Source organism: Lepidochelys kempii, chromosome 4 (genome assembly GCF_965140265.1).
Source record: "Lepidochelys kempii isolate rLepKem1 chromosome 4, rLepKem1.hap2, whole genome shotgun sequence".
Taxonomy (NCBI): domain Eukaryota; kingdom Metazoa; phylum Chordata; order Testudines; family Cheloniidae; genus Lepidochelys; species Lepidochelys kempii.
In genome coordinates, this window is record NC_133259.1 from 8,063,314 (window position 1) to 8,620,641 (window position 557,328).

General features: G+C 44.7%; 5 protein-coding genes across 8 annotated transcripts; 1 reads left to right on the forward strand and 4 right to left on the reverse strand.

Annotated features, from left to right (window-relative positions):
- Positions 1-210,128: 210,128 nt before the first annotated feature.
- On the reverse strand, positions 210,129-281,188 carry CENPC (centromere protein C). Of its 2 annotated transcripts, XM_073340249.1 has the most exons (20): positions 281,087-281,188; positions 279,726-279,805; positions 272,254-272,300; positions 270,003-270,067; positions 269,574-269,671; positions 265,809-265,899; positions 265,417-265,699; positions 264,782-264,985; positions 256,648-257,057; positions 254,051-254,936; positions 252,544-252,582; positions 250,292-250,374; positions 249,843-249,911; positions 247,657-247,761; positions 238,777-238,863; positions 234,637-234,732; positions 234,100-234,254; positions 233,354-233,444; positions 226,161-226,233; positions 210,129-210,386 (listed from the first exon to the last, which is right to left on the reverse strand). In XM_073340249.1, exons 2-20 carry the CDS (start codon positions 279,768-279,770, stop codon positions 210,344-210,346), a joined length of 2,970 nt encoding a protein of 989 aa, XP_073196350.1. In that variant the 5' UTR covers positions 279,771-279,805; positions 281,087-281,188; the 3' UTR covers positions 210,129-210,343. The 2 variants fall into 2 exon arrangements, with proteins under 2 accessions (XP_073196350.1, XP_073196351.1); XM_073340250.1 differs by lacking the exon at positions 279,726-279,805.
- A 5,833-nt stretch (positions 281,189-287,021) lies between these two features.
- STAP1 (signal transducing adaptor family member 1) lies at positions 287,022-315,792 on the forward strand. The gene is made up of 10 exons (XM_073340006.1): positions 287,022-287,144; positions 296,151-296,222; positions 299,839-299,952; positions 301,452-301,508; positions 306,122-306,294; positions 309,365-309,493; positions 311,023-311,092; positions 313,480-313,579; positions 313,971-314,105; positions 315,684-315,792. The coding sequence occupies exons 1-10, from the start codon at positions 287,022-287,024 to the stop codon at positions 315,758-315,760; spliced, it is 1,050 nt and encodes a 349-aa protein (XP_073196107.1). The 3' UTR covers positions 315,761-315,792.
- Positions 315,793-318,758: 2,966 nt separating this feature from the next.
- Positions 318,759-373,753, reverse strand: UBA6 (ubiquitin like modifier activating enzyme 6). Of its 3 annotated transcripts, XM_073340251.1 has the most exons (34): positions 373,582-373,753; positions 372,565-372,679; positions 367,532-367,594; positions 364,387-364,481; positions 363,209-363,237; positions 361,816-361,910; positions 361,079-361,190; positions 359,996-360,076; positions 358,540-358,662; positions 356,620-356,743; positions 354,682-354,785; positions 352,859-352,921; positions 351,634-351,710; positions 349,918-349,984; positions 349,112-349,255; positions 348,457-348,524; positions 346,831-346,909; positions 345,530-345,610; positions 344,913-344,990; positions 342,461-342,642; positions 340,244-340,349; positions 336,486-336,575; positions 336,290-336,370; positions 334,522-334,650; positions 333,209-333,260; positions 333,023-333,086; positions 331,741-331,810; positions 330,514-330,585; positions 329,368-329,485; positions 326,896-327,089; positions 324,525-324,652; positions 323,511-323,598; positions 323,092-323,186; positions 318,759-320,896 (listed from the first exon to the last, which is right to left on the reverse strand). In XM_073340251.1, exons 3-34 carry the CDS (start codon positions 367,570-367,572, stop codon positions 320,761-320,763), a joined length of 3,066 nt encoding a protein of 1,021 aa, XP_073196352.1. In that variant the 5' UTR covers positions 367,573-367,594; positions 372,565-372,679; positions 373,582-373,753; the 3' UTR covers positions 318,759-320,760. The 3 variants fall into 3 exon arrangements, with proteins under 3 accessions (XP_073196352.1, XP_073196353.1, XP_073196354.1); XM_073340252.1 differs by lacking the exon at positions 372,565-372,679; XM_073340253.1 differs by lacking the exon at positions 336,486-336,575.
- A 12,266-nt stretch (positions 373,754-386,019) lies between these two features.
- On the reverse strand, positions 386,020-446,377 carry LOC140909917 (transmembrane protease serine 11C-like). Its single transcript, XM_073340007.1, has 10 exons — positions 446,226-446,377; positions 440,115-440,236; positions 439,080-439,198; positions 415,767-415,834; positions 410,973-411,136; positions 395,544-395,582; positions 391,349-391,544; positions 390,355-390,614; positions 389,373-389,515; positions 386,020-386,181 (listed from the first exon to the last, which is right to left on the reverse strand). The coding sequence occupies exons 1-10, from the start codon at positions 446,375-446,377 to the stop codon at positions 386,020-386,022; spliced, it is 1,425 nt and encodes a 474-aa protein (XP_073196108.1).
- An 18,787-nt stretch (positions 446,378-465,164) lies between these two features.
- LOC140910922 (transmembrane protease serine 11A-like) lies at positions 465,165-488,874 on the reverse strand. Its single transcript, XM_073343073.1, has 10 exons — positions 488,867-488,874; positions 487,661-487,782; positions 486,412-486,530; positions 484,436-484,503; positions 482,863-483,026; positions 479,207-479,245; positions 470,007-470,184; positions 469,292-469,557; positions 468,061-468,203; positions 465,165-465,326 (listed from the first exon to the last, which is right to left on the reverse strand). The coding sequence occupies exons 1-10, from the start codon at positions 488,872-488,874 to the stop codon at positions 465,165-465,167; spliced, it is 1,269 nt and encodes a 422-aa protein (XP_073199174.1).
- Positions 488,875-557,328: the final 68,454 nt, after the last annotated feature.

Genomic DNA, 557,328 nt, shown 5'->3' on the forward strand with positions numbered 1-557,328 from the left:
GCCCTCCTCTCTCATACAGAGCATCTATCCCACTCCCCTCCTATCCCCGACTGCCCCCACACACAGCACCCACCCCGCTCCCCTCTTGCCCCTGAAACCTCTCCTGCCCTCCGCTCCTCATACAGAGCACCTACCCCACTCCTCTCCTTCCCCGACACCCAACTGCCCCGCCCTCCTGCTCCCCTTGTACACCTGACACCCAACCGCCCCGCCCTCCTCCTACCCCCGACACCCTGACTTCCTCATGCACCCCACAATTCTCCCTCTCCCCATGCATAGCACCCATCCCAACCTCCTGCTATCCTTGACACCCCCAGGTGTCACCCCCAGCACAAAAATGTTGTGGTCAGTGGAGTTTGTAGCCCACACAGCACAAAGGAAATTTAGAGGGATCGTTGGTCGTAGCCTCCTTGGAGATCACGTACCAGCCATTGGCCGTTCATGAGGTAAAACTTAGTGCGTTGAGGGGCAGGAGGGAAGGAATGTTAAACGTCTGTCTTCAACTCAGCCCTCTCTTGACCCACCACATCCAGTCTTGCCATTTCTACCGACATAACATTTCCCAGAGCCAGCCATTCCTGTCTGTCCAGACCACCAAGACTCTTAATCTTCTTGCACCTCAACTACTGTCATCACTTTCACTCTGGTCTTGAGCCCAGCTCTACCGCACACCTCAAACTCAATCAAAACACTGCTGCGGCTAACCCTTTGGCTCGTTGTCCCCACCAAATCATCTCCCTCTCTGCAGCCCTTCACTGGCTCCCACTCTTACACCATAACACAAGCTCCTTGTCTTGCCTGTAAGGCCCTTCACCTTCTGCTGAGGGGGGACTTTTTGCATGGCAGTGGGAAATATTAAAATTCCCTCTCCTCCGACACAGACCTGGACTCCAGGCCTGTGCCTGCTTTCCTTGCAGGTGGAGCAGTGCCGGAGAGGCCCCAGGCTGAGAATCTCAGGTAGGAAAAAAGGTGTCAGGGAGCAATAATCAATGCTGTGGGTATATAATAAAAAAAGGTGATCTTTCCTCTTTCTTAGTGAGGTATGACAGACAGATTGATGAGAAGGAAAATGTTCTCCTGTAAACTCACACTGGAATATGGCAATGCATTGCAAAACCAGATCCCAGTGTTTCGTGGCAAGGCACAGCTACGTGGCAGGAGGCTTTTCAAGTGTCTCTGTCCAATGCTGTGTAATTTGGGAACTAAGAAACTGTTGAAGGCGCACCGTGCACATCAGACTTCTTGACTCACACAGCTTGCTCATTGGTTTGTATGTATGTCTGCCTTTTAATTTTGCCATCAGCACACACCAAGCTGTTCTTAGTCGTTTCAAGTGATTTTTACCAGGCTGGGTTGTTTTCGCTTTCACAGGCAACTGAAGACGTTGTTTTTAGATAGGTCCAACCCAGCAACAGCTTTCAAACAGATTCCGCTCTTCAGGGTGTTAGGACACATCCCTGGCCCACAGAGCCGCCTCCATTATATTTGCTCTGGTCTGCCAGCAAAGATGTCAATATTCTGTTTGTTCTGCTATGTGCCACCCCCTAGTCTGTAAACTGGCTTCCTAGGAAACACAGAAGGACTTAAGGCACTGAGGATACGTCCAGGGATGAGCTGCCAAAATCTTAACAACTGGTTCCCTCCTCACCCCACGAGGGAGTCGTTGCCCACCCCCGCCCCCCAGGACTCCTGCCCCATCCAACCCCCCGTGTTCCTTGATGCCCCCACCCCCGGGACCCCTTCCCCATCCACCTCTCTCCCCTGTCCCCTGACTGCCCCCAGAACTGGGCAGGAGGGTCTCGTGGGCCACCATAGTGGGTGCCCACCACACCCTGCCCCTAAGAGCCAGAGGGACCTGCCGGGGGACGAGGTGGGGAGTCCTGGCGGGGCTTACCTGGGGCAGCTCCCAGGAAGCATCCGGCAGGTCCCTCTGGCTCCTAGGGGCGGAGTAGCGTAGCTGGGGGGGAACCAGGGGAGCAGCCGCTCCCCCCACTGATCACATCAAAAGTGGCGCCTTAGGTGCTGACTCCGTGGGTGCTCCAGGACTGGAGCACCCACAGGGAAAATTTGGTGGGTGCAGAGCACGCACCGGCAGCTCCCCACCCCGCGCCTGGCCCCAGCTAACCTCACCTCTGCTCCACCTCCTCCCCTGAACCCACCGCCCAGCTCTGCTTCTCCGCCCCCGCCCCGGCTTCCCGCAAATCAGCTGTTTGGTGGGAAGCCTGGGAGGGCTGAGAAGCAGGCGGCGGCTTCACGCTCAGGCCCAGGGAGGTGGAGGTGAGCTGCAGGGGGAGCGGTTCCCCTGTGCGCCCCCCCGGGTTACCTGCTGCGGCATGGGCAGCCCTCCTCACGCCCCCCACCGCCCCAGCTCACCTCCGCTTCCCTGGGCCTGAGTGTGAAGCCACTGCCTGCTTCTCAGCCCACTCCGGCTTCCCGCGCGAACAGCTGATTCGCGGGAAACCGGGGGTGGGGCGCAGAGAAGCAGAGCGGGGCGGCACATTCAGGGGAGGAGGCAGAGGTGGAGCGGAGGTAAGCCTGGATCGGGGTTGGGGTGGGGCGGGGAGCTGCCGGTGGATGCTCTGCACCCACCAAATTTTCCCCGTGGGTGCTCCAGCCCCGGAGCACCCATGGAGTCGGCACCTAAGGTGCCACTTTTGGCCAGTTGTTAAATTTAGAAGCCCTTTTAGAACCGGTTCTCCCTTGTGGAACAACCAGTTCTAAAAGGGCTTCTAAATTTAATAACCGGTTCCTGCGAACCGGTGGGAACCGGCTCCAGCTCACCACTGGATACGTCTACATGGTGATAACGGTCCCAGGGCACAGCTGTAGCTGGCATAGGTGAGCTGGCTCAGGCTTGCAGGGCTCGGGCTGCAGGGCTATAAACTGCTTTCTAGATGTTTGGGCTCAAACTAGAGCCTGAAGGGCTGAGACCTTCTCTCCACACAGAGTCCCAAAGCTCCGGTGCCAGCCCGAGCCCCAAAAGCTACACAGAAATTTTTCAGCCCCTCAAGCCCAAGTCAGCTAGCCCAGGCCAGTCATGCATCTTTTGCATCCCTGAGTAGACCTAGCCTGAGGTAAGGAGCTAGGTAACCCCTCTGGAGTTAAGACCTGTTGTAATAACTGAGACCTAGCAGGCCTACTTTAAGGAGACAGAATGAACTTAGACAGAGAAGCACTTTTGGCACCTTAGAGACTAACAAATGTATTTCAGCATAAGCGTTCATGAGCTACAGCTCACTTCATCGGATGCTCACAAAAGCTCGTGCTCAAACAAATTTGTCAGTCTCTAAGGTGCCACAAGTCCTCCTTTTCTTTTTGCGGATACAGACTAACATGGCTGCTACTCTGAAACCTGTCATTAGACAGAGAAGGTTTACTGATACCACTCAAGGACCAGGCTAAGGTTACAATTGGAGCAGGGGCCTGGAAATCAATTGACACAAACTGGTTGTTTGGAAATTAGGCCTAACTGGTGGACCAAATAATGAGAGGATAGACCATTCCGCCCATCACCACTTTGTGGGGGTTCTTCAAAGGAGGCAAGAGGGAGAAAAAGGAACTTTTACCATCATCACGGCGGCAGAAGTAGGATTGTTGCTATGACACCAGACCTTAATACGCCAGTGGAGACATATAAGCATCGTTGCTGCGCCAGCAAGGACCTCAGCCTGAAACATGTGAGATCCAGCTCGGTCATGCCCTCCCTCGGGTCCCCCTTTCCATCCCTTACTATCTTCCTCCAATCTTCTCTCTCACTCGGCTTTTCACTTCATCCTGAAAACAACTGTACTGCACAGCACCAGCATGATGAGACGAGATGGGCCATCCAGCTCGGCTCAACCTGAGAAGGACCAGCAAAGGAGTGGGGCCTGACCTGACCAACCAGAGGACGTCCCTGACCGGGAAGGCAAGCCGGGGTTCAGATAACCACGGCTGTTGTGGCTGACTAGCCAGGACCCAAAGCACCTGTCCATGACTGAGCAGCTGCCTTGTATTCTGAGAACATCAACAAAACAGTAATCCCCTGTCTTTTCTGTCCTCTCTCTTCTCAACCGTCGGCTTCTGTCTGTTTTGTCAAAAGCAGGAAAGTGACTATTGGTCCCAACACAAAATTGAAGAATAGATCTAACCCTTTCTTCCCACCAAGCAGAAGTGTTTGACAGAATAAGAGACTTTAACAATAATCACCATCTTCAAAGACAGACTTTGGTAGGTTTTGATTAAGCTTGTTTTGCATAATCACTCAATTTCAGTTTCAATGCTTTTTGCCTTGTTTTGATTCTTTTCCTTTTGTGTGTTTCAATCAACACATTTCTAACCTTTGGCATGAATTTCGTAGCATGCCCGCCATGGTGCTAAGCCGGCTGAGATCCCTGCATACCAAACCCCAAACCTTGTTTAACACCGTTTAATGTTGGATAGTTTCAGGGTCATGTCAACACCTTTAACTCTTTGAGCCTATGTTTTCCATCGTAAGTAATACAACAGACTTCCATCGAGCAAAGGACTCCAGCACATGTTTAAGACCATGAGTAGCCCCATTGACGAAAACGAGATCATTCATGCGCTTAAAGTGAAACATGGGCTTAAAACCTTGAAGGAGCAGCAGCACCCTGAAAACTCTGCCAAAGAACCTCTCTGTCTCATTGTACTGTTGGAAGATTACATCCCCTCTGACACAGTGTCAGATTCCTCTGGTACAGTAGAACCCCAATTTTATGAACTAATTGGGGACTGATGAGTTTAGCAAATCCAAGAGTTCACAAAACCGACCATCTCCAAATTACAGTAGGTATGGTGCATAAATTAATTTAATTATTCAGTGACAGTGTACATGAAGAACGGCAACAAATGTATACCGTATGCCTATTACAATCTTGCATATGGACTGCGCTGCATCACACACTACTGTATGTACATGCGGTAGGGATCCTGTAGTCCCTAGTGAAATAAATTGCTGATTTTTCTTTAAGAGAATTGCATCTCTTCTTTGCCACCAATCTCTCAGCATGATACATAAGCTTTCCCAGATGTGACTCATCTGCTACTAAGATACTTTCACCAGTGGTAAAGATACGTACTCTCTGAGTTCATGTGATCTCTACTCAAGCGCATAGACACGTACCTTGTTCATGGAGGATAAAAATGGTTCATTTCACGGGTTGTTCAGAAGATCTGTGTTGGCGTTCTATTGTAATTTAAAGGGAAAGGGAAAGGGTGGGATTTGCAAAAGCACTCAATAATGACCAGCTGTCTCTCCTGCTGAAATCAGTGATGCAATGAGGGTAAAACTTCTGTTGACTTCCATGGGAGCAGTGTTAGGCCAACACCGAGTGCTTTTGAAAATCTCCTCCAAACTATATAGCTTGATTGCTGCTGTATGGGACACACTGGTTTTCTGATCCTTCGGGTAAGTAAATGTATTATCATGATTTTGTTATATTATAGAAGCACTTAGAACCCCCAACTGAGATCAAGACCCCAATGTGTGAGGTGCTGTACGCTACAACTGGTTGGAACACTTTTGAAAACATGAAATTTCATTGAAATGCGATGTTTAATTGAAGCAGAATTATTTCACGGAGACATACCAGTTTCAACCAAGTTTTCATTGGGAAGGTTTTTCAGGTCCAGGGCTTTCTGGTCCCTTCTCCCTAGAGAGAGGAAGAAAGAAAAGCAAATCAAAAGTCTGAGCTGTTCACTCCAAAACAGCCATCTTAACACAATTCCATTTTGTGAAAACATTCCACAGATTTGGGGTTTGTTCCAGTGTGGAACAAAAATATATTTCAAAACATCATAAGTTATTGCTAAACAGAATTGTCTGTACAGCTCTGTTGTACACATATATAATAAGAAACCATCCCTGCCCTGAAATGCTTAGTCTAAATAGGAAAGAGAGACAGCATATGCTTGAAAACAACTTATTATCCCCATTGGATAGAGGGACTAAGGCAGAGGTGAAAGTAAGCTGGTACGCCCCGGTATGGGGTACCGGTAAGAGCCGGTGCACCGTACCGCAACCGGCTTTCCCAGGAGGCAATTTAAAGCCCTGCGGTGGGGATTTCAAGGGCCCCGGAGCTCCAGCCACTGCTACCGCCCCGGGCCTTTAAATCCCGCCTGAGCCCTGCTGCCCAAGCCCTGGGGTAGTGGCAATGGGATTCTGGCAGGGATTTAAAGGGCCCTGGAGCTCCAGCCCCTGCTACCACACCCGCCCTTTAAATCCCCGCCAAATCAAGATTTAAAGGGACCAGGAATCTAAGGCCCTGCCTCTTCCGGTTAAGGCCACGCCTCTTCCGGTTGAGGCCACACCCCCTGCTCAGTACTCCAGCGTACCGGTAAATCCTCTAACTTACTTTCACCCCTGGATTAAGGACTCAATCCTACAATGTGCAGAGCACTCTGGCCCTCATCCAGCAAAGCCCTTAACCATGTGCTCAATCTTAAGCATGTGAATAGCCTCATTAAATCAGTGTTTTGTGGACTGTGGGCCAGCGTGCTCAGACCCTTGCAGGAGCAACCTTCAAGATCACAACAAAGGGTCAAGGCAGAGACAAGATCTGACTCCAGAACTCCTGAGCCCCAGGCTACTTCCTTAACTGCAAGACCCTCTTTCCTCGTCTCATGAAAGCAGAGTTACCTTCCTTCAGTCACCCCAGGTTACAATTTCTCCAGGTGTGCAATGTCTAGTGTGACTCCAGATCACTAGCTTTTCCTCATGATCTGGGATTGTTACTTGAAGGTCTTTCCCCACTGAGTTGCTCCTTCTTCTATTGACATTAAAGGAGCAGAAGATTGAGCAGGAGCAAGTAAGCAGGAGGAGAGCGTGGGAGGAAGTTGTGTTAAATGAGGAGAGGCAAAAAGTCATGGGCCATTGTCGCTAGTTACATAGCTGAGATCCCGTTGATGTCAAGGGAAATTGTGGGCTCATAGCTGGTAGCAGAATTTGGCCCATGTCACCTGGGCCCAGATCCACAAAGGTTATTAGACCCCTAAGTTCCATTGATTAAGTTAGGAGCCTAAATACCTTTGAGGATCTGGGCTATGATCTCCACTGTCAGAGATGGATAATTTCAAGATGAACTCTCCAGACTTCTTAGCAAACCCATATCCATCCTGCTCCCATGTGAACAGAACCCTGTGGAACAAACTGATGTGAGAACTGGTTCATGCCAGCAAAATATTAAATAATCAAGTGCTTGTAGAATCCTCCATTTCCCATCTGCTGCCAGGAGGAAGAAAGGAAATCATCATAGAATCATAGAATATCAGGATTGGAAGGGACCTCAGGAGGTCATCTAGTCCAATCCCCTGCTCAAAGCAGGACCAACCCCAACTAAATCATCCCAGCCAGGGCTTTGTCAAGCTGGGCCTTAAAAACCTCTAAGGAAGGAGATTCCACCACCTCCCTAGGCAACGCATTCCAGGGCTTCACCACCCTCCTAATTATAAATTGATTGTTCGATTTGTTCATCTCTGAGGTCTGTTTGCTGTCCAGTGATAGAATCCAGATCGGCAAAGCTACAATATGCTGTACATTATAGACTCTCCATGTTGAAATAGTTTGGCAACCATTTAGGCTTAGCTCTTCCTTAGCAAAACCCCACATCATCTGTGTGTTCATTTTATTGCATACGCTTAGCCACTTCTTGCATTTTCTTCAGTCCTTCATTATGTTCAGTGCTTTGATACAATGGGTCAGGTCCTCAGCTGGTGTAAATCATAAGAACAGAAGAATGGCCACACTGGCTCAGAGCAATGATCCATTTAGCCCAGTATTCTGTCTTCCTACAGTGGCCAGTGCCAGGTGCTTCAGAGGGAATGAAAGGAACACACAATCATTGAGTGCTCCATCCCCTGTTGTCCTCTCCCAGTTTCTGACAGTCAGAGGCGAGGAACACCCAGAACATAGGATTGTGTTCCTGACCATTTTGGCTAATAGCCACTGATGGACCTATCCTCCATGAACTTCTTTTTTGAACCCAGTTATACTTTTGGCCTTCACAACATCCCCGGCAACAAGTTCTACAGGTTGACCATGTGTTGTGTGAAGAAGTACTTCCCTTTGTTTTAAACCTGCTGGCTATTAATTTCATTGTGTGACCCCTGTTTCTTATGTTGTGTGCAGGGATAAATAACACTTCTTTATTCACTTTCTCCACACCAGTCACGATTTTATAGACCTCTGTCAGGACCCTCCTTAGTTCTCTCTTTTCCAAGCTGAAAAGTTCCATGGCCCCCTTAACTTCAGTAGGGTTATTCCAATTTACATCAGCTGAGGATCTGGCCCATTGACTTAAGTTAAGTTACAGTGATTTACACCCACTGAGGATTGGGTCCAGTGACTTCAATAGGGATATTTCAATCTGCACCTGCTGAGGATCAGGCCCATTTAAGGAATAGCACTCACAAAGGATGTTCCAAAATGCATGCCAGCTTCAAATGCTGTTTGGATGATTAACAACATAGTCTCACACTGATCTTAAGTATGCCATTAACCTGATGTTTTTATTCTGTTAACCTAGAGAATATTCACACATACGCTGAACAGCAGTAATGAGCTGATGGCAGTGATTAATTACCATTGCAATTCTGTAATAGATCAATGCATATGATAACTCATGATCAAGAAAACAACTGCTTCTTTAAAGTCCACCATCAATCCAGTGAAAAGGCACAGTATTTGTTAACAAAAGCAGATGCACTCAGGTATGTAAGGTCCCTGGCTAGTAAGGAGAGGGTTTTTTGAGCAATACATTACAAAAAAAATATTATAAACCTCCTCTAAGCATAACCCACTAAATTCTGAATGGTTCAGTCAGCAGATGAATTGCAATCAACACTTCAAACTCCACATTCAATGGTTTCTCATTAGAAATGGTGGAAGATCCTTCACTTGATGTTTAAAACAGGACCGGACAAAATATTAGAAAATACAGTGTAGGGTTTTCAAGAGCACGTTCTCCCATCAAAAAAGTTTTCCCATTGGCTTCAATGGGAACAGAATTAGAGTCACACCTTCAGTGTAGAAAAATCACACCTTAGGGTAGAGTAAAAGCCTCTTCATTGTCAGGAAAACAGACTAGACAATGGCCATCTCCATCTCTGCTTCTAAGGGTACGTCCGCACTGCAAGCAGGGATGGAATTACAGCATGCGTAGACATACCCAAGCATTTTTACGCTAGCTAGCTTGTGTACCAGCAGCAGGGATGCCACAGCAGCACACACTTCAGTGCAGAAAAGAGATCCAGAGCACCAGGCGGGCTCGTACAGGCCACGCCGAAGGCCATGATGGCTCGACTTCATGGCTAGTCGCTGGATTAGAGGCAGCCTGGGAACGTGTGCACATGCTGCAATCACACACCCCGTTTGCATCGTAGACATACTCTAAAATGCGACAAGGGGGGATGAGTTGATGTCCTTTATTTGACTTCACCCACCTTGTCTCTCTAATATCCTGGGACCAACACAGCTATGACAACACTCAGGTTTCAGAGTAGCAGCCGTGTTAGTCTGTATTCGCAAAAAGAAAAGGAGTACTTGTGGCACCTTAGAGACTAACCAATTTATTTGAGCATGAGCTTTCGTGAGCTACAGCTCACTTCATCGGATGCATGCCGTGGAAACTGCAGCAGACTTTATATATACACAGAGAATATGAAACAATACCTCCTCCCACCCCACTGTTCTGCTGGTAATAGCTTATCTAAAGTGATCATCAGGTTGGGCCATTTCCAACACAAATCCAGGTTTTCTCACCCTCCACCCCCTCACACAAATTCACTCTCCTGCTGGTGATAGCCCATCCAAAGTGACAACTCTTTACATAATGTGCATGATAATAAAGTTGGGCCATTTCCTGCACAAATCCAGGTTCTCTCACCCCCTCACCCCCCTCCCAAAAACCACACACACAAACTCACTCTCCTGCTGGTAATAGCTCATCCAAAGTGACCATTCTCCCTACAATGTGCATAATTAAGGTGGGCCATTTCCAGCACAAATCCAGGTTTTCTCACATCCCCCCCACCCCCATACACACACAAACTCACTCTCCTGCTGGTAATAGCTCATCCAAACTGACCACTCTCCAAGTTTAAATCCAAGTTAAACCAGAACATCTGGGTGGGGGGGGCGGTAGGAAAAAACAAGAGGAAATAGGCTACCTTGCATAATGACTTAGCCACTCCCAGTCTCTATTTAAGCCTAAATTAATAGTATCCAATTTGCAAATGAATTCCAATTCAGCAGTTTCTCGCTGGAGTCTGGATTTGAAGTTTTTTTGTTGTAATATCGCAACTTTCGTGTCTGTAATCACGTGACCAGAGAGATTGAAGTGTTCTCCAATTGGTTTATGGATGTTATAATTCTTGACATCTGACTTTTGTCCATTTATTCTTTTACGTAGAGACTGTCCAGTTTGACCAATGTACATGGCAGAGGGGCATTGCTGGCACATGATGGCATATATCACATTGGTGGATGTGCAGGTATAAGAGCTCTGATAGTGTGGCTGATGTTATTAGGCCCTGTGATGGTGTCCCCTGAATAGATATGTGGGCACAATTGGCAACGGGCTTTGTTGCAAGGATAAGTTCCTGGGTTAGTGGTTCTGTTGTGTGGTATGTGGTTGTTGGTGAGTATTTGCTTCAGGTTGCGGGGCTGTCTGTAGGCAAGGACTGGCCTGTCTCCCAAGATTTGTGAGAGTGTTGGGTCATCCTTCAGGATAGGTTGTAGATCCTTAATAATGCGTTGGAGGGGTTTTAGTTGGGGGCTGAAGGTGACGGCTAGCGGCGTTCTGTTATTTTCTTTGTTAGGCCTGTCCTGTAGTAGGTAACTTCTGGGAACTCTTCTGGCTCTATCAGTCTGTTTCTTTACTTCAGCAGGTGGGTATTGTAGTTGTAAGAAAGCTTGACAGAGATCTTGTAGGTGTTTGTCTCTGTCTGAGGGGTTGGAGCAAATGCGGTTGTATCGCAGAGCTTGGCTGTAGACGATGGATCGTGTGGTGTGGTCAGGGTGAAAGCTGGAGGCATGCAGGTAGGAATAGCGGTCAGTAGGTTTCCGGTATAGGGTGGTGTTTATGTGACCATTGTTTATTAGCACTGTAGTGTAGCCGTCAGGAACACTATCCCCGATAATGTCACGGCTAACCTGGTGGCTGAACTTTGTGACTTTGTGCTTACCCATAACTATTTCACATTTGGGGACAATGTATACCTTCAGATCAGCGGCACTGCTATGGGTACCCGCATGGCCCCACAGTATGCCAACATCTTTATGGCTGATTTAGAACAACGCTTCCTCAGCTCTCGTCCCCTAAAGCCCCTACTCTACTTGCGCTATATTGATGACATCTTCATCATCTGGACCCATGGAAAAGAAGCCCTTGAGGAATTGCACCATGATTTCAACAATTTCCATCCCACCACCAACCTCAGCCTGGTCCAGTCCACACAAGAGATCCACTTCCTGGACACTACAGTGCTAATAAACAATGGTCACATAAACACCACCCTATACCGGAAACCAACTGACCGCTATTCCTACCTGCATGCCTCCAGCTTTCACCCTGACTACACCACACGATCCATCGTCTACAGCCAAGCTCTGCGATACAACCGCATTTTCTCCAACCCCTCAGACAGAGACAAACACCTACAAGATCTCTGTCAAGCTTTCTTACAACTACAATACCCACCTGCTGAAGTAAAGAAACAGATTGATAGAGCCAGAAGAGTTCCCAGAAGTTACCTACTACAGGACAGGCCTAACAAAGAAAATAACAGAACGCCGCTAGCCGTCACCTTCAGCCCCCAACTAAAACCCCTCCAACGCATTATTAAGGATCTACAACCTATCCTAAAGGATGACCCAACACTCTCACAAATCTTGGGAGACAGGCCAGTCCTTGCCTACAGACAGCCCCGCAACCTGAAGCAAATACTCACCAACAACCACATACCACACAACAGAACCACTAACCCAGGAACTTATCCTTGCAACAAAGCCCGTTGCCAATTGTGCCCACATATCTATTCAGGGGACACCATCACAGGGCCTAATAACATCAGCCACACTATCAGAGGCTCGTTCACCTGCACATCCACCAATGTGATATATGCCATCATGTGCCAGCAATGCCCCTCTGCCATGTACATTGGTCAAACTGGACAGTCTCTACGTAAAAGAATAAATGGACACAAATCAGATGTCAAGAATTATAACATTCATAAACCAGTCGGAGAACACTTCAATCTCTCTGGTCACGCAATCACAGACATGAAGGTCGCTATCTTAAAACAAAAAAACTTCAAATCCAGACTCCAGCGAGAAACTGCTGAATTGGAATTCATTTGCAAATTGGATACTATTAATTTAGGCTTAAATAGAGACTGGGAGTGGCTAAGTCATTATGCAAGGTAGCCTATTTCCTCTTGTTTTTTCCTACCGCCCCCCCCACCCAGATGTTCTGGTTTAACTTGGATTTAAACTTGGAGAGTGGTCAGTTTGGATGAGCTATTACCAGCAGGAGAGTGAGTTTGTGTGTGTATGGGGGTGGGGGGGATGTGAGAAAACCTGGATTTGTGCTGGAAATGGCCCACCTTAATTATGCACATTGTAGGGAGAATGGTCACTTTGGATGAGCTATTACCAGCAGGAGAGTGAGTTTGTGTGTGTGGTTTTTGGGAGGGGGGTGAGGGGGTGAGAGAACCTGGATTTGTGCAGGAAATGGCCCAACTTTATTATCATGCACATTATGTAAAGAGTTGTCACTTTGGATGGGCTATCACCAGCAGGAGAGTGAATTTGTGTGAGGGGGTGGAGGGTGAGAAAACCTGGATTTGTGCTGGAAATGGCCCACCTGATGATCACTTTAGATAAGCTATTACCAGCAGAACAGTGGGGTGGGAGGAGGTATTTTTTCATATTCTCTGTGTATAAATAAAGTCTGCTGCAGTTTCCACGGCATGCATCCGATGAAGTGAGCTGTAGCTCACGAAAGCTCATGCTCAAATAAATTGGTTAGTCTCTAAGGTGCCACAAGTACTCCTTTTCTTTTTATGACAACACTGCATACCTTAAGATGGCAAGTCTGAGATGGGGTTTTATTCCAATATATTTCAACTCCCAGCAGCCCTAAGTTGTTTAAATACTTTATATTTAGGCTGCAAGTAGCTCTGATAGCTACTCTAACCTGTGAGTTATGCTGCATGTTGTTCGTAGCACAACGCCAGCCAGTATGTATGTCTGCAGAGCTGACCAAATCAGGAATCTACAAAGCAGCGCTCACCGGGAGAGTTCTGCTATAGGGGATTTGCAGCCCAAAACCACAGAAAAGGATATTTGACTGTTTTCTTTAGGACTTAGACTGAGATTACAAGGCTTAACATTTACGTATTCACACGCTGTCTCAGGGAGTTGGGCTGGGGGTAATTCATGAGTGATTAAAGATTATTTATTTGCCGATAAAAGCTGCTTTTCACCAGAGGAGAAATCTCTTGGGGTGGAAGTTAAAAGGTACATATGGCATCACCAGGTCTTTAAAAATCTACTTATCAGGACAGTACTGTTTTTCTTCTCTAAAATTGGGTTGAAAAAATTTTTTACAAGTTATAATCACCAGCGGTGATTTCAAATTTTGTTCCACGCAGTCTTCCACCTGACATCACTGAAAATAACATCTTCACATGCAGCTGCATATATATGTCCATCCCTGTCTATAGCCCCACTGGCGAGGTCATGCTTAGCCAGTTCTCAGTGGAAATGGTCAACACCCCTTTCACCACACACAGGGCTGCTGGGGTGGCGCATAAATATTCTGTGCTATCAGGTAAAAGACGTATTGCTTGTACGAACCTGCAAGAAAGGCTGAAAAAGGAATCCAGTTGTCAGGTGGTTTTTAAGGGTCCGTGCCATGCTGGTATGCCTGATTAAACCACGTTCTGAGAGTAATAACAAACCTCTTCAGCCACGCCTGCTTCCAGAGCATTTTGTACTCTTCATGAAGAGAAAGGAGACCCCTATGGTTTGGGCACCGATGAGGAACTGGTGAGGTCTTAGCACTGCCACTGATCCTTGCTGTGACTGAGACAAGTCACTTGGGCCCGGATTCAGCAACCCATGTGGCTGGGATTTTGATAGGATGGGAATTTCAGTAGGAGTTGAGCACCTAACTGCCTTAGCCTCCACTGAAAATCCCTGCCTGAAGTATGAATTGTCCCAGTTGAGTCAACAGAACTATGCTCATGCTTAAGTTAGGCATGTGCTTAGGTGCTTTGACAAAGCAGGGCCTTAATCTCACGGGTTGAACTCCCTGCAGAAATCAATGGGAGTTGCTATTGACGTCAATGGGGCCAGGATTTCACCCTCTCTGCCTGATTTCCCCATCTGTAAATGGAAATAACCCCACTTCCTTTTCTCTGTCTTGTCTAATTAGCCTAACTGCTTTCAGGCAGTGACTGTGTTGTGTTCGTACAGCACCCGGCACAGTAGGGCCCGATTTCAGTGCAGGCCTTCAGACACCATTATAACACTAACCAGTCACTGAGAAGACCACCACCTTATCACAAGGCCCTGTAGAACCATGAAAAGAACCCAAAGAGGTCTGTCTGTTTTGAAGCCCTGTTCATCCATCTGATTTTATGACACCACAATTAGCACAAGATACATAACTCTGAGGAGTGGCAGAGTTCATTTATCTCCAAGTAGGGATGACTCACAAGAGTTATAATTTCCAAACCCTCATTTAAAGGAGAAGGATGCCAGACTCAACTATTATAGATTATGCTTTGGCAACTCTTTTAAAAATAACAAAGATCTGATTAATTTTCAGCAGCTTTCACCAAACCAGAAATGGTCTAGGCGGTGGGGAACTTGTCATTCCATTTTTGATCATAAAAAATTGTTTGTTCTTAGATTCAGCCTTGTTGGGTACAGTTTACAAATGAGCACTTGCGCAAATTAAATCCTGACCTGTCTCTTGTGGAAAAGAGGCTCCTTTGCCAGGTGGGAGATTTCAAACACCTAAATCAGGGCTGTCCTTACCATGTGGCGAACTGAGGCAGCTGCCTCAAGTGCGAGACTGTGCGGGGGAGCGCTACTGGGACCCAGAGTGTAGAAAATGGTGTCTGCTGCTGGTGCATATGTATTCTCTCTGCTCGAGATGCACAGAGATGGGGGAGTGCTGTGCTGGAGGAAGGAGGGCACAAGAGACATAACAGGCAGGCAAGAGAAAAGGTGAGAGGGAATAACAGAAAGCAGCAGGAGCTGCAGGGAGAGAGAGGAAGAGCAGCCTCTCATATACCTCTCTAGCACCCCCAGGAACCTGGACTGATTAACCCCAGCTTCTCAGGGAGTTCCTCTTTCCTGCTGCTTCCCTGAACCCACTTGAGGAGAACAGGCAGTCAACTGAAGTAGTAGGAGCCAGTTAGGCCCTTAAGACGCTGATACCTTCCCTCACTCGGGCCCTGCTACCAGCCTGCTTATTTGTCCCCTTCAACTGAGTGTTGAGAGCCACCATAGCTGGCACAGAACAGCAGTCATGAGTGAAAGAAAAAAACGCCCCTCTGGGGCAGCATTCAGAAAAAGCAAGCAAGCAAAGGAAGCTTTTCTATCTAAGCAGGAAGGAGTTCTTCTGAGATACATAGACACAAATTCAGTGCCTTGCATAATGACAGGTTTCAGAGTAGCAGCCGTGTTAGTCTGTATTCACAAAAAGGGGCTGTAGCTCATGAAAGCTTATGCTCAAATAAATTTGTTAGTCTCTAAGGTGCCACAGGTACTCCTGTTTTTTTTATAGACACAAATGTTCACAGTGAGCCTTCCGGCCCCAGTGAGGATGTGAGTGGTGAGGAGATGCCTGATCTTTCGGTTAGTCAGAGTGCAGGTGACTGGCAGCTACTGCAGCATCCATATCTCCATCTCAAATGGATGTAACCATGCACATTCCTGAAGAAAAGTGTAGATCAGAGTAGAGTGTGGTGGAGGTGCAAGAAACAGCTGCTGCTGAGTTTAGTTCCTTACGTCCAGGCAATCCAGGACTGTGGACCCACTTAAGCAGTAGCCTGAGGGGACTTCCTTGTACTGCATGGGCCACAGCAAGTGCAAAATGTCATGTTCCCCAAAGACAATGAAAATAGAAGTTTCCATCCAACACGTTACTGGTGTGAAATCCCCAATGGCTTATGTATTCAAAAACTCAGAACTCTGCATACTGTTTTTGTTGCAAACTCTTGCAGTCTAATATTCCAGCCACATTGGGTTCTACAGGAACAAAGGACTGGAAAAATCTGGCTAGAAATCTGGCATGCCATGAGAAGGCAGCAAATCACCAGAGAGCATTCCATAGGTGGAAAGTGATTGAGATGAGACTAAGGTTAAAGGCCATCATAGATGATCAGCATCAAGAGAAGACTGCATCAGAGTCTCTTTACTGGCAAAATGTTCTGAAAAGGCTTGTTGCCATTGTGAGAATGCTGGCTAACCAAAACCTAGCACTGAGTGGCACTTCAGATCAGCTGCATGTGCCAAACGATGGAAACTTCCTTAAAATTGTGGAGCTGATGGCTGAGTTTGATGCTGTACTCCAGGAGCTTCTAAGAAGAGTCACCACCCAAGAAATGCACATACACAACTACCTTGGAAAAACAATTTGAAATGAGATCATACAGTTACTGGCAACAAAAGTCAATCAGAAGATTGTGGCAGATCTGAAGTCAGCAATATATTACTCTGCCATTCTGGATTGCACACCTGACATCAGCCATACGGAACAAATGACTTTAATGGTGCGTTTTGTAACAACAACAGAACCTAGTGAAAATGTCCCTGCAGTGGTGACGGTCAGAGAGCATTTTCTAGAATTTACTGACATTGATGATACTACAGGAGCTGGTATGACAAACGTGCTCCTTAAAAAGCTGGAAGATACGGGAATTGCGATAGCTGACATGAGAGGTCAGGGCTACGATAATGGTGCCAACATGAGAGGAAAGAACAGAGCAGTGCAGACACGGATCCGAGAGTTAAACCCTCGAGCTTTTTTTGTCCCATGCAGTTCTCATTCATTGAACTTGATGGTCAGTGATACAGCATCAGCTTATAGTGAGGCTGCTGAATTTTTTAATGTCATTCAAAGCATTTTTCTCTGCATCAACTCATCAATGGCCAATTTTGAAGCAACATCTGGGAACATCCTCTCTGACACTGAAACCACTGAGTGCCACATGATAGGAAAGTCGAGTAGAGGTGATAAAGACTATCAAACACCAAATTGGGAAGATAGATGATGCCATAGTTGCCATTATGGAGGATAATGCTATGACAGGAACTGTTCATGGGAGAACAGTGGCAGAGGGAAATGGAATCATCAGAAACAAACATAACTACAAATTTCCATTTGGCTTAGTGTTGTGGCATGACATACTGTTTGAAATAAATGTTGTAAGCAAGAGACACCAAGGTATTGACCTTGATCTATCTGGAGCAATGGAACAACTGTACAAAGCAAAGTCATACCTCCAGTCTTACCGGTCAGATGAGGGATTTCAAAACGTTCTGAAGAGGCCACAGAAGTTGGCAGAGGAACTTCACACTGAAGCTATTTTCCCACCCATTCAAGAATACAAGAGTCACCGAAGAAGACAACATTTTGATTACGAGGCACGGGATAATCCCATAAGAGACCCCAAACAACAATTCAAAGTTGAATTCTTTAACCAGGTGCTAGATTGTGCAATACAGTCAGCTGAAGAACGTTTCATGCAGCTCAAGGAACATAGCAGTATATTTAAGATGATGTATGATATTCCAAAACTCCTCACTATACCTGAAGAAGACCTACATCAATGATGCAGGGCACTTGAGACAGTGTTGACACATGATGACATGCGCGATATTGATGCGAGTGATGTAGGTGATGAACTGAAAGCCCTTTCAAGATACATTTCAGCAGGATCAACTCCAAAGGCTGTTCTGGACTATATGTGCACAAATAAGCTGACCACCCTCTTTCCAAATGCTTTTGTTGCTCTGCGCATACTTCTAACACTTCCTGTAACCGTTGTCAGTGGAGAACGTAGCTTCTCCAAGCTGAAGTTAATAAAACCACATCTACGCTCCACAATGACACAGGAGAGGCTGGTCGGCCTTGCAACCATCTCAGTAGAACATGAGCTGGCCCAGACTGTGGACCTTCAGCAGGAAGCAGTTCAAATCTTTGTAACCAAGGCAGCACGGAAAGCACCGCTTGGATTATTCAAACAGATAAAAATGCCAGTGTTTGCTATGCAGACAAGAAAAGTTACATTTGCTGTTTAGGTGTTTGAAAGTTAAGTGTTACTTAAAATTTTTGAACGAGGCATTTTAAGTTAGTTCTGCTTTATTGGGGAGGTAGCAGAGCAGTCCCATTAGAGGAGTAGAATAGGAAGAAGGCAGAATTGAGACCTTTCAAAGTTTTGACCCAAGCAAGGGGGCATCGGAGTGTCATTTGAGCTCCCCGCCTCAGGTGCCAAAATGTTGTGGGCGGGCCCTGACCTAAGTCCACTCTTTGTTTTGAAGAAGCCTTGCTATCCGTGTCCAGATAGAAGTGCAGCAAGTGTCTGAACCAGAGGCAACAACTGGAGGGAAGAGGCATGCAGGTCATGTGCTCCCTCCCTCAAATTGCTGCTTGGCTTATACTGAGCATGCTCACACAGACTGAGCATGCTCAGTAACCCTGCTGAAGCCGAATGCCCTCACTCTGCCCCCCCCCCACCTCCCTACCCCCACTATCGGCAGGCACGAGTCGTCTCTGGTCTGAACACTTCTAAAAGTGAATGCAGGTCATGGGTTCTACAAACATACACCACAAAGGTGGCCCCTAACCCAGTGAGCTCACAGTCTAAGATGTAGACGTATAGATGAGTGGGGAGGTCTAGGGAACATAAGAAATACCCGAAAGGCAGGCAGCTCGAAAGCACTCAGCACTGGCCTAACTCAGCTCTCTTTGCAGTCAAGTAGACATTCAGCATTTACTTCAATGGGGGGAAACGTCAGTGGGAGCAGAATCAGGCCAATGCTGAGAGCTTTGAAAGTCCCACCATAAAGTGTATGCTCATTAGCAATGAGAAGAACAACACAGCTGAGTCAATGCAAATTGTTTGGGGTCACAGAATCTTTCTGAGCTTCAACAGTCACTAAGGCCCAGATCCTGAAAGGTAATGAGGCACCTAACTGCTCCTTATTTCAATGTGACAGGGCAGATGCCCCCTAAGCACTGTCACACCCCAATGGCCCCCTCCCTCAGGTCCCTTGGGGAAGCAGAGTAGTAATATATGTTGCTAACGCTGTTGCAAGTATCGCAAAGTATTATGGGAGAGGCTAAAGGCGACTGTGGAATGGGAGATTCCTTCGCAGGTTTCTGGAGGCTGGCAAGTGTGGGGGGGAGAGAAAATCAGCAGAGAAAGAGAGAAAGCAGAAAATGGGTTAACTCTGCGCTCCTGCTAAATCCAAGATAAGACGGTGACTTCAGCCAACTAAAGGCCGCAGAGGTGCTGCTACCTGCCAAGAAAGAAGGGGGTGGGGGCTGAGATTTCCACCCTGCCCTGCTGTGAGAAAGAAGAGTCACCGAACAAGAAGCTGCAGGAACTCCAAAACAAGGCAGCGAAGGTCAGCAAAGCAAAGTAATGAAGATCAACAGTCTTTTCTCCCGGCCCTGAGACTAGCTGTTTTGGGGAAAGCTGAAGACACTATGGAAGGCCAATTGGAACTGGTACACCGAGCCTGGGGAACAAAGGTCTCTGAATGGGACACCCCCAAGAGACCCCAGGACTTAAAAACCCTCCCAAGAGCGGAACAAATTGGAGACTTTGCAGCAGAACCCCAGATGACCTGTGCACAGGACAGACTCCCATCCATCCCCCTCACTCTCCTCTTCTGACGGTACCCCCAGGCCTGGCCAGCCTGGGGTGGCTTGGCTGTGAGTATGAAAGTGGGTCAGGATTTGAGCATTCACGCTTCTTCCTTCCTTTGAGTGATGTGGGAACAGTCCCAGCGCTCACCACTGTTATTTTATTATTTTATCAATAAAGCTTTAAAATTCAGTCACTTGCTGTGCTCCTGTATCTCCCCCCGGAACAGTCCTGCCATCTCAGCCTGATCACCTGAGATCCTAAGCAGATTGGTAACAGAAAACTGTCACAGCACCCCCTCATGGCCAGAGGTCATTCTGTAGCTCCCTGCCTCCATCTCCTGACTAAAACGGTTATGGCTCCCTGTGCCGTGAGAACAGTGTTATCTCCCTATTGCAAGGAGTTACATTCCACCTACTTCAGGGCCCCATAACAACACCACACAGTCTATCTTGTCCAATTCACAGCCCTTCTTGAGGTCTGAGTTTGTCATCACACAGTTCCAAAAACAAAAAAAACAAAAAACCCACAGACACCAAAACCTTTCTACCCACAGCCATAAACTGGGCATAGCCCTTCATCCTTGAGGGACTGTCCCTTTCTGCACCCGAGCACCTGAAGGAAAGTCAAGGCCTGGCCTGCCTTCTTTGCATCCTTCCCAAAAGGAAAGCAAAATTTTCAGCTAGGTCTTCTTACTCTTCAGCTCAACTCCCTTCTCCTTGAGGTATTTAGGCACCTAACAATGCAGACTGGTGTCTAGTGGGATTTTCAAAGCACCAAGGAGCAATGGGAATTAGGCACTGAGGCTCAGATTTTTAAAAGTATTTAGGTACCTAACTCCCATTGAAACCAATAGGTCTCAGATGCCTAAATATCTTTGAGAGTATGGGCCCTAGGCACTTTTGAAAATTTCACTAGATGCCTATTTGCATCTTTAGGCATCTAAGTACCTTTGTAAATCTCTCCCATACGCACCTAAGTCACTTCAGCACTTTTGAACATTTTACACTGTACCACACTTTTTACCCTTGTTTCATTCCATAAATGGCACATGCTAACAGCATGGGTTTGGCATAACACTAAAACTGTCCAGAGGGCGAGAGCCCAGCACAAGTTTTGTGGTCTTGCTGATCTGCAGAGATATCACTTTAACTGTGCCATAATTACTGATGCATTATTCCCCCAACCCCCCCAAAAATATTCATGGCTACCAGCAGTTAATGACAGATTTGTTAATTAACAGCATGAGGCAAAGCCAAGGTTGATGTTCTAATAAACAGGTCATTAACTTTGGTAATGACCAATTTGGGAAGATGATTGCTCTGACAAACTGTATTCCATGGCTTATAAAAATTTTAAAACACAAGTGGCAGCCAGGGCTTTAAAAGAGCTGTTGTTTTGAAACACTACTCATTCCGCTAGAAGTTACCACTTCCATTTTTCACCAGCTGTAATGTGTCATCGTGAATCAAGGTGAGTATATTTCAAGTATTAGTAGTTAAAATAGATAAAGGACATAAAATAGATTGAGCAATATAAAGACAATTGGCCTTCGCTTTGAAAGTCAATCAGCAAAGGCACTTTGTCTTCATAACCGTATCTCCACCACACCAACCTGCTGCCATTTTAATCACCTGACTTTTAACGGCATTTCTGTATAAATCCAGAGGATGTGGCTATGTGGGAGAAGGGGCTATTCCAAATAATACACCAGAAAATGCAACGAAGCGTAAAAACTATTAAGTGTACAATTGTTTAACTCTCCTGACTAAAACGGTTATGGCTCCCTGTGCTGTGAGAACAGTGTTATCTCCCTATTGCACGGAGTTACATTCCACCTACTTCAATTCCCATGTAGTTACAATTGGATCCACTCCCCTTCCTTCCTCGGTGTGCTACATTGCTGTGCAATGTTCAGAAAGAAGCCCTGTTTTTAGCCCATGAGTGTCTGCCTTTAAGTAGCATGTGGATTTATTCCCCGGTGATAGTGGGCACGTTTGTCTTCTGCCTTGCACCTTGTGGAGGCATTTCCACAGTGAGCACAAATTGGGTGTAAAACATTGTCAGATCAAAGTTCTTCCCTTACTCTTGGACCTGGGTAGGATTTTATACCGATGACAATGCACTCACAGCAGCATGGGCTGAGTACAAGTACCTACCCTAAGGTCCTAGGTACATACTCGGGCAGATAGCCTGTCCCACCACCCATACTGCTGCAGCTACATTGCTATTTATAGCATGCTAGCTTGATCAAAATAAGCACATGAACATCAACTCAAGCTGGAAGTTACATCTCCAGCTGCAGACATACCCAAAGAGGAAGGTGGGTCTTATGCATAAGGCACAGGATGGACGGGACAATGATCTAAACAGGAGGAATGACATTCAGTTTGGAGCAAGAGCCCAGTTTCCTGTATTTGTAACAAAACAAGGGCCTAAGCCATAAACGCACTGAAGACTCCTATTAACTCTGATGGGTTTTGATACAGGCCACAAAAGAGAACTGTTTAAAGCTACTGTATCAGGGGGGTGATAAAAGATCTTGAGGCTGGGAGCAGAATGATGCTGGTGGGAATGTGATGAAAAGAAGGACTTCCTCCATATTTGCTGGAAGTGTTTGGTCTTTCAAGATTACTGGAATAAGATCCAGACACAAATGGTGTTAATAGTTGGGTGTACTGCCAGAGGATCCATTAGTGATTCTTTTGGGTCTTTCAGTAGATAATTAAACAATCCAAGGGAATAGTGACTTCATATCACACCACTTAGTCATTGCCAGACTGTTAGTAGCCAGATGCTGGAAAAAGAAAATATTTCCCTCTATAAATGCATGGTTCACTAAGGACCAGGGTGTAGTAATTATGGAAGAAATAACAGCAGTTTCCTTCACAGCAAAGTATGAAAAGGGGAAATCAATGTTTGGAGCCAGATTTGGGTTAGATTGTTCAACCTTTACTCAGGAGTTGTGTCATTGAAATCAGTGGAGTCTGGTGCTACCCAACATGAATAAAGGAAGCAGATTCTGGCTTATGAGGTAGAATCACCCACAACAAAACCAGAGCACTTGAAAAACTTTTCTATGGTTTACTTAGGACAAAGACTGAAAGACAAAGATAGGAGACATGCACACACACAACCCAGATGGACTATTCCCTACAGAGAACAAAAGAACACAGCATAGCTCTGAAAAAAATTAAAATGAATTTAATGTATTTATTATAAAAATATTAATCATCTCCCTTTTATCTCGCAATTATCATCAGTAGCTCTCAAAGCACTTTACAAAGAAGGGCAGTATTATTATCTCCATTTTACAGATGGGAAAACTGAAGCACAGAGAGGGGGAAGTGATTTGCCCAAGATCACCCAGCAGGCCTGTGGCATGTATTATTTGCCTATGCTGTGTGTCAGACGAAAAGTAGAACTGCTTGTAACAATCTTGGGTTCATTAACTAACAAACCAGTGAATGAGAAAGGAATAAAACTTTAATAAACTGGAGAGCCTCTCTGGCGAGCTACTGCATACAGTCACACCGTGTTCCCAATCCCCACCTTCAGGGCACATCTCCAAATTCCTATGTTCATAATACTGTCCCTTTTGAGGGAGCATCTCTAAATTATAATGTTTTACAAACATATCTCTACATCTTCCCTCTTAAAGAAAAATAAACAACTAACAACTATCTAATAACACATGCATTAAATTCTCTGCCCACATAGTACATTTCCTTAAACCAAATGTGTCAACTACCTAGAGAGAAGAGGTTACCAGCACATCACTCTCAAGTGGGTCTTTATGACTCACTTACCTCAAATACCCTTTCTCCAGGCAGGTTAGCAAGTCTCTATGAGTCCCGCTCTGATCTTCTCAGTATCAGCCTTTCATTAGTTGTTTTCTTGTTCCTTGACAGTTTCTCCTTTGTCTGTTGATGATAAAGGATCAGTCAGATGGAAAATTCCAGAGATTTCAGCAAGTTATTGCTAAATTAGATCTGATCCTTCTTCCCATTAATAACTGAGCTGAAGGAGAGCCATTCTCCAGGAATGCAGTTTGGTAAACCAGTAATGCTTTATACAAATCAGGCCCACTGTCAAAAGCCTTTTTCATAAGGTTCTTTACTATCCATATAGACCTTGCCACAAATCCACCTGATTGAGGGTGAATTGGACTTGATGTTTTGTGATAAAAATCTCAATCTATAGCAAATTGCCTAAAATCTGCACTGGAAAATTGAGGCTCATTATTGCTGAAGACTTCATCTGGAATTCTATGTCTGGAGAAGATTCCCTTCATGCTGGTTATCACTGACTTACTATTAGTACAGTGCAGCATGAAAATTTCTGGATACAGAGAATAATAATCTGTGACTATTAAATAATCCTTTGATTGCCAGGTAAATCAGTCCGTGCCAACCTTCTCATAAGGCCTTTGTGGAACTGGATGAGGTCTCAGTGGCTCTGCCTGCTGGCATGGCTTGTATTTCAGGCATTAAAAGCAGTTTCTTACCACATCAGTAATGTCATGATTGATCCACGGCCAATACAGCACCTCTCATGCTCATTGTTTGAACTTCTCAATTCCTAAATAACCCTCGTGGATCTTCCGTAACATTTCTTTTCAGAGGCTTATTGGAATTACAACCTTACTGCCTTTGAAAATCACCCCATCTATCACAGTAAGTTCATCTCTGCAGTTTCAATAGTCTCTTTTATCCTTGGACAGCAACTGCTTATTTCTTCAAGCCACCCTTTAATTATCACTTCTTTAGGGATTCCCAATGATTCATCTTTCTCTGTTTCCTCTCTTATTTGTTGCAGTTTCCTGTTAGCTGTGGGAATTGACTTTAAAATCAAATCTACACAGGCTTGCATCTCTGTCTCTAAAGTCTTCTCTGGCTTCATGGAAGTTACTGCTCTGGAAAGTGCATCTGCAGTTAACATGAATTTACTGGACGTGTAGGTCACAACCAAATCATACTTTTGCAGCTTCATCATCATTGTTTGAATCCTTAAGGTACAGTCTTTTAGTGGTTTGCTAAATAAAGCTATCAGGTGCTTGTGGTCCATTTCAACTTCCACTGTCTGACCATAAATATACTGATTGAATCTCTCTCAGGCAAACAATATTCCAGAAAGCTCCTTCTCAATCTGTGCGTATCTGGTTTCTGTCTCAGTCAGTGATTTGGATGCATATGCCACTAGTTGCCAACAATCCTCATGTTTCTGCAAAACCACTGCACCTAACCCAGACTGTAAAGCAGCTACTGAAATTTTAAAAGAGCTTCCCGGTGCATAGAACTTTAATACCGGTTCTCGTATCCATTGTTGTTTTAAACCTTCCCATGATTCCTCCTGTTCTGCACCCCAATACCATTCATTTTCATTCTCTAGTTCTCAAAGCTGCTGCTTTAGTAGATAAGATTAGGTATGAATTTTCCAAGATAATTAACCATTCCCAGGAACCATTGGATATCTTTCTTTGGCTGGGGATGTGGCATCATTTCAATGGCTGAAATCTTCCTCTTATTAGCTTCTATACCTTCACTGGAAATACAGAAGTTGATTCTGTAACCCCTAAAACACATTTCTCCCTATTTAATTTGAGGTTTGCAACTCTAGTTGCATCCAGGATTTCCCGAAGTCTTGTTATTACTCAGGAATCACAGAATATCAGGGTTGGAAGGGACCTCAGGAGATCATCTAGTCCAACCCCCTGCTCAAAGCAGGACCAATCCCCAATTTTTGCACCAGATCCCTAAATGGCCCCCTCAAGGATTGAACTCACAACCCTGGGTTTAGCAGGCCAATGCTCAAACCACTGTGCTATCCTTTCATTGAGCCCCAGAAGATGTCATCCATTGAGTTAACACCATTAATATGTTCATAGATCATATGTATGGTTTTGTGGTACACTTCTGGTGCTGAAGCTATGCCGAAGGTAAGCGTAAGAATCTGTATCTTCCAAATGGGGGGTTAAATGTATATAGCTTTGAGCTTTCTTCCATTAATTTTAGCTGCCAAAAACCTGAGGATGCATCCAATTTACTGAAATATTGAGCATTTGCAAATTGAGCCATAATCTCTTCTCCAGTTGGTAATTTGAAATGTTCTGACACCATGTAACAATCTTGGGGTTTATTAAATAACAAACCAGCAAATGAGAAAGGAATAAAACTTTAACAAAACAAACTGGAAAGCCTCTCTGGTGAACTGGTGCGCACAGTGATGGGGGGTTCTCAACCCCCACCTTCACAGCACATCTCCAAATTCTTACGTTCATAATGCTGTCCCTTATGAGGGAGCATCTCTAAAGTATAACCTTCTACAAACATATCTCTACACTGCTGTTATTTCAGATGTTATATATGTTACATTTTCCCAGTTACTGCCGTGTGTTATCCCTTTCACTTCAGAGCAGCCGTGCAATTTTCTGGAAAGTGAAAGCTATTTTGGAAAAGTGTAAAATTATTAGGTGTAAAATTAGCAAGCACCAAATAACCTAATAACCAAATAAAATACTGACCAAGAATCATTCAGGAGCTGTTGTGGCCAGCTATATAATGATGCATGAGGCTGGGGAGAAGGGACAAGGAGCTTTCCCCATCCATTGTATCCCTGTATAGATGCTGAGCACAAAAGTATTTCAGAGCGCAAGGACTGTTTCCTGCTAGTGCAGCTGCAGACTCTTCTTACCCGAAAAGGAGTGAACTGAGGGCAAATCCATAGTTCTGCCCCTTCACACAGAGCAGGAGCATATGCACCCTTTGAAAGGTCCAGAAGGAATTATCTTCTGGAGGTTCCTACTGGCCCCTCTACACCCTCTCCAGTGTGGAAATTGACTTAAGATCTACAAGATTGACATTAAGATCCCTTTAATGCATCTCCTAGTAATAATGACTTCAGTGAGGAGTATGCCTGAATGAAAAGAGAGCCCATGGCTCTGGATTTAGCCCATTCATAAGAATTAACACACAATACCTTGCATTCATCCAGAAGAACCTAACATTCATTCTTTTACCCATGTAGCATTCTGCATACTGTCCTGTGTGGATCATTAATTATGGGATTGCCACAAATCCAGTTGTGTACTGTAACAAGACTCTAGAGAAGTGGATGGTGTGAGAAGTGATTGTTAGGATTTTATATCAGTTTAAGAAATATCTATAAATGTAAATAACTAGCAAGCTTGAGTCTGTAGACTTTAGTCAAACATTTTAAAGCTGGGTACTTAAAATTAGGTACCTAAGTCGGTATTCAAGAATCTAAATAAAAGTAGCCTGTTTTTTCAGTGGTGTTGAGCACACACAGTTCTTGTTGATTTTGCTGCTGAAAAACAGCCATTTTACATGCTTAAAAAGGTATTTAGGTGCCTAACTTTAAGTACCTTAACTTGAAAATATTGACTTTTGACTTTCATGGAAATACATGCCTGACTTTACATCAACTTGTACTTTGTGAGTTTTAAGTTTTCCCTCCCATTAAAATGTTTAAAACAGGCTAAATAAACCAACATGATACAGGCTGACCTCAAGAATTTGTGAGGACCCAGAAATTACCAGCAAGCACCTTCCTTACTGATTATTTTAAACAAGGTGGTTTGTGTCCAATAAAACATCATTCTAGAAGCAGGAAATGTTGAGAAATTGATATTCATAAAAATGACGACAAAGGCCTTTTTTGTAAACAGACCATCTCCTTTAATTTGTGACAAAAAGAACACGGCAGCTGACAGAGATGAAGATTAAATGGACCAAGACTGACTATATCTTTCAGTCGACATGGCAATGAAAACTCATTTTGGGTACAGATGGGAATTTACCAATACAAGACAAATGATGGTATAAGGTAGAACAGGAGGTTGGGGAAAATAAAAGTTATAAATGACAACACACCCATTATCCCGCAATGTAGCAATCACAGCAGACACATTCCAACTGTCCATCTTAAAAAATTGGTTTTATCCCCACAGACGGTCTCAGTATTTGCAGACAAATCATGTCAAATATACAGGTGATATCATCGGCATTCTACCCAAAAGCGAGGGAGAGCTAGAGAACATGGCTAAAGTCCCAGGATCATTAAAACCTACAGGATTTGCTAGAATTGTTAGGTCAGAACAAGGTAAAGTTAGAAGCTTGCAAGAATAAAAACCATGTTAGTGGCGGGGCCTTTCTGCTGACTTTGCTGAATGCTCTGGAATATATAAACTCCACCCTCTGAAAATCAGGCCCATTTAAGGTCCCTCAAGGCAAGCGGAAGCCAAATTCTAATTAGAAACAAGGCACACATTTTTAACAGGGAAGGTGATTAACTGTTGGAACAAGCTACTGAGTGAAGTCGTAGATTCTCCATTGCTTGATATCTTCAGATCAACACTGGATGCCTTTCTGGAAGAGATGCGTTAGCCAAACACCAGCTATTAGGCTCAGTACAGGGATAACTGGGTGAAATTTAATTGTCTGTGTTATACAGGAGGTCAGACTGGAAGATCTAATGGCCCCTTCTGACCTCAAACTCTATCAATCAATAAGAAGGCCTGTCAATGAACTAAACCACAAATATAAGCCGGTCAAGCATTCAATAATGTGGTTCTGTCCTTTCTGCCCCTGCACCATCTCTCCATGACATTGTGATGAAAAGCAGGATTAATTGGGCAAGTTTAACATTTTTTGGACTGGACCAGGATTTACTCACCCTGCCAACCACCACTGCAATACTGGACCAAAACAGACATGTAATCCTCGGTATCTAGCTTCCACCCATATTCACAGACACACTCCATTTTGCCAGTAGTTTTGTCTGTGATTTTTAAAAGCACTCAATATTGGCCTAATTCTGCTCCCACTGAAGCCAGTGGGAGCTTAAATAGACTTTACTGGGAGGAAATTTAAGCCAATGCAGTGTTGCCAACTTTCATGGTTTTTTCATAAGTTATACAATATTTGTTTTCTTTCTTAGAACCCCAACTCCTGGAGTCATGTGATTACCTGAGAATGAATCAGATTTCATTAGCCCTCATGGTTGTGGAGAAGAACTTGAAAATGTGACCCCAGTGCACTTAAAAATGCTCAGAAACCAGAAGGCCAAGAAAAAGAACCTAAAATTTATCATTTTTGTTAAATCTCATGATTTTTGAAACAATCCAATGATTTTGGGAGGGTCAGACTAGTGAGTTTTGAACACTTGAGATTGGCAAATAATACAATACTAAATGATTTTGAAAATCTCACCCTTTATTATGTTTATTATGTTGTGGTAATTGGGCCTACAAATGTGCCCTAATTGTGAGCTCAACTGTGAGGAGGGAAAGTTCATAAAATGTCACAATAAGCTGTCACGACAAAAGTTGATGGGAAAAGGCGCAAAGGGGAAACAGAAAAACTGAATTAGTTGAAACAAAAAGGCCTCCTGCTATAACTCAGGAACTGTGTTAAGATCATGTCTGGGTCAACAAGAAAAGGGTGGAACCAGAAATCAATGGACCACAATTAGTGTTGGAATTGGGCCTAATTCGTGGACAAAATGAGGAGAGAATGCGCTATTCCATCCATCACTCCCTTTTGAAGTCCTTATTAAAAAACAGAGAGAGATACAGACAGACAGACTTTGGGAAAAAGCTGGCTCTCTCTTAAAAGACAGGAGAAAGGGAAGGAGTGAGTTTCACCAACATGGCTGACAAGCCCACCATCTCCTGGGATCCCGGGAGTCAGCATGATACCCTTGTGCCTTCTTCATCCTAATCCTGAGAGATGCCCTGCCCCTGACCAGACTGGGCCACAGGATGACTCTGCCAACTTCACCAGCTCCAGCTAAATCCCACATCCCAGGTGGTGTTTGAGACTGTCTCTCTCTTCTGCCCCACCCCCCATGTGTCCTTTTACTTCCCTCACTTTATTTTCTTTCCTATCCCTCTTCTTTTTCTTTCTATCTCATAAGAGTCTGGCTTAACCAGCCAACACTGTAGATTTTGCTACACTCCTGTAGCCTGTGACCAGAGACACAGATAACAGCAAAGCCTGAACCCAGCCCGATGCTGGTACAAGTTTGCCAGGTCTCAGAGTGGCAGATCAAACCATGTGCTGGACAGCTCCAGCCCATTTTGACTCACTGCTTCTCTTTTCCCCAAAAGGAAATTTATTATTACCATCTTTAATACCATCTATGAGACTGTCAAACAAGGGAGATTTCTTTCTAAAGAACATCCCAGCTAAAGGAAAAGGGAACAGGGGATGTTGTTAAAAGTGGGGTGTTAATGGTGCATTTGCCATGATAGTAAGCAGGCTGAGATCTCTGTATTACCAAACCCCAAATCTTATCTAAAACTGTTTAGTGTTGGACCGTTCAGCAGCATGTTAACACATTTGACTCTTTGGATCCATTTATTCCATCTAAATTAATACAATAGTAAGTATTGATTTAACACACATCTACAGAAGGAGATCTAGGTGAGACAGTACAAAGCTGAAAAATACAAAATATACATAGTCAAACCATGTGTCCAGTGCCCATGGAAAAACAACTCACCGCGTCGGTCTGAAGAACCTCTCCTTTCCATCAATCTATCCTACTGACAATATGAATCCCAGATTAAGCAACTGTGTGGAAAAGCTGCCAACATTTCACACTGCTTTATACTTAAGAAAAACAGAGCTTTCTGCTTCAGAAGGAACCAATCTAGGGCTTGTAATAACTAGAAAGTTTGGTTGAAATGTTACATGCTTCCTATTGCTCTGTTGTTCCATTAAAGATAATGTGCTTGCGGAAGAGGGCATGGTTGTGGGTGGTGGAGATTTTGGGTAGTATTCTGGGCAACATAATTGTTCATCTAAATCCTAATTAATCATAAGTAATTACTCTTAGGTTACTTCCTAGCTCATCCAATTTCGAGCTGTCAAGTAAATCAGAGCGAAGTTTGGAAGGCAGGGCAGACATTTCCGTGTTTCACCCACAGGAAAAGGATAACGCTAATAATTAGGCAATATCAGAGGTTAATATCCCATCAGAGAAAGGGAGCTGAGATTTGGCCCTATTTGAAAGCCATGACTCCCACAGGAGGCGTGTGGAAGTCTATTTACTGTACTCTGTAATGTCTTCCAGCTGCATTTGATAGAGGCTTGTACAATCACAGATCACCTGGGCATTCAGAGGGCCTGTGGTGGATGAAGGTGGAAGCAGGAGAAGAGCATTTGGTATTGGTATAACTTTAAATGAAGACACACACAAAACAGCAGTCAGAAAGTAGCTGGGACAGGCCCAGGGTTGCCGTGGCAGCCATGAGATTCCCAAGTTAGCCCTGAAGAGCCACCATCTACATAGGCATAGAAATCACACAAGGCAACAAACCTGGCAGACGACACTACCTAGCAGTATGAAAGCCTGACAAGTTGAGAGAGGGAGTCTTGAGACACAGCGGGGCAGGCCTCTATTATCAAATTTCTGTCCCATGTAAGTACTTACAAACTGGGATCAAATCACTTCTCAACCTTCTCTTGGTGAAGCAAATCAGAGTCAGTTCCTGGAGTCTGCCACTATAAAGCATGTTTTCTAATCTTCTAATCGTTCTCGTGGCTCTTCTCTGACCCCTCTCCCTCCCTGAGCTGTGGCTATCCGAACTGTGCACAGTATCCAGAAGCAGTTGCACCAGTGCCAAATACAGAGGTAAAATAACCTCTGGACGCCTACTCTAATTTCCCCTCTTTACACATCCCAGGACTGCATTTGCCCTTTTTGGCCACAGCGTCATGCCAGGAACTTGTGTCCAGCCGATTATACATACACACACACACCCCCCACACAAGTCTTTAACAGCGACACTGGTGCCGTCTGAGTCACCGAAAAGGGGCCCTAAAAGCCCTGGCTCCTGCTCAGGGAGGATCCACAACCAACAAGCACTGCAGGGGACAGCCATAAGGCTGCCTCCTGGGGACACCCCCAGCCCTGGCAAGCCCTGGAGTAGGAGGCATTTCGAGGATGGAGATGGAGAGCAGTGGGCGTGGAATGCCAGGGGCCAGGCTACAGCATAGTGCTGCAGAGATTCTAGGAAGCACTGTGGCCGATGGGGCAGTCCAGTCAGGCCACTGTAATGTTGTCAGCCCCCCAAGAGCTTCTCCAGCCATGGGAGCTGCCCAGGACTGGCAGGGCACAATGGTGGCTTACACCCATCTTAGCCCCTACTCCCTCCAAGCTGCAAGCTTTGTCTCTCTCTTCTTTTCCTGGCTTTGACTTGGCTGCTATATCCCCACAAGTGTTGAAACAGGTACATTAACCTCTGGGAGCAAAGCCGGAGTTTGCCACAGCTGACCATGTTGTTCATCTGGGGGCACCCTCTTCTATACAAATGACACCAATGAAAGAATCAACAGTATTAGGAGAAGTAACGAGCACACAGAGCTAGCAGCAAACGCAAGCCAAAAAGCTGTGGTCGTGCTTTGTAAACAACACAACGCGGTAGCGAATTGCTGTTTTGACAGATGTGTAATATGCCATTTGGCTCAGAGTCGATATTTGTGGTCATTTGAAAAAACAATTAGATGGCATCTGGGAGAACTGGCATATTAAAGAGGGAATTAATCTTAAAGGAACTCAATGACCTTCACTGATTTCCAAAGGCAAAAATGTCGTATGGATTTTCCAAGCCTGTGTGCATTAGTTATTGCTTCATTCCCCACGTATCTCATCTTTTCCTTTTCTTTTCTTTTCCCCACACAAAGTGCAGATCAGATGGGACAGATAGACAGACGGACAGTGTGTGTGTACACACTTACATGGGATTTGGTCTTACAATTTGTTGCCAACTTGATTTTCATCTTACGGATATTGGCAATCTAACATCATTCAGCCTAATTTTTTTCCAAAGAGTACCTTACACAGACTGCCTAATACTCTCCCTGCTCATCAGCTCCTCACTGCTGTTAAAATTAAATCAGATTTTTATTAAATTAACAGTCTCTACATTTAATTTCGTTTTAAACAATTAATGTGTCAATAGCCAAATTGGCAGTGTGCTTTAATGGAGTTAGACTGGCGGGATGGGGCTTCTGGGGTCTAGTTTCATTTCTGCCACTGACCTACTCTGTGACCTTGGACAAGTCATTTCACCTCTGTGCTTCTGTTTCCCTTTTCTCCCTTTTACATTTAGACTGTAAGCTCTTCAGAGCCGTGACCGGATCTTATTGTATGTAGCACGATGGGGCTTCGATCTTGGTTGAGATCTCTAGGCACTACTGTAACAAAAGCAATAAAAGCACCAGCTGGTAAAAACAGAGGTTGAAGGCCTGGAATAGCTTACGTTCCAACTATTGTTTGCATGCATGTTTAAAAGTATTTTGCCATGCAATGTGCCTGCAGATAACTGACGAGAACTGTCTATGTCTTGTTGGCCGGGAAACCACCCTGCATCCCTCCACGCCAAAACAAACAGGGACATAATAGCAAATGATCCATACTGAAGAGATAGGGTTTAGCTTCCCTCATCCCTTTTCCTGTATATGTGGCAGCTAATCTGGCACTGGTTGGGCTGGTGACCACTTACAATTGCTGTGAGTACTAATGATTTATGCAACTGCACATACATCTACTGGTACCCTCCCCTCCAGTACCCCTCCCCCAACCCCCTCTTACCTGTTTATTCACTTCCTGTGTATTATCTGAATCTTACATGGTGAGGTCTCTGGGGTAAGAGCTGCCTTTGCATTATTTGTTTTTACAAAGCATCCTGAACCCTTTAGGCATTCCTTAGCAGCTACTGCTATAGAAATAACCACAATAAATATTGTGGCTATGCGGGTCTCTAGAAATGATCAAGGAAAATTTGGAATAATGGGATTCTCAGGAGCCGATCGTAATTTTTTTTCATATATTCACCTTTCAGACCAAAGGAAAAGAAAATGGGCATTTGATATAGAGCCTCTTAAGACAGTCTGTGTCAATGCACAACAAGAAAAACACTGCAGTGAGGTCATAAATGCAGCAGGTAGTAATTAGTTCATTGCACACACATAAATGATGAATGGAACTTCGGCACTTTGGCTTCCCCCATCCGAAAGCAGAAAAAAGTCCAGTCCATTTGCTCTGTCTAAGGTGTAAATGGGTCTCCAGCATGTTTGCAATTTACTGATTTGCAATCCACTATGCATGAGCCCAGTTAATTAACACTTAAAGGAAACATGAACACCCTGTTGTAAATCTAACCGTTCTCTGTAATCCCACTCTCCATCCAGGACTGTTTATTTATCATGTACTGTCGGACCATATTGATTAGTTATCTCAGCCTCACCCTCATGACTTTGAGTCTGGCATTGAAATTGCACTTGAATATGACAATGCACATTTCACGTTCTGATGCACGTACTCACAGACACTTGAAAATTCATTCTTCACAGGTGGCGCTCACATGAACTTGTAACAAAAAAGTATTGAATCACATCATATTTTTCTCTGATTGCTGCTGGTTTGCAGCTCATGGTAATGAAGAAGACTATATTAGAACTAAATTGCAGAGAATTCTGAGGAATAAGGGTGTTGCTATGAAGAAAAGTTCCTAGTACATCATCAAAACATTCACGTTTGGTGGCAAGGGTCTGTGCTTTTTTTTTTCCTAACACCACTGATCACCTAAGATCTGGAATTCTCTTACCGATTAGATCCTGCAATCAAGATCTTAAAAAATGGGTGTCTAGAATTACGGTCATGGCCTGGATTTTCGGAAATGCTCACAATGGGAGCAACTGGGTGTGCTGAGCTCCTTTGACAATCTGGTCACCTAAGTCTGTATTTTGAGCACCAAAAGAAATGCTGAATTTTTCAGCAACCTGGTAGCCTCCCTGGAAGACTATTCCACTGGCCTCCCTGGAAGCCAATTTCACTTCCAGGCAGAAAGTAAAATTGACAGGAGCCTTCCAGCACACTGTTGCTCGGCCCCAGAGGGGGAGGAAAAGGCAGAGAATCAGGGCTCAGCGACTCTCCCAGAAAGCTTTAATTAATTTCACTGCAGGAAGGAAGCAAAATTGACAAGAGCTTTCCAAGTGGGCAGCTGGGGAACCATCATCAAGATTTTTCCAATGGAAAATGTTTGGTTTTGTGTAAAGGGCACTTGACATCATAAAATCGCTCAGACAACGAATTTAAACAGTGCTGAGCACCCAGCCATTCCCACTGGTTTCAATAGGATCTGCCAGGCACTCAGCATTAATTTAGGTGCCTGGAAAAATATTTAGGGCTGGAATTCTCAAAAGATCCTGAGTGAGTTACGTACCCAAATCCCAATGAAATTGCCACCCGTTCATTAAAATCTCTGCCTCTCTTTGTAAGAGGGAAATGTAGGGCTTGAAAGGGACCTCAAGAAGTCATCAAGTCCAGCCCCCTACAATGAGGCAGGGCCAAGTAAACCTCGACTATCCCTGACAGGTGTTTGTCCAACCTGTTCTTAACCCCTCCTCCCATCCCCCACATGATGGAGATTCCACAACCTCCCTTGGAAGCCTATTCCAGAGCTTAACTATTCTTGTAGTTAGAAAGGTTTTTTTTTTTTACTCTTAATCTTCCTTGATGCAGAATAAGCCCATTACATCTTGTCCTACCCTCAGTGGATCACAGTTCTCTTTAGAAACAGCCCTTAACATATTTGAAGACTGTTATCAGGTCTCCCTTCAGTCTTCTGTTCTGTTATTAAACACGCTCAGTTTTTTTAATCTTTCCGTGTAGATCAGGCTTTCTAAAACTTATCATTTTTGTTGTCAAGTTTTAGAGGAGTAGCCATGTTAGTCTGGATCTGTAAAAGCGGCAAAGAGTCCGGTGGCACCTTATAGACTAACAGACGTATTGCAGCATAAGCTTTCGTGGGTGAATCCCCACTTCTTCAGATACATGACATGACATGACATGACATGCATCTGAAGAAGTGGGAATTCACCCACGAAAGCTTATGCTCCAATACATCTGTTAGTCTATAAGGTGCCACAGGACTCTTTGCCATTTTTGTTGGTGTCCTCTGAACTCTCTCCAATCTATACCATCTTTCCTAAAGTGTGTTGCCCAGAACTGGACACTGTATTCCAGCTAAAGCTTCATCAGTGCCAAGTAGAGCAGGACAGTTACCTCCCATGTCTTGCATACAACATTCTTGTTAACACACCCCAGAATCATAGGACTTGAGAGGTCATCTAGTCTAATCCCCTGCGCTCCTGGCAGGACTAAGTATTATCTAGACCATCCCTGACATTGTCCGACCTGCTCTTAAAAACCTCCAATGACAGAAATTCCACAACTTCCCTAGGCAATTCCTTCCAGTGCTTAACTACCCTGACAGAAAGGTTTTCCTAATGTCCAACCTAAACCACCCTTGCTGCAGTTTAAGCCCATTGCTTCTTGTCCTATCCTCCGAGGTTAACAAGAACATTTTTCTCCCTTCTCCTTGTAACAATCTTTTATGTACTTAAAAATGCATGTCCCTCTTCAGTCTTCTCTTCTCCAGATTAAACACACCCAATTTTTTCAGACTTTCCTCACAATTCATGTTTTCTAGACCTTTAATAATTTTTGTTGCTCTTCTCTGAACTTTCTCCAGTTTGTCCACATCTTTCCTGAAATGTGGCAGCCAGAACTGGACACAATACTCCAGCTGAGACCTAATCAGCACAGAGTAGAGCAGAAGAATTACTTCTTGTGTCTTGCTTACAGCACTCCTGCTAATAACTCCCAGAATGATGTTCGCTTTTTTTGCAGCAGTGTTACACTATTGACTCATATTTAGCCTGTGATTCACTGTGACCCCCGGATCTCTTTCCGCAGCACTCCTGCCTAGACAGTCATTTCCCATTTTGTACGTGTGCCACTGATTGCTCCTTCCTAAGTGAAATACTTCACATTTGTCCTTGTTGAATTTCATCCTATTTACTTCAGACCATTTCTCCAGTTTGTTCAGATCATTTTGAGTTTTAATCCTGTCCTCCAAAGCACTTGCAACTCTCCAAGCTTGGTATTGTCCACAAACTTTATAAGTGTCCTCGCTATGCCATTATCTAAATCAGGGATGGCCAACCTGAGCCTGAGAAGGAGCCAGAATTTACCAATGTACATTGCCAAAGAGCCACAGTAATATATCAGCAGCCCCCCAGCTGCTCCCACCACCCAGTCCCAGCGTCTCCCACCCACCAGCAGCCCCGGCAATCAGCACCTCCCCCTCCCTCCCAATCAGCTCTTTCGTGGCATGCAGGAGGCTCTGGGGGGGAGGGGAAAGGAGCAAGAGCAGGGCAGGCTCAGGGGAGGGGGCGGGAAGGGGTGGAGTGGGTGCAGGGCCTGTGGCAGAGCCAGGGGTTGAGCCGTGAGCACCCCCTGGCACACTGGAAAGTTGGCACCTGTAGCTCCAGCCCCAGAGTCGGTGCCTAGACAAGGAGCCGCATCTTAACTTCTGAAGAGCCACATGTGGCTCCAGAGCTACAGGTTGGCCACCCCTGATCTAAATCACTGATGCAGATATTGAAGAAAAGAAGTGGAACCAGAACCGATCCCTGCAGGACCCCACTTGTCATTCCCTTCCAGCATGACTGTGAACCACTGATCCATTCCCAGAGAGTAGGTATTTCCAGCCAATCATGCACCCACCTTATAGTAGCTCCACCTAGGTTGTATTTCCCTAGTTTGTTTGTGAGAAGGTCATGCAAGACGGTATCAAAAGCCTTACTAAAGTCAAGATATACCACATTCACTGCTTCCCCCCTATCCCCACACGGCTTGTTACCCTGTCAAAGAAAGCCATTAGGTTGGTTTGATATTAGCCTGTTTCACAACTGCATCACATTGTTGACTCAGATTCGATTTGTGGTCCACTATAACCCCCAGACCCTCTTCAGCAGTAATACCTTCGAGCCAGTTATTCTCCATTTCATAGTTGTGCATTTGATGTTTCCTCCCTACTTTGCTCTTACTGAATTTCATTTTGTTGGTGTCAGACCAGTTTTCTAATTTTCAAGGTCGCTTTGAATTCTGTGATGATGACATGATCATCTTCACAGCAACTAATTAAGATGTCACAAACACATAGCATTATGGGCCAAATTCATCCCTGCTGTAACTGCTTTAAAGTCCTTTGAAACTACTGGGTGCTCAGCACTTCTGAAAGTCATGTCAAATATTCATTTTCCTAAATAGATTTAGGTGACATCAGTCACACAAGTGTGAATATATCGGTCTCGCTTTTGATTGGAGCCAAAACTTTCTCTGAGCCCCTGAGACATCTTTGCAATAGGTTCATGAATGTATATCTTCTGTTTCTCCACTGTTAAGACATTTCTATTCACAAAGGAACCATCTGATATTTGGCCTTGTAGCAACAATGAAGGAGAATATGAATTGACAGAACCCAAATCAGCACGCAGGGTAAAATTCATGTGCTGTACTGGGCTCTATATAGGGCCTTAACATGCAGTTTAAGTGGTGCACAGGTCTCTGTCTGGACCCTCTGCACTGGGGTGAATTTCACCCCAAGTCTTGGAGTACGTCTACACAGCAGCAGGAGCCTAAAAACAGTGGTGTGGCTACTGCAGCAACACGGGCAGCAGGTGCTATGGGTGTCGGATGGCCTTGTACTCAGGACAGCTAGCCCCACCTGCCCTTCATGCTGCCCCAGCGCCACTTCTCTTTTGATGGCATCAGCTCAAGCAGAGCTAGTGCAGGTACGGCTCCTCGAGCTGGAAAAAAACGACACCTCCAGCTCGAATGTAGATGTCTTCAGTGTCTCTATGCTCCTGTATCCCCGTACTCAAACCTCTCCCTCCTTCATTGATAGCTCCCCACTACCTGGTTCAAGATCCCCTATCTTGTAATTTAAGGAATCTCTGTCTGATTTCTATCCCTCCTGCTGAAGACAGAATCCCAAGCTCAGTCCCACATCTACCCTGAAGAATGCCCTCAACTGCTTTCTATTCCTAGCTGTAGCTGTCTCTACCGCCTCTTCCGTGAAACCCTTTTTTGCCCTAGCTTCCTCTGTTCCTCTCCCGTGTGGTCTGGTTCACTCTCCAGATTGCTTTTGCCTCTCCTATAACCCTAGCCTGCGTCCAAGACGTTCTACAGCTGAGCCAGCACATGAAATTGGAAGTTTGTGGAACATTACTTTTTTTAACTTAAAGGAACCCAAAGAAACAGGTATGTTGGCAACAAGAAGAAAGCCAAGGAATGTGTGGGCCCCTTACTGAATGAGGGAGGCAACCTAGTGACAGAGGATGTGGAAAAAGCTAATGTACTCAATGCTTTTTTTGCCTCTGTTTTCACTAACAAGGTCAGCTCCCAGACTGCTGCGCTGGGCATCACAAAATGCGGAAGAGATGGCCAGCCCTCTGTGGAGATAGAGGCGGTTAGGGACTATTTAGAAAAGCTGGACGTGCACAAGTCCATGGGGCCGGACGAGTTGCATCCGAGAGTGCTGAAGGAATTGGCGGCTGTGATTGCAGAGCCACTGGCCATTATCTTTGAAAACTCGTGGCGAACCGGGGAAGTCCCGGATGACTGGAAAAAGGCTAATGTAGTGCCAATCTTTAAAAAAGGGAAGAAGGAAGATCCTGGGAACTACAGGCCAGTCAGCCTCACCTCAGTCCCTGGAAAAATCATGGAGCAGGTCCTCAAAGAATCAATCCTGAAGCACTTGCATGAGAGGAAAGTGATCAGGAACAGCCAGCATGGATTCACCAAGGGAAGGTCATGCCTGACTAATCTAATCGCCTTTTATGATGAGATTACTGGTTCTGTGGATGAAGGGAAAGCAGTGGATGTATTGTTTCTTGACTTTAGCAAAGCTTTTGACACGGTCTCCCATAGTATTCTTGTCAGCAAGTTAAGGAAGTATGGGCTGGATGAATGCACTATAAGGTGGGTAGAAAGCTGGCTAAATTGTCGGGCTCAACGGGTAGTGATCAATGGCTCCATGTCTAGTTGGCAGCCGGTATCAAGTGGAGTGCCCCAAGGGTCGGTCCTGGGGCCGGTTTTATTCAATATCTTCATAAATGATCTGGAGGATGGTGTGGATTGCACTCTCAGCAAATTTGCGGATGATACTAAACTGGGAGGAGTGGTAGATACGCTGGAGGGGAGGGATAGGATACAGAAGGACCTAGACCAATTGGAAGATTGGGCCAAAAGAAATCTGATGAGGTTCAATAAGGATAAGTGCAGGGTCCTGCACTTAGGACGGAAGAACCCAATGCACAGCTACAGACTAGGGACCGAATGGCTAGGCAGCAGTTCTGCAGAAAAGGACCTAGGGGTGACAGTGGACGAGAAGCTGGATATGAGTCAGCAGTGTGCCCTTGTTGCCAAGAAGGCCAATGGCATTTTGGGATGTATAAGTAGGGGCATAGCGAGCAGATCGAGGGACGTGATCGTTCCCCTCTATTCGACATTGGTGAGGCCTCATCTGGAGTACTGTGTCCAGTTTTGGGCCCCACACTTCAAGAAGGATGTGGATAAATTGGAGAGAGTCCAGCGAAGGGCAACAAAAATGATTAGGGGACTGGAACACATGAGTTATGAGGAGAGGCTGAGGGAGCTGGGATTGTTTAGCCTGCAGAAGAGAAGAATGAGGGGGGATTTGATAGCTGCTTTCAACTACCTGAAAGGGGGTTCCAAAGAGGATGGCTCTAGACTGTTCTCAATGGTAGCAGATGACAGAACGAGGAGTAATGGTCTCAAGTTGCAGTGGGGGAGGTTTAGATTGGATATTAGGAAAAACTTTTTCACTAAGAGGGTGGTGAAACACTGGAATGCGTTACCTAGGGAGGTGGTAGAATCTCCTTCCTTAGAGGTTTTTAAGGTCAGGCTTGACAAAGCCCTGGCTGGGATGATTTAACTGGGAATTGGTCCTGCTTTGAGCAGGGGGTTGGACTAGATGACCTTCTGGGGTCCCTTCCAACCCTGATATTCTATGATTCTATGAAATATCAGGAAAAAAAACAGGTCCAATTTTTTAGCAGGAAGCAATATCAAAGGTTTTCTCTACAAATGGCACAGAATCGTTTACTGTCAAAATTGTGTAGAAATTTTACTTTTCTCTTGAAGAGATTCTAGGACAAACGTGGAAGCTAAATTCAATTGATATGATCTTCTGAGCGGAAATCACAATGCAACCTTAACTATGGAGCCATTAAGAGCAACTGCAGCGTATATACATGCATGCACAGATGGACTGACAGACAGAAAGACAAATCTACACATAGAAGACAGACACAACACACGTAGATAGATAGGTGCGTAGGTAGATAGAGTCACATGAATTCGGGAGACTGTTTAATACTTTGCTCACATGCACTAAAGAAGTCTCAATTTCGGGGCCTCACTGGGATGTCAGTCTCAAACTGACAAAAACAATGTCACATAAAAGAAACATTTTAAGTTCATGTGTGCTAGGAACCTGTTAATTTTCAAACATTTCAATCTCTCTCTCTCTTTCTCTCTCTCTCAAGATTTGTCCTCTGAGAATATTGCTCAACAGCAGTGGGCGAACCTGAAACTAGAAAGAAAACTTGGCATGAAAATACAAAAATCTTTAAAGATTGTGTTGAATCACACTGCTTGAACGGAAACTGCACCCCAGAAAAAGGAATCCTGCTTAGCTGCCCAGAAAATAAGTCATGGGTCAGATCCTGTTACCCTTTACTCACCTTGAACAACACCTCATCATGGAGCAGGTCCTCAAAGAATCAATCCTGAAGCACTTACATGAGAGGAAAGTGATCAGGAACAGTCAGCATGGATTCACCAAGGGAAGGTCATGCCTGACTAATCTAATCGCCTTCTATGATGAGATTACTGGTTCTGTGGATGAAGGGAAAGCAGTGGATGTATTGTTTCTTGACTTTAGCAAAGCTTTTGACACTGTCTCCCACAGTATGCTTGTCAGCAAGTTAAAGAAGTATGGGCTGGATGAATGCACTATAAGGTGGGTAGAAAGTTGGCTAGATTGTCGGGCTCAACGGGTAGTGAGCAATGGCTCCATGTCTAGTTGGCAGCCGGTGTCAAGTGGAGTGCCCCAGGGGTCGGTCCTGGGGCCGGTTTTGTTCAATATCTTCATAAATGATCTGGAGGATGGTGTGGATTGCACTCTCAGCAAATTTGCGGATGATACTAAACTGGGAGGAGTGGTAGATACGCTGAAGGGCAGGGATAGGATACAGAGGGACCTAGACAAATTGGAGGATTGGGCCAAAAGAAATCTGATGAGGTTCAATAAGGATAAGTGCAGGGTCCTGCACTTAGGACGGAAGAATCCAATGCACAGCTACAGACTAGGGACCGAATGGCTAGGCAGCAGTTCTGCGGAAAAGGACCTAGGGGTGACAGTGGACGAGAAGCTGGATATGAGTCAGCAGTGTGCCCTTGTTGCCAAGAAGGCCAATGGCATTTTGGGATGTATAAGTAGGGGCATAGCCAGCAGATCGAGGGACGTGATCGTCCCCCTCTATTCGACATTGGTGAGGCCTCATCTGGAGTACTGTGTCCAGTTTTGGGCCCCACACTACAAGAAGGATGTGGATAAATTGGAGAGAGTCCAGCGAAGGGCAACAAAAATGATTAGGCATCTGGAACACATGACTTATGAGGAGAGGCTGAGGGAACTGGGATTGTTTAGTCTGCAGAAGAGAAGAATGAGGGGGGATTTGATAGCTGCTTTCAACTACCTGAGAGATGGTTCCAGAGAGGATGGTTCTAAACTATTCTCAGTGGTAGAAGAGGACAGGACAAGGAGTAATGGTCTCAAGTTGCAGTGGGGGAGGTTTAGATTGGATATTAGGAAAAACTTTTTCACTAGGAGGGTGGTGAAACACTGGAATGCGTTACCTAGGGAGGTGGTAGAATCTCCTTCCTTAGAAGTTTTTAAGGTCAGGCTTGACAAAGCCCTGGCTGGGATGATTTAATTGGGGATTGGTCCTGCTTTGAGCAGGGGGTTGGACTAGATGACCTTCTGGGGTCCCTTCCAACCCTGATATTCTGTGATTCTATGATTCTATGAACACTTTACTCCATACGTAGTCCTGTTGATGTCAATGGTGCCACATGCTGTGGCGAAGGAAGATCAGTATCTGGCTTCAAATAATGAAACCAGGCAAGATAGCGGCTTTGAATATGTGTGAGCTGTGGCTATGTACACTGGTAGAATTGCTACTGCCCCCTATCTTTTGTTCCTTAAATATTTTCCAAAATGTTATGTCTGCATGCAGACACACACAACGCCTTTTCTTGTCTGGGAGGTAACACGGGAAGTAACTGGGAAGGGGGTAGGAGAGACAGGGCTGAGAGATGGAGGGGAAGATAGGATCAGGGGAGGGATAGAAGCAGAAAGGGATAGTGAGACAGGCTAGCAGGGTCTGTACCCTTTACAACACTGGTTCTCAACCTGGGTTACGCATAGCCCTGGGGGTACTCAGAGGCCTTCCTAGATATTTGCCTAGTTTTACAGCAGGCTACATAAAAAGCACTAGCGAAGTCAGTACAAACTAAAATTTCATACAGACAAGAACTTGTTTATTCTGCTCTATATACGATACAAATCCAATTGATTTATGTTATTATTCTATGGTAACAATGAGAAAGTCAGCAACGTGTCGGTTTTAGTGTGCTGTGACACTTTTGTATTTTTATGTCTGATTTTGTAAGCGTGTAGTTTTGAAGTGAGGGGAAACTTGGGGGTACGCCAAACAAATCAGACACCTGAAAGGGGCACAGTCGTCTAGAAAGGTTGAGAGCCACTGGCCTACAGTTCAGTCCCCTGGAATAGAACCCAGGATCCTGGAGTCTCAGCATTCCTCTGCTCTCAGCAAATAGCTGTGAAACCCATTAGCAAAACGGTACCTTATCTCCCTCTAGTGGCTAGCCCACACATAGAGGATGACAACCTACTAGTGCTCTCAGTTACTCTATTAGCTCAAGTAAGCATCTAAAGTTTTGAACCTTGCTGACGAGCAACGTGGCACCAATATGGTGCCACGTAATGGAATTTCTGCTGTTTCCGTTTGCTCTTTTAAAAACCTACATACAGAAAACTATGTTAAAAGAACACTACAGTTGCAAAGTCAAGGACTCAGAAATAAGGAAATGCCAGAATTAAGGGTGCCCTGGCAGTCGACAGTAGTCAAAACTTGCCTTGACTTCAATGGGAATTTGCCTAAGTAGGAACTGTAGGATCAAGCCCATTTAGTGATCTTATTATAGGTTACATTTCCAGGTGTACACATGTGCCTAAGGGCAGGAAGTCGCAGGTGCTTTGTGAGCATTCACATCTTCCTAGGGCAAATGTGGAAGAAAACCATCTGAGAATGAACAACTGGGTAGATGGGTATGTCTATTGTTGTACTTGTATGGCCCCCCAGGACTGGAGTGTCTGAGCTCCTCGCAATTCCCCTGTGAGTTAGGGCAGCACTATTATACCCATTTTACAGAAGGGGAACTGAGACACACAGTATATTAATGGACGTATCTATGGTATCATAGGCAGTCTCTGGCTGATCCATGACTTGAACCAAGTCTCTTCATCCCAATCCAAATTCTGCACCCTGTCCATTAGACCCTCCTCCCTTCCTTTATGTGTGGAGGTGCATGAAAGGATCTGTGTCAAGCTGTAGGCAACAGCATGTGCTCTGTGTCACTGTTTGCACCAGAGCATAGGCCAGGTGTTGGAATACAAATAGCAAAAGATCTGACTGTGACAAAGCACAGATGAATTTTGGCATAAAATGATAAAAAAGTAAAAAAAGAAAAATGGCACCAACCACATTATAAAACCATTATTTGTCAAGGAATTTGTGCTGGTTTTTATAGCCAGCAACCAACAACGCTCTTTGAAATTACTGAGGTATCTTGTGATTCTCGCCACACTTTGAACATGCTCCAGCAAAGAGCTTAGTAATAATGTAGCTTATTATTTTTATAACTTCCTTGAAAAGAACGGCTCAGAAGCCTTCCCAGTCTGTAATCACCCTGACATCAGTGACTCCAATATGTGCTAAAAAAGTGAAGGAGACCAAGTCATTGCATCTCTCTGCAGTGCATTCTGGTACATAGATGAGTCAGCTCCCAAACCTCAATGAAAACATTGCCCCTGTCCATATAGAAAGGACATCAGCTTTTATCTAGCTCTTAGGGCTAGATTCGGACTTGAGGTCCAGCCCGGAGCAAGGAGTGGCACGTCATCTGCACCACCCCTGACCACTTCCAGCTAGTAATTTACTACTGGTCTATTCTACACATCCTCGCCCCAGCACGGGCTCTGTCACACTGGCTAACTGGGGTGGGGGTGTTGAGATAAGTGTTCATCTGCTCCTTGCCCATTCCTACCCACGCGCTCCACCGAAGGGGTAACTGGGTAATAGCCTCATTTCCTTTGAGAGAGGAAGGATGGTCTGGTAGTTAAGGAACTGAATGGGGACTGAGGAAACTAAGATTAGGTGATTTTAGGCAAGTCACTAAATTTACCGTGGGTCTCATTCCCTCAGCTGGGAAATGGGGGTAATAGAACTTCCCTACCTCACAGGGATGCTGAGAGGATCAAATCCATTAATGGTTGTGACGTACTCAACTACCATGGTGATGAGGGTCAGAGAAGTTCCTAGATAGATGTTTGGACCTGATATCTGGGTCACCTGTGCAGGGATAGAAGGAGGGTTACTCCCAAATGTGGGCACATATTTTTATTCTTAATAGCGCTTAGGAGCCCAAGTCATGGGCCAAGACCACACTGTACTAGAGACTGATCAAATGCTTACAACAGTCCAAATCAATTACAGATATACGGTGAAATATTTTCAGTGGTTTAGTTTATGTAAGGGTTTCAGATTACCTGTAAGCAGAGCCAAGATAGCACTGTGAACCAATGGCCTGCCCTTGCACCTCTGGGAACATAGGCGGAGTCCCTGCTGAGCTCTTGGGTGAAAAGTTTAGCGTTCTCCACTGCTCTCCTTGCTGACTGCCAGCATAATACAGCCATCAGGACTATTAACCTCCCAGCTCTCCCTTAGAACAATAATTGTATGAAGGCTGAGGGACCGTACTAAGGGGTAGTCTGTCTGGGGCCAACGGCAAGTGATTGATAGACAGTGAGACACAGTTGTATGCCTAATGGAAATGTTAAACCAAACATTACTGCGGTCAAGATAAGTGATTGGCTAGTTAAATGGCAACAAAGTTTTTAAGATCCTGTGAATCAATACTTTAACTAATTGGTAAATTAATTACTGTCTGTCATCTTTCCCCAAAGTACTCAAGTTTAAATGTCATCCAAGTTATTTGGCTGCCTTGTAAGAAAAAAATTTCAGCCCAACATTTCCCTGTTTTTAGCTTCACAACCCTTCCTTTGTATAAACACATTCCTCTTGTTTCCAGGATACATTTCTCTTTGAAAGTAATTGTTAAGACTTAGCAACAAGATGATCTAAGAGGAAAAGTAAGGGGGGAAAAACAATAGTACTGGATCACTCTGGGTGAAGAACAAAGTTTTATTGTGATTCTCTGAAAAACTGAAGGAACCATGAAGTGGCAAGGAATTGCAGAGTGCAGGCATGATCTAATAGAATATTTGCATCATGATCCATGGTCAACCTCTTTGCCATACAGTGCTACCATATTGGCTAAGGGAAAGCACAGGCCAGTGTGTGACATAGTCTTGTTCTGGCCACGATCAGATTATTACCTGGGTTTTGATTAATGTGCAAAACACAATCAAATTATCTGACTCAGTGCCCAGCTCTGACGTTCCTTAAATGGTGCTCATTAAATGGAAGCAATCCACCTTGGAAGGTCAAAGCTGACTTTGAAAACAATCACACCGAGACTCAGGAGCTTGAGAAAGTGATGCAAGTTCTGAATATTCAAGATAGAAAACAAGAGGAGTTTCTGGAATGGACTAGATACTTATACATCCCCCATTGCTGTAGTATTACAGTGCCTCACCATTATTAGTGCATTTTATCCTCACAGCAACCCTGTGAAATACGGATGTATTACCGCCATCTGAGGCCCAGGGTAGATTAAGTGACTTTCCCAAGGACACACAAGAAATCTGTGGCTGAACCAGGAATTGTACTCAGGTCTCTTGAGTCCAAGTCCAGTGCCCTAGATGTACTTGTAATGGGCCGTTTATAACTTGGGGAGTTAAAGAAGTGAATGAAACTCAGGTCATTGCTGTTCCTAGCTGTGCTATGGAGATGTTTGGCTTAACAATATTTAGTTACCATTTGGAGTACTTCATGTTACTGGATTTCTAGAGGAATATATGCTAGGAACATGTATTAAGTTATACGATAACATACTAGACTGTTTAAGTACGAAATAGAAAATGTGTCACTCCAGGGGTAGGGAACGTTGTGCTTTAACATAAATGTCTTCAGACTCCAACGAGAAACTGCTGAGCTTGAATTAATATGCAAACTAGATACCATGAACTTGGGTTTGAATAGAGACTGGGAGTGGCTGGGTCATTCCACATATTGCATCTATTTTCCCATGTTAAGTATCCTCACACCTTCTTGTCAACGGTCTAAATGGGCCATCTTGATTATCACTACAAAAGTTTTTTTCTCCTGCTTATAATAGCGCATCTTAATTAATTAGCCTCTTACTCCACCTTTTCATGTTCTCTGTTTGTATGTATATATATATCTTCTTACTATATGTTCCATTCTATGCATCCAATGAACTGGGCTGTAGCCCACGAAAGCTTATGCTCAAATAAATTTGTTAGTCTCTAAGGTGCCACAAGTACTCCTGTTCTTTTTGTGTATACAGACTAACACGGCTGCTACTCTGAAACCTTCTTTTCTTTTGACATGCACAGATCTATAATTAATTCACTGGGCAAAAAACTGTCAAACCCTCTTCTTCCTTTATCTACCGGATGCTTTCAACACCAACAGGAGAGAGGGAAACCCAAGAGCTAAGAGACAACCATGCATTAAAGGGTCTATTTTTCTCTCCATACATGCTCATGTATCTACCAATACTACCAGTAGAATTCACCATAACATTACATATGGAACCCAGGTCATTATGGTTTAAGTTGGTTTAATGGACTAGGTACTTATACATCCTGCATCACTGTAGTATTTACAGCACCTCACCATCATTAGTGCATTTTATCCTCACAGCAACCAGATGAAATAGGGATGTATTGTCACCATCTGAGACCCAGGGTAGATTAAGTGACTTTCCCAAGGTTTAAGAGTTTCTATTTCATGCAAAAATCTATTATTTCAATTTTTTTCCTTACAAAAACAGAATGAAAATAAAAAAAATTCTAAATTCCCATGTCAAATTTTATTTTAAAGAATGGGATCAAAGCATTTAATTTTCATAAAATGGAAATGTGTTATTCCAATTTCAATTCTTAGAGTGGCATAGAAGTTAAGGTTGTGTCAATGGGAAGTATTTGCATCTATTCCGGCTGTATTCAGTGGTGTACCACTAACTGGTGGAGGCAGTCATTGGACCTGCTTGGTAAAGGTGTGTTTGGTGAGCATTTCCTGGTTTTCAGACAGCTGAGTTTCTCCTCAACTCAGCATTCTGCAAGGGGACCACATACCACCAAGCAACCTTAATGCTGTGTTAACATGTTTTTGCTCTTGAATGCAACAAAATTTTGTAGAAATCGACTTATTTCCACACAAAAATTTGCCTTCACCAATCAGCATTTTCTGGTGGAAAAATGTTTTGTCAGAACATTCCCAACCAGCTCTAGTTCTCAGCTTACACTCATGATCCTCTACTCAGATGACATCTGTGCAATCCTCACCAGCAGGAGAATGGGTTGCAACAATCCAGTGTTAGGGGTGCACATCCACTGAAAGCAATAAGAGTTATGCCAGGAATGAATTCGGCCCATTAGTGTTACACTCTGCCATGACAGTGCTAATATTAAAGCTGGTATGCACTGTATTTCGCAGACCGAACCCACCCATGCCCTCTGTTTTATTCTTACCGGTATCTGAGAACCTGGGTCTCTTCTCATGGTCTCTGCTGTCTGGCCAGACTTCTTCTCATGGTTCCTCATCCTTAAGCTGTCCCTAGCTACATCCTGCCCCTCTGCTGTCACATTGCCTGCCTCAGGTCTCTTCTCCCCTGGAACCACTCCTCCCACTCTGTCCGGGATTGACGGGGCTCCCCTTACCTGACCATGTCCCTCACACATACCCTCTATCGCATGTACATCATCAGCTCTCTGCCCTGGTTGAGACCTTTCACTCTCAGCCCAAGCTCTGGCAGCCATGGGTACAGTGCCCCTTCCTAGGCTCCAGACTTTGCCTTCCCTGTGTCCACAGTGTGGTTTAAGGGGCCTCAGCAGATCATTAGGGATGAGGCACATTACTCATTCCTCCGCCCAACACCACAAGCTCTCTTCTCTTGTATCCCCTGCTCCCACTGTGAGTCACTAGGCCCACGGATGTACAAAGCAGAGGAACATTCAGGCCACCTGAGCCCAGCAGAGGGCAAGACTCTGACGTCTGAGCCTTCTAATTCAGCACTTGGTTCCTGACTACTGCCAAACATCTGCATGATCAGACACCCCTTCCTCCCCACTCCTGTGGGTCAGGGTTGGGGCCCACTGGCAGGCAGAGCATGTGACTAAACAGAGGACTTCATTCTCATTTGTAAAGCATGGTATTTTCTGGTAAACCTTCCTTCTCTAAGACTTCCCTGTCGGAGGGCAGATTCTCCTCTGTGTTACAGTTGTACACTATCCTAACAGTCTGAACAAGAGTAAAACGTGGGTTGTTAAATACAAAAGGGCTCCCTTTCCATTATTGACATTTGTGGCAACTCACACATTTCATTTACATCAGAATCTTCAGTTCCTTATGATCACTTCCACATGGACCCTGAAAAATATAGCCCTTGCTTTGCCATTAAAGTGCTAAGAGTCTGCAAGTCTCTCCCTGATTCATCCCTGCCTACCGAGATTGCTTTGCTTAAACTGGAAACCTATCCAAGTGATGTCACTAGCTGAGCCAGTCACAAAAAATGGGATCACTGGCTTTCGAAGGCTATCGCCTACTATAGTGAAGATTCCCTTACCCCTTCCTTGCAAAGCAGGTAGTACGTATATATATCAGAAAATAGGCAATATCAGGAGAAGAGCCATTTCAATTTTGTGAAAAATTCAGAGTTCTTTCTACCTTCCCCTCACCATAGCAACTCAACAACAACAACAACAAGCCTCCCGACTTCCAATCAGGTCTTCTTGTGCAATGAGAGAGAAGCTTTTATCTGCTAGGGCTGGGATGAAAGACCATCCTAACAGCTCATTTTTAGGAGCATATGTGGCCTTTTCAAGCAAGTACATGTTTTTGTTTCTTTGGCCTTGTCTTCACCACTGGGGTAATTCGACCTAAGTTACACTACTCCAGTTACATGAATAACGTAGCTGGAGTCGACATAGTTTAGGTCGACTTGCCCCGGAGTCTTCACTGCGCTGCGTCGATGGGAGACACTCTCCGGTCGACTTCCCTTAGCCCTGGTCTACACTGTGGGGCGGGGGGGGCCGACCTAAGATACGCAACTTCAGCTATGTGAATAGAGTAGCTGAAGTCGGCGTATCTTAGGTTGACTTACCTGGCTGTGAGGACGGCAGCGAGTCGACCGCTGCCGCTCCCCCTTCAACTCCGCTTCCGCTTCTCGTGAGCTGGAGTTCCAGAGTCGACGGGAAGCGTGTTCGGGGATCAATTTATCACGTCTAGATGAGAAGCGATAAATCGATCACCGATAGATCGATCACTACCCGCCGATCCGGCAGGTAGTGAAAACCTGCCCTTACTCTTCTCCGGGAGCTGGAGTACCAGGGTCAACTGGAGAGCGCCCTGCTGTCCATTTAGCAGGTCTTACACCCACTGCATCGATTGCAGCAGCGTCGATCTCTAGTAAAGTCAAGCCTGCAGCACTGCCAATTTAGCACAGACTGGTATAAAGCATTTTAGTATTTCCTAATGCAAAGCTTGGATTGTCTAACAATGGCTACTCCTGACATGCTGAAAAGGGGAGCATGTAACATGTTACTTATTCCCTACCCCACACTGACCCGGCATACAATGGGACAAATTACTCCACAATAATACCACCACTTACTCTTCCAGAGTTCAAAGTAAAATTGGATAAAGAACAGTGTGAAAACTGACAGTTTATTCTTTTTATTCCTAATTATTTGTGTTACGGTAGTACTCAGAGGCCCCAACTGAGATCAGGGCCCCATTGTACTAGGGGCGGTACAAATAAATACAAAATTGTTTCTTTCACAGTTTTCAGCCTCAGGTGCTGATCCAGTGCTAATTGAGATCCATGGAAAGATTCCCATTGACTCCAATGGGCATTTAATGAGGCCTTCAGTAGGTAAAGGAATTACTACTGAAGGTCTCATTACTAATTATTTTATAAACGGGTAACTGAGGCACAAGGTGATATAAGAAGTCTTTGGTGAGCTGAAAACTGAACTGAGATCTCCTGAGTCCCACTTTAGCCCCTTAACCACACAATCTAGCCCCTGCGTCTGGAGTCTGTGTCTTTCTTACCGATTATTTTTCTTTTTTTTTTTCCCTTTTCCTTGAAAGAGAATAATTTCAGACTCATAAACTTCTGCTAATATCACAGGAGAAAATAATGTATTGTTTTCTCTCAACAGGAAACATGATTTCAAAGCCAGTTTTCCCACACCAGCTGCCATCATAATATTCTAGTTGCCTCCAGTAAAATTTTAGTTGGGCTACAGCAGATCATGTAAGTTTACTTGCCAAATAGAGAGGGCCTGATTCTCCACTGCCTGACTCCAGTTTTACACCAGTGTAAACCCATTGACCTCATCAACCCAGAATAATGCCATGGTGAATCGAATGCTAATAAGAGCCCATTGAACGGAGTGTAAACTGGTTTCCTCAGCATTTCACCTCTTCCTAGCCTTTAAATGGCAACTAAATGATTCAGGATAACGCAGTCTCCCAGGGAGACTCCCTAGAACTTCTAAGAGTGAAAGGGGAAGGGTCAAGGAGGTGGATGATGTCACTAGTGGCCATCCACCTTGAGAAGGATGGCAGGTCAAAAGCTTCTGTGATGAGCTGGAGAGAGACTACACAGAACCAGCTCCGGCATGAGGAGGATTCTCTCACCCTGACCATTCACTGACACCAGCTTGTCACTGCAATGAAGCAGTGATAGGTTCGTTAACAGCACCAAGGAAGCAGTATACTACTGACTGGATGACAGAACCACCAGCAGCATTATTCAGCTTGAATGGCTTTCAGAAGATCTATCAATAATGGTGCATGACCACAGAGGAGAGAGAAAAGAATATGGCTTGCCCTGCTTTTCCCACTATCAGAGTTATTATTTACATTACAGCAGCATCTCAAGGCCTCAACTGGGACTGGAGCTCCATTGTGCTAGGTGTTGTACAGACACATAGTAAAAGACAGTCTATGGCCTGAAGAGCTTAGACAATATAGCCAAAGGAAATTGTATTATCCCATTTTACAGATGGGGAACTGAGGTCCAGAAAGAATAAATAGTTTGCCCAAGAAGTCTGTGGCAGAACATGAAATACAACCAATACCTTCTCAGTCTTATTCCTTGTTTACACTACAGGGGAAATTTGATCTAAGCTACACAATTTGAATTACGTGAATAGCGTTACTCAAATCGATGTAGCTTAGATCTACTTACCAGGGGGTCCACACTATGCAATGTCAAGTGGAGATGCTTTCCCGTCGACTCCCCCTACTCTTCTCGATTCGATGGAGTACAGGAGTTAACTGGAGAGAGATCTGAGGTCGATTTAGCAGCCCTTCACTAGACCAACTAAATCGACCACCAATGCATCAATTGCCGCTCGTTGATCCCCAGTAAGTGTCGACAAGCCCTTAGTTAAGTGCCTTAACCATAAAAACACCCTTTCTTTCTCAGGACCAGCTCTCTCATTATCAAACAATTATTAAACTGGAAAATATTGACTGCCATCCAACACTGTGGCAGACAATGATTTAAAATACAACAGTAGGTAATTCTGAAGCTAACCATCGGGGGGAGGGATAGCTCAGTGGTTTGAGCATGGGCCTGCTAAACCCAGGGTTGTGAGTTCAGTCCTTGAGGGGGGCCATTTAGGGATCTGGGGCAAAAATTGGAGATTGATCCTGCTTTGAGCAGGGGATTAGACTAGATGACCTCCTGAGGTCCCTTCCAACCCTGATATTCTATGATCTGTTCAAGAGAAAGTTTTCTTCATCCATGCAATCCAGGCTCATGTCTATCAGTAACTCACCATTGTGTGTGAGATAGTAAAAGCAAAGACTGGAAATGCTCCTCCCTCCATCTTCATTGTCACTGTCATTGTTATAAAGAAAGCAGCAACAGAAGAATCACGTTTATGAGGTTTTGCAAATTACTTTTGATTTTGCAAATCTAGTTGGAGTTCTTAATTTTTTTTCCTGTTATCTAAACACAGACATTTGTTTTTTTCCCCACGTGTTTTTTTTTGAAGCCACATAGAATTTTGACTAGCCTTGTGATTTAACATTGACCGATAACTCATGAAAATGTAAATGTACGACTGAAAAAGGCCAGATTCTCAGCTGCTGTAAATCAGCATAGCTCCATTGGAGCTACACTGATTGACACCAGCTGAGTGTCACAGCTGAACTTGGAATGACAGGAAACTTCTCCACGTACTTCTGGCTAAATACTGATTTTGCTCAACATTTCCTCACAGTGCTCAGAGTCCAAAAGCAAAGAGGTTTGAGTTCAGTACTGTCAGCCTTTGAACAAAGCTCCTTTTATCTGCCATCAGGAAATCAGAGGAGTTTCCCTGCATTACTGAAGCTGATGGGCACAATCATTAGCCGTGATATTAATCAACATGGAAAGAGTTTTATCTCCTGGAGGAATGCTTCATCTTCCCATCGTCTTTGATTCAAGATTACATTCACCAAATTAATCTGCCCCAGATTTCACTACTATACCTTTAAAAAAATGCATGACTTGCTAGGTAGAATACTGTCGAACTTTATAAACAACATGTCAGCACTGGTGTTCTGTAAATATTATACCTAGTGTCATGGATGGAAATTCTGAATTGACGGTAAACATATTAGTTATTTGTTCATAAATCATCTCTCATGTTATTGCTTGTATAACATGATGACTGAGCATTTTCTCGTGAAATCTGTAGTATATGTCTAAAGCTTTTTTATTGACATATATGGAGTCTCTGTGAAAACATATGTTCATTTTCTTGTCCTCGTTTTAGGAGAGTTGTTTATTTTACTCTCATTAACTGATAGGCACAGGCACCTCCTGCAGTCATCCTCTGCGTTCACTTTTTATGGAAGTGGAACTAGTGTTTCTCGGTTCTCAGACTGGTTCAGTTACAAAAGTTAACTATTTTCAAAATCAGAAGGTCTGGATAACTGCATCAAAGAGTTCTAAGAGAGCTGGCGAAGGAGCTCTCTGGACCATTAGTGCTGACTTGGAACATTGGGGAAAATTCCAGGGGACTGGAAGAAAGCTCATGTTGTGCCAATGTTTAAAAGAATAAACGGGATGACCCCGCTAATTATAGGCCATTCAGTCTGACATCAATCCCAGGCAAAATAATAGAATGCTAATTCAGGACTCAGATTAATAAAGAATTAAAGGAGGCTAATATAATGCATGCCACTCAATAGTGATCTATAGAAAATAGATCTTGTCAAAATCATATTTGGATTATAATTATATTATAAATTTGGTTGATAAAGACACTAGTGTGGATGTAATGTACTTAGACTTCTGTTAAGGGGCATGCCTTGGCACCACATAACATTTTGATCAAGAAATAAGAAAGATACAAAATCAACATGGTACTTATTGAATGGATTAAAACTGACTGATGGGTCTCCAAATGTAATTGTTAATGGGGAGTTATCACTAAGAGGATGTGCTTTTCGTGGGGCTCTACAGGGATTTGTTCTTGTCCCAACACTTGTTTTTTTGTCAAAGACCTGGAAGAAAACAAAATCATAACTGATAAAGTTTGAAACTGGGGGCACAGTAAATAAGGAAGAGGACAGGTCACTGGCCCAAAACTATCTGGATCACTTGGTAAGCTGGACATAAGCAACCAATACATGTTTCAATATGACAGTCATACACCATAACATCCTACATCTAAGAACAAAGAATATAGGCCATGCCTGGGGGACTCTATCTTGGGAAGCAGTGACTCTGAAAAGGAGTTGGGGGTCATAGTGGATAATTAGCTGAACATGAGCTCCCAGAGCGACAGTGTGGCCAAAAGGGCTAATGCGATCCTTGGATGCATAAATAGGGGAATCTCAAATAGGAGTAACGAAGTTATATTACCTCTGTATACTGACTGGAATACTGTGTCCAGATTCTGGGGTCCACATTTCAAGAAGGATGTGGATAAATTGGAGAGGGTTCAGAGAAGAGCCACAAGAATGATTAAAAGATTGGCAAACATACCTTACAGTGAAAGAGTCAAGGAGCTTGATCTTATCAAAGAGAAGGTTTAAGGGGTGACTTGATCACAGTCTATAAGTACTTACTTGGGGAACAAGTTTTATAATAGAAGTGTCTTGAATCTAGCAGACAAAGGTATCACAAGATCCAAAGGCTGAAAGTTGAAGCTAGACAAATTCAGACTAGAAATAAAGTGCACCTATTGAAAAGTGAGGGTAACTAGCCACAGGAACAGCTTAGCATGCGTTTTAGTGGACTTTCCATCACTGTTAATTTTTAAATCAAGATCAGATGTTTTTCTAAAAGATCTGCTCCAGTTCAGCCACAGCTATTGTACTTCCGGCAAGAATTAATGATTAGATTCATAGATTTGATGGCCAGAATGGACCACTCTGATCATCTAGTTTGACCTCCCTCATAACCCAGACCATAGAACTTCCCCCAAATCATTCCTGTTTGGTTGCTGCAGTAAATTACAGCAGGGCCACCAGCTACTCCAGCATGTGCCTGGGAACTAGCTCTGCAAACAGTAGCCCCAGCAAGTTCTACTAGTTTGATGCCACATTCACAACCCCTCACTTGCACCCAGAGCTGGGAGTCTGGCCCAGGGCTGCTAATTTGCCAGCCAGTGAGGAAATGATTTTCCTCACTCAGCTCCGATAAAGAGTGCCACGGGCATTCAAAACAAGCCAACCCCATCACATTTTAGAAACCCAGAGCTTTTGTTGGAAGTAACCCAGGTTCATTTGCTGTTGCCACGTGGGTGCAAAAAGCGATTTATTTATTTATTTATTTGTTTGTTTTTGCTGGAATGAGTTCAATTGAATTTATATCAAGACTGGGGTTGTTTGTGAGCTGATGACTCATGTTTTTGTCTATTTCTGATTAAATATTATCCCTGGAAATGGCATGCACATGTTTTCCTATTTAATTGTCATGGCTGAGAGGATTTAATCCATGCACCAGTTCAATAAAACGTTATCATCAGCTGTCCATGAGAAATCTTATCTGGTAGCCACTGTATGCCTGGATGCATTTGAAAAAACTGCACTCCTGATTTCAGAAGGAGGAATTCAGGATTACGCTCATTTCACTGTGAAGGAAACACACAGTTAGGAATCCAAACTACAGCTGCATTTGGTCTAGGCACAAATATCGGGTGAATTCCTGGTCCATAAAAGTGTGGGATGCACAGCACACCAATTAACTGGGTGTGGTGCATGCAGTGGCTGAGCAAACCTCACCACATCACTCCCATGGTCAACGTTGACATGAACAGAACTATGCCCAGGTGTATATGCTCGCCAATCTGAGTAAGTCCTGCAGGAGTGGGCCCTACAGGCATGATTCAAAGCCCATTGACATCACGGGCAGTTATTTCCCTTTATCTCAATGGGCACTGGTTCAGGCCACAAGCATCTCATTTCTAAAGAGCTCACCGTTGCAGCTGGGTTTCCAAAAGATCGCAGCACCCTGCAGCTCCCATTGTGACTTTTGTGGCCAGATTTTCAAAAAAAGTTCAAAGCAGCACCCCAGGTACTGAGGCGCCTCTGAAAATCTGGCAACTTATTCTGATGCGTAACTTAAGCTGTTGCTTCCTTGTGAAAGGAATCTTCCTTAATAAGGCCTATTTCCTTAGTGGATCTCAAAGCATTTCACAATCTGCAATGCATTTATCCTCACAGTACCCTTGTGAGGGAGCAAAGCATTATTATCCCTGTGTTACAGGTAGGAAACTGAGGTACAGAGAGGCTAAATGACTTTGCCTGATGTCACACAGAAAGTGTGTGGCAGAGCAGGGATTTCAACATCGCTCTCTCACATCCTAAGACAGTGCCCTAACCACTGGACTGCGCTGTGACGTGTCATTCCATATTCTTTATGAAAATATGCTTATGATATGAATATGACATAACTGAGATATGCTTTACACAAGAGGGCTCATGTGAGATATCATTGGAAAGGTAATGATTTACTGAATGTGATTATCCTATTTGTATGCCTGTATCATTTCTGGATCTGAAGTTAGGAATATTGACTGTATCTGTGTTTCAACTATGTTACTTTGGGTGACGCCCCCTGCTAACACTTCAGACACAACAACGGAAAAGCCAGACAGGGTGGATGGCTCATCAACAAGGACAATGGACTGTAAAAGAGCTCAGTCTTCCTGTGAACGTGTGGGTCAGCCTGAGAAGAATGGCTACAGGGGCACTACAGAGGCATGCGACCATGGCACCTGATAGTGGAACCCATCTTGAATTCTGTACTTTGCCACGAGAAGCTGGGGGAGGGGTCTTATGCCTTATGCAAATCCTATTTAAAGGGTGGGGAGTGAGGTAATCCTGGTCTTCAGTTCTCCCTGCTACCCCATCCAAGGTGACTGCTGGAAACAACTAAGACTGAACTGGGGGAAAGAACTGGACCCAGGCTGGAAGGGCGTCTGGCCTATGAAGAAGATTATTAGAACCACATTTAGGGTGAGATGTATGTAACCCATTTCTTTAGTGTATTAATCTTAGATTGCGTGCTCTGTTTTATTTTCTTAGTAATCTGCGTTGTTCTGTCTGCTACCTCCTTAACTATTTAAAATACCCCTGGTATAGTTAATACATTTATTTCTGGTTTACAATATAACCCAGTTGATGTGATTTCTATCTGGGGGGCGAGAAGTTGTGCATACCCTCCTCCATGTGGAGGGAAGAGGTGAATTTCATACAATTCTGGGTCTGTACTCCAAAGTGGGGTGGGCGTCTGGGTGCTGTGGCAAGCCCCTTAAGCTGAGCCTTCCCAGAGCGGATCTGTGTCTCTCTGTGCAGCTGGGTGGGGCACTGCCTATGTGCTTGGCTGGGAAAGGCAGGCTGGTGGAATAGTCTGACTCAGTGGCATCCCAGCACACCAGGTAACACCCCTGGGGATCCAGCCCATCACACACGCTTCCCCTTTTTTCCCCATTGCACCTGTTCATGCATAATAGCTTCTCTGGCTCCTGCACACCTGCAGCATGTGGGTAAAGGCTGCTGGATCCATGCATCTGCAAGTCTGCTAGCCCCTGAGCAAGTCCTGCCTTGTCCCAAAACCCACCACAGGTAAGAGCACAGAGATCTGAGCCAACATGGAATGCACACACCCTGTACAGCCCCTGCCTCCTGGTCCCTCTCCCTCACATGGTAAAACCAGTCGGGGGAAGGGATAGCTCAGTGGTTTGAGTATTGGCCTGCTAAACCCAGGGTTGTGAGTTCAATCGTTAAGGGGGCCATTTAGGGATCTGGGGCAAAAAAATGTAAGGTCAGGCTTGACAAGCCCTGGCTGGGATGATTTAGTAGGGGATTGGTCCTGCTTTGAGCAGAGGGTTGGACTAGATGACCTCCTGAGGTCTCTTCCAACCCTCTGATATTCTGTGAGTCCATGATTAACCCACATCAGTTCTGCTGTATCTGGGTCCTCTGCACTCAGGAAGGGAGGCTGGATTTGCCTTTATATGAAGATGAGCAGTAGTGTTTTCTTAGCAAAAATAGCTACCCTCCAAATGAGATCAGATTTCAGCCTGCTCATATTTCTTTCGCCATGGGGACTAGTTTTTGCAACTGCCAATGCATTAGAAGATAATAGTGAATTAATGTACAAGTAATGGTAATGAACAATAAAATGCTTTATAATCATTATATGGCACTATTACTTCCAATATGCATCCGTAAATCTGACTGGGGAGGCAGCTTTCAAACAGATCCATTTGGTATGTATTTAGAAAATTGGCTAAAGGTCATATAAATACTCAGTAGATCTAATTTTCCATTCCACAACATTTATCAAAACACTAGTAGCATTAAACTAGACGCATGCTGCTCTGCAAACTCTCAGCAGGTCAAAAGGATTGGCACTCTATGCTAAAAGGGACTTGTTCATAAACGATCTGGAAAAAGGGGTAAACAGTGAGATGGCAAAATTTGCAGATGATACAAAACTACTCAAGACAGCTAAGTCCCCAGCAGACTGCGAAGAGCTACAAGAGGATCTCTCAAAACTGGGTGACTCGGCAGATGAAATTCAATGTTGATAAATGCAAAGTAATGCACATTGGAAAACATAATCCCAACTATTCACGTACAATGATGGGGTCTAAATTAGCTGTTACCACTCAAGAAAGAGATCTCGGAGTCATTGTGGATAGTTCTCTGAAAACATCCACTCAATGTGCAGCGGCAGTCAAAAAAGCGAACAGAATGTTGGGAATCATTAAGAAAGGGATAGATGATAAGACAGAAAATATCATATTGCCTCTATATAAATCCATGATACGCCCACACCTTGAATACTGCGTGCAGATGTGGTCGCCCCATCTCAAAAAAGATATATTGGAATTGAAAAGGGTTCAGAAAAGGGCAACAAAAATGATTAGGGGTATGGAACAGCTTCCGAATGAGGAGAGATTAATAAGACTGGGACTTTTCAGCTTGGAAAAGAGATGACTAGGAGGGGATATGATTGAAGTCTATAAAATCATGACTGATGTAGAGAAAGTAAATAAGGAAGTGCTATTTACTCCTCATAACACAAGAACTTGGGGTCACCAAATGAAATTAACAGGCAGCAGTTGTAAAATAAATAAAAGGAAGTATTTCTTCACACTATGCACAGTCAACCTGTGGAACTCTTTGCCAGAGGATGTTGTGAAGGCCAAGACTATAACAGAGTTCAAAAAAAGAACTAGATAAGTTCATGGAGAGTTATTAGCCAGCATGGGCAGGGATGGTGTCCCTAGACTCTGTTTGCCAGAAGCTGGGAATGGGCGATAGGGGATGCATCACTTGATGATTACTTGTTCTGTTCATTCCCTCTGGGACACCTGGCACTGGCCACTGTTGGAAGACAGGCTACTGGGCTAAATGGAACTTTGGTCTGACCCACTATGGCCGTTCTTATGTTCCTATGTTCCTGGCAAAACCTAGTACATGGAAAAGAAAAAGTATAATACTGCTCCTTTCAGACCCCCCCAAATGTCCTAAAATCCTGTAAGGGAAGCAAATAAAGACCCAGATCTTGCACTGATTTCACAGATGCCCCATTGATAGACCTTTTCACAAGTGCTAGGGTCCTTCTATGTGAATCTGATTGCATGATAAGAGACAAAAGTAGGGTTCAGCCCTACACTGGGTTGAACACTCTGGTTTTGATCCAACAATGGGCTTAAGTGATGGCTTCACTTTACACAGGCTAGTGGTCTCGTTGACTTCATGTGCTTGAAGGTAGATACATGCCTAAGTGCTTTGCTGGATCAAGGTCTTCATAAATTTAACCCCAAAAAAATCAGAAAACATCAACAAGTTAAGGCCAAGATTAAGTTAAGGCCAAGATTAAGCAGTGCATCATGGGTGTTGTAGTCCAAACAGGAAGCCCAACATATAGAGGTGATTGGGAGCACGAGGCACTTGAACTACAACTCACAGAAGGCACCATGGTAACATTTCAGAATCAAAATATTTAATTTTTTGGCTCAAAAATTTCTGGATTTGTTGTTGTTGTTGTTTTGTTTTTGTGGAAGATGCCACAATTTTCATTGAAAATTTCAACAAAAAAAACCCTCTCTCTTTAGCTTCATCAAAATTTTCCACCGCCCCTCTACTATTTAGGAACATATATAAGAGTAGTCTGCTTTGCAGAGGTATTGAGAAACCACAAAATCAACGGGAACTGCAGCTGCTCAGCATCTCTGAAAATGTGGTGATTTAGCCTTAACTGTTCGTAGGGTGAGTGTGGAGCGTTATTAAATAAAGCTTGTAAAGCACTACGTACGTGCAAAGCACTCTCAAAGCCACTGTGTGGCAGAGATGGACTAAAACTCACAAAACAACCAAAAGCTCTGTCCCTAACCAAACAAGCCATGTACTTTGGCTGGCGGAGTTGGGGTGCCTCTTCCTTCAGCTTTTCCAAAATTCATGAAAAGGCTTTTAACATCTTCACATGAATCACCAGAAATCATGTTTAGTCTTGCAAAATGTCACAAAAAACCCTTCTGGACAATCAGACAAGATTTCACTATATGGCCCCATCACTGTAGGATCTGAACACCTCTGATTTTTCTAATGTATTCATCCTCACACCTCACAACACTCCTGTGGGGTAGAGCAGTGCTATTATCCTCCTTGTATAAAATGGAACTGACTGAGGCACAGGGAGGTTCAGGGTATGTCTACACTTACCTCCGGAGTGAGCAATCCAGCAGTGGTCGATTTGTCGCGCCTAGGGAAGATGCGATAAATCGACTGCCGAGGGCTCTCCCGTCGACTTCGGTACTCCACCGGAGTGAGATGCGTAGGCGGAGTCAATGGGGGAGCATCAGCAGTCGACCTACTGCAGTGAAGGCACTGTGGTGCGTAGCTCTAAGTATGTCAGCTTCAGCTACACTATTTTCATAGCTGAAGTTGCGTAACTTAGACCAACTTAACTCGCCCTCGCCCTAGTGTAGACCAGGCCTAAGTGACATGCCCAAGGTCACTCAAGAAGATTTGTTCCCCATTCCAAACAGTTTATAATCCTGCAGGGGGATCTGAATCCCAGTGAAGTCAGTAGGACTCCTCTTTGGTTCAGGAGTCCCCACTGCAGATCCAATGGCTGGAGACTGTGAAGCTGTGTATATACTTACTGCACTCTGCAAGCAGGGTTGCCACCCATCCGGTTTTCACCCCAACAGTCGGGGTTTGGGCTTGTGTGTCCAGGTGCCATTTGACAAGCCCTGATGTCCAGTTATTTTGAACCTGTGGGGGAAGAGGCAGAGCAGGAAAGGGGCCTCGACAGTCCAGTTACCAGCCATTAGAAAGGTGGCATCCCTAAATGTAAGTGATTTGTATTAACGAGTAACTTTTGCAAATATTGCTGCTAACTTTTCCCTGGTGCACTACAATATTATTTCTAAATGTCAGTGCAACCATTCCAATTAATCACTTTCTCTGCATACTGATTTCCTGTGGAATCTCTCTTTACTCACTTCTTTCGACTATCGAAGGAAGCCATCCTTTATCTTACTGCACTATTTTCCGTCATTAATGACAGCATTTTACTTTTCTTTCAGCAAACCCCTGATCAACTATTTCCACTGCTCGGCCTCAGATGCAGTCTGGAAGCTTGGTGGTGTTTGTAAATGGTCATAAATCTGGAGCTGATTGACTACCCCTTTGAGAAAAGTGGTGGACAGACCTGAACCCCAGTTTAAAAAAAAACAAGCCAAACTCAAAAGTGCCTGCTAGCATTGCTGCAGGCAAACCAACCGGAGACAAGTCTGAACTCTGAACAACTTCTGATGATATTGGTCTTGTTCCTCAGCAGGAGAGAAAGGGAAGCATGGCAAAGCATACCCTCAGCCAGGCAATGGTGCTGAGAAATGTGGTGCTCGCTATTATGAGGAATCCTTAGCAAAACCTATCTTCAGCATCTTCTTAACCGCTGGACAATGCAATTCCCATTTACGAGAACAATGTAATATTGGGAAGGTAGCATGGTCTATTGCCACTGACTTGCAGGGTGACCTTGGGCAAATCACCTCTCCATGCCTCAGTTTCCCCATTTGCACAACAGGGATAATGATACTGGCTTTCTTTGCAAAGCACTTTGTGATCTACTGACTAAAGCACTAAGACAAGAGTGAGGGATGAGTATCATAATTAAATATTTTTATTAATTATTATTAATTATTATTATTATTACCACTACAGCTCCACTGCTACGGTCCTGATCCCAATCCTATTTAACTCAGTGGGAATTCTACTGTTCACTTACGTGGGAATAGGATTGGACCGAAAGGTCCCAGTCCTACAAACACACACCTGAGAAATGTTACTCAGTTGCAAAGTCCCATTGACTCCAGCAAGATAGCCCACGAGCATAAAGTTATTCCTGCATAGTAGATTGGAGGAGCGGGATCATTAATTATAATGCATAGGTGTCCTATTAGTGAAAAGGGACATTTTCAAAAGCACCTAAGGGATTTAGGAGCACAAATCTCACTGAAAGTCAATGGGATGTGTGCTCCTAAATCCCAGGGGTGCTTTTGAAAATGTCCCTCAACGTTTTTAAGATGGGATTTTCATACACTCTCAGGATTGGCCTCACTCTGCTCTCATTGACTCTAGGGATGGCCAAATTAGGCCAAAGTGAGTGCTATTGAAGATCCCCCTCTTAAGGGCTTGTATATTTTCTTGTCCTGTCATGCTCTTCCCACTGTACAAGTGGCAAAGAGTAGTTTTCCCAATGCCACTTTTCCCTCCTCGGCGCTGGTGTTTCGTCTGTTTGTGTTACAGCATGCCAACGAAAAGCACCGTCGTTTGATGTCTGTGCTCTGCACACAAACAGTCACACGATGAATCGGCGGGGATGGCTAAATCTTCATACACAAGGCGAGCCCTATAAATTAAATGATAGGCTCCTCTGAGAGCATCATCAGTGGAACACTCCTCCTCACCCTCCCACATACAGGACATGTGTCAGGCAAGCGGCAACACACAAGACATAACAGGGGACTGCAGAAGGAAAACATGGTTATAGTAGCTAGTCTCCAAGCTGTTGATAAAACTGTCTCAGAGCGGTAGCATCCTTGTTACATGTACAGAGCATCACTGCCTGTTCTTCCCAGAGCTGAAATTTCATTATTTATAATACAGTAGCAGCTGAAGCCTCAACTGAGATCAGGCCACATTATGCCAGGTGCTGCACAAATGCATGGTAAGAGACAATTTCTGCCCCAAAGAGCTTACAATCTAAACAGACAAGGGGTGGCAGGGGAAACAAGGGCACAGGCAGACGAAGTGACTTGCCCGAGGTCGCACAGCAAGTCTGTGGCCAAGCTGGGAACAGAACGCTGCTCCCCCAGATTCCCACGCTAGTGCCCTACCCATTGGGCCACACTGCCGCTAAAGCTGCATTGTTAGCAGCCAGACTTGCCTGGCCTGTTAAGCTAGACCAACGTTCAGCCTTTCTCTACAGCACAGTGCGGAGGCTGAAGGGAAAACGGTGATTTCCTACTACAGATCCATGCTGAGAAACATACAATATACATATGCTAAGGAGTATACATTGATAAGCTAGAAAATAAAGCCACTTCCAACCACCCACTTGCTGATCTTATATGCATAAAAGGCACCCATGACCACACCTGCTGTGTAATCTAAGGCAACGCAATCTTTCCCCGAAGACGTTTGAAAAAGGACATTTCTGATGCACTGACTGACACTAGTGCAAGGGTGTCTACAGCACAGTTTGTCTGCCAAGTGCCAACTCCTGGGTGTGGGTGGCCGTAGGCTGGGACGTGGTGGAGTCGGGTGGGCCCGTGGCCCCCTACTCCCTGCCACCCCACTTGTCCTGGCCTGGTACTTCCAGTGAGGGAGGCGGGGCAGGTTCAGCTCCACCCACCAGGGGGAGTGCCGTGGTCCCTGGCTCTCGAATCGAGAAGGAGACCACCCCGCCTCACTGTCACAGGGCAGGAGAATGACACCACTAAACATCACAGAGCAGTTCTTCGGAAACAGTCATTCCGAGGGCTGCCAATGATTCATACTAGAGGGACAGCCAAGAGACCATGCCCTGCAAAGCTTCAACATTTGACTGCTAAACTGTTTGCGAAGCTGCCATTGGTGAATGGTGATCAGAGGCAAGAAATGGGAGACCACAAATTCGATCAATGCAAGCATGTCCATGGACTAGTACAGAATACATAGCTAACCCTAGGCCCAACTCCCCTACCCCTAGGAACCCTAATCCCCAAGTCCCCTACCCATAGGAAAAATAAACCGGGGGGGGGAGCCATATCCATGAAAACCCCAGCCCCAAGTCCTCTTCCCATAGGAACCCTAACCCTAGCCCCAAGTCCCCTAACCACAGGAAACGTAGCCCTAGCCCCAAGTCCCCTACCCATAAGAACCCTAACCCTAGCCCCAAGTCCCCTGCCCATAGGAACCCTAAAGCTAGCCCCACATCCCCTAACCCCAGGAACCGTAGCCCTAGCCCCAAGTCCCCTACCCATAGGAACCCTAACCCTAGGGCGGGAAGTCCTACCCATAGGAACCCTAACCATAGCCCCAAGTGTCCTACCCATGGGAACTCTAACCAACGTCAAATGACAGTGTTTTTTGTTGGCTCGGTATAAACAGAAACAGACTAAACACAAGCACCTAGGAGGGAATGTGGCATTGGAGAAATTACTCCTTGCCACTTGAATGGGGGAAGAGCATGACAGGACAAGAAAATACACAAGCCATTAAGAGTGGGATCTTCAGTGGCTGCCCCTAGAGTCAATGGGCGCAGAGTGAGGCCAATCCTGAGAGCCTATGGAAATCCCATCTTAAAAATGTGGAGGGACATTTTCAAAAGCGCCTCTGGGATTTAGGAGCACACATCCCATTGACTTTCAGTAAGACTTGTTCTCCTAAATCCCTTAGTTGCTTTTTGAAAATCTTACTTACAGGACATCTCAAGCCAGAAAGTAGGCAATAGAACAGTAAATCCCTCCAGCACTTCACCGCCTTAGCAGAAAATAAGCCCAAGCATGTGGGGGCGGGGGGAGAGGGCAGGTGGAAGAGGGGGACATAGCAGGGCTCCAGGTAAGTCTCCCTGGTTGTCAGGACCTCTCTGTCTTGAAGTGACTTAGATCAGCTGCTGGTTTGCTCTAAAATATGGATCCTATGCCAGTGGAGGGCTGATGTTAGGGAATTCTACTCTACTGCTGGGCAGGGGCACAGTCTCTGCGAGTGGGACCCGACACACACATGGCTCCTAACTGGTGTCAATGCTGGCAGTGAGTGGCTGATATAATTGATTGATATCAGTGCTTATGCTCTGGATGATCTTACTGCCACAGATATCTTTGACCTCAATAGACCAAGGGTCACAGAAGAGACCATGTTGGATATCAACACATTTCTAGCATCACATATAGTCTTCACAAGATAGGAAAAAAATATGTGTTGAAAATGAAGAGCCTGAGTCTCTGTTGTCCTGCACCTTGCATCGTGATTTGCACCAGTGCAAAAGGGGGTGCAAACGCTCTGACGTGGTAACATTCTACAACATGTGGCATTCTCTTTCCTTAGGTGGGAGTGATTGAACCAGGTGGAAAGTAAGAGAAAATGAAGGGCTAATTCTTTGGAAAAATTAGGCTTATGGCAGTGAAGTTTGGCCTGAAAAATCGAGACTTAAAGGACTAGCCTGTAAACATCACAGCCAGAGTAGTTGGAGGGGAAGGTTATATCATCTACTTCCCGGCCACCCCCAACAGACTGTATAAGGTAACGGGGAGTCTTGGGTCTTGTAGGATATGGGTTTCTAAACAGCCAGTGTAACTTGCATCACATCCCTGGAATTTCAGGATCTGTACAAACCATGTATCTCTAAGCAAATCTGAAAAGCTGAGAAATCATGTGAACCAAACTCTGCAGTTTCCGTTTAAGAAAAGGATACAATCTGACACCTATAGTTCCAGACACCCCTAGTTACAACACTGCCCAGCAGATAGAAAGGATGGTTTTCAGTAAGTGTCATTCTGCCTGCTGTTTTTAATTACAGTGTGTTAACAATCTCCCTTTTATAGACAAAAGGGCACTTTGTCAAGCTGGACTAGGTTAGCAGTTTGATCATTTAATTTTGCTTGCTTAATTGGCATCACTCGGATTTCCAGAAATATTGATTAGAAAGGTTTTCCAGACCCTTTACTGGGCTTTGTTTCAAAGCAAACCAACAAATGTTGTGGAATAAAAGCTACAACATAAATAATGCAAGGACAATATATCATCTATGGTATATTAACAGTCAGTAAGGCAAGCCACCGAGAGCTCAGATTTAAACTCTCAGTGGGAATGCCAGTGTTGTCAACTTGTGATTTCCTTATTATTATTCAATATTTAGTGTTTCCTTAAAGCCTCAACTCCTGCAGTCATGTGAAATATCACAAAACTTCAGCTAACAGGTTTAAAAAAAAAGAGTAAGTTTCTGAACCTCATGCTGGTGGGGGGAAAAACGTAAAGGCTGAAAATCCAGAAGACAAATAAAAAGGATCCAAAAAATTATTATTTTGAAAAATCGCATTATTTTTAAACCAATCTCGCCATTTTTTTTAGGGCCTGACTCCTGGTGTTTGAACTGTTGAGGTCAGTGCTGCTGGCACCCCATGCAAGTTTATCTGCCTCTGTCAGGACACTCCAGTAAGAAATCACTCAGAAGCAGCAGAGAAGAAAGGAAGCAGCAAGGATCTGGGAAACCATTCACAACAGTGAAACATTCATAAATTACACTTTGGTCTTTTTTTCCAGAATTTTTTAATATTTTTAAAAATAACTTTGTCCTCTGGGGACTCCGTGACAAAATTATTGCATGTCAACCTAAATTACAGCCTGCCGGGGCAAGCAGAAGACAAAACCAAACCCTGTCGTACGCGAGTGCTGCAGGATGTAATCGCCATGCCTTAATATGGGCACACAGGTAGGACGCGGTATTGTTTTCATCAACTTCACTGGATCCGAGCCTGGTGACTGTCGAGAGAGCAGTGCAGACAGTAACAAGGATTCCTGCTGGGAGTGCTAATGGTACTGACATGCACAGGCGCTGGCTTGGTTTTGCTGGTGGGTGCTTGCTGCCTTCCGGGCTCACTGTGCGCCATCTGAGTACCCCCCTATTTTTTTCAGTGGGTGCTCGAATCCCAGAGCACCCACACAGTCAGTGTCTATGCAGACATGACACAGGCATACTTGTCCAATGCATACTCACTCTGGTCTACACTACGAGTTGAGGTCGCATTTAGCAGCGTTGGATAGATTTAACCCTGCACCCGTCCACATGGCGAAGCCACTTTTGTCCACTTAATGGGCTCTTAAAATCGATTTCTGTACTCCTCCCCGACGAGGGGATTAGTGCTGAAATCGACATCATCGGGTCCAATTTGGGGTAGTGTGGACGCAATTTGACGGTATTGTCCTCTGGGAGCTATGCCAGAGTGCTCCATTGTGACCGCTCGGGACAGCACTCTCAACTCGGATGCACTAGCCAGGTAGACAGGAAAAGCCCCACAAACTTTTGAATTTCATTTCCTGTTTGTCCACCGTGGCAAGCTGATCAGCACAGGTGACCGTGCAGAGCTCATCAGCAGTGGTGACCATGGAGTCCCAGAATCGCAAAAGAGCTCCAGCATGGACCCAATGGGAGGTACTGGATCGGATCGCTGTATGGAGAGATGAATCCGTGATATCAGAACTCCGTTCCAAAAGACAAAATGCCAAAATATTTGCAAAAATCTCCAAGGGCATGAAGGACAAAGGCTATAGCAGGGACCCACAGCAGTGCCGTGTGAAACTTAAGGAGCTCAGGCAAGCCTACCAAAAAACCACAGAGGCAAACGCCCGCTCGGGGTCAGAGCCTCAGACATGCCGCTTCTATGATGAGCTGCAATTCTAGGGGGTGCCCCTACCACTACCCCACACCTGGACGTGGACTCCGGAAAGGGAGTCTCACGCAACAGGGATGAGGATTTGGGGGACGAGGATGATGAGGAGGAGGGAGAGGTTGAAGATAGCGCACACCAGGCAAGCGGAGAAACCGTTCTCCCCGACAGCCGGGAATTGTTTATCACCCTGGAGCCAATACCCTCCCAACCCGGGCTCCCGGACCTTGAAGGCAGAGAAGGCACCTCTGGTGAGTGTACCTTTGTAAATATAATACACGGTTTAAAAGCAAGTGTGTTTAATGATTAATTTGCTCTGAAGACTTGGGATGCATTCGCAGCCAGTACAACTACTGGAAAAGTCTGTTAATGTGTCTGGGGATGGAGCGGAAATCCTCCAGGGACATCTCAATGAAGCTCTCCTGGAGGTATTCCCAAAGCCTTTGCAAAAGGTTTCTGGGGAGGGCAGCCTTATTGCATCCTCCATGGTAGGACACTTTACCACGGCAGGCCAGTAGCACAGAGTCTGGAATCATTGCATAAGAAAGCATGGCAGCGTGTGGTCCCGGTGTTTGCTGGCATTCAAGCAACATCCCTTCTTTATCTCTCTGTGTTCTCCTCAGGAGAGTGATATCATTCATGGTCACCTGGTTGAAATAGGGGAATTTTATTAAGGGGACATTCAGAGGTGGCCATTCCTGCTGGGCTGTTTGCCTGTGGCTGAAAAGAAATCATCCCCACTGTTAGCCATGCGGTGCAGGGAGCGGTGAAGCGATTATCCCAGAGAATTGGGTGGGTGTGTGTGTGTGTGTGTGTGGGAGGGGTTAGTTGGGTTTGTGCTGCATGTTAACCCGAAAACCACAGCCCCCTCCTTTTAAATGGCCAGTGTGTCTTTTTCAATTTTAATCTCCCTTTTTTTCCTCCCATAGCTGCAAATGTTTCAATGCTCCCCCTGTCATCTCCGTCACAGAGGCTAGCGCAGATAAGAAGGCGAAAAAAACGATGAAATGTTCTCTGAGCTCATGCAGTCCTCCCGCACTGAAAGAGCCCAGCAGAATGCATGGCGGCAAACTATGGAGAAGTCCAGGAAAGCACACAATGAACGCGAGGGCAGGAGGGACACATGAGAGGATAGATGGCTGAAGCAATAGGAGAAGTGGTGGCAGCATGGTGAGAGGAGGCAGGAGGCAATAGTGAGGCTACTGGAGGATCAAACTGATGTAAGCAGGGTCAGGATGACCTTTACCCTGATATCTGGTGGCGAGTTGTGGAAAAGAACTTCAGGGGGTGATCTTATTTGCATAGGCACACCCACCCGCCTAGATGGTCACTCTGGCTGCTGTAGGAGCCCCAGTTTCTCTGTTATTGGGTCAGGAAGAATAAACTGTTATTATCCTGATTATGTGAATCAAGGAGAGTGGAACTGTACTTGGCCTTGTGTTATGATGGAGGGACTCACCATCAACTAAGTAGCACTCGCTAGGCAAGGGTCATGGGTTCCAAAACCCATTGAATTGGGGATAGGTATTAATATGGGGGTATGGGCTCTTTTGGTGAGGGCCCTAAATGCCAATTGCACTGCTTCCTCTCCACTGTTCAATATCAGAGCTAATTTTGAGTCTGGTAGGAGTCTAGTTACAGGTTGTTGAGCTGAATTCAGTTTGGGCCAATGGTGCACCAGCACTGAGGCTCCCCTACTACAAGCTGAAATCATTAAAGAGCTAAAATTACTAAGAGCTGAAATCACTGAGTGCTGTGTTAAGTAGCGGGGGGCTGAAGATATATTGCGGAGCGGCTAGCGGAGCAGAGCAGTTTGTGGGGCAGCTGGTGGAGCAGAGCGGAGTGGAACCCCATGGAGAGGTGGGGCAGTCAGCTTTGGACCATGTAAGGTGCCCCTTAACCCCCCCATTTCCACCCAGGCTGGGAGGTAAAACTCTGCAGATAAACTTTTGAACTCTGGGGCTGCACTGACCAGGGTCAGAGACTTTTGGGTTGTTGGACTTTTGGGTTGCTGGACTCAAGAACCAAAGGGAAAGGACACGGCCCAGTTTACTTGGGGTGGGCTTTTGCTCATGGGTTGTGTTATGAATCCTGTTGGTGGTGTTTCCCCAATATAATGCCACATTGTTTCTCTCTGTTATTAAAAGGCTTTTGCTACACTCAGACCCTGTGCTTGCGAGAGGGGAAGTATTGCCTCTTAGAGGCGCCCGGGGTGGTGGTATATTTGTCCCAGGCCCCTGGATGGGGGCTCGAGCCGGTTTTGCATTCTGTTATTGGAATGGAACCCCTAGATGCTGAACCCAGCCCTTGTTGCTGCCAACTCTGATAGGCAGAAGGGTTACACTGATATGCTCCAGCGTATGATTGAGGTGCAGGAAAGGCACAGACCACCACTGCAGCCCCTGTTAATCAACTGCCCTCCTCCCCAAGTTCCATAGCTTCCTCACCCAGATGCCCAAGAACACAGGGTCGGGAGGGAGCCCTCCGGACACCCAATCACTCCACCCCAGAGGACTGCCCAAGCAACAGAAGGCTGGCATTCAATAAGTTTTGAAGTGCAGTGTGGCCTTGTCCTTTCCTCCTCCCACACCCCACCCGGTGCTTCTCTCCTCCACCACCCCTCCCAGGCTACCTTGACAGTTATCCCCCTATTTGTGTGATGAATTAATAAAGAATGCATGAATTTGAAACAACGATGACTTTATTGCCTCTGCAAGCAGTGATTGAAGGGGGGAGAAGAGGGCGGCTGGCTTACAGGGAAGTAGATTGAACCAAGGGGGCGGGTTTTCATCAAGGAGAAACAAACAGAACTGTCACACCGTAGCCTGGCCAGTCATGAAACTGGTTTTCAAAGCTTCTCTGATGTGCAGTGCACCCTGCTGTGCTCTTCTAATCACCCTGGCGTCTGGCTGCGTGTAATCAGTGGTCAGGTGGTTTGCCTCAACTTCCCACTCTGCCATAAATGTCTCCCACTTACTCTCACAATATTGTGGCGCACACAGCAAGCAGTAATAACAATGGGAATATTGGTTTTGCTGAGGTCTAACCGAGTCAGTAAACTGCACCAGCGTGCTTTTAAACATCCAAATGCACATTCTACCACCATTCTGCACTTGCTCAGCCTATAATTGAACAGCTCCTTACTACTGTCCAGGGGTGCCTGTGTATGGCTTCATGAGCCATGGCATTAAGGGGTAGGCTGGGTTCCCAAGGATAACTATAGGCATTTCAACGTCCCCAACAGTTATTTTCTGGTCTGGAAAGTAAGTCCCTTGCTGCAGCTGTTCATACAGACCAGAGTTCCTGAAGATGCGAGTGTCATGTACCTTTCTCGGCCATCCCACGTTGATGTTGTTGAAACGTCCCTTGTGATCCACCAGTGCTTGCAGCACCATTGAAAAGTACCCCTTGCGGTTTATGTACTGGCTGCCTTGGTGCTCTGGTCCCAAGATAGGGATATGGGTTCCGTCTATCACCCCACCACAGTTAGGGAATCCCATTGCAGCAAAGCCATCCACTATGACCTGCACTTTTCCCGGAGTCACTACCCTTGATAGCAGCAGGTCGGTGATTGTGCTGGCTACTTGGATCACAGCAGTCTCCACAGTAGATTTGCCCACTCCAAATTGATTCCCAACTGACCGGTAGCCATCTGGCGTTGCAAGCTTCCAGAGGGCTATCGTTACTCGCTTGTGAACTGTGAGGGCTGCTCTCATCTTGGTATTCTTGCGCTTCAGGGCAGGGGAAAGCAAGTCATAAAGTTCCATGGAAGTGCCCTTACGCATGCAAAAGTTTTGCAGCCACTGGGAATCATCCCAGACCTGCAACACTATGCGGTCCCACCACTCTGTGATTGTTTTCCGGGCCCAGAATCGGCATTCCAAGGCATGAGCTTGCCCCATTGCCACCAGGATGGCCAAATTGCCAGGGCCAGTGCTTTGAGAGAAGTCTGTGTCCCTGTCCTCATCACTCTCGTCACCGCGCTGCCGTCGCCTCCTTGCCTGCTTTTGCAGGTTCTGGTTCTGTATATACTGCATGATAATGCACGAGGTGTTTACAAAGCTCATAACTACTGCGGTGATCTGAGCAGGCTCCATGCTTGCCGTGGTATGGCATCTGCAGGACAGCAGAGTTGCAGGGGAAGCGGTGGTTGGATGACCAGTTTTGCAGACCTACTGTACCCTCTGCTGCCAGAACACAACAGCTGAGCAGGCTGCATGCTTGCCATGGTATGGCAAGAAAAGAGCAGGCGAGCAGAGTTGCAGCAGAAGTGACGACGGTCATATAGAGGACCTGTGAGACCACCAGGAGAGCAGGAGAGCAAAGTGGCAGCAGAAGCGGTGGATGACGACGGTCACATAGAGGACCTACGAGGTGAATTCATAGCACCAGGAGAACAGAGTGGCAGCAGAAGCAGTTGTTCGATGACGACGGTTTGCAGACCTACGCACCATCTGCTGAAAGTGGTATGGCATCCGCACGGAAAAAATGCGCAAAACGATTATCTGCCGTTGCTTTCATGGAGAGATGGGTGACTGACGACATGTACCCAAAACCACCCATGACAATGTTTCTGGGAGCTCAACCCAGAATTCCAGTGGGCAGCGGAAACTGTGGGATAGCTACCCACAGTGCAAAACTCTGAAAGTTGACACTAGCCTCGGTACTGTGGATGCACTCCGCCGATTGAATGCACTTAGTGGGGACATATACAATCGACTGTATAAAATCGCTTCCTAAAAAATCGACTTCTATAAATTCAACCTAATTTCGTCGTGTAGATTAGATTCATTGTAGCACTCGAGTGATGCTATTCACACGCTGTGGCCAACTCTTGTGACTTTATGGCAAGTCTCACAATATATGGGGTCCAAGCTCCTGGAGTCAGATGATTATGGGATAATATCAGGCTTTTTTTTTCCCTAATAAAAAGGAAAGTTTTTCGTTCTCATGGTTACACACAAAAGCCTGAAAATGTGAATGTGAACCTGAAAAGCTCAGACACCGGAAGGCAAACAAAAAGATCTCCCCCCACCCATTTATTATTTTTAAATCTCACGATTTTTAAGCCAATATCACAAATTTTTTTTTGAACACTTGGGGTTCAGAATACGCAAGCTGTAATAGCTTTTCAGTGTAAATTGTGGCCCGTTTCCTTGAATAAAAGTTGTTGCACCACACAAAGTGCTCTGTCTCTTTAAATCTCGGTTAACAGTCCAACTCTGGGGAACAGGAAATGCTTTGCTGCAGTGGCCGAGATTCCTGTGATGTCATAGTCAGACACGACGGGAACTCATGAGACCTTGTTCAAGTCCCTGCTCCATAACAGGTGTCCTGTGCAACCTTGGGCAAGTCACTTAGGCCCAGATCCTCAAAGATATTCAAGCACCTAACTCCAATGGGAATAGCTTTTCGGGCCTTAGTCTCTCTGTGCCTCAGTTCTTCCTGTGTAAAATCAGGATAATAACTGCCTTACAGGGGTGTTGTGAGGATAAACACATTAACAGCTCGTGAGGCGCTCAGATATGGTAATGGTGACCACAGAAGTGCCCTAGATAAGATAGGCAAGCAGGGTGCTCCCATTTTTCCATCTCTTGTTGTGGAGTATGGGTGTATACCTGGACAAGACCCAAGAAACCTAGGTGCAACTGATGCTGGAATACCATGTCCAGTTCTGGTGTCCACAATGCAAGAAGAATGTTGATAAAGTAGACAGGGTTCAAAGAAGAGCCACCAGAGTGATTAAAGGATTGGAAAACATGCCTTATAGTGACAGATTCAAGGCGTGAAGTTAATTCATCAGTGGGACAATTTACAAAGGGTCACGGTGGATTCACCATCACTGGTAACTTTCAATCAAGGTTGGATGTTTTTTCCTGAGGAAAGGTTCTAGTTCGATCTGGAGCTATTTCAGGGAAGTTCTACAGACTGGTCCACAGGAGGTCAGAGGATCATAGTGGTCCCTTCTGTCCTGAGTATTGATGAACTTGTGATAAAATAAGCAGCTCTTGTTTGCTGAATCTAGGCCCAATCCCACCAACGGCATCAGTGCTCAGCTTAGATGCACTCTGGGAGCTCATGTGCGCACTGCAGTGGACGGCCATTTACCAACTAGGTTTTTTCGGTATGCAGTTGGGCCAGTGTCCCCAAGGAGGGTTTACCAGCTAGCAAATTTCCATCCAAACTGCTGCCACCAGTGTGACATCTAGAAGCGAAGTGTTTTGAGCCTGAGGGAACAGACCAGTGGGCAGCAGAATCCACTGTAAGCCCCATATCAGTCACTACTGTTAGTTGCTGTGTGTGCACTGGCAGGATATTGATAACCAGGTCATGTAGGGCTTAGTCCTACCCCTAAGGAAGGCAGGGGAAGTTTTGGTCATTGACTTCAATGACAGCAGCATTGGGTCCTTACCGATTACACTGAGGATATGAGGTCCATGCATTAAGCATACTCTGAGATAATGCCCAAGACACAGGTTTCATATGCAGTCATTCTAAATTACCACTACATAACATGCTCAGGTGAATCAATTTTTGCTTTTTTTCCATCTCTGCCCTAGGCACTGCAAAAGAAGCAGTCAGCAGATGAAAAGATGTAGCAATTCTCGATTAGAATAAAGAAATTCCTCTTCGGTAATGATCACTGTATTCAAAGGTAACAATTTAGCTAGGTTATTATGGAGCTAAGTCTTATGGGAAAGTAAAATTTTCAATTTTTTTTAATTATGAAATTATGAATTCTGAACACCACTTGGAGGGGGTCACTGCACGAACATCCATATCGCTTCTGAAGTAGAGACGGTGTAGTAAAAATAAATAAATAACTAAACAAATAGGGGCTTTTTATTAGGGAAATCAGTAGTATAGAAAATTTTCGAACACCCATAACAACACTTTTTATTCTATGTGCCATGGAAATTAAAAATACTCATCTGCACTTTTTCTTCAGAAATTTGTAAAATATGCATGCCGGCCTATTTGTCACTTAGTGGTCTGCAGGAATTATTAAAAATTGCAACAGTGTTTTGAATATAGTAGGGTGATGAAAACGGCAGTAAATAATGCTGTGTACTAGGGGAATGGGGTGGAGTTGGATTTTTTTTTCTTATTATTGAAGCTAGCCTAATGGAAAAATGTAAAATTTCATTATTTTTGTCTCTGTGAGATTAATAATAGTAAAAATAAGGTATTGAAAAAGTTGTGTTCCACTGTGGGAAGAGTAAAATATGAGAATAATAAAGGGTAGTAGTATTTTTATTAACAACAAAATGTGTTTTCTTCATTTAGGCCCTGACTTCAGTGGGCCTCGGATCAATGGAAAGACTCCCATTGACTTCAACTGGCTTTAGATCAAGCCCCAGGACAAGTGTGGCAGCTCTGAAGGAGGTGGAGAATACAGAGGTGAGCCAGTGTGACTTGGTCATGAAGAGCGTGGGTGCTATCTGAGTGGATACGCACAGTTGTACAACCACATGGATTGCTGCTCAGTAGCATGACTTGAAAGCAGCAGCACTGCATGCCATGGGTCGTGCAAGAAATTACTATCTTGCACTGTCTCAAGCAGTCAAGGAGCATATGAATGTAGGCTAAGCAGGCTGCTCGATGGCTTACGGAATGCAGAGTTCACAAATGCCAGGTAATGGACATTGAAAGGAATCACATGAACTATGGATACACCTTGCTGGGTCCTCAATTACTGGTAACCACTCAGGAGAAAGATCTGGCCTGTAGCTTGATGTGCCTCTCTTCAGCGTGTGCCGCAGCAGTTCAAAAAGCAACAAAGAACTTGTCACACCCATAACGTCATATTCCATCAAGACCATCTACCGTTCTATAATCGAGATGGTCTGCAGCCTTTAGATACATTTCTATGGCCTCCTTCAACTATGGCATAGCAGACCTACTGTAGCAGACTGATTTGGCCTGTGATTTGAGCTATGGATTCCTGAACTCTAGCTTGATTAGTGCAATTCACTATGACTAGCAAAGAAGAAACAAACCCTGGAAAAGGTGCAGCTGATTCAGAATGCAGCAGCTCCACAATACATGCTACTAACGGCTCATGACCCCCCTGCTCCACTGACTCTGGTGGCTCCCCGTCCCCAGGGACTATAGAATGAAAATCCAATATTCTGAGCCTGCTACAGGATTCGTCCAGGAACTGCTTCCTTCTACATGAACATGACCTCCCACGACAGCTGCCAGCAGGACAACAGTTAACAAGGCTGAGATTTCTGAGCGTGCAGGGGCAGAGGTTGCTTGGTAGCTGGCTGGCGATTGTAGAACTCACTTCCAAAAAGCATCATATTACAATCACATTAATGTCAATGGGACTCTCACCCAGGGTTTTGAGAGCCAAAGATGCAATAGAAGGATTACTCAATGTAGCTACAGGGTGAGCTCTTCAACAAACCCCATTTAAGTCAGGGAACCTACACTGCTTTACACTAACGGAGGGTCTGATCCATGGAGAGGACAATTTTGCCTTATGGCCAGATTCGGATATCCTCGCTTTGGTTTACTCCATGCGTGGTCCTACTGATTTCAATAAGGTATTAATCAACATGAGTAATCTGTACTGGAATCCAGTTGTTCATGTTTACTGCCTTCTCTACTCTCAGGGGGATATGTAAAAAACATTTTATGCAGGAGTTTGAGTGAAAGCAAATTGTTGCTTAACATGGTCTCTGTAGATCTTGTACCTTTGAAGTGATCCACAGTCAACTGATACAAGATACAGAAAGAAATAAGCACATGGTTTGATTTTTGCCTTACTTGGTAATAAGGAGGAAGTTTTGAAAACAAAAACTCAAGATATGGAAGAAAATGAAAAAGCAAATGACAACAAGGAAGATTGAAAGTCAGCTGCACGACAGAGTTACTTGTAGCTTGAAGAATGAGATTAAAAAAGCCTGACAAGAAAAATGCGGAGGGTTACTTGCGCATGCATAGATGTATGCATTTATTCATTGGCAATTAATCTAAGGTACTTCAGAAATTAAACCAAAAGGTAACGTGCCTTCAGTATAAACAAGATAATGCAGCCCTGTATACGATACTGGAATTGATTTTGCAGGAATTAAATGAAGAACTACTAACCTAAGGAAAGAAAAACTAGAACAGCAAGCAGAGTAGGCCTCAAAAATATCCACCAGGTAAAGAAGATACGGTACCAGAATCAAGAGGCTATTCAGATGTAAACAGTAAAACAAGAAAAATAATCTGCCTATTTAAAACTATTGGCCAAATCAGTGTAACACTCACCCCATGCAGCTCTACTGAAGGCAGTGGAGTTGCATGGGGCATGAAACAGTGCAGAATTGGACCTCATTGTGTTTTATATGGTATAGGTCAGCACTGACTAAATCCTAAAATATCTCAAACTATCGTGTTTCTGGATGAAGACAAAATAAGGAACAAAAGGTCAGATCATGGTATTCTTAGGCATACAAAACTCTATTGACTTCATGTTCCATGGCTCCTGAAAGTCTCTCTCTCAAATGGCCTTCATTTGAGCTACCCAGAGGGCTGTTCACGCTAAAGGAATGAATCCCACCGCATCTTAAATTCCCTATACAAATAACTTCTCTCTCTCTCATTGAGGCTTTGTCACATATCGCATCCAGCATTCGGACCATGGCAGGTTGAGAGATATGCTTGAGAGTGACAAATGTTTAATAAAAGACAGGAAAGTTGTTGGAAAGAGGACTTTGAAGAATTAGCAGCGCAGGTGGCCTCTGCAGGTAGAGACGACTGCATCTTGAAAAAAGAACCGGAGGACTTGTGGCACCTTAGGGACTAACACATTTATTTGAGCATAAGCTTTCATGGGCTACAGCTCACTTCATCGGATGCATAAAATGGAACAAATAGTAAGAAGATACATATGTGTGTATATATATACACAAACATACAGACAACATGAAAAGGTGGAGTAAGAGGCTAATTAATTAAGATGAACTATTATCAGCAGGAGAAAAAAACTTTTGTAGTGATAATCAAGCTGGCCCATTTAGACAGTTGACAAGAGGGTGTGAGGATTCTTAACATAGGAAAATAGATTCAATATGTGTAATGACCCAGCCACTCCCAGTCTCTCTTCAAACCCAAGTTAATGGTATCTAGTTTGCATATTAATTCAAGCTCAGCAGTTTCTCATTGGAGTCTGTTTTTGAAGCTTTTCTGTTGCAAAATTGCCACCTTTAAGTCTGTTACTGAGTGGCCAGAGAGGTTGACGTGTTCTCCTACCCGCTTTTGAATGTTATGATTCCTGATGTCAGGTTTGTGTCCATTTATTCTTTTGCATAGAGACTACCCCGTTTGGCCAATGTACATGGCAGAGGGGCATTGCTGGCACATGATGGTATATATCACATGGGTAGATGTGCAAGTGAACGAGCCCCTGATGGCGTGGCTAATGTGGTTAGGTCCTATGATGGTGTCACTTGAATAAATATGTGGACAGAATTCGCATCGGGCTTTGTTCCAAGGATAGGTTCCTGGGTTAGTGTTTTTGTGGTTGTTGATGAGTATTTGCTTCAGGTTGGGGGCTGTCTCTAAGCGAGGACTGGTCTGTCTCCCAAGATCTGTGAGAGTGAGGGATCATTTTTCAGGATAGGTTGTAGATCTTTGATGATGCGCTGGAGAGGTTTTAGTTGGGAGCTGACGGTGACGGCTAGTGGCGTTCTGTTATTTTCTTTGTTGGGTGTGTCCTGTAGTAGGTGACTTCTGGATACTCTTCTGGCTCTGTCAATCTGTTTCTTCACTTCCGCAAGTGGGTATTGTAGTTGTAAGAACGCTTGATAGGGATCTTGTAGGTGTTTGTCTCTGTCTGAGGGATTGGAGCAAATGCGGTTGTATCTTAGAGCTTGGCTGTAGACAATGGCTCGTGTGGTGTGTCCTGGATAGAAGCTGGAGGCATGTAGGTAAGTATAGCGGTCAGTAGGTTTCCAGTATAGGGTGGTGTTTATGTGACCATCGCTTATGTTAATTTCAATTTTATATCCTGTAAAGAAATGTCAGAATTAACGTGTTCTCACCTCTCACAAGCAAGAAGAAAAAATCGACACATGCCATTAGTGGCGTATCTGGCAGCAACACAACGGAAGGTATCACATGTGAGACAACTTTTAGTCTGTTTTGGAGCATGTGCAGACTATGCCAAGGCAAGATGTTCTGCGCAACAACATTGAAACTATCGCTCATATTATACAGTGAGGAAAAAACATTACTTCAAATATTCTCAAATGAGATGTTGAGCTAGGTTAGATGTATATTGTTAGATTTGTTGGAATGTCAAATCCAAAAAAGCTCTTTACAGATTCCAAGAATTCTTTGGGAGGGAAAATAGATTTTGTAAGTAGGTAGATTTTACCTTTTTAAAAATTTTTTTTGACAACTTTAAATGATTTTACACGTAGGGTGCAAGGGGAAGATGGAATTGTCCTCGCAGATAGGAAGATCACAAGAGCAGAGGATCATTTCATGCCATGCTAGAAACCTTCTCAGATGGGTAGGTAGCAATCTTGAAATGTCCCAGTAATTCTGTGACTCCTGCTCCTTACTAGATAGTGGATAAAATTCTCAAAAGTGCCCGAGTGACTTAGGAGCCTAAGTTCAATTTTCAAATGTGATTTAGGCACTTAGGCACCTAGAGTACTTAAATAACCATGACTTCTAAGTCCTAATAGCCATGGCTCCTAGGACACTTTTAAAAATTGGACTTAGGATCCTAAACTACTTAGATGCTTTGGAAAACATAGCCATGTCCCACACAGCGTTTCTCTTGCTGGGGTGGGGAGTAGGAATGGGTGGTAGAGGGTTGTTTGGATCAGGGAACTCTAGAAGGAGTAATGGAAACATCTAGTAATGGGGATCCAGCACTGAACAGAGCTCTAAACTGTACCTTACTGCGTAGTGTGTCCCACACAGGAGCTGGTTCAGCCTTCCTGTCTCACTAAACTGCATTCTTGCCCATGCTCCACAGGACAGCACCTGCCAGACCCATCCTCCCCCATCCCTTTCAGGGAAGAAAGAGGCGCCTTGAAGGGGAAGAGGGGAACTGCCCAGAAGCCAGTAGGAAAACTCACATAGGAGATGTATGAGAAGGGAGAGAGTCCAGTGCAGTCAATACCATTTTCACAGGGAGAAGGGTGGGGCTAGCATAGTTACTCTGTGCTGTGGGGGGAACAGGATGACTTGAATATGGGAGAGAGTGAGAGAATCAGGGGTCAGCAGTGCCTATACGATAGATATGGAGGTCTTGATGGGTGTGGCCTGAGGCAAAACGTGAGTGAATGAGCATTATTTGCTTGGGAACACCAGAGAGGATGGAACAATGGAGAAATGAAGACAAGGAAAGAGCCTGGGTTGGAAGAGAGAGAGATCAGGCATGAGAAGGAATGGTAGGGCAGGACAGCAGAGATGGGAGAGACAGTGAGCAAGATGAGAGCTTGGGGAGGAGAGAGAACATGCCACAGGGAGCGAGGAAGCATGCAGAATGAAATGGAAGGGCAAGGAGGCTGGCTGGAAACTCCAGGAGTGAGTGGAAATGCCCATGAATGGCACAACTTTTTCCATCTCAGCTATAACTCAGAAGTTCTTGAAACCGAACAACTGAAACAAAACAATATTTTAAGTCGAAACAAAACACAGATTTTTTTGAATTGGTTCTAAACTTCCCACAGGAAAACCAACATTTTTCAGCCTACAAGCTTCGTTCTAAATTTCTCAGAGAATAATTTCCATTGTGCAGCTAGGGTGACCAGATGTCCTGATTTTATAGGGACAATCCTGATATTCAGGGCTTTTTCTTCTATAGGTGTCTATTACTTCCCACTCCCCTGTCCCCATTTTTCACACTTGCTGTCTGGTCACACCTTATGTGCAGCCACCTCAAGTCCTGGACTATAATCTTGACTCTGGGATCAGACATGTCATTTTGGCAGTTTCTCCCATCTGTAAAATGGGAATAATAATACTCTTTGCCCTCCCAGGAAAGTTTAAAGATACATTCATGGATGTCTGTGAAGCACTCAGGTACTACAGTATTATTAGACAAGCATGGAAGTGAAATAGCCTGAATCATCTCTGTAGACAGAGACTTCCTCAGGCCAGGGCTGGTGGGATGGGGGTGGAATTAGCCTGCAGCCTCATCCGTTCTCTCTTTCTACAGCATAACTCGCCTATGGACAAGATTTCCCCACCTTGATTCAGCCCCATTACAATCCCGTAGCACAGAATGCCCAGCGCCTCTGACCCTAACGCTAAGCAGCATGGCAATTTGTTTCAAATTGATAAGAGACTTGTATAGATTAATGGCAGCTCTAAAATGCTAAGGATACAGCATTTTATTTGAGAGAATGACCCAAATGTACAGACAACTCAAAAATCACATCAGTAGGTCTCTCATCCACCTCACATTGCCCATAGCTGTTTTCAATAGGTTTTAAAAGCAGATGCTTAGCTGCAAGCCAATCCAAGAAATAAGGGAAGCCAAAGGAGGTGGGGGAGTAATAACACAATGTATGGATGTGCTTGATTGTTTCCATAGCCAGGGCATCTTTCTGAGTGACAGATAATTCATCTTTTAACAGCTCCGTTGCCTAGAGATCAGTCTCATGGTTATCAGCTAAACCTACATAAACTGAAGCATTTTCCAACAGGAAACCAGATGTGATGGGGTCAGCCCCAGCCTGTGACAGGGACATCTGGGTTAATTATGACTGATGCCGTATCACTTTTCATAAAGTGCACACTTGCCAGATCAGGTATTTTTACTGTCATTTATGGAGTGCAGCGAAAGACGGTAGCTACAGAGTTCTAAGGTCAAGGAGAAAAGGGACGGAGCGTACAATTCGCAATTAAGCTTTCCAGGGTTGGGGGGAGGAGTAAATACAAATACACATTAAGCATATTCTATATTTTAAATCCTTTGCTTTTAATACTTTCTGTGGGCCAGATCTTGCCAGCCTTATCCACATGAAGTAGTACCTTACTTCCTTGATTTCAATGAGGTCACTTCCCATGCTGCTCAACATGAGTAAGGCTGGCCACTCTAAATATCTAGAAGCCCCCTACAGCTCCCCATGCTGGGGTAAACTGTACACTGCACCCCTGAAGTCACTGGTATAAAGCAGGGATCTAAACAGAATTGAGCCCTTAAGATTTTTTTGTCTCCCAGTGGCCCATGGCTGGCTATTCATGAATTACTAGGAGCCATATACTTCCTGGGCCATAGCAGGGGGCATAACTGATATAGAAGAAGTAGGGAACCTTGCAGAGCCTGTGCATTGCATGAGCAGAATTCTGGTCCCTGCACTCCAGGGAATGCCAAATCACACCCTGTCAAGGGGTCCACAGCTCACCGCTGGGGCACCTCCTGGTGGCTCATCTGGGGATTACGCTGCCCAGTCTGATACTCCTGGCCTCTCGCTTGCACTGTGGCACCTCCTGGTCCAGGAGGTGCAGCCCTTCATCTTTGTAAGTTTGTGGCTCCCTCTTCATGGCTTGGCCCTCCGGTCAGGTCACTATATGTTTTCCCCTTCTGAGGTGCCCAAGTTTCATCAGCCTGCCCGTCCGAGTATTGCTCCCTGCAGTCCTCTATGCCAAAGCTATGCCTCTTCCCTCAGGGGCTGGTAGGCGAACGCAAGCCCACCCTCTACTCTGGGTGCCAGCTCAGGGACCCTCTAAATCTGCAGCCAAAGTCTGCTCCCTCCTAAAACTAGCTGCTGTTTCCCTGAGCCTTTTCCCCACTCCACCTCTCTCAGGCTTCTGTTCCATCACCCTCCTGCGTAAACCCGTCCTTCCGGGCCTGTATCCCAGGGCTTCTCCTCTCCCCTGGGTGGCCTCCTTGCCCTCTCTAATGCCTAGAGGGTGACAGCTGTCCACCTCAGTGCAGCGCCTTCCTTCTCAGCTGGGCTCTAGCATCAATCAGGGGTTGCTTAGGCCACCTAGCTCCCCTCAGGTGCAGCCTGTCTGGATAATTGGCCCCTTCTCAGCCTCATTAACCTTTTCCAGGATGGCTTGGGCTGAACATCCCCATCCCACTCCCGCTATGGTACACAGCGCCCCAGAAGTGGCAGCGGGAAGAATGGAGAATCAGCTCTGCCCCCCTCCCCCACAGGCTGGACGTGTGTGGAGGGTTTGTGTACCACGCACAGTGGGACGCCTCAGGAGGCATTTTGCCTCTCCGAAGCACCGCTGCACACTCTGAGGTGGTATCCAGCTCGGCAATGCTCCTGCCTAGGGCCGTGAGCAATGTCTACAGTCTCTAGCTACGCACCTGTTCATGTCTTTTTCTGTGCACGCAGTCACACAACTTCACAGGTGAATGGCAGAGTTTCTGTAAAATAACTGCCAAATTATTATGCACTGGATTCTGGCAGACTCTACTGTGACCATGCAGAGAGCGGGAAGAAAGGTGTTACCCGAGGGGTTGAGAGCACCATAAAGAGAGGAGGCAAGGAGAGGTGAAGAGTAGGCGGATCCATATGCTCAGCCGCTGCAATGACCAGCCAGCACCAGCTGGCCATCTTCACAATAGAGGAGCAAGCGGTCTCCCTTAAAGGGATATGGCAGTGTGAACTCTTCCCATGCACCCTGGGAATAACGGGAGGCATTCTACATCTTTGGGGTCTGCACTGCCCTCTGCACAAGGCTGTGCCTAAGTGGCATAATCAAGGACTATTTCCCAGGGTGGAGGGAGTTCTTGTGGAGCGTTCTCCATGCGGTCTGATGTCTGCATGGAGGAATGAATGGAGTCAGAACAAGACTGGGCAGAAGGGGGCACATTATGGGAGCGACTTTGAAGAATGTCCATCCTGCTGCCCTCTGCAACTACAGGAGATTCCCTGAGAAGCTAATACAAGCCCAGACTTGATGTAAACACCAACATGTTTGTGCACACATATACATTGCCACGCTTTGCCCTCCACTGAAATTCATCTCCGGTGGAACATGGCAGCTCTACAAATGGTCCATAGCACCTCTACAGAGCAGGAAGTAAACTAGCACTACTTCCTGTGGAAACTTTCAATACTAAGGGTGTGTGAACTTCAGAACTACCAATCGCTACCTAGCAGGCAAACACTTCTCTTGTCGAGTCTAAGATCTTTGGAGCAGGGACTGTCTTTTTGTTATACATACAGCATCTAGTGGCCCCGGGCCCTGATTTGTTGCTGGCAACTCAAGGTGCTGTCAAAATAGAAATAAAACGAATATCATCATCATTTGGTTAAGCACTCAGACAGTCCAATGCTTATCTGAACTACCCAACCATCATAAGGAATAAGCAGTAAAATCCTTGTCTGAATGTGTCTTGTTTCAATTTTTCCACATTTTTTTTTAAAGTTTTTTCTTCAAATCTTGTGATTCCCAAAAGTATTAAAACTAAAATTAGGGATAATTTTTTAGCACATCATCTGGACGGGGTGGGGGAATAAACAACTTTCAAATTAGTTGCAGAGAAGTGCACAAACGAATTACCCACTGTTTTCAGCCCATCATGAATAATTCAAATTCCCCTGTGTCAGTGGATCTAATTAGTAATCATCCAGACTATTCTTAAATTATCTAGTTTTGAGTTACTTACACAGCAACTCCATTTATTTCCAATCTACTGATTAACCCGTTTGCCAGTGTCATCATGCTAGCACAGTCTGTTGCTGGCAGTGGAATGCTCCCCAGCAAGCATGCCATCAGTTTCTGTTATTAATGTTCCTTTAACAATTAACCCCCCTAGTGTTCAGGGACGCACAGCATATGTCACATGGAGAGATATTTTTAAAGTTCTGTAGCTATGCACCATATGTCCTGCTGGCTCAACCACCTTGAAATGCAAAGAGATGTCATGAGCAAAGGCCTGACCGGGGATGCGTGGGGAGACATAGCACCTGTGGGGATAATTTTGACGTGCAATAATGCAGTTACCTCGCATCACAACAGAAGTTAAGGTGTGATTCTACTCTGAAAAGTGACTTTGTAAGAATGGCCCAGTAGGCATCCATATAAGGCTTCTCACTGACTTTCAGAACAAGTACAAAAGATTATTTTTTCTTAACCGTCAACCCTGCAAGCACAACCTGGAATCTGCAGGTCAAACTGGGTCCTTTCTAACTCACCAGGATCAACCATAAAGATTCTTTTGCCAGAACAAAGTTGACGATTCAAAGCCAGATGGAATCAGTCTCCCAGAACTGCTTTGACTGCCAGATTAATAGGCAGTAAAACCTTACTTTAGACAGTGAAGTAGGAAGAGAGAACTCTGGAGTACAAACAGGAAGAGGGTCTCTCAAGTAAGATGGGGCCATTTGTGCACAGATGCTTTTCAAAGTAGAAATGCACTTTTGTGTTTTCCCAGTAAACTCTGAATTTGTATTTAACATTATTGATATGAATATCAAGAACATCCAGAGGTATTGTAATTAACTTTTTTTTTTAAGAGACATAACACTTTGTACTTCAAGACTTAATCCAGCGGTGTATTAATGCCTAGGCCGACAAGGCCTAGGCCTAGGGCGGCAAATTTATAATAGGAGCCAGAGGCTGCTTCCCCTGGTGCCGATTTGCACCCTCTGCCCCCAGTCCCACCCCAACTCCACCCCTTCCCCGCCCCTATTGGTCCCCTTCCCCAAATCCCCACCCCAGCCCCACCTCCTATCCTGAGCGTGCTGCGTTCCCCTCCTTCGCGAACCTGTTTCATGCACAAGCACCGGTAGGGAGTGGGGAGAAGCAGTCCCCAGCAGCGCGCTCAGGGGAGGAGGTGGAGTGGAGGCGAGCTGGAGGGGCTGGGGCCGGCAATTATTTCTGGGCCTAGGGATGGCAAAATCATTAATCCACCACTGCCTTAAGCTAATCTTTAAATATTAGAGACCAGCACGTGACCTGTGTGGGGCAGATTAGCCCATATCTGCCTATTGCAGGGTTCTTTGTCCTCCTCTGAAGTGGTTGGTACTGACCTCTGTCAGAGACAAAACACTGGTCTAGATAGACCTCGGGTCTGATCCAGTCTGGCAATTCCTATGTTCCTAAACTTGGTTTGTTTTAAAAAGGTCTTTGGAGATTTTGGTTCATTAATTCCTTTGCAACAACACGTCCGCAAAGGAAGCGAATGCTGCTCGACAAATCCCTCCCTGACTGAGAGCACAGTCTTCTTTATGAAACTATAAGATAGCCATCCTTCTGGTAACCCTTCCATGAACCACTAACTCATGTACACTGTGGTTGCAGTGCTTCAGCCTGGGGATCAAGGTACCAAATTGGGAATCAAGCAGACTTGTGTTTCTTGCATAGTGTTCTAGGGTGAGATCCTCAAAATGCTCAACATTGGCCTATGTGCTCCCATTAAAGTCACTGGTAGACTGGACTCTCAGATGACCATGACCACCTCACATGTTTTAAACACCAAACTGAACTGGTCAAAATGTCTGTCAATGTTTTGGACAAAAAATGGCTTTTGGACCAAAATAAAAATTTTTATTTTGATCAACTTTTCCCAGTTTTTCAGTGAAGAACAAGGAAGCGAAAAAGGTGAAAAATTTAGGTTTTGTATAAAATGCTTTTGGTTTTAGGTTAAATTTTCCAGTTATTGAGTTTCAAAAATTAAAGATTTTTAACCAAAAAAATAGTTTTTAGTTTGGGTTTTTCACTGAAAACACAACTTTTTGGGGTGTTGGGGGTGTATTAGGGTTTTCTGGGAGCTGAGATAGGGAAGTTTCAATCTTGTGGACTGGCTGGTTTTGTGCTGAGAGGCTGTTTGCTGGCTCATGCTCTGTGTGTTTGGGGCTGGATTGCATTTTTACAGTCACTTAAGGGTGCATGGAGCCTAGGATATGCTGTTCCTTTGTATTTGACATGTTGAAATCTAAATAAATAAGTCAGGAGAGCTGGTCAGACATGTCCTTGTGAATCATTTTTCAATAATTGACAGAGGGGAAAAATGATTGAATGAGCTATTCATAAACATCGTGCAACCAGCTCCTGACACAGTCAAGCACCAGCTCCTTACCATGCATGGTTAGGCGCATGTCACTGCAAAGACATGCAAACAAACGGCGCGTCAGATTCCCTGAAAGAGTATTACCCCCATTCTGTCACCCTAAAATTAGGGGTTCTGATGATCAGAGTTTTCCTCATGGCCACTTAGCTGGTTTCTCCAGGGCTTGCTGGATTAGCAGGGCAGAGGGAGGGTCAGTGGAGGGAGGGGCTGCTGTGTGACTTCCCCTCTCTGTGCCTCAATTTCCCTTTCCTCTATCTGTCTTGTCTGTTGATGGTCCCTGCTCCAAAGAGCTTACAATATCTCTGACCATATGGTTTTGTACAGCTTCTGGCGCAATGGAGTCTCAGCTGAGGCCTCCAGATGTTACTGTGATGCAAATATCAACAACTCATTCTGATCCATAGTAAACAAGGTACACACTCCAGTTTTAATTTTAAAAAAAGAATAAGTTTGAGGCAAATATTCCCTTCTCAGATGTTGGACTTCCTTGGAATTTAGTATTTGCAAGCACAGCATCTAAACACCTTCACATAAATTAACGGAGGAAAAATCAGAAAAATCAAGAAAGAGAGACCTGTAATTAATTAGAATTGCGAATGCTTCCTCATTAGTACAATATGTTCTGCTGGAGCTGGCCATGTGGAAAAGTTCTGCATAACAAAATAGCAGGAAAGAAAGCACAGCACAATTTAGATTAAATAAAAAACCTGATGCCATTAAAGGAAAGGAATAAAGTTATAAATATATTTCCCTGGCATCAGCCAACAGCCGGAGTTTACAGTCTCACTTCTGTGGCCAAGTATAATAAAATTGATCTGTTAACTATAAAGATCTACATAATAGTTTGCCGAGAGTTTGAGTTATTGCCAGTGGGATCAGAAGTGGAATTCTTCCTAAAGAAACTGATCTTGTAAGTATTCCTTTTCCATTACACATCACTGCAAGCGAGCAGCAAATAAGAGCCAAGTTTCCTAAGACTTCAATACTTGGGACTGGAGGGTTCCCCTCCCCCACACCCAAAAAATCTGGACCCTCTAAGTGTGAAATATCTAGGATGGGTGAGATGAAAAGAGCAGAAGGAGTTAAAATGCACACGTATATGATCAAGAGATAACATGGCCATACCGGTACCCAAGCTAACCCAAACATTCAAGAAAATAATGAGTGGCCCCAAAAAGTCACGATTGGCTGACCAAAAATTCACAAGCTCTTCAAAAACAATAAATTTTTGTTTTTTTCACTTTGCTCTTTAGATTACACTTGGGTCACATTTTTCTAGCTATTCTCCACAATCTTGAGGGCTAGATTTTTTATTTTTTGAAATGAAAGCTGAGATTCTCGTGAAATCAGGGTAGGTCTTTAAGACAGACACCACATATGATTTTTGAAATAAAATCATGAGAGTTGGCAACAATGTAGACACGACTGCCTTGTCTACACTGGGAATTTAGCCAACACTGCTACCAAGTCCTAGCGTAGACATGGTTTCCCTTGGTTCTGCAGGGTTTACGGGTCACTCCAGGTCACTTGGGGGTACAATGGTGCCATTAGTTACTGGCCTGAGCAGCAGGGCTGGTGTGGAACTGTGAAAGGGACAAATATGCAAGGCATTCTGATGTCACCAAATCTGCATTTTTCGCAGGGGGGGAAAAAAAAGTTTCAACCAAAAAGCTTTGCCCAGCTCCAGTCATGAGCCAGATATCAGGGATGAGGTTCGCCACAAACCAGGGGCTCCCTGCATTCCCCTTCCCTCCCCAATCTCCCTGTGTGCCATCCTTCCAGCCCCCTCTATTTCTGGACTCCTGACTCCCTCCCTCATGCCAAGGGCTCTGTGTGTCCCCCATTACCTTCTCCCCCCCCCACATCCTCCCCTGTCACATCTAGGGCTCTGTATGCTCCCACATTCTCACTTCCCTCCATACTTGGGTCCTCCATTCCCCCCCAACCCAAGACTCTGGGTGCCCCTGTAACACCGACAGATCCCAGTCGTCGGACAGGATCAAACCTGGGACCTCTGGAGCTAAATGCATGAGCCTCTACTGCATGAGCTAAAAGCCACATGGCCCTTAACTAAGGCTGTAACAGACTCATTAATCTCTAAGTGGTCTCGCTGCCACTAGACGGGACAGAACACCACACCCAGGAGGTGTGGGGGTTACACCCCCACAGAAACAAATATAATCTAAACCCCATTGACTTCCAGTGGGAGCTGGGTGCCGAACTGCCCTTGGTACCTTTGTAAATCTCCCTCAAAGTGACTAAGGCCAGGTCTACACTAGATAATTAGGGCAGTTTAACGGCCTAAATCAGAGCGTGAAAAATCCACACCCCTGAGAGGTGTAATTAAGCCGATTTAAGTCCCCATGTAGATAGCGCTCAGCCGATGGAAGAATTCTTCCTTCGACCTGCTTCTCAGGGAGGTGGATTAGCTACGCCAATGGGAGAACCCCTCCCGTCGGGGTAGGTGGTGTTTATGCTGAAGCCCTAGAGCAGTGCCGCGAAGTGAAGACAAGTGCCCTAGGGCTTTAAAATAGGTGCCTAAAGTTATGCGCCCCTTGAGGTTTAATGGGAGCTGCTGAGTGCTCAGGACTTTGGAAAACCAGGCCATTTATCTAGGGGCTTAAAAAGGAATTTAGTCATCTATCTACGCTACCTGCCACATATTTGATTGTTTTTAACTTTGTTTTTATATACAGTACAACACAACAAAAACAGGCCTATATAAATACATGCACAAGATGGAAATAGCACATAAATAACAAAATTCAATGTTCGTTATTTGCAAAACCTGGACACAAACAAACCGTGAACCCATGGAGGTCATTCAGGGCATCAATTATTAAAGTGATTAGACAGATCAGTGATACCATAACCTATGAGTGTGGAGGACTAATATATACACTAAGCTGCAAAAAGTATGCAATAGTTTAATGTGTGACCAGACATCCTCATAGTTATTCCAATAGTTTCTATAAGACAGAATCATTTTTTCCATTAATGCAACAGTAGATAACTCACTAAGCCAGTCTGTGTGTGAGAGAGGAATTGCAGATTTCCATTTTCTCAAAATAATTCTTTTGGCCACTAACATGGTTACAGCAATCCATTTCTTAATGTTAACTGATAATACCAACTCCTCCAGCACCCATAAAATACTCACGCTTGGAGAAAGGAAAGCTAGTGACATTTAAAGTTTTGGAGAGAGCACGGAATATGGTGTTCCAAAACACAGACATTTTTGACAGCTACAGAGGATGTGCGAAAGGTTGACACGTGGCTGTATGCATCTCCAGCATTCACTATGGGTTGCCAATCTAGCCTTGAACAAATGTTCTGGAGGCCAGTAGTAGCTGTTTAATATCTTGTTCTGGAAGACTCGCAAGGGTGCCACATATTTTACAGAAAAACTATTTAGGAAAGGACGTTTTGCAATTGTAATTGTTACTGTTTTCACATCCATCAAACTTTGCTGCCATAGCAATCCTACTGAGTCCATCTGCACAGGTCTCGGAGGAGGAAAATCATAACCAATATATTTTACAACCCTATACAAATATGTAACATAGCTTTCCAATAAATAATAATGTTGCAGTTTTAAGGTCCTATATCTCAAGGCCTTCCAGGGCTAAAGGGAAGTGTTGTGGATCCGGTTAAAAGCTTGGGAAGGAGAGAGATCCCCAGAGTATAAACCTCCGCAATACATAATAATGTTGAAGTTTTAAAGTCCTATATCTCATGGCCTACCAGGGCTAAAGGAAAGCGTTGTGGATCATGTTGAAAATCTGGGAATCTCTCTCCTTCCCAAAAGTATAAACCCCTAAGGTGGGAGTTTCAATGTTGGCCTAGCTCTACTCCTCCTGAAATCAATGAGCGTTAGCTACTCACCGACTTCAATGACGGCAGAATTAGGCCCAATGCTGAGCATTTTTGAAAACTCAGCTCTGATGGGATGTCACATATCAGACTTTAAACATCCCACAGCTACTGCATACCCTGCACTTCAAGCCCGTGTAATCTGAAGGACAAATATAGGACAGAGTTTCAAAAGTACCCAGCACCAGGGCTCCTTGAAGCTAAACTTAGGTTTTCCATGGAACTCAAATTTTCATGGAAGTATCTGCTTTCCTTGGGGTTGGGTGGTTATTGTTTTGTTTTTTTTTTACTGTTTCATTGGACATCTGGGAACGTTTACAGCCAAAATGTTTTCAGCTCCATTGTTTGTTTTGTGGTGAAAGGTCAAAATTTTCCACATGGGAAAATCCCCATCTCCAGCCAGCTCTGCTCAGCACCCACAATGGGAGCCATATTTTAAGAAGCACTCAGCTCCTGGTTAGGCATCACAGTGAGGTGGCCACATTTCTATAAAGGCTCAGTAGATAGTGATACATATAGACAGACTCAGATGTTAAGGCCAGAAGGGACCATCATGATCATCTAGTCCAGGGGTGTCTAACCTGGGGCTCCGGAGCCACATGCGGCTCTTCAGAAGTTAAGATGCGGCTCCTTGTCCTGGCACCGACTCCAGGGCTGGAGCTACAGGCGCCAACTTTCCAGTGGGCAGGGGGGTGCTCGCTGCTTGACCCCGGCTCTGCCACAAGCCCTGCCCCCGCTCCACCCCTCCCCTGAGCCTGCCATCATCCGATGAAGTGAGCTGTAGCTCACAAAAGCTCATGCTCAAATAAATTGGTTAGTCTCTAAGGTGCCACAAGTCCTCCTGTTCTTTTTGCGAATACAGACTAACACGGCTGCTACTCTGAACCCAAGCATCTTTGTGCTTTCTCCCAGGCTGTCCTTTGCGTTTGGGAGAACCATCCACAAAGCTACAGCCTTACACACCTGCTCATCTGCCTCAAGACTCTCCCTGGCCATGACGCCTACAAAACACTTGACAGGGATTAAGCTGCTAGTGTGCTGAGACCGCTGCCTACCATACCGACCAATACTGTCTCTTTGTTTACGTGTATTCCACCATCTGTCTGCATCCCTCTGTTGTCTCTTCTCTTATACTTACATTGTAATCTCTTTGGGGCAGGGACTGTCTTTGTTCTGTGTTTGTACAGCACCTAACACAGTGGGGTCCTGCTCTGTGACTCGGCCTCCCAGGCACTACAGGAATACAAATAGTAGTCACATATCAGCATCAGCCGCAGAGACTGGAATACAGCCCAGAATGTGTGTGCCCAGAGTCTTCTCTGGGGTGCAAGTTACATTGCCATTTAATAGGCCAGCTCTCTCTGGTAGCAAAGATGGGCTCAGCACCCCATTTGAGGGGATCAAGGAACCTGGTTCTAGGTCACTTCTCTGCATGCCTGAGCCTGGAGCCAGACAGGAGCCAATTCAGCCACAGGATTGCTCTAAATTATGCTAGAACCATTCTGCTGACTGGGGATACCCAGAATGCAGTGCACTCTGGGAACACCTCCGGTTTCCCATTGCCTTGGTCTGGGGGGCATGGATCAGCATTCACGCCATGGTCCGCATCAGAACCCGGCCCAGGGAAGCCAATGATCCAACCAGCAGACCAAATTTGGTGATGAATCCTGGTCAAGTGCCACCTGAGGCACACTGCACATACACTAAGAAGATGGCCTTGGCCTGTCACGGTCGCAGTGTCTACGCTCAGGGAGCCAGGGGCTGTTCCCTCCATCAGCCTTCAGTTGTGCAGGTTTGATACCCTCCGCACCTCAAAGAGAGACGATCACATGTCCCACACAATCAAATTACAGCCATGGAGATCTGTGCTCTAAAGCGGTTCCACGCAGCCAGTCACCACTGAACCTTAAACGCTTTGCCCTGGACAGCTCAAAGCTGGGTACGGACTTGAAATGAAGCAGGTTCAGCTGCCCTGTGCTAGAACAGGTGCTCCCAGCTCGGACAAGAATGGGGGCAGGACAGCACCTGGGCTGTGAAGAGGCAGCGTGGCAGTAAGGAAGGGGGATACTCTGGGAGCAGGAGCAGCGGTAGCCCCCGTGTGAGGAGGCAGTAGGAGGTGGCTAGGGGAAAGGACATCCCAGGAGAAAGCCCCTGGAAGGTGGCGTTCAGAAGAATTCTGCCCTGGGCTTTGAGGCAGGAGAGGCTGAGAGAGGCGAAGGGGAAAATCCAGTGGCAGCTGTAGCCCAGGGTGGGCTGAAGAACTGGTTTGTGGTTGGGAAATATTTTTTAAAACGTGCCTAAAGAGAGTCTCATGGCGGGCGAGGAAGCCAGCACCTCCCAGCCTACACTTCCAGGCAGGCTTCCATTGCTGCAGGGGCGATTCGCACCCACTTTGCTTTGTGCCCACAGATGAGTTAAAGGCACAATAATTAACCACAAGTGCCACGTTGTTCAAGGATAGGAAGTCAGGGCCAGACTTTCCACGCAGTCAGCATCCCACAGGGCCCATTCAGGCACCTAAATAAGTGGCCAGATTTTCAAAAGAGCTTGAGCAAAAGCTGCTAGGGGCACTGCACCCTTTGGGGAATCTGCTTTGTTCCACTGCATGAGAGCTGAGATCTTTGGAAAGTCTAGCCCTAGCTAAACTCCAGGAGTGGTTTTTTTCCATTTACTGTGTTGCTATTAGGTGTTGGTCCCCCCTTTCTCCCATCAGCAGCCCAGTCTCCTGATCCTGCCCATGGTGCTGCTTGTCCTTGGTCTCTCCCTCCCATGCAGTTCCCCTATCACTTTATCCATTCCCCTCTCTTAGACCGACACTCCCTTCCCACCTTTCACCTCTTGCCCTTTATCCCCAAGTGCCTCCTAAAAAGACAGGCAAAAATGTCCAAAAACAAACAAATAAGTTATTTGATCTAGATTTAAAAAAGCAGAACCAATGTGGCCAATCACCCTGATCTTATTGTTCGTACAGCGCCTAGCACGATGGGGAGCTGGCGCATGAATATGGCTCCTATGCTACAGTAATAAAATCAATTGTTTGCATGTTGTGTCCTTTTCCCCACCCTCTGTTTGGTTTTTGTCTTTATTAGACTGTAGGGCACGGATTGTGTCTTTCTCTATGGCCTAGTCTACACTGCAGGGGATCGAGCTAAGTTACGCAACTTCAGCTATGTGAATAATGTAGCTGAAGTCGACGTACTTAGATCTACTCACCGCGCTCTCTTCACTGCAGTGAGTCGGCTGCTGACGCTCCCCTGTCGACTCCGCCTACGCCTCTCGCTCCGGTGGAGTACCGGAGTCAATGGGAGAGCGCTCGGGGGTCGATTTATCGCATCTAGACTAGATTGCTACTGCGTTTTGATGGCTACTGCAGAACCAATAGAGTTTAAATATTCGCCATCCCAAATGATCTCTAGCGCTTTGCTGAGTAGGGATGACCTTCAGCCTGGGTTAAGTGCTTTGCTGCATTGGGGCCTAGGGCAGAGAGTGCAGAAAAGTCTCCTGCTTTAGATTCTTTTGAATCATTAATGTGTAAGGGAAACACTGGAGTGTGGATCTCAGGTCGTGGTAAGCCAATAGGAGGAGTTGATTTTTAAACGGTTATTTATATACTCATGGGGGTGGCTTTGTGCACTGGCGTGAATCAGTGCAGCTCCATTGATGTCTCTGGAGCTGGGCTGATTTGTACCAACTGATGACTTGTACCAACTGAAGATCTGTCCCGGAGTATTTATACATATGGTAGTACGTCCCTCCTGGCTGCACTGTAAACCACTTGTAACTTCTATTTTGAAAACAAAAGTGCCTTTCCGTTCATCTTCGTAAGGAACCACATTTCTTCCAGGTCTATACCTTCAGAAAAAAATCCCATGGCACAAGTACCTTTAAAATCCACCGAGCTCAAGCAGCGGGGAATATTATTCAAATGCATTCTTCCCGCTCTAATCACCCTCGGAACACTCCGATCTGCTTTCGGTTCCTTTCTCCAGTCATTAGTTATTGGAGAATTATCAGCGAGGCTTCAGTGAATGCTCAGACTGCTGCAGCCTGAAATTATAGCCCTGCTCCCGTTGATGGGAGGGCGAGGTAAGGAAATCTGCACACAGAGAAGCCCACGCAACTTGCCAGCTGCAGTGATGGCTCCCCTGCTGCTGCCGAAACCTTCTGTAAGGACATGCTTTATTTTTCCTCTTTATAATAAATGCGCAGTTGTTCTATGTCTCAAACAGCTCCCCTGCTTTTCTTGTCTGCTGCAGGGGTTAAAGGCATGATTGCTGTGTGCTGCTCAAGGCTGCACATGGGAAAGTTCCACATTCATGAGACTTATGCGGGGCATGCTGAGGTCCTTGAGGCCTTTCACATGGAAGGGGCGGGGGCAGTTCACAATCAGATTGCTACAGTGTGGATTTTTGCCACACCTCCCCCAGTGCAAGGGGTACAAAGGGAGCATCAGTTAGATGAACATATTATAAACATCTTTAGCCTGGCCCACCCCTCTGCTGGCACTTCAATGTGCTAGCCTGCAGCATTCCTTGCACTTCCCTGGAACAAGGACTCAGAGGCAGGTGTGCAACTGGGGAGGAATGAATGGCAGAGAACATTTTCCCCCCAGCCCAGGTACCTTGTACAAGGCCCCTAGTTGTCTCTCCCTTCCTATTGGATGGTGGTTCCCTCATACTGCATGCATGCTAGCAGGGAGCTGATCCCATGCAATCAGACACATACAGTGATGTCATGGCAGTCATTTCAGAAGCAAACACATTATGCACTGCTGCATACAGGATGTTCACACTTCTGGAGGAATCTAGCTTTACAGAGCCGGGTCAATCACAATTTATTTAGCTCACTCGCATGATCCAAAGCGGAAAGTAGATGTTCTGGCTCATCCCTTCAGCATCCACAGCTGCCAGCTCTCCCCATAGTCACTGCTGCAGGCTACATAGCGACAGAAACTCGTAGCCTGTCATTTCAAAGTCCCCCACTCCATCTCCTCTGCAGAGCTGAGCCTCGTGTCCCAGGAGCACCCGTGCTTTGGACATGCTCATGCAAAGTGGGTCTCTTTGGTCTTCAGCCATCACAGCAGGGGCTTTATGGAGACAAAATGCATGCCACCATCTACTGGGATGGCATATGGGAAATTGCCACATATACCTGGGTAGCTTATGCCAATGGGAGAAGAATTATTCTCTCTACAGTGTGTGAGCCACCTCTTATTATCCAGGAGTAGAATTTTCAATGGCACTTAACGTAGTTAAGCACCCAGCTCCTCTAGATTTTCAGTGGGAGCTGGGTAACTCAGGCCCAGTACCTTCAAGGTATTTAGGTGCCTACCTCCCACTGACATCAACTATGAAATCAACTCCCTTTGGTGTTTTTGGAAATACTGTCCCGGATTCACAGTCGGCAGCCTGTTTAAACTTGTGAGGGATCCCCCCAAAACCAGAATCAGCACATTCTGCAATAAAATCCACCCACCTACCATCATCCTCCAGAAACCCTAACCTAGCAACTGAGGCCTAACGAGCTTCATCCCATGAGAAGCACCCCAATGCAGCCCCTCTCTCAGAGTAAACCCTTCTACTCCGCAGCCACCAACCCTTACCCAAACTCCTCAGCTTCATGACAAAACCCTCCTACCCAGACCCAGGACACTCCCCCACACACTCTGGTTGGGACCCTCAACAATATTACACATCAGTTTCATCTGGACCCTGGCATTAGTCACCATTCCCTGACTTCCAAGGGTCTTTGATCATATCTCCCTCCTTCTTCCTGAAAGAGCTTAAGAAAGAAGTAGACGGCCAAGTAAACGGTGGGAGACAAACTCACGGCCATTGGCACTAGAGCAAACAATAAGCCTAACTCGATCCTAACAGGGAGGCGCATTTCTGAGAAGGCAGGAAAGCGCACAGCCATGGAAAGACGAGGAACCACATCCCCAGCTGGTGTAAACCAGCAGAGCCAAATTGAAGTCAACAGGCCAGATCCCCAGCTGATCTAAATCAGCATCGCTCCACTGAAGTCAATTGTGCTATGTATCGAGCTCCACTCACTGAGGAACTGGCCATGCCTTCGCTGAATAAACTGGGATGTAACCTTTTCCTTTCGTCACAGAAGCATTTTCTTATCTATTAAAACCCCTTGTCCATCTCATGGTCTGTGGTGGGGGAGTTACCACTGTGAACCTCACGGGGGGAAAAGTACTTCCTGCTCTCCAGTAGAATGGGAGTGGGTGCTGGGGGGAATTGAAGGAGGACTGAGGACAGAAATGTAAGTAAATGGTAGGCTCACCCCAGGCAAGACCTCCTTGCAAAACTTCTGGGGGAGAAATGAGACCAGTTTTAGAGGGCAAGTGAAGGAGGTCTGAAGAATTCAGGCCAAAGGTCCTCAAAGGAGCTAGCATTTATTAACCCCTTCTAAGGCCAAGGTTTTCCAAAAGCAGGCGCTGGAAGCCAGGCTTCTGAGTCCATATTTAGGCACCTAAATGAGAAGCCTGATTTTCAAAAATTCTGAGCATCCGGAAGCTCCCAGTGACCTGAATAGAAGCTGCTGGGTGCTCAGCACTTTTGAAAAGCAGGTTACTTACTGAGGTGCCTAAATAAAGTCATCAGAGCCTAACTTTTGGAGCCTATTTTCAAGGAACTAAGCTAGAAAATGCCATCGTTTTAGTGAACCCGAAGAAAATCTGCAACAGGTCAGAGCTCAGAGGATGGGGAACCACTTCCAGCTACTACCCTTTGTAAACTCACTCTCTGGGACACTAGTTTCTCCTGTCCCTCTAAAGGAGCCAAATGTTCCAAACCCAGAGGGAATAAACAAGCACCAGCCCATTCCCGTGCTCACATTCTTTGGTGGTGCAACGGAGGCTGGTAGATTATAACGTGTGTGTAGAAGGGAGGACTTACTGTCGGTGTGACCCTCATGGCTGGGTGTGGCATAGCAGCTCTTTCATATCCCACGCTCCCTGCCAGCGGTCGCTCTGGCCCTGTGGAGGTCACCTCTTCTCACGACTTGGCTCTCCAGCCAGCTCATGTTTGTCCCACCACTTCCAGGGTAACAAAGTCCAACACAAAATCAAGTGCCCTTACAGCCGATCCCCAGCCCCAACTCTCAGACCTGTGGTCCTTACAGCCTCCTCTCAGGGTTTTCAGTTGTCCTTTTTCCACACCACTTTTGCAGTGGCTGGTAGGGGAACCCAGCCCCTTCCTCTATGCTAGGTTCCAGTCTACAGACTCTCGGACCAGCAGCCACGGTCCGCTCCATCAGACACCTCGCCGCTGCCTCCCTGGACTCCTTCCTGCCATCAGCAGTTCTCCAGGCCTTTCCCCCAGCCCCTTCCTGGCTCTGTACAATGATCAGAGCCTCTTAGGCTTCTCCACAGAGGTCCGGTTCCTGCCCTGGTGCAAAGGGTCAGCCACAGGCACTTACTCCAGTCCTGTGCCCCTCTCCTCCACACTGTGCCACCAAGAGAGGGACTGCAGAGTTCCCCCCTCTCTCCCCGCAGCACCAACTTCTGTCCAAAGCCCCCCGGACTCCACTGTCACTCCCTCTTGGGCCTCACTGCCTCCTGGCTCAGGGCAACCTGCCTCTGGCCCAAGGCCTCACTGCCCCTGGCCACCTCCTGGCTCAGGAGCCTTGGTTCTGACTCCAGGCTTTGCTCTGTCTTTAGCCCAAGAAAGGAAACACCAGCTACCCCTCTCCTGGGTCTTTTCCCCAGCCTGCTTTCCTTCCACTGCCCGCTATGCCCCTCCCCAGCTGGTTTGATCACCAATTAGTATTTACCCTCCAGGTGCCCCCCAGTGGCCTAATTGAGCTCAGGCTCCTGTTAGTCCATACTTAACCAGTGTGCAGATTACACACCCCATCACGGTACATTTGGGGTTAGATCTCTTGTAGAAGGGTACGTCTTGGGAAAATCCTACAATCCAGTCTCATTTATCCCACAAAGATGGGTATGTTTGTGCCTGACACAAAGTTACATCTCCAGCTCTCACTTCCTCTGGGAACACTGTCCCAACTGGCATGCCAAACAGGGCTGTGAATTCCAGTGGTTAGTGCACACTCACTAGCCCGAATTCTTCACTCATTTATACCAGGATACGTCTGAAGTCAGCGGAGTTATTGCAGGTTAACCCTAGTGTAACTGAGAGCAGAATCAGGCTCACTGACTGCCATTCTTAGCGGAGACAAAATTACCAATCTACAGATTTTTTGTTGGAAAAAGGACTTTTTCCCACAAATGAAAAAAAAAATCACAAACAAGTTACCTTTTAATCTTTTTTTCAATTTTGTTCACACTTTTTATTGATCTTTTTATCAACAATTTTATGGTTATCAAAACCATTATCTGGATGTTTTATTTACTGAACTCTCAGTTCTCAGTGAACACAAGAATGCTGATAACAGTGTTGATCATGGTTTTAATAAAAATGATGATTAAACATTTATTTTAAAACATCATGGAAAATGTTTGGCGGGGGGGAGAATTGTGTCTAATCAGAGTCTTGTGAAACAGGAATAACTTCAAAAATTTGATTTGTATGCAATACTTTAAAGTCGGTTTTGCCCAAAGGCATGTAGAAGTAGTATTAAATGACTGCAGCTTAAACAGGCATTGTCTCAGCCTCTCATAAAGCAGCCACATTAATGGCAGATTTAATTATAAATTAATAGTAAAATGACTCCTTTGGGGCTGCTTTATGCCATTTGTGGGTCCTTCTAGAATCCAAGCCACTTCTCCATCCATCCAATCCTGAGCTTCCCCACGTGGGACCAATCCCATGACCCAACCCAAAGCCATGCCCTAATTGGCTGGCAGGGTTGTGGGTCTCTGCAATCTTCTCTCAGCAGTCCTGGCAAAAGCACCCCAGCTCCAGCCCCCCCCTCCCCCCCACTCTGGAATGAACGTGGCTGAGCCTGGTGGATTTGACACTAATTTAAACCCCACCCATCAGCCTTCAGCCTGGCAGCACCAAAGAGAATAATCCTGGATGCTCATCACCTGATCCAAAGCGTGGCAAAGTCAACAAGCTCTGGATCAGGCCCTCGGCAAGCTGATATTCCCATGGCTGTGTGGAATACAACAGTATTGTCCCTGAGCCCTGAAGCAGCAATGCTTTTCAAATCAATTTCAGGCTCTTGGATGCAGAGTATGAAGTGATATTTCAAAGCATCCTCCAGAGACATGCGGGTGGGGAGATGCTGCCACCTCAGCTCAGATGATCCAGAACGGTGAGATTCAACGTGAGCATCAGGTGTTTTCCATTTCTCAGCCTAGGAGCAAAGACAAGATGGCTGCCCCTAACATAGCTATCACCATTCCTATTCCAGACCCATCCGCCTTCTCTTCCCCTCACGGTACTACTTTCAGAAAGTAATCTGATCTTAAAAATATCCTAGTGTTTAACAGGCAGTGCTTGTAACTAATGGGATGATATTAACTGACAAGGGTCAACTCAATTAGCATGCATTAATATACATGTATGTGTTCCTTGAACAAAGAGGCTCACTTCTTAGACTGAAATATTTTCTGGTTCCCAAGTCCCATAGTCTGTACGGATTATACCAAATCTGGCAATCCACCCAGCTGGAAACTGTTATTCTGTAGTATTATTATTGTTGTTATGTGTATTACAATATGGCCTATAACCCTTAACTAAGATCAGTGCCCCATTGTTTTGGACACTGTGCATACATATAGGCAGAGGCAGAAGAGCTTACAAATAGGGCTGTCGATTAATCGCAGTTAATTCACGCGATTAACTCAAAAAATTAACTGCAATTAAAAAAATTAACAGTAGAATACCAATTGAAAAATATTGAATATTTTTGATGTTTTTCTACGTTTTCAAATATGTTGATTTCCATTACAACACAGAATACAAAGTGCACAGTGCTCACTTTATAATAGTTTTTATTACAAATATTTGCACTGTAAAAATGCAAAACAAAAGAAATAGTATTTTTCAATTCACCTCATACAAGTACTGTAGTGCAATCTCTTTATCATGAAAGTGTAACTTACCAATGTAGATTTTTTGTTACATAATTGCATTCAAAAACAAAACAATGTAAAACTTTAGAGCCCACAAGTCCACTCAGTCCTACTTCTTATTCAGCCAATCACTAAGACAAACAAGTTTATTTACATTTACGGGAGATACTGCTGTTTGCTTCTTATTTACCATGTCACCTGAAAGTGAGAACAGGCATTCACATGGCACTTCTGTAGCCGGCTTTGCAAGGTACTTACGTGCCAGATATGCTAAACATTCATATGCCCCTTCATGCTTCAACCACCATTCTGGAGGACATGCTTCCGTGCCGATGATGTTCATTAAAAAAGTGTGTTAATTGAATTTGTGACTGAACTCCTAAGGGGAGAATTGTATATCTCCTGTTCCATTTTACCCACATTCTGCCATATATTTCATGTTATAGCAGTCTCGGATGATGACCCAACACATGTTGTTTGATTTATGAACACTGTCATGCAGATTTGACAAAACGCAAAGAAGGTACCAATGTGAGATTTCTAAAAATAGCACTTGACCCAAGGTGTAAGAATCTGAAGTGCCATCCAAAATCTGAGTGTGACGAGGTGTGGAGCATGCTTTCAGAAGTCTTAAAAGAGCAACACTCCGATGCGGGAACTACAGAACCCGAACCACCAAAAAAGAAAATCAGCCTTCTGCTGGTGGCATCTGACTCAGATGATGAAAATGAACATGCATCGGTCTGCTCTGCTTTGGATTGTTACTGAGCAAAACCCGTCATCAGCATGAACGCATGTCATCTGGAATGGTGGTTGAAGCATGAAGGGACATATGAATCTTTAGTGCATCTGGCACATAAATATCTTGTGATGTCGGTTACAACAGTGCCATGCGAACACCTGTTCTCACTTTCAGGTGATGTAAACAAGAAGCGGGCAGCATTATCTCCTGCAAATTGTAACCAAACCTGTTTGTCTGAGCGATTGGCTGAAGTAGGACCGAGTGGAATTGTAGGCTCTAAAGTTTTACATTGTTTTATTTTTGAATGCGGTTATTTTTTGTACATAAGTCTACATTTATAAGTTCAACTTTCATGATAAAGAGATTGCACTACAGTACTTGTATGAGGTGAATTGAAATATATTATTTCTTTTGTTTTTACAGTGCAAATATTTGTAATAAAAAATAAATATAAAGTGAGCACTGTACACTTTGTATTCTGTGTTGTAATTGAAATCAATATATTTGAAAATGTCAAAAACGTCCAAAAATATTTAAATAAATGGTATTTATTGTTGTTTAACAGTGCGATTAATCATGCGGTTAATTGCAATTACTTTTTTTAATTGCAGTTAATTTTTTTAATCACTTGACAGCCCTACTTACATAGTAAATAGAATAAGGGCAGTAGCGGGAACAGAGGCACCAAGCGGTGAAGTGACACCCAAAATCACTTTGCAAGTTTGCAGTAGAGCCAGGAACAGCACCCAGATCTCCTTACTGCCACCAGACTACACCACCTCAAGACCAAGAGCCAAGATCGTGGGTAAAATTTTCATAAGCACCTATGTGACTTAGGAGCCTATAACCCACTTTCAAAAGTGAAGCATGGCCAGATTTTCAAAAACTCTTTTGACAATTGTCCCCTGGATTTTTATGTGCTCTCCTGACCTAGACTCTGGCTGAGACCTGGGATTTATAAAAAATACTTTGGCACATTTACACTACATTTTTGAAGTTCTGCGGCTGCAGTACATTCATCCTGCAATGAGTTTATCCATCAAAGTAATCACCTGCAGTCTGTACAACTGCATGAGTCAATTATAATTATTATTAAAGTAAAGTATCACAGTTAACCAAATAGCCATAATTAACCCCTATCATACCATATTCCTGAGCAGGCATTCCTGTTATTTTCCATAGGAAGAAAAGAGATGTGTTCATAGAGCTATCAGAATGCCCTATTTTCAAGACACGTGTAATCCATTTTAAGGCAATAAACTGCTAAATAACAGTGAGTTATTGTTTCCCAAAACCTTCCCCACCACCACCATCACTGCACCTCAGTGGATGCAGAAAACTGCTTTCCCCCAGCAATGGCCTCTTCTTCAATAGCTATCATCCATACCTCCTTAAATAAGGAGATTTGCTCACCATCCCCACACAGAATAGCCTTTGGTTTAATATTATGAATGTGTGTACGCCTTGTGTGGGTGGCTTCGGGGATTATTCTGTTTATTTCCAAAGAACCTTTGTTTTTATAATGACATAGAATGAGACCCCCTGACTGTTTACATGTTTTGCAATGGCCAATTGCAACTCCGGTTCATTATGATGCACATCAACCCACAGGGTTACTCTGTGAGCAAAGAGATTTTAGTGCAAGGCTCCTCTCTCTCTCTCTCTCTCTGTATGTATACATAGAGATATGCAGATTCTATACTCACACACACACACACACAGGTTTGTCTGTCTTCTTCCTTTGTATGGCATTTGAAAAAGCAACAGGCTGGGATTATAATTGAATTTTAAGATTCAAAAGCCATTCTAATGTTTCTGGGGCAACCAGACGGAACCTCCTTGTACCACCACCGTAAGCATGAATGCAGCAGTTGTCTGTGATGTGTTGCATGGTTTGTACCTCACCACAGTCACAATTTGGTGATTCTTTGGAGGAATGTCTGTGCCGGTGTTCATGTCTATGCATCTATTTACAATAAGAGCAAGAGTGTCAAAAGCGCTCAGCATCCTCAATTGCACCCAGATTTTCAGAAGAGCTTTGTTTGAGAACAACGGGAGCTGCCGGCTGCGGACGCTGTTGAAAATCCAGCTGTTTCATTTAGGTGTCTAAATGGGAGCTGTTGGGTGCTGAGATCTTTTTAAAACCTGGTCATACATGAATCAATTTTTAATTCCTGAACCCAATATGCAACAAAGAAGTTGAAAAGCGTGTTGTATTTAATCATTAACCTTACTGGATGAAATTCTGCATTGACTGTGCTATGCAGGAAGTTGGACTAGATGATCATAGAGATGCCTTCTTACCTTAACATCTAATTAGAAAAAAAATAAAATTAGGTTGTATGACCCCAGTTTTCTTTAGCCACATAAGATCTCCTTCTGGCCCTTTCCTCTGCTTTATTATAATCTGCATTTTGGAACTAAAAGCCTTAGAAGTTAACATATTTCTATATTTGCTTGACTACCCGATCTGCAGTACACATTCTCATGAGCAGTTAGTCAGCACAAAGTCAGATTTCTACTTCTCGTAAATAGTCTAAACGAGACCAAAAAATAAAAGACAACAAATGGTAAACTTTTGTAAACACTTTTGATCACTCCTCACTGGCCTTATAAATCTTTCAGACACTGGGCAGCCGGACTAACAGGACACAAAAATTATGCCCTTCGCCCTAGAAATCTTTCTCACATTCTTTCAATGGCTCTAATCATATACATTTATTGTTGCTTTTGTTTCCTCACATATTTTGTGTAACAAATCACAACGGGTTGCTGTGCACTCCAGGAGACAGCACATTCTATGCATGGCTATTTTTTGGAACAGCAAGTCCCATCTGAGTTAATATATTGTGTTGTCCTGTATGTAACCACTGACCACAACTCAGATAGAACATAACACATGTTCATCTTGTTGCTCCATTGTTTTTGCAGTAAGTCAATACAAGATGAGGTGAAGCATGCCTCGCTCAGCATGTATTGATCTGTCCGTTTGCTTATTGTTTACATCACTTGTCAGTTCTGGTTCTGTTATGATTATCTTATCCTACCGTAAAATGACAGATCCAAAGACTAAATGCTAGTCAATTTCCAAGGTTGGCTGATACTGAGAACCAAGTAGACACACTTTCATCAACATAGACAGACCTGGGTAACAAACATCTTGGGCCTGATTCTCAATTACACCAAAGCTCCTTTATTTCCTTCCGGCATGTAAATGTAATTTTACCCACTTTAAGGACCATTTCTATCGCCAGAGTGTTGTAAACGGGCTTTAATATAAATGAGAATCAGCCCCCTTATGTTTCTTGCTAAAAGAACCAGGTAGAATACCCTACTGCTGTGTACATTGCAAAAATAAATAATATAGCAGATCTGTGTCTAATTCCCATTAGCAATGAATGCTCAACAGTCAACGAAAACGTGAACTTGTCTATCTGACCCCAAACTAAACTTCATTTGCCCATTCAAAATCCTACTCTGGTGGTCAAAAACACCCTCATTTTGCTGTCCTTCATAATCTTTATCTTCCCCTTAGTTTACAACGTTACTGTATTTTTTCATACATACCCACAGAAACAAAAGCAATATGCCATTGGAAGAGGATCCATGTATTTCTAATGAATAACACTCCCATCTGCAGCCCTGATGTCTCATGAGATACTGAATTTTAACCTGCAGCTGGTCCAGGACTGAATTTTGTGAATCTTGGGCCACTGTTATTCTAGAGTTGGCTGAAGAGTTCCAAATGTGGAAGGAGAAAAGGAAACATGCTTCTGTCCAGTTCTGTTATTTAGATATGATGGCTGTTTGAGATTGATCAGGTATTTGAAGTAGAAGCAGAAATTTGTGGACAATGATTGCAGCCATGATGCTGGCTTAACCAGCTAGCAAAGGAGTTGTTTGCATAGGCCGGTGGTTCTCAAACTGTGGGTCGGGACCCCAAAGTGGGTTGCGACCCTGTTTTAATGGAGTCACCAGAGCAGACTTAGACTTTCTGGGGTCCGGGGCCGAAACCCAAGGGCTTCAGCCCTGGGCAGTGGAATTCAGGTCACAGGCCCCTTGCTTGGGGCTGAAGCCCTTGGGCTTCAGCTTTGGCCCCCATCACCTGGGGCAGTAGGGCTTTGGCCCCCACAACCCGGAGAGGAGAGGCTAGGGCAAGCTCAGACTTTGGTCCACTGTTCTGGGATTGTGTCGTAATTTTTGTTGTCAGAAGGGGAATGCAATGAAGTTTAAGAACCCCTGGCATAGGCAAAGCCTAAGGGTTCAAAGCCACTTAGTCCCTCCAGCAGCTGGTGAATGGTGCCTGGTTGGGGAAAACTTGGGACCAAAATGACCATGTATGAAATTCTGGCTTCTTTGATGTCAATGGAAGTCAGAATTTCACCTCATATGTCCCAGTTTTAATGGGACAGAACTTGGTTCATAAAGGAGCCACAGGACTTTCTTTCGGGATCATAGAATCATAGAAGATTAGGGTTGGAAGAGACCTCAGGAGGTCATCTAGTCCAACCACCTGCTCAAAGTAGGACCAAGGTGATTATTGAGATATTCTTGTTTTTCATTTTACCAACCAAAATGTTGGTGTTTTTTGTAGTTCAAAATATTTGTCCAAGATGTGCTGCTCTACCCAATAGAATTTACCCTGTGTTTACAACAGTCCATTGGAAAAAGCGTTCAGTGCAATGAACAGTGTTCGCAGTGAAGAGAAACGCTGAAGGAGTTTAGCCACTATCTTTGGCTCACAGAGAACATTAACCCTCATTCAGGATTCCATGATAGAATCATGCTCACAGGAAGACACTGGAAATAATCCCCCACTCTGAGAAATATGTAATCGTTACTTTTGACCCAGTGACTTTTCCTTTCATAGGAGTATTTTGTGACCCTAGAAAGTATTGCTACAAAAGTGTCCCAGCTTCTGATTTTTGGAAATAGGCTTCCCTTATGTGGGCCTTCAGTGGCACATAGACCTAGTGTTGGGCGTCTGCACTGGAGTGAATTTCACCTATTGTGAATTAATCCACTACACGCCGGAATATTTTAATCTAATTTTGGTGTTGGAGACATTTTGCCAGCAGATCGTTAGCCTAGCATGTTAATATCATTTGGCGGATGACCAAATGTCAGTGATAATGTCACCTCTTATGAAGTGTCTCCATATTCTATTAGCAAAGATAGCATTTTATGTTCATCCATTTTACCCTGACCTATACACAATACCACTTATCCCCCAGCAAGGGACTTATAACAGCACTCCCTCTTCAATGCTTCCAAATGGAGCCCTCTCCCAGACCTACAAAGCACTGCTCTTACGTTGTTAAAAAGCTTTGAAAAATGCATTTGGGAAGGCAGATATGCTCCTTCGGAGCATGCAGCAGGGCAGTACATGAATAAATGAATGTGATCAGTAAACCCCTGCTGAAAGGATCAATCACTTCGACTTTAGAAAGACGGGTCAATGAGAGAGAGAATCAGACAGCTGGTGCAGCCACGCACTTTGGAGTTTGACTGAAGGGACGTGGGTGACAGAAAAGCAAACATGGGGTCCGGTCAATTTTCCATATAACTGTGACTGAGAAAGATCAAGCCTAATGGGATTTCTAATCAGATGAAATCATCCCACCAGCATACCCCATGGAATGGAAAGCTGTGAATGGTACACCACCCCGCTCCTATTGCAGCCTTCATGATATCATTACATTAAAACAGTATGGGGTTAGAGTATACATCCCTAAATCATGTCATGCTGGCCACAAATGCTCTTAAAGTTGGAGATGTCACCTAATGAGACCCTAAGTAGGGAAAAGACTACAGGACAGATTTTCAAAAGCGCTCAGTTCCTGTTAATGAACCTAGGTGAAGTGGCCAGAGCTAAGAGGAATCTTTCATTACTAGAACCGCTAGAAAAATCATTCCAGGATTTTTAAAATCTTCAATTACATTTTGCTGCCTTCCTCCGAATTTAAGGATCCATTATAAGAAATAAACTAACTAATGAAAAGGTTCCTATTTCATTTCCAATGTGAAAGCACAGCCACCACGGTGCAAAATGATGCATGTAGCTCTGTTCTGTTGACCTTGCAGAAAATTGTCTCAAAACTAATCTCAGGAACAAAGGTGTTAATTCTACCACTCAGCATTCCGTCCACTTCAGTTAACCTCAATGAGCTGTTAATTTCAAAACCTCGCTGAAGCTGTTTAAATAACATTATTAACCTCAGGCAAATCTAAGAAACAAGTCAATGGATCGGCCTAGATTAAGAACAGGGGTCGAGGTTAGGTCAGGGTTAGTTCATAGATGTTGGTATAAACCTGATATAATAGTTATCTTTTTCCGAGTCTAGACACAGTTTAGCACTTCTTTCACCTCAGTGTAGCTGATCATGAGGTGTGATCTAATCTCCCTCGCTTTTCATAATGTTTTCTATGGTTCATTTTAATTTGGGACCTAAATTTACTGCAATTTACCCCCATCCCCAAATACTGTAAAGAAAAACCTGCATGAATAAAATAACTGAGAGAGAGAGAGAGAGGGAGTGCACACACAGCGATGTGGCATAAGCGCTGAAGCTGTGAGTTATGCAGTTCATCCAAATGAGTGCCAATAAAGCTCTAATTCTATGACATTATATATACTGCAAATGTCAGAGTAAACCTATTTTAGTCATTTTTTTTAAATGTACGTATTGGGACTATGTTTGTATCCCTTCACCTATGAAGTCTTAGTTTCCACAAGTGCAACTGCAGAGGGCATCTCAGGAGCCATAAAAACACTTAAAAAAAAAAAAAACACGTGTAAAAATTATTTTGCTTTTCTATCCAAAAAAAAAGAAAGCCTTTGAACTGTTGTGCCAGATCTCTCAAAGGCCAGAAGTGAGTGTTGTGTGCTCCAGTGAAAAGCTGGGAATCTTCCCCTATCCCAGTAATATAAAGCTCCCGTGTGGACTGAAAAAGAAGGAAACATTTCATATACAGGTTGATATGTTATTGATTTATTAATTATTATTATTATTTATTTTAACAGCACCTGTTTGAAGCCACTCAGGAATTTGGAATAATAAAATAAGACCCAGGAGAGCTGGGTTAATGAGCAGATGGCACATAAAGTGATCAAAGGTACATGATAAATTGATCACATGGCACTGCAATATATCACACAGTTATGACAGCCACATATGTGATATATAGTTCCCCCAAAGTGTTAAACACCTAGCAGCTACCACTGAAGTCAATGGGAGCTCAGCATTTCTCAGAATCAGGGCCTGTTGCAGGTCAGGAATTTTTCAACTACAGTAATTGTTTTTTTCTTTGAAAAACGCTGATACATTGAAACCGAAAGCGTTTGCCAAACAGGTACATCTTTGATGACTTTCTCAACTCAAAAAAATGTTGGAAAAAAGGTTTGGAATGGTGGAAATGAAACATTTTGACATTTTGAAAATGAAAAATTACAGTTTTCAAATTTGAAAATTTTCAAAGTAAGATAAGTAGCCGAAAATGGTTAAAAAAAAATAGAAGGGTCAAAATCTAAATGAAATGTTTTGATTGACAGAAAGTAGAAATTTTTTTTTAGGTTCACAAATGTTTTTAAGATTTTGACTTTTCTCCCCAGTTCAAGCTGTTGGAAAATTTAGCACTCCTGAAAATATTCAAGGATGGGAAAACCGTTCCCTGCCCAGCTTTAATCAAGCCTTTTATGAAGGTACCTAGAAAAGGTACTGGCTGAAAATTGTTGTCAAATGCACGAAGAAAACAAACTGAGAAAATATAGAGAATACTATTTTCTCTAATCTCTTTCAGTTCTAGTATTTTGGATGTTACTTGTCTCCATAGTAGGGCCAACACTTTCAGATAGGAGTGTGATTTTTAAGCTAATATGTCTCTTTTGAAGAAGGTGTTTGCCTGTTCAAATATATGTAACAGGTGCACAATTGCACTATGAAATTCAATTTGAATTGGGTGCCTAACTCCCTTAGGCTCCTCTGAAAATCCCAGCCGCATTATGAATCCAGAACCACTCACACACGTTTTTCTCCCATCCCTGAAATCACAGTAGTTTTTGCTCACGTGTTCTGCGTCCCAAATACATTGGCAATGCACATAACTGCAGAAAGGGTGACTGCAAAGCTCATTTTGCTTCCTTTTCCGTCATGCAAGGGCTTTTGTGAAGAGAAATTTATTCCCATCATTATCCTCCTTTTCATTTCTAAGATTTACTGACATTTACTTTGGAACCGAGCAATCATTTTCTCTCAGCGAGCAATTTAATTACAGCCAGGGCATGTTCCAAATTGGAGTCCTGCAAAATTCAAGATTCTGACACCTGGAGTCATTTCTCAGTTATCGGCTCCAGTTCAGAGGGCTCAGTGTGCGCTTGATAAAATGCTCCTAGGTTCAAATCTTCCATCTTCTCATAAAGAACTCACAAAGCTTCCAGGAAAGAATGTCTGGAATTCACCTCAGCATTTGTGTAGCAACAGACAGCAGGCCATTAGCTATGAGTAGAGCCCCAGGAAACTATATTTTTTATATATTTTCATTTTTTTGGAAATTTCTTGTTATTTCATTTTCTCCATCAAAAATTTTGGTTTGTTTCTTTTTTATTGCACATACATTAATAAAATACCTCAAATGACCAAATAGAAATAAAAACAGTGTATAAATAATAATGTATCGACACTACCTCATCTTATTAAGCATTATTTCATGGTACTGTATTGAAAGGTTTTATCCCCTACCGAGCCCCAGCACCCTACCTCCCATTAGTCCCAAGGAATACTGCCCTATCCTTCTTTATATATTCCCCCAGCTCCACTGAATGCAACACCCCCCTCCCCCCAAGAACCTTCCTCTGCCTGCAGGGATCCAGTCCTGCCCCTGAGGTGGGAGACCTTGGGGAAGGTCTGGTCCTGCCCCCAGGATGTGTAAGGCCCTGGGGGGATTGTCTGCTCCACACACCCCACAGTGGCAGCTCCTATCCCACAGGGCTGAGCCTGGTTCCCCACACCAGGCATTGCAGCCTGGCACACACGGTCACAGAAGGGCAGCCAGATCAAATTTGAGCAGCAACCCCCATACGTCAGGTCACAGCACCACTCATTCAGATTTGGCCTGGCTGCCCCTCTGCCATCATGACAGAGAGATGGGTGGGCCAAACTGGAGCAGCTCTGCAACCACATGTGCCAGCTCACACCATCCGGAGCAGGGATTCCTCCCCAACTGCCCCCTTCAAACTGATGTGAGCCCTTCTTGTCCATATGATACCTCACCCCGCCATGCTCCTGCCACTCTACCTCCCCACAGCTCCCTAGAAACACAGCCCCATTTTCTCATGTGGGCAAGGTCATGTCACTCCCTGCAGTTTTCTCCTCGCTCAAAACCTCCCCAAAATGGCTCCCTCAGACACACTTCTTCCCCAAGGACCACCCACCTCCATCCAGTGCTCTGCAAAAACACATTCACAGACCTTAGTCCTTCACCTCCAGACTTTGAGATAAGGCTACAGATGTGGCAGCCTTCGAATGAAGGCCATTGGCTCCCCCATGGCAGTTAGTCCTGACAGACAAATAAGTGCCATTATAATCCCCAGTTTAAAAATGTGGAGCTGAAGAGTAGAGGGATTACGCAATTTGCCACGGGTCACTCAATGAGGCTACGGCAGTGGTGAGAATTGAACTGGGCCATGTAGTTGGAAGCCGCCTGGACGCTATAACTTTGTCGACAATGGACACAGGTTATGATTATCGTTATTTATTTGGATTGCAGTAGTACCTAGAAGCACGGACCAGGACCCCATTCTGCTTGGTGCTGTACAAACCCAGAACATAAATATGCCCCAAAGCGTTTACAATCCATTCCAGGGGAGAGGGTCCTACACTTATCAGTCCTCCAGACACATTCTGGGGTTAGTTCAGCTCAAGACCTAGGACGAAGCTGAGGCTTCCTGCAGCCAAACCACTTTGTCCATCTTTATTCCATGTGGGAAAGGGCTAAGTGAGGGCACAGCCACCCATGTAAAACCTGCCCTGGGACCTCAGCCAGGCCCATAGATATGGAAAAGTTTATGGAGCACCAGAGGATCGTTAACCTGTGGGAAGAATGTCTAGTCCAATGAGATTATTCCTTAATTATGCGACTGTTACATATGACAGGGATGCAGGTCAGTTGTAACGTGTTGATCCCCATCTGAGTCAATAAGGGTGATGTAAAGCACAGGGATCGGGTGTCATTTGCACCCCGTCCTAACTCCTTAGTGCACAGGTGCTTTTACGAAGAAAGATAAGGAAATGCGATAGACGGCCTTCTGAAAATTGTGCAGTGAATGCATTTTCCCCACTGAGCATCAAAGGTGACAAATATTGGGGTAATGAAGTAGAACTTTGTGTTATTTCAGCCTGGCTCATCATTATTGCAGTAAAGCTAGGAAGCAGACCAGAATGTGCATGGAATTTCTTATCAGCCTAAAGCGGGAGACCATGACGACGAAGAATTAGTAAGAGGTTTAGAGTTGTGTAATTAGGTTTGGCTTGTCCTTGTAGGACAGGCCATGACACACTTCTCCCTGAGCCTGCTCCCATGCAAATTAAATGCTTCCTCTTTCCCACAACACAGCTCAGAGGGGATGGCGCTCTGACCTCAGAGCTGGGTATGCCCAAGTAATTCATGCTATGTCACTGTGAAGCAGGTGGACTAAAGAGGTGAAACCTATCCTGTCTCACACCCAAGGGCCAGGGAATTGCACAGCATCCACTACTCTAGCAGCAGCCCCCTACACATTTAACCATGGAAGGGAGATTTTCTCCAGTGCCTAGGTGATTTAGGAGCATCATAGCCTTTGGTGGGGGTGGAGTGCCTAGCTTTTGAAAATCCCAACCTGTATTGAGGCCACTGGCTCATCATCATCTTCCGTACCACAGTGATGCCTCAGAGACCTGGAACCCACCCTGGAAGGTGGTGTACATATGTGTATTAAGAAGGAATCCCTGCCACAAAAAATGTACAGTCTAACTAGCTGAAGGGAGTATGACTGTCCACATTTTAAAATGGGGAACTGAAGTGCAGAGGAATTCATTTATTTATTCCAGGTCACACCAGGAGTCTGTGGCAGAGCCGGGACTTGAAGGCAGATCTTTTGCATGTTATCCCAGCACCTTAACCACAGATCAGCCACACTCTCACCAGTACCCATAAACTCACACTCCACGAGCCCTTCCCAGACTCCCCCAGACCCATCCACCCTCTTCCACTCTCCACTATGGTCTCTGCAGTGCAAAAGCACTGCTCCATGCAGACCCAGGGGCCAAACAGGCACTCCTGGCTGGTTCTTCCACCTGCAGTCCCCCTGTGCAGCACCCCTGGAGAGCCTCGACTGAGGTCGACTCATTAACCGTTAATCCAAGCACAGATTCATTGTCTGGTACCAATTCACATTAAATACAGTCTCTTCCTGTTACACAGGTAGGCCCCAATCATCCTGCAGCCAGCTCCATGCAAAGCCAGGTGCAGTATGAGGGCCCATTGCAGTCCTTTCTGTTGACAACATTGTAACTAGTCATTTTTCTCCAACTCTTGCACACAGCTGCTCCATTTCAGAGTTAGTAGTACTTCACTCCCAAGCACACAGAGCTGCGACAGAGAAATCGCTCTTTAAGGAGCACGTGGACAGAATACAAATGCTCATTTCCAGTGATTTAGAATGGATGCCTGACCAGCCCCACTATGAGGGGGAAAGAAAGGGAGAGAAGTAGTTAGAGAGACAGCGGATAACTATGCACCCCCTGCTGTTGCATGTGAGGCCTTTGTAAGATTTGGCTGTGTTAAACGAAACACTCCTTGTTAGTTTACCCCGCATCTCTGACCCTTGCCTTGGTTAAGCCCCATAGTGCAATTCCGAAGAGTTCATCACAGTCATTTGTTGCTCCGAGCAGACGACGTCACACCCAACCTAAGCTGTTCACTGTGAAAACCCATAGCCAGCCAAACCTATTCCTCTGATCATCAGACCAGCCTGTCCTGATACATGAACTAGGGTCTTTCCTTTTTCCCTTTCCAGCTCCTTTCTGCAGTTCAATGACCACAACAGCTGCCAGGTGCATCCTTGGAAGAGTCCACCAGAAGGTGGGCCTTGATGCGCAGACAGACTATTGGGAGACTCCATGCATGTGAGAGTTACAGGAGATACCATCTGTGATAAATGAAGGGGGGGAAGCTCCCTTTTATGAACACCAGCCAGCCAGCAGCTATAAAATCCCTCTTAGTAGCTGTTTTTTAATTGCTTTACCTGTAAAGGGTTTTAAAGTGTCACTGCCATGTATTGGTAAAAGGAAGGGAGTGGGCACCTGGCCAAAAAAGCCAATGGGAAGGCTAGAACTTTTTAAAATTGAAACGAAGACTCCCCTTTTATCTGTCTGTTGTTTTTCTACTGGCTGGAAAGGCAGCCACGGCAGAGCTATGCAGTAAAAACCTTGGGCCAGGTATGAAAAAATCAACAGTATCATACCTAAAAACTACTCATTTAAAACCCCAGATATGTAAATAGATCAGGAAACGTCTAGGAAGACGCGATTAGGTTTATCTCTTATTTCTTTCTTTATTTTATTGATTTCTTATTTCTTTTATGGCTTATGGATACCTCTGGGCTAACCCCAGGTGCTTTTGTTTTGCTTGTAACCTTTAAGCTGGACCTCAAAAAAGCTATTCTTGGTGCTTAATCCTTGTAGTTGCTCTTTTAAAACCTAGCAATAGCCTGAGTTCCCAAATGTATTTTCTTCTTTTATTTAATTAATAAAATTTACCTTTTTTAAGAACAGAATTATTTTTTTGTGTCTTAAGAGGTTTGTGCACATGTTGTTTAATTAGCTGGTGGCAACAGCGGATTTCCTTTTTTTTTTTTTTCTTTTTTTTCTTTTTTTTCTCAGCTCTTCCCCGAAGCGGTGGTAAAAGGGCTTGAGGGTACACCCCAGGAAGGAATTCCCAAGTGCACCTTCCTGGGCTCTCAAGGGGGTTCTGCACTTGGGTGGTGGACGCATCTACCAATCCTAGGTTAAAAAATAAAAACCTGTAACCTTGGGAGTTTAATACCAGCCTGAAGCGGCCAGTATCAATTTTTAAAATCCTTGCGGGCCCTCACCTTCTGCACTCAGAGTGCCAGAGTGGAGAATCAGCCTTACCATCATCTGTGCAATTTCACGATTTGTTTTGCTTCTTCAAATGAGGGGCTATGAATCAGACTTAGACAAAGTCAGTTATGAGTTAAAGATTCTACAGTGCCAGCGCCCGGGAACTCAACCTTTTAGATGAATACAGACCTAAATTATTACTAGTAACATGCTTACAAAGAGGAACTGAATAGCATTTCCATGCTCCGTGTGGTTTGCATTACCGGTGATTTTTATATAATCCAATATATTACAGCCAAATCTAATGAGGAAACAGCTCACTCGAGTCCCCTAAGGGTCAGTTGCATGTGTTTCTTTGATTTATCCACGTATGATTTCCACAGCACTTTCACATGCTGCATCCCAACCAACATTCAAGTCCCGGCCAGCAGCACTATTCATTAAGCCAAAGAGAACGTTGGTCTGGACATCCGAGTTGTTTCTATTCCCTATTTTTCCTGCTCTTAAGGCCTGGTCCTGCATTCACAGTAAAACTCCCACTGACTTCAATTGCTGCAGAACCTGCAGGGAACTGCTCTGAAGATTCCAATTTGTCGCTCGAAATTTAAAGCATTTATTCACATGAACTGTACTGGAGGAGAACGTACCCAAGATCTTTAGAATTTTTTAGTTACTGCAGTCTATTGACTAACTCTAGTTACTACATTTTGGTGACAACAATTTAATTCAAAAGAAACCAAATTGTTGACAGTACACATTATTTTCATATGTAAGTATTAAAAGAAAGGGTGACAAATGCAACAAGTAAGGGAAAACCAAAGCCTTGGGTGGGATGCTTTAGTTGGGGTTGGTGCTGCTTTGAGCAGGGAATTGGACTAGATGACCTCCTGAGGTCTCTTCCAACCCTGATATTCTACGATTCTATGAAATACAGCAGAGTTCAGACATTAAGTTATTATTTCAGCTAAGATAGGATCTAAGAGTCAGAATTTTAAAGCGATTTAGGCTCCTAAACAGGCAGGTAGACCTAAGTCTACCATGACATTTTCAAACCCATAGTTCAGGCGGCACCTAACCCCGCTAGGCAACTAAGTCTCCTAGATGCCTGTGTTTCTGGTGGATGGCAATCCAAAGCAGCCAAACACTCCTGCCATCCCAAGCCCTTGCTCAAGCCCTGGAGGCCTTCATGTGGGATTCTCCATCTAGGCAGGGGAACACCTCTCTCGCCAGCGAGGCCAGACCCCGTAGGTGTGCTCAGAGCATGCGTAACATGCATCACCTGTCAGAACCTGCAGCAGGAGGCCTTGACGCCGCCACTGACAGCAGCCGAGCACCAGCACAAAAAAGACAGCCAGTGGCGAGTGCGAGAGAGATCTCCAGCGGGAGCAGGACAGGGAGGGAGATGGCTTCAGCTGCTAGGGCATGCACTACCTAAGTGGCTAACATGGCTTAGGTGCCTGCCTCCAGGAAAAGTGGAGAATCCTGAATGGGGGAGGTGGGAGGTGCCATCTCTGGCCTGTCAGCCAGGCAGCCAAATCAGCTGATTAGCACCTATGCCTCTCTCCTCTCCCCCAGTCCTCTCTGCAGCATTTCACTCCGCATTCAGCTGCCTGGCTTCTAAAAATCCTGTTGGCATTTAACACTCTCTAGGGCGCCTAAGCGTCACAGAGCTGCCCGACACTAGGTGGCCTAGGGGTCAGGCTGACACTGAATACTGGTTTCTGCCACCCTTATTCATGCTGAGCAGTGCCTCGCTTCTGGCCAGATGGGCAGGTACGGCGCGTGCTCTGAGTACGGGGCTGCCAGTCGCTGCGCTGCCCCAAGAGCAGGGTAGGGACCAAACTGTGATGCAGACAGTCTCGGCTTCCCCCTTCCTTCCGGCAGAAAGTAGTCCGCATCAGCCATGTCCCTGGAGCAGTTACTCCTTCCGCCCCCCCACCCCCCATGGCGTCCACTCGGCTGCACGGGCAAAGAGACTCAGCAGCTCACCCCGTGCCCATGCACCTGCACAGCAGAGGGACTTGGGGACCCAAGTCAGACTGATCTGTGTGTGGACAGAAGTGGGGGGTTGGGCTCCAACCTGAGTCAGAGCCTGGGCTTAGTATGCAGTGTAGACAGATCCACAATGTCCCTGTGAAAGGTATCCTTTTCTCTGTGAGCAGAGGCGGGGACCAGAGGCTGAGGCAGACTTGCCCAAATTCACCCTGCAGCGTCAGTGTCGGAGCTCCTGTTATAACTAGCGCGAAGCAAAGCATTGATTTTTCACTGCAGTGGCTGAATCGAAAAACTTCGTTTTGGGTTGAACAAAAGGAATTTGGTTTTGCTTGTTGTTTAGTTTTCAGGGGAGGTTTACCCTTTTCTGTTTTAAATAAATTTTGCTCAATTTTGAAACAAAATATTGTTTCGAAATGAAAAAAGTCAAAACGTTTGGTTTTGAAAACGTGGAATTGAAACATTTGGATTTTTTTACTTTTGGGGGGGCAGAAACTATTTCTCCGCATTCGCAGATCATTTCAGACAGCCCAACATTGCATTTTTCAGTGACTAAATTACTCCTCCAAAACCATTCACCCAGCTATCCCTATAACCCAGCTCTTCTGACTCCTGCTTTCTTGCGACAACACTGCAATTGGCAGGGGCAGTCCAGTCCCTGCACTCCCACCACTTGTTGTCCCAGGCATGGGTCATATCTGCTGGAGGCCAGAGCCCAGCACAGGCTACACCAAAGGACAGCATCCCCATCGGATTGCTGCTCTGAGGAAGTGTGCATCCAGCACGGCGGAGACTGAAACCTGGCAACTTCGTGATTCAAAGGCAGCTGCTACTCTACCAGGAGAGCTGAGTGGGAACCTTTGGCGAGAGCTGGCAGAAGCCGAACAAACCGCACCCCCTCTGGAAGTCACTGGTCCCTCCCTTGCATCAGGCATCCCAGTGCGCACTCTTGTTGCTGCGGCTGCTGTTTGTACATTTGTAACCCTTCTGCCAGGCCAAGTTGATAGCAGCAAGGGCCGGGTTCAGTACACAGGGGTTCCCTCTCATTAAAGCAAATGCAAAACTGGCTCGAGCCCCCACCCAGTGACCTGGGAAAATCTTACACACCCCCTGGGCGCCTCAAAGAGGCAATACTTCCCCTCTCGCAAGCACGGCATCTCGGTGTGGTAGAGAATCTTTAATAACATGAGGTAAACAACATCAGCATTAAATTGGGGAAACACCACAACTAGTGTTCATTAACCAAACCATGAACACCGACCCACCCCAGAAAAATTGGGCCACATCCTTTCCCTCAGGCTCTTGAGTCCCAGAACCCAAACGTCTCTTGAGTCCAGCAATCCACAAATCACCCAAAGTCCAAAAAAGTCCAGCCCCGGAGTTCAAAAGTTCATCTGCAGAGTGTTACTCCCCAGTCTGGCTAAAATGTGCCTGGGTGTGGGGGAAAGAGGTAAGGGGCACCTTACGTGTCCTGAAGCTGACTGCCCCACAGGGCTCTGCTCCGCTCCACCAAGACCGGCTCCGCGCTGCACAGCTCGCCGTCTCGCGACCGGCTCCGCTCCGCTCACCCCGCCGTCTCACGAACACACCGCCGTCTCGCGACCGGCTCCGCTCCGCTCACCCCGCCGTCTCACGAACACACCGCCGTCTCGCGACCGGCTCCGCTCCGCTCACCCCGCCGTCTCACGAACACACCGCCGTCTCGCGACCGGCTCCGCTCCGCTCACCCCGCCGTCTCACGAACACACCGCCGTCTCGCGACCGGCTCCGCTCCGCTCACCCCGCCGTCTCACGAACACACCGCCGTCTCGCGACCGGCTCCGCTCCGCTCACCCCGCCGTCTCACAAACACACCGCCGTCTCGCGACCGGCTCCGCTCCGCTCACCCCGCCGTCTCACGAACACACCGCCGTCTCGCGACCGGCTCCGCTCCGCTCACCCCGCCGTCTCACGAACACACCGCCGTCTCGCGACCGGCTCCGCTCCGCTCACCCCGCCGTCTCACGAACACGCCGCCGTCTCGCGACCGGCTCCGCTCCGCTCACCCCGCCGTCTCACGAACACGCCGCCGTCTCGCGACCGGCTCCGCTCCGCTCACCCCGCCGTCTCACGAACACGCCGCCGTCTCGCGACCGGCTCCGCTCCGCTCAGCTCGCCGTCTCACGAACACGCCGCCGTCTCGCGACCGGCTCCGCTCCGCTCAGCTCGCCGTCTCACGACCACACCGCCGTCTCGCGACCGGCTCCGCTCCGCTCAGCTCGCCGTCTCACGACCACACCGCCGTCTCGCGACCGGCTCCGCTCCGCTCAGCTCGCCGTCTCACGACCACACCGCCGTCTCGCGACCGGCTCCGCTCAGCTCGCCGTCTCACGACCACACCGCCGTCTCGCGACCGGCTCCGCTCAGCTCGCCGTCTCACGACCACACCGCCGTCTCGCGACCGGCTCCGCTCAGCTCGCCGTCTCACGACCACACCGCCGTCTCGCGACCGGCTCCGCTCAGCTCGCCGTCTCACGACCACACCGCCGTCTCGCGACCGGCTCCGCTCAGCTCGCCGTCTCACGACCACACCGCCGTCTCGCGACCGGCTCCGCTCAGCTCGCCGTCTCACGACCACACCGCCGTCTCGCGACCGGCTCCGCTCAGCTCGCCGTCTCACGACCACACCGCCGTCTCGCGACCGGCTCCGCTCTGCTCAGCTCGCCGTCTCACGAACACACCGCCGTCTCGCGACCGGCTCTGCTCACCCCGCCGTCTCACGAACACACCGCCGTCTCGCGACCGGCTCCGCTCAGCTCGCCGTCTCACGAACACACCGCCGTCTCGCGACCGGCTCCGCTCAGCTCGCCGTCTCACGAACACACCGCCGTCTCGCGACCGGCTCCGCTCAGCTCGCCGTCTCACGAACACACCGCCGTCTCGCGACCGGCTCCGCTCAGCTCGCCGTCTCACGACCACACCGCCGTCTCGCGACCGGCTCCGCTCAGCTCGCCGTCCCACGACCACACCGCCGTCTCGCGACCGGCTCCGCTCAGCTCGCCGTCTCACGACCACACCGCCGTCTCGCGACCGGCTCCGCTCAGCTCGCCGTCTCACGACCACACCGCCGTCTCGCGACCGGCTCCGCTCAGCTCGCCGTCTCACGACCACACCGCCGTCTCGCGACCGGCTCCGCTCTGCTCACCCCGCCGTCTCACGAACACACCGCCGTCTCGCGACCGGCTCCGCTCTGCTCACCCCGCCGTCTCACGAACACACCGCCGTCTCGCGACCGGCTCCGCTCAGCTCGCCGTCTCACGAACACACCGCCGTCTCGCGACCGGCTCCGCTCAGCTCGCCGTCTCACGAACACACCGCCGTCTCGCGACCGGCTCCGCTCAGCTCGCCGTCTCACGACCACACCGCCGTCTCGCGACCGGCTCCGCTCAGCTCGCCGTCTCACGACCACACCGCCGTCTCGCGACCGGCTCCGCTCAGCTCGCCGTCTCACGAACACACCGCCGTCTCGCGACCGGCTCCGCTCAGCTCGCCGTCTCACGAACACACCACTGTCTCACGACCGGCTCTGCTCACCCCACCGTCTCACGAATAGCTCCGCTGCACGCTAGATCTTCCGGCTCCCCACTACTTGACACAGTGCTCAGTGATTTCAGCTCTCAGTGATTTCAGCTCATAGTAGTGGGAGCCTTAGTGCTGGTGCACCATAAGGCTGAAGTGAATTCAGCACAGTACCAGTAACAAAACTCTTAATAGACCCAAAATTAGCTCTGACATTCCACAGTGGCGAGAGACAGAGGTGCAATTGGTGCTTCAGGCCCTCACAAAGGGGCCTACACCACCAGGCACTAATACCTGTCTCAAGTCTCTCTCAATTCAAAGAGTTTTGGAACCCATGTCCCTTACCTAGCGAGTGCTACTCAGTTGATGGTAACAAACAGGCCAAGTACAAAAAGGCCAAGTACAGTTCCAAGCACAGTTCCCATAATCAGGGTACTAACAATTTATTCTTCCCGCCCCAATAACAGAGACACTGGGGATCCCACAGCAGCCAAAGTGACCATTTGGGCAGTTATGGCCTCATTCTAGGCGGGGTGGGTGTGCCTATGCAAATGAGATCAGCCCCTGAAGTTCTTTTCCACAACTTGCCACACCTCACCACCAGATGTCAGGGTGGAGCCCACCCTGTCTCTGCTTATACATTTCTAGCTCAAAAAAGTGCTATCATTACACCCAGGAAACAGGGGAGGGAAAGCAAATTACTAGGAGATGTAGAGGAAGTGTTCAAGGCCTCAGGAACCAGAGAGCTGGACAGGAAGAAAAGGGAAGCCTGTGCGAATGGACAAGAGAGAGCTCACAAGCATGAGCATGGCTGGTGCGCACACGCAGGTGAGAGCCAGTCACCCTGCTCCAGTGACTCTGGATATTTAGCTACAGTGGAACACCTTCAACAGGAAAGCGTGAGGGAGCCCTGTAGCAGAACATCCCATAGCCCAGTGGCTAGGAAACTCACCTAAGAAGCAGGAGATACCTGTTCCAATCCCTTCTCCTCACCAGGTGGTGTGGGGACATGAACCAGGGGTCTCCCGCATTCCAGGTGAACACCCTAACCACGGGGCTAAAAGTTATGCGGGAGCTCCTCCATTTCCTTTCTCCTCCCCCCCCCAACCACACTTCCTGCAGAAACCACCTTAGGTGCCTCACTCCAAAGAGGGCTCACAGCTGAGAATCACTAGTCGAGCAAGGTGCTGCCTCGAGCCAGGACTTAGGTGCCTATCTCCGAGAGAGGAGTGGGGCTTAGTGCACCAGCCTGTCCTCTGCATCACCCATTGGGGCTAGCATGCTGGCTTTTATGAAGTGCAATCTTGGGCACCTGTCCCTGCCCAGGCACTATACGGGAGCCTAAGGCGTCCACCTCCGGCCCTCTGAATCACAGCGTCGGATTTTCTAGACACCTAAAAGGTAGGCGCTGTGATGCTGAGCGTACGCCTATGGCCCTTTGTGAATCTAGCCCTAGATGCTGAACTCCCGCTGAATTCAGGATTAGGCACCTAAATACCGCTAAGGATCTGGGCAACAGTCTCTCCCTCTGCCTCACTTTACCATCTGTACAATGGGGATAAATGCACTTCCCTACCGCACCGGGGTAGTGCGAGGCTAAACACATTAAAGACTATGAGATGCTCATAGGCAATGATAATGGGGGCCATATAAGTACGTAGGGGCTTGTCTAAAACAGTGAGTTCACAGCAAAAGCTGAGGTGTGATTAGCCTGCTGGGGACTAATTGTCCCTGTGGACTCTGCCGAAGAGCATTAACAGTTTGTTAGAGCGCTCCGATCTACTCTTTGAAACAGGACTAGACCAAAGGGCACTAACAAATTGTTAGTGCAGGTCAGCAGGGTCCACACAGACTGTTAGTCCGCGGGAGGCCAGTGCAGGGTAGACTCACATCCCAGCTTGGCACGAACAAATTGTTTGCATAGACAAGCCCTAAAATAGATTGACACAAACTGTGTGTGGCAGGTAGACACAAGCAGGAAACGGCGTGGAATGCAGCAGCTTTTGAACAGGACCCAGCAATACTACAAGGCAGTTTAGCAGAGGAAGTAAAGAAGAATGCCTTATCTAACTGAGAATACATGGCAAATTGAAGTAGGCAGCTCAGGTAGCCATTAGAACTGGACTTTGGCCAGGACACTGAGGGCTAAGACCTTTAGTCTTACAGCAAATGCTATGGTCAGGTCTCGTGACCACAATCGCTAGCAAAGACAGCCTGTTAAAGGGGAAAGAAAACCTCGACAGCAGAATTTCCACAGGCTATCGATGAAATAAAGTGTCATTTTCAAAATGGCACAAGGTCTCTGCTGCCAACAATGTAGTGAGGAACATCAAACAACAAGATGGTGCACTTCCTGCAAAGATAGCCAGCTAGATGGTCATAATTCTGGTGGTGGCTGAGCCTGAATGGGATGATAACCGGGTAGCTGACGAAGACACTTCCCACCCTCCCAGGGGTGCTGTGAAGATAAATCCACTAGTGACTGCAAAGCCCTCAGATACCTCAATGATGGGAACCATCTAAGTTGACAGATGGAATATGGTGGAGTTTTCATTTAATCACACAAGAAAGAACTCTCTCGTATTCAGTTTGCTCCCCAGCCGTCCCCCTCCACCCACGCTGGGCTTGTTTTGTCATTAGTTTTTCAGTGTCCCTAATAAGATATTAATGAGATGCTAATTCCACATGCAAATTACAGGAAACTAGCACAGAAGAGTTGTTATATTTAGTCCGTCATGATTTTAATAGCTGTCTTTACCCATCATGTGCCTCACGTCAACTGCTTCTTTACTTGTACTATCTGCCTTGCTTTTCAAAAGTGCTGTAGGTGACTTTCAAGCTAATGAAAAATGGCAAAGATCTTGAGTGACACCAACATCTTAAAAAATAGGCTCTTAAAGGTAACATCTGAGTGCCTAACTCCCGTTTTCAAAAGTGACAATGTCAGTAATCAATGGGAAGTAAGCACCTAAATACCATTAAAAATCGGGCTCTTGGGTCGCTAAAACTCACTGAAAGTCAATGGTACTTAGGCTCCAAAGCTACATAAGTGCTTTTGAAAATTTTACCCTAAGTCAGTAATTAGGCACCTGAAAAAGTGCTCTGATTTTCAAAAATGCTGAATACACAGCAACTGCCACTGACTTCACGGAGAACTCAGCACTTCTGAAAATTTAGGAGCCTAAATAAGGATTTAAGGGCCTTATTAAGGAGCCTAAATAAGGATTCAAAAGAGCTCCGCTCCCAGCTGGGCCCCCAAATGAAGTGGCCAGATTTTGAGAACGAGAGCTGTTGCTGGGTGCTGAGCACTTCTGAAAATTCAGTCACCTTATTTAGGTGCCTAAATGAAAGCAATGGTCTTTTGAAAATCTGGCCCCAATTGTGGGTGCTGAGCCCTTCAGAAAATCAGACACTGGAAAATTAACTTGAGGCTCCTACTTCTGAATATCTTGGCCCAAAAACCTGTGCCTGTGAACTGTAACCAGATGCGAGGGGAAAAAATGTGCAGAGCAATCAACGATCGGTAAGCTATTGGGTGGCCTATCAGCTCACACACTGAACTGAGATTCAGAAAACCTGGGTTCCAGTTTTGGATCTGCTGCTGGGTGATGTTGGACAAGTCCCTTCCCATCGCCGTGTCTCGGTCTCCACTTCTGTAAAATGGGCATAATGGTACGGACCTCTTTTGCAAAATGCTTTGAGATGTACTGATGAAAAGCGCCAGGGCCAGCCCACAAAATTTTGGCACCTGAGGCGGGGAGCTCAAAAGACTCCCCCATTCCCCTTCGCTTGGGCCAAAACTTTGAAAGGTCTCAATTCTGCCTTCTTCCTGTTCTACTCCTCTCATAGTACTGCTCTGCTACCTACCCCAATAAAGGAGAACTAACAACTTAAAATGCCTTGTTCAAAAATTTTAAGTAACATTTAACTTTCAAACACCTAAACAGCAAATGTAACTTTTCTTGTCTGCATAGTAAACACGGGCATTTTTATCTGTTTGAATAATCAAAGTGGTGCTTTCCATGCCTTCTTGGTTTCAAAGATTTGAACTGCTTCCTGCTGAAGATCCACAGTCTGGGCCAGCTCATGCTCTATTGAGATGGTTGCAAAGCCGACCAGCCTCTCGTGTCATTGTGGAGCGTAGATGTGGTTTTATTAACTTCAGCTTGGAGAAGCTACGTTCTCCACTGGCAATGGTTACAGGAAGTGTTAGAAGTCTGCTCAGAGCAACAAAAGCATTTGGAAAGAGGGTGGTCAGCTTATTTGTGCACATATAGTCCAGAACAGCCTTTGGAGTTGATCCTGCTGATATGTATCTTGAAAGGGCTTTCAGTTCATCACCTACATCACTCGCATCAATATCGCGCATGTCATCATGTGTCAACACTGTCTCAAGTGCCCTGCATCGCTGGTGTAGGTCTTCTTCAGGTATAGTGAGGAGTTTTGGAATATCATACAACATCCCAAATATACTGCTGTGTTCCTTGAGTTGCATGAAATGTTCTTCAACTGACTGTATTGCATAATCTAGCACCTGGTTAAAGAATTCAACTTTGAATTGCTGTTTGGGGTCTCTTATGGGATTATCCCGTGCCTCGTAATCAAAATGTCGTCTTCTTCGGTGACTCTTGTATTCTTGAATGGGTGGGAAAATAGCTTCAGTGTGAAGTTCCTCTGCCAACTTCTGTGCACTCTTCAGAATATTTTGAAATTCCTCATCTGACCGGTAAGACTGGAGGTATGACTTTGCTTTGTCCAGTTGTTCCATTGCTCCAGATAGATCAAGGTCAACACCTTGTAGTCTCTTGCTTACAACATTTATTTCAAACAGTATGTCATGCCACAACATAAACCCACACAGAAATTTGAAGTTACGTATGTTTCTGGTGATTCCATTTCCCTCTGCCACTGTTCTCCCATGAACAGTTCCTGTCATAGCATTATCCTCCATAATGGCAACTATGGCATCATCTATCTTCCCAATTTGGTGTTTGATAGGCTTTATCACCTCTACTCGACTTTCCCATCGTGTGGCACTCAGTAGTTTCAGTGTCAGAGAGGATGTTCCCGGATGTTGCTTCAAAATTTGCCATCGATGAGTTGATGCAGAGAAAAATACATAGATGCTTTGAATTTCATTAAAAAATTTAGCAGCCTCACTAGAAGCTGATGCTGCATCACGGACCACCAAGTTCAGTGAATGAGAAGTGCATGGGACAAAAAAAGCTCGAGGGTTTAACTCTTCGGATCCGTGTCTGCACTGCTCTGTTCTTTCCTCTCATGTTGGCACCATTATCGTAGCCCGGACCCCTCATGTCAGCTATCGCAATTCCCGTATCTTCCAGCTTTTTAAGGAGCACGTTTGTCATACCAGCTCCTGTAGTATCATCAATGTCAGTAAATTCTAGAAAATGCTCTCTGACCGTCACCACTGCAGGGACATTTTCACTGGGTTCTGTTGTTGTTACAAAATGCACCATTATAAGTCATTTGTTCCGTATGGCCAATGTAAGGTGTGCAGCCCAGAATAACAGAGTAATATCTTGCTGACTTCAGTTCTGCCACAATCTTCTAATTGACTTTTGTTGCCAGTAACTGTATGATCTCATTTCAAATTGTTTTTCCAAGGTAGTGGTGTGTGTGCATTTCTTGGGTGGTGACTCTTCTTAGATGCTCCTGGAGTACAGCATCAAACTCAGCCATCAGCTCCACAATTTTAAGGAAGTTTCCATTGTTTGGCACATGCAGCTGATCTGAAGTGCCACGCAGTGCTAGGTTTTGGATAGCCAGCATTCTCACAATGGCAACAAGCCTTTTCAGAACATTTTGCCAGTAAAGAGACTCTGATGCAATCTTCTCTTGATGCTGATCATCTATGATGGCCTTTAACCTTAGTCTCATCTCAATCACTTTCCACCTATGGAATGCTCTCTGGTGATTTGCTGCCTTCTCATGGCATGCCAGATTTCTAGCCAGATTTTTCCAGTCCTTTGTTCCTGTAGAACCCAATGTGGCTGGAACATTAGACTGGAAGAGTTTGCAACAAAAACAGTATGTAGCATTCTGGGTTTTTGAGTACAAAAGGCATGGCCTCTCCACTTTGCCACCATTGGGGATTTCACATCAGTAACGTGTTGGATGGAAACTTCTATTTTCATTGTCTTTGGGGAACATGAAGTTTTTCACTTGCTTTGGCCCGTGCAGTACAAGGAAGTCCCCTCAGGCTACTGCTTAAGTGGGTCCACAGTCCTGGATCATCTAGACTTAAGGAACTAAACTCAGCAGCAGCTGTTTCTTGCGCCTCCACCACACTCTTCTCTGATCTGCACTTTTCTTCAGGAATGTGCATGGTTACATCCATTTGAGATGGAGATATGGATGCTGCAGTAGCTGCCAGGTCACCTGCACTCCGACTAACTGGAAGATCAGGCATCTCCTCACCACTCACATCCTCACTGGGGCCGGAAGGCTCACCGGGAACATTTGTGTCTATGTATCTCAGGAGAGCTCCTTCCTGCTTAGATAGAAAAGCTTCCTTTGCTTGCTTGCTTTTTCTGAATGCTGCCCCAGAGGGGTGTTTTCTTCTTTCACTCATGACCGCTGTTCTGTGCCAGCTACAGTGGCTCTCAACACTCAGTTGAAGGGGACAAATAAGCAGGCTGGTAGCAGGGCCCGAGTGAGGGAAGGTATCAGCGTCTTAAGGGCCTAACTGGCTCCTACTACTTCAGTTGACTGCCTGTTCTCCTCAAGTGGGTTCAGGGAAGCAGCAGGAAAGAGGAAGCTCCCTGAGGAGCTGGTGTTATCAGTCCAAGTTCCTGGGGGTGCTAGAAAGGTCCTTAAGAGGCTCCTCCTCCTCTCTCTCCCTGCAGCTCCTGCTGCTTTCTGTTATTCCCTTTCACCTTTTCTCCTGACTGCCTGTTATGTCTCTTGTGCCCTCCTTCCTCCAGCACAGCACTCCCCCATCTCTGTGCATCTCGAGCAGAGAGAATACAGATGCCCCAGCAGCAGACACCATTTTCTACACTCTGGGTCCCAGTGGTGCCCCCCCGCCCGCCCCCAGTCTGGCAGCTGAGGCGGCCACTTCCATTCGCCTCATGGTAAGGCCAGCCCTGAAAAGCACCTTATAAGAGCTAGGAATGATTACTGCAGATAGTTTTATAGAAATTCAGATTGAGTGGAGCGCGGTCTGTAGCAAATGAGATGTGCTATCCGGTGTGAAGTGGCTGGTTATGGTACCATGTCAGCAGAAGTAGTGATGCGATGCCCATTTCATACTCATTCGTGGTGGGGATAAGGCTTAGGCATTGCCAGAGACACTTTGCGGGAGTGCTGTGTCCCGCTGTTATTTTAAAGGGTACCTTCTGCAAAGCACTTGCTCGAGGACTGACACAGACAAATCCCATTAAGAAGGAAACAGGATTATGCCCATGTCATTCCATGCACCAAGCCTCTGAAAATTTACCACTTTGGATGCTTGCAAGAGGAAATGGAAAGTTGAGTCTGGTGGGGGGGAAGGACACAAGCAGCAGGTTCACAATCTAATTTGCTGCTGCTTCCTTGTTTTTCTGTGTAACAAGGTGAACCCTGCTTTGTTACAGCTCTTATGCATGATTGCAACTACCCCATTCGCCGTCGCCACAGTAACTCACAGGCGGCCACACTTTGGCAAGGTATTTAACGCTTGGCCAGGATTTGCAAACATGGAGGCCTAAAATTAGTCTCGTAGGTGCCTAAATATGGCTTTAAGCGAGACGACTGACTTTCAAAGGTGCTGAGCACCCTGCTGTTCCCACTGACTTCAGCGAAAGAGGAGAGAAGGAACTGCAGCGAGGAAGTTTGCCTGGACACAGGACTTTCTCCAAAGACATCTAGCAACACTGGACCAGGATTGAAGAAAGCAGATGTTGAGTGTAAGCCAGGGCTGGGGAGAGAGATTTTGCAGTGGGAAAGAGTCAAGGGTGGAGGAGACAGAGTACAGGGATTCAGCAAAGCAAATACGCTGGAAATCAATTTAGCCTCATTGATTGTAAGCAATTTGGGGCAAGGACCATCTTTTTGTTTCTACATTTGTACAGCGCCTAGCGCAACAGGGTCCAGTTCCACGACTGGGGCTCCTAGGTGCTATTGCATTACAAATAATGCTAATAATAGTCTTTCTCCTTGGCTTGCTCTCCCACACAACTTTTGTGGACCACAGCGAGTCCAATTAACACCAAAGGAGGATCTGGCCCATATATATTGACTGATTGCTAATGTTAAAAAAAAAAACTGGACACTACACAGATTCAGTAGATGCCCACACAGGATGTTGTCGTTATTAGCAACAATGCAATCAGTGGTGTAGGTGAGAGAGAGAACGGACCACATTTTTTCCTAGAAAGGGGTGATGAAATCCAGCTTGGCCTGGGTTTCAAAAAAGGGTTCAGCCCCCAGCAGCCCCACTGAGAACAGGGGGTGCTGTAGGGTGGAGTCTGCTAACTGAGAGCGGAGGTCTTTGGAAAATCCAGTCCCAAATGTTTCAAACGTTCGCAAAGAAAACCACGGTTGGGAACGTTCCAAAGGAAAGAAGAGACCCATGTTGAGCTGGACACAGACAAGGAACAGAGAGAAATGTACCCATAAAAAATGGCTCTTTCCTCACCAAATGGTCTCAGAGGAGAGTCTTTGGGTCAGATCCTTAGCTGGTGTAAATCAGTATGGCTCTGTCAACTTCAGGGCTGCTACAGCAATTTGCACCAGCTGGTGAACCGGCTCCTTCTCATGTTTTTACTTTAAATTGTGGCCTCTGTCCTGAAACGCTATTCAAATCCCTGCCAATTCCTCCCTTCCTCCCAATGGTTTCAGCTGGTTTTATTGTTCTGAAGCACCAGACAATTTTGTTATTAACCGTAAATCCTTTTAGCCCCTGGTTAGCGCAGGTTGGGCTGTGATTGACGAGGTAATAAAAGTGTTAATGAGAGAGACTGGCACCGCCAGAGATCAATAGTTGCCAATAAGAAAAACAATTCTGATACTTAATTTTGTAGAATTCCCCCAAAGCAGTTGAAAATACATCACAATAGGTCTATTTTATTGTTTAATAGATGTTCTCTCTTTGGTGTTCCCAGATAGATATCACATTAAACAGAGATGGGGGCTAAGCACCAAAGCCTGAATAGGACTGTCACCTAGCTGAAGTTTGCAGAGATCAGCAGGGGCTGTTAGGATCTGGAGTTTGGTCTGAGTCCAGCTCTAAAATTAACACACACACATTCACAGCTAGCTTTCCGGACCAGTTCATTTTCCAGAAGCAGACTCTATTTGTTATCCTCTATTTGGTATGCCGCTAAGGGTTACCAAAAGCTACAGTGATGGGATAAGAGCGACACAGACTGAACACCCAACCAGACCTTCTCAAGGACCTAGCTAGAGATTGGTCTGGGTGGTACTTGATCTGCAAGGAGACGACATCCTTTTGGCATGTGCCTTGATGTCGGTGAGCCTGTGTGTGAGCAGGTGTGCTTGTGTGCACACACATTTTCATGAGGACTGTTTAAGGACTAATATAGAAATTACACCCCAGGCCCATTGAGGCAAATGGACTTACAGCTATATGGTGCCAAACGACACACCATGTGCAAAGGTGTTGCGTAAGCTGCACTGTCCCAGGACGCCAAGTTCTGTGCACACCAAAGGAGGCTGGGTGGGGCCCCTTTTTAAAAATCAAGCCCTCAGTGAGTTGCAGCTGTGTATTGAGTCTTCATATACGAGGCAGAAGCAAATTTCAAATATGCACCCATGAGCCACCTAAACTGTACTAAACATATTGCACACAATGGGCATGGCCTAAAACTGAGTCTGCATCATGATCTTCTGCTAAGCTCAGTCACTGGGGTGAATATAACCGGTTGCAGAAATTGCCCATCAGTGGCTTGCCGACAGGGTCCAACACATAGGAGCCACCCTGTCTTCCCCAAAACATCCACTCAGAAATCCAACCCAGGCCAGATGCAAACAAAGACCCAATCAGGGTACGTCTACGTTGCAGTGTAGAAGAACTCCAGTTAGCAGACCATGGCTTTGTTAACCTAGTGTTTGAGTGTCTACACGCATTTGTAACCCCAGGTTAGGAACTGTTGAACTCCGGGTCCCAACCTGCGACTCCAGCATCTACACGGCATTATGTGGGCCCAACCACCTATACCCCAGACTTCCTAGCACCCTCCCCAAACATGGCCATGCTAGCCTCTTATTCATGATGTAAAGTGGGAAAACTTGACTGTCCATCAAACTTGACCATCCAGAAGACAAAGAAAGTCAGCCCGTGGGATACTTTTGCCAGGCTTCCACAGCATGAGTCCAGTGGGGCTGCATTTACACTGCAAAGCAATAGAGCTTGAACCCTGGGTCCCAGCTTGACTCAGGCTCAGACCCTCCACCCCTGTGGGGTCCTGGAACCCTGGGTCCAAGCCCTGGGTTAGCATGATTTGTGTGTTGATGGAAGGGGGGTTAGGCTTCAGCCTGAGTTCGACCCCTGGGCTTACATTGCAATGTAGACATACCCTTAGATTACGATGCTAAACATGAGACAACAGGCTGCCAATGCCTAGGGTTGCAAATCAAACAAAGGGAAGGAATTTAAGAGGGGCACGGAGAGGGTGTAGATCAAATGCACAATTCTAATCCACTGTGGGGGGTTAGATAACATCCAGGGGAGTCACACCCACAACAGCCATTCCTTAGCGATGTCTACATTTAGCACTGGTCTAGGATACTTGGCAGTCCTTTCAAAGAACAATAAGAGACAACGTAGGTATAGGCCAGTATACCAGGTCAACCTAGACTTGCAGCTGTTCTCAAGGCAGCTGGATTAATAATATACGGGTTTCTTCCAGGAGAGACAGCACCAACAACAAACAGTGAGACTTCAAGGCCATATCCCAGATCCCCTCACTAATCTGCACACACATCCCATTGATCTATCAGCAGACTTGTCACATGTTTCTCCCTTAGGCTGCTGTCAGAGACCAAAGCTGACTACGGAAGTAGGGTGAGTTTCCATTCACTTCCTGCAGGGAGTGCTCAAGACTCACAAATCCCCAAGGGATCACGCTGGCCTGCAGATTTCCCACCTGGTAAACTGAGTGGACTGACTGCTGCGTAAGCGGCACGTATAGACTGCGATTTTCAAAGCTGCTTAGGGGAACGGGGATGCACAATTCCCATTCAAATCAATGGAAAATGAGTGTCCAGATCCCCTAGCCGGCTTTGTAAACTCAGCCAGAGAGAATAATGTTCCCGGTGCTAGTACTAAGAAAGCAGGGTACATATGTTCTACTGCCTTTCCCTACAGGTGAAACCGTTGATCTTCTAGACACCTTGCAAATTACTCCAGTTCCTCCTCTCCAGACTCCCTCACAGGAAATTCTGCTTGATTCTGAGATGGGCTATCTGTCCATCAAACAACTAGGCATTTCAAGACCAGACCCATAGCCATTTGATGCATCAAAGAGAGAATATTTGGCTTTCATCACTCTGCTGCTTAGAATTTGGAGAAGGCAACATTTCTAAGCATAAGCAAGGGATCCCCAAGCTGCTTGGGTTGGGGTAGCCCTAAAGGACGTATATAGTTTGCACGATACAGCAGCTTCGATTCCTTTTTGGAACTTAAGACTGTAACTCATTTGTGTGTGTATGTTTACCTGCTTTAACCTTGAAAATAACTCTCGTTTCCTTACTTAATTAATAAATCTTTAGTTAGTTTATTAAAGGATTGGTTACAAGTGTTGTCTTTGGTGTGTGATCAGAGGTACAATTGGCCTGGGGTAAGTGACTGGTCCTTTGGGACTGGGAGTAATGTGAATATTGTGATATTTTGTATAAGGGACAATCTATCACAAAGACAGGCTTGCCTGGGAGGCAAGATAGACAGGAGTGCCCAAGGGGACTGCCTATGACTCCATGTTATAGTACCAGAGGAGGTGACATTTGATGCTTGGTTGGTGAAACCTAATTTCGAACTCCCAACCAGTTTGGGGTTTGTGCCCTGGTTTGGAACAGTCTGCCCAGAGCCTGGCACCCAAGTTAGGGTGACCAGATAGCAAGTGTGAAAAATTGGCATGGAGGAAATGGGGGTAATAGGTAGCCCCAATATGGGGATGGTCCCAATAAAATCAGGACATATGGTCACCCTAACCCACTTTCATGAGCCACTCCAGACAGCCAGACACCATACACAATGGGCTAGCTGGGCAGGATAGGGAATAGAGCCCAGAGTGTCTAGCCCATCAAGTTCTGCTTGCCACAGGACTGGTGTGGGAGACAGGGCAAACATGGCTTTTGTTCTCCTCGCCCCGGGACTAGCTGGTATTGGAGTCTGAGCCAACTTCTGGCCACTCTGACTTTTGCCCAGCTGCCCTTGGCCCCCCAGGAGCTATTCCTACAACCAGGGATTGCCAAAGCACAGAGGCATTCCTGTCATGCCTCTATTCCCGTACCACGTCCCTTGTGCTGGGCAGCGGGGTGATGGCAGCACAGCAACCCTGAGATTTCCCCAGTGCAGAGGGAATTCTCCAGGGGCCAATTTCATAAGGCTGGTTTCTGCCACTGCAGTGGACCAGAGAATCAACTACAGAATTTCATCTGGTATTGGACAGGGAAAGGATTCCACAGCTTTCATTCTGACAGCAACAGTGATCGCATAGACAGAGACAGGTATCAAAGAGGCTGGAGCTGGGGAACATACATTCAGTGGCATTGGTGGGGGAGAGGAAACTGCTCTTGTGGGTGAGCTAGAGCCGGGGGGTGGATTTTGCAGTGGGATGGAGGGCAAAGGAATCAAGGGATGGGGAGAGAGTGGAGTGGACAGATTAGACAACTAAGCCAAGAGAACAAAGTTTGTGACTTAGCGTGGCAGGGGAGTAATGGACCTTGATGGGCTGGAGGTCACCCAAGCACCAGAAACAGGTGACAAGTGTGCAGTGCCTAGGCAGAGGACATGTGGCCAGTGAGAAAGAACTTGGTGATGGAAAGTTCAGAGGGCAAGCAGTGCCCAGTGAAGACAAGGCGGAATGGAGGGCTCTTTGCTGCATGAGACCATCTTTAGACATTCCGAGTGGGATTTTCAACTGCCATACCTCTGATCCCATTGCACTTGGTGGCAAAATGCCCACTGACTTCAGTAGGAGCAGGGTTTGAGCAATACTGAAAACCCCAGCACCTATTCAATCAGACACACAGACGTACACAATTGTCCTCTGCAATGACACCTCAGTACCACCACAACATATTGAATTAGCCCCATAACCGTCCTAAAAAAACCTGTCCATTTTCATTTGCAGTTGGATGAGCAGTCCAAAGAGTCCTTTAGATCCTGTGTTACCTTCTCAAAGGACACCCAGTCCTTTCCGGGACCCAGACAAACGGCTCCACCAGACCCAGATCCACCAACATGCAATTATGTTCTCTCAAACTTGGATATTTCTTCTGATGTCTTTCCCTGAATGATGAGTTACCATATTTGCTATAGTCTTAAATCTGCTATCATTTTTATGCACAAGTGTGTTCTCTGTCTAGGTTCTTACCTGCCCCCCCATCACTGGAGTAGCTGAGCGCCTCAGAGAAGCCTTGTGAGCCAGGGAAATACTATTATTTACTGGTGAGTCTTGCCCACATGCTCAGGATCACCATATTTGGGGTCAGGAAGGAATTTTCCCCCAGGGCAGATTGGCAGAGGCCCTGGGGGTTTTTCGCCTTCCTCTGCAGCGTGGGGCACGGGTCACTTGCCAGAGGATTCTCTGCACCTTGAAGTCTTTAAACCATGATTTGAGGACTTCAGTAGCTCAGACAGAGGTGAGAGGTTTATCGCAGGAGTTGGTGGGTGAGATTCTGTGGCCTGCATTGTGCAGGAGGTCAGACTAGATGATCATAATGGTCCCTTCTGACCTTAAAGTCTATAATTCTATTATCCCCAATGCACAGATGAGGAAGAGAGGCACATGGTGCTCAGCACACTTTAAAAAAAATAAGCCAATTATGTAGGTACCTAAACATGGAGTCAGAAGTAGAGCTAAGCCAATAATTGATCTTTCAATTCAGTGGAGGGACCAGAATTTATTTTCAAAAATCATTTTGTTTCAAACTGACATTTAAATTTTCTGTTTTTTTCCATTTTGTTCCATTGCATGTTGGGGTGGGTTTTAGCCTTTTTTTAAAAACCAATTAAACAGATCTCGCTAACTTTCTAAATGAAGTGGCATTTCGAAATTAAAGTCAGACCATTTCATTTCCAGAAAATCAACACAAACCATTTGGATTTTTTTCAAAAAACACATTTTTATTTTTTATTCAGCCAAAACTACTGGCTGACTTTGACGAGATTTCATGAATCATGTCAGTCACCCCCAAACTGCATTTATCGGCAAATAAAACATTCGACTAAAACATTTCACCCAGCTCTACTTAGGAGTCTAACGGCAGGGCTCGGTGTTTTGAAAACCTTGCCCTAAGCTCAGGGCTGCTCTGAGTTCTGATAGAAAGGTGATGGTTTCCTCCATTGGCCCTACTGGTGGAGGGTAATACTCTATAGGGACAGCCTAGGAGTTAGCTACAGGGTCCATGTCACATGCTAGGCTGGTACTGATTGTACGGTATGCATACAACCCCAGCTGCAGCTGCAAAACCAGCTAGACCCAAATCCACCCTCCCTCCTTTTCACATATTACTGCCTCTACACATGGCACAATTAAACAAATCTTGCTGCCTGTGAAAAGAAGGGGATAATTAGAATCAAAGAGCATGAAGGGCTAGATCAGCATGAAAGAATACACAGGCGACCCTACGGGGTTTGGTTTGTCCCTTCAGTTTTATCCCCCTTTTCTTTCTCCATCTGCATTAATGTGATGCTAAAACCCTGCAGTGTCTGGCGCATTATTATTAACGGAGGCTGATGCTTCGGAGGTCAGAGTGCCATAGCATCTTGCCATTCAGTTTAATTATCTGCAAGCATCACCAGCTTGAAAAATGGAGCGATAAGGCCCTGATTATTGAATTCAAGCTTCTGCCATGTGCTATCATACACTCTACATTCACCTAGGGTCGCATCAGCCTCTCTCAGCTCCCTGCGGAGACAAAGCAGCAAGAATGTTTTCTCTTCTGCTTTCTTCCATCATTCTGCCGGGCTAGCCAGAACCTGGACTGGCCAAATGCAGGTTAATGAGCCAGCCACACTCAACACCTAACTTCCCCAGGGGCATTATTCACAGCTTCTTCGTCTCATTTGTTACCATTCACAGCAAAGGCTAAGTCTGATAAGATTGGCTCCAAACCTCACTGAAGTTAATGGAAAGACTTCAGCGGGCTGTGGACAGATGCGTGAGTAATTGCTGCGTCGCTTTGCACTCTGGCATACAGATTGCAAGACACTGCTCAGAGGTTCACTCAGGGTAGAGATGTGAGATTAGAGATGATCAAAAAAATTTCATTCCAAACTTGTCAGAAAAATACCTTTTCCGTGGGAAACGCCAGGGGAGGCCTTGAGAGAACCCAGGCTGGGCCGACAGACTCTCCTGGAAGTGCAGCCTTCAGAGATGCCCGCAGTCTCCGGACAGATCCCCTACACCTTGTTAAACAAAACTCAGGCAAAACATGGCCAAAGCTGGTCATGACTGAGCCCAGCTCACAAGCGTGCATGGACAGGATTTTCCTCACACCAGAAATCATTATTAAGATGACAAGTGGGCCATTAGGGTGAAACTAATCATTATAAACGTGCCAGGCACTTCCCAAACATGGCGGAAAACACAATAACCCAGCACAAAAAGTGCACAGTGCAGTTTTCAACAAGAGATGGATGACTAGATGAATAGACTCCCGGCATCTGTGGGGAGTGCCTACCACATTGGACTTCCATAATCAACAACACCAACAAATTATTGATCTAGATTTGTGCAATTGCTAAAAAGGACACCTATCCATGTGCACCTGGACCATTTAAAAAGACAATCACCAAAATGCCCTCAGTGCAGCAGTAACATTTAACGTAATTCACCACCTCTAAGCCGGGTAATTTACAAACTCAAACAACAAAAACAGTCTCATTATTTCAGGATTTAACAAACCATCTTTGCTGTTCATGAAACAACCTTAGAAGGAAGAGACGTTTTCTGGGGCGAGCTCTGACAAAGGAAGGCCAGCTGTAAAACAAGCCCGCTGTGGAGCCCATCAGTAGAGCAAGCGGCCATTGTCATGCCCCACCGAGGTGTATCACCTCTGATTGTGAACTGGCACCAGGTTGGCCAGCCTCACAAGTTAAAAATGCCTTTGACAAATTTCATTCCTGGCTAAAGCAGTGCTACAGAAATTTCTCCAAACGCCGAGCTCATTTTCAAAGTGTCATGATTGCCTCAAACAGAAAAAATGACATCAGTGCCCCCTGGCTAGCTCACTTTTCCTTTCTCCTTCTGAGAATTGGCCAAACAACGGGAAAGAAAAGCCCAGAAGCCTTTTTTAGCCTCCTTATTTTTCTCTGTCACATCATTAAAGGTTCAATGAATCTCCAATTAAATCTCCCTGGCTGCTGTCACCATTTTGATTGATAGGTGTAAGGTGTCCTTGGATCAACCTAACTAGGACACGCAGTTGCACACCCCACCCCCCCCACACACACATAGAGTCTTCATCCATTATCAGCCCTTTGTCATCATTACCCTCACACGTCAGTTCATTTACCACAGAACCAGTGTCACCATCTAATAGGGGCAATAGAAAACATTCATAACAAACAAGAGGAAACTAATAAATCAGGCAGTGCTTCGGTGTGGATCTGCTGGAGAAACAAGATTTCCAGAGTGTTTACGGTCTACTCTTTGAAGTACACGTCTCCCTCCCCTATCAAGGAGGACAGTCGCACAGAAGGAGGGAATAGGCGGAGAGGAGTTATCAGAGATGCAGAATAAAGAATCTTGATAGCTTTCACACCTCTTAAGCGCATGCATAACTTTAAGCACCTGGCTTAGTCCCGTTAATGGCGCCTAATTGCTTTGCTGGATCGAGGCCTAAAAGAAACTAAAAGTGTAAATGCTGGCAAGGTTCTTCACACAGTACTGGGACTACAGCTGGTTGGGAACTTACTGATGAAATGCCCTTCCCCCAACCCTGCACCGGTTGGAAAATGCTGACTCTTCAAAACTGAAAGGGTCGGGTTCAACACACCTCCCGATTTGAAAAAAATCTTTTTTAAGATGTTTGAAATTGCTGAAATGTCCCATTTTGACATTTTCAAAATGGAATTTTTCATTTTTTCAGCTCAAAATAACTTTGCATTTAGAAAGCATTGATAATTTATACTATGAAAAGGTAATCAAAAAGGAAAAGTCAAAACTTAAAAAGAAACATTTTAAAATTATCTAAAACTAAATGTTGTAATTGACCCAATCAGATTATTTTTTCCCAAATTATGAGTTCATGAAAATTTTCCAGATTCTGACTTTTCATCCCATGTGGGATGGGAACATTTGTAGAAATCTTGAAAATTCTCACAGGATGGGAAAGTCGTATCCCACCCAGCTCTAGCTGGGTCTGGTCACAGGCTTTATTTACATGTGTGCTTATTGTAAGCTCTTTGAGACGGGGTCAATGATTTTGTTCTGTGTTTGTACAGTGCTTAGGACACGGGGGTCCTGGTTAATGACTGGGATGCTATCAGCTACCATAAGACAATCAATAACAATGATAATCGGTGCTTGCTGGATCAGAACCAAAGCACTCAGCATCTGGCAGGACTGAGACTTTGCACATTGTAGCAAGAGGAATATTGTATACAAAGATGAAGAAGAAAAAAGGCAAAGAATGGTTAAATCTCCATCCCATGTACTTTGTTTAATTATCTCCAGTCACCGCAGCATGTCTGAAGTTTCATAAATATATAACATCAAAATTTTGGTACATCTGGGGACAGCCACCAGCAGTTGCCAGTGTTCCCTGGGAAGAGGGTGGGAGATGGATTGTCCAGTGTTCTCCATGGGAAAAAAATCTTTTACAAATCTGGCCTTTGCAGTGTTAAGTGCCCATATGTGTAAATTGGTTTTGAACGGGGCTCTATTATGCCACAATTTGATGAGTACAACACCTTGCTGCCCATTCAGATCAGTTGGCCACAGGAATAATATTTCAAACTAGAACAGCATCACAAGGATGTTCCTGTGATTTTCCTTTTTTTTTTTTTTTTTTGGGTTTAATTTAATTTTTTGTTCCAGCCATCAGCAACTAGTCCAGGGAATCACTCTCCAGGGTCCTGGACTATCTCTCATCTTAACAGCCCACCGCAGCAATGACCTTTCCTTAAAAATAAACAAACAACGCCTTGGGACTAAACAAAACTGTAATGACACTGATCATCACTGCTGAATTGTGCCCTGTCACAACCATTCCAACAGCTAGTTATTGCAAGGAATTAGGCTGAGAGCAGATTACCATGAAGCAGCCAAGGTTCAGTGAGTTCCGTTCTAATTTAGGGTGGATGCATTTCATTCCTTGCCAAGGTTTGCCTCCACGATAAAGGTATCAGCATTAAGCACAGGATCTAACCTCAGCTACTTGACTTCAGCTCCGCTCCAGTCTCCACCAGCTCTACCTAGTGCAGAGATAATCACGCACGGTGGAGTTGGGAAGGCCTCATTTGTTCATTCAGGGGGAGTTTTTCAAAAGTCTGTAAGGGATTTAGGAGCACAAGTCCTATTGAAATCAATGGGACTTGTGCTCCTAAATCCAGTGGGTTGGGAGTGAAAATCGGCTCCTTAGTCCTTCCCACTATCTATGCAAAGTTGTTCTCTACAGTATATTTTCTAGTGGTTTTTATCCTCTCTAGTTATAAATGTCCCATGTGCAGGAGCTTTCTTCTATTTCCCTTGAGAGACTATTCCCCTCAGCATCTGGCAGCTTTATTGCTTTGTCCGTTTGCTCTGATATTGGCTATTGTGAAGCTGGTGTATTTAGATTGTAAACTCTTCAGGGCAGGGATTGTCTCTCACTAGTTGTGCAATGCCCAGGGCAACATGTCCCTGATTTCATTTGGGACCACCTTGAGATGCCACTGGAGTACAAGCCGTCACAAGATCTTGGCTGAGATAAGTGCACAGTCCACTTTTTTGGCTACCCTGCAAATTATTGTGTGTGTAAACGTTATTTGTGGCATGATGATATTGTGATATAGTGTCAGTGTCCAGTATTTTCCCTACACAAGTTTCCCTCTGTTAGAATCCTCTCTAAAACGTCAGGATTAAAACACCCACTAGCCACCACATTGTGTTAATCACAAATGACCAGGTCATGAATGACATGTTTGATAATAGACAATCAGTTGTTGGCTTACTGCAGCTTGATCACCGCTGAGAATTCAGCTGGTTCCCCAGAGATAAAGAATCTTGTGTGTCTCCTCTCCCCCACCCCCTCTCTCCGGCCGCCTCTATGTCAAAAGACACTAGGCTGCAAAGAATATATTCAGCTGGCTGAATGAGTAGCATCAAACTTCTTTGTCACATATTGGGGCTTCTCTTCTCAGGTAAGTTAGGGCATCTGTGTCACTGTAAACTACATAATTATGAGCTGCACCAGTGTCTCAGCCCTGATCCTTGTTCCAACTGAGAGAGAGAGAGAGAGAGCAGGTCGAAGACCTAAAATAAGACCTCATTCTGCAGTGGGGTGCACAGCAACAGCCCTGAGTAAATCCACGTATTTTTGAATTGTGGCTGACATGGTTAGTTGCAGCAGGATAGTCTGTTAGCCTGCCGGCTGCGACTGCTCCATGAGCAGACAAAGAATGCTTTCAAAGACCACTCCTGAAAACAAGAATGCTCTGCAGTTCATACTGATTTATCAAGCAATGGGTGGTGTGTACAGTTTGGTATTCTTCTTATCAGAGCCAACACCTTCATATTTCCATGCTTGAAGCTAAGTTCTAAGTCTGTGTCTTGGCACCTAAGTAATAGGCCTGATTTTCAAAAGCTCTGTGCACCCAGCACCTCTCATGGAATAGTTTGAAATAACTATTTAGGAGCTGTCTTTAGATTCCTAGTTTTGAAAATCTTGGGCAAGGACCCTAAACTTGAGGAACTCAGGATTGAAAATGTGGTCAATAACGAAAAATACAACGATTGATCGCAAAAGTTTTCTTCTCCATTTGCAAAGAGAAGCTTTCCTTTTAGCAAAGCAGCTCTTCCTTCTAGGGTTTGAAACTTGATGATGATGATTTATTATTTGTATTGCCGCGGCACCTAGGAGCCATAGGGGTCACGGCCCCATTGTGCTAGGGGCTGTACACACACAACAAAGAGACAGTCCCTTCTGCAAAGAGCTTACAATCTAAGTCCATATGATTCTATCTATACACAGCTGCTCTATAGATTGAAGTCGTTTATTTATACTTCCCTCCCTCACCTGGGCAATGTGAGGAGAAAATCCATGAATGACCGTGAGGTGCTGAGCCACTGTGGGGGTGAGGGTCATCTATGTAGAGAAGTGATTACGGTATACGTCCACACTGCAGTCAGAGGTGTAATTGGAGCACATGTAGACAGACCCGAGGTAGCTTTGATCTAGCTTGAATAACAATTGCAGTGAAATCACAACAGCACAGGCTGTACGACCCCACTTGGGACCCCTGTTACTTACTCCAGTGGCTTTCCTGCCATTATTATTTGAGCTAGCTCATCAGAGCTAGCTTGGGTATGTCTACACGTGCTGCAGTCACATCTCTGGTTGCAATGTAGACACACCCTATACGTGGGTTTAAATAGCCTAACTTGAGGCTCTTGGCCACAGATCCTCAAAGGTAGGTATTTAAGCACCTAACTCCTATTGAAATAAAAGGGAAGGATGCACCTAAATAGCTTTGAGGATCTGGGCCTTATTCTTTAAAATCTTGGTACTGCTGCCTACTCCTATGCCATACAGCGTACTGGAAATATAGAGAGAGATTGTACAGGGAGAGAGAAAGATTCCTGAGGGAAATTGAAGTCCATCATGCAGATCCGTAAGGTAGCTATGCAATTCTTTGCAAGTAAGGCTTAGTCTACACTACGGGGTTAGGTCGAATTTAGCCACGTTAGGTCGATTTAAAAATGACTGCATCCACACAACCAACCCCATTCCGTCGACCTAAAGAGCTCTTAAAATCGATTTCTGTACTCCTCCCCGACGAGGGGAGTAGCGCTAAAATCGACCTTGCTGGGTCAAATTTGGGGTAGTGCAGATGCAAATTGATGGTATTGGTCTCCAGGAGCTATCCTAGAGTGCTCCATTGTGACCACTCTAGACAGCACTTTGAACTCCGATGCACTAGCCAGGTACACAGGAAAAGCCCTGGGAACTTTTGAATTTCATTTCCTGTTTGGTCAGCGTGGCAAACTCAGCAGCACTGGTGACCATGCACTCCCCCCAGAATCGTAGAGTGTAGAATGTTTCTATGCTTCCTCTATCATTAACGTCCCAGAGGTTATCGCAGATTAGAAAAGCGAAAAAAACCACACTCGCGCTGACATGTTTTCCAAGCTCATGCAGTCCTCCCACACAGATAGGGCTCAGCTTAATGCATGGAGGCATTCAGTGGCGGAGGCCAGGAAAGAATTAAGTGAGTGTAAAGAGCAGAGGCAGGACACGATGCTGAGGCTAATGGGGGAGCAAACAGACATGATGAGGTGTCTGTGGGAGCTGCAGGAAAGTCAACAAGAGCACAGACCCCAGCTGCATCCACTGTATAACCACCTACCCTCCTCCCCATGTTCCATAGCCTCCTCACCCAGACGCCCAAGAACACAGGGGGGAGGCTCCAGGCACCCAGCCACTCCACTCCAGAGGATGGCTCAAGCAACAGAAGGCTGTCATTCAAACAGTTTGATTTTTAGTGTGGCTTCAATACGCAACATGACCTTGTCCTTCCCTCCTCCCCCACCCCACCCGGGCTACCTTGTCCATTATCTCATTTTTTTCAATTAATAAAGAAAGCATGCATGGTTTCAAAACAATACTTACTTTATTTCGAAGGTGGGAGGGTAGTTGGCTTACAGGGAATTAAAATCAACAAAGGGGGAGGGTTTGCATCAAGGAGAAAAACACACAACTGTCACACGGTAGCCTGGCCAGTCATGAAACTGTTGTTCAAAGTCCCTCTGATGTGCAGCGTGCCTTGCTGTGCTCTTCTAATCACCCTGGTGTCTGGCTACTCAAAATCGGACTCCAGGTGATTTGCCTCAACCTCCCACCCAGCCTTAAATGTCTCCCCCTTATTCTCACAGATATTGTGGAGCGCACAGCAAGCAACAATAACAATGGGAATGTTGGTTGCGCTGAGGTCTGACCTAGTCAGCAAACAGCACCAGCGAGCTTTTAAAGGCACATTCTACCACCATTCAGCACTTGCTCAGCCTGTAGTTGAACTGCTCCTTATTACTGTCTAGGCCTCATGAGCTGTGGGAGCAAGGGGTAGGCTGGGGTAGGTGCGACCGTGCAGTGCTGCCAGCTGGGAGAGCAGCCGGAGGCAGAAGCCTCCAGCTCGCAAGATATTCCAGGCAGGACTGAATCTCCATGAGATGAAACTTAAAGAAGAGAATGACCTGGAGTTTCTGGCTCCCATTCGGTGCTCTAAGAGGAGAATAGCCATGTCCGTCCGGGTGCCCCTGGTCGACCTCACCGAGGTCTGCCAGGAGCATCCAGGAGACGTACGACAGCTATCAGTCCTACTGCACTGTCTGCTGCGAAGGCAAAGAGCTGCTGCTGTGTAGCAATGCAGTCCCACGTCTGCCAGCAGCACCCAGGAGAAGTACGGTGACAGTGAGCTGAGCAGGCTCCATGCTTGCCGTAGTATGGCGTCTGCATGGGTAACCCAGGAAAAAAGGCGCGAAACGATTGTCTGCTGTTGCTTTCACCGAGGGAGGCCTGATGACATGTACCCAAAACCACCCGTAACAATGTTTTTGCCCCATCAGGCGTTTGGAGCTTAACCCAGAATTCCAATGGGCAGCAGAGACTGCCCACAGTACACCGCTCTGTAAGTTGATGCTAGCCACAGTAGTGAGGATGCACTCTGCCGACTTAATGCGCTTAGTGTGGACATACACAATCGACTGTATAAAATCAGTTTCTAAAAATTAACTTCTATAAAATCGACCTAATTTTGTAGTGTAGACATACCCATAGACATAAACCTCGTGGGATCCATAGGCACGCAAGCAAGTGGCAGGATTTGGCCCAAGAAAACAATGTTTAGATGCTTAGCGTGCAGTGCTTCAAGGCTCCCCCCTCACATATAGTGGCAAAGTTAGTATTCTTCTAAGCATGGCATGAACTCTGCTTTAATATAATAGGGACAATAGCATGAGCTGGCCTGTTTTCTCCAAAACTCACTCATGGGTTGGGTTGGATTTTTGTTCATTCTAAATCCTCTGCTTCCAACAACATTTCCAATTCTCAGGCCCGAGAACACAGATTGCAAAAGAGGACAGTCACCCAACATGCTTCTATTGAACATGTGTTCCAGCAGCTGCCGCTCATTTGGCTGATAAAAGGAAACAGGGTTAGACAATTACTGGGACTTTTTCAGAGGGATATTCTGAAATCTTTGAGTAGGGCCCAGAACTGATAATTTATTGTCAGTTTCTCTTAACTCGGTCATTTTTAAAATAGTAGGGATTTCAAGAGTCTTTTTTTACAGTACTAGAGGTATCTAAGTGAGCGAATGATGTCGTGGTTTAGATTTATTTCAATTACTCTAAAAAGTTCTCCTAGTACTTATATAAGGGGTTGTTGAAACATAGGTGGAAAGAAAATAAAAAACTGGACTTATCATCCCTGAGGAAGATCTTTCAGAAGCACAGATGAGTTAGGCACCCAACTCCCATTGATTTTCAGTGGAAAGCAGGCTCTTGTCTGCCCTTTGTGCCTTTGAAAATCTCCACCCCAGCTCTAAAATGGCGTTTTTCTGCCCTCATCCACCTATCCAGCTGGTTTCTAGCAAGTGGGCTCAGGGAATGGTAGATACAGAAATGTCAAGCAACCAACAGCCTGAACAGAGGCCGATGGAATGAAAAATGAACGGACGACTGCATGTAGCTTTCAATGAAAGTTTCATTTCTAAGAGCTGGTTGAATGACAGCTAAAAGAGTCCAGGGAAAAGCCAAGGACCAGATCCCCAGCTGGGGTAAGTCAGCGCAGCTCCGTCCCAGTGATGCACCTGCTCCCAGTGGCGAACCGGATTTGGTCAATGGGACAATCCCATCCGGCCGCGAAACACACACAGTAGAATAAAATAGCATCCTCCGCCCACTGTGACCACACGCACTGGAGATGTGAGGTCACGCCACAGTGAGGACGCCAGTTTGGATCCCCTAGCCCATGGAATTGAATGCAAAGGTCACAGCACGTCCCTGCTCCATTCACTGTGTCAGTTTACACCGGTAAGGTTCTGGTCCCATTTTCATGTGTTTTATCCACAAAGGGACCCAGTCGTTTGTGCACACCAGGGTTTAGCCTGGTGTGCACAAATATGTTACCAAATACACCTGGTTTTCTGCTGGCAACATCAGTGGGAGCTGTGAATGCTCCCCGCTTCTGAAAAACAGGCCAGCAACTGACATGCTGGTGTACGGATGAAGACGCCAGCTTAGGCGACTCCAGTTTGGAAAGGCTGGTTTGGGTGGAACAGATTGATGGCGGTGTAGGCCCAAATGTCAGCCAGTGAGTTAAGGAACTAGTTCCCACTGGGCTGTGGAGCAGCCTCCCAAAGTCATTGATGGAAGCCTCTTCGCTTGAGTCATTTGGCCCCAGACATGATGAAGCTCTGTAGAATATTCGTGCTGGGGAAAGGGCTAAGCACAAGACACTCCACACCCCATAAACCCCCTATTGTGATGTGGTGGGGGGGGTCACAGACAAGGGGACCTCTGTATGTCCTGTCTACTGCAGAGCGGGTCTCTCCTCCAGTTGCACACAGGGTGATCATTGGGATAGGTGGGGAGCACGGGGAAGATAGACATACAGTTTATGCCCCCTCACATCCAGCAGCCCTGCCAGGCCATGCAAACGGAGCGGAGGGACTGGCCCAGAGGGAGCAGCGGTGAGGGATTTGTGCTGCAGGCCTGGAGTGGGAGTAGGTCTCGCTGCCTCTCTACTTCAGAGCAGCCGACTTCACCCTTGTGGAACACCCCTGTGCTGAGAGGGGATGTACTACGTGGTGCAGCAGTGCAGGGGCCAAGTCCTCAGCAGGTGTAACTCCACGGCAGTCAGTGGCAAGACTGATGTCACTGGACCTCTACTGATTTACACCAGCTGAGGAATTTTGCATCTCGAGTTTCTAACCCGTGACATTAGATCACAGTTAGTGCATAAACCACTACCTCCACTCAGCAAGCCAGGAAGTGTCTCCACCTCTCCGGCCTAGGATCAGCAGTGTCCTAGCAGGGAAAGACAGCACTAAATCCCTTTCTCTTTACTCACCATAATTGGGGTCAGGGCAGCGAGTACTGGGTGATCGGGGAGACAGAGAATTGCTCTATCAATCATTATGTTGCACAACTAAGTGATCTCTAAAGGCAACGAATAGTTCAGATGACAGAGAATATTTTTTGCTATTGGAAGGGAGTTTGGGGCCAGTGGATTTATTGATGGGCACAATACATAGAGAGAAGAGGAGCATTTTATGGACCTGCTCACAAGCTTGCTGCTTCCCAGGGCTTGCTATGAACATTTTCATCTCCCTTTCTGTCAAACAGTAGCATTAAATCATTTGCCTATTGCCAGGCTTGCTGGAGGCTATGCCTTGGACTTTAAAGACCATCGCTAAGTGGAAAGAGATACCATTATGAGCCTCATGGCAAACAGCAACATAAAGCACAAACTCTTCAGTGCGTGGGGCCCAGCCCTCCAGTGCTATGCACTTTGTGCAGCCATTAATGTGACTCTAAGCCAGTCGCATCATACATCCACTCCTCAGAGGGGCAAATGACCACACAAGGTGCAAGTAACAGTCCACGATATTCACGTGCAGTGGACTGACCCGAGGACTTCTGGATCCACCAAGCGAGCTAAAGGACCAGCATGTTAGCTTGGAGACAACCACCAACCTGTAAATATATATTTATCGTCCAGTCACTAGTGGGAGAAAAAGACATGCCATGCGGTAAGCGTGACTTACAGCAGGAGCTGAGGGAATCAGGACCAGACTATTCAGAGCTCTAGGGGAACAAACACCACATGATGCTACACCTCTGACTGCAAATGAAGTGCTTCTGCCAGGCTTCAAGCGGGCATCCTGGCCTTTGCTGGGCGAGCAGTAATGTTTGGAAAGCAGGGCACAGCTAAAGGATTTCACAGCGAAATCACTGCTTAGCAAGGGGAGTCACCTAAAAGGTCTGGAAGCTGTAGACCATGGCCAACAGTGAGTCAGAATATACTTAGTAAATGATAATGCAGGACACAGAAACAGAGAAATGGGGTGGGGAGTATGTTCCCTGGTGAGGAGATTATTAGAACATTAAAAGCTAGGGAGTGACTAATTTTGGGATGGGGGAAGCGGAGATCTCTCTGGATCTCCCACTCCAGGGCTAAACTAGAGATCCCTAGAGTGGTATCCTACACTGCAGAGAAAATTAAGCACGTTTGTTTCAGAAAACTGAATTCTGCTGCCCTCCTCCATGCTGAGTAGCATCTTACCCCAAGCACTATGCAAGCAGAGAGATTCCACGGTGCTTACGCAGAGGACTAGAGAATTACCTCCTCCGTGGAAGCCCCTCACTTTATTCATTTCTTCCTGCAACATATCCCGGTCCTCTCTGGAGCTGGAGGACCTAGGACTCGATGAGTTGAATTCGTCTCCACACAGAAGGGCTATTCATGGTGTAAAGGCACAGGATCTGGCACTTGAGGATTTTAAATCTACATTGCGGTATAGACAGCCTGGGGGAAGTTGCACAGCTCACTAAGTCAATCTCAACAGTATTAGTGCTGCCCTCAGAAAGGCAGCTCAGTGGGCATGTTACCTTGCAGGGATATATCAGGCTTTCTTTACCAAGCACTTAGGGCTAGGTTTTCAACCCTATTTTTGCACAATTCCCACTAGGCACCAGTTTGTATCTTTAGGTGCCTAAATCTCTCTGAAAATCTGGCCCTTTGACACACAGGGTATGTCTACACAGCAACTGGATGCCCACGGCTGACCTGTGCCAGCCAACTCCATCTCACGAGGTGCAGACAGCGGGGCTGTTGCTGTGTAGACGTCTGGAGTCGGGCTGGAGCCCGGGCTCTGGGACCCTCTCACCCCACAGGTTCCAAGAGCCCAGGCTCCAGCCCCAGCCCGGAAGTCTACACAGCAATGAAAGGGCCCCACAGCCCGAGTCGGCTGGCATGGGCCAGCCAGGGGGGTTTCTTTGCTGCATAGACATACCTTAACAGTTTCACCTCATCCATGTCACCTGCTGAATTAGTTCAAGCGTGGTTCCACTCTACTAAGTGACCCTGGAAAACCAGCTTCATGAGGGTCCATGTTTGGCATCTGAGTGGATTTCAATGGCCAACACACTCATTTTACAAGGGGTTTCATAGACACCGTAGCCACCCCAAACACAGCAAGAAATCATATCTACAGCCAGGCACTCAGATACCACAGAACATGCTCCAAGGAAAGAGTCCAGGATACGCACCTTAACACACTCAAAACCACCTTCACCAAACAAGGACACTCCACCAGAGAAGTAAATTGCATCAGGGAACGGGCCACCCAAATATCCCGAAAGAACCTGCTTCAATACATAAATAAAATTCCCTCTGACAGCACACCCCTAGTTGTCACCTACCACGCCACGGTGGAACCCATACAGGGTATCACAAACAGCTACAACATATTCCATGGGGACCCATCCTGAAAGAAATCTTTCCTGAACCCACTTTTCTGTCCTTCAAACAACCCTCCAACCTCATTTTCAGAAGCAAGCTCCTCACAGACCAGGACTAACCATCTCAAAGTGGCATCAGACCCTGCAAGAACAACAGATGCAAAACCTACAGACATATCTCCACTGCTACAACGATCAACACCCTGTCACAACACCTTTCCAGATCCATGGGTCCTACACATGCTATCACAACACATGGTATACTTCATCCAATTCACTAAATACCCCAACAACAGCTATGGGGGTGAAACCAGACAATCACTAAGCTCTTGAATGAACTCCCACAAAAACACCCTATCACCTGTGGGAGAACACTTTTCACATAGAGATCACTCTCTATCTGACCTCTCAGTCCTCATCCGCAAAGGAAACCTACACAACACTTTCAAAAGGCGAGCCAGGGACATTACATTCCGTTACATTCATAACTTTGCATGACACTACAAATCAAGGACTGAACAGAGACACTGAATGTATGGCTTATTATAACAACCTCCTCCCCCAGCTACTTCCCCTACCTCCGTGACTGGGGGGGTGTTAATGGACCACTTCACCTTGTTTGGCCCTTTGAAAAATGCGTTAACTATTGATGCTAAGCAATCTGTTCCACCTTGCGTTTTGCTGTGACACAGAGTATGTTTCCCAGACCTGAGGATGAGCTCTGTGTGGCTCAAAAGCTTGTCTCTCTCGCCAACAGAATCTTGTCCAACAAAAGATATTACATCACCCTCCTTGTCTGTCTAATATCCTGGGACTGACATGGCTACAATACCACCGCATGGAGTTCAGGAAGTAGGTCTGCTGATGATGCTCACACAAGAACAGCCACAGCTCCTAGTTTTAGCTGACCAGCTCTGCAAGGCTAACAGGAATAAAAAACAAGTGCATTTTCCCCCCTAAGTCTCTGATCCAGCAAAGCACTTAAGCACATGCTTAACTGTAAGCCCTGGAGGAGTCCAACTGAGGTCACTGGGATGGGATTTCCAAAGCATTCACCTCCACCTCCCACTGGTGTCAATGACAAAATCTAAAGTTGTAAGGGGCTGCGAACCTGGCCCTTTGCAGAGATTTGCCCCTGTGTGTCCTACTCTTTGTGTCCCCACCAGCTAGGCTGTCAAAGTCATTCCAGACATTTGTACAAATGTATGAGGTGCTTCCTTCACAGTGCTTGGAAAGGTTTTTCAATTTCAGGAGCCAGCTACTCTGCTCATTCAGGCATCATTCTGCCTTGAGACAGTTCTTCCTTTTTACAAGGTCACTCTAACCTGGAATCTTCTGCTGCTGTTCAGTTTTGAGCGATCCAGGTGCTGCGTGTTAAGACACACGTTCCCTTTTCACAGGGTTTGGTGTTTAATAATCACTTCATGTAAGATAACCCAATATCCTCTTTAATTAGGATGTGCTGTGCATTCCCTTCCTGCTGCTTCTGACAAGCTCCTCCCTCAAATTAATCATGAAATATCTCCAAGAGATAGGAAACAATTAAGATAGGCAGGATGAGTAAATCTAAGGGACTCTGAAATTAGCTGTTCAGCATTATCGCTATCAAAGCCAAGCTTCACTTTAAATGGAAAACACGTCTGATAAGCTCTAGTACATAAATTAAACCCCAGATTGTACAAAATATGTGCACAAAATAAGAATGCTGTGGCTGTCCAGTACCTGTTTAACAGGGTGTCTGTTATCAACCAGTGATTATGATAAGTAGAAGAGAGCAAACCCAGGGAGGTAATTGGATTTGCTAAATCCAGCTTGGCTTTGGTTCTGGAACCTAACACAAAAGAGGGCAGCTGTCCTGGACTCCCACCAGCTGCATACAGTTAAGATCATTAACACAAACCATCGGGGACTGCATAAGGATAATCAGGGTTAGAGGATTGTGGGGCAGCATGTTTATTTAAAAAAAACAAACCAACATCTTTTCACCTTCCCCAGATGCAAGTCCTGAATGGAAGCTCGGCTGGAGATCCGCTCAGACACGGCATAGCTTTTCAGAGACCAGAAGGGCCACGGAACCAGTAACTCCGGCCTAAAGCCAGGAACTTGAAGTTGTTTTTAGAAAGACATTCAGTCTCTATGCGAACACTTCAGGTGACAGAGAATCCATCCCATCCCGCTGAGAGCTGCTCCAACAGTAAATTCCCTTGCTCTTAAATATTTGCATTTTATTTTTAGCCTTAATTTATCCAGCTTCCACTTCCTGCCTTTGGATGCTAGATCAAAGAGCCCTTTACTGTAGGAATATTCTCCCACGTAGGTACTTCTAGGCCATGATCAAGTCACCAGGTCTAGACTAGCAAGGCTTTATTATTCCAGCAAAGTGCCCCTAGCATGGATGCAGCGACCCCGGCAAAGCTGTGTTTTGTACCAGTATAATAAACCGCCCCCAGGAGCGCAACAAGCTAGACCTGTAAAAACCCAGCTCTCCCCACGCAGTACGGCTACGCTAACGACGTCTGCTGGCATAGCTATTTCCATCCAGGATCACACCCCTGTGCCAGCAGAAGTCTTCGGCGTAGGCGTGGCCTTGGTTGTCTCTTTATTCAGCTTAATAGATTGATTTTCTTACCGAGCCAGGATCGTTCTTCATGAAGTGTGGACAGCAGAACTGGGGCGCGATACATCAGTGATAGTTTCACCGATGCTGCAGAGAGTTCATGCCGCTGGTGATCCCTGTCTGAGGAAAGGAGTCTGATTTATACTACACAGTCTTTCATGATTCTTTCAGTACTTGATACAGGCCGTCTCCCTCCCTCGCACGAGTGCCTGAGGCCTGGGCTGTGCCTCAAAGTTTTGCTGGCATCGCTACTTTGGCCAGGAGCGTGGGAAGGGAAAAGAGATCACCCCACTAGCCCGTGTAGCTATGCCAGCAAAACTCCCCAGGTAGATGCAAGTACGCCAAGGAAGAAACGCTTCTGGTCAGCATCGCTAGCGTCCTTTGGGGAGATGCTGTGGCTGCCATGTCAGCCGAATGCCTTGTGCCAGCTTACGCTGAGCCTGCACTACAGGGCTCTGCTGGCTACGCGGAAAGGCTCTTTTGGGTAGACCGAGCCTCATTCTCCGCTGCTTTCCTCCTTGCTTTGCACTCCCACATCATAAGGGTGTAAGGGAAGGGAGAATCCAGTCTGTAGGCCCAGAGTCAGCTTTGGCTTTTGGCCTCCTTATGCCAGCTGCGCCACCCTCTCAGCAACGGAAGGGCTGTCCCAGAAGTGCGTGCAGGGAGGACTGCAGCGTGACGTGCTGGAATCCAGTGGCACAAGCCAGAGCAGAACACAGACGGCTCTAGTTTGCCCACATGGCTTGTGGAGGCCCGGGCAGCCCCCAGGATCAGAACCGCGGAGCAGGAGAGCGAGTCTGAAATCTATGTGAGCACAGACAAGAAGTCTAGAGGAGGTACCACAGCACAGGGAAGAGATAGGGTCTATTCCATTAGCCTACTGTTTACCATAGGCAAGTCTCTTCCCCTTCCCATTACCTCTCACACCCTTTGTCTGTTTAGACTGTAAGCTCTATGGGGCAGGGACTGTCTCTCAATGCGCGTTTGTACAGCACCTGGCATGATGGGGCCCTGATCTCATCTGCAGCCTGGAGGCATTACTAGGGTACTAGTATTAAACAGGCAAGAGAATTCAACTCGTCCATAGCACAGGAAATCCCCTGACCTTTTCCAGGGATCCTCTGGAGCTGGCTGGTGTTTGATAGAACACTTGGCGTCATTTTACTTTCACCATCCACAGCGACCAGGATTTTCAGACAGCCCCGTCAGAGGAGCAGGAAATGCTGAAGGCTCTGAAGTGGTTTACAAGGACTCCAGAAACGACTTCCTTTGGCTCCATCTGCTCAAGCACATCCTCTTGGCTTTGTGTCAGTGACTCAGACAGGCAACAGACAGCAGCGCTGCGGAGATGAGAGGGAAGAAAAGAGAAAAGCAACAGTCAGGTAGAAAATGAGAGGCTGCCATCACCACCAAGGAGACTACCATTTGGGTAGCTTTTTGGCTGCTGCAGTTATTGCTTTTGTCTTCAAACAAAGCTTATGAAGATTTCACTTTAAAGCATAGCTAAAACCACAGGATTCTTTCCCAGCTCCAAGTGAGAGAGAGAGAGGAACCGCAAAACAGAACTAGTTCTTTCTAAATGGACTGCAACAATGCGGGAAGTGCAGACGTGGAAGGATGCATGATTACTACACAATCACGAAAGGTTCCAAATGAAACCAGAGCCCTGTTGGGCTAGGAGCTGTACAAACACATTTGGGAGACAGTCCCTGCCCTGAACAGCTTACAGTCTAAGTGGACAAAGCAAACAGAGGGTGGGAAGGGAAACAGAATTACAGAGAGGGGAAGTAATTTGCTCAAAGCCACACAGCAGGTCAATGACAGAGCCAAGAATAAAGCCCAGGTCTTTAACCTCTAGACCACACTGCCTCCATGAAGAATGGGATGGAGAATACATCTCACTTGATAAGTGTGTTCAGTTCTGGTTATTCCATCTCAACTGGAACAGCAGGGCTGACGAACAGGCCCCAAGACTGATCAAGGCCATGGAAGGGGACACAGACAAACCACTAGCTAATGGGGGTTGGGAGGAAACTTTCCCTGGAGCAGGTTATCCAATAACTCTCTGCTGAGGAATTTCTTGCACCTTCCTGTGATCCGGCCAGTGCTGGCCTCTGCCAGAGACAGGATATTGAGCTAAACAGACTCAGGTCTGATCCACACCCTCCTGTGTGTGTGTCCTGGAAGCAGAGGTGGAGAGCCAGCCTCAGAACACACCTACCTCAAGCCTCTGCTCCATCCCTGAGTGCGGGTGAGCTGGGAAATGAGAAGAAAAGAGGGTCCACCAATAGCAGGCCACAGGACTAGTTATCCCAGGACACCATCTGCTGCAGGACTGATTTCAGCCCTCCTCACAAGCTAGGCTGTGGCCTTTATATGCTGCTTAACTTACTCAGCTCAGACTGGGGGCAATCCGTGGTCACCACCAAGCTGGCTTTGACCATCACAAGGCCCGGCAATGACCATTTGCTCGCAGGCCAGGAGATGGGGCAGAACTGATTTTGTGGTTTCTTTGAGGCTCCAATCCTCTGTCATTGCCATCGTGAGTGTCCCGTGAGAGCTCAGCCTCCTCAGGATAGACCCTTTGCCACCTCAGAAGAGGAAGCGACATGAAACAAGCCCTTTGCTACCAGGTGGCTTTGGTTTGGTAGCTTTTTTTTTTCCCCCAGACAAACGCTCTCCTGGAAAGCTGCACCAGGTTAAACACCACAGCTCCCAAATTCACGAGTGAGGAATAGCAGAAGGGGGAAGAGTAAGAGCAGCATTGAGAGGAAAAGATGGTTTCAGCCAATAGGAAAAAAGAACTGAGTGCAATGGAGTAGCATGGCCCAGTGGGTAGGGCAGCCACGTGTGATTAAGGAGGCCTTGTGGCTATTCCCTGTTCTGCCCCTGAACATCTGGGTGACCTTGGACAAATCATCTCACTTCTCTGTGCCCTCTACTGCCTTTGCAGATACACTGGGACAAGCGAGAAGCTATGTTTGTAACCACTGGACCAGACACCGATGGCACAAAGCTGCTTGAAGGTTCACACTGCCAAAGGAAATCGGAGTTAGAGAGAAAGGCTGATCTTGTGGTTAAGGCCCCACCCTAGGACTCAGGAGGCCTGTGTTTGACTCCTGGTCCTGCCCCAGACTCCCTGGGTGATCTGGAATGGGTTGCCTAGGTCAAGACATTCAAAGGGAGAATCCTGCAGTTAACCTCTTCAATCCAGGTTTTAGACACCTAAGCCAATGGTCCCATTTTCAAAGGTGCTGAGCACTCAGATCCTCCCACCGTTGCTGCGGAATCTGCTGGCTGCTAAGCACTTTTGCAATCTCGAGTCATCTGTTTATATCAGGAGCCTAAATGGAGACTCCCCTTCTGAGACTCTTGGCCTTCATCTGCAGGGCCACCCGGAGGATTCAGGGAGTCTGGGGTCTTTGCCAAAGTCCCGGAGTGGAAGAAGCAACTGCGGGTCCTTCACTCCGGGTGTGTTTGGCGGCACTGAAGGACCCCTGCCGCTGAAGTGCCGCCGAAAACTATTGTGGGGGCCCCTGAAAACTCTCGTGGGGGCCTGGGGCAAATTGCCCCACTTGCCTCTCCCCCGCCCCCGCCCCGGGCGGCCCTGTTCATCTGTCTGTCAAAGGTTATATCTCAGGTCACCCCTAGGAGGAATGGCAGGCACTATCTTACCTCATTTGCTGGACAGCAGCCGTGCTGCAGTATTTGGGGTAGCTGCACCTCTTAGCGAGTGCATCCCCTTCCAGGGGCAGGAGGGGTCCAAACAAACATGTAGGTAGTTCCAAGGCCCTCCAGGGGCCATGGCCCTTCCCTCCCACGAAGGAGGGGAAGCAGGCTTTTGGGCTCAGCTCCCACCCTTCTGCTTGGGGAAAGGCCCAGAGCTAGCGCTGGGGATTTCAACAAAAGAAACAAACCAGCCCGTGTGCTTTCCTCAGACTCACACTGCTCTCAGGCTCGTCTTCAGTATGTAGCCCAGTGGCCGGGACTGCCAACTGCAGCTCTGGCTCAGGTTGTTTCAGAGCACACAACCAGCTGGGCTGGGTTCCTCCCTGTTAGGAGCCTGCCTGCCCCCAGGTCCGACAAACCACACAGATGCAGCTATTGGGGCCTGATTGTGACCCCAGGAGTTCTTTAACCTCTTCTTGACACACACTCTCTCTCCGTGAGAGAGAGAGATCCTGGGGGACGGGTATCTGCTCTCCCACCTCACTTTCCCAGGTGGAAAATGGGGAAGAATCTCTCTTCCCCACTCCTTCATCTGTTCTATCTGTTTACACAATAAGGGCAGGGATTGTGCAGTGCCTGGCACCGTGGGGCTCTGAGCTCAGTTTGGGCCTCTAAGAGCTACTGCATTACAGTGCCTAATGATAATTCTGAATAACGGGTGATGGAAAGCCAACACAGCAGCTCCTATCCCACCCCAAACCCTCTGTGTTTGAGGGCTGCATGCAGGTCCAGCTCCAGATCTGGCCCACGACATTCTCCGTAAAAGTATTCCTACTCGTGTTTAAACTTACGGAAGTTCAGCTCGTAATGTTAATAACCTTTTGATTTATTCCGCTGCCACCAAGTCACATATTGGTTTCTATTTTTAATAGTTCTGACATTTGCTGTGTTTAGCGCTTTGAAGTTTTACTTAAAAATAAAAAGCAATTGACTGGAAGTCTGAACGGGGAACATGGAACCATCTGTACATATTTATAAAGCACTATATTTGGGGGCTGACTGATGATGTAATAGTCTACTCACGCCCTTCCATACTTGCCGTATATATTTAAAGGACCAGATGTTTTAAAAGCTGCTCCTGTGGAGAACGAAATCTGGCTACTTCATTAGGCACCCAACTGGGAGTTTTACTTTTAAAATCCGGGCCCGCTTGGGGTTGTGGAGCATTTTTTGGAGACTGAAATGTATTTCGTCACCTTTATACTCAGGGTGCAGCCTCTTGTACACAACCCTGCTGGATTAAAAGTGGCCTAGATGTGACCTCAGCTACGGAACAAATTGTTCCAAACCCTCTGTGGTTCATAAAATGAGGAGCCGAAGCAATAAATTCTTTAGTAAAAACCCAAACACATGAAACTCAAAGAGTAGAGAGATGGGTTCCTTTGAAGAAATGAAAATGAAGTTTATCATGTTTCATATACTCCTTTAGAGCCTATTATGGGAAAACCAAACACACACGGCTTCTCCATCACTTGCAGTCTTGAAGTCAAGGCTGGGCGTCTTTTGGAAATTGTTGGGTGAAGTTCCCTGGCCTGCGTCATGCAGGTCGGACTTGATGATCCAGTGGGTCCCCCATTAGAGATTAAAATCTATGAATCTGTATTGTCCCAGAACAATCCTCAGTCCTTGTTACTGTCTGGATGGGGAACACGCTCCCAAACCTTTCAAGTTTCTGTCAGTAGCAGGACAGCCTGGAATTGGGTAGGGTGGATAGGTGGCTAGGGCAAAGAACTAGGCCACAAGAGATTTAGATTCAGTTCCTATCATAGCCATGACCTCCTGTGCCATGCTGGGCAAGTCACTTAATGTACCCTAGACAATATGTAACAGGGATTAAACCCATTCATGGGCATGCTCAGATACTACAGCGATGAGGGCCACGTACGTCCCTAGGCAGGCATAACTTTCGGGTCAGTGCTTTGTCTTTGATTTTCTGCAGTTCTACTTGCCCCTGTCCCCCACTGAAATCAATGACAGTGATGCTCTTGACAACCAGGGGAGGAGGAGCAGGCCTCAGCTTCCTGTTCCCCCAGGATACTGGACACCCAGAGGTGGCACCATGCTTCCACACAGGTCATTTAAGTCACTGAGAGCTGGAGCCAGTGTTGCTGCTGCACAGCCAGAACCTCTCACCAGACAAAGTAGGGTTGGGGGTGCTTGGTTAGGGTCTTCCCACCGGTCCCTAGAAGCTTGGCGCTACGGGAAGGAACTGACTGTTGTGAATCTCCTGGTCCTCACATGTGTGTGAAGAGGTAGTGTGCTCCAGAGGTAATGTCCTCCCTGGCAGTCAGGAGGCCTAGCTCTGACACTGACCTGTTGCATGACCTTGGTCAACACACTTCACCTCTCTGTGCTTCTGTTTCCTCTCTCACCCTTTGCCTATTTTAGCCTGTAAGCAACTAGGGGCAGGGTCTGTCTCTTACTATGTGTCTGTACAGCATACAACACAGTGGGACTTTGATCTCAACTGAGGCATCTCAATGCTGCATCAGACCCAGGGAACAAGTTTTCTCTTTGTTCGTGAGTGGTTTTCCCTCAGCAGTGGAATCTCATCCTGCCACCCACCCTGAAATCTTTCATTATGCACTGTTAATTGTCTATAACTGACATCGGCCACCTGTTCACTCAGCAATGCTATTGGCATTTAACAATTTGGCACCAATGATTTCCTGTCTGTCCATTTCTGCCAAAAGACATTGCCTTGGAAGTCTTGACTGCCAGCACTAGGGAACTAAAGAAAGGCCACGACGCTGCAGCGTTCGGATTCCTCGTTATCCCAGAGAGCACCAACATGGACAGAGGCCAGTTGACTCTGGTCAAGAGGATAGGTCTGGCAGACTTTATGGATGAATCAACCAATGAATCCAAGCAAAGGGACATATTAAAAAGCAAAGATCCTTTGTGTGTCAGCGTTTCTTAGCACGGAGATGAAAAGGCCAGATTTTCAGTTGGTGGTGTGCTGACTGCCTGCCAAAAATTCAGAGACACAGGCACAAGTGGGAATGCAGCTGGATGGAAAGCACAGTTCCATGTTTCCAGAAGGAGACGTACCCAAGTGCATGCCCACAGATCTCTGCTGACAATCAGGGGGCTGTACCCATTGTCGACAAATGTGCAACACAGCTCAGCGGCCAAGGTAGCTTATGCTGCTCGCCATGACGCTGGCATAAGGACAGCAAAGAGTCCCAGTGAAAGTCTTACAGGCAGGTAAATATTCAAGTATTATTTATTCATAAAAAAATGCATGACTGACGAATTCTAGATATAGTCCCATGTGGCTTTATCTTATAGTCATTGTTTCTTGTAAGTTACAGATAGCTCAGTGACTAACCACCATCAGTTCTCAAACCAGCCTTGGAAAACAACCTAAACTGAGTTGTGAGCTCTTCCATATCTCAGCCTCTGTTTACCACAAGGTTTTCTCTGATGAGCCAAAGTGTGGGGGTGAAGCACCATTCTGCCGCTGCTACTCTGCTGTATAAATACTTCTCTTTTTGATTCAGTAGATTTCTCTGGGTTGGGAGGGTGTCTCCCAGGACATCACATGCCGGGCTTTTTATTTATCCACGTGCATATCAAAGATTTTCTGGAATCACAACCAAAACATTCAGGTCTTGGAGCAGCCAAGGTGTGCGCGCAGTGACCAGCTTGTCTGCAACAGAGGCTGGGGCTGCTTGAGTCTGATTTCTGGGTGTGACCACAGGTGATTACTTTGCACTGGAATTCTCTCCATGAGGAGGGAAGGTGGCGGGGGGATGGTGGCTCCACCCACCCAGCTCAGAAGTGGGAGAGGGAGCTGCAACACGCCGCTCTTCGCTCTTTTGCATGGTGGCGTATCCTGCCCTGAGCAGACGCCTGTCTGTGTTGATGTTCCTGGTAGGTACAATGAACAAAGAGACCCTTGAGTAGCTTTGTTCCCAGCAGGAGGGTGACATTTTTAGACCAGCAGTAGCTGGAGCAATTTTCACATGCTGGCATTTTGTTCAGCTGGAAATGGGAAGTCCTGGGTGTTCCCCTTCTATCCCATAAATAATAAATAATAATACACAGTTAGAAATACTGCATGATTGACCTGCCTGCTTCCAGCCCACTGGCTGCAGAAGGATTTAAAAGTGGACCGGAAAGATTCATTATGGCACATTTTTAAAAGTTGCTGACACTCAGGGTGCTCAAACTGAGCCCTTTCTCCCCCTCCCCCTGTAAAGCACATTAAAACCAGCCTCATTCTATACATACCCGAGAGCCCAACATTAACAATGTTACCTTCTGTGAGTCTGAGAGCAAATAATAGGGGATAAAAATAGAAATAATATTGCAGGGATATTACAAATTTGCAAAAGCAAGAACATGCGCCAATTATAGCTGAGCTCATGCTCCAGCCTTCAGAGGCAGATCCTGACTTAGACTCCATGACCGTGTCTGGGAATGGCACTTAGGAACAAGCATGGCTAGTTGCCCACTTATATCCTCCTTGGAGTAGGTAGATGGGGAGGGGTGGGCAGAGCTTCAGCTCTTCATCCCCACCCGCCACGCACACATTCCACGGACAGGGTAGCCGACCTGGCATTGGCTAGCAATCAGTTACGACCCCCAGAATAATGAAGGAACTGAGGAGGAATGGTGACTCCTTGGCTTGTCTCAAGGTCAGCTTACATGGCCCCTATGATCAAGACTGTGCCTAAATTCACAGTCTCGCCCCTTAGTTGTGTCTCTTTACCATCACCATAATTACTTGAGTTAAGGGCAAAGTAACTCAAGGCATAACACTCTTTTCCCTGTTCCAAAAAAGCACCTTTTGTTCACTGTTGGAAGAAAGCAATTTTTTCCGCCATTGTCACAGAGCCCCTTCCCCGATCCTTTGTTATGCGGCAGTGTCTGAGACACCGGCTTGTTACATCTGCATCTCGCACATATTAAGCAAAGGTAATGCGTTAGCAGCCTCTGTAGAGGAAGCAATTCCTAATTCTCAGTAATGCAGCATCTTCCACTTAGCACCGTAAAGCAGTTCAGAAATGGAATCAACACTTTTCACCCACGTATTTAGGGAGCAGCAGGCAGTGCTGGTATGTCCGTCCATTACTTAACTGCTGGGTCATATATCCATGGTAGCAGATGGCTTTTACATCCACATCTCTTAAGTGTTATCTGACACCATCCGCCTGCCTTGGCCCCAATGGGAGAAAAAAAAGCTCCAATTCAGACCAGAGAGGTTTTCCCCTTAAATTAAACACCATCTCGAATGAGGATTCAGAAGGCCCTTCTGCAATCCCATTTGGCTCTTGAGAAGTGCCCGCTTTGATCTGCAGAGGTGTTGCTTGCACGCTCTCTGACTTCCTTAATCTAGAGCTCTGTCACATGAAGGATGGATGCACCACGTGTACGTTCTTAAATGAATTTGTCCCCATGAGGCTCTCGTGTATCCTTTTCTTTGTCCATTTTTGTCTCCTAGAGCATTTGTTCACACCTGTAGTATGTAGCAAGGGAGAATCAAACTGCATGTTTCTACGGAACATTTCTTTCTATGATCCCTCAGCATGGATCCCTCTGCCTTCAGCTGTCCCTTTTCCCCCATCCCTGGCTGGGCTGCCAATGGACCTTCTGCAGCCCCAGAGGAAAGAGCTGCATTGATCCATGATGTTAGGAAATTCTCAGGTAAGGCTGCTTATTCCTCAACGATTGTTGTCTCTTTAGCCCTTGCGGTTAGCCAACAATCAGGGCATGGCAGGTTGCCACTGCTGGGATGAGAAATTAGTTATATTTATCAGGGAGCTTCTTGGTGTAATCTTGTCTATTTTTAAAAAGAAAACCATGAGCACCTGCACAGAAAGTCCTGTTTCCCTCAACGCTGTGGAAACAAACAGCAGCAGCCAATTTCCTTGGTCAGAAATCCCCCAGTCTGCCACGCCAGCAAGTTCTGTGCCTAAGAAACCCTGCCCCTCTGCTTTTACAGATGGGAGAAGAGGTGGGGGCGGGGGGAAGAAATTTCCCTGATACAGGAAATACAGCTTCAACTTGCTCTTCCCTTACAATACAAAACAATTTATGATCCAGACCTGCAGTCCTTGTTTCAACAAAACTACCCATTTCAATGGGAATACTGCTTTTCTATAGAGGCTGCAGGATTGGGACCTTAATATGGAGGGTTAACTTGGACCCTCCCATTGTTGGTTAGATTTTTACTTTCCTTCTTTATCAATATGTAGTTAGCTCAGACCTGTTTTACCTTGAGGTGCAAGCCTTCTCTTTGCACCGACTATCCTGCCATGTCTTATTAGCAATGAATCACTTCCCTGAGTCATTCAAACGATCGGTCCCGGTTAGAGGAATCTTTAAGAGACAAAGAACAATTAACTGGGGTGGGATGAAGAGACTGGTCCCTGCAGTGAACGAAAAGAGGAACTGGCTCCAGTATCTTGATTGTCAGAGTTTCTGGTTTAGTTCTCTACCAGGGAACAAATTTTTCTCGCTCTTTCTTGAAACAACTGAGCAACTCTCACTTCAATAAAGGATCCATGAAGAGTGAAGTGGATACAGTCTGGCAATTTCAGAATCCTATCAAAGGGCAGGCAAAGAAAGAAAACCTCGTCTCATCTTCTTGAAGTGACCGAGAGCAGGCAGGAGGGATGGATTAATGCAACGGAAAGGACAGTGAATAGGATTTCTTTTTCAAATGAGGATACAATTGCACATTTATTAGGCGCTTACCTGTCACGTCCGCTACGAGAATGAATTAATAAACAGCAAGGCTCAGGTTTTCAATTAAACTCAGCACCCAGCCACTCCTATTAAGGACAAGGAGGACTGCTGGGAACTAAGCCTTCTGAAAATCCCACCACTTGAGTTAAGCGGAGCCAAGCTCTTTTGAGAAGCTGGCCCTGATAAAAGACAGGTGATGCTCATTAAATGAGAGTTTAAAAATACTTCATGTCAAGCCAGTGTTGTGGTTTGCTCTGTATATTTAGTAATAATTAATAATGATATCTAGCTCGTGTATAGTGATTTTCATCAGTAGATCTCAAAGCAATTCACTACCATTGGAGTTACATTTAGCAGGGAATTGGGCCTATCATTGCTAAAATGGCTTTGTCCGCGTTACAGTTTAGTACAACAATGGATATATTTAGTCCCCAATCTGAAATGGGAATGTAGCATCCAGACTGGCCTAAAACCAGGTTAACCAGTTGAGTAGTTCCTTGTTCAATGCTACATTGGGCCCCTTGTTAGCCCCTGGCTGCCATCTTCCCTGTACATCCTGCTTGCAGCACAGAAAGTGTTTTTTCTTCCACGGATAATTGTTAATATTTACAATCACATGATGAAGGAATCACTGCATCCCGGCCAGCAGCTCTATCCTGACAATGGGTGAGCACCTCATTTAAACCAGGAGAGAGCCACTCCTTGCATTGTCCTTTGTGCAGACATTTCCACCTGCTCCCTCCCTGACTTGGATTGGAGTAAATGACAGCACGAGGGCGCAGGGCAGGGGAGAATCTGGCCCATTCTGGGGTCATTCAGGCTACAGCTTTCAGAAATGGCAGATGGTTTTGGGGCATCCAACTTGAGACACCTTGAAGGAGCAAGCGCTGAGGGTGATTTGAATTGCTAGGTGCTTCTGAACTTCAAGCCCTTAACTGCTCTGCATCTCAGCCTCTAGTATGCAACCAGGAAGGACAGGAACTAGCAACCCCCACCCGCTCCATTTGAGCTGAGAGAGGAAATAGAGATTCCCTACTCAAAGAGCCACCTGCCTGGGAGCGGAGATGTTACTAACCCTAGGTGGGAGCGGGAGAACTTTCCCTTCATTGGGAGTTTTGCCTGAGTGAACACTGCAGGGTTGAACTACAAGAGCTGTAGAATCATAAAATATCACGGTTGGAAGGGACCTCAGGAGGTCATCTAGTCCAACCCCCTGCTCAAAGCAGGGCCAATCCCCGACTAAATCATCCCAGCCAGGGCTTTGTCAAGCCTGACCTTAAAAACTTCTAAGGAAGGAGATTCCTCCACCTCCCTAGGTAACGCATTCCAGTGTTTCACCACCCTCCTAGTGAAAAAGTTTTTCCTAATATCCAACCTAAACCTCCCCCACTGCAACTTGAGACCATTACTCCTCGTTCTGTCATCTGTTACCATTGAGAACAGTCTAGATCCATCCTCTTTGGAACCCCCTTTCAGGTAGTTGAAAGCAGCTATCAAATCCCCCCTCATTCTTCTCTTCCGTAGACTAAACAATCCCAGTTCCCTCAGCCTCTCCTCATAAGTCATGTGTTCCAGTCCCCTAATCATTTTTGTTGCCCTCCGCTGGACATTTTCCAATTTTTCCCACATCCTTCTTGTAGTGTGGGGCCCAAAACTGGACACAGTACTCCAGATGAGGCCTCACCAATGTCGAATAGAGGGGAACGATCACGTCCCTCGATCTATTGGCAATGCCCCTACTTATACATCCCAAAATGCCATTGGCCTTCTCGGCAACAAGGGCACACTGTTGACTCATATCCAGCTTCTCGTCCACTGTAACCCCTAGGTCCTTTTCTGCAGAACTGCAGCCTAGCCATTCAGTCCCTAGTCTGTAGCGGTGCATGGGATTCTTCCATCCTAAGTGCAGGACTCTGCACTTGTCCTTGTTGAACCTCATCAGATTTCTTTTGGCCCAATCCTCTAATTTGTCTAGGGCCCTCTGTATCCTATCCCTACCCTCCAGCGTATCTACCTCTCCTCTCAGTTTAGTGTCATCTGCAAACTTGCTGAGGGTGCAATCCACACCATCCTCCAGATCATTTATGATGATATGCCCTTGGGGCACTCCACTTGATACCAGCTGCCAACTAGACATGGAGCCATTGATCACTACCCGGCAATCTAGCCAATCTAGCCAACTTTCTATCCACCTTATAGTCCATGTACGCGAGGGGATGGATGGAAAAAGGTGTAGGGAGACCTGACAGAGATGTGCTTGGCGGAAAAAGGGGTGGGGACCTCCCCGCCAGCATTCCAGCGTGGAGGAAAAGAGGAGGGGGAGGGAGGTTTACCAACAATGAAAACAAGTTCCTCCTATTGCTAAGTGGCATAATTCTGGGCTCTATCCAACTGCATACTTAACCAGTGCTCATTGCCGTGAGATCAGAGAGCTCCCCCAGGTGACAGAGCAAACATCTCCCACCAGCTGTATTGCCTGGCATACAGTCTGGGCAGATGCATCCTCCTCTATATAGCCTATCATGTGGAAAACAATGCAATCCCGCTATCCACTGCTCCGTCCTTGGCTAAAATCTGATCCGATCAGGTGACCTTGGGGACCTTTGTTTCTCTGAACTGGAGGACCGCTATCCAACACAGCTGCCTCACAGGAAATCATTAATAGACTCATAGACTTTAAGGCCAGAAGGGACCAGCATGATCATCTAGTCTGACCTCCTGCACATCGCAGGCCACAGAACCTCACCCACCCACTCATGGAACAGACCCAGCACCTCTGGCTGAGTGACTGGAGTCCTCAAATCATGATTTAAAGATTTCAAGTTACAGAGAATCCACCATTTGCTCTAGTGTAAACCTGCAAGTGACCCATGCCGCAGAGGAAGGTGAAAAACCTGCAGGGTCTCTGCCAATCTGACCTGGGGGAAAATTCCTTCCAGACTCCAAATATGGCGATCATTTGGATCCTGAGCATGTCGTCCAGACCCACCAGCCAGACACCTGGGAAAGAATTCTCTGTAGTAACTCAGAGCCCTCCCCCTCTAGAGTCATCATCTGCTGTTGGGGATTGTTTCCACTGGCAGTCACCAATGGGCCACATGCCATCACAGGCCGTCTCTTCATACCATCCCCTCCATAAACGTATCCAGCTCAGTCTTCGAGTTAGGTTAGGTTTTTTGCCCCCACTGCTCCCCTTGGGAGGCTATTCCAGAACTTCACTCCTCTGATGGTTAGAAACCTTCATCTAATGGCCAGTTTATATCCATTTGTTCTTGAGTCCACATTGGCGCTTCACTTAAATAACTCCTCTCCCTCCCTGGTATTTATCCCTCTGATGTATTTATAGAGAGCAGTCATATCTCCCCTCAGCCTGCTTTGGTTAGGCTAAACAAGCCAAACTCTTTGAGTCTCCTCTTATAAGGCAGGTTTTCCATTCCCCTGATCATCTTAATAGCCCTTCTCTGCATGTTCCAGTTTGAATTAATCTTTTTCAAACATGGGAGACCAGAATTGCACACAGTATTCCGGAGGAGGTCTCACCGTTGGCTTGTATAATGGTACTAACACTTCCTTGACGCTACTGGAAATACCTCACCTGAGGCATCAGCCTTTTTCACAGCTGCTTCACTTTGGCAGCTCATAGTCATCCTGTGATCAACCAATACACCCAGGTCTTTCTCCTCCCGTCACTTCCAACTAATAAGTCCCCATTTTACAGCAAAAAGTCTTGTTGTTAGTTCCTAAGTGCATTACCTTGCATTTTGCACTATTAAATTTCATATCATTTTGTCTCCCTTTTAACCAGTTTCTTATCCACCTCTCAGTTCTCACATTAATCCCCATCTTCTCCAATTTAACTAATAATTTCCCATGTGGAACTGTATCAGATGATTTACTGAAATCCAGGTAGACTAAATTACTGCATTTCCATTTTCTAAAAAATCAGTTATCTTCTCAAAGTAAGAGATCAGGTTGGTTAGGTATGATCTACCTTTGGTAAACCCATGCTGTATTTTATCTCAATTACCATTTACCTCGAAGTTCTTAACTACGCTCTCTTTCAAAATTTGTTGGGCCATGCCTAGATAATCTTTAATCTCCACCTCATCCTCAATTTAGCTAATTGGTCCACATTCACAGTCAAGTAAATACATTCATGGGGCAGCCAAAAGGTTGAAATCTGGTTTTTAAACTGATCTTTTGCTGTCGTCTGATGGAAAGATCAAATCTGGGAGTTCTTCTATCCACAGCATGTCACCACACCTCATGATTCTAGTGTCATGACTGCCACCTTGGCAGATACACTGGGGACTGAACCACAGCTAAAGCTCTCTAGCTGGTGCTGGGACAAACTCATATTCTTTGTGGATCAAGCCCCAAGAGGGGCCCATAACACACACACACTATTTCAACAAGAACATTGCTATATTTTTCCACCTGACACAGCGCATAAGGCAGTGGGGAACCAGGTGCTAAGGGTCAGATTTTCAGACATTCACGACACCCACTAGCTCCCACTGTTCTCCGTGGGACTTCCTGGGTGTGGACTCCTTCAAAAAATCTGGCCACTTTATTTAGGTGCTTAAACGGGAGCTGAACTTTTTTGAAAACCCAGCCCCAATGGTAAGCCCGGAGCCCCTTTAAAAATGTGTTGCAGACGTAATTAGCTATCCCTTGACTTCGCTCATGATGATTTGATTGCATTTGGATGTGAAGACTGAGGGGATGAGAATGCAGGAGACAGCGGTTGCTGGATGCAAGCCCGTCTCTCCCTGTGCCGTGCCCTCTAGGTGAAGGATGGGATTTTCTAAGGGAGCTAGGGGCACAAATCCTATAGGAACAACCACAACTGTACAAATAGGATAGTTAATCACGGGAGTGCTGAGAGCCATTGAACCAAACTGGAAACCCTGTATATCAGTGATTCTCAAACTTTTTTTTTTTTTGGCAGACCACTTGAAAATTGCTGAGGGTCTCGGTGGACCACTTCGTGATCTTTCCAAATGTTGTTTGCACCATCAGCTAACTATTGTAAAGCGCGTTGGATAAAAGCGCTATATTAAAAAAAAAGTAATAAACAACTTTCTTTGTTTTACAAATAAAAGCACCCAACTCATCATTTAATATTAGTAGTCTTACCTTTCTAATGCGATGGATGTACCCTCTCTCTCTCCCCCGCCACGGCAGCCCCCAAGCTGGGGCTGGAAAGGGGGGGGGGATCTCTCTCCTGCCATAACAGCCACAGAGCTGAGACTGGGAAGGAGGGGGGTCTCTCCCCAGCAGCCGCAGCCCTGGAGCTGGGAAAAGTCACCTTCTCTGGCCGCCGCAGCCCTGCACATCCCAAATTCCCCCCAACCCCTCTTCTCACCCCACTGCCCCTCCCACCTACCACCTATTCCCTCCAAAGCCACCACCTCACCTTCCACGTGCATATTCTCCAGGGTCCAGGCACTTAATTAGTAGAGCCACGCCTGCGCGGCTCCACTAATTAGGTGGGTGGCTCTTAATTCTCTCCTGTGCAGCCACCCAGGCTCGCACCTTAGAGAGAACTATCCACGGACCACCTGAATGGAGCTCGTGGACCACGGGTGGTCCACGGACCAGTTTGAGAACCTCTGCTGTATATAATGGAAACCACTACAAGCCAGGGGGGCAGAAGCACCCCCAGCACCTCTAATTCCAGCACCTATGGTTAATCACTTTGTAAAATGTATTTGAGACTCCAGGAAACATTAAAATATATTTTTGTTATTGGCATCTAGCAACTCTTACAAATCGTAACACTCACTGATTTCTCCCCGAGCTGGGAGATCTATTTTTCTGACATTGTGTCCATCAAACCCCTAGTGGGATCCATAAGTTTTTATTCTTTTTCTCGTCCCTCTCTCACTAATTAACTGTCCTTTGAATGGAAGAAATGGAAAACTCTGAGAGTGAAGGTCTGATTTCTGAACACGCTGGGCCAAATCCAGCCATGGCATAACACTATTGGCTTCAGTGGAGTCACTGCCAGGAGAATTTAGACCAATCAGGGTGTAATCTAATCATTTGCAATGACATTCAGAAGGACAGACTTTAGGTTATAACCAGATCGTACATCGTTAGAGACCAAACAAGTGCACAAATTGAAATGATCAGCTCGAAGTTTTAAAATCCAGTTTAGTTCAGGGTGTGTTTACAAACACGGACAGATATGGGGCCAGATTCCCAATGCATACGGCCCCTTCGCACCACTCAGGCTGCACAAAGGGGCTGTAATCTGGATGCAGATTCTCAGCAGAGAATTCCACAGGAGTAGGTGGACTCCCTGCAGGGGGCAGCTGTGTCAGACCTGTGCCACTAGACTCCCACCCTGACAGGCGGCAAGTTGCTCAGGCCAAGATTATAAAAAATAGACGTCTAAAATTAAGGCATGTCTGGGTTACCGCTGCAGTGAAGAGCCTTACATGGGTGTTGCTCATAACAGCCTTTTATCAACACACACAACCCTCTTCCCTGAGTTTGGGGGAACTTCCCCCCTGGCGAGCAGGCCCAGCCAGGGTAATAGTCTCGAGCCTGAGTTCCACTTTCACTTGGGCTGGTAACCTGTCCACTTTGCAGTGAGGACACAGGGTAAATCCTTTGAGTGCTGCCAGTCCTCCACGGCCTTCCCACAGTCCCACCCTGACTGTGCCGCTAGACTCCCACCCACTGGGGGCCCCGCCGTGCTAAAACAGGCACATTCTGATCATAAAAAGAGAATAGGGCCCCCCCGCCCCTTGAGCTGCTCGGGGCCCTAAGCAATTACTTCATCTGCTTATGCCTAGAGCCGGCTCTGACAAGAAGCGCGCTGGAGGAGAGCAGGGGGCTGGGGAAGGGAATGTGCAATGCTGAGCCATTCCTCCACTGTTGTGCAGAGCCTACATCCATGGTTTAATTTAGGGCTACCTGGCCTCAGGGCTGGAGATGGAACTGGCTCCCTGACATTCCCCCTCTCCTGTGCTAACCAGAGCTCTGGCTCAGGAGGGATTCTAGCCACTCCGATTGAAGAGATAATAGGGGCGCGATTGTTTTTGTCATTTGTTCATTAACCATCCCATGAGATGCTTTGGGAGAAGGTGGTGATTTTAACAATCACTCCTGACCGAAACAGCGGTTTGTGACCCCAAGAAACCAAAGCTCTTCAGAGCATGAAAGAGAAACAAAGCTGATGCAGCACCTGATTCTCCCAGCTGCCTGTCACCACTGCTTGCCATGCCAAGCAGAATAATCCATTTTTCTTCATGTCTGGTTTAACACGTTTGTTGACATTACCGTCCTGGCATCTCTATCAGTCAGCCTGACAGCAGATCGCAGCGGTACAATGGCAGAGACTGAAGGCAAGGAGAGCTGGCCTGCCCACCAGTCAGACGTGATTACAGCCCTGCTTGCAAAGGTTTAGTCTACAAGGGAGGATGCATCATCTTTATTACAGGGTAGAGCAGGATCAAATATGCTGCAAATTACATTTTGGAACCCTTGGAAACAGGAGACGGTCGAAGGTGAACTGTGTACTGCCGTATTCTGCCTGCACAGCACCGGTGTGCCAAGAGGATCTTCATGGACATTTGTTCACACATGGAGGAAACCGTGAGGAATGGAAATCAGTGAATGCGACTGACAAATGGATACTTCAGGGATCCAGTTACCGCACTGAACGGCCAGGGGAACTGGCACGTGTCCAAGGAAAGGAACTGAAGTAGGGATGTGGTTTGGGATGGGTGAGAGAGGGATCTATGGCGCAGACTGTTAGTTACAGACTCATAGCGGCTAAGGCCAAAAGGACCACCGCATTCTCTCGTCTGACCTGTATATCACAGGCCAGCACCACCACCCCACACCAAGCCAACAGCCAGAATTACACCAAAGTCCTACAGCCCTCAGGAGGCTAAACTATTGTGTGCCACAGGCAGAGAAAATGTGGGAGCAACGTGCACCAATGCCCGAGGTCCCTGTTATGGCAGTGAACTGATTAAACGGCATATAACCAGATGATCCCAGCAAGTTGCTCATGTCCCATACTTCAGAGAAAGTTGAAACACCCCCGCCCCCCAAGGTCCCCAGCAATCTGACCTGGGGGGAAATTCCTTCACAACCCCACACATGGTGATCAGGTAGACCCTGAGCATGTGTGCAAGAACCAGCCTGCCAAGCCCCGGAGAAACAGAATGTTCTGCACCAGCCAGATCACCAGCCCACCCTGTCCAGGGTCCCGTCTCCAGCCGTGGCCAGCCCTGGTGCTTCAGAGAAAGGAGACAAAAAAACACCAGAATATATCAGGAGAAAAAAAATCCATTACTGACCCCTACAGGTGACCGGCTGAAACCCTGATGGTTGTAAATGTTTTTACGAGTTTCTCTACTCGGCGTTGCAAGGTCTACATGACTTGGATGGGCAAATCCCATTTTCAGACATGATTTAAGCACCTAGGAGCCTACATCTGAATTACAGCCAGAGTAATTCTAATACAGCCTCCTAAGTCACATTGGAAAATGGGGCTTAGCCATCTAACTCACTTAGGCCTTGCAATGTTGAGTGGAACACCAGAGTACCAAATCTGGGCCTCTGGGTCTAGGTACAGAACTGCAATGGCCCCATCAGTGTAGCAGCTGAACACCGCACATCCCATACAGAAATTGCCCTCCCAACACCCCAGTGCAGTATTAGCCTCATTTTACAGATCGGGTCATGTTTTTAAAAATAGGGGTCCAACATTGGACTCCTACATTCAGATGAACAAGTAGCCTGGGGTGGGATTTTTAGAAGCATCTGAGGTAGTGAGGGGCTCTGGGAGTTGGGTGCCTAATTCCCTTAGGTGTGCTTGAAAAATCCCACTAATGATCTTCAAAAGTGCTGAGCATCAGAAGATCCATCTGAAGGTCCCAAATATGCCTTTAGGAGCCTGGGTGTGTGTGTCTATTGCAGACTTAGCCAAGGGGGTTGGCACACAGGTCCGAGCACCGGGATGGCCTAGCGTGGGTGTGAACAGCCACCCAGCAAAGCTCAACCCAGGTTACTGTGTCCTTACGGGTGCTGCGCTCCCCTGTGTGTGTCACTAGGTCATCTGGAGACACAGCCCCTGGTTCTTTGTGCTGCAGGAACTGCTGTATGACTCTTTCCCAGTGAATGGTGGGAGAACTTGTCTGTCCTTCTGGGCACACGGGGGGAACTGTGGGAAAGCTTTGGAGGACTGGCAGCACTTGAAAGATTTACCCTGTGTCCTCACTGCAAAGTGGACAGGTTACCAGCCCAAGTGAAAGTGGAACTCAAGCTCGAGACTATTACCCTGGCTGGGCCTGCTCTCCAGGGGGGAAGGTCCCCCAAACTCAGGAAGAGGGTTGTGTGTGTTGACAAAAGGGTGTTATGAGCAACACCCATATAAGGCTCTTCACTGCAGAAGTAACCCAGACATGCCTTAATTTTAGACGTCTATTTTTTATAATCTTGGCCTGAGCAACTTGCTCACACCCCACTCCACCCCTTCGCTGTGAGTCAATCCGAGAAGCCCAGGGCTTAGGTCTAGGGGAAGCTGTATGAAACATTTGCCAGGAAACCTAACTTCATGCAAAACTCCCCTGCTTTCATTACTAGCTCCGTTCACAGCCCTCAGCACTCTCCGAAAGTCACTAACAATCACGGACCTTTGGAGCCAATTCCTGGCTTCCTTTGAAATAACTTCAGTCCGGCATTTCTTATTGGCTCAGAGCGAAGGCAGGGGGAACACAGAAGTTTCAAACCAGAGATGTGCTTGGAGATTTTAGGTTAGATTTAAAACCGACATTCAGGGGGACAAACTCAGCCCTGGTGTAAATGGGCTTAGCGGGTGCTTAGGACAGTGCTCAGCTGCATTTGGCCCAGGGGTACAAGCCCCTAGGAATCTAAACCACAAACTAGTTTACATGGAGCTGTACAAACAAAGCACCAGGTTTCACCGAAAGCTCTAGCAAAGGCCTTTAGGTCTAAGGTTTGCATCGCTCAGAACTAGGCAGTAGGATCATCACCTGGCTCCTAAATAGTCCTCAAGTAGCTGCTCCAGGAGCCATTAGGCTCCAAGTTCTTTTTAAATGGAAAGCTTTTATATCCAGGGTCCCTATTGTGACAGCCGTTGCTCCCCACTGCCACCACAGCCGATCCATGCATATACGGAAAGCTGGCAGGGCTACGAAAGCCGTGGTGCTGAGGCGATCCATCCAGAACATTCGGTCATTCATCCATCTGGTTGAAGGACATGTGGGAGAATGCACTTGTCTGCCAGTGCCATGAACCAGGCGTTGCTATTAATGTAGGTTCAAAACCCAGATGGGCCAAATTTTGTAAGCTTCATCTTTCTAATTTGAAATGCTGCCCTTCCCTCCCTCCCTCGAGAGCGCAAACAAGATTGGGAGGAGACGTCCGCGGAAAATTGGAGGGAGGGGACATGTGGTCTTGGGTCCTGGGGAAACAGGAAACACAAGACCAACTTGAGAGTAACAGCAATGCTGCTCCCATCACATGCACCCAAGAGGGCCACAGGAGACCTTGGACTCAGGGGGTTTGGTGGCTCTGAGCTCAAGCCGCTAGCCTAAGCTTCTGCCTGTCCCGCAATGTCCACACCACTATTTTTAGTGCTCTAGCTCAAGCCAAACTTATGCTAGTCTGTTTGCCTGAGCTGGGAGCTCACTTCCAAGTGCAGTACAGATGTGCCCAGTGAGAGCAGAGTTAGGCCAATGCTGAAGGCTTTTGGAAATCCCATCTTTAGCCTTTTAAGTCAGTCATGGTTGTCGTTTATAGTGAGCATCCTAAATTTCAGGCCTGTGAGCTGTAAATTTGTCATGTGGGGGCCACACTACATTCAGTTATTGCTGACTGTCCTTTTTCCTTGTTTTTTAAAGAGATGAGGGTAGTTCCAGAAATACATTCTCAGACTGTGGCATTATCAATCACCAGTTTGACCAACACAGATTGCCTGGAGGGTTACACTCTGGACAGCTCTCTGCCATTCTCCAGCAGGTGTTTGTGTTACAGACATTAAAAAGCTGGGGATGGCCAGTTTTAGTAATTGCTCATTAGCAAACATTAATTTTAGACACATCTGTAGAATGAAGGGAAGCAGCTGCACAACCATTGGACACCTAAATTAGCCAGGCACATGTGCGCAAATAAAGGGCAGCAAAACGGCACTAGATGATTCTTAAAAATGCCACTGACATTGTTGAGAACGTTCTCAGCCCCTCGCCCCCAGAAGTGAAATTTTCACCAGAAGACTCAAAGGCAGTTTCCCGCCAAATTTCAGTGTTCTAGCCCCCATCAGAAGAGTTATTTCATAATGGAGAAAATTGGTGTTTTCCATTCTCCTTATTCTTAAAAATGGCGGTGATTGAGTTTTTGTTTGGGAAGTCTGCCCAGAGACCAGGTTCAGTTCAGCCTCTTTAGAGAGAGTTCCAGAAAGTTCCAAAACAGCAGCTCAGAACTGAAATGCTTAGGCAGTGTGACAGGGTCGGGCCAGATGGCCATAGGAGAGTAATAGAAGGCAGATATATTAGCCCCAGGCTAAGTAGGTCCCTTTTCCCTGGGTAAGGTAACAGGGAAGGTTCCAGAACAATCAGGAACCTTCTGGAGACAATTAAGACAGGCTGATTAGAACACCTGCAGCCAATCAAGAAACTGCTAGAATCAATTAAGGCAGGCTAATCAGGGCACCTGGGTTTAAAAAGGAGCTCACTTCAGTTTGTGGTGTGTGTGTGAGGAGCTGGGAGCAAGAGGCACTAGGAGCTGCGAATGAGAACGCGGACTGTTGGAGGACTGAGGTGTACAAGCATTATCAGACACCAGAAGGAAGGTCCTATAGTGAGGATAAAGAAGGTGTTGGGAGGAGGCCATGGGGAAGTAGCCCAGGGAGTTGTAGCTGTCACACAGCTGTTCCAGGAGGCACTCTAGACAGCTACAGTCCACAGGGCCCTGGGCTGGAACCCGGAGTAGAGGGCGGGCCCGGGTTCCCCCCAAATCCTCCCAACTCCTGGTCAGACACAGGAGGAGTCGACCTGGACTGTGGGTTCAGGAAAACGGCCAAGCTGAGGGCTGCCGTGAATCTCCAAGGCGAGCAAATCCGCCAATAAGTGCAAGACCCACCAAGGTAGAGCAGGAACTTTGTCACAGCAGCCTTAACACAGCTGGGACTAACTCTTCTGCTATCACGATACTTTGCACTCAGTGAAACTTCCTGGGTCAAACAGAGCCCTGGCATAAGGCGATGTCATGCTTTAACTCACTGCATTCTACAGAGAGATGAAGCAAAGCAGAGAAGTTAAAGTCCACGTTTTCAAAAGCATTCACCAATTTTGAGTGCCCATCTTGCCATGTAGGACCTGATCTGAGCATCTGCTAGGCCAGCTGGAGCTGTGGGAGAAATTTGTTTTTTTGGTTGATGGTGCAATTTACTATTATTATTAATCTGTATTGCAGCAGCTAATAATGAAAAGACAGTCCTTGCGCTAAAGAGTTTACAGTCTAAAGTGTTGGATAAGCAGTGATAGGTCAATACAACAGAGAGATGGGGGAACACAAGGTAACACTGTGATGATTATAATTAGCAAAATAAGGAGCAGTCACCACTCACCAGCTGCCTATCCACTATCAAGTGTTTTGCAGTTACCTTGTCTCCATGCAGTAATAAGCACCAATTATTATTGTTTACTTGTATTACCCATCCATGAACTAGGACCCAGCTGGGCTAGGCGCTGGACAAATCTAAGTAATCAACATTACCCAATGTCAGGTATTGCAATGCAGTGACAGTATGGATGCATTCTGCTGCCGTGGTAACACAACATGAGCAATTAGTCCTACTGCTCTCCTAGGGTGCACTAGTCACCATAGACAAACTGCCAGAATACAATACCCCAAGAATTCTGGGATACCTATCCAGAAAGCAATGCACTACACCCATGGCCTCACAGGGCCAGTATGGACACACAAGCCAAAAACTTCACACCAGTGCAGCATTAACACTGTAAAGTCACTCAATCAGAGTTAGATCAACTGTTTTAGCAGCATCGATCGATACTCATAAGACAAGAACAAGGGGAACATACAGTGAAATCAAAAGTAGAAAATTCAAAACAGAGAAAAGGAAATGTTCCGACAGTGCACAATTAGCTGGTCAGACTGATTGCCACAAGATATAATTGAGGCCAAGAGCATAGCAACATTTTAAAAAAGGGATTAGACATTTATATGGCTAGCAAGAATATCCAGTGTTATAATAATAAATACTACAAAAATTAAACACCAGCTTTGGAAGGGATCTAACTCCTCATGCTTCAGGGCATGAGCCAACTTCTAACTAATGGGGGTCAGGAGGCAACTTCCTTGGACAGGTTATCCCGTAAATCCCTATGGCAGGATTTCTTGCACCTTCCCATAAACAGCTGGTACTGGCTACTGTCAGAGACAGGATACCAGAGTAGGTGAATCTTGGGTCTGATCCAGACTGGCAAGTCCTGTGTAGACCAATGGATTTTTTTAATGCAAACAATCTAAGTCTGCAAAGCACTTGGGGACCTTTTAGAATGAAGAGCTGCCCTAATATTGGACAGTCTGTTCCGTGATAAGTTCTGAAATTTAAAAAAAATATTCAATTCGACACAGTGAAAACGGAAATTTCAGAATTTCCTGCACACGGAGAATTTCAAAGTTTCATTGTGACCTTTTTTGAAACATTTCTGAGGCTCCCCGAGCTGGGGACTCTGGAAGCCCTAGTGCTGAGGCAGTCCCCCTGGCAGGCTGCCGTGGAGCCCCGGCTCTCATTGCTTTGAGGCTCTTGGCTCCCTGTCAGTCTGCCAAGTAGCTGGGAGCCTGGACTCTTGGGATCCCCAGTCCCACGGGGCCTTCGAAGGAGCTGGGAGAGAACGGGGCAGAGCTCCACTGAAAACCTGCCTAGTTTCCATCAACATTTTCTTGAAATCAAGATTTTCCCGCGGAATGTTTTGGTTTTCACAAATCGACATTTCCAATGGAAAAACGTTGCGTTGGAAAATTTCTGACAGCTCTTGTGCTACATAAATGTTGGCCACTCATTTTTGGACTGGCTGTTTGTTTGCTTTTTCAAGCAGGATTGTTGTCTCACATCTTTCCCCTTATATTCTCGGACATCCACGTTTATTGTTTCTGCACAAAAATATCATTTTCACAGTTAATGCGTCCTTCGTGTGCTTTCAACAAGGTTGACTTTAAAATGTTCTACTCCAAGGCTTTAAAGGCTCCAAGGCTTTAATTTTGAGATTAAAAGTACTATTTCCTTTTAGCTCAAACAAGGTAAAGAACCCAGGGAGAGTACTGAGATAGAAGAAGAACATTTCAGAAGCTGAAAGGAATTCAGGAGATTTAGCCACTCTCCATACATCTTAAAATGAAGTTGCAATTCTGTCCTTTCCAATGGCAGCAGACATAATTAAAGCTAGAGAGAGAAAGATCACTGGTTGTTCTGAATCAGTGAAACTTGACAACCAAGAAAACAGTGCCAAGGTATTTCTCTCAGCCCCGAATCCTGTCTCAGCTTCCTCTCCATTCCCTGTCACTCTATTTACAGAGAATGTAAATATACAGCTAATGGGAATCCATGTAAACAGGGGAGGGGAAAATGAGGAGATCTAGCTGGTGCATCTTGCTTGTGACCGCCATCACATAAACCTCGCACAAGTGCTTTCCGCCTCTAGTCGTCAGTGAACCCAGCACAGCTGTCTGGTCATGGGCCATACAGAGGTAGGCGTGTTAAAACCAGAACTTGCTTAGCTGTTTTAACTCTTTGAACACTGCTGACAGATTAATTTGCTTTCAGACCCTTTATCATCAGGTGCCTTGATGACAACGTTCTCCTCCAGCTCCTTCCCAAACAAGAGTCTCCTCCCACTTCCCAGAACATCCTTCAACTGTCGCCCAGCTGATAAATCCTCTGCTGTTCCCTGGCCACCTCCTTCCTCAGACCCCTAATCTGTGGTTCCCTCCCCTGGTAGATTTCTGGCCTAAGAGTTGGATGGAGAACCAGAAGCAGAGGGTGCATAACCATCAGCAGCGTAGGCCAGGGGTGAGATTGGTCCTGGGGCAGCTGAGAAGTGGAAAGAGCCAGCGCTTGCTCCAGACAAGAGTCCTCACTTGCTTCGCTTCCCAGCTGCCAGATTACTCTGCCTTTTCCCTGGTACGCCATCCCCAGAAGACTCGTAAACCCTCCCAATGAAACCCTTGCAGACTCCCATTGACTCTGGTAGGTACAAACCCCGTGCATGCAAGGCCGTCATTAGGTCTGTAGGAAAGAGCCAGCTTGGGACATGAAAGCTCACTGCTTCTGGAAGCTGTGCAGCACTCATGTGGATTGGACTCTAGAGTCGCCAAGGAGATCACCAGCACCGCTCCCCAACTGGGATAATATCAAACCCAGCAGCCTCTCCTCCCTAGTCCCTTCCTTTGGCCTTATTCCCTGGACACGTGCAGGTGAGGGCGACCTGGAGCAGTCTATTCAAATGCTCCCATTCCTGTTCCATTCTCCTTTCGCGCCACGCGGCCAGAGAAATAAAGACAATGTCAGCTGCAACCCCTCTTCGTGGATTACCAAAACACACTGTGTTCTCGAAACGGCTCTCTTAAGGATGCACCTCTGTGATACGTATTTAAGTTGCTCCCCAGCGCCGGGGCTGCCTGTGTGAAAGAAACCTAGAAACTATTACTGTGAAATTGCCTCGAGCTCTCGAGCACGGGAGGCAGCAACTGGCTAATAGTTTCTTTAGACAGCACTGGCAGATGTGTCAGGTTTCTTCGCAACTGTGCGCCTCGTGTGTGAGCGATGCCTTTTTATTAATGTGCCCAGCTGTACTTAATCCATGATGTGAGGCAGGCCTGTCGGCAGCACCATATGGACCAAGGAACATTCTGAAGGACTAACCATAGAGCAATGAGGACTCCAGGGAGATCGCAATTCTGGGCCTGATTATTCCCTTGGGTCACACATTATTTTATCAAAGGACTCTGGGAGCAGGGAAGGTTCTTCAAGTGGCTTGGGTCTAGCCACATGAAGTTTCCAAGCAAAGGTGCATGTCTAGTTTTTTGTCGTCAAAATACAATAGCTACAATCCCCCAGCAGGGTACCCCAACTGCTGCCCTGATCAATCAGTACCAATGTGCCGGCTGTAGGAAGCCTTCACTTGTGAGAATATTGCATTGCTGCAGTCTGAAGCCCTTTACAGAGGAAGGATGGTCTCAAAGTTAAAGGCACAGGCAGGAGATTCAAGAGAACTGAATTAAGTTCCTGACTTTGCTACAGACTTCCTGTGCGACCTTGGGCAAGTTCCTTAAATCAGCAGAACTATGCGGATTTACACCAGCTTGGGGAGCTAGCCCTTAACTGCTTACATCTCAGTTACCCTTCTGCCGCCCGGGGTAACATCACTTCCTTTCCCTTCCCTTTTGCCTGTCTTGTCTAGCTAGGTTTTAAGCTTTGCAAGGCAGGTGTTGTCTTTTATTCCTATGTGCACATTCAGCACATAGCACAATGGAGCTGTAATCTTGGGCTCCGGCCCCGAAGTACCATTGTTATACAAATTATAATAATAAAACACACTGTAGCCTCCCACTGTTTTAAACATACCTGTCAACACAAGTCCACACTATGCTGTGTAAACCCAGCTCTATGAGCAGAGAGAAATGTATTTAACACACGCTCCTGAGGAACAGGAGTATTCAGAGATTTTGAGGTCAGAAGAATTTCACCTAGCAATGTCTGCATCAAGCCCATATCATGCGGCTGAGCTAGTGTCCTGGAGAACAGTGCTAGAACAGGGAAAGGGGATGGGAGGAATAGGACCGAAATGTTGGCTTAAACAAATTATCCAAGAGCCTGCTTCCATTGTTGCTGTATTTTATTAGGCCATCACTCACCTACAATGCTTCCCAGGGTGGGATTCAACTCAGCTAAAGCAGTGGGCGATAATATGTCCCTGGACCTGCAGTCAACTAAAAAGAATGGAGGCGGGGGTGGAGGAGGAGGGGGGAGATTGCACTGTCAGCAGAGCACATCCCAGGTGAAAACCATTCCGTTATCAAACCATCCAAAGCTTGCACAGTATAAGGAAACAGCAGCGATCTGTTTTCCCCTATAATAAATTGTGTGCAAAACCATGATGCGATCATAGCAAACATTTCAAATATCCTTGGACAACAGCTGGTGACAATTCCCCCCCCCCCAGAAGGCAAAACAGCATGAAATATCTCCCCTCTTGCTTTTATTATATCCTGTTATCGGACTTGATGCTTACGTGTTTTATACAAGAGCATCAGCTGCTTATGCATCAACTTATGGCTGCTGTTTGCTCATTTTTAATAACAATGTCAGCCTGTGGCTTCATTCTATTTGTCAGGACAGCTGGAGATTGATCATGTTCAATATGTTCATATTGCACCAGTCCTTCCTCTTACGGATCATTTACATGAAGACTCTCTTCATGTAGACCCCTAGATGGATTACAGCAGGTCAGTCACTGACTATTCCTATGCTTAGAACAATAACATGCCCTTCAAAGGATCCATATATTCAAGGGAGTTACTTGCCAAAAATTTAAAGAGACAAGTTTGTGCCAATCAGGGTACGGCACTGTTCATGAAGGTCCATATTGTTTACTGTGTGTATAGCAGGTTGAAAGTTTTTGGCTGCAAAAATTTCCCATCCAAAAATGTGGTTTCATCTAAATTGGAATTTCCCAGGGGAAACCATTGGTTTTGACTAACTTTTTCAGTTTTCTGATCAGAAAATTTGAAATAAAAAATTTCTAAACCAAATTTCATTTAGTTTGAGCTTAAAATTTTGCGTGGTTTGATTTTCCATTTTGTACCGTTTTCCCACTTTTTCCATTTGAAGGAAAGTGATTTTTTCCCACATTTTCACATGCAGTCTTACCATTTCACTATTTTTCAGAGGGAAAAAAAGGGGGGTGGAGTAAATATGGGAGAGGAAAAGGGAGAGAAGCCCCAAAAATCAAAAATGGAAAACTGAAATGTTTCTGTTTCCAAAAACTAGAACAAAACAGCATTTAAGTCAAAACAAAACAAAACATATTCATTTAGTTTTCAAAATTTTAATTGGAAATTAATATTTTTGTTTTGTTTCAAAATGAAAATTCCTGTGGAAAACCTGCATTGGGCGGGGGGTGGGGGGGAGGTAAAAAGGGGGTTTTCCTGGAAATTTTCTGTGGAGAAAAATGTTTTCTGTCCAGCTCTGATTTTGCATAAATGCTGTAGATAGGGCTGACGTACATGACTGGCTGTTCCATAAAATCTGCTTGCCCAGCTTCCAATGACAGAATTTGGGCCACAGAAATCTTTATATATTTCCAATGTACCATCTCTCACTTAGTCTTTCTATCCACTACACCTTTATTGTCTGCATACGTTGAGCCAGCATCTCATCTGCTATAACACTAGATGTTCTATGGCACTGGTTTCAAACACCTCTTGGTAATCTTGGTCCCAGAAGCAAATCAACCAGAAAACGTCCTCAACAGGTTTTGCATCATGCAGTGCATACTGAGCATGTCTCCCCTCTAACAATTCAGGCTAAGGTTTTCAAAGGCGCCTAAGGGAGGCAGGTACCCAAGTCCAATTGAAATTCAGACTTGGTAGTGCCTAACTCCCTTAGGTTTCTTAGGAAAATCTGTTCCTAAAAATGTTTGTATCTTTTACTTTCTATACTGAGAAACACAGATGGACCAATAAACCCTCAGAAGGAAACTTTTTGCCTCATTAACATTAACATTAATTAGTAGCAGTTATTTGTATTGCTGTAGCACCTAAGGGGCCTCACCCACAAAGATAAGGGCCCCATTGCACACACATAATTACAGAGATAGTCTCTGCCTCTAGGAGTTTACAATCTAAACATACGTTCTCCATATAACTGTATTATTACCACGATTTCAATCTTTCAGCCTCACTTATTATTAGTTCACAAAGAACAGTGTGATCTTTAGTTGATGTCAAGCTGATTTATGATAGCATATAACTGAACATGATTTAGCGATATTGGTTTGCCTGTGATCTCAGTGTTCCAACAACATATACCCAGCATTAAACAGAAACATTTCAGAACTGTCAAAGATTTTAAAAACTGGCACACATTTATTCTCACATGCCCTCTGCTCCAGAGTGGGTTGCAAAACCTTCACATATTGAACACGGAGCCCTTACTCTGTGCATTACAGCAGCTCTCATTGTAACGTCGGGTTCCGTGGCACAGGAATTCTCTGGATGTGCTGCTCAATAAGAGCTCTCTCCATTTCCTGCACACTCATATTAATTATTTGCATTGCAGGAGCAACTAGGAGCCCTAGTCACAGACCAGGACCTCTGGCGCTAGGCGCTGTACAAACACAGAACAAAAAGATGGTCTCTGACCCGAAGATACTTAAATTGTAAGTTAAGACAAGAGACAATACAACACAAGAAAACAATGAGACAATATTGCTCAGCATAGTAGGCCGCCGTCTCAGCACACTAGCAGCCTAATCACTGTCAAGTTTTTTGTAGGCATCATGGCACAGGAGAGGTTTAAGGAAGGATTTGAAGGACAACACATTAGCTGAGCTTATTCCATGAACAGACACCAAACATACATTCCTCCCTCAACCTTGCATTGTTCAACACAAACAAGAGACTAATTGCCAAAGGAGACTTGTGATTGAGAAAGGAATCAGGTCTCCAGACACTGAGCATTACACTGGTGGGAGGGTCAGCATTGGCTTTGCTGGAATAGGATTGTGACCAGGTGTGAAGAATATAAATGAGTGTTTCAAAGGGGGGAAAAAGCTACAAAAACGAATAAACGATACATTTTATTTTTTCCCCAATTTCAAACCTTACCAGAAATTGTGTCGTCAGTTCAGTACAGAAAAGGGGCGTTTATAATCCTTTAAAAAACCTGCTTGTATTACACTATCTCTTTTAGAGTCAGTTGAAATAAAGCAGCTATAATCTCTGTGACAGTTGCTACCATTAATGCCTATCATAAAAGCCGGTAAGGAGGCAGATATGTTGATTTATCATGCACTGCTGCTCCCATATATCTACTTTCTAATACAAAAAATCAGTGAAATTATTACTGACTGTGGGATTAGTGTGCCCACATTTGTATTTTAATGTCAGCTACTGTAAGGTTTTAAAGCTTTATTTATGCTTTTTTTTTTTTGGAGGGGGAGGGAAAGAAGTGCTAGCAATCGGAGTGTGCCCCACTTCAGCACCATGCTGTGTTAAAGCTTCAGCCTAACTGGTTCTTTGCTGGAGAACCAAGGACTTTTAACTGAGGTCTAATTCAAGCTTAGAATCCAAGTGCTACTGGACCTTGCACACAAGAGGCGCCATGACCCAGTGGGTGGTGTACAGGAGTCTGGAGACCCGAGTTCTGTTCCCAGCTCTTCCACTCATCTATGTGAGGCCTTGGCCTTCCCCTCTTTGTGCCTCTGTTTCCCCTCCTACTCTGGCTATTCAGAAGTATGGTCTCTTTGGGGCAGCAGCTGTCTTACGTTATGTACATGTACAGCACCTAGCACACTGGGGCCTTGATCTTGGGTAGGGCGCCTGGAGGTGCCACTGTAATACAAAATATAACATATCGCTCTCTATACATTCACCCAGGTAGGGTTCTCCCTAGCCTGATTAACTGTTATGGGTCAGAGCCTCAACGTAGCTCCTTTGCAGTCTCTGCAGCAGCTAGGATGGCATACACCCACTGAGGATCGGGCCCTGCGTTTGTTTCACCTCTATTTTTCCCAACACATTATTTTATTGAGTACATAAGTACAGCAAACACTGAGAAGATGGATACATAATTCTGAGCGAGGCCTCCACTTGCTAAACCGTTTAGAATTGTTTTGATTCATCTCCACTTCGTGCTTTTTCGGGGGCTGTAAATACATTCCATCAGCATTAAGCACCTCATGAAGTGTTCTGAGTGTTAGGAGGAAGAACTACAAGGAGCTGATACTGGGGGTTAAGCACCACTGGGAGACCATACAGATGCCTTATATCAAAGACCTCCTTGGAGGGAGGGAGTGCGTTTCACCAGGATTAAAGATCATGTAACTATGACCTCATGGGGTGTGATTCTTTTGCAATATAATGCAGGCCAAGTCCTGCAGTACAAGGTGAGTCACAGTAGCATTTCCCTACCTGGCAGGCATAGGAAGCAAACAACTGCGAGGGAGTGTCTGCTGTGGGAGCGTTCCCAAATCAGGACAAGACAGTAGAGTTGGTCAAAGATTTTCTGATGGAACCGGTGTCCATCGGAAAATGCTGATTCCATGGAATTGACACTTTCTGCAGGAATGATTGATTTGGGCAAAACGTTTAACAGAAACCAAGCAGGTGAGATAGCCTGCCAACCCATCCTCCGATGGGTGGCCCACCTCCTGAACTAGCCGACTCCCTAGAATGAAAACAAAATTTTGAAATTTCAATTTTTTTCATGAAAAGGATCCAGTTTTTCAGCCATCTCTACAAGAGAGCAAGGTAGCATCACCCTTCCTGGGGGCCCTCTGTGGCTCAAAGTACTGACAATAGAATTTCAGGGCAATGGCTTAAGATTGTAACTGCTGTTTTTTTATTATTGATCAGTTGCGACAGGCAGCATCTTGTGACACAGGCCTGTAAGAGTCAAAATCAGGGCTCTCTCTGTTTGGATCTTTAGGCTGGGATTTGCCCAAGGATTTTGGGCACCTCATTCCCTTATACTTGTTTCAAGCTGCCACTCCTAGATCATACAACTGCTCCTTCTCAGGAAATGCAATGGAGAACCTGCAATATAGTTTAATAGTTTTCAGCCAGAATTTCAAAACGGCTCAACATCCAGCTTCTCTAAAGTGATGGATTTTCAAAACAGGTGCTGAGCACTTGATTTAGCTGCTTAAATGGGAGCGAAGCTCCGTTGAAAATCTTGTCCCAATTGTGCATGCTGAGCACTTTTGAAAATCTGGTCTGTGATATCAGATGATAGGAATACACACTAGCACTAGAAAGCCAACCTTTTATCAAAAGCAGGTCAGCATTTGGATCGGCACTAGAACAGGAAAAGAACAAACATAAGAGCAGCCAGACTGGGTCAGACCAAAGGTCCATCTAGCCCAGTATCCAGTCTTCTGATAGCGGCCAATGGCAGGTGCCCCAAAGGGAATGAACAGAACAGGTCATCATCAAGTGATCCATTCCCAGCTTCTGGCAAACAGAGGTTAGGGCCACCATCCCTGCCCATCCTGGCTAATAGCCATTGATGGACCGATCCTCCGTGAACTTATCTAGTTCTTTTTTGAACCCTGTTATAGTCTGAACAGAAACAAGCAGCCAGAATAGAACACTTGTGCATCTACAGCAAAACAAGCAGCAAGCATATTGTTCTCGTGTACAATGACTCCAACCAAGGTCTTTCTAACATGATCATATCAATGGCTGGACCTGCCAAGTGCAGGCTGGAAGTGCTGAGCTTATAAATGCTAGGAAGAGAAGGATGAGCAGGGAGCTCCAGGAAACTTGATCTGGTTTGAAGAGCACTACTGGTATGTCACCACGCTGCAGCTGCCTGGCATGAAGAGCAAGGCCTAGGAGGGCCAAGAGTGCCTTACGTGGCCTGAGAATCATGCCAGAGGAGTGCTACAGCCCCGGGGCTGGAGGAGCTCTCTGCCCCCCTCATCCCATGGCAATACTGAACAAATGGCTTGGCTCCCCAGGAATTCATTGTAGCGGGGGTGCACTGTATCCGATGAAGTGAGCTGTAGCTCACGAAAGCTCATGCTCAAATAAACGGGTTCGTCTCTAAGGTGCCACAAGTCCTCCTGGTCTTTTTGCGAATACAGACGAACACGGCTGCTCCTCTGACACCTGTATATATAACGACACTGGTAGTACAGCACACTCACTGACCGCACGCAGTCCTCAAAACAGAAGAGAGGCTTTCCACTGCCCCAGTGATAACATGCCAAAAGGAAACAAAGCAAGAGCAGTGGTGAAAGAAAAGTTCATTTAAATCCTTCTTACGGTGCTATAGGAACAGGTATGATTTCTAGTCTCACCAGGCCCCCTCCCTTTCACTAAGGTTGAAGCCTGGAGATTATTTTCCAAATGAGTATCATCATCTGCTCCATTTCATGTTCCATAACCAAGCTGCGCGCCTCCCATGGCTGCTGTTTCGTACATGAAAAACAGAGGAGATCATTGCCAGCTAGGGGCACATAATACCTAGGACGACACAAAACAAAACTATCCTTGATCTAAAAACCATTAGCACTGGCTAATTAATTGTAAGTGCTACCCAGGTGAATTTTTCAAACTACTGACAAAAACAACACAGAACAAACTTGTATGGTGCTTGCTGGCTGAAATTAATCATGGAATCTAGGAATCAGAAGCGCTTGGATGTTCCAGCTTGGATGTATCTTCATACATCTCTCCTTTGGGTAACCGTTGAGCTTGTGGTTACCCAAAGGAGAGATGTATGAAGATAGCAACAAAGTTAAGATTTTGAGTGAATCTTTCTTTTAACCTAGCACCTGTGTTTAGTAAAGAGATTCACTCTTCCTTATTCCCACTAAACATGTTCTGGGTTCGAAGGTTTGGGAAGAGGTTGCAGTCCTGTGTTTCGGTCAGGGGACTGGGAATCGAGATCTGTCCATTCCTTTCTTGCCTCTGCCCTTGGTTCTTGCGACTTTGGGAAGTGTCTCACCCACTGTGCAGTTCATCTGCAGAATGACTATACCAATATTTAGCTGCCTTCATGCTTGTGTTTCCAGACCAGTTAGGCGCAAGGCTTGCAGCATGTCTAAACTGCTCTGAGATCTTCTGACAGAGGGGCTATGTAGGTGCCCAGCAGTAGTTTCGAAAAACATTTCTGATTAGAAAATGCTGGTGGCTGATTTGCTTCTTGTTATATTTTTTTTTTAAAGAAAAATAACTAACGATGCTAAAGCTATATTATTCAAATTATGGTAGCACCTAGAGGTGCCAACTGAGGTCGGAGCCCCTATTGTGCTAGGTGCTGTATGTAGTAAGAGCATCTCTGCCCTGAACACCGGACAATCTAAATAGACAAAACACACAAAGTGTGGGAGGGGAAGTAGAGGCAGAGAGAAGGGAAGTTACTTGCTCAAGGGCACAGAGCAGGTCAGTGGTAGAATAGGAATAGAGCCCAGATTTTGATTTCTTTCTTTTTAAATCAAGGTTACAGAATGTAATCCTGCCTGGTTTCGTTGTCAGATTAGAGCCAGCAGAGAAGGAGAAACGAACCAACATCCTTAATCCTCTTCCAAATGATGTGCATTAGTGGCCTAACAGTGGGATTGATGTGGAGGAAAAAGCTACCTAGTTGTTAAACAACAGGTATAAATTAGAGCTTTATATGCCAAAGGCACAAAAACTGACTGTGTACTTCTGCAGAATCTGTACAGAGTTCATGAACAGAAAAAGCCATGCTCCAAAGCCAAAAATAGCACAAGAACACAGAGCTGCCAAAACCCACTCAAATCAGATCTGGGCAGAAAAGGCAGGTTGTCATATTAGGCAACAGAAGTTTGAGCTGGGAGCTTCTGTTTGGTCCATGAACCTGGAAAAAATTTTAAACCACATTATTCACCGGTGTGCTCCCGAGAAACCGGACCAGGGTTTGAAATTGGTCGCAGTGTCTGACACATGCAAGAGGAAAGGAGAGGACGTAGAAAGCATGCCAGCCCACCCTAAATGGTGAAATAGTCAGGCCAATTCAATTTGCATCCCAGAATCCCAAAGAATTTAGCAAACTCAGGAACCACCCAATCCACCACTCAAACACTTCCACCTCTGGGGTGTGGAATGCAGGAGCTTCTAGGAGAGATCAGCATCTCTCCATAGCACTTTAGGATAGGAAGTGAAGGATAGTGTATCCTTTTGAAACCGAAGAGTTTTAGGTACTCAGAGATGGTCAGAAAGTGATTTTTTTCCTTTGTGAAAAATTTATCTGGAAATTTTTTCTTCTTCATTGCGTTGACTATTTTTCTTTGAAAAAAAAAAACCTCCAAATTGATTTTTTTTGGTGGGGGAGGGGTTGTTTGTTGGTGGTGGTCAAAATCTATTGCAATCAGAATGTGAAAATTTCCATTTAGTCAAAAAGCCATTTTTCATTTAAAAAAAAACCCAAACATCTGGGACACAAAGCGTCAGACTGGTTCTGCTCAGAGTGTAATTGGCCAAACTGCAATTTAGAGTTCACATTCTTGCGGCAGATACTTAGGATCTCAACATGATGGTGGTTTTGTGCTTAAGGCACAGGGAGAAACCTGCCTTCTATTCCTGACTCTGCCACAGATACCCAAGAAGACACTGGGGAAGTCATCGAACCTGCTTAGATCTCAGCACGAACTCTATGGTAAACCACACAAGTGTGTGCCCTGGAACAAACATTTCTGGAGTGTCTGGAGAGCTTGTACCAATGTATTAGCAATCAACTAACTCAAGTTAAAAATTTTTAGTGTAGACAAGTGAGGATGGGAATTGTCTCCTACTAGGCATATGTACCGTACCTAGCGCAACTGGGCCCTGATCTCAGGTGCGGCCTCTGCACCTTACTATAATACCAGTAAGTCTCAGATCTTTTGGAGATGATGTTTTTATTGTATGTGTGCCTATGAGCTGACTGGTAGAGGCAGTGCACGCATCCTAATGAAATATATGACTAAAGATAGCATAACTAGAGAGCTCTACTCCATGGATTTTCGCCTTTCAGTATAGTGGCCTACTTCCCCATCTTTCCAGTGTCTAACGTGACTCTTTCAGGAGAAAGATAGGGGCAGTGAATGGGATGAAAATGTCCCCCTCTGCCATTTAACATGCTAATAGTGGATTACAGAAAAGCCAAACTACATAATGAACCTCACACAAAACTCATGCAAGTTACAAGCCTAAGGGCTTCTCAAACAGGGGCCCTGGGAAAATTAAACCACCAAGGATGAAATCCTGGCTCCGTTGAAATCAGTGGGGCTAGGATTTCACCTCAAGACATTTTGACAGTATACTTCACCTGCAACCCAGTCCGTACTAGAAACTAGCACTGATGCCTTCCTAGTCCCACACCTTGAACACTGCGTGCAGATCTGGTCGCCCCGTCTCAAAAAAACATACTGGAATTGGAAAAGGTTCAGAAAAGGCCAACAAAAATTATTAGGAGTGTAGAATGGCTTCCGTATGAGGAGAGATTAATAAGACTGGGACTTTTCAGCTTGCAAAAGAGGCAGCTAAGGTGGGATGTGATAGAGGTCTATAAAACCATGAGTGATATAGAGAAAGTAAATAAGGAAGTGTTATTTACTCCTTCTCATAATACAAGAACAAGGGGCCACCAAATGAAATTAATATGTAGCAGGTTTAAAACAAACACAAGAGAATATTTTTTCACACAACACACTGTTAACCTCTGGAACGTCTTGCCAGAGGATGTTGTGAAGGCCAATACTGTAACACGGTTCAAAAGGTAGCTAGATAGATTATGGAAGATAGGTCCATCAATGGCTATTAGCCAGGATGGGCAGAAATGGTGTCCCTAGCCTCTGTTTACCAGAAGCTGGGATTGGGTGACAGGGCATTGATCACTTGATAACCTGTCCGTTCATTCCCTTTGGGGCAGCTGCCATTGGCCACTGTCAGAGGACAGGATACTGGGCTTGATGGACCTTTGGTCTGACCCAGTATGGCCATTCTGATGTTCTTATGTTCTTTGCATCAGGACTTTGAACTTGAAATCCAGTCTGTACTGAATTAAGTACAGCTGGTCAAAAAATTGTCAGTTTTCCCTGCGAAAAACCTGACATGAAGAATCTCAAAGTGAAATTAAATGAAAATTTCTTCTGTGTCAGTTTTCAAAATGCAAATCAATTCAAAAATTCTTCTTTTGTTTTAAAATTTCCTACAGAAAAATGGAATCAAAAATGATGTTTTTCCTGTGAGACATTCTCATTTTTGATTAAACCCATTTTTTCAAACAGCTCTAGGGTGAAGAGGGTCATGTCTATGAAAAGGATAGGAAGCCAACTTCCAAAAGTACGCAAGGTTCGTAACGACCTTCCTTTATTACAGGCCAGTGAAGGCAAACGGCATGCTAAAAATGGGGAAGTGTTATTGTACCACAAGGAACATGCCATCAACAGCAAAGGGGGAAACTGAAATGTCCTAGTTGCACAGAGAGAGACACTGCAGGGACAAGAAGGACTTGTATTAAAAATGCATAATTTAATCAAGAGAAAGCCACTAATTAGGTGGGAATATGCAGACCTGATATTGGCTCTTTAATATTATAGTGTTCTTAGATTCTGCAATAATTTCTTACAGGACCACCAAAATGTAAATTAATATAAAAAGAAAGAGTTAACAAAATCAAGGGATGAGATCAAACATTGCTGATCGTTTGCAGTGTCCTGCTGACTTGTGATATTAAGTACAGCATAAAATGCTCAGAATAAAACACAACATGCATTCAAGCTCGTATTTTTCCCCTGGTCATAGTAGCTTGAAATGAACCCGGATGCGCTTGTTCACTTAGTTAGTAAAACAGGAGTTAGGGAGTATGATGCAACACTCTCAATCTCCCAGCTAAGATTGAGTGTTCACATGTGGTTTGCACCATGTTCTATACTTCCCCACCCCCGTTTTCCAAATTAAGATGAATAGGATGTTAGGACTTGGGGTAATGCCAACTCTGTACTAATTGGACATTACCTCCAGGGTACCAGTAGTTTCCTGCTTGAGGTTTGCGATGGGAGGGGTTCCTTAGCGGGCAGACAAGCATACTGACAGGCAGCATAATAGATGTTTTACTCTACCATAGACCAGAGGTGGACTCATGGGCTCCTGTTCCTTACCAGAGGATGGCTTGTAGACTTACTGACAGCTATTTAAAATGTTATTTGCACTTCTTCAGCACGTCCTCTGAGGATCTCAACACTTTTTATCTGTGTCAATTATGCCTCATAATTAGCTATGATCTGCATTTCACAAAGGGGGAAAGAGAGGTTTCCCAAGCTCACCCAACTGTCCAAGCGACAGGTCCAAGCTCACCCAACTGTCATACAGGAGTCCCTTACGCATAAAATAGAAGGGGACCCTGATAAGATCAATACATTTCCAACATGAATATTTTCTAAATCCAAGACATTAAAAATGTCCAGACTAACTGGTACTTAAACACAGATGAGCCATCCCATAATAAGAACGTAACCTTGTCAGGGATGGTCTTCTAGGTGACACAGCAGGCCCCTGGCAGAGCTGGGACTAGAACCGAGGCCTGGTTTCCATTCCTAGTCTAGTGAGATCGTGGATGCAGGTAGTCGGCACTAGGAACAACTGGAACGTACATTATATACTTTTAAAAAGCTGTCTTGGGGGAAACATCTGTAACTCAACTTGTCTCAAACACTGAAAATGGGCCACTCCCTTCCCTTCTGTCTAACTCACCATCTCAATTTAATATTTCCGATATGGCGATCAATATCAGAAGAACGATGCTCTTGTTGTTAAGGCACTAAGCTAAGACATTGGGAGGAGGGATAGCTCAGTGGTTTGAGCATCGGCCTGCTAAACCCAGGGTTGTGAGTTCAATCCTTGAGGGGGCCATTTAGGGATCTGGGGCAAAAATTGGGGATTGGTCCTGCTTTGAGCAGGAGATTGGACTAGATGACCTCCGGAGGTCCCTTCTAACCCTGGTATTCTATGATTCTCAGGAGACCTGACACATCAGCCCCTCCTCTGCCTCAAGCTGTCTGAGACACCTTGGGCAAGTCACTTAACCTCTCTGTTCCGCACATACCCATCTGCACAATGAGGGTTATATGGTTATTTTGCAATAGTGCCCTATTGTGCCAGGCGCTGTATAAACGCATAACAAAAAGACAACAATACTTTACTGCCCCTACCCATTTAGGCTGAAAGCACTTCAGGGAGGGAGTATTTCTCACCATGTTTGTACAGTACCTTGCCCCATGACTTCCTGATCTTAGCTGGGGCCTCTACATGCAGCTGGAATACAAACAATAATAAAAATAGGAAAGAGTAAGGCGAGTCTCAGAACTAGCAGAATTTGCACTTTACGAGAGAGAGAGAAAGAATTAAATAGAACAACCTGCATTAAAAGAAACGGAAAATACAAAATTACAATTATCAATCCTCCGCCTATGCAAAGGGGTACTCAGGTATTATATCAAACAAAAACAAATATTTTATTTACTTTTTGCATTATTTCCCTTTTATTTCATTTTCTACATTAAGATTAAAGATTCATTATTTCTAAAAACACTCTTAAGATTCCCTCTCCGTCCTCTCTATTTTCTTCAGTCTCAAGCATCAGACACCTGCACTTAAAGGGCTCAATAAATGTAACATTATTATATTACATACATATCAGCTATTGATAGTGTTATAAAAGTGCTTGAGAGCAGTTATGGTTTCATATACACAGAGCCAGATTCTGCTGTCAGTATACTCCAAATTTATACTGGTGTAAATGTGATCTTTATTTTCTTCTAATTACAACAAAACATTCAACTTTCGCTGCAGTTAGAGACAGCTAAGGAAAGGTTTCCAGGGAGCCATTTGCCCCACCCCCAGCTGGTGAATGTTCAGTCCAGCAATTTACATGTTCTTGCCTTAAAGATTCAGAGCATCATGTCGTGCCGGTTGCTGAGGTGATGATATCATTTCCAGGTGGCACTCCTGAGAATGACTTAAATAGTCAGCCCCACACATTTCTGTGAGTCACGTGTAACCTAACCATTGCTGTGTATTCGAGGGAGAGAGGGGACTTTCCAAGCTCTTGTTAAGGCCAGTCTCCTGCTATGTCAGTTGGGTGGCCAAAACTTGGAAGCAGCTCAGGTAAAATAAGGGGAGAGTTTACACGCTCGCACAGCGGTTCATCTCGCCAGAGAGGCTTGGTGGGTAGGAACTAACGGTTCAAATAATGTTCTGTGTTTCTCTTACACGGAGGCACTAAGGAATGGGTCTGACAAGCTACAAAATACCTTTCAACTTTCAAAACCTTCTCATCAACCATATTGTGTCCTTTGCTGATTGGTGACAGGAATTCCCAGTTGTTTAGAACCTTTCTGTGCCTCAGTTTCCTCTTCTAGCTATGATACTTACATGGCCCCTATCACCATAGTATCTGAGCAATTCATTTCTTTTCATAACATCCCGGTGAGGGAGGGCAGTGCTATTACCCCAATGTACAGATAGGGAACTGAGGCATAGAGAAACTAAGTGACTTGCCCAGGCCCCCCACAAAAAGCCTGTGGCACAGCAGGGAATTGAACCCTGGTTTCCCAAGGGCCAGGCGACCATCCTTACTTTCCGGATAGGCCTCTGTGAGTGGGGGTGGTAACGTCTGCCCGCTGAGACCTATAAAGGGCCATTAAGTACTAACTATTATTATTGAACAACAACCAAGATTTACACACACAATCCCACCTTTTCACCACCCAAACCATTTTCATCTGAAGAAATCCAGACAGTTTGGCTGCTGCGGGATGCAGCTGGGACCCGACACAGCAGCAATGATGCAGGGTGAGTCATCCCCAGGGAAGCTTGCCCAGCACCGAGCTGAAGGCAGCATTATCGCTTTTCTTTCCTGAGCCCTAAAGTCCCACACCATTTTGCCAAAAGACTAAAATCAGGCTGACAAAGGAGAACCTGGGGATTGCCCTCACACCCTGAAATCAACTCCCCCTTTCTTCATAACGCTTGACCATTGTGCGTAACGAGATGCACAACTGTGAACAGAGAGTGTAAAGTCAGAAAAAGTTACACCCAAACAACCGCAGCTCTGCTTACATTAAGCTTATAACATTCTCCTGAAAGTACAGAGATTATTCTAAGATGGCATTTATATCTAGTTATTACAAACAAAGGGAATTTGAGAGGAAACAATGGATCGCCCCCTGAGCAACTGGGGAAGAGATTCTTTAGTTCATCTGAACTTTTTGCCCTAGGAAAACCTGAATGGGAGCATTGACAATTGAATTCCACTTCATTGAAGCGTGAGCCATTTCCAAAGGAATAAAGAAACTCTTTCACTCCCAAGGTGGAAATTGAACATGTAAGCAACAGGTCTAGGAGGAAAGAAAGGACTTTTCTGCAGAAAGACTTCATCAGTTCCCTTACATTTTACTGACCTCTAGTGGTGATTTAGCAGAGTGGAAAATATACTTCTATGTATACAGAATATGCATGAGTGTACGCACACAAGGAATATGGGTCCCATACAGTGGTGAGCTGGAGCCGGTTCGCACCAGTTCGCTAGAACCGGTTGTTAAATTTAGAAGCCCTTTTAGAACCGTTTTCAGAGTAACAGCCATGTTAGTCTGTATTCGCAAAAAGAAAAGGAGTACTTGTGGCACCTTAGAGACTAACCAATTTATTAGAGCATAAGCTTTCATGAGCTACAGCTCACTTCATCAGATGCATATCGTGGAAACTGCAGCAGACTTTATATACACACAGAGAATATGAAACAATACCTCCTCCCACCCCACTGTCCTGCTGGTAATAGCTTATCTAAAGTGATCATCAGGTGGGCCATTTCCAGCACAAATCCAGGTTTTCTCACCCTCCGCCCCCACACACAAATTCACTCTCCTGCTGGTGATAGCCCATCCAAAGTGACAACTCTCTACACAATGTGCATGATAATCAAGTTGGGCCATTTCCTGCACAAATCCAGGTTCTCACCCCCTCACCCCCCTCCCAAAAACCACACACACAAACTCACTATCCTGCTGGTAATAGCTCATCCAAAGTGACCACTCTCCCTACAATGTGCATGATAATCAAGGTGGGCCATTTCCAGCACAAATCCAGGTTCTCTCACCCCCCCACCCCCATACACACACAAACTTTTAGAACCGGTTGTTCCACGAGGGAGAACTGGTTCTAAAAGGGCTTCTAAATTTAACCAGCCAAAAGTGGCACCTTAGGCGACGACTCCATGGGTGCTCCAGCCCTGGAGCACCCAAGGGGAAAATTTGGTGGGTACAGAGCACCCACCAGCAGCTCCCTGCCCCACCTCACCTCTGCTTCACCTCCTCCCCTGAACGCGCCGCCCCACTCTGCTTCTCCGCCCCAGCCCCCCCCCCCCCCCCCGGCTTCCCATGAATCAGCTGGGGTGCGAGCAGGTAACCGGGGGGGGGGCACTCACAGGGGAACCGCTTCCCCCCCGCAGCTCACCTCCGCCACCCTCGGCCTGAGTGTGAAGCCGCCGCCTGCTTCTCAGCCTTCCCGCCAAACAGCTGATTCGCGGGAAGCCGGGGGGGTGGGGAGAGAAGGGCTGGGGCGGAGAAGCAGAGCAGGGCTGTGAGTTCAGGGGAGGAGGTGGAGCGGAGGTGAGGTGAGCTGAGGCCGGGCGCGGGGTAGAGAGCTGCCGGTGGGGGCTCTGCACCCACCAAATTTTCCCCGTGTGATCAGTGGGGGGAGTGGCCGCTCCCCCGCCCCTAGGAGCCAGAGGGACCTGCCGGATGCTTCCTGGGAGCTGCCCCAGGTAAGCACCACTGCGACTCCCCACCTTGTCCCCCGGCAGGTCCCTCTGGCTCTTAGGGGTGGGGCGGGCACCCACTACGGTGGCCCACGAGACCCTCCTGCCCGGGAGGGGGCAGTCAGCAGACAGGGGAGGGGGTGGAAGCGGCAGGGGTCCTGGGGGGAGCATCAAGGAACACAGGGGGGATGGATGGGGCAGGAGGCCCTGGGGGCTGGGGTGGGCAACGACCCCCTTGTGGGGTGAGGAGGGAACCCGTTAAGATTTTGGCAGCTCATCACTGGTCCCATATTCTGTATTAGAAACGTGAGGAGTTTATCCACTACTGTCAATGGACAGACCACGCTTGTAGGCAGGGTGGGGACTTGCCACTTATAGCTAAGGGGAGATTTTTGCCCTTCCTGGTAAGAGAAGAAACAGCACCATCGCTTTGTCTGTACCCTTGACATTCAGATGCACTCATGAGGGGTGCGAACAATATAAAAAGCCAACACGTTCTTCCAAAAACCAAAATTGCAATCTAGTCTGGGAAGGAGTTTGCAGCTGACATTCAGAGCCGCCTTTCAGTAAAATGCTCTTCTCTATCCACATATCCCTTTGTTCCCATACACATTTTTTTTGCTAACGGCTCTCCACAGAGGAGAGAGAGAAACTTTCCCTGTAAGGCGACCCCCGGGTTTGATTATATTTGTATTGCTGACTGCATAGCGTGCTCTAAATGTTAATGCCTTCACTGCTTGGGTCCCAGCAGCTTGGCTACTCGCACGGCAGTGTGAATCTACAGCACATTAATGTCTGCTGTGCATCAACTTGACATGGGGACCCTGCTACCGTGCATTAAAAGTTCTGCAGTGTACTTTGACGCACCCCGGTTTCAAACAGCAGTACGTCAAAAAGCACTACAGGACTTTTAGTGCCCGGTAGCAGGGTCAACACAGCAAGTCAGGGTGCGGCCACCCAGTGCACTGTAGATTCACCCTGGTTTTCTGTGCACTAATTGCTGCGTTGACAAGCCCTGAGAGGACACCCAAATAAAGACGTTAGCGTCTATCTGGTATCGACGCTCACCTAGTATTTAGAATTAGCAAACGGATGGGATATAAATATAGTTTTCAAACACTGCATTAAGGGGCTGATGCTCGTGTCAGGCCAGTTTTACATAGTATAGCACCACTCACTTCAATGCAATTACTCCTGAAAAGATGCAGACCCAATTGATTAACTACTGGAAATAAGGGAGAACAAAACAGCACCTTAACAGGAACTAAGGAAGTGACCCCCCCCCCCCCCCCCCCCAACACGAGAACAACGAAGTCAACCTGAGGAAGTCAGTCCAAGGCTTACAAGGGGTTTGAGAGATGTCAGGTAAAAATCAAATGAGCAGACCAAGCATGGCGTTTTGGATAGAAAAGCTCTCTCTCGAATGGAATTGGTTCAAGTAAAGACCCTATCCAGCAGAACTCAGCCAGTCTCTGACAGGTTGTCAGCAAATATAGCAGGGATTACTTGGGGCCTCTCTAAGAAAGAATCAGTGGTGGTCACTGGGTAGTGCAGATTTCTTAAAATTGTCTGCACTTTAGTTTGTGTATTGCCAGCTGATCTAGAACAAAGTTTGGTTTTATTGGCTCCTGTAAATCCTGATGTACCAGAGTTAAAGCACGTTGTCTCTAGCCATGCTGAGGTTTTTGCCTTGCTTACCACCCCTAAGGTGGGTAGCAAAGTTATCATCACTTATAACCCCAAATGGTGAAAGGCAGGACATGTGCTCTGCAGATTCTGGCCTTGTTCTGTGCAACTCAAGCACAAGGCCCTTCCCCAGGCCACAGAAAGAGCTGCAAGGAAGGATGTCATACCCTACACCATCCGTAGAAACATCTCACGGGGTGGACTCTGACCTGAACAAGAAGGAAATGGCAGAAGGTACATAGTTTGCATGAACATCGAGAAAAAAAAAAAGCAATGCGAAGCATCACAAAATGGCAATACACATTGTGGAACCAGCAAGCTATTTCCTGACTGTTACTTTGTTATGTTGCATCTCTTCCCCCCCCCCCCCCCATTGTCTGTGTTTTGTTGATTTAGCCCTGGGAGTAGGGACCTGTCAATACAAGCCTGTGAAGAGCTGAAGAATAATAGTTACCAACATAATACACGGCTACTAATTAATTACACATCAGGTTAACGGACTTGCCTGCCAGGCACTGAGATCTAGGGGGTTAGGCTTAGGTCTGGGTGCCAGGTGACCTGGCATCAAGTGTTGGATCTGACTTATTTGCCGTGATCTTGGTCAAATCACTTATCTTCCCCCCCTCTGCTCCATGGGGATTTCAGTACTTGCGTACTTATTTCACAGGGATGCTGTTAGGATTCATTAGGAATATTTGTAGCCAGATTTTCTGAAGCACTCAGCAGCTCCCCTTGTTTTCAAACATATTCCCTGCCAGCTGGTTGTGTTCGCAATGGGAGCTGGCAGGTGCAGGGAACTTTCCAAAATCTGTTAGTTGCCCAAATGGGAGCAGAGCTGTTTTGAAAACCTGGCCCACAAACTCTCTATTTACTTTTTAGTTTCTGCCCCTTTCCTCGGTCCTGAGCCTGGAGATTTTCAGGCCATAGAAGGTAAGGAATGGAAAGGATAATATGGAGGAATGTTTGGCGCAAACCGTCCTCTCTGGTGAGAGAAGCCGATTGAAAAGGAAAATGAGAGAGTTCCTAGAGCAGCAAGAAAGCATTTTGAACTGTATTGAGGAGAGGGAACAACAGCAAAAGGAATAACCAATAAGGCCAATCAATCTCCACCCACATTTCCCAGCAAGCAAGACGATCCGTTTCCTGGTACCTCTCACAATTCTGCCCAGCCTTCCCAGTGACCCTGAGGCCTCAAAGCAGGACACCAGAGTTTGAGCTAAATGCATACATAGCTAGCAATTTTAGGCATTCCCTGTGAAAATCTCTGGCCTTGGATGGTGCCATAACCAGAAACGCAGCTGCCGTGACAGTAACAGAAATATTTACCAGACAAGACCGGGCACAAAAGTAAAGTCTGCCTGAGATGGACCAGACACAGCACGGGTATCGGGTGCTGTCTGCAGCAGTGGAGAAAGCACTGAGGCACTGGGGTGGGGGTGTGGAACTTCCATACCCTGCAGCACCAAACATACAACAGGGCGAGGAGATGTTTGTCCCACCCCACTGGACATGGCTTTAAAGAGCGTTTTCATGAGCTTAACACCAGGGGTGCCTCACAAGTGGGAATCCTAGAGGACCTTGTAAAGACTCAGACTGATCACCAAATCAAGACAATGGCTGCAGGCCCCAGGCTCTTCACCAAAGCCCTTAGCAAGCAGATTCCTACCTTCTAGAGCTCATTTTCCTGGGGTAACGAACTACCTACTAACCTAACCTAAGTTGCCGTGAACTCCTGAATGCAGCAATCTGGCAGTGGGTGTCCTCGCCTGGTGTCTTCCTCATTGCTGGTGGGACAGGCAGAGGTTCCAGCAGCTAGGACACAAGTCAGCTTACAGAGCACTCGAGGCTGCAGGTAACTGCCCTCACACCAGGGCTCTCAAGTTCCTCATGGAAATCAGCTCCTCACTTTTAAGCCAGCCAAGGGCAGACACCTGGGAACAGCAGCCCTGCTCTCTTCCTTTTTCCTGGAGAGAGATTGCTGGACAGTGGCTCTATTGCTGCTCTTTGCCCTCCCTGGTGAGGAAAGTGTTGGAGCAATGGTCTGATCAAAGCCCAGCTGAGAGATCCAGGAGCCCTGTGTGAGCTCATGCTCTCTGGGTCTTACCTGTGTTCGTTCTCCGTCCTCTTTTGGGGGTAGTGAAGTGTGGGGGAGTCTCTCAAACCTGCAATTAAGAGCCCTGAGTCTGCATTATAAATACCAAGCTGGCTGTCTCTCTCAACTTGATTTCCTTAGGCTCTGAATTGGTCCAAGACCTGCTTCTACTGGAATAAATGTTAAATGTGCTGAGAAGAGGCTAAAAGAGCCTTATTTTCATGTCTTATGGTTGGCAATAGTCAACCACGGGAGCTCCTGACCTGTTGTTACTAAGCGCTTACCATACTGCCCCTGCAGATCTTAGGCACTAAGTTATGGTATGTTTGTTTCTCTCATACAGGGCAAGCGAGAAAGATAGCAAGAAGGACCAGAATCTGAGATCACCACTCTGAGCAGGGGCAGCTCTCCTCCAAGACAGTATAAATGGAATGCTCCTCAGACAATATTACAAGCTGTCTCCCTGGTCACGTTGTCGAACCAGAGCCAGACTCTATCTGGGCCCCTGTAAGGATGTTAGCTGTCAGAGGGTGATGCTCTCAGCTCTTGAGTATAAGGCAAAGTCTGGCCCATACTCCCTGCCTGCTGGTTTTGGCACGGCTCTTCCGTCCCACTGTCAGCTGCAGATTGTTACGTTATTAAAGAGGAAGACTAGAGGGGAGAGTGGCCCTCAAATACAGAGGTGTGTGTAGTCCAGCACATGCCTCATTACCAACACCACAGGCAGGTGGAGTCCTGGAGTCAGAATGGAGGATAAGGGAAAGCCTGATGCAATACCAAAGGAGACAGCCATCAAACTGTAATTGTGTCCACCTAGTCTTATCACTCTGCTTTCGCATAATAAAAAAGCTCCCCCATCCTCTCAATTCCTCACATTACCAAGCCTGTGGTCCTGGTGTCCTGTGCATTCTAGCTAGGTCTCTCTCACACAGACAGTGTACAAAATCCAATTCAGAATAGTTAGCGAAGCAATATCTTTCATATGATACCCAATAATTATTTCGTTACAACTGCTTATTACCCATGAAACACGAATCTTGTTTTTGCGAGAGCTGAGTCCCAAGAGAAAGCAATCAGACCATAGCACTCCAGTGTACTTCAATCCAATGCAAACAATATAGTGGCCTACAGGAGTGGGCAGATCTGATTTAAAACCGGATTAGACAACAGCACTGGGAAAACATACTGCAAGGGCCAATCTTGAACTGCAAGGTGTATGGGTAAATGTGATCTCAAGTAATAAATCTCTTCCTTCTCTATCAGACAACTGAGCAGTCCCGAAGTCTTGCCTGGTGTGCTAAAAGGAGTGAGGTGTTTATCTCTATCATACAGCAGCATGCCTCAGAGAAGTGCAGCTCCTCCAACAAACATGTTCTGATGGCTCCCCTAGGGATGGCCAATGGCCATTATAACCCTGTACTATAATTAAGTCTCCTGTGTGCACATGTTGTACAGAACAGGGTAAAGCATTGGTCAGATTCTTGTTTAAACTAAGGCCCTTTTACTCTTCTCTGCCAGTGTAAAAGGGCATTTGTGTGAATCAGAATCAGGCCCATAGTCTTGTTTTCTGTGTAATATTACTCAAGAAAATATGCAGTGCTTTTAACAAGTGGAAGAATTTCCCTCACTCTGAATTTGAAACCAGTTCAGCCTCCTGCCCTTTTGAGCCCTGTGAAAAGCATTCCTTTGGGCTCCTTGCCACTTCTCAATCCCCATCCTGTCTAGTGGTTTCTGACCTTTCAATGGGTGACAAGAAAAACATGAAGCAACAGGATTGTGATCCCTTGAACAACTCTGGAACCACATACTGGAGGAAGGGCCAAGACGGGCTCCCTGCTTCCTAATGAAGCAGCCATACCTTCTGCTTTTAGTTCAATGCATTGATCTGACCCAAGTAATAGAGAATCTGTTTTCTCTTTTAAGAGTTGCTATCCATGGAAGAGATTTTCAAAGGTGCCTAAGGGATTTAGAAGCGCAAGTCCCATTGATTTTCTGTGTTTAAGGGATTTAGGCCCATAAATACCAGTGAAAGAGCCTTACGCTCTTTGGAAAATCTCCCCCTAAAATGTACAGAAATGCAGAAAACCCTTGTCTATTGCACTTAGTTTAGATATTGGCATTTGCAGTTACTTAGTGCTAGCGTAGTTGTGACGAGGGCAGACAGCAGGCAGGCATTCCTGCTGCTTGGCTCCTCTGAATCAGAGAAGAGTGGCCAGGGCAACCCCTCATTCTATTGGCAATTAAGTGCGTATTCTGCACCAGTTCTGAGCTCTCTAGTCAGCTACCAAGGAAAAGGCGCAGGGCTGTGTCCATGCCCCTGCTCAACTGGTAGTTCCTTTTCAGCCAAAAAAAAAGAAAAACTTAATTGCTTTCTGCACTGGAACAGGACTAACAATATCACATTGCAATGAACAGCAAAGCTCATTAATAAACATGCAATGCGGGGGGAAAATTCCACTGAACCTCCTCCAGCTCATTAAATCCGTAGACGTTTGATGGGCATTAAACAAAAGTGGGAGGCTGAGTGTAGTGCTGGTGTGGCTGGCAAACAAACAGACAAACCTCACAGCCTCCACCAAGGAAAAGAAAAGCAATTACATATGACATTTAAAAAAATATATCCTAACATACAGCATTAAAATATTTCATGATTAATTGCTTCAGAATAAAACAAAGGGAACAAAGCAGTCACTTCTCCACAAAATGGCATTAAGAGGAACACTTATCAGTGAGGGTAATTAAACACTGGAACAGATTACCAAGGGATGGGACAGGTTCTTCATCATTTGGAATCTTTAAATCAAAACCAGATGTCTCTCTCAAAAATATGCTCTAGTTCAACCACAAGTTATGAGCTCCACACAAGAATTACTGAGTGAAAATCCATAGCCTATATTATGCAGGAAGTCAGATTAGATCAAGTGTTCTCCACCAGGGGGTTGGGACTAAACAGGAGTCAAAAGAGGCAACCACTCTGCCCTTCCCATACTGCTAAGTTGGAGGGGGTCCCACAATAAAATGTCCATAGTGGGACAGCCAAAGGTTGAAAACCCCTCTACTAGCTAATCGTAAGCTTTAAAAAAAGAAATAGTTACTAACCTTTCCATAACTGTTGTCCTTCAAGTTGTGTTGTACATGTCCATTCCACTGTAGGTGTGTGTGTGCTTCAGTGCACAGTTGTTGGAGAGTTTTTCCCTTCGGGGTACCCATCAGGGCATCACAAGCACCCTCTGCTGCCTCACACACCGTGCACAGGCTTAAAGGGTAGAGCTGCTCCTGACCCCTCTCTGTTCCTTCCAACCAGCAAGACCCCGATAGACAGGGGAAGAAGGGTGGATGGTGGAATGGGCATGCACAACACACCTCGAAGAACAACAGTTATGGAACGGTTAATAATAGTTTCAAGTGATTGCACATGTCCTTTCCACTATAAGTGACTCACAAACAGTCCCAACTGGAAGGGGGGTGTGGGGGGCTCGGAATCTAATTGAACAGGGACTAGAAGTCCATTAGTCCAAATTTAGCATGGTCTCTAGATTATTAGGAGATGGAGTAGAGAAAAGTAAATGTATGACCTGATGACCAGGTTGCCACTTTGCAAACATTTAATATGGGAGCATGACCCATACAGGACACAGAGGCTGCTTGGGACCTAGTCAAATAATCCAATGCTCTATCCAGAGACTTCACATTAGCCAATTGGTAACATAGCTGAATACAACTGGATATCCAAGACAAACTCCTTTGAGTGGATACAGAACAGCTGTTCATTCTGTCTGCAAATGCAATGAACAATTGAGTTAAAGACCTGAAAGGTATAATACGATCTAAATAAAAGCTAAAGTTTTCTGACATCTTGCGTATGCAGCCTCTCCTCACCTTGATGACCATGAGGCTTTGGGAAGAAGGTCAGCAAGAAGATTGTTTGGCTAATATGAAAACTGGAAATCACCTTGGTAAGAAACTTTGCGTGATGTCTAAGGTAAACTTGGTCTGTGTAGAAAACGGTGTATGGAGGATTTGATACTAATGACTTCAATTCCCCCACTCCGCTGGCCAACATACTGGCCACTAAAAATGCCATCTTCACAGAAAGGTGCACCAGAGAGCAGGTCACTAGAGGCTAGGAGGTAGCGGGAGGGACCCATCAGTGTCATTCAGGCTTCATGGGGGAATAGGATTCTGCACCTGTGGAAATTGTCCAGGCCTTTTAAAAATCTTACAGACATCAGATTGGAAAACAGAAAGGGGTTATCAACGGATGGGTGGAAGGCCAAGACACCTGCTGGGTGCACTCTGATTGAGCCGATAACCAATCCTTGATGGTTTAGGGACCAAAGATAGTCCAGTGTGTGCTGAATTGAAGTGAGGACTGGGAAAGCCTCTTTCAGTCTTGACCAGACACAGAACCTCTTCCATTTAGCCAGGTAAGTACTCCTAGTTGATGGTTTTCTACTATTTAGCAACACCTCCTGAACTTCCCTAGAGTAGTATTCCTCCACCCATGTTAATCATGAAACCTCTAGGCTGTCAGGTGAAGGGTCTGGAGACTGGGATGTAGGAGGTGGCCATGATTCTGTGAAATCAAGTCTGCATGAAGTGGAAGTGGCAGTGGAGGACTAGCTGAAAGGTCTAAGAGCTCTGAAAATCAATGCAGACAGGGCCATGGTGGGGCGATCAGTATAGGATGAGCCTTGTCCTGCTTGACCTTGCACAGAACTTTGGGCAGAAGAGGGATTCAGGGGGTGGGGGTGGGGAGAAGCGTACAGGATTTCCTCTGACCAGGGCAGTAGAAAAGCATCCGTCAATGAACCCAGGCTGTGGCTGTTCGGGAGAAAAGCTGGTGACATTTTCTGTTGACTTCTGTTGCAAACACGTCCACTCAGAGAGCTCCCCAGAGTTGGAAAAACAGATCTTATGTCTGGGCACAGAGATCACTCGTGGTGCTTGATAAACAACTACTCAGATGATCTGCCAGTTTATCCTGGGCCCTTGAAAAGGTAAGCCGCTTCCTGAAGTATAAAGGTGGCAATGCAGCAGTTCCAAAGTAGAATGGCTTCCCGGCAAAGCAACCAAGACCAGGCACTGCCTTGTGTGGCATAAAACAAGACTGTTGTATTGTCAATCAGAACTCACAAGTCCCTTCTCTTGATGTGGGGAAGGAATGCCACGCAAGCTGATCAGATAGCTCGCAATTCCCTGATATATATAGGCAGACTGAGATCTTGGGGAGAACAGAGACCTTGCTTCTGCAGGAGACCCAAGGCAGCCACAGCTAAGGTAAGAGATTGTGCAAGGGAACTCCTTTGCAGACATTCCCGGATCTGTCCACCAGTCTAGGGACGATAACATTTGAATTAGAATATGGACTATTATGTCTATGTGGTGCTTCCTTGGAGCGTACGCCTCAGCCAGCCCTGCAGCAGTCTGAAACACAGCCTGGCATGCCCCAGCAGCCTGAGGCAGTTTCTGACTGTGGGGGCGTGGGTAAGCTCTTAAGTCTAGAATGATGATTTGCATAGTTTGAAACCTTGCCTCTGGTAGTAAGGCATTGGCTGTCGTGAAATCCAGGACCACTCCAGTAAATTCTATTCTCTGTAGAGAAGACAGGACTGACTCCTGAGTTGATCAACAGGCCAGGCCCATCCCATGTGGAACAGATTATGTCCACGCTGGACAACACCTGTGACCTGGATCGCCCTTTTATTAGCCAGTCATACAGATAAGGAAAGACGTGGACTTCTGACCGCTGAAGGAATGCTGCTGGCACCGCCATACACTTTGTGAATACATGAAGGGCAGCATTGTGAACTGATAGTGGGAACCCACTAATAGCAAATCACAGAAATTTCCTGTGTCCTTTAATTTAAGAGCAGCAGACCAGTCCCCCAGCTCCAGGAAAAGAATAATAGAAGCTGGAGTGACCATCCAGAATTTTGATTTCTTTAGGAACTTCTTTAACGCTCTTACATCTAAAATAGGCCTGAAACCCCCTTTGCTTTTGGGATCAGGAAGCATAAGGACTAAAAACCCTTTCCCATGAGCAATAGAGGAACCTGATTTATTGATCCCACAAGAAGCAGCAATTGTATTTCTCACAACGAGAGTTTCATGAGAGGGGTCCCTGAAGGAGGATGGGGAAGGGGATGGGAGGAGGGGTAGAATTTGAAGGGCGTATCCCACTTCTTCCGGATGCAAGGAAACTATTGAGGGGGAAACACCCACGGGTTTCTAAATGGCCTGATACAGCCCCGATCTCCAACTATGTGCAGCCCAACGGTGTATTCAGCATGCCCCATACTGGAACTGAGGCTGAAACCAAGGCGGGGAGGTACTGTGTGCCGGTTGGCGGGAGTAGTGAGGCGGAGACACAGAGGAGCTCACTTCTGACTCTGACGAGCCGCACTCATCGGTACCGGAGACGCAGGCTAGGAATCAGAAGGGGGTGCTGGCAAGATCATTTGCGGCTTTCCCTTAAATGGTACCATCTTAACTGGTAGGCGAACGGCTATCCGCTGGTGCCCGGTGATGAGGGTGTGAACCTGCTGGCGTCAGTGCCACGCAAGACCCCAGGACTGTTGAAGGTGGTACTGAGAGTCTCTCTCTCTCTCTCTCGCAGCCTCAGAGGCCTCAGGCTTACATGGAACCAGGAACGTGTTATAGTCCTGTGATACCAGAGTCTGAGGCAACGCTGACAATGGAACTTCAGAAGTCATCTAAACAGGCCCGTAACTGGGCTCTGGAGTCAATTAACTCCCCTGCACTCCTGAGACTGCCTCCTTTTCGAGCACACGATTTTTAATCCTTATTTGAGCTCAGTCTCTTTGAGTACCTGGTACCGAGCATGACTTGTGGTGCTGCCTCTTTGGCACCAGTGACACTGAGCTGCCTCTTGGTACAGCACGGCCAGAGACGCTCTGCTAACTGATGCTGCAGCACTCAGGACCCGGGCCAAGGTGGACAGTTTTGATGGATGCTGGAATGCTGATTCCAGACACAGATACGTAAACTTGGCTGCCCTGTCCTCCTTTGAATGGGACTTAAAGCCCTTACAGACGCTGCATCTGTCATTTACCTGAGCCTCCCACAAGCACTTAAGGCAACTGGAATGAGGGTTACTAATAGGCATTGCCTTAACACAAGAGTGGCAGGGCTTGAAGCCTGGAAACATGGCATATCTCCGGTACCAAGCCTGGTACTCAAACTAGGTGCCAGAGATGGACAATTTTTTTTAAATCTAAGCTGTACTAACTACTCTAACTACACAGATTCTTTTACAGCACGAGAAGAGAACCGCAGAGGCAAGAATGGGAGCTCCGTCCCAGGAGACAGAAAGGAACTAAAGGGGGTCAGAAGCAGCTTGACCCTTTGTGCCAGCACGTGGTGTACAAGGCAGCAGAGGGTGCTTGTGCCACCACGACAAGAACTGCGAAGGGAAAAACTCTCCAACTGCTACTGGAGCACACGCATCTACAGTGCAATGGACATGTGCAACCACTCAAAGAAGAATCTATGCATCTAGATCCCAGGTAGCTTTTAGAAAACCTGATTAACTCTGCTCTCTAATTAGAAACCACTACACAAAGGGGCTATTGTGCAGATCTGAAAGGGACAAATTAAGCAGTTAAGTTCCATGTTAGCAGAACATTGTAAGTGCCTTGATTTTGCTCAGTGATCAGTGCTATTTTAGTTATTTATTGTTTTTAATAAAATGCTGTTTAGGAAAGTTGCATCTGCTTTTATGTCCACTGTATTATGACAAGAATATCTCTTTCCAGTAACAAAGCACACACAGCACTAATGTAGGAGGATCATAAAATGCACTGCATTACAGCATTAGAGTTGTGAGAACATCCGTCTTTGCAAAGGTTAATTCTTAATGGTATCTAAAAGGGAGGGAGAGGAAAATGAAACCAAATGCAGAACGATGCTAGACAGGGGAAGAGTCATACCAAGGTGATAAGGCTATAATATTCTGTTAAGGCAGCTGATCCACATCTGAGATGGATGTCTGAAAAAAATGTGACAAGTACAGGAGATCAATATGCACGATACTGGATCACAAGATCAATTTTATTGGACTGCAGTCCTACTATGAGATTTATGACTGGATCTAATCAGCATAGGAAATGCACGTTCAGATTTTTCAGCTCATAGTAGAGAGGAGACCCTCATATGAGATCTGATAGTCCATCCCCCTACAGTGCAGGACTGTTCCCTGGAGTATATTCCCCACTACTTTGACCACGCCTTGATAATTAGACACTAGATAATGGACAAAATTTTCAAACATGCTGTCATAAATATAAAGGGAAGGGTAAACCCCTTTGAAATCCCTCCTGGCCAGGGGAAAGCTCCTCTCACCTGTAAAGGGTTAAGAAGCTAAAGGTAACCTCGCTGGCACCTGACCAAAAGGACCAATGAGGAGACAAGATACTTTCAAAAGCTGGGAGGAGGGAGAGAAACAAAGGGTCTGTGTCTGTCTGTAGTCGTCTTGGCCAGGGACAGAACAGGAATGGAGTCTTAGAACTTTTAGTAAGTAATCTAGCTAGGTATGTGTTAGATTATGATTTCTTTAAATGGCTGAGAAAAGAATTGTGCTGAATAGAATAACTATTTCTGTCTGTGTATCTTTTTTGTAACTTAAGGTTTTGCCTAGAGGGGTTCTCTATGTTTTTGAAGCTAATTACCCTGTAAGATATCTACCATCCTGATTTTACAGGGGGGATTTCTTTATTTCTATTTACTTCTATTTTTTATTAAAAGTCTTCTTGTAAAACACTGAATGCTTTTTCATTGTTCTCAGATCCAAGGGTTTGGGTCTGTGGTCACCTATGCAAATTGGTGAGGCTTTTTATCCAACATTTCCCAGGAAAGGGGGGGGTGCAAGTGTTGGGAGGATTGTTCATTGTTCTTAAGATCCAAGGGTCTGGATCTGTAGTCACCTAAGCAAATTGGTGAGGCTTTTTACCAAACCTTGTCCAGGAAGTGGGGTGCAAGGTTTTGGGAAGTATTTTGGGGGGAAGGACGCGTCCAAACAGCTCTTCCCCAGTAACCAGTATTAGTTTGGTGGTGGTAGCGGCCAGTCCAAGGTGTAATATTTTGTACCTTGGGGAAGTTTTGACCTAAGCTGGTAAAGATAAGCTTAGGAGGTTTTTCATGCAGGTCCCCACATCTGTACCCTAGAGTTCAGAGTGGGGGAGGAACCGTGACACATGCCTACATGACCTTCCTTTTTCAGATATGATTTAGGCACTTTGGAACCTAAGGGGTTGTCTTTACTGCAGTGTCAGCTGGAGCTATAATTCAAATTTTGCCCTTAACCTGACTCCCGTTCACACGCACAAGTCTCTAGCTCAAGGTAAGTGGTGCTTTGAGCTCGAGCTAGCTATAGCCCACCCAAGGGGATTCAGCGGGGATTGGGTGGAGCTCCAATGCTGCTGAAGCTTGAACTAGTAATGCAGTGCGGATCTTACTCACCAGCTGCTCATCCAATCACTGCGTCGCTCCACTGTTGCTTTGCAGTGTGGCTACCGGCTCTGCTCTCCCTTGAGCTTGGCTAGATCCAGTGGAGTAACTTGAGTGTACTAACTGAACTGTCGCGGTGAATTGCAATGTGATTTAGGGAGACAAGGGCGGGTGAGGTCATATCTTTTATTGGTTTCCCAAACCTGAAAAAGATCTCTGTGTCAGCGTGAAAGTTTGTCTCTCTCACCAACAGAAGCTGAGCCAATAAAAGATACGACCTCACCCACCTTGTCTCTCTAATATCCTGGGACTGATAGGGCTACAACAACATTGCATACAATGGGACTTAGGCTAATTTTGGAACTGGGAATTGAACGCTTCGGAAAATGCTACCCTATGGGGGTAAGTTAACCCCTTAGTGAACAGACTGATTTATTCTGATTTGATTTAGTCAGATTTGAAAACACTATCACCTATCCTTAGTTTACTTTCCATAATTTCTTATTTTTAAATTTTATTTTGATCAAAAAACATCGGAATTCTTGATTCTGTACATTGGATAAGCAACCCAAAATTCAGCTAATTCATCAGAACAGTACTTGTAATAGGTCTATTAAAATTACTTCAGCTCATGGGTGCTGTATATTTTCACACGAGGAAGTCACCCCAGCTCTTTCTCCAATTTTTTATAATGTATATACTTTATTTTAAGCAAGAAGCCCATTCTCCACCTGTGTGAAAGATCCATCTCACAAAGCTAGGCTTTAAGAAATAAAGCACATCCTCAAGGAGGCATGATTCCTTACCACTGAAGTCAATGGGAGTTTTGGCAATTACTTCAGTGGGAGTGAGATCAGGTTCTAACAGCACTGGAACAGCCTTAGCCAGAATTATGCATTGAAAGATTCTAGCTGGCAGGAAGCCAACAGAGATTTTCCTGTGCAGTGTGAACGGGGGTGATCTGGGTACTAAATTAGTTTAGAAAACCTTGCCGAAGGCCAGATTCCCACACGCTTTTCTACATCTCTGTCTAGCAGAGGTCACCCTGTTCAGGGTAACTTTCCTCTCTTTTCCCCCCATTCCAAAAGCTTTAAGGTTTCTCTCTCTCCCCCCACACTACGGTACATCTACACTGCAATGCTGGGGTGCGACTGCAGCTCACACAGACACACCAACGCTAACTTTGATTAAGCTAGAGTGAGTACCAAAGCAGTGAAGCTGTGACAGTACGGGCTTCAGCACAGGCTGTACAAGCCCACCCAGAACCCTATGTAATTACTTGGGTAGCTAGCAGGCACTCAAGCAAGCTCCTGCTGCCGCGGTACCTGAGCTCGCTCAATAAAAGCTAACCCAGGTATGTCCACATGAGCTGCAAGCACGTTCCTGACTGCAGCGTCCATAATCCTAGTTTGTCAGTGCTGGTCCAAACTCCCTGCTCTAATCCCTAGCCAACACTGCCTCAGAAAAGAGCACCATCTTCTTATAAACTAAGAACCGTAAAGATGTTTTGTTTCAAAAACACAGCAGTATTCACAGCTTACCTGAATCCAATTCAGATTTTAAACTGCTCTGGGGAGACCTACTTTTATGACCTATAGTAAAGATTTCTGAGAAGCTGAGCTTCTTGCTGTGGTATTAATAATAGATCTATGCAGATTGATATTCCTGGGAGATAAAAGGAGAGGAAAAATATTAAAAACTGATGCTTCTGGCAAATGAAAAAAACTAATGGATCATATTTTCCTGAGGGGAGGGGAGGTGCTTTCATTTTATTTCACTCTGATAAGTGTCTGAGACCTGCCATAGTGGGTAATGCTCAGAGATCACTGTCTGCAGCTAACAGAGAACGTCTTGAAAACAAAAGATGCTGAAGGAGATGCAAGTGACCCGTCAGATATTTCAAGATGAGAGTAGCAAATGCACAGGATTATGCAGCAGGCTCTAACTAAATCTGTAACCCAGCTCAACAATAAGAAGAATCCTATGAAGCTCACCTTTCGGTGTGGGACTCTGGGCTGCTTGTAAGACACATAAGACCACCTAGATTTCAACAGCAATTCAGCAAAACTAAAATCACAACATTTACAGGCAGGATATGCAAAAGTGCTCTGCACTGGCCTAACTCCACTCCCACTGAAGTCAACAATCAAACTCCCTTTGGCTTCAATGGGAGCAGTTAGAGCAGTGAGAAGCACTTTCGATGAAACCCCTGAAAAGTTTCACCCGTGTAGCTCATATTTTAATGAATGTTACAAGTGAGACACTGCCTGTTATCATACAAACATCTGGATTTTTCTGAAGAAACCCCATAAAGTGCCAGAAAATACATTCTTAAATGTGCTATAAAAGAGAAGAATTTAAGGCTCTGATTTACCTTATTTACTCTTTATTGATACAAAACCAGAAATGACTCGTGTGACCACAAATGGTTACATAAATTTACAACATACAGCTGACAAAGAGATCTGTGTCAATGTCCACGAAACAATATATTCCCAGACCTGAAGAGAATTCCAGCTGAAAAGTAATTACGGACTTCTTTAGAATCCCCCAATATCCAACGTAAGATGATCTCCAATTTGCTGGACAGGCTATGAGGAGGAGGACTCATTTAATGAATGTTCTATAATTGGCCTGAAATACAAAAAGCATGGAAGTTAGTTTATTCAAATTAACAGATCAATCTTTCAGCAAAAATTTACTGTTCCCCCACTTGCCCATATCATAACCTAAAAAAAGCCAGTGGACAGCAAGGCAATTTTTATTCATAACAGCACGGAAACACTGTCCAGATATAAAGGTGATTTTCACACACACACACACCCACCCCATTTACACTAAAAACAGGCAGATTAGTCTCTACCAGATTAATGAAATCTGTTAAACCTATTCATTTGACATCTCCAAGATCTTATGGTTCCCTCAACCACTACGTCATTACAAAATCACTCCTTGCTGTGACACTGCATTTTATCTATAAATGTTATTCATCTGCTGCTTTATTTGGTTGATTATTGTGACTTTATGTATATTGTGTAGTCACAGCAAAAATTATTTGAAGAGCAGAAATTACTGTTAGAACTTTTAGTACACATTTTAATGCACAGTGCTCACTCTAGATGCACTATGTTATGTGGGGGAGTTTCAACGGGATGCTGAATTTTCAAACTGCTCTAAAATCCCCATATATAATCAGACTGAAAACTGCTATACTAGTTCTAGGCCTGGGGTAGAGTTTGTGGCGCAAGTTTGGAGGCATTTGATCAAAGCGTTCCTAACATAAAATGACTTATTTAATGTTTTAACTTTCTTCTAGTGCTTTTTTTGCATAGAGATCAGGGGAGGGATTTAAAGGCATTACCCACAAAACATTTCACTGGACTTTCCCTGCTGAGATCTAGAGTCCAGGACCAAGAACCAGCACCAAAATATAACAACCTAAAATGTATTAGATTTTCTTTTTAGTTCTGTAAAGTTTCACTGGGTTGCTCTGGGATACATATGAGCTCCGTTAACCACCACTGTTTCATATGCCTACTGGAGCGGGAGGCAACTTACATTTAGCTTGCTTTGCAAATGGAAGTTGCAGAATCACTTGTAAAGCTGCTGGAATTAGAACCCAAGACACTGATATGAAAGACAATTTAAAAAATTATGGCTGACTGTGCCAGAGCTGAAGTACCCTACAGCAATACTCAGAGGATGTGATTCTGTGTATTAAAGGATTCAGGATGTTCAAGAAATTAAATATGGCCCATGTCCCTGTGGCTGAGACAATGGAGTGAGCAAGGCACAGAGGATTGTGTTCAGAAGTCTACTCCAGACTTCCTTTCTGATGTTAGGAAGTCACCTGAACCAGAATTTTTAGAGGTGGTGGAAATCGCCTTCTGGGGTCTGTATGGAAACCACCACTCCACAACCCCATGAGAGGTAGGAAAGATGGTCTTGTGTTTAACACACTGGACGGGGACTTAGGACTTCTCAGTTCAGTTCCTGGCTTAGCTTTAGTCAATTCACAATCTCAATGCCTCAGTTTAGAACCAGAAGGCTATTTTGGCTCTTCAGGGGACTGAGCATTTTGGCTGGGTTTGATACAAGGAGCCTTCCAAAGCTGTACAGAGATTCTACATTGGGAATCACCCCCTGCTCTAAGTGAGGAGCACTCTTTAGAGGTCCTGGAGGGCACCAGGAAGACACAGGACGGACTCTGCAGGTCTAGGGGCCAGTGCTGTGCTTGGTGTAACATTTTTAGATTAGCAGTGGTTATTAGGCTGTCTTTTGATGAAATGGTGGCCCTTAAAGAGCCATTGTCTTTGCAAGCTCTCCTCAGCATGAGTGCCATTTAAAGCTTATTCTGCAGCCTCTCTAAAATCCATAGAAGTCTGGCTAACTGTCCCCTTTCAGTCATGCATTTCGCTTCCAATTCTCCTTCCCTCAAATTCCTCCCTCCAGACATAGCCTCCTCACATGCCCTCCTGAAGTTTATGGTTACCAACAGGAACAGACCTGCTCTAATTGTGACAGGTGGAGAAGAGACTCAGGACTTCCATTTCCCCCAGGGACAGGGAAGGGGGAAGCCATACAGCCCTTTCCCTCTACCAGGAAACCCCTGAGGGATGCAGCTGCACAGGTCCCAATGAGAAGGGATTCCAGGGCTCCTCTTCTCTGCCACTACTGGGGAAAGGGGAGTGCAGGTGACCCACTCCCCAGCTCGACTCTGAGGTGAAGTGGGCACGGCCCAGCTCCTCTTCCTCCCAGTGTTGTGGCCAGCTTGTAACTGATGTCCTTGCAGCTCCTCCACCCCTAGCTTCTTTTTTCCTATTGGTCACTCAACCCCACCGGGTGGGCATGGAGAGGCCAGGAGAGGAGGTGCTGACAGACGAGGAGAACTAGGGAAGCACCTCCTCCCCAGCAGTCATGCCCTCCCTCACTACCCCAACTTTCTGAAGGGGCAGAGGGAGGAAGAGGGAGTGTGTAAATTCACTTGCTAAAATGCTTGTTGACATGGAGTTACAATTGCAGGGACAAAACAGGGCCCTGTGCTCTTCCAGGATGTCAGAGTTTGAATCCCAGAACCAAAACAACCTAGAAAAGCTGCAGGAAATGCAGACTTAAGGTGACACTTCCCACACAACACAATCACATAACTCTTCACCCATAGGAATACAAACAGAAATTGGGAAGGTCACAGTACTTTCCTGTCCCTGCACACAACCCCAAACTAAGACAATTATTCATAGTCCAATTGATCCTCAAAGTGCTTTGTGCATCAACAATCTGAGAAGTATTTGCTGCTTATTGGCAGAGACCACATAAATGGACAAAAAATGCTAAGGGAGACATAAGATGCTGTGACCTTCCTAAGGACACCTCAGGGAAGGGACCATAGTGGTCAGAGATTTTTTCAAAATGCCTATATATGATTTAGGAGCTGGCCTGTGCCCAAATCCCACAAATTTCTGCACAAGCTTAACCCTCTTCACCTGTGCAAAGGTAATGCCATTAGTGGAACTATTTATGTATGTAATATTAAGAATATGTTTAAGTGTTTGCAGGATCAGGCCCCCTAGTTGTTTGTTGTAAAACAGAATATAATAAATCACAAATTAGACTAAGTAAATCCAAGAGATTTAAAATCAAGCTTGGCACTTTGTCGTACACTTATTTAGAATACAGAAAGGTAAGGACATTGAGGCAATAATTCTGATCCCCCAAGTGGATAAATTACAAAACCAGAATTGGATTGTTTTGAGGAAAACTGAGGTGCAAACTGTATTATTGCTATCGTACAACTCTAATTGCATTTTTTTTTTTCATTTTCTGTCAGGTTCAGAAAGCAAAACAGGTTCTTCGTTTTGTATCTGGAGAGTGTGATTAGTCTGGCCATTCAATGACCAAGTTATTTTACTGAAGCAGAAGACTGAAGTAGAGTAAAATGACATCTAGCCTAGACGGATTGGATGAGATTGATCCACCTATACTTTCATTTGGTTTATTTAAAGTTTAACCAATACGAATCAGACTAGATCACAATGGTCCCTTCCTGGCCTTGGAATCTATGAGCTCTAAGGAGATCCTGACCCAAAAATACAAAAACAAAACAGAAACAAGTAGTAAAACATAAAAGTAAACATTCAACATGATCAAAAAACTTATTTAGCTCTTAAAATATACTGAGCCTTATTTATAAGTTAAAATATTTGTTCAGCTAGGACACATGGGTATTAACTTATTCCCACAACTGCCAAGGCGCCTTAGCTATGAATTTTCATAAAAGTGTTCAACAAATTCTAGTTACTCAAAAAGCAAGTGTTTGCATTTACCAATATTAGTAAAATCAGCTACAATAATAAATGAGGGTACATTTGCTGGGTGCAGCATGACCTCTGCAATTATCACGTAATTGTACTTTATGTGCCAATACTGGGAGCCTCAGACTTTCCTCTCAAGGACCTTCCTTCAGCACTTTTTCCCTGCCAGGCTATATAATTAGTCCTACCTCATAAGCTTAATTGTAAATTTGTTTTGATTAATTAGCCCCAGAGCTGACTTGGCATTTATTGAGACATAAGGGAGGGTTCTTGGTCTATTCAATGTACAGACTACTGCACCCTAGGGGAGTCCCCCCGTCAGTAATAAAATTTCACAAATTATGTTTGAAAAACTTTTCTATATTTAATTAACTTTAATTTCTTTAAATTGCCCATTTTGTGCTACAATGAAGGTGAGGTTAGCATAAAGGAAGGATACAATTTATCAAGTTCAGGTATCGTCTTCTGTTGCCTTTATGGAATAATCACCAGTTGAACACTGCCTTTTGGGTTGTTGATGAAAAAACTCATTGCTCCTACATGAATAATGTAAGAACTAGTAGAAACCCAGGACAGGGATCTAAGTTACCTTGGTGGCTATGTTCTGTTGAAAATGGCAATGGAAATATTTCACTTGCACAGTCAAACTCTGTGTTCTGCTCTTCCATTTCAATAAAAAAAGTTCCATTCAATGGCATATTTGACTTTGAAGAATCTAAAGAAACTGGTTTTCTGCAATCTTACCATAACAACTTTACCATCTTACTTAACTCTTGACAATGTTTATATTTTACTTTAAAAAAAACTATTTGTGACTTTGGCCCATTCAACTGCTTCTTTCCTATCGCTCCCTTTGATTTTAGGCATGTTGGTTTAGGTATGTTCATATGCTGATGGTTGATAATCCCTAAACTCTCTTCATAAAACTGCAGTATTGAACAGGAGCTTTCATGTTTACTACCGTTAGAACAAGAAACCACCAACTAGTGAATTCCCAAACTTACTTTATTCATACACCACCTTCTTAAAAAGAACTGTTGTGAAGTCAACAGAACATTCAGCTGACATACAACCAATGCCATAAAAATACTTTTATAACTTGTCTCCTATTAGGCAGAAAGAATCGTCATGTTATCACCTCCATTTTAATTTTTTTTACAGTTAAAGTCTTCATTTCATTTGAAATTAAAGCCTAATGTTTCTAGGATGTGTTATATTTCTGTAAATATTTCAGAGTAACATGTTCAAAATGAAAAAAGGAAATGGGGCGTAGCTGTAGTAGGAGGCTGTATTAAGACTATCAGAAAATACTGTTTCAGAGTAGCAGCCGTGTTAGTCTGCATCCGCAAAAAGAAAAGGAGTACTTGTGGCACCTTAGAGACTAACCAATTTATTTGAGCGTAAGCTTTCATGAGCTTCAGCTCACTTCATCGGATGCATTCAGTGGAAAATACAGTGGGGAGATTTTATATACACAGAGAACATGAAACAATGGGTGTTACCATACACACTGTAAGGAGAGTGATCAGGTAAGGTGAGCTATTACCAGCAGGAGAGCTGGGAGGGGGGAAACCTTTTGTAGTGATAATTAAGGTGGGCCATTTCCAGCAGTTGACAAAAACGTGTGAGGAAGAGCGGGGGGGGGGGTGAAGGGGGACAGAATAAACATGGCAAAATAGTTTTACTTTGTGTAATGACATCCACTCCCAGTCTTTATTCAAGCCTAAGTTAATTGTATCCAGTTTGCAAATTAATTCCAATTCAGCAGTCTCTCGTTGGAGTCTGTTTTTGAAGTTTTTTTGTTGAAGAATTGTGACTTTTAGGTCTATAATCGAGTGACCAAAGAGATTGAAGTGTTCTCCGACTGGTTTTTGAATGTTATAATTCTTGACATCTGATTTGTGTCCATTTATTCTTTTACGTAGAGACTGTCCAGTTTGGTCAATGTACGTGGCAGAGGGGCATTGCTGGCACATGATGGCATATATCACATTGGTAGATGTGCAGGTGAAGGAGCCTCTGATAGTGTGGCTGATGTGATTAGGCCCTATGATGGTGTCCCCTGAATAGATATGTGGACACAGTTGGCAACGGGCTTTGTTGCAAGGATAGGTTCCTGGGTTAGTGGTTCTGTTGTATGGTTCCTGGTGAGTATTTGCTTCAGGTTGAGGGACTGTACACTTCAGGTGGACCCTATGCTACCAGCTCTCCCAGCTATCTTCAAGACACCACTGACTTCCTGAGGAAACTACAATCCATCTGTGATCTTCCTGAAAACACCATCCTAGCCACTATGGATGTAGAAGCCCTCTACACCAACATTCCACCCAAAGATGGACTACAAGCCTTCAGGAACAGTATCCCCGGGGGGGGGAGGGGGAAGGGTCCAATATTGCCAGTGGTGGGAAGGGCATAGGTGGTTCCATCCAGGGGTTTACATACCACGGGGCAGGATCCTGAGAGTAGGATGAGGTAATTTTTCTGTGACTTCTATAGATTGGGGTCTGAGGATGGGAGATTTGATATGGTGAGCATTTCCCCTGCAGTCTAGCTTCCTCATCACTGGATGAAGGCTGTCCAGACCCTGACTGAGCATTTGGAGAGAAGTAGGCATTAATTATGGGTGACTGCAGGATGGGCAACACCAGCAGGTCCCTTGACTGTGTAAACTGCAGTGCTGGAGCCCCTCTGTGAAGTGAGGGCTGTGCAAGAGGAATCTGCTATGAAGAAAAGTTCCTCTGCACCAGTGTCCTAAGCGTTGTTTCACTGCTGGCCAGCCCAGCAGGTGCCGGTGCCGGGAGAGCAAGAACAGCCCGTGAGTGGTCAGGCCTATCAGCCTGTGTTGGCACCGCGACAGAAACGGTGCCGAATGGTGCCATATGAGAGGCAGGCAACTGGAAGCCTGAAGCTTTGCGGTACCGCTGCAGCCGGGTTTCGCGCAGCGCCGGAGGAGCCCAGCACATCAAAAGTGCTCAGCCAGGGAAGCGCCGGCAGGGAGGCTGTAGACCCGCCCAGGGAACTCTTTTCCCGCGGGTGAGAGAAGGTGCCATTTTTTGGACTTTTTTTGTCCTTCTTTGAGGCGGGGGGGTTGTGGTGTGCAGCGGAGCCAGAGTCGGCACCCGGGTCTGAAGCTGACCCTAAGGATTTCTGGAGGAGGAGCAGTTTTAGTCTCAGCTTCGTTTCCTTCCGTGCCCTACATTTAAGCTTGCTGCAGTGGGCACGTTTTGGGAGGGGATGTGGGAGTCCCCCAAACATTTTATGCATTTTGAATGGCCATCCGACAGGGGGATGGCATCATTGCAGGTAGAGCAGCGCTTAAAGCCTGGGGAGCCAGGCATGTCGGAAGCGGCTGCCACTGACAGGAATAAAGAAAAAGTATTTTTTTTGAGAGAGAGAGAGAGAGAGAGAGAGAGAGAGAGAGAGAGAGAGAGAGAGAGAGAGAGAGAGAGAGAGGTGGAAACTAAATACTACTGGTAACTAACTAGAAAGGTAATTGTAACAAAGGGAGAGAAAGTCTCTAATGAGTCTGCTGACCTCCGTCTCAGGCCGGGGACAGTAGAGAAGGAACTGAGGAGACCAGTCGCGCTCATGAACTATTAAGGTACACTCAGAGAGGGGGGACAGGCTCTCCACATGCACAACCAGTATGAGGACTGCTGTAAAAATCTGTGAGTGAAGGCGCAGGGATGCATCAACACCTGGAGTGGAGCACCCACAGGGACATCTCTCAAAGAAGAACTGTATAGACCCAACATTGCACAAGGTCATGAGAGTAACCTGGAGTCTTAAAGGAGATGTCGATGTTTTTATTTAAAAGATACAAGTCTCATCTAGCCTTGCAAAAACCTACTGAGAAGAAAGTCTTCAACTTTATAGTATAAAATTTGTTTTGGGGTATTTGGGCAAATAAATGAGGCTCAAGCAGAGAGCATTTCAGTTGGCTGCCCCCAGACCTAACAAATGACCACGACACCAGAGGAAGCGTACACACACAAGAGATTTTACTCAGTGTTCTTTCACAACCAACCAACAAAAAATGTCTTTGTCCACAGGCAAGTGTCTGGTTCAACAGATCAGGAACGAACACGGATCAATCTCTGTTGCCACACTAGTCTGTAAACTGGGCCGTCCTTTACTTCAGGGTAAACTTGTAAGTTGTTCCTCTTTCTCAGGTGAACAAACTACAAAATCAAAAGAATACACCCACACCCTTACTTAAACAAGACACTTTGTTCCAGAGGCTTATATGATGCACTTGAATCAGTTTTGTACCACCTGGGACTAAGGGTATGTCTTTACAGTGGCATAGAGACTCAGAGCCCAGATCAAGTGACTTGGGTTCACAGGAATTGAACTGCAGAGCTAAAAATAGCTGGAGCCTGGACTCTGAGCCTGAGCTCCAGTCCAAGTGGGAAGGTCTACACTGCTACTTTTAGCCCCGCAGCCCGAATCTTGCAAGTCCAAGTCAGCTGATGTGGACCCAGGCTCAGCACAAAGCAAATAAATCAACCATGTTAGAAACTACACTGGGGCATAACATGTTTTTGGCTTTAGCTCTTGATTAGTCTTCGTAAAATGTGTTAAAAATTTAAGGCTTCAGGGCTGTCAGTTTGTCAGCAGACCAGGCACATCTCTGGAGGCATCAATGGAATAACACACTGTAATGCCATTGTGTCTTTTTCATGCCCATGATATGGATGTACCACGTCCCGCAATAACAGAGAAGTTCAGTACCTTCAATCCTTGATCTCTCTGCTAAGCCTACCAAAACTATGATATGGATGTGCCCAAGAAAAAGTAAACTGATGTCACCATTTCATCTCATGCCTCAAAAAGTACAGCTAACAGAGAACACCAATCTTGTTCAATACTAACCTGGCTCATATCTGAACAAGTAACTTACTAGATAAAATGCTCTGTATTCTATTACCTAACTAGAGTCATCCAACCTCACTTTTATATAGCATTATACAATAGACATTATTATGGTCTATCAAGTAAATAAAATGACAGGTTGTCCTATTTCCTTGGATAAAGTTATTGTACCATGTAAATGATGTGCATTATACAAACCCCCCAAAATAGCCAAATACAGATGCTGAACTAAAAAATAACTGTGCTTAGAGGTCCACCTACTGGAGTATATCGGAAACAGTTCATAGAATCATAGAACAACAGAGTTGGAAGGGACCTCTGGAGGCCATCTAGTCCAACCCCCTGCCCAGAGCAGGACCAATCCCCAACTAAATCATCCCAGCCAGGGCTTTCTCAAGCCTGACCTTAAAAACTTCTAAGGAAGGAGATTCCACCACCTCCCTAGGTAACGCATTCCAGCGTTTCACCACCCTCCCAGTGAAAAAGTTTTTCCTAATATCCTAATATCCTAAATATCCTAAAAAGTTTTTCCTAATATCCTAATATCCTAAAAGTTTTTCCTAATATGTTAAGCCAACCTAAACTCCCCCCACTGCAACTTGAGACCATTACTCCTTGTCCTGCCATCTGCTATCACTAAGAATAGTCTAGATCCATCCTCTTTGGATCCACCTTTCAGGTAGTTAAAAGCAGCTATCAAATCCCCCCTCATTCTTCTCTTCCGTAGACTAAACAATCCCAGTTCCCTCAGCCTCTCCTCATAAGTCATGTGTTCCAGTCCCCTAATCATTTTTGTTGCCCTTCGCTGGACTCTCCAATTTCTCCATATCCTTCTTGTAGTGTGGGGCCCAAAACTGGACACAGTACTCCAGATGAGGCCTCACCAATGTCGAATAGAGGGGAACGATCACGTCCCTCGATCTGTTGGCAATGCCCCTACTTATACATCCCAAAATGCCATTGGCCTTCTTGGCAACAAGGGCACACTGTTGACTCATATCCAGCTTCTCGTCCACTGTGACCCCTAGGTCCTTTTCTGCAGAACTGCTGCCGAGCCATTCGGTCCCTAGTCTGTAGCGGTGCATGGGATTCTTCCATCCTAACTGCAGGACTCTGCACTTGTCCTTGTTGAACCTCATCAGATTTCTTTTGGCTCAATCCTCCAATTTGTCTAGGTCCCTCTGTATCCTATCCCTGCCCTCCAGCGTATCTACCTCTCCTCCCAGTTTAGTGTCATCTGCAAACTTGCTGAGGGTGCAATCCACACCATCCTCCAGATCATTAATGAAGATATTGAACAAAACCGGCCCCAGGACCGACCCTTGGGGCACTCCACTGGATACCAGCTGCCAACTAGACATGGAGCCATTGATCACTACCCGTTGAGCCCGACAATCTAGCCAACTTTCTACCCACCTTGTAGTGCATCCATCCAGCCCATACTACTTTAACTTGCTGGCAAGAATACTGTGGGAGACCGTGTCAAAAGCTTTGCTAAAGTCGAGGAATAACACGTCCACTGCTTTCCCCTCATCCTCAGAGCCAGTTATCTCATCATAGAAGGCAATTAGATTAGTCAGGTATGACCTTCCCTTGGTGAATCCATGCTGACTGTTCCTGATCACTTTCTCTCATCTAAGTGCTTCAGAATTGATTCCTTGAGGACATGGTCCATGATTTTTCCAGGGACTGAGGTGAGGCTGACTGGCCTGTAGTTCCCAGGATCATCCTTCTTCCCTTTTTTAAAGATGGGCACTACATTAGCCTTTTTCCAATCTTCTGGGACTTCCCCCAATCACCATGAGTTTTCAAAGATAATGGCCAATGGCTCTGCAATCACATCCGCCAATTCCTTTAGCACTCTCGGATGCAACGCATCCAGCCCCATGGACTTGTGCACGTCCAGTTTTTCTAAATAGTCCCAAACCACTTCTTCCTTCACAGGGGGCTGGTCACCTCCTCCCCATGCTGTGCTGCCCAGTGCAGTAGTCTGGGAGCTGACCTTGTTCATGAAGACAGAGGCAAAAAAAGCATTGAGTATGTTAGCTTTTTCCACAACCTCTGTCACTAGGTTGCCTCCCTCATTTAGTAAGGGGCCCACACTTTCCTTTGATTTCTTCTTGTTGCTAACATACCTGAAGAAACCCTTCTTGTTACTCTTAACATCCCTCGCTAGCTGCAACTCCAGGTGTGATTTAGCCTTCCTGATTCCATTCCTACATGCCCGAGCAATATTTATATACTCATCCCTGGTCATTTGTCCAATCTTCCACTTCTTGTAAGCTTCTTTTTTGTGTTCAAGATCAGCAAGGATTTCACTGTTAAGCCAAGCTGGTCGCCTGCCATATTTACTATTCTTTCTACACATCTGGATGGTTTGTCCCCGTAACTTCAATAAGGATTCTTTAAAATACAGCCAGCTCTCCTGGACTCCTTTCCCCCTCACGTTATTCTCCCAGGGGATCCTGCCCATCAGTTCCCTGAGGTTGTCAAAGTCTGCTTTTCTGAAGTCCAGGGTCCGTATTTTGCTGCTTTCCTTTCTTCCTTGTGTCAGGATCCTGAACTCGACCATCTCATGGTCACTGCCTCCCAGGTTCCCATCCACTTTTGCTTCCCCTACTAATTCTTCCCGGTTTGTGAGCAGCAAGTCAAGAAGAGCTCTGCCCCTAGTTGGTTCCTTCAGCACTTGCACCAGGAAATTGTCCCCTCCACTTTCCAAAAACTTCCTGGATTGTCTGTGCACCGCTGTATTGCTCTCCCAGCAGATATCAGGATGATTGAAGTCGCCCATGAGAACCAGGGCGTGCGATCTAGTAGCTTCTGCAACTTGCCGGAAGAAAACCTCGTCCACCTCATCCCTCTGGTCCGGTGGTCTATAGCAGACTCCAATCACGACATCACCCTTGTTGCTCAGGCTTCTAAACTTAATCCAAAAAGAAAAGGAGTACTTGTGGCACCTTAGAGACTAACCAATTTATTTGAGCATGAGCTTTCGTGAGCTACAGCTCACTTCATCGGATGCATGCCGTGGACATGCATCCGATGAAGTGAGCTGTAGCTCACGAAAGCTCATGCTCAAATAAATTGGTTAGTCTCTAAGGTGCCACAAGTACTCCTTTTCTTTTTGCGAATACAGACTAACACGGCTGTTACTCTGAAACTTAATCCAGAGACTCTTCGTTTTTTCTGCAGTTTCATACTTGAGCTCTGAGCAGTCATACTGCTCCCTTACATACAGTGCAACTATTTCTAGTAATAGACTAGACAAGATTTATAAATGTAGGACTACATTTTTCAAAAAGTGCTTGATTTTCACAACTACCAGTATGTTTTCCAATTCTGCTTTTCCTTCTCCCCTAAAGAGAAAATTTTCCATAAACTATACGTCCTTAAAGCCAGTTTTATGTGCATTGCAATTCCTGTTTTAGGAACTCAGACTCCCTTTTCATGGCATACTGTGGAACCAAGGAAACATCTACTCCTCCACTATCACTAGTTGGTTTAATAATGTATACCATTATTTATCTCAAAATGAAGTCTGTCCAAGGAAGATTAAACTAAGTCTGTGGGCAGAACAAGAAGGTACAGATGTCCACTGAAGAGTCAAGGCACCTAATTTGGAGATATCTGCACACCTTCTCCAAACTCTACACACTAGACATAGCAGCTTTGGCTGGGGCTGCATTTTAATAGAATAGCTAGCACCAGGATCATAAGCGAGCACTGCTACTTAAATAAATAAAAACCAGACTGAGACCTCACTTAGCTCAGACTTTGTTCTTTACAAGCTTAAGTGCCTTTGTTGCTTGTGTTAACTCAAACACATTGGGCTTTCTTGTTAAGGAAGCTACTGGAAGGCAGCTACCAACTTCTCCACTCCAAACCCCCTCTTTTAAAGGAATGTTCTTGGAATGTCCAAGCACTTTTGCAGATAGCTTTGAAGTTAGTTAGCAGCTGACAAACCAAATACAAGGTACTGTGAAGCCAATTCATCTTCACTATTTTCATGTGTGCCAGAAGTTTAGCATAACAATCACTACCAAGACTTTCAACAAAGTGATTCACAGGTAGTGGGTCCTCAAACAGCTTTCAACTCCTATTCAGCTTTTTCTACTTCCTCCTTTTCCTGTGCAATGGCAGAGGTAATTCAGAAAAGGGAGAATATTTGAATAGTTGTGGTTTATCCTTATCTTAGGCCGTAATGAAACTTGACTAGCCTGGGAGGCTAATGTTATCCACACCATCTGCTGTCTAGACACTTGGCTTCAGGAGTACACTGTACGTTCATGATTTTCCCAGAGGTCCTCATTACTATCGAGGAAGTCATGGAGCATAGTAGAGGTAAACGTTAAGAATTCTAATGTGGTTGGCAGTTGCCATACTATCAAGGTAAAAGATGCAAGGTAAAATAAAATACCCACATATTCAGAACGAACCACTCATTCTGTAGTCTTCATATATAGCTGGTTTAGAGGTTTATATGAGACCACTACCCCCTTTGAGGCAGTGTAAGGGGCCAGATCTGTCAAAGGCCCTGGTGTTTAATCAGGCCTCCTGGCTTTTCCATGAGGTGCTGTTTGAGATACAGTTCTCCAGGAATTTGCATTCTCTTGAATGACCAGCAGATACTGCACGTTTCTGTTGTGTCACCCATCCAGACACAGCAAGCACTGTGCGATCAGTGTGTGTGTGGGGGGGGATCTTCAACCTGGTGAGGTCATATCACTAGATTTCAGACTAACTACTTAAAATGAATACAAACTAAGTAGTGGGTACTAAACTAATACTAACAATCTTCAAAAACAACAGAGAAAACTCACTGTAATGCAGTACCTATAAAGTAAACTGCACAGGGATCTCCGACTCAGGCTGCAAGTAGTAAGAAGGAACTGGGGGCACAAGGGCAGTGCAACCCTTTTACGTAGCCTCAGGAGGGGGCCTGAGGTGGCACAGGGCACATGCACCACCCCGACAGGTACTACTACACAAAGTTCTCCAACTATGACACACTGAGCATGTGCACACCTGAGTCCAACATACACCTGCAAACACTCGAAGAACAACTATTGGCATTAACACTAGCTCTGCTGGTAATATTTTAACAATGCACTAACAAACATTTTGTGAAGATAATTAAACTGCTTATTGATAGTGAAGCAGTCAACGCTAAATGGATCAAATTCATACAGAAGTACTCTAAATATGTGCCTAGACAATTAAAATGTCTTATTTAAACCATGGCAATCTGATAAATATACAAAGCAGGAGTGTGCCTAGTAATTCAGTGACTCCCTTTGATCCCATTTACATCTCTCTGTTTTGTCAAAAATCAACTGTCCCTAATGTTGATACACACATTTGAGATCTTCAATCTCAGCATTTTCCTAGTCTAGAATGCTAACCCCAGGCCAATAAAATTAAACAACATTCTTGGCTTGAAAATCAACAAGTTTGCGGAAGCCTCCTGGGATCACTGGCCATGAAAACCTGAGGAGAATAGTACTCTCTCTCTCTGACCATTTCAACTTTCAATGTTAGGTGGGATTGCAGAGAAGGGATTCTAACAGGTCCTCAAGCATTATAATAAACCTTCTGGATGTTCGACTTAAACATTCATATTTTCATCAGTAAAAAATTAAATATAAAAGCTGTATTTTATTTTCATTTATGACCATCAATTCTGTTAAAACTTGACAAATGAAACTATATTTGTTAGGCATTAAACAATAAATTGATAAGGACAAGAAGACTCAGCATGCAGCGTGATAAGACTTCTAAATGATTAAAATGAAAATCTGTATTCCAATGTATACAAAAGACAGCTTGGAAATAGTCCAGCATTCAGTCAGATTGTTATTGAATGGGGGGAATGGGTTACCAATGAGATGAAAGTTCATTAATTTCAATGAGAGGTAATTTGTCAAGCAACATAGGACGTGTCAAGAGAGATTACTTAGATCTCATCTTTCTTTTTCAAAAAAAAGGAAGAAAGATGAAAGCACTGAACTGCCAGGAGAAAATACAGTTGTTACAAAGAGACATTCAGAGATAGCAGAGAGAAAAGTTGTCAGCTCTGGTTAACGTCTTGTCCCCTGAGATACATTACAGTGCAGTGACATCAAACTGGACAATTGTAATTGCTATTATGAATGACACAAGGATAAAAAGAGGCCTGAGGTATGTGCCGTGACAAGCAAAATAGAAAATCTACCATAAAAAAAAATACTGTCCAAAACTTACCCAAATACCAACTTTCCATTGGTCTAGTTTCGGAAAGGGAGGCATTTTGCATTTGAAAAGGGCATGTGAAAAATCTCACAATTGTCTGCAACCTCTAACAATATCCACCATAGATGACTTGAGGAGAGGGCACAGGACAAGCTGGTATTAATTTTCAACCATACACTATAGTTCAAAACTTAACAATTCATTTATTAAGATATGATTTTTAAAAAATTAAATACCTCTACCTCTCTGTTACAGAATCAAGTCTTTATACTGTATACACACAAGAGATCAGAGTTAATTGGTACAAGGGACTCTTTAAGTGTCTTAATTTTTTGGCTTTAGGATTTGAAGCTCAGTCTCAGTACATGTACTTACTTAGACTATGGAAGTCATAGACCATTTCTCAATAATCTGTATAATTTCAGGACCACTCTGTTTTATTTTTGAGTTCTAAATTTGGGCATGACAACTCTCTGGGAGGTGTTGGGTGCCCAGCAGTTTTGAAAATCAAGTTACTTAAGAGTGAAACTTAAGGTACCTACTCTAAAAACTGCATACAGTTCAAGCTCTTCAAATGTCTATATGTGTAAAGATCAGTGTATATTTAGAGTAATATATTTTTAACAAAACCATTTTGGGATGACATTTTACTCAGCTCAAAAGTTATAGGTTTCATAATACTTACTGCTAATTAGAAATAAAAGTTTTAAAAAACATTTTTATGAGCTGCTCAATCATATCACCTTCCTTTTGACAAAAAAAGATTCTTAATTCCATAGGAGCTCAGGTGTCCTATTTTTGGTAGTGGAAAAATTACTTTGTATACGCACAGCTATAACATTTAAAAATGCAAATTTTTAAGAAATAGAATGTTCAGATGGACATAAAAGGCCCTTTTATATTCAAGAGTAATTGGATAATAGAAAACCACACTGCACACAAATCTGAAATATATTTTAGTTAAAACCTTTATGTACAAAGTTATTTTCCCCACCTTTCTCCTTTCAGCTGTGTGAAGAGAAGAATACTTTCCTCATTCAGGAGATTGCGTATATTGTATCCATTTCCTAAGAGTAAAAGAATAAAAAGTCATCAGAACGTTTTATTGCATTATGACCACATTGCTGTAGCATTACTTAACTTTGAACACTTTTCCTATAGGCATTTTGAACTCTTTGGCAGTTAGGATAGGTCGGCAACTTAAACAGGATTTCATCCATAATTCCGAAGCAAGATAATGGGCAAACCACCAAAGTCTGAATTTAATTTAAAATGTATTAATAGTCGGGAGGAAAAAAATTACATCTAGAATTGCTTATTTTGATATAGAGTTAGACTAATTTTAAGAAGATGTGTATTGAGGAGTGTCTTGAAGGGAATGTGTAAGATTGGGCCATCAACAGTTATGAGAACTTTAATAAAAGCCGTGATTTTCACACCAAGAAAAAAAAACAAGGCTATCCCATCAAGAGGTTCAAACTTGTAATCAGAGTTCTCAAGAGTAATGTCTGCAGATCGTCACTAGCAATTTGTATGCTTACAGCACCACAAACTTAGAGCCATTTAAAAGAGTACATACTTCCTGTAGAGTAAGGCTTTTGATATGAGGTCTACAGTCCCTACCACCTTCAATGCCTCTCCACTTATTCCGAATACCAAGAGATGGACCCTAGGGAAGTGGAGAAGGATGGAAGTTAAGCATAGAGCTGTAGAGGCCATACACAGAGATCTTACCAGTCACAGGTAATTAGTCAATTTTTTCCCTTCAGAAATTGCCACTGCAGATCAACCTCCTGAAGGAGGGCTGAGCACTAATTGAACAGTGACAGCCAGAATAGGATGTCAGGTTGAGAAATTATTGCAGGGGTGGCCAACCTGAGCCTGAGAAGGAGCCAGAATTTACCAATGTACATTGCCAAAGAGCCACAGTAATATGTCAGCAGCCCCCCATCAGTCCCACCACCCCCACTCCCAGAGCCTCCTGCCCACCAGCGGCCCTGCCGATCACTGCCTCCCCTTCCCTCCCTACCCATCAGCTGTTTTGTGGCATGCAAGAGGTGGGGGGGGGGGGCGGGGAGAAGGGAGAAAGTGGGAGAAGCGAGGGCATGGCAGGCTCAGGGGAGAGGGGGCAGGGTCTGTGGCAGAGCCAGGGGTTGAGCCGTGAGCACCCCTCGGCACCCTGAAAAGTTGGCACCTGTAGCTCCAGCCCCAGAGTCGGTGCCTATACCACACATTAACTTCTGAAGAGCCACATGTGGTTCCAGAGCCACAGGTTGGCCACCCCTGAATTATTGCTACAAGAAGTTATAAACAGAGATCCAGTGGCAACTTTGCACTTCTCTGATAGATATTTGTGGCACTCTGTACCTCAAAGCAGCACCCTGAACCCCCATATTCATCCGTCATATAATTATATTTCATTCAAAGTATGTCATGTAAGATATCATATGAAAGGTCACGATCTGCTGAAACTCACTGTTCTATCAAAATATGTATATCATTAATGTGTATGAAGTTAAGCGATTTTGAGTTCAGTAGTGGAGTTGTAAAGGATTGACAATTCTGTAAGAGGAGCACCACACAATGGGGACTGCTCAACCCTGTGACTCAGCAAGTCCCATCAGGTATGCCTGGGCTAGATTCTGTCCACAGACAAGAATTAAGAGTATAAGGGACAGGGGCATTGTGCTTTTAACTTTCTCCTCCCTCACCTACACTGGAAGCAAGAAGAACCCTGGGAAGACAAAGACTTGAACTGAGGAGACTGGTCCCAGGCATAAAGCGGAAGCCTGTGTATTAAGAACTGTATCCTACCTGCAACATCCAGTGGGGTGAGAAAAACCGCTTGATCTAAATATTGCCTAGTCTAATAAGGTTTAAGATTTAGACTGTGCATTTACCCTTTATTTTCTTTGGTAACTATATCTGACCTTTTGTGCCTACCACTTATAATCACTTAAAATCTATCTTTCTGTAGGTAATAAATCTGTTTTATATGTTACCTAAAACAGTGTGTTTTGCTTGAAGTGGCTGGGAAATCTCAGTTCAGTTTACAAAGGCTAATGTGTCCACTCTCCACATCAAGGGAGGGGTGGACTCAGTAAAAAACTTACACTAGTCAGGTTTCTGACCAGGGCAAGACGGTATATTCCTTGGATGCAAGATTGGGGATTGGGAGATTTGCTGGTGCCTATCTGTGTGATTTGTGAGTGGTTCAGGGAGCATACATGCAATCTAGCTGGGCGTAGGGCGTCACATGCTGTTGTACTGAGAGATAACAGCACATGGAGGGGTTTGCTGCTGGTCACTAGCAAAGCATTGTGAGAGACCACGCAGGCTGGAGAATTAAGGGGACCCAATGATAGCCCAGTTCCAGGCTGTACCCAGGGATTCCATCACAATATTACATGAAGTTCCATCAAAGTTGCCTTCAGCCTAGTGAAATTGACTGTCTACTTCAGAATCATCACTAATTAAAGTCATAACAAGCTTGAATACTGTCTGATCCATTTACAGCAAACTAATATGGAATAGATTCCATTTTAAATTTATCTTGGAAGGGAAAAAACTGGGTAATTAACAAAAAGTTTGTCCCTCTTAACATCCAACTTGTGTAACCTCGCCTTGACAGGTAAATTATGTAGTTTCAGAAACCAAACCAGAGGTGTCAAACTGATTCAAGTGGAATTTTATGACAATTTTAAACAGAACATTAGTGTGCAGATGCAAGACCAACTTAATGCAATAAATAATCAGCCAAAGTTGGTAATTTGCTGTCTTCCTTGCAGATGTTATAGCTAGGAACAGTATTCAGGTGCAGATAAATGGAATACTTCAAGGACTCAAAGTGTAACTATCACTCTACTCCTGGGAGACTGCAGACAGGCATTTGCCAGGATGCATCACTGCAGTAGGGCTGTGGCTGAATGTAAAAAGAAGTTAGATTGTAAATAATGTGTGTTGTGTGATGCTCAAACGTCCAATGGATCAGCGCAACTGCAGCCTGAAAGGTATAAGGGAAAAGATGCCCCTAAGGGAGTGGCTAAGTAGGCTTTACCCTTTATGCCTGTAATGAGGTGGAGCAGTGCCTGCTGCTTTTCTTTTCTAAAGAAGGCTTTGAAAGTAAACTCTGGGTACCTGAAGAGCCCCAGTCACTAGATCCAGATTTGCTCAGTTGCTGGCTAACACTCACAACCGTAGTAATGGTTGGTTCTAGCTCCATCTAGTGATCTTACAACCAGATGGGGATTCTGAGACCAGAGTAAAAAACTCAGCCACCCCAAAAATATCCAAAACTCTTACCAGATGTCAGTGCATTGTAACAGAGGCTATCTTCAGGTGGGTCCAATCAGTTTCAAGTGCCTCAAATCTGACAGTAACTACAGTAATTCCCCTCACTCTACCTATAATTTTGGCTCTGGCGTGGTTGTGGATCTCACTGCTATTTTTGGCACCTTAGAGACTAACCAATTTATTTGAGCGTAAGCTTTCGTGAGCTACAGCTCACTTCATTGGATGAAGTGAGCTGTAGCTCACGAAAACTCATGCTCAAATAAATTGGTTAGTCTCTAAGGTGCCACAAGTACTCCTTTTCTTTTTGCGAATACAGACTAACATGGCTGCTACTCTGAAAACTGCTATTTTTGGTTCCAGAATCTGTTCTTGAGAAGCAGCCTCCATTGCTGAACTCTCTACAGTAAGTGGTAGGTCTTCCCTAAGCTCCGGATAGCCCGTGTGGACCTCTTACCCTTCAATTTTGGGTCTGAGGCCCTGCTTTCAGAGAGATGTCAAGCATCTAAGGGAACTGAATGCTCAAGGGAGATCAAATAGATGTTCATACAATGCCCAAAGTCTTTCACCAAGACTTATTCCTTTCAGTGAAAGAGATTCTTAATGTGAGCTTCTGGCAACAACTTGATCCCTTTTTCTGCCTCCAATCCTAATATTCTGAACTACTTATTTCCACCACAGATTGGAATTAATTCATTACTATTGAGATGAACTTTGCATCCATGTCACCCTCCTAAGTCAGGGACTTAAATTTTCGGCCCTTTACTGTGAAGAGGTTTAAGAAGAACCTGTTTTATGTTAATACAGTTTGTAAACCTGCTTCATCACAAGATTTCACTTTTGGGCTAATGAGAAAGATAGCAACTAGAGAAACGACAACCTCCTGAACCTGTATTAAATTGGAACCAGAACAGAGATGAACTGATCAAAAGATTTCCCAAAAGCTGTGTATAATGGAATTGATCACAGAATAGTAAAATAATAAATCTCTTCCCCCAAAAGGGACTGGGGGAAAAAATCCAACATTTACTTTTTATACAGGAACATGATTGCATATACATATTTATGCATATATTTCCTGTATATTGCATATACAGGAAAACGTTCAGACTGTTCCTGTATCTGATTAACTGAACAGGTCATAACTAATGAAACAATTATCCCTCCCTCAAATTATTACAGCAAGGAATAATTACAAAGAGGAAAATAATAGAAAAGACCATTTTTAACATGCAGCTAATTGGGTTTCCTTCAGTCCCATAATACACCAACTCAGACCATATTATAACTAAGGCTGTGTATCTGTCACGGAAGTCACAGATTCCGTGACATTCCACAACATGTTTGACTTCCACAGCTGCAGTGGCCGGTGTGGCTGGCCCCAGGGACTGCCCGAGTAGCGGCCGGTGTGGCTGGCCCCAGGGACTGCTGGAGCAGCAGTGGCCCCAGGGACTGACGGAGAGCTGTCCCCAGGAGCCTCAGAACAGTGGACGGACATAGGCAGTCAACCACCGCAACCTGAGCAGGGGCCAGCCGTCAGCCACCAGGGACCCCGCAGAGCAGCGGTGCCCTAGGAGTAGCTAAGGTTTAGTCATGGGTATTTATAGTAGAAGTCAGACAGGTCAGGGGCAGTGAATTTTTGTTTATTGCCCGTGACTTCTCCATGACTTTTACTAAAAATATCTGTGACTAAATCTTAGCCTTAATTATAATCTCCTACCAGCAGATGAAAACAGGAAACAACTTTTGCGATGTCAGACCCCAAATAAAGGAAGATTTACCAGCTTAACATGTTCCTTTAAAAAACTTCCTTTAGAAAACTTCCTGAGCAGTAAAAATAGTAAAAGCAATTGTGACAAAGAAAACTATTTTCACCCCCAAAATTGTGAGGCATTGTAAAAAAAGTCCCAAAAGATATGATTAGAAACTAACAAAGGATGTTCCAATCCCCTCCAACATTACAGCAAACCAATAGGAATATCCTAGTGGAATATTGTGAAATTTGTGAGAAAAGTCAGTCAGTGAAAACTGCTTTTTTCCAGTGCCTCTAACATCCAACACTTCAAATGCTTTCTTCAGCTTCGGCTACCGTCATTCCTTATAGCTCAGTCACACCTATTTTCTTGTATCAAGTTTATTCACAAAGTTTCTTTACTTCTGGAGTGAGAGATCTTTTTTACTCTCTCATTATGATGTTTTTTTTCCTCAGTTTTTTAAATTACAGAGAACTCTCACAAAACTCACCATTACCTGAGTACAACTGATTTTCAGCTCAACTCCTCTGTCAATGTTTTGTCTTTCCTACCAGATTTCAGGATTCAAGAGCAACCAAATCCTTTTCTATCTCTACAGGCACAGGAGACTGGATTCTCTGGCAATTTTAGTACTCTTGATCCAGTCATCTGCTGAAAGTGGCCACATCCAAATGCTAGAACTAAAAGTCTTCTGCAGATGAACAGAGCTCCAAGGCATTTAGTATGTTTAACTCAATGACCCTGTCCACACGTCAGGACTTTTCAAACCTATCATTCCCAAAGGGGGCAAACTCTTGATGGGAATAATGGTGGAAGCTCTAAATTTAGACAAGGCTCATATTTAAACATGGTGGTAAAAATAATTGTGCCTGTCTGAACCACGGAAAGAATAGTCAAAGGGGAATTGGCTTCGGTAGTTTTACCATATTTTTCACACAGAACATGTAAGTCCTTGAAAGTCAGATGTCTGTAGTTATTGGGTGGATAGACAGCTGCATGAGAAATTATCATCCACGATACCTGTAGCCAATAGAGGGCCAGTAGTAAGATTATATAGTGAAATTCACCAGGGGCTTTTGATGCTTGCATTTATTAAACCTGCACCTAATAGTATTTGTAGCGACAGGGTGTTCTGGCAGGTGCAATCTAGACTAAATCCTGCAGGGTTTCAGTACATACCTTTAAAGATGCATTATCCAGAGCAATAGAGAGGACAGGAGCCATCCTAACCATGTCATCTCCAGCCCCTGAAAAGTCTTTGACCCTTTGCTTGGGACTACTAACCTAAAGACAGAAAATTCTGCTAAAACACGGAGCTGCAAACTAATTACACTGAAAGCCAGATAACTTACACCTTGCCTACAGTGGAGCTGCACCACTTTCATTATACCCGTACAAGCCACCTAGCTGGGATGCAGTTATGTCGGCATAAATGTGTTTTATACTGGTATAACCATTCCTGTACAGGAAGGGGAATAATTATACAGGTTTAAATCACCTTTATGCTGGTATAACTGCATCCACAATAAGGCTTCACTGGTATAGCTTTCAGTAAAATATGTATCATATCCCTAACCAACCATAAAGTTACACTGGTAAAACACAACCGAAGACCAATCCCAAAATAAGCAAGTTGGTTTAGCGGACTAGAAAAGATCAAAGAACTGAACAGTGTTTGGCAGTCTAGTAACTTTCACAGGCTGGAGATGAACACCATTTCCTTCTTCCTGCCTTCTGCTGGTAGCAAGATATAATAGCTGTTATTTGGGCTAAAATAGTAGGGATTTTCCAAAACCTTTTATGAAAGTGTTAACACTTTAACTAGTACTGCTACACTTTGTACTAGCCCTTATTGAGTGATTGAAGACAAGGGCATAGCTTTTGGCTTCATAGTGCATTTGAAGCATGAAGATAACCAACATAAACATACAGTGTTTTGTGTTACTGCTTACACAGGATTGACCATTAACTTCTCTCTGCCTTTGGGACTTATTCATCTCTTAATGAGGTTCTTATCCCCAAATTCAGCAAATGTTATCCAATTATTCCCTTTCTCCTAGCACCCCCTCAGCTTAGTTTCCACCACTTATACTTTCCCTTCAGCTGGTCCCTTTGCAACAAGTTGTTTTTAAAATGTACTTACCTTCTGGAACATAGAAAAAATCTCCTGTAGTCAGATAATAGGACGTCTTATGAAGGGTAACAATAATCTTGCCACGGATAACATGGAAAGCCTTCAGAAATTAAATCAAAAGCAAATATTCTAGCATTAGTGAGATATTTTCTTTGCAAAATGATTGTAGTACTAACAAAGAAAAAAATCCTTTATGCTAAAACTTCCCCACTCATATACACCAAAGTTTTTTGTATAAATACAAATTAAAAACTTCCAAAAAACTCTCAAAAAACAATAAGCCCTCAACTCCTCTCATCACTCCCCCCAACCCACTACAATTTATGGTTGTGAAATCAAGCATTTAATAAAGACAGGTATTTGAAATGTAAAAGTCTTAATAGAGAAGAAAACTTTACATTGCTACCTACATTTTATGGTATTTATTAACAATATATGGATATTTTTTCCATATAATGAAGAACACAGGAAGGCTAATGTGTACCAGGTGTCTCAGTTACTTTTGTAGAGCAAAATTTAACTTGGTGAATTTCCCTTATTTTTCAGTGTTTGATTCTACAATTTAAATGTTTCATTAACATGTTTTCTGCACGTATTCCTTTTTAAGAAAACATGTAATAAAAGTTACAAATACAGCATTAACTTCAAGTAGTAGAGTACTTCTAACAATAGTAAATAGGTCTTTAAAGTATCAAAGCCTTTCAGTACATGGTATTTTGCTATACAAGAATATATAAGGAAACCGATGTACTCACTATATTATCTGTGTAAACAAATTGGTGCCCCTTTTCTTTAAGTGGTTTCAAGATCAATTTACCAGCAGCAAAAACAGATGTGTTCAGGTTTTTATATATTTCCACTGACTCATCATTAAAGAAACAAGAATGATTACTTCCAGTGTTAACACACTCTACAGAAAAACAAAATTGACAGAAGCTGAATAATATCCATATATATATTAAACATTTTTGTCATTAGCACAGTACATCCTCCAATTTCTTAATCATATTGAGTACTCAGCATAGTACTTTGTTGTAAGATTCCAAAGTACCAGGTTCAGCAGCAGACTGAAAAATTCTAGAGTAGTGTGCTATCTCCCTTTTTCCCCTTCTCTGGCTCCCCTGACTTTCTGCATGAGGAAGGAAGAGGGGTATCTCAGCACCTCAGGAGTTTAGGTGTGCAGAGGAAGCCCTGATCAGCATACTTCCCTGAATGACCCCAAAGGAGGACCAAATTCTGCCGTATTGTCACAGAATTCCTCAGAACCCGGTCAAGTCACTTCAGCAACTTACCTAGCAAAACCTCTTCATTAATGGTTGGATCCCATACAGCAGTTGGCTTAGAAGTATCTGCTAGGGAGACATTCAAATGTTCAGCAACATGACTCCCTGCAAAAGAACAATGTAAAAAAAAAAAACTAATCACTGTACATTTTTAAACCAACCTGAGATGTTATGCCACCACCATTTTCCAAATATTTTAGAATTCAAATGCATAGTTAAGGATTTAAATAATTCCCCAAATTTTAAATATTCAAATAGGTTGAAAGACTACTCCCTTAATAAATGGGAATTACTTGTAATACTAAATTTTGGAAGCTATAATTTCTCAGTGGAGTCACTCTCTTATGCAAGACAAACAGGGACTCCTGAGAACAGTGGTAACTGCTCCTGTCACAACAGTAACAATAATACATATCCAAGTTGTTCATTTGCTGCTTTAAAGACACTGGAGTTCCTGAAGCCACTTAGAATTTTAAACATTTTATGAAATCCAAAAAAAGCCTTCCCCCTACTAAATTCTGATGGAGGTGACTGAGTGGGAATACTGAAAGATGAAACCTTCAAAGAAAAGTTATTAGAAGTGAAGGTTTTCCTTTTCTTTACAAGCTTACAGGATCTTCACTTGGAGATTAAAATCTCAAGGGATATTTCTAAAATAAAAGTAAATCTTCCAGCCAAATGTCAGGAAGTCAGTGTAACTTCTTGCAAAGTACAGAAAATTAAGACTCCTCTGAGGAAAAATCTTCAGGACGAGTGAAGGTAATCAAACCAAAGTAAGATATCCCAAATCTCACACAAACTAAGGGGCAGGACAGTTTGGGCACCCTATAACTGGGGAGTAATTCCTACAAGCAGTCAGAACCTCGATTTCTTTCTCAATGTCAAATGCAACCTATATCACTTCATAAATACATGGAGAATACCACATGGCAGCTTTGCAGATATCCTACACAGGGACACATCTAAGGTTGGAAACAAAGCCACTCTGCCTCAGATAAGTAAGTTTTCACATGAACCCTCTCCCAACTGCAGGCCTCCATGTGCTGTAGCAGTGACAGATGCAATCAGACATTTCAACAGTTCTCTTGGTTTCAGTAGAACTTGGGGATTTATGTTAGAAAATTTACTCAGCTTTTTTCATTTAAGGGTTTTAGTCTGCATCAGCTAAAAACCCAGTGATGTTCGTGAAGTGTTGATGAAGGAGTGCCTCTGAGGATGACTGGCTTATTAAACTGGAAAATTACCACCCCCTTCAGGGGGAAATTCAGAGATGTCTGAAGTACCAGCTAGTCTTAAGAAATAAAGTATAAAGGTTTAGTCACTAGAACCTAAAGTTATTTTGCTACCAGCTGAAGTCAGAAATGACTTACCAGGTAGGAAACGTGACCCCAAAAGTACCAAGTGCCTCAAAGGCAATATTTAGCATAATTAGGAACATATTAATATCCCATGACAGAGGGCTCTTTACTGGGGGTTTCAAAGTGAACCTGATAAATGATGGCAGAAACTCATCTTCTTTCAGTGATTTCACGATAGGTCAAACCTGCTGCCAAAAGGACATTTAGTAAATGGGTCTTCAATCCAAATTAGGGTGGTCGATTAAGTGCAGTTAACTCACATGATTAACTCAAATTAATCGTGATTAAAAAATGTAATCACGATTAATCACAGTTTTAATCGCACCTTTAAACAATAGAATATCAATTGAAATCTATTAAGTATTTGGATGTTTTTCTACATTTTCATATATATTGTATTCTGTGTTGTAACTGAAATCAAAGTGTATATTATTTTTGATTACAAATATCTGCACTATAAAAATAATAAAAGAACTTGTATTTTTCAATTCACCTCATACAAGTACTGTAGTGCAATCTCTGTCATGAAAGTGCAACTTACCAATGTAGAATTTTTTTTGTTACATAACTGCACTCAAAAATAAAACAATGTAAAACTTCAGAGTCTACAAGTCCACTCAGTCCTACTTCTTGTTCACCCAATTGCTAAGACAAACAAGTTTGTTTACATTTACAGGACATAATATTGCCCTCTTCTTTTTTACGTCACCAGAAAGTTAGAACAGGCATTTGCATGGCACTTTTGTAGCTGGCATTGCAAGATATTTACTTGCCAGATATGCTAAAAATTCGTGTGCCCCTTCATGCTTCAGCCACCATTCCAGAGGACATGCTTCCATGCTGATGACGCTCGTTAAAAAAATAATGCGTTAAATTTGTGACTGAATTCCTGAGGAAGAATTGTATGTCCCCTATTCTGTTTTACCCACATTCTCCCACATATTTCATGTTATAGCAGTCTCAGATGATGATCCAGAACATGTTGTTCATTTTAAGAACACTTTCAAAGCAGATTTCACAAAATGCAAAGAAGATATCAATGTGAGATTTGTAAAAATAGCTGCAGCACTCAACCCAAGGTTTAAGAATCCTTCCAAAATTTAAGTGCCTTCCAAAATCTGAAAGAGCCGAGGTGTGGAGCATGCTTTCAGAAGTCTTAAAAGAACAACACGCCGACGTGGAAACTACAGAACCCGAACCACCAAAGAAGAAAATCAACCTTCTGCTGGTGGCATCTGACTCAGAAAATGAAAACGAACATGTGATGGTCCGCACTGCTTTGGGATTGTTGTCCCCTGGAATGGTGGTTGAAGCATGAAGGGACATATGAATCTTTAGCGGACCTGGCACATAAATATCTTGCAACGCCAGCTACAATGGCTCCATGAGAATGCCTGTTCTCACTTTCAGGTGGCATTGTAAACAAGAAGCGGGCAGCTTTATCTTCTAAAAATTGTAACCAAACTTGTTTGTCTGAGAAATTGGCTGAACAAGAAGTAGGACTGAGTGGATTTGCAGGGTTTAAAATTTTACAGTGTTCTATTTTTGAATGCAGTTTTTTTTTTTGTACATAAGTCTACATTTGTAAGTTCAACTTTCATGATAAAGAGACTGCACTACAGTATTTGTATTAGGTGAATTGAAAAATACTATTTCTTTTGTTTTTTTACAGTACAAATATTTGTAATAAAAATCAATATAAAGGGAGCATTGTACCTTTTGTATTCTGTGTTGTAATGGAAATCAATATATTTGAAAATGTAGAAAACATCCAAAAATACTTAAATAAATGGTATTCTATTATTAACAATGCAATTAATCGTGATTAATTTTTTTAATTGCTTGACAGCCCTAATCCAAATTCACAAGCAAAAGTCTTCAGAGTTTTTGTTCTGTGCATTTTAAAGTAGTTAAAGCAGTTTTAGTGGGAGGCGTACCTGCCCTACACCACAAATCTTTTCCAAGTTAAAATTATATTTTTTTCTCAGACTCCATTCTAGAAAGTAGGAAGTCTCAATACCTCTGCTCAGAAATATCAGGCTTCTGGAATTATACCCATTACCAGATAACAGACTGACAAGGAGCCAGCTTCTTTACTGGGATGGAATATGGTGTTTTGGTTCGAAGTGATCATCTGCAGAACAACTCAATCATAGGAAATGTGATCAGTCACCACCATCTGCAGTATGAACAAGAACTGTACTTATCTCATCAGCACAGTCAGCTAACATTTTTAAAACAACTGTCCTCGTCCACACTGAAGGTAAAATCATTCAACATCAACATGTTGTCTAACACAATGTGTTTTCCCAATATACGTAAGACCTTTGTGTATTGTCTTTTGGGATGATATTGGTGTTGCTTGCGTTCATGAAACGTTTGGTAGTTACAGCAGCTTGCCCACACATAATAGGAGTACATGCATTAACTTACACTATTTAACCAATAGGCTAATCAATGACAGAACTGCAGTTCACCTTCTTTACCCATTGCTCTGAGTTTACCACCAACCTCCGATTCCCTCAAGTAGCTCCCCCTTTCTCGCCACATGAAGTTCTTCTTAATCAAGGGTTAGCCATGATCAGTGTTTTAAAGCCCAATGTCCTTGTCCACACTAACATGTTAGTTTTAATTCATACTAATATGTTTTAACATTAATTACACTTCTTACGAAATCTTCCCCCAAAGGAGTACTAAGGGGTGTGAAGAGCTAGCACTGTGCATAATCTGAACCATTGCTCTATACTGCTATTGAAATAAAAAACAAAATAAGTTTCAAGGAAGTTTATACTTGTTTTTGGTGTATGTTTTCTCTTTACTCTAGCCTTCTTGCATGGATCCTTTTCAGGAGACACTATTCCACCTACCACAAACCCTCCTGAAACAGAAGAAAAGTAACAAACATTACTGCATAGTAGACATTTTAAAAGTTATTTTTATGAAAAAGCATATTCTTTTTTTTTCTTTAAAAAAACAGTGCAGTTCAGAATTTACTCTGTTTGGACACATTGCTTTTTTTTTTGGCCACAAATCGGACATCAGGAATGGTAACATGCAAAAGCCAGTAGGAGAACACTTCGACCTTCGTGGACATTCTATAACAGATTTAAAAGTAGCCATACTTGAACAAAAAACCTTCAGAAACAGACTTCAAACCGCAAAACTAAAATTCGTTTGCAAATTTAACACCATTAATTTGGGCTTGAATAGGGACTGGGAGTGGCTGGCTCACTACAAAAGCAGCTTTGCCTCTCCTGGAATTGACACCTCCTCCTCAAGTATTGGGAGTGGACTACATTCACCCTGATTGAATTGGCCCTGCCCACACTGGTTCTCCACTTGTAAGGTAACTCCCCACTCTTCATGTGTCAGTATATAACGCCTGCATCTGTAATTTTCATCCATGGATCTGAAGTAGTATTTTTTTACCCACGAAAGCTTATGCCCAAATAAATCTATTAGTCTTTAAGGTGCCACCGGACTCCTTGTTACTGCTTTTTCGGTTAACTTGTTTTTTTAATCACCACCTTGTGTGAAGCGACCCAGACAGGAATCCAATCCAAAAACTCAGATTCTCTCTCAAGGCTAGATCCACAGATCGGGTCTATAGCTGTGGGCAGAATCAAAGCTGATTGGATTACTGATGGGAACTAGCTCCCATCTTCCAGAGACCCACTGAGTTTTGTTCTGCCTCCTGTAAGTACTTGCAGGGCAGTGGAATTCAGCACCTGCTGTGAGAGAATCAAAAATCCTGAAGAAACAGTCTCCTACCTGGAATTTCCACAGTGCTCGCCCACCCACCTAGCCCCCTGCCTGCCCAGGTAACAGGCTCAGTGGATGGTAAAGAAAGGTCCAAACAGAAGCCCAACGCTGCATTCCTCCTGCTCTGTATTCCGGCAACACGGAGCAGGTGGAGAGGTTTAGGTCTCATGTGCACTCCAGCTTCCTCATCCGCTGGGTTGGAAAGGCTTTGCTTTGGCCACCTTACTCCGACCCAGGAGCCAGTCCCCAGGCACACCCCCCTCAGTGGGGAGTCAGACAGCCAGGCAGCAAATGTATTGAAAAACGGCAAGAAAACGATGAGAGCCCTTCAGCCACCAAAGGGGGTTTCATCAAAGGACAGTGGCCCAGGGAAACCATAAGCAGGACCAGTTGAATCTGCCAAAGACAGAGCCAGGAGCAGACTGGTTCAGACATGCCCCCCCTCACAGCGCAGGTTTCATCATCCCCCATCACTTCCATCATTGGACAATTTGGTCTCCTTCCTGCAACCCCAAGGGAAGTCAGGAATTCTGCATGGAGGAGAGAAGAAAAGAATCTTCCCCGCTCCCCGCAAGAAATAAACACCCTCTTTGGCTAGGGAGCTCTTAGATTTGGCATGAAACATGCCTGCCATCTTGTTAGCCTCAATCAGCAGCTGCACTGTCCCCTTACAGATCTTTTATCCACTCTTAAAGGGGCAAACATAAAGAGATGCCTGTTGGCAGAACAGGTTCACAGTACTCCTCATCTGACTCGGGTTCCGAATCCCACCTCCCCAAAGGAGTAAAATTTTCAAAAGGATTCAAGAAATTACCTCAGACACTTAGGGTATGTCTAGGGTTAGTTGGACTCAAGTCAGCTGACCCGTGTCAGGGAACCTTGGGCTTGAGCATCTACATTGCATTTTAATCCTAGGTTGAGGATTTTCTAACCTGCGCTTGAACCAAGGGCTCTAGCATCCACACTGCAGTGCACAGACCCGAGTCAAAGTAAACATATCCCGAAGTGCTTAGCACCTCCACCCCCTGTCAACACTCCAGCCCTAAGAATGTGGTGCACTGTGGGAAAACTACTGCCCACCCTGTTTCCTAACTGTCGTAGTGTTATTGGTGGGATTCAGGTGCCCATAAGGAATACATGAGTACATAAATTGCATACGCAGCTCCTTTTGTGGCTGTCTCAGTAGAATGACTGCAGTTTGAGAAGGCCTTATACTGAAGTACCATCTAACCTAAGAACTGGGCTCTCCATCTCTAGGCTGGGTCGCATTGGCAGGAAAATTCCTTTATCCCTGCCTCTAAACTCCAGGAGGCAGGGATAAAAGGATTCCCTGGAGACTGCAGGGAAGTTTTGAGGCTGGCTCCCACTCGCTGCCCCGACAGTACATGCAGCCTGAGTGCCCCTGCACATGCAGCTCCAGGGAGGACAGGAGTGGCAACGAGCAAGGGCCAGAGAGTGGAGCAAGAACCAAACAGCTGCCCTGCAGGGAGGGGGAGTGGCAAGGCTCCAAGGTCAGCACAACCAGGGGAGGGATAATTCCCAACATCCCGGAGCTGCCTCCCAGCTGTCAGCTTTGCTCCCCGCTCTGGGCAAGCTCCATGCAGCAGTGAAGATGAGCCGGAATGGGGAGCACACTTGACCAGGCAGCTGCTGCCAGGAACTCTGGGATACATCCGGAGGTCTTCTGGGACCTAAGCCAAGCCAGAGCTTTGTGCCCACAGGAAAGCAATAGGGCTCGGACCCGAGATCCCAGCTTAACACAGGCTTGGACCTTCCAGCCCTGCAGGGTCCTGGAATGCTGGGTCCAAACCCTAGCTTAACACAATTGGCGTGTGGACACAAAGGAGGTTTGGTTTGAGCCTGGGCTCAAGCCTGGACGTATATTTATGTGTAGACCTATCCTTGGAGAAAACTGACCTGTTCTCCTGGGATAGCAGCAATTCCTCTGACTCATCACCAGAGGGTACCAGAGCTAAAGGCTCTGTTCAGAACATTTTCACACATACAAAGAAAAAGCATAATAAAAGGAATAGAATTGTCTCTCTCTGGTGGTTCTTCAGCTTTATCATCATTTAATTCACTTTCAGCCTCTTCTTCATGGTCATCACAAAAGAAAAAGAAGGTTAGGAAATCTGTTCAATTTAAGTCCAAGAGAGGAAAGTCAGGATCGTCACAGAAGGAAGGTGAATTCTCAGTCTCAGTCTGAATCACAGGCTGACATAAAAGCACAATGATCTTTTTTCCACCTGAATCATTTGAGACAATGTTACAAAAGGTGATTAGATGCTTGGGTATTCCATCAGATGAGCCCATCAGAAAAGATTCCAAGGAGAAGAAGAGCGGATTGGTACAGAAATTACAAAAAAGTATTTTCCAACCAGTTTAAACCCTGAACCGCACATTCCTCTTCATCTCTATTTGGAAAAAATAATTAAGGCCAAATGGGAAACACTGGCAAAGTCCGTGAGATTGTCCCCTAGGTCTACAGCAAAGCAAATGGAACAAGTCTAAGCCCAGACAGTGGAGAGACCAGTCTTCCCGCAATGAAACTGAAGACACCAGAAACAATGCCTGAATATGGTCAGGAGAGTTTGGACAAGTAACATCTTGGGGGGAGACTATTAAAATTCAAGAACCAATGGCCTCTCTGCGCATCAGACAGACAGGTCCTGGATGTGGTTTGAGAAGAGTACATCATAGAATTCTCAAAGATCCTGAATGATCTATTTCCTTCCTTCTCCAGTATCCTCAAATTCACAAAAAAAGACAAATATGTTGAAGACCATAGATCATCTTTTGCAAATCAGAGATTGTTCCAGCCACTACTTAATCTTGTTTCTGGTACCCAAAAGATCCAGGGAGGACTGACTTGTCTTGGACTTAAACCACCTGAACAAGTTCATAAGGAGAATCAAATAAAAGATGCAGACCTTGAAGTCCATAGTGGTGCAATCTGCCGAGGGGACTATCTTGTGCCAATCAAATTGAAATAAACCTATTTTCATGTTCCAATTCATCAAATGCAGAGGAGATTTCTGCAATTCACTCAAGGGACCCATCACTTTCAATACAAACCACTGCCTTTCAGACGGTCATCCACGCCTTCAGTGTTCACAAAAGTCCTTGTTGTTCTGTGGCTTTTCTCAGACAGAAAGGGATATAGGTATACTGTTTCCTGGACAACATTCATCAGAGACCGTCCAAGGTGGGGTCCACTCAAGCAACTGAGTCAACAACCCAAATGTTGCAACGGCACATATTTATCGTAAATTTCAAAAAAGAGTCGTATCTTGGAGTGTAGATGAAGAAAGAGGTACACACAAAATCTTTCAGTCAGCTGAAAGAGGAACAAGATCAGATCAGCAATTACCCTCCTGAGAATGTGAGTAGGCACCCTCCTGAACTTTCTAGGGATGACTGTATCCTGCACAGGGATAATGCCCTAGGCAAAAAATGCATGAGGACCCTGTAGAATTTTCTGCTGTCCCTTCCCTGAAATTTTCTGATTTTCCCATCTCAAAAAGTACACATTCCATCACTTGTGTTGAAATTCCTGCATTGGTGGATGAGTCCAGAGATGTTCCAGGGAGGGTTGGTCATGGCAGAGCCAGAGAGATCTGTCATAACAAGAGACACACCAGTCTTGAAGGATGTGGCATGTCCTCTAAGTCAGTGGCTCAAAAGACACTTTCCTTGAAACAAAAAAACAAATTTTCTACAGCTTAGAGCATTAAGTATGCTCTTTGACAACTGGCCCCAGTGTTGCCAAACAGTCATATTCTAGTAACGACACAACCAAGAGGGAAGTACGAGGTCAAGGGATTTACAAAAGGAAGTTTCATCACTAATGCAGTGGGTGGAAACCCATCTATTGTCTAACAGGGCCTTGCATATCAAGGGCACCACCAATATGAAGGTCAGCTGTATGAAGAGAAGAAAAATTGATCAGGCAGAATAGTCTTCACTACAAGTCCTTCCAACTGATCATCAAAAATTTTGGGGTTCTGAAATGGATCTTTTTGCATTCAAGGCAAACTGGAAGGTTCACAATACTTTACAAGAAAAAGAAAGCCAGGAGCTCTAGGCATTAATTAGGTAAAAGTTAAAAAAATTAAAGTTTTTAATTTAACTTTTGTCTAATTAATGTTACTGCAGCATTCAGAGTATTTCCCGTACTTAACGTAGGGAACACCATAAATACTGTGTTGATGTTAATTTTCTTGCAATTAGTAATTGTAAAGATTGCTTTAATTAATATATATAATGTAAAAAAATAATTACAAAATTACTGGACAAGAGGAACTAAAGAGATGTAATATTTAGATGTTAGTATCCATTTTTCTAATTCTCACTTAAAATATACTTCATTCTAATTAATTCACACGTATTAAAAAAAGGCTAAAAGCTGGTAAACAAAACATAATAGAGGGCAAAATCACACACATCTAATGCATAAAAGAAATCTGGCCAGTACCGATGGTGAAAGAGACTCTCTTTTGACATGAGTTTGCAACTTCATACAAAAAGGTCAGTGCAATTTTGGCCAGCACGTACAAAGGTATTTTATCATACACTGCTAACAAATATTTTCTACCTTTTTCTATCAGGAACCTCACCTACAGATCTGAGCATCACATCATATTACCAGAAAGATAGACAAACTGAAGGTAGTTTGGACCAAAAAAAAAAAACCACCTCTCTAATAAGTTCTTGGAATGTACTGGGGGACAACTTGTTTCAGAAGGTGAAGGAGTTAATCAGGAAACAATCATTTTAGAGTTAATTCTAACAGGGATTAATTGGTTCTGATCTGATGATAGAAAGCAACCTGGGTGAAAGCAATCATAAAATGACAGATTTCATGATTCTAAGGAAAGGAAGGAGAGAGAGCAGCAGAATAAGGACAATGGACTTCAAAAAGGCAGACTTTTACAAACTCAGAACTGGTAGGCAAGGTCCCATGCAGGGATAAAATCAGAAAGACTAAAGCACAAAACAAGTTACACCTAATAAGAGACACAAACGGCAATATTAAGAGGTTCTATAAATACATTAGGTGCAAGAGAAAGATGAAGGAAAGCATAGGTCGTCTACTTAGCAGGGAAGGAGAGCTAATGATGGATGACACCAAGAAGGCTGAAGTGTTTAGTGCTGATTTTGCTTCAGTATTCACTTAAAAGTTTGTGACCAGATGTTTAACACAATTAATATTATCTAGGGAGAAGGAAGAAAGTCAAAATAGGAAAAAGACAGGTGAAAGAATATTTAGATAAGTTAGATGTATTCACGTCAGCAGGGCCTGATGAAGTTCACCCTAGGATACTTAAGTAACTAGCTTACGCAATCTTGGAACATTTAACAATTATCTTTGACAACTTATGGAGAATGGGTGAGGTCCCATCGGATTGGAGAAGGGAAAACATAGTACCTATCTTTAAAAAGAGAAACAAAGAGGACCTGGGGAATTATAGACCAGTCAGCCTAACTTTGATACCTGGAAAAATAATGGAAAAAATTATTAATCAATTTGTAAGCACCTAAAGAATAATAGGGTCGTAAGTAATACACAACATGGATTTATCAAGAAAAAAATCATGCCAAACCAAACTAGTTTCCTTCTTGGACATTGTTACTGGCCAACCAGATGGGAGAGAAGCAGCAGATTTGATATATCTTGATTTTACTAAGGCTTTACCTCGCAGGGGTGCATATCCATGGTCTCTTGAGACTGAAGGATGCCTACCGAAGTAAGGCTTTTGACACAATCCCTCATGACATTCTCATAAGCAAACTAGGGAAATGTGGTCAGATGATTTACTGTAAGGTGGTGCACAACTGATTGAAAGACCATAGTCAAAGAGTAGTTATCAACGGTTCTCTGTCTAACTGGGAGGATGTATCTAGTAGAGGTCCCACAGTGGTCTGTTTTGGGTCTGGTACTATCCATCATTTTTATGAATTACTTGGATAATAAAGTGGAGACTATGCTTATTAAATTTGCAAATGCCATCAAGCTAGGACAGGTTGCAAGTACTTTGGAGGACAGCATTAGAATTCAAAATGATCTTGACAAACAGGAGAAAGGATCTGAAATAAAGAGGATGAAATTCAACAAAGACACATGCCAAACACTACACTTCGGAAGGAAAAAATCAAATCTACAACTACAAAATGGGGAATAAGGCACTGCTGAAAAGGCTCTGGGGGTACAGTGGATCACAAATTGAATATAAGCCAACACTGTGATGCAACTGTAAAAAAAGCAAATATCTTTTGGGTGTTTTAACAGGATTGTCATATGGAGCACACTAGAAGTAACTGTCTCACTCTACTCAGCATTGGTGAGACCTCAGCTGGAGTACTGTGTCCAGTTCTGGACACCCTCAGAAAGATATGGACAAACCTGACAGACTCCAGAGCAAAGCAATAAAAATGATAAAAGTTTTAGAAAGCCTGACCTATGAGGAAACGTTAAAAAATTGGGTACATTTAGTCTTGAAAAAAGAAGACTGAGGGGTGACCTTGATAACAGTGTTCAAATACGTTATGGGCTTTTATAAAGGGGAGAGTGATCAATTGTTCTCCAAGTCCACTGAAGGTAGGACAAGTAGTAATCAGCTTAATCAGTAGCAAGGGAGATATAGGTTAGCTATTTAGAAAGGTTTTCCCAATATAAGCATAATTAAGTACACTAACAGGCTTCCAAGAGAGGTTATGGAATTCCCATCACTGGAGGTTTTAAGAACAGGTTAGACAAACACCTACCAGGGACTTTCCGGGTAGGTCCTGCCTCAGCCAGGGGGAGGGACAGCTCAGTGGTTTGAGCATTGGCCTGCTAAACCCAGGGTTGTGAGCTCAATCCTTGAGGGGGCCATTTAGGGATCGGTCCTGCTTTGAGCAGGAGGTTGGACTAGACGATCTCCTGAGGTCCCTTCCAAACCTGATATTCTATGATTCTGTGACTGAACCAGATGACTTCTCAAGGTCCCTTACAGTCCTACATTTCTATGATTCGAAAAGCAAGAAAAATAATCAAGCAGCATGGATGACTGATCTATCTAGAAAGACTAAAAACTAAGATATACGGGCCAGACATTCAGAAGAGCTTAGCACAGTTTTTCAAAATTCCTTAGAACTCATGCAGGACACCTAAAGCAAGTAGCCAGATTCAAAAAAAAAAACCTCAGGATCGAGCAGCTCCCATTGAGAGCAAATGCAGCTGAGTTCTTTCAAAAATCTGGCCCTACTTCTAGGTATGCAATACTTAAGGAAGGTGCGTCAACTATTTAAAAAACAAGGATGGAGAAAATTTAATGCAATCACAGACAATGCGATTAAACTAAGAAAAAATGTAGGCTGACATGCAAGGCAAAAATCCTTGACAGTGAGATGTATTCCATTACTTGCGACATTTAAAATCAGACTGGATGAATTAGAACAATAGACACAGAAAAACAATTCTGCACTGGAAGAAGGACCAGACTCAGCCTAACAGGTGGTTTCCTTCTCTTACCTTCATGATTCTGTATTGTAGGAGAATACAGATTTGGCAAAATCACTTTATTCCCCCCTTTAGGAATATAACATTAACATACTGAAGTACAGAATGAGCAGCTTCACTTTCTGAGGGTGTGTAGCAATCTCTTATGACATTATTTCTAGTTATATATGTTTTAAGGAGAATACTTAATGGCTATGGGGAGCAAATGAGAAAGAAACTGAGGGAAAAACAACTGAGACAGTTTGAGGCCACAGATGTCACTGATTATTGTTTTGGTTTTTAGTACATAAGTATGGTCTAATGAATATGACTCAAAAGGATTTATTACAAAAAATAAGTCCCGATATATACTCTGATAATGCAGTGAATTAAATTAAAGACAAGCAGAAATATATTTAGAAACAATACCTGAAGGTCTCATCATATAGTTCACACGCTCCCCTCGCCAATACTCCAAAGGCTTTAGTCGTATTCTTTTTGTCCGACGAACATTGGGTGTTTGGGATGGCATTACTAATGAACAGATTAAAAGAAAAAATAGTTCATATTGGATAAAATAAACCCAGATGTTATCAGTAGAAGTCCAACATGCTCTAATTAGTTAATCTGAATCATTACCCCTATCGAAGGTCCTAAAGTAAGCTGTCACTTCCCACAGCATAAGATACCTTAGTAATTTTGTAGGGATTTGTTTTCAATTGTGCATATTTCAATCTGGTGACTGTAGCATAGTCTGAAATTTCACTAGCATGAGAGACTGTTGCTTTACAAAATGTGCACTCTTTTGCAAAATTATTGCATTGTTTAGCTTTCAACCAGGCCTTTTTTAAAAAAAATACAGCCAGCTTTCCGGATAATATTCAAAATGCGGTCTAGTGACAAGCACACCAGGACTGGCAACATTTGAATAGTGTTCAACTACTGCTCTCACCATCAGGAGCTCAGAGATTATGACATTAATTAACATGCAACTATTTATTAGTCACGTTTTTATCAGAATAGTGTTTAACAGAATACCTGTATAAAACCAATAGCACTATGTATTAGGCTAATACAGAATATTCATCACATCCTTAACACTTAGGCTATAACACATTGCTTTTATGACTGCGCGAGAAAACAAGCGTTGTCAATCATATTTCACATGAGCACGTAGCACTGTAATACACAGATATTTCGCCCTCTCTGTCCAACAATAGCCCCCATACTGGGTTTCCATTACATTTCATTCCATTTATCTCAGCAACCTCCTGAGGCATGTCACAAAATGGGTTCAAATAGTAAGAGCAATGAAGAGGCTACAATACATTAGAAGCAAAAGGAAGACCAAAGACAGAGTAGGTCCATTATTCAATGAGGAAGGAAAGACGACAGAAAACGCAGCAATCGCCAAAGTGTTAAATGCCTTTTTTGTTGTAAAAAGGTAACAATGATCAGATGACTAACATAATGAACATCAGCGTAAATTTGTAGGACCTGAGGCTAAAATAGGGAAAGAACAAGTTAAGACTGACTTAGACAAGTTAGTGTCTTCAAATCAGCAGGGCCTGACAAAAAACATCCTAGAATACTTAAGGAACGGGCTGAAGAGATCTCTGAGCCATTAGCGATTATCTTTGAAAACTCAGACAGGAGAGATCCTACAGAACTGGAAAAGGGCAAATATAGTACCTACCTATAAAAAGAGGAATAAGGACAACTAAGGGAATTATAGACCAGTCAGCTTAATTTTGGTACCCAGAAAGATAATGGAACAAATAAATGAGTTTGTAAGCATCTAGAAGAAACTAAGGAGATAAGTAACAGTCAGCGTGGACTACTATAAACCTTGAACTATACAAGAGGAATAAGAGCTCTCGCTGCATCCGAAAGCACCTCACGGAGCGGAAACATAAGGTATTGGTTAAAAGAAAAGAATAAATGGCCAAGGCTTAATTTAAAGAAAAGAGGGTAAGATCTTTAAAATATACAGAGAAGTTAGAGTTAGACAACACAATTTATAATATTTATAACAAAGTGGCAAATGTTAAATACCAAAATCCACATGTTTAAAATAATTTTTAAGACAAACAGAGTTTTAAACAATGAAATAAAAATGAGAGGGGCAAAATAAGAGAAAAATACTGATAATTAAACAATCAGTAATATTAGCATGGTGAGGCTAAAAAGAAAATTGTTGACTATAACCAAAAAAGAGAAAGCTCAGAATTTATTCAACATATTTTTATATTTAAGGCCAGAGTTTAAATTCATTTTAAAATTAGACACGGGTTAATTCTGTTTTTAAAAGATGGAACTAACAAGTCCTGCCAATCACCATTATGACCACTTCTGCTTATTGTATTCTATTCTCCCACCCTTGGCATGTTTTTCATCTTAATGATATGCTCTTGGGGATTGCACCTTTCTATGTTTGCACAATGGGACCATAATCTGATTGGGATTATCACACTACCATAATATAAAAGAGAAAATTAACATTTTTTCCCCCACAAGTTTTGTGAGTCTTTATTGCACTTAATAATTTATTGCAAAATTGAAAGCCTAGTTGTATTTCATGCACTTACATAAAGGAACTTAAAAAATAACCTTACCTAGTTTATGCTTTAGTGGTGTGTTTGACAAAAATTCACTTGCATCGCCCTTCAAGGCTATAGATTTATCTGAAAAATGCAATATAAATCACCACAACAGGGATTACCATGATCACATGCTATGTTTTTCCACGGACTCTGGCCTCATTCGGCCTCATTCAACCTCATTACATTTACATATAATTAAAACCCAAAGATATTTCCAAAATGTAGGTAAAACCCAATTTCTGAAGAAAAAAGCAATATATACATAGGTTAGCGCATTCATGGATGATCCCAGTAGACTAAAGAACAGACCTTCAGCCTCTTGGTTCTTCTGAAACCTTTCATGATACTGCATGCAATTTTAAATTACGATGAGTAGTGTTTTAAATACTTTAAATTAAATTTGCAATATTCTCATGTACATAAAAAAGGAACTCAAAGAAAATGCCACCTTTAAACCTTACCTGAAGATGAATCCTCCCACTCACATGCAATAGGCTCATCATTTTTTGAAGTAAATTTTACATAACGTTTCAGTACAGGCCCACTTAAAAAAAAAAATAGCATCTGTGTGAAAATGTTAATTATGAACAATAAAAACATTACAAAACCAATAGTATCAAATTTCAAAGTTTTTTTTCCATAATGCATTAACAATTTCTCCTTCTAAATATGCCAAATATTTTTCAATATAATAAAAAACATAACTGAGGGAAGAGGAAAAAAGGCTGTGGAAATGGATGTAGACATTCCATTGTACATTTGCAGCCTAGTATGGGGAAATGGGAACAAAACCACATCTGGTATTTAAAAATTAAATTTGTGACAATATTTGTAGAATTGGAGTGGCAGAACGTCTGTACTTAAGGGGCTTGGAAGATAGAGGACATGATATCTATATGCGCCCTGGAACACTGTAAGTAATGCAATGAACTTGGTAGACTGTTTTGCCCAAACAACAGAAATGCTTGACTGACAGACAGCTGGGACAGATTAGAAGCCCAGAGCAGCTGTAAAGAGAGTTTTGCACTTGCCCACAGGAGACTCCTAACCTAGAAGCAATAGTCTCCACACAACCCTTTCTAGTTAAACAGATGCATAGCCCATTGAAACCACTGAGACACTACTCTGGAGTCTTACGGATAGATCCTTGATTTAGGGGAAGAAATTGAAGGGCAGTTGGGTCCATGCTCCCTCAGATATGGGTACAAAACTAGAGAGCAAGCGCAAACTGCCCATCAGACATGCTAGCTACCAGCAGAATGTGTGAGCTTGTGAGCCAGGGAGCACATCATTCAAGCGTGTGGATCCATGTAGACAATTATAGTGAGGAACCAGTTTACTCTAGTAAACAGTTCTATACTTAGCATTTATATGCCCTTTCTATTGGTAGATTTCAAAGCACATTACAAAGGTGTGTAAGTATTGCCCCCATTTTATTGCAAGGAAATGGAGGTACAAAGGTTAAGTGCTGTGTTTAAGGTCAGCAGCAGCTGGGAAAGGGTGGGATAGCCAAGCTTCCATGACCTCTCATTGCCCCAATTTATACCAGAAACAGGGAGACCCATCCAAGTCCCACCACCACATGGCTGCCAGCGGACAGGAGTTGAATCTGGAAATCCCCCAGCTCTTCTGGAAGCCTTAAAGCAGTCAGCTTCTCCCGATGTCAGAGCTGCATTTCTTCAAATCAGCACTTCATTCTTTGACTCCTTCACTTCCTGCAGACAGACTTTCAGTGGCATTTACTCCATCTCCATCACCATACTTCCTCTTCTCCTCCTCCTGACAGATACGAAGAACCTCTCCCCACTCCCTTCTCTATGCCAACACTCTTTGCTCCTCATCATTATGCCTCCTCAACTTTCCCTCCCTTCTCCATAATGTTCCACAGGTATCTATAAGTGCTTTAAAAAATGTCTTAAAAGGAGTAGGGAGGGGACAGAAAATAGAGACAATGGTTTAGAACTTGGACTAAGTTAAGCCCAGTCCTGAAACTTGATCCTCATTGGGCCAATAGCCTGCCTACCCAGAGTCCCAGTGAAGTCGGAGGAGTTCTCCACAGATCAAATTCCAACAACAGCGCTTCAGGGAGCAGTCATCATTGATACACTTGTCCTCCCTTCCTGCATATTGTTGGTTACACTACCTGCATTAGGGCAGTTAGGACTCAACAGTCTGTGCTGAATTATAACCAAAACACTCCACAGCAAGCTGAACATAAAATTTGCAACTCCACCCACTGAACTCTGAGACACTGGTGTGGCAAACCAGAAATTCTGCAGCAGCTTCATTTAAATTAAAATATTGAGTATCATTGAATTAAGATATTAAAATTAATAATCCCATCAGCAGATGAGTTCCTGTATTATTTATTTTTATATTAAATTCCCTGACTGGGGATGTATGCATATATACGATGCCTAGCACAATCCCAGTCTCAGTGGGACTCCTATTACTAATAATAATATACTCCTACGTCAATAGTAATGCTACTGATACTACAATTAGTATTACTGATACTACTGTTAACAGCTATTTACCAAGCAAGATTTAAAAATCCCAATCTGATTTGGGATCAAGGCAACAAGTCTCAGGAAAAAAAGCAAAATCCTGGTGATGGCTCATTTATCCTATAGAGAAGGCTTTGCAGCGCTGCTACGGTCTTAGTGCTGAGAAATATTAAAATGAAAATTCGACACACAACAGAGGAGATTACCTGCTATGATTCTTGTTTTTCTCAGGCGCAGGAGAGACTCTAGAAGAGATGCAATTGTTAGTAATCTTACTGAAAGTAATTCTTTATAGTAAAGAGGGGCATATGGAAGGAGTTTTAGAAAAGTACTGATACAAAATAAGAGTACAGAAGTTAGTTTGGCAGAAGCAGAGACAGGCTTCGTCAGCTGTAATGACCAATCATAAATCCAGTACTAACTTCACTACAAGTAAATATTGTGCAAAAGTAAATGTTTGTTAAAAGTAATTGATCAAAGTAACAAGTTCCTTTTTTAAAATAATATCAGGAAGTCGTAAGATTGCTTTTTCAAGCCCAAGGCTAAGGGGAATAGTTTGGTCACTTCTCTTGATGCTTGTCACTCATATTTTGGACATTATTCTTGGTACTTGGGACTAAGGTGAGTGGTAATTTTTAGACTGTAATAATGACTATTAATGGAATTTACTTTTCATGGTCTCTTCTGTTTACTATATAAATTCACTCACCTTGAAAAATATCAGACTAACCAATCTGATTGGTTTATGAACAGTTTCCACACAGTTTAATTTGTGTCTATGTATTTCTAACATTTCCCTCCCCCATTATCTGGATGTCAGACTCGTAGAATACTACAATTCTGGTTGGCTTAACTATATTATTCAACAAAAAACCCTATGCATAAGCAGTTTCCAAAGAACTATTTCTGTCAGTCTTGGGTTTGGAGAATTTGGTATTTTACAGGTCTAGACATTTATATGATAAGAAGAACAGTTACATTAGACAGAATAAAACATTTAGAAATCAAGAAAGAGGACAAACTCTCTTGGATCAGGGCATAAGTCAAACACTAACTAATAGGGTTAGGAGGAAGCACCCCTTTATGAACAGGTTGTTCCATATTTGTTCACTATAGGGTTTCTTTCATCTTAGCACTGGGCACTGTGAGACAGGATACCGGGTTAGATAGGCCCACTGGTCCTATTTGGTATAAGGATTCCTAGATTCCTATGTTTTACAAAAGAATTTTACAAAAAAAAGTGAGGTCCCAACTCAAGCTGATTACTTTTTTAAATTAACAGCCATGAATATAAATTCAAGTCTGAGTTTCCTCTTAAGGCTTTTCAGAAATTTTACTGAATTATTCTATACCTTGTAATAGTAAATATTCTAAATATATACCCCTTCAAAATTGATTTCACAGAAACGACTCGATATAAAATTCCCCCATGTGAACCTTTATACTGAATCTGGTACTGTAACATCATAAGAGGACTCTTCACAAGACAGAGCATTAGGTCCCTATTGCAAGAAAACCCTGGATTTATCAGCCCATGTTTAGTAACAGCTTTTTAATAATGTCACTTAATTTACCTGCTTATTACTGACTTAAGGAGTTATAAACTCTATAGTATATTTTAATTGCTTAATAATGCCTCAAACTTGGCAGAAAATGTTTTATGAACAATTAAGTTGCACTCAATCATTTAAAAAAGTACACAAAACCACTTACTGTGATTGGTGGACATTACTCTTTTTTTTATATTTTGTTTTCATAGACGCATTTGACATCTTGTGGTTCTGTTTTGCCATGTCCTGGCCAGAGGAACCCTTGCAATCTGTTGCATTCCCAGGTTCAGCATTTTCAGGGTTTGAATAATCAATCATATTTGTTCTTTGATTAATCTGAGTAGCTGTCCTCCGTAGAGATTTCGCTGATGCTCTTTTCCCCTCAGAGTCTTCTGTATTGCCTATGAAAATCTGTGAAGGTTTTTTAGATTTTGCAGGAGTTTTGATATGTACATTACCAGATGATTCTAGTGAACGTATGACGTTTTTAGGTTTGGGAGATTTACGGGACTTCTGTAATGCAGAAGTCGGTGATTCCTGTTGCAATGAAGGGGCAAACACTTTGTTTGACTTTAATATCTCTCTTTCATCCACCTCCTCTATGGGCTCACTTTCAGAACTCTCCTCTGAGATTTGTACCCTGGATTTTCTACTACTAGATTTAAGGGCAGATTTTCTAAGTTTGCTTCTTCGGTTTTCTACCAGTTTTTTAGATGATGCAACTTTTGAAAGTTTCTGTTTAGCAGTTTGTTTCTTGTGGGATGAATGTAGAGCAGTTTTTAAAATGGACTGGGGAGGTTTTGGAAAATTATGATCCTCTTTTGAAGACACAACCTTCTCTTGAGGCTCCTCAGTCATACTACAAGATCCAAAGGAATCTTCATTAGGTATTTCTGTTGGTTTAGGTTGTTCTGTATCAGAAGTATCTGGGTCTGATCTGGAAATTGAAAAAGTGAATTTTTTGGGCTGTATCTGTTTCAGGGCCGTGGACTTTTCCTTGTTTGGGGTTCTTGTGGATCTTTGTCTATCTGTATGTTTTTTACTTTCTTCTGCCAACATACAAAAATGCACACATTAATTTCCTTTTTTAACACCACAGGAATACCTTTATACATAAAACAATATTATATGATTATTAACTGAAATATCATGAACATAAATTTTTCTCTGGTGGGTGATTTTCACTTAAAGTTCTCAAAGCAGCACTATCTAGTGAATACTCTGTGTACAGTGGTAAATATTCAGTGTACAGTAACTCCTCACTTAATGTTCTCCCGCTTAACGTTGTTTCGAAGTTACGTCGCTGCTCCATTAGGGAACATGCTCATTTAAAGTTGTGCAGTGCTCCCTTATAACGTCGTTTAGCTGCTTGCTCTGTCCACTGCTTGTAGGATTCTGTGGAAGAGCAGTAACTTTACAAGGGAGCATTACACAAGTTCCTCTTCTCCACCTCCTCCCCCTCCCTCCCAGCACTTCCCCCGCCACCAAACAGTTGTATGGCGGTGCTTAGGACTTTCTGGGGGGGGGGGAGGGAGGGAGTGGGGAAGGGCCATGTCTTCGCTCCTCCCTGTCCCTTCCAGAAAGTCCTAAGCACTACCAAACAGCTGTTTGGCGGCAGGGAAGCACTGGGAGGAAGGGGGAGGAGCGGGGACATGGTGTGCTCCGGGAGAGGAGGTGGAGTGGGAACAGAAAGAGGTGGGCCTGGAGCAGAGCGGGGATGGGAAGAGGCAGGCCTGGAGCATCCCCCAGCAAAGTTGGCGCCTGTTCTTCTGGTGGGAAGCTGTTGCTGCATAAGGTGCTTCTTAGCGTCCTTGCCTGCCTCATTGTCTGCAGCAGGCTGTGCCTTTGTGGGGTAATCCAGGGGCACCTCCCAACCACAGTACAGTACACTACTGTACAGACTTTTGTCTGCCCCCCAAAAATTTCCTTGGAACCTGAGCCCCCACATTTACATTAAATCTTATGGGAAAATTGGATTCGTTAAACAGCACTTAAAGTTGCATTTTTCAGGAACATAACTATGTTAAGTGAGGAGTTACTGTACCACATTCCGTTCATCTACTGGGTGTTAATCCCTAATCTAGAAAGATTTGAAGCACCTTTTGTTCTCACACAGCTGCTTCCAAGTCAACTTTACACTCTTCCTGTTAAATAGCTCTCCCCCGCATTATTCCTCAAATGCTGATTCCCTGCAGACACACCACATATCTCTAGCTCCTTTCCACAAAGATGGGAGTGGTACCACCTTCCTTGGTCCCCACGACAACAGCAAAGCAAGTAATCACTGCTACCTTCCCTGATATCTCCACATGTGGGCAAGGGGGAAATGAGTCACTGTTGCCTCCCTTACTGCCATATACACACACACACACACCCATACTTTCTCAGTTGATCCTTCCATCCCATTCAGGACTCTCCCAACCTGCTTATCAACTGCTGAATAACCAGACACACTCAGGAATAAGGGGACCAACAAAATATTTTCTTATATTCCCCATTCCCTGATTTAACATCCCCTGTAATCAATCAAAACATCCCCAAGGAGGAGTACCACCATTCTAAACCAAAGGAAAACGTCTTTGGTTGTTGACAGATTCAATTAAGAACAGGCAAATCAAGGGCAGAAGGATCTCCCATTAATAAGGAATGTGAAAGACTACTAGTTTTCTTTTATCGTAACAATTCAAATTTTCAACATTTGCAAGTATAAAAATCCAAAGAGTCTTTACATCTTGATCTGTTTTTCTAAACATGACTTACCCATGTGAGGGCTGCTTTGCCTTACAGATTTAAGAGCATCTTTCTTTTTGTCAGATAAACCTAGATTTGTATCCGAAGCATTTTGTAACTCATCTTGTATCCCTTCAGCAACATCACATGTTTTCATTTTCGACTGTTCCATACGAGTCACTTTAACAGGTACTTCATTCTGTGTCTTCCTATCCTTACGTTTCTTGCTTTCTCGTACAACTGCCTTTTTCCTTTTGGAAGGCTGAGATTTTGGCACAGGCTTTGCTAAGGCCTGTTTCTCTATTTTTTTGTTCTTTTGGGGAATTGAAAACCAGGATGTAAAAGAAAAACCATCCGATTCGTCAATTAAAAACTCACACTCATTTTCCATTCCTAAATCTTTTATGGGAGAAGGTGGTGGTGGTATTGAGGCTGAATACCTAAGGATGAAAATACAAAAAAAGGGTTGTTTTTTCATGTAATTTGGTACAGCAAATTTAGAAACAGTTTTGTAAACAAATGAGATAAAATATTAAAGGAAAGATAAATGCTTAGAATGTTTTGGGTTATTTACCAACCATATAATATCTGGGGAAAAAAAATCACCAGTAATTTGAGCATTGTACTACTATGGACAAAATAACAATCCATATAGCAAAATAATTAAAAATGTAACTTGTTTTTCCTGGAACATTCTTCCATATTTTACACTTGTATGTACAAGATTTTAAGCATCAGTAAACATTTTCGGAAATTGTCTTATACCAACCGGGACTAATAGGCTTCTGTTTTTATTCCAACTGAAAGGAAGATGATTAAATTCAATTTGAGCTTTCATCTCTGAGCAGCATTCAAATGCTTCAATTTAAAAACCCTCAGAGTTTAATCCCGCAAATCTAACAGTGACTTCACAACATCTGAGCACGTTACAAGGTACTGCTCAAACGACATTCATTCATCATTCTATCCTGTTTTCTCCCTGCCACTTGACCAAAGGGGGACACAGCCACTTTTTTCCTATCTGTGGCCACCGGTTTGTACCTCATCATTAACTCAGACACTTTGGAGAGCCATAACACTGCTCCCACCTGACCCCCATCCCAGCTAACTTCCTCTCCCATTAAGTTAAACTCCCTAGAAAGCAATATTCTACCTCAGGCTAAGTACCATACACCCAACTTCCAGAGAGCTCAGCTCCACCATTGCTCTTAAAAGTCACTCCCACACAGCCTTGACCCAGCATAAATCCACCTCCACCCCACTCAGACACTACTGTTTTTGTATTGAATCCACAAAAAACTAGGAGTGATGCACTACTTTGGCACATACAAGCAAGAACAATAAATGTCAAATCATAAAGCTACAAAATTGGTTAGGTTGGTTGGTTAGTTCTAATGCTATCACTTGGACAGCACAGAGGCCACTGAATGCGTTGTGCACCTCTATGATATCCTAACCTGAGCCAAATCTGGCATGTTACCATGTAAGATGCCAATGAGGAACAGTCTGTTGACACCCACCAGTCATCATGTTCTAGGTTTTCCCAGGGGTCTTTTCGTCCCAGCTTTCATTGGGACAAAGTTGAAGATTATTCTCAGGGAAGTCAGTAGGCAGATAACAGTTCAACAGATTCAGAGCAGATAACAATACTACCTTAAAGAGCACTGGGCAACTGTTTGAGTGAGCGGAACCTGTTTAGTTAGAAAATGGATCTCTTCATTCGACTTGAATTCATACCCTTTGATGTTTTCGATCGTTCGGAGATGCTACATCTGAACTGTGTCCAACTTCTTTTCAATCTTGACAGGGAAGGACCATATTTCAGTATGACAGGTCAGAATACGGACCACCAGCTTCGCCTCTCTACTTAAAAACACTATTCAGTTTGCAAAAGACATTTCTTGATAAGGTGCCCCTTACTAACAATACTTTTGCAGTGCAGGTTTCAACTTTTCTTGATACCACTCATGTTATCAGAAACAGAGCTGAGGCAGGTGAAATCACAGACTATATCAACTGGGTGTTCACCCACCAAGATGCTGGAGCCCGCAGTGTGTTTGAAATTGCTGACTGCTAGAATCTTGGTTTTACCGCCAACTAATTTTCAGGCTGACATTTGCCACTGAGCTTTCCAAGGCTTTAAGTGCCTCAACTAGCTTGTCCGTTGATTTGATGACTAGTGCTATGTCGTTGACAAAATCAAGGTCAGTGAGGTTCTTGTCATCAAGGCATATGCCTAAAATGCATTTACTTAGTTTCTGGTCAAGCACAGAGCCTGTAACGGCACTGGAGAGTTCTGGGCAGCAATGTATCCCTGTCAAATACCTGACCTAATGCAAAAGGTGGTTTTTTTCCTCATTTACAAGAATGCAGCTTGAGGAGTCATCATCTAGTAGATGGAACATTCTACAGAGCTTTTAAGAAAGGACTGCAAGTTTTCAAGTTCAGCCAAAGCAATACTTTGTCAACAGAGTCCAAGGTGACTAATATCCACAAACACAGTGTGAATGAGGCACCTGGATTCTCATATCTTCACAATAAGATGGCACAGCATGAAGATTTGCTCCATCATGAAACTGCCAGGACTAAAGAAACAAAACAGAAACAAAATTTTTCCCCAGGACAGACAGAAGAGTAATGCCACAATAGTTACAATAGTCTCATTTGCTGCTTTTACATTTCCAAAGCAGTAAAATAATGCCTTTTTGCCGGTCGGATGGGACAGACTCTGTTCTCCAGATGATACTGAACAGCGTTTGAAGCCAGGACATTTTTAACAGTTCTGCAGGAATTCCAGGTCTCTGCCACCTTATTTCTCCTTAACCTTCTTTACATCTCTTTGGATTTCATTATTAGTGAATTTGCTAGGATCAAATTGTGCAGAATGCGTCAACTGAGCAGCAGCCTTCATGTCATTTTAATAGGCAGCAGGTTTTTTAAAATAAAGTATTTCTTCACATAACACACAGTCAACTTGTGGAACTCCTTGCCAGAGGATGTTGTGAAGGCCAAGATTATAATATGGCTCAAAAAAGAACTAGGTAAGTTCATGGAGGATAGGTCCATCAATGACTATGAGCAAGGATGGCACAAATCCAAAACCATGCTCTGAAGTGTCCCTAATCTCTGTTTGCCAGAAGCTGGGAATGGGCAACAGAGGATGAATCACTTGATGATTACCTGTTCTGTTCATTCCCTCTGAAGCACCTGGCATTGGCTACTGTCGGAAGACAGGATTCGGGGCTGGATGGACCATTGGTCTGACCCAGTATGGCCATTCTTATGTTCTTCTGTCAGGGTCCAAAGAAATTGTGGGTGCATTTAGCAGCTAGCTGAAATGTCACGCACTCTGCCTCTGTACTGATTAGCTGACAAGAACTGGAGTTGACCTCACTAAGTGAATGACCCTTTTTGTCAGCGAGGTCACTCAAGCATTTAAACACAGAGACAATGTTGTTCCTGGTAGCTTTCTCCAGTGCGATGGCTTTGGCTTCCATAAAAGTTTTGCAGTTAGCATGTATTGCTGCTTTTTTTTTTTTTTAAACAAGTGCCACTTCGCTTACAATACATAACCATATCATCTCTCAAATGACCCATGTGACACTGGTCAATGATGGTGTGACGTTATTGACATAATCTGGGACCATACAGATCATTGTTGAAACCAAGGTCCTGTAGCAGCACCAAATCTTCTATAAAGTGGGTCAAATAAGGTGTCTAAGACAAGATTATGGTTTGCTGGTTATGATTATACTGTCTATGTGTGTGTATCATTTTTGTCGTTAAAGTTATGAATATTGGCTCTATACTGTCTGTATTTCAAACTTATGCTGTGCTTCTGGGTGACACCCCAGACAAGTTGGTGTCAGCTCTGCCTCGCCTGCGTGATGGCCCATTAAGGACCATCAGCTATACAACGGACCCATTCAGAGAAGGCAGATACACCTTGCGACTCAGCAAAGTATGCAGGGACTTCCCCATGTGACTCCAAACTTCATTTTGCTGTAATTTTCCACAGTAAGAACAAAGAGGTGTTCTTACACCTGGAAAAGACTATAAAAGGCTGATGCCTCATCTCCATCTTGTCTTCAATCCTGCTTCTTGCCTGTGGAAGGACTTTGCTACAACTGGAAACTCTAAATAAAGGACTGATGACCCATCCCAGCAGTGGATGTACTCCAGAGACTTGATTTGAACCTGCAGTTTATTCCATCACTGCTACAAGCCTGAACCAAGACCTTTGCCATTATTGTAAGTAATTGATTCCATTTAACCAATTCTAGCTCTCATCTATATCTTTTTCCTTTTATGAATAAACCTTCAGATTTTGATTCTAAAGGATTGGCAACAGCGTGATTTGTGGGTAAAATCTGATTTGTATATTGACCTGGGTCTGGGGGCTTGGTCCTTTGGGATCAAGAGAAACTTTTTCTTTTACTGGGATATTGGTTTTCATAACCATTTGTCCCCATAATGAGTGGCACTGGTGGTGATACTGGGAAACTGGAGTATCTAGGGGAATTGCTTGTGTGACTTGTGGTTAGCCAGTGGGGTAAAACCAAAGTCTTCTCTGTCTGGCTGGTTTGGTTTGCCTTGGTGTGCACAGAAACCCCATCCTTGGGCTGAAACTGCCCTGCTTTAAGCAATTTGTCCTGAACTGGCACACTCAGTAGGGTCCCACCAGAAACAGCATCGTTACAGATGGTTAAAGTATTAACAGACCTAGGGCTTGCTGGCTCTTTTTCTGAGACCAATGACAGTCACAGTGACATCAATTCAGCATCAGTATTCTCTGCCAGAGTCTCAAACCTGTTCAAGATTTCAACTGCACAGCAGTTTCAAATGCTACCGCTTTTTATGTTAGATAACTCAAATTTTGGTAACCCAAGAATCATAGATGGAAATAAATGTACAAAACAATTACTAAAATCAAGTATCAGAGGGGTAGCCGTGTTAGTCTGGATCGGTAAAAGCAGCAAAGAGTCCTGTGGCACCTTATAGACTAACAGATGTATTGGAGCATAAGCTTTCGTGGGTGAATACCCACTTCGTCGCATGCATGTAGTGGAAATTTCCAGAGGCAGGTATAAATATGCAAGCAAGAATCAGGCTAGGGATAACGAGGTTAGTTCAATCAGGGAGAATGAGGCCCTTTTCTAGTGGTTGAGGTGTGAACACCAAGGAAGGAGAAACTCCTTTTGTCGTTGTCAGCAGTTTCTTGTTGAAGTCTGGTCCTGACGTTATTTTGCTGCAGGATGGCTACCTTTAAATCTGCTATTGTGTGTCCAGGGAGGGTGAAGTCTTCTCCTACAGGTTTTTGTAGATTGCCATTCCTAATATCTGATTTGTGTCCATTTATCCTTTTACGTAGGGACTGTCCAGTTTGGCCGATGTACATAGCAGACGGGCATCGCTGGCACATGATGGCGTAGATTACATTGGTGGACGTGCAGGTGAATGAACCAGTGATGGAGTGGTTGATCTGGTTAGGTCCTGTGATGGTGTTGCTGGTGTAGATATGTGCACAGAGTTGGCATTGAGGTTTGTTGCATGGATTGGTTCCTGAGCTAGAGTTACTATGGTGCGGTGTGTAGTTGCTGGTGAGAATATAATTCAGGTTGGCGGGCTGTCTGTGGGCTAAGACTGGCCTGCCTCCCAAGGCCTGTGAAAGTGATGGATCGTTGCCCAGGTTTCCTTCCCATGGGTCCAGCTGATGAAGATGTCATCAATGTAGCATAGGTAGAGAAGGGGTGTAAAGTGGACAAGAGCTGTGGAAGCATTGTTCCAGGTCAGCCATAAAAATGTTGGCATATTGTGGGGCCATGCGGGTGCCCATAGCGGTGCCACTGGTCTGGAAGTATATATTGTCACAAAATTTGAAATAATTGTGTGAGGATAAAGTCACAGAGCTCAGTAACCAGTTGTGCTGTGGCATCAGGGATACTGTTCCCGACAGCTTGTATTCCATCTGTGTGTGGGATGTTTGTGTACAGAGCCTCTACATCCATAGTGGCTAGGATGGTGTTTTCTGGAAGATCACCAATGCATTGTAGTTTTCTCAGGAAATCAGTGGTGTCACGGAGATAGCTAGAAGTGCTGGTGGTGTAGGGTCTGAGTAGAGAGTCCACATATCCGGACAGTCCTTCAGTGAGAGTGCCAATGCGCAAGATGATGGAGCATCCAGGATTTCCGGGTTTGTGGATCTTGGGTAGTAGACAGAATAGCCCCGGTCGGGGCTCTAAGGGTATGTTGGTTTGTTCCTGTGTTAGTGTAGGGAGTGTCCTGAGTAGATGGTGCAGTTTCTTAGTGTATTCCTCAGTGGGATCTGAGGAAAGTGGTCTGTAGAATTTGGTATTGGAGAGTTGTCTGACAGCCTCCTTTTGGTAGTCAGACCTCTTCATGATGACAACAGCACCTCCTTTATCAGCCTCTTTGATTATAAAGTCAGGGTTGTTTCTGAGGCTGTAGATGGCATTGCGTTCTGCACGACTTAGGTTATGAGGCAAGTGAGGTTGTTTTTCCACAATTTCTGCCTGTGCACGTCGGCGGAAGCATTCTATGTCATTTCAACCCTCCGGAGGAGTCTATGTGTAATGTCAGAATTACGACTTAGATTCATAGCTTCGGAGGCCAAAAAGGACAACTTTGATTTAGTTTGGGAGCTCATGTTCAGCTGATTAGCTATCATTACCCCCAAATCTTTTCCAGAATCACTGATGAATGATGAACAGAGTCCTACATCCTGTAAGTATGGCCTACATAAGTTCTTTGTTCCTAAATGTACATATTTACATTTAGCCACATCAAAACACATATTGTTTGCTTGCACCCTGCTTACGAACAGATCTGGATCGCTCTCTCTCAAAGACCTGTCCTCTTCATTATTTATCACTCCCCCAATCTGTGTCATCTCAAACTTTATCAGTAATGATTTTATGTTTTCTCCAGGTCATTAATAAAGATGTAAAACAACATAGGACTAAAGATGGAAACACACCTGTTCAGTGATGATTCCCTATTTACAAATACATTTTGTGACCTATCAGCTAAATATCTTTTAATACATTTAATGGGTGCCATGTTAATTTTATATTGTCCTAGTTTTTTAATCAAAGTGCCATGCGGTACTAAATCAAACACTTCACTGAAGTCCAAGTATATTACATCAACACAGTTACCTTTATCAACGAAACTTGTAATCTCATGAAAAAAGATACCAAGTTAGTTTGATGAGATCTATTTTCCATAAGCACATGTTGATTGGAATTAATTACATAACCCTCCTTTTACTCTTTATTAATCAAGTCCCGTATCAGCTGCTCCATTATCTTTCCCAGGATCAATGGCAGACTGACAGATCTATCATAACCCAGGTCATCCTATTTGCCCTTTTTTAAATGTTGGCACAGCAATAGCTTTCTTCCAGTCTTCTGGAACTTGCCAGTGCTCCAAGAATTACTGAAAAATCAGCATTAATGGTCCAGTAATCCCCTCAGTCAGCTTTTAAAACTCTTGGATGAAAGTTATCTGGACATGCTGATTTAAAAATGCGTCTAACTTTAGTAGCTGCTGTTTAACACTCTTCTGAGATACTAATGGAATGGAAAGAGTGTTATTTATGGAGAGCAACTGCTTTTTCCCAAATACAGCACAGAAATATTTAACACTTCTGCCTTTTTTGCATTACTGTTGATAATTCTACCATTTCCATCTAGTAATGGACCAATACCATTGTTAGGACTCTTTGTTCCCAATATACTTAAACTCCTTCTTATTGTCCCTAACTCCACTGGCCATAGATTTCTGCTTTGTGCCCCCTTGCTCCCCTTATCAATTTTATACCATTCCTACCTTCTGATTTATATTCACTACTATCAACTTCCCCTTCCTTCCATTTGTTATATATCACACTTTTTATAGCTGCCTTCACTTCCCCTCTAAATGTTGTCCATTTTTAAACCACTATGGCCTTTTTCCTCAATTGTGGCTTTTGGGGCACTTTAAAAACACTAACTGCCATTATTTCCAATGATCATTTTTCTGATTATTTTTAGTAATCAGATGGACTGCTCTAATACATCATTCAGTATTAGATAAATTTGTTGCTACAATATTTGAGATTGTGTTGATTACTTGCTAACAATTAAGTTTTACTTCAATGCACCTTTTTTCAACAGTTCCTGTTGTCACAGCCCCTAAGAATGCTGAAGAAAGCGACTTCTTTTCCTGTTCAGAAGGTCCAGTAACACATTTTGCTCTTTCCACTGGAACCATCTGCTCTTCTGTCCTTGCCTGAGGACCTTCTGACCTTCGAACTTCTGTCTGTCTCCTCATCACTGCTAGAGTTGCTTTTTCATCAAGACTTAATCTATATGTAAAAAAAATAGTATTTAGATCTGATACTGTTAATCTCTAAATGTACTTTAAGTTTCTTCCTAGATCCTCCTCAGTTTACATTATGTTTCTTTAAAAAGTTATGAAAATATATTGTGCTAAGAGCAAACATTCTGTCAAGCAACTTAAAATATAGTTTTGCAGGTGACTATTTTAGCAGCTCTACATTTCTATTTCTATGACACTGTGATGTAGAGTCTAACATTAACTTCTTCTACCATGTCTGATAACTTGAAGTGGGTTTGCAAAAACAAATTTGGAAGGAACCAGGGCTATCCAATACGCACACAAGTCTCATTTGAATCACTACCTCTTGACTTAAATTTTACTGTGAGCACTGAAGATTGCTATACAGTAGAATTTTCAAACATTTCTTCTGTAGATTTAGCAAACGAAGCAACTTACAGGTGTACAGATGTTTCTGCTTCCTCAACAAGGAGAACAGGTGATCCAATGACCTCATAATTATCCTCATCAGTATCAAAGATGCCAGCAGGGCTTTGGCTTGATCTTTCAACATCTTTTAATATACTACTTGCTTTCTTGTTAGAACCAACAGGATTACCGGCATCAAAAAGATCATCTTCACTTGAGCTTGTACCTTCTTTTAAAACACACCCCTCTTTTTTGTTAGAGCCAACTATGTTCTCAAGTGCTATAGCTTTCTGATGTTCTTCAGCTGACTGTCCTGTTATAGATATTAAACAGCATTAGTGTTTTCACCTCAAAAAACAGTATAAAAATTCCAAGAAATAATTACCCCCAAAATTTAACAAATAAATGATAGCAGCACCAACCTGAACAGCTGATTGATTTTACTGGTGATGCATCTACAGAGGATGTAGACTTAAACGTCTTCTTCACAGAGTTAAATAAACCTGAATTTAACTGTAATGTTTGACAGTGAACAGCAGGAGAGGTAGAAAAGAAAAAAGTTTGTTATGATACAGCAATAGTAAAAATATTAACAAATATAAATCCTCACATTACATACCTATTTTCTGATCATAATCTTATTTAAAATCATTTAAAAGCAGATTCTCATCACAATTTAATACTTACATTTCCAGTCCTTTAAAAATGCCAGTAAAATGATAAAACATTCAAGTAATTAAACCACTTCAAGCCTCTCACCACGGTTCAATTCTTAGTTCTATAAGATGCTGAGCAAGTTATTTATCCTCTGCATGCATGTAGGCCGATGTAAGTAACGGATTTAAATCACTTTTTTAAAAAATATCACTCACATGAATCACACTGAGGCTTTGTAAAAACTAATTTGAAAATCTGTGCTATTGAAACTTTAATTTAATATTATAATAATATTAGTAATAAACTAAATTATAAATGCTGAGGAAGAGAGGTGTTAATACCACTGCAGATGGAGAATCTTTTGATTTTTACAAAACTGCTATAACCAATTCAAAATACTGAAAATTAAGGCCCTGACCCTGCAAATTCTTAAGCAGGTTTGTAACTTTACTTGAATCATTCCATTGACTTCAGTGGAACTAATCAAGTGTGCAAAATTAGACAATATGCATAAATGATTGCAAAATCAGAAATTAAAATTAGATTGTTTTTAATAAAAAAATTAAGTGCCATAAAATCTTTGTTGGTTTAAAACAAAACTGCTTCACAATGAAAATACAATACATTAAATAAATTTCAATACATTAACAAAGTTATTGTGAACTTTTTAAAATACAGGCCAAAATTTTTAAAAATTGGAGTCTAAAGTTAAGTTCCTAAGGGTGGGATTTTCAAAAGCACCTGGGTACCTTAAAAGCAAAAGTCCCAATGACTTCAAAATACAAATCATGATGGACTGTTACTGCCTGGTCAAAGCATTTCAGTTTTATTGATTTGTGGAAGTTAAATGTATCAGAAGGTGTTATTGGGTGCAAATATAGCACGGGCTATTCGCTTATCAATTTTTTTCTTGAGTTTGTATTATTCTCACAGTCAAAAAGTGGAACTGACTTGTCTTTTTCAGCATAGATAAGCTTCTTAAGTATGAAATTTCTTAGTACAAAAAAAAACCTGTATAAAATTTGAAACTCCCCTAAGGAGCAAGAAGCTAATTAAAGTGTAACATCTACTTTAGTAATTTAGTAAGACTATAAAAAGGGAAGTGCTAACATATAAATAAAATGTCTTAAATTTGAAAAAATGTAATTAAAGATCATGATTTAAACAAAATTTTATTACTGAGTTTTTTTAAAGTCATGATTACCACCAACCCTGCTTATGCACCCCAGGTCTTCAGGAGTAAAATAAGGGATACCTCCTGTCACGGTTTCTTCCCCACTCTGAACTCTGGGGTACAGATGTGGGGACCCGCATGAAAGACCCCCTAAGCTTATTTCTACCAGCTTAGGTTAAAAACTTCCCCAAGGCACAAAATCTTTGCCCTTGGACTAGGGTATGCTGCCACCACCAAGCGCTTTAACAAAGAACCAGGGAAAAGGACCACTTGGAGTTCCTGTTCCCCCAGCTATCCCCCCCGTCCCCCCCAGCCCTTACACCCCCTTTCCTGGGGAGGCTTGAGAATCAACAAGTTGAGCACAGACCAGCTTGGGTTTCTTAGGACCCTAAAAACCCAATCAGATTCTTAAAAAAACAGAACTTTATTAGAAGAACAAAACGAAGATAAAAGAAACACTCTAAGATTAGAATGGAAGATAATCTCACAGGCAGTCAGATTCAAGACATAGAGAACCCCTCTAAGCAAAACCTTAAATTACAAAAAGACACAAAAACAGGAATACACATTCCCTGCAGCACAGCAAATTTACAAGCCAAACCCAAGAAAACCTAATGCATTTTCTAGCTAGATTACTTACTAACTTTACAGGAGTTGGAGGGCTTGCATCCTTGATCTGTTCCCGGCAAAGCTATCACACAGACAAAAGCCTTTCCCCCCCCTCCAGATTTGAAAGTATCTTGTCCCCTCATTGGTCATTTTGGGTCAGGTGCCAGCAAGGTTACCTTAGCTTCTTAACCCTTTACAGGTGAAAGGATTTTGCCTCTGGCCAGGAGGGATTTTATAGCACTGTACACAGAAAGGTGGCTACCCTTCTCTTTATATTTATGACACCTCCTTAATCAGTGGTGTTGTGAGGATAAACTGATTAATATCTGTAAAGCAACTGGATAGGATGCTGATAGGGGCCATATAAACATCTTAGCAGACCACACACATACAGAAGCACTTGTTCTGATAAATATAGGACCCCTACAATGAGCTGTCTCCGTTGAAAACCTGAAATACGCACAATATTGGTAAAACGATGGGTATGCCTACACTGGAATAAAAAAACCCAGGGCACTGAGTCTCACAGTCAGGTCAATTGACTTAGGCTTGCGATGCTTGGGCTGCAGGGCTAAAATCTGCAGTGTAGACATTCAGGCTCAGGCTAGAGCCCAGGCTCCGAGACCCACCCTCCTCGCAGGGTTTCAGAGCCTAGACTTGAGCCTGAACATCTAGACTGCAATTTTATGGCCTACAGACCAAGCTCCATGAGCCCGTGTCACCTGATGCGAGCTAGCTGAGGGACTTTTATTGCAGTATAGACGTACCCCAAGAGACTGCAGCTTGACCTCTTTGGTAGCAGAGACTACTCAGACAGGTGCAATCACAGGGCCAAGACTTTGTTTCTACGAAGACAGCTAGAAAGTGAACTACTCTACCTCTTACAAACAACTGAAGATTATGAGCTAACAAGCGCCTTTTATACAAGCATCATCCTTCAATGGCTCAATTATACTACTTCCATTTGGTTGCTGGGAAGAACACAAAGAAAGATCTAATAAACACAATTGTATTCTTTTGCATTAGGGTGCAAGCTAGCCCTACCAACCAGCAGCGGGTAACCAAGGAATCATTCATTGCTTTTTCCAGCAGTGGGAGTTTTAATTGTAAAAAGTTTAGTGGGACCAACGGCTGAAGCTGGACAAGAGAAGCAGAAGTTCAAGGGAAGTCTGAACCTGAGAGACTACTAGAGAAAGTTATCAGGAATGAAAGCTGGGTAAACTATTATGAGAAAAAGGATGGAGCAGGGAGATAGAGAATATGCCCAAATTGTTTTACAATGACAACTGAGGGAAATAATGTTATCAACCATTACAGCAGAGCAGCGGTTCTCAAACTGTGGGTTGGGACCCCCTTTGAATGTGGTCGCCAGGGCTAGCTTAGACTTGCTGGGGCCCGGGGTTGAATCCCGAGCCCTACTGCCCAGGGGCAAAGCCAAAGCCCTCGGGCTTTGCCGTCCCCCACCCCACACACACACCCAGGGCAGTAGAGCTTGGGCTGGCTTAGGCTTCGGTCCCCCCTCCTGGAGTCATGTAGTAATTTTTGTTGTCAGAAGAGGGTCACAGTACAATGAAATTTGAGAACCCCTGCAATAGAGAGCTAAAATATGCCACAAATGTAAAGAAAATGTACAGACTGTATACATCAAGAGGTGCATGTATAAAATTGTCCAATGTGGAACAAATACACACTGAAGGGAAACTGTTCCCCACACCAAACAGTTACATTGTTAATATAACTAACTTACCTCTTTGCTCAGTAATAAATCCTCCTTTTGCTTAAAAATGACAGGGGTTGAGCAATGTGTTATGCTTGGAGAATTTATTGAAGAATCACTAACACAATCTAAAAAGAAAAAACTAAATGTAACAAGATGAATGGAATAGTACATAGCTTGCATGTTTTAAAAAATATGATTTACTCAGAATTTGAGAGGAAAAAAATCCAGTCAACAAGGAAAGATATAGTTTATGTAACAGGTTATAGTGCAGTTTCCATGTATTTTTAGAAAGATCATTGCATTTTTTTGCATTACGCTATAAACATGCTACATGAAAAATCAAACCGTTTATACAACTACTCCTTTTCCACTACGTGAGATTAAGGAGAGTGTTACAACTCGCTCATAAAAAGATCAATCAAAGATAAAAATTACAGACAAAAGTTAGAAGCTTACTTTCAAAACAATCTCGTATAATTTTCAGTACATTTTGGCCTGGCTGTACATTAATCTGTTGTTTTCTAGAGGGAAGAAGGAAAAAAATACATTGGAAGAATCATTTGCAGTAAAAAGTTACCCACTTAAAATTTGCACGTAGCCTGTTTATCTCAGCATATGCAGCAGCAAGCACTATGCTCAACATTACATAATGGTTGACAGTGTCATTGCTATTTCCATTAGTTCATAACTTCCTGTAAACTTTTCATTTACCATGCTTAACCTTCTGTATGGAGTGTTTTGGTTCGCTTTTTGTCTTGGGTTGTTTTTTTTTTAAATTCAATGGAAAACAGCTCAACCAATGTTGAGTGTGAGGGGAGTGAAGGAATGTCTTCTGCCCATAGAACAAAATTTACAATTTTTTTCCTAAACTGTCATACAGGTAAAACAGTTTGAAAATGAGAGGTGAAATCTGGCATGAGAGCAGCCCTCATTGGGTATCACTACCTAGAGGATAGGAACAAACTGGTTTTTTTAAATGAATATGTCACAAGTTTTTAAAAATCAGATATTAGGCAAGTAGGGTAGATTTTTTCACTAAGCTAATAAAGTGTGCACCTAAAAGCGGACTCCCAGCATATGCATGTGGGACTTAAATGCATAGTACAATAACAAAATGTATTACTGAGAATTGGCAGGGACAACTACAAAGAGGGAAATGGCTCCTGCCGAAACTAAAGTGTGAAGGGGCTGAATAACGTCCCCAGTGGAACTTGCAGTGGAGGAATAGATTGAGGAACAACTCCTGAAGACTGTTAAGGTGCACAAAGGCCAATGAAGCATACCTGAAAATTCTGAAAGGGGCTTTACCCAGTAGACTAGCTATGGTGAGAGCAAGAGAGGGGTTCCTACTGCCTACAGTGCATTAGACAGGTCATTTCTGTGGTGCCTAGCCAAATATTTCCAGTTGTGAAACTGAAAAAGCTAGGTTGGAAACACTCTAGTTGCTTGGTGTAAACACTCAGAAGTTGGAAAAGCCAAAGTTAAGATCGCAAGAACAACCTCATAGTGCAGTTCTACTCATTGACATTTGTCACTGTTAAAAACTAAATTAAAATAACTTTAATTTTTAGGCATCCCCTATTGTCTTTTTCCTTTCTGCAGGCAAAAGCCAACCTGCCCACCCCATGAGTCCTGCATCAGCTAGGAAGAAGTCATCAGGGATCGCAGCAACTAACTGAACCAGGGGTAGCAGCCCTAAGGTGTGGGAAGGAAAGGAAAAAAGGAGCACTTCCAGCTACCTCCCACTTCTTCCTCATACACACATAAGTCTAATTTAACTTCAGGATGGAACATTGCCTTTTCCCTCAGAGGGGAAACAGCAGGGATTAACAGAAGGATTTTTCCCCCCTGAACTCCTGAAGTAGGAGTCAGATGAGGGAATTAGGAGAAAAACATGCAACTTTCAGGAAAAAATTGGAGGGTCAGTTGGTGGGGGCGCAGATGAGACTGCACAATTGTAACCCCATCCGCATTGGAAGCTAGGATAGACAGGGGAACGGAAACAGAAATTTCCCCCCATCAAGTAAAATTCAGTGAAAGCACAGCAGGTTTGTCCCTGAAGTGAGCACTGAGCTTCCGGCTCCAGAACTGCCAGCATCCACCCCCTTCCAATAGCACTTTGACAAATAGCTTGGTAAGAGAGGCCTGCAAGTCCTCCACCCTCACCACCAACACCTCTATCCAACCTGGGGTGGCTGAAATCAATGCTCTGAAAAGATCCTGGGGCCAGAGAAGGGAGTATCAACAGGCCCTACCTTCACTCACTGTCTTACCCAGAGGCAAATCAAAAGGTTTCTGGATGGGGTAACGTAGTAGCTAAGAAGCAAAAAGCAAGATTAAGGTTATGTACACAACCTAAACACTGGCATTAACTGACTTCTGAGTGACCAACCATGCACTCACTTGTCCATGTCCACCTTCGAATACTCTGTTTAACTGAGGATTGCTCAACTGTCCATGACATCCAAGAGGGGGCAAAAATGAGATGCTTTCAGTATCACTACTTTAGTATTTAAAATCTTAACTTCCACATAGCCACATCACAAAAATAAAAGCAAAACACAAAGCAAGTTTGAAAACCAATTTAGAGGGATATAGCTGATAGACTGCAGTTATGATATTAACCTACTGATATAAACCAACATAACTTTCACAAGTGGTCAGTATCTAAGAATTAAAATTTAAAATGCAAGCACAAATTAATTACCCTTCTCCGTTGCAGAATCTTGCTCTGTAGTCATTTTTTAAATGATTCTGTTAAAAAACAAAAGTCAATTTCTTATTATCAAACATGATACTGCTTGAAAAAGAAAAGAAATTGAAATTATTTAACTAATTCTTGTTCCCTGAGTACATCAGTCCAGAGGATTCCCAGGCTTTGATTTTGTGCTGGTGTGAAACAAGTAGGAACTCCCTTAGCTGATGCTTTTTGGCCCTCTACAGTACTGGTAGCTGTACCCACACATGTAGCTGTACCCACACATGGGGATACATGTATACCAATAGCCAGTAACTCAGCTTACCTCTAAAATAGGGGTGTAAAGCATCCAGACAGCATGATTTAATTACATGGCACACATGACATTCAGGTTCTCCAGAATCTAAGCTTTCATTTTAAAAAAAACTTTCTAGTCATCATGACTGCAGAGATAATTTTTCTAAATGAACAATGAATGTTTTCTAAATGAACAATGTCTCCCTGAGTCTGTAGACCACATGAAACAATGATAAACGGATGAACTCCCATGTCTTCTATCGATCTGACTGGAGCATCACCTTAATGTTGGCACTGAAGTGTCATTTAAATAGTTTAATCCAGAAGGTCCCAAAAGTGTGGGGTGCATCTCCCTAGGGAGGCAAAGAGAACATTCGGAGGAGCGCAGCAGGCCGGCCCCAGCTCCCGGCCCTGCACCCAGTCCTGCTCCCCACCTCGGGCCACAGCTGCATTCCCAGCCAGGATAGGGAAGAGAAAGAGCCTGGCTTCTTCACAACGCCTATCGGGCCAGGTCAGGAGACAGGGGAAATAGGGAAACAGACAACATGGGACTGCTGGGGGGAGTCACAAACAGGGACTCATAAGGGCTAGACTGGGGAAGGGGGATGAATGGGAGTGGAGGCGCAGGGCCATGGGGGGGGGAGGTGCAGGGCCACATGGGCAGAGTGGTAGGGGGTTCAGTGCTACAGGGGGATGGCTTTGCGGGGGCACAGATACACATGAGGACAGGGGATGCAGGGACACATGGAGATATGGGGATGGGACTGGCTGAGGAGGTGCAGGGACACATGGGCAGAGGGGGTACAGAGATACGGGGGGAAGGAGGATGGCAGAGACACATGGGGACAGGGGCAGATGTGCCTGACTGAAGGGAGAGACTAGGAGTCAGCCAGGATCTGCCTGGGATACTCCCCAATAATCCCTCCCTGCCCCCCTCAAAAACCTGTTCCATACTTTTCCCACCCATACCCAACACCACTTCAAGTTCATACCCAGGCTCCTTCCCAGCAATTATTTCTCCCTCCCTCCGCTCCTCCATTACCCCTGACTCCTCCAAGCCTTTGCACTTCTTCTGAGGAGTGCAGGAAATACAGTTTTATACTGTGGTTTAAATGAATTATTACTCAGAGTTCTGTATTAATATGCCCAGTGAGGAATCTATTTGTCAAAAAACATTTCCTGAATCTTTTTTTTGTCTGTATTGTTACATTCTTGCTGAGAAGTATTTTGAAATAAATTACCAAAATAATTGAAATTGGTGTGATTATATTGTATTATTTTGCAGAATTTTAAAATAGTGTGTGGAGAAGTTTTAATTTTTTGGTGCAGAATTCCCCCAGCAGTATTTAGTGGATGGAATGGAGAAGGGGAGAGGATGCTCATTAGGCTGGGAACTAAGACTCTCAAACTGGGAAGGAAGAGAGAAACAGGGAAATGAGGATGGGGAACAGAAACAGAAACAAAAGGCAGAAATAGCAGTGGGTTTAAAGGGGAGCTTATTTTCTCACTGACGATTAATGCAACAATAAAGCACTGAACAAATACAATTCTTCTTCTCTCAAGCTGTATAAATCTCCTACTGGCATCAGTGAATTCTACTGTGTATTCCACTATGAATTCTACTGTGGAGACTGGAGAGTCCTGAATTTATACCATAATTAAACAGAATTCAGCCCTCTCCTCCAAGTGAATCTGGCACCCTGCTCTGGAACCTTCCTACCTAGGTCCTTTTTAAGCAAGAATCAATGGCTACAAACAGTATTTCAATACGGTTCTTCCTGTCAGAGAGGTAACCCATCCCCCACCCCCCCCAAAAAGGGGGCTGATGGCTTTGTTCCACTAATAAGTCCTTGGGGTTTTTAACCTTGAGCTTGTAACATTGCAAGGATGGGCATGCAGGCGACTGAAGAAAATTGCCAGAATATTCCTATAATTAACACCACATAGGTATATTGTCATGACTCTGGTCCTGCAGTTCTTCTGCGTTGTCTTTGGCACTATTTGTATTCAGTCATTGCCATTAGATTTTAAGGCAGAGTAGTCAGAGGCTGGTTGAGATGACAAGCTACTTCATCAAAGGTAGCAACAATGGTATATTAAGAGAGCTATTGGATATTTCACTACCTCAGAGCACTTAGGTTGGAGCTGTCACAGCTTTAGGAGAGCGCCTCTTCTTGGTCACACACCAGACTGTCGATAAATCTTGTATCTAGCCCCCCCCTTCTAAGAGCTGCAACAATGTTACCCATTGCCCGTTCCCTAGAACCAGGAGGGCCCCTCAATGTTTAATGTTCAACAGTTACAGAGTCATGTTAACACCTTGGTTCCATCTAAATTAACACAAGTCCCTTCCCCTGGATCAGCCTCTTCAGGTGATCCAACACACTTACCAGGTCACTTTACTGATAGGCGCTCTCTCCTCTGACAAGCCAGTTCTCCTGGACAGTAGTCAGCCAATTGTTTAGAATGATTCATGTCAATGGGAGAGCACTTAAATCAAGAACCTGTTAGCCCTTTGCCATCAACCTTTGGAATTTAAGTCTGGCATGGAGGTAACAGGACAACAGACAAGGTAAAAAAACACATCACAAATGGAGTCTGCAGACTGACATAGATACATATAAAAAGACCCCAATATCAAAAAGAATGAATAGATTGCACATACTGCTCCCCCAAACTGTCACAGGAACAAAGCCCCAATAATAATGCACAAAAAACTATTCAAACGAGAGATTTTTAGCTTGTATGAAGATACAAACTGTTTCAAGACAAGCTTCAAAATGGCACTGCTGGGATTATGCCAACCTGAGTAATGCTACTGCAGAGTATCCAAGCACTCAGCAGAGAAATTACAGGCTTGTGCTTTGAGGTAGACAACTTTGAAAACAGTTTAGATCAGCCTTAGGACAGCTTTTAGCAGAGTGTCTCTCAGGGGACCTAAGACAGAATTTCAGGAATTTCTGTCTCAACCTAATGGGGTCCTTGATAACATCTTCTGGCACATCCAACACTCAGCATCACACTGTACTAGACTCCCAGGCAATGAATACAGCTCTCAGGCCTAGGGATGACTGAATGCAAAACTGCACTCAGTGGACACTTTAATGCCTCTGAACTTCCATTCTTCCACCAGCTAGACAGGGACAAGGATGACATCCTGTGAAGAAATAACTAGAGCAGCCGCGCATCAAGATAAATCCAAAGGGCTCTGAGGTGAAGAATAGAACAAAGCAGTATCCCATATACATCAAAGCCACCACTTAACATGAAGCAATCTTCCTCAAGCATCAAAACCCAATGACAGTACAAGAGCTGATTCAAAGCAAACAGTGATCGTGTTAATGGAGAAACATCTGCAGGACCAGAGCCTTGACCACAAACCTATTCGTTGACTATGACACCAGGCAACAATGAACCCCCAAGACTATACTGTCAAGAAAAGCAGTAGCAGAGAAGTCATGGAGGTCCAGATCATGTAATCCAATATACAGATGGATCAAGAACAAGTTACAAGTTATTTCTTAAATAAGAATGAGTGACTAGAATGCTATTAGTCTAATGCATGGAACAAAGTCTGGAAAAATCAGAGAGCAAGAACCAGCAGCAGAGGTGCAGATCCAACAGGGAGTTCCATTGCTTGAACGTGGTTAGAAAGATACCAGTTGGGAAGGATGTAGAGGGAGCCGAGATACAATGGTCAAAATGTGACCTGTGAATCTGAGTGTACAGCTACTTGTAACTCAAAGCCATCATTAAGATCTGGAGCAGATCCCACCTGTATCACATGAGAAGCAGAAGACTGAAGAGTTAGAATCCTATGGATATGGTATTGCTTGAGAAAATTTTACTTGTTGCTAATTCTGTTTCTCATAGTCCTTAGAAGGCCATGTCCAGGACCTGCTACCAGAAAATGGAGACAGGAATATTTAACATTTATGAGACTCTCTAACAGCTGAGGAAAACAACCTGAGGAACTTTAAACACAATAGCACAAAGTTCACACAAAATCCAACTACTGTAAAACTAAGTTTGATAGGAAATCATGTATTACATTGTGGAAGCCTGCTTAACAACAGTGTTGTGATGAGAGATCAAGTTTAAAACACATATGTAATACACATGGTAGAACAAGCTATTGGTAATTAATCTACAAACTCTTCCAGTGAACAAACAGTGAAAAGCATTTGTCTGCATCTCAGAATGATTACTTAGACTGACCTACAGAAGTCACCATTAAAAATGAACTGCAAATGATTTTTTAATTAAAATTTTTTTTAATTGAGCCCATTTTTTGCTTCTTCATGAATCAATTGCTTAAAAAAGGACTAAAAATTAGTTTAGCAAAAAAAGTCTGCTTATGTTTTCTTTATTTATCCCAAGAAATATTAAGAATGTCAAACCTGACCTGCCCTGAAATTGCTGGAGAACTCGTTGGTAATCTCAAATGTGTATGAAAACCTCTCACACCTTAACTAAAGAATTGGGAATTCTGGAACTTCAACAAAGACTTTCTTTCTCATAAATGTTTTGAACAATTTCTTTTTTTTTTTTAAGTCACCATTAAAAATCCATTCCATTTAAACTGCTGAGGTTCCAGTCTTTTGTGATGTCATAATCCCATGGTTCTTCTACATATTTTAAATATTAGAAATTCAGGTCTGGAACTAAGTACATCATAAAGAAGCATCATAAAGAACACAGGTTTCAGAGGAACAGCCGTGTTAGTCTGTATTCGCAAAAAGAAAAGGAGTACTTGTGGCACCTTAGAGACTAACCAATTTATTTGAGCATGAGCTTTCGTGAGCTACAGCTCACTTCATCAGATGTTTACCGTGGAAACTGCAGCAGACTTTATATACACACAGAAATCATGAAACAATACCTCCTCCCACCCCACTGTCCTGCTGGTAATAGCTTATCTAAAGTGATCAACAGGTGGGCCATTTCCAGCACAAATCCAGGTTTTCTCACCCTCCACCCCCCCCACACAAATTCACTCTCCTGCTGGTGCTAGCCCATCCAAAGTGACAACTCTTAACATAATCAAGTCGGGCTATTTCCTGCATAGATCAAGGTTTTCTCACATCCCCCCCGCCCCCATACACACACAAACTCACTCTCCTGCTGGTAATAGCTCATCTAAACTGACCATTCTCCAGGTTTAAATCCAAGTTAAACCAGAGCATCGGGGAGGGGGGGTAGGAAAAAACAAGAGGAAACAGGCTACCTTGCATAATGACTTAGCCACTCCCAGTCTCTATTTAAGCCTAAATTAATAGTATCCAATTTGCAAATGAATTCCAATTCAGCAGTTTCTCGCTGGAGTCTGGATTTGAAGTTTTTTTGTTTTAAGATAGCGACCTTCATGTCTGTGATTGCGTGACCAGAGAGATTGAAGTGTTCTCCGACTGGTTTATGAATGTTATAATTCTTGACATCTGATTTGTGTCCATTTATTCTTTTACGTAGAGACTGTCCAGTTTGACCAATGTACATGGCAGAGGGGCATTGCTGGCACATGATGGCATAGATCACATTGGTGGATGTGCAGGTGAACGAGCCTCTGATAGTGTGGCTGATGTTATTAGGCCCTGTGATGGTGTCCCCTGAATAGATATGTGGGCACAATTGGCAACGGGCTTTGTTGCAAGGATAAGTTCCTGGGTTAGTGGTTCTGTTGTGTATGTGGTTGTTGGTGAGTATTTGCTTCAGGTTGCGGGGCTGTCTGTAGGCAAGGACTGGCCTGTCTCCCAAGACTTGTGAGAGTGTTGGGTCATCCTTTAGGATAGGTTGTAGATCCTTAATAATGCGTTGGAGGGGTTTTAGTTGGGGGCTGAAGGTGACGGCTAGTGGCGTTCTGTTATTTTCTTTGTTAGGCCTGTCCTGTAGTAGGTAACTTCTGGGAACTCTTCTGGCTCTATCAATCTGTTTCTTTACTTCTGCAGGTGGGTATTGTAGTTGTAAGAAAGCTTGACAGAGATCTTGTAGGTGTTTGTCTCTGTCTGAGGGGTTGGAGCAAATGCGGTTGTATCGCAGAGCTTGGCTGTAGACGATGGATCGTGTGGTGTGGTCAGGGTGAAAGCTGGAGGCATGCAGGTAGGAATAGCGGTCAGTAGGTTTACGGTATAGGGTGGTGTTTATGTGGCCATTGTTTATTAGCACTGTAGTGTCCAGGAAGTGGATCTCTTGTGTGGACTGGACCAGGCTGAGGTTGGTGGTGGGATGGAAATTGTTGAAATCATGGTGGAATTCCTCAAGGGCTTCTTTTCCATGGGTCCAGATGATGAAGATGTCATCAATATAGCGCAAGTAGAGTAGGGGCTTTAGGGGACGAGAGCTGAGGAAGCGTTGTTCTAAATCAGCCATAAAAATGTTGGCATACTGTGGGGCCATGCGGGTACCCATAGCAGTGCCGCTGATCTGAAGGTATACATTGTCCCCAAATGTGAAATAGTTATGGGTAAGGACAAAGTCACAAAGTTCAGCCACCAGGTTAGCTGTGACATTATCGGGGATAGTGTTCTTGACGGCTTGTAGTCCATCTTTGTGTGGAATGTTGGTGTAGAGGGCTTCTACATCCATAGTAGCCAGGATGGTGTTATCAGGAAGATCACCGATGGATTGAAGTTTCCTCAGGAAGTCAGTGGTGTCTCGAAGGTAGCTGGGAGTGCTGGTAGCGTAGGGCCTGAGGAGGGAGTCTACATAGCCAGACAATCCTGCTGTCAGGGTGCCAATGCCTGAGATGATGGGGCGCCCAGGATTTCCAGGTTTATGGATCTTGGGTAGTAGATAGAATATCCCAGGTCGGGGTTCCAGCTTCCTTCCACCCTTTGCAGGTCACCATTAACAAGTCAACATTTGCCATTATATACCAGTTACCATAGTTATTTCCTATTCTAACCACATAGAGAAACTTCTCCAACAACCCCAGTGTGCAGTAACTGCTGGGAATTGTTGAGTTTAATGAGGACCCTGCTGGAGCAGGGAGTACTAGAAAACAGATTATCGAGCACATTAAATGTCTGGATGATAGGCACTTCCTAAACATCCTCTTGGGTGAGACAAAGAGCCCCAGCACAGGAGACTGAGGGCTTGTCTACACTACCACTTGGGGAAGGTCTAAGATACGCAACTTTAGCTACGTGAATAACATAGCTGAAGTCGACATACTTAGATCTACTTACCATGGTGTCTTCACGACAGTAAGTCGACAGCTGACACTCTCCCATCGACTCCACTTGTGCTTCTTGTTCTGGTGGAGTACCTGAGCCGACAGGAGAGCGCTCAGCCGTCTATTTATCGTGTCTATAAATCGACTACCCGCTGCCTGCCAAACTGGCAGGTAGCGTAGACAAGCCCTAAGAAGCCAGGAAAATCCACCTGGCTTGCAACAGGCAGCTGCCATCACACAGGGCAGCATCACCCCACTTGCAACAAGGAGGAGACTCCAGGGGAGATGGGCTGGCCTGTGTCACAGGTAGAGTGGACAGCCGACCCATATATGACTGGCTCTACCCACTGTTGTACGCTTAGGCAGTCAGCCAGCTCCACAGGGAAGGATGTACAATGCAGAGCACAATGGGGCCCTGGCCTATGACCAGGGCTCTTGGGCACTGCTGTAATACATGTAAATACCTGCATGCGGAGAGGGCTCCTGGGCACGACTATAACACACCTGAGAAATAACTACCCCCTGAGGGGCTCCTGGGTGCTACCGTAATACACCTAATAAATGATTACCCTCTGTGGGGCTACACCTAAGAAATAACTACCCCCAGGGGAGGGGGCTCCTGGGCACTACCGTAACACACCTAATAAATAGCTACCCCCCGGTGGGGCTCCTGGTCACTAGCGCAACACATCTAAGAACTAACCACCCCCGGGGGGGGGCTCCTGGACGCTACTATAAAATAACTAATAAATAATTACCCCCAGTGGGGCTCCTGGTCACTACCATAACACACCTGAGCAATGACCTACCCCCCCCCAGGAGGCTCCTGGGCGCTACCATAACACAGCTAAGAAATAACTACCCCCTGTGGGGCTCCTGTGCGCTACCATAACACACCTAATCACAGAAGATCCGGGTTGGAAGGGCCCTCAGGAGGGCATCTAGTCCCACCCCCCGCTCAAAGCAGGACCGACCCCCCACTAAATCACCCCAGCCAGGGCTCTGTCAAGCCGGACCTTAAACACCCCGAAGGAGGGAGATTCCGCCACCTCCCCGGGGAACCCATTCCAGGGCTTCCCCGCCCTCCCGGTGAAACCGTGTTTCCTGACATCCAACCTACACCCTCCCCCACTGCGACCATCGCTCCGTCACCAGCCACCGCGGACTACCCCCGGGGGCGGGGGGGGGGGTTTCCTGGGCGCCACCGTAACACACCCAAGAAGTCACTACGCCCTGGTAGGAGCCCCACATTCACCCTCCCGAACCCCGCCCTGGGAACCACCACCCCGCAGCAGCCTCAGCCCGCACCCAAGGCGGGAGCGGCGGCGCGAGCAGCCATGATGCGGGCGCGGGGGCAGGACCCGGCTCTCTCACCAGCGGCTCCGCCATGTCGGCTCCAGCGCTCCCCCAGGCCTGCGCCGCGGCCGTTCCCGGACCAGACCGCGCCCCGTGCGCGCCCGCGCGCGCGCGCGCCGCCCTTCGCCGCTCCGGCGATTTGAAAACTCGGGGGCGCCTCCACTGCGCACGCGCTCCCGCTGAGGGAGGGGGTGAGAAACGCTCATTGGTTAACGGGGGCGTGCGTCAGAGACAGCCGTTCCCTCTTCACCGCCCGCCGGTGGGTGCTGCGCCTGCGCACGAGCCTCTCTGTCCCATAGAGTCGGCGGCCCGAGCCGGGAGGGGTCAGAGGCGAGACAGGGAGCTACTTCGCACACCCGCCCCCCAGGCACACGCGCCCGTACCCCCGCCCCGCCCCCCAGGCACACGCGCCCGTACTCCCGGCCCCGCCCCCCAGGCACACGAGCCCGTACTCCCGCCCCCCAAGCACACGCGCCCGTACCCCCGCCCCGCCCCCCAAGCACACGCGCCCGTACCCCCGCCCCGCCCCCCAAGCACACGCGCCCGTACCCCCGCCCCGCCCCCCAGGCACACGCGCCCGTACCCCCGCCCCGCCCCCCAAGCACACGCGCCCGTACCCCCGCCCCGCCCCCCAGGCACACGCGCCCGTACCCCCGCCCCGCCCCCCAAGCACACGCGCCCGTACCCCCGCCCCGCCCCCCAGGCACACGCGCCCGTACTCCCGGCCCCGCCCCCCAGGCACACGAGCCCGTACTCCCGCCCCCCAAGCACACGCGCCCGTACCCCCGCCCCGCCCCCCAGGCACATGCGCCCGTACTCCCGGCCCCGCCCCCCAGGCACACGCGCCCGTACTCCCGGCCCCGCCCCCCAGGCACACGCGCCCGTACTCCCGGCCCCGCCCCCCAAGCACACGCGCCCGTACTCCCGGCCCCGCCCCCCAGGCACACGCGCCCGTACTCCCGGCCCCGCCCCCCAGGCACACGAGCCCGTACTCCCGCCCCGCCCCCCAAGCACACGCGCCCGTACCCCCGCCCCGCCCCCCCAGGCACACGCGCCCGTACCCCCGCCCCGCCCCCCCAGGCACACGCGCCCGTACTCCCGCCCCGCCCCCCCAGGCACACGCGCCCGTACTCCCGCCCCGCCCCCCAGGTACACGCGCCCGTACCCCCGCTCCCCGGGCACACGCGCCCGTACCCCGGCCCCGCCCCCCAGGCACACGCGCCCGTACCCCCGCCCCGCCCCCCGGGCAAACGCGCCCGTACCCCGGCCCCGCCCCCCGGGCACATGCGCCCGTACCCCCGCCCCGCCCCCCAGGCAAACGCGCCCGTACCCCCCGCCCCGCCCCCCACGCGCACGCGCTCGTACCCCCGCCCCCCGCGCATCCCTCCACCCCACAGGTCCCCATTGTGCCCGGCCTGCGCACACCCGCCTCGCCCCCTGCTACTCCCAGCCCTGCCGTCTGGGCAGACCCCGCGCGCCCTCCCCCGTCTCCCTCACACCCAGCCCCATCGCCCCCCCCCCTTGGCTTTGTTTCACTGCGTACCCGCGCCCTTCCCCCCCCCGAACTACCCCTTTACCCCCCATTGCCCCATGCATGCTGTCACCTCCCCCCACGCTTTGCTGCCTCACACAGACACCAGCCTCCCCCCCCACACTCCATCGTCCTACCGCACAGCCCTCACTGTCCTGTGCCCATCCTTTCAAACACAGACCCCTGCCTTGCCTGCTCTCAGCCACCCATTCTTACTCACACGTGGCCACTTTTGCACCCAGTGCTGTCCCCGCACCATGCCATTGTGCATTCATATACCATCCCTTTGCAAGCTCCTAGACATACACCCCACTCACCCTCTTGTTGCACCACCCATGCTAAGCTAGTCTGTCCTGAACTCGCAGCCCCTCATGCTTTCACGCTGAACAGTGTGGTAAATAGTAAACTGTCGCAGCAAGAAAAGGGGCACATCCAAGGCTAGAATCCCAGCTTCTGAGACCCACAGCCAATGCCTACACCCCCTCAGTCAGTGGTTTACAGACCAGCTGTAGAATCTCTGGGTGGTTGAGTCAACCCCCCTGGAGAAATGTGGTCAATAAACTGTGGTTTTCAGCTGCAGAACCCAAAGCAGTTCACAAGGGTGGGTAACATTATTCTCTTAAGATACAGTACTCGCTGTGCAAGATTCTCACTCCTGCATATTGGCTGCCTAACATGGGACAGGTGCTATTCTAGCTTTGAGGCCCACATTTTTTTTATTATGCCTTTCACAGCTAAAAGGCCATGTTGGGGGCTTTGTTTTGTGAAGTGCTGTAAAATGTGTGTCTCATTTTGTGGCTGCCCAGCTCTGGATACAAAGGCCTGATGTTTTAGCAGCACTGAGCACCCATCACTCAAATTGAGATTCATAGAAGCTGCTGGTGCTTAGCTCTGCTAAAATCTAGGCTGTTGGTGCCAGAGGTGAGCACCTAAAAATTGAAGAATCAGAGGCCATTTTTGAAAATTTGTCCCATAGAAGGACAGGGAAAATCTGTCATTTGATCATTCGGGTCCCTTTTCGGCAACAAGCTGCAAAGTCTGCTTTTGGCAGAAGCCACATGCTCCAGCTCTTCATCCGTTCCAGCCTGTGTGCTGCTGAGTATATCCTCTTTACTAGTGTTCCTCTCTTGTGGTCAGGCCTAGCTTATTTTTAAATTCACAGTCTAACTGTCCATGACTATTTTAAAAAAGAAAAGAAGGACTTGTGGCACCTTGGAGACTAACAAATTTATTTGAGCATAAGTTTTCGTGAGCTACAGCTCATTTCATTGGATGCATTCAGTGGAAAATACAGTGAGGAGATTTATATACATAGAGAACATGAAACAATGGGTGTTACCATACACACTGTAACCAGAGTGATCACTTAAGGTGAGCTATTACCAGCAGGAGAGCGGGGCGCCGGGGGGGGGATTTGTAGTGATAATCAAGGTGGGCCATTTCCAGCACCACAAACATCAACCAGACATCAGCCCTATGGCTCTGGCAGTTTCTACCATCTTTCTCCATTGGCATAACTGACCCACAATCACATCAAGTATTCAGCTAAGAGCAATTTCTCAAACATTTTACTTTTCTTGTCCCAGAAAATTGCATCTGCCTTTACTTAAAATGTGTGTTGTAATGGGATTTGCATAGGTACATAGAGACACACTAGACTCTGCAAACATTTAAAAGTAAAGACCTTTTGAAGTCTTCTAATTGCAGCCTCGGAGATGCTCTAACTTGTCTGAGGCTGGAGTAGCCCGTTGGGGTTCTTCTGGCAGCCAAAAATAGCTGGAGTTCAATGGCACTGTGGTGGTAGCCCTGGCATTCCTTCTAAACTGGAGTTCAAAGGGAGCAGCAGAGAGCCATTATAGTCAGTTCAGTGCCATCCATAAAACATCTGTACTAGTGATATTCCCTGGTAAAAAGCTCTGCTGTCTTCATGGTACGTTTGCTCCACTGGAGTAGAGTAAAAGGGCCATAGGGCAATGCAGAATAGGTTAGCATCTTAACAGAGGTTTTGAAGAGATCCTCTAGAGCCAGATACCTCAAGTGAAAAATCTAAGTTTTATGAAAATATAAAACAATATTGCAGATGTGCCTGGAATTTATTTTGGGTTTGTTTGGTTGCTGTTTTGTTTAGTTTTATAAAAACAAAGTTACAAGAAGTTTTGGGGAACAGGTTGGAGTTCTTTCACTGTGAAAATTACCTTTTCCACTAGGGAAGGTATAATGGATGACATTTCATCATAAATGGCACGTCTCAAAAGAAAGGGAAGCTTCAAACAGGTCTAAATGTTACCTCTTAAATGGTACAACGTATCCTACAGTTTGTGTTCAAAAAAACAAACAAACAAAAAACAAACAAAAAATCATGAAAAATTCAAAAGGGAAGCTATCTCACACACTGCTGTAGAGCAGAGAAGGCAACTCCCTGAGAACAAACAGTCACTTTAAAATACAACCAAAAAAGTATTTAAAAAAAAGAAACCTTATTTATTTAGGAATAGTTAAGAGGTTTACAGATCCTTGCTATTTAAATATCAGTGACAAAACAAGATTACTACAGCAAGCTTCTGTTTAGAGAAACATCACACAGTGATGTACATTAATATGGAAACACTGTTACAGAAAAGTGGTGATTAAAGTGTGAGAATCTTTACACTACACGTGACATGCTGTTTCTGGTGATTTTATTAAAAAGAAGCATTCTTAAGAGTTAAACAGAGGAACTGATTCTCCAACACCCTACACTTTTTATAAAAAGAAAAGGAGTACTTGTGGCACCTTAGAGACTAACAAATTTATATAGTCATTCACATGCCTGCAATGTGCGTATAATGCTACCATTCTGATTTACTAGCATTTTACGCCCGTTTTGCATTCATGATGTACAGACAAACACCCACATAAATTGCAGCACAGTTGTCAGTCAGGTCTAGTATTATTTAGACAGTAATGCTTTAGACCTCAAGGGTCTACCTCTGAGTTGAAATATAAAAAATTTTGGGGTCAAAACCTTCACTAAATCATGCTGTAATCTGTCAAAATATAGTAAGAATGCATCAGTTATTACATATTAATTTCTGCTTTGAACTGATGGTGGTTTTAGATTGTGCTGGCTTTCCAAGGCTGGGAGTTCAGTAAGTGCCGCTCTTCAGCTACTGAATGTCACAAAAATGGTGCATATCTTGCCCCATTGCTGAATTTCCCCAGTAGAGTCAAGTTGCGCCATTTTACTACAAAAATATGCCAAAAGTAGCACAATTGTAAAAAATTTGCCATCTAATAAATTCTTAGAAAAAGTTAATAATATGGATTTTTCCAAGAAGTCATTACTTGCGGAGTAAAAATCGATATTTTACTTTCACATAGTTCTGGGAAGTACCAGATTTTCTGTTATCCTTGCCTAGCAATTGCACAGTCTAAAAGTTGCCTCCCAAGCAGGTCACATATATTAAAGCCCTATTGGATCTGCGTGAAGGTTGCAGGGAAGCAGAAAAGGAGCCTTGAAGGTAACACACAAGAATAACGGGGGAAAATGTGTTCCCTTTTTCTAGAGCACGTTTTCAAATACTTTTTGTTTGTTTGTTACCTATAGAAATATCACAATGTCTTGCTGTCCCTGTTCTTTCTTGAGGATTTCTGGAAGGGACGCAAACCTGAAGAAAAATCCTGGCCCTGTTGAAATCAACAAGAGTTTTGCCATTGACTTCAGTAGGGCCAGAATTTCACCCTGGGAAAGGGATCTCTCCCACACCTTATCTGAACTTTTGGGGATGATGGATTTTTCACAAAGAAAGTTCCCCCCCCCGCCCCAAGTGTTTATCAGAAATCTGAGTTACACATGTATCAACAACAAAAACAGCAGTTTTCACTAAAAATACCTTCTTCTCTCAATCACTCTTATGTCAGAATTCCACCAGATCTCCAGCAAAAGCAATCGTCAGACATTCTTAATGTAAAAAGCCAAGTGGAATTTTAAAAAGCCAAAACAAACATTTCAGAAGCAAACGGGCACAATCTCTCTTTCTTTGCAGGTCACCTGTAAAGATTCCAGAGTCTGTGAACTGTGAGAAGGAGGTTTCTCTGACAGATCCCCGACTAAATCCAATAATGATAATCCCGGTAAGAAATGGCATAATTATCATTTGTGATTGTGAACCTTGGTCTGCAGGATGGAAACATACAAATAGCATGCTAGGAAAGTTTCCTTTAATCCATTTAATCTTGTTCCTCTTCGGATTATACAGTGAGAAAGGGGTCTGTGCGGTGTGTTGTTTATTTTAAAATAACCACCAAGACTTCCTCTTTGTACCGTCAACTTGTTCTCTCAAACCGGGGCGACTTTCCTTTGCCAGAGGCTAAAGATAAGCAGACAAGAATACACAGAGGAAAAGAACACAGCCAAGATTCAGCGGATAGGGAGGGAGCAGGATGGCTAAGCCTGAGAAAATCCCTGTACCAGCCCCACGACGAATCTTCCAAGCGAGACAGAGGATTACTGCTCTGCCCCTGTACTTTGAAGGGTTTCTATCTGTCAGATGGGCACGGAACCAGGTAAGGTGCACAATCCGAGCAGCTATATTCAATTAAACTTTTTCTGAGAAATGTGTTGTAACTCATTACAGGTGTTGAGACCTGTTCCTTAGGGCTGGTCTGCACCCCAGCTCGCACTGAAATAATTAAATCTGTTTTAATTCACACCTTTAGTTATTTTAGTGAAAGTCCTGTGCACACTTATTTCAGAATGAAAGTGTCCCATTACAATTTAGTTGAAGTCAATTTTTTACCAATGTAAGCAAAATCAAAATAAGAAACTCTTATTCTGAAGTAAGTATCCACACACAGATTTGCACTGAAATAACTAAAGGCATGAATTAAAACAGATTTAGTTATTTCAGTCAAGTTTGTGTGTGAACAAAACCTGCGTATCTCTTGGCACTTTCTGCTGTTGCATCAGAGAGTAATATTTCCCATACTTGAAACTACTATTTTTTTTTTGCTTTCATATTCTTATATATATATATATATATATATATATATATTCAACTAAATAGACTCTCTAACAAAATAATATAAATATAAAATGTACCATAAAAGTCTCCATATTTATAGACGTGCATTTCCTTTTCTGTAGATAATATTATAACAAGCAAAGATGGAGAAAGATGTTGATTTCTGAAGCTGTAGTTTATTTTGGGTTTCCCAATGGACTCTTACTCCAGTTCAGTTTTATTCTATAAATGTATATAATCAAAAGAACTGCATTACACACCATAATAATTATTCAGTACCCCATCATATTTTTTTTATAATCTACAGGAAAGTTGATTGAGACTGATTTCAGAGCTCCAATAATGATGAGACACTTAGGTTACACTTTAAGCCACAAGAGCAAAGTTTGATTTGTTTATCTTGTTCTGAAATATCCCATACTAGTCTTAAGCCTGAAATTCTCAGTCATGGAGCATTTAAAATGAGCATGGTGATGACTTACAATAATTAAAAATATATAATGCTGAAATCATTTAACTTTTATTTATGGACTACTTTGGAAACACAGTCCAGTGGAATTTTTATGAGGCAGGATAATAATTTATGCCCTGATCCTGATCTTGTATGCATGTGTGAACATTATTAGTAAGTATTTACAGACCAGGTCCTTGAACATGCTGATTGCTTTTTAGTATAGATTTCTCTATTTTAGCTCCTGATGATAGTGATCATTATAGTTAAGACGGCAAAACAGTTTCCGTTATAATCCTTTCCCCGGCCCAGTCATGGCTATAAAAGATTTAATATTTTCTGTGCTTGATCACTGCGCAAATATGATTTTTTTCAAAAATAAGTTTGAAGGTAAACTTGTATTTCCCCATTATTATTTTTTTAGTAGAGTGTGGTGGTTAGACTATTCACAAAGAGAAAAGTAACTACTACCCTTTTTTTTTTTTTTTAACTACAATATAGCAAGAGGAAGTTCAGAACAGTGATATTTTTGAACATCACTATTAATGATGTATTCCAACATGGAAGATTGGTTGAAGTTTCATTATGCTGCGTAACAGTCCAGAAATAAACAGCAGATATTTTTCAATTTCTCCCATATGTGGAATCTTTTAAAAGCCACTCTCTCCAGAGTCACTAGCTCACATACTGGCAGTTCACTGCACAACACCAAGATCACTGAGAGGTTTTTCGCAGGAGTGGGTGGATGAGATTCTGTGGCCTGCGTTGTGCAGGAGGTCGGACTAGATGATCATAATGGTCCCTTCTGACCTTAGTATCTGTGAATCATACATGTAACTGATAATTTTTCAGCACTGCAATAGGATTTTCTTGGGCATCAGAAAAGGCCATGGAAGATTGTATTGAGACTATTAATTTCAGGAATGGGAGTGGTCTGTTACAGAACTGCATTTCCTTATGAAATTTTAATAAATGGAGGGACTGCTATCAAGGTTAGGTCAAAAGTGTCCAGGAGCAGGGGTATAACAATAGATATTACCAAAAGGTTGGCTTTTGCAGAGGTTTACACTCCATCTAATTACCCATTACACTCCATCTAATTGCCCCCATGCATCTGATGAAGTGAGCTGTAGCTCACGAAAGCTTATGCGCTAATAAATTGGTTAGTCTCTAACGTGCCAGAAGTACTGCTCTTCTTTTTACGGATACAGACTAACACGGCTGCTACTCTGAAACTTTTCCCCTACTGTTACTCACACCTTCTTGTCAACTGTTTGAAATGGGCCATCCTAATTATCACTACAAATGTTTTTTTTCCTCCTGCTGATAATAGCCCACCTTAATTGATTCGTCTCATTAGAGTTGGTATGGCAACACCCATTTTTTTCATGTTCTCTGTATGTATATATCTTCCTACTGTACTTTCCACTGCATGCATCTGATGAAGTGGGTTTTATCCCATGAAAGCTTATGCCCAAATAAATTTGTTAGTCTCTAAGGTGCCACAAGAACTCCTCATTCTTTTTGCTGATACAGACTAACACGGCTACCACTCTGAAACCTTTCCCTAGAATGTTGTTTCAGCAGGGTTTAAAACTGTAGCAGGTCTCCCCAAGCTCCCCTAGGGGTATGCGTTGCTGATAAACATAGTGGGGATTGCTGATAGTATGTGAAACCTAATATGTGTAGCAGTGAAAGGGATAAAATAAAAATAAACTAAGCCACTGACCAAATGTGTACTGAGGTTATTAAAAATGGTCCTAGACTAATGCAAAAACCCCACGGCTACACTAAGGGATCAGCATTACATTTAAGGTGCAATACCTCAGAAACCATCATGGCTAGAAATATTATAAACGGTGTCAGCTGTTGCAGTCCAGGGGAGATGGCATTGCTCAGCTCCTCTGAAAATCAGGTCACTTAGTTAGGCCTAAATATGAGTTTAGGAGCCTAACTTTTAGACTCTCATCTTTGAAAATCTTGGCGTTTGAGGACCAATACATGACTGAAGCTCTCATCTTGGACCAGTGATTAGAAAAATAAAAACTTCAATCTGAGATATGACCCATCATTAACAATGTATGCTTGTATATGGAGCATACTATAAAATAATATAACATTTATGTAGGACCTTTCATCCTGAAATAGTCTCCAAAACTTCACATACTGAAAGACAGCCAGCTGTAGGCACAGAAGAAAATGACCCACTGGCACACAGTACGCAATATAACCGACTGAGGAGGGGAAAACATTGCTAGGAAGACCAGGACAGGACATCGCTCTTCCAAACTTCAACATGCAATCTTTTACGATCAAGCAGAGCGCCAGGAACTCTGTGTTTGAGGGATCAGCTCAAATGTGTATCTGCTATGAATAAAAAGTAGAGCCGGAACCAAGCTGTGAAGTTTGTAGTTGGATCTGGAGTCAGATTTCCCTAAAGACAGTATGTGGCTTGGATCTATGGTTCTCGGTCAGGGCCTATTTATAATAAACAAATTAGATAATGCACATTCATTACTTGCCCTTCAAAGTCTATTTGAATGTGATAAAGAGAACCGCATGAGCAGATCTCTGTGCCCATGTGAATTCCCCATTGATTTCTATAGGGCTCTGCACAACCAAAAAGTCAACTTGCACAGTTCTTTTTGCAGAATCGGGTCCTTAAAGGCAACCTTGCCTGTCTCTCCCTGCTCTTCTTTCTTTCAGCTCCAGATAAATGCCAATGTTGATGTCATAATTGGCAGAGCCATGAAAATCAGTTAGAGAAATAAGGATCCCCCATCTGCCTACAGTTTATATCCATGTCTAAAGAATGACTTCTGTTGACACTGGTATGCTAGCTGGCATGAACAGAACATAATTTTGCCAAAGCTACTTTTTAAAGATAATTTTTTTAAAAATACCTATTTAAAAATTGAGGCACGAGCCACCAGAATTATTTAAATTAAAAATTCATTCACGAAAAGTTTCATAACATGGAGGAAACTGCAGTATAGATGAAGCCGGAGAGCACACAGGAGTTACATGCTACTAAGGATGGACTCCGTTGAAAGACAAAAATAGCAGAGTGATTCACATCCATAGTAATAGGTCGCACAGTAAACTGAAACACCAAGAAACCCCAAATAAACTACTACTCTTGCTATTCAAATAGCTAGCAGCAATCAGACTTATTCTAAAACATTTCTTTATTTTATCTAGCATGATGGAAATAGCCATGTTTAGTAACACTTTCCCCCCAATAGCTTTCATAGAATCATAGAATATCAGGGTTGGAAGGGACCCCAGAAGGTCATCTAGTCCAACCCCCTGCTCAAAGCAGGACCAATTCCCAGTTAAATCATCCCAGCCAGGGCTTTGTCAAGCCTGACCTTAAAAACCTCTAAGGAAGGAGATTCTACCACCTCCCTAGGTAACGCATTCCAGTGTTTCACCACCCTCTTAGTGAAAAAGTTTTTCCTAATATCCAATCTAAACCTCCCCCACTGCAACTTGATAGCTTTAATAGTAATAAATGTGCATTTATATAATGCCTCTGCTCTTAATCCCCAAGCATTTTACAAATAGGAATCACATCACCCACCTCTGAAATGCAATAACGCCTTGAGTAGAACGTGGCCATTATTCCTCGGGCCACAGCATTATCACACAACAAATCGGAAAAGGGAAAACTAGCATTACATGCAATTGAAATGGCAGTTCTGGACAGCCTGTTACAGAGCAGGTGCTATGCTGAGAAGGCAGCACGGGTTCACAATTCTATTAATTTTAGTTGGAATAAAGGTGACCAAGTCTGTGCACCTTATTTATAGGCAGTGTTGAGTTTGTTTACCCGTGACCCAAAGACATTCCTGAATGCATAGAGCTTGCAGAGTGACTGGTTTTGCTCATTCTTATTAAGGTGAAATTCATGCCTATGCAGAGTGTCTGTATAAAAACTATGCACTTCTTAAGCCTTCAGAACAGGGGGTTATGAGAGACTAAATTGGTGTATAGCCCTTGTGTCAGCTCATTCTTGTGTGTGTGTGTGGGGGGGAATTCACTGACTTCAGTGGAGCTACAGTGGCATGTGGAGAATCAGATCCCTCTTCTTTTACACGTTATCCAAAGTGGGGAGCCTGACAACTATAGCTGTGTGAGAGGGTCAGTCACCTGAGTACTCATTTTCAAAAGTAAATATTCTTCTCGTGAAATGTTGCCAATTTCATTGGTCTAAATTGTAGCTTTGCCACAAGGTCATTGTATAAGGCAGCACCAGGTTGGGCTGCCTTTCGTGCTTTGAGAAGCAGATCAAGATTGGGTCTCCTTTGCAATGGGGCTGGAGAGGAACATACCGTGTATCAGGTCCATGCTTGGTGCAGTGTACGTCCCTCAGTTTATCAGCCAGCATTGGGGGAGGGACGGAGTTAGTCCCTGGGATGCTGCTTCCCTGCCATACAGGAGGAGCATGAGAGGGTGCCTTGCACCCTATATAGCCATGCAGAGCAATGTCTTTACCAGCTTTTCCCAGTAAGCAGATAGCAGGAATTCCTCCAGTCAGCTAGTGCATTTTCAGTCAAGCAAAGTATCACTCATTCATGACAACAAAAGGTGAAACTTCGCCTGTCGTCCTGCACTTCTCTGTTCTTGGCCAAAATTACTAACCAAGGACGGGGCCTAGCAGCCTTCGTTAGTTCTTTTGGGGCTGAAGCTGGAAGAAGGCCGTCAGTCCAGAGAGCATAACCCCATTCTAGACAGTTCAGGGCTTACAAGGATGCTGAGGGGAGAACCACCCTAGTCCACAAGTGGTTCTGGAGAACTGAAAAGAATTATTATGAGACTGAAGTCTATGGGGGAGAGATCACCAGGTAGAGGTTTGGGGGGAAATATCCTGCATGCCTTAGTTTGTCAGGCCTAGCAGATGTGCAGTTTTTACCCTTGTGTGAGAAACGCTCACTTTTTTGCCAAAATAGTACTTTTTCAAAAGTGCATTTTACAGTTTTGCTATCTTCATTTACTAGTCCATAAGTAAGGCCCTTCTTTTTTGTTTTTCTTTTTAAACCAACTTTTATCAAAAAATCCCCAGGTTTTACAAAAGGTTTTACTGATTTTCACCTAAATTTTGGAGCACTCAAGTATGTGACAAACAGGTGGATGTGTCTAGGTTAATAATAAATTAGTCTCAGTGTAAATATAAGGTTGTCTGTTAAAGTAAGGCAAGGTAGTGGAAGAGATACATTGTACACGCATGGGTACATGTATACATACTGTTAATGTAGAGTTCATGAAATACACCACAGCCTGAAGCTGCTTTTACATTCAATACTCTTCCTTTTCTCTTTGTTGCTTTTTTCTGTCCTCCTGCCTCTCAGTATTAACCATCCTCGTATTTACCCAGAAAACTATTACGTTAATTTTATGCACTGATTTTCACTTATTTTTTAATTTTTGTAATGAACACTGATAAATACTTGGGCAATTTTAAACAAATAAAATCCCAAAATGAAAGGCTTTGCCCACAATATATGCTTCTCATGCATCCTCAGACAAGAGAGCAGAGTGTTTAATTGCGATTGTCTTACAGCCTTTCCCATCACTAACTAGCATGTTCATTACAGGGAAGATTTACAACAATAAGGTAATAGCTGGTTGCAAATCGATAGTCTATCATCATTGAAAGGAGAAGTAGATAAAGTGTCACTGTGAGCGTAACAATCTAGCTTTACGTTAGAGGGAGATATTGGTGAACAAACAAACCAGTACAGTTAATATTAATCTTTGTGGGACTAGATTGTTCAGAGGAACAATGGCAGGATGTGTAGATCAAGTCCAGCCCCTTGTGCTGTGGCAGGACCAAGTAAACCTAGATCGTCCCTGACAGGTGTTTATCCAACCTGTTTTTAAAAACCTCTAATGATGGGGATTCCACATGATTGCTTCTGGGTGATCAGCACTTTTGAAAAAAAAAAATCAGACCCCACTTAGTTAGGTACCTAGTGTGACACCCCAATATTCACCACTGTCATGTAATTAGGATGAGTTTTGTACAAAGTATGTCTTCTGAGGTATTCTGAAAGGCTCGCTCTGCTAGACATTAATATCTCATTGGATTGCATGTGCTATCGTTGTATGTGAAGTTATAAAGTTTGGCTATGTGTTACTGAAACATGTTGTGAGGTTGAAAACACCCACAAGCAGCCTGCCAGGTACGACAGTAAAAGGGCCAAACAATGTGAATGGCTTATTGAGGAAATGCACACAAGCACAAGGATTACCCCAGGAACTGTGTACAATAGAAACATCTCAGAGGTATCACTACGCAATGGGAACTGTTTGACCTAGGTCACAGCAAAAGAGCTTTCCAGCGAGTGAGAAGATATAAAAAGGGGGACAATGACATCAAAGGGGTTCTCACTCTCCAACACCTGAGGGGCAAGGACTGAACTGTGGGAAGTGATAGTCCCAGGCTAAAAGGATCTTTAGCCTGTGTATGAAAACCTGAGAAAGCCAAAGCAGCTTGTGCCTTAAGAATCTGCCAGCCTATTTATCACTCAGGGTTGAGAATTTGCTGATTTATATCCTACCTAGCTAGTGTGTTAAACTCAGTTTGCGGCGGGGGGGGGGGGGGTTATTTACTAAGGTAATCTGATTTGATCTGTTGGCTATCCCTTATAATTAAAAATATATCTCTTGTATGTAATGAACTTGTTTTTGTTTTAAACCCAGTTTGTGTAATTCACAACACAGGAAGGGGGGGTGGGTGCAAAAAGCTGTGCATATCTCTCTCCGTATTGAGGGAGAAGGCAAATTTCAGTTAGGTTACACTGTACAGTTCTCTGTGCAAGACAATACAATTTTGGGTCTACTCTCCAGAGTGGGCATGCACTTGAGTACTGGGCAATTCCTTAGCCGAAAGCTTTCCCATGCAGTACTGATTTCAGTGTCCGTGTCTTTCTGCAGCTGGGTGTGTCCCTACCTGTGTGTGTGCTAGAGGAGGCTTGAGGGCCTGGCTTAGCAGGACAGGGTAAGGTAGCTCAGTTGCTGGAACAGGCGGGCTCAGTGGTACCCCAGGACATCAGGTGGCACTCCGGAGTGGGGGGTAACCCGTCACATCGAGAAATGGACTTAATAGCCTGCCTAACTTTACACACACTTTTTTTTTTAATCTTGGCCCATGCGTGTGTTCAGAAGGTGTCTAGACAGATATTCACTACCTAAAGCTTTAACAGAAATTAGCTGATGGATTTGAGGGGAAAAGTAGTAATCATACACTCCCAGTCAACAGAGGAAGATGTAAGGATTCCAGTTTTATAGTAGAAATCATGGAATAAATAAAGAGGTGTTCAAAGAAAGTATCTCTGATGAACAATAAGTGACTGGTTTTGTCCTGATCCCTAACTACTTTAAATAATTAAAACAAACTGACTGATGACAGGGGTGAGAGGAAAGTCTGCATTTTGTCTAGTTTGCTGTTTGCCCTAGATGACCCAAATCCCGTTTCCCACCCTAGTTCACAGTCATTATAGTCTGAATTAATACAAATTCCAGCCCCCCTTTTCATCTGTTTTCAGTACGGAGTCTGCTTTTTATGCAACTTAGGGAGAGCAATATGAAAAATAAAAGCTATTAAACAGTTCTCTCCCCCAGGCTGGAGTTCACGTTTTAAATGAGGGGCAAAAATGTCAAAAAATGTAAACTACTTGGTCATCAGTACTGAGATATTGTCAGTGCTATTGATAATCCATACTGATACCAATACTTGGTCAGTTACCATAACCAAGATATTGAATGTGGATCACTACGATGCTACTCTAGTTTTAAACTTAAATAAATCCAGTGAAGCCAACAGAGTTACACTGGCATAAACTGGAGTAGCAAAGTAATGAATCAGCCCCCAAGTCTATATATCGGAACTTCTGACCTGGAATGAAATAATTTTACAAATTGTTTCATTTGCTGGAAGTTATAAAACAGAAGGTCTTTGACCTTTACCAAACTATAAAGCACTGAAATAAACCCACTTGGGTTATGGTACTTTTCTTATCCATATTTAATTCACTTTTCTTTGGGGGCTAAAAAGATTTTCCAGGTAAACTGACTCTTGCCCTTTTCCAACAGGATTTTGAACAGTACTGGACAGAACTCAGAGGGATTACACTTTTCTTTTATAGTGATAAGAAAACCCCAACCGTGAGTAGTGCAACATGCTTGTGTGTATGTATATATGATTATTTTTAGTAGCCATTTTCACCAAGTGAGTATATACTCATTTACTGCAAGTGTCTCTCCCATCCCTGTTCTCGCATCTTTGAAGCCCATGGAACATGTATCAAGCACTGCAACAGAGAGCCTGAGTTACAGTGTAGAAAGTGATACAAATAATAAAAATAGTGTGTGTCTACTCCTAACAAAAGGAAGATTCTTAGTCATTCAGGCTATTCTATATATTCACTTTTGAGATGAGAACCAATGGCTAGTGGGGAGCACACTGCAAGCAACACAACATTTTGATATTAACTCAATGATTTTAGCCTTTTGCTTGGCACATATGCAGCTCTTTAGATCTTCAATGTGCTTTACAAACCTTAGTTCAAAATATCCTGATCACCCATTAACTCCTGCCCATTTACTATACAGGGTCATTCACGAACATGTTGCACATGACACTTATGAGAGCAGGGAGGTTGCTCAGTCCTTGACTGAGACTTTCCCTCCCTCATGTTTTACCTCAGAAGCAGCTGCTGTATGTGTGTATACACTTTTTTAATTGTTTGGAGACCAGTCAGGTTGAAAGGTGCGGTATAGTTATAATATGCACATCTTCTGCATCTTGCATATGGGTACTTAAACCAGTCTGTCCAATAAACTGCTCCAACACAGAGCTTCTGCCTTTCTGCACCTCAGAAATGAACAAAGCAAAAGTTCTTTCATATCCCATGTGGACATAGTCTGTCTCATTTGAACTGTGGTTGAAACTCTGCTCACAACAACCACATGTTGTTTATGTACAGCTTCTCAGAGCAGTGTGGCAGGGATATTTTTCTGATACCATTTTATAGATAAGAGATCCAGTTCTTCTCTCACATACGATATACCCTGTTGAGGGTCCATTGACTTCACTGGGTTTATTCTTGGTTACACTTGTGCAAATGAAGAACATATCAGCACTGTTGCTTTAGGCAGTCTTTATAGCATGGTTTATAACATGATTCTTAAACCAAAAACTCCAATCCATGTTGCTCAGTGACATAGGAGCCAACTCCGTGGGTGCTCAGGGGTGGAGCACCTGCAGGGAAAAATTAGTGGGTGCTCTGCTCCCACCGGCAGCCAAACTCCCCTCCTTGCCCCACCTCACCTCCGCCTCCTCCCCTGAGCGCGCCACATCCCCGCCTCTCCCCCTACCTCCGAGCGCATGCTGCCGCAAAACAGCTGTTTCATGGCGTAACAAGCTCCAGAAGGGAGGGGGGAGGAGCGGGAATGCGGCACATTTGGGGAAGAGGTGGAGCCGGGGCGGAGATTTGGGGAAGGGGTTGGAATGGGGGCAGGGCACGCATGGGAGGGGGTGAGGCAGGGGTGGAGTCATGGTGGGGCTGGGGGCAGACGGGGAGCGAGCACCTTCTGGCACCAGTGGAAGTCGGTGCCTTTGCTCAGTGAAACTACTTCAGTTATATTAGCAACAACTCTGTTCAATGAATGGAGCTGTAAGTGCTGTTCAATTGAAATCAGAAGGTAACTGAGCAAGATGCTCACATGAGCAATTCCCAGGTAATTACCCTAAAGAATTAACATACTTTTACTGTACATTTCCACAGAACTCAAGTAACATCCCCAAAATGTTCCCCATCACAGGATGTACATACTGAGATGGACTTGTGATGGGAGAAAGATGTTTTCTCCCTTATTTTTTTCTCCAACAGATCCATGCATAGTCACAGACACCTCCTACTCACCCAAAAGTCAACCATAACAAGAAGAAAAGGAGTACTTGTGGCATCTTAGAGACTAACCAATTTATTTGAGCATAAGCTTTCGTGAGCTACAGCTCACTTCATCGGATGCATACTGTGGAAAGTACAGAAAATCTTTTTATACACACAAATGGTGAAAAAATGGGTGTTTACTACTACAAAAGGTTTTCTCTCCCCCCACCCCACTCTTCATGGTTTGTGTGTATAAAAAGATCTTCTGTACTTTCCACAGTATGCATCCGATGAAGTGAGCAGTAGCTCACAAAAGCTTATGCTCAAATAAATTAGTTAGTCTCTAAGGTGCCACAAGTCCTCCTTTTCTTTTTGCGAATACAGACTAACACGGCTGTTACTCTGAAACCAACCATAACAAGAGAACTTCCAGAGGGAACATTTAGTGAAGTACTGTAACTCCTGTTGTTAGTCTACAGGGCTCGAAGCTAAAAAGTTGTGTGGGTGTTTTGTGTAAGAAGTGTCACTTTAAAGCTGCATTTCCCAGCTTTTAACATTTGTTATTTGTTTTTCAGTTGTAGCTCTAATGCTCTTGCCAGTGGCTTGCTTGGGGGAACCTTAGGGTAGAGAGAAGAGTTTTACCACTCCATGTCAGTATAAAGTAGCCACAGTGAAGTGGCCTCAGAGCAGTCAGATGTCCACAACAGACGCCCCCTGGAGAAGGGGCAGCCTGGGAAGGGAGAGCACAGATGGGGGGAGCTCAAACTAAAGTTTATGAGCCTATCAACAGTATGTATGTGCCATCCATATGCACCTCTTGCTGCCAGGTCCAGGAGTGGAGGTGCACCCTTCCTCGATTTCCCTGAGTGGCTTTAACATGTCACAGAGCATCCCCATAACCAAGGGTCTGATTTACTAGTGGGAATGCATGACTGAACTACACCCAGGCTTGTCAGCCAGGAGACAGACGACTTCTGAGTTTATCAATCCCACAGCCAAGCCCTTTGCTAACTCTCAACCTTGATTTTTTCCCTGGAGCCATGGCTTTCCTGCTAACTGCAACTCTTCTCCCGAGGGCACATGGCTGTAGGGAGCTCAGCCTGTGAGGAGCTATTTCCTTTCCCTGGGAACTCCTCTTCTTAGGAGTAGTCTTCCATAAATGACATCTGGTTGCCTTTTAATCAGAGGCAGGTGCTCATTACCCACCAACCAGCCACCTAAGGAGTTGACTGCTTACAGGTGAGCTGGGCTCATTCTCCTTAAAGATACCTGTCATGGGTACAGTGGGTAAAGGGGCAAGCCACCCCATGAAAGGGCCCTATCCTGCCAATAAATAACATTTAGTCACGTTGTGTGTTTATTGGCACGATAGGGCCCATATATTTTACCCTGCCCTCGATGCTGAGTGGGCTCTTCCTAGAGTTTCTCCATGCAGGACAACCTCCGTCTCACCATCTAGTTATCTCTTGCCTCAGAGAGACGCAACTTTTTAAGCTCCTCTATTGCAGCTAATGGGACCCACCATATTTGGCTGCCAGGGTGAATCAATAAAATAACTATGTATCTCCACATGGGACACATCAGTGTAAACCAGAGCTGAATCTAGCATAATTTGTAATCGGTCTGGGAATGTTGTTGAATTCTGGGATCCGTGCTGCACACCCACACTGAAGAGTGGTGAGAAGTTTGCCCAAAAATGTATATTGTGGCTGAAAACAGCTTCTCAAAGAAGAAATAAAGGACTGTGTATTGCCATGTATGTTAATGGCACCAATCTGAAATTTAAGAAAACCTTGGTGTTTTCTTGTTTCAGTTAGCGTCTGCTGGGAACAGCTGACTTGTTTAGATGTGCTCTAATGCATGCCCATCTTTCTTTCCTTTCTCAGTATTTAGAGAAACTAGAGCTGACGAATTTGACATCAGTAGTGAACGTTTATCCAGATGAAAAGTGCGGTGCACAGTTCATCCTGATGCTGAGAAATGAGGAAGTGGAGCTGAAGGTGAGTGAACCCAGTAAGGCATGACTTATGCACATTTGCCGTGTTTGACCCAAGCTGTTCTTGATACCCATAACATAGCAAAAAGCAGTGGCAGGGCTGTTATTTTTCAAAGCTTGGTGCATGATACCCACAGCCTTTTGGGGGTGGGAAGGGGCATTTTGGAATCATTTAATCCACTGTGTGTGCATTAAATAACAAATGCACACACAGTGGAACCTCTGGAAGAGAACACTGCCACTCCTGGCCTGGGGAGGGGTCTCCAGGGCTTCTCCATCTTCTGGGACCATGGCACTCCCCTCTTTCCAGCCCTGGGAGGCAGTTTCAGGGCTTCCTTTGCACATGCAGTCATTGTTGCTCCCTGCTGAAGCAAGGGGGCTCCTCCTTCTCCTCCCCCCGCTCCTTCTGTGTCAGGGCTCAACTTCTGCCTGTTTCTACCTTCTCTTCCTCCCATGTCATCTCTTTCACTTATATGCATTCCATAGCACTCCAAGCAAGAGTGGCACCCCATTGTGCTAGGCATTGTACATACTTAGAGAGAACCTCCCTGCCCTGAAGAGCTTACAGTCTAGCTAGGCAAGACAGTCAGGATGTCAGATGAAACAGAGGCGCAGAGCTAAGAAGTGACTTGCTCAAGGTCACACACCAAGTTGGTGGCAGGGCCAGTTAGGGAACCCAGGTCTGCCTCTGGTGCAGTGCTCACTTCCACTTCCCTTCTCTCTCACATACAGTGAGGGTGAGGAGGTATGGGACGAGGAGAGGAAGAATAGGAAAGATGGGATAAAAAAGCAAGAGGGAGTGGTGAAGATGAATGTGGGGCACGGAGTACATGAGGGGGAATTCTACTCTCTTCCCCCCTCCAAAATAGTTACATGGGGGTCTTCATCCCCTACTGTGCCCCGTCCCATACACGCTGAGAGGCAGATGTGTAGTGATGAGGTACTGGTCCCTTTGCCTCTCTCTAGAGCGCCTGCTCTCACCCTCCACCCCTGCTAAGTATTGGGCAAAGGGAATCAGTTTTCCATAGCCTATCACCCCCTCCACATTATGTGAGAAGAGGTTTGAGGGTGTCATACAGAGGGATTGTACCTGTCTTCAGTCTCAAGGTAGGTAGTCACTATGGCATCGTGTGCATTAAATCAGAAGGGGAGCTGCCAGAGGAGGTCAGAGTTAGGTGACCATATGTCCCGTTTTGGCCTGGACAGTTCCTTTAAGCCCTGTCCAGGGGGGCAGGCAGGGCTTGGGCCAGTGCTGCGTGGTGTCCTGTTTTCCCTTTGGGAAATATGGTCACCCTAGTCAGAGTACAGATTGAACACTCAGCACAAAAAGGCGGTAGATAAGAGGTGACAGTGAGGAAACCTGACAAATTCCAGCTGGTTTCCTTTTTAAGTCAACTTAAAAATGCAGACTCAGAGGGGACTGTGAGAGGGACACACACAGCAGAGACCAGGAAATACTTGGTTTTGGAGTCACTCTTAGGTTTCTACTTTTTATTCTCTCAGGTCGAGGACTATGACAGTGGGGAGGAATGGAAAGGCTTTATCTTCACAGTCACACAGGTAGGGAAGCTCTTTAGTGCTGGTTCTTAGCAGATGGTAAATTGTATCTTCAATTGCTTGATCACATGTTGGTTTGTATGAAATATACTCGAGACCAAATAACCAGTATCAGCCTTGTTTATTGCAGAAAAGTCAATCGTATAGCACAGGGGAGAAACAGCTCAATACAATACCAGTTTTCAGAAGCCATCTCCTGAAGATGACCTCCTGAGGTCCCTTCCAACCCTGATATTCTATGATCTCATGCCATATTAAGTTCACCTTACACAGGAGGTGTGCTTCCAAAGTTATACCCCAAGGCTCTCCTGCCTGTTCACATGTAAAAAGGTACCACATGCCTCAGCTGAGGCTATATTTAGCCAGTCATCTTTCCACCTTGTTTTTAATGGTACCAGGTGTACCTCTTATCTCTTTGTTCTGAAGAAATGCGTTACCACTGCCAAGGTCATAAAGGCACCTCCTAGGCTTGTCCCATGGTACAACACCCCTCTACTTAAGCCAAAGCCTACTTCAGCTAACACAAGGTGTTATAGGATACTTAACATAAATGATCAGGATTATAGAATTCTGGCCAATAATCACTACAAATGTGTGTGATTTTGTATATTATACACAAAGTTACATTGATAGTGTGCTTAATATTAATGCAGTATGAATAATTCATAGATATAATTAATCACATCAACATATTAATATGCATTAAGCACACAATTAGAAATTAGAACACTGCATATGTTTATATATAAATATATCACACACATTTCTAGCAATTACTTGACCTGAATTCTATAATCCTGTTCACTTATGTTAAGTATCCTATAACACCTTGCATTAGCTGAAGAAGGCTTTGGTTTTTATATATATCTTAGCCCAGCATACATTGGTCACAGAGTTCTCTATGCCAGTATTGCATCACAGCCGCTTCTTTCCTGGCTAACAGAATTTCCTTTGTTCAAAGGTTATTCAGTTACTCACAGCTGTGTGCCAAAAGATTACTCATCCATAAGGGACAGAGTTGGTCAAATGTCCTATATGTGACAGACTGGCTCCTACTGGTGCAGAGTCTTGCCATCTCACTAGTCACATGATTCAAACTGAGCCAGTGTAACCGGTTATGCCATACGCAGGGGCTTTCTTAACAGCAAAGACCTCAGTCTACCTTCCTTAGATACACCCATGCTGTTGTACTGGGTTAGAGAGAGATCCCAGGCCTCAGTCCATATGCTTGTCTTGGAAATGGACCCCCGACAGCTGTGGAACTGGGAGCCTGCTGTGAGGTAAAGCTAGGCTCCCTAAGGCACTGATCCTGCCAACATTTTAGGCACAAGCTTAACTTTTAACATTACTTACAGGGTTATGGGTGTTTCATTCACTGCACGACCCCTAGCATCAGGGCATGGCATTGCAGGAGTCTTTGCATCTAGCACCCCCTAGATGCTTCTTGGGCCCTACAACGGCCTGTTTTTGTCCACAACTTTGCCCTCAGCTATATTGCATCTAATTCAGACCCCCTTCCAGGGTAAGGAAAGTCCTACAAGAGTTAGGCTCCTCTTCAGCCCACCCTCCAGGCTCAGTTCCCAGCCTCTTCTAAGCATGGGTGCTTAACAGGCTGTCACCTGATTCCATTAGTCCTGCCCTCTCTCACTAAGATGCAGCTAATTATGGCACAGGTGGGCTGATTGAACAGACCTGGCTGGCCCCAGGCCTGAGGGGGAGGACCACCTTGTTTCAGGCTACCATAACATTAAGCATGTGCCTATTTGTTTGCAGGATTGTGGGCTTGCGTTCGTTTTTTACAATTTTGAGCAGTTGCAGTGTTTGCCATATGCACCTTTTGTAAAATACTAGATTTTTTTTAAATGCAATAGTTCAATATTGCACAAAAAGGGATTTACACCTGTTGGCAGACTGTGGTTTCTCCCCAGGGTCCAGGACAACCCATGCTAAGGCTTTGGAATAGAGACCAGACTCTTTTCTCAAAATCTCTTCACCTCTTCAGGCCCTTCTGCAGGAGACTATCACTTTCTGTAGTTCCTACTGCAAAGTGAGCCTTCTCAGACCTAGTATGAGCATGGGTGCTTAACAGGCTGTCACCTGATTCCATTAGTCCTGCCCTCTCTCACTAAGATGCAGCTAATTATGGCACAGGTGGGCTGATTGAACAGACCTGGCTGGCCCCAGGCCTGAGGGGGAGGACCACCTTGTTTCAGGCTACCATAACATTAAGCATGTGCCTATTTGTTTGCAGGATTGTGGGCTTGCGTTCGTTTTTTACAATTTTGAGCAGTTGCAGTGTTTGCCATATGCACCTTTTGTAAAATACTAGATTTTTTTTAAATGCAATAGTTCAATATTGCACAAAAAGGGATTTACACCTGTTGGCAGACTGTGGTTTCTCCCCAGGGTCCAGGACAACCCATGCATTATCTCTTGTGCTGTTCTCTTCAGAGTTTAAAATTGAAACAGCCGCAATGCCTGTCTCTTGTAAAAAGAACCTTCAGAAAGGCTGCAAGAAGGGTGGTTTCTTTTGGCTTAATTTGAAGTTTCTTCACTTGGTGACAAAGTCTGGGCTGTTCCATTTAGTTTTATTTAATTGTCATTATTAAATATAACTTCTGCTTCACTTGCAGTTTTTCTGTGGACAAGATGCTTCTTTGCAAATAATCTACCATTGTGTTCACACCAAATCACTGGAGCGTGATTCTGCTTTGATCAGAACACAAACCTTGTCAAATGCTATCGGGCTGGTAGAAAAGACCTGAAATAAGCTGTTTGAAATGTCTTAACTACAACAGCCTGACGTATACAGCCTTCTCCCTTTCCTTCTTCCAACCCAGTGGTTTTCAACAGACCCCTGGGGGTCCTCAGACTATGTCTAATATTTCGAAAGGGGTCTCTACCTCCATTCAGAATTATTTATTTATTATTTTTTGCAAATGAAAAAAGGTTGAAAACCACTTTGTTCTAGCCAATTTACCAGGGATTGTTCTTCACAGCCCCAGGCTGAGACTTAAACCACATCTAAACACAAAATTTACACCAGTTTAATTAAAATAAATTTTAAAATCAATTCAGTTAAAATGGTGCAAACCCCTATGTGGACATATTTCTGTCTGTTCACAATTGGCTTATATCAGTTTTGCTTAAAAGACCAAATTGGTGGATAATGATTGGTTAGTGATTTAAGCCAGTTGTAAAGTGATTTGACTATGTCCACATGGGAGTTTACATTGCCTTAATTAAATTGATTTAAAACTTGATTTTAGTTAAATGTGCAAATTTCATATGTAGGCCAGCCATTAAGGGTTCATCGACACTGCAATAAAATATCCATGGCATGGCTATGGCTGGCCCAGGCCAGCTGATTTGAGCTCACGGGGCTCAAAACAACAGTGTAGACATTTGGGCTGGAGTCCGGGCTCAGGAACCCCGTGAGGCGGGAGGGTCTCAGAGCCCAGGCTTCAGCCCAAGCCTGAATGTCTACACTGCAGTTTTTAGCCTCACAGCCCCAGTCCTGTGACCACGAGTCAATTGACCTGGGCTCTGAGGCTCAGTGCTCTGGGTTTTTTATTACAGTGTAGACACCCTCCATTTGACTGATTTTCAGAAGGGCTAAGTATCCACAATTCCCATTGAAATCAATGGCGTTGTGGGTGCTCAGCATTTCAGAAAGTCAGGCCACAGCTGCATTTGCTTGTTAAGACTCCCCTGCCCTCTCTTGGTTCTTATCACGCAGACAGAAAGCAGAAGACCAGAGTCCAAAGCGCAGGTAATGCAATGTTTAATGGGGTTAACAAGCAAGCATATCGCAGCTCTTTACACCAGTAGAGCTTGCCTGTTTCCTCCTTCTCCTTTTTAGTGGGGTTAATTATACCTGTAGTGCTCGCCCCTGGTACCACCCCTTACAATTTATGGTCATATTCCATTGTGGAGGGTCTTGAGTCTGGGGGCTTTAGTACCACCTCTTTTGTACCCCATGGGACGGGTAGGGAGTGAGATTGTGTTTCAGCCAGGGTCACCATTTCTTTAGTTTTTATGTTTCTTATACCTTCCCCCCAACTCCCTCACCCCTCCCGCCTGGTTGCTTGACTTTGGCGTGGGAGAGGAGTTGGGCAGCCTTCAAGTGTACGCTCATATATTAAACTCCCACACTACCCAGCAACACTTTAACTCTATTCCTTATCTTTTCTCATTTTGCTATAAACCCCAGCTGGCTGTGGGCAGATGCAACACACAGTGCCTTTGTTCACATGTTAGTAAGGATATAAGAATACCAAAAGTCAAACGGGCAAACAAAACCCAAAATTCTATCTCAGGCTAATAAACAGGCCTAGATATTATATTACCATCACCAACACTGCTACGAACGTCTAGCTACACTTGCTAAGAATCACTTTGGAGTTTTTATTCCACGGTAGACTTGGACACAAGACAGTTCCATTTACCAGCCAGTGCTCATCTACTAAATCCAGCCATTAAAAAAAGATTTCTGCTTTGTAGTTGTCTTTTAGTAGAGCGTGGTGGTGGTGTTGGGATTCACCACTGTTAACACCCACCAACGTTATTCTCCCCATTCCATTTCTTTTACAACTTTATTTTTTGTTAATTCTCAGTTGTCAGTTCCAGCGTGTATATCACTGCTACCTGGACAACTTATTAAGCTGCATGACGTGCTAGAGAAAGAAAAGAAAAGGAGGACTGCAATGGAACAGTCACCCAGTGCATCTTTGAGCACGGAGCAGACAAACAAGGGAGACTACGTTAACGAAATGAACACTATGCCAGAGTAAGTTCAGACTGAACTATGTCAATACAAGTCTGATCAGAATTTTCTCTTTTCTTTCAGAGCATTTTAATTTTCCTATATATAAGCATACAGGGGTCTATACTGGGCCCAGACCTATTCAACATATTCATAAATGATCTGGAAAAAGGGGTGAACAGTGAGGTGGCAAATTTTTCAGATGATACAAAACTACTCAAGAAAGTTAAGTCCCAGGCAGACTGCGAAGAGCTATTAAAGGATCTCTCAAAACTAGGTGACTGGGCAACAAAATGGATGATGAAATTCAATGCTGATAAATGCAAAGTAATGCACATTTGAAAACATAATCCCAACTAGACATGTAAAATGATGGGGTCTAAATTAGCTGTTACCACTCAAGAAAGAGATCTTGGAGTCATTGTGGATAGTTCTCTGAAAACATCCACACAGTGTGCAGTGGCAGTCAAAAAAGCACACAGAATGTTAGGAATCATTAAGAAAGGGATAGATAATAAGACAGAAAGTATCCTATTGCCGCAGTATAAATTTATGGTACACCCACATCTTGAATACTGCATGCAGATGTGGTTGCCCCATCTCAAAAAAGATATATTGGAATTGGAAAAGGTTCAGAAAAGGGCAACAAAATTTATTAGGGGTATTGAATGGCTGCTATTTGAGGAGAGATTATAAAACTGGGACTTTTCAGCTTAGAAAAGAGACGACTAAGGGGGTATGATAGAGGTCTATAAAATCATGACTGGTGTGGAGAAATTAAATGAGTGTTATTTACTCCTTCTCATAACACAAGAACTAGGGGTCACCAAATGAAATTAACAGGCAGCAGATTCAAAACAAACAAAAGGAAGTATTTTTTCACCCAACGCACAGTCAACCTGTGGAACTCCTTGCCAGGGGATGTTGTGAAGGCCAGAACTTTAACAGGGATCAAAAAAGAACTAGATAAGTTCATGGAGGTTCAGTCCATCAATCGCAGGATGGACAGGGATGATGTCCCTAGCCTCTGTTTGTCAGAAGCTGGGAATGGGTGACAGGATGGATCACTTGATGATTACCTGTTCTGTTCATTCCCTCTGGGCACCTGGCATTGGCCACTGTCGGAAGACACGATACAGGGCTAGATGGATCTTTGGTCTGACCCAGTATGGCTTTTCTTACAAACAAAACCAATTATTTATATCAATCATTATTAAGACTACATTTTAGTCACAGATATTTTTAATAAAAGTCATGGACAAGTCACTGGGAGTAAACAAAAATTCATAGTCCGTAACCAGTCCATGACTTGTACTATTAAAACTGATTAAAACTTGGGTGCCCTGGGGAAGGGAGTGATCTGGGGGCTCCATGGGCGCTGCAGGTGCTCTGGGGGGCGTGGCCAAGGACCCCCACTGGTGCTGCGGGGAGGGCTGGCAGGCTCCCTACCCAGCTCTGCGCAGCTCCCAGAAGTGGCCAGCATGTCCCTGCAGCCCCTAGACAAAGGCACAGCCAGGGGTGTCTTCGCGTGCTGCCCCAACCCCGAGCACCCGCTCCGCAGCTCCCATTGGCCAGGAACCACAGCCAATGAGAGCTGTGGGAGCATTGCCAGCAGGTGGACGCAGCGCACAGAGCCGCCTGGCCACGCCTCCTCCTAGGAAGTGACATGTTACAGCTTCTGGGGAGCCCCCCCACCCAAGGTAAGCGCTGCCCAGAGTCCTCACCCCTGAGTCCCCTCCCACTCCCAAACCCTTGCTGCTGCTCATGGTGAGGTGGCCCGAGATTGCCCCAGCAGCGGTTGGCAGCCCCCGGGCCAGCTGCACCAGCTGCTGCAGAAGTCATGGAGGTCCCAGAATCTGTGACCTCTGTGAGAGACTCACAGCCTTAATCATTATACATTAAGGGGTCTAAGTTTGACTTTGTCATGAGTAGCATGGAATTTTATGTATTATTTGTTCTTCCATTGAACACTGTACTACACTTGTCCCTTTTCGTTTATTGAAGCAGTGCTTGAAAATACCTATTGCATAAAAAGAAGAGGGACACAGAGGTCTGAGAACAACTGTTGCTAGCTTGTTTCCTTGTAGCATATGTTTATATGTATGTATGTGTGTATTTGATGGGTGCATTCTTGGTTTCGGGAACTATCACCTCATTATCTTCAAAAAATCCCTGATAAACAATAGGAGCCATGATAAACTGCAGGTTCTTCCACGGTGATGGGCCAAAGCCACCATGTCAGGATCCGGATTCTGAACACATCAAAATTCAGGCAGGGGTGTTTGGATCTGAGATTTTGTTTTAGCCCATTGTAGAGATAGGGATTATTTGCAAAGTTTAGCTCTGGATTCAGCTGTGGGTTTCAGTACACAGAGTTTGGGTTATTTGGATATAGGGGTTTGGTTCAGGCTCATCTCTGTAATTGAGTAATCACTTAAATTACTCTAACAACACTGGAGAACTCTGGCATTTCAGCCCCGTCACTCCTGCTACTGTAGCAGCGTTTCACTGCACTCATCTTGTCTCTCTCCACTCGCCAGAGATTTTAGGCCTTGCTGTTTCAATGTGTTTTGTTTTGAGAAAGTACAAATGGGCCATATGCAGCTTTCGTGGAAGCTTTATTTTTTTTAACCATGCCTTAGACTGTCACATGTTTGTCTTTCGAGGAAAATTATACTGTACTAAGTAATATATTTGCTGGTGATGGATATTCAAAGTATTCCATATAAGGTGAGCAAAATGGGTCAGTTTACGTTACTCGCTTTACTTTGGGTATTAAGCCTTGTTGGTTACACAGCTTACCCTCTGAGCTGTGCCCCGTGTCACACGCTGAAAGGGATGAATCGTAGCTATCTGGAGTTCTGCCAATTGGCTGATACGGTGGCATCACTCTATGGAATGACCTTTTCATGTGTGAAACTTCTTGGAGCAACAAAGGCAAATGGCAGCCCCAGATACCTAAGGTACAGGATACTCTACGAATAGGCTGGTAGGGCAGGTCTAGTCTTCATGCTACTTGCCCACTGTAGAACCATCGGCTTCTGCTAGTGGAACTCAGTGTGTTCACGCTGCTTCTCTCCTCCCTTCTTTGCAGGTGCTTCTATGCAGTGTCACGGCAAAAAGCGATTGAGATGTTAGAGACGAATCCTTCTTGGGGGAACTTGATCCTGCGGCCTGGTAGTGACAATAAGAACTACTCAGTCACTATCAGACAGGTGATAGAGTAGGTTGAATCCACAAGATATTATCTAACTGCTAATTGATATGTACTGCGTTATGATGCCTAATTTAGAATTTCCAGGGATCGCTTGTGAAATCTGTCCCGTATTGTGAGAATAATGGGGAGAAGGTAATTCAGGCATTGAACATAGGCTCAAGAGACAGTGTGATTTGGCTTACGGAGGAGGAGAGGATTGACACGACAAAGGAGACACAAATCAGTCAAAGAGTGCTGGCCTGATGAGGCGGAGGGCATGGGCCTGGTCCTTCAAATGTCGTATCCTACGTCATGGAATCTTAGACTTTCAAACCCCAGAGCAAGCACCAACCAACGTGCACACTCTGGAGCCATACCTAACACTAGAACAAATGATCAGCGTTAAGGCTAATAAAATTGAACTCAGCATCAAAGCACACAAGACTTGTTACATTTCAGCGTTTGGAGAGCTTCAGAACCAGAGGCAGCTGAGACCCAAAACAAAGTACTGGGCCTGTAGGTAGCAAACACACTACTCTTGCTCTCCTCTTCCTGGCCTCACTTACCTCAGGGACTAACCTTTTCTGCCTCCTTCCCTAGGGGGACCAGACTTTCAGTCAGGACCCCAAAGCATAGAGAAGTCCCAGGAAGGGTTTGGGTTGTGACATGGGCACTGGTTTGGGAGGGTGGGGGGCAAATGGCCGTTGCTCACCATTTTTAAATGGGGGGTACCCATGTGGCTCCATGTTTGAGAACCTGAACTCGGCACAGTAGAGACGGGGCCCAAACCCTCCCACCTTGGCCCCTGTCTGAAGCTGACTGACTATAACAGAGCCCTTCCCCACTGGCATGACAGAGGAGTGGGTAGGCCAAATTTGAGTGAGGGGTGTTGTGACCTGGTACATAGGGTTGCACCATCACTCAAATTTGGCCCGTTTGGTTGTTGCCCCCGCCACACACACAGTTTTGCAGTCCTTCTGGCACCAGTGGTTGGAGATTGGAATGGTCCATGACACAGAGGGTTTTGGCAGCTGGGTGCACAGAAGGGTCCCCTCTGCACCAGTCAAGGGAATTCCTGTGCTGTTTTGAAACATGATGTAGAACATTTATATAACTGAGTCTGAAATCTGAAATCAGTAAAGTTTCTGGCATTCTTTCTATGAGATTTTCACCTAGAACCAGAAAACTATTTCAAGAGACCCCACGCTCCTAGGCCCTGCTGCTGTTTCCAGCATCCCAGGTTATGCTCAAGGAAGACAAAACTTGCTATTCCTGGTATTTCTAAAGTAAAACAAAGACCTAAAAATACCTTTCCAGCTTCTTCTTGATACATCACAAAGCAGCAAAAAGGCAAACAAACCAATTTTTCCCCCTTAGCTGGTCACCTTTAAATGAACTGTTTCAAAAAGAGATTGATAACATTAGTGTATTGAAACTTTCCATCAAATGAACATCTTAAATAAAAGATAGGAAACTTGCAGCCATCACCCTTCATTTTCATTTACACTATTTTATTAACAGCAGTGTATTAATACTGTACTTTCTTTTTGTTTCAGTGGGCCATGCATAAAGCACTACAGAGTGGTGAACATGGGCAAAGGTTACACAGTTGAACTGGCAAGACCAGTAAGTGGGTGTTTCCTTGTTAGCGATATAAAACCATATATTGGGTCTGTGTTAGAAAGCTGGAAAGAGTATGGAAAAGTAGAATAAAAGAAGCAGGGATTTGTCTGATTCATAGATTCTAAGGCTAGAAGGGACAATTGTAATCATCTAGTCTGACCTGTGTAGCACAGGCCAATGAACTTCCGCAAAATAATTCCTAGGGCAGAACTTTTAAAGAAACATCCAATCTTGATTTAAAAATTGTCAGTGACCAAGAATCCACCACAACCCTTGGTAAATTTTTCCAGTGGTTAATTACTCAGTTAAAAATTGGATCATGTTATTATACCTTTGAGAAGTTAATTCTATGTCTGTGACCAGCCTGTAAACTGAACTCGTATCTGAACTTGTCTACATGCAGAGTTGTACCCATTTACCAGTACCAGTTTAACTAAAAGTGTGAATTAACACCAATTTAGATCAAACAGTGCAAAATCTGTGTGGACTCTCTTATTTGGCTTTTCGCCAGGCTTGTTTCAGTTAAACCAATTAAGAACAGGTTTAACCTAAACTGAAATTACCCTGGTTCACCCAGAAATAAGTGTCCATACAGCCTTTTTTCTTTTTACCAGTTTAACTAGATGTGTTGAAACTCACACCTTAAATTAAATCGGTGCAACTTTCTCCTGGGTGGCTCACCCTTCTCTTCTATCTAGTTCTGAAATGCCGGGTCTTCCATCACAATTTAGAAATCGAAACTTGAGAAACAGACTGCTCGCCCAAAATTACCATGGCACTACAGGATGACTAAGGTTTCATTTGGATTTGCAGGTTGGTTAGATCTCTGTGCTCATGCTGGCAGCTTCCTTGTGGAACTGCTCAAAGTAGGAAATTGTAACCTCTGTTGCCCTTGACTGGGCACTCAAGGGTGTTACCACACCACACCCTGCAACTCGGTCTCCTGAAATCTACAAGTTTCCTTTTCTCTGACGCCTCTGCCACTGAATAGCCCCAGCTTAACTGGAATTGGATGTGGGGACTGTTAGCTCAAATGAAAATGTTACTGACCTAGTACAGAAAGGAGAGTGGAAAAGGACTAAACCAAAGATGGTTAAATAAACTGGTACTAGTTCAGTGGGTTGCTCTAAGTGCCCAGAAGCAGAGCCCAAACGTTACGTACAGAAATTGGTTTAAAAAGCTGAACTAAAACAAAAGACCAAATGAGAGGCAGTGTTGCCTTGTGGTGAGGGCACTGGACTAGGACTCAGAAGACCTGGGCTGTATTCCTGGCTCCACCAGAGGCCCGCTAGGTCACCTTCTGCCTCAGTTTCCTCACCTGTAAAATGGGGATACTAAGCATGATCTCCTATGTAAAGCACATTGAGATCAACTGATAAAAAGCACTGTGAAACACTAATGAAAATTATTTTGAACACCAGACAAATAGTAAAGCCATGGAGCCTCACAAACTGGCAATGGCAGAGGTTGCAGCAGCTTCTGGGGATCACAGACAAGGGTGTCATAGGTGTGCAAGCCTAGGGGGACAAATCTGGAAAGGGAGCACATGTTCTACTTTGCATTGGACCCCACAAAACTTCAGGCCAGCTCTCCACTCCCCTGTTGTCCTGGAAGCATCTCTTGGGTATTAGCATCTCCTCCTGCTATTCAAACATCTGCCTTTGGTGAGGATCCTAAAATGAAGCTGTGCCATGATGGGGGTGGTGGAATATCCTGTGGAGCCATTTTATTAAAACCTTTCAGCTCATTTTCTCCCTGTCTGACAACAAGATTAAAATCCAAGCCCAAATCCAGGCACTCTCACTCAACCCAAATTCCCCCTGTAGGATCCGATAGCCTGTCTAGAAAAACTTTGAGCTGAAGAGGGGCAGGACCTCAAGAGACAAGTGTTTTTCTAGTCGTTTGTGTCATGTCTCAGCCCAGGCTTTACTTTGGGGACAAGGGAGGAACCCACACTGTATTGTACTAGCACCTTTCCTTTGTTTGGGGCCAAAAGGAGCTCCACACCAGGTTGTTTCCAGCCTGGCTGGAGCTGCACTTTGCACTGAGGGAGAGAAAGGCAGCAGCAGGGGTTTCTGGGAAGCAAGCCCAAGCTTCCGCCTTGTTCAAGGCCCAAGCCTGCGGTGCATCCCCCTCAGTGCAGTGCATAAGCCCACTCCTACAATGTGCCTAACATGCAATGCTGATTTTCAGCAATTATTTTGCCCTTCTATTTGCATGCTCCTGGAAGCTCCTATTTTCACCGCACTTATAGTAAGTAGGTGGCTCTCAAAACACAGTGCATTGCAGTTTCAGCTACTTGGCAATATCTTTATGTACCTACCTGCTAACACATTTCAGACTGAAAACGTGGCTCACAGTAACTTTTCACACCCCTTTTTGTTACCTAGGTTATGCTCCTGAGCCTTCATGATGTCATTGATTACTTTGTGAATCAAACTCAAGGGAGCTTGAAGCCATTTGTCACACACACGTATGACAACAAATCGGGTATGCGGCTTGTTTCTACATGTAAGCACAGCAACTAATTTGCAAGCAGGCCATATGGGCTGAAACGTTTGGGCATAAGACATGGATTGAATATTTTGAACAAAAACATCTCATGTTACAAACAGAGGAGGAGTTAATTCTATCAAATCATTCTAATTACAAAATAACTGAAGTAAGCCACCTATTCTTTCAGCAGAGCTGGGAGGGTCCCAGAGCTTGGGCTCCAGCCTGAGCCCAGAAGTCTACACAGCAGTGAAAAAGACCCACAGCCCAAGCCAACTGGCACCAGCCAGTCATTGGGTTTTCTTTGCTATGTAGACATACCCTTATTCTTAATAAATGGGGCTAGGTTCTTCAGGGGAGCATTAAATCTTCTGTCCTTTTTCTGCAGCTGGACTTCCTTTAGAGCATGCTCCAAGAGAGATGCACCCAGCGATTGTCCCTCATCCCGGAGCCAAGCCTCTCATGAGCCCTATGCCTGAGACAGTAACAGCACCGCTTCAGGAGAAACCCAGATACATGTATGGTGAGGACAGGACAGCTTTGGGGGCCTTCTGTCTCTTTGAAAGTTAGGTTTGAAGTCAGGGGAAAGTGAGTTTTTTGGGGAGGGAAGAGTCACGTGCAGTGGGGGCTACAGCAGCATCTCTATCAGTCTGCACACCTCAGTATCAAAAGCAGCATGGCTTCTCCCCCTGACGAGGACGTCTCAGAATGTGGGGTAAACGCAAGTAGATATTGTCAGTGGCCACAGGGAGGGATTAGAGATGGAAGACAAGAGGTTTTTGCCTTCAGTGTATTAGTTCAACCCAGATGATGACTGCAGCGACTGACTCCTGTTTAGCGCCCTGTGTTAAATGAATTGGTGTGGTCTCTCCATTTTTGTGGCACACGAGCCCGTAGTTGATACTGACACTTGTTGGCAGGCTCAGTAGCAAGGCCAAGGACTGCATGGGCTATGTGCACTGTCCGACCCCACTGTCAACCCCTGGCCTTTGCGCAGTTTCTCCCCCATATTGCCCCTTATACATGGGCAAAACGCTTAAAATCTGAACAGCTCCTAATTGTATGTCCTCTTTAAACCTCACCTTCGCCACGATGCCTCCAAAAACCACCATTCTGATCATGGCCAGGCAGGTGATAAGCTGTGACTCTTCCACTTTTCCAATTCTCTTCCTCTGACCCATTAAAAAAAACCACCTCGAATTGACAAACCTGTGCCACTTCACCAGATTTGCTCGCATGGTGTATCGTCATCCTCTTTATGTCATTAGACTGAAGTTCTTCAGGGCCTGGAGCTCTGTTTGTACAGCACCTGGTACATTAGGGCCCCAATCACAATATTTACTCCTAGCCACCTCCATTGGACACTTACCTTGCTTATGCTTGAGGATACGGACTTAAAATTTGCCCCCAAACTTAGATTTTGTAAGAACAAACTTTATCAAAACCTAGAGCCAAGGGAAATGCTTCCATGAATTAAAGTAATCCAGTTGATTCCTCTGCAGAGGGAGGAATCCAGACCCGTGCAGTGCTGAGAAAATGACTCAAGGACTTTCAGAGAAATTGAAAAAAAATGGTGAAAAGCAAGAGAGTTATAAAAACTGTTGCAATAATCAAAGGTGCTCTTACTGGGCTAGGACAAACTTATTTACAGTAGATAATGTGAAAGGGCCTCTGATTATGCTGGACAGAGTAGACAAAGTCCAGTTCTGCTACTGCTGGGCGGCACTTGAGCTGGAAGTGCTCTTCTCCCACCAGGACAGTTTAACAGCTTGAATATTTAAATCATCTCCCTCCAGCTTCTCCTATTGCCTTGAGTTAAGACAGGAGTCAGGGCTAGCCCAGCACAGAAGGGAGGGAGTGCTTATGGCAAATTAGTACGGAAAATGAAAAACGTACGTACATGTACAGTGCCTAGCTCAGTGGAGGCTGTAGATTCTACCTACAATATAAATAAGGCAAATAAGCAGAGTGAGAGTTGAGAAACCGTGTTGTAGTGACAATGGAGCGCGCAAGCCCCGCTGGGAAGCTGCTGAAGCTGGAATGGCTCTGCCATGACACTTCTGCTCTCTAGTGTTAACAAGTGTTTTTCCCATTCTTTCAGAAACTCTTTGCAAAGAGCTGAAAGAAAGAGCGAAGAGACAAGAGGCTGACAGACAAAGCGCAAATCAACCCCTTTGAAGTGAAGACTGTAGGAGGGACAGACGTTTTCTTGGGGAAAAAAGTCACATTCTAAACCAGGAAATCCCAGTGGGGCCTAAATTTAGTAGTACAGTCTCATCTTGTATCAACAAATCTCAGAAGCTGGTGGAATAAATTACGGGACATTAAATTGGATGTCTGTTTCCTGAGGCTTCCAGTTTGTACAAAACAAAGTCCATCTCCATGGCTTTAAGCACATTTGTCTCAGCAGCCTTATGAGATTTTCTGGGACACAATAGAATGGTCCCACCCCCCATCTGACAGCCTCTGCGCTGTTGAGGAGGATGAAAGTCTCAGGGAAGGGGAACATTCAACTGGAGCAGAGGGAAACAATCCCATAGTTGGGATCACTGTTCCCTCTAGGCTGTGTGTGCGCACACAGATCCTAAACCCTGCGCACACGGCGAAATACTGCGCGCACAAAAATTTGCACAGAAGAAAGTTTTTGCGCACACGACCTGCCAAAAATTAAAGGGAACATTGGTTGGGACCCTCCTTCTAGATGATGTTGTGGTATCCTCTCGCACTGAGGATACCTCTCCAGGGGAAGGAACCCCAGTTATTAGGAAGAGACAGGTAATAGTTATGGGGGATTCAATCATTAGAAACATAGATCGCTGGATTTGCAATGACCGCGAAAACCGCATGGTGACTTGCCTGACTGGTGTGAAGGTTGAGACATCGAGATAGACTTATGTGTAGTGCTGGGGAGGAACTGGTGGTCGTGGTACATGTAGGTACTAATGACATAGGGAAGGGTAGGTGAGAGGTCCTGGAGGCCAAATTTAGGCTGCTAGGTAAGTCACTGGGGCGGGGGGAGGAGGGGCGGTCGCCAAATTAAATTAATAGGCAGATTTAAAACAAACAAAAGAAAGTATTTTTTCACACAACACAGTCAACCTGTGGAACTCTTTGCCAGAGGATGTTGTGAAGGCCAAAACTGTAACAGGGTTCAAAAAAGAACTAGATAAATTCATGAAGGATAGGTCCATTGATGGCTATTAGCTAGGATGGGCAGGGATGGTGTCCCTAACCTTTGTTTGCCAGAAGCTGGGAATGAGTGTCAGGGGATGGATCACTTGATGATGACCTGTTCTGTTCATTCCCTCTGGGGCACCTGGCATTGGCCACTGTCAGAAGACAGGCTACTGGGCTAGATGGACCTTTAGTCTGACCCAGTTTGGCCGTTTTTATGTTCTTATATTCCTCAAAAGCAGGGAGGGAGGGCAACCCATTTCAGCCCTTCCCTCCCCGTACCCTGCCAAAAGAAATGGATCTTCAGAGAGTCCCATAAAGTCTAGGCTTGGGCTACTGTGGCCCAAGGAAGAGGAAAATGAATTTTGAAATTCAGAGGCCCTCCCAAAGGATTTGCTTCCACCAGTACTGCAACCCCACTTGTATTAATTGAGTAGGTCCAGCTTGAGCAGTAAACAGCAACTGCAGCAGCACTGTATATCGGGTGAGAAAAGCAGTCCCTCACCTAGGAAGCTTCCAGTCCATTTAGAGCTTTATAGTTCAGAACTAAACACCGTAAGCTCCACTCAGAAATCAACAGGTAATCAATCAGTGAAGTTTCCCCACTTAAATTGAAGTTGGGGCACTTTGCACCAGCTTTGAGTTCCGAATCGATTGAAGGGATAACGTGCTGTAGAGCAAAATCTTGTGGTGATGGATCATGCTTCTATAGACAGTGCCTAACTCCGCAAGAAATGGAAACAACCTATAGCTCAGAGAGCCATGGTGGTCACTGCTGCTATGAGCATCTAATAGCAGCTCAGTAGTAGCCCAAAACTGCAAATGGAGCAAAAAGAGGTGGATGTATGCCCTCAACATGGCAGAAATAATCTTCATCTCTCGTAGGTGCTTTCCCCACCACCTCTTCAGTCTTACTCAAATGGAGAAATAAGGGAGAGCACACGGCTTTTCACACCGTACATTGTTGTATCCTTTTTGCTGAACAGCGATTTTTCCAAAGTATTAGAGAGCAACTTCGTGTTTATAAAAAAAAAAAAGCATTTCAGATTATTTCAGAGCATACAGAGGAGGACCATTCTGCTGAAGTAATCTCTCTGAGTAGCATCACTTAGCAGCAGTTTGCAATATCCCAAATTGAAATTTGCACATTGCTGTGAATTGAAATAATGGGGAATTTTTATTCTTCTTCACTACATTTGTGTCTTGTACTTTCCATGTGCAAATTGTGGTTTTGCTGAAGTGATTAGCAGTAGCATGGTTCATGTTGTAATTAGGGCTCCTGGTTGATATATCACTGAGATGAATCAGTGCTCACCTGGCAGCTATTAGATCACTACAGACATCTCCATTTAAAAATATGTTCATCCACTTTGTCAGTAGTTCAGGTTATTTTTAATGTGAGAAAAGATGAACAGCAATTGTTACTGGCTGGTAGGGCCACACACATTTCTGTCACATGCTACGTTCTCTTTACATTTGGTAATAAAAACCTACTCCTGTCAACCTCTGTTCAGACAAATCCAGAGAAATACACATCAAACTGAGAATGCGCAGTGACCTAGCATATATACTACCGTAAATACATTGGTTCAGCTAGGCAGAAATCATCCACAGAAGGCACCCAAAGGGCACCCACTATTTGTGAGATGTGGAGATGTCTCTGTGTTTTGCTAATTTTGGCCCCCAATTCCCGCCACCTGTATATTGAGAGTTCACAAAAGTGCATGAGTGTTCAATGCTGGAGCAAGCCCTGTTTTCAAGTGCCAACACAGCATGTAACTACATGCTGTCAGGAAATAGGAAGCTGTTAATAAAGGCCACTCGGTATGTTACATTTGAATATTGACTTTTAACCCTGAAGAGACCATCAGATCTAAGTCAGGAAAGCACCCAGACTAACAGACTTTTATAGACTCCTTATTTTCAAAGGTGTTCTATGTGATATTAACATCCAGCTAACAGACCCGACTCCGCTTTCATGTTGAGTAAATAAACAAAGAAGTTAGTTACTCAAATTACATTTTATTGTTTCCCAGCCCCTGACTTTTAGAGTTCACAGTGCTTTACGTTTGCCCCAAACATTTAAATAAAAAATAAAACCTATATCACAGATTTAATTTGGGATTTACAGTCCCTGCTATTGCTGGGGGGGGAACACACATTTCAGTCAGTACTCAGAAACAGATATTTACTCTCAAATAGTCTTCCCTGTGTGCCTTTTGCCCTATGTCAATTATTATGCACTTTGCCATCTCTACGAATGCCATCTCTTTGCCTGTTTTACAGAATGTTCGGTTTTTGTGTTGTTTTTTTTTAAAGAATAAGTTGTAAAAAAAAAAAAAAAAGTTAAATAAACCAGCTGGGTTTCAAACCAAATCTGTTAAAACTATAAAATATCTATAAACTATGTTGAGAGTAAAAAATATATACACCTTACAAAAGAGGTACTACATTTAAGACTTATTCCCAAATATTGGAATAATTTTAGTGGATTCCAGCTTGTAAATTCAATACATATTTGGTGTCCAAATGCCGAACCATCCGGATATTTTGTTCTTGAATAAACCAATTGGGAGGAAAGGGGGGATGAGAACAAGCACAATTATCCAATATTTTAGGCTCCAAAATATCCCTAAAGGTTAATAAACTGAATCATATATTGACATCACTGATTTTATAGTGGTGAACAAGTTTTGCATCATATGCAGGAGATACAGTAAATGCAAACTATTTCCAAAGCAAAACTAATAATAATGTTTAGGGCGATGTTAGTAGATTAGATTTTTGTTCCCATCTCACTTGCTTTAGTTTTTCCATAATCAGGGAAACAATTCACACAAGCTCACCTGTCCAGTGCGTAGATGCTGAAGAATTCTGCCACTGATGCTGTCGTACTGCACCAGCATTTTCTACTAATTGCCAAAATGATTTCCTGACTGCCACTGAATTAAATGGATCTATCAGACTTTAGACACCTAAATTATAGATTGAGGCCAATATAAACTCAATTTTCAGATTAACTCAGATTTGTGTTGTAGAGACAGATATGCTATATAAAGCTTCCTTCTAGAGTTACGGCACCAAGAGGAGATAACAAGAACCAAATGTTTGATATGAAATACACAGAATATCCTCTTGACCCTCCCGCTTCAAAAGGTAACAATTTGCTACTGTGCTCTTAATTTGGAAGCAGAAAATTTAAGCCACAACTTCACCTGCCTCTTCATCAAGCAGAAGAGCTTAATTGGGAGAATAAGGGCATAACTCTCCAACAAAATTCAGCTTTCTCCGTACTTCACTGTTCCCAAACTGCAATCTTGGGGCAGAACTCAATTGTCATCACTCGGTTGATTTCAATGAGCTATGACAATTTACACCAGCTGAGAATCCGCCCCCTGCGTTTCCACATCCAGACTGACCTAAAAATAACTGCTCCAACATACAGTAATAGCAATGGCTCAGAAGAGAACACCGACAATGTAAGTGAGGCAAATTCATTTGCTTTTTTAATAGAATTACACTTGGGATGAATTTGGCCTGGTGCTCAGATTATGTGGTTGGCACCCCAATTTTAGAAGAGAGTCATGAGAAATGGATTATGAAACATTATTGACCACCATGTTATAAAACAATTTCCCCAATTTTTGCTCCCCCCCCCCCATTTAACGTTTATCTTGCATATTGAAATAAGATGCTAAGTTTGCCATTTTCCCCCTTCCCCCATAAATTAATATAAATCTCTTCTTTGCGGTACGCATTATACATGACATTCCATTTCAGCAAACCTCCAGTCCTCTTTATGAACGGGCAGATGTATGCAGAGAATAGGGACAGGTGAACAGTAAATCCAGTTTGACAGACCTCTTCAGTGCAATTCACTGACTTTGACTGTTCCTGATTTAATTAAGGCTTCACCAAAGAAATATGTATTATTTGATTTAAGCCGAAATCAGCACACTCCCTTCAAAGCAAATGGTCCTAGAGCGACTTTAGTAGCATTACCATCAATTGTGTTCATGGATGAAGTAGTATCTCACTGGTGGCCCTGGCAAGTCTTCATCTCCATCTGTTTCTGGAGCAAACGACACTGTGAGATCCACATATTTTTTATCAGCTGATGGTTTCACTAGCTTTTGCATCCTGCAAAGAAAGGAAGACAAGTTTTGTAAGAGCAGGAAAAGAAGCAAAGAGCCGGCTGGGCTGAGCTATCCTGTGTTATGGGAAGTTGTTTTATTTTGACAGCTCTTCCAGGAATGAAGTGCAACCCATCAGAAGTGTGGTTAAAGACAATGAAACTTCTATTAATGCGATATACCAAAGTTGCTCTCTCTTGGTTGTGGAAGGTCACACTTCAGTTAGTGTATTTCTGCTTTTGCTCCGAGATCAGTCAACCTCTGAATGATTATGTTGCTTGTGATAAAAAGCAAAGAAAAGATTTTGTGCAGGGCTGGGAGTCTGGAGGAAAACAACAATTCTTTCCCCCATCATCCACCAATAGGGCAGATAGATCCATGCAAGAGCTGTTGCCCCGATCATATGGGCAGTAGTCATGGGCATGGCCCTTTGTACACCCCACATGCAGTTTTGACCAATGGATTTGTACTGTGTATGAACAAATCCAATGGTCACATTTCCAAAACCTCCACTGTCCACCGACAATGGCTCTTTCCATGGTTCTCTGGAGAAAGCCATCATGGAGCTCTGCGTGCAGGAAGTTATAGGGTCCGCTTGCAATGGGACTGTTCTGCTGCAGTTTGGGCCTTCTATTGTCAGGGATTTTGGAGTTGGATAGTGGTGGTGGCAAAGAGCCAGGATTGAGCCCTTGCTGAATATCAGCTGCAATGCTAGTAGGCTTATTGCAGTAGATAGCACTAAAACATGCCCCGTATGTGGCTTTATTATTGAAGTACCACCCTGGAAGAGTGGCCTCATTGTACAGCATCTTATTCTTAAATAAAACTTATAAGAACATTCTGATCTGCAAGAGCCAATTAACACTGTTAGATTACACATTTACTAGTTACCCAAAAGTATTTTGACTATTTTGATTGAGATGGCGTAGCAGATCAGTGCTCTGCAGTGAGAGTCTATGAGTTTTGCAGTCTTCATTTGGAATCTAGTTGAAGTTTGCTCTCTTTGAAATTTGCTACATTACAAGAACCACTGAAAGCGTAAGTCTCTTCTCACCTGAACAATTAAGGGTCTTACCCTTCCACAAGAGGTGGACAGTAAATTCAATGGAGCCACCCAGCCATCCTTAAAAGCAAGTTTCATAAGACAGAATGACAAACTGATGCAGCAGAGCATCATTCTGAATGCAAGGGCATGACACAAACGCCTACATTGGCGAATCTGAGCCATTGGGTGGTTGCAATTATTTTTAGAGCAAGAATGAAAATATGCAGCGCCTCGGAAATAAAAACCGATCAGGGTTTATAAGGTCACTCAAAATGCACTACAGTCACCAGTGCACCTAAAAACTAAACTTCAAGAGACCAAAGAAAACCACTTTGTAGGGTGAATAAAATATAACCAAACTTATGTGAGGGGACTCCATTTTCACTGTGGAAATGCCTGCTGGCAGCCAGCTACATGATAAACAGCTATAAACTGCAGCTTTGTGCTCCCAGCACTCAGTACTCTGGAAATGGAGGCTACTTACTGTAACTGGAGGTCCTTCAAGATGTGTGGATCCTATCTGTATTCTACACATGGGTACGCATGCATGCCATGTGCCCAAGACCAGAGATTTTCCAGAGCAGAATCCGTTGACGCGCACATGCGCAGTTGCTTCCCTTGTGCTCCTGACCAAGGGTATAAGAGGCAGTGCGGGTTGATGCCTCTTCAGTTCCTCCTCTTAGCACAATCCAACAGTATCCAAAGCAGAAGGGAAGAAGGGCAGATAGTGGAATACAGATAGGGACCACCCATCTCAAAGAACCTCCAGTTACAGTAAGTAACCTCCATTTCTTCTTCGAGTGATGGTCCCTATGTGTATTCCACATGTGGGTGACTGGCAAGCCGTGTTCAGAGTGGAGAAGGGTGTAGGGAAGCTGTCAGCAGAGATGCTCATAGTACTGCCGTCCCTGCAGTTGCATCTGCAGTTTTGGCTCGAGTTACAGCGTAGCGTACGGTGAACGGGTGACAGAACTCCAAGTTGCTGCTCAAGAATCCCTTGAGGGAATGGAGCTATCAAGAGCTTTCATGTATTTATGCTGTGCCTATCACCATGGTATCTAGGTGCCAGCCACATTAAGTAAGTAAAAAGAATCATTAACGTACCAGGTCACATCCCTGGAGCCACAGTTCGTTTTTACTACCTTATTAGTACTTACGTCAGCTTTAATCTTTTGATGTGTCCAGGCATCACAGGAACATACAGCATTTTGACGCCCTGTACAACCATTGTTGGCTCTATTCCGTATTTCTCCTACAATTCAGGAATGCAAACATTTTAGCAGACTGCAGACAGACAGACAGTTAGTTCCAAATGATGGAACCATTTCTAAAAAGCAACATCCCAGATAAGAAAAATGTCCATGCATTAAATATAAAATTGACCAATGGTTTATTGAAATTGATTTGATTGAATCGTTTTATATACTCAATTGACAGCACTGATCGGGGCCACACAAACATGCACTTATTCCTAAAAATTATTTTGGCATTAATTGGAGCTTGACACAAGCCAGAAAAAAATGAAGCCATTTTCCCCACAACCTCTACTAAACCATTACAGTAAGTGAAGTCTTACTCTGACAGCATTTATGAAGTCCAGCAGAGTGAAATCTTCTTTCCCATAAATAGTCCACCTGTCCCAGATTGTAAATGATATTCCATTTCTGTTTGAAAAAGAACAGAGTGCTAAACATTCATTTATCTTGCACTCTGGAAGTGTGGATTCAAAGTCTTTTCTTCAGAAACTGATATTGTCATTATCAGTAGCTCTGCTATTAACCTACTGTTTAACTTTCCTCCTCTCTCTGCCCCTATTTCCCCTCCCTCCCTTTGTCTGTCTTGTCTATTTAGACTAAGTTCTCTGAAGTAGAGACCATCCCTCAGTATGCATGTACACATTACTTAGTACAATGAAGCCCTGAACCCAGATTAGGCCTCTAGATATTACTGTAAAACAAATAAGGTGAAGAAAGATACTGGCAAACTTGTAGTTTTATACTGCATAGATATGTATATTTGCAACCAAAGACTATGCAGACTGAACAATGTTTGACTAATACATTTATTAACTGAAATAATAGTTAAAAAGGCAGTAAGCAGGGACCAGACGTTCAAAATTGTTCAATAATCAGCAGCTCCCATTGAGAACAAGGCTGAGCACTTTGGAAAATCTGGTCTCCAGTTTGTATAGGTCAGAATGTTTATGTTGGCTTTCCAAATCCTTGCACTGTACATTTGAGAACAGCCACACCAGATCTAAGAATACTAGTAATGCTTAGTGTAGTGATAGGAATTGCATACTACCCCTCCAAGTGCTCACTGTGTTCTGTGGTTTAGAAACCAGCTAGAGCTGTAGTAGGTAGCGAGGCCTTGTATGTCTGTACAAAATTAACGTAGTTACTTGGAACCCAACTGTAGTTTCTTCATATTGTTGTTGTATGAGGACCAAAAGACAACACGTAGCCAGGTTGTATGGGTTCCCTCCAATTCCCATACATACTGCGTGTCTCCAGATCCTGATGTAACAGTACACCCCTCTCAAATATCAAACATAAGTTCCTAGACAACACACCATCATTGTGCTCCTTACCTTATTTCTGTTTTTCTTACTTCAGCAGCTTCTGTGAACACTATTATTGGAATGGCTAGATTTAAAAAACAGTTCTTATATGCTTCAAATGGATGTTCACCCACAATTTTGATCAGTTCCAGGGCAACCTAGGGTAAACACAAAGACAGAGTTACTTAATACTTTACAAATTACAGAATTTCTTGGGATAAAGCTGGTACATAAAATTTGATGTACTCAGCAGCACGCCAATTCAAGTAAAGGACTTACAGCAGGCTAAGACTGGTAGGCGGAAGACATTTGGTATGGTCTTCCATTAATATTAATAGGAACAATAGAAATCACTGTCAGAGAAAGGGGACAGAGTGTCAGCATGGCGGGGCATAATTAAGGTTGGTGCTAACCTTCCAGTATGCCCAATTTCAAACCCCTCCCTAATATCTCCAATTCTATGTCCAGGTGTATGTGTTCTTACATTAGGGCAGAATTTTCTGGAAAGCTTGAGACAAACCAGACAAGGAACTTGGGAGAGATGGGTTCAGAAAAAATAAGGTAGTGATCTCAGATCTCAAACATTTTAAAAATTTGGTTAGTAATAACCCAACATCTTGGCCTAGTAACTCCAAGTATGTTTTATTCTGCTGGTTTTGGCAAGGACTAAGAGCTTTGACTGTTTTTTGGTGGGAGACAGGAAGAGAGGCTAGGTTATTGGTATTGCAAAGAGTTCTGAACTCCAATACAGCAAAGTTTGCAGCATCTCTGATATGGAGAGCAGCAGGCTTTGGGGTGGTCTGGGGAAGAAGTGGAATCTATCCCTGCATAAGTTGCAACTTCCTCAGTCAGTGCATAGCATGAAAGCTAGTCCCATCACTGAAACTTTGTCATCATTTTTGGAAACCGAGGAAATTCCCAGCCAAAAATGGAGCTGCGTAGAAATAGCTGAACCTCGACCGCATTGACATTACTGTTGGTTTTCCAGTTTAAGATTGAGGTTTTCTGCAAAAACGCCAATAGTGTGTTCAGGTTTTTCCCCACTTCGTTGGTAAGTTATTTGTTGCTTTATATTCAAAATTAATGGAGTTTTTTGACCTATGAATGTGTTTTTATTCTGCTACAAATGAAGTTCTATCATCAGAACCCAGGTATGCAGCAATCATGAACATGGGCTGGCTCACACCCTCCTCTGGAAAGGTTCCCTCTGGTGGAAGAGGTTAACAGACTGTATACACTGAAGGCTGAAACACCACCCCCAAAACCCACCAGACTGAAAGGCACTCTTAGCTCTGCTAGTCCCCCTCTCCCACAGCATTACTGCTCCTGCCTGTGCCATGCCAACACTGGCTGCCCAACAGCAGTGGAAAGGACCCAAGGTGAGGGAATATGACTCTTCCACCTGTATTACTACGTAGAAATTGGTGCACAGAGCAAAGGATGGTGCTGCAGAGAATACCTACCCCTCTGTGTGGAAGTGACCATGGAAATTCAGAGATCCATACACAGATCAACAAGACACACTCCAGGCCTTTATTCTCCTGGACTATAAACAATTTCTTTGCTATTCCACTGCTAAAAATACATGACCTCTTCACAACAGAAAAAGGAAGGGGCATGCATTTAATTTCAAGTAATTAAAGGGACTCTCACCTACTCTTACATTACATAAGATTAAACTCAGTGGCAACTGCTTCTCTCCTTGACAGCACATGGCCTGTATTGATCTCAATGGAGTAAACATTTCTCAAATATAAAGTGAAGAATGTAAGTGAAATAAAGGACTGCAAACTGACATTTTACCTCAAGTCTGGTAGCTGACACCTTCTTGCTAAGACGTGTCACACTCACACTGGTGTTAACATTAATAGGTTTATCCTATTTTAATACTAGTTCATCAAATCTTTTGTAAATACAGTAGTTACCCTTAATGTTTGCACATTAAAGTTTCCTTCTAATTGCTAAACTAGCACTAAAAGCATGATGAAATTGGTTTATAAACTATGCCATTGGATTCTCATACTGCTAACACCAAATGCTGTATCACATTCAAAATGGTGAGTTTTAACACACATATTCTATACCACAGAAAACACTGCTTCTTGCCTTTCAAAGTTTTCTACTTGTTTAAAGATAAGTATATTATACTGGTAATTAATACCCCCTTCCCAATCTTTCCAGAATGCCATAAAGCCTACGCTGCAGGATCACAGAAGCAAGAGGCCACTGTAAAGTTAAACCTAGATTAGGATCAGTTTTACCAAAAGTCTTGCAGCAGGGATGTATTAGCATTAACCAACACTCAAATAATGAAGAACAGGCAGAAAAGAGGGGATTTGCTTCTCGCAGATCAGAGGTGGTTTCGCAAAATAAAGATTCCTCAAAATGTAAACTCACTGACCAAGCCAGACACGGCAGCAGTAGCAGTTGCAATGGCAGGAATAATCTTTCCAGCGATCCGCTTTGTTTTGAGCCGATCCGCTGGTTCAATGTTGTACATCTTGGCTCGCAGATTAGATGCTGCTGTTATGAAGTCTATATGCCCGTTTGCATCATCATCTTTTTCAAAGGAAAGCATCTTCATTTGCAAGTCATCTGTTCATGAAACAAAAATCAAATGTTGACCAGTAAGATGAATGAATTCTAAAATAGACCCAGAACATCAGTAATTTATTTGATTAATACAGTTTCAATTATATGCTTTTTAAAGATATGGGAGTATTAGGTCCTGGTGCAGGGGTATCTCTGCTACAAAGAAAACCAGCTGCCATATTTGAGGACTGAGTTTATTGCATTTGGGTGCGGGTTTTTTGTTTTGTTTTTTAATATTAATGGAGACACCAAGCACTTAATTTACTTTGCAGTGCCAGGAACCAGTGTTGGACTGTTTTGTGGGCATTCTTCCCCACCCAGGCATGGGGTTTTTCTCCCCACCCTGTACTGTACGGATCCCCTTTGTGTAAGTGTTAGCAGTGTGTAATCATTTCACTAAGACTAGAGTTACATCTAATTATTACTTTTTTAAGCATCAATATTTTCACGTGTCTGAAGTACCTGACCAGGCACCCTTTTACTATTAGAGCAATTACAAATCAAGTTCCCCTTAAGAAAGTAATTTAAGGCAGCAGTTCACCTTTTTTCCTCACCAAGACCACTCCCAGTCTGGCTGGGATCTAGCCAGGACCCACCCACACACGCATAGCAACAGGAAAAGGGCAGGGTGGTCACAATGCTTTAACGCCCATTTGTGACTCCCAGGTTGAGAACCTGTACTTCAAGAGATATGGCAAAGCCACTAGGACTTAGATGTTTATTTCTTAGGGAACCCTTAGAAGTCAGTCTGTGCTTTTTTATATTTTTAAACAACCTGTTACGGATAGCTATTATCTCTTAAAAGAAATTTTTAGTTTTTTAGATGATACACAAGAAAGCTTTAAAAACCCTCTCCAAAGTTTCAGAGTAACAGCCGTGTTAGTCTGTATTCGCAAAAAGAAAAGGAGTACTTGTGGCACCTTAGAGACTAACCAATTTATTAGAGCATAAGCTTTCGTGAGCTACAGCTCATTTCATCAGATGCATATCGTGGAAACTGCAGCAGACTTTATATATACAACAGAACGCCACTAGCCGTCACCTTCAGCCCCCAACTAAAACCCCTCCAATGCATTATTAAGGATCTACAACCTATCCTAAAGGATGACCCAACACTCTCACAAATCTTGGGAGACAGGCCAGTCCTTGCCTACAGACAGCCCCGCAACCTGAAGCAAATACTCACCAACAACCACATACCACACAACAGAACCACTAACCCAGGAACTTATCCTTGCAACAAAGCCCGTTGCCAATTGTGCCCACATATCTATTCAGGGGACACCATCACAGGGCCTAATAACATCAGCCACACTATCAGAGGCTCGTTCACCTGCACATCCACCAATGTGATATATGCCATCATGTGCCAGCAATGCCCCTCTGCCATGTACATTGGTCAAACTGGACAGTCTCTACGTAAAAGAATAAATGGACACAAATCAGATGTCAAGAATTATAACATTCATAAACCAGTCGGAGAACACTTCAATCTCTCTGGTCACGCGATCACAGACATGAAGGTCGCTATCTTAAAACAAAAAAACTTCAAATCCAGACTCCAGCGAGAAACTGCTGAATTGGAATTCATTTGCAAATTGGATACTATTAATTTAGGCTTAAATAGAGACTTGGAGTGGCTAAGTCATTATGCAAGGTAGCCTGTTTCCTCTTGTTTTTTCCTACCCCCCCCCCCCGACGTTCTGGTTTAACTTGGATTTAAACTTGAAGAGTGGTCAGTTTGGATGAGCTATTACCAGCAGGAGAGTGAGTTTGTGTGTGTATGGGGGTGGGGGGATGTGAGAAAACCTGGATTTGTGCAGGAAATAGCCCAACTTGATTGTCATGCACATTGTGTAAAGAGTTGTCACTTTGGATGGGCTATCACCAGCAGGAGAGTGAATTTGTGTGTGGGGGTGGAGGGTGAGAAAACCTGGATTTGTGCTGGAAATGGCCCACCTGATGATCACTTTAGATAAGCTATTACCAGCAGGACAGTGGGGTGGGAGGAGGTATTGGTTCATATTCTCTGTGTATACATAAAGTCTGCTGCAGTTTCCACGATATGCATCTGATGAAGTGAGCTGTAGCTCACGAAAGCTTATGCTCTAATAAATTGGTTAGTCTCTAAGGTGCCACAAGTACTCCTTTCCTCTCCAAAGTGAAAAGCTGGCGAGGCACTAAACTATTTTTCCAAAGACTTGAGCAGCACACAGATGGCACTACGGTAGCAGCTCAAACTCAACAAGTAGTGGAGTACTTTACAAAGGAAGTTACTCACTTTTCAGAGCTTCATTGGATAATATGGCTTTTTCCAGCTGGAAAATAGCATTCCTCTCATCCTCACTGCTTACTGGAATATGGTCTGGTTTTCTTGCAGTTTCATCTGTCTGCACAACCTATGAATATATGCAGCAGCTGAGTATGTGGCATGGTATTACCCTTAGCTCCAGAGCCACGGTTGCCCAAACAGATTACATGTGGTATGCCTTGCATTATCACCAACATCTAACCAAAAAGCTGATCTTTTCTCAACAGCTAGGAAAACTGAAGAAATCCACATCCCTGAGCAGCACTGTTAAGCCAACCAAACCCCCGGTGTAAGCAGCACTAAATCAATGGAAGAATTCTTCTGTCGACCGAGCTACTGCCTGTCAGGGAGGTGTTATTACCTGCGCAGACAGAAACCCTCCCACTGGCTTAGGCAGTGTCTGCACTGAAGCGCGACAGCTGCAGAGCTGCAACCCTGCTGCTGTTGGATTTCAAACACAGAGAAGCCCTTACATATGAAGGGGTCAGATACGTCTTTCTGCCAAACTATCAAGATCACTGACAACGTAACAGCACCACACATGAACAGGATTTATAGTCTCAACAACTCCATTCTCCACAAAGCTGCAACATAAAAAATTACAAGAGACAGTTTGTTGCCACGTATTTTCAGCAGCTGCAGCCTGATCTGACCCACTGAAATCTTTTTGGTTAATACAGCTCTAAACCATTAGCTTTATGTCATGGAGAAAAACAATCCCATTTTCTTTCCTAGTATTACAATAATCTAACCCAGAGCATTGATGGTAACGGTAATTAAAAGTTAACTAAAAAACGTTGATGTGCAGGTATAAAAAAAGCCTGGAGGCTTAAGGCCATGGACTGCACTTATATGATTCAATTTAAAAACAAAAAATAATTTTGAAGAGTTCAGATCATTGTCAGCTTCATTTTGGCTCAATTTAGCTGGGATATTTAAATGCAAAATCTTGAATATACAACCTGGAGAAACAAAGCAAGAACATATGCTACACAAACCATATTCTCAGCAGGAGTTCCTCCACGTAACAGGAAAGGGAGAATTACCAACCGACAAAAGGAAGATCACAAGAAAGGTGTTTGCTTAACTTAGAGCTTATTAAAATATTAAACCTACTTTATTTGAAGGTCTGAACTCTTGTATATTTACTCCTGAAATTATCTTCAAAATAGTTTCTTCTGACATATCCTGTTTTTTTTAAAACAAACATAATTGCAGCTTACTTTTATAAGAAACAGACAAAACCTTATTATATCTACTACCCTTTTTAAAAAGGGCAAAGAAAAAAGTTAAAAAACATATTTGTAATTTATACTTCATTTACAGCAAAATTACAGGTTTATGGGCTAGGTACCCCGCACTTACTTAAAACTGAAGAAACATCATAAACTATCCGGCTGGGGAACACAAAGGTATTTTATACTGAACAGTTCTATAAGGTCTAAGTTTGTAAAAGTGGCATTTACCTACATTATAAAACACAATCACAATATTACACATAACTAGGTACTTATACACGTTACAACAGTCATATGTTAACGCTACTATGTTTACATCCGCTTCTCTATAATGTTTATATATTCTTGCAGCTAGCGATGTGCATTAAGTTAAATGCACAATAGTGAAAAATAACCCAGCATTTCCTTTATTTGAAATTCCTGTTCTTCCTTCATCTGAGCACTACTGAGAAGGGTGGGAAAGCCTGAGACAACATACTGTGTTGCATCTTGACTGTAGTTCATCTGCTAAAGGAGACTGCAAAGAACAAATAGTGGCCAAAAGAGGCTACATGAGAGACTGCTTAAAGATCTGAGGGTAAAAATCTGAACTGCAAATAAAGATCATGGAGGCAAGGCAAAAAACATACTCTTACGGCTTATAGGAAAAAGGATATAGGAAGAAAAATGAGTTAATGCTGGCCAAAAAGGTTAAGGGGAGCAAGACAGACCTTTACAAATATTGTCAAGGTAAGTAATTATAGGGAAGAAACAGGTCTACTATAAGTAAGTGAGGAGGGCAAATGAAATTAATCCGGATTGAACGCGGCTGAGATACTGGTATAGTGTTTCTTCTTCTTCTTAAGGACGGAATTAAAGAAAAAGTTTGGACAACTAAAAAGTAGAGCAGCTTCTTGAAGATTAATATGGATAAAGAGCAGCAATGGTGGCACTGGACCATCATGCTGAAGACTAAAACAGTAGAGGGATCAGTTGTAATTCTAGAAGTATTTGGTTTCTCAACAATTTATCACTGAAGACCAAACAGAAACAGCAGCATTTGAATGCATACCGAGTATCAAGTACATCTAACCGCTGCTCTAATTATAATTGAATTATTACCTACCTTTTCTGTGACAGGGACACAGTATACTCTTGCAAAGAGTTTTGCACCACTCACTATGAAACTGTAGTGTCTGTTGGAAAAAAAAAGAGAAGGCCATTATTTTTGTATCAAAATCTAAATTCAGATTTTAAAACAGTATTTGTGTTTCAGTAGCACCCTGTAGCTCCAATCACGATTGGGGCCCCAGTGGGTCAGGCTCTGAGAAAACACAAGACAGTAAGGTTCCTGCCCTGCAGTACTTATGATCTAAAAATGAAGGCGAATGTGTTACCAAAGTACTAACAACAACATAATCATCGGACGCTTCTACACATCAGGGAACTATTGCCCAAGAATAATTTTCCTTACATTACAGGATCACTAAGAAAGTAGATGGAACACATGAGAAAAGGAGGATTTCAGCTAATCACAGCTGAGTATAATCAAAACTATCTTGTCAAAATGTTGAAATCCTCACTGAGGGCTTGTCTTCACTACCGGGGCAAGTCGACCTAAATTACGCTACTCCAGCTACGAGAATAACTGCACTGCGTCAACGGGAGACGCTCTCCGGTCGACTTACCTCAATCTTCTCGGGGATCTGGAGTACTGGAGTCGACCAGAGCGCGCTCTGCCATTGATTCAGCGGGTCTTCACTAGACCTGATAAATTGACACCTGCTGCATTGATTGCAGCAGTGTAGTGAAGACAAGTCCTGACACTGCTCAACTTCAAAAGAGGCCTGTATGACTGACTTTTAGTCTCCCTCTTATTCTTGTCAGTGTCACACCAGAGAGAATTCAATGAAACGCTTGTTACAGGAGATGCATACGTTTCACACGCTCAAAAGAATTCAGTCTTATAATAACTACATCCAACGCACTGCCATATATATTCCCATTTGATCCCACTTTTTAAGAGCTTGAGTTCACAAACTAGCTGAGTGTTTCCCCAAGAGTGGGGAGCAATTTCTCAAAGGAGAAGCAGATATTTCATCTGAAAAACCTCAAGACTTTGACATGCTTCGTTTGCATTAAAACTTTCCGTTTAGTTATTTGCAACACTGACGTCTACCCTTGGTTACGCTGAGGTTGCTATTAAGGGCAAGGCGCGGGCGGCACTTGAGGTTTTGAACTGAGCTAAGACCACACAAACGGAAGTTCCACAGACGACAATTTTTCTGATAATTCACTTATGCACTCCACCAGCATGGGATGAGTTCCATATCTACACAAGCCTATTAAATAATATCCCTCCCTCCCTCCAGGTCTATACAAAATATCAATAGAGGTACAATACTTACAAAGGATCATTGAATTCAAACTTTATTGGAGAAGGTGGCCTCTTTGGTGACTGCCAAAACAAACCTGGTAGTTGGAAGAATTTAAAGTGAAATTCTAAGTAGTTACTAACATAGTAACACAGTAAAGCAATGATTTACTACATAAAGTCACATCAAAGTGAGGTATAAGTGGCTATTTATACTTACTTCCATCTTTTAATCGTGTATCAAGGGGAAAAGAATGAAGTAGTTGAAGAGCCTAGAGAAGAAATGCCAGAGTACTATTAATACTCCATCATACACAAATCAGCACTTCAAAATATGAATGGAATAAAAAAGAGATGTCATTGTGGTGCTCTAAAGTCTTGATCCAGCTTTGTCATATTTCCCTCTGATAGAGGGAAAGTTTTCTAATCAGTTATAGGAATAGACTTAGAATCATAGAATATCAGGATTGGAAGGGACCTCAGGAGGTCATCTAGTCCAACCCCCTGCTCAAAGCAGGACCAATCCCCAATTTATGCCACAAATCCCTAAATGGCCCCCTCAGGGATTGAACTCACAACCCTGGGTTTAGCAGGCCAATGTTCAAACCACTGAGCTATCAGTTATGAAAATATAAGAAATTTATGTTCATGTAAGGAGCTCCTTTCCAGTTGTTCAGAACCACAGGGTTGAAGTAATGAAAGCATTCGTGCATATCAGAAGTTACAGGTGCCAACTGAATATGGCACTCTCCAGTCTTCATCCAAAAATATGGTTTAACATGTGAAGTACACACTAGCAACCAAGGAACTGTGCATGCAATTAGTACTTTTTCTTCAACACAGTCACCCATTTGTGTACACATAATTTAAGCCCATTACATATCACACCTTCAAAACTACGTCAACACTGTCGGCATGTTTTAATCATCCTGTCTGCTATATATTTGAGAAGACTGAATAAGTACACCAATACAAGAAGTAAGATGACACCAATCTTAGTGCAATATTAAAAGAGTCTACTGGAACAAAAGAGAGACAAGGTAGGTGAGGTAGTATCTTCTATTGGACCCACTTCTGTTGGTGAAAGAGACAAGCTTTTGAGCTTACACAGAACTCTTCAAAGTCAATTCACTGAAAGCATTAGCAATATTTTAATAGAGGGGCAACCTTGTGGGACTGGAGAAATATGGTATTTATTCAGCGGATACACTGCCAAAAAATAAAGTAAGTTCCACCCGAAGTTTCAGTCTAGAGACACTAAGATAATGTGAGGATTTCTAATAATTTATGCAAGACTATACCCAACGTGAAATCTTCGGAAGAGATGAGCTGGGTTTTGCGTTTTTTTAATTGTAGCATTTGTAGCAAAGATTCACTATCTGGTCATTCTGGAGGAAAGTGACAGGAAACAGATCTGAAAAACTTTTTGCAAATAATGTTCGTATTTTATCCATGAGATAAATAAAAAATTATTTTATAAGCCTCAATTAATCAAAAGCCATTTCTCAACATTAACAGGTTTTACATACAAACCTTATGCTTAAAATACTTCTCAAATTTTATTCTTGCAAGTTCCACACACTGCGACCAATTTCGGGGTCTTCTACTGAGTGATTTAATAGCTTGAAAACAGCCTTCTAAACTCTCTCCTGACTTTATTCTCTGAACAGAAAATGGGAATAGGAAAACAGTGTTAGACTGGACAAGCTCTGTTACAACCATTTAATAAATTAAACTTTGTTACCTTACAAAGAAAAGGGAAGGTGGAAGTCTCATTTATGAAATATTCTTTATTCTAGGCTTCACTATTTCACTTCATGCCACCCTTTTTGCAACTTCAGCTTTGCAATTTCTCCAAACACTATTGCCTAACATAGCAGTTCTGAAGTTACCTGCTTTTAAGAGGTTTATCCCATTTTGTTTCAATCGGCCTCAATCCTGGTGAACGTGGGGTAATCAATGCTCAGTATAGAGAATGAAAGTTCAAATCCTCTTACTGGAAGTTGCATGTTAATTTACCATGCAGAAAAATGAAATGATTAACTTGGAAGCAAATTAGTTTCTTTCTAGTTTCTTCAGATTAGTTGTTACACCAGTTCTCAGGAAGATGCCCACTATCAGAGGGCAGTATAACAACTCATTGCTCCCACCCATGTGTAAAGGTACATATCAGCTAGAGCAGCTTTCTACACACAACTGACTCAACTTTGGGCTACTAACTGAGACACAGTGGCAATTCAGGAAGTGGTAGGGGTATTCCTGATGGTAAGGCTATTGTGGATATTTATAACTAACCTTATTTTGCACCCAAGGTGACCCATGATTATTAAGGCTATGTTTTAGTCACGGGTATTTTTAGTAAAAGTCACGGACAGGTCACGAGAAGTAAATAAAAATTCAAGGCCCGTGACCTGTCCATTAACTTTTACTAAAAATACCAGTGAATAAAACTTGGGGTGGGAGAGGGGGTGCTGGGAGAGGGCAGCACAGCTGCTTGGGGTCAGGGGGAGGTAGTGGTGCGTGGCCCAGGACCCCCGCTGGTGCTGGGGAGAGCCGGGGAGGTGTTGGGTTGGCAGGGCCAGTAGGCTCCCTACCTGGCTCCGCGCCACCACAGCAGCAGAGTTTGGATGTGGGACGGGGCAGAGGCACGGGACAGAGTGAGGCGGGCTGTGGGTGGTGCTTACCTGGGGGGCTCCCCAGAAGCAGCGACATCCCCCTTGCTCAGCTGCTAGGCAGAGGCATGGCCGGGCAGCTCTGCGTGCTGCCTCCACCTGTAGGCACCGCCCCCACAGCTCCCATTGGCTGCGGTTCCTCGCCAATGGGAGCTGCAAAGCCAGCGCTCTGGGCGGAGGAAGTACACAGAGCTGCCTGGCCACACCTCCGCCTAGGAACTGAGCAAGGGGGATGTCGTTGCTTCTGGGGAGCTTCCCAGGTAAGTGCTGCCCACAACCCACCTCACCCCACCCTATGCCCCAACCCCCTGCCCCACACCCAAACTCTGCTGCTGCTGCGGGGGGCGGGAGGGGCGAAGAGGTGCAGTGGCCCGAGACTGCCCCAGCAGCGGCCGGTGCACCTGGCACAGGGGCTCCTTGAGCTGCCACAGAGCCAGGCACACTGGCTGCTGCAGAAGTCACAGAAGTCATGGAATCTGTGACTTCCGTTACAAACCTGCACCCTTAATAATTATCATTACATCACAGATTCTGTATTAGCAATGAAAACAGAACTGAACTTGAATCTTTATCTTAAGTAAGGGCCATTGCTTCAAGCCCCTTATTTTAATCACAACATTTATTCCTACCTGCAAGACCTCTTCTGCGGATGGGTAGGTTTGCCAAAATTTGTTAAACAATGAAGGCTTGTGAGCAAATGCACTTTCAAACTAAAAAACAAAAGCAGAAACATGGTGTTGTTCACTATTCTCTAAGTTGATTTCCCCACACACACACTTCTAAATACAGAATGAATGTGTGTACGTTGCCAGGCACTACACTTACCTTATCTCTTGCCCACTGTATTGTGTGCTCAATGGCAGCTGGGAAAGATTTTAAAGTGCAAAAAGGTATTTCTTCTTCTGGTGGATCTCGCTAAATTAAAAAAAAAAGAGCAGTGTATACTGACAGACATGTTAACGTATATTATCATAGAATATCAGGGTTGGAAGGGACCTCAGGAGGTCATCTAGTCCAACCCCCTGATCAAAGCAGGACCAATCCCCAATTAAGTCATCCCAGCCATGACCTTAAAAATATCTAAGGAAGGAGATTCCACCACCTCCCTAGGTAACGCATTCCAGTGCTTCACCACCCTCCTAGTGAAAAAGTTTTTCCCAATACCCAACCTAAACCTCCCCCACTGCAACTTGAGACCATTACTCCTTGTTCTGTCATCAGCTACCACTGAGAACAGTCTAGATCCATCCTCTTTGGAACCCCTTTTCAGATAGTGAAAAACAGCTATCAAATCCCCCATCATTCTTCTTTTCTGCAGACTAAACAATCCCAGTTCACTCAGCCTCTCCTCATAAGTCATGTGTTCCAATTCCCTAATCATTTTTGTTGCCCTCCGCTGGACTCTTTCCAATTTTTCCACATCCTTCTTGTAGTGTGGGGCCCAAAACTGGACACAGTACTCCAGATGAGGCCTCACCAATGTCGAATAGAGGGGAACGATCACGTCCCTCGATCTGCTGGCAATGCCCCTACGTATACATCCCAAAATGCCATTGGCTTTCTTGGCAACAACGGCACACTGTTGACTCATATCCAGCTTCTCGTCCACTGTAACCCCTAGGTTCTTTTCTGCAGAACTGCTGCCAAGCCATTCGGTCCCTAGTCTGTAGCAGTACATTGGATTCTTCCGTCCTAAGTGCAGGACTCTGCACTTGTCCTTGTTGAACCTCATCAGATTTCTTTTGGCCCAATCCTCTAATTTGTCTAGGACCATCTGTGTCCTATCCCTACCCTCCAGCGTATCTACCTCTCCTCCCAGTTTAGTGTCATCTACAAACTTGCTGAGAGTGCAATCCACGCCATCCTCCAGATCATTTATGAAGATATTGAACAAAACCAGCCCCAGGACCGACCCTTGGGGCACTCCACTTGATACCAGCTGCCAACTAGACATGGAGCCATTGATCACTACCCCTTGAGCCTGACAATCTAGCCAGCTTTCTATCCACCTTATAGTCCATCCATCCAGCCCATACTACTTTAACTTGCTGGCAAGAATACTGTGGGAGACCGTGTCAAAAGCTTTGCTGAAGTCAAGGAACAACACGTCCACCGCTTTCCCCTCATCCTCAGAGCCAGTTATCTCGTCATAGAAGGCAATTAGATTAGTCAGGTATGACTTGCCCTTGGTGAATCCATGCGGATTGTTCCTGATCACTTTCCTCTCCTCTAAGTGCTTCAGAATTGATTCCTCGAGGACCTGCTCCATGATTTTTCCAGGAACTGAGGTGAGGCTGACTGGCCTGTAGTTCCCAGGATCCTCCTTCTTTCCTTTTTTAAAGATGGGCACTACATTAGCCTTTTCCAGTCATCCAGGACTACCTCCGGATTGCCATGAGTTTTCAAAGATAATGGCCAATGGCTCTGCAATCACATCCACCAACTCCTTTAGCACTCTCGGATGCAGCGCATCTGGCCCCATGGACTTGTTCTTGTCCAGCTTTTCTAAATAGTCCCAAACCACTTCTTTCTCCACAGAGGGCTGGTCTCGTCCTCCCCGTGCTGTGTTGCCCAGTACAGTAATCTGGGAGCTGACCTTGTTCGTGAAGACAGAGGCAAAAAAAGCATTGAGTACATTAGCTTTTTCCACATCCTCTGTCACTAGGTTGCCTCCCTCATTCAGTAAGGGGCCCACACTTTCCTTGACTTTCTTCTTGTTGCTAACATACCTGAAGAAACCCTTCTTGTTACTCTTAACATTTCTTGCTAGCTGCAACTCCAGGTGTGATTTGGCCTTCCTGATTTCACTCCTGCATGACCGAGTAATATTTTTATACTCTTCCCTGGTCATTTGTCCAATCTTCCACTTCTTGTGAGCTTCTTTTTTGTGTTCAAGATCAGTAACGATTTCACTGTTAAGCCAAGCTGGTCACCTGCCATATTTACTGTTCTTTCTACACATCGGGATGGTTTGTCCCTGTAACCTCAATAAAGATTCTTTAAAATACAGCCAGCTCTCCTGGACTCCTTTCCCCCTCATGTTATTCTCCCAGGGGATCCTGCCCATCAGTTCCCTGAGGGAGTCAAAGTCTGCTTTTCTGAAGTCCAGGGTCCATATTCTGCTGCTCTCCTTTCTCCCGTGTGTCAGGATCCTGAACTCAAACATCTCATGGTCACTGCCTCCCAGGTTCCCATCCACTTTAGCTTCCCCTACTAATTCTTCCCGGTTTGTGAGCAGCAGGTCAAGAAGAGCTCCGCCCCTAGTTGGTTCCTTCAGCACTTGCACCAGGAAATTGTCCCCTACACTTTCCAAAAACTTCCTAGATTGTCCGTGCACCGCTGTATTGCTCTCCCAGCAGATATCAGGGTGATTGAAGTCCCCCATGAGAACCAGGGCCTTCGATCTAGTAACTTCCGTGAGTTGCCAGAAGAAAACCTCATCCACTTCATCCCCCTGGTCCGGTAGTCTATAGCAGACTCCCACCACGACATCACCCTTGTTGCTCACACTTCTAAACTTAATCCAGAGACACTCAGGTTTTTCTGCAGTTTCATACCGCAGCTCTGAGCAGTCATACTGCTCCCTTACATACAGTGCAACTCCCCCACCTTTTCTGCCCTGCCTGTCCTTCCTGAACAGTTTATATCCATCCATGACAGTACTCCAGTCATGTGAGTTATCCCACCAAGTCTCTGTTATTCCAATCACATCATAATTCCTTGACTGTGCCGGGACTTCCAGTTCTCCCTGCTTGTTTCCCAGGCTTCTTGCATTTGTGTATAGGCAGTTGAGATAACTCGCTGATCGTCCCTCTTTCTCAGTATGAGGCTGGATCCCTGCCCTCTTGCGCACTCCTGCTTCCTCCCGGTATCCCATTTCTCCACTTACCTGAGGGCTTTGGTCTCCTTCCCCCGGTGAACCTAGTTTAAAGCCCTCCTCACTATTACTACAGGTGCACTGTAAATGTCTGTATTATTTGTAGGTTGAACTTCAACGGACATTAAACATAAACATAAAGGGTGTTGGGGGTTGTTTATAAAAGCATTACAATTAGATTGCCAGAACAAAGCTAAATTGCCACAGTGGCATTAGGCGTCTCTTTACAGGCAAGAGGGATATTGTAAGTTGAGCGGTTTTCACTACAACTTAAGAACAAAACCTAAAAGGCAAGAGGATAGGAGCTCCAAAAGCAAAACTGAACCATGAAATGCTATTTGACAATGGGGTGAACTGCATTTATGTAAGGGCATCACTTCCCCACTTTCAAATAAGAGCAGGTGCCAACATTTTAAAGTTATTTCAGAATTATTTTTAATTCCTGATCCCACTGTAACTGCTGGTTAAATAGAAGAAACAAAACCCTTAAAACGTATCAGTTTTGGTTCTCCTCTGTGAACGTCTTTAGAAAAATAATTTTTGCCACATTTTTAGTCTGACTTTCCAACAACAGGAGGTGCATCTTCAGTGACTCAAGCGGGTCACTTGTATTTAAAATACACAAGAAGTAGAAAAAGTATAAGAAAAAAGGAGCTTGTGGGATCAACCACACATGGTAAGTTACTGTTACGAAGAGAGCACTTACGTGGCTGTTATAGGACTCTGTCAGATGAGGCACAGTAGTTTCTGTGTGTCCTTTAGTTCCCATTGTTCCAGAGTCTAAGAGAGGACGCAGGTTTGCTACACAACGACTAAAATGGAAATACAACATAAAAGAGATCAGGGGAAAAAATCATTCGGAGAGGACAGCAGGACCCTGGAGTATCTGAAATCAAGGCAAATGCCCTTAAAAAGAATCTTCATGGATACTCTTCTTTGCTTCTGAATGTTTCGTAAGTGAAGGATTGTTTCATACAAAGTCAAAAACAGGGTTTGCTGTCAAACCTGATGTTTTAGCCCTTGACAGTGTTTTCCCTGACTGCATTCGGGGACCTGCATTCAAGACCTCTCCTTTGAGCATTCGCTGGCTGGGATTCTGTGTTGGCAAACCATCTACTGGTTGGGTTTTTCTTCACAGTTTCCTGGAGTTGGCAGGTCTCATATTTCCTATGGTGGACCGTTCATGATAGAACTCATGTCCTACCTCATATCTCTCTACACGCTTCAAAAGTACCTCCATGTTTTTTCCCCATAAAGGTGTTTTCAGAAGGTCCACTCTTGGTCCTTTATTATCTATTCTCTCCCAATTACACTCCCTTTTAAAGTTGCAACCCTCAAACCCTTTGTATTTTAAGTTTTTATGTTGTATTTATTATCCCAACACTAAATACTTTGCTGAACAGTGAGTTACATAATCTCGGTAATAATACATAGAAAGTTGAATATGGAAGTCACTGCGCCACAACAAAGGGGGAACCTCATGCTGCAACATTTAAGAAGAGTCGCTTCTCAGACCAGAATCAAATCGCATTTTTAAAGATAAACTGCAAAGAATATTGAAAATTTACATCAGTTTCTAATATCTGTGCTCAGTGTTTCCATTATCCAGGCTAGAATGAGCATTCAGTGTGCAACTAGAAATGGACCTCCCTTCCCTCCATTTTCAGGAACTCCAAGGTCATGCGTTATCCAGTGATGTCACAGGTAACCAGGAAGCCCAAATGGATTTTAAGGATATAGGAAAGACTTAAAAAAGACTGACAAATTGGCTCCTGAACTTGTCTTGGGCCTTGTCTCACTGGGGATCTCAATCACTTATGCCATCATAAAGGCAATGCCATTATGAACTGATCTGCACTGGAGTAGCTTATTCCTGATTAGAAAAGGGAAGCCACACTAGAACAAGTCAGTTTATTGAGGCCTTGCTTGTCTACAATAAGTGTTTCCATTAATGCAGCTACACTAATGGATGGCCAAAGATGGCTGTAACTACAGCAAATCCCCAGCGTGGACTTCTTTCAAGTTACAGTGTCACTCTGTCCCCAAGGAGCTTTGAAATGCAGATTCCAGGCAGGTTTTAAATAAACTGGAAAATAACTTAAAATGAATTCCAATCAAACTAAAAACGATGCTTATGTTTATCTGATATTAAAGAATGTAATGGCTGAAACTGTCTCAACTGGCTTGGTCATTGCTTAGATTTAATATGTGCATGCAGAACTGTCTGTGTAGGACATACAGAATTACAGACAGACAAACAGGGAAGTATTTCAGTTTTTAGATGCCTTGCTTTAGAACACTGTGACGGTAAAACAGATAATACCCTCAAACAGCAGCACACTGCTCTGCGTAAAGGATTAGTCTCTTACTACTTATTATTTGTGTTATTGTAGGACCTGGGAGCCCCAGGCATAGACCAATACCCCATTGTGCTAGGCACTGTACAAACAGATCATAAAGATAGTTCCTGCCCCAAAGGGTATACTTTCTAACACTTCCAGAGATCTGATATTCTACAACATATGCTTAATACTTCGTGCTCACAGCATCTTCTATCCGAGTATCTCAAAGCACGTCAGAAATACATAATTAATTCTCAACACCTCTGAGGTATTGCCCACCACCTCTTCCCTTATAGTTCTTGACTGCTATTTTATGCCAGAAAAAACATTCTGAGACCATCCCTATTACATGCTGCCACTGCTGTTTACATCAGCTGAGATGGATTTTGCTGCATTTAAAAAAAAAAAAAAGGCAATCCAGTTTGTGGCCTACATTTCTCTCAAGGTCTGAAAGACAAGACTGAGGCCACATTTTAACCCCCCACCCCCCACACACACTAGATTTGGAGGGAAAAAAAACCGGGGGGGGGGGGGGGAAGAGAACAGAAGAGCAGATATGACTCCCATCTCACCACACTTACCTGTCTATATATCGCCTTGCCTCCACATTGTCTAGAGCTGTAACAATGATGTCTTGCTTGGTGTAGAATTCATCATTGTAAATGTTCTCAGTGGCTGGACACACTTTATTAAGATATGGATCGATCTTTAACTGAGGATTGATGTTCAGGGTTGCTGCTGCTGCGGTATAGCTTTTAGGTTTCTAAACAAATGAAAAATATGTTTATTTTATTGCAATATTCATTCTAAAACCAAGAGTCAAACAAGGTGGACAGATTTAGGTCACGCAAGTTCCTCCAGGATTGCAGATTAAACAACCATTCAGCGTATAAAATGTAAAAATCTGAAACCCCACTGCTAAAAATGAGGAAATAAAAAGTTTAGACAGGAAACCAAGTTATGGTTACTCAAGAAATGAGCACTTCAACTTTAATCATCCTATTCATCCGAAACAGTTGTGAAAGATCTGCTCTCAGTGCCTGGACAAACCCAATCCAGACAAGATGCAATACTGGTAGTTCGGGGAAGTTGGAGAGAAAGCATCTATAGCAGGGGAGGGCAAACTATGGCCCGGGGGCCACATCCAGCCCTCCAGACGTTTTAATCCAGCCCTTGAGCTCCAGCCAGGGAGCGGGGTCGGAGGCGTGTCCCACTCCACACGGCTCCTGGAAGCAGAGGCATGTCCCTCCTCCAGCTCCTACACGTAGGGGCAGCCAGGGGACTCTGCACGCTGCCCCTGCCCCAAGCACTGCCCCCACAGCTCCCATTAGCTGGGAACTGCAACCAATGGGAGCTGCAGGGGCAGTGCCTGTGGATGGGGCAGTACGCAGAACTGCCTGGCCACGCCTCCACATAGGAGCTGGAGGGGGGACATGCCGCTGCTACCGGGAGCTGCTTGAGGTAAGTCTGAACCACTGACCCCCTCCCGCGCCCCAACCCTCTGCCCTGATCCCCCTCCCACTCTCCAAATCTCACGGTCCCAGCCCAGAGCACCCTGCACCCCCAACCCCTCATCCCCAGCCAGAGCCCTCACCCCCTCCCATACCCCAACCCCCAATTTCGTGAGCATTCATGGCCCGCCATACAATTTCCATACCCAGATGTGGCCCTCGGGTCAAAAAGTTTTCCCACCCCTGATCTATAGGATAGGGTAGAGATGGTATCTGCCCCTATTACTCCAGTAGACTTTCTGCTTGTGGTGCTTTTGAATATCCTATTGCTCCTAGGTAGCTTCTGTGGCTAAAAGTGTACTACAATTGTATATAGGCAGGAAAATGTGACCAGTGCTTACCCAAAATAGACCTCAAACAATAACCCATAACATTGTGATTTCAAAACTATTTGAAATGTCATCTACATGAGGCTACAAAATTATTGAAATGTCATCTACATGAGGCTGACCTCAAAGGTCACAGTAAAATGCCCTTATCCACCTAATTGACAGCATTAACTGGGGGAATATATTATTCCAATTTTCCAAAGACTTGCACCTGGAAATAAGTGCAATTGAATGCTGACATTGGTCTGTAAAGCCCTATATAGGTTGGGTTCTAGCCATGCAAGACACCGTCTCTCCCCCGATTTGCTGCCACTTCCGTCTTTGCTAGCAATAGCTACATTTGAACAACTGAAGGCTATGGAATTGGCTTCTCCCATTGGTCTGCCAAAGCTTGAGACTACTGCAGGTTACAATGCAAAGTCGACCATCTTTCTCCTTTTAGTAGCTTTCAAAGAATGAACTATTGCTTTTTGTTGCCCAATAATTAATCACATGCATTTTTCAAAGTATTTAATTACTTAATGAAAAACATAATAGTTAGGACAGTGTAAATATACACAACAGTGCACACAGGCAAGCAAGTTGATTTGACTATTATGAACTGCAAATTAAAACATCTAGTATCATAACTCCAGGGTCTCCATACCAATATTTCAGAAAGTCATGGCTGAAGTGTTTAAAGCAGACTAAAATTTTATCATAAATTCTGTTTTAATATTTCTGCCATTGGATTATTTGTATACTGCTTCACCATACTTTTCAGTTACGTAATTCTCATATTTCAATTGTCAAGTCACAGCAACCTGATGTAAGATGTTTACTGCTTGTAAATTCGTAATTCGCATCACTCTCAGTGGCCTGCAAAAGGTCTTGGTTCTGATTCTTCACTCACAGCTATGAAGAGGAGGAATAACTTCACTGAAGTCAATGGAATGACACTGGTGTATATGAGTGGAGAATCAGGCCCTTGGAGTCTATTAAACCAGTGTTAATATAAATACTAAATTTAGATGTATGAATAAGTCTAAATATTAGAGTTAGTATTGTTAAAGTCCATTCCCCACCCCAGTCTTCTCAAAGACTCCTTTCTTTGTACACAAATATTTATATGCTTAAGCTAAGGTCTCACAGTGGGTAAAAGCAGCAGCACATACTCTGGCCAGGAGACACTATGATGCAAAAAGAAAGTCTACCTGTATATGATGGGGTCGAAAAAGAAACTGCCTGTTCAAGTTGGATTTCTCTATCAAGTCTGGATCTGTAATTGTGACCTACAACAAGAAGGAAAAAAAGAACAGCTGAAATTATAAACCAAGTGTGCTGTTCAGCACTGCTCTTTTTGTAAAATCTAGCTTCCAGTGTCAAAATAAGCCTGACAGATGGTAACATGAGCATTAAGACTGTTACAAGAATCTATTTTAACATCTTAGATTTTAAAACAATTTCCCAAGCATGCTGCTCATGAGTTCTAATTCCAAATTACACATGAACATCCCAATTTACACATAGCTCTCTTCCTCCTACCCAAGAACTTAATCCAAAACAAGACTAACTCCTTAATAAGACTACAGTGGGATACAATTTTTATTTAAAAAATGTACGTGTAAGGGGGTATTTAAACTGGTTTTCATAATAAACAATCCTCTTTAAAAGAGGGGAAAATATGAGACAAGCACACCTCTCTGTACACCATCATCGCTTTCACCTCATAGTCTCCAGTACATCCAAATCATGCCACATTTACAATAAACCCTGTCTTGTGTTATTGTTTAGATACGTAATGACAAGCCAGTGTGTGCATAAAACTTACCATGCCTTTGTCTCGGCCACTACCAACTCCAAGAAGTGCAAAATTTTTTAACATTTCACAGCCTATTGCTCCACACCCAACCTAAAGAAAATACATTTAAAGTAGTCACAGCCATCATTTATTTCTACCACTTCAAAAAAACAGGAGGGGACTTCATCATAACATAAGATTAACTGAAAAAGTATATAAATTACAGTAAACTTTGAGGTGATATTCAAAATTCAGATGTTTAGCTATAAAAGTCCTGAAAGATCTAGGCCCTAGTTATCGGAGACACCGTAAGACCTGCCACAACCCTTTCACTCAGAAGGAATGCTCCAACCATGTAAATGAAGTGTGAAATCATCAGCAGCTAGGGGGAGAATGTTCTTTGTGACAAGCCACCATCAACTCACTGCCGAATATACAACTAAACCCTAACCAAGACACTCTCTGAGCAAGATCCAAGAGATTGTTTGATCAGGCTTTTCACTAACTTCCCTGACATTTTTTATACTAGCTTCTAACTACTTCCATGGATTCTCTGAGGAAAATGAGGTTGGCTGCTTTGATGGACTGCAAAGCAGGAAAGATTATATTCAGAGCTGTTTTATGAAAAGCAGGCCCAGAAACCAAAGCAGTGGACATCTTATAAATACTACCATTAAAGTTTACCCGGTTAGGCTGTTTAGATGACCTTTCTGGACAACTACAAACAGATTTTCTCTAAATCACTCTTCACTTCTTACTACAAGATTTTCTCCAAAGATTTAATACATCTTGTTTAAATAAGACTTGTTTTCTATATACAGACACAGTTCCTTTACATTTAGGACATTATGAAGCACCACAGCAAGAACTGAACTGTCATTCTAAAAACTATAATTTTGCACTGCATTCTTTTCATACTTTATTTTTATTCCTTTACTCACTAAGACCCTGATCTTCAAGGAAATCCACATGAGCAATGTCTCATTGTACACAGCTCCTTGCAGGTTCAAGGCATCATTTACAAATTCAGTAATTTACAATGGGTCTCTTAGACATTAGTTTCAGAGTAGCAGCCGTGTTAGTCTGTATCCGCAAAAACAACAGGAGTACTTATGGCACCTTTGTTAGTCTCTAAGGTGCCACAAGTACTCCTGTTTTTTTAGACATTAGTGTGTATTACTGAGAATCTACTTTTACTTTGAATGGTTATCTGTCCAGTTATTCATGTAACCACTGTAGATCTGGCTAATTTGAGGACAATTATAATTACTTGCACCATAATATATGACAGTTCACATAACACATGACTTCATATCATAATCCAAACTTACCAAGAAAACATTCAACTTATGCAGCTTTTGGCACAGGGACTCTCCAATGCAAATCCTCAAGGCATCATATTTATCTCCCCTATGCAGACACATTCAGATAAAGAGGGAAAACAATAAATTGGCAAGAGAGATACTAACCTACGTATGATAAATGGCATATATTGTGCTTCAATATTAGCTAAGATAAGAAGGTGAAAACTTCCCCTCAACTCATACTGTCTCAGGACTCATTACTTAGTCCTGGCCTTGAGTGCAGGGGACTGGACCACATGACCTCTCGAGGTCCCTTCCAGTTCTATGATTCTAAAAATAAGATATACCCACCTAGGGAATGTTAGAATATAGATATTCAGGCCTGTCTGTAAAGGCCTATACGCTAAGAATTTAGGTGTATTCTTATCACTTGGCTAGTGATAGAGGTATAAAAGAAAGAATCAAAATCACTGTCTGCTGGTGTAAGGGCCTTCTCTTACTGTGACAGTCTGAGGCCCTGTTCTTAGGCTAAGGCCTTTGGCTAAGCAGCAGAGGCAGCCATAAGCTGGGAAGCGAACGGTCACATCCTCACATTCCAAACTAGTCACATTGAAATAAGGTGCTATTGGGCTGTTAGGCGCTATCAGGACAGGATTGTATTCCTATCACCTCCAGAGAAAGGGAAGTGCCTAGAAAATGTAAAAGGAAACTTAGTTTGATAGCATCCTGTCTGGCAAGAACTCACTTATCAATAGCTGGGATGTGAAATCCTCACTTCTGTATTGTTTTGTCATTATAGTTCCCACTTTGCTGTTGTTTGTCTGTATAATCTCTGTCTGGTTCTGTGATTGTTCCTGTCTGCTGTATAATTAATTTTGCTGGGTGTAAACTAATTGAGGTGGTGGGATATAATTGGTTACATAATCATGTTACAATATGTTAGGATTGGTTAGTTAAATTTCAGGAAAATGATTGGTTAAGGTATAGCTAAGCAGAACTCAAGTTTTACTATATAATCTGTAGTCAATGAGAAAGTGACGGGGTGTGGGTGGGGGTGGGCATGTGGGTGTGTGAGATGGGAACAGGGAATGGGGGTAAGAAAATTGGAATCATGTTTTGCTAAAGGGGGAGATGGGAACAGGGAATGGGGGTAAGAAAATTGGAATCATGTTTTGCTAAAGGGGGAGATGGGAACAGGGAATGGGGGTAAGAAAATTGGAATCATGTTTTGCTAAAGGGGGAAATGGGAACAGGGAATGGGAGTAAGGAAGTTGGAATCATGTTTGGCTAAGGGCAGGAATGGGAACAGGGACACAGGTGTAAGGCTTTGTGGTGTCAGAGCTGGGAAGGAGGATACTAAGGAAGGAAACTGGAATCATGCTTGCTGGAAGTTCACCCCAATAAACATCGAATTGTTTGCACCTTTGGACTTCGGGTATTGTTGCTCTCTGTTCATGCGAGAAGGACCAGGGAAGTAAGTGCGTGAAGGAATAAGCCCCCTAACAGGGAACATTTCCTCTAACAGATTAAAAAAAAATGCAGTCAAAGTATGTACTGAAGCATTACTAGGTTAAAATCTTAAAAATTGGATTGCATGCCCACAAGTGATTCAGTACCTAAAACATTATTACGTTTAGAAAATTTCAGCTTTACCTTGGGAGGAATTCTTCACAACTGGTCTTGTCTAGAGATATAGAGATGTCCAATGCATCAATGTACAGCTAAGGGGAAAAAAATAATTTGATCATGCGAAAATATTTCAGATTACTGTGTAAATGTATTTGATTTAGAAGGAGACAATTAGGAATGCACACTTCCTGGGTACAATATGTAGCCATGAAAATTAGGAAAATTAAATATGAAAGACGGGCTAAATCTCGACTGTCATTATATAATTAAATAGCATCATTAACTTGGGAGTTATTTTTCCTAGCTACTAAAAGTATATAATGAACTTGAAAATAAATGTTTATGCCAGAGAAAAAGCTGGTACATTCATAGCATTCAGATATCTCTTTTAATCTATGACAGTTACATCGCTTATCCAGTCCTTTTGAAAGTAGTTCCCAATGAGTCTCAGACTGTTTTTAATCTAATTGCATTCTAGAGGCCAGGCCCAGCATCCTTGGCAGCACCGTTCTTATCTATAGTAGTTCAAGTTAGCATAGATTATATTTTATACCTTCACACAGACAATGACAACAATAAGTGTCTATGCTTGCCTTCAATTTCAGCATGTGGAAACAACCTCCATACCCACTGCCATGTATTAATAAAGCTAAACATCAAAAAAGGAGAAAAAACTTACCCACTGCTGCAAAGGAGAAAATTTTCCCGTTACTGCTTTCAAGACTTCTTGGCTAGCAACACCACCTACTGCTGCAGCAAGGGGAGCTAGAAATCCCTGAGCAGACCTAGAGAGCCATTTCACTATGTCTTCATTCACCTGAGGCTGAAAGATAATCCACAATAAAAAAACAATTTTAAAAATTTCTCCCAAAAATTAAAAATATTCTGTGCTTGTGAGATAGTGCTATCCATGAGGCAAGGACATGTACTTTTTATCCACAAAACAGGAACGGCACAGTCAACCCTAACCCAAAGGTACCAGCACTTCTAGAAGTGACAGTATTTCAAGTCTCCATACCCATTCAACCTCTGGCTTTTAACATCATCCAACTCTTCTGACAATGCAGCCAACAGATGTGGTTTTCCTATGGGGAAGAGACAACACTGAAGTGGCTAAAGCCCTACAGATTAAGGAACTATGCCCTACAATCCTGGAAGAAAGCCTGCCACTCTTAATCATGACAACATCAAGAAAGGACATGACATGTTAGAAGTTTTGTTTTAGCTGATATGTTCAAAGGCTAAGGAATCTGCACTGCTTGGGGCTAAAAGTGGTTTTGAGAAGTCTTGTGTAAGTGTCTGGATAGAACAGTGAGGTAACTTTTCCGTGGGACTGAAAAGTAGAAAGTACACAGAATTTGAAAAGGGGCTTGTCTCTCTGCTCCTTTGCTTTCCTTTTATTTTCTGCTCCAAGTTGCAGCTGTAATGGATAGATGGTCTACTGGACCTTGGGCTAAGATATTAGCTTAGCTAAGAGCTACTCACTTTGCTTTCCAGTGTTTCACTTATGGATACTGCTATTTTCAACATCTCCTCAGCATCCTGAAGGCATCTAAATCCCAGGACAAAAACAGCAATGAACGCTTAATAGTAAAGGATTTTCTCCATGAATACGGACATCGAAGAACAATTCCCTACGCAAAAAGCCAAGAACCAAACTCAAGAAATGTGTCTAGCTTTTGACCGTAAAAGTGTTGAAAATACATCTTAAAATCTGCTTAAAAGTGTAATATTTAGTTCAAAAATAGGTGTCTTTACTGGATATTTCTACACAAAAGGTTTTAATGTTGGCATTTTAACTGACAACATAAGCTTAGAACAATACCTGAAGTCAAACTCCTAAAGCAGGGGTGGGCAGTTTTTGGCCTGAGAGCCACATCTGGGAATGGAAATTGTATGGGGGCCATGCATGCTCATGAAATTGGTGCTTGCGGTGTGGGAGGGGGTGAGGACAGAAATAAGGAGTTCAGGGTGTGGGAGGGGGCTCTGGGCTAGGGCAGAGGGTTGGGGTGTGGGAGGGGATACAAGCTCTGGGTGCGGGTTCCAGGGTGGGGCCAGAAATGAGGGGTTGAGAGTGTGGAAGGGGACTCTGGCTGCGGACACTGTGGAAGAGGAGTTTGGGGTACAGGAGGGTGCTCCGGTCTGGTACCGAGGGGTTCGAAGGGCAGGAGGGGGGATCAGGGCTCGGGCAAGCAGTTGGAGCATGGGAGGTGGTCAGGGGTGTGGGCTACAGCGGGCACTTATCTCAAGCAGCTCCCGGAAGCAGCGGCATGTCCCCACTCCAGCTCCTATGCAGAGGCGCGGCCAGGCGGCTCTGCGAGCTACCCCATCCATCCCTGCAGCTCCCGGAAGCAGCGGCATGTCCCCCCTCTGGCTCCTATGCAGAGCTGCGGCGCCGGCCAGGCAGCTCTGCATGCCGTTCTGTCTGCAAGCACCGCCCCCATGACTCCCATGGGCCACAGTTCCTGGCCAATGGGAGCAGCAGAGCCAGCGACTGGGGCAGGGGCAGCGTGTGGAGCCCCCTGGCTGCCCTTACGCATAGGAGCTGGAGGAGGGACATGCCGCTGCTTCCAGGAGCCATGTGGAGCCACAGCACTCACAGAGCGGGGCAAGCTCCTGACCCTGCTCCCCGGCGGGAGCTCGAGGGGTGGATTAAAAGGTTTGATGGGTCGTATCCAGCCCACAGTTTGCCCACCCCTATCCTAAAGGCTACTTATGTTTGTTTGTGTACAGAGACTTAATTACATGAATTTATTGGTGGTGAAAGGTGAAGACTAACATTCTCTCTTTACCCATGCAAGAGCTACAGGATCACATAGTGCAGTAGCAGTGCAAGCTTCTCCACACTGCTCCATCAATGTGAAACCACCGTGACATACAGGCATGGCCACTGAAGAAAAGGTAGTCAGATATCTGGCCTCTCCTGTTGAGACTGACAATGGGGTGCCAGATAGCAGGATGGTTTTTGAGTGTGTCATGGACTAATATCAAACTCATTAATGGCTGTTCAGTGGCATATCCATAGATTGTTACTTTCTATCATTACTAAGCTGGCCTTATTTTGAACTCATGATCTAGAGATGAAAAACTCCAGGTACCTTACCAATAACACAAGCCATCACACTCCCCTGCAATAGTGTGATATTGGAAATGAAACTAATTAAGCAACAGAAGATAAACACGGTATTAAAATGACATTACCCAACGTTCGGCATGCGACCAAAGTTTTCCTGGAACTGGTTCAATGCAAGCATGGCAGTGTGAATTTGCAAAGGTGCCTGTTAAGGAAGAGGAGATGTCTGATTTACACAGAACTAATCCATGGCTAACTCAGGGTTCATCTACACAGTGCGGCAATGCACACCAGATGGATGCAAACTGTACAATCCTCTGAAGTGTTGCACGCTAACTGCCCTGGGTAGATCCTGCTGATACGCTCTAAAATGTACCTCGTGCACGATGATGTAGTCCCATTTGAAAAACTACTACGTTAACGTGCACTAGGAACCTTTCAGAGCACATCAGCAGGGTTCACCCAAAACCGTTAGAGCACGACACTTTAAAGCACTCTAGAATTTACACCTCTCTGGTGCGCACCGTGTACACAAACCCTCAGAGGACACTGCCAAATAATTTTTATAGTTAAGATTAAAAAGTCTCCTTTCCCCCCATTTTGGTCCTTTTCCAAGATGGCAAACATTTTTCCACAGTGTTCTGGAAGTGTTGTTAGTTATCTTCTTGCTGGAGCACAGGTCAAAGTTAACAATACAGCTGTAACAAGAAGAGTCGGAATGCAAGGCTCTCCAAGACCTAATAAAGCAAATGATAGTTACATTCTGCAATATAACCGCCAAACACTAGTTGTCAGGAAAGGAAAGCCCCAGAAGAAAAGAGGGAAAAAAAGAAGTGTGGGATGGAATCACCTGTGCAAACACTTTGATTCAACATTTCAATGGGATTAAAGTTATGTGAGTCTGAGGTCCATAGTAGGTTACTAAATCAGTGGTAGGAAGACAACAGCACCAGATTCAAGTACTAGTGAGGCAGTTTTTAACATTCAATATCTTGGTTAGGTAGAAATTAAAGATTTTCACCAGGGAGCTCTCAGATTTCAAGCAGCAGAAATCATTGGTTAGTAGCCCTAGCCATATATATGAAAAATGAGAATTCTTAACAGGTTACTGAATTTGGCTTACATTTTCCCACAAAGCCCCCAACACGGCTTCTGGGTCCAGAGCTTTTACAACAAAAAGACAAAACATACATTTTACATGACCATGTTCACACTGAGACCCCCTTCGTGTTCCTACTCCATACTTTCCAGTACACTCACATTCAACCAATACAAGATTAAATAGATCTGCAACTTCCTATTGCAAAATTATGGAAAATTTAGTGTTTAAAAAAAAATCCACATGCTAATTACCTCAGGTTTGCTAAAATCTGCAAGAAGGTAAGTTGGGTTTTTTAACTGTTTCTCCAGCCGTTCCTAGAAGAAAACAAGATCTCCTGAACAGAATGTATTACACCTATTTACATACATATCCTGTTCTATTGTGGGGAAATTGGACAACAAAATAGAAAGCAAACAATGGTAACTGATCTCTAACCCCACACATGAAGAACTGAAATCTGCACATACCTTCTTTTCAGTGTTCTCATCTCTATTACTCTTCATTTCACTAATGCTACAGAAGTTAATGAATGTCTACTTTTGCTCATTTCAGCCACGTTAGATATCCAATTGGCAGTACCTATTCCAGCAATACTTCTGTCTGTCAGTTACTGGTGATTCTACACCAGTGACCAGTTCTGTGGTGGTTTTGTGAGTGCACAAGGAGAGACTAGATAAATGCACTTGCATATCATTGAGTGGTGGCTTACAGGATAGACTTCCCACCACATGAAATGCTATTTCTGGTTGTCTATTAGAAGCTCTTGGAATCCTCTGGGAACAAACACTTTAAAGTAATGGAAAGTCCAAAATTTGAACTCAGGTCTCCAGAGGTGATAAGCCAGTGCACTGTTCCACTGCACCATCTAGCTACCACTTCACACTTAATGATAAGAGCAGAAACAATAAAAGCAGAGAACAGCTGAGCAGTTAAGATTATATGCAAAAAATCTGGTGTACAACCCAGACTAACCAAACAATTTAAAGGAAAAGTGTGTGTATGTCTGGGGGGCGATGAGGGGGGAGTGGCAAGGCAGTGTAGTGGGGAGAGGGCACTAGCCTTTCACCTCTAGAGACGAGGGATAGTAATTTGGGCTTGCCACAACACAAGCGACCACATGCAGAGTTAACAGTGAAAATGCTATACATATTCACATATGTGAAAAGTGATCCAATAGTCTTGTTCTCTCAGTATGCCGCTGAAAGCACTACATATTCTCCAACATCCCAGCCAAGATGTATTCTTACAGCATTCCCTTCTGCTAGCATTAGAAGGAGGATTATCGAACATTCAGATTTACTGGACTGATGAATAACAAATTTAAGTTGAAGTTTTCAGGCTTCTCTGCAGTTGGATAATGAAATTACTATTTTTCTGAGCATATGGGAGTACCACTTTAGCCAAAAAGTTACCTGTCCATTCATCCTATTTATACCTTCTACATCAGAGGTGGGCAAACTATGGCCCGCGGGACAGTCCTGCCTGGCCCCTGAGCCCCCGGCCCCTCCCCGCAGTCTCAGCACACCACGCCACCAACGCTCTGGGTGGCGGGGCTGCGCGCTCATGCAAGGCAACGCAGCAGCGTGTCTGGCTCCAGCTGGGCGGCGCAGCTCCAGACATGCTGCTCTGAGCGGCATGGTAGGGGGTTGGGGGGTTGGATATGGGGCAGGGGGTCCTGGGGGGCAGTCAGAGGCCAGGGGGCGATTGGATAGGGCAGAGGTTCAGGGGGGGGCGGGGGGGGGGGGTTGGATAGGGGCAGGGATCCCAGGAGGGGGCGGTTAGGGGACAAGGAGCAGGAGGTGTTGGACGGGTGGGGAGTTCTGAGGGGGGCAGTTAGGGGGCAGGAAGTAGAAGGGGGCGGATGGGGGCAGGGGCCAGGCTGTTTGGGGAGGCACAGTCTTCCCTACCCAGCCCTCCATACAGTTTCGCACCCTGATGTGGCCCTTGGGCCAAAAAGTTTGCCCACCCCTGTTCTACATATACCTTTATGTCCAAGAACTCAATTCTCATTTCACTTTTTTAAAAACACGCTTCCATTTAGAAGAAAAACTTGCTGCACCAAGAGAACACTTACAAAGCAAAATATTTTGGGTGTCTTTACTTGGACAGCTATTCCTCCATGTAAGTAAGGCTCCATATCTGAAGTATCGCCAATGCTGAAAGAATAAGGTGACACCACTGAAAAGATAAAAAGTTAACTGTTATTTTGGTGACAATGTCACATAATAAGCAGCTTAGGTACATACCGTTATTCCATTTCTCAGGAATGTACATTATTTCTGCTAATACTTTTACTCTCTCATTGCTTCCTTTCAGGTTGCAATTGCTATAGTTCAACCTTATGAGAAAACCATGATGGTCAGTGTAGTTTACGCATTTTTCAACATTTCATGTCTTTTCCCAGGTATGGGCCTAAAGCATTAGTTTAACGTAATTTGTTATATAGACACACACACACACCCTTTTAAAATGTAAGGAACTTTTATCATCAGTTTAGCCATAAAGGAACAGGAAATATAAAGTATTAGTTTCCCCTGGGACTGGACAATTAGAGCAACAAAATTTAGCCCAATCAATACTCACTTAATTTTGCACTATCAACAAAGCTCAGCACTGTAGCAGAACAACATGAAAATAGAGGCAGGAACTTTTGCAAAGCAGCTGGAGCACATAAGGGCAAAAACAAGGCCTTTCTCAAAAAGTAATTAGTCAAAACACCATTTAGTCATGGAAGAATATTGTTAGGGAATAAGCATCAGTAAGGCTACGATTTTGGCACAGAAATTTTTATTAAATGTCATGACGGAGGTGTGGGAGGAAACATCAGTACACCACAGAAAAGTCAGCAAATAATGTAGTTTTTGCTACATCAAACACACACAAGAGCATAGTGGGTGTGCTGAAAGGTAAAGCGGGGGTGGGGTGGGGGGGGTGTTTGAACAGCAAACCTACCCATCCTGCATTCACTGCAGGGCTGGGCCTGGCTCGCTGCTAGGGGCCTTGAGACCAGGCACATGGGGTTACAGAGCCACTCGGGTTTGGCCTGTCCACACCTCCATCTCCATAGGGGCAGATGGGCCAAACCTGAGTGGTGCTGTGACCCCATGCATGAGGTAGCAATGCCACTCAGCTTGGGGACATAATCAAATGTAGTTTTACATTCATTTCCAAGATTTCAAGGACTTAATTCAAATGCACGATTTCCATGACCTCCATGCTAAAATTGTAGCCCTAAGCGTCAGGGTACTTTAGCGAACTGGAAAACAAAGGCAGGAAGAGGGACTTGGGGAGAACCAGGGAAGTTAGGAGGAAAGAACAGAAGTGTTCAGTTCAGAAGAGCTCAAAATAACCCAGACATTTCATCACTAGCATTATTGGACTTTGTGCTATAGCTTTACAGTTCCTACCTCCAACTCAGTTAGGATGTTACACAAGATGTTACACAAGAAATTTTGCACTACAAAACCTACATATGATATTAACGTAGCCAGATGTCACCACAAAAATTAAGTACTATCATTTGGAGGTCCATGCTAAAGAACACAGAACAGACTTGAAATAATTTGGCACAATTGTGCAGTAAATTTCCCCTTCAGAATTTAAATTTTACCTCAAAATTTACTTTAACAAGTTTACAGTGTAATTAAATTTGAGAGACTGGCTGAGATTTACATGTGATATGAGTCCATGTTTCTAGGATACTATCAATGACTGAATGCTAAAAATATCAGGTGTCCAAACACTGTAGATGGTCCCAAACCCAGTGGTTCTGACCTCTTCATACTCATTTTATAAAAAAATCCTTTCACACCATCTCAGCACGTTCTAATCTAACGGACCACCAAGCAGAACTCCACAAACAGGAGATCCTTTAATTCAGTATTGATCTACAACAGTTTATCTACGTTCTTCCTGCTGCAAGCATACTGGCATTGTAGCGAGGGAAAATGCACATATCTACCAACAAAAAGAGTTCCTTTTGCACAAGTAAAACAATAGATACAAGGCTTACCCGTTATTTGTTGCATGGATCCATTTAAACAAGCCATTCCATGAACTTCCCGAAAGGTTAAGCACTGTCCTGTTTCCAGCTTGTGAGGATGATTTTCAAGGCAAGTGACAATCCCAGGGTTTGACTGAAAATGGAATTGACAGCAAAGTTAGTAAGAAACGGTCCTGAAAGTGTAACCTCAGAAGCAACTAAACATGTACAAGAGGTAGGAGCAGGGCTTTACCACCTTACTGCTAATATCTTTGTTACTAAAGACAAACTGCAAAGAGGGCTGGCTACAGAGCGCGAGCCATGTCTTAAAGCAGGTCGTGAAAGACACCACTGACATATTCCTTCCTTTCCCTAAAAAAAGTCTTTACTCCAGAATTCTGTATCCAAAACTGATCTTACTACCACGTATCTGAATTCATCAAAATACTATTCCCTAACAGATGCTGGAAAAAATTCTTGAGATCCCTGGGGAGAAGTACAGTACTTCAGAAAGTTGAGTTCAATAAACCCTGGGAACCAATACACCATTTAAAAAAAATCCCTGGGCTTTGCCCCTCTCCATACTACACTCCTAATTCATTTCTTCAGTTCTGCACTCCTGAAACCAGAAAGATTCCTTGAAGAAGTTGGTTTCCTCACCCATACCATTTTTAACATTCAGATGTAAAGATAAATTACCTGTTCTACTTTGTAAGTAACAATTCCTGTCCAAGAAGGCATTAATCTGACAGACAATATAAGGAGAATTATGGATCTATTCCACCCTCACTAGATGACAGAGACCACTGGCCAGGTCAAACAGAATGTTTTTATTTAAATGTATGTAGTTTTCCCTTGGCCAAGTTCATTGTATTCCTCCTCCTGTACATATCCCCAGGAAACCTTATGTTATTTAGAGGGGTGCATCTGCAAGATAGGGACTAGTATTAACATATCTATTACACCAATATGAACCTCTGTTGCACTATATACCATCATTGTTCACTGTACTTTAAGCTTGTTGTAAAAACAAAACTTGGAAAACAGAACTCCAGCTAGATCAAGTCTGTAACTGGAGTTTGAGAAGTAACAAACAAACAAAACAAAAGGAAAACAATTGTGGCATTAACATGACACTGACAACAATCATCCTGCTTATATGTTATATTCCTTTCCCTTTGTCTGCCTGGGCAATTGAGAGCGAAAGTTTTCTTAGGCTGAGACTGTCTTCTATTGTATGTTTGTACAGCGCCTAGGAGCACAATAAGGCCCCTCTGGATTCTAGGTGATACCACAATACAGACACCTAACAAACAACCGGGGGTCATAGATTCTGTAGGCTGAGCCCTTTGCACACATCAGGCGCTCCTTACATCCCTGTACCCCCCACCCCACCCAAATAAGCTCCCTGCATGCTACCCTCCCATGTCCCTCTACTTCAGGGTTTGCCTGCAACCCCTGCCCACCCTCTTCTCTATGCCAAGGGCTCTGTGCACCCCCTTCCTCCCACCCCCATACTAGGATCCGCCATTCCCCCTCCCATTCCTTACCCCCACCCCTTTTATTTCTTTTCTTTCTGTTTGGGAGAAAAGTCATGCATTTTAAACTGTATTGGAATGATAAGTAAAGCTAAGATGGGAGATATCATTATACTGGAAGCTGTTAGCGGCCGCCATCAACCAGTTCTGTGATCTATACACAATTACAGAGATAGTTGAAACTGCTCAGTCTGCCAACCACAGCCAGGGGCTCCATGTGCCCCTTATTTCTCCCTTCCAGTTTTCACCAAATTAGGATTCGGTCTACTGATGCCTAAACCATTCCTTGAAATTCTGGAACTGATCAGATGCAGCATCCAAAAGTTACCATGTTACAGACAAACGACATCAAGTTAAGTCTAGGTCATAAAAAAAGAAGTCAAATCACGGCAGTATGATTATTAGCTCTTACTTGTGTTATGTTTGAAATGAAGATTTCCTTTGGTTCCTCTCCTGTAGTATCCAGGACTTCAAATTCATCACCAAAGTCACAAAACAAACGTGACCATATTCCATACACATCTGCACTGATAAACTATAAAAGGGAAAACTATGAACATTCTTAATTGTGCACAAAACAGAAGTGTTCTTGTCACTTAAGGATACTATCCAATGTTGTTAATTTAGGTGCAAATTCCACCCTGTGTACTATATTGAATCCAACAAACACTGTGCCAAGAGACAGAATTTGGCCCTACATCAATCTTTCAAAATGAGCACATACAACTGGAACCAGAGATGGCATCAGCACACAGCAAAACTAATGAAAAGGACGTTTTCCATAACTTGTACTTGGTCTTAGCACATTCATTCTGGATCAGATTCACCACTTCACTTTAAAGCTCTAAAACACTTGTACTCCATTTCTAGCAACTCTCTCCACCAAGCTGTAGAGTGTACCCTGTGACGCAGCAGGGAGTGGGGCGCATTTGACCTGGGAATGTTGCAGGGGAGTTTCATTAGGGATGGGAGACTTCCCTTGAGGGAAGATACCTGTAACCTGAGCCAGGAGGGGGGTTGGGGCGAGATGATACCTTCTGCCTGGGGAAACTGAACAAAGGCTGGAGGAGGAGCTGGGGGGAGGCTGGATGAGACAGCTAGACGGGTTTCCAGTTCTGGGGAGTTGGCTGGAGAAGAGGAGGGAGCCCCAAGGCTGGGGTCTAATCTCCCTGCCCCCCAGAAAGGCCTGACTAAGGGATCTTTTTTATGCCTGCGAGCTCTGGTTTGAACTGTGTTCCTACCCTCCCTAAGTAAGGGCACGGCTACACTCATAACTTCAAAGCGCCCCCGTGGCAGCGCTGGGAGAGAGCTCTCCCAGCGCTCCTGGTACTCCACCTCCACGAGGGGAGCAGCTTAGGGTGCTCCCAGCGCTGGGGCACTCTTGACACTGGCACTTTAGGGCGCTGTAACTTGCCGCGCTCGGGGGGGGGGGGGGTGTTTTTTCACACCCCGAGCGAGAAAGTTGCAGCGCTGTAAAGTGCCAGGGTAGCCATAGCCAAACCTTCTATTCTACTGGCTGGCTGAAAGTCACGGTGAATCGCAGGAAGCCGGGGGGTGCAGGGCCCTGACTCCCCCTCACACCATGACATACCCAGAAAGAGATAATACAGCTACAAGTTCTTCTACCTCCCACTTGGACATCTATCCAAAAATCCAGGAGCAGGATAAGGAATGGTACCATTAAAAGTAACATCTCCGGGGCGTCCATAGCATGACAGCAAAAGGGGATTGTGGAAGTCAACGTGCTGTGAAGGCAGCATTCCCCCCTTCACACTTCTGTGTAAAGAGGAGGATGAAGGAAGAATCCTCCACACATGGATCAACACAGGATGATCTGGACCAATAAGCCCACCACTGTTTAACATTACCTTAATAGGGGGGTGTTGAGCATGGCAAAAATCATTAATCTTCTTCTGCAGCGATAGCCTCGTTTCAGTCAATATGACGCACTGTTGACAAAAAGGTACAAGAAATAATGTCTATCATTGCTGAAAGCCAGTAAGAAAAAGAGATGCATCTTTCCTTTTAGAGTGCGGGTATAAGAAAGCCTCTATTGTGCAGATTTAACCATCACAATTTGAACAGATGTGCTTCTGTTCTATGAACACAGTCTTACAGAAGTGTCTCCAGACAAACAGTGACCACAAAGATGAGAATTCACTCCTCCTCCACAGTCAAATAACCCCTCCCGTGAGTAGTGAGGTTCAAAGCCTAACTCAGACGATTTAAATGCTTGTATTAGTCACAAGAAATATCTGTTTTAAAGGAAAAAAGACATTAAATTCACGTAAACCATGTGAATACCATATTTAAGGTCAAAGCCATAAAGTTAGGAAACAGAAACAATATTGGCTTAATAAATAAATAAAGTTAAGAAAATATGCATGGTCTCGTATGTTCTAATGCAAATGACTTGCACCAACACTTGAAGCGTGTACAGCTCCAAGCTGCAAACTCACACCAACATGCAAACATGCTTTTAAAAATTTAGGACTTTGTTGCCACTAAATAATTAATTTGATCATATTGCATATATGTAGCATGTTCCATTCCTGTGTTTTTCAGGTTAAACGTGAAAGCTCAATAATATCACAGCTTGTTATAAAGTGTATACAATATAATACAAGTTGTCCAATACAGCCAGGTCAGCTTTACAGTAGAGACTGTCATCTTTGCCATTCTCTGTCTTTGAATTTAAATTGTGAAACCATCTGAAAACATTTAGCTATTTACTGACAGCTTTAATTTCAATGTCAGGAACACGTTCGCTCAGTCTTGCAAAATTATTGTTAAAATTTTTACCAGCCCAGGCACAATACCTATTCATCTTCTTTAGAACATGATGAAAAAACCTAGTTTGGGGAGTTTTGTTTAACTTCAGATAAAAGGAGAAGCGACTCACTCTGGTCAGGCAGAATGTTGCACAGCTACTTTAAATAAATACTACATACCTGATACTTTTTTAGAAAGGAGATGTCTGTGGTTTCATCGAGTGGTGCAGTGGATGATAAGACATGGACGTATGGGTTGAGCTCTGCGATGTGAGGAAGTGTAGCCTCAGCTCTGAAACAATAGCCTTCTGGTTTGCATCCATTTATAAACTGTATTGTTAACATGGCTCATTCCACAAGTTCAATAGCATCCTCCAATCAATTCCCAGAACCCTTATTTCTTGAGAGTTTTCTTTTAGGATAAACACTTACTGAAACTGACTATTCATGCTTCCTCACCTTTATAATCTACCATATGTGCTCTCATATCTCTGGCTCCATCAACCAGATAACAAGATTTAGAGTCTGACCACTAACACTTTTTAATATTTGCTTTGGAAGAGTGGAAGACTACAAATAAGGTGTTTATTGGCTTTCTTCAGCCAACATTGAAAAGATGGAAAAGAAATGCATTTCTGCTCTTTCATTATCTAGAAGGAAACAATCACTGCTTACACGCTGCTAGCTATGGGAAGTCAGATGTGCAGAGCAAACAGGACTCAATCCCACTTTAGAATGCTCTCCCTTTATACCTGGGCACTGTGCTCAAAGGCAATGACTCCAATAGAACAAGATGTAATGCACACTAAATATACTACATAAAATATACATCATAGCCAATGGAAAAACTAACATGCTTGTTACACGAAAGTGACAGACAGTAGATTGCTCAAATACATCTAAGTAACTGTACTGACCTGTTCCTTAGATTTATAACATCATCTTCACAGATGAAGAAGTTGGTTCCCAAATCCCATGTCTTGCACTGCTTGGTATCATGAACTGTAAGAGCCTTCAAAGACATTCAGGACGAGAGTGTTAAAACCAACAAATCATGGAACATGAATTGAAAGAAATTCACATAGTCACGGTACACTTCAGCCTAGGTATCATGCTCAATACTGAGATTCTGAAGAACTTATACTGCAGTTACACTAAGTGAGCTAGATAGAAGTGCTAGATGTACGGCTTTAATTAAAAACATCAGACTCCACACCTTTTCTTATTGCTATTGAATAAATAATTCAATCAGAGAATATGTCTGCATTTCAACATTTTGCTCAGTATATAACATAACAACAACAATGCTTGTTTAAGGTATGAAACTTGATTATTCATAGCCACTAACTGTAACTGGTAAAAAATACTAAAAGCTGTCACTGCAATATTTTTTCACCAAAAATGGAAGATTCCCTCTCTGACCCAGAAATGGGCTGCAGTGCTGCTAGCCACCACTAGGAGTCAATGGACTCAGCAGAACCCAGCTTGCACATAGAAGACCCTTCCGGGGGGGAGAGAAAGGGAGCTAGAGAGTGCCTGGCAGCTGCAGTCCCCAGCATGCCCTGAGAGGAGAGGGCGGAGCACAGGAAACTCTGTGCAAGCCGGGGACTGAGCATCAGACTGTTTCTCCCTCTGGATCCTTGAGCTCGCAGGGCAGGGGGGAAAGAAGAGAAGGAGACAGGTGTCTGGGAAAGCGGAGGCCCCGCACCTGGGCTTTGGCAGAGGAGGTGGTGGGGGTATCTGGGCTGGGGGGGGCCCTGCACTTGGGCTCTGGGAAGGGGGAGGGGTTGTGAGTGTCCAGCCCCTGGCTGGGATCTGGTGGGGGAAAGGGGCAGAGAAACAGGAACTGGGTTGTCAAAGAGATTCTTTAACTCTGTACTCCTGGGGGAATTTTTGTGTGTGTCTGTATTGTTACAAACACACTTACTGACAGGTATTTTGAAATAAATTACCAACATAATTGAAACTGGCGTGATTATGTAATGTTATTTTGACAAATAAAATTTGCAGAATTTTAAAATATTGTGCGCAGAATTTTTAATTTTTTGGTGCAGAATTCCCCCAGGAGTATGTATTTCAGAGTTCTTTTTCAAAAGGGTCCTTCTATGAGAAGAAGACTAACGAGAGAATCAGAATGTTCTTCTGGAACAAGTATAGCCTGTCTTATCAGCACTTTGTGATAGAACTATAGATTCCTCAATCATTTGATCCCTGAACAAGAACATTCCCAGTCACTGCAAAAATGAAAATGTTACTTAACTAAAAGGAAATTTATACCAATTCCTTTTACAACAAAAAAAATTTACATACCTTTATTCCAGCTAGAACTATATTCTTAGCTGAAAGTGAAAAAAAAAAAAAACGAACATCATTTACAGGATTGAACGTAAAGCTCTTAGTCAGCGGTCATGACCCCATTTTAATGGGGTCGCCAGAGCCAGTATTAGACTTGCTGGGATGGAGGGCTGAAGCTGAAGCCTGAGCTCTCCCTGCACCCGGGGTGGCAGGGCTCAGGCTCTGGCCCCTTCTCCCCAACCCGGGGAAGTGGGGCTCGGGCTTGGGCCCCCTCTCTCTCCATGCCTCACCCCCAGGGTCATGTAGTAATTTTGTTATCAGAAGGGGGTAGCAGTGCACTGAAGTTTGAAAACCCTGCTCTAAGTGATTAAAAAGTTACCTGCCAGGAGTGAAATGGCTCATACCTTCTATTTACATAAAAATTTAACAGCTGGCAGCAGTCACATATCTTTCTGAATAACTTTTTTTTAAAGTCAATTCAGCTCCTTAGTGGAAATCTCAGAGAAAGCAGAAGGAGCTTTTTATCCCTCACCTGTGAACTGTATTCATTTTCTGGCAACCCTATATCCAACAAGCACCATTACAGGAACTCTAATCGAAGAAAGGGCTATCATTACCATTTAAAAAGACTATGCACACAACTCTGGTGTCAGATAAAAATCCCAATAAAGTCCGCAGAAGGGACCATATGCCGGATAAAAATTGACAGGGCACAGGAGCACTCTGCTGACATGTCCCTTCCCATCCAAAGCAGAGGTCCCAGGTCAGAGGTCCCCTATGCCAGATGACCAGCTCTGGTCATCATTCTCAGATGACCAGCTAAGGCTAAATTCTAACAACTTTCCCCCACTCATCGAGTGAAAATCCGGCCTGTAGTTTCAGATTATTTAATTGTATAAATTCACAGATTAAGGCCAGAAGGGACCATTATGATCTAGTCTGACCTTCTGCATAACACAGGCCAAAGAATTTCACCCAATAATTTCTGCATCAATTTAACAGCATAAATAGCCATACAAATGTATTTCAAAATGCTTTACAACGTCTAGCTATAAAAATATGTCTATATTACATATTGTGGTTCTGCTCTATGTACATATGTTGTACATGTATTCACTCAATGTACACTAAATTAATTTTTCTTAAATATACCTTTAATAAATTTATATATCAGTGCTACTTATTAAACTTACCAATCTCCACACCAAGTCCACCTAGACCACTCAGGAATACATTGGATTGGGCCATCTTCTGCATTGCTGTGTCTCCAAGAACATACCTCTGCCGACTACAAGCAAGAAACAAAAAAACACAGAAATAGAACTCCCTCCAAAATAAGTACACGCTATTTCAAGAATTTGCAGGTATTTTCACTTGCAAATTGCCAGCCCTGCAAATTCAGCCTGGGTTCTGATAGCCAAGCCAGCTTCTTTCCATCTCTCAGACTGTCACCAACAATAAAAGCTCTGCAGACCAAATTACGCCATTAGTAAAACATATAGAACCCCATCAGCCATTCGAAGATTTGCACAGATGTAACTAAGGACAATCTAAAAACAGTGGGATTGCAGAGCAACTTAAGGACACAGAGATTCTGCAAGTCAAAGTATTAGTTATGATGCATGAATTGAAAATGTTACGAATTATACCTGATAGGACACGCACACAACTGCTGCGAATTATACCTGATAGGACACGCACAGTTCGAATCTAAGCTGAGGCACATAAACAAAGTCGACAACTGCAGAGTTCCCAAAAAACACCAAGTTTATTACGCTCGAGCATGATGCCTCCCCCGCCCCTCCCCCAGCCAGGAGGGGACCCCGAATACAGATTATACAAAGGTTATATACTTTTTAGCAAAGCATGATGCCCTCGTGCATCGGAAACCGTAGCCAATAAACAAACCCTTTTCTTATCTACCACCTATCCCTGCTTGGTGCATTCCTCGTGCTAAACCAGTATGTTAATTACACAGCATGGTCCTAAAGCCATGCATCAGTAACTTTTATTATCAGGATGGGAGGCCTCACATCAAAGGCCAGGAGATAGGGAGTTAGAGACTGACAAAAAACAGATACTAGGAGTCAAGGCAGGCTGGAGACAAGGAGGAGGATTTTCACAGGGATGCAGTATCTAAGGAACACTCCTCCTGGTGCATGATGTATTTGCTTTTAGACAATGGTGGGCCCCAAACCAAAATGGAGTCACATGTGCTAACTTTTCCTTAACAAAAAAAAGCTCTCCTGAGATTCAGAGGCCAAGGCAAGATCAGAGGCCCCAAGGCAAGTTAGAAAACATTTTTTAGTTGCAAACTCAGCATAACTGATATGGAAATCTGTGAGATACAAAGAAAAATTAGTGCGGTTCTACCCTAAAATCTGGCATTGTGGGGCCTGTATTCATTGTAATGTAGTTCAAGACTTATCTCTTCAGGGTACGTCAGGGTATACTTGGAACTACATCTCTTGCAGGCACAAGCATGCTCAGAACTGGGAATTTTCTTCACCAAATCAGAGTTCAAAGCAGCTCATGTACATCCAACTGCTGAACTGTTAAAGATCTTCAGCTCTCTAAAGTTTCCAACCATCTGGTTTCAACTCAGTATATCAAATTATTTAAATCATTTTGAATTTCATTTACTGTATCAAGAGCAATGACTTATTTTGTAAATGATTAAGCGAGAGAGAGAGAAATTAGGTTTGTCTGATATGCTTCTAAGAATATCAGTACTATAGAAATTAGTCTACCCAAAGATTTGTCGCGTACAATTTTTTTGGCAGGGTGAAGAGGAGGAAGAAGTCCTGGGGCAGAGGGGATCAGCAGGAGATCACAAGAAAGGCAAACATGTAAGTGTATACAATGTGTGAAAATACCATGCCACTAAAATGTAAGGGAATTCAGTATGTTTAGAGTATCAAGTCTGGTGCATGGAACATTATTAACTGAGAACTCGCATCTTTCCAAAAAAGAAACTTCTCTCCCTATTTCACCATCTTCAGGGTTACTGTGTTCCAATATAGACAGGTCCTGTTATGGTCATACTGTAGGAGTCATTTAGGGGTTACAAATTGCAAATGGAAGTCTGAGGATCCAATTCTGCCATTTGAGGACAAAGTTTGACTTTTAGAACTTCCATCAAATATTGTGAAAGACAATAATAAAATGTATAACAATAAGATATTAAAATCTACCAACTGTTTAGTTAAAACACATTTGTCATGATTTACAAACATGAAGAAGAAAGATTTTAATTTCTACAGTATATGTGGAGCTGAACCCACTCTTCTAACATATCATATTCAAATATCTTGCTTTGTCTCTCTCTGTAATAGAGTTATAGAAGTCTCATTTCCAAGGAAGAAAGAAGGGGCACAGCTGAGGTTTTTGGGGACAGCAAAATTCAATGAGCCCATCAGCACACCATCCTGTTAAGATGTCTTAGGAAGCTTTTTATGAGAGGATCACAAGGATTTAGGGTGCACTGAACTCCCAGCCTGTTCCAAGGGACCACATTTTTACTGGAAGAATGATGAAAAAACTCTATGAGCTGAAGCAGCCAGCCTGGGCAGGGAGTTTCAAGTTTATCAGACCCTGAACTAGTCAGCAGTCCCCAAGCAGGGTTCAGCACAGTGACTGAGTGGGTAAGTTAGAAAAGAGAAGTGTAGTACAGACAGATTTGGAGGGGGAAGAAATAAAGAGAGAGAGAAATTATGTTTTGAAAAACACAGAATACAATGTGGAAAAGGCCAGAAGAAAGATAAGGGGTGGAGGGAGAGAGAAGGAGAAGAGGAAATAAATAGAAAACAATAGAAGAAAAGATACACTATAGTCTATTTTAGGAAAGAAAAACAGTGAATGTGGATTGACATCAGGAAGGAAGAGAAAATATACAAAACATAAGGGGTGTAATTATGTATGGCTGACCATACAGTAATTTGACAAATAGTATTAAATAATTTTCACTAGTATTGTTCAGATAATTTGGCACTTACTCTGCAGTAGCTGACCAGTTCTTTAGCTGGACAAATATTTTATATGGCAAGTACCAGTAAAATTAATTAAGTATACAAAAAATAGTCTGCCAACAGCAAGTCACACGTTTTGAAAGACTGTATTAAATAGAAAGTAGAATCACAATGTTACTTGTGTGTACTGTACTTTTAAATGTTTTATTCCTTTAAACTGCAGGGGACACAGCAGCACAGGTATTTTCACTCTGGCTAATAGGCAGCAAATACATTTCAAATCCGGTATTAATGCTGCAGCAAAGTGTATCTACTTGCAGTAATATCAAAGATACATCTTACAGCGATATATCGGGTATGGCATTCTTACCTGTATAAAGCATCATCGATCTCCATAGAGTCTGTTGCCATGATGTGATATAATTTGTTTGTGCTAGAGGGGAAAAAAAGATGACAAAATGAATAGAGCATGCTAACAAAGGAAACAACTTTATAAATACCTACTATTGTTTTCTTAGTCTCATCAGAAACAAATTAGGCATAGATGAAATACAAAAAACAACACTGATTTGAAGGTCAAACAAGATAATAATGGTTCCTTCCAGCTTTTAAAAAAAAATATATCTATGAACTGATGCAGTGTTATATACCCAAAAGTTGAAACACACAAGATTCAAGAAACCAAAAGTTAAGGATCTCAATGCCATTGTAAGTCTGTCCTGTTATAATAAAGAGACGAAATCCCTGATGTAAGTGCAAAACTCAACCCTAACTATGGAGCTGAAACTGACATCTTCATAATGCAGAATTAAATGTGAACTTACTTAGTGCAACATGTCCAAGTTATGCCAGATGAGACACAAAATTTTGAATTTCCTGGCTTTGAGCATGTAAAATTTCACTATATATTAACAGCTTTACATTTTTATTTTTGTTATTAAAATAGGTTCAAAGGATTTGAAGAAATAATAACTGGAAAGAATTATTTGAACCATTCATTTACATGGCTGGGAAACAGATACTGGTACCACTTCATGAAAGCCAATACATAGCAGAAGTTAAAAAAAACCAAAATATTAGGATGTGTAAAGAATGGAATAGGAAATACTGAAAATTGAATGTCTTTACCTAAATTCAAGTTTATGACAGGGCTTTTTTTAAAAAAAATCACATTTAACCACAAGGTAAAGGCCTAGAACTTGGCAGGATTCAAAAAGGATTAGACATTTTTATGAATATAAACATGTAGTTACATTAGATAGAACAAAAATACACTGGATTCAGAGCATAAGTTCACCACTAAGAGATGAATTTAAGAAGAAACTTCCCCTCTGAGCAGGTTATTCCATAATTGTCCAGTTTGGGAATCAAGGCATGTTCCTATGAAAGATCTGGTAGTGGTTCCTATAAGACAGTGGTTCGCAAAGCCGGTCTGCCGCTTGTTCAGGGAAAGCCCCTGGCGGGCCAGGCCGGTTTGTTTACCTGCTGAGTCCGCAGGTTCGGCCGATCGTGGCTCCCACTGGCCGCGGTTTGCCGCTCCAGGCCAATGGGGGCTGCAGGAACGGCAGCCAGCACATCCCTTGGCCTGCGCCGCTTCCTGCGATCCCCATTGGCCTGGAGCGGCGAACCATGGCCAGTGGTAGCCAAGATCGGCCGAACCTGCAGACACAGCAGGTAAACAAACTGGTCCGGCCCACCAGGGGCTTTCCCTGAACAAGCGGCAGACCGGCTTTGAGAACCACTGCTATAAGAGACATGGTACTTAACTAGATAGACCACTGGTGTGATCCAAAATGGCAATTCCTATAGTTGTCATTAGATGACACATTCAATTCCAATTTCCTAAGCTCTGAGAGTGTTTAAAGTGCACTGCACTTAAGAGTGCAAGATGTGAATATCGTGATAAGAGGTGCAACAGAAAGGCTACAAGCTCTTTCTATCAACAGATTGAAGGTAGAGGCCCAGAAGGTCTGAACAGTTCTCCTGATGAGAATTCAAATGCTGCAGAAATAGCTTCATTTTAAAGAAATGTCTGTCACGGTTGTTAGGTTCAAAGGTTAATTTTTTATTTATTTGATTCATGAAATTCACCCTTACATGACATCTAACAAAAGTAAAATAAACAAAACCATATACTCTGTCTTATATCTCCTGTTAAAAAAGAAAGAGATTGCTCAAAAAACAAAGCAACTGCTCCAAACCCCCAAGCAAACAGCTGAGAATACATGAGCATCACACCATACTTTAAAGGTAAACTGAATTTTTATTTTCCCCACCACCACATTTGTTTGCAACATCCAGACATTTCTTGATTCATGGTTTTTATTTTTCTAACATACTTTAATGCTATTTTATCTGGCCTTTTAGTTCAGTGGTCAATAACATTTAAGATGTCTACCTCACCTCTGATACTGTAATCTAGATATCATTGAAGAATAGAGCAAAGAAGAACTTTCTAGGCCAAGCCTTTTTTGATATTTGTTTTTAAAAAAATTGTTAAGACTTTTCAAATGAAAAAACATTTCTTCCCTCACACCAGCAAAATAAAGTCTAGTATCCCAGAAAATAATAGCCTGATCAATTCAAACTTTCCAAAAAATGTCTCCCATAGCCAGCTACAACTCATGTCACATTTCAGGCAGAATGAATTTTTACTGAAAGTAAAAAAATTGCAGGTGTAATGCAGAGGTAAAAAATATGTTTATAGTGGAAAATGAACTACGACACTTTACCAATTAAAGTGTTTCTACAGTTTATGCATACAGGACCATGTCATGCAACTTTATACATGAGCCAGCAGGTATCAGCTCTTAAGGACAAGATGTCACATATATCCATATTCTCCTCCTTTACAGAAAGCCCAGCTGCCTGTACTGTAGTGGTGTGCTGCTGCTGGTGGCTGACTCACCTCCCTGTCACTCACCATGCAGCTGAGAATGTACTACCACCTGTAAATTCCCAGTCTTGTGTGAACAGTAAGGTTGAATTAGACATGAGAACCGTCTTCTCACATATCCAGGCTTGGAAGAATTCAATTTTTATCAGTAAATGGTGGTGAACATCGATTTAACCATATACACACACAAACCGGCCAAAAAATATTTCCATCTATAATAATCAAAATTGACAGATAGGCAAAGAAAGAAAATGCTGCTTTTAGAGTAACAGCCGTGTTAGTCTGTATTCGCAAAAAGAAAAGGAGTACTTGTGGCACCTTAGAGACTAACCAATTTATTTGAGCATGAGCTTTCATGAGCTACAGCTCACTTCATCGGATGCATACTGTGGAAACTGCAGAAGACATTATATACACACAGAGACCATGAAACAATACCTCCTCCCACCCCACTGTCCTGCTGGTAATAGCTTATCTAAAGTGATCATCAAGTTGGGCCATTTCCAGCACAAATCCAGGTTTTCTCACCCTCCGCCCCCACACACACAAACTCACTCTAACTTGACGATCACTTTAGATAAGCTATTACCAGCAGGACAGTGGGGTGAGAGGAGGTATTGTTTCATGGTCTCCGTGTGTATATAATGTCTTCTGCAGTTTCCACAGTATGCATCCGATGAAGTGAGCTGTAGCTCACGAAAGCTCATGCTCGAATAAATTGGTTAGTCTCTAAGGTGCCACAGGTACCCCTTTTCTTTTTGAAAATGCTGCTTGAGAGCTTACTAGAGTTCTATTTAAGGATATTTACTTCATATATTTTGACACCTGATGCTGATAATGTGTTTTAACAGTTATAAAGCTTTAATTTTTTGAATCTCAACATCTATTACTAAAGTAATTATAGTCTGATCCCACATCATTTTCTGCAACTCTGAACATTTAAATCAATAATTTTTTTAAAAAAGGTTAAAACCCATAATTTTGCACAACTGTGAAAGTTTAAATTGATAATCGAAAAAATGCTTAAAAATAAATATTATCCATCAAAATTATAAAAAGATAAAAATTAAATTCTCCCAAGCTTATGTAAACCACACACAACTCGCTTGGACATTGTTCCTTCAGTGTACATATAAATTCCAGGTTTCCCTCCAGTGTCTTTTGTACAGCCATGCAAAATCATCGCTGCCAGTAAGCCCATTATACACAGCAGCAGATACATCTCTTATTCAACAACATACCTCAACGATACTGTTCTTCTTAAACTGGCTTTCAAGCAAACCGAGAAATATTTTCCTGTAACTAAATCCTGTCTTCATCTGAGTGTCTTTCGAAGGACAAATAAGCTTACGGGACAGTTGGACCAAGATTACATTCTGCAAGCCTCCTGAAGATGTGCATATTTGGTGTTTTGTAGTTTGGCTGGTAGTGAAGACATACCCTAAGGCTAAGTGACTTGCCCAAGGCCACACATGAATTGAAGCGGAAAAGAAACTGGACCCAGATCTCCCCAGAACCAATCTGGCGATAATCAAAACACTATCCTTCCTCCCTGTGGATAGAGGACTTCAAGGCTGTCAGACTATTTCGCCAGCATAAATTCATATTTAAAAGAGGAGGATATGACAGAAATAACATACTATCTTCAGAACATCCATCATACTCAAGCAAACTCGTGGCTAATTATTAAGCAGTACTGATGCTTTTTTGAGAGAAGTCCAGCTCTGATTTTTGCAATCCTGAAAGTTGTCATAGTGACAGCTCTAGACACTAGGGTCATCTAATCCATAAAGCATTTATTATTTATACAGAACTATAAATGCAGATGGCACTTCTCACAAATGCTCTGCCTCTGGTATGTTTCCCCCTCACTCTGCACCAATAGGCTTTTTCTGCACTGTGAATATCTCCCTTAGTCATTACAGCACAAGAGAGCTCCGACAACACTAACAGTAGAAGCAACAACACATACTGACTTCTAGGTTTACCATCACCATATCATCTAGACTAGACATACTAGAGGTATGGCTGGCCTGACTGATAAAAACACCTGCAGCTAGTCTGCACTAGTGCCCCCACCATTGCTAGCATCAGTGCTATGCACCAACAATGACACCACTTCACAAAAACTACAGCCAAGACACATCCTGTTTGCCTTATCCCATTCTAGATCACATCCAGGGCAGGATGGTAATTCAGTCTCTATGTCTAATAATCTGATCATTTTGTTGAGACCACCAAGGGTGCCAGTCAGCTCCAGTTACAGGATTTTTGCTGTCCTACACAACTGAAATGTGTGCCCCATTAAGCTCACAATCTCACACTCCAACAGCACTATTTGCCTAATGTTTAAAAGACTTCTGCAAGTATCCATTTTACTTCAAGGCAAAGACAATTATGCTGTCACTTGCTATATGAACATATGTGCTACAAATTAGATTGAAATCCTAATAATTTGGTAGGAAAAATGATATGTAAGATTTGTGGTATGAAACTGTGGCACTTACTCAAAAGGGAGAGCACACAAATATTCTGGTATTTGGTTAGTTCAGATATAGTGGGAGGTCAGCAGGATCTGTTTCAGCCACTTCTGGTTGCTGGTAAGAGTTCAGAAGGGCTTCCCTGCAGCAAGAAATTGAAGGAGAGGATGGATGAAGGGGAAAGTGGTTTGTATGAATATGAAACACCTCAGAGATGACCAATGACTGTAAAGGTAATGCACACACCTGTAAGGACAGTAAAACAGGGGAAAAGGGAGGGAAATATGGGAAATGAAAAGGGAAAAAGGGCTACAACTGTTGTGATATTTTATATGGAAAATAAAGGACCCTACACATCCAATATGGAAAAAATGAGACCTAAATAAGTGCCTCATACAACCATATCCCTCTCTATATCCCCAATACTCATATTCCTATAACCCCGTCCATCCACTACCACCCATTCATTCTTATACCTCTCCGCTCATACCTCCACCCGTCTCCACCCGCCAGAATCCACCCCACACACCAACCCCAACACTCACCCCCCCAAAACCCCTCACACACTCCAGCCATGAGTCCCTCCGCCAGACACACCCCTTCTTACACCCTCCAGAACCTCCATCCCGCACCCACACGCCACTCCTGAATCACCATGGGGGACGGTGTCAAGCATGTCCCACCCCCTTCCCCCCACAAGCCCCTCCCACCCCTCATACCCCACCAACCTCCCCCCACAACCCCCTCCCACCCCCACTCCCCTATACCCCACCAACCTCCCCCCACAACCCCCTCCCACCCCCACTCCCCTATACCCCACCAACCTCCCCCCACAAGCCCCACATACTCCACCTACCTCCCCCCACAAACCTCCCCCACCCACCTATACCCGCCCCCCCATGCCCTCCTCTAGGCCGGCCGCAGCGCGGCGGGGGGAGGATACGGATGCGACCGGCCCGGGCCTCGCCTCACCCCGCCGGCGCGGCCGGGCCCACTGCCCGCAGCTGCCCGCCAACGGGGCCCGCTGCCCGGCCCGGGGCTCACCGCGTGGCGGGGTTCGGCTGCCAGCTTCCCGCTGCGAGGCCTGGGCGCCGCCAACGGCCCGGGGGGTGAAGCAGCAGCTGCAGCCGGGCCGGTGCCTGAGCCAGCGCTTCCCCGCCTGCGCGACAGAGAGGGGCCGGGCTCCCGCCGCCGCCAATCCCGGCCCGGCCCGGCCCGGCCCGGCCCTGCCCCCGGATCCGTCCCCGCGCTGCACGGCCCCTGCCAGCTCTGTGCAATGCCCCGGGCCCTGCCCCCGGCCCACTACAGAGCCGCAGCCCCTGCACCCCGCAGCCAGTCCAGCCCAGAGCCCTGGGGGCCCTGCCCCCCGCCCAGTACAGCGCTCCAGCCCCTTCACCCAGCGCAATACAGAGCCCCGGGCCCTGCCCCCCGCCCAGTACAGCGCTCCAGCCCTGGGCCCTGCCCCCCGCCCAGTACAGCGCCCTGGGTCCTGCCCCCCGCCCAGTACAGAGCCCCGGGCCCTGCCCCCCGCCCAGTACAGCGCTCCAGCCCCCGCCCAGTACAGCGCCCCGGGCCCTGCCCCCCGCCCAGTACAGAGCCCCGGGCCCTGCCCCCCGCCCAGTACAGCGCCCCGGGCCCTGCACCCCGCCCAGTACAGCGCTCCAGCCCCTTCACCCAGCCTGGTACAGAGCCCTGTCCCTGCACCCCGCCCAGTACAGAGCCCCGGGCCCTGCCCCCCACCCAGTACAGAGCCCCAAGCCCTGCACCCCGCCCAGTACAGCGCTCCAGCCCAGTACAGAGCCCCGGGCCCTGCACCTCGCCCAGTACAGAGCCCCGTCCCTGCACCCCGCCCAGTACAGCGCTCCAGCCCCTTCACCCAGCCCTGTACAGAGCCCCAGGCCCTGCACCCCGCCCCCTGCCCAGTACAGAGCCACGGGCCCTTCACCCAGCCCAGTACAGAGCCCTGGGTCCTGCACCCAGCCCCCTGCTCAGTACAGAACCACGGGCCCTGCACCCAGCCCAGTACAGAGCCCTGGCCCTGCACCCAGCCCAGTACAGAGCCTCAGCCCCTGGCGCAGCCCCACTCCTACACAGAGCCCAATACAACAGGGCCCCCAGCCCCTACACTCCATCATGTAGGATCTCCCAGAGCCCTCCTGCCTCCCCCAACCCCACACAGAACCCCGGCGACAGAAGCCCCCCTACGTCACACAGCCAGCCGCACGCCATAGAGGTGCCCCTCCATGTAAGCCCAGCCACAGAGCCCGTTACCCTACACAGCCGTACTCCACAGAGTCCCCTGACCTCCCCCCAGCCCATTCAGAGCCATCCTCACCCCCAGATGCCCTTTGCGGCCCAACTACCCTCCTCTCCCACCAGCCCCACCCTGCAGAACTGCCCTTACCTCTCCCATTCACTATTCAGCCATGCCTGTCCTCTACAGCCCCATTGTCATCTTCCTCCCACACCTATAGTCTATGGCTCCCTCCCTAAGTGGGAGATACCCCACATAGGGTTGCCAGGTGTCTGGTTTTCGACCGGAACCTGCGGTCGAAAAGGGATCGTGGTGGCTCCGCTCAGCACTGCTGACCAGGCCGCTAAAAGTCCGGTTGGCCGCAGTGGCCAGCTCTAAATGGCTCCCAGAAGCAGCCCGCCTGTCCCTCTGGCTCCACACGCAGGGATGGCTAGGGGTAGGGTGACCAGACTGCAAGAGTAAAATATTGGGACCCATGTGGGGGGTGGGGAGACAGCCACAGGCTCACAGCCCCCACCGGAGCCAATGGGAGAGGAGGCTCACAGCTCTGGGAAGGTGCGGGTCAGGGGCGCACGGCCCCAGCTACAGCCCCCACCGCATGCCGCGGGTCAGGGGCGTATGGCTATGGCTTCCACTGCAAGGGGAGGGTGTCTCAGGGCTGGGGCACGCAAGAGGGATTTCAAGGTGCTGGCTCCGGGAGGGAGGTTCCCGGCCAATGGGAGCTGCGGAGCCAGCGCTCGTGGCAGGGGCAGCACGCAGAGCCCCCCGACTGTCCCTGCACCTCAGACCCAGGGGGAGATGTCACCACTTCCGAGGACCTGCGCAGAGCTGGCTGGGTAGGGAGCCTGCCAGCCCCACGCCAACCGGAGGCCTGGCAACCCTACAATATCAGGAGAAATGGCATCCCGATTGTACATCGGTCAGGACGCTGGAGAGTTAAATATCAGGACAGTCCTGATTTTATCAGGACATCTGGTCACTCTAGTCGGGGGGCTCCACGCGCTGCCCCCACAGCTCCCATCGGCTGGGAACCGGGGCCAATGGGAGCTGCAGGGGTGGTGCCAGCAAGACGGGGCCAGCGCGCAGAGCCACCTGGCTGCCGCTGCGCCTAGGAGCCAGAGGGAGATGTCGGCTGCTTCCGGGAGCTGCCTGAGATAAGTGCCGCCCATGCCCCAACCCCCTCCTGCACACCAACCCCAGCCCTGAGTCCCCTCCTACACCACAAACCCCTCATCCCCAGCCCCACCCCAGAGCCCACAACCCCAGCTGGAGCCCTAATTCCCCACACCCCATCCCCTTGCTCCAGCTTGCTGAAAATAAGCGAGTGACGAGAGTGGAGGAAAGCGAGTGATGGAGGGAGGAGGAATGGAGTGAGAAAGGGCGGGGCCTCAGAGAAGGGGCAGGGCCTCAGGGCAGGAGGCGGGGGAAGGGTGTTCGGTTTTCTGCAATCAGAGAGTTGGCAACCCTAACCCCTGTCCCTGTGCTCCATCATAGCCCTGTGTATGAAGTCCAGCCTCTACATTCCACAGGGACCACCCACCTCCCTACTACCTCACAGAGCCACACTTGTCCCGGCTTCTCCCCTATACAGTCATCCTCACCTCCCCATCTCATCATACACAGCTGCCCTCACCTCTCATCAGCCTTTCCCTAGAGCAGTGGCTCTCAGCGTTTCTAGATTACTGTGCCCCTTTCAGGACTTTGATTTGTCTTGTGTTCCCCCAAGTTTCACCTCACTTAAAAACTACTTGCTTACAAAATCAAACATAAAAATACAAAAGTGTCACAGCACACCATTATTGATAAATTGCTAACTTTCTCACTTTTACCATAAAATTATAAAATAAATCAATTGGAATATAAATATTGTACTTACGTTTCAGTGTATAGTATATAGAGCAGTATAAACAAATCATTGTATGAAATTTTAGTTTGTACTGACTTTGCTAGTGCTTATTATGTAGCCTGTTGTAAAATTAGGCAAATATTTAGATGAGTTGATGTACCCCTGGAAGACCTCTGAGTACCCCTGGGGTATACGTACCCCTGGTTGAGAACCACTGCCCTAGAGAACCAGCCACACCTCCCCTGACCTGCTACACGGCCACCTGAATCCCACAGTTTCCTACTCACAGATACACCCCAGCTGCTATGCTTTGCAATAACAATACACAGCCGCCCTGCCTCCTCAGAACTATCCTTACCCTTCCTGCCCCATAGAAATGCCCTGTCCAATACTTTCATCTCTTCCATCCCTCATAGACACCCATCTGTTACCCCCCAGAGAGACTCCTTCACCCAGCCCTACAGCCTTCACCATTACATATTTCACCTCCTCCCCACCCCATAGAGATACCCTACCTTCCAATCTCCATAGAGCCTCTAGGTACTTTCACCTATCTTCATCCTCTGTAGAAGCACTCCCTTCTCCTCCCAGCCCTACCCGTCCACCAGCCCTTTACTTCCTAAAGCACCTTAGCCCTACACCCCCTAGAAAAGACCTGCATCCTGGACACTTCATGTCTTTCCCTTTCCCCATGAAGATACATTTCACCCTTATATAAACAACACAGTCCCTGACACCCTCCTCTGCCCACAGCTACCCTATCCTGTAGAAGAGATATTCAAACCTTCTACATCTCTCCACTACAATGTTCCCACAAAGACCCCTCCATGCCCAGGCAGCTCAGGCCCCCTACATTGTCCACAAATTCACTCTTATCCTGACCTGACACACTGATCTCAATCTCCCGCACCCTCTCTTTAGACACACACATCTCATCTGCCCCTTCAGCCTCTGCGAAGAGACAACTGCATCCCTTCCACCATGTTGGCAGAGAAACCCCTTTGAGTTCCCTTTGAAGTTACTGGTTATAGGAATTGCTTTGCCATATCAGACATGTGGTCACTCTAGTCTGTTTTTTGTGTCTAATGGTGACCAGATGCTTATCGGAAGGTGCAAAATGCCACGTAGCAAATAATTTAGAAATAATTGCCATAGGAGAAGTTCTTTCTAAACCCCATCAGTTAGTGGTTGGAGTATGCCCTGAAGCATGACAGCTTATTTGCCGATGAGTTAAAGTATTGTTAAGTTTTCTATTGACTGAAATAGTTCTTCCTTTTGTGATCTATTTCCAGGGCACGAAATACATCCTGCTACAGTTGGGTATTGTAAATGTAGGGATAATGTTCTGCCCTGTTTGGCCCTTTGTGTAGCCTGGCATAATTTGGAAAATGAGTGTAAAAAGCCTTTGAATAACCCTACTTTGTACTTCATTTGCACAGGTGTAAATGATTGCATAAGGTGTAAGGCACTGGAGAATCAGGCCCAAAATGCCAGTGTAGATGAAGAGGCTGAATCTGAGAAGTATGTTCACCCTTGATGGAGCCACGTAACTCCCATGAACTAGTTTTGCACATATACATCTAAGGAATATATTGCATAAAAGTGTGAAGTTATATACTAGCTGTAAGCCTTTAAAGATACTTATGACCGAAATGCAAGGTTGGAATTTACAGTATGTACCAGCAGGAATAGTAAATGCTTTTAAAAATAGACTAATTTAGAGTCTAAGACCCTTGTGCTGCAATGAAGCCCATGCAGAGACCCATTGCATGATCTCCCGGCTCTTCCTGTGGTGGGGCGTCTGTTCGATATCTCTATCGAGTGAGGCCAAGCTGTACCATCAGCCCACCCAAGGGTCTGAAAACCCAGACAGCTACGAGGCTCAGCAAGGCCAAACACGGTCATGTGAGCGGGCAGGGGCGTGCTGCAGTCCCCAACACACCCAATAGCCCAACCCCCGGTGCAGGCCAGGGCGTCCACCTTCCCCAATCAGTGGGACCCTCGTACTGCCCTCTCACTGGAGCCTCAGGAGCCCCTGCTGTCCTTCCTGTCTGGGTTGTTGCCGTCTTATCATAGAGTAGCAGGGTTGGAAGGGACCTCAGGAAGTCATCTAGTCCAACCCCCTGCTCAAAGCAGGACCAACCCCAACTAAATCAAGTGTCTTCTTCTCTAGTGGGTTGCCTGGATGGCAGCCACGTCCTCTGTGCCACGTTGTGTCAAAGAGGGCCACTGGGGAAACCGGGGCTGCAACCCTGCAAAGATTTACATGTTCTTTACTTTATGCACTGTGATACCCATGATTGCAACTGCTCTACTCACAATGGGGACAGTTAAGCACATGAATAAGTCTGCACGTTCAGGGTCAGAGTTCCTGCCACCAAATCCTTTATTTCTCAGGCAAAATGAATGGGAAGATGAAAGGAAGTTTCATGTGACCACTGGAGGACACCAAAATTCTAAATTGTGTGACTGGATGGTGAGAGCAAGTGAGAGAACAATGCAGCTGTTCAGGATGAGGTTCAGAAATGAAAGGTACACGTAAGAATTATATTTGTTTGCTTGCTTCAAACAGCATATATTAAAAATCGGAAAATACAAGGATAAAATATTTTGTTCTTGGATTGGAACCAGGGTGCTCCTCCTCACTGTGAATATATTTAGATATATTTATATATACAAAATGAAAGAGACACGGTCCTTCTCCTGAGCACATTGAAATCTAGGTCTACACACAAAGTTGTGCCAGTTTAACTGAAGGTGTGATTTTATACTGGTTTGATTAGACGGCTGCAACTTTGTGCGTGGCCACTCAGATGAGGTTAAACTTGGCTTGTAGTGGTTTAGCTTGCATTTATAATTTTACAGGCAACAGCTACAGTGGTATAACCAATTCCAAACTGATATAAGGAAGTGCACACGCAAAGGTTGCACTGGTTTAAAATGATGTAAATTGCATCAGTGCAATTTGTGTGTGCAACGTGTGCAAACTGCAACAGGCATACCAAAGATGAATGACTCAGACACACAAAGCACTGGGTGACAAAGTGCGGGAACCCTCACCCAGAGAGGCAGGATTTTAAAGTTATAATATGAGCACTTGTGCAGGTGGAGTTCACAGAAGTGGGAGTGGAGGAGGTTTTTAAAGGAGGAGAGTCTGGGATGCTTGCCACTCCTCAGGGAGGGTTCAGGCCTATGGTGAAGCAAGCATGGGAGGAGAGTGCAAAGGGAGTGCTTTAGGCACGAGATGATGGTTAAGTGGAAGGGGAATGAAAGAACATGGGAGAATAATATAATAGCAACACTGAGCTGGCATGTAGAGACAATTGCATGAATATTTACCAAGTAGCAGATCATTAATATCAGCATTCTTTAATTTCTTCCTTTGATTATTTAGAAAGAGATCTAGGTCTAATCCTTGTCAGATTATATTACACTAACCTTTGTCATTTGCAATAATTTACTAATCAAGTGTGGCCTGAAATATAAACATCACACATTTTACTGCTTCATTTGTATCATTTTTGTTTTACATCCCAATTGTACATGTATTTCATATAGCTCTCTGATACTGATCCAGTAAAACCCTGTACATATCTGACTTTCCTCCCTTTACTTTATATACCACTGCCCTGTCCTGGATGGCGTGCCAGAAAGGATTGGGGTGGCCGGGGCAGGGTGGGGTGGAACATGTGAAGTTTTTGGTGATGCAACCTGTTGCAGATATAGACATAAAAATCCTGTTATGTAAGTGCTAATGTTTCACAGGCTAGCACAAGCTTCAATTTAAAAACACAACAAAACAGAGCACTTGGCTTCATGAAAGTAAATAAAAACATCGGCTGGAAAGTCAACCAAGCAGCTGCTGAGGTAACATAACAGAACTTTAAGGTACTATACAGTCTTGTTTACAGCACATTAGGGGTTGAGCAAATCTGCTTTGTGATAGCTGAAGGCTGGTTTATAAGAATACTGCACTTTTGATGATGAGCCGCAAATATCCTTTACATCACCATGGGTGAAATTCTGTGTTTAAGCAGCTGCCTTTCAAGTTGGCTGGAGGCCACTGCATGCTTGGGGATTCTGTACTTGATTCCAGAGAGGACAACACAAAGTTTGGAAGCTTAGCCAAACCTCTTGGAACTGTAAAACTGGGAAATCTCTTGTGAAATTTATGGAACTCCCTACAGCAGAGTAGCTGGAAATACGAGGACAAGCTTTTTCCAAGCCCAGAAGCAAGACGTGTCGAACCTGAACTTGTTCAAACCTTAAAAATGTTCTAAATTCAGACAGGAGCTCAGGTGGAGTCTCCGTTTATGTAGTTCTTCAATCTCTCCCACAAATCCACCTCTTAGTTTTTGAGCTGAGTTGCGGACTGTGTGGCTATGTCTTTGCAGAAGTCTCTGTTGGACAACCATTATGCAAGTCAAAGTGTTCTGAGATCAGGGAGAGAAAAACAAAGGTTCTAGTTTTGCCACAAAGAGTTGGAAAACTAGACTAAACCAGATTAATGTGAAATATTGGAAACAGGAAACCTTGGGCTTGGTTACTATTAAACCAAAAATGGACAATAACCAAAAGAGAATTTTTAAAATATATTTAATCACACTTGACATATAATAATTTTACCATGTTTAAATCTCTGACATAGCTTAATTTTAACAATACTATAAGGGGTCTTGTCTACTTTCCTTCACTTATACAACGTTCTCTTTGTTCTGTTCTAGTCCAGCTAATAAAGTCTGCTTTCATAAATAAAACACTGGCATGCAGTAAAGACAAAACCAGGCCAGACAGTTCACTAGTAGCATGTGAAGAACAATGCTTCTGTCTAGCTTGCAAGTCCCTGAGTAAGGTGGAGAGTCATGCTCCCCTCGGGTGCTTTGGTTTCTCACAGGGAAAATCTGAAGTAAATGCTGCCTTTCCTACTTCCAAAGGGAGATATATATATTTGTATATATATATTTTAGGGCTGTCGGTTAATCGCAGATAACTCATGCAATTAACTCAAAAAAATTAATCGCGATTAATTGCACTGTTAAACAATAGAATACAAATTGAAATGTATTAAATAGTTTTGATGTTTTTCTACATTTTCAAATATATCTGTTTCAATTACAACACAGAATACAAAGTATACAGTGCTCACTTTATATTATTTTTATTACAAATATTTGCACTGTAAAAATGATAAAATAAATAGTATTTTTCAATTCACCTCATACAAGTACTGTAGTGCAATCTCTTTATCATGAAAGTGCAACTTACAAATGTATTTTTTTTGTTACATCACTGCACTCAAAACCAAAATGATGTAAAACTTTAGAGTCTACAAGTCCACTCAGTCCTACTTCTTGTTCAGCCAATCGCTAAGAGAAACAAGTTTGTTACGTTTATGGGAAATAATGTTGCCCACTTCTTAATTACAATGAAAGTCCCCTGAAAGTGAGAATTGGCTTTCGCATGGCACTGTTGTAGCTGGCGTTGCAGGATATTTACGTGCCAGATGCACTAATGATTCATATGCCTCTTCATACTTCGGCCATCATTCCAGAGGACATGCTTCCATGCGTGTTAAAAAAATAATGTGTTAATTAAATTTGTGACTGAACTTTTTGGGAGAGAATTGTATGTCTCCTGCTCTGTTTTACCCACATTCTGCCATATTTTTCATATTATAGCTGTCTTAGATGATGACCCAGCACATGTTGTTCATTTTAAGAACACTTTCACTGCAAATTTGACAAAATTCAATGAAGATACCAATGTGCAATTTCTAAAGATAGCTACCGCATTTAACCCAAGGTTTAAGAATCTGAAGTGCCTTCCAAAATCTGAGAGGGATGAGGTGTGGAGCATGCTTTCAGAAGTCTTAAAAGAGCAACACTGTGATGCAGAAACTACAGAACCCAAACCACCAAAAAAGAAAATCAACCTTCTGCTGGTTGCATCTGACTCAGATGATGAAAATGAACATGCATCAGTCCACTCTGCTTTGGATCATTATTGAGCAGAATCTGTCATCAGCATAGACGCATGTCTTCTGGAATGGTGGCTGAAGCATCAAGGGACATATGAATCTTTAGCACATCTGGCATGTAAATATCTTGTGACACCAGCTACAACGGTGCCATGCAAATGCCTGTTCTCATTTTCAGGTGACATTGTAAACAAGATGCAGGCAGCGTTATATTCTGCAACTGTAAACAAACTTGTTTGTCTGAGCGATTGGCTGAATAAGTAGGACGACTGAGTAGACTTGTAGACTCTAAAGTTTTACATTGTTTTATTTTTGAATGCTGGGGTTTTTTGTACATAATTCTACATTTGTAAGTTGCACTTTCATGATAAAGAGATTGCACTACAGTACTTGTATTAGGTGAACTGAAAAATACTATTTCTTTTGCTTTTTACATGTAATAAAAATAAATATAAAGTGAGCATTGTACACTTTGTATTCTGTGTTGTAACTGAAATCAATATATTTGAAAATGTAGAAACATGCAAAAATATTTAAATAAATGGTATTCTATTATTGTTTAATCATGCAATTAATCTTTTTAATTGCGCAATTAATCACAATTAATTTTTTAATCACTTGACAGCCCTAATATATATAGATATAGATACACACGCACATGTCACTTTCAGTATAAGTTTGGGACCAGTTCGTTATGGGTTATATAAGCTGAGCTTGGCTACGCATTTTGTAGGAAGAAAAAAAAAAATTCAGGTACAAGTCAAAGCCCTGGCCCTTCTAGCCACCTTCTTCTCACTTCCACTCCAGTAGTTACAGGGACAAGTACCCTGATTTGCACCTGCAGTTCAATTACAGGCCCAGAAAAACAGGTGAAAATTTTGCAGGCACAAAAAGGACAAAGGAGGCTGCCCTTTGGAAAATGTGATTAATGATTTTTTTAGCCACCTTATTTTATTGTATAACCTGATGTTCCTTCGGGAGCTGAGAAACTGCTTCCCTCCCTTGTTCCCTATCAATAATGGGGTCAAGGCACACTGACTGAGAACACTATTTATAGAGATCCTGATCAAAATCCCATTGGGATCTCTCCACAGAGTACTGGATTTGGCCCAGAACGACATCTCCGCTGAAAAGCAGCAGCAACACAAAAGTGCATGGTTAGCAACCTTTGTCAATAAGTGAAGGGAACAGACCTGTTGGATTTGACCCAACCTTGAATATCCCAAGATCTCTTTTGTAGTTTACTGGCAGAGGAAGAAAAATAATGTAAAATGACATGGAAAATTGGAATAGAAATGCCGCCATTTAAAAAGTGGAGATTCACCTCAGACATTGGACCCATTTTGTTCAGCCCAAAGTACGATGGCTCAAGATACAGGAAAACCAAAATATCTGAAAATAAGCCAAGATTTTCAAAAAAATGGGGGCCTAGGATTAGGCTCCTAAATCCATATTTTGACACCCAAGTGAGAGGTTTGGCCTATCATAAAGCGCTGAGCACTCTGAAACTCCCATCAGCTTCTGTCATCAAGGGCCACTGTGATGCTTGGGTGAGAAGATGTGGGCAGAAAAGGAAGCAGGGAACTTTGAAGAGCTTTTCAGCAGTAGATTTTCAATTTCTCCCAATCCTAATGCCGATCCTCTGTATTTACACCACCAGCTGCTTCTCCTGACCAATCAGAGACAGGAGGAGGAGCAACCAGCCTTACTTTGGTGTCTCACACTGGTGCGGCAGTGGTGGGTCCCAGAGGGATTTGGAAGTGGGAGGGTGAGCATTATGCGCCTGGGATCCTTTACTACCAATGTTATTCATCATGGCATTTTTTAAAAAGTGTATTATCATTTGAAGTGGTGGGTGGTAAAGTTCTCTTTCTGGAGCAGAGGGGTCATCCCCAGGGAATTTCCTTTTGAATGTCCCCTCTGGCCTATTTTTAATGTTTAAAATTACCCTTTAGTTGTAGCCTTGTGAGTCAGGATAACGGTCATCCTTGGCAGGGATAAATCCACCAGTGCAGTAGGAAGCAAACCACCCAGGTCTTTCTTTTCAGTGAGCTGGAGGCTCAGAAATGTCCATGATATCTTTACTTAAAGCACTAATTTATGGTGAGCATTAGTTCGCCTTTCACAAACAGCTAGATGAGAGCCTGAACAAAAAGGTGTGGGTTCTTTTCTGCTATCCAATTTTCCTTCCTGTTCTGTTAAAACAACAACAACAACAACTGCATTGCTATTGCACATTAAACACCAAGATAGGATACATTGTGTGTTTGAGGCAATTCAAGTACATTGTGCGGACAGAGAGAAGTCAGTCTAGAGGTACATTAATGAAGAAGCAGCATACAACTGTAATAAAGATTTTTTTAAAAGTAAAGATAATCTGTGCTTCACTGAATCCATTGAGTGGCTATTAAAAATATACTTCATAGCCGCAGGACAGATTTTTTCCCCCAGGAACCTACTTTTGGAGTCACTGAAATCCTCCCTCATCTTAGCTAGGCTCTGCCCTTAGTCCTGATTCTTGTGACTTCCCCAGACTCTGACTACCTCTTCGGACCTCTGACTGTGGCCTCTGGGGCCGTTAGATTCTCTTGTGAGCTCCAAAACTCCCTCTGAAGTTTCTTCACAGCAGCCATGACCCCTCACCGTAGCCTCTGGCTTCCTCAAGAGAGCTGAAGGTGGCGTCACATCAAAGTTATGTACTCACTGGCACAGCGCTACTTACTGTTGCAGGAGAAGACAGTGCTACCTGCCTTTGAGTCCAACAGAGTTCTGAGGTCAGCAATGATGTTGCAGTTTAAGATTAAGTCTGGTGGCCTAGCACCAGGACCCTGCACTTACATGCTGTGTACTCTGGTTTATTTCCAGTCCTCCTCATTCCATGTTCTGGAGCAAAGAGGGAGGCCAGGCTCTCAGCAACTGGAGGGAAATGCCCTAAGTCTTAATTGCAGCCAGTGTCCTGTGATTGATGAACTGTGCTGATAGGCTCTGAAAGGGGGAGCTGTCCAGGCTTGCTTGGCTAGAATAAAAGTAGCTAAGACTTTGGGCCCCAATAGAGGAGGAGGAGGGTAGCAAGGCTGGGGGAATCATCAGACCTTGGGACAGGTAACTCCCCCTTCCTGGGAAAAGTACATACACTTTTTAACTAGTAAAATAAATAAATCAGCAGCTTTTTGCATTTTGATGGGGTGCTTTCCTCTCCTCTAATAGGCTAGAGTGATTCGGAGAGGAGGCAGGTGATCTCACACATTCAGTGTAAATTCATGAGGGGTTATGGCATCTGCAGCAGTGAAGCTAGTGCTTGCTTTGGACAGGGATATAGGGATTAAATGACACCTTGTAGAGTTACAGACGAGTATGACCTGCATACAGCCTGTGTAGCTTAGTCTGGTTGTGACTTCTGCTGCATTAGAGGCCAGTTTTTGAGGTGATCCAGTCGCGATAGTACGTCACTCGTGTGTAGACTCCTGGCTTATTGGGTTTAGCACATTCATCTCCCCAGCTCACTATTCCTGCGAGGTACCACATTCCTCTCAAATCTGGACTAACCAGGGGGCCACCAGAGTCACCCTACGAGAGGAAGAAAAAAGAAATTTAGTGTACCAGAAAGGAAAATATAGCTATTTTCACAGGCAATAGAGTATGGAAAGGGACAGCTTCCTTTGATGAAAGATGGGAAGAGAGCATGATTTAAAGGAACACCATCAACCTGGAATTTAGTCACTTTCCAAAAACCAAGGGTACAGCTATACCGCAAACGAAGGTGTGATTGAAGCACAGGTAGGCATACCCATGTGAGTTTTAATCTAGCTAGCATGGGTAACAACAGTAGTGAAGATGTGGTGACACCAATTTCAGTGTGTGCCAGCAACCAGAGTAGGTATCCAGAGTCTCTGGTGGGCTTGCACTGAGATGGCTAGCCTGTGCCAAAGCCCATGCCACCACAGCTTGGGTGGGGGGAAGGATAGTTCAGTGGTTTGAGCATTAGTCTGCTAAACCCAGGGTTGTGAGTTCAATCCTTGAGGGGGGCATTTAGGGATCTGGGGCAAAAATTGGGGATTGGCCCTGCTTTGAGCTGGGGGTTGGACTAGATGACCTCCTGAGGTCCCTTCCCACCCCAATATTCTATGATTCTAGACTAAAGCTACCATGGGCATGTCTACCTATGCTACACTCACACCTTCATTTGCAGTGCAGATATGCCCTACAGCAGTGGTTCTCAACCAGAGGTACGCATACCCCTGGGGGTACTCAGAGGTCTTCCAGGGGGTACATCAACTCATTAGATATTTGCCTAGTTTTACTGCAGGCTACATAAAAAGCACTAGCAAAGTCAGTACAAACTAAAATTTATTACAGACAAGGACTTGTTTAACCTGCTCTATATAAGATACACTGACATGTAACAGGTTTCAGAGTAGCAGCCATGTTAGTTTGTATCCACAAAAAGAACAGGAGTACTTGTGGCACCTTAGAGACTAACCAATTTATTTGAGCATAAGCTTTCGTGAGCTACAGCTCACTTCATCGGATGCATGCCGTGGAAAATACAGTGGGGAGGATGAAGTGAGCTGTAGCTCACGAAAGCTCATGCTCAAATAAATTTGTTAGTCTCTAAGGTGCCACAAGTCCTCCTGTTCTTTTTACTGGCATGTAAGTACAATATTTATATTCCAATTGATTTATTTTATAATTCTATGGTAAAAATGAGAAAGTCAGCAATTTGTCAGTAATAGTGTGCTGTGACACTTGTATTTTTATGTCTGATTTTGTAAGCAAGTAGTTTTGAAGTGAGGTGAAACTTGGGGTTACACAAGACAAATCAGACTCTTGAAAGGGGTATAGTAGTCTGGAAAGGTTGAGAGCCACTGCCCTACATGATAAGCTGTTTGTGGTTCTTTGCCAGCCATGGAGTCCCCCTGCCAGTTTCTGTGGTTTTACAATCCCATTTCCCAATTATAATTGTTTAAATCTCTCTCTGAACAGGGGAATCTGACTAAGGGCTTGATCTCAAGCCCACTGAAATCAGAGGGAGTCTTTCAGGGGAAACAGTAAAACAGCTGTACACAAAGTGCTGTCAAACGCTTACAGCAAATGGAACAAGAACAATATTTTTCCTGCCATCCTTTTCCTTCTAAATAATCTAGGTGTTACTTGTAACTATAGTAGGTTAAAACTAAGTTTTCAGTCAGAACTGTAGTTTTTAAGTTGATGACATTTCTTAAAATGTTAAACACATTAGCCCCTCTCAGATTTTAAATTCAGACACTGTGTAAATAGCATTACACATAAATCAGATTGGTCTGGGAAGCTTACAGAATTTCAGGCAAGTTAGTGCTGGTATAACAGTGAATATATTCCCGTCCCCTCCCCAACTTTACCGAAAAATATAAATGACAGCCCTTCAGCCCTTTTCTATGTGGAGCAGAATGGGAACACAGGAACTAGGTTATCTGGACTGAAGATATTTAGGCCCCAATCCTGCAAAGACTTTTGCATATAATAATTTTGTGCACATTGAATTGAATGGGAATACTCACATGCATAAAGTTAAGCACATGCAAAACTCTTTGCAGGATTGGGGCCATAGTGGAGAGTTGTTAAGTAGTTAGACCCAACATTTAGACAAACTATTCAGAACCTCAATAGAAATTTTAAAAATAGTGCCATGGAGACAGTTTTTGTCTGTATATGTTCCTGGCAGTCATTGCATGTCAAACATTGCAGCATCCCATGTACATCTTGTTGCTTTATAACAATCTTTAATTATTGTTTCAACCAGTTTTCCTGGTCCTGAAGCTGTCTTACTGCTCCGTAATGCCAAAGATCAGCCCTAGCACCTTTTAAAAAAGATAGGTACGTTTGCTGCTCTCCAGACCAGAAATTGATTTTAATGAGTGATTGCATTTTAATGAGCGATTGCTCAGCCACTTCATCCCTAAACTCCTTCAGAATTCTTGAATGGTTACTGTCTGGTCCTGGCTGCCTGCCGCTGCTGAATTTTTTAATGTTTGACACTTCGGTGTCAGAGGATGCCCCATTTTTATCACCTGAAAAAAAGCAGGTCCAGGTATCACTCAGAGTCAAATCTAGCAGAGACAGTACAAAGTAATTTATTCCTTATGGGACAGATTCTCATTTATACTAAGGCCACTTTATGCCACTCCAGCGGTGTAAACGGGCCTTAAAATAGGCATAATTATAATTAATCTTAACTATGCTGTCATGACTAGCTCTGGCATAACAATTTACTCTCACATTAAGGCCCCTTTATAGAGCAGAGCCTGAGTGTAAATGAGAATCAGGCCCACGTTCTAACAGAAAATAGATCACTTGACAACAAGAAGTCACTAGCTGCATGGCAGGGATGGAGGAAGGCTGAAGCACCAACACGGGGAAGCCAGGAGATGGCAATACTTGTGGGAGCTGATGGGGAGTGACAAACTGTGCAGGCCATTGATGGGAGATAAAGATCACAAGCCAACTTTGAATTACCGGGCTCCAGTTCAATCTTGCACTTTTGGAATTTTACAAGTACTATCCTAGTTCTGTTAATATGAGTTTTATGTGCTAAACTGCATGTAATAAATGTTTTATTTTACAAACCTATTAGCCAGAGTGTCTTGGTTGAATCAGAACCCATATAAACAAAAAACCCAGGGAAGGAGCATACACAGTATTAGTTAAGATTTGGGGATCACTATATTTAATCATTTGAAGTCATTTTCCCTACTAATTCTCAGTATTGAGCTTTGACCTACCTGACAGGCATCTACTCCTCCTTCCAAGTATCCAGCACACAACATCCCAGGTGTGATGACCCCATCGTACACTTCTCTCCTATTGCAAGTGTTTGAGTCTATGAGTTTCACTGTTGCTTCCCGGAGAACATTAGAACTCGAGCCTGAAGGGAAAAAATGACTCTACAAATATAAATCCTTTGCACTAGCTAAGATGTGGAAGAAGCATTTAGCATCTGTTCATGGGTGAGAGTGCTGAGCTGGGTTAAGAGCTGCTCCAGCTTGTACCACTTTTCATAGATGGAAGTAATATACGGGAGGAGTTGTACATACATTCTAATCAACATTATTTTATAGGAAGGGCTTGAAGGGTTCCACAGTAAAGAGCTATGAGAAGATGACACACTCTCATATGAGGACGTAAGGGTAGTATCACTGAGGTGCGAGAGGAGGCCTACCAGTCTATTTACTTCTAAGTACAGTACCATACAATGGAGCACAGGCTAATAATTTCAGCAGGTTACCTGGAGCCAAGATGGCTAGTTCTATGGCTAGTTTTGTTCTGACTGCATGAACCTGAGTAAGCACCTATCTCCAGCTCAGTTTGCACCTCTGCTACATAGGTTATAATACATATCTCACAAAGGTTTTGGGAAACCCCAGTCAAGGTCAGCACCCTGTTGTCATATTCAATGTACAAACACATTGCTAAACAGTGCCTGGAAAAAAGAGCTTGCAATCTAAAATGTTATGGACAGAAACAGAATGTCAGACTCCTCCCTAGTTTCTGTTTCAGTGGCTGGCAGCTTTGTCTTTTTCCAACCCAACATTAGAGAGCAAGTAAATGCGGAATGTGTTTCTAATAGTTACACAAATCTATTCATTTTTTGCAAGTATTAAACAAGATGTGACCACACAGCTGCTCTCAATTAAACAGTTAGTTGGACTCATCATTAATGTAAAACGTCAGATGTTTGGGTTTTTTGCAGATGGACGCACTCACCATCGTTGCTCAGTGCTCCCCAGCCTGTGATGACAGCGTCAGAATTATATGGGAAAATCTGAGATGGATCTGGCAGACAGACGCGATGTACGATATTTGTAAAATCAACTCTTTTCGAGAGTTTCACGACCGCTATATCATAGTTGTGTGCTGGATAACGGTACTTTTCATGGACAATAATAGCCTTGACAAAGTGTTTCATTCTTGAAGGTCTTAAAAGAGTTCCAAAGGTAACGGTCCATACACGTGGGTTATTTGCTCTGGAAAAGATGAAAGAACTTTGTAGATATATTTAAGCCATGGAGATAAAGGTCTCTAAACTTGGTCCAGTGTAGGTAGCTCAAAACCTCACCCATACTTCCCCACAGAATCCTTGGAAGATCTTGGTGGAATGGGGAATTGGACCTACACCATCCCATCTGTATTACTCATTAGCCAAATAATAAATGTGGCCAGGTAGCTTCCCAATACACAAAGTGCATACAGCACACTGCAGCAGGTAACCAGAGGTGTTTGCCTTGTCGTTTGCTGACTCTTAATCTATTCCAGTCTTTATATTGCCACACGCTTCAGAAGCAATCAGTCTTCACTATCTCCTTGGCTATTCAAAAAAGGAGTGATGGAACCGTCAAATTCTAACCTCTGCTCCAGGGAACAACTCACACCACTGTCCATAGAAGGAAAGGGATAAGGTGGCCTAATGGCTCAAAAAAACATGTATATTTGAGCCAAGCTGTGATAGCATAAAGACATTCCTCTTGCTCTACCTGACCTTAGGCAGAGCAGCTTCCTTTGGAGCATCTTTCAGAGCCTTTTCCTCAGGGACTATTTTCTCCAGCATCAGAAAGATTGGTCACCGCTCTCTGCCTGAAACCCTGAAACTTTAATACAGCCCTTCCAGGGCTTGGCATTGGTTCTCAATGGAGCACCATTTGATGTGAAGGTCGGTACATACCACATCTTACTGCAGCCTCTTTCAGAGCTGGGAACTTACTTTCTAAAGCAGTGAGCTGCGGACAGAAGCCACGTGTTGCTGATCAGTGTTGCACCACAACGGTGGATGTTGTTCTGCTGTAAACTCGCTTGCCATGGCCAGTCCCCAAGCTCTGCAGATGCCACCCCTCCGACTATTCTTTTTGATGTTGAGGATGATTTTGATTTTGCTGATCTATTCTGTTGTAACCCGCAGACTGTCAAAATGGGGAGAGAGAAAATAAGTCATTTCTCAATGTACTAATTGTGCTTGTTGATGCCTCTAGGCACATGTACAAAATGTACCATAAGAGAAAATGCAATTAGACCCTGTAATGACATGTCAAACTCAAAACGCTCCCTGAAATGGAGGCTGTCCACACCCACCCCTTCAAGTAAAAGTCTGAGAAAACAGATGAGTCTTGTGGAGAGCCATGAAGGTCAACCAACTCAGGCTCAATTGCATAACTAAGGGGAGCAAATTCTAGAGTCAGGAGCCCTTCACCCTGTACCCCAACCCCAGGGATTGTCAGTTTGAATGTCGCAGCTGGTCTCAGTTGCTGGGATAAAGCATCTCTCTAAGATAGGCGGGACCCATACCATGTAGTATTTTACAGAAAAAGCAGCACCTTAAGTTTCAGCCAGACAGGACGTGGAAGGCAGTGCAACATATGGAGCGTGCATGCAACGCTCTCTCAGTGAAACACTACTATAGAAGCTGGCAGCTGCAATTTGCACCAACTGAAGTTTCCAAATGGTCCTTGAGTGTAGCCTCAAGTAGAGCACGTTGCACTAATCCAAGCCAGAAGTGACAAAGGCATGGATAACCATAGTGAGGTGTGCATCTGGCAAGAAAGATGACAAGATCTTTGCCAAGAGGAGACAAAGACAAGATTCTTGGTTTCTGCTACTACCTGGAAATCCAGGAGTAGCTGACAGTCTGTCAGGTGTAAGGCCCTCAGCTGCACCTACTCAGTACTCCTGATACCTTAATGAGCCAGCTAGGCTGCCTGATGGGCTGCCCTGCCTGATTGGCTGAGAAAGCCAGAAGGCCAGTTCTTAAACCTAGCAGCGGCAGTAGCTTGCTGGCTGCTCAACACACATGTCCACGGACTCTCTGCCTTTTTGTGCTCATCTCTCCGAGCCCTGCTCCTGCTCTGCTCTGCCACAGCTCCAGCCCAGATCCTGACCAGCCTTGTTCCCATCCTGTCCCAGCCCCGCTCCTGCGTTCCCTGACTCGGGGTAATCTGGTTCCAATCCTCGGCTCTGGCTCCTGACTCCGACCCTGTCTCGACCCCAGGCTCTGGAATTCAGCCTCCAACCGCTAGGCCTGACTGCCTGTGACCTGGTCTCCTGACAGTTCGAGCAGCCCAAATTCTAAAACAGGGGAACTAGGCTGACAAGGTTCCAGATCAGTGGCTAGTACAGATCCCTCCTGGCCAATCTTTCCCTGCTCCTATTTCTGCTGTGCCCGCAGTTGTTCCCCACTGACCAATGCAGAGTGGGGCTCGTTATTAGCCGGCTGACTGGGGAAGTTGTGGCCTGGGCATTCCCATTCCTAAAGAAAGTAAGCCCACTCCTGGGCCAGCTTGAAGACTTCATTCAAACCACGGCCATGATCTTCGAGGGTAGAGCCGAGAGCACCCTTCGGGCATCACAGCAGCGACCTCAGCATGTTGCTAAGTATGCCAGAGCTCCGCTGCTTGGTAGCAGAGATTGAATGGAATGAGGCCACGCAGTATTATCATTTCTGCTTCAGCCTAAATGATGACATCAAAGATGAGCTCACACAAGTGGACTCCCCGCCTACTTATTGACCTCAGTATAAAGATTGACAACTGCCTGATGGAACGCAGCCAGGAAAGTAGTTCAGCTTCCCAGCTCCTGTCAGTCCTCCTGTCTCCAGCCCACCAACCTTCAGTGCTTTCCCCACAGCCCAAACCCATTCAGCTCAACAGAGAAAATGCAGCATCGAGCATCGGGACTATACCTGTACTGTGGAAGACCAGGGCACTTCGCATTGGACTGCCCTGTGAAGGTCCACTCTGCACCCTTCTCAGGGAATGCCAAGCTGCAGCCCCCAGAGGGTACCTGCCTCTTATTGGTACCCAGCATCCATACCTGTCTGCCGATACATTGGGAATGACTAGGTGTGTACTGACATCTCCAACTCCCTCTGCAAGCCCACACTCCTCCATCTCCAAGGTCCACCTGGAGGTACTGGTGGATTCTGATGCCTCTGGCAACTTCATGAATCAGGACTTTGTATGAGTCTATCAGATCCCCACCCAACGCAAGGACACTCCAGACTTGGTAGAATCTATTGATGGCTCGCTCATTTCATCAGGCCCAGTTACCCCCCAGACCACACCCCTGAATGTAATGACTCTCCAGGGTCACCAAGAAACCCTTCAGTTTGGACTTATCTGAGCACCACACTTTCCAGTTGTTCTCAGCATGCCCTGGCTCACTACTCATGATCCACGCATTCACTGGCGGGCAGGCACAATACAGTTTGGCTCCCCACATTGCCAACAATTCTGTCCCTGGAATCCAAATATGGGGATCGTAGACTGGGAGCCTTCCTTGAGATTCCGAGTCTGAGCAAGTTAATCCCCAGGGAGTCTTATTACCCACTGCAGTCCACTACACTGCCTCCATGTTACCACTTAAATGTAAAGATTTTCCCGATGTGTTCGAGAAACAGAATGCAGATGTTTTGCCACTCCATTACAGCTATAACTGTCCCATCATCTTTCAGCCCACTCCAATCCTCTTTGTCCACATCTGCTTCCTTTCGGAGCCAGAACTTCAGGCTCTCCACGACTACCTCCAGGAATATCTACAAAAGTGGTTTATCCGTCCTTCCATGTCTCCAGCTGGGGCTCCAATTTTCTTTGAGACGAAAAAAGATGAATCAATAAGGCATTGTGTGTTGACTATCAGGTGTTAAACAAAGTCACAATTCTAAATCAATGTCCTCTCCCTCTCATTAACGTGCTTTTACAAAAGACTCCGCTCTGCAATGGTTTTTACTAAGCTGGACCTTCACGGGGCCTATAACTTTGTCCCGAATAGAGAGGGAGATGAGTGGAAGACCTCCTTCCATATCTGGTACAGACACTGAGCGCCTGGTCATGCCATTCAGCCTGTGCAATGCCCCAGCAACATTTCAGTACTTCATAAACAATATCTTCAGAGATGTGTTAGACTGCCATGTAGTCATTTATCTGGATGACATACTCATCTTTTCTGACGATCAGGCTTCTCATGATCAGCATGTCCATGGCATCCTAGACTTTGCCAATGCCATCTATATGCAAAGCCCAAAAAATGCAAATTTTTTGACCTGGATACAATAGAATTCCTTGGTTACTTATCTCCTCTGAGGCAATAACCAGGGACGCATGCAAGGTGGTAGTCACCTCCGACTGTGCTGCACCAAAGGACACCAGTGGGGTCCAATGGTTCCTAGGTTTTTCTAACTTCTACCGGTAATTTATTGAGGGATTTTCCACCCTAGTTGCTCCTCTGACCACTCTTCTGTGAAAAGGAGTCTGGTTCACCTAGTCCTTGGAAACCCATATAGTAGAGAGAGGGGAATGGTGTTTCTACTGGAAGTGGCCAGGTTTCTTGTCCAAGTGCTCACAGCCCACAAGAACCTGGAATATCTTCGAGCAGCCAGATATTTCAACCAACAACAGATCCACTGGTCCCTCTTCTTCATCCAGCTTGACATCATAATTCCCTGTTGCCCAGGAGTCAGAAATGGGAAGGCTGACGCTCTGTGCCATAAGGCTGAGTACCTGGAACAGGTGAGAAGACTCCCTCTGCAATTCTAAAGGCATCCAACTTCATCAATGGCACAGCAGAAAACAGTGTAATGGAGTCACATCAGCTCAGATCCGCCAGACTCTGGAGAATGTGGACACCTCATTCGGGCAAGCCTCACGCAGGGTGGGAGGCTCAGGTGAGCCCCGTGTAGTGTCCCGTTTTCCCTTTGGGAAATATGGTCACCCTAGTAAAACCAGAAGGAATTGGGAAGATGCATCCCCCATGACTGTGCAAGGCTCCTAAGTTCACTGCGGCTCTGTGTCAAGTGTAAGGTCAAATCATTCAAGAGAAAAAGAGGAAGCTTTTAAAGGGCCAGAAAAATGCTCAGAGACTATTTTTTAAAATAGTCAGGGAATTGCCAACCATGCAGTGCTTTCACTTACAGTCATTGAAGAGGGTTTCAGCTCTCTCTCTCCTCAGATCTGAAATAAACAAACAAACAGAGTGAGTTCAGCACAGCCAGGGCTTTTTAACCTATTAATGCAGCTTAAATTAGTCCCAGCCCACAGTAAAGGGTGGGGTGGAGCTGAACTGCTACAGAGGAATCATCTGGAGGTGGAATATTTCCCGCTGTGCATCCACTACTATATCCCCTGATGGGGTACAACTTGGTCTCTCTCGAAACAGCCAGCCATCTCCTATGGACCAGAGCACAGGGTCTGAAATTCTGCCCGGGCACTGCAGAAGGCTCCGTATGCTCCCCCCACCACACTCTGCAGCAGCGTAAGGGTCAGACACAATCTGGCCCTGAGACTGCGAGCTCTTCAGGGCAGATACCATGGCACAGCTCCCCAGTGGGTGTAGTTCGTCAGCGTTGGCTCTGACTTCAATGGAGCTAAGACAACTTCCCCCACCTGAGGATCTGCTCCCACAGCTTCTTATTTGGACTGGGAGGTGCCTGGCACAATTTTGGAGGCGGAAATCAATAAATAAAATTAATACTAATAATTTGGTGTGTAATTGTGGGGCATTGATGGCACTGTTGAAATACTTTCCTCCCCCAATTCATTACATCATATCTATGGTGTGATTCAGCACTCGCTGAAGTCTGTGTAAAGGTTGTCAGTGATGTTAATGGGCACAGGGTCAGGCCTACAAACATCAATATAGTCCCCTGGCTACAACACCCCCTTTCTAACCGGAGCCCCATTCCTGGTTACTTGCAGGCCAGTGGAAAAACGCACCTGTTCAATAACATTTTGAAGTTGTCCAGTGACTCTTGAACAGCAACCAACACCTAGTATCACCCGATACCGATCCTCATCCACGTCCCTCTCCTCTGCCTTCTCTACCGTCACCGAGTATCACCCGATGCCTATCCTCATCCATGTCCCTCTCCTCTGCCTTCTCTTTACCTTACTCTATCTGGGTTCTGATCGAAAACCAATACCAATCAGTGGGGATCTTTCCACTGAATTCAATGGGCTTTGGATCACACACCTTGTCTGTTGTGTTAATAATCAGTGGCATTCTGCTTCTAGGCTTGACACTCCTTTCTATATGTTCAGTGAATTCAGTTTGTTTGCAGTCAGCAACTACTGCATCTAGGCTAATTAATTTCTTTACATTAAGTTAAAAAAAGGTATGTTATGATACAAAAACCAAAACCCACCTGTCCACACACACGTCTTAACTTCTGCGAGCATTAGCAGAGGGAAAGATAATGTTAAAGAAATAGACTGCTGTCATTGTGCAGCTGCTGTGTTACTTTGTAGGGATGGGGGAAATTATTTATGACTGAATTTAAACAATGATTCACTGTTCTTCTTTGTAGTGGAAGATTATTGGCATAATCAAGGTAGATGATTTTGATCAGTGATCAAGTGGCCACTTGTGGGCTCCAAACACAGTATAAGAGTTCACTCTTGTACACACTCCACTGCAAAGGATAAATCCATAACTAGGCTCAGAAGGGTTTGATTTTAACGTTATGGATTTTGAGGGATAACATTGATGTTTATTTCCAAAATATAGTCATTCAAAATTTACTGATTTAAAACACTAACAGCCAGATTTTCACAAGTGCTCAGCCCTCAGCAGCTCCCACTGAAAATGTTGTTTCATGGGTTACGCAATGAGAAGAATGGGAGTATTCATTTCTTACTAATTTCCAGCCAGATGCAATTAACAGCAAAGAAGTGCCCGCACCTCTTCTCTACAGCTGCAAGATATAAGAAGCTTTCAGCATTCCCTCTTTGTTAATCTCAAATATTGACAACGGACTCCTTTTTCTTTTTGCCACTCTTGGGATGGAGAGACATGTAACTATTAAAAGCTTAAGTATAAAGCCTGCAATTAATTACCATCACTTACATTAGGTTGCAAAACCAATCGGGGAGACAAACGAATCAGCCAGCCTGTTCCAGCCAGTGCCAGAAGCAATTCAGTTGGTATGTTTTCACTGATCTGAGTTTTGCTGTGAGTCTCGCATCTGTACTGCTAAGCAGCTGTCTCTCTCTCTCTCTACTTCCCCTTCTAGCACCTGATAGTTGCCTAGGTTATTTATGTTGGAAGTGGCACCTACCTTATACTAGGCCAAATTCAGCTGTGACTTATACTTGTTGCCTTCAGGGGGGTTGCATGGATGTAACTGAAAGGAGAATTTGGCCACTTACTTTTTGCCTTTTTGGGAAGGTGTAAAGGTCTACAAGGAAACTAATGTATGTTCCCTCTGTCTGTACAGCTTCATTTTTAGCATGTTTTATGATATTCCATATAAACTAGGTCTGTGCAGATCATGCAAAGTCATGTCAACCCTCCACTGGGGCGGGCAGCATGATGGGAGGTGCCTGCAAAGTACATGAGCGTATGTCCTAAGGTAGGAGTGTTACTTTTTTGTGGGGGAGGGGACAGCTGCACAGTGGCCTGGCCCATGCCCTCTACACTGAAGGCTGGGAGTGAAGTGGCATAGGAAACACTGCAGGAGCTCATCCCCACCAAAGGTCCCTCTAGGACTGGGAAAGGGACCCCTCATGTGATCAGATCACTGGCGTCAGGACTGCTTTGAGCCACTAGCGTGTCACAAAGCAGGCTTTGCACTGTAGAGAATTGGAGCTCAGGTCAAAAATTTCAAACATGGGTTTATAAAGTTAGGTGACAAAGGCCAAAACCAGGGGCCTAAAATTAGAGCATCTGTGAGGATTCAGAAGCCTTAAATACGTGGCATGATTTTCACAAGTGATGAGCATGAGCAGCACCCATTTAAAAAAAAAAACAAAAAAACAAAACAATGGGAGCTGCTGGGTACTCGGCCTTTATTGTTGTGCTTCCATATGGATTTAGGTGTCTTGGCTTCATGCATAATTTGAAAAGTTTGGCCTTAGTTTTTCCCCCTTCTCTGTGGTTTTTTTTAATGTATTTTGAGTGAAGTTAAGGCCCTAAAAGGAACTGGATGGATAGCCTCACAAGGTGAATCCACAGCATCGTCAACAGCTGGACTTCCGCATGGTTCCCTGCCAACATGCCTCAGCCCTGTCTCCAAAGGGTGCTTATTTATTCCATAACCTTGCTGATCAGGCTAGCAATTAGGGCCAACTGTGCTGTTCTGTCCTGTCTTCTTGGGCCAAGACCAAACCACTGTCTCCTAATGTCCTGGGACCGACATGGCTACAACAACACTATTTATATCATTCAGTCTTTCTGAACTGGGAATAGTTTCCTAAATGTGTAAAGACCTTTAAGTAATACAGTTGCCCTCACATGTAACCAATTAAGAAATCTTGAAAGCCACTTTGTGAATTATTAGTTTCAGTCTCCTATAAATCAGATAACTGAGGTATAAATTTCATTTTTAATTGCAAGTATATGTACTTAAGCAGATATCGAAAGTGAAAGAATATGTTTAGATTGTTAATAGGGTATTACAGACCAACAACGAAGGGTGGAATTTTCCAAGGAGCTGAAGGTAGCTGGGTACCCACCTTCTGTTGGGTATTTGTACATTCCAGCCTACCTTTTTAAAATTTCAGAGGTATGAATGTTTCAGAGATTTAAAGTTTCATAAACGAACGCTGTATAATGAATGTGATTTGCTCCTCACTAGGAATGTCCAGAGAGGATATATAGAGAAAAATATATTCATATTTTAATGTTGCTAAACAACATTTCAGTGTCAGTATCAGAAAAGCTAGTCTTTTACCTCTTACTGATTTTCTTTTTGGTTGCAGGGGCCATTGTTTGTATGAAGGAAGGAAAAAATAAAGTGTAAGATCCCCATTAACATAAATGGAGCCTGGATTTCACTCAGGTAGTTTACACAGTGCAAATGCATGCATAACTAGGAAGACTCATGCATGTCAACAGTTTTGCACAGGTAACTGCATTATCTTCTAGGCACACGAATTTCCCATTTCAGTTCCACTAGGAACTTTTATTTTCCCCAGTAGTTTCTGCATGCAATTTTTGCATAAATATGAACAGAACTGGTGCTTTTAAAGGCAATCTAATAATATAGCTTGCTCCTGTATATTCGAAAGTGTTTCCAGGTACTGCACCCAAACGTGCAGGGTAGTGACGATTAAAATGAAAAATATTAAGAAAGAAAAATATGGACACCCAAACCATCACTAAGCCATCTGGGGCATAGGACTGAATCAAAGATATTTGTGCTTCTTTATCTGAAATAAAAGTAAGCCCCTCAAAAGCTAAGTCTTCTGGCACTGTAAAAGTGAAATGGGTATTAATTCCAATCGAAACAGCCCTTCTTTAAGTGGCAAATTCTTCACTGTTTAAGATGCACAGATGCAGTTAAACATTTGTACAAAGACCACATATTTCTGTTGGCAAGTGAAATTGGCACTAGGGATAGGCTAGCTAGTGGGGGTAAAACAATAAATCGCCGAATCTTTGCCAAGTATTCAAACTGACCCCACACTACAGCTCTTGGGGGGGAGGGTCCTGAAATTTAGTAATTAACCCCCAATATTGATTTTGGGCACCTCTGTACTTCAAGGTTCCAGGCAGATGAGAAGAAAACATGAACAGGATGATCCAGATGGACAATAAAGAGTACTGGAAATCTCATGACAGACTATGCAGTTTTACAGGCGTATATCCCAATCCTGCAAACTTTTATAGCGCTTGGGTAACTTTAAGTATGTGAGTAGTCCCATTGCAGGATTAGGGCCTTAAACAGTTTGGACAGTTCTAAAAGGGTGTGATAAGAAATCCAGTGTTGTAGGTGCTTAACTGAGCCAACCCTCTTGCCCTTTTTAGAATTTCTCCTGTCACTAAGCAATAGACAATTGATCACCACTACTGAGGTCTGGTCATGCTGAGCAAGCCCCAGACACCCAATGAAATAAAGAAAAGGAGTACTTGTGGCACCTTAGAGACTAACCAATTTATTTATTTATGCTCAAATAAATTGGTTAGTCTCTAAGGTGCCACAAGTACTCCTTTTCTTTTTGCGAATACAGACTAACAGGCTGTAACTCTGAAATGAAATAAAGCTTCATCTTTGCCTTTCGTGATCAGTTAAAAATAGAAAGACAAAAAGTTAAGCAAACTCTCAAGGTTCATCTAGAGATTTATTCACCTTTGTGTTGCGTAGGAAAAGTCGAGTCCAAGCCCAATCTGTCACTATAGTGTGAGGAGAAGGAGTGTTTCTGAAGAACAAGCTCAGGGTCTAGCCATGGCTGCAGAAGCAGGGAAGCAAATGTCATACCTGTAGCAGGAGTACGTGGTTTTGCTGCACAAGGAAAACAGGCCATGAAGAACGCAGCATGCGCTGTTGTAACTGCACAACCAGTCCATGCCAAGCCACTGGCTTAGGTGGAAAGATTCCTGCTCTACAATACTTCTTAGATCCTCTGTACAACACGGCCTCTATACGGGGGGGTAAGGGAAGGTCTGGCCCACTATACATTACCCCTTCTAACAAACAGCACACCTCTGATTTCCAACCATTTCCACAATAAACTCCTCAAAAGGGGACCACAAACTATACCTTGCAACATTAAGCCTTGCCTTAAGGGGACCAGAACTAGCAGTCTTTAATAACAGTTTGTGACAGGATAGGGAGACCCCATCCAGCGCGGGGTGAGTTCACCCTGTCCTTCAAGCTGCCCTCTGTCTCCAGGACGTGAGACCTAAGGGCAGGAGTCCGTAGAGATGCTTTGATCCGTAGGGTTTTAAGGCCCAATGGCTGGAATCTATGGAATCGCCTTGCTCCAAAGGGCAATAGGGTCACGTGACCCACATCCGGGGGGGGGGGGGCAGCCCTTCTCTGCCGGGCAGTAAGGCCTAGCTGCCAGAGTCCATAGGGGTATCTCGGGGTTTGCAAGGCAGTAAGGCCCAATGGCCAAAGTCAAAAGAGATACCCTGGGTCTACAGGGCAGTAAGGCCTAGCAGCCAGAGTCATTAATGATACTCTGGATTCACCAGCAGCCAGGTCTAGTGGCCAGAGTCGACGGAGATACCCCTCCGGGCATGGCTGCATGGCCTACTGGCTAGAGTCAATAAAGTTGCCCTCCAGGCAGGGCTGTATAGCCTAACAGCCGGAGCCACCTTCTGAGCGCAGCTATATAGCCTAGTGGCCAGAGTCAATAAAGTCGCTCTCTGGGCGGGGTTGTACGGCCCAGCGGTCGGAGTCACTAAAGTTGCCCTCTGAGTGGGGCTGTATGGTCAAGCAGGGGCATGGTGGCCAAGTAGGAGGATCTGGGCCATCCCTGCTCCACTGAGTCCTAGCCCAGGGCCTTGGCAGTGGCGAGTGTGTCTGTCACTGGGTCAGCGGGGATCCATCCGCAACACTCAGGACAATGGTTCCTGTAGTTCTGACCTCCCTGGGGTGTCCATAGGTAGCTGGGCATCTGTGTGGGTCTCAGCACCTCTGGCTTCTGTGGTCCAGGGCCCCAGTGGTTCCTGGACAGGAGCTGGCAAGGAGCTTCCGGCAGTCAGCCCAGCCAGGCTGCTCCCTCTTATACCGCTGCTACAGCTGGAGCATGCCCAGTAGGGATGTGGGGGTGTGGCTTCCTCTGCCCACAGTGAGGAGTTAACCCTTCCCCGTCCAGTGCGGTGTGAGTTCACCCCATCACACAGTTAAATATTATTCAGTCTATTAATGTATCTTCCAGCCAGCTTTTGCATACACGTTGAATAGCGTCTGGTTGTTTCTTTCTGCAGGTGCACTGTTTTTGTACTCCAGTTCCATCCAGACATGTTGAGGCGCAACAATCTCTCACCAATGCTTCAGAAATCAGTCTCATCTCTTGTTTTCTTCTCAGCAGATCAGTAGGGAGGAAGGATGGGCCAGTAGTGACGGTGCTAGCCTGGGGCCATGTCTAAATGAGTGAACTTACAGCAACACAGCTGTACTGATGCAGGTGTGCCACTGTAAGATCGCTTGTGTAGCCTCTCTATGCCAATGGGAGAGAGCTCTTCCGTCAACATAATAAAACTACATCAACAAAACGTTTTTTCACACCCCTGAGTGACATACATTTTACCAGCATAAGTGGTAGTGTAGACATGGCACTCAGAAGACTAGGGTTCCAGTCCTTGCTCCACTACGGACTTGGGCAAGTTCCCCTGTTAGTCTCTCTGTGCCCCAGTTCCCCATCTGCCCAATGGGGATAACAGCACTGCCCTGCCTCACAGGTGGTTGTGAGAATGAATACAGTAAAGATTGAGACTTGCTCAGGAGCTACATTAATAAAGGTACATGGAAGTATCGTGAAAGTTGGGGTCTCTCATTACTGTGGTGTTCTAGGAGTGTACCAGAAAACACAGAGACCAGCTTCCTGGGGGTGGGCAGGGACTCTGGACAAAGCTGGGATAAATTCATCCCACTGCATACTTATGGAATAAACACAGTAAACTCTCTCCTGAAAACACACTTCTGATTCTGCTGACTATGTTTGAATTTTAATTTCCTCCTGAAAGTTGAGCAATTTTGTGACAATTGCCTGAGGGAATTTATCTGCAGATGATATAATTCTCAGCACATGCCCCACTTGCACTGAGCAGGGCTGAGGCAGGCAGAGGATGGTGTGAAAGTTAAGACAAAATATCACTGCTTTTCTTCTCTGGGTGCCCCGTTCACTCCCCTACCAATGTCAGTGGGAGTTGCACACAGACCTATGATTTTTTCTGTCAACAAAATTGTAATCCTGTCCCTCTCAACTTTTATTTAGGAAGGCTGTCCCTATTTTAACTCAGATTTATCGGTCACAATTTATATTAAGCTTCCATGTGTGAAAGGTTTATAAAGGGTTACTAAATGATTTCTAGATTTCACAAGCATGTTACATGAGTATCACGTGTTACAGATTGTTAGAAGCACATCAAAAGGTGTTATAGTTATAAGCAATCTATTGACCTGATAGACTCTATAACAATGAATTAACCATTTACTGGAAATATCTATTAATCATTAAACCACCCATAATAAGTAGTTTATAATTGCATCTGTTCCAGACTGGGATGTGTTTGGAACAAGTTGATTAATTAAATAGTGATACATCACCAGGACTAGATGGTATTCCTCCAAGAGTACTGAAGGAACTCAAATTCTGTACCAGATGACTGGAGGATAGCTAATGTGACATCAATTTAAAAAAACAACAACTCCAGAAGCAATCCTGGCAGTTACAGGCCATAAGTCTAACTTCAGTACCAGGCAAATTGGTTGAAACTATAGTAAAGAACAGAATTATCAGACACATAAATGAACACGATTTGATGGGGAAGAGTCAACAAAAGTCCCTTTTGTAAAGGGAAATCATGCCTCACCAATCTATTAGAATTCTTTGAGGGGGCCAACAAGCATGTGGACAAGAGTGATCCAGTGAATATAATGTACTTCGACTTTCAGAAAGCCTTTCGCATGGTCCCTCACCAAAGAATATTAACCAAAGTAAGCAGTCATGGGATAAGAGGGAAGGTACTCTCATGGATCAGTAATTGGTTAAAAGACAAGAAACAAAGGGTAGGAGTAAATGTTCAGTTTGCACAATGGAGAGAGGTATATAGCAGGGTCCCCCAAGGATCTGTACTGGGACCAGTGCGGTTCAACATAATCATAAATGATCTAGAAAAAGTGAGGGGGCAAAATTTGCAGATGATACAAAACTACTCAAGATAGTTAAGTCCCAGGCAGACTGCGAAGAGCTACAAAGGGATCACACAAAACTGGGTGACTGGGAAACAAAATGGCAGCTGGAACTCAATGTTACTAATGGAAAGTAATGCACATTGTAAAACATAATCCCAACTATACGTACAAAATGATGGGACATAAATTGGCTGTTACCACTCAAGAAAGAGATCTTAGAGTCACTGTGGATAGTTCTCTGAAAACATTGGCTCAATGCACAGCAGCAGTCAAAAAAAGCTAATACAAATGTTAGGAACCATTAGGAAAGGGATAGATAATAAGACAGTAAATAGCATAATGCCACTATATAAATGCATGGTACACCCACACCTTGAAGACTGCGTGCAGTTGTTTGCCCCCTCTCAGAAAATATATTAGAAATGGAAAGGTACAGAGAAGGGCAACAAAAATGATGAGGGGTATGGAACCGCTTCCATATAAGGAGAGATTAAAAAGACTGGAACTGTTCAGGTTGGAAAAGAGATGAGTAAGGGGAGATATGATAGGAGTCTATAAAATCATGAATGGTGTGGAGAAAGTGAATAGGGGAGTGTTATTTACCCCTTCATGTAACACAAGAAGCAGAGGCATGCAATGAAATTAATAGACAGCAGGTTTAAAACAAACAAAAGGAAGTACTTCTTTACACAACGCACAGTCAACCTGTGGAACTCATTGCCAGGGGATATTGTGAAGGCCAAAATTATAACTGGGTTCAAAAAAAGTATTTAGATAAGTTCCTGGAGGATAGGTCCATCAATACCTATTAGCACAGATGGTCAGGGATGCGACCCCATGTTCTGGGTGTCCCTAAGCCTCTGACTGCCAGATGCTGGGACGGGATGACAGGGGGATGGATCACTTGATGATTGCCCTGTAATATTCATTCCTTTTGAAGCGTCTGGCATTGGCACTGTCAGAAGCCAGAATAGTGGGCTAGATGGACCATTTGTCTGACCCAGTATGGGGTGTTATTTCACTGGCTATTAATGAAAATAGTGTACATCAGATATACTCTTGTCAAGTATATCTGAAATTGAGGCTGTAGAAACTTTAATTATGGTTAAATAAAAGTTCCTTGAATTATTTCAAAGTTGACTTATCCTTTGTGCAATTTTTGTCCCATGTTTTTCTTATACGTCTATCTGTCTGTGTGTCTAAAACACCTATCACTTTAGGACCTAAGCGTTGGTCTCCCATTTGGGTCATAAGTACTATTTGCCATCCATGTCATACAAGCTATTGTGTTTTCCTCTCAGTGAATCTGTAATTTAAGACATGGAATCTCCTGGCATCGTGTCTGATTGACAAAGTGAAAGTATCAGTAAATGAGACACGTGTGGTGTTTAGATGTTGCTTGTAATTATTAGAATTGGGAGCACTGGCTGTTGGGAGTCTGAAAGGACAGGAAACAGGAAGGAGGGGGGAGGAGTTAAAGAGGCTGAGGGAGAGCTACTGAGGGTGCAGCAGCAGCTTGGAAAAGAGGTTTCCACTTTAAAAAATAAAGTCCCGTTGAAGTGTGTTAGTCCCTTGCCTGGCTACTACAACAACACACTTCCAGAGCAGTCCGTCATGTTTATGAAGGGAGGGTACAGGGAGAAAGCAGAGTGTCACGCAGAGCCCTGTACTTCACTAGACTCTGGTGTTGACTCAGACTGCTCTGGGAGACTGGCCACTTGAGCATAGGTATTCAGTGTGGTAAACTAACCACCAGTTTAGGCTCTATGACCACTACTGACTGCAACCAACGGGCAATTATTATTATTACAGAAGCATCTAAAGACCCCATTGTGCCAGGCACTGCACAAACATGTAATCCCAACGAGCTTACAAAGTAAATAGTCAAGACAGACAAAGGGCAGAGACAGGAAGCACACAGAGAGCTTCAGGGTATGTCTGCACTGCAGTAAAAACAACCTGTGGCACCAAGTCTCAGAGCCTGGGTCAATCGCCTTGGGCTGCGGGGCTAAAAATAGCAGTCTAGGCATTTGGGCTAGGGCTGGAGCCTGGGCTCTGAGACCCATCCCCATCACCTGGGCTTCAGACTGAGCCCACACATATACACAGTGACTTTTAGCCCCATCGCCCAAGCAACGCAAGCTTGAACCAGCTGAGCTAGGCTAGCCACGGCTGTGCCGCAGGTCTTGTATTGCAGTGTCAATGTGCCTAAGTGACTTGCCCAATTAATTTCCTGAATTCCAGCGCAGCACCTTAACCATGCAGCAAATCCTTACAGAATAAAATGTTAAAAGAAATTTGCCTCTGTTCAGTCTCCTACACTCCAGCCCACCCAGCCTTTCTAAACAGTGCAGGGGTCAATACTGAAACATATCAGCAATGCCAGATCAAGGGCATGTGAGCATCAGGTCTTGATAGCGCCATGTGCTTTTTCAGAGTGGGGATGTATGATCTACTTTTCTCCTCCAGGTTGTTGTCACTTGTATCCAAGTGGAAATATGCAGGCTGCCAAATACACTATTTGAGACATAACCCAATTAAGTATTCAGGAAAAATCCAGGTCAGATACTCATCTGCATGGTAACAAAGGAGGGTCCAATCAGGACAAGTGAGACCATCTACCTCCTAGATGCTGGTCTCTGTGCTTGTAAAGCATCTAGCAAGTTTTGGGTGGTAGATAAATAAATAAAAATAATAATAGATGTCTTCTTATATGAAACCAATTTGTGACCCATGTTGTTCATGGTCAAAACCTCTGGCTCTGGGACAGATGAGAATACGTTCTGCTTACTTTGGTGTGGCACCAATGATCTTCCAACTAGTTTTTTTTTTTTTCCAGACAGAAGCAAATAGGCAGCTTTGCACTTGGCAAGGCCTGCGACCTGGCAGAGAGGGGAAAATGGGTTAGTTATTGCCTTCCTTTTTTGGTCCCCTTGCTGGAGTGGGGAAGGGATCAGGCTGTGAATTGCTTCCCCTTCTAATCCTGCTGACTGAGAAAGGGTGGGAGGAAAGGAAAGAAATTAGGCCATGTACGCCTTCTCCTCTGGTACCAGTTCTGCAAAGGAAGAAGAAACTGGGCCATGATTCACATCCCTCTCCACACCAATTGTCAGTAGGAGAATGAATCTATTACCTCAGGTGTTTCTAAGGCACCTATCATTGCTATCTTCCCCTCCTGCTGCCTTATTGTTATCTGGTGAAAATGGGACTTTTCTGGTGAAAATGGGACCTACTTTCTCTTCTAGGAGAACTTGTACTATGAGCTACTGCAGCCTACCTGGAGCCCACAAAAGAATACGGGCTTGACTGGCTTCCAGCTGCACCTGCAGAAGCAGGCATAATATTGAGAAGAGACAGGAAGCTTTGGAATATCTCCCAGGAGCTCACAGAAGCAGATGAGAGATTCCAGACATCTCTGTATTTTCTACTGTGTTTGGTGTACAAAGACACCATTATCTTTCTGCTGCAGAAATATTAAATACAATTACAAATTATTAAGTATAATTAGTCTCTAAGGTGCCACAAGTACTCCTTTTCTTTTTGCGAATACAGACTAACACGGCTGTTCCTCTGAAACCTGTAGTATCTTCAGTATATTATCTACCAAATCTAATCTGTTTCTGCAGATCTCTCTGTCAACACTATTTCCTTTCCAGTGTGTAATGATGAGAAAAAACATAGACACCTGCTGTATTTGTCCCTTTTTTCAGCTTTGCAAAATTCCTATTTCCTGGCTGACTTGGTGCAAGGTGTTTTTGTTGTCAACAGACTAGCACAATACTGTCAGTCTTCCCAACAGATCTGTCTCCACCACTCTGGTATGGGAGGGCAAACCAAACGTTGTGCCCGAGCTGGTGAATTTTCACCCCAGCTTTGCAAAGCTGCCCTTGATCCCGGCTGCAGGATCACCGATGGGGCACCAGACTCACGGGCACTTTGTTCCAGCTGCTCCCCAGCATCACTAGTTTTGAACCAAGTACAAGTTGAGACATCGTGTTGAACAACAAGCTGATTAGATACTAGGAGGAAGGTTTACTCATTCTCCCTATTGGAACCTCCTAGTGTGCCATGCAAATGAGTACCTGACCTGGATTTTCAATAAGGGTTCAGCCAGTTAGTGATGCTTTTTTACATATTATGGCACAAACCCACAGGCTTTTGGTAAATGACATACAGTGAAAGGGTCTATGATGGCTTTAAGAAGCCATTAAGAATATGCATAGGAATACCCTTATGTTTTGTAAGAGCCACAAGAAATAAGATGGAATGAGGCAGAAGTTGGTAAGGATACCTCAGAACCGGGGCAAAAGCTTGGTGCCCTCAGAATTTACTTGTCCTTTTTGTTCTAAAGGTTGATGCTGGATAGGGCACTTTGTGTTACATGTTGTTTGAAATAGTTAGGCCTAAACTGCAAACCTGAGATCTTCCTCGGGACTCCCAGACACCCCAAAGTTCAGTTGAAGGATTTCACTTCTGCCTGTTGCAGGGATAATGCCGAAACATAAAACATTTGGATCTGGGTGCAAACATTCCAGATCACCTAGCTCCCTCCAAAGCACAGGGATACTCAGGTCTGGAAGGCTCGGATAAGTCCATCTGTCACTCTAAAGGATTGTTAGAACTGCTTAAAATCTATTTATTTGCCGAGGCGTGGATCCCAAATGGAAACTCTTATTATTCTTTCCCAGAAAGAGCAGGGCATTGTTTTACGTTTACATTGTCTTTGCATCACATATGTAAACTGCACATTGTATGGAGTACTAGAACTATGCTGTCATCATTGTTTCACATTCAGATCAGGGTAGACAAGAAAAAGCAACACAAAGATTAGCCGCAGTACTTCTCATCCTATAAGTAATCAGATAACTTGATAAAACCTATTCTGAGACATCATCTTGCTGTAATAGAGTATTTAATGAACAATCTGATTCCATTTAACTAGTGAGTTACTGCAAGCAATTATAGTATCCTAACAGTCCTGGCCATGATGCATCTGTCGATTAGAAACACAAAGCTTCTGCATCATTTTATCTAATTCCCATCATTTACTAGATTCTGATTATACGCAGCTGATCAGGCAACCACTGTGCTTTCCCCTCTGCAGCTCCTGAAGTGTGAGAACTCGCTAACAAAACTCACAAAGCCAGCACCTTTTGCTCGTCTAAAATCCCTCCTTAGAACCTACCTCTGCCTTAAACCTGCAAATGACTCCTCCCTGCTGTCAGACAGGCTGGCAGCCTCCCACAACTGCGGAGACCACTGAGACTTCTAATTTATGCAAATCTCTCTCTCTGTTACCTAGTCCGCCCTCATCCCCTTCCACCACCATCTGTCGCATTGTTCACCTGCTGCATATGGTTGAAATCCCAAATGGTGAGTTTTCTGGGTCAGGGACCTTAGTTTTTTTGTTTATACACATTCTAGCACAATGGAACCCTGATCACTGAATGGGATCTGTAGGCATTGCTGGAATATGAATAATAATAAATAATAATACAAAGCAGAACTTTTGCTACAAAGCTCACTGGCAGGGGGGTGATCGGTCTGATTTTTAAACCAGTGGAGTCTCCCACTTCTCCACATCACAGGTTACAAATGGCTCGTTCCTGAGGAAACACTTGGCATGAGCCAGCTCACATTTAGGTCTTACTCCATTCCTGCAAGGCAGCCCATCCATTACAAGAGCTGAGAGAAGGAAGGAGAGGCAGCTTGCTGTCATCTGTGACTGGGAGAAACCCTGGATCCAGCAAACATGGAGTCTGACCAAATGCTCCTGCACTGTCAGCACTGATCTTGAAATTTCAACATATCCGTCTGGCCTGCACTTATCTGCAACAGATAGTCTAAATGCACTGTTACGGGAAAACAGGGCAGTACAACGCCCAGGAGCATATTATATCATCTCAGGGAGGATTGCGTGACTTAGAAGTGGCGCAAGAAGAAAGCTTGCAGTGCTGGAAGGTGCAGGTGTTTACTTCTTTCTGTCCAGCTATTTACCCTTGGATAGTCTAAACCAACTCCCACCTCCAAAGGAAGAGAGACTAAGTGAAGCTCGCCTATTCATATGCAAAACAAAGGCCGTATATCTACATGAAAGTTTCCTAACTGGGCAGCAGCACACAGAGGGAACTGATCCTTAAAGCAACAGTTCTGTAACTTTTACTGTACCAAAATGACAGTGCTGAAACTTTTAAAATAAGTGGAAACATTCACTGGGTTTGATGGGGGAATGATGGGAAACTCACCAAAAAAAAAAAAAAAAAACAACCCCAGAAAGGAGGTCAGGAAGGATGTTTTAGAGCCTGACCCATGCATGGCGACACAGCTGGAATGTGTTTTCAGATGCTCTCACCGTGTCACGTTTCTAAGGTTAAGGGAAGAAGCAAAGTGCCCTGGAAGCCAAGGAGCGTGCTTATTTGTTTTACTGCCGGCTGCAGTTCAGCAGTACCAACTAGGGCTGTCCATTCCCACAGCTACCAGCATTGCCCTAGGGGTGAAATTCATCCTCCCTGTGCAGAAAAGGCCAGCACAAAGCATATGGCCCACTGAAGGCCCCCTTAAGCACTAATAAGAAGGCTTAAGGGCACACAAGCTTTATTCTAGCCCTAGGCTCAGGGATGACTTTCACCCAGAGTTCCTCTGAGAAAAGATATACAAAGGAAACAACTCACATTTACGACGCAAAATAATGTGCATTATACAAAGAGAGGCAAAGCACAAAGAACAAACCAAGAGCAAAACAGAGCCATGAGACACTTACCTGAGATTGTAGAAGATGCAAGATCTATTCTCACAGGCCCAGAATATTTATTCAGTTTCTTCTGTAGGACACTATCGACTTTTCCCAGGAATGCTGCTTTGTTATCAGTGGCGGAGAAAAGGAACGTGAGCACAACCTGTGCCATTACTCCGCCAATGTCAGGGCTGCAAACCAACAAGACACAGGTAAGTGACTTACCTGCTTCTCTCTTCCTACACATCCTGGTTTTTCATTAGATCCTACAGTGATTTCAAATTAATTTAAGGGATTATGTAGATTGCCATAGGTTGTGTAAAGAGAGAGGGAAGTGCTGAAAAATCTGAGCAGGTGCCAGGACATTGTGACTAAACAGATTTATGCAAAAAAGCTACACCCAGGGAGAAGCAGCCCTTCTTATGAATGGGCAGCCAGGCCAAAATTCCCAACCCTGGGTGCCTAGAGACGGGTCAGTCATTCTGTATTGGGCACCCAAATAACCTGGTCACCTGCAGCTCCCCTTGATTTCAATGCGTGGAGACTCAGCAATTCTGAAAACATCAGACAATTAGTGTAGGTGCCAGCAGCCTATATATGGTATTAGGGGGCTAATTTTAGGCACCCAGCTTTGAAAGTCCGGGCCACAGTAACTCACAAATAAAGGAATCTACAGGCCTTAGCAAAGGGGAAACCTGTGCAGAAGGGGAGGGGCTGACTAAAACCATTCTGCCACCCCAGACTTGGATGGAGACAAGACTGAGTTCAGTGTCTCTGCCTGGGAACCCTGGAGCAGTGTAGGACTGCAGAAACCACATAGTAATCACTAAAACTCTCCAACAAATCAAGGGTCCACTTTAGTTACAACTGAAAAGTTCCCCCCAACTCCCCATAAGGGGCTTTTAACAACATAACAGTATCATTAAGAAGAACGGGTGGATAACTGGTTCCACATACAGACACCTCTGTAACTTGCAATGACTATTGGAGTGGTCTTTTTAAGATTGGGAAAAGGCAAGAGTAATGAATTAATGCTAAAGAACCACAGGTTTAATCCAGCCAACATTTAGACATGTAATGTAACTTTAATAACGTCAGTGTTCTGCCAGACTAATACTGTGGCTAGATTTTAGAATGAATAGGATAATTTTGAACTGATATGTACATGATCTTTGTTAGTGTGGAAACTAGCTCACTGAGTAAGGTACTCAAAACTTATTCCCCAGGGTATAAACTCATCACTTGAGAGGATTAGGAAGAAACTCCTCCACATATGAATGACGGTGAAGGCTAAATTGACAGCAAAGGATCCCAGGTATAGACTCCATTGAAAGTAGGAAAGTTATACAAGGACTGAATTTGTTCATTATCATTATTTATTTATTACTTTCTCAGCAGCATCAGTTACTAGCCATTGCTAGAGGCAGAGTATTGAACTACCTAACTCATAGGTCTAATCCAGTATGGTAACTCTTATATTCCTACATGCTCTTTGTGTATATACTTTCCCATGACTGCTGACCAATCTCTTTGTGTATATACTTTCCCATGACTGCTGACCAATTAAAAAGAGAGGGTGTGTCAAGAGACTCTCTCCTTTCCACTCAGCCTCTTCTTCCTTCCCAATTCATTAAGTGATGACGCAACCTACAGTTGGTGACATCAGTTACTTCACACTGGATTCTGTGCATGAATTGTGATACACAAGCTTTGTGTTTCAGTATCACTGGATGACTCAGACTGCAAGGAGAAGCTGATTGGAAACAGAGAGCTTCTGATAATTCTGTGACATCTTGGCCATCACAGTGCCCAGCACAATGGGGTCCTGGTCCAAAACTAGGGCTTCGAGGTGCTACTTTAATATAAATAAATAATAGACAGAAAAGGGAAATACATTAAAAAAAACCATGATTCAAACGGCTTATACAGAATTCACTGAATCAGCCTCACAATGACAATCTGCAGCAAGTAAAACACTTCTCAAAACCAGAATTGGGTTTTCCTGTTATCTGCTGGTGCTGGGCAATGGAGAGCCCCATTACTTTATACTACAGTAACCACTCAAAAGGCACCAGGCATTTTACAGTCACATGGTCCCTGCCACAATCTAGACCCCGTAGCTATAAATGTCCTTTCCAGCAAGCTGTTTTGTTTAGCATCAGCATCAAGGTTATTATTATCGTCAAGTGATTATCTTATCACACGTGTCACACTGCGTTTTTCCTCTTCCTTCCCCACCCCTACTTCCTGTGCTGAACCACACAGAAATTATGGTAAATTCTTGCAGGCATACCTCTCCAATCACTGAGATGGGTACCATTAGTCTCTAGAGGTGATCCTGGCAATTACAGACTGGTAAGTCTAACGTCAGTACTGGGCAAATTAGTTGAAACAATAGTAAAGAATAAAATTGTCAGACACATAGAAGAACATAGATTGTTGCGCAAAAGTCAACATGGTTTCTGAAAAGGGAGATCATGTCTTACTAATCTATTCTTTGAGGGGGTCAACAAACATGTGGGCAAGGGGGATCCAGTGGATATAGTGTACTTAGATTTCCAGAAAGCCTTTGACAAGGTCCCTCATCAAAGGCTCTTTTGTAAATTAAGTTGTCATAGGATAAGAGGGAAGATCCTTTCATGGATTGAGAACTGGTTAAAAGACAGGGAACAAAGGGTAGGAATAAATGGTAAATTTTCAGAATGGAGAGGGGTAACTAGTGGTGTTCCCCAAGGGTCAGTCCTAGGACCAGTCCTATTCAACTTATTCATAAATAATCTGGAGAAAGGGGTAAACAGTGAGGTGGCAAAGGTTGCAGACGATACTAAACTGCTCAAGATAGTTAAGACCAAAGTAGACTGTGAAGAACTTCAAAAAGATCTCACAAAACTAAGTGATTGGGCAACAAAATGGCATATGAAATTTAATGTGGATAAATGTAAAGTAATGCACATTGGAAAAAATAATCCCAACTATACATACAATATGATGGGGGCTAATTTAGCCACAACTAATCAGGAGAAAGATCTTGGAGTCATTGTGGATAGTTCTCTGAAGACGTCCACGCAGTGTGCAGCAGCAGTCAAAAAAGCAAACAGGATGTTAGGAATCATTAGAAAAGGGATAGAGAATAAGACGTAGAATATCTTATTGCCCTTATATAAATCCATTGTATGCCTACATCTTGAATACTGCATACAGATGTGGTCCCCTCATCTCAAAAAAGATATACTGGCATTAACCGGTCCCATATGAGGAGAGATTAAAGAGGCTAGGATTTTTTAGCTTGGAAAAGAGGAGACTAAGGGCGGATATGATAGAGGTATATAAAATCATGTGTGGAGAAAGTGAATAAGGAAAAGTTATTTACTTGTTCCCATAATATAAGAACTAGGGGCCACCAAATTAAATTAATGGGTAGCAGGTTTAAAACAAATAAAAGGAAGTTCTTCTTTACACTGTGCACAGTCAACCTGTGGAACTCCTTGCCTGAGGAGGTTGTGAAGGCTAGGACTATAACAGGATTTAAAAGAGAACTGGATAAATTCATGGAGGTTAAGTCCATTAATGGCTATTAGCCAGGATGGGTAAGGAATGGTGTTCCTAGCCTCTGTTTGTCAGAGAGTGGAGATGGATGGCAGGAGAGAGATCACTTGATCATTACCTGTTAAGTTCACCCCCTCTGGGGCACCTGGCATTGGCCACTGTCGGTAGACAGGATACTGGGCTGGATGGACCTTTGGTCTGACACAGTATGGCCATTCTTATGTTATGTTCTTATCAGCTCCACCTCACACTCCAGGAAATGTACATTAAAAGATCCAGAGCCAAACACTTTGAGATAGGGGACGTGTCGCCTGTCTCAGTAAGTGATGAGCATTGCTATGATTTATAGTGCACCACAGAGAGGCATGGCACTTCCTGGCCAAATTACAAACGACTGCCCTGTCCCAAAGAACCTCCAGGCTAAACACATAAACGAGTACTAGAGTTTAAACCGCTGATGCGGTCTCCTGGATCGAGGCCTGAGGCAGGATAATAACAAAGACTGGAGATATAAGGAGGGACCCACCCACACCAATACGATCATGAAGTAGCTTTGGTTTGTCTTGAGGGTTTAGTACATGTGAGTGAGTGTAATATTGTGACTGCCCAGGCACCTAGTCCTTATAGTACACTTTAAGGAGAGAACTGAAAATGAAAAATAAAATTCTACATTATAATGAAGGAATAAAGGCTTGACTCTCTCCCTTTCAGTTTTGGACAGCTCAGTGGCGTGCTTGCAGTATGAGCTACTGCCTACTGCAGATCCCAGCAAAACAATGCACCTAGTTTTGGTGTACATAAATTTCACCAACCTTCTCCGTCATCTACAGGCCACAACCAACCAATTCAAATGAGGTTTAGTGGTTAGCAGATTACATTCCTGCCTTGTTTAACCGAAGGTCAAAAGACCATCATGAACTGCGCTTTCAGGATCGACTTCCAGAGATGTAAGCGTGTATCCCTCCAATTCCTCCAGCAACTCAGATCGTACGCTTGGAAACTCCAGGCATAGTAATGGTGGACTATCAGCTAGACAGACTGTTCTCCATACTTCCTACGGCTATAGTCCTGCAATGAGCTCTGTGTGGCCAGACCCCTGCACCAGCAAGGAGCCCCACTGGAGCAAGGGTTAGCAGGCAACAGCAATCACCGGAGGTTTGGGGGGCCCCACAACTGGCTATTCAGCAGGATAGTCTGAGCTGGAACAGGATGTTGGGGCAGGATGAACACCCCATTACATCTTCTCCTGGATTTCCTGGCTGTAATTTTACATACCTCAGTCTGATAACACGTGACCGGATATATTTTTTTCTTAAAACAGAATTCTGAAATGTCTTGTCTATCTGTTGAAAGAAAGGGGAGGAAAAAAACCAGTTAAAAATACTCAGTGTAAACGGAGCGTGTGTGTTTACAAGGCACTCTGTTATAACAGTATCCAGCTGTAGGCCTGCTGCCTCCTCATGTAACAATTCACAAATTCATAGATAAAAAACCAGAAGCAAGAGTTCCGATCATCTCATCTGCCTTTCCATAGAACACAGGCCACAGGACTTCCTGGAACCAATTCCTGATTGGACTAGAGCAGATCTTCTAGAAAAACATCCGACCTTGATTTAAAAATTTCCAGTGATTGCAGTACCATCCCACTGCTATCCCCTGGCTCTTAGATACATGCAAGTCTCTCCTACATCACACACAGTGCTGCAATCCACGCAAGCCTTGCCTCCTAAGATCAGTTTGCCCTACAGAGTGCCTTTACAAGGACTGAACTGTGCTTACCTGACCCTTAACATGCACGTGTGGCAAGGCCCCTCCTTTACTTAGCTGGGCTCAATGCTCCCACTCTGGCCATGGGGGTGGGGGTCCTGGAATAAATCAGTCCCACTCCGGAGAGTTTTTATTCCTCATTCGGGTTTTATTTTCCAGTGTGTACTGGGGGGCCTCAGGGTAAGCCCAAGCTGTACTCTTCAGCCAAACAAAGAAACAAACTTGGAACACAACAAGGGAATATCTTTCCCTGCCCCTTTTTGGGGGTGTCATCCCATTATGCTGCCCTCTGGGTGCCAGTCCCTAGTTTCGCTGTTTCCTCTAAAGGGAGGAGAGCAGCCTTCCCCCTCAGGAGAAGCCTCTTCTCCCTGCTGCACCTTGTCCCCCATTTCTCCTCCTCTCTCACCAGAAGACAGATGTAAAGGTCACAGGCAGCCCTTAATTGGACTCAGGTGTCCCTAGTTGACCTGAGGTAACCCCTTCTCAGCTCAGAGGGAAAAGGGCCTCCAGCATTCTAGGGACCTCCTTGTCAACCTCCTCCTAGCCCTGGCCAAAATGGCCATCTACAAAACCAGGGAGAGAAGGCTGGCCGATGGGGTTTCCTGTGACTGTGGGGCCTATTTCCGCTCCTCGGTCCGTTCATGCGTCCGGGTGGAGTTCCTCTGGGCGGCGTCTGCTGGCTCCCTTGACACTTTCGAGGAGCAGTGGGCACTGTCCAGGGTTCTCTGTTCAGTGTCCCCGTCCAGTTCCCTTCGTTTAGCCCTGTGACCTCACTCCTGTTCCTGTTATCTCATTAGTTGTCCCCCGCAATTATTTGGAATCCTGGACCTGTGGATCCTCCCCTTAGGCTGGGGGAGGTCCTTTAGTAGTGGGCAGGCTTCCTGGATCCCAACAGGACCACACACACAAGTGACTGTCCTGAAAGAATAGCCTCTCCAGCTCCCACTGAAGGCAGTGGTCAAAGTCCCATTGATTTCAGTCAGACGCCCTCCCCACACACAACGTCCCTGCCTTCCACACCAACCTGCTGCCCCTTCATTTTTATTGTCAAAAACTATTTACATCAGAGGTTTATTTACACTAAAGGAAACAATCCCACAAAATGTGATGTTTGCTGGTGTTTGTCACACATTGCATCCTACATTTGGGCCCTGTCCGGTTGAAAAGGGCAGTAGCGTAAGACCGGCCCGAGAGAGTGCAAGCACACGTATTACAATGTGGCCTGATACAAAGTCTGATCAGCATGAGTTCAGGATCACTGCATTACTCAGAAGTTGCAAAGCCATCAGTCAGCTGTGAAGTGCTGTCGTAGCCATGTTGGTCCCAGGATATCAGAGACACAAAGTGGGGGAGGTAATATTTTTTATTGAACCAACTTTGGTTGGTGAGAGAAACAAGCTTTCGAGTCATACAGAGCTCTCCTTCAGGTCTGGGAAAGATACTCCCAGCATCACAGCAAAATGCAAGGTGGAACAGATTGTTTAGCATATGCAGTTAACACATATTTCAAGGGCTCATTTAGGTGAAGTGGTCTGTTAATACCCCTCACGTCATGGGGGGAAAGGAAGGGAGGGGGGATAGATAGCTTGGCTGGGGGGCGTTGTTAGTGGGTTATAGATGGTTGTATAAGCCATAAATCCATAAATATAAGCCATAAATCCAGCATATCGACTCACCTATGCAGGTCATCACACAAGTACCAATAAAGCCTTCATACCACTATGGATTCTCCACATGTATTACAGAAAAACTGCTTTACAAATGCTTCACAGAGTTTTAAGACTGTGTATTATTAAAGATTTTTCATATCTTTTAGCCTTCCAAGCTAAACCATGTCTTAGCTTGGAACCATGTCTAACTGTACAGCCCGCCAAAGGAGAGAAAAAGAACAACGAACAAAAAGAACATTTAAAGGTCTGATATCTTGGAACCGTTCAGGTCAAGAAACAAGTGCTATGTGCCCCACTGGAAAGCTGGGGATCTTTCCTACTCAGGGATATAAAGCTCCTGTTCCTAGCTGAATTGTCATGAGCTATCAGACACTAAATCTGACATTGGTGCAGGCCTGAATATTGCCGGTACTCAGCCAGCATAATTTTGAGGTGAAAACTGCACATTTGGGGGAAAGACGAGGAATACTTTCTGGCAGGTTTTTTAGTGGTTTTATTTTTTTAGTGGCAGCTGTTGGAAGTTGCTCAGGGGTTTGGAATGTTAGCAGTAGTTCAGCAGGAGACGGATTAGTACACACAGGTGAGGCAATTGAAGGTGTATGCTAAATGCACTTTATCACATAGCTCTGCAGTTCATCACCTGCTTATCACCACAGTTTAAATGGAGGATGGATTTGCATATATATAGCAAGGGGCTGCATTTCCTGCAATTCTGCAGCCAGAGATTTTTTTTTCCACAGAGCCATCCCACTGCTGCAGAATTGGGCCCTATAAACTAAACCTTCACTTTTGACTAATTATGTTTCTTGCCCTTATGGTTGGAAAGAAAACCTTTAACATGTTAACTGCTTCATTGCTGATCGTGTCAGTAGAAACAGGCAGCTGAGGTGCTGAGCCAGCTTTGTTGCGTGTAATGGCGGATCCTACTCTTTGAAGCTCTGTAGGGCAGGGCCTCCCTTGCTAAGTGTTTGTACAGTGCCCTGCACCATGGAGCTTCAGTCTTGGGTGCAATCTCTTGGTGCCTACGCAATACCAATAATACAGTGACTAATAGCAATGGGTTGGCTGGATGCTGTCAAGTGTTGCTGGGGTAGGGAGCTAGGAATCTAATCCCTCCAAAATATGTCAGATCATCTCTTCTGCCAATGAGAAAAGAGAAAAACATCTCCTCCCTGCTGCCAGAGACCTCAATCTCCTCTGGGCTGTCCAAATCCTAAATCATCCCCACTCCTTCCGAGTGCCCCAGTACCATGACTATCTCCTGTGTAGCTATCCAGACCTCCAGGTTTCCACCTAGACCCCTTCTACCATGAATTTCTGCACCGTCGTTAGCAAAAACTGCCATCTGCTGTCAACTGAAAACCTGGGGTCAGCATAGAATATCTCAAATTTGACACAATAAATGGTGCAGGGGAAATTGCACGCATTGGATTACTTGCTTTCATATCAGATTCCATAAACCCCTCCATCCTGCGTTGGTCTGAGGCGGATGCAGAATTCGGCACTGATGTGCTGCACAGACACCTGGGAGCCTTGCTGCAGAAGTTAGGTCCAGATCCTCAGCTGGTGTAAATCAATACCGCTCCACTGAAGATAAAGAAGCTGTGCTGATTCACGCCAGATGAGGATCGGGTTCAAAGACTTTACACACATCCCCACCCGCATCAGTGTAAATGTCTAGAACTATAGATGTATAGATATTTTCTCTCAGCTTTTGTCCATCTATTTAAAAGCCATCAACTCCCAGCTGGCAGAATCACTGCTAACTGTACTGGGAAAGCCTCATCAGCCTTTCAGAGCACTTCTACATGTTGATACCACCAGATATGGCGCCTCCTTATTATCCTTTGTTTTCTTGCCTCTGTTTCTGACAGCTTGAACAACTCATTTGGTTTTGGGTAATTTGGACTCATAACATGCTCAGCTCCACCCTCCCCACATACACCCCATTCTGGAGCAGTATCTGAAAATACCGATCAGGAAATCTGTGACTTGCCAATATAGACAGAGGATGAATCATTGTTTTGCATCATACAGAAGAGTCAAACTAGCCTGAATATGAGTCAACCATTGGAAAAAAGTCTTTGTTTTCAGACTAAAAGAGATCAGGTGATCCAGCCAGACATACCCAGGATGTCCTAGTTCCTTTCCCAATTATGACAGACACTGAACATTTCAAACCTGAGCAATCAGTGTAAGCAAGTAAGGCCAGTACTGGATTTCTGTCTGTCATTTGTGTAATTCCACACTTGAATGTGAAAGGGCATTTTCCCCCACACATTGAATGTTATCACTAATTTTCCTCCTTTAAGAATTACATCAAGACATCAGTACTAGTTCTTTCTTCTAATAACTCTGTTAATGTCTAATGGAACACTCCAAAGGTGTTAAAGGAAATTCCTAAGGATGCAGGATCTACCAAAGGATGTGGCAAAAGGCTAGGAACTTCCCTTTAGGAAGTTTGCCAAAACCCACTTAACTATGTGGGTGAGATTTTCAAAAGCACCCAAATGACTCAGGAGCACAAGTCCTATTGACTTGCAAACATTGGTCCTATATCTCCAACCAGTGTCAGATATATTTATTCCACATTCGGGTTCGGAAACTGCTCTTCTTTTGTACCCTATTGGTTCCTTTGGATCTAGAGCTTGTTCTGAGTCTTTTTTTCCTACTATCACTATAAAATGTAACTAATCATTTGGTTCAATTGCTTTCTTTATAGCTTTTAAATTGAAAGTAATACTAAAATATTAATTACCAATTATGAGTGTTATTATTTACACATGATAGCTTCCATTTCCCTGTGTACTACATACAAGAGAATATACCCATGTAACATAATTTAATAAAAAGTTTAAGAGAGTGACATTTTACAAACACTTACAAACAAATGGATCCAGTTTATAAAGGGGACAAAATGGATCACAAGAGAAGGGAATAAAGGCTCCCATAGTGAGAAGGTGTGTGTTGATGTTGTACAGCCACCATGGGCTATGGACAGGGCAGAGATCTACAGTGTAGCTGGGCACCATCATCGTACTGATGACAATCTATCCTCTGTTTAGAAATGATCTCCCCAAGAGTGTATCTACACTGCAGCTGGGAGCATGCTTCCCAATTGCCCTGTAGACGTGCCCCAAGAGGTTGCATGTCTACAGAAACCTGTTCTTCAGGAACATCCCATCTTAAATACCTTATTGCTGACACATGGTTGGCCAACCCCACTGATTAGCTTCCATCTCAGAGAACAGCTCCAGACATCTCAGCAAGGCCTCTTATTTGCCAAGGCATCATACCATGGAGGATGCATCAAAATCAGCTGAGAGGTCTCAGTGCGGAACTGCTCAAGAGCTGTAGCCAGGAGCAGATCATCTGGAAGTTTGACAAGTGAGTTCTCCACTCCAAAGCAACGTCTTAAGCCAGGACTGAGCTGGTGTCCTCCTCAATCACTTTCTCTTTGAGAAGATGGAGGCTGGGTGGTAATGGGAAAGCATTTTGGCATCAGCTGATGGATCCCTGAGGGAGGAGGGACCTCTGCATGCTTTCTGGAAGCAGATACACCCCCTTTACTAATTGAGACACTGCTAATGCCAGCCAGTAATGACTCCACAGCAACACCATTTGCCTTAAGCAAACAAAATGGAGGGAAAGAGGGTGACAGCAACAATTTGTGGGCTTCAGGCAGCCCAGAAATAGAGAACATCCTCAGCAGAACTCAGATAAACACAACTAGTGTAGGATGGTCCACCGGGGGCCTGCACCTCTCCTAATTGAAAGGGCAGGAAAGAGTAGTCCTCACTCAGACTATGCACAAAGGAGATCACAAGCATGTCAGAAATCAAATGGAAGAGACTCCCAAAGAAATATAATCAGGTATAATCCGATTGTGCACTGCTGTAGAGAGTTCATCTGGATGCTTCCTTGGTGTGTCAGCCATTGAGGACAAAACACTTATCAAGTATGTTAGTTCCTGAAGAGGGAATTTTACTTCAGAATTTAAACAACCACGATCTTTATCCCTAATGCAACCAATTTGACAGACGCTTCATTGCATTATAGCTTCATGACAGCAGTACGATTAGTAGCAGCCACTGTTAAGGTCACCTAAGTGTTTCCATTCCTATTCCCTGCTTTCAGTTGTTCAAAACTAACTTTCTAAAACTTTCACCCTGCAGCTGAAGTTTTCTGGGCCAATGCATGTTTTCACAAATTCCGAGAGAAATGGGTCAGACACTTTGGGGAACAAGGAGAGGGTTTGTTTTTTTTTTAACTGCACTTTCCCCTTTATAAAAACATTTTGCATTTTGTTTTTTGAACTGCCAAAGCTCCAGAGCAGGTGCAGGTGAGAAGCTGAAATTTGGGAGGGAAATAGCCCACTGGAGAAGAGTGGTTTTCAGTATCCCTGGGAAGATTCATTTTAATGTAGTCTAGTTGTGAGGGTTTGAAAAATCATAATTCACACATGCACAGTTTTTTGTTTGATTCTTCCCTCCCCCCAGTTGATGGCATGTTTTAAACAACTGCCTCTTGGGATATCAACTATGGACCGCTTAAGGCTTTTATGAGGGCCAGATTCTGATCTCAGTTATACCCGTGTAAATCCAGAGTCATTCCACTGATTTAATTTTCTTTAAGTCAGTGGAATGACTCTGGATTTACAGCTGTGTAACCAAGATAAGATTCCATTTCAATCATACACTCCAGATCTGATATCCCAATTTATTGGTAATTGCTCTTCATGCCATTTAGCTTATTTTACATTTTCTGTCTCCACTTATACCTGGGTTTCTTGTGCATCTTTTCTAGCCATACATTGGCAGGGGCTCCTGTAACAAATTTGTCTGGAACAGAGCCTCAGGTCAGTTCCAAAAAGTTTCTTTCTAGTCTTTCCTCTTCTCACTACTGACTTGGGACCCTGCTCCAGTGAACAGTCCAATGCACTTGGGGCATCCATTAGACCTGCAGGCAAATGACCTGCTTTTGCCCTTTTTTGTAAAAAGATCCTTCCTGGTACCTTTTCCCCAGGCTCTCTTGTATGCAAGGGAATGTTTATTACATCTTGCACCCTGATAACCCAAGAGGAAAATGAAAAAGCAGCTGGTATGGATGTCATCAGGAAAAGTACTTTCCATTAAAAAAAAAAGAAGAAGAAATTGAAAAGAACTGTAAACTAAGGCAACTATTGGGTGTATATTTGCAGTTCTGGAGATATGTATTGCTTTAGTTAAAGGAACACTGTCAACTTGAAATCATGGCAACTACAAAAAAAATTGATTAATAAGTAGTTTCAGATACCACACTGGATCTGCTAACTCTGGGACCTAAATTACATTTCCCTGGTTTTTGTGACTATTTTTCTCTCCCCTGTTGCTAAGTGAGAGACCTATATAAACACAGGTAACTGACTAAGGCCCTGATTCGGTACAGCATCTCATCTGAGAAAAGCACCTTAACACATGCTTAATTTTAAACAGATGTGTATGTTCCACGGACTTCAATGACACTTAAGCATGTGCTTAACTTTAAGCATATATTCAAGTACTTTCCCAAATACTGAATGAACTTAAGACACAAATAAAGAAATGATGCCTTTTGCATGTTACTGTCTTTCTTAGGGTACAGTGTGCATCAAGTCTCTGTAAAACCACAACTCGGTTATATCCTACAGCTTTATACTGAAAGTTGAGTGTGTTATAAACCTCCAACTCAACAGCTAAATAAATCAGTCATCATCATGCCAACTTCCTCCATTGTTCAGCCACATTTCCCCGGGTGGCTGAGCTGCAGGGAGGCATTTGGTTTTGCTGTTTGGGGTTATAATTCCAGTCTAGCTCCATGCTGTGTGCAGGGGTCAACAGGATACTCTTTTGTCACATTTGAGTAACACATGCCACGAAAGCTTATGCTCAAATAAATTTGTTAGTCTCTAAGGTGCCTCAAGTACTCCTGTTCTTTTTGCAGATACAGACTAACACAGCTGCTACTCTGAAACATGCAGAATAGCATTTTCACCTCTACAGGGAGCCCTCATTGTGACAGAACAGATTAGTAGCCATGTTTTTAGAGAAACAAGAACTATTCAGTTAGTTAACGTTAGGGTGCCTAAGTAGAGCTTGTCGAAAAATGGTATGTGTATTTCAGGGGGGAAATCCCCTCCCCTCCACAAAAATGTTTGCTGTTGTTGAAATTTAGGCACCAAGAAAGAAGTAGAACTTCTATTTGTGTAATGAAAAAATATAAACTAACACGTGCAGTGTTTTTCCAATTGTAAAAGGGAAAAGAGGCAAAAAAGAAGAAAGGCTGGAGAAGGAAAAAATCCTAAATTAAAAAAAAAATAAAGAACCTTTATTTATAAAGCTAGAAAGTTTTCAGTTTTTCAGGATATGCACATATTTTTAAAGCCCAAATCTTCAGCAAAACAAAAAAAGACCATGTTAGTAGGAAAAAAAATCTTTGAATAAACCATTTTGACTGAGTCCACTTCTAAGTCCTCATTTAGATATCTAAGTAACCTGAGCACCCAGCACCTGTCTAAATAAGGACGTAGGAACCTAACTTTAGGGAACTATATTTAAAAATATTGTCCCATTGCTTTATGAAACTTGATAAAAATAGGACCACCACATTGCTGGGGACTTGATATTGCAAGACCCCCTGCCTAGGACTAGCCTTGTTGGCCCTTTGAAAGCTTTGGCTAGTGCAGAATGTAGCTACAATACTTGCCTTCTGAGTGAGGCAGATGGAGGAAGCATATTTCCCCAGTGGCTCATACCCTGCCCTCACTGCAAATCCATTTCCAGGTAAAGTTCAAAATGTTGGCCACCAACTAGAATGGCCGAAATGACTTAAGCCCAAGTTTTAGCAAAGTGGGTCATATTCAGAGGGGAGTTTAGGTCGGGAGAGACCACGTCTAATTCACACCTTTTTCCAGCCCTTTCAACATGTAAATTAAACCAAGCCAGGCTTGCTGAGACTCACGCCCACTTCACAATGTGTAATTTACTCCCTCTCACACAGTAGCTGGTTTTACAATTTGGCCAACTCAGTTTGGGTCTCACAGGTGTAACTCATCCACTAAGGGGATGGAAGCAAGAGCTGTATCAGGACAAGCAGTAGCAGGAGGGTACAAACAGGTGTATGGTAAAGTAGGCCTCTGCTTTACTCCACTCTTCCTTAGACCTCCTTCCTCTGTAAATTATTCTAGTTCAGACACCTTTGGACTCTCATATACCCTCCTCCCAATACTAGAGAGACAGGGTGGGTGAGGTCGTATCTTTTACTGGATCAACTTCTGCTGGTGAGAGAGACAAACTTTTGAGCCACAGAGAGCTCTTCTTCAGCTCTGAGTGCCTTTCCCAGACCTGGAGGAGAGCTCTGTGTGGCTTGAAAGTTTGTCTCTCTCACCAACAGAAGTTGGTCCACTAAAAGATACGACCTCACCCACCTTGTCTCTCTAATATCCTGGGACTGACACAGCTACAACTACACTCTTCAGAATATGTAATTCCCACCATCCTGTACATCACCTCCCTCTTCTCCTCTTATCCACCACCACAATTACAGACACTGGGTGTACTCCATCACCCTGTCCCAAAGGGAAAGCTCCTGGAAGCTGGTGCTCCAAGAAGATCTACTCCTGCTGTATGTATGCCTAAGCCAAAACCTGGGCACAGTAAGGCACAGATCCAGCAAAGCACATTCTTCGGTTTAAGCCTGCAAGTGGTTCCACTGACAAAAAGAACAACTCACGTTCTTAAGTGCTTTGCTGGATCCAGGTCCTTAAAGTCCCTTACAAGATACACCTGTTCGTACTAGCTTTTCAGTTAGCTGTTGGCCCTGGAATTCCATGCAGTCAAGTTTTTTCCTACCTTCTGTTCTTTAAAACCATGGGAATATGTAGGTGGTGATTTCATAAGGTCCTAAAAAGGATGAGTTCCATAAAGCAATGGATTCCTTTTTGTTTGTGTTGTAGCAACCAGGCAAGGTACTAACAAACTTCAACAGAAAATTATTTTTTAAAGTGGAAACCTCTTTTCCAAGCTGCTGCTGCACCCTCAGTAGCTCTCCCTCAGCCTCTTCAACTCCTTCCCCCTCCTTCCTGCTTCCTGTCCTTTCAGACTCCCAAAAGCCAGTGCTCCCAGTTCTAATAATTACAAGCAGCATCTAAACACCACATTCCCTCCTCTCTTAAGAAACTCTAATTAAAATAAACATTGTTGTTCTAACCACAGAAACAAATATGAAACAAGACACTATACTGTTGGCAGAAATATTACACTGAAAACACTGTAGATACTATATAACATAATCTCTAGTCCAGACAGGTGGTCGTCTGGGTCTGACAGGCTGTCTTTGAAGCCCCGATTCCAGTGCAATGTCTTGTTGTGTTGATACTACAGTGAAGTCATCCAATGCAGATTGGGTGTTGGCATAATCTCCTCTTGATGCATCGGCAGGTGCAAGATAAGAGGCATTCCATACCAGCCCATCACAAAGTCGATAGGTGTAAGGTCCCTTCTTCTCTATGATTTTAAGAGGAGCTGTGAATTTATGGTCCCCTTTGCATAAAATTCCAGGTTTCCGTATTCTAACGAAGGAACCACACTCAAACTTTGCATCCTTAGCACCCCACCACTTGTCTGTGAAAGCCTTAGACTTTGCTTGGTTCTGTTCAACTGTTTTTCCTCACATCGGTTGGGGCATCAGGTTGTGCCTTTAACAATCCAGCAATGTTCAGTTTAGTATTCATCTGTTTCCCATGCAGTAACTGTGGGTGATCTTTGCATTGTGGCATGTCGTGTAGCCCGGTATGCTTGCAAGAAATCAGTAGTGAAGGTTATCCACAATCGCCCTTCCAGTTTAGCCGTTTGCAAACTCTCTTTCAAACTTCTGTTAAACTGTTCGATTTCCCCATTGGCTTGAGGGTAATATAGGGATGACCTTCTGTGTAAAATGTCCCTCTCTGCGAGAAAAGTTTCAAACTCCAGGGAAGTAAATTGACTACCATTATCTGAAACCACTTCTTTGGGGTTACCTTCCCTGCTAAAAACTGAAGAGAGGAACTTAATTACTGTAGCAGAAGAGATTTGCGATGTAAACGCTCCCTCAGGCCATTTACTGAAATAGTCTATTAAAGTGATGGTATAACGGCAGGTTTCAGAGTAACAGCTGTGTTAGTCTGTATTCGCAAAAAGAAAAGGAGTACTTGTGGCACCTTAGAGACTAACCAATTTATTTGAGCATGAGCTTTCGTGAGCTACAGCTCACTTCATCGGATGCATAACGGCAGTCACTTGGAGCAGTATCAAAGGGTCCTACAATGTCAATTGTCACTTTTTCCCATGCAGATTCAGGAAGAGGAACAGGCTGTAATGGAGGGGTACATGTCACTGCTGTCTTATCATGCATTTGGCAAGTGACACAGGATTTTATGAGTGCTTCAGTTTGAGAGTCCATCCCTGGCCACCAATACAGATCCCGTAGTCACTGTTTGGTTCTGACAATTCCTTGATGAGTATCGTGTGCCAGGTGTAGGAGTTTTGACTGTAATTCTTCTGGCACAAGTGTGTGTACCTTGTAGCACACAGCCATTGAGCAAAGAAAGTTCACCCCGAACTCTAAAATAAGGCAACGAAACTGGGTCAAGGTTTTTAGGGTTACTAGGCCATCTCTTTGTCAGAAATTCCCATAGTTTTTGTTGAATTGGGCATGCTGAACAAGCGGCTTGAAATTGTTCTTTTGTAACTGCAGTGAGAGCGCTTGTAATAAGTGCAACTACTATGTCCTCATCCTCCAGTGGACCATCTGGTGAAGGCAAAGGCAGGAGAGAAAGGCCATCAGCTACCACATTTTGGTTTCCAGGCTTATATTCCAGTTCATAATTGAAAGAGAGTAGTCTTGCAGACAATCTAGCAATATGTTATCCTGCTCTTCCCAGTCTTTTCTGCAACGAAGTCACAGCCTGGACTGTGCCTCCTGGATCCATGCTCATTGTTTTGGCTTTAGCTGTAGCTGACTCAATATGAGTAGCAATGGTTATTGCTTTTTCTAGTGTAAATTGTGGTTCTAGAAGTAAGCGTTCTCTTACACTAAGCATGGTTGTTTTCTCAATGAGCTGGTTTCTAATCTCCTCATCTGCCATATTCCCAAAGTCACCAGTTACAGACTCCTCAGGGAAGCACTATACTGCATTATAGTCTCCCCCATTTTCTGCTCACGCTGGCGAAATCTGTAGCGATTTATTTACATCTGAAATCTGTAGCGATTTAAATCTGTACATTTACATTTAAATCTGTAGCGATTTATTTATTTATCTACATTCACTTTTGGCACAAAAAAGTTCTTTAATGCAGTGAGTGCAGTCTCATATTTATCATCTGCAAGGGGAAAAGTGTAAAATATACACTGCCCTTCTGCTCCAAGGCAGTGGATTAGCAGAGCATACTTTCTTACTTCAGAAATCTCTGTAGCAGTGATTGCAAGCAGGTAAGTTTCAAACATATGGATTCAGACAGTAAAAGCAATTGGAGGCTCACCTGGGCTTTGCAGAAAGGGTGCAGGTGGGTTCAGAGGCAGAAGATCCATCCTCATCGCCAAAACGTTGTAGAAACCGGGCAAGGTACTAACAAACTTCAACAGGACTTTATTTTTAGAGTGGAAACCTCTTTACCAAGCTGCTGCTGCACCCTCGGTAGCTCTCACTCCGCCTCCTCAACTTCCCCCCATCCTTCCTATTTCCTGTCCTTTCAGAGTCCCAGCAGTCAGTGCTCCCAGTTCTAATAATTACATGCAGCATCTAAACACCACAGGTTGTTTATTTTACTTAGTCCTCATGGTCATTCAGTTGAATTAGACTTTGCCAGAGTAAGGACTGCATAAAAAAATTAACAATCACGCCACCATATGGCCCTAAATTTGGGATTGTTAATGGCTCATAATCCATGCTATGTAAAGTGAACCCTATACCAGATTGATGGGTACCTTATAAATGGATCTAATAAATAGAACTAGCTGTTTAGTCATTGCATTAACTCAAGTATAAAAATATAATCAGACAGGCCAAAAAAGAATCTGAAGAGCAATTAGCCAAAGACTTAAAAACTAACAGCAACATTTTTTTTAAAATTACATCAGAAGCAGGAAGTCAGCCAAACAGCCAGAGAGGCCACTTGATGTTCGAGAGCTAAAGGAGCACTCAAGGAAGATAAGGTCATTATGGAGAAGCTGAATGAATTATTTGCATCAGTCTTCACACCTGAGGCATTCTTTTTAGATGACAAATCTAAGGAACTGTCCTATATTGAGGTGTCAGTGGAGGAGGTTTGGGAACAAATTGATCAATTAAACAGGAATAAGTCACCAGGACCAGGTGGCACCCAAAAGTATTGAAGGAACTCAAATATGAATTTGCAGGACTACTAACTGTGGTATGTAATCTATCATTTAAATAACCTACTGTAACAGATGACTGAAGGATAGCTAATGTGACACTAATTTTTTAAAAAGGCTCCAGAGGTGATTCTGCTAATTACAGGCTGATAAGCCTGACTTCAGTACCGGGTAAACTGGTTAAATTATAGTATCAGATACATGGAGGAACAGGATTTGTTGCGGAAGAGTCAACATTGCTTTTGTAAAAGGAATTCACGCCTCACAAATCTATTAGAATTCTTTGAGAGGATCAACAAGCATGTGGACAAAGGGGATCCAGTGGATATAGTGTACTTGAACTTTCAGAAAATCTTTGACCAGGTCCCTCACCAAAGGCTCTTAAACAAATAAGCAGTCATGGGATAAGAGAGAAAGGCCTCTCATGGATCGGTAACTGGTTAAAAGATAGGAAACAAAAGGTAGGAACAAATGGTCAGTCTTCAGATTGGAGAGAGATAAATAGTGGTGTCCCCTAGGGGTCTGTACTGGGACCAGTCCTATTCAACATATTCATAAATGATCTGGAAAAAGGAGTAAACAGTGAGGGGTCAAAATTTGCAGAGGATGCAAAACTACTCAAGATAGTTAAGCGCAAAGCAGACTGAGAAGAGTTACAAAGATCTCACAAAACTGGGTGACTGGGTAACAAAATGGCAGATGAAATTCAATGTTGATACGTGCAAAGTAATACACATTGGAAAACATAATCCCAATGATACATATAAAATGATGGGGTCTAAATTAGCTGTTACCACTCAAGAAAGAGATTTTGGTGTCACTGTGGATAGCTCTCTGAAAACATCGTCTCAATGTACAGTGGCAGTCAAAAAAAGTGAACAGAATGTTGGGAATCATTAGGAAAAGGATAGATAGTAAGACAAAATATCATATTACCTCTATATAAATCGATTTTGAATACTGCGCGCAGATGTGCTCACTCCATCTCAAAAAAGATATATTGGAATTGGAAAAGGGTAACAAAAATGATTAGGGATATGGAACAGCTTCCATATGAGGAGAGATTAATAAAAGTAGGACTTTTTAGCTTGGAAAAGAGACAACTAAGGAGAGACACGATAGAGGTGTATAAAATCATGATTGTTATGGAGAAAGTAAATAAGGAAGTGTTATTTACTCCTTTTCATAACACAAGAACTAGAGGTCACCAAATGAAATTAATAGGCAGCAGGTTTAAAACAAATAAAAAAGTATTTCTTCACACAACACACAGTCAACCTGTGGAACTCCTTGCCAGGGGATGTTGTGAAGGCCAAGACTATACCAGAGTTCAAAGAAGAACTAGATACGTTCATGGAGGGTAGGTCTATCAATGACTATTAGCCATGATGGGCTGGTATGATGTCCCTAGCCTCTGTTTGCCAGAAGCTGGGAATGGGCAACAGGGGGAGATGGATTATTTGATGATTACCTTTCTTTTCATTCCCTCTGGAGCACCTGGCATTAGCCACTGTCGGAAGACAGGATACTGGACTGGATGGACTGTTGGTCTGACCCAGTATGGCCATTCTTATGTTCTTAAGAATTCTTCCACAGACTCTGCCTCAAAGAATTCTTTCACAAAAATGACACCACTCACAATTACCAGGTCCCCACTAACTATCATAAGAAAAAAAATAATCTGACTGGATACCGTAGAGTAGATGAAACCACATGCTTGATCATTATATTGATTGCTTCAGGAAAAAACCTGACTGTAAAAATCTTTAAACTCACATCCACCAAAATCTCTTCACCACCAAGAGGACAGCCATACAGTCCCTGAAATCTCACCACCAGAGAGTGATCAAACCAGCAGACAAAGGGGGTGCCATCATAGTCCTCAACTGTTAAGACCAACCAACAATTCTCTGACTCCAGCTACTACAGTATAAAGAACTCAAAGAAGACCCCACACCAGAGTTTACCCAAAAAGTTGAGGATATCATCAAATATTTCCCCAAACAACTCCAATAGAAACTTTACAATCTCATCCTCCATGAATGCACCCTAAAGACCTTCTATATACTTCACAAGATACATAAACAAGGGAACCCGGGCAGAACCATCATATCTGGCCATAGCACTCTTACTAAAGGAATATCAGGACGCATAGGAACCATCCTCAAACCACTCACCACACAAAGGGCCAGGTTCCTCCAGGACACAACTGACTTCCTCCATAAACTCTGCAACATTAACCTCAGAAAACCGTCCTTGCCACCATGGATGTCACTTCTCTATACACCAACATCCCTCACAGTGACAGCATAGCTGCCTGACTGTAATATTTACAAGACAATGGACAACCCTCTGAGAGCCATCCCAAACACATTGCCAGATTCATCCATTTCAATCTTCACCCACAACAATTTTACATTCAACAACAAACACTTTGTCCAAGCCATGGGAACAACCATGGGTGCTAGGACACCTCCCCAGTATGCCAACCTCTTCATGGGCTGCCTTGAAGAAGAATGGCTGGACAAACGCACCACAAAACCGATGATATACTTGAGATAAGTTGATGATATTTTCATCCTCTGGATGGATGACAAACTCCCTCAGATTGCCACAACTTCAGAAACCGCCACCCATCCATTAAACTCTCTCTGGAACACTCCCACGCTAGCATAAACTTCCTGGACACCACGATCAGCTTCAACAATGGAACCCTACAGACAACTATACACAGAAACCCACGGATCACCACACCTACCTTCATAGATCCAGGAACCACCCCAAACACACCGAGAAATCTGTTACCTACGGCCAGGCACTCAGACACCACAGAACATGCTCCAAGGAGAGAGTCCAGGATACACACCATAACACACTCAAAACTATCAGGAGTTGGGGCCTGCAGCAGAGCTAGTTTCCAAGCAGCCTCGTCAGTACAGCTGGCCTGTAACAGCTGCCTGATAACCCCAGAACCTCATTGGCTTCCGAGGCCAGCAGGCTGGTTCTTAAGCCAGCTACAGCAGCAGCTCGCTAGCTTCTCAACACTCATGCCCACCAGCGTGCTTGCTCCTGCTCTACCTTATTCCTATCTGATCCTGCCTTGCACCCAGCCTTGCCTCTGTCCCGTCCCTGCCTTGAACCCTTCCTTGCCTGCTACCCTGCTTGCTCAAGTTCCTGACCTCTGGTTTTGAACCTCGCCTCTGGCTCCTGACTATGGACTCTGGCTCGACCCCTGGCTCTTATATCCAGTTCCTGACTTCTGGTCTTGACCCTGGCTCTGGCTACAGCTCTGACTACAGCTCTGGCTCCAGCCACTTGGCCTGCTGCCTGCTCTGGACACTAGGCTAGACCACCCTCATCCTGGTTGGCTGGCAGAAAACTGCCTTCCCCAAACAAGAACACTCCACCCGAGAAGTAAATCGATTCAAGGAACAGGCCACCCAAATACCCCAAGGGAACCTGCTAAATACAGAAATAACCCCCCTCCCTCCAACTGCACACCCCTACTTGTCACCTACCACCTCACACTAGAATCCATACAGGGTATCAAACAGCTACAACCCATGTAAAGTGGGGACCCCATCCTGAACGAAATCTTTCCTGAACTCCCTCTTCTGGCCTGCAACCAACCTCCCAGCCTCTCCAAGCTCATTATCAGAAGCAAGCTCCACACAAACCAGGCCACGCCAACTCAAAGCAGCACTAGACCCTTCCAGAACAACAGACGCAAAACCTGCAGACATATTTCCACTACTACAATGATCAACACCCCCCACAACACAGCTTTCAAGATCCATGAGTCCTACACATGCCTATCACAACACATGGTGTACCTCATCCAGTGCACTCAATGCCTTAACAACAACAACTATGTGGTTGAAACCAGACAATCACTACACTCTCGAATGAACTCACACAGGAAAACGATAAAAGACAAAAACACCCTGTCACCTGTGGGTGGACACTTTTCACGGCGCAATCACTCTCTATCTGACCTCTCAGTCCTCATCCTCAAAGGAAACCTCCACAACACTTTCAAAAGACGAGCCTGGGCACTTAAATTCATAATTCTGCTAGACACTAAAAATCATGGACTGAACAGAGACACCAGATGTATGACTTATTACAACAATCTGTAATCCATTAACCACCACCCCCTTTTTTCCCTCCCATATGACTGCAGAGGCGTCAATGGGCCACTCCACCTTGAATGAACCCTTAGTATTGTATTAACTACCTATGCTAAACAATCTGTTCCACCTTGTATTTAACTGTGCTGCTTGGAGTACCTTTTCTGGACTGGAAGAACTCTGTGTAGCTCAAAAGCTTGTCTCTTTCACTAACAGAAGTTGGTCCAATACAAGATATTATCTCACCCACCTTGTCACAGTTAAACATGTCCCTCTAATCAAGTAGCACGGGTGTAAATGAGGACAGAATCTGTCCCACATCATCCTGGTAATCTAATCCGGAAATCCTTGGATATAACCAGTTCCAAAACAGCCACTTCAGTGTAGTTCATTTCAAAACTGACCATTTTCCCCACAATCCATTTTGTAATAATTTCCCATTGACAATAAAAGTTATTTGTATAGCATGCTCTACAATACTTTTCTTATTGCCTTTCTAAATTTTTAAAAACAACGGAAAATTATGGTTTTTAAATGCCTTTACAATATTTGGTAGAGAAGTAACTGGATTTGATGCTCTGACAAGGTATTATCTGCAAACCCACATTATTTGTCCTCAGACATACTCAAGTATTATATTTCAAGAGTGATATTCATTGAAGTAAGCCTATCCTCAACGTCTATACTTAACGAAGTGGTGGATTCTCCACCACTTGAAGTCTAATTCAAGATTAGATGTCTTTGTAAAGAAGATGCTCTTGATCAACCTCAAGATATGGGCTAGGTTCAAAAGTAACTGGCTGAAATCCCGTGGCCTGTGTTTTACAGGAGGTCAGACTAGATGATCATCATAGTCCCTTCTGGCCTTCATATCTATGCATCTAGCACCTTCCATCTGAAAGGAGACCTACAAGTTTTATACATGATGCACTGATTCATATACCCCCCTGCTGACACTCAGTCAGTGCCGGGATGGGAAATGGGGGTGGTTTTCAGATTATCATGAAGGAAGAAGGGGCAGACCTGCAAACCTTCAGAGACGGAGATTTCTTGGGGAAATCCAGTTCCACCCCACAGCTCTTGGGGCATTTGTGCAGAGATCTGGCCTCTCCACACTTCTCCTTCGGCCGCACAGTTTGCTCTGGAGCCACACTGCCACCTCCACCACCGCAGCCCACCCAGCCAGGAGCTGGCTAAACACCACACCCCGGCAGGAGAGTTGTGGGAGATAAGGGACGGGACAAGGCTGGAGGAGGGGTTTAAATTTAATGCAGGAGGCCATGAAGGGACGGACCTGGCCAGGCCCGTGGCAGAGGAGGAGGAATCTGAAAGTGGGGATTTTCAAGCCCTCTCAAAAGGAAAGCCCCACCCGTGCAGTCCTCATCATACTTGGGGCTCTGCAGTGCCCCCTCTAGAGGTGGAGGTCACCCAGCTAAGCCACTGCGCGGAGAGCTGAGGGATCCTTACCAGGGTGAGCCACGGTAATCACTACAGATGTGCAGCCCTTCGGTGGCTGGATCAGGGTACAGATGGGGCTGGCGCTATGGCTGTGCACCCCCACTGAGGTTATTATTGAGCGGGATGGGAAGCTGGCCTCTGGGAGGACTAAGGGAAAACAGATTGATTTGGTGGGGGCAGCAGAAACCGAACTAAAAATCTGACATGGGGAAAGGTAGGAACTGTTGGTTTCCAGGGAGTGGAGGCAGAAAAGCCAGCAGAGAAGAAATGTTCTCTGAGGAGTCTAAGAGGAGATCAGCTGGGTTGTAAGGGGACCCACTATAAAATAAGCTTGGGAGTGGGGGGCATCCGGAAATCATGAACCCCCTGTCCATGCACCTGGGCTCCCTAGATACCACATACAGGAGGAGAAGATCTGATTGAGTGTATTTTAGGGTGGGAAGGGAAGATAACTTTTCAAGCTAGCCAGAACAGCGCAACCTGAGCAGAGATTGGATCAGGACCCCAGGCTAACATCTTGCTCTCTCAGAGAGGTCTAAGGGAACTCTAAGGTCCACTCGGGGTAAGCAAGCCGGGAAGCAGAAACCTTTCATTATCTCCTTCCCCATTTCCTCCAGCTCCCAGCATCATCCCGGGAATATGTTTGCCAGACATTCCAGTCAGTTGTGGGGTGCTGATCAGTGCACCAAACTTATCAGCACTCTGGCATGATTTCCAACCTTCCCGTCGGTCTTCAAGGAGATAAGGAAGCAGGAAGCGTTATTCATACTTGCAGTGTCAGTGTCCCATGCTGAAGCTGCACTGAGTACAAATGTGTACGCAGCTGCTCCCAGGGAAGGTATTGGAGTGGGGGTCCAAAATATTCCACCAGCTCTCTAAACACAACTCGTCTGTGACCTGTTCTGAGTATGGACAAAGGAAGCCTATTCAGACAAGGATCGGAGCGGGGAGAGACTGCCAGGAGTTGCACAACAGGTGGTTTGAGTGTATCAGATTGTTAGGGATGATTCACTTTTGGTCACCATGTTTATCATTATGAAACGTACTGCATTTATCTACAGAGCATCCCTGTGATTAATGGCAATGGGGAGGCTTAGGGCTGTTAAAACATTGAACCCAGAGGGATTCGAATAAATCCAGATAAATTAGGAAGCAGGAACAACCACAAAGGGACAGGAAGCTGGGTTTTAACAAACAGGTGAAAATCCTTTGGATTGAAATGGTGGCAAGTTGAGCAAACTGCCAATTAATAAGAATGCTTTGAATTGTCTGGAGCAGATTGGGCTGAATTAGGAGGAATCTCATGAGTAGTGGAAATGTTTTTCCTAGAACTGCCCCAGAGTAGAGGAACTCCTTCAAATACCACAGTCAGCCTTGATCTTTCTCTCAGTTACGTCAGCTGGAGTTTTGCCATTGGTTTCATGAAGGGGCAGGATTAGATCCACTAAGAGTCTATCATTATTCATTTATATACTGAGTTGTTTTCTAAATTGCCAAGGGCAATTTTAAAAAGGTAGTCTGAATACATTCCATTCATCCTTTTTGGATAGGCCAGCTGAGGTTAAGAGAAAAAGGAGGAGGGGAAGAAGAAATGGTACAATTTTTTTCGTTGGTGAGAGCTAGAAAACAAGGTGATCGATGTTTTACAACTGGTAACGTTTCTGTGGCAATGGACAAGAGTGCACCATGGAGCGAGTCAGGTCCAAGGGAGATGGGGAGCTCAAGCCACCTGCAGAGAAGTTCACCTATGGGGCAAGGACAGCTCTTGGGAGAGAAGATCGTAGGAGTGGCTCCAGGAAAGCCGGTGTACTCCTCGGGGTCTTTATTAGAGCAGCACGAATACTGTTCATTCGATAATACATCTAACTATGAACGCATTGCGTATCAAATAAAATTAATCCAGGAAACAACATTATTCTTTCAATTTGTGGAGGATTTTTCCCCCTCCACCAAATTCTCTGATTCTCACACATTTGAAATCCCCACACGTTTGTAGGTGTTTACAGTAGCATCTGAAGCCCCAACTAAATTCAAGGCCGGTTGTGCAAGGTGCTGTACAAACACAGAGTAAGAGACAGTTCTCACATTGAAACACTTGCAATCTCAGGTCTCAAGACAGACACAGGGTGGAAGGGGAAAATAGACGCACGGAGAAGAGCAGTGACTCAGACAAGGTCATACAGTTGAGCTGGTCATTGGCAGAGCCAGGAATACAACCCAGGACTCCCAAGCCAGGACTCTGTCTCCTAAGGCAGGATGCTTTCTATAGTTTACGTGTTGAAGTGAAGTGACTATGTTGCACAGCCCTCAGTAAATGACTGAGTAGTGCTGGGAGAGTGGGAAGTGCTGATTGCCCTGGTGTGAACAGCTAGGCAAGGTCACTGAACAGAAGGTGAGAGAGACAAGCATCATGTCGTGAGGAATAAAAGACATGAGCACAATTGCTTGCTTATTGCTGCAAAGGATTGAACTCTGCAATTATCACCGGCAGAGAAGTGTAATTTCCTTTCTTATTTTCTCTTCCAGGTGCAGTACATATCTATTTCCATAGCTCCTCTATGAGGGATAGCCAGTCAACTCATGCCTATCCCGTGCTATCAATAGAGTTGTTACCCAGTGCAGCATACCAAAGGGACTGAAAAAGGGCTCAATGCTGCCGGGGGCTGGGTGCCCTCAGCTCCCAGCAAAGCCGTCGTTGACAGCTAGGGCTCTCGGCACCTTGCAGGCCCAGACACTGTAATACAATTTTTTCCCCTACGGAGAGAATCATAAACAGCAAATGGGATCAAGATTAGGTGGCTTGCTGACCCAACCAGGGGACTTGTTGAATTACTAAAGGGAGCAGGAAGGAGACTGAAACTCAAGTGTATTTTCATTCCGATTGCAGTAGAGGTCCAGTCCCAACGATCTCATCTAAATCGACGAGAGAGAGTCAGAGTGGCAAGGGAAGTGGCTTATGTCATAGAATATCAGGGTTGGAAGAGACCTTAGGAGGTCATCTAGTCCAACCCCCTCCTCAAAGCAGGACCAATCCCCAACTAAATCATCCCAGCCAGGGCTTTGTCAAGCCTGACCTTAAAAACTTCTAAGGAAGGAGATTCCACCACCTCCCTAGCTAACCCATTCCAGTGCTTCACCACCCTCCGAGTGAAAAAGTTTTTCCTAATATCCAACCTAAACCTCCCCCACTGCAACTTGAGACCATTACTCCTCGTTCTGTCATCTGCTACCACTGAGAACAGTCTAGATCCATCCTCTTTGGAACCCCCTTTCACATAGTTGAAAGCAGTTATCAAATCCCCCCTCATTCTTCTCTTCCGCAGACTAAAGAATCCCAGTTCCCTCAGCCTCTCCTCATAAGTCATGTGTTCCAGTCCCCTAATCATTTTTGTTGCCCTCCACTGGACATTTTCCAGTGTTTCCCACATCCTTCTTGTAGTGTGGGGCCCAAAACCGGACACAGTACTCCAGATGAGGCCTCACCAATGTCGAATAGAGGGGAACGATCACATCCCTCGATCTGCTGGCAATGCCCCTACGTATACATCCCAAAATGCCATTGGCCTTCTTGGCAACAAGGGCACACTGTTGACTCATATCCAGCTTCTCGTCCACTGTAACCCCTAGGTCTTTTTCTGCAGAACTGCTGCCGAGCCATTCGATCCCTAGTTTGTAGCGGTGCATGGGATTCTTCCATCCTAAGTGCAGAACTCTGCACTCGTCCTTGTTGAACCTCATCAGATTTCTTTTGGCCCAATCCTCTGATTTGTCTAGGGCCCTCTGTATCCTACCCCTACCCTCCAGCATATCTACCTCTCCTCCCAGTTTAGTGTCATGTCCAGTCACACAGCAGGTCAGTGGCAGAAGCTAGGTCTACCTGCCAAGTCTGTCAAGGTTCTGAGTCTGTTCCCGCTCCACCCACAAGCTTTAGCTCAAGCTGTGGCAGCTCATGCTTCTAGCTCTGGACATGCCTGGTTGAATCCACAGTGTGTTGGCCAACTTGGCGGTTGTCAGAGATAAGCAAACCCTGACACAGGCCAGCCCTGGAGCTCAGGGGACAGGAGTCAGAGGTTTGTGGCATAACAGCACATCATTCTGATTTCACGTTAATCATCCCCTGCATGTTCAATGATAAGTTTATAAAGGCAGGGAAGGAGAGAGAAATCCTGACATACCAGTCTCTCGATCCTTCCACTCTGGTCTCTAAACTCTCCTGAGGATTGACTGGCCAGGCCATCGCTGTACTGGATACTGGTGACTTTAAAGTTGCCATTGTAATAGAATAGCTTCTGATCTGAAAGGAAAGAAAAGGAATGGGTAATACTTGCCTTACAGCCCATCCAGGGCTGGCTCAGACCACTCTGGGGTCTCCTGCAAAAACATTTGATGGCCCAAGAGTGGGCAGGTCTCCATCTGCATGAATGCCATTCAGACAGCAGCAGTCCAAGAGCTGGCAGTGGTGGATAAAAGTTTCCTGTTGAACAGAACAGGAATGGGGGTTGACCCTGCCATTTGGGTCGAGCAGAGCTGTAACAAAGGGGGAAAGATCATCCAATTCCCCAGAAGGGTATCCCCATCAACCTCTCCGGCAACAAGCAGCCGTTCATATTCAGCCCCCCACAGCGCCAGAGCATGGGCAAGAAATATCGTTCTGGCACCCTGCCCTCCCTCCAGGGCTTGCCCAAAATTGCGTGTGTTACAGTGGTGCTTAGGAACCCCACTCAAGGATCAGGGTCCCATTGAGCCAGGCACTGTACAGGCACATAGCAAAAGAAGAGCTCACAGTCTGAATGAGACAGGACACAACAGATGGACCAGACAGACAGGCCGGGTGGGAGAGTCAGAATAGAATGGATAGTTTCTCAGAAAGCTCAGCTGGTCACTTGGCAAACCAACGCCACATGGCAGTGATGTGCAGGCATCACAGCAGAGGTGGGTTTAGCAGAAGGATCTGAAAAGAGTACAAGACATGAGCGAGAGACAAGAGCGACAGCGACACTTGCTAGCCCCTGTAGCAGGAGGCAGCACTGAGCAGCGATTGCTGAAGGGGGAAAGAAGCAGGAGATGTAGACGGTGGTGGTTACTCCCCCTAGAGGAGTTTTAATTCTGTTGATGGAAACACTGGCTCCCAGTAACATGCAAAGCACCTGAACCCGAGGGAGCTGCACCATACTACATGCCCAAACAGTGAAAATACACGCAATACTTACCATAGGCCAAAAAATACACCAGGAGGCCGATGGTGATGGCCAACGCCATCGCTGCAGCCACGGCGATTAGAGCGCTCTTCCAGGGCTCGAAAAATTTCGGTTTGGTGGCCAACTGGTGAACTCTGAAAAGCAAAGGGGGAAAAACATCCCCCGCCTATCAGTAAATGTACCAAGAATCCCAACCTGTAATTTCCCCAGCGACCTCCCCGTCCCAGACAAAATGCTCCAGGGCCGTGCTGCCACCCCAAACAGCCAAAAAGCCTGAGTCAGGCCTTAAAAATCAGGAGAGTTTAGGAAAAACAGAAATGGGTTCTTTCCATTTGCTTTCTGGGTATTAAGCCTTTAGGGCTCGCCTGGGTCACATTTTCAAGTTTCTCTTCACGGTCCAGAGTTCTAGAAACCTACTACCTCTTTTAAATGAAAGCCAAGAGGCTCACATAACTCCAGGAGCAGGAGCTCTAATAAAGACACCAAATATCATGAGACTTGCAATAAAATCGCAAGAGTTGGCAGTGAGATAGGGCAAACATAATACCTATCTTTAAAAATGGGAACAAAGAGGACCCAAGGTATTATAGACCAATCAACCTAAATTCAACACTGGAAAGGTACTGGAACAAATTATTAAACCATCAGTTTGTAAGCACCTAGAGGATCATAGGGTTATAAGGAATAGTTAGCATGGAATTGTCAAGAACAAATTACGCCAACCTAATTTCCTTCTTTGACAGGGTTGGCTTAGTGAATAGGAGGAAAGCAGTTGACATGACAGATCTTGATTTTAGTAAGGCTTTTGACACAGTCTTACATGGCATTATCATAAGCAAACTAGTGAAATGTGGTCTAGATAAAATTATTAGAAGGTGAATGCAAACCTGGTTGACAGGTAGTAAACCATTGGTCCTTTGAGTGCTATCAAAATGAAAGGATATATCTAGTGGTGCCCCATGGGGTCACTCCTGGGTCTGGTCCTAGCCAATATTTTTATTAATGACTTAGGTAATTGAGTGGAGAGTACAACTGGCAGTAGTCCTGAAAAGAATCTGAGGGTTATAGTGGATCACAAATTGAATACGAGTCAACAGTGTGATGCAGTTGCAAAAAAAGCTAATATCATTCTGGGTGTATTAGAAGAAATGTTGTATGTAAGACACGGGAGGTAATTGTCCTGGTCTACTTGACACTGGTGAGGCCTCAACTGGAGTACTGTGCCCAGTTCTGGGCACCACAATTTAGGAGAGAGGTGGACAAATTGGAGAAAGTCCAGAAAAGAGTATCAAAATGATTAAAGGTAGAAAACCTGACCTATGAGAAAAAGTTTAAAAAACCTGAGCATGTTTAGTCTTGAGTAAAGAAGAGTGTGGGGAGACCTTATAGCTTTCAGATCTGTTAAGGCTATTATGAAGAGGACAGTGTATATTTGTTCTCTATGTCCTCTGCAGTTCGGCCAAAAAGTAATGGGCTTAATCTGCACCAAAGAAGACTTAGGTTAGATATTAGGAAATACTTTCTAACTATAAGGGTAGTTAAATTCTGGACAGGCTTCCAAGGGAAGTTGTGGAATCCCCATCATTGGAAGGTTAAGAACAGGTTGGACAAACACCTGTCAGGGATGGTCAAGGTTGACTTGGCCCTGCCTCAGCAGGCTGGACTTGATGACTTCTTGAGGTCCCTTCGAGCCCTACATCTCTAAGATTCTATAGTGGGGGGCCCCTCTTGGCCACATTTCTAGTTGTTAAAACAATCTGCATTAGGACTTGAGATGAAGTCACCTCTCACTGAAGAGTTCCTCCTTAAGTTTCCCCATAAGCAATGCAGAGTTCAAGATACTGCATCCTCTGAAGATCTGGAGATACCGACCCTCATGCTGCATCAGCCTACTTGACGGTCTGGGTGATATCTCAAGCATAAACTGGTCAGAAAATGGGTGAAAGTGGCAAAAGAACATAACTTTCACTAACTCTGCAAGAATCAAATCATGGTCCCATTGAAATCACAAGGGGTTTTACCTGGATTTCAGTGGGATCAGGATCTGGCTTGGTGTTGCCTGGGGACCATTGTTTAGCCCCTTTAATAACCAGTTTCAAGTCTGATTAGAGTCAATGAGACTTGTACGCACGGACACCAGGGCTGGCGCTGGCCTCAGGAGTGTTTTGGGAAGGGGTGGGGTAAGTTAAAGCAGGGTGTGGAGGTACGTTATATTCTACAGCCTGACGTTAGCTGCTTTTCCTGCTACACACGCCCCCCCCTCCGCCCCCATCGGCCTGCAATTTACACTCATTTTGCTCACCTGCTGAATGCCAAATGAATGTGTTACAGTACTTCACCACCTACACCCATTTTTCAGTGCAACGGGTGTAACTAACCCTGCTGTTTACATCACCATGGCATTTGGACCAGTCTCCCATGGGAGCTATGGATGCCTCCATTCACTCCAGGCTGCATTCGGATTACAGACCACAAAGGGATCAAACATGAACAAGACCAACAGGGGTCCTTTTCTGTTGCAGGCTTGCTCCCTGCACAGTCTTTCCAAGTGCTTGCTCCCAGATTAGCTTTGAAATCTTCTAAAAAGATGCACCACTGAACAGGATAATGACAGTGATTGAACACTATGTAGCTTCAGCATTACAATTATAGCTGTGCCCAAAAACCTGCAAAGCTCAGATTCACCTACAGAGCCCCAATCCAGGGGAAAAAACCTTCAGTACATAGGTTTCAGAGTAACAGCCGTGTTAGTCTGTATTCGCAAAAAGAAAAGGAGGACTTGTGGCACCTTAGAGACTAACCAATTTATTTGAGCATAAGCTTTCGTGAGCTACAGCTCACTTCTTTAACTTTAACCACACAAGTGGTCCCACTGAATTTTTGTGTGTGCTGTCATGTCTTTTAAACTCGCTGTTGGTTATGGCAACACTTTGACAACATGAAACCAAAATATGTTACTTGTAATGCAATCGTCTCCAAATTGCAATATGCCCATCTAAAACCACATTACAGTACTCAAAGACTTCAGATTAAGTATGTATCTAAGTGTCCTTTGCTGGATCAGGGACCTAGATTTGAACTTTCCCAAAATTTAGGGGGAAATGGATTGAACTGGGACCTTGGATCAATTACAGAGAAAGGCAACAGCTGCTAAATTTGAATAAGGATCCAACTTCCCTAAAGCTGGCAGTGTCTGGTTCAGACCCTGCTTTATAAAAAATACAAACAAACCCAACTGCTCATGTAGAAACAAGAGCCAATGCTGATTCAGCCATCATTGAAATGCTTCTATGCTGCTTTCGAATGAACAACAGAGTCATTAGCTGTTGTTTTCAGCATCACCAACACCCTGAAGGTTTTGATTTCTATTTCCTGCCCAGGTTTGCCGCAATGTGTTTTCAGTAAGGAATAATGGGATTGCTGTATTACGGAGATAAGGCAGGTGCTGCGGGTCCAACAGCTCATGGCTGTTCTAGTTCCAAAACAAGTTTGAATTCCCAAGGGATCCTTGCAAGGACTGAGGTTGTTGAAAAGTATGCAGAGTGGGCCAAACTCTGTGATCAGTTAGAGCCATGCAGCCACTCTGAAGTCATTGCCGTACGGTGAGCATCAGCCAGGATGGGGTTCTGTGCAGGGCACTTAGAAATGTCTTTCGTGAGATGAGCCTTCTGAGAAGTCAAGCTAGTGTACTCCCTTGCTTCCAAGATCTACAACGATTTAATTCGGAGATTTGCCCCGTATTTGCGGGATAAGTGATGCAATTCTTTTACATGTTCTCCAAATAGCAAGCTTCCTTTCCAGTCAGAAGGAGGCTACACAGATGACAGAACGAGGAGTAATGGTCTCAAGTTGCAGTGGGGGAGGTTTAGATTGGATATTAGGAAAAACTTTTTCACTAAGAGGGTGGTGAAACACTGGAATGCGTTACCTAGGGAGGTGGTAGAATCTCCTTCCTTAGAGGTTTTTAAGGTCAGGCTTGACAAAGCCCTGGCTGGGATGATTTAACTGGGAATTGGTCCTGCTTTGAGCAGGGGGTTGGACTAGATGACCTTCTGGGGTCCCTTCCAACCCTGATATTCTATGATTCTATGATTCTACACACTTTACTCGTGCCTGGTCTATGCAGTTTTTGTACTGGCATGACTATTTTGGTTAGGGGTATGATATTTTTTTCTTAGACTGAAATAGTTACATTGTTACGACCCCTAGCATGGATGTAGTTTTATCAATATAAAAAGCCCCTAATACCAGTATTATATATTTCCTGTCTCTTAAAGGAATAAGCTATATCAATATAAGCACCTTTATACCAGTATAACTGCATTGACAATAGGAGGGCTGTACTGCTTTAAATATACTACAGCAGCTCGTGTAGAGACAAACTGTGCAAGATCGCACTGGTGCTCCGTTTCCACATTGAAATGCAAAGCGAAGTAGCTGAATATATGCATATTCTGTTACAGATAAAAAGCTGGAAAGGGTGCTGCTACGGTTGGGAAGGACATAGGGTGAACTAGTTCTTTTCCTTTGTATTGTTTTGCAAAGTCAATGCCATATTTTGTACAATCTTAAAAAAAGTTTCAGTGCATTTAAAGAATAAATTTCACCAATCCAGAACCAAGATTTTTTTTTGTTTCAAGTTTCCAGGGACAGATTATAATCAGCAGTAAATTTAAAATAATGTTAAAGTTCACCAACAGTAAAATGTCTTACTAAATTAGACCCCTCCAAGTTGCAATGCAATGGCATTGCAGGATCAGGGCCTTATTCTTTTAACTCCATAATAAACTACTCCCTGGAGATAATAGTTTCATTGACAATTTCAGTGGGATCACTTGTGGAGTACAGTGCTATTCAGGGAAAGGGTATCACAGTCTGTCCCTGAGCAATTAGAGTCACACAGGCAAAAATACAGGACTCATGCCTCAGAAGCTTTACCCTTAAAAAAAGGCACCTTAAGCTGTTCAGTTTGGGGGCAAGAGCGGCCAACTAAGTTAGGGGAAATATAAGGGAACAGCCTCAGCCACCATACATTTCTAAATGAAATCCAAAGCTTTCAGGTCTAGGTAAGTCTGGCTAAGGATTTCCACTTGAATTTGCTTTTCCAGCCCACGATCCAACTCCCCCATCAAACCCCAACTCTCCCAGTCATCCCGCCCATGAGCCCCACCCACACATCAAACTCCAGGTTCCCCTCACATCCAGCCCGTGAACCCCCCCCCAAACCGCGACCCCCCCCTTTTATCCCGACCAGTGGCTCTCAACCTTTCCAGACGACTGTACCCTGACAGAACTCTTCGGTACACCTTCTCGGTTTCAGGAGTCCGATTTGTCTTGTGTACCCCCATCTTTCACCTCATTTAAAAACTACTTGCTTACAAACTCAGACATAAAAACACAAAAGTGTCACAGCACACCATTATTGATAAATTGCCGACTTTCTCATTTTTCCACATAAATATAAATATTGTATTTACATTTCAGTGTATAGTATGCAGAGCAGTATGAAGTCATTGCGTGTATGAAATTTTAGTTTGTACTGACTTCGCTAGTGCTTTTTATGTTGTCCATTGTAAATCTAGGCAAATATCTACGTGAGTTGATGTATCCTCTGGAAGAACTCTGCATACCCCTGGTTGAGAACCACTGAGCCAGACCATTCCACCATCTTGCACTTTCAATCTGTGACCCTCCAGTTAGTTTCCACGCCTCCTCCTGCTGCCCCTGCAGTGAATCCCTTCTCCTCTGAGGATCTGTACATTTCAGAATGGTCCATCATGAGTAGGGTGACTGGATGTCTGAATTTTGTAGGCACAGTCCTGATATTTGGGGCTTTGTCTGATATAGGCACCCATCACCCTCCACTCTCCTCCCAATTTTTCACACTTGCTATCTGGTCACCCTAATCGTGAGCCGCATTCTGTCTAAGCATCCTCACAGAGAGAGATGGAGTGAGGTTAAGCCACTGGCTTTTGGACCGGGGGAAGAGAGGAGATGACTGATGGCCTCACTCCAGGTCCTTCAGGCGCATCTTAATGTAAACAAAAGAATCTCCACAAACAGCATCCCTTGCTACCATTGCTCCCTCAAGTCCTGCTCAGAAGGATTAAACACGTCACCTACCTTTGAAGGTCCCACGGCACGCCCCGGTAGGCCTGGTAACCTCTTTGAGATCGACTGAAGTCTCGAAAGCACCGTGAATGCTGCTGGTACATACAGTCATCGCACGGCTGGGTGTTGCAGGGAGAATAGGGTGGTAAGCGAAGAGGCTTCATGGAGCTGCTTGTGGTGGAGTGCTCAGCAGCGTGTGGGTTTAATGCAACATGCAGGAACCGGCATGCAAGTAAAACCCCAAGCAGATGTGAGCACAGAGACAACAAGGAGACTACAAGCTGCCAATCAGCACTCAGTTGTGTTTGACATTGACAGGCTCACATGGCAGAGCGGCCACACCCACTAGGTGAGAAGACTTGTTCTTCACCGGACAGGATTCATAACAGGAAGCTCTTCACATTTCCTGCCAGTATACTCCCTCTTTGGCAAGCTGGTGTCACTGGGCTGTGACCTAAATGCTAGCACCCTCTAGTTTGAACTCCTGGTCAAATCCCTGTTCCTGAGCCTGCATCATTGGCTTTCCTACAGTACCCCTCCTACACGACGATGAGAGAGAGAGAGCAAATAAATGAATACAAAAACAAATGGCTTCTGCCTGTCTAACTCTCCCCAGCTGCTCACTCCTCCCAGACTCGCTTGGCATCAGAGATCACAGCTACGTATGCATCTGGCCAGGTAATTACATGTTAGGTACCTTGTGATTAGCATAATCCCTGCCTTTGGGCCTGCGTAGCTCAGGGCTGCAGCCCTCACATGTGACGTGGGGCAACCGAGAAGGTGTACCGAAGAGTTCTGTCTTTCATTTAGAGGGAGTGTCCATCCCTCTCCCTTGCAAAGACAACCTTGAGCCCGATAGAAGCAGACAGCAGTTGACTGCTGGGGTTGAAAGCTTGCCACTGATTTTTCCTAAAATTCAGCTAATTCGCACTTCCACAAGACAGACTTTTGAGGTCTTTGGAAATCACAGCAGTGGGTCCCTTGATACCAGTCAGCTCTGTGTTTTTGGGGAACCAGGGCGTAGTATCTAGCCTGTCTGACTCATGAAAGACACCGCCCCACCACCACCACCAGTCTCTGCTTGAACCAAAACCGATCAGAGAAAAGGCTTGCAAAGAGCAGTGAAAGGCGTTGGGAGACACACCTAGACCCCTTCTGACAAGGGTGACAAGATTAAGACATCTCCATTAGCATACAGAATGAAGACCAGAGACAACTCCCCTAGCCTCATCTGCACGAAAGATGGGACAGGGATTAGCATAAAGAACGAAGAACAGAGAACCGCACTGAACTCTGGGACCAGAAAAGCAGGGACGCACTGCATCATGGGAATCTCCGCTCCAGATGCTAATGAACCCACGCCTGCACGCACCCAGCTCAGCAATTATCAGACCAATTCTAGTAATGAATCCTTGATTGATATCCAAGATACTGAAGTAGCCTAATTGCATTGTAAGCTCCCTGGAAGAAACCACCACCCATAGCCAAGAGTGATCAGGTCCTATTGTCTAGCCTAAAGAAAACCCTTAAGTCATCAGTTTACCCATAAACAAATCTAGTGTTCTCCCTTGAACCATTGAATTTTCTCTACAAAAACCCCTACCTATGTCCAAGTAAGTGTTCTGATGCGTCGCCTCAAACTCTGCATCAGTTCCACTGGGACTCCATCTCCTGACTGATCGTGCTGGGGGCTCTGCCTGTCTCCGGCACTCAGGACCTTGAGCTACCACCATCACCTGGGAACCCTGACTAGTTCAAGCTTCAGGGAGCAGTGAGATCCCCTTCTTTCTCTCTCTGTTCTCCTTTCTACCTCAGGTATTAACCTTTAATAATGTATGTTATGTTGGTTTAGGCTATCCTTATGTAGTTATCACTATTATTCAATAACTAACTTTTATGGTTAAGCTGGTTGCTTCTCTCTCTCTCCCTCTCTCTCTGAACTTTACTCTTTTGTGTTTTTAGCTTCCCCCATTTACTCTGCAGCAACGCTTCTCTTACCTAAGCTAAAGATCCTTGTAGCACCCAAAAATACTGTAGGGTTTGCTCATCAAGTGGGTTACTACCAGTACAATTGTGATGTGAAGGTGGGATAGGGATGGGTTAAACCTGTGGTATATTAAGCGAGGGGAGGGATAGCTCAGTGGTTTGAGCATTGGCCTGCTAAACCCAGGGTTGCGAGCTCAATCCTTGAGGGGCCCATTTAGGGATCTGGGGGCAAAAATTGGGGATTGGTCCTGCTTTGAGCAGGGGGTGGGACTAGATGACCTCCTGAGGTTCCCTTCCAACCCTGAAATTCTATGATTCTATGGGGGGGCAGCTGAAAGTGCTGCTTGGCCCAGCCTCGAGACCAGGGGCACATAAAGGTGACAGCTTGAAGGTGCCACTTAACAAAGCCCATTGAGTACAGGGACATATGAGGGGATCAGCTGGAGAGTGCTGATTGACCCGGTTTGCTCAGACTTGCTCTGTGTGTGTGTGTGTGTTTGTTTGTTCATCTAGTCCTCGGGCTGGAGGAACGCAGTCCTGGAGAACCTAGGTCCTGCAGGGTAGCTCCATTGGGAGGGGACTTGCAGAAGGAAGGGGTGGAGCTCCATATGAACACACAAATGACACAAGCAGTACATTAATAGAATTACAGAACATCCCCCCCCCCCCCCGAAGAGTAACCCTAATAAATGAGCATACCCCAAAGTAACAGGCACATCTGGTAACATCCTCTGGTTTTGGTTCAGTTCGCAGCTGGGTGAGGGCGCTGCTACCTAGGGTTATGCTGATAGCATTAGGCCTGCTTTATGTTCCCCCCCAGCCAGCTATCTGGTTGAGGTCAAGCCCACTCCTTTGTCAGCACCTAGTGTGATTTGTCCTCACTCTTAGGGGCCGCATGGTCCAGTAGACTAAGGGTGAGATTTTCAAAAATGCTTATTTTCTAAGAGGAACTTCAATAGGATTTGGGTGTCTCACTCCCAGAGGTGTTTCTGAAACCCTCACCCCAAATACAGATTGGAAAGACAGTCTGACACTGGCTGTCTCCACGGCCTTGGCCAATTCAATTACTGTGATGGGGGATGCACCCCACACCAGCCCTGATAAGGGTAACAAGGGCCTAAGAGGCCACTTAGGTCACCTGAGAGAGGAGGGTCAGGGTTAACTGAGAACGAAGCCTGCCTGGGACAGCACAGAAAACCAGGGAGCTGCAAGTAAATGGGGGCTGAGAGGAAAGAGTCTGCAATTGTTCCCTGGGAGGACTCCAGGAACAAGAAGGAAACCCCTGGGGGAGAATCACAGAGCCATAGAGTTGGAAGGGACTGCAAGTGTCATCTAGTCTAACCCCTGCCAAGAGGCAGGATTTCTTGTGTCTAAACCGTCCAAGACAGGTGGCTCTGTCCAGCCTCATATAGAAAACCTCCAGTGAAGGAGCTTCCACAACCTCCCTCGGCATCTGTTCCATTGTCCTACTGGTCTGACAGTTAGTAAGGTTTTCCTGAGCTTTAATCTAAATCTGCTTTGCGGTAGTTTGAACCCATTGCCTCTTGTCCTGCCCCCTGTGGCAAGAGAGAAATTTTTTTTTCCATCTTTTTAAGTCATCCTGTCAAGTATTTGAAGACCACTATCATGTTCCCCCCTCAAGCTCCTCTTTTCCAAACGAAACATTCCATCCCTTTGATCTTCTTTGGCGCTTGCCTCTAGAGCATTTCCAGTTTCTCCACATCCTTTCTATCCATTGGTGACCAGAACTGGACACGCTACTCCAGCTGAGGCCTAACCAGAGCCGAGTGCATGGTAGTAACACCTCCCGAGACTTGGATGCCGGGCCTCTGCTAATGCAACCCAAAATTGCACTCTCTTTTTTTGCAACAGCATCATCATCTGTCAGATGCCACCAACAGAAGAAGGAATCTGTGTCAGAACATTTTCATTTTAGAATTTCGTTTCAGCATTTATTTTATTTTATGGATTTTCTTCATGTTTATATTTTTTTACGATGGTATTGTTATGAGCTGGGTAAAACGTTATGAGTTGGGTTAAAACCCCATTGAGGTTGATCAGTGTGAACTCGCCCTTCAATTAACGCAACTGTAAACATAAGAACCACCTAGGACAAAAAGTGGATGTGAGCCCACCCAAGAGTTTTTGGGGTGAGTATTGTTTTGGGTGGCAGTAAGAGAAAACCAACAGACACTGAGGTCACAGACAAGAATAGAGAGAAAGAGGCACAGAGAAGAGGCAAGAAAAAGCCAAGAAGGAGCCAGCTGTGAGCAGTGTATGACCCTAGAGCTAGCTAGAGAGAGCTTTTGGGTCTGATCTTGGCGAACGACACTTGGGGGCAGGTAAGCTAAGGAAATGCTCCTTTTTGTTTTTGGTCCCTTCTGCATTCAGAATAGGGTGGGCATTGCCACATCCCCAGAATACCGGACATTGCAGTACTTTCCAAAACAGCATGGGTCCATCCCCACCAGTGATACCCCACGGTGAGGTTATGCTGGAGGGGACAGAGCAACATACTCTGCAAAACAGTGTCCTGCATAATATCAGACAAAACCTTGTCCAATACCAGCCAGAGACAACCCTTCCAAAAACAGGACTGTCTGGCTTATAACTGGATGAATGGCCTGCCCAGTTCAAAAAATAGGGTATTGTACATTCCTTGTAAATAAACAAGATTGCATCAAAGAACTACTCGGCTATCACCCATTTCTCCTCCAGCTGGAGCACCCACAGAACACAGCCCTGAATTTTGACTAGCCACTCGGGTCAAAAGTGGAAACATTGTTAACTATTTAATAATAAGTATGATTATTTCCATTATTTTATAATGTGCTATCATGCCATAATAGCTGAAATATTCTTTTATTATATAAATTTTTAAATAAAAGGCAGCTGCTACTTCGATAAGATTTTCAATCAATACTTCTTATCTAGATCAAAGAGTTTCCTGTTTGTGTTGTAATCAAAGGGTTGTGTCAAACTGTGTCATATTAATCATGCCTATTGACAGGTCATGAAATAATGTAAAAATACAAGTACTCCAACATAAAATAAAGATCTAAATAAAATTTCAAATTTTCCCCAAACTGAAATTTTCCAGAAATTCCATTTCGTGGGGAACTTCAAAAATATTTAGTTTTGTTCCATGTAGCAGAGCGAAGACTCACTGGTAGCAGAGCGAAGACTCACGCCTCCTGCTGGTCGTTTTGGAATTAGCTCGTCCAGTACTCGGAGTGCCTCCTGGTGGCCAGTGACTCACCTGCCTCAGGCCCCTGTGTCCCTCCCAGACCCCAGTGCCTCTTACCCTGGGGTTCTGCCCATTGCAGTACCCCCACATGCTGGGTCTCCCCTCCCAGGGGAACCCCCAACCTTCTAGGCCCACCTTGCCTAAATGGCTACTGCTAGTCATCATCTAGCCCCTTTCTCAAGGGGCAGACTGCAGTCTGTAATGGCCACTCATCATTGGCAAGGGGTAGGACCTGCTGCCTTTACCTATCCCTGGGCTGCCCCTCTGCAGCCCCAGTACCTTTTGGCCTTCAACAAGGCCTGCAGCCTGGGGGTTTACCAGGCTGGAGCTCCCCAGCTCCCTTTGCTCTTCCCCAGCACTGCTCCGCTTCAGGTACCTTGCTCCCAGGCAGCTAGCCCTTCCCACTCTAGGGCTAGAATGAGACTCCTTCAGCTCCTGGCCCCCCAGCCCTCTTATCAGGGCCAGCTGGGCCCTGATTGAGCTGGGCACACTTGTGGTCAGCTACTCCCTCAGCTGCTCTCACTCCTTTTATCCCAGCTACAGCCCTCTCCCGGGCTGCTGTTAACCCCTGTTCTGCTGAAGTGGGGCAGGTGCCCCACTACATTCCAAATCAGAGCTAAATGAAATTTCAAAATGAGGAGATTTCACACAAGTTGGACATTCCAAGTTTGGAGCAGCTCCTATCCATCTTATCTGTTCCAAGTCGAAGGTCAAGATGTACAAAACCTAAGCAAAGGGGTTGGCTCCCCATCTGCAGAAGAACACTGGGGGGGTCAAAGGGAAACTTTACAAACTACATTTTAAAGCTTTTTTCTGCAAAGGCGAGGGCTCGAAACGTCTTTTCTTTTCTTTAAGCGAAAGCTGAGATTCTCACATCACAGCACGCGAACACCACCACATAATATCAGGATCCCATGAGCTGGCACTTTAAGAAAAACTCCACATCTCTCGACCACAAGAAATGGCCACACTTCACAAGTGCGCACTCACTTGGGCTCTAGCTACACTTAAAATGCTCCAGATGCACAGTGTAGAATTCTGCCATCAACATGGTGCTGTCTACACACAGATTTAGGTCATTTTACCTGTCACTCAGGGGTGGGGATCTTTCACACCCCTGAGTGACGTAGCTGGTTTGATCTCATTTTCTCGTATAATCCAGCTCTTAACTTTAAATGTAAAATGGATGAATTAAACTAGGGGTCTCAAGGATCATTTTACGATGGCTTTGTCCACACCTAGGTTACGTCTACACTAGATCATTTACAGTGGCGCAGCTGCACCAATGCAGCTCTAAATCGACGGGGGAGAGTGCTTGCATCAACTTAACTCCTGCCTCCATGAGAGGCGGTAGCTATATTGGCAGGAGAAGCTTTCCCACCAGCATAGAACTATCTACACCAGCACTGAGGCTGGTATAATTTAGGTTGCTCACGGATGTGGATTATTCACACCCCTGAGCACCATAAATTATGAGTAATCTGTAGTGTAGACGTAACCTTGAAATGTTCCAGTGGCATAGCTGTAGTGCATCACATTTAATACAGCAATGAGAGGGGTTCTCAGATCCTACGGTAATAAGTACCTAAAAGAGAGAGATTATTGCCAATCCATTTTACATGGAAGGTGCCCAAATCCTGTGATAAACACTAGCACAGATCTCTTAGGCATTTCTGAAAATTGTATCTCTGTCTCTCTACCTAAGTGACTGAGGCACTTCCGCAAATTGTATCCTGCATTCACACCTAATTATGGTTCACAATCAGAAAAATCTCTCCAAAAGTACCCAAATCAATCCTGTGTCCTGGCACTTTACTTCTGTATACATTTTAATCCTTTAAATACCCAGATTGCATCAATGAAGACACTAAGCAAATAGAATAAAATAGAAAATGTTCCTTGACATTTGCATTTGGTGGAGCGAGACCTCTTTGCTCTCTCCTCCCACCATCACGCCCCTCCCTCCCTATGTTAGTGCAAACCTGGTCAATTTCCAAATACTTCATCTTTCCAAGATGTGGAATAATCTCTCTAAACAGCAACCGCTTCTCAACCAGCACGATGGTGCAGCCACCATGCCCACCATGAATATTAACGAAGTCCAAAGTCACAGGAATCTTTTAAGTGAGAATCTTTACCAGGAAATTCCCAGCACGTCCCCAGTCCGGGCACAGAAACAGATGGCCACACCACACCTCTCTGCACTATGCACCAGTGCTCCCTGTCCTGAGCTACCAACCGGTCCAGCAAAACAGGCCACACAGCATTTACCTCTGGGCGCCAGCTGGTGAGGAGATGGAAGAGCCCTTCTGTCCAACCTGCACTCTGCTCTGACCTCTCAACCTGACGTGTGACATCTTCAGCATAGAGGTAAGGCTTTTATGGGCTGGATTAGGATAACCACGGTGTGACCCTTGTGTCCGGTGAGGTCAGCAGCAACAAGGGCTGGGTTCGATGGCTAGGGGTTTCTCCAGTCAGCTCTATCTTTAAATGATGCAGAGGGGCAGGTCAAATGGTATCTAGGGCTCCTTAGGCAGCGTCTATCCCACCATGTATAAACACCTGGCCTCACCCAATCGCTTCTTCACTGGGATTTGTCATTCCTTCTCTCTGCTTAGCAAATGAGCTTCAGTTTAGGGGGAACCCCTCAATCAGGGCAGGCTAAACACAGTTCTACAGTCAGAAACATGGCAGACTCCCCAAGCTGGTGGTGTGATCTATAATTAGATTTCGGCAAGCCAGTAAGAAATGTGAACTCCTGGATCACTAAACCAGTCTCACCGTGGAGTCACAGACAGTTCCCTTAGACTCTTTACTCTATCTTGCCACCCAGACAAACCGAACTTAGTGATAAATGGTCACTTACACCAAAGATCACACCACATTCAGATTGCTTCCAGTCCCAAGAGACCAGTCACTGACCCCCAGATCAATTGGTACCCTAGATCTTACACCAAAGACAATGCCTGTAGCCAATCCTGCAATAAACCATAAAGGTTTATTAACTAGGAAAAATAAATGAGAGTTATTTAGCGATTAAAGCAACCAAACGTATACACACCCATGAGTCACCATTTACATCCTAAGAGTAACTGAGTTGTAGTGATCTGTCAATTCAAAGGGTCTTTCAGGGTGGACCCAGGAAACAGCACCTGGGGATCTCTGGCTTCAGTTTAGAATCTCTGACCCTTCAACGTTCAAAGAGCCAAAAAGATGGAAATTATTCCTGTGGCTGTTTTATTTCCTTCATTCAGTTTCCAAGCCCACAGGACAAACTTCCTTGCATGTAATACTTCCCAGGTGCAGATAGCGCCGTTAACCATTCCTCTGTATTGCAGTGATCCTTGATGGCCCATCTGATTGTGATAGTCCTTCTGGATGGGCGGGGATGATTCCTGTGCCTGAGTTCATAAATTCAGGGCATATCATTTTCAAAGTTATAAAGCAAAATTTACATATTTTCTTGTAGCCTGGAATACAGACACAGCAAGTGCAATTAATGCAAGCAGCAACTTACAAGCGTTTCATAGAGTCTAAACACTGAATACATTCTGATAAGACTAATATCTATTTCGAACAAAACTCACATACAGGTGACCTGGTCTCCAGCAACGAGGGTGTCAGTTCTTAGCTAATGCCTGCAGCCTGGGCACGAGCTGACATCTGGCCTGCCAGCATCATACCGAGGGTGCTGCGGGTACTCTGAGGCGGGGGTGGGGGCCGGGAACACCGTGGGTGCTCGAGGGGGAGCATCCTGGGGCACTGTGGTGCTCTGGGTGGGGCCAGCATGCAGCCTGGGACCCCCCGCTGCTGCTGGGAGGGGGCAGGTGGCACGTGGCCTGGGACCTCTGCTGCTGCTAAAGGGGGCAGGGCAGCCCGAGACCCCCGCTGCTCCTGGGGAACGGAGGGGGTGGGGGGGCGTGTGGTGGCCTGAGACCTGCGCTGCTGCTGGGGGTTTGGGGGGGGCGTGGCAGCCTTAAACTACCCCAGTAGCAGCTGGTGCAGCTGGCTCAGGGGGCACTTTCTGCCTTAAGAACCTTTGTGACCAAGGATAGGAGCTGTGCCCCGGCCTCCAGCACGAAAGATGCTCTGGGAGGACATGCAAGGCCCTACCTATGGTGAGGCTTCTTGAATAAATCTTAAGCATCGCATCAGCTGGAGGATACCGACTACCAAACTAGAGCTAGCCTGTTTCCAGCCCGAGCACCTATCCTGAAGCTAGTTCCCCTCTAGCCATGAGTTTGTCCATTTCACTGGCTAATCAGAGTAAGTCTTCGGCAGCACATTGCGGGGAACCATGCCAGAGCGTCCTGGAGGCTTCAGTCATTGGCAGGCCAGTCGGTCCTCGTGCACACTGGGCTGCCATTGTGTCATGGACAAGAGCAGGGATGGTCAGGCCTAGTGGTCAGAGCCCGAGTCAGGCAGCAAGCAGGGGAACAGAGCGAGAGGGGACTGGAGCAAGGCAGGAACAGGGCTGGAGCATGGGTGGGAATAAGGCAGGCACATGGCTACTCCAGTGCAGCGCCTGGCAACACCACTCAACGAGCTGGGGGTTTCAGCGGCAGCCAGTTAGCTGAGCCCAGGCCCCGCTGCAGACCCTCGTTCCTGATGCTGGAATCAGACTTGAGACCATGTGACAACATGAAAGGGTCCATGGCATTTTTCCCCCCCCCCCCCCAGGGTAACAGATTTAACTCTTGTGTCCTGTTATTATTTATTTGTATGCTGGGAGCACATCCAAGATCAGGATCCCATTGGGCCAGGTGCTGTACAAACACAGAGCAAAGACTGTCCCTGCCCTGGTCTAAATTGTTGTGGGCCTTTAGCCTACGTTTCACCCCAGGAGTGGCTGCATGTCAGGAGTGGTGGCACAATCTCAGTGTATGGGAGCTTGTCAGAAACCAAAATCTCTGTTCCAAGGCAGATGCCAACATTTAAAAAAAAAATTGTTCTGAACTGGAATGAAAAGGTCAAGGTTTCTAAATTTCCCGTGAGATGGAAAATCCCAAAACTTTACTTCAGGACCATCAGAATATTTTGTTTCAGTAAGATAAAACTGTCGCTTTAATAAGGTAAGAAAGTGCCATTTCAAAGTGATGGTGATTCATTTTGTTTTGATGTTCATATAAATATTATATTTTAATGTATATATCAAAATATATTAACATTAATATTTGGAGTCTACATGGAATTAAATAACATCAACACCTGTCAATTCGATAAGGTAAAAGTGTTTCTTTTCAACTTTATCACTTTGATTAAGTGAACCAAGAAAGTTAGAATGACTCGTTTAGCCTTTTTCCCACCAAAAATGGCCAAATTGACACCTTCCTGCAAAACATTTCAATTTTGCCAGACTGCAGTTTTCTCTGGTAATTGTTCTGGTCCCATTTTTCCAACCAGCTCTCCGGTACAGACCAGGCCAGGTGCAGAAGTTGGTACAAGATGATGCAAATTATACTGCTCCGTAACCCCAGGCTTCTGCCTCTCTTGTGAGATTCCCCACCTCGGAAGAGCAGGCGTTGTTGTCATCACCCTCCGTTGAGGTTTCTGTCACTGAGGGGGCATAGAGGAGGAGTTTGGTTGCAATCAGCACTCCTGACCAGTCCAAGCAGTGGAGAAAGTGAGCTGAATCATATTGCCATGCATTGGGGGGAGGGGGGGGAGGTATTTTGTCCCTACAGGGCTGCCTGGGGAAGGGGAAGTTGAAGCTGTTTTCTGGTACTATCTCCTGGTAGATCTGGTGCTTTGCAAGCCTCATGCCTGGGTTAATTCTAGCCTGGATCTGGGCACTGGTGTAAGTGTAAACATACCATGAGCTTCAGCCCTTGTGAGAACCCAAACAGCAAAGAGATGAAAAATCTTCCAGTCAGCTATTTTTATTTCCCTCCTCCAGCATTCCAACCAGTGGGACGAGGCCTCCTGCATGTATTTCTCCATGGGTGGATGGGGCAATCAACAAAGCTTTTGTCCTACAATGGCCCACTTAATTTTAATAGTCCTTCTGGAAGGGCGGGGGGAGCTACTCTTCCTGTCTGAGTTCACAAGTCAGGGCAGGAACTCTTACCATTATAAAACAAACCTGTGTTTTACCGTGTAGCCTGGAATACAGACATTATATGAGAGATTAATGCAGGCAGCACCTCACAAGCATTTCATACAGTCTAACTGCTAAAGAAAGACTAATACCTACTTTGAACAAAGCTAACATGCAGGTGAGCTGGTCTGATTTCCAGCTATGAGTTTTTCAGTTCTTAGCTAACACCTACGGCCTTGGCCAGCACTGGCCGTTGGATTACCAAGTACAAATCCCCAGAATGCTAAGAGCACAGATGTAGTCGGAATACATTACATAATAGGACAAGGTCGAACTTCTTGAAAGTCAGAGCCATGCCTGTCAGTCCGGGTTACTGCACGTATGGAAAGCCAGAGGAGAGCAGATGCAGCCCATTCTTGGAATAACCAGCTCCTGAGATGCTGATGTTCTTTGTCTGTGTAGAAACAGCTTATTAATTGAGTAATAACACTGAAATCTTTATTCACTGAGTTGCCCGACTGTATTTTTCAAATTGTTGTGTCGGGGCAGCTATATTTGAGTCTGTCAGCAAGTTGCTGGGAGACATCAAAATTTCATGTTACGGAAAAGCTACATTCAACTTTCCAAGGGAGCAAGAGAATCTTTCCTGAGCTCAAGCATTCCAATTCAAACCAGTCAAAAGAAACTCCACCCCCACAGCTGCCCCAGCAAGGTACAAAGTTACAAACACAAGATAAGGAGAGCACCCTCAGTGGCTTTAGGTCATGGTATAGCTACTGAGCCATAACCAGGGATGCATTTCACTGAGCCATAACAAGGGATTCATTAAAACAATAAAATCAAGCGTTTCTTAAGCAGCCATGTCTCTGACTTATGGCTCTTCATTGCATCTGGTCAGTGTGTAGTTACTGAGCTTTGGGAAAAGCCCTCTGTGCACTTTGTCCCTCCATACAGTAATTGGGGGCATTCCTAGAAAAGAATGCAAGATGGGGAACTGGGTGCAGCCTGTACTGTTTTTGCTGTATCTTGTCTCTGCTCTCTGCTGATGCTCTGGGCCCTTCTCAAGTGGATATTGGCACTTCAAACTCAGACACCTCCTGTGCTTCCAAATGACTAGTTAGCATGTGATCCGTAGGAGTCTTCATACATCCCACCTTTACTTCTAGTGAGAATACGGCTGGACCAAACGTTCTGTATTGTTCTTGCCGTATCTCTTCTGATGCTCTTTGAATAGGCCAAAAGAAAAGGAGGACTTGTGGCACCTTACAGACTAACCAATTTATCTGAGCATAAGCTTTCGTGAGCTACAGCTCACTTCATCGGATGCATTCAGTGGAAAATACAGTGAGGAGATTTATATACACACAGCACATGAAAAAATGGGTGTTACCATACAAGTTCTGTAGCTCACGAAAGCTCATGCTCAAATAAATTGGTTAGTCTCTAAGGTGCCACAAGTCCTCCTGTTCTTTTTGCGGATACAGACTAACACGGCTGCTACTCTGAAACCTTTGAATAGGCCAGTTTTTCTCCACCACTGTTAGCTGCTACAGAGCAGATCAGATGAGCTCCTGCACTTTTCATTCACAAGAGCCCTCTCTTCCCTGTGTGAGACTGGTTTGCGCAAGAGACTGGACACCCAGTATTCATTCTTCCTCCTGCAGAGGTGAGCGGCAGGGTTTGCTCCCCTGCACAAGCGGCAATGGGTTCCACCCTCCAAACTCTACAGATCGGAGAGGGATCTGCCAAGGGCGTAGACAACTCTGCGCAGAGCCGGTCAGTCACTACCCTGCCTCCCAGCTGCTCCTCCAATGCTATCATAGTGCCAGCAGCTCCCCAAACTGCAGCTTGCATTTGGACCCCACATTGTGGGGGAAGCGGGCCCAGAACACCAACATATGCTGGGCTGCCCTGCGGAAAGAGAGAATCAGACAGAGCACAAACCTCATGGGTGTTGGAGCAAAGCTGTACCGATAGATAATGCACAGGCCTAAGTGAAGGAAGTATCGCAATGAACCTGCAGGTCTGGGTGTCCTGTCAGATATTGGCTTAAGCAGTTAGCATAAGGCTTTGAGGCCTGTGAATTTTGGCATAGCTAAATGGCCTGCCAATCACCCTGAGTTTTGGGGAACTGGGAAACATGTGTTGAAGGGGGAAGTGTAGATCAGGTATCACAAGAATACTGAACTGATACCAGGTTTTGGCTATTTTAGGACAGGAAAATCCACAGCTTTCTGACCACAAGAGTGCCATGGCAATGAATTGACATATATGGTAAGCAGAGCTCATGAATATATCACCCTATGGGGTAAGTGCACCCGAACATTAATAGGGTGAGGCCATCCAAATAAGGAAAGGGGCTGAAACCCCGACTAAATAGGCATTAGACCTAATGGTGTCATCAGCATAACACATCACAGAGGTTGTATCCCTGCCTGTGTGCCTGGGGGAAAGGCAGAGATGGAGGTACTTGACAGCCACGGGCGATGGTGATGGCGAACGTTTCAGGTTGTTCTGCAGGGATGGTGTGAGTATATGGCTGTTCAAAGGTACACGCTTGTATTAGCTCTGTCTGCCTCGCAGGGTTAGAGCGTTGGTGACTTTGCTAACTGAAATAACAAACGACTATGCATACAGCAGGGTTTTCCTATGTGAGTGTGTTGCCCCCCGTGCATCTTGGGCTTCCCACTTGAACAGTCATTTTAATAATACCGGGCCTGATCTTGGGCCAAGACCTATCAAACCTCAGAGTGTTAACTAGGAATTCTTAAGTAAGCAATATAATTAATACATAATCTATGGATCAGGCAACACATCCCCCACCCCATCCATATCACCTGGGGTCAGCTGCCCATCCCTCACATAAGCACGGGGGAAATAGAGTTTGGTGCAAACTCCCAGAGCTTCACAGAGGTAGAGTGAGGTCTTTTATCCCAAACTAACTGCTGTGGAGACGTGTAAACCGTGGAGCTGGGCAAAATCTTCCAAACAAAACTCTTTTTTGAGGCGGGGGGAGGATGCATACAAAAAAATGCAGATTTGGAGACACCAGAATGTTTCACGACTTTGTGTTAGTTTCACTGAATCGTTTATTTAACCCCCCTCCCTCCCCCACACACACTGAATGCATCCGATGAAGTGAGCTGTAGCTCACGAAAGCTTATGCTCAAATAAATTGGTTAGTCTCTAAGGTGCCACAAGTCCTCTTTTTCTTTTTGCAAATACAGACTAACACGGCTGTTACTCTGAAACCTGTTATTATCTTTAAGTGCTCCTTTTGTATCACGATCGTCCAGGGGCCCCACTGGTTGTTTAGCAGGCTTCCTGCTTCTGATGTACTTAAAAAAACATTTCGAGTTTTTGGCTAGCTGTTTTTCAGTCTCCTTTTTGGCTTTTCTTGTTACATTTTTACATTTAATTTGGCAGTGTTTATGCTCCTTTCTATTTAGTCACTAGGATTTCACTTCCACTTTTTAAAAGATGCCTTTTTATCTCTCACTGCTTCTTTTACATGGTTGTTAAGCCACGGTGGCTCCTTTTTAGTTCTTTTACTGTGTTTTTTAATTTGGGGTATAGAGTTAAGTTGAGCCTCTATTATGGTGTCTTTGAAAAGTGTCCATGCAGCTTGCAGGGATTTCACTCTAGTCTCTGTACCTTTTAATTTCTGTTTAACTAACCTCCTCATATTTGCATAGTTCCCCTTTCTGAAATTAAATGCCACAGTGTTGGGCTGTTGAAGTGTTCTTCCCACCACAGGAATGTGAAATGTTATTATATTATGGTCACTATTTCCAAGTGGTCCAGTTATAGTTACCTCTTGGACCAGATCCTGCGCTCCACTCAGGACTAGATCGAGAGTTGCCTCTCCCCTGTGGGTTCCTTTACCAGCTGCTCCAAGAAGCAGCCATTTAATTTTGTCTCTGCATTTCGTCCTGAGGTGACATGTACCCAGTCAATATGGGGATAATTGAAATCCCCCACTATTATTGAGTTTTTTATTTTAATAGCCTCTCTAATCTCCCTTAGCATTGCATCGTCACTATCACTGTCCTGGTCAGGTGGTTGATAATAGATCCCTACTGTTATATTCTTATTAGAGCCTGGAATTACTATCCAGAGAGATTCTATGGAACATGTGGATTCATTTAAGATTTTTATTTCATTTGATTGTACGTTTTCTTTCACATATAGTGACACTCCACCCCCCTTCCCTCCCCCGCATGACCTGTTCTGTCCTTCTGATATATTTTGTACCCCAGAATGATTGTGTCCCATTGATTGTCCTCATTCCACCAGGTTTCTGTGATGCCTATTATGTCAATATCCTCCTTTAACACGAGGCACTCTAGTTCACCCATCTTATTATTTAGACTTCTAGCATTTGTGTACAAGCACTTTAAAAACTTGTCACTTTTTATTTGTCTGCCCTTTTCTGATGTGTCAGATTCTTTATGTGAATGTTTCTCATCTGATCTGGCCCATACTTTATCCTCTTCCATCCTCTCCTCCTGACTAAAACCTAGAGAATCTCTCTCAATAGACTCTCCTCTAAGAGAAGTCTCTGTCCGATCCACGTGCGCCTCTGCAGCAATCGGCTTTCCCCCATCTCTAAGTTTAAAAACTGCTCTGCAACCTTTTTAATGTTAAGTGCCAGCAATCTGGATCCACTTTGGTTTAGGTGGAGCCCATCCTTCCTGTATAGGCTCCCCACTCCCAAAAGTTTCCCCACACTAAGCAAAAAGGGTGACCATTTAAAAAAATCCATTTTAATAACAGTACACATGAAATTTACATTGATTTTGTCACCACTCCTCTTTTCCACCGTGGATCATATTGAAAGATATTTGCCATTCCGTCTTTAGTTCTGCCATGGATTCCTTTTTTCTCACACTCTGTTCTAGGACAGACACTGACCCTGCCTTCAGAAACAGGGAAGAACTTATCAGCTAGAGAGAAATAGGAGGCAAACAGTCCAACTGTTACCCCAGCTAGTCAGTAAGTCCCTGAATTTTATGGACACGTTGCCTCCTTGGGCTGCTTTGGTTTTCTGCACTGTCTCACAGGGAAATTTTCTATAAGAACTAAAATGCTACCTTTCCTCCAAAAACGGGATTGCATACAAGGGACCTGGTCCCGCAAAGACTTACTCACTTGCTCAATGTTATGCTCTGTGACTAGTCCCATTGACTTCAACAGGGCTTCCCTCAGTGCACAGCGTTAAGCATGTGCTTGCGTTAGTCTTTACAGGATTGAGCGGATAGACTCCGATCCCAGTAACATTACATCCATGGGAGTAGGATTAAACCCACTGCTCTCGCTATATGACAGGGACCGGTCATTAAGGCGACTGATTTGGGGTGCTTCAGTCTTTTGGTGCCCATCTTGAGAGGATTCAACTTTCGCAGGCCCTACTGACTTCAACTGGAGCTGTGGGCACGCAGCACTAATGAAAATTAGGCCCTAGGGGGGTCTCAGCTTGGGCACCCTAAGTTAGTGGCACCTTTTGAAAATGTTGGCGTTAACCTTTTCAGCCTTGTATATGACCTTCTAGAATGGTTTCCAGTTCAACCGGTTATTAAATATGAAATATAAGGGCCTGGTTTTCAGAGGGTCGCAACCCAGCCTCTGATTTTGCACCAACAATCAACTGCAGGTGCAAAATTATGGAGGTAAATTAGCCCATTTAGACAGCCGGTTATCTGATTTCTTGGCACAATCAGCACTAAGGCTGAAGAGAGCCTAAGGGAGTTAGGTATGCCATTGAAATTCAGTGGGATTTGGGTGCCCAAATCCTTTAGACCCCTTGAAAATCTCAGCCCAAAGTACTTTGCCAACTAGTTCACAATCACTTGCATAGGGGGTTCCCTATAAATAGATTCACAGATTAGATCACCTTCCTAGAAAGATGACTTATCACCAGAAGAATCAGATTTGCACTTTTTGTCTCGCCCTGTGTATTATGCAGTATGTTTGTGAAGCTAAGTTCTGCTACAGTGACTATTCTGCTCGCTGGGCTGAACAAAATGAGTAGGCACCCTCATGGATGCTGGTTTTCATATACTACATCAAACAGAGCCCTGAAATACAGCAGAGCCTCTTGCTGGAGCTCAAGGGCACTGTGTTGCATGAGAGACATCAACTTAGAAATGCATTAAAGTGCCAGTGGTAAGAGCTGAGAGGAGGTTTATTGGTGATGAGAGATTGTGCGCGGTGATGGCTTCATTGACCCCAGATCTTCCAAGGATAGGCTGAAGGTTGGGTTTTTTTTTTGGTCTGGTGTATGAGGTAGCTGAGACTGGTAGCACTGGACTGGATGCAGCTGTCAGCAACCCAGCATTTCCTCTGTTGATTTCTCTCTCCTCTGGTGTATATTACTGACGGCTGGAGGTGGGACGTCATTGATCTAGCAACTTGTCGGCTATCTAGCAAGTGACAGGGCTGCTCAGCTCCCCAGGGGGCAGAGTTAAGGTGAGACACTGGGGAAAATATGGGGATTCACCGGATGCCCAGTGCAGAGCACGTGTGCTTGACACACCGGCACATAGAGCCTCGCAGTAGTGGAACTGCTCCACAGTAGTGAGAAGCAGAGGATTAGGGGGTTTTAAAAGGCACAGGAGAAATGGCTGTTTGAGATGAGGAGTGCAAGGGCTGGCCTGTATCCCAATTCATGCCCAGCAATGGGATACAGACTCTCCTCCCTCCACCCCATCAGGAAGCAAAGTAGAAGCTAAGAGGTTATTTAGACTGTGAGCGCTTTGGGGCAGGGACTGTCTGCTATTCTTGGTTGGCTCTTGGGCACTACTGTGATGCACATGATCAATAAGTACGGTCTCCTGGGTCAAAGCTCCTCCCCCAGGAAGTTCAGCCACATTGGAGGTGGGTGTTCCTTTTTGCTGGTGGGAAGCTCTGTGTGTTAATTACACACTGGCCAAGGATTTCTGTGTGTGGCATAACCGAGTTCACAAGTGGCCTCCCTGGCCATCCGTTGAGTACCTCCAATAGAATGTGCTCAGTGACACAGCCCCATGTAGCGCGGCAGGAGAAGACAGCCCTACCTGCCTTTGGTTCGAACAGGCTTCTGGTGCCAGTAGGGATGGTGCTGTTTAAAGTCAAGTGCTGTGGCCTACTGCTAATGCCCTGTGCTGCCATGGAGTAAACTTTGGTTGATTTCCACCGCTGTGGTGGAGTAATGCAGGAGGCCAGGCACTCGGCAACTGGAGGGAAATGCTGTGGATCAATCACAACCTGTCCAGGTGACTGACGATTTGCGCCGATGGGCTCCAACCAAGGGGGCGTTTTGCTCAGCTAGGAAAACCATGGCCAAGTCATCTGATCCCAGCAGGAGGTGTGTAGCATAGAGGGTGGAAAGCAGGGTTATTCTCAGTCCTGGGTTGAGGATGCAGAATAACCTGCCTTTCCTGGAAGCAGTAGATACACTTTCCTAAGTGGTAAATCAGTCAGCAGTTTGTGCTCCTTGTGCAAGTTTGATTGAGTCTGTTCCTCTCCTTCGACAGGCCAGAGCAATTCAGTTCAGAGACGAGTAACTGAGCGGTAGGAATGTCACCACAAGCTAAGCCGGCGCTTGCTTTGGACAGTAAACGAAGCATAGACTGGTAAAGAGTGTTGTGGAGTTCCTGGCTTGTGTACCCAGCCTGTGCAGTTTAACCCACTTGTGACTCCTTCAGAGGCCAGTTTTTGCAGCGATCCAATCCCGATAGTAAGTCACTCGTGTGTAGACGCCAGGTTTATTTTTTTTAGCACATTCGTCTCCCCAGCTCACTATTCCAACAAGGAACCAGACTCCTCTTCTATCTTCAGTGACCAGAGGGCCACCAGAGTCACCCTACAGGGGAGAGAAAGGTGGAATTCAGCAGGAAGAAACTGAGAGCAAAGCAGGTGGATTTATTTAAATATTAAAGCAAATCTTAAAGCCAATTGTTCAAATTCATTTACTACATAAGTAACATCACACTTGAGAATAAGGTCACAGGCTGCTGGCTGGTGGGTAAGTTATTTCTGGTATTCCTGAAGGACTTTTTCTATCAACTTCGCTGATAGAAGCTATATCTTCCCCTCTCAATATATGCAAGGTGAGCAGAGGAGCTATGTATTCTTTCATCCTCTGGCGGGAGACTTACTCCAATAGTATGGTGTCATTTTATCTTTACACATCAATAAATGAAGAAACATACAGGCATGCTGGGGCCCAGATAATTATGTAGATTGGATACACACAACGTGCAAGCCTTGGCTACATATACACGCGGCTGCTCTGGCCAGGTTCTATTGGCTTCTAAATCATGGAATACAGTGAGCACCACTGGAAGGCTCACAAACTATTTTAAGGGATATTACCCTATTCCTAGCCACTAACACGCGCCTTTTAGGAGTCAGTTAAAATCCCAGCTTTGAAATGGACGACTTCATTCACTTAGCCCAACATTTTCAAATCTAGCAACACAGAGTTAGTCTCCTACCTTAGGCACCGAAATGAAAGAGACCCGTTTTTCAGAAGTGCTAAGCACCCAGAGCTCCTTAATGTAGCAAACCGGATGGTCTCGTGCCCTCTGTGAATCCATCTACTTTTACGTAGATGCCTAAATACCGATTTAGGGCCAACATTTTCAAAAATAGCAGCCTAAATTCAAGCTCCTGTATCCTTACTGAAGTCGTTCAATAGGTGACGTGATTTTCAGATGTTCCTAGCACACAGCAGCTACTCTTGACTTCAGAAGGAGCTGTTGGGTACTCAGCACTTTTGAACATCAAATCAACTACTTAAGTGTCTAAATAAGGCTTTAGGAACCTAAACGTAGGCACTGAGGTTTGAAAATCTTGACCTGATGGCCCTTTCCCTCTTCATTGGTTTCCCCATCTGTAAAAGAGGTGTACGAATTCATACTGACCTAGCCTACAGGAGCACTAAGATTCAATTAATGTTTATGAGCCTTTTGACAATTAAACAGGGTAAATATTTTTGTAATTATCATAACTAGCCAAAGTGAATCCATTTAGGATAAATGAAATAAGTCCTCTCAAACCAGTCAGCTAGCCTGTGGAAATTCACTGCTGCAGAAGGTCTTAGAAGGTCAACTACTGTAGCTGGAATTATCAAAGGACTGGGTAATTCTATGCCCAGCAATAACACCTGTTTCCATGCATGCTTTGATAAAGGTAAATTACGCCCACACTCCAAATTGATCACCTGCCCGGGGGACAGGAATTAATTCATTGGTTCCCAATATAACAGTGGTCAGATCAGCCAATCTTATATAATGGGCTAGCCCCAGGATCCACAAGTGAATGCAAGTATTTATTCATGTAATTACAAACTTAAAATACATGTTTTAGATTGCAAGCTCTCTACGGTTTGGCCCCTATCGTTGAATGGGTTTCTCTAGCGCCTGGCAAAATGGGGCCCTGATCTTAACTGGAACTCCTGGGTACCACTGTCAGCCCAATACTAAAAACAGAGGGTGGGATTTTCAAATGCACTCAGCCCTGGCCTAGCTCTGCTCCTGCTGGCGCCAATGGGAATATTCTCATGGACTCCAGGGGTGCAGAGCTAGGCCAGCACTAAATGCATTTGAAAATCCTGTTCTAAGCTGCCCTCCTAACAGCTGCAGCCAATCCAGCATTGGTGCATCTACCAGATCACAGAGTATACTGCTCTGCAAACTGGAATGTGCAGGGGACGATGATCCTCAGTGTTACTCAGACCCACAGGACAATGGAGATGCCGCTGTCGATTGTGAGAAAGGCATTAAACAGCCTCAGTAGAAATCAACCTTCACTGCATTTATTGAGAAGATGGTCAATGTCATTGTGTGTCCACCTCAAACATATGTTGGTGAAACCTTTATACCTATCACACCCTCATGTATATACTCTCTCTTATAGATATATACACACACACACAAATTATACACACAGGGCCAAAGCCTCACCTGCAGTAAATCAGCCTAGGACTGCGGAAGTCAACGGAACTATGCTAATTTACACCATCCGAAAATCAGGCCCCTACAGTTTTGTCATTACAGTTGTTCAGGGTACATGCCCCATGTTCACTATTGCAAACCCCCACCCCATGGGCACAGAACCTCGCTCCCCCTTCCACCCCGCTGCCCGATCTTCCCTCCCTCCACCCTGCCCCAGCCCCGGCCAGAGCTCAATCTTCCCTGCCTCCGTGGCCCTGGGGCTGGAGAAGTTCTGTGCCCCCCAGTGATTACGGGGCGGGGGGGCTGCTTGCCCCCTCTTGAGCACGTCCCTGCCCCACCCCCTTATAGTCTCCTATTTCTTTCTTTGCGTCATCCCTGGATTTTTACAATCTCCAAAAATAGCAATCTGCTATCATGGGTCTCTTTGGTGCAGATATAAGTAATGTGCTCTGAAGTTGTGGATTGTAATAGACTACCCCTTCCCTCCCCAGCTCCCACAGGAGCTCTGTAAATCAGAACCCTGAGCTGGACGCCGGTGTAGTCTGTTAAAATGCGTATGTTCAGAGACCACCAGGCGCAGGGAAGTATCTGTCTGCAGTTCTCACGCTGATCAGTTCTCCGCATTGATATTAGACCTACCTGGCAAGCATCTATTTCCCCCTCCAAGTATCCAGCACACACCATCCCAGGTGCGATGGCCCCATTGTACACTTCTGCTCTATTGCAAATGTTCGTGTCTATGATCTTCACTTCCGCTTGCCGGAGATTATTAATGCTTGAACCTAAAATGGGAAAGAAAGGATTTAGAATTTACAAATGGGTTCTACAAGCCAAGGCCTGGGGGGAGCAGGAGGAGCTAACAAATGCTCAGCTTCCATTTCAGCGCCTAAAGGAAGTGGCCAGGTTGACACTTTGGGAAGAGAACAGTTTATCCTCCTTCGGCCTCTCACTTGCCCCAAACCCAGCTGCCACTTCAGCATCCATCCCCACAGGGCGCCTTAATCCAAGTCCCCCACCCCATTCATTTTTTGACCTCACCCCTCTAATATAATGGACACAGGGATTTCTGGTGCCGAGGTCCCAGCTGTGCACTGTGGGGAGTTAATACATGTCTGTGAGATCAGAAAGCCCCAATGAGAATATGGTTTTGGACAATCCATGATTACAGCGAAAGTCTAATATAGGTATAAACCAACAATGCTCTTAAGGTTTAGCGTTAAGTCCCACTGATGTCAATCTGTCTTAAAGTTAAGCATGTGCTCAGTGGTTAAGTGAAGAGAACTTCTAGGGCAAATTTAAAGGTTCTGGAAGCTAGATAACACCAAGCCGATGCCAGATGTATAAACAAAGTCAATGGGACAGAAAGGAAGCTGGTGACTGAATGCATGAATGAAATGTGCTTAGCCTTGCTAATGGCATAAACAGCAACGGGGGACTCTTTTCTCGTCCTTGCACTAGTGGCTTGCAGCTCTGCCATGTCCCAGAAAATGCCGAATACAATGAACTGAGCCAACCTGCATATAACACGCAGATGCTCAGCCTGGTAATTGATTTGAAGGTCGGATGGGACCATTCTGATCACCTGGTCTGACCTCCTGTAAAACTTCACTCAGTGACTCCTGCAGTGGAAAGAATTATTCTTTGAGCCCAACAGCTGCTGGTCGAGCGGGGGTGTCTCGTTTAGAAAGATATCCAATCCCGATTTAAAACCTTTGTGTCAGAATGAATGTCCCACTTCCTTTGGTAAGCTGTGCCAATGGCTAATTAGCCACCAGACTAATCAGATAAGAAATCACGTTCACTTGCATAATGAACTGAAAATGAACTAAAAACATAACGTCATGGGAGGGCTCTTTGAGGAGACACTCACCTTCATTCCGTAAAGCGCCCCATCCCGTGACAAAGCAGGTAGTGTTATGTGGGAAGACGTAAAATTCCTCGGGGAGACAGACCATGCGAATGACATTTGTAAATTCCACGGGGGAGGAGAGCTGCACAACAGCGATGTCATAATTGTGGTTTTGAACGGCATCAGAGTATTTTTCATGAATGATGATGTTGCGGATGGATCTTCTGCTTTGCGGAGGCCTTATGACAGTTCCAAAGCTAGCCGTCCACCTACTGGGATTCTGTTGTCTGAAAGAGATACAAGATTAGATCACAGGCATACACAGACAATTTTTCAAAGAGCTCAGCTCCCAGTTAGGCACCCAAATGCAGAGCTACATGTGTTGGGAAGCACAGAGCTTGGCCAGAACACTGCTGTGCTCCAGCAATCCCCTGAGGGATGTTGCCAGCTGGTATAAGTTAGAACAGCCCCAAGGTTGCTCTAACTTGCACTGGTGGCTGAATTGACACCGAGCAGCCCGAGGGCTGGGCGGAATTGAAAGGTAGAATACAGCCATCTTTGACTTCCACCACCTCTCAGGTCTCTTCCCAGGCACAGCTCAGAGCCAAACTGAAGGATCAGAACCTGGATACATCTAGGGGTTCTGTTTTGGTTCCAAATGTCACAGAATTCCAGATTGGTGTCTGTAAGGGCACACAGTCTTTTACAGCATCCTTTCTCCAAGCTGGGATCTTACCCTCTAAAGCAGTGAGCTGCAGTTATAAGCCACGTGTTACTGATCAGCGTTGCACCGCAGCGGTGGATACCGCTCAGCTGAAGACTAGCCTGCCATGGCCACTCGCCAACCTGGGCAGAGATGCCTCCCGTTATTCTGTTTGCGTAGGAAAGTGATTTACTTGTTCGTATCCCACAACCTATCAAAGAAAGGACCGACTTAGCTGGACTGCTCCCCAGGAAAGAAAGACAGGCTTTTGTTTGGTGTATGTTCCCAGCATGCTGAATACAAATGGCTGCTTGCATTTTGTTAGTTATAACATAGCTGTCATCAAATGAACAGCATTCAGATAAACAGATATGACACCACAGCTGCACTGATATTCAACCACAGTCACACAGGGTGAGATTTCACACACACACACACACACACACAATATTAGGCACACAGAAGACATACATAGTCAAGTATAATGACAACAAAAACCAAACAAACAATCTTAAAATAAGAATGAACCAAAATATATTGTATTTATAATTATGCCATTTAAATAACCACCCCACCCTTGTATCTAGATGTAAGCAGAGTCAGGATGAGCTCCACCCTGACATCTGGTGGCGAGTCTTGGTGGGTTGTGGAAAAGAACTTCAGGGGCTGATCTCATTTGCATAGGCACACGCCCCCTGCCTGTAGGAGCCCCAGTTTCTCTGTTAGTGGGGCAGGAATAAACTGTTATTATCCTGATTATGTGAATCAAGGAGAGTGGAACTGTACTTGGCCTTTTGTTATGATGGAGGGACTCACCATCAACTAAGCAGCACTCGCTAGGCAAGGGTCATGGGTTCCAACTCCCAGTGAATGGAGAGAGGCTGGGGACAGGTATTAATATACTTGGTGGTATGGGCCCCTTGGTGAGGGCCTTACATGCTAATTGCACTTCCTCCTGTCTCCACTGTGGCATATCAGAGCTAATTTTGATTCTATGAGGAGTCTAGTTACAGGCTGCTGAGCTGAATTCACTTTGGGCTAATGGTGTACCAGCACTGAGGCTCCCCTACTACAAACTGAAATCACAAAAGAGCTGAACTGACTAAGAGCTGAAATCACTGAGCGTCGTGTTAAGTAGTGGGGGAGCCTGAAGATATATTGTGGAGCAGTTTGTGGGACGGCTGGCAGAGCGGAGCGGCTGGTGGAGCGGAGCAGTTTGTGGGATGCCTGGAGCAGCTCATGAGGTGGCTGGCAGAGTGGAGCCCCATGGAGAGGTGGGGCCATCAGCTTTCGACCACGTAAGGTGCCCCTTTACTCTCCACCCCCATCTCCACCCAGGTTGGGAGGTAAAACTCTGCAGATAAACTTTCGAACTCTGGGGCTCCCCTGACCAGGGACAGAGACTTTTGGGTCATTGGACTTTTGGGACTTTGGGTGATTTTGGGTTGCTGGACTCAAGGACCAAAGGGAAAGGACACGCCCCAATTTGCTTGGGGTGGGGTTGTTTTTGCTCATGGGTTGTGTTATGAATCCTGTTGGTGGTGTTTCCCCAACATAATGCCACATTGTTTCTCTCTGTTATTAAAAGGCTTTTTGCTACACTCAGACTCTGTGCTTGCGAGAGGGGAAGTATTGCCTCTTGGAGGCGCCCAGCGGGGGTGGTATATATTTGTCCCAGGTCACTGGGTGGGGGCTCGAGCCGGTTTGCATTGTGTTATTGGAATGGATCCCCTAGATACTGAACCGGGCCCTTGTTGCTGCCAACTCTGACGGGCAGAAGGGTTACATAAACATATTAATCCTCCCATCTAGCTGCATAAAGAAAAACAACATTATTATTATAAATAATGAGAAGATCTCTTAAAGAATAGTAAAAACATTTAAAAACTAAATACATATCTAAATCATAACCCAGAAGTAAAACACAGTTGCAGGTAGGATTAATCTGTATACATGGATTTAACCAAAATAAGCTAAACTCCGTCTACTATTGCCCATTTCCTGTAAGGTCAACATTTGTCTGGAGGATGTAATAAATATGGATTTTTGTAGAGATCTATTAAAGTATATTTTGTATAACTGATTGTGTCAGGTCTTGAACTGAGCAAATAATTGATTTTTAGATTTGGGGACTGAACTAAATATCCACTTCGATGAGAAACAAAACCAAAATATTTTCAAAATTTTTCATCAACTCAAAAGATGTGTTTGAATCAATAACAGACCTGAAATGTTTTTGTCGATTCAAAACTTTGTTTTTTAGTTTTTGTTTCAATTCAGCGGATTTGGGAGGGGGGGGTTGGTTTTGGTTTGGGAGGGGGGAAGAGGTCTGACAAAAGTGGGAATTTTCTGAAATATTTTTATGATTCCTATGCACGCCTCAGTTTGCCTCTGTACTTTGCATTGCTACCGAATGGCTACACAAGAGTTAAAAAGCTGCTCTTGGGGCAAAGCAGGAGACATAAAGTGTTATGTCATGTAACAGTCTGGGGTGGAATGAGTGGGTCGGTAAAGGACTGGCTGAAACCGACACATATCAATGGCGGGTTCACAAAGATAACAGAAGCCCCAAGAACTGAGCAACTGACACTTATCCAAGGGACGCCCTGGCAGATGGAACTCAGCATAGGCCTGCAGGAACTGGACAGAGAAGTGTCATGGGGCTGAGATAAGGGCTGGCTTTTGGGAGAGAGACGGCAGCTCTCACTTGGGACTGACAGAGAGAGATGGCAAGCCAGAAGGACTCCCTGGCAGCTTTGCTGGGTGGAAAGCTGGCTTGGCCAGAATGGACTCTGTCTATTTCTCCGTGCTAACCTAAGGACTTGCCAGTGCTGTGTTCGAGGTGACTAATAAATCCTACTCTGTTTTGAAAAGGCTGCCTGGGGTCACAGCAAATGTTTGCTGAGGTGCACTGGTCCCTGAAGAGTGTGAAAGTCTCAGACCAGGAGTCTATCTCAGCTGGTCTCGCTAGGCAGAGCTCATGATGTGGGGCAGGAAGGATGAGCCCAAAAGCTCAGTCTCTGAGGTGGTGAGGCCATACGGCCAACCCTTGTGGGTCGACCGTCTGGCTGACTGACAGGTTTCCTCCAAAGGGCTATTTAAAAGCTGGCTGCAGCACAGATCCGGTGGACGGAGTTCACCCTTTTTGCATATTATCTTAATTGCCCAAATTTGAATTTGAAATGCCATTTCAAGATGAAAAGTCAGAACAAAACAACAATCTGAAATGAAACATTTCTTTGAATTTTTTTCCCATTGTTTTCCCAGCCACAAGTATTTGTTGACCCAAATTCACAAATAATTTGGGAGCACGGAGGGCGGGGGGGGGCTGGAGGGAAGGGCATTTTTTGACAAAAAAAACTATCGGTCGAAAATGTTTTGCCCAGCTCGAGTCAGGTCACGTTTAACTTAAAATTCAGGTGTTATAAGAGCACGCCTTTGTAAAATGAACAGGAATGTTTTCATTATGGTTTTTTAAATGGAAATTGCAATGGAACTCTTATTAAACTGTGTCTGCAACCTCAATACTGCAGGATAGCCAGATGGTGGAATTGAATGGAACCCAATTCTAAAGAAGAGTGAAACTGACTAGTCTATCTTCATTGCCTAAGCTTAGCAAAAGGCAAAAAGCGACGTAAATTAGATGCTTAATATTCTTTGGGTTTAAATCCTATCGGGAGTCCTGAGTAACTGATGTAAAGATTACGTCTAAGTGCCTGACTTGGCCTTCTGTACTCCTGGAGTGCTAGCTAACTCTGCAAGTCATTCACTAGTGAGCTCTATGCCAACTGAAGAGTCACGTACTGCTCAACGGGAGTGAAGTCAGGCCCCAGAATAAACCACTGCTCACAGACATTGTCCCTTTAAACTTATGCCTGTAGAAACACATGCCTGAGGCAACAGAAGGCTCTTGCACCATATTGTGTAGCCAGAGGTAACCCTGGGCAGAGACGCTTTCAGCAACAGTCTCTGTACAGTATGAAGATGGTGCCAGAGCTCCGTCAGCCAGTGGTTCAGACCTGAGACCCCATCTCCAAGTACCACAATAGGCCTGCCTTGCCGAGAGGCACCGGGGTGCAAAGAATGGGGCAATGAACTAGACAAGCGTTCAGGTGACCTGGGTTCTAGTCCCATCTCTGCCACTTGCCTATTGTATGACCTAAGTCACTTTACCTCTGTTTCCTCTCTCTCCTTGTGTCGACACAGACAAAGACCTGCCTCTTAGTCTGTGCTTGTACAGCACCCCACACAATGGGGCCCTGATCTCAGCTAGAGCCTTTAGCCCCTGCTGCAATACACAACAGCAACAGGGGTCTGGGTGATCCCCAAATAAAAGCTATGACCTCAGCCTTTTCTCTGTGACCTGTGTAAAGGCTTGGCTTTCTCTTCCTCCACAGTGAAGCTATATTTGGTCCCACATCCTCTATGTCTAAGTGTGCCCCCTGAACATCACCTTTCCCATTGTCCCCCAGACCTCAGTCAGGTACGGTATGCTGCGGGTCAATGCCCAGGGTAGAATGCTGACATCTCCAGAGCATGCATCAGCACCGGTTATGTAAAAGCTGCCAGCCCAAGCTGAACTGGGGCGGCGGGGCCAAGGTTGGTCACTCTGTCCTCGGAGTCACTGCTCAAGGCTTGACTGAGAGTTCTCACGGAACCGAGAGCAAATGCGGCACTAGCATCAGGGAGACGCATTATCAGTCCAGGGTGAGCACTAAGCCCTTCACAAAACCAGAGTGCTCTGCCTGAAAGAAGACATCGAGGCCTACTGCTGTCACTCGGGGGCTGCACCTTTACCACCGGGAGCAGCAATGGGCCTGGGGCAATCGGAGGCTTCAGTCAGTTGCTCCTGGAGGCTGGTTGTATACCGGGTGAGAAGTGGGATGCTCAGCGCTTTGCTGGCAGTAATTACAAACCAGGGAGGAGCTGTGTCAACCACCAACAGGGTATGCACCATGGCAAGCAGGACTTCAAAGCCTTGGGCCCTCCAGCCATCTCAACGCATAAGGTCTAGCTGACACCTTAGGATGTGCCAGGGTGAGCAGTGTAGATCCAGCAAGCAGTGTATATACAGATGCTCATGGCTGGATCTGCAGAAGTGCTCAGTACCCAGAAGCTCTTATCAGCATCTACCTGGGACTCAGAACTGTGGGCAACTCCCCCTGCAGAGAGGAGACCATGTCGACATTTGTGAACCAATCTCAGAGCTGTCTGGTCCTTTTCGAGGCAGCCGTATCTGCTCAGGAGAGGCACAGTCCAGTCTGCATTTGGAACTGGAGCTGGCTGGGAATTTTTCAGTGAAACTTCTTTTCCTTTGGAAAATCCTGATTTCTTAAAACCAAAACGTTCATCAGGGTGTTGTCTCAGGTCCAGGATGGAATTGCTATGGGTGTGAGACACGAACCCCATCATCACCCCAGAATAACCAGGGGCATGATGTTTAGAGCCAGGAGCAGCAGAAACTCCGTAAAAGTGTGTGTTGGGGGGCACTGGCATCCAAACTGTGGCCCCCGCCCGTTCCCCCAAGATCCCGCCTTCCGCTCACTCCTTTCTGCCTCCTCTCTCCCATTTCTCACCCTTACGGACAGTAAAAAGTGGGAGGGCTATGTCTTTCCACTCTTAAAAGTGATGGGGCCATGACCCCCCCTGGCCGCCCCAGTTCTGGCACCCCTGAATAGGGCAGTCAGCTGGGACGTGGGTGACTCGGATTCTAGTCTGTGCTCTGCCAGATATAGATCAGGGTCTTGAACCCACATCCCAAGGGAGTGCCTGGACCACCAGGCTGTTGGCTATTCTGGGGTGCTGCCCCTCTCATTTGTTTCTGAAAAGGTTCAAGAAGCCTTGGTTTCATTCCAGTGCAGAACAGGAAATCCCACACCATTTTCATGGGATGGGAAAACCATTTCTTGCTCAGCTCTATGGGGAACAGCTCTCAAAGTCAGAATATAAAACCTGTCCAGGCAGTACAGTGCCATCCAAAGCCGGGCGGAAGCCAAGGCTCCAAGGAGGAGCTGAAAATTCTCAGGACATCTGTGGTGGTGCAGTCATCAGCCTCAGTCAGCACGAACATGCAAGTCCCAAGGGCTGGGAATGCCTGTCCGGTGGACTGACCCAGCTGGTACCCAATGTCAAGCCACTAAACAAGGTAGAGTTGTTGTGGGGAGCAAGGTGGACGTGCATCTACTGCAGCCAGTTGTAGCTAATCAGTGGAGCTCCTTCACGACCAGAGTCGGAGAGGAACCAGCAGCTGGAGCAACAGGGGATGCCTCCACCCCACTTCAGGGACGGCGATGGATCCAGCAGTGGTAGGATAGCCACCTTGAAAGCTCTCACCTTGGTCACACACAGCAGCACGGTACGGTAGCTAGATCGCCGGACAGAGGCATGTTCTCCAAAGGCTAACCTCTGCAAAAGATAGATCCCTGTGGGGACAGATAGCTCCAGGCAGGTAGGTCCATGCCTCTCAGGGGAGTGTTCATGATGGCACCTCACCAGCAGGTGGCCTACACCTCCACATATTTGTATGAGCAAAACAAAAATACTTCCCTCCCCATCCCCCAACAAAGTTTTAGGAACAAACAAGCAGAGTGGCAGGCTTCCAGCACAGAGGAGCGTTTCCCCAGGCGGCAGCAGGGAGGAGGGATGAACCAAGCAATCAAAGCAGCAGAGTAAAGGACTCTCCCACCGTCACTGGGATGGGTGGGGAATTATGAGCCATCACGGCTCTTACATACCATATCTGTTAGCTAGCTCAAGAGCTCAGGACCAGGACCTGCATCCCAGCACGTACATGAAACACGGTGCTGCGAATGGGATCTGTCTGCAGGCACTGTGTCCTGAAAACCTGTATGGCAGGTACGTCCGTTCTTTTCCATTACTGCAGAGTCCCCGAGCTAGTAACTATGCACAATGGAGAATAAAACCTAGTATAGAACTGCGAAAAATGACACTGTCAAGTCCATGAATTGTGAACAGCTGGGAACTACTTCAACCATAGTTACTGAAATTGCAACACCCCACCTAACTACAAAGAGATGTGCCAATAGTCTAACTACAATGCTGAATAATAATATGGCATAAAGACAATCAAGTCCAAAGGCTATGGGCTTGATGCAAAGTCAGTGGAAGTCTTTCCGTTGACTTCAGTGAGTTTTAGATCAGGCCCTATTGATGCAATGTATACTGTACATTTCCTAGCTAGGGATTCCTGCAAATAAATCCTTCACTTCTTGAGTCAGCAGGTACAAATAATATCGGTTACATTTGTCGCCAGAAGAAAATCAATCTCCCTGTCCCTCGTGTGATTATTAATGGCTAGTGTGACAAAGTTCCTCCTCTACCTTGGTGGGTCTTGCACTTATTGGCGGATTTGCTCACCTCGGAGATTCACGGCAGCCCTCAGTTTGGCCATTTTCGTGAACCCACAGTCCAGGTCAATTCCTCCTGTGTCTGACCAGGAGCTGGGAGGTTTGGGGGGAACCCGGGCCCGCCCTCTACTCTGGGTTCCAGCCCAGGGCCCTGTGGACTGCAGCTGTCTAGAGTGCCTCCTGGAACAGCTGTGCGACAGCTACAACTCCCTGGGCTACTTCCCCATGGCCTCCTCCCAACACCTTCTTTATCCTCACTATAGGACCTTCCTCCTGGTGTCCGATAATGCTTGTACCCCTCAGTCCTCCAGCAGTATGCCTTCTCACTCTCAGCTCCTAGTGTCTCTTGCTCCCAGCTCCTCACACACACACCACAAACTGAAGTGAGCTCCTTTTTAAACCCAGGTGCCCTGATTATCATAGAATCATAGAATATCAGAGTTGGAAGGGACCTCAGGAGGTCATCTAGTCCAACCCCCTGCTCGAAGCAGGACCAATCCCCAACTAAATCATCCCAGCCAGGGCTTTGTCAAGCCTGACCTTAAAAACTTCTAAGGAAGGAGATTCCACCACCTCCCTAGGTAAGCCTGCTTTAATTGATTCTAGCAGCTTCTTGATTGGCTGCAGGTGTTCTAATCAGCCTGTCTGTCTTAACTGTTTCCAGAAAGTTCCTGATTGTTCTGGAACCTTCCCTGTTACCTTACCCAGGGAAAAGGGACCTACTTAACCTGGGGCTAATATATCTGCCTTCTATCACTCTTCTGTAGCCATCTGGCCCGATCCTGTCACACTAGAATGTGCTTGGATCCTGTTTTTAAACACTACAGTTTGACTGGAACACTGAAGAATGGATCTAGGGCTGGGAGGCACTGAAAATATATGCCAGGGAGTAATTTTGGCTTATGTTTAGCAGAGATCAGGGCCCCTAGAGATTGTGCCAGGCCCTGTACAAACACAGAAAGAGTCCCTGCCCCACAGACCTTAGGGTCTAAACAGACGAGGTAGACAGACTGGGAGACAAACAGTATTATTATTATACATATTTTATAGGGAATCGAGGTCCAGAGAGATTAAGGGGAAGACTTACAGACTTACTCTCACACTTAACGTTAAGCATGGGGGTAGGCCCGTTGAGTGGATGCTGGGGAAGCCCTACAGTCAGAGGTTGGGAGGAGCAAAGGGCCATCTCTCCAGACCCCCTCTAAGGCCCAGGAGAAGAGGAAAGGAGCTAGCCAACATTCTGGCATGAAGGCCACCCCCTAACACATCTAAACGACCAGGCGAAAGAGCAGCAATGGCAGCTGGGAGGAGCAGCAAGGACCAAGAAGGCCTCCTGACTCTTCTACATGTCCAAGAGGCAAGAAGCAGGACACTTTCTGTCTTTCATCAGCACTAAAGTCACCTGCCTTCTCTTAGGGGAGACCTCTCAGGAGCCCACAGCCACCAGGAGACGCAAGCTTGTCACCGTGGAAAGCTTGTCCCTACTTCTTCCTAAACAACACAGGTCATCCCCTGTGGCTGAAATGGAGGTAAGTCCCCATGTAGACAATGCCTAGGTACTTATATGGCCCCCGCATCACCCCTCTGTCCAAGCACCTAGTCCTACAAGCCCTACAGTGCCAACCCAGCTACAAGAAAGTGAGCTGATTTCTCTTCTGCCTCATGCATCCTCAACAGAATTGTTACCTGAATTTCAGCTGTGTAATATCCTTTCCGGGTGCCAGGCTGACCTGCAGATTTTATAGCACAGTCAGTCAGAAGAATCACCTTTCTGCTTGTAGACTGAGCACACGTCATGTAGAAATCACTGAAACCCAGAAAGCATGACATGTCTCTAAGGACCATTAATAAACGGCTTGTACTTACAGTTGTTGAAAAGGTGTTCTCCATTTTCCTTCTTCATCCCTGAAATGAAACACACAGCAGACAGTCAGAACAGCTCACACTTACTGTCCCAGTTGGTCAGGGTGGATTTCCTTAAAGTCCTTGCGGGACATAAGTGATGATTGTTTTGGAGCGCTGCCGGGAGTATTGTAATAGGAGACCAATGAGCATGCCTTACTATTTGTGGGGATTTCGCAGTTAGTAAGTCTATTTGGGACTTGATTAGGCTACTGTGGGGTTCCCCAAAGTACAAGCCCTCAGATAGTCACTTGGCTTGAAGAGCGATCTTGGATGGAGTGTCTGTAAGTGCTGGTCTAAAGTAACCCTGTAAATGCAACCAACTGCAAAGATAAGCATGGTATAAAACCCTAAATGGATTAGTTTAGACAAGATAAGGCTGGAAGTCACTGACATCATCATTTGCTGGATCCAAGTTGTAATCAGCTACTGATCTTTCTTCTAGAAAGTTTACATGCTAATCTAATGAATGGACACCCCTATTTGCTCTCCCTCATAATACTAGAACAACAGGGCAATCAATTACATTAAAGGTGGCAAATTTAAAACTGATACAAGAATTCCCCCACCACACACACATATAATGCACAATTAATCTGTGGAACTCATTGCCACATGATACCACTGAATCCAGGAGTTTAGCAGTATTCCAAAGAGGGTTAGAGCCATTTATATGTATAATGAGACCATGCAGAGGTATATTAGATAGGAAACATACATAAGGGACATAATCTCCTCTGATTCAAGAGATTAACTAACCACTAACTGCCTGGCATAAGGGGAAATTTTCCATACAGACAGATTATTCCATAATGCTTTGTTACAGTAATTCTTCCTCTAGAGCATCTGATATTTGCCACTGTTGGAAACACGATACTGGGCTAGATGGATTCCTGACCTGATCCAGGGCAGCAATTCATGTGGTCCTACAAGTTACACAATATGACTAGTGTAATTATCCTGACATTGTTTATGTTGAGGCCCGGATAACCAAGAAAAGCAATTGAAAGATAGCCACTGTACTTCACAGCTATAAAGCTGATCAGATTATGTCTCAGTGTTGCCATTTAAAAAGTAACCATTGCCTGTAATTAGATCATTAAAAAAACTTATCTGGTTGCATGCAACATGTCAGCACAATTAGTTATTTAAACACCCTTGCCAACACCTCACCTCTCAGTATAAAAGGAGCATAATTCTCATTGTAAGCAATCAGACACCCATATGGGAGTGTTACTGTCCAGTGAGAAGGAGAACTACACTCCAACTCATTGCGGGGCGGGGGGGGGGGGAAGGGAGGAGCAAATCTCACATGCTGGCCCAGTGGAGTCACTGGCTTCTCTGCTCCGCATGCAAATGTTTCTTCTCTTCCAAGGAGGGCCATGAGGAAACCACGTTAACTGTGTCCAACTCCATTCCTTGGAGGCATTCCATCCATTACAACAGAATGGTGGCTGGCTGTCATCTTGGCCTGGGAAGACCCCAAGATCCAGCAAGCACGGAGTCTGACCCAGTGCTCCTGCATTGTCATGGTTACTCCTGATGCTTCCACATACCCATTCGGCCTGTACCTATCTGCAAGGGATAGTCTAAAATAATGTGGTGATGAAGTGGGGTGGGTGACTCTAGCCCATTAGGGATTAAAGTATTCTTCTAAAACCCTTGATTCCTGTTCCGAGGAGACATGCTTAGATGTGTATTGCTTTATCACAGGACGGAGGGATTGGGTGGCTCCAAGCATGGGGCTGGCTGGGAGTACGGGGAATGGCGGCACTTCATAATGGCACAGGTATTTACGTCTTCTTTCCACCCAGGCATTCACCCTGAACAGGGGGCGGTTCCTCCCCCACAGGAAGAAAGAATAAATAAAGCTCAGCCTGATTCACATGCCAAGACAAGAGCCTAATGTGTTTTTTGGAAGTGTCCTCAGCCTTCAGCAACACAACAGAGGGAGCAAGAAGAGTGGGAAACGGAGATCCTTAAAGTGACAGATCTGAAACATTTGTTCTGTCAAAATTATAACACCATTACTTCTAAAACCAATGGAAGATCTTGCTTCACAATGTATCTGCTTTAAGAATATTCTCTGAAAAGTATTTAAAAAACCAGCTTCTCAGATTAATCCTATTTTCCAGCTTTTCCCTAAAATAAAGGAATCTTCTCAGAGAGTACAAAATGGTCCAACTGCAACATTTGCTGCCTTCTGATAAGCAATCAATCGGACCCCCATGGGGAATATTATGGTCCACTGAGATCAAGAACTAGGCTACAAAACTCATTTAGTAGGGGACTGTCAATAAAGCAGGCAGGAAATTTTTTGATGAAATATTTTTAGATGAAAAATGCCAGTTTGTCAAAAACAAAGCTTTGTGGGACAGGGTCAGTTCTGGCAACTCTCCCACTGTGAACACTTCTGGAAAAAAGGGTCAAAATTGTCAAAAGCTTTTGCTTCAACATTTTCTAAAAACGAAAAATTCTGGTTTTCGGGTTCAAAATAAGTGTTTCAAAAAGTAAACTAATTAGACTAAAAAAAGAGGGGGGGGGAATCAAAACTGAAACCAAATATTTCAATTGACCCAAATCCAACTCTTTGTTTGTTTACCAAAAGCTGAGTTTGACTCTTCATCCTGATTCAAGATAGGAAAATGTTTTGAACTCTCAAAATATATTCATTAGATGAGAAAACAGTTTCTTGCCCAGTTCTGTCAGATGATAACAGTGAGGACAGAAAAATAGGGGCCCTTTTGTGGAATACTGCCAGTTTTGCATCTTTTTAATAGTGTGACAGCTTTATATTTGGGCACCTGACCACAGAGTGGAGAAGTGACCTTTTATTCATTTGAGTCCACACCAAAATTCATTTTTTTCTGTGGCAGGAGACGAAGGACACAAAAACTATCTTCATTCAATATGGAGTTGGATTCTGGGGCTAACTGTGGGGGAAAACAAGTCCAGAAAGGTTTCAGAGTAACAGCCGTGTTAGTCTGTCTTCGCAAAAAGAAAAGGAGTCCTTCTGGCACCTTAGAGGCTAACCAATTTATTTGAGCATGAGCTTTCGCATCCAATGAAGTGAGCTGTAGCTCACGAAAGCTCATGCTCAAATAAATTGGTTAGTCTCTAAGGTGCCACAAGTACTCCTTTTCTTTTTGCGAAGTCCAGAAAAGAAGCTGCAAAACAGGAGACATAAAGTGAACCAACAGGAACACTCTTCCAGAATTTCCTGCACCATTGGTTTAGAAAATTTCAAAGCAGAAGCAAAATGCTCTGAAAACAAAGGAACCTGGAGCCAGAGTTTTTGCTGCTGTAAATCAGTGTAGACCCACTTACTTCAGTTGGGTCATACTGATTTATGTCTACTTAGAATCTGGCCCACTGACTTCAGTGGCATAATGTAAAGTTGCATCAGCTGGAGATCTGGCCCATGTTTGTATCCTTGTTATAGCTTTATAGTACCCTTCCAGGTTGTCAGCTGATGAGGGTGACAGGGCTGTTTTGGGAAGAGGGAAGAAGGAAACAGCAGGGACTCACATCAGCGCTATAAAACAAATCACATTGCACAGAGGAAAGGGATGGCCCGAGCAGCAAAATCAAGGAGAAAAGGGAAAGCTCAAGAAACTTGCCTGAGAGTTGAAAAGTCGAGGGGTCAATTTCCAAGCCCTCGGTGTTTGTCTGCAGCCGCCTAAGCAAAATGCTCTTGATTCTTTCCGAGAAGGCCTTTCTGTTATCGTTTGAGGCGAATTCAAACATCAGCACAAGCTCCACCACCACTCCACTGGTATCTGGGCTGCAAACCAACATGACATTAAAGACCGAGGTGAGTGAGCACGTTTGCTATTTGTCTTCTCTTTCTACATGGCTTTAGTTTTCATTAGGTCCTCTGGGCCTTACTTGGGGACTGACACACAATAGAAGACAGGGGGATGGGAAGGATCTAAGCAGCTAGCAGGGGATTTTGACTGAGCTCATCCTGTCAGAGTGATTGGGGAGGTCAGTGGGAATCTTGCCAAGAGCAAAGAAAAAGACAGGGGCAAAGGATGATGTTAAGGAGAGCAACATCTGAGGGTGGTGGTGAGGGTGAGCTCAGCACACGACCATGTGGATCATGGTCACAGGGTGACATATGGCCATTGGAACCACGGAGCAGTAACCAGAAGAGGTTTGTGCCCAACAGCTCTGACTGAGGCACCTGGATTAAGTGTGCTGAAGGATGGAACTTCCACCACTTCCCTTGCAGCCTAAATTCACCCTTTCCGAGTTTCACCCGTTGCTCCACAGCACTCTGTGGTTCCCCTCCTTCCTTAGTGACCATGCCCCGGATACGCTCCCCAGCCATTAGTCGGCACTGAATGAAGCTCCATGTATTTAACTCTTTCCTACTTTCCTTGAAAGCCAACCCCCCTCCAGCAACTTCACCACTTCTCTAGCTCAGCACTGAACTCCCTCCCAATTGTCAGTACCTGTGTGGTAACGAAGCGCCTGGACACGCTATTCCCCCAGTGCTCATATCAGTACCACACGGTGTCATCTGTGCTATAGAGCAGCCATAGTCTGCAGCCTGCCTCTCCCATGACGCTGCCTCTGGGTAAGTTATTCAAACCTGCATGGGCTTTTCTTGTTTTTGCACTGCTCTATCACCCTGCATGCACCTCTCCACTTATGAGCATCTGATATAAGGTTCACTGAACCCACTCCTGGGACATCGAGAAGAGAAAGATCCTGTTACTCTGGGCCACTTTGCAGAGCAATCTGGAGACCTTGAACTGGGTCAGGTCCCACTAGAGCTCTCTGCTCCTCTTGGGTCAAGTGGATACCTTAAGTGCTCAATCTTGGCTTCTTGGGGCCATAAAGACACTGTTGTGGGAAAGACAGAGGCACTGGGCCTTCCTCTGACTCCCCCTGCCCTGCCCCCTGTGCAGACACTTATACCAGCTCAGCATGGCAGCCTTTCACACCCATTTTGCACAGGGGTAAGTGACAGCAGAACGGGCAGGGGGCAGCCATAACCCCAGTGACTGCAAACCGTGGAATAGCCTCCAGGCCAGCATCTTGCTGCTGAAAAGTCCTGGTTGATGGCAACAGGATGTGTTTCCCCTGCCCTCCTGCTACCCCAGACTGGGAGAAAGGTTCATCCGAGTGAACCTCAAGTAGGAAACAGACCTGCTGAGGAAGAAAGCGGCATTTCATTTTACATACCGCAGGTTGACGACATGGGACCTGATGTACTTCTTATTGAAAATGGAGGCTCGAAATGTATTGGTCACCTGTTAAAAGGAGAGAAAATGTTTGTGAAACAATACAATCGGGTGTAACAGCAGCGCACTCTCAGCTAAGGCATTCTGTTTGGAGAGCATCCAGAATACAAGACTACAGTGCTCAGGCTCCTAACTCTATCAAAGCCCAAACTTTTTGGCCTGAGGGCCACATCAGATTTCCGAAATGGTATGGAGGGCCGGTTAGGGGAGGCTGTGCCTCCCCAAACAGCCAGGCGTGGCCTGGCCCCCAATCCCTATCCGATCCCCCCTGCTTCTCACCCCCCTGACTGACCCCACAGGACTCCTGCCCCATCCAACCCCCGCTCTCCCCTGACGGGCCCCCCTGGGACTCCTGCCCCATCCACCCGCTCCCTGAATGTCCTTCATTTGACCCAAGAGTCTTGCTTTCAAAGAACCATCCAACTGGCACGGTGCAGTCACAGCCTCCGGACCCCTGCCCCATCAAACCCTTCCTCTCATTCCTGACTGCCCCCCTGGGACCTCTGCCCCATCCAAACCCCCCCCTCCTTCCTGAATGCCCCACCGGGACCCCTGCCCACATTCAACCCCGCTGTTTCCCGCCCTCTGACCGCCCCGACCTCTATCCACACACCCCCCCCCCGAACTCCCCTGCCCTCTATCCAACCCCCCTGCTCCCTGCCCCCTTACCGCGCTGCCCGGAGCGCCCGGACAGGCAGCCGCGCCGCCCGGCTGGAGCCAGCCCCGCCACGGTGCAGCACAGAGCACCAGGTCAGGCCACCGATGGAGCCCAGAGCATGGTGCCGGTGGTGCAGTGAGCTGAGGCCGTGGAGGAGAGGGAGCAGCGGGGGAGGGGTCGGGGGCGAGCCTCCCGGGCCCGGAGCTCAGGGGCCGGGCAGGAGGGTTCCGGGGGCCGGATGTGGCCCGCGGGCCGTAGTTTGCCCACCTCTGCCATAGATGAATGTCCTTCATCCGACCTAAGAGTCTTGCTTTCAAAGAACCATCCAACTGGCATGGTGCAGCCACAGCCCATTCACAGAGCTGACGAGGTTCACTGTACTCAGCTTAACCTCGTTCGAACACATCACAGAGTACAGGGGAGAGCGAGCGCAGTGTTCCCATCAATCAGGACCCCCCCCCCGACGGGTTAGTGAGTTAGGGGATGGCTGCCCTGAGCTATGAATTATGTGCTTTCCGCTCAACAGGAGAGTGTCCACGTGTTGCTTCTGTTCCCATATTCTCAACCGCGTACCCACCCCAGCAGCTGCAGAGAACATATTTGGCCAATTGGCTAGCATTTCATGCCCCCCTGGTTTCTGGCACTGAGATTCAATAGTGAGACACTGATCGGGACTGCACCGTCTAAGTATTCACACAGCACCAGTGTTGGGCTTGAGCCAAAACTCAGTGAAGCCAGTGGAAAGAGCCACACTGATTCCAACGGGCTTTGGATCAGGCCCTCAGTTCCCAAAGCGCTGTTCCAGCATGTCCCAGGCTTGCTGGAAACGAAGTGGTAGTAGCTGTTGTAAGAATACACACATTAAAGATTGTGAGGCACTTAAATACGACTGAAATGGGGCCAGAAAAAGGCCTCAGACAGACAGAATGCCATCCTTTCTATTGGATTATCTTAGCCTGCTTTATAAGCCTTAATGAATTAACCCTGTGAAGGAGGAATTATCATTCTCATTGCTTCCACTGGGAAACTAATGCATGAAGGAATTGAGTGACTTGGGTCACACACCAGATGAATTCCAGAACCAGGAACTGAATGCAAATTTCCTGATTCTTAGCCCTCTTCTTTACCCCCAAGACTATCCTTCCCTTTGGATGGAGCCTGGACACTACGGCCTGGAGTAGAACAGCATCTCATTCCAGTCACGTAACCCAGGACTCTCAGGGACATTCTTGGGGGGAGAAAGAACAATTCTGACTTACCAGCATCTCGATGCTTGTGCTCAGGTCTCTGTATTCTTTTGAGGTGTGCTTGTCAAACTCACGGTTGTACTGGACATTAGTGATTTTAAAGGTCCCATTGTAAAAGTACATATCCTGATCTATAGAGGCAGAGAGAAGCAACGGTCAATGCCTAGGTTACCATTTGGAGATAGGTAGCATGGCAGAGCTAGGTAGCAGATGTCATGGCTCCCAGGCAGGCAGAACAGGACTCTGGGTTTCTGGTTCTAATCTCACTTATTCCACGTCAGTGGAGTTACATGGACTAGATTTGCAGCTGAGCTCTGCTCAGTGCTGTGGGCAAAGGGGGCTCTAAGCCACCTTTAGCTCCTCCAATCCTTGGGCAACCAGAGACTCGCTTTTGTCTTCAGTGTTAAGCTGCTCGAAGGTAGGCCAGCTGCAATAGAGCCCTTAGGGACCACTCTGTCAGCCAGGGATTGGCAGCATACAAGACACACAAGCCACATACCCGTTCCGTCCCAGCACAACCCTTCCCCTCTGCTCCATGCCCTGCTCTGGGATGTCCCTATCCCCAAGAGGGAGCAGTACAGGCAGCATAGAGCTGGCTACACCACCTTGGACTTCCCTGCGCAAGGCTCTGGTCCACAGAGCGGATTCGACCCAGGGTATTGCATCCGAGCCTACATTGATTTCCAACTCTGAAGCAAGACAGCAGAAGGCACTGTGCATCACAGAACCAGAGCTACAGAGTGACTGGAGGCTTTCCCAGCCAGCTTTATCCGCCACTCTGGACAGGATGGGCCACGTGCAAAGTTTATGAATTTGCAATCTCCTTTGAACTAAATGTTGCTCCTTTAGCTGAAGCAGTAGGGGCTTTTGCTTTTGGATCCAGACATCCTAGGTTCAGTCCTTGAAGACAACCCAGTCAGGGACATCATTACATAAAGCACTAAAATAGGAACATAATCCTGCAGTGGCTGGATGCTAGTAGACCTCGGACTTACTGTGATAACTGTCCATCAACCGCTCTACCTGGACCCCAGCGGAGGAGACAGAAATAGAATGGACAGAGATTTTAAATCCCTACTTTAGACAAATGGCTGGTTTTTAAGAGGTGTTTTTAGGAAAGTGCTAATTACACCCTTAGCATGGGATTAAAAGGTCCTAAGTGGGCTTACATCCTGGGGTGAATTCCATCCTTTGTACAACACACAAAGATCACAAGAGTAAACTCCCAGCACGTACAATTCACCAAGACTGTCACACTTACCAAAGAGCAAAAAATAGACAAGCAGACCGATGACTAGTGCCAGAAAGAACACGACTGCCAGAACAATAAGGGCTACCTTCCATGGTTCCAGAAGCTTCATTCTTGTGTCCAGCTGGGTCAGCCTAAGAAGGGGGGAGAAAAAAAAATCAGACTTTGTCATAACTATAATAATGATCCCTGAGCCAGATTGTCTGCGCAGGTAAATTGGCTCAGCTCCATTGACTTCAATGGAGTTACGCTGCTTTACCTGAGCTGGAGATCTGGGCAGTTACCTTCACACACCCCACCTTCTGACGGAATAGCAACAACACTGTGCTTAGCCAGGAGGATGGCTACATGGGTGCATTGGGCATTTCTGCACTCAGAGGAGGCATAAAGGAGGCTCCAGGCGCACATACTGTATCTTTCCTTTCAGGAGCTTTCGAGCTGACATGCACTCTGTAAGGCGCTTACTCTGGACCCAAAGGGCAGACAGGAAATGCTCATTTCCTACACCAAGTCTCTATTTTAGTAATTTAAAAATGAAACAAAATATGCTTTTGTATGGTTTCCCAGCCTTTGTAACATTCGCCTTGTTCTATGATCACTCTCTGTTTATGTCCTATCCAAAGCCGTGGACACCCCATCCTCCAAGCTGAAACGAATATCAGGCAGTCCTGGATGCAGCAGAATGCTTTCAGCTAAACTCAGCTAAAGCAGGGAACTTGTAGCGGGAACTTGCTGGCCTCGCTGTTAGACATTACAGGAGGTGCCCAGAGAGCAAAATAATTGCCTTCTATACCCTAGGGCTGGGAGGGAATCCAGGCTCTGGGGGTACAATCCATGGAGAATGCTGAACACTCAGTCTCTACAGAGGCGCCAGCCACAAATACTGCTCACGTAAGGGCCAGATTGTAGTTGGGACACAAGAGATTGGGAAGGTAAAAGGAGCCTCACCCCCTTGCTCAGGGGCCAGACCAAACTGCCTTCCCTTCTAGTGCCCTCAGGGATGCGAATCAGTCTAAAGGGGGACACAGAGCCTATAGGTGTCAGAGTGGTAGCTGCGTAAGTCTACAGGGCCACCCACCGATCAGCGGACATGGCCCAGGGTGCTCCTCGCACTGCAGTGAAAGGAGTGTAGCCATGAACATGCACTCCCTGTCTGAGTAACAGCGCACGTCGCCGCACTCTGAACAGCTCCGCAAGCTGCTGTGAATGGCGTCTCACTCCGGCATCTCGAGCGGGTGGACCGTGAGCTGTGGGCAGAGCTGATAAAAGTGCCACCAGTGCTATTTTATTGCCCATTTTAGCCCTGAGGCAGGAGTATAATTCTTGTCAGGAGTCCCAGATAATTCCCAACTGCCCAGCTCAGAGAGACAGTTGAAGGGCAGGTTCTGCCAGTCCCACCTCCCTGTCTGAGTCAGACAGGCCAGGCAGACTCCTGTGTGGTGCTCCATATATCATGACCAGCAACATATGCCCTGGCCCCCAGGCAGGCCACTTTATCCAATCTTCTGAAAGCCGCTGTGATGCCAGCCGTGCCATCTATCTGAGGGTTCCTTCCTGAGTCTCCCCTCATACTGCATCAGCCCAGGGCAGCCGTGCTATAGCAAGGGCAGTCGTGTACAAATGAGCAACCTTGAGGCTGGTCCGTTTTGCAGTGATTACACCTATCAGCCTCAGGAGTGCGGAACCACAAAGGTGAGTAGAAGCCACCTTTGCACTGCTCCCCACTCCTGTCTTAGATATTTCTTATTTGGCCCCTCTTCCCTGTAGTATCTGAGTGCCTCACACTCGTTAATGTATTAATCACAATAACCCTGTGAGGTAAGTGTTTATACTGGGGAACTGAGAGACCAAGTGACTTGCTCTAGGTCACACAAGAAGTCTGGATGTGAAAGGGTTTGAACCCAGGTCTCCTAAGTACTCGGCTAGCGCCCTTCCTCGCTAAAGATGCTATGGCCCACCTGAGGACCTGTCTCACAGTACACAACTGTCATTTGAAAAGAGACAAAACATCTCAAATAATTAGCCAGCGAGTTGCAACCACCTTGAAAAGTCACCCCTAACAATTGTACCTGAGAAGGGGAAGTTACTCCCACACAGATCAGAAACTTTATTTGGAATCCTGACACTGTAGTACTGGATAGTCCTTTTCAACTTAAAAGGGGAAAATCCCTTTTCCCTTGTGGGAGAAGAGTCAAAGTGACTGGGGCGGGAGGGAGGAATTCTGAGAAAACCCAGAGAAAGAACCAAAATATCCAGTAAAATCAGTCACCTCAGGGATGTTTGGTTAAACAACAAAATATGTCTGCAAATATTATTATTGAATATTTGGACTGCAGTAGTGCCTATGAGCCCCAATCATGGATGAGGATCTCACTGTGCTAGGCACGGTACAAACACAGAACAAATATGATCCCTGCCCCCAAAGAGTTTACAATCTAAGTAAAAGGCAACTTTCCTCACACATGCCCCAGGTCTAGAGACATAACTAGACTCTCATTCAGTGAGAGGTTTCTACAGCTGCAGATAAAGCCACAGCCTGACTTTTGCCCCCTTCCGGAGTGAAATAGTTAGGGAACACCTTGTCAGAAAGCACTGAAGTTTTGGGGATGGAGACAAGACCTAGAATCAGGGCCATCCTTACCCATACGCAAGGTACCCATACCAAATTGCCTGGTGCCCTGCGCAGTTGTGTGCTGCTCCAGACCCTGCTCCAGCTCTTCCCGCCCCTGCTCTGCCCCAGCCCTGCCCCCACTCCCCTGAGGAGTACAGCAGGTCCAGGCCTGCACTCACCGGCAGTGGGAAGTGCAGGGACCTGGCCCCAACTGCGCCGCTAGTGAGTGCTGGGGGGGTGGTTCTCCCCTGCCCCCCAAGCCACTGCCCCCCCCCGCAGAGGCCTGGGGCCCGCCCCCCCCCAGAGAGGCCTGGGGCCAGCCCCTCCTTTTCTCCCCCACAGAGGCTGCATAGGGCCCCAGAATTGCTAGGGATGGCCCTGCCTAGAATACATATTTAAAATCATGCCATAAATTAAAGCAATGGTCTCAGAAAGAAAAAAGAAAAAGAAAGATTCCCACTCCACCCTGTCAAAGGCTTTCATTGCACAGAGCAATCATCTATTATTTATTACTTAATGCCTTTCCTTGTCAAACTCAGTTTGATCAGGTGACAAAAGAGGCTTCAAGCGTGAAGCTACAACCTTGGAAAGTATTTATACACCTAGATTAAGAAATAAAATCTGGAACAATAGGACCCACACACTGTATTTGAAATTCTTATCAGGTTTTAAAATGAAGGTGATATTGGCCAGATTGGAAAATAATAGGAGGGTTCCGGTGTCAAAATATTGCAAATATACAATAAACCCATCTCTCAGCCCTGCAGTTAACAGCATGTGGGTGAATTGCTGTGCAGATATGGAGCTCCCTTGACTTTAATAGTACAGTGGGTGACAGTATGCCTGCATGCTGTCAATTGCAGGGTTAAAACTCTAGAGAATTCACTACTGCCTGTGAAATTTCATCCCCCTGCAAGCTCATCAAGTCCAGGAGGAGAACTCATCCTACCTTATGGGGAAAACAGTAGAAATAATCTTCTTATGTTGAACTGGCCATCTATCCAGCAAAAGTGCTTATCTGGTCTCTATCACCATAGTCTCTCAGCCCCTCACATTTTTTAATATAATTATCCTCACAACACCCTGTGAAGTAGGGCAGTGCTATTATCTCTGTTGTACAGAGGGGGAACTGAGGGACAGAGAGTCTAAGAGACTTGGCCAAGGTCACACAGGAAGTTTGTGGCAGAACAGATAAGTGAACCTGTCTTCTAAGTCCCAGCTACCATCTTAACTCTTGGGTCTTCCTCTACTTTGCCATTCTTCAGGAACCTGACTTGCAAGTCCCTGATTTGCCCCCCTATTTCAAAAAGCTTTACATCTGACTCCCTTTGCTGGTTCAGAAATCTGACTGGTTAGCTCCGTGGCTGTTTTCTTCTATGAGAACTACATTACTATCCTTTATGGGATTCATTTCCTCAGAGAATCTAAACGGATGCTCTGGATATGCTTTGAATGCTGAATCAGAGAATAACTCACCATTGGCTTTTCTCTCATCCTCTGCAGAGGGGCTTGGTCCATTATTACATTAATAATGGTCTGGCCTGAGATTACAGTATTACTAGTGGTAGTTGATGAGACATATTCTACTAAGGAGCTAGTTTGGAAAGTGAACCATGGAAACTGAACCAAGAAAATGAAGTGAAGTTGTATTCCTCGGTGTGTAATAACCTCCACCTATCAATCAGCAAAAGGTCTGCAACCAAACCCCTCTGCAGATGCTAGCATAGCCTCTTGGGTGGGGGTATTTGAAGTAGATGAGATTCTGGGCTACAATTAAAATCCCCACCCACCAGGTTGCATTTTCTTGAATGAGCAAAGGAAGGGAGAGGACTCTGCTAAAAATAAAACCTGGGATCAGGATTGCTGGGTGAATAAATATTATAGAAGATTAATTCTTCTCCTTATATCATTGCCCTTGTTATTATTATTCTACCTCCCTTATCATTGAAAGTTGACTTATTTATTAAGATATAGGTCCAGATTCTGTACTGCAAACAGATATGCTTGGTGTGGGACGGGGATGAAGAAAGTAACCCCGCGCTGACTCTATGGGACCCTATGCCAGGTATGACCTGGCATAATGCAGGCACATTCCACCCCCTTCGCACAATGTTCAAGAGCCAGCTATACCATCTTACATCAGCTCAGAGCACTCCTATGCTAGGGGAATTCACAGCTAGCAGTTAAGACCAAATTCCAGCTATTTTGCACCATCTGAGTAAGGAAAGACTACCTGGACAACCTGCTCCTCTGCTCTTTGTGTTGAAGGTGGAGGCCTAGACCAGCTCCACTCAGCCCCAGCACAATTTAATATGCCTAAGAGTGTTCGGATGGGTTTTACTGAGGGATAGCTACAGGGATATCCTGCCTTTAATCATGACTAGCTTGTGCTTTCTTTTATATTTTGTGACAGTGAGCTTAATCCCAAGACACCCATTTAATTACAGGAGCAAGTACTCTTTTAACAATCTGAAGTAATGAACCTTTCCCAAGCCAAATAACAAGGCTGAAGAGGAGTCAATTGTGTGAAAGGGCAAGGTAAGGAATTAGTTAAACTCTCTCGTGTAACAGGAATTGTTCCTTGAAATACCACAGCCCAAACCATTGAAATCTATGTTGTAATACAAATCGATCAGTATAGCAAAATCTGGGGTATGTCAGATGTCCTATACAATATGATGGGCATAAATTTAAATTTGCCACCAAATCAGAAACCAGGCCAGAAATAGCCATGGACACCAGGCAGCGGGAGGGGGACACTGGAGTAGGATAAACCTGAGCTGAAAAATATCTTCATGGCCCCCACCAAAGTAGTACCTGACCTCTTCACAATCTTTAATGTATTTATTCTCACAACACCGCTGTGAGGCAGGGCAGTGCTGTTATCCTCATTGTATGGATGGGGAACTGAGGCACAGAGAGACTAAGTGACTTGACTAAGGTCACACAGAAAAAGCTGTGGCAGAACTAGAAAGCAAACCTGGTTCCCATGTTAGTCCCCAAACCACTGGACCAGCCTTGTGTTTGGTCACATCTGGGGGAGATTTCCAAAAGGCTTGTGCTACTAAATTCTTAGGTGCTTTTGAAAATCTACCCCCTAGGGCTCTGACGGCTACATTTAGGTACGTAAATGTGTGACCGGGTGCCCAGCACTTGTGAAAATGAGGTCACTTGCTTAGAGGTCTAGAGATGGGTGAAGGAACATAACTGTAGGCCCTTACTTTTGAAAGCTGTAGTCCATGTCCTTATCACCTCAAGGCTGGTCTTCTCCATACTGCTGAGTCACTCAACACTTCATGATAACTCAACCCGTGACTGCCTGCCTGTTGGGTAGGGTAGGTGACAAAGAACATAATGGATGCATTGCCAATTTCACAGGCTGCCAACTCCGAGATACAAAGTCCTCATTAAGGTAGAACCTAGATATTTCAGAGACTACTTCTTGGCCTATTCCCCACCACCTTCAGTGGGAATCCTTCTGTCCCCAGGAACAAACTTGCAGGAGATGCCAACAACTGTTCTCAGCAGCAGGGCCTCATCCAGGGCCTTTCCTCCCTGCAGAAATCTACCTTATCCTAAACTGCCCCTGGCTGCTTTGGAAGTCTGATTTAAAGTCCATTGAAGCCAAAGAGGAGAGCTCCCACTCATCAGTCTCTTGGGGGACAGCACAAAATACCTGTCTTGGCTCAAGCTTTTTGCAAAAAAATAAGGGATGGAATCTATCCAGCAATTACTATGCTAATTTTACAGTAAAACTTTGTTCCCATGTAAAGCAAAGTCATTATGTCTGGATATCTTCATCTGGCAAGTTTCAAACACAACCATGTATGTCCTGAGAGGCAATTATCAGATTATTCAAAAAGCACGCACAATTAGTTTCCTGGCTGGTAATCCCCTGACTCCGATCCATGCCAGGAAAGTAGTTTGTCACTGAGGGGAGAGTATGCTCCCTGCTTGGGGGGGAAAGTGTTGCATTCCCTTGATTGAAGTGCGGTGAAGGGAGCCCAGTTACCAAGATTAGGGGCAATGTATAAATGCATGAAGTAATCCTCTCTGTTTAGATTTTATTCTTTCGTTCCAGATTAAAGCAGCTGTTGCCACTGGATTTTCTTACGCAGTAAGTATTGTGCAGTCAGATGTACCAGTAAGATGTGTAATGTGCTAGATTTCATAAAGTCATTTGAATGTAAGCGTAACACAGCGTGGATAATTAAATCCAATTTTTCATGCTTTGTTTCAGCTCTGTGCAAAACACCCAACCCCTGAGCCAATCTCCTTGACTCTTTTCTGCAGCAGCTATACAAGAGTATCACTCACAGCAGCTATACAAGAGTATTCCCCCCCTCCCCCCACTGCGATCAGGGTCCCATTGTGGTAGGCACTGTGTAACCACATAGCAAGAGACAGTCCCAGCCCCAAAGAGCTTACCATCGAAATAAGCGAAAAACTAATATAGGGTGGGAGGAATGTTGCCATCCCCTGTTCACAGAAGGAAGAACGGACACAGAGATAGTGGCTTGCCAAAGCCACGGAGGGATTTGTAGCAGAGCCAGGAACTGAACCTGGGGGAGAGGTGGAGGGAGAGAATCCACAAGGAGCCTCCATCACTTACGTCTCGCCATGCAAGGGCTGGCCGATCACAAGCCAGGCACTCCTTGGAGCACAGGGTCGGCTCCCACTTAGCAAACCCCAGGGGCTACGGCCTCCTCCGAGGAGTCAGGGAGAGACTGGGAAGGGATGAGAAGATGGGATATTGTCTATACCCCACTGCACCTGCCCGCCAAGCTGGCCAGCCATGAAGAATGTCACATGCTGCACTGTCCTAAGGGGAGGAGTTCTGGAATAGAGTGTGGTGGGTCCGTACGGCTCCCTCGTGCCCATCAGCTAGAATGCAGCCTACAGCCTTACAGCCTACAATCACAAGGGTTGAAAATTCACTAGGAACTGATATGCCAAAAAGTTATTACAATAGCACACAGAGCTCCAGACAAGATCGTGGCCCCGTCATGCTAGGCACTGTACAAACATAGGGGACAATAAAGTCCCTGCCCAAAGATGCTTACAGTCTAAGATGAGGGACAGCAGAAGGTGGCGGGGTGGAGGGACTTAGGCCAATAGCTACACCATAGTTTATATCTGTACACACACATTTGCATTCATTAGACACAGCAGAGTAGGTGCTAACTCTCTCCCCACGTGCTCCTCAGTGCAGCCATCACAGACTGGCTGATGTCTTAAAAGATCCCCAGCTGAAGTGGGCCACGTGAGGAGCAGCATAGAGGGGTACAGACCTTGCAGATGCATTCCGGCAGGCTGTCCCTTGCGTGCGGGGCGGTGAGGCAGGCGGCATGGAGGGCATTCATGTGAGAAGCTGACGAACAGGCGGACGAGGCTAGCAGCATGGCACGATATGAAAGCAGAAGGAGGGGCCAAGTGGTGAAGGTGAAGACAAGCATCTCAAATTAGAGGCGGCCAAACAGGGAGAGCCAGTAGAGGGATTCAAGGATGGGAGGGGTGTGATCATCAGAACAGCCAGAAAGGAGGATGAATCTAGCAGCAGTGTTTGAATGGACCAGAGAGGGGCAAGGTGGGTGCTGGAGGCCCAGAGTGAGAGAGTTGGATGAGAGAGAGAGAGAGAGAGAGGGAGCGAGAGCGCGAAAGAGCGCCCGGGGAAAGGCCAGGTCTGAGAAAGGCCATGGAGAAGAAAGCAGCAAGATTTTGACACAGCCTGTACGTGTGTGACAAGCGAGAGGGGAGCTGGAGGTGAGTCACATTTTAATCCTTTTATAGGAAGGTTTGTCTGAAGCTATTGTAGGTCCCTGGCAGACATCCCTGCCCTCTCCTCTGGACCGGCCAGGTCAGTGGCTCATAGCTGGCGCAAAGCAAATCAATAATGGGGGGGATAGCTCAGTGGTTTGAGCATGGGCCTGCTAAACCCAGGGTTGTGAGTTCAATCCTTGAGGGGGCCACTTAAGGATCTGGGGCAAAAATTGGGACTTGGTCCTGCTTTGAGCAGGGGGTTGGACTAGATGACCTCCTGAGGTCTCTTCCAACCCTGATATTCTATGATTCTATACTCTGGGGGGCAGACGGGAGGAGATAACTCCAGACCAAGATCACCACCCATGAAAGGGAACAATCACTGCACACAGGGGGCAAAATATTGCAGCTAGCCTACCTGGGACACCAAGGTATTATGCTCCTGGGGGCACTGCACTGGAGGGGCTAGGATTTCTGCCAGGCACGAGCGGTTACCCCACAACATAGATGTCTACTGGTGACGAGGGCAGTGCAGATTCTCTGCCTGAGAGTCAGCAGTTCTCCTCTTGCACTGGGCAGTTCCAGCTTTACCCAGCCTCACCAACTTACCCTATCAGATAAGCTGTCTTTACCATGCACCAGCCCTGCTTCCAAACATCAACCTGAGTCTTTCCCTCTCTGGCATCATCACTTGGAATGAAGATTCCGCCACCTAGATTATTTCCTCAGTGACACTGGCATACAACCCCTTTGTTTCATATTATTTCCTCAGCAGCACCGGCTCAACCCCATTAGTCTTGCCAGGAATGCGTGGGTGCTGATGAGTACATAATTTGAAGGCAATGGGGCTGGACAGGTTTAGTTGAGGGCATGACCTGAGGACACCACAAGGCCACGTGGACCTTCACCCCATGCAAACCCCATTTATATCCTGTGGGGTGTCTTCTGTGGGGTGCCTGCTACCTCCCTCCAACCTTCTGGACACATGGACCTCTCTTCCATCCCACGTCTTTCAGGAGGTCCAGGCCCTCAGCACTAAAATCCTGGAAAGCCTCTGCAAGCCTTTTGCATGTGCCATTCCCCAATCCGCCCGTGCAATCGTGGTAACTGCTTGCACAAATGACGTGCACAACAGCGTATGCCTTTTTTGTTGAGCAAATGCACCTGTGAGTTTTAAAGAGAGGTGCACTATCTTCAGGAGAAGAATTTTTTCGGAAAGTCTCATCTGAGTGGGGTTGAGAGGTTTAAACAAGGACCGGGTTCCGAATAAAAGACCACCAAACCACTAGGGTCAACAGAGGCTGCAGTTCGCAAGTTTTACAGATACACTGAGGTTTGCCCTTCACATATTTGCAGATGTGGGGACAGAGGGCTCTCTTGCTTGCTTTCCAAATGCCAAACTTCCTTTCCCACCAGAAAGAGTCCGCCCACTTCACTGAGATGCAGCCTCACACCAAGCTGGGAAAACTCGAGCTCTCAGCCCCTCTGCTCAGAATAATCAAGCTCGGAAAATGAACGCAGCTCTCTGTTGGACTTAGTGCTCTGATGGGCAGTGCTGGAGCACATCTCATCCCTGCTCATTTTGCATACAGTACAAACTCATCATTATGTAATAAGTTTTATCTGCTGCTCAAAATAAGTGCAGGAGAACCATGTGCTACAGCACCCCCCCCCCATGCTCTCTCCTCCTCCCCTCCTAGTGCAAGTTTAACAGATTTGCAAGGGGGAAAAGATACTTGGGAGGGAGATTTTCCACTGAATGCATCCGATGAAGTGAGCTGTAGCTCACGAAAGTTTATGCTCAAATAAATTGGTTAGTCTCTAAGGTGCCACAAGTCCTCCTTTTCTTTTTGCGAATACAGACTAACACGGCTGCTTCTCTGAAACTTGGGAAAGTAGGGGAATGAAGGAGATTGAAGGGGATTCAGAAGTAGAGGTGAGAAATACTCCTTCCAGCTACTCCTCTTTCACAACGAAAATCTCAGCTGCATTACAGTAAAGGGTGTGGTGAGAGAACCCCAAGACTTACCCTCCTGCAACTAGAGTCGGTTGGGAATTTTTCAGTTGATTTTTTGCCAAAATAGATTGATTTGCCAAAACAAAAACTTTCCTCAGGAAAGGGCCAATTTCACCAAATTTCTCAACTCCAACTTTTTGAAAAAGCCTCTCTCATTTTTAGAATGAACTTCTGGTTCTGAGTGACTAAGTTTAGAAATTTAAGCAAATTAGAATAATTTTTTTAAGTGGTTGAAAACAAAAAATTTTTGATTGACTTGAACTGCATTTTTTGTTTGTTTATTTGTTTGTTTTTTTGGTTCAAACAGATTTTCAAGGTTTCACCTTTTTGTCCTGATCCAGAATGGAGAAAAACTTTTGAAGTCTTGAAAATTCATAGGATGGGAAACAGTTTCCCACCTAGCTCTAACCTGCAATCTACCTGAAGTCACTCAGTGGGAAGACGCTCATGAAAAAGGACTCATAAAACAATGCCTTATGCTTCTCTCAGAGAGAAACTTCTCTCCAACAGCCTGGGCATTTCCCACCTCTACCTGAGAGGCCTCGTGCTAAGGGGAGTGGAAAGTCGAAACTGAAATACACCAATGCCTTGGAGCTCTTTATAGTTTTGCTTTTGCATCTTCAAAAGCTTCATTTACTCCCTTGGGCCCACCCCACTTCACAAATTTTTCTTGAGAATGGGCCAGTTGACATTGATAGAGTTGGAGTTAATGTTGTGTAATCTTGCATAGGCTTGGTTGAAAGTCACCCAACAGAATGCTCTTCTGTTGGGCAATACCAATTTGTCCCAGTCCGCACATTCTCCAGGAGTGCGTCAATTGCAGTGAAAGCCATTTGACAAAAATGTAAAGTTTTGAAGTGCTATATTATTAGTTATAATTTAATATAAAAAGTCAGAATGGAAACAATATGGAACCGAAATCAATTTTTTTCAAAGTTGTTTTGTAGGAAGTTAGTTCTTTGCACTTTCCTCCAATTCAGAACCAGAACAAATTTTGAAATAGCAAATCTGCCTCACAACAAAAATTCCAGTTGCTGTACAGCTGTAATAGTTTAACATCGACAGAGAAAGACCTCAGTTCTGAAACATTTGGGTGGGGGCGGGAGTGTGCAGATCAATGTTGCATGTTTTGAAGGAACGCATCCCCTCTGCAGGGATGCTCGTTCCTAAATAAGCGACTTGATTTGTGGAGGAGACAGTCTTCCCCTTCTTGAGCTCCAAAACCATATGTTTTGCATAGTGTCTGCACCCTTTGAGGGTTCCACCCTGCTCCACTGTCATCCTGTTAATGATGTTGGTGTTGATATGAACGCAACCCAAAGAGGAAACGATTTAATCCCACGACAGCCTACTCCATTGCTCTCTGAAATGCTGCTGTGACACCGGCTACACCCAATGGGAACATTTCATAACTGAGCATTATTTATATTGCAGTAGCACCTTGGCAACCCAGGACTCCAAGGTGCTGGGACTGCACAAGCAGAACAAAGACAATCTCTGCTCTACAGAGCTTGTGGTCTAAGAAGCCCATTGGGTATGCTCTCCCGGCTAGGACTGTTTGGAGTCTGACTCTATAAGCACTTCCCACTTGCTTGGGACAGGGTAAAGGGTGACCCAGGGCACAGTACTCCGATCCAAAATAAGCTGTCAACAAATTCAGGCTCATTTGCTTCAGTCACAATGAGCTGTAATGGTAGGGAGGTCCCTTTGTCCTTTACAGTGACTGGAAGGCATCCTATTGCTTCTCTCTCCCTGGCTAAGATTTCCAAAGCTACATCAGTTTATCAGTTTTACAAAAGGAAATTTATATTCTTCCAGTGATTGCCACAACTATATCCAGTTCTGCTCATTTTCAGAGTCTTCATGTTTTTGTTAGCCTGACATGGAGCATTGACTACCATGTATTCTGCATTACATGCTGTTCTGGCATAGCCTTGTGCTTGTCATGGGGGCTGCACAGTTCCTGAGACAGATTCCTCTGCAGTCATATAGAGAGCCTGGTGATTCACACCTGAGTGTACCAGTGACATCTCCATCCTCCTCTGTGTGCATGAGAGGGGATGTACTGCCCAGGTCTGTCACTCCAGCTTGTTGAAGAAATGCTGCTCCAGCGGATGAGATGGTCTCAAGCAATGGAAACTTGGATTCCTTCGGGTGGATGAGGCACTCTGGGCCAAGGTGACCTGGGTGTCTCCTTTGCTTTTGTGGACTGGATCATGTAGCAAGTGGGCAGAAGTGCATCCCCCAAGAGAAGAGCATTTTCCTTGGTTGGCTTGAACACCAAAGCCACCTCTGCAACTCCCTCCAGCTCCTTCCAGGGTCAGTTCCTTTCCACGAGCCTCTCCCTTATGTCCAGGCAGGACCAATGTGTTGCTTCCTGAGACACCCAGGGTTGTGAGGCCCCTCGCTACCACCTGCCCTTAGCATGGGGAAACTTGCCTTGAAAATAATGAGTTATAAGGCCAAAAGGACTGAAGTAGGGAGGACATCTGGGTCAAAGAATAACTAAGAATAATTAAAGGGAAAGTTTCTAAAAAAAGAAGACCTCTGACTGACATGGGTAACTGCAGATGGTTTTCAGTAAGACAAAAAAGAATCTCTCTTAAAAGGACCCAACATCGCCCTTCCCACCTCACAGACCAATGTTATCTCCTCTGTGAACCTAGGGACCACAAAAAAGCTGCTGGTCACCAGGAAGGAGGGGAACAAATAAGTAGGAAAGGCCTATCTGGACTAAGACTGGAAGTAAGGGTGAACGGTCTCCAATTAGTTTTTAGCTGAAGCCAGTCATTGGCAAGGACATCACTGGTTTGTTATAGGGTATACAAAGTAAACTCTTAAAGGGTTCATTGTGAATACCTGCCTGACCATGTTGGAGCCAACCAATAGGGGTTTGAGCATCCCTGGGTTTAGCCCATTTGTAAGTATCTTGATCAAATGCTTATAAGTGTTTTATTACTGTTTGGATATACAGTACACCCTCACTATAGCGCCCTTCATAATAATGAACTTTCAGATATAACAAAGCAGGTCCCTGGATCCCCCCTCAAGCCCTGCCAGACCTGTGGCTGCAGCGGGGGGCAGGAGGAGCTGTCATGTCTCCCACCCCCCACCAAACCCCTCGCTATAATGAACAAATGGCTTGGATTCTGAGAGGTTCATTATAACAAGGGTGTACTGGAGTAAATTACTTATTTGTTAGGCTTTAGGCACCTTTACAGTAACTGTATAAATACCATTTGGCCTTTGGATTTAATAAAGGAATTTATGGTTAAATTAGTATTTGGTGGATTCCCATATTAATAATTTCAAATAATAACAATTCCAACATTTTGGCAACCCACATGGGACCCCAGACATTAATTTCAGTTGCTCTGAAACCCCCCCAGGGTGAAGGGGGAGTGACTGTCCTCTGGGGCCAGCATAGAATTCTCTCCTAAAGATAGGTTTCAGAGTAGCAGCCGTGTTAGTCTGTATCCGCAAAAAGAAAAGGAGTACTTGTGGCACCTTCGAGACTAACAAATGTATTTGAGCATAAGCTTTCATGAGCTACAGCTCACTTCATCGGATGCATACAGTGGAGCTGTAGCTCACGAAAGCTCATGCTCAAATACATTTGTTAGTCTCTAAGGTGCCACAAGTCCTCCTTTTCTCTCCTAAAGAGAAATTCAGTAACTTAAGGAGACTACAGGAGGTACTTTGGATACCCATGTAAAAGAAGGTTGGTAGAGGGCGGCAGAGATCCACTGAATACCATAAATGAATTCCTGGCAGAGCACAGCAAAGATCTGTTGAATGATGTAAACAGATACATTATTGTCAGAACACGGCCACTGAAATTTTAAAACCAAATGCTCTGTGGGTGCCCATGGAGACAAATATCAATACTGCCTTCTTAAACAATCCCTAGGTAAAGAAAATACAGAAGGTTACTGCGTTACAGGGATTGTACTTGGTGGTTAAGTCTTTCCAGGCAAAGTGCACCACCTTGAAGGAGGAGTGCAAAAAAGCACAAAAATAAGCTCCGTGCCTCCGAGAGAAACTGGCAGATGAAGGGGTTACTCTGGGAGATAAGTGATTGAAGGACAGAGAGTGCAGAGTTAAAAGGAGCGTTTGTGCACATTAACACTGCAGAGTTGAGAGGGAATTAAACAGTAGGGGGTTATGGAAATGTGGTAAGAAGAGAATGCTTGGTTTGATAATAAAACCCAGTTATGGCATTACAGTCACACCAGGTGGAACCCTGGTAGTGAAACAAATTATACAACGGGGGCTGGTTGTGGCTACCAGCACCCAGGGGTGCTGGAACTCAGGGTGCAGCAGCAACGCCTGGCTTGAAGTGGTTTCCATCATGTACAGGGTTTACAGTTTTGTTCAATGGCTTTCAGCACCCCCACTATAAAAATTGTTTCAACACCATAGCTACCATCACTGTTTTTGTCCCCAGGTGCCTTTACAGCCATTCTGAAGGAAAATGGACCCTTGTCCCAAAGGACTGTAAATAATCAATTGTAAAGAACTGCTGCAGGCAGAGAGACAATCTGATTTGAATCATTTGACTATAGACGATTTAGTCAAAATCACAAACAGGAAATAAGGGGTTTCTACTGGAACTTGACTGCCTCTGAATGTACAAGAAGGGAATGTAATCTGGGTACAGTTGTGTACAAATAATCAGAGCAGTGCAAGGGATGTTAAGCAAAAATGATTTTTGGAAAATGTAAATATGTTTGTGTAATTGTGTAAGGTTTTAAGACTAACACAGTCCTGGTTTGTAAAACCCTTATTTTAAAATTAATTGGCTTTTTACAAATGGCACTGAAAATCTATTTGAATCTTTCATTCAAAGGTGCAAAACTGACAGCCACTTTTTGCCCAACACAGTAAGCTTTGCTATTTAGCACTGAACTCTTTGGGTACTTCAGTGCTTTTATAAAGTTCACTATCTTGTTAAAGAAGCAGCAAAGGATGTAGGCGTGGCTGTGGTGGGCCAGCCAGAACCAGGAAAGTGGGGAGAGACTCCGGATCCTTTTTCAGTAATTAAATAGCAGCTATAAGCTGCAGGAGAAGAATGAAAAAATTAAAAAGACAGTGCATCTCTGGGGAAACCGCTTGGAGGAGGTGCACAAGAGAAGCAATGTTAGGAACACTGAGCTTTGAGGTGGCTCTGAGTAATCAGACTGTCACTTTAATGAGGGTACAGGCAAACTCTGTAAGCGCCAGACAAACAGTTACACTTCATATGAAAATTGATACAGCTAATACAATGCTATAGCAAATCAAAAGCGGAAGTTCAACTATGGAAGGAATGTGCATTTCCCCATGTAATAGGCAGTAAATGAAATCTAAACAAAACACGCTACTTAATTAACACCCTATAAAGGCTCCATAGAGGAGCCACAATCTGTGTTTTCTTTTTCAGACTGCTGTGTGCTTTGGGAGCAGAAACCAACACAGCACCAAGAAAGATCAGTATATAAAGAACAACAACAAGGGTGATCATCCATTAAAAATATTACCCAAAAGTTATGATTAATTGTGCTGTAAAGTAAGTGTTATTAGGGAGTAAAAAATCTGCAGGGGTGGTGTTTTGTAAGCGCAAAGGGGAATAATTGTACTGAAACTGTAAGAGAGTGAAACGCCCTAGTTTGAAAGGGGAAAAAACCCCAACAACTAATGGTTTAGGGTTAAATCTATTAAGAAAACGTTGTGCAATATGTAGCTGATATTTTGGTGCACACTGCTGAGGGACAAGCCATTTAAAAGTACGGGAAGCCCTGTTTGGGATTTTGTTGGAAGCTGGACTGAAGCTAAACCTGAAAGAAAGGCCCATCTAGTGCAGTAGGAGGTTTCCGTCCTCCTGGGTCTAACCCCTGCAATCCGGCACGCAAGCTCCAGACAAACAACAGGTTAAGGTGATTTTGGAGCTGCCCCTCCCTGCTTCAGGAACAGCACTGATCGCTGCTGGGCATGACAGGGATTTCATCCCTGACTGCACAGTCACTGCTACACCCCACGCTCTACCAGCTGTGGCAGAAAAAGGTACAGTGGGAAGAGACCCCCCCCACACCCCCCAGAATATCCAGGCAGTGTGTAATTTAAACAAAGGCTTTAGCACATAGTGCCAGGCCCTAGCGCTCCAAATGATGCAAAACCTTTGGGACTGTTTGTAGCAACCAGGGACACACTTGGCCATTCCTGCTGCGGTAAGTATCTCGGGACTATCGTGACAGAGAAATCCAGTGCTTGTGCTTCCAGGGTACCGAATAGAGTTAAAAAGTCCTGTAAAAAACCATGTATTGGCTGCTTGGTGGGCCCTGACACATTTCAGATCTCTGGTGGGGGCGGAACGCATGCAACCATAAAGGTGGTACAGGGTCTAGTCTGAGATTAGCACAGAACACCAAAGAGCACCTGTCATAAATATAAAGGGAAGGGTAACCACCTTTCTGTGTACAGTGCTATAAAATCCCTCCTGGCCAGAGGCAACATCCTGTTACCTGTAAAGGGTTAAGAAGCTTAACCTGGCTGGCACCTGACCCAAAGGACCAATAAGGGAACAAGATACTTTCAAATCTTGCGGGGGGACGGGGGATGGGGAAGCTTTTGTTTGTGCTCTCTGTTTACGTGTTGGTTCTCTCTTGGGACTGAGAGAGGCCAGACAGAAATCCATTTTCTCAAACCCATCCGAATCCAAGTCTCCAATATTGCAACCAGTATAGGTGAGCCAGGCAAGGCGGATTCGTTTATCTTTTGTTTTATGTGAATTTTCCTGGGTTAAGAGGGAGGTTTATTCCTGTTTTCTGTAAACTTTAAGGTTTTGCCCAGAGGGGAATCCTCTGTGTTTTGAATCTGAATACCCTGTAAAGTATTTTCCATCCTGATTTTACAGAGGTGATTCTTTTACCTTTTCTTTAATTAAAATCCTTCTTGTAAGAACCTGATTTTTTCCATTGTTCCAAGATCCAGGGGTTTGGGTCTTTGATGATTTTGTAACCAATTGGTTAGGATATTATTTTCAAGCCTCCCCAGGAAAGTGGGTGTGTAGGGCTTGGGGGGATATTCTGGGGGAAGATGTCTCCAAGTGAGCTCTTTCCCTGGTCTTTGTGTAAGATGCTTGGTGGTGGCAGCGTACGGTTCAAGTCCAAGGCAAAGTTTGGAAGTTTGGGGAAGTTTTTAACTTAAGCTGGTAAGAATAAGCTTAGGGGAGTCTTTCATGTGGGTCCCCACATCTGTACCCTAGAGTTCAGAGTGGGAAAGGACCCTGACAGCACCAAATTGAAGTCTGTCCTGTTAAACAACCCTCACCTTTGCCAGCAGGACTGTCCTCTACACAAGTATCTTGGAGAAAGTCCCTCTAACCCTTTTATCTACAGTGCAGTATATAACTTAAATTCCGAGGGTCTGACAGTATACATCTATCACCAAAGAGGGACCCCAGTCACTGGATTTTGCAGCTTGGGCTCCCTCAACTCGGGCTGAACCTGTGTGGGACAGGCTGGGTACACACTCAGCCCAGTCCACTGAATTGGCAGCTGTGCAGCGGCATTATCACTCTGTAATAATGGACAAGCACTGGCTGGTGTGATATGTTCAAACTCGCAGTGGGTCTGTGAGGCCTTGACAACATACCTGCTTCGGTGGAGTATGAATTTATTTTGCAGTGCAGATCACAAGCCTTTATGCTATCAAGCCCTTTGGCCCCATGTATGGAAACTAAAACTAAACTAGGTAACTCAGTGGTACATGTGGTTAAAGTAAAAGCTCATTCCAGATGTGGGGAAGTGAGCAAGGAAAACAACAGAGTAATGATGCCGTTAACCCCAGAAAACCCCCCATATCTGGCACCAAGGTGGGGAGGCCCCTACTTTATAATGTAAATAGCCAGCCCTGCAGTTTATCCAGTCCGAGTAGAAGCAGGATCTAAAAGCCAGACTCAATGGTTACATGCTATCAAGTTAAAAGTATTTGAAGGCTCCCACCCAGGGAGCACCAGAAATTGTGTTTGCTTTTTAGGCTTGTGGACAGTGTTCCGAGAAGCTGTTTAATCTTGCAAGTCTACCGCTGCGGTGCATGGAGAAGGAAACACAATAAAATGCAGAAATAATCTGAGTTTAGGAATACGAGGAAGCCTCTGTCATTGAAGTGACAGCCAGAAGCCCAAGTCAGTGGTGTGAAATAAACAATGCCACTGCTTATCACATACAATTCTGCAAGTGGCCTAAGAACAAGCAAAAACATGAATTGTGTCTGCCAGAGCTCAGCCAGTTGTACGGCAAAATGATAAAGGACTATTGGAAAGACTTTGTTAATAAAAGAAGTAAAGGCAGCCGAATCAAGTCAAAGGCGAAGCTGATGGAGTCTATCCGCCAGGGATGTAGTTTGGAGCCAGGGCAGTAGTATGAACACAAACGGATATGAAGACCCTTTGGGAACACAATGGAGCATTCCAACACAAACTGGCTGCCAATGTATTAAGCTCAATGAATGAGCAAGGCAAAGCACTCGTTAATTAAGAGTTTGGAAATGTATCAGCTTTTGAATGGATACGTGATCTAGTTCATTTGTTGAAGGAAGTACAGCGTAAAATGAATGCAACAGTCAACCAAACCAATAAAGATAATCAAAGTAGGGCAATAGCACGGGCCGTAACATGTTCTGTGTCTGGAGAGGATGCACGAGGCAGAATCAAAGTCACTCTCACAGATACAGAACAAGGTAAATTGCTCTTTTATCATCACAAAGAAATTAAAAACTTGGTATGGCAAAGATCATATTAATTAATGTAAAACAAAAAAACCTCGTGGGGTCCAATAGCAGGGGGTTAATTGTGAAAAGGATACAGACCTCCTTATCCCACTCACGCAATTCATCCCAGTAACTGCAAAACAGCAGGTCATTCAAACCCTGGTAAAAGTACAGCCAGTAGGAGTACTGGAAGACACTGCAACACATAAGGTTTGAAAAAAGTTTGTTTCTCCTCCTGTTGCAAAATAATGACAAGGTCTGGAAAGCCCTAAACTCGTCCTGTTTGCACCTAGGAGGCACCCGCATGTCTGACAGGTTTCACAGTGGTAGCTGTGTTAGTCTGTATCAACAGAAACAATGAGGAGTCCTTGTGGCACCTTAGAGACCAACAAATTTATTTGGGCATAGTGAGTGTAATATCTTGCAGACAGAGTTGCTGGCATGTGGGTTCACTCTGGGGGAGCTATCTCCAAACTGCGCAGTACGGTTGAGATGCTGGGGAGCTAGTGAAGTAAAAACTGCTCATGCTGGAAATGGTAAATATTGTGTGATGGCTGGAAATAATCATTTTCAGTGTGGATCCAAAGACTGATATTTTGACTGGCCAATATTTTGCTTCACACCAAAGTTCACCGCAGTGATAAATGGAAAGACTTTGCATCCCACACCCATTTTTCGTAATGTAGCTGAATTACAGGCTGAATTCAGATGACAAGAGAACGCATTAAAAGCAATACCCACGTTTGGGCATCCTGTTCTTCCCTTGAGCCTGGGTCTTAAAAGCTTAATAGCCAGGCACAGGAAATTAGGGAGTTAACTAGTCCTTCCTGGTGGGAATAAGTGTACAAAGTGGGATAATATGCATGATGCGGATTGTCATTCAAAGCTTTGGTAGTTATCAATGTCATTGTGGTAATGATAATTTTAATTTTGTACTGTCAAGTTTATTAGTTGTACAAGATATTGCAAAATCATAGATGTTTGAAATGCTTAATATAGTAAAAACCACATATTATGTAGGGTTTTAAGGTGAGGAATGTAGGATAAGTATAACAAAGAATTAGGGCTTGTCTACACAGGCATGTTAAATCTGAACCACTGCAATGGATACAGTGGTGTCAATTTAGCGGGTCTGGTGAAGACACAATAAATCGATAGCAGAGTGCTCTCCCATCGACTTCAGTACTCCGCCCCTCAGGGAGGCGGAAGGTAAGTCGGTGGGAAAGTGTCTCCTGTCAACATTGCACGGTATAGACACCACCTTAGGTTGATGTAAGCTTCATCGAAGGGGTCCCTGGGTCACAGCCACCCAAAAGTTGTGGGGGGACCAGGGCAAAATCTGAAACTGAGACCCCTGCCCCCATTCTTTCAAAAAAATTATTACAGAGATGAAAGAGTTTAGGAAGAATAAGATGTATATAGAGACCTGATCACAGAACAGCCACAATATAAATCAATAACACTTTTGACATTATATTCATTGTAGAGCTCTACTTTCAAAAGACAGGAAAAAGGAGATGAAGTGGCTTGCTGATCTACAATATGAACCAAGAATAAATCACCAAGTTGGACAGGCTAATTTGAAAAGAAAAAACCCAGCACTTCTTCTCAAATAAGGTGAGGCGTGATTAGAGGTGGTTGAGAAATTATTTCTCAAGAAATTTTTTTGGAGGTTTTTGACAACCCCCCACCAAAAAAAATGTACTGAAAGTTTCCATTTTACCCAGAAAAGAGAGTCACTTGCTGTCCAAAAAAAAAGTTTCCATGGAAAGTTTTCAACCAGCCCTAATTCTAATAGTGGTCCTGGGGCCTTATTCTGCAAACACTTGTGCACGGAGTAACTTTGGGTTACTGAGGCCTACTTGTGTGAGTAAAGTTACTCACAAGCATGTTTATGGGCTCAGGCCCTTGAGTCAGTTATCAGTGATTTACAACTCTTCTTCTTTTCTGTTGAACTGGGACATTTCCATAAGGGGACATTTCACTTTGTCATTTCATCTTTTTCTTTCAGCTTGTAAACCAGGACACTTCCTAAGTGCTGCTTTGATATCAACTTTTTTTAATTCCCATCCTCATCGTGAGGTTTCTTTCTTGCATTTTCCATGCACAACAAGCAAAACAAATACCTTCAGTCTGGATAACTTATTTGGAGTTAAGGAAAACAAGCAAAGAACAAATGTAATCTCAGCTAGAGAGCACACACCGTTCCAGAATCTACGTCAGCTTCTCTCCTCTCCCCTCCCCTCACATGCCATTCAAGATTTCCAATTGTTGCTGCAACCAAAGCAGATCCATCCCAATGGTGGCAGCACCAGTGAAAACAAGTTAACCCCACGACAGTATGGTGATTAAAACACTGGCCCCTTCACTAGCATTTGCTCCACTGCTGGTTCTGGTGGAACTGCCCTGACCAGTGCTAGTACCCGTGGGGTGTCATATAGTCCAGGCCACATGTGTCACTCTAACAATCATTGTGAATAAACTCAACACTGTCCTCAGCAAGAATGCTAGTCAGGAACTGGATTTTCCATTTCATGGGAAATTCCACCCTCTCAAAGTTTGCTTTTGTTCCAAATCTCAGAACAAAATATCAAATTTCAAAAACGAAGTTTGGGAAAAAATTAACTTGGGGTCAGTCAAAATGTGTCATTTTGAGAAAAACAAGATGTTGTTTTAATTTCTCTTTTTATTTCATTTTGGGTTTAGTATTTTAGGTTTGCAATATAAAAATGTAATATCAACTAAAATAGAAATATCCAATAAGGTCAATGTTATTGAAAATTGTTGAATTTTGTTCAAATGAAATTTCATTGAAACAGACACATTCTTGTGGATTTTGATGAATTTGTATTTGCCAGTGGAAAAAATGTTCTGATGGAAACTTTTTGACCAGCCCTAGACACAGGGAGTCTCCTTAAATTTAAAAGGTATAGCGCACATTCATTGCACCTCCCCTTCTTTCACACAGCTATGTACCCGACCACTTATGGTAATCCTACAATGGATTCACACACACACTTACACTTCACTATGCTCAGTCCTGCAAGGAGAACCAGGCAGACAGAGGTGTGCCGCAGAGATCCTCGTGGAAGACAGTGGGGTTTTGTTTGTGTGCAGAAAGTTGCCAACGCAGTTCTCCTGGCAGGATGGGAATCTGATTATGGAGCTGTGTAGCAGTCTGTGTTTAAACACACAGCGCACACACACACCACACACACACACACACACACACACACACAGAGTACACACAGTGTTAGTTCCTACAAAAGGCATGTGTTCATTCATATCTCATATGAATCTGCTGGCCTGGAGTGGTGCAGTATACGTCCTGTGCAGTTTATCAGTACAGGTCAATGGACCACTGGCTCTGTAAGCTTAGAAGCTGGTGCAGCAAAGCCAGCAGACCTTGACCATTTCATCACATCCACCTTATAAGTTCTGTTTGTGCCACAACTCCGCTTAAAGCCCAGACTCTGGTGTGCTGCCCAGACTTTGCTAGACCCACAGTACCAGCTCAGGACACTTGGGTGATATGCCACCCCGACTGGTGTGTCTGGTAAACCCCAGACTGGTCCGGTTGCTAAACAAAGAGCGAGACAGCAGGGCGTGGGGGAGGGAGTCTATTCCTAGCTTTGCAGCAACCTCCTTGTGTGACCCTTACAACCTCTTGGGTGACTGGGAAATCCTTAGTTAAAAGGTGCTTCAGAAGCAGTTGCTTAGCGACCATAGAAATAATTCCATTAGAGTTCAAGGTGTCACAGGGCTGTTCTTAAAGAATGGAAGAGACAATCACACTTCATTAAAGGGCCACACAAAGCAAACAGTGCGTGTGCACTTTTCTGTTCTCGGTTCTGATACAACCTGTCTCCCCACACCTTCTATGTCCCACAACGACGACAGACGCCACACCCCAGCACTCTGCTCTGAAATACTCAACACACAGGAAAGAGGCACCGAGCCGCAACGGACACGACCTCACATCGTCCTCTGGTTTCCTCCCTTGACAAGCCAGCTGCAATGCTATCTTGCCTCTTCCCAACTGACTCTCACACACGCCATACTAAGAGCACAAGATTTACATCTGTCTACTTACGTTCCTGTCTTCCCTTAACAACTCCTCCCCGCTCCACCCCTCTAACAATGCTTCAAGTGCTGTTATATCAATTTAGATGGAATAAAGGTGTTAACATAATCCAGTCACTGTCCAACTTTAAACACTGTTAAACAAGGTCCAGGACTGGGTATACAGAGACCTCAGCCTGCTCGGCACGATGGCAAACACACCAGTAAACATCCTTTTAACCTTTTGTTCAGGATAAAGAAAAGAAGGGAAAACAGTTACAGCATTGGAAATGTAGAGTAGTAAGTCAGGTTTTCATTTTAGCAACATCTCTTGTTCCCTTGCCCTTAGCTGGAGAGCATTTTAGAAGGAAAACCCCCTTGTTTGACCATCTCTAGATGGAGTCAAAGATGGTAACAACTGTCCTTTGGGAGAGAAGAGAAGTCAGTTGAGCTGGACTGGAGCGGTTGCTGTTGTAAACGTCCCATCCTATTTTACCTCAGGGTGTATCTGGGATCCAGCTGAAGCCGGGAGAGTAGGAACTGGCATCTGGGTCCTGCTCTCTGGCCTGGCCAGGACATCTCTCAGGACCAGGATGACAAAGTTCTGGGATCCCAGGATATGATGGGGCCAGCAGCCGTGATGCTGAAGTTCTCTCCAGTAGCCAATTTTTCTCCCCAAAGACTCTTTCTTTAAGAGCCCACTGATCTGGGCTTCCCCCTGCCCTTCTCCTTCTTGCCTGGTTCCCCGGCTGGCCTCTGCAGTGACGGGGACTAGGAGAGCAGGGCAATACCGAGTCCTCTCCCAAGGGCCCCCCCCAACCATACATAGAAGCACCTCAAGAGGAAGAGGAAGCTCCGCATTTGCACCAATGCGGTACTTCCCCGGGGGGCTGAGGACAGGTCAGTGAGGGTTGGGAGGTAGGGGCCTGTGGAGCCAGCAACATAGTAAAATGGCTGGTCTCCCCTCCTCTACCACCATCCAAACATCACTTCTCAGGGATGCACAAGAGAGGAGGAACTGGCACAAACCACCAGTTCTCAACCGTGGAAGCCAGTTAAATCTCAGGAAACACCTAGCCAGCCAGGGCCCCCTTGATCACGGCATGGCTGAAGATCGCTGCGCTGTGTACCTGCACCTGTCCTGAGCTACCAGCCACCAACAGTCAGACAGGGAACGCAGCACGTACCTCCGGGTGCTGGCTGAGGAGCCCTTCTGTTCTGTCCAGGCTACGTGTCACTCGGAGCTTCACGATCTGATGTGCAGCACCTCCACACAGATGTGAGGCTTTATGGGCTGGATTAGGATTTTTAAAAAGGGAGTCACAGGCAAGTTAGAGAAAACAAGTCCAACGAGTCTTGGTGACAGAGGCTTTACCCAGTAATGTTTCAAGGGAGTAATCATAACAAAAACAGTACACTTATTGCACCGTCTTTTATCCAGGAATCCCAGCGCCTTTTGCAAGTAATTAATTACTCCTTACAACACCCTTCAATCACAAAAGTCTTGAGAGTTTTGCAAGGAAGAAAAATTAATCTCCTTCTGCCAGCTAAGTAAAGACAAGGGAGACAGTAATGGGCAGTACCTAGACAGGAGATCTACAGAAAAACTGCAGAGCACTGCAGAAATACTGTTGAAGATTCACAGCCAGATCCTTAACTGCGGTAAATCGGTGTCATCCCATTAACTCTAATAGACAGCTATGCCAGTTCACACCAGGTGAGGATCTGCCCATTGACTTGAGTGGAACTATGTTGATTTACACTAGCTGAGGGCCTGTCTCTAAAGGTATTGCTAGACTAGGCCATGTCTACACTACCACTTATGTAGGCAAAACTTATGTCACTTAGGGGTCTGAAAACACACACCCTTAGTGACAAATTAGCTACCAGTGCTGGCTGGGGTGGTTTAATTATGTCAATGGGAGAACTATTTCCCACCAGCACACGAGAGATCTTACAGCAGCGTAGCTGCATCTGTACAGCTGTGCCGCTGTACGCTCTATAGCTGGAAGTTTGTGGTCCTCTTTTAAACTTGAGTTAATTGATTGCCAATTAGCTCAACTTGACTAATATGATGGCAAGTTCTAGATTAAAAATGCCACAGACGTAGGTGTCCTGAAAAAATGTATTCTAGTAAATCAATCACTTGTGTGATGTAACAAACATTTGCAAAGTGTCTAGACTCGCATTCATAGTGGTGTTAGTTCTGTTGAGTCAACTGCCTGTCAATTAAGTCAAGTTAAAAGAAAAGCACAAAGTTGAGTCTTAGCCAGTTTCTCTCAACCTTTTCAGGTTGGGGACCTCTTGTTCAAAACCAAAAGATTTTCATTAACTCTTTACATGTTTTACTCTTCTATAAAAGAAAGTATCCATGATAATGATCAGCTAAATAATTAACAAATGTGTGTTTTGAGAGGCTGACATAATACTTGACTTTGAGAGGTAAAGATGTGTGCAGAGCAGAGGAGCAAAATTTTCTTTGCTTTAGACTGTAATAAGTTTTGAATGCCTTGTGACCTGCCCCATCCCAATTGCCTTGTGATCCCCAGGTTGAGAACCCCCAGTCTAGACAAACGAAGGGTAGGAAGAGCTCTTCCCTTTGAGTGAATACGGAATCAGTACCTAACTGTGCTGTTAGGAGGCACTGTGTTGCCAGAATAACAATGTTTGGTTGGTGGAATGTTAAGCACACTTTGGGGTAACTGAATTCAGTCAAAAATTCCCCCTGTGGTTTCAGCTGGACACAGTGTTCTTCATGTTACACCAAACTTCTGTACACTGCTGAATAGTCACCACACGCCACTCCAGCAGAGGCTGCACTTCAGTCATGATAAAGCGACTCCTGTTGTTATATATCAAGGTCTGATTCTACTCTTGCTTCCATTGTTTGTACATTGCTTGTTATTCCTTTGTCATCAGTGGAGTTACTCCTGCGGGGAGACTCAGGTCTGCTACGTGTAAATTAGTTTGTGAACTGCTGGGAGGTTTTTCTGGATGAGTGTGGCTGGATATGCCATATGTAAATCATGATTAAAAAGCAAGGGCCTCTCAGGTACATCAGTGGTCTCGAGGTTGCAGAACAGAGAGTAAGGAAGCATGGTTATAATTTGGGGATGATAGGCTGTGTAATTAAACATTAGAATCATGGGGTTAGAGACAGTGCTTAATTTGTAATGAAAGAGTTGCCAGGGCTCAAAGATTAGGTGCTAGAACTCAAGTAATTTTTTTTACATTCATAACAGATGCAGCAAGCCCAGAGGTGCCGGGGCTATGAACTGCCAAGCCCAGAGGTGCAGTGGGCCTCAGCCCTGGCAAAACTTAAGCACCATTTGGAAGGGAGGGTCATCTAGTCTAACCCCCTGCCAGGATCCAGGATTCGTTGTGTCTAACCCATCCATGACAGATGGCTAACCAGCCTCCTTTTGAAAACTCCAGTGAAGTAGCTTCCATGGCTTCCCTAGGTGTCTGTTCCATTGTCCTACTGTTCTTACAGTTAGGAAGTTTTTCCTGAGATTTAATCTAAAGCTGCTATGTGGTAGTTTTAACCCATTGCCCCTTGTCCTGCCCTCTGTGGCAAGGGAGAGCAATTTTTCTCCATCTGTTTTATGGCAGCCTTTCAAATAGTTGAAGACCACTATCATGTCACCCCTTAATCTCCTCTTTTCCAAACTAAATATACCCAGTGCCTCCAGCCTTTGCTCATATGGCCTGAATTCCATCTCTTTGATCTTGTCATTTGCCTCTGGAGCCTTTCCTTTCTGAAAGACAATTCATGTCTCTAACACCAGTTGACTGGAGCACCTTGAAAGGGAAGAGAGAGAGCTTTGTGGTATATTAAAAGCTGTTAAAATTGTAAACAGTCACTGTAAATTCTATGGGGTTTTCCTGGTCCTGCTTGCAAGTTAGGGGCTCTGTAGAGAAGCACGTAATCTGGGTCTTTTGGAGCTAGAACTGTCTAGGGGTTTGGACGGTTAGGATTCATCTGCACAGGGACAAGGCCCAACCAAGTCTCCTTGTGTTATTAAATTACATGGTGCCTTGAGGGTGCTGTTGTTTGTGTTCCAAGTTCTCTCACATAGGGCCAAAGGAAAATGAAGCCAAACTGAATGGTCCAGTCTGGGATGAGCTGCAAATGAAACACTTCATCATGTATACTGAGGAGGGCTCTTCTTTCTGGGGCAATACTGAGCAAGCAGTACCAAGCACGACAAACCACAGGAGAACTTGGACCTGCTGCAAGTGCTGCACCCGAATCTCCTCTCACTTAGACCAGCATTAACCCCAATGGCGCCCACGGAGTTTCTCCTGATTTACACCAGCGTAAGTGAGGGGAGACTCTGGCGAGGTAGGTGGTTATAGATCCTGATTCTCATCTGCCCTGCACCTCAGGAGGTCTGACTGCAGGGCAGAACGAGGGTAGGACTCCACCATTCCGACTGGGCAGCTTTCCACCCCTACATCACACCCTTTGTGCAGCCCTTTACCCCTGTAAGGCAGCCTGCCATCTTGTGCTGAGAGAGTAAGTGTAGCTCGTGCTGTTGTCCAGTTCAGTGTCCGTTACACGCTTAGTGGTATTTGCCTATCAGATTGCGTGGCTGTCAGCACAGCAGCTGGGTGGGTGGAAAGCGAGTAGGCACTTGTTGCACTCAGAGCTGGAGTGGTCCCAGTTCCCACACACTTCATTGGTACGTTGTCAAACAGCAGGAGAAGCAGCTGCTGGAGGAATTCATGCAAATTCACACCCCCCCCCCAACTCCCACCCTACCGGCAAAGCCACTGGATTTGCAGCTCCCCAGAGCTGAGCTGAGCTGGAAGCCTACATTCCCCCAGGGTGTGCACAGCCTGGCTCCACATACCCTTCTTCCACCCCAGCGTGGGGCCGGCCGTGTGGAGGCAGGGAGCTGTATCCCCGCAAAGGGCTGTAGCCATGGGCCTGTTCCTTTTGTGTGCCAGGCGGCTCCAAGAGGGACTCCCCAAGGCAGAATTCCTCTCGGAGCTCCCCTCGCAGTGTGGGGAGGAGGTAGGCTGCTCCACACCCCATCCAGCACTGGGCAGGGCCCAAAGGAGCTCAGAGAGAAAACAGATAACAATAAATCAAATCACTGAGCAGCAATTGAAGACTCAGAGATCTGTAGACTACAGGCTACAAAGCATCAAACCCAGGAGTCCTTCCCCAAAACAAAGTTTCCACCGGCTTCCATGGGAGTTCTTCCGCAGAAAGGACTGCAGGACTGGGCGCCAGAAGAACAGCCGGAGTAAGGCAGTCCTAGGTGGTAGAAACCGAGCTAAGCTGGGAAAAAGAGAAAGGAAACCAGATATGTCCATGATTGAGGTCAAGCAGAGAAAGCTTTGTGAGGATTCTCCAACAAACATGTAGCGCCTCCTGTCTCCCAAACAGCAATGGATCCTAATTGTAACTCTTACAGGACTTCCTTCACCGGCTCTGGCTATGTCCAGAATTAGAAACCTATGATGTCTTACAGCTTATTTTTGCTGCAGTGCAGATCTCTACTCCCCACATTACATAAACCCCTGTCATTGAGAGACAACACTAGCTATGCATCACACACACACTTTACATGGACAGGACATGGACTTGGAAACCACATCATTACCCTGATGCAGAAATCCCCACATGCACCAGGGCTGAAATAACGTCCATGAAATGGATAATATATGAATGAATGCATATTGCTCTTACACCTTACAGGGGCCTAAATTAAGTGTATCTACTCTAGGAAGGGATAGCTCAGTGGTTTGAGCATTGGCCTGCTAAACCCAGGGTTGTGAGTTCAATCCTTGAGGGGGCCATTTAGGGATCTGGGGCAAAAATTGGAGATTGGTCCTGCTTTGAGCAGGGGGTTGGACTAGATGACCTCCTGAGGTCCCTTCCAACCCTGATATTCTAGGAAGGGTTCTAGGAATTGCTGTAGACAGGTGAGTGAAAACCTCTGGTCATCATGCAACTGTGGTCAAAAAATGCCAAAAAGAGGATCAAATGACATGGTCAATGAGACAAAGGATAGCGTATTGCCTTTATACCAGTTAGTGGGGCGGTTTCTTCTGGAATACTGTGTGCAGTCCTGGTCATCCCATCTCTAAAGGGACATTGCAGAAACTAGAGGCAGCTCAGGGTATAACTCCATAGGGACACTCAGGAAAGTAAATTCACACTTTCAGCTAATGTAGATTAAAAATGGTTTAGTTAAACTGCTTTAAACCTCTGTGTGGACACACCCATTCAGAATTAAGGTAGCCTTAAATCAGTTTAGTTTAATTCGGAAGTGAATTAAACTAAACTGAATTAAAGCTATTCTAATTCTGAACGAAAGTGTCCACACAGACATTGAATGCAGTTTCATCCACTTTAATACTTTTAGTTAATTTAGATTAATTTTCCTGAGCATCCCTATGTAGACAAGCCCTCAGAGATGAGCCATGAGAATGATCAAGAGCCTGGAAAAGCTCTCATACGAAGAGAGATTGGATTGTTTATCTTAAAGAAACTAATCAGAAGGAACATGAGAGTATATTAGATAATGAAGGCAACAGAGAAAGTTGATCAGCAGCTTCCTTTTCCAATTCATAGCACAAGAACAAGGAGACATCAGAATATTCAAAACCAATCAAAGGAAATACTTTTTCATGCAACATGTAATTAGACTCTGGAACTCTCAGCCACAGGAAGTCATTGAGGTCAAGAATTGAAGATTTGATTTGCATGGACATCAAAAACATCCAAAGTTATCATAATTAAGGAAAATAAAACTTTTGGAAGGTATTTCAAACTTTATACTTCAGGGCTTAAGTTGATCTCCAACTATTTCAGACCAGGATGAGACCTTTAGTGAGGGGCAGATTAGCCTACATCTGCCTCCTACAGGGCTCTTACACCTTCTTCTGAAGCATCTGGTTCTAGTCAACATCAGAGACAGGATACAGAACTAGATGGACACTGGGTCTGATCCAGTCTGACAATTCCTATGTTCCTGAAATGTGCTACAAAACAAGACACTATGGCTTCTGTGTAGATCTGCTCACCACTGAGATACCCAGACTAAGGGCTAGAAGCATGACTGTGAGGACAAGATTGTCTCTCGATCTATACATGTACAAAAAGGATTAAGGAGATGAGGCATTCCCTTCCATGTTACGGTGTAGAATATCCACAAAAACAAGGAGTCCGGTGCCACTGGACTCCTTGTTGTTACAGTGTATGTCACCTGTAGCTAAATTTGAGGGCTACATGCCCCCACAAGGTAAATGTTGCCCTGAAACTTCTGCCAGGACAATGAACCATTTACATTCAACCCTCTTTACCATAGTAGCTCAGATTCCATAAATGTCCTAAGAATTATTTTAGTGCATCTTTCTTCTGTGATGTCCTTGAGTCTTTGCTGTGAAGATCCGTATATTCCTCCAAATCAAGAAAAATAAGAACTTAAAATTAGGCTAGGATTTAAAAAGGGGGTTCCTAAAATGAGGTTCCTAAGAAAGTAGGCTGATTTTCAAAAGTGCACGCAATGGGAGCTACTGTGTGCTCATCACATTGGAAAATCAACCCAGCAAAGACCAGATCTGAACAAGTATTTGGGTACACAAAGATTCAGATAGCTGCCTAGAAGGATTCAAAAAAGTGCCTAAGTAGGTTCACTCCATGGGAGTTGGGTGCCTAACCCACTTAGGTGCTTTTCAAAATCCCATTAGGCACCTCTCTCTGCATCTTTAGGTGTCTAAATACCCTTGAAAATCTGGCCCTGAATGTGTGGAGCACCAGGAGCTTGCATGTAAGTCCCTGGAATTTCAGCATTATGCACCATGCATGACCACTTACTCCTGGCAATTATCCTTCCAACTTCAATAGAGCAGATGGGTCAATTTTCCAAAGATAATATTAGTATCTCATACCGGTCCAGTATAATTGGCTCACAGAAAGGAATGTGTTCGGGTATGTACCCTGTATTTCAGCTTTCCTCTCTGTCTCCTTGAGGCTATGTTCTGTTGGGATTCCCAGTGGATTAGCAGCTGGGGTTATTATGCTAATCATTTGTCTAACTCAAGGCAAAAGGTGCCTGGAATCAGAGATAGACATGAAACCCCCAAAAGGCACCTAAATTGAAATACATAAAATGTTCAACCAGTGAGGGTGAGCTGTTAACATTAGAATATACGTGTCAAATTCACTAATAAGAAAACTACTGGCAAATAGAAGACAACAAATTACAGTATACAATTAACTTAGTTCACAGCCAGCTCTAACCATAATTACTTAAGTAGTACTTTAATATTATCGCAACATCATCATCCCTGGAGAAAATGCAGGCTGAAACATGGAAGCAAAGATCTGGCAAAGAATTCCAAAAAGTCTCAGTGTACTCAGTGGCCACATCCTCAGCCCCTTAGGCTTTGCGCCATTCAATGGGGATTTAGAGTCATAACCTCACAGCTTCTTCTTTCTCTAACCCACTTGGGGCCTTGCCTACATGGGAAACTGATATAATGCAAGTATTCTTATTTCAGTTTAACCTAACCCTGTTCCCACGCGACTTAAGCTTAAAAAAAAAAAAAGCCATTTTCAACCCAAATAAGAGTGTCAACACAAGAGTTTGCGCCATTTGGCCGTATCAGTTTAAATTCACACCTTAAGTTATAATGGTGCAATTTCCCGTGTCGACAAGGCATGCTGGATCAGCTAGCCCCACCTAATTACTGTCTCCTAAGACTCCAGTCAAGAAGGAACAATTGTACTTTAGCACCTGCTAAACCGGTTGAGTTAAAGCCCTTAACAGATGAAATAAACTCCATGCAATCATGGTCTTATGAGGTCGAAGGCGACTTCGCAGGATCCCGTGCCAGCAGGCACCCAAGGCAGCAGAACGTTACACTGCTGAGCGGGTATTATATGAACTTTGGTGCCGCAGTATGAACCACAGATGTATAAGGAGCTTGTTTGCCAACGCTATGGTCTGCCAGACCAAAATACAGGCATTGACTGCACATTTAGCAGGCCCAGAACAGAGAAACAGGACTATCAAACTACCAGGGCGGATAAAAATCAGACTTTTTTTTTTTTAAAACTGATTTTTTTGATCAAATGCTTTTTGAGGAAAACACAACTTCCTCAGCTCTCGTCCCCTAAAGCCCCTACTCTACTTGCGCTATATTGATGACATCTTCATCATCTGGACCCATGGAAAAGAAGCCCTTGAGGAATTCCACCATGATTTCAACAATTTCCATCCCACCATCAACCTCAGCCTGGTCCAGTCCACACAAGAGATCCACTTCCTGGACACTACAGTGCTAATAAACAATGGTCACATAAACACCACCCTATACCGGAAACCTACTGACCGCTATTCCTACCTGCACGCCTCCAGCTTTCACCCTGACCACACCACACGATCCATCGTCTACAGCCAAGCTCTGCGATAAAACCACATTTGCTCCAACCCCTCAGACAGAGACAAACACCTACAAGATCTCTGTCAAGCTTTCTTACAACTACAATACCCACCTGCGGAAGTAAAGAAACAGATTGATAGAGCCAGAAGAGTTCCCAGAAGTTACCTACTACAGGACAGGCCTAACAAAGAAAATAACAGAACGCCACTAGCCGTCACCTTCAGCCCCCAACTAAAACCCCTCCAACGCATTATTAAGGATCTACAACCTATCCTAAAGGATGACCCAACACTCTCACAAATCTTGGGAGACAGGCCAGTCCTTGCCTACAGACAGCCCCCCAACCTGAAGCAAATACTCACCAACAACCACATACCACACAACAGAACCACTAACCCAGGAACTTATCCTTGCAACAAAGCCCGTTGCCAACTGTGCCCACATATCTATTCAGGGGACACCATCACAGGGCCTAATAACATCAGCCACACTATCAGAGGCTCGTTCACCTGCACATCCACCAATGTGATCTATGCCATCATGTGCCAGCAATGCCCCTCTACCATTTACATTGGTCAAACTGGACAGTCTCTACGTAAAAGAATAAATGGACACAAATCAGATGTCAAGAATTATAACATTCATAAACCAGTCGGAGAACACTTCAATCTCTCTGGTCACGCAATCACAGACATGAAGGTCGCTATCTTAAAACAAAAAAACTTCAAATCCAGACTCCAGCGAGAAACTGCTGAATTGGAATTCATTTGCAAATTGGATACTATTAATTTAGGCTTAAATAGAGACTGGGAGTGGCTAAGTCATTATGCAAGGTAGCCTATTTCCCCTTGTTTTTTCCTACCCCCCCCCCCAGATGTTCTGGTTTAACTTGGATTTAAACTTGGAGAGTGGTCAGTTTGGATGAGCTATTACCAGCAGGAGAGTGAGTTTGTCTGTGTATGGGGGTGGGGGGGTGAGAAACCTGGATTTGTGCTGGAAATGGCCCACCTTGATTATCATGCACATTGTAGGGAAGAGTGGTCACTTTGGATGAGCTATTACCAGCAGGATAGTGAGTTTGTGTGTGTGGTTTTTGGGAGGGGGGTGAGGGGGTGAGAGAACCTGGATTTGTGCAGGAAATGGCCCACCTTGATTATCATGCACATTGTAGGGAGAGTGGTCACTTTGGATGAGCTATCACCAGCAGGAGAGTGAATTTGTGTGGGGGGGTGGAGGGTGAGAAAACCTGGATTTGTGCTGGAAATGGCCCAACTTGATGATCACTTTAGATAAGCTATTACCAGCAGGACAGTGGGGTGGGGTATTGTTTCATATTCTCTGTGTGTATATAAAGTCTGCTGCAGTTTCCACGGTATGCATCCGATGAAGTGAGCTGTAGCTCACGAAAGCTTATGCTCAAATAAATTGGTTAGTCTCTAAGGTGCCACAAGTACTCCTTTTCTTTTTGCGAATACAGACTAACACAGCTGTTACTCTGAAACAACTACCTAAAGATTGTTTTAATTAAGATACATAAAAGCTCAAAGATCTCTCATCATGGAACACGGATTATAAATTCTAAAGTATGAGACAATATATTCATGTAACGTTTAAGAAAACTTTTGTAAATGAGTTCCAATAGTTCATGGATTAGGGACCCAATCTTATGGGATTGGGGGGGCTACTGTATAGCTTTAGGTTAATCTTCTATCTATGTACTGGGACTCAGTGCTCAGTCTAGAAGCTATCAGAGATGCTTAATTTTGCAGTTCTCAAACTGTGAATTTGTGTCTCCAGAGATAACATGCTTGTTAACAGCAAAAATATTTTAAATATATAAAGGTGAGAAATAAGAGACCTCAATCCTATTGTCCCTCTGCAAATTTGCATACACAGAGTCAATCTCTTACCTCTCTCTAAAAGTGAGAAAAGTTTCAAAAAGTTCAATGAACAGAAGATTGTTGGGGGCAGAATAGATTTGGACAAGGAGCAGAAGTCTGGAGATAAATGTGAGAAGGGAGGGACAGGCAGTGAAACTGTTTGAGCAGCATATTCCAGAAGTCTTGAGGTCTTTTGGAGTGTAACCTTCATTGATATGAGATCTACCATACCATTCTCTCCTAGAAGGCAAAAACCTACAATGGCAGGAGGCCATAAAAGAGACCCAGTTTGGAAATATTTTAATGAAGTTCCTCTACCTGTGGGTAAGACAGGCATGTGTGCGAAATGCAAACAGCGCAACAAAGAAATGCAAGGCCTGGTTGACTGAATGAAACATCATGAGAAGTGTTCCTTCTCAGGAGGAAGCTGCGTGGAAGATGATGAAAGGAACATGTAGGATCTTCAGGTTGGTAAACTTTATTTCCTACTTCTTTCTTGAGGACTGCCTGTCTTCCTTCTGGATTGTTCTTGAATTCTCATGTTTGAGCAAAAAAATATCATTGTTACTCTATCGTACTATCATTTCAGATGCAGTTGTGATAAAAAAAAATAAAGAGCTGAAATAGGCAGATCGGCCTTTCACAATTTCACCTTTAAAGTAGTACTGAGTGTCAGTGAATGCAATGAGTAATATTAAATGAGCAGTATGGTAATAATAAATAACTGCATTGGATTATTTTGTTTAGGAGAATCCATCCTCAACATACAGGATTCTGAAGACTATCTACCTTCCAAATCACCATCATTTTCTATAGTTTCAGAGTTATCTGCTAATGATAGTGTTTCAGTCACATCATGTATGTCACATTGCCACAGTATACCACCTGCAGCAAAAAGGGAAAAAAAATCTCCATCATCCAGAAACAACCTTAGATAAGTGTGATAAGAACCAGCAGATTACAAAAAAGGTAATTGATGAAAAAATTGCCTGGCTTCTTTATGCAACAAACTCTCCTTTCCGTATGATTGAGAACCCACACTTCATTAACATGCTTCAGTCATTAAGACCAGGATAGTCCACCCAACAGGGCAGATGTTGCAGGCAAATTGCTGGATAAAGTACATGAAAGAGAAATTGAGCAGTGTGCAAAAAGTCTAGAGGGTGAAATTGTTAACCTGAGTCTTGATGGGTGGAGCAACATCCACAATGATCCTGTTGCATGTGCTTGTGTGACAACAGAAGAAGGGAATGTCTTCCTTCCTGAAACAATTGATACATCAGGAAATCTTACAAGAAGTAGAAGTAAAAGCTATAACAAACTGTGGGGGAAAAAATTCAAACGTCTAGTACGCAGCTTGGTCACAGACAATGCTGCAAATGTATCCAAGATGAGAAGAAATTATTTAGAAGAGAGTCTCAAGCTAACAACATATGGTTGCAGGGCTCATTTCATGCACCTCCGAGCCAAAGACTTCAGTGCTCCAGAAATAAAGGCTAATGTTGTTAAAATTGCAAAGTACTTCTGTAACAACCACTTTGCAGCAGCTGCTCTGAAAAAAGTGGGAGGAACCAAGCGAACTCCCCCACAAGACGAGTGATGGAACTCAGTAGTGGACCGTTTTGAGCACTATACCAAGAAGTGGCCTAATCTGATGACAGTTTGTGAACAAAACAGTGGAAAAAATAGATGACCCTGTCACAGCCAAAGTTCTCAGCACTAGGCTTAATAGAAATGTTGAACACACGCTGCCTAAAGCCTATTTCCGTAGCCTTGAACGGAATGCAGGGAAATCGCTGTTTCATTGCTCCTTAGAGACTAACCAAATTATTTGAGCATAAGCTTTTGTGAGCTACAGCTCACTTCATCAGCTGTAGCTCACGAAAGTTTATGCTCAAATAAATTGGTTAGTCTCTAAGGTGCCACAAGTACTCCTTTTCTTTTTGCGAATACAGACTAACACGGCTGCTACTCTGAAAACTGTTTTATTGCTGACGCTGTTGAAATTTGGAAGGAAATGAGTGAGATCTTAAAAAGAGAAATATGCAATGACAGCGTTAAATTACAAGCACTAAACAATCGAATGGGACAAGCACTATCTCCAGCTCATTTTCTTGCAAGTATTCTCAAGACTCGGTACCAGGGTCAAACCTTAATGGCTGCAGAAGAGGAGTTGGCTAGGACATGGACATCCAGCAATCATCCCTCCATAATGCCAACTATAATAAACTTCAGAGCTCAGGGTGAACCCTTCAAGAAATATGTTTGCTGATGATGTTTTAAAGAAAGTCACACGAGTGAACTGGTAGAAGTCACTAAGCACTTGGATTCAGAGACTGTTGACAGGATAATCTCACTTTAACAGCAGTAGCTTCTTCTGTCGGTGCAGAAGGGATATTTTCTTCCTTTGGACTAATTAATTCCAATTTGAGAAATTGTTTTGGACCTGAAAAAGCAGGAAAACTTGTTTCTCTTTTCCGGATTATGAACAAACAGGAAAATGAAGGTGAAGATGACTGAGTTAGCTGCTAAAGCCAATATTTTAAGTTTCTCATGTTGACCTGGCGGACATAGTCAATTTAATTTTTCGTATTTTTTTGTTGTTGTTTTTTTTAAATATTTCATTTAACTATTTTAGTTAAAAACAATTTTAACTAAAACAAACCTGATTTTAAAAAACTTGACAGTTTAATTAAATTCAAAAATTCATATGCTTGTTTTGTGAAAATCTTATGTTTGCTGTTGAAGAAAAAAAAATCCAGAATATGCAACGTTGTTTTAGTTAAATAAAACAATTTAAATGTCTGTCTGGTGATGTTCTCCTCCTAATACAGCATGGCTAGAAAATCCTCCAAATATTAATGATTAACCTGTTGAATTGGAGATAGTTCACCTCCCAATGACTCCATAAATATCTGCTTCAATTGCCTTTGGTAAATGAAATAACCATTCATTTTCTGATATAGCTTTAAAACTAATCTGAAAAGTTTTCAAAATAAATCCCTTTAAAAATGTATAGTGTGTACCTTCTAAAAATGAAAGCCTACATCTCTGAGTTGTGAAGAATATTATTAAGGTTATACCAACCAATAAGAATGCACTTTTATGTAGAAATCTTCCTGACTAGTGATTTAAATCAAATCCACCCTGCAAACTACTAACACACGGTGTGACAGATCACACAGCAAAACCAGTAACAACCTAATCATGAGGCAATGCATTGGGTACAGCACCAGCGGGTGTTCGTGGGGTGATGGCTTGTACCAGGGAACCCTGTTCATTCTGACACACCCGGCTTTCCGGCCAGAGGTGCCCTTTCAGAGAAGCAGCATTCTCTTTGCCCAGCCCACCATAGGTCTGACACATGTCTACACCACTCAGCCAGCAGCTTGGAGCAGATCACCATGGAGAAGGGCGTCACTGCGTCCATCCCCAGCTGGCCTCCAGACCTCAGAAACAGCTCCCTTCTCTGCCACGTCGGGATCTTTCTGATGGATCATCCTCTGGGATCGTGGCTGCCTGAAACAGATTTAACATCCTTCACTAAACATTATTCCTCTGTGTCGTGCAACAGCCCCGTTCACGCCCCTGCCTTTATTGGTCTGGTTAAAAATCCCAATATACCCACTGTTCTGAAAAGGGTACCAGACTGGTGATGCCTGAGTAATTATGCGGCCATCTATATGTTTATACTGTAGCATCTGGTTAGATCTGAGTGACAAGACTCTTGTCTATTGCAGGATCTAACCCCTACACCCATCCCCAATACCTATGGCCCTTAAAAAAAAAAAAAAGAATTCCCTGAAAGTTTCCCAGGTTTTTAAAAAGCCCTTACTGGGGGCCTGGGAGGGGGGGTGTTTACAGATTTTCACCCACATTTGTGGAAGTGGTGGAACTCCCTGGACCCAGCTTCCTGCTCTGGAAGGAGAGGTGGCAGCTCATTCCCCACTTCCCCCCCGTGCAGAGTCACCTCCAGAAGGTGCAGGGCAACTGTGCAGAGGAGGGTAATTTCCAGCTGGTTGCTGGTGCTCTGCAGGGGGGAGTGAGATAGTCAAGACCCTGACTACGGTGGCAACAGGCCCACAGGGAATAGAAGGCTCCCTCAGCTGCTACATTACAAACACCAGGCACCCCTCTCTCTCCCCACCGCCCTTTGTTTTCCATTTTTACCCATTCCCCGCCCCCCCCTTTATAAAATTTTGGGTAAACACTGATAAGTTCCCTGGAAACAAAGAGTCTTACTCACACCAAGCAAGTGCTCTTCGTTTGTTTCAGCGACCATGGTGGGGAAAGAACCAGTGACCCCGGCAGAGCATCTGGTCACTATCAGGGCCAAAAAGGAAAGGAACAAAGGTAACAATGTTCTCTGACCTTGTGTGAAGCAACCAAGTCAAAGTGACCTATGAGGGACGCAATGGCGTGAACTGCTGCTAGATGTAGAATGGTGCAAACAACTGATTTTTTGGTTCGCTGGCCCGCTCGAAAGAATTCCATTTCAGGTTGAACAAAAGGGTTTGTTTGGCCCCAAAATCCTTAATTTGAAATTTAATTAAAGAAAACAAAACATTGAAGTGAGTGTCTAAATGAAAAGTCACTCTGAACTGAAAATTTGAGACATGTTTCAGTTAGAATAAGCCCCCAAATATTTGAAAGTCTAAATGCTTTGGAAAGTTCAACATGAATTTAATGTTTGAGTCAATCGGAGTCTGCACTTGCAGCTAAACAAGTTTCAGCTGAAAAGTTTTGTCTGGCTCTTGCTGGAAGAGTGGAGGTAGACCTGAGAGGAGCAGGACACATGGCAACTAATCCCCAAGAGCTGCATTTGCGACCCAAAGACAGTGGAACAGAAAGCGCACACAGAGGATGTTTCACAGCAAAACCATTTGCTTCCAAGCATGAAAAACTGACCAGGACACCAGCACACCTTTATATCTGTTCCCACTCCACAAGGGGAAAAAGCCCCTCCCCGCAAACCTATTCCGATTCCATACACTGTAATATGTGATTGTAGCACGGTGCACACCCACCAGCGCAGCACCTCCCACTGGTGGGTCTGGGAATTAGCGTTTCCACCTGCTGGCCAATGTCTCCCTTGCTGCCACCTGTTTCTCCACCACACTTTAGTTCAGGCCCTACATCCCTCCTGGCCCCCAGCACCACCCCACACTCAGGGGTCCTCCCCTCCCTGGAGAACCCCAATTCCCTGAAGCCCACCTTGCCTCAGTGACCAACTGCCAGTCTTCATCTAGCCCCTTTTCTCAGGGGCTAACTGTAGTCTACAATGGCTGCTCATCATTAGCAAGGGGGTTTGGACCTGCTGCCTTTTCCTAGCCTGGCTACACCACTGCAGCCCCAGTACCTCCACAGGCCCTTTTATCCTGGCCTCAGCCTGGGGACTCGCCTGGCCAGAGCTCTGATCTGTTTGAGATCCCCTTCTCTAGCCAGGTCCTTCCCACTCCACCAGAAAGCAAGACACCCCCCTGGCTAGCTCCCAGCCCTTTTATCAGGGCCAGCTGGACCCTAATTGGGTGTGGCCACACCTGCAGCTGCCAACCCAATCAGCCTCCCTCAGCTGCTTTCAGCCCCAGGCCTCTCCGAGGGCTGGCTTTTAACCCTTTCCGAGCCAGAGCAGGGTGACTGCCCCACTACAGTGATGCACTGGCAGCAAGCGTCTTGCCCTCTGTGCGCATAGCTCTATCGTGCTGTTAATAAAGTACAAACTGTTCAGAAATAGATGCATCTTTATTGTAAGCAATGCCATTGCAGAGCTAGTGAGAGCAAACCGGTTTTTCATGCTGCCAGAAAACATTCATCCAGCCAGGTTTACTAGTGCATTTTCTGTGTGCAAACAATTGGTGTATCCAGCTCACTAGTGAGGATGACTTGGAGTACATAGAGTAGACACCCACTTAACCCCAGCACAGGCAACAGAAGCTGGCAGAGTCAGGACCAAACCTGCAAAGAGCAGTGCCCAGGTTAGAGTTCCAGTTTAGCTGGAACCCAGGATTTCTATTCGGATGTAGCTACACCAGTGCGACCTCCCAGTGCAGTGAAATTAGGTGGTAACCAGGGCAAGCTGCACCAGGGCAAGCCAGCATGACAGGGCTGCAGAGTTCCTGCTCTGGGGATTGCACTTCGGTAACTATGCTACTGCCAGTTCAACCCCAAATTGACGGGCCCTGAGAAATCCTCCCCATCTCACATTGCTCAGAGTGGATTGTTCTATTTTAAGATTAAACACCCTGCATCACAAATTCATATCCCACTTTGGGTATGTCTACAGAGCAGCTAGACACACGTGGCTGGCCCATGCTAGCGGACTCAGGCTGTGGGGCTATTTCATTGTTGTGTAGACTGCTGGGCTCGGGCTGGAGCCCATCCTCTCAGACCCTGTGGGGTGGGAGGGTCCCAGAGCCTGGAAGTCTACACAGCCCGAGCCAGAGTCGACTGGACAGGCAAGGTTTTTCTTTGCTGTGTAGACCTACCCACTGGTAGGTAGCAACACATTCCATTCAGGATAGCCTCATTGGGTCAGGCACTGTACAAACAGCTATTGGAAGGGTTTCTGTCCCAGTGAGTTTATACTCTAGTGACTATCACAGGTGTCCACTTTACATGAAGCCCCCAAAAACGTAGGTTCCAATACTGTGCACACACCTTTAAATGCATGGGGGGGTCCCACTTCAGACAATGGAGCCTTCTCACTTTTCCCCAGCTGAGGATCCGGCCCACACAGCCGGCTGTCACTCTGCAAAAGGGTTATGTGATTCTGCACAGTGCAGGATAGGGAGAATCAGGGCGTGGGTGTTGTCTTGGGCCTTGTCTGCATACAGAAATTGCAGCAGTTTAAGTAAGCATGGGAATGTCATTAAAGTGGTGCAATCCCCTCTGTGGACATACGAATCAGTTTACAACTGATTAGAGTAATTAGGCTTGTGCCCGTACATTTACAGACATGAACTGAAATAAACCATGTTTACATTGAACTAAAGAGTACCCACAGGGACTTTGCTCTGATTATCTCAATTGGTTTTAAAAAAAAGAAAAACTCACACACACATAGGCCTTAGAGCAGGAATGCTGCTGTCAGCAGAAGACATGTTGATGGTTGTTGATTCATGGGCAGAGGTGCTGGAATGAGGGGTACTGCCACACCCCCTGTCTTGAAGTGGTTTCCACCATATACAGGGTTTACAGTTTGATTCAATAGCTCTCAGCATCCCCAGTGTAAAATAATTTCCAGAACCCCGATCATGTGTTGGTTTCCTCTCCTTCAAGAATACATTGTTTTGGTTTGTTAGCTGCGTAGCTGAGTCACTGACATTGCTGATCAGCCTCTCTCACAGAGGATAATCCTAAACAAGATCCATCCCGTAGAGCTGCTGTGAGATTGTACAGATTGGAAACTTCTGGTGCTCTGCCATCCTTCCCTAAATGAGAGATTAAGGTTACATGGAATTGCCCGGACTTGCAAACTGCTGAAGATTAGTGAAGAAAGCTAAAACATTAGCAATCTGTTACGGTATTGGTATGTCATCATAATATCAGCTAGTGACCTTCAGGAGACCTGGTGACTCAAAAGTCTCTGCTACCCCTAGACATTTTAGCCACCAGAATCACAATACGTAAATGGCTACAATAAATAGTACTGTTACATAGTAACCTTTTTGGGTTTCCAATGGCCTGATTCTTTATTGTCAAAGCCATTGTTGGGGAGTAAGATTACTATTCATAACTACAGCAAAGTCAATTGTCTGTGTTAAGGGAACCACATATCTCACAGAATCAGAAACTGATAGAGAGGAACAGCTCCACAGCTGATGTGAAATAACTTCATTGTAGTCAGTGGAGCTACATGATGTGGATTAACACCACCTGAGGATCCAGGTGCATAAAGCGATGCATGTTCAAAAGTGTTTGCAAGATCAAGACCCGAGTACTGTTAAATCACAAAGGTAACAACTGGAAGAAAAAGAAAAGAAAAAGGAGAGAAGTGTGTATCTTTCTTTATAATCTGCTTCAGTACAGTGATCTCATGAGTTGTTTGTAACATTATCAGATAAAATAAGTCTCCAAAGAGAAATGTAGTTTTTAAGCTCACACTGTCCCTAGGTACTCTGAAAATATGCTAAAATGCCGTGGGGTAGAGATGTTTTCTAGATGAATGTAATGAACTAACTCATTTCTATTGTGAAATACAAGAAAAATGTCACAAGAAATGTGATACAAGGAAATCACACCACTGGGTTTTGCTAATAAGTCATTCCAGCTTCACTTTAGTGCCTTACTATCGTACAGGAGCCATGCCATTGATTGGCATACTTTGAATGTATTGCTATTGCTATCCTATTGTTCCTGGGAACACCCTTAATGTAACATTTTCGTTTTGTGTTTCATGTGATTGCTTTGCTTATTATGTATACTGGGTGTTGTCTCTTCCAGTGTATTACTCATGTGCCAAAACAGACAAAAGCTCTTCCTTTGCTGGTGAAAAACCATCTTGTTTCAGGTGACTGGAACAACAGGGTGTGGCTGTTGTTACTAATGGATGTTAAAGCAAGAGGTAGTAGCAACTCCATAGTTATAGTTACAACCAGCTTCCATTAAGAAGCCATAGTCGAACCCCTCTAGAACATGTCTGAAAGCTGGTTTGGCCTGGGAATTAGCAGAAGTATTCCAAAAGGAAAATTGATCTTCAGTGTTTAAAGAAAATTCATCAAGTTGTTTCCAATTTACCAACTTAAGTGGTTCATGAATTAGAGCGAGTCAAATACAAAATCTAGGGTGATTTTTAACTGACGCTTCAGTCTTGCCATGTCTTTAAACTCATTCACCAGCTACATTTGAAGGACAAAGGTTGCGATTAAACAAAATTGAGTGTTATTTGCTGTTGATCAGTTGAGGGCTCCAACCCAGATCCTCAGAAGGGATGAAATCAATGGGAGTTAAGTGCCTACATACTTTTGAGGATGTGGGCCTGACTTCACTGGGAGTGGTGTCGGGCACTATTTTTGTGGTTCTCCACTGCCTGATCTAGTCAGTTACAGCTGTACAACAGGGTCATTCTGCCAGGTACTGTTTTACACCCACTTTGCTTGGGTGTAAGTGACCATAAAAGGTGACGGAGAATCAGGCCCAGCATATTTCTGTGAGCATGACACTTCCCAGGAGCTGGTTCCAGTTAAGTGATCACAGAAACCTTTTATCTCAGGCAGAGGGACCTGTAGGAACATGGATCCAGTTCTAACTCTGTAGGTTTATGATGGAGAGACGGTAGCCTAGCCAACCGCAATTCCATTAGAAAGAGACAAGGTGAGCGAGGTAACATCTTTTATTGGACCAACTTCTGTTGGTGAAAGAGAAGCTTTGAGCTCACACAGCGCTCTTCTTAGGGAGATATTATCTCATTCACCTTGTTTCTTTAGTATCCTAGGACCAACATGGCTACTACAACGCTGCAGTTCAATTACAAGTCAGCTTGTGACCATTCTTGAAACCCCAAAGAAAAATGAAAAACATCCTGATGCTTTCAGATTTTTAGGGCTAGAGCTCATTGGTGCTACAGTTTTTCTATTCACTTTGGATGCAATTAAACAAGTATTTTGTGACGTTGAGATTTAAGTCTCACAACGTTGTGTGTTTGTTTTCTTTTTAAGGCCCCAGTTTGTGGGATCGAGTGATTACATCAGAACCTCAGCTTCATTTAAAATAAAAAAGTGAACTTTTGTTCAAGCCCACATGGTTACGGAGAAGAGCTCACAAGCATGATTTCTAAAAACTCAGATAACCAGAATACAACTGAAAAGGAACCCAACATTTATTTTTTAAATCAAGAGTTTTAAGCTAATCTTCTGGTTTTAGGGGGCTGATTTCATGACTGAGCATTGGGATTTGGGGAATACTAGCCTTTTGAAAGACACCTACAGGAGTAGTACTTGATTTCCATGCTCACACCTAACTCCCTTAGGCTCCTTTGTAAAACCCATCCAACCCAAAGGTCTTAATATGGCTGCCTTGCAAAGCGTGTAACATTTCTGCATGTCCCTAATGAAACAGCATTATCTCTCAAAATTCCAAAGAGGTCCATCTCACTAACTTCCCTCAAGCCACCTCCCTGCTAGCTCTCAGCCCCTGGGCTGTGATTAGTTACAGTGCTAATTAGTGCACTAGAAACACTCATTATTAGTGTGGATAACACCTCCATCCAGCAGGCAGTTTCCAAGAGCAGAAATAGTAACATTTGAAAAGTGAGTGGTTTCTCCAGATACGTGAATAACATAGTGGAAGTCGACGTACTTAGACCAACTCACCGCGGTGTCTTCACTGCGGTAAGTCAACTGCTGCCACTCCCCACCGACTCCGCCTGCACCTCTTAGAATCATAGAATATCAGGGTTGGAAGGGACCCCAGAAGGTCATCTAGTCCAACCCCCTGCTCAAAGCAGGACCAATTCCCAGTTAAATCATGCAGCGGTGGAGTACAGGAGTCGATGGGAGAGCGCTCAGGGGGTCCATCCAGCGGGTAGTGTAGTCATATACTTTCCATCAGTATTTTCTTAGGGTGTTTTAGGGTCACATCTGCACAGGTTTTGTACTGGTATAGCTGATTTGGTTACGGTGTGTTTTAGCAGGATAATTATATGGCTATAAAGGTGCATTATGGTGGGATTGTTTATTTCCCCTCTCACTCATACAGGGATAAGCCATTTTTATAGGGGTATCACTACATCCTCTCTAGGGAGAGCTGTACAGCTTTAACTATACGGTATAGCTAAAGCCATGCAACTGTGTTAGACAAGACCTAGGATGACCCTGCTGATAGTAAGGCAATGAAAGTGCATTTTGTGCAAGCAATACATTGACATGTATTCCCAATACAATTTCAAAGCATCTGGGAAATGTGCATGTTGCTTTCCAGCCACTAGCTAGGGCAGCACCATTCCTAGTTTTAAGTTAATTATCTGGGGACCCCTTCTCACACCACATCCCAGCGTGGGATGATCTATATAGCAACCTGCCGGTGGGGGGGGGGGAGGCAGGGAAGTTAACTTGCTGATTACTGTCTATAAAGTGCTGGATTCTTAAGCAATAACGATCTGCCTCATTTTTATCACATACTTCATCCTATCTCTATTTCCTCATTCTTTGTTGAACAAGCCAGCACTGAGTATATTTGCCAGGAAAACATTCACCTCTGTGCCACTTCCCACTCAGGGAAGTGTTTCAACACGAGCTTTGATATTCTTGGCTTCAATTGGCATTAAGCACATGCTTAAATGCTTCCCCGAATCAGGGCCTCTGCCATGTAGCAAGAAGTCCATGGGTCTCTTCCCAGGATATTTCAGTGCTGGTTTTGAACACTGATAGTTTTACAGACAGAATATTTTCATGTTAGGATTGTATATTCAGCTACTACTCACGTCCCCCATGACACAGCCGTTGCCAGAGCATGCTTCAACTATTGCTATGCCAGTATCAGTTCCCCTTCCTCCCACCTACGTGCTCTACTTGGCTGCTGCCCTCAGAACTCTCCATATGCCCTCACCAAACATGGTGGTCTCTGCTGTAGGAGCAGCAGTGATCTGTATGACTGTGCTCTGTATAATCTGTATGCGCAAAAGGTCTGTTACACCTTCCCCTCCATTTTGTCTCCTCTCCCTCTTTGAATACCTGTGAAGTGGCTTTCCCACTCCCCCTCCCTCCTGGAATGCTTGTGGGATGAATGGGCTGGTTGAACAGCTAGAAGATCAGAAGAGCTCCCAGGTAGACAAGGTGTCTGGGACTCTAATTAGGCAGTGCTCACACCCCCAATGCATGGACACGGTCTGAGGTGGAGTGTGACCAACCAGACGTGGCCAAGTCATCTCTAGTCACAGGCCATGAGGAGCAGGTCCTTAAAAGGGGAAGGGGCCATGTGCTCAGGAGTGCACTCACAAGCTTTACCTCCCGTGAAGGCCCTTCGCCCGAACCACCTGGCCAGTGGTTTGCTGCATTACATTCCATCGTGCCTCAGGAAGACTTACCTTCATCGCACCATCCATCGCTGCGCTGTGGGACACTTACCTTGAAGGATCCTGACATCTCCAGTGCCATGCCTGTCCTGGGAGCTTGAATATGCACGTGTGAGTGTGACACTCCCCCCCGCCCCTTCTTTTGAGCTTAGCTATCAGTATAATAAACGTGCTGCTTTCTGCCAAACTCTGGTGGGTCATTAGTCTTCCCTAAGCTTCCTAGCTGGCCCAATCTTGGGTAACAGTCTCAGCTTCTGAGTACCTTCCCAACCTGCCACCCCATCCAGTCCGACTCCTTCATGTCCTGCAAGGTGCTGAGCATTTTGGCCCCGACTAAGCACATACTTAACTTTAAGCACCCGAGTGGCATAGGCGCCAACTTCTACTGGTGAGCAAGCCGAGCACTTGCCTGGCTCTGTGACCCTGATTCAACAAAAGCACATGCCTCCTATCTCCCAGCATGTCCCAACACGTGGGACACTGCAGGAGTGCCTGATGGTTCTGACAGGCATAGGCATTGTTCTCTATCACTTGGGCTCTCCATTTAAAAAGGAGATAAGTCTCTAGCCCTTACGGTTGTAAAAACATGAACAGGGTTCAATTGGTGCACTGATATCTGCTTGAGTTTGCAGAGAGAAACAGCAGTTCCAAGAGGTGCAACCTGCCCCATTCATCTCAGAGGTTGCTAACTCACTCCACGTTGACATTTAAGGAATCATTGGCACCTACTTCAAGGCAAGGATCAAGTTGGCCTGAGCTGTTAGCCATTATTGGAAGTCTTCAGGATTGTTCATAACAGAAACAATCAATGACTAATCAGGTATATTGTTGGTGTAATTTTATTTACAAAAGAAACACACAATCCTGCTTCCTGTAACACAGTAGTCTGTTTCCTTGCTCAGAAATCCCCAAGTCTTCCTGTCTAACAAGCTCTGTACCCAAGGAGCTCGGTCATGATGCTTCCTTGGGAATCACATCCACAACTACAACTATGCTGATGGTTCAGTTCAATGGCAGTTTGGGTAGGGAGGAGGGGGCAGAAATTGGTTCAGGTTGAACCAAAACTGAATTATTCTGCAAATCAGAAGAGTCAGAAAAGTTTAGTTGGGGTATTCATTGAAACAAAAGGAAATGAAGAGCTGGCTTCACAAAAAGGGAGAAGCTTGAGTTGGTGCCACCCTTAGTCCAGTGGGTAGGGCACTCACCTGAGATGTGGGAGACCCCTGGTTCAGCTCCCCACTCTGGAGCAGGGACTGGAACTCCCAGATGAGTTTCCCTAACTTCCAGACTATGGGGCAGATCTCTGTCTCTTTTGAAGCTGTTCCACTTCGTATCATCATTGGGCCAGAAACATAGAACAATTATCTAGCCTAGTGGTTCAGGCGCTAATAGGAGAAGCAGGGGAACACTGGGGATCCAATCCCTGCTCCAGAGCAGAGATTCAAAGGTGGGGCTCCCGGGTGAGGGCCTTAACCACTGAGCTAAAGGCTGTGAGGTTGCACCATCACCAGTTGTGTGACTCGTGCCTAACCCCCACTCCCCTTGTGAATCCAGCCCCCCAAAATAAAAAGTTATGTCAAGATATCAGGGGGTTCTCGCATTTCTGAAATTCTTGTTTTAGCCAAAGCCATGGTCTGATTGGTCATTCAGGGCATACCTACAGAGCAAAGAAATACCCACAGCTAGCCCATGCCAGCCAACTCAGGCTCACAGGTCGTGGGGCTGTTTCGGGTTGTGTAGACATAGAACCCAGGCTTCAGCCTGAGCCCAGAAGACCTTGCAGTGTGGGGTGTTTTAGCTGCTCTGTAGACATACCCTAAGTCTGTTGCTTGCTAGTCCCCCCATTGCCTGCAGCTGCTCTTACTACTGGACAGGTGCTAATTGCTCCTTCTGTTATGTCTGAAACAGTGCTTGGCACCCATTGGCTTTAATGAGGTCTGTCTTTGGAACCAAGATTCACCTGGTGGCAGCCATTTGCACTCCCTTCCATGTAGTCTTCCATCCATGCCGATGCTGGACAGCTATCCTCACCCACAACTGCCTGTGTCTCCTCTCCTTGCCCTTTCCTCAGCAGGGTGAATGAGCAACTCGCAGAAAGCTTTTTCCAGATGCACCTGACCTCCTCTAACCATCTGATCCTTTCCCAGGGAGGACACAGACAAGTACCTGGAACAGACCCATGCTGGTTGTGCTAGTAGAAGTTGAGGAGATTTTCTAATGACAGGTTTCAGAGTAACAGCCGTGTTAGTCTGTATTCGCAAAAAGAACAGGAGGACTTGTGGCACCTTAGAGACTAACCAATTTATTTGAGGATAAGCTTTCGTGAGCTACAGCTCACTTCATCGGATGCTTTCCACAGTATGCATCCGATGAAGTGAGCTGTAGCTCACGAAGGCTTATGCTCAACTTCTAATGAGCACACTTCCAGACTCAGCAAATGTCTATACTTACAGTTCAGGTCAACATAGACTTTCACACCTAGGAGCTCTGTAGCTATTAATAGGTACTACGTGTTCATTTACCATGTGTTAAGGCCGATTCCCCATTCTGGCACTTTGAGTGCAGAAGGTGGGTGGCCCACAAGGATTCTAAAAGTTGCATCCGATGAAGTGAGCTGTAGCTCACGAAAGCTTATGCTCAAATAAATTGGTTAGTCTCTAAGGTGCCACAAGTACTCCTTTTTCTTTTTGTAAAAGTTATTACTGGCCCCTCCAGGCTTGTATTAAACTCCCAAGGTTACAGCTTCTCTCTGACCTTAGACTGGTAAATGCTGCCACCACCCAAGTGCAGAACCCCTTTGAGAGCCCAGGAAGGTGCACTTGAGGGTACCCCACAGGAAGGAATTCCCAAGCCCTTTCACCCCCTCCGGAGAAAGCTGATTTTCTTTGTTTTTCCTATTGCCACCAGCGAATTTAAATATGTGCACAAACCTCTTAGACACAAAAAGTCCAATTCTGTTCTTAAAAAAGGTAAATTAATAAAAAAAGAAAAATACATCTGGGAACTCAGGCTATTGCTAGATTTAAAAAAACTACAAGGATTAAGCACCAAGAATAGCTTTTTTGAGGTCCAGCTTAAAGATTACAAGAAAAACAAAAGCACCTGGGGTTAGCCCAGAGGAATCCACAAGCCATAAAGAAATAAAAGGAATAAACCTAATCGCATCTTCCTAGACATTTCCTGATCTACTTACATATCTGGGGTTTTAAATGAGTAGTTTCTAGGTATGATACGGATTATTTTTCACACCTGGTCCAAGTTTATTTCAGCATAGCTCTGCCCTTTCTCCAGGGGAACAACCACAGACTGATAAAAGGGGAGTCATTTTCCAATTTTAAAAAGTTCTAGCCTTCCCATTGGCTCTTTTGGCTAGGTGCCCACTCACTTCCTTTTACCTATGCATAGCAGTGAGACTTTTTAACCTTTACAGGTAGAGCGATTAGAGAACAGCTACTAAGAGGGATTTTATAGCTACTGGCTGGCTGGGTGTCCATAAAAGAAAGCTACCCCCGTCCCCTTCATTTATCACACCATGCTAACTTGGATTATGCTTATTCTTGCTCACTTATATATCCCACAATGCCCCAAGACAAGTATAGCTCAGTATGTGGCTTAGTCAAATACAGAAACTGTCCAAAGCTAGACGGACTAGTCTTATGAAACAAAGCTACAATGTAGTACCAGGAAATAGTGCAAGATGCAGAAATGCTTTGTATTAGGGAGTATTTTCATGCCCCTCACTGTTTGGAATTTAATCTTCCAAATGAGAGGTGAGAAGTTACAGGAAGGCACCAGACAAAGCTGGGACAAGTTGGCTGGTGAAACTTAAGCTTTAAGTAGTGTGACTGTGAACAACCATGTGACCAGGTGCCTGGATGGACCACTCTGATGCTACACTCAGGGCAGACTGCAAGAAATAGGACAGACAATCCGCAAAACTGGTGGTTTATTCTATAATTAGATTCACCAAACCAGTAACAAGAGAGTTCTGCAGTACCTTACTGGTTACCAAGAAGCCAAACACAGGTCCCTTTAGGCATTCCAGCCCTTGGCTCCCATCTAGACAACCAAATCTAATATAGTGAGAGGTTACCGAAAACCCTATTCACCAAATCCCAAAGGATCGGACATTTACCTTCAGGTCAATTTGAATCTCAGATCTTACTCAAATATCTAAGATGTATTATTAAAAGGAAAAAAGGAAGAGATTATAAATGGTTAAGGAATCATCTACATACAAGTGACTTTCAATGTTCAGAGATCAGGATCATAGCACTGATGCTGTATCTGCTGGCTTGCAAAAGTCTCTCTGGAATCAGTTCAATGGGTTATAGTCCAACAGGCCATTCAGCTGTAGAATCTGTTAGAGTTCTTGCATGAGAATTCTAGGGTAATCCAAGTAACTACTTGGAGACCTCAGTCCTATGGCTTAGACCTTCCCTGTTGAAGTTTATGCAGACCTGAGATGCAAGGATCAAGCCCAAGGCTTCCTTTATAGTTGAAGCAGGCTGGGCACTGACAGGCAACTCCACAATGTGGAGCCAACAGTTTGTGATCTCTATAAAATGGGTCCTCTCTCAGACAATATCTTTAGCAATAGCCATTCAAACTATCAAGACAGTTCACAGGTGGTTTACTACATGGCATTACAGATCTGGAGGAGAGATGAGAACCATAATATTATTGCACCACAAGTCCCATTGAAATAACATCCCCTTTTGATCTCCTAGTCAACAGACTGCAGTAATGAAGTATTATAAAACAGGAACTGGATTTAGCATCTATAAGCTAATTAGATCACGTTAGATTTCTAATACGATGCAGGTAAACAGACACATTAATCACTTACTCTTTGATTCTCTAACAATACAAAGTGAATGAGCTGGGGATTGCTAGCCTAATTAACATTTCTTTGATACCTATAAATAAGAGGTATGACGGGTTCAGTCACAGAGACCCCCTTGGGACTGTTACCTGATGAGCTGAGATTACCTCTGAGCCCGCTTTCCCTGCCAGCTTGGGACTCCAGAACCCTGCCTTGTTGAGCCAGACACGCTAGCCTGTTGCAAGACAGACCCAGATCTGGTCCACGCCCTCAAAGCTGCAGACTTTAACCAAGCAACCTGCTGGGCAGCTTTTATCTCCAGCACCCAGACAGCCAGTTCCCAATGGGATCCAAACCCCAAATAAAACAATTTTACTCTGTATAAAGCTTTATACAGGGTAAACTCATAAATTGTCCATCCTCTGAAACACAGAGAGATATGCTAAACACAGAGGTATTAATCACTTACTCTGGGGGTTTTTTTCCACTTTTGTTTATTGATAAGTATAAAAAGTAGGATTTAAGTGGTTCCAAGTAATAACAGACAGAACAAAGTAAGTTACCAAACAAAATAAAACAAAACACTCAAGTCTAAGGCTAATACATTAAGAAACTCATTACAGGTAAATCTCACCCTCAGATGTTCCAATAAGCTTCTTTCACAGACTAGACTCCTTCCTAGTCTGGGTCCAATCCTTTCCCCTGGTACAGTCCTTGTTAGTTCCAGCAGACATCTTAGGTGGAAACTAGGGGTTCTCTCATGACTGGAACCTCCTCTGTTCTGTTCCACCCCATTTTATAGCTTTGGCACAAGGCGGGAATCCTTTGTCTCTCTGGGTCCCCACCCCTCCTTCTAAATGGAAAATCACCAGTTTTAAGGTAGATTCCAGTATCAGGTGACATGTTTACATGCCCTGTGAGACCCCTAGTCTCCATTCTTCTAGGGCTGGCCCATACGTACCCCGGAAGGTTTGCAAGCAAACAGAGTCATTCATAGGAGCCGACTTCTGCTCCCGCCAGTGGGTGCTCGACCCCCCTCTACTCCCAGCCCCTTCCCCATTTCACCCCCCTCCCCAAGTCCCCGCCCTGCCTCTTCCCCACCTCCTCTCTTGAGCATGCTGCGTCCCCGCTCCTGCCCCTCCCTCCCCGGCGGGCGGAAGTTCTAGAAGGGAAGAAGAGGAGCAGGATTGCGGCATGCTCAAGGGAGGAGGCAGGGGGGAGCTTGGCTGCCGGTGGGTGCAGAGCACCTGCTAATTTTCCCCCTTGGGTGCTCCAGCCCCGGAGCACCCACGCAGTTGGCACCTATGGAGCCATTGACAGGTCATTGATTCTGAAGCACCCTTAATGCCTTCCACTTAATATGTTTACACTAGTAACACAAATTTATATCCGATTCTCCTAACTCCAGACATAGAAATAGTACATGCACACACTCAGTAGATCATAAGCTTTGTAATGAGACCTTACAAGAGACCTTTTGCATAAAGCATATTCTTGTTACAGCATATTTACACTCATAAGCATATTTCCATAAAACATTATGGAGTGCAACGTCACAGGTGGATCATCTTGATTAGAGTTGCAATGCCTCTTAAGTTGTTATGGCTCATACACAGGTTGGCTGGCCTGCCAGCGTCACAAGCCATACTGTAAAAGATGGCTCGTTTACAGGGGCATTTGGGAAGCACACATTCTGTATAAGGGGAACACATTAAGAATGCGCTTCTGGGAAGGACTAGTGATTATTAAACTTTCTTTCCTGTCCCATATTGCTTGGTCTTTAGACAATAAGTTTGCCTGAACTTGGTTATTTGGTCCTGAACATTCTTAATATCAAAACACAAGTATATAGCCAACCAATGGACTACCTTTAGTCAACACCTGGGCGCTTTTGAAAGTTTCCCCTTCAAATAAGCTAGTACTGCTGGTCGCTAGGGATTTAAACCTGGGTCTCCCAAATCCCACATGAATGTCCCAACCATTGCATTATTGGCTGTTCTGGGTTGGATAGGTGGGCCAGTAAGTCTCTCTCCCTCCCCCCTCAACACTCCATCCTGGACCTGAGAAATCTTCCCACTGAAGTTTGTCAAAACTAGGGTGACCGTATTTCCCTTTGCGGAATATGGGACAGCTGGTAAAATTACTTGTATTCAATGGCAAGAGGTTTTGACAGTGAAAAACATTGTCAAAAAATGTCCAGCCAGCTCCACTGGTCTTGCTACATTTGGAAGCAAAGCTTGTTGCTGACTGAACATGTCACTTTGGGTTATTACTGCTAACGCATATACAGACCTGCCTATACAAGGCTTTTAAATAGCCTTGATCAAATCAGCATAAATTTACCTAGATAGCTAAATGTGCATATATTTGCAGACACCAGGAATTGGAAAATCAGCTTCTTGTGTTTATGTCTTTAGAGGCTGATTGGCTGTTCCCCCATGTGGCAGCTATGAAGTAGCTTCTCGCCCACCCCTGGGCGGTTCCCCCTTTGACCCCACTGTAGCTTCAGCCTGTTCCTCCTTTCTTAAGATCTGAAACCCCTCCAAACTCCCTCCCTTTGTGTCTCTGCCTCCCAGCTCTCTGTGCCCCATTTCTGCCCCCAAATCTGTCCCTGCCTAGAAGATCTGGTTAACGTTTTTAATTTGAATCACGTAACATGGCTTTTTCACAAAAATCTTTCAAACAGATTCTAGTTTTTCACTGAAATAAAACCTGTGTTTTGAGTGTTGGTTATCGTCCCTCCTCCCCCCACTTTTTTTTTTTTTGGCCACTGAAAGAAATAATTTTTTTTCCGTCGTTTTTCTCCCCCAACCTTCTTGCTACTCTAATATTTCCAAGTTTGTTCAGCTTTGGAAAAAGACAAAGAATGTTGGCAAAGTTAGTTTAATTCTTAGGTACATTTGGAAGAGTCAGGATAGCAAAGTCAAAGTGGAAAAACAAAACCTTTGGGGCTGGGCATTGTTCACTTTGTTGCATTCAGTGGCAGAACAACAACTATTTGAGATTTTAGGTTTTTTGGAAGAAAAAAAAACAACAAAAACCCACCATTTTGACAAAAGATGGGTTCAAAATAGAAACCAACTTGCAACTTTCCCACAAGAATCCCGTCTACCTCCCCATTTTGTGGCCGGTTCCATCCATCTATTGTAGGTGCTTATACATATCACCACACCCCTGTAAGGTAAGGAAGTGATCTTTGTCCGAGAGAGACTAAGTGATCTGCCCAAGGTCACAGAAGTGGTCAGCAGAGCAGGGTCTCTGAGGTCACAGACTAGCACGCTAACCATTGGTCCCCATCCTCCTTTCACGAGCCAGCTATCACTGGTATGGACACACTATGCAGAAGAGCTGGGCCAGGGAAGAGAGCCGGAGTCTCAACTTCCTGCCAGGAAATGCAGAGTCCTGTAGTACAGGGGTGGGCAAACTACAGCCCACAGGCCAGATCCAGCCTCTCAGGGCTTTGGATCCAGCATGCAAGATTGCCATCCACGTGGCGCTGCGGGCCCCATGCCACTCCCAGAAGCAGCCGGCATCACATCCCTGCGGCCCCTGGGGCTGGAGGAGCAGAGGGCTCTGCGTGCTGCCCTCCTGTACAGGCACCGCCCCCCACAGCTCCCATTGGCCAGGAACAGGGAACCGCAGCCAATGGGAGCTTCAGGAAAGGTACCCGCAGATGAGGGCAGCAAGCAGAACCCTCTGTGCCCCCTCCTCCAGGGGCCACAGGGACGTGGTGCCGGCCTTCCGGGAGCAGTGCGGGCCAGGGCAGGCAGGCAGCCTGCCTGAGCCCTGCTGCGTGCCGCTGCCACCCCGAAGCTGCTCAAGGTAAGCAGCACCAGGCCGGAGCCTGCACCCCAAATCCCTCCTATACCCCGCACCCCAACTCCCTGCCCCGAGGCCCCTGCCTGCACCCCAACCCCCTGCCCTGAGCTCCTCCCACACTCCTCCCTGCACCCCAGCCCTGAGCCCCCTCCCGCCTTTCACATCCCCTCTTGCACCCCAACCCCCTCCTCTGAGCCCCCTCGTACACCCCACAGCCCTCCTCTGCCCCAACCCCTTGCCCTGAGCCCCTTCCTGCTCACCGCACCCCCTCCCGCACCCCAACCCCAGCCCTACATTCATGGGCCAGCATGCAAGTTCCCCACCCAGATGTGGCACTCGGGCCAAAAAGTTTGCCCACCCCTGCTCTAGTAAGAGCCAGGAGGGAAAGCTATTAGATTAAACTAACTCTGGCTGACTACCAAGATAAGCTACAGGTGTGCCTGGGAACTGGCGCCTCTAGACAGAAATCACTGGCCTCTGGTGTAACCACAGGGGACTCTGCACTCCTTGCTCCTACTTGCATAACTACATGGCAGTGTCAGAACTAGACCTGGCCAAAGCACAGTTTCTGCCTCAAAATCCCAGCAGCCAGCTAGGTGTGCTGGAAGGAAGCCAGGCAAGTTTGTCCAAGACACACTCCTGGGGAAGATTTGGGTTCTGACAAGCTGGCATTTTCCATTGAAAACTTTGACCAATTCTAACCTGGTCTGGCTGGATCTCACCTCCTGAGAGAGGAGACAAGGAGAAGCAAGATATAACAGGCAGCAAGACTCCTCTACAGGAGGGTGCGTCTCCTCAGCACCAGGAGGGGCTGTGCTGTCAGAGTGGCACTTATGTAAAATCCCCCTAGGGTCACCATACCACCAACTGCCCTGGTGTAGGCAAGGCTCTGGCAGCAGTGGGCCACTTCCACACTGTCAGTTTCACTTGCTGTGTGTATAGTTAAAAGCTAATAATATCCAGAGCCAGAGGGGCTTGAGGGTAAGTGAAAAGGAGGCCTACATATCTGAGTGATTGAACCATTTTAGATCAACATTTTCCAAAGTCACACATGGACAGAGGCCAGTTCTGGAAAGATTCGGCTCCACAGGTAGAAGTTACTAAGGACACAGGTTTATACGCTAAGTGCTTAAACTGCTTTAACTATAACTGTCAATAGACCTCCAGCTATAATAAATTTCCTGTGTCTTGTCTCCCCACCTGTAAAATGGCGATGAGAACTTACTCACCTGCCCACTAGGGTTAATTTGTTAACCTTGGCAAGCACACTAAAAATGAAGCATGCCCTAAATATGGTGAGGGCACTTGATGAAATTAAGAAGTTAGTAGGTTTAAAATGGATTTTTCTATAGCATAAAAATAGCACCCCACTGTGGGACAAATAGCTCTGTTATATTTACCAAGAGTTAGACACTTGTATCACTGGCTAAGAACATCAGGCCAGTTCCCAGCTGGCATCACTCCACTGACATCAAAGGATAATTTGATAGAGTGATAATATTAGAGATGGTCTCAGTAAGCCTGTTTCAGGCCATGAGGTGAAATCAGGAAAAGTTTCTTCTGTGGCGCAGTACTTCAGAATGGTTTTATACACTCCTCTTAAGCGGCTGGCAGTGGGCACAGTAAGAGGTAGGCCAGCACTCTAGATAGGCCAAGGGTGTGCTGGAGTGAGACTGTTCCCAGGTACTTGCGTTCCTTCACTTAACACTTCCAGGCTCCTGACTCTCCCCAAGCAGTCTGTATGCAATGGGGGACATAGCCATTTGTTTTTGTAAGGGCCAAGCTCATCCATGTAGTATCTCCAGTGAAATCTCACACATCAGGCTCTTACATCCATATTTAGGCCCTGTGACGCTCACCTCTCGTGAGCGCCTCCTGTCAGCCAGGTGCACCCCGCACTCTGTTTGCTCTTGGTGCTCCGTCAGCTGGTTCCCTCGTCAGGCAGGTCTTCAGGGGCTCAGCCTTCCGGCTAAGTCACAGAGTCAAACACATGAACAAACAAACCCCTTCTAGGGTAAAAGATCTAACAGGGCCTGTCCCTGTGCCCTTGGACATGTCTGCAGCCTTGTCTCTGGGCTCAGTCCTCAGCCCTTTTGACATCTCAGGTCACATTCATATTCTTATAGTAGAATGAAGAACGAAATAAGCAGGAATGTGTCACGTACAGGCAGGGAACAGACCCTATTTCCCTTGCTTTTAAAGAAAGCATGTAAGTGAATGTGGTTTTACGTATATAGATCTGTTGGAATGTACTGATGTTAGTATTTATGAAAAAGGGTTGTGCATTGAAGTATATCCATCATCTTTATATCATGATACCTCCTAGAGGCCCCAACTGAGATCAGAACCCCATTGTACTAAGCACTATAGAAACGTGGTTTGAGACAATCCCTGTGCCATAGATCTTACCTGCTGGCAGAGCAGGTGCCAGCTCATGCCAAGGTCCCCAGGTCTCAGCTGAATACTGACAAATACATAGCTGGACTCAGTCTGGCTCACCTGAGTGTTTAGTATTGTTAATACGGGTATTTGAATTATCAGAATGCGTTTAGTGTTTAGACTTTATGGTATGGTTCTAAGTTGCTGCCCGCTTATAACAGCTGTATCCCATATTATAAGATAATATTTGAGTGTTTGCATTGTAAGCCTCTGTCACTGTGTAAATCACCAGATAGGAGAGAGACATTTACTAGTGTGAGATGCTGGTCTCCCACAGAAGGTGTTATGTCCTGCCCCACAGGGAAGATCCATCAGCACCAGATGAACTATTGTGGAACATCAAAGAGAACAAAAAGACTTTGCTGATTGCTCTCTCCCATCATGAGATGAGTCATACAAGCTGATTCCTCCCATCAGCTGAAGTTGCAGCTCAGAGCGCAAGGGGAGAAGGGAATCAAAAACCCCTCACAAAAAGAAACTGTACTTCTGTACTCCTTGGACTCTGGAGGGCAGGGTTTTCTAGCCGTAAGCAAGAGATCCCTAGCTGATCAGGCTGGGTTAGCCCTGAAGGACATATAGCGTGTGCTTATTATAGAAGCTTCTGTTACCCTTTGAAACTTTAGACTGTAACTCATTTGTGTATGTATGTTTATGTGCTTTAACGTTGTAAATAACTCTCATTTCCTTTTCCTATTAATAAATCTTAAGATAGTTTACTATAGGATCGGCTACAAGCGTTGTCTTCAGTGGACAGCTAAGGAGCAACTGACCTGGGATAAGTGACCGGACCTTTGGGACTGGCAGTAACCCGAATATTGCTGGGAACTGTGTTGTCAGGGACCATCTATCACAAAGGCAGGCTCATCTGGGTGGTGAGACGGATCAGAGTATCTAAGGAAACTATCTGTGACTCCAAGTTAACTACACTGATGACATCTTCATCATCTGGACCCATGGAAAAGAAGTGTTTGAGGAATTCCTCCATGATTTCAACAATTTCCATCCCACCATCAATCTCAGCCTGGACCAGTCCACACAAGAGATCCACTTCCTGGACACTACGGTGCTAATAAACGATGGTCACATAACCACCACCCTATACCGGAAACCTACTGACCGCTATACTTACCTACATGCCTCCAGCTTTCATCCAGACCACACCACACGATCCATTGTCTACAGCCAAGCTCTACAATACGACCGCATTTGCTCCAACCCCTCAGACAGAGACAAACACCTACAAGATCTCTATCAAGTGTTCTTACAACTATACCCACCTGCTGAAGTGAAGAAACAGATTGACAGAGCCAGAAGAGTACCCAAAAGTTGCCTACTATAGGATAGGCCCAACAAAGAAAATAACAGATTTTCTGTAATTGTTCTCAGATCCAAGGGTTTGGGTCTGTGGTCACCTATGCAAATTGGTGAGGCTTTTTATCCAACATTTCCCAGAAAAAGGGGGGTGCAAGTGTTGGGAGGATTGTTCATTGTTCTTAAGATCCAAGGGTTTGGGTCTGTAGTCACCTAGGCAAATTGGTGAGGCTTTTTACCAAACCTTGTCCAGGAAGTGGGGTGCAAGGTTTTGGGAAGTATTTTGGGGGGAAGGACGCGTCCAAACAGCTCTTCCCCAGTAACCAGTATTAGTTTGGTGGTGGTAGCAGCCAGTCCAAGGACAACGGGTGGAATATTTTGTACCTTGGGGAAGTTTTGACCTAAGCTGGTAAAGATAAGCTTAGGAGGTTTTTCATGCAGGTCCCCACATCTGTACCCTAGAGTTCAGAGTGGGGGAGGAACCTTGACAGGGGGATAACTCTCAGACCACCTTTTTGCCCAGGCAGGGTCTATCTTTGGACCACGGCTCATAACCCCACCAGAAAGAAGCAAGCAGTCTTTGGAAGAATGGGGCAAACTCTATAGCTGAAATTCTGACTGCACTGAAGTACAAATGAAAAACACCCATTTATTTCAATAGGGCCAGGATTTCCCTGTATCCATCTCTGCCACCGGTTGCTATCTTGGAACTCTTTCCTAACCCATGTGGTAATTGTCCTTTTCCCTCTGTTGTCTCTCCAGACACTTATCCCATGACAGGCCTAAGCAAGAGACACATCAGGTGATGGCTGCTCCAACTTCCCAGGAAACTCCCAGGCCTGCCTGCACAGAGTCTTTTAGCTGGCATTCGGATCAGCGCCAGATATATCTCACTGACAACACTGGCTTTTTTTCTGCTGCCCATGCTGGATTCAGTAATTGCATTTGCCATTGGCTATGATCTCCCTATTCAGGGAACATCAAATTCTATGTTTGTTTATTTTCATTATTTACTATGGTCATGTCTAGCAGCCCCAGGATGCCATTGTGCCAGGCACTGTGCAAACAGATGGGTTTTGCAACCTTCTGGTGGTTATCAATGTGATTTCAGAAAATCCGCAAAGATTATAAATTATCTATCCATCCATTCCTCCCCCCATTAATATACACCCATCTATCTATTGTCTCCTTGGTGGATTTGTCTCAGTGCAACATGGAAGGAGACATAGCTTTAAGAATTTGCCCATATTCCCCAGGAAAGCACCGGAGAGCTAAATTCAGGAAAGCATGATGCCCTGATAACTGGTGTTGGTGTTTTCCTTCCACCCGCAGCTGCTGGTGTTATTTTATTCCTGAGAATTTTAGGTGTTTTTTTTTTACAGTGTGGCGTGTGATTTGGCCAAAAGGTGCATTTTTTGCATCACTCTAACACAGGGATCAGCAACCTTTGGCACACGGCCCATCAGGGAAATCCGCTGGTGGGCCAGGATGGTTTGTTTACCTGCAGCGTCTGCAGGTTCGGCTGATTGCAGCTCCCATTAGCCGCAGTTCGCCGTTCCAGGCCAATGGGGGCTGTGGGAAGCGGCAGCCAGCACATCCCTCAGCCCACACTGCTTCCCGCAGCCCCCATCGGCCTGGAACGGCGAACCACGGCCAGTGGGACCTGCAATTGGCTGAACCTGCATATGCTGCAGGTAAACAAACTGTCCCGGCCCGCCAGCGGATTTCCCTGATGGGCCGTGTGCCAAAAGTTGCTGATCCCTGCTGTAACAGATGCTACTGCCTTGGAGTTTCTACTTACAAAATCAGGGTCATGCCTTGCACAACAGATCCTTCTCCCCTTGTCTGATGTACAACAACCTCCACAGACATGAAGTTACGAGACAGAATAGTCATAAGGCGTATTTTCAGTGTCGTGCTCAGAAACCAAGTTTATTGACAGGATCATGGCCATTCCCTTCACAGACTCCATGACACTGGGATGGCAATTTATGAAAGGTGCTATCCAGCTCCTGCAGGGTAGAAGCCACCGGAAAAGCAAATTATGTTCCCCAGAGATACCCAGAAAGTGAGCTCTTACCACGAAGGTGCTCAGAGACAGATGGAAATTACTTATTGCTGATTTACTTATTTATATTTATTCACACCACAACCAGAGGCAAATGGACACAGTAAATCATTACATCTTTGTTGAACATTCGGCACCAGATCCATAGCTTGTGTGAATCAGAGTCCATTGAAGTCAGTGGGCCAGATCCCATAGAGTTATTTAAGCTAAAGGACACTGTTGGCACAAGAACAAATGGATATCAACTGGCCATGAACAAACTCAGGCTGGCAATTAGAAAAAGGTTTCTAACCATCAGAGGGCGAGGTTCTACAACAGCCTCCCAACAGGAGTTGTGGGGGCAAAGAACTTAATTAGTTTTAAGAGAAGGCTGGACAAATTTATGAATGCGATTGTAGAACAGGGTTGCTTGTCAACAGCCCTGGGCTCACTTCTGGTTTATGTGTTATGTTCCTAAAGCTCATACTTTAGGATTTCAGCCAGAGACCATAAGGGGTCAGGAAGAAATTCATCCCCTGCCCCTTCCAGTGTATTCTGGAAGGATTTTTTAATCTCCTGTCTCTGAACCATCAGGGACAGCCACAGCTGGAGATGGGACATTGGGCAGGGAGGGCCAAGGCTCTGATGTGGCACCAAGCATTCTGTCTCTCAGGTGCTTGGCTGGCTGGTTCTTGCTCATGTGCTCAGGATCTAACTGATTGTGTATGTGGGGTCAGGAATTTTCCCCCAGGTCAGATTGCAAAGGACCTTGGGGGTTTTAACCTTCTTCTGCAGTGTGCAGGTGAGGGTCACTTGCCAGGAGTATCTAGATGTATCTCACTTCCTTCTAATATAGCTCAAAAAAGATATATTAGAATTGGAAAAGGTACAGAGAAAGACAACAAAAATGATTAAGGGTATGGAACAGCTTCCGTATGAGGAGAGATTAAAAAGACTGGGACTTTTCAGCTTGGAAAAGAAATAACTAGGGGGGATATGAAAGAGGTCTATACAATTGAATGGCTAGGAGAAAGTGAATCAGGAAGCATTATTTACTCTTGCACATGACACAAGCACCAGGGATCCACCAATGAAATTAATATCCAGCAGATTTAAAACAAACAAAAGGAAGTACTTCTTCACACAATGCAAGTCAACCTCTGGAATTCATTGCTGGGGAAGTTGTGAAGGCCAAAACGATAAGTGGGTTCAAAAAAGAATTACATAAATTCATGGAGGATAGGTTCATCAATGGCTATTAGCCCAGATGGTCAGGGATGGAAGCCCATGCGCTGTGTGTCCCTGACCTCTGATTGCCAGAAGCTGTGTGTGGATGACAGGGGATGGATCACTCAATGACTGCCCTGTTCTGTTCATTCCCTCTGAAGCACCAGGCATTGGCTACTTCTGAAAGACAGGATACTAGGCTAGATGGACCATTGTTCTGACCCAGTATGGCCGTTTTTACGTTCCCTGCCATTGCAGGGGCCTTGGGGACTGATGCACCTTGGTCCCTCCTACTTTCTGTCTGTGGCACATAATAGCCTTGTCTCCTATGGGCGGTAACACTTTGGTCTAATTTTGATTGTTGGGGTTAGTGTGCAGGTGCTGGGTGGTGCTGATGGCCTCTGATGTACAGGAGGACAGGGTAGATGATCTGGTCGTCCCTTCTGGTCTTAAATTCTGATTCTGTGACTCTGTCCCCATCTGGTGTAAATCAGCATAGCTCCATTGACTTACATGGATTTACATCACCTGAGGCTCTGGCATTTCCCCAGAAAGGCGCGTCTTGTACTGCTCAGTTCCCTCCTGGACAGCACAAGCTCATAGAAAGTCCATCAAGTTTCCTTAGATACTCTGATCCGTCTCACCACCCAGATGAGCCTGCCTTTGTGATAGATGGTCCCTGACAACACAGTTCCCAGCAATATTCGGGTTACTGCCAGTCCCAAAGGTCCGGTCACTTATCCCAGGTCAGTTGCTCCTTAGCTGTCCACTGAAGACAACGCTTGTAGCCGATCCTATAGTAAACTATCTTAAGATTTATTAATAGGAAAAGGAAATGAGAGTTATTTACAACGTTAAAGCACATAAACATACATACACAAATGAGTTACAGTCTAAAGTTTCAAAGGGTAACAGAAGCTTCTATAATAAGCACACGCTATATGTCCTTCAGGGCTAACCCAGCCTGATCAGCTAGGGATCTCTTGCTTACGGCTAGAAAACCCTGCCCTCCAGAGTCCAAGGAGTACAGAAGTACAGTTTCTTTTTGTGAGGGGTTTTTGATTCCCTTCTCCCCTTGCGCTCTGAGCTGCAACTTCAGCTGATGGGAGGAATCAGCTTGTATGACTCATCTCATGATGGGAGAGAGCAATCAGCAAAGTCTTTTTGTTCTCTTTGATGTTCCACAATAGTTCATCTGGTGCTGATGGATCTTCCCTGTGGGGCAGGACATAACACCTTCTGTGGGAGACCAGCATCTCACACTAGTAAATGTCTCTCTCCTATCTGGTGATTTACACAGTGACAGAGGCTTACAATGCAAACACTCAAATATTATCTTATAATATGGGATACAGCTGTTATAAGCGGGCAGCAACTTAGAACCATACCATAAAGTCTAAACACTAAACGCATTCTGATAATTCAAATACCCGTATTAACAATACTAAACACTCAGGTGAGCCAGACTGAGTCCAGCTATGTATTTGTCAGTATTCAGCTGAGACCTGGGGACCTTGGCATGAGCTGGCACCTGCTCTGCCAGCAGGTAAGATCTATGGCACAGGGATTGTCTCAAACCACGTTTCTATAGTGCTTAGTACAATGGGGTTCTGATCTCAGTTGGGGCCTCTAGGAGGTATCATGATATAAAGATGATGGATATACTTCAATGCACAACCCTTTTTCATAAATACCAACATCAGTACATTCCAACAGATCTATATACGTAAAACCACATTCACTTACATGCTTTCTTTAAAAGCAAGGGAAATAGGGTCTGTTCCCTGCCTGTACGTGACACATTCCTGCTTATTTCGTTCTTCATTCTACTATAAGAATATGAATGTGACCTGAGATGTCAAAAGGGCTGAGGACTGAGCCCAGAGACAAGGCTGCAGACATGTCCAAGGGCACAGGGACAGGCCCTGTTAGATCTTTTACCCTAGAAGGGGTTTGTTTGTTCATGTGTTTGACTCTGTGACTTAGCCGGAAGGCTGAGCCCCTGAAGACCTGCCTGACGAGGGAACCAGCTGACGGAGCACCAAGAGCAAACAGAGTGCGGGGTGCACCTGGCTGACAGGAGGCGCTCACGAGAGGTGAGCGGCCCCCGTCACAGGGCCTAAATATGGATGTAAGAGCCTGATGTGTGAGATTTCACTGGAGATACTACATGGATGAGCTTGGCCCTTACAAAAACAAATGGCTATGTCCCCCATTGCATACAGACTGCTTGGGGAGAGTCAGGAGCCTGGAAGTGTTAAGTGAAGGAACGCAAGTACCTGGGAACAGTCTCACTCCAGCACACCCTTGGCCTATCTAGAGTGCTGGCCTACCTCTTACTGTGCCCACTGCCAGCCGCTTAAGAGGAGTGTATAAAACCATTCTGAAGTACTGCGCCACAGAAGAAACTTTTCCTGATTTCACCTCATGGCCTGAAACAGGCTTACTGAGACCATCTCTAATATTATCACTCTATCAAATTATCCTTTGATGTCAGTGGAGTGATGCCAGCTGGGAACTGGCCTGATGTTCTTAGCCAGTGATACAAGTGTCTAACTCTTGGTAAATATAACAGAGCTATTTGTCCCACAGTGGGGTGCTATTTTTATGCTATAGAAAAATCCATTTTAAACCTACTAACTTCTTAATTTCATCAAGTGCCCTCACCATATTTAGGGCATGCTTCATTTTTAGTGTGCTTGCCAAGGTTAACAAATTAACCCTAGTGGGCAGGTGAGTAAGTTCTCATCGCCATTTTACAGGTGGGGAGACAAGACACAGGAAATTTATTATAGCTGGAGGTCTATTGACAGTTATAGTTAAAGCAGTTTAAGCACTTAGCGTATAAACCTGTGTCCTTAGTAACTTCTACCTGTGGAGCCGAATCTTTCCAGAACTGGCCTCTGTCCATGTGTGACTTTGGAAAATGTTGATCTAAAATGGTTCAATCACTCAGATATGTAGGCCTCCTTTTCACTTACCCTCAAGCCCCTCTGGCTCTGGATATTATTAGCTTTTAACTATACACACAGCAAGTGAAACTGACAGTGTGGAAGTGGCCCACTGCTGCCAGAGCCTTGCCTACACCAGGGCAGTTGGTGGTATGGTGACCCTAGGGGGATTTTACATAAGTGCCACTCTGACAGCACAGCCCCTCCTGGTGCTGAGGAGACGCACCCTCCTGTAGAGGAGTCTTGCTGCCTGTTATATCTTGCTTCTCCTTGTCTCCTCTCTCAGGAGGTGAGATCCAGCCAGACCAGGTTAGAATTGGTCAAAGTTTTCAATGGAAAATGCCAGCTTGTCAGAACCCAAATCTTCCCCAGGAGTGTGTCTTGGACAAACTTGCCTGGCTTCCTTCCAGCACACCTAGCTGGCTGCTGGGATTTTGAGGCAGAAACTGAGCTTTGGCCAGGTCTAGTTCTGACACTGCCATGTAGTTATGCAAGTAGGAGCAAGGAGTGCAGAGTCCCCTGTGGTTACACCAGAGGCCAGTGATTTCTGTCTAGAGGCGCCAGTTCCCAGGCACACCTGTAGCTTATCTTGGTAGTCAGCCAGAGTTAGTTTAATCTAATAGCTTTCCCTCCTGGCTCTTACTAGAGCAGGGGTGGGCAAACTTTTTGGTCCGAGTGCCACATCTGGGTGGGGAACTTGCATGCTGGCCCATGAATGTAGGGCCAGCATGCAAGCCCATGAATGCTTGCACAGCCTCCAACATGTAACTTGCTCCCAGCTACACAGTATTGAGTGCTACTACCTAGCTACTCATTAATCATATGCAGGGCAACACCCACAAATTCTTAGTCCCAGCCTTGTTCCCCAGAAATGCGCGTCTTGTACTGCTCAGTTCCCTCCTGGACAGCACAAGCTCATAGAAAGTCCATCATTGCATCAAAGAAAAATGACTATGAACAAGCCTTGTTATCTCAAGTGAAGGCTCCCAAACACTTCAATCCAAACACACACTGGTTTAGATAAAACACTAAGTGTCTTAACTACAGAAAGATGGATTTTAAGTGATTACAGTAATAAGGCATAAAAGTCAGAACTGGTTACAAAAAAAATAAAAAGATAAACACACAAGCCAACACCTAATTTAACAAGCTAAGTGAACTTAAAAGCAAAATATCTCTCTCTCACCATAAAATATAACAGTTCACAGGCTGGAATTCTTTTCAGCCTGTGACCCCTGTCCCCTTGCTTCAGTGTCCTTCAGGTATTCATTGCTATCACGAATAGAGAGAAGGGAGGAGGAGAGGTGAGTTGGAGGCGCTTCTCATTCTTATACCCCTCTCCCTCCTTTGAGGATTACCCAGAGCAGAGGTGCAGGCGACAAGCAGTCTCTTGTGGACATGAGGTTTCACCCGTCCCTGTGATGAAATGCAAATTTCTTGTTTACACTTTCCCCCTGCTGGGAATGGCCAGTTAAACAGGCGATGGCCCTTTACCACTTGGCTGGAGTATGTCTGTCTCTGAAAAACTAGGTTGTGGGTGTTACCCAGAATTACAGCATATTTCAGTTACAATCGTACAGTAGGATCTTATAACTTCACATGTAGTGTTGCTACACGTAGTTCAACAGAACAATGATATTAGCAGATTATGACTTTTCAAATAATACCTCACAAGGCATACTTCGTACAAAATTTATCATAATCTTATAAAAGGGTGAGCCAGGGGTACAGGCTGTCACACTTAAGTTATTATGTATGTATGCCATGTTGCTTTGATATGGAGATGCCTGGCATATTGTGCCATGCTGCTGTGATTCCCATTTTTGTTGCAACATCAAGACTTGTTGCGGTATATACGAATGCATACATACATGCACGCTCCATACACATGCTGCAGAGCCATGTAATAAATTGTGTTTATCTTGCAAGTTTGACCATCTATCCTGAAGTCTGCTCACTAATCCATCTCAACTGGGACTGCTTCTAACACTGCAGACCGCTGGGCAACTGTCAATGGTTTTTACAAATAAATCTGCCAGAAAAATGCTGCTTTCTTTCCCCAAATGAGGAATTTCCCCCTTCCAAATTACACTGGCCCAAGTTACAACGTTCAGTCCTGTACCAGTGACAGATTTCAGATCTGATATCGAACAAACCTTTACTTCAGATCTTCAGTAGGACTCAGCACTCAGAAGCTTTCATTGTTCTCACTGGGGACAGCTAGTGCTCAGCCACTTGCCTTAAATGTGACTTCTTGGGTACTGAGTTCTTTTGGGAATCTGGCTCTGGAGCTTTGTGTTCCTGGAAAGGGAGGAACCCCATCTTTTTTCCCAGAAACCCCTCTCCGAAAATTTTAAATTTCACATTTCCCTCATATGTCACCTAGGCTTAATTTCCCAAAATTACATGAGGCAATCTTGTTCTGTATGGGGCTTCCAGTTTTGAGGGGCTAAAGTCATCTGTATTCATCAGCTCCTTTTCATTGTACATATTTCCATCAATTTACAATACGTAGAGGGGAAAAGTGGTTTCTAGTTCTGGACACAAGTTTTCATTGCAAACGAATACCCTCCTTGGCTACCGTTAGGTGATATTTGTCTATTTTAGGATAAGTTGAGGTTGGGCCTTCTGTTTAATGAAAGCATCCACCGTGGTACCATTCAACTAACCACTCTTCCTGATCCTATTCTTTAATCCCAACCGTAATTGTGCAAGACAGTCTGCTTGTGTCCCATAGGACAATCGTTTGTGTACATTCAAGTGAGGTAATAGCTGAGAAGGAGATCTGTGTCTTCCAGCAGATATGTGGCACCTTTTATCGGCAACATTCGCATCAATCCAGTGGGAAGGAGGCAGGGGATAATTTAGGTGGTTCAACTGTAACCCCACTTTCACTGTCACCAGCAGAAGAAAGGAAACAAAGCTGACACTTGGAAATCACCCTCACTTCTGGTGGGCATCTTCCCCCCTCCCCGCCAAGTCCAATGCTGCATAAATCTAGCTCTAGACACAGGGCTAGTTAGCAATCAAATACTAACCATGACCTGATTCAGAAAAGCACTTAATCCTATGCTTAAATTAGATTAAGACCTAGTGACTTCAATGGAATTTAAGCGGGTGCTTAAAATTAAGCAGGTGCTAAGTGTTTTGCTGAATTGGGACTCATATGCAGACATACTTCAGAAAAACAATCCTGCACCAGAAAAAGGGTGTGGAATAACTTCCACAGCCCTGCTGTGTACTGGTTTTGGAGAGATCAGCATGTGGATGCCTTTGACAGAAGGATATGACATCCCTTCCCACTTCTGGGAGAGACAAGACAACTTGAACTTCAAAAAATATCAATATCTATCTATCTATCTCAGGGACTTCCTACCTGCCAAAAACCACCTGTGCCCACATGGCAATAAAAATTAGGAAATGGGTACTACCTTTCTTTTCTTTTTTTAAACATAGAGATTGCAACATATTGGAGTTTTTTTAAATGTTACAGCTCGGAAAATCTGATGCTTCACCCTGGTTTGTGATCTAAATTGTACATCAAACATGAAATGCTGCCATCTTTTGGTTTGGTATGGGATTGACATAACAAATACAAAAAGAAAAGGAGTAGTAGTGGCCCCTTAGAGACTAAACAATTTATTTGAGCATAAGCTTTCGTGAGCTACAGCTCACTTCATTGGATGCATTCAGTGGAAAATACAGTGAGGAGATTTATTTACACACAGAACACGAAAAAATGGGTGTTCTCATACACACTGTAAGGAGAGTGATCACTTAAGATGAGCTATTACCACCAGGAGAGCGGGGGGCGGAGGGGCGAGAAAACCTTTTGTAGTGATAATCAAGGTGGGCCATTTCCAGCAGTTGACAAGAACGTCTGAGGAAGAGCAGGGGGGTGGGGAAATAAACATAGGGAAATAGTTTTACTTTGTGTAATGACACATCCACTCCCAGTCTCTATTCAAGCCTAAGTTAATTGTATCTAGTTTGCAAATTAATTCCAATTCAGCAGTCTCTCGTTGGAGTCTGTTTTTGAAGTCTTTTTGTTGTAATATTGCAACCTTTAGGTCTGTAATCGAGTGACCAGAGAGATTGAAGTGTTCTCTGACTGGTTTATGAATGTTATAATTCTTGTCCATTTATTCTTTTACGTAGAGACTGTCCAGTTTGACCAATGTACATGGCAGAGGGGCATTGCTGGCACGTGATGGCATATATCACATTGGTAGATGTGCAGGTGAACGAGCCTCTGATAGCGTGGCTGATGTGATTAGGCTCTGTGATGGTGTCCCCTGAATAGATATGTGGACACAGTTGGCAATGGGCTTTGTTGCAAGGATAGGTTCCTGGGTTAGTGGTTCTGTTGTGTGGTGTGTGGTTGCTGGTGAGTATTTGCTTCAGGTTGGGGGGCTGTCTGTAGGCAAGGACTGGCCTGTCTCCCAAGATTTGTGAGAGTGATGGGTCGTCCTTCAGGATAGGTTGTAGATCCTCAATGATGCGTTGGAGAGGTTTTAGTTGGGAGCTGAAGATGATGGCTAGTGGCGTTCTGTTATTTTCTTTGTTGG

Excerpts from the sequence above, each read along its gene's own strand:
- LOC140910922 (XM_073343073.1), bottom strand. Across the intron at positions 484,504-486,411 it reads GCACAAGCATCGAGATGCTG|GTGACCAATACATTTCGAGC; the intron begins GTAAGTCAGAAT and ends TCCTTTTAACAG. Across the intron at positions 468,204-469,291 it reads GGGCGCTTTACGGAATGAAG|GTTCAAGCATTAATAATCTC; the intron begins GTGAGTGTCTCC and ends TTCCCATTTTAG.
- UBA6 (XM_073340252.1), bottom strand. The coding sequence starts at position 367,572 with ATGGCAACAGACTCTATGGAGATCGATGATGCTTTATACAG. Across the intron at positions 363,238-364,386 it reads TGGACTTGGTGTGGAGATTG|CTAAGAATATAGTTCTAGCT; the intron begins GTAAGTTTAATA and ends TTTCACTTTCAG. Across the intron at positions 351,711-352,858 it reads CAGATTTTAGCAAACCTGAG|GCACCTTTGCAAATTCACAC; the intron begins GTAATTAGCATG and ends CTTCCTTAACAG.
- STAP1 (XM_073340006.1), top strand. The coding sequence starts at position 287,022 with ATGGCTAAGCCTGAGAAAATCCCTGTACCAGCCCCACGACGAATCTTC. Across the intron at positions 287,145-296,150 it reads TCAGATGGGCACGGAACCAG|GATTTTGAACAGTACTGGAC; the intron begins GTAAGGTGCACA and ends CTTTTCCAACAG. Across the intron at positions 313,580-313,970 it reads CACGTATGACAACAAATCGG|CTGGACTTCCTTTAGAGCAT; the intron begins GTATGCGGCTTG and ends CTTTTTCTGCAG.
- CENPC (XM_073340249.1), bottom strand. The coding sequence starts at position 279,770 with ATGGGAGAGTGTCAGCTGTCGACTTACTGTCGTGAAGACACCATG. Across the intron at positions 265,900-269,573 it reads ATTTATTACTGAGCAAAGAG|TTAAATTCAGGTTTATTTAA; the intron begins GTAAGTTAGTTA and ends CAAACATTACAG. Across the intron at positions 234,255-234,636 it reads TAATGAAGAGGTTTTGCTAG|AGTGTGTTAACACTGGAAGT; the intron begins GTAAGTTGCTGA and ends GTTTTTCTGTAG.
- LOC140909917 (XM_073340007.1), bottom strand. The coding sequence starts at position 446,377 with ATGAAGCCTCTTCGCTTACCACCCTATTCTCCCTGCAACACCCAGCCG. Across the intron at positions 440,237-446,225 it reads GTGCCGTGGGACCTTCAAAG|AGTTCACCAGTTGGCCACCA; the intron begins GTAGGTGACGTG and ends TTTGCTTTTCAG. Across the intron at positions 415,835-439,079 it reads GTGGAAGGATCGAGAGACTG|ATAGACAAGACATTTCAGAA; the intron begins GTATGTCAGGAT and ends TTCTTTCAACAG.